At 36.6% G+C, this 541,270-nt stretch overlaps 22 protein-coding genes, 2 long non-coding RNA genes and 1 other non-coding gene across 44 annotated transcripts; 11 read left to right on the plus strand and 14 right to left on the minus strand.

Moving 5' to 3' along the window:
- Positions 1 to 148,559: 148,559 nt before the first annotated feature.
- On the minus strand, positions 148,560 to 149,189 carry LOC132707785 (uncharacterized). 2 transcript variants are annotated; one of them, XM_060679724.1, is made up of 2 exons: positions 149,110 to 149,189; positions 148,560 to 149,034 (listed from the first exon to the last, which is right to left on the minus strand). In XM_060679724.1, the coding sequence occupies exons 1-2, from the start codon at positions 149,165 to 149,167 to the stop codon at positions 148,757 to 148,759; spliced, it is 336 nt and encodes a 111-aa protein (XP_060535707.1). In that variant the 5' UTR covers positions 149,168 to 149,189; the 3' UTR covers positions 148,560 to 148,756. The 2 variants fall into 2 exon arrangements, with proteins under 2 accessions (XP_060535707.1, XP_060535709.1); XM_060679726.1 differs by having other exon boundaries at positions 148,560 to 149,031; positions 149,110 to 149,176.
- A 93,399-nt stretch (positions 149,190 to 242,588) lies between these two features.
- On the plus strand, positions 242,589 to 242,661 carry Trnav-uac (transfer RNA valine (anticodon UAC)). Its single transcript has one exon. It is a non-coding gene; the product is annotated as a tRNA-Val (tRNA).
- A 2,991-nt stretch (positions 242,662 to 245,652) lies between these two features.
- On the plus strand, positions 245,653 to 265,317 carry LOC132707539 (protein APCDD1-like). Its single transcript, XM_060679434.1, has 4 exons — positions 245,653 to 245,785; positions 252,105 to 252,231; positions 260,727 to 260,998; positions 263,988 to 265,317. Exons 1-4 carry the CDS (start codon positions 245,758 to 245,760, stop codon positions 265,130 to 265,132), a joined length of 1,572 nt encoding a protein of 523 aa, XP_060535417.1. The 5' UTR covers positions 245,653 to 245,757; the 3' UTR covers positions 265,133 to 265,317.
- Positions 265,308 to 275,489, plus strand: LOC132707538 (sodium-coupled monocarboxylate transporter 2-like). 2 transcript variants are annotated; one of them, XM_060679432.1, is made up of 8 exons: positions 265,308 to 265,365; positions 271,129 to 271,195; positions 272,058 to 272,299; positions 272,355 to 272,632; positions 273,969 to 274,191; positions 274,246 to 274,873; positions 274,932 to 275,092; positions 275,145 to 275,489. In XM_060679432.1, exons 3-8 carry the CDS (start codon positions 272,058 to 272,060, stop codon positions 275,458 to 275,460), a joined length of 1,848 nt encoding a protein of 615 aa, XP_060535415.1. In that variant the 5' UTR covers positions 265,308 to 265,365; positions 271,129 to 271,195; the 3' UTR covers positions 275,461 to 275,489. The 2 variants fall into 2 exon arrangements, with proteins under 2 accessions (XP_060535415.1, XP_060535414.1); XM_060679431.1 differs by lacking the exon at positions 265,308 to 265,365 and adding an exon at positions 268,561 to 268,817.
- A 319-nt stretch (positions 275,490 to 275,808) lies between these two features.
- On the plus strand, positions 275,809 to 278,249 carry LOC132707331 (sodium-coupled monocarboxylate transporter 2-like). Its single transcript, XM_060679138.1, has 5 exons — positions 275,809 to 275,878; positions 276,105 to 276,385; positions 276,439 to 276,716; positions 276,773 to 276,995; positions 277,052 to 278,249. Exons 2-5 carry the CDS (start codon positions 276,105 to 276,107, stop codon positions 278,127 to 278,129), a joined length of 1,860 nt encoding a protein of 619 aa, XP_060535121.1. The 5' UTR covers positions 275,809 to 275,878; the 3' UTR covers positions 278,130 to 278,249.
- A 57-nt stretch (positions 278,250 to 278,306) lies between these two features.
- Positions 278,307 to 281,750, minus strand: LOC132707399 (zinc finger protein 852-like). Of its 3 annotated transcripts, none has more exons than XM_060679245.1 (8): positions 281,529 to 281,750; positions 280,791 to 281,086; positions 280,643 to 280,735; positions 279,471 to 279,823; positions 279,266 to 279,408; positions 278,701 to 278,933; positions 278,490 to 278,648; positions 278,307 to 278,437 (listed from the first exon to the last, which is right to left on the minus strand). In XM_060679245.1, exons 1-8 carry the CDS (start codon positions 281,570 to 281,572, stop codon positions 278,358 to 278,360), a joined length of 1,401 nt encoding a protein of 466 aa, XP_060535228.1. In that variant the 5' UTR covers positions 281,573 to 281,750; the 3' UTR covers positions 278,307 to 278,357. The 3 variants fall into 3 exon arrangements, with proteins under 3 accessions (XP_060535228.1, XP_060535229.1, XP_060535227.1); XM_060679246.1 differs by having other exon boundaries at positions 278,318 to 278,648; positions 279,471 to 279,580; positions 279,641 to 279,823; XM_060679244.1 differs by having other exon boundaries at positions 278,318 to 278,648.
- Positions 281,751 to 281,933: 183 nt separating this feature from the next.
- On the plus strand, positions 281,934 to 286,356 carry LOC132707548 (probable RNA helicase armi). 4 transcript variants are annotated; one of them, XM_060679445.1, is made up of 6 exons: positions 281,955 to 282,204; positions 282,261 to 283,995; positions 284,483 to 284,871; positions 285,040 to 285,237; positions 285,373 to 285,863; positions 285,920 to 286,356. In XM_060679445.1, the coding sequence occupies exons 1-6, from the start codon at positions 282,090 to 282,092 to the stop codon at positions 286,244 to 286,246; spliced, it is 3,255 nt and encodes a 1,084-aa protein (XP_060535428.1). In that variant the 5' UTR covers positions 281,955 to 282,089; the 3' UTR covers positions 286,247 to 286,356. The 4 variants fall into 4 exon arrangements, with proteins under 4 accessions (XP_060535426.1, XP_060535429.1, XP_060535428.1 ...); XM_060679447.1 differs by lacking the exon at positions 281,955 to 282,204 and having other exon boundaries at positions 282,653 to 282,784; positions 282,883 to 283,995; positions 285,920 to 286,355; XM_060679443.1 differs by having other exon boundaries at positions 281,934 to 283,995.
- A 3,820-nt stretch (positions 286,357 to 290,176) lies between these two features.
- Positions 290,177 to 291,556, minus strand: LOC132707734 (polygalacturonase-like). The gene is made up of 3 exons (XM_060679663.1): positions 291,050 to 291,556; positions 290,675 to 290,996; positions 290,177 to 290,419 (listed from the first exon to the last, which is right to left on the minus strand). The coding sequence occupies exons 1-3, from the start codon at positions 291,554 to 291,556 to the stop codon at positions 290,217 to 290,219; spliced, it is 1,032 nt and encodes a 343-aa protein (XP_060535646.1). The 3' UTR covers positions 290,177 to 290,216.
- A 1,228-nt stretch (positions 291,557 to 292,784) lies between these two features.
- Positions 292,785 to 294,064, minus strand: LOC132707735 (polygalacturonase-like). Its single transcript, XM_060679664.1, has 4 exons — positions 293,875 to 294,064; positions 293,573 to 293,817; positions 293,241 to 293,493; positions 292,785 to 292,990 (listed from the first exon to the last, which is right to left on the minus strand). Exons 1-4 carry the CDS (start codon positions 294,062 to 294,064, stop codon positions 292,785 to 292,787), a joined length of 894 nt encoding a protein of 297 aa, XP_060535647.1.
- Positions 294,065 to 303,007: 8,943 nt separating this feature from the next.
- Positions 303,008 to 311,044, minus strand: LOC132707921 (polygalacturonase-like). 2 transcript variants are annotated; one of them, XM_060679959.1, is made up of 4 exons: positions 310,449 to 311,044; positions 310,074 to 310,398; positions 309,377 to 309,853; positions 303,008 to 303,324 (listed from the first exon to the last, which is right to left on the minus strand). In XM_060679959.1, exons 1-3 carry the CDS (start codon positions 310,950 to 310,952, stop codon positions 309,603 to 309,605), a joined length of 1,080 nt encoding a protein of 359 aa, XP_060535942.1. In that variant the 5' UTR covers positions 310,953 to 311,044; the 3' UTR covers positions 303,008 to 303,324; positions 309,377 to 309,602. The 2 variants fall into 2 exon arrangements, with proteins under 2 accessions (XP_060535942.1, XP_060535943.1); XM_060679960.1 differs by having other exon boundaries at positions 303,008 to 303,363.
- Positions 311,045 to 311,227: 183 nt separating this feature from the next.
- LOC132707737 (uncharacterized) lies at positions 311,228 to 313,771 on the plus strand. Its single transcript, XM_060679669.1, has 9 exons — positions 311,228 to 311,429; positions 311,480 to 311,676; positions 311,730 to 312,030; positions 312,182 to 312,477; positions 312,667 to 312,694; positions 312,746 to 312,823; positions 312,874 to 313,070; positions 313,122 to 313,422; positions 313,472 to 313,771. Exons 1-9 carry the CDS (start codon positions 311,370 to 311,372, stop codon positions 313,769 to 313,771), a joined length of 1,758 nt encoding a protein of 585 aa, XP_060535652.1. The 5' UTR covers positions 311,228 to 311,369.
- An 82-nt stretch (positions 313,772 to 313,853) lies between these two features.
- Positions 313,854 to 321,594, minus strand: LOC132707920 (adenosine deaminase 2-like). Of its 3 annotated transcripts, none has more exons than XM_060679957.1 (4): positions 321,433 to 321,594; positions 318,291 to 319,354; positions 314,340 to 314,614; positions 313,854 to 314,177 (listed from the first exon to the last, which is right to left on the minus strand). In XM_060679957.1, the coding sequence occupies exons 2-4, from the start codon at positions 319,213 to 319,215 to the stop codon at positions 313,854 to 313,856; spliced, it is 1,524 nt and encodes a 507-aa protein (XP_060535940.1). In that variant the 5' UTR covers positions 319,216 to 319,354; positions 321,433 to 321,594. The 3 variants fall into 3 exon arrangements, with proteins under 3 accessions (XP_060535940.1, XP_060535939.1, XP_060535941.1); XM_060679956.1 differs by having other exon boundaries at positions 318,291 to 319,374; XM_060679958.1 differs by having other exon boundaries at positions 318,291 to 319,391.
- Positions 321,595 to 321,603: 9 nt separating this feature from the next.
- LOC132707922 (uncharacterized) lies at positions 321,604 to 324,124 on the plus strand. Of its 3 annotated transcripts, XM_060679962.1 has the most exons (4): positions 321,604 to 321,697; positions 321,760 to 321,943; positions 322,484 to 322,551; positions 323,688 to 323,875. In XM_060679962.1, exons 2-4 carry the CDS (start codon positions 321,826 to 321,828, stop codon positions 323,850 to 323,852), a joined length of 351 nt encoding a protein of 116 aa, XP_060535945.1. In that variant the 5' UTR covers positions 321,604 to 321,697; positions 321,760 to 321,825; the 3' UTR covers positions 323,853 to 323,875. The 3 variants fall into 3 exon arrangements, with proteins under 3 accessions (XP_060535945.1, XP_060535946.1, XP_060535944.1); XM_060679963.1 differs by lacking the exon at positions 323,688 to 323,875 and adding an exon at positions 323,935 to 324,124 and having other exon boundaries at positions 321,675 to 321,943; XM_060679961.1 differs by having other exon boundaries at positions 321,675 to 321,943.
- Positions 324,125 to 326,659: 2,535 nt separating this feature from the next.
- Positions 326,660 to 327,481, plus strand: LOC132707062 (uncharacterized). The gene is made up of 3 exons (XM_060678722.1): positions 326,660 to 326,969; positions 327,023 to 327,093; positions 327,179 to 327,481. Exons 1-3 carry the CDS (start codon positions 326,852 to 326,854, stop codon positions 327,317 to 327,319), a joined length of 330 nt encoding a protein of 109 aa, XP_060534705.1. The 5' UTR covers positions 326,660 to 326,851; the 3' UTR covers positions 327,320 to 327,481.
- Positions 327,482 to 327,675: 194 nt separating this feature from the next.
- Positions 327,676 to 333,578, minus strand: LOC132707060 (isoleucine--tRNA ligase, mitochondrial). Its single transcript, XM_060678714.1, has 11 exons — positions 333,111 to 333,578; positions 332,911 to 333,058; positions 332,659 to 332,857; positions 332,489 to 332,602; positions 332,064 to 332,433; positions 331,761 to 331,997; positions 331,539 to 331,711; positions 330,051 to 330,473; positions 329,782 to 329,995; positions 329,289 to 329,723; positions 327,676 to 329,237 (listed from the first exon to the last, which is right to left on the minus strand). Exons 1-11 carry the CDS (start codon positions 333,444 to 333,446, stop codon positions 328,998 to 329,000), a joined length of 2,889 nt encoding a protein of 962 aa, XP_060534697.1. The 5' UTR covers positions 333,447 to 333,578; the 3' UTR covers positions 327,676 to 328,997.
- Positions 333,579 to 333,602: 24 nt separating this feature from the next.
- Positions 333,603 to 343,378, plus strand: LOC132707061 (MAGUK p55 subfamily member 7). 6 transcript variants are annotated; one of them, XM_060678716.1, is made up of 11 exons: positions 333,603 to 333,752; positions 333,987 to 334,033; positions 334,109 to 334,395; positions 334,806 to 334,937; positions 335,039 to 335,068; positions 337,766 to 337,933; positions 337,986 to 338,182; positions 338,399 to 338,517; positions 338,713 to 339,009; positions 341,240 to 341,583; positions 341,638 to 343,378. In XM_060678716.1, the coding sequence occupies exons 2-11, from the start codon at positions 333,988 to 333,990 to the stop codon at positions 341,812 to 341,814; spliced, it is 1,797 nt and encodes a 598-aa protein (XP_060534699.1). In that variant the 5' UTR covers positions 333,603 to 333,752; position 333,987; the 3' UTR covers positions 341,815 to 343,378. The 6 variants fall into 6 exon arrangements, with proteins under 6 accessions (XP_060534699.1, XP_060534700.1, XP_060534704.1 ...); XM_060678717.1 differs by having other exon boundaries at positions 338,731 to 339,009; XM_060678719.1 differs by having other exon boundaries at positions 333,605 to 333,752; positions 338,830 to 339,009.
- On the minus strand, positions 334,892 to 336,957 carry LOC132707063 (uncharacterized). The gene is made up of 3 exons (XR_009619717.1): positions 336,748 to 336,957; positions 335,081 to 335,227; positions 334,892 to 335,030 (listed from the first exon to the last, which is right to left on the minus strand). It is a non-coding gene; the product is annotated as an uncharacterized LOC132707063 (long non-coding RNA).
- A 10,375-nt stretch (positions 343,379 to 353,753) lies between the features above and the next one.
- LOC132707772 (inducible metalloproteinase inhibitor protein-like) lies at positions 353,754 to 355,574 on the minus strand. 2 transcript variants are annotated; one of them, XR_009619774.1, is made up of 3 exons: positions 355,417 to 355,574; positions 354,769 to 355,291; positions 353,754 to 353,880 (listed from the first exon to the last, which is right to left on the minus strand). XR_009619774.1 is itself a non-coding variant. In XM_060679712.1 (2 exons), the coding sequence occupies exons 1-2, from the start codon at positions 355,529 to 355,531 to the stop codon at positions 355,077 to 355,079; spliced, it is 330 nt and encodes a 109-aa protein (XP_060535695.1). In that variant the 5' UTR covers positions 355,532 to 355,574; the 3' UTR covers positions 354,067 to 355,076. The 2 variants fall into 2 exon arrangements, 1 of the variants encoding a protein (XP_060535695.1); XM_060679712.1 differs by lacking the exon at positions 353,754 to 353,880 and having other exon boundaries at positions 354,067 to 355,291.
- Positions 355,575 to 358,630: 3,056 nt separating this feature from the next.
- On the plus strand, positions 358,631 to 360,227 carry LOC132707487 (inducible metalloproteinase inhibitor protein-like). Its single transcript, XM_060679362.1, has 2 exons — positions 358,631 to 358,790; positions 359,975 to 360,227. The coding sequence occupies exons 1-2, from the start codon at positions 358,676 to 358,678 to the stop codon at positions 360,187 to 360,189; spliced, it is 330 nt and encodes a 109-aa protein (XP_060535345.1). The 5' UTR covers positions 358,631 to 358,675; the 3' UTR covers positions 360,190 to 360,227.
- A 137-nt stretch (positions 360,228 to 360,364) lies between these two features.
- On the minus strand, positions 360,365 to 437,257 carry LOC132707486 (GTP-binding protein Di-Ras2). The gene is made up of 5 exons (XM_060679361.1): positions 436,999 to 437,257; positions 412,077 to 412,532; positions 411,766 to 412,021; positions 383,809 to 384,183; positions 360,365 to 364,336 (listed from the first exon to the last, which is right to left on the minus strand). The coding sequence occupies exons 2-4, from the start codon at positions 412,270 to 412,272 to the stop codon at positions 383,841 to 383,843; spliced, it is 795 nt and encodes a 264-aa protein (XP_060535344.1). The 5' UTR covers positions 412,273 to 412,532; positions 436,999 to 437,257; the 3' UTR covers positions 360,365 to 364,336; positions 383,809 to 383,840.
- Positions 396,612 to 399,510, minus strand: LOC132707759 (uncharacterized). Its single transcript, XR_009619772.1, has 4 exons — positions 399,407 to 399,510; positions 399,283 to 399,346; positions 398,898 to 399,226; positions 396,612 to 396,734 (listed from the first exon to the last, which is right to left on the minus strand). It is a non-coding gene; the product is annotated as an uncharacterized LOC132707759 (long non-coding RNA).
- LOC132707758 (uncharacterized) lies at positions 399,866 to 401,064 on the plus strand. The gene is made up of 2 exons (XM_060679699.1): positions 399,866 to 400,005; positions 400,712 to 401,064. The coding sequence occupies exons 1-2, from the start codon at positions 399,960 to 399,962 to the stop codon at positions 401,062 to 401,064; spliced, it is 399 nt and encodes a 132-aa protein (XP_060535682.1). The 5' UTR covers positions 399,866 to 399,959.
- An 893-nt stretch (positions 437,258 to 438,150) lies between the features above and the next one.
- On the minus strand, positions 438,151 to 455,564 carry LOC132707607 (sialin-like). The gene is made up of 7 exons (XM_060679512.1): positions 455,407 to 455,564; positions 442,727 to 443,035; positions 442,438 to 442,674; positions 441,197 to 441,502; positions 440,862 to 441,141; positions 440,563 to 440,804; positions 438,151 to 438,382 (listed from the first exon to the last, which is right to left on the minus strand). Exons 2-7 carry the CDS (start codon positions 442,934 to 442,936, stop codon positions 438,188 to 438,190), a joined length of 1,470 nt encoding a protein of 489 aa, XP_060535495.1. The 5' UTR covers positions 442,937 to 443,035; positions 455,407 to 455,564; the 3' UTR covers positions 438,151 to 438,187.
- Positions 455,565 to 456,820: 1,256 nt separating this feature from the next.
- Positions 456,821 to 457,837, minus strand: LOC132707609 (trypsin 3A1-like). Its single transcript, XM_060679515.1, has 4 exons — positions 457,772 to 457,837; positions 457,490 to 457,661; positions 457,141 to 457,426; positions 456,821 to 457,081 (listed from the first exon to the last, which is right to left on the minus strand). Exons 1-4 carry the CDS (start codon positions 457,809 to 457,811, stop codon positions 456,851 to 456,853), a joined length of 729 nt encoding a protein of 242 aa, XP_060535498.1. The 5' UTR covers positions 457,812 to 457,837; the 3' UTR covers positions 456,821 to 456,850.
- A 272-nt stretch (positions 457,838 to 458,109) lies between these two features.
- LOC132707256 (protein O-mannosyl-transferase TMTC1-like) lies at positions 458,110 to 485,835 on the minus strand. 2 transcript variants are annotated; one of them, XM_060679039.1, is made up of 13 exons: positions 473,850 to 473,950; positions 471,874 to 472,197; positions 467,228 to 467,405; positions 466,542 to 466,615; positions 466,058 to 466,195; positions 465,930 to 466,002; positions 460,093 to 460,196; positions 459,687 to 459,876; positions 459,088 to 459,632; positions 458,832 to 459,037; positions 458,644 to 458,779; positions 458,476 to 458,593; positions 458,110 to 458,425 (listed from the first exon to the last, which is right to left on the minus strand). In XM_060679039.1, exons 2-13 carry the CDS (start codon positions 472,128 to 472,130, stop codon positions 458,318 to 458,320), a joined length of 2,127 nt encoding a protein of 708 aa, XP_060535022.1. In that variant the 5' UTR covers positions 472,131 to 472,197; positions 473,850 to 473,950; the 3' UTR covers positions 458,110 to 458,317. The 2 variants fall into 2 exon arrangements, with proteins under 2 accessions (XP_060535022.1, XP_060535023.1); XM_060679040.1 differs by lacking the exons at positions 471,874 to 472,197; positions 473,850 to 473,950 and adding an exon at positions 485,767 to 485,835.
- Positions 485,836 to 541,270: the final 55,435 nt, after the last annotated feature.

Consider the following 541,270-nt stretch of genomic DNA (forward strand, 5'->3'; position numbering starts at 1 on the left):
TGACATCGGGACCAGCAATATTTGAGTTTCCGCTCCTTGTAAGCGAGATAAGAGGGTCCTGTTCTTTTGCTACCGGTTTTATTTTTATTTTGATGCCCAGAGGTTCTTTTGACGCGCCCAAGAAGTAGCGCGTCTCGTCTCGGTATCTGTATACCGAGGGTTCAATTCGACACTTTCCACCTCTGCAGACTTTCAACAAAAATTACTTACCAATGTAACAAGTTTTAAGGAAAAATGATTGGCTCAATTCTAGGTCTCTACTGTTGCATGGAAATTATCTCTTACTAGAAAAAAAAATTCATCTACTAAATACCGTTTGTCAAATTTCAAGTACAACGAATAAAATGCCGGCAAACCTTCATTTTAAAAAAATGATATTGTTCGAATTTTCTCGAAAATGAACTATCCAATTTCAGAAATTCGAACATCGAAATGAAGGTATTAAAAAGACCTTTCAACCAGGTGTTACTCCTCACCTATTTGGATTTATGATTTTTAAAAACTTGTTCCCCCAGTAAATTTTCGAACGTGTAGCAGCATGTTTTCATTTTTAAATGTTCGGGAGTTTGCAGCTGAACACCCTGTAGGCGATATCGCCCCGGCAGCGGTACTCGTCGTCATTAAAACCGCGGTCGTTGTAAACCCGGGAAAGATCCCGATCTACAAAAAATTAACATAAAACAGAAATAAAATTCTGTCGAAATTACGATTTCTACGTGCACGAAATTTTTGTGTTCTTAAAAGACGGAAATTCGTTAATGCTCGGGGGGCGGCGGCGGCGGCGGGCCACGCTCTTTGGCGTAACTTTTATTTTAAGAAACCGCCCGCGAGTCTGCTGAGAATTTCGTTTCTTTCTAATTTTGCAAAATTAGTGAGATACACCGATATTTTCTAGGCGTATTTTCTAGGGTTATGTTATACAAATACATTTTTACTTATTTATGTGATATTAGTCTTTCGTATAATTGTATACCTATCTTCAAACTAGACTATGTCGTATTTACCAAATGCGGGCGAATTAGTACCGGTCCCACCAAATGACTGAATTAAAATAAGGCCCTAACCAAATTGTATTCTGTGAAATTTTCCGGGCTGTTAGGCCGTGGTCCATTGGTTTAGCTACCAAAGCTTTCAGCTGCTGCTGCGGCAGCCATCTTCAGTGGATTCAGTAGATTGTATCCATACCGATCGCTGCCGCAGTAACAGCTGAAAGTTTTGGTAGCAAAACCAATGGAACACGGCCTGACAGTCCGGAAAATCTCACAGAATATAATTTGGTTAGTTCGTTATTTTAATTCAGTCATTTGGTGGGACCGGCCTAACAGCCCGGAAAATCTCACAGGTTATGGCGCCGGCCGTGAAAGCCTACGCAATCATATTAACCAAATTGTATTTTCTATTAGTTAAAAGTAGAATATTTTAACATACCAATGAGGCAAATTTTACAATAAAATAGAATAGTTATCTCCTTTTGCTGGTTTAGATAAATAGAATATATAGAGAATAGAAATAAGAATATACTATTCCCTCTTTATTTACACAGGTCTACCGTAATTTTGATGTTTGAAGGCTGTTTGCTTATTTGTATATTTTTAGAAGCCCTTGTTCCGAAAAAAATCCGTATTTTTGATCTATCACGTCATTTTTTTGTTATTTTATTAATAAATTATGCTTGTTCCATGTTAAGTATGATTCTTAAATACAACAATGTATTATAATTAGATATCTCTGCAAAGCAACAGAGTTGGCGAAGAAACGTCAATGCAGCGTTCTAACCTGCTTATGCGCAGTTTGGTTGTATTGGTCGTCGTGCAACTGTGTTCGCTGCTGTTGTCCTTGTTGTTGCGTATTTCTAGTGTTCTAGAATGTATAAATATGGAGAGAAGACAAAACTGCCGACCAAGACAAGACCTGGACTCCACATACTGTTTATTCAATTTGCGTTGAAGCATTAAGAAACTGGCAAAGAGATGTGTAAGCATATTGATGATTGTTATTTTTGCTCTTGTAATGTTCAATCTTGATTCTGATATTCGACTAGTTTGTCTTGGAGCAGATGTACCAATACCTACCGCCCCAAAAGAACTATCATATCGGGAAAGAGAGTTATGTCAATATTTTACTCAGGAAAGACAGCTAGTGTATTTTTTTATTGCACAATGGTAACGAACTGGCCTCGGTTCCCGTTGCAACATTCGGTACATATAAAAGAAACGTATGAAAATTTAGGACTTCTTTTGAAGAAAATAAACTACCAAAAACATCAGTGGATGCTTTGATCTTTGACCTTAAAGGGCTGTAAATGCTCTTATTACAACATGGTAGTTATATAAAATTTCGATGCTTTATTTGTGAGTGGGATAGTCGGGCAAGAAGAATAATCCTTACACCTGGTAGCAAAAATGTATTAACAGATAGCTTGGTTGTTGTTGTAGATTTTACTGCCTCCTGTTCATATCAAACTTGGCTTGATGAAGCAGTTTGTTAAAGCCCTAGACAAAAATAGACAGTGCTTCAAATATTTGTGAGAGAAATTTCCAGCCATATCTGATGCCAAGATAAAAGATGGTATTTTTGTTGGGTTGCAGATAAGAACATTATGCAAAGACGCGAATTTTCATAATGACCAATGTCGAGAAAAACGCCCGGGTTTCATTTAAAGAAGTAATTGATAAGTTTCTTGGGAACTCTAAGGACTAAAACAACTAAAGTATTGTTCAACACTTTCATCGTCTAGGTTGTAATATGAGTTTAAAAGTTCATTTCCTGTTTTCATACTTTAACTATTTTCTTGAAAATCTTGGAGCAGTCAGCAAAGAACAGGGAGACAGGTTTCACCAGGGCATTAAGGAAATGGGGCGGCGATACCAAGGCAGCGGACTATTGATGGATGTTAAAACGGAAAGTTTTGTTTTAACTTTTTTTAACTAGAATTTACTGAACAAAAAAATATATTATTTTAGAAATATTGTTTTTTTTTATTTTTGCAAATAAAACCTTACGTGATACCAATAATATAAAATAGAAAATTATATAAAATCAGTTTTCAAAATAAAAATATCTTTCAAGAAGTTTAATTTTGTAGACCGTGTTATTTGAATTGTATTGTAAAAAATAACTTTTCTGAAAATCACCGAAAAAAGAGTAGTAAGTGATATACTTAGAAAATCAATTTTTTTTAAAGGTTTTGAACCCTTCCCAAAAGTATACATTATCATTCATACAAATGTGAAATTAACAGTTCTCATTATTTATATAATTTCTCTATATTTATATACATTTATTAAAAACGCTTTAAGAATGTTTATTAATAAAACGAGCATTAAATTATTAGCAGGTATTCTACATACAAATAAATTCCTTTCAAAACTTAAAATATTTCACTACCAGATAAACGACAGAAATAATCGTTTTTTTATTAAACTTATATGCCAATAATATTAACGTGTATGGCGAAGAAAATAATCCCCATTACTTGCCGTCTCCAAGTAAATAAAATTTGCCTCGCAAAATCGCCATTGGCATTACAGATTGCAAATAGAACTCACTGGTCAAACGTAAGGGATGTTAAAAATCCTGTTGGTGCGATTGAAAGGCGACTGCCAGCAGTGGCCTTCTATGTAATTTAATTAAAATCGTGCCTGATTCGATATGAATTTTGGGCTTCAACTCAATTAAAAGTCACTTTCGGTCGCAATAAAAGACGTGGTGTTGTAAGATATTTATTGTTTTTTTAATCTTTCACAACAACAATCTGATGTTGGTGAAATTTGGTTAAAATGTTGAAAACCCATTTTCTAAAAAAAATGAAAATAAATAAAAAGTTTATCTTTCGAAAACACGGATTTGCCGTGATTTTGATGTTTGAACGCTGTTGCTTTATTTGTATATTTGGAGGGGCGGGGGCTTCCAAAAAACGCCCTGTTTTTGATCTATCACGTTATGTTTATTTTTTGTATATCTTTAAAATGTTATTTTATTAATGTACTTACCAATGACATTGATATTGATTTTTACGAAATTGCATGTGATTTGGCAATACTGGATAATATTAGATTTCTCCGCAAAGCAACAGAGTTGGCGCAGAAGCGTCAATACAGCGTTGTAACCCGGTTATGCTCAGTTTGGTTCTATTGGTCGTCGTGTTACTGTCTTCGCGGCTGTTGTCTTCGTTGTTGCGTTTTTCTAGTGTTCTATTAGGTATAAATATGGAAAGAAGACACTGAGATAGACATTGGACTCAAATAACTCTCTAGGACAAGGCTTAAACCTGGCAGCAAAAATGTATTAAGAGATAGCTTAGTTACCTAAAAAGTTTTACTGCCTCCTCTTTATATCAAACTTGCCTTGATGAATCAATTTGGTAAAGCTTTAGACAAAATGTTTTCAGTGTTTCAGATATTTGTGCCAGAAATTTCCAGCCATATCGGATGCCAAGCAAGGAAGGTATTTTTGTTGGGCCGCAGATAAGAAACATTATGGTAAGACAAGGATTTTTAAAACATAACCAAACACCAATATCAATAAACGTCTGGGTTTTATTTAAACAAGTAATTGATGAGTTTCTTGGGAACTCTAAGGGTACATAAACTATGAAAGTACTGTTCAAAATATGTTACAATACAATAGGTTGTAATATGAGTTTGAAAGTGCATTTCCTGTTTTCACACTTGAACTATTTTCCTGAAAATCTTGGACCAGTTAGTGAAGAATTGGGTGAGAGGTTTCATCAGGGCATTAAGGCACGGCGATACCACGGCATAACGATGATGGCGGACTACTGCTGGATGTTAAAACGGGTTATGCCCTTAAAAACACGCACCCGGACGACGCTGCTTTCTTGAAAAAGATCAATATTTAAGTCAAAAAATTCTGAGTAAAGTCTTTTTTAGCATTTTTTAAAACTAGAATTCCGCTTTTTAACAGAAAAAAACATATTTTCGAAATATCGTTTTTTTTCCTTTAATATTTGCATAAAAACCTTATGTGATACAAATAAATGCATAGAATTTTTTAAATCACTGAACCAATATTATATAAAATCAGTTTTGACTAGTTTGGAAACAGGCATAATAAAGATTTGCTTTAGGGACGCCCTGAATATCGACTGGAAACAATCGAAATCGGTCGATATTTAATCGACCCCTGACCCCACCGTAAACAAACAAGAATCGAACCCAGTCGATCGGACAGAATCCGCTCATCGTTACCGGCAGGTCTGATGATGGCCGAGCTCGCGCGCCCGAGTCTCCCGAGATCGTAATCGTTAGTAATTAACAAATCCGTGACCCCGGGGCCGAGAATTCCACTTAATGTTTTTCGAAAAGTCACAGTCATCATTCATCATTAATTCTCAACAATTAATTCTTGTTCCTCCTCGGCCGGTCCCAATGACAAAAGATTTATTGTATTGGAAAAATAATTTACATTGAATAATTCAATCACCGCGGGTCGCTCCGCCATCAGTCGATGCTCCGCTTGTTTTGTAAACCCGGGCACCTCGGTACCAACTTCTCGCGGGGGGAACCCGACTGTTTGGTTAACGTAGTGAAATTTCTGGGCAATTGCGTTGCCGTCGGGGGAATTGATTTGGATTTTTCTTTTGGGAATACCTTAACTTATTTATTTATTCATTAATTTATTTGTTACGAATTCTGATGACTTTAATGCTAACATAAAAGAACTACTTCATCAAACAATATCGACCAAGACTAAAACCAAAAATATCAATTTTAATAAAAAATTACCAAATAAAATTAAAATTACAGAAATAGATTAAAAAATATATATAATTAAATAAATACTTGTCTAAAATAGTTGCAAATCAATACCTCATCAATGATTCTTTTACTTTTAAATAGGCAATGTTAAAATTCCTGAAAATTATATATTTGCATCACTTTCTTGACGAAATATCACTATATACTAATATTCAAAATGAAATGTTAACTACAATTAAAACAAAAAATATTAAAATTAAAAATTAAAATTTTATTAAAAGATCATACGTCATTAATAGATTTTATAGATGCAATTTACCTAACATTAAATAATTATTTTATTATCAGAAAAACTTTTACCAACCATTATTTATTATTTGATGACGCTTCAAACATCTATACCAAAAAAATCGTATTAATGATATTTCTAATGCGTTTAATAATTTTCTTCTTAGATTACAATTCTAATAAGAAATCCTGATGATAATAATATAAAAACAAAATATATAAAACATACATGGACAGGAATGTATCTAAATTATAATACTAATCAGAAAAAATATCTTATTCTATAAATGAAATGATCACTTTTAAAAGAGAAATGAATACTGCAACCTGCAAGTGATCGAAAATATATCAGTAATTTAAGTCAGCGATACCACAATTTAAGAACATAATCTAAATTCAAAATCAAATCAACTTTCTTATGATAACAAATAATTTAGTAGCAACAACACACAATCAACATCAAAGTCAAAATTTTCCTGTCAATTATTTCGTATTCCGAATTATTAATATTAATATTAATATATATTAACTAATATTAATATGAATTATTAATAGTACACAACAAAATTTAAAAAATTAATTTTTAAAACATGGGCATAATAAATGCATTAGAAAAACTGAAAAAAATAACAGAAAAGATCTTTACAGAGAGTTCTGTATATGCAATAATTCCTTACGCATTAGAATTGAGATTTAAATCTGCGACATTGCACTCCGTAACATTTCCAGATTGTCTCGTCATTGATTGATTGGCTCTGAAATCGTTTGCCGAAGTTCCACGACAATCAAAAAGAAAAGAAAAAGAAAAAATCCCTTAAAGTTAACTCGCGACTGTTGGCTGGCCGGCCAATCCATAGTTTCGCCGTTCCCTATCCAACCTCTGAGATATTCCATGTTAATAAAATTTTTAACTTGCACATCATTGTGAGGAGGGGCACCGTCTTGCTGCCATATAGGTAATAAGCGCTGATATATTTAGGGATACATCTTCTATATATTGTTCTATTTGGTGCTCTAAGGGTTGCAAATAATGATCTCCAGTTAACTTTTGATCTACAAATATCGGACCAAAAATATGCCCATCTGTGACACCACAGCATACATTAACTGATTGGTACCCCTGGGTTTTTATTTCGTGTATTTGTCTAAGATTATTTAAAGACCAATATCGCTTATTTTCTCTATTACAAACCATTTCTTGTAGTGAACGAACTTTAATCAGTTCATAAAATGTTTTTCATTATGTCTATTTGAAAAATCCAATCAAAACTGTATCCTCCTTTGATATTGTTCTGCACTTACGAAATTTAAATGCCTTATATTTATATTCTTTCAAAAGTGAGTGGATCGGTCCCCGAGAAATATCTGTGTCTTCAATTGAGTAGCAATAGAGGAAACTGGATGTGCTTTATAGTATCCTAAAATGTTTGCCTGCATACCTTTTTAGCATCTAATACGTTACCGTATTAGCCTTAGAAACATCTGTTTTGAAGGAGCTCGGCGCTCTGGATAGAGTCTAATATACTGACGACGAGCAGCGGTTATTCAGAAATTATACTTGAAGCATATCACTCCTTTCACGGATACTAAATTTGCGAAAAACCATTTTAATGACTTGCACAAGCATTCAACCATCAACGTTGTTAACTAATATGTCAAACATAAACATATTTTTATTTGACAGTCAGAGCACTCTTTGAAATTAAATAAAAATTTTCTATTTTTGCCGATTTGTCAAAAACAACTGGACTAAAATATAAAGTGTGTTACAACATTGTAATCGGAATAAGATATTCTATTAAACGCAGGTATAATATACAGGGTGTTCCATAAAAAAAAAGTGATGTAGGATTATATGTCAGAAAATTGATACTGTTTTGTTTTATACGTCACTTGCAAAAAAACTTGGCTACTCACTCTACATTTTGTGTCGTTGTTTACCTTGATAAAAGCAAAAAAGTTACAGTCAATTAAAATGTTATCAAGATAAATTGAACGCACGGCACATCAATAAAGAATAGAAAACCGACTATAAATTCAAAGTTCACAAATAATAGTTGATAACAATTGCTGTTTTTGTAGGTTTGTTTTATTGTTTTAATTAAAATTATTGATTTTTAATAATTGCAAAGGCCTTATATGTATATATAAACTTGACTACTTCAAGAGACCAAATAAATTTGCGTGTCTCTTTATCGGTTAAACAATGAAACATTAAAAGTGTTAATTTTTTTTGTTATTGTCAAAATTTAAAGTCATTGTTTAATTTTCAATTCAAGCAACTCAGGTATTAAAATTTTTGTCTCAAATGAACAAGGTAGAAAAACTATATAATATAAGTATTTGTTAGACGAATTAAATTACAAGAACATCGACATACGGCCAGAAAACAAGAGGGGTGGAGAGGCACAAGAGTAGGGGAGGATGGGGCAAGGAGGCCCAGCTCAAAAATGAACCAAAAATAAAAACTAACCAAAAAGAATTTTTTTTTACAAGCTTCGCCAAAATTGGGGTAAATTTAGTTAAAGTTATTCAAAAATCAACCGACTTCATGGTTAAAAGCCACAAAAAATAATAAAAAGCTTAAGTGAGCCGCCTTACCCCACCCCCCAATACCTTTTTTTCAGCGAGATTATTTTTTCAATTATGTAGTGCCAGAAACGAAAATGGTACGTTTAGACTGATCTACATGTTGGCTTAATAAAAGCCGAAGACGTTTCAGTTTTGTAAACAACAACGTTTAGAATGTGATCTAGTTGGTTGCTTCATAAAGGCGAACGGCTTAAAGGCGTCCTTCCAGCAAACGTTGATTTTTAAGTGGAAAAACACCCTGTATATACGTGACGCGTCGCGTGCCCCGAGCCAATTATACGAGCGCGGATAAAATCTGTCCCGAAACACAAGGCACCCGACCGACGCGGCTTATTAACGCTCAAATTCATTTTTCCATTAACGCCCCGACCGGTTGGTAATTAGGGCCTGGCACAAAAACCACCCCTAAACACCCTCGTCGCATACTAATCCGAAACATTGTTTTTGGGGGGAGTAGGCAGATGGACACAGAACACAGGCCACCCCCCCCCGGCTTAAAAGCTGTGAAATAATGAGTCCGGATTAATACTTTTGAGCGACTCGATGAGCTCATTTGCATATCAATTCACAATTAAACCGTATTCGAGCACCGTTTGTTTCGGGATCCGATTTGCAGCCCTCGCAGCATCCCCGCTCCAACCCCTTCGCCGCGGGGGCAAGCGAGCGTGATTTCGCCGAACCCACGGGGATGATCGTCGACCTAAATGCGCGTCGACGGAGACCGGTCCCCGGTAGTAACCGTGCGGAACACCAGGTGAATAAAATTTACGAATGAGAAAGAGAAAAGTGTATACGGGAAATAATTCATGTTCTTCTTCTTCTTCTTCTGTGTTAGGCACTTCTGTCTGTTTTACTTCAGTCTAATTTTTATCACAAGTTCAAGTTCCATCTCCTCCGACCAGCACACAATGGATTCTCGAATCATAATTTTGGTCATAAATGATTTAAAATAAACTATTTATAATATCCTTACAGTAAGCATTTTTCTAAAGCAAACAATCTAGCAGGCCTAGAAAAATAAATGCATAAGCAAAAGTTACACTGTATGCTCAGTCAGAAGTTTGATGTGCTTGAAACTTGAAAAAAATTGTATTTTTAAGAAATTTTTTTTATCTGATTTTGAATTGTTTTGTAGAAAATATTGCCTACAATTTGTGTACTATGCGGATTAATTAGAGACAGGTAAGTAAAATTGAAAAACATTTTTTTTTTGTTGAGATTTTATTTGGCATGAGGTCGCTTACATGCCCAAGATGTATTAATAAAAAAAACACTTTCTAAAATTAAAATATTGCTTTCTGTGTTTTTCCAGTTTATTCGGTTTTAGATTCAGTAGTGTCTGTAGGAATAAAATATTTCAAAAACTTTTGCCCAAATTCGCCTCCATTTCTTATTGTATATTGTATTTAAAAAGAAAAAATAATAAAAATAACGTGGATTTTTTTTACATATACCTACTTAAAACAATTATAGAAACGAAATTTTCTTGTTTTATTGAGAAGGTGCTGTGCAACATCGGAGATGGAAGGACCTCTGAAGAAGCTCGCCACTCGTGCTAGCGAAACGTTAGGAAGTAATTCCAATCGACGACGGCCTTTAAACCCGAATCAAGATAATAGCTTAAAAAGGCAATAATTTCCACGCAAAATATAATTTGGTATCTAGGGCATATAAAAATATTTGACATTTTGACATTTTAGCTACTTTTCATAAAACTTCTGGATGCCTCCTGCATCGGTTTTTGTTGAGTCGAACCAGCCAACGTTTCGGCAATCATCCTGTTGACTTCTTCAGAACTTGACTGAACCTAAACGCATTTTACTCTGTTCCTGCTTTGATATTGTTTGAGGGGGGGCGGAGCTAAATGAGAGGCATAAACAGCGTCTCCGATGACTGATTCCCACATTGGTGACAGATACAGACCTAAGTCGCGGTTAAGATTGTTAGGTTGCTTATAGATTTCTATAGACTCTCCGATTTTTTTGTTGGAAGAAAATTTGATTGGTTTCGTGATTGGTTCTTTCATGTTCTTTGAGCCTAGTTGGTATTTTTCGTCCTGTCTCTCCAACGTATTCTTTGCCGCATATGGATGGAATGCTGTAAACTCCTGGCATCTTAAATGGAATTTTGTCTTTGACGGATCGAAGGTGTTGAGAGATTTTTGCACAAGTGGTAAATCTGGTGTTGACGTTATATTTCTTTAGAATTTTTGATATGTGGTCAGTGATATTTACTTTTAAACATTTGTCACAAATAATATGCTGTTGCCACATAAGTTCAGTTAGTGACTATGTTTACCACAAGATAGATACGTTAGAAAGTCACATATCGTACAATAAAAATCGGATCCTGGCTCTTAGAAGTTATAATAGAAAATTTCCATTAAGGAGGCGTCCAGAAAAAAAGATTTTCCACAGGATTTACCAACACATTTAGAATATATGGAACTTTGAATATTGAAGAGAAACATTAACAAAAAAAATCACCAACGTTATCGCTTATCCTTGGTCTTATTTTGTATAAATAATACATACATAATCTTTGGATCTTCGTAAGCGCATCGGCAAGATTATGGTCAACTATGAAATGGTAAATCAAAGTGACAGAACTTTAAATTTTGTTGGTTCAAACGCCGTCATAGCCACCTTACACTAACTGAACTTATATTGCAACAGCATATTATTTGTGATAGAAAAATGTTTAAAAGGAAATATAAATATAATATAATATAAATATATAATATAAATAAATAATAAATAATATAAAAATGCCTCAATTTTTAATGCTAAATATGAGAAGATTATAAAAATGGGTAATTTCCATTTAAAAAAAAGCTTTTTGGGAGTTCTCTTTAATTTCATTTTTAATCTTATTTTTCCAGTCCTTCGTCGACAACAAAACTTGCTCAAGTGGAACAATAAATACTTCCAAATGAACAAATTGGCAGGTATTTTAACTCTAACTTAAAATTAAAAATGTCAAAAACGGTTAGGCTTAGGTATAGGACATTATGCACAAAGTATGTCTAGAATTTTATACAGAACTCAAAAATGAAGTAGTATACCAGGTGTTACATTTGAAATAAGAATGTTGAGACCCGCCCACGAAAAATGAAACACCCTGTATACACAAAATTAAAATAAATTAAATAATTAAATAACTTTTGTATTTAACTTTTGGCTCCATCCCTTACAGTTTCTGTAGGATATCCCGTATCAATGTACAAGTCCTTTACGCCATTTAAAGACATATTCTTGAACTCAAAACAAAAAAAAACTCCAATACAAGAAGAAGGGTATACTATAAGATAAAACACAGTAATTACACCATTACATTGTAATTACGTTTGTATCTAAGTATTAATCACAGAAAAAAGAAGTAAACAGATAATAAAATGAGAGGCCGCACATGAGATGAATTTCAGAATAGTAACTAAATGGGACTCGAGCAGTCGGAATGAATTATCAATTAATGAAATCATTAACATTCGCAATATTTCTCGGAGAAGCTCTTCGCATGTCAGAACACGTTGGGCATTTCAAAAATAAATTCTCCAGACTCTCCTCTTCTAAGTCACAAACACAGCAGAGCTCATTTGTCTTGACAGAGAACACAATTCCTTTGTAAGATAACTTTTGGATAACCTGAACTGGGAAATTATACGAGAAAGCTGTCATTTTGACGTATCTGATGAAACTATCTTACTGGAGTAAACCGTTCCTTTTTAGATATGCTGTTTTGGATAATCTGAGCTGGAAAACTATACGTGAAAGATGTAGTGGATTAGGTGCTGAAAAACTAAGAACCAGGTCTTTTTTGTCAAACTGAATTGAAGAACTTCTACAGAAATAGCTTTCTAGCAGATTACCTTGTCGTGTGAATTCAAAATATGACTTCCCCGTCTTAAAGAAAGCCTTTCGATGGTTTCCGTTTCCGCCCGTTTTGAAAATAACTATCGACGAGAAACAAAAAAAAAACGAAAATTTCGACAAACGGCGAGCGAGGTGCACATTAAAATACAGGAGGATCGCGCAATAAAACCGGACCGAGGGTCCGATGGGTCCGGACGGATAATATGTTGCGATGCACCGGGGTATTAAAGGCCTTATTAAACCATGATGATTATAAAACATTGCAATAAAATTTAACACATTAAAATAAAATCCCGATAAATTAGAAGCAAACCGGTAGGTATTAAGGTATGGTTTACGGCAGTTTGCGTCAGTCCGGCTCGTATTTTCCTTCGTAAATTACTGAAAATGAAAAATAATAATCATAAAACTATAATGCGACTACCGGACCGGGTATATGCGCGAGTGTGTGCGGGGTCGTCTTTTTTTTTCAATATTCAGACGCGCCTCGCGCTCTTTTTCTCGGTCATTATTGGCGCATCTGTTTTATGCGCGCGCTTTGTATATTTTATGGTATCTAAAACCCTGCCGTTAAGACTACGCGAGCTGGGAAACGCTGAAATTGCAACGCAGAAATAATTCGTTTAATTTTTAATTTCATGGTGCTTCCGTAAACTCACCATCTATTTTTCACTATTATGCCGTAGAAGATGTGCTGTAGAAGAAAGCAGTGGAAAATGACAAGAGCTCCGAACTATTCTAAAGAATTTTTAATAAAATCTTCTCCCAAGATTTTCGTGAAAATCATAAAACCGTTTTATTTTCAACATTGTCAGAATTTCGCGCAAGAATTCTCTCGAAGAAGTCAAAACTATGATTTATCCTAAAGAATTCCAGCAAAAATGGCAGAGTTCCTGCTTATTTCGTTTAGAACAGGCAGAATTTCGAGTTATTTTAAATAATTAACAGTCACAATTGCGACATTTTCAAGAAAAATTCCGCAAAAGAAGTGAAAACATATAAACAAACAAACAATAAATAGTACAATAAAAAATATTACAATACCGACATGTAAATTGGGCACCAGAATTTCATAAAAGAACTCAAAAACACAGATTTATGTAAAAAAATGTTGGAATTTCGAAAGAGTTTTGCAAAGGAATTTCGTAAAGGAGCTGAGAATTGTGATTTATTCTAAAGAATGTTACAAAAAATGTCATAATTCGGGATTATTTTAACGGATTCCTTTAAAACATTTCGGAAGTTCGGCTTGATTTTAAAGAATTCCTTAAAAAATTCAGAATTTCCCCTTATTTTCAACAATTTTGTTGAAGGAATTAAGTAATGGAAGTAGAGTACTGATTTATTTATTTCTTTTATTTATTTATTTATTTATTTAATTCTTTGAAAATGTCAGGATTCCGATATTTTCAAGAATTTTGTCTGACAATTTCTGATAAAAATGAAAAGAAACTATAATTTAATAAAAACTTACTTAAGGAAAGTCACAATTCCGGCTTATTGCAAAGAATGACTGTAATACGACATTCCATAAGGTTTTCGCAAAAAAATTCTCAGACAATTCTCGACTACTTTAAAAAAATTCTTTAAAAAAGAAATTCAATATGACACCGATTTATTTTAACGAATGACATAGAAAATGTTACAATTCTGACGTTTAAAATAAATTCCCGCGAATATTATGTAAAAATGTCAGAACACTGATTTATTTTAACAAATGCAATAGAAAGTGTCAGAATGTCGACATTTCCAATACACAACAGATCTCAGAATTCTAGCTGAATTTTAAGAACTCCTAAAAAAAATCAGCATTGTCAGCAGAGTACAGTTATTTTGAAAAATTGATTCACAAGATTTGATTTAACAAAGTTCCGTAAACTGGGACATATCTAAGAAATGCTATAAAAAAAGTCTGGATTTCAACATATTTCAAAAAATTTCGAAAAATGACTTGATGAATTCTTTAAAATAATTAGAAACGTCGAGTTGTTTTACCCAATTAATGAAAAAAAAAAACGGAATTCTATAAAAAAAGCTCTGATTTCAACTTCCAATTAGGATTTCAACTGACCAGAAGACTTTGCGAGCTTCCTGGAGACACGAGCCAATAGGAAACATTCTTGGAAAAAAGGGATTGGTCATCGCCGCATTCAAGAAGTTATAATAAAATTTATAATAATATTTATTTATTGTTGTTCATTTGATTATAGCAGTCAGCAATTATATTACATTATTAATAATTCTTAACTGTACATACAAATAAACTGTGAACTAATTAGTTCTTCTATTATATAAACGCTGATTTCGCAACAAAATTGAACTGACGAGTCGGGGATATTGATGTTTGATTCTGGCAATATATTTGATTTTATTTTTAATCACATTACATTACTATTTACAATTATAGCACACGTCATCAAAAGTTAACAATTATCAACAATAATTTTTTGGGCGAACTATGGAATCTAATTATACTCTGTGTTTCACGTCGTTTAAACAATTAAAGGTTGTTTCCTTAATTTAAAAGTTCTTATTATTATTTTCTGATCAGGTAACTCTTTTTTTATTCTATTATGTGACTTAGCTCTTAGTTCAGAAGGCAGAGCATTGAAGACTTTTGGTCCAGTACAGTATATATGTTTCCGACACGCTACATGTTTGGAGTTCTGTAGTGCCACATCGTGTTGGGCAGCAGACCTTGTATTAATACCATGATTTATACTTTTTACAAAACTTCGGGATTCCTGCTGCGTCGGTTTTTGCTGACGTTTTGCCAATCATCCTGTTGGCTTCTTCAGAGCTTGACTGAAACTGGCTCGCATTTTACTCTGTCCCTGCTTATATATTGTTTGAGGGGGGCGGAGCTAAACCAGGGGCATAAACACCGCCGCATATGCATAGAATGCCTTATACTCCTGGCATCTCCAATGGAATTTTGTGTTTGAGAGATTTTTGGACAACTGGTAAATCTGGTTTTGACGTTATATTTATTTATAACTTTTGATATGTGGTCAGTGATGTTTTGAATGTAAGGAAGGACCACAGTAGCAAGTGTAGGATTGCTTTCGGTCTCATTGCTATGTCAAAATGACCCCATGTTAGGTCTAATTTTCTATTGATAAGTATATCTAAAAATGGAAGGTTATTATTAGTTTCCAACTCAATGGTAAAATGTATGTTGGGGTATATAGAGTTTAAATGTCTAAGAAAATCTACCATGAAGCTAAATAACAACAGTATCATGGACGTAGCGTTTCCATAACTTTGGTTTTAGATGATAGCTTTCTTCTCAAAGGTTTCCATAAATATATTCGAGATGACTGGTGATAGTGGAGAACCCATAGCTCTCCCTGACGATTGGTAAAGTGAGAAGGTTTGGTTCCATATTCTGGGATTTTAATATATCTGAATTGATGTTGAGAGTTTCAGGAAAAGGAACTTTTGTAAAGAGGGATTTTAAGTCGAAACTAACTAGAGTATCTAATATAATGTTTTTTATTTGTTCAATGAAGTGAAACGAATTAAGTACGAAACTGTCAGTTTTCCCTCTAAAGAGTTTTAATAAGGAAGCTGGATATTTCGCTAGAGAATATGTTGGAGAACTTACGCAAGTGGAATGCAGAAGTTTTGTAAAAAGTGTTACAGTGTGGAAGTTTATTTGAAAAATTACCATGATTTATTTTTTTTTCTAATAGTTTGTTTTTAACATAAATCTTATAACTGATTTGATACACAGTTGTTTAAAAATAAGCAGATTGCTCTGCTCAAAAAGTAAGTTAGTCGAGTATAGCTTCTTATTTTTATAATCCATTCTTGATCCACCTGCAACCTCAGCACGTGCGTCCCATAAGCATGACCACGCATCCATCCATAGTTCATTATAGATTCAATTAGTGAAGAATATACTATTTTTATTCCCTCCAAGGATAACATATCATTGCTTTCATCTGTTTATAAAGAATCAAAATCTAAACTAGTAATTTTTTGGTAGTTTAGGAGGTGATAAAGTCGAAATTTGATTTTCGGGCCATTTTTCTTTCATAACTCGGAGCTAGCCAAAATTAAATAATCAATATAAATAATTTAATAGGGGTTCGACTTTCTTTCCACTACAAGGGGCGGTGTCGCGGATGATCGGATAGAGTAAACGTCGGTGCTGCCGGACATTGCCGGATGAAGCACAGAGACAGAGAAGAAACGCTTCGACGTAACGAAGTCGACGCGAGAAGGCTCGATGAAAGAATCCAATTTAATCTTTAAACGTGTAATGAAAAAAAGGCAGAGAGCGCCATTACCCGCCGGTTACACGGGCATTTGGAAAAATGCAATAAAATTACTCCAATAAATTATATCTTGATCCCGTGAGAAACAACAACGTGACTTTTAACAATAACACGTATTTTAATAAGTTCTTCCGTCTCGGTCTGTGTCGAGAACGCCAGACGTCTGACGTCCTTTTCTGGCTCTGCGCGCGCGCGCTCTACCGTGACTGACGGTAAACGCTGACCGCAACATACCGCGGAAAATTATGTCAGTTTAAATTAACCGAATGGAATCTTTTGTTGTCTTCAGACGACCCGAGACTGTGGGCATTAATGACGTTATATCAGAGGAACGCCAGAAATCCGGCTGCCAATGTAACCTAACTAAGATGGTCTATTGTCGAAATATAAAAAATCAAAATCTCTCGCTGATTATGAAGAAATAAGGAATGTTGTTACAAGTGCAGTACGTAAAGAAAATGGAAAACTTTAACTATGTTTAAAATTTGTAATAGACCGACTTTGGAAATATCACCTAACTTATATTAATCATTATTTTACTTCCGTTTTTAGCAATATTAACAATTGCCCCGAAACCGCTTTTTTCTATAAAAATCGCAAGTTCAACTCGAATATCTCATTTGTATTTAAACTAGCAACTATTGACTCAATTAAAGCCATTATTTCAAACTTTAAGTCAAAATCTGCTGGTGTTGATTGTGTACAGATGACCCTCCATATTACCGTGCCATACGTTACACATATTATTAATTGGTGTTTGGAAGTAAGCAGTTTTCCCAGGAAGTTGACTTTGGTCACGACATTGGCAGAAAATAACAACCCCAGCCGTGTCTCAGACCTTCGTTCAATCAGTATTCTTCCAACCTTATTTAAAGTTTTGGACAAAATCATAAATGTACCAATTCACGATTATGTTATTTCCAATCAGATTGTCACTAAGAGTCAATCTGATAGATTATTAGTTCTTGCGACTGCACTTATATATTTAGATTACTCTAAAGCCTTTGATCGGCCTTGACAATGTTAGTTCTGAATTTCTCCCTGTTTCATCAGGTGTCAAGGTTCTGTCCTTGGACCTATATTATTCTTATTTTATATCTCTGATATTTATACATCCATCGAATATTTGAATTTGCATTCATTTGCTGATAACACTCAGCTAATTTACTCCGATCCTTATTATTATTATTATTATTATTATTATTATTAGTATTAGTATTATTATATCGATCCTTAGACAAGATGGCTGAACTTGAGCAACCATATTCGATTTCAGATATCTCCAAGAACCCTGCGCACTATTCTACATGTGTCCAGGGATATAAAGTCTTTGGTTTCTAAAACTCAGGTTTTGAAGTCCTTCGTGTAAGCTTTTTGGGATCTCTCCCGTCACCCCGACAACAATGGGTATTATTCGCACTGACTGTAGCCTCCACATTTTTTTTTATTTCATCCGCTAGTGGCAAGTATTTATTGATTTTCTCAGTATATTTCCTCGATATGTTGCTAGGCAATGGTATAGCCACGGCTATGATGAAAGCTTGTTTTTTATCTTTTAATTCCAAGTTGTTGTTGGATGTTGTTTGGTATATGGCGATCCGTGGGCTAGCACTATTGAAATGCGTTTATCTGTAAGGACTGGGGAAGCTGTAGTCGAAAATTAGCTAGGAAATGATATTCTTGTGAATATACGGAGTATATATACAGGATATATCAATATAAAGCTTCACTAGATAATTCAAATAAAAAATTCAGTACAAACAAAACAAAATTGTAGGTTAGGACCTGTTTCTTCTTGCTCATACAATCTTAAAAATTTAATCCTCTTAAAAGTTCAATCCTTGGATGATTTTTCTTCCAATTCCTGTCTTTTTCTTTAAATAAACTACTTAATGGTTAATTTTAAAAGTTAAGTAAACAACATAACGTTTTCCGTTGTTTATATGACATCCAATAATACATCTCTCTCTGTCTAACTTTAACAGTTAAACAGAGACAACAGAACCGATCGAAACGATAAACGAATAGCAAATATTTTGTTTGAATGGTCCGAAATTATTTTTAATTTGTTAAATTGTGATTTTTTCGTGACGGTCGTAGGAAAAGCATAGTATGCAACATGTTTGCTAAACTTTCTATCTGAAATGCCGTTTACCACACTTGATGCATAACATACTATACTAGGAACCTGAAATTTTCTAATTGTAATATTTTAGTATTCTGCAGTATTATATCAACTTAGTAACTACTTCTTCTTCCATGGATGTACCAAAGCAAAGCAAATTTCATCGTACAAAAACCTGGACACGCGCTCTTATCATTTTCCCCCGCCCTATCCTTTTACTCCTAAAAAAAACGATAAACGGTAACAATGAGGCGTAGCCAAAACAGGGGGCCTCTCAGCGACGGTTGCGGATTATTTGAAACAAAAAAAACGTACAACACGGGATCGCGCGCGCGCATCTGTCACGCGACTTTCTTTTGTCGCGAAACAATGGCGGACCCCGACGACGACGTATAATTGTCGATCGCCCGCTGTGACTATCGGTAATTGTCGAAATTACCGATTAGCGACCTCCCCACCCCACTCTCTTCCGCCCGAGTGCTATGAGAAAATAAGCGCGTAGGTATTGTAGTTTAGCAATTAAGAGCGGAATTTGCAGTTAAATGGCCGCCCGAGGTGGCGAACGACCCCATTGAATTCGATACTTGAATTACGATTATTTTTTGTCGTCAAGTTGAATGCTTCGACGTCCTCGGTAGAAGGGTCATTCTCGCGGAAAGCGTATTCGTCCCCAAGAGTACCGGGATGGTGGGTCTATCAAGTCCAGGAATGTTGGGAGTAAGGTTGAGGATAGCCAGGAGACGCAGAAATGGAGAAGAGAGGTCAGAATTTTGCAAAAATGAACCAAGGCAAGACTGTTATGTTATATTACAGCAAAACTTTTGATACTGTTGATAATAAAATCCTTTGTGAAAAGTTTCTTTTTTTGTTTCGAAACACCTCTTTCTGCGTGGAATAGCGTGCCGCAAGTCTTGATCTTTGTCCTTCTCAGCACACATATCCGACATATCCAACATTTCTTCTCTTTTAAAACATATAACTTTCCAAAATCATGCTTTTCAAACAAACGAAGGATTTGATGCAGCTTGATGATTTTTTCAAAGAAACTTCCACAGGCTGCTGTAATACTTTTTATAATACTTCTGGATTCCTCCTGTTGGCTTCTTCACAAAAACCGAGGAATCCAGAAGTTTTATAAAAAAGTAATTTCTATATTTCATGTATCTTCAACTTAGAATCTAAACTTTGATGTCAACAGATCAACAGCTATGTTATTTGGAAATCAAAGACAGGTAGATTATATTAAAAATCATCTAAAATCAAAAATGGTTGAAGTGACAACATTTGTCATGAAGCTGAAGTCTTTAAGGTACCTTCAATCTTCCATATAAAAGGTTGAAATATAATTAGCTATCTTGCATCTAAAGCTAAATAGTAACTTCTAATATATATATAATACGACGTAATTATTTCAAAGATATTTTTCGTACAAAGCTCCTAAAGTGATCAGCGCTCTACCAGTGGATTTTTTGCTTTTATGTCCTGATACCCTCTGTATTTTATATTTCTTGGTGGGTGGTTTTATTTTTAGCAGGTTCATTGCTTGAAATTTCAGAAAATATAGGATGAAGGAGGAGATTTGTAGATATTATTATGGAAGTTAGCTAATAAATTTGGTTGAAAAATAGTGAAAGTAAAAAAAACAAATGAAGCAATCTCCAAAAAAGAACCGCAACAAAGAACAATGTCCAATATCACGAAAATCAACTGAGGTTATGGGAATTGGTTAAGCTGTCTTATAAGCTGATTTTCAACAGAAGTTATTATTATTATATGAAAATGTTAACCACACACATCTGAGAGGTCAAACCCAGATAGGCTAACGAAGAAGTCTCAAAAATTATGTGCATGTGGGCTTCCCAGCCATTTTCTTATTTGAAAAGACACTATATTTGAACTCCAAACAGAAGATGCATATTCAAAGTAACTTCTGATAAATGAGTAGTATTTGGAGGGTAGCAAATCCTGTGGTATCTATATCTAGAGACCTCAGGATCACAAGATCCTGACTTATTGATCAACAGTCCAGAGTTTAAATTCAGGATTTCTGACCAACAATAAATAATAAAAGTTCAACTTCGATAAAATAGTTAATGATTGTCTCTAATTAGGAAAGAAACTATTTTATTTTCAAACTTTGGTTAATGTCAAGCTCCGTAACGATACTTTTATAACACGACAGGACAGTTGCAGTTAACATTATTACAAATTACGGCCCTGCATTTGTTGCAACGAATTTTCATTTTATCACCAGTTGCGAAAAATAACTTCAAAGAGATTTGAAAAGTGCCACTTTAAATGTCAAATTAGAATTTCTTTAATTTTGCAACTGGGCCTAAATGAATAGCTCATCAATTGTCCGCGTATCGGTCTAAGACCTCGCCGATGTGTATGGAGTCCATTACAACTTCATCCGTGGCGGTTGTTCAGGGTGTGGCAACTGGCCAGATTATTTCATTGCGTTGTTGTATAGGTGGGCGACCAGCCGGACTATTGTCAGGTGTAAATTCCCCTGAACTGACCGTCATTGGCGTACCTCATGTTCGCTTCTGTTGGGTTTGAGATGATTTTAACGATAACGTTTCATTATTTTAGTATTAAAAAAATGACTCATCGCACGTCCGCATGTTTAGAACTTTTCATGATAAAAAAAAAGAATTATTTAACATAATATGCGCTATAATATAACGCATGCCTATAAAAACAAAATGACATTTACATACTTACTAAGTATTTAATATTTTCAATAAATTAGTTATTTCTTTAATTATTTTTTAATTTTTGTTAATTCACCAAATTTTATTGTATAAAAATTAATTAATGGGATATAAGTAAATCATGTTTTCTCTGCAATTTTTTAGCCGAAGACAATACGTAACTTTGGAGAACTGCAGTAACAGGGTTGTGATTAATAATTATGGGGTCCCTCAGGGTTCCGTCCTTGTGACCCTGTTGTATAGGTTGTATGTCTTTAATCTGCGCTTGGCTGGATTGGAAGCACAATATTATACATTTGAAGATGATACCGTCTTAATTTATAAATCAAAAAAATCAGAAGTATTGGCAAATATAGCAAACAATGACTTAAAAGGATATTACAACTGGCTATTAAGTAACAAATTAAAAATAAAAATTTAAAAAACTAAATACAATTTATTTTAACTATAAGATAATGATTTTACTTTCGGAAGAGTTGATAACATAAAATATTTAGGGCTTATGCTTGACGAGCAGCTAAATTGGAACGCTCACATTAGTCATATAAAGAACAAAGTAGTTCCCTTAGTTGCAGCGTTATACAGAAGTAACTATTTTTTAAGTGAAATTTATAATGCATACGTGAAATAAAACAAACTTTAATAAAATAAAATAATACCAAATCGTTGAAACTCTGTTTAATTAAGATTACAACATACACTCTGCACCATTCATTTCAAATTAATCACTAATAGAAAGTGCTTATCTTCTTCGATTAAAAAATTTTTACTGTAATTTACAAAAAATTTCACTTTCAGATGGGTATTATTTATGAGTTTCTTAATTTTTTTAATTTAGGAATATCTAAACACTAAAAAATAGTTAATTTTTCTGTCTTTGATGTCTTTCATTTATTCAATTTGTCAATTCTTGTAAATTCACCAAATTGAACGCTTTGTTTGTTCATTAATTTCGTAATTCGTAATTTGTGTACCAGCGACTTTTACTAATGTTCGACTCGCGTCGCACGCCACTGGGTTCTAGACCGGGCCGCGAACCAACTGTTCGTTATAACTTACGCAAATATACATAGTAGGTACGCGTTCCAGTCGCAACACTTACCAACGTCAAACGAGTGGGATTATAGTACCATGTCCCCCGACCGCCATCATCAATAACGACGAATATGATCGCGGACACATTTCGAACATCGTCAAGGTGGTACCTTGTTTTTTTTTTCGCCTTTAAAGTTAACATCTTCGTTTAAGTCGCGTGTGCGGCTAAAATTGTATTTAGGTTCTTCGTCGGAATAAAAAACCACACGGGAACGACGAAATTTACACTGAGAAAACACTTGCAGCAATGTAATTTTTGCCCTATACGAGATAAAATTTTAATTATAACAACATAAATAAATTAATAAGCAATTGCTGATGCTTCTCTTCTAGGAGTCCATGTTTCTTTTTAACGACGCGAAAGCGACGCTTTTTCCAGCATCCGAGACGGCGACGTGACGTCAAGACGGTAACGTATTCGATAACACCCTGTATAATTACAAAATTGGGCAACGCGGAAAACATGTTTTCGAAGACGACAGTCGTGTTTTATTATAAATGTTAAAAACAACTGGAAAATATTTATCTTGCTGCTGGTATTTACGAAGCAAATACTGCGTATACGAGAACCACATAGAAAAGTCCCAAATTACAAAGAAAGGAGAAATATGGGGGAAATAGGAAAAAATGTCCAATAAATATGAGTAAATACTGTGAAATATGTTGGAAATTCGAGAAAATGTTGAAACATGAAACACAAAGAATTGTAGCATAAATTTGAGGAAATACAAATAAAAAAGAGGGAAATGTTAAACAATATTGCGAAATATATATGAGAATTGCGAAAAACATACCTAAAAAGTTGAAATATTGAAAATTATATATAGGAAATGCAATGCAATGCAAATTTGAGGAAATGTTGAAAAATGTGACATAATAAAAGATAAATATTAGGAAATACTGAAAAATATGGAGATCTTCGAGGAAATGTAGCAATGCACGGATAAATATTTGGATACCATGCGAAATATTTATGTGGATTTTTCTACATAGTCTCCCTAGTGATTTTTTCGTCTGTCTGTTCCAAAAAACATACCGGGCCATGGAAAAGTATGCGGAGAGATATTATGAACTTGATACCGGACGCGTTCCGGTTGACGCTTTGTCATCGGGTTGATTATAATTTTAATCGAAACTCGCCCGTCCCTGGATTAGGTTTATATTTGGGCGTATATATATGTAAATGTAAGCGCATCGGGAGCGCACAGTCCATTAAACGATTACAAGTCAATTATGTAAAGCGTCCCGCGGAAATTAATACAGGCAAGTTAAAACATGGCGTCGGTTCGACAGGAAACGAACTCGACGCCCGATTACAACTCGCGCCGATGCCTAATTCGCATCCGCGTCTATACAGGGAGTACCGAAAACTTAGGTCGTATAGGGAAACTTTTAGGTTAAAAATAAAAACCCAAAACAATTACTACATATTCAAACAAGCAACAAATCCCAAAATTTCAGAGAAATTTTCAAATGAAAGCTTTTGGCATAGTCATAGTGAGACTGTCGACAAAGAAAAAAAAAAAACAAAATAAGATGCTTAACTAAAATTGAAACAGAATTTCTCAATTTCAGGGGTAATAGATAGTCATAATGTGGTTTTAGTTTTAGCACAACTAAGAGAAGTTTTGAGGTACAAATAACAACCTGAAAATATTAAGACATAAATCTACCCAAAATAACAGAGAAATATTCAATTGAAGGTTTTCGTGATAGCCATAGTATGACAGTAAGAAAATTCGCAAAGATTAAATTAAAACAACAAAATCAATGTTTACGCAATTTAAGAAGTAGTAGATAGTCATAGTATATCTATCGATTGTATCATAGTTCCAGTATGAAGGCCATTGAGATATGACTATCTACAACTCAGAGAAATTAAAAAGATCAAAATAAAACAACCAAAACATCAATCTACATCTAAAAAGGATTCCTTAATCTAAGAAGTGGTAAATAGTCACAGTCACAAAATACGAGCAAGGTGAAGGAGAAATGTTCAACTGAAATTTTGGAGAATCTTTTAAAGATCAACGAGAAACTGTAAAAATAATACTTTATACAACTCCGAGGTCTAGTATTCGGACAATTTCCAGACTGCTTCCACGGCCTTTCTGACTCACCCCGTATTTAATAATTAAGGCGTCCCGACACGGATTTCGGAAATTAAATCGTCGGCCCGCGAGTAATCACTGATTTACGGGCGCAGTTGTTTCGCCGCCGTAATATAATTAATGGCCTAAAATGTAAAACGGCGTTCGCAATGGCATAGTGGGAGATTCGAAAACGTGACCCTCTGCCAAAATCCGCGACCGAAATGTCTCGGCGTGTGTGCGGCGATGTTTATCGCTTTCTCCATTTGGTACCGTACTCCGTAAGGCCACAACCGAAATTAAATTATCGCGCAAATATTTACAATTTATAACGTTGCCATCTTTAGGCGGTAACGTACGGTCCATTCTTCATCCCATCGACAATATATCATACGGTTTCGGGCCTACGACGATGTTGCCCACCAGTTGTATCGATCGCCGAGGTGGCAAAAGTCTGCAAGAGTTGCAACTTGTTTTTTGCTAACGCTATATATGTCAAATTAATAATTCCAAATTGAACAAGTGTTAGCATAAAACTGATGCAATGGGACCCACCAATTATCTTCTTTAGGTACTGATCTTAAAAACTTTGGCTTGTCGCAGAAAGAATGCAATGCGTCACAGGCTGTTGGTTAGAAAAAATATTAAAATTACTACTACTCATCATTGTTCTGCAAACCACATGCAGAAAAATCCGACAAAGAAGTGCTAGAAGTAGTGGAGTGCAAAAGTATATGTTGTGGCTGGAGGTTCAAGCGGAAGTGTAAAAATCAGCAATGATGCCACTACTACTAATTTTCGTTGGTTTTGATTAGTTTCCTGCTGAAATTCGTCATAACCATGTAGGAGTCGTACTGAATGTGTTTGAGACTAATAAAAAGTAGGAGGTAGGTAGAAATCGGATGGATTAGAATCTTATTGAAAGCCGTAGTAGCAAAAGTTATGAACAGTTGAAACGCAGCGGAAACTTTAAGTGGTACTCGGATATACTATTCGATAGCTCATGCATCTAACTAGAAATTCAATTTAGTTCTATAAGGACCCTTCTTGATGTTTGGTGATGTTGGTTGTTTGATGCGGGGTGCGCGGGAGGTATTTTGACGCGAAAACCGTTTTTGTACGAACCTGTTAAGCTACGGGGATAGTTGAATGTTCGTGCAGTTTCTAACTTGATTAACTCGTACTAATAATTGTTGTTTCTGGGATGATATTTACTTATTTGTTTAGGCTTTTTCTTCTTCCCCTGCATCTTCTCTTATAGCGTAATACTTCAAACATTTATTTGTTTTAGATATTCCAATTTTTGTGTGGTCAGTCAACGCTCCTTTGCCCTGGTGTTTTACAGTATCTTGTCGCCACGGTCTTCTTTGTCAATCAAAATTTTAGCGAGTAAACACATGTTCGTGAATCATTACAACTCCAAATCACACAGAGCTGTCCGCCAGCTCTCCAGAATGTACGCTCGCAGTAAAGAAGAATGCAGAAGAAATATCAGAAAACCTCCGAGTTGAACATTATCCTAACCTAAGCCGAGATCTGTAAATATAATCAACCTCTCAAGCAGGCAACAACCAGATAGTTTTGGTTAGTTGTAGTCATGTGAAGAATATCTGGTCCATAAAAAATATTCTTAACATTACTATTACTTCTACTACTGCTACTACTGTTCGACTGTATTGAGAAAAATTAAACAAAGAGATAACTTGGAGAGATCATTTTTAAAAACAAATCATAGAAGTAGTGCAGCCTTCACCTGAGTTTCAACTGCAGGTAAAAGCGGTAGTGTAAGATTCAGCAATAATGCTACTACGATTTTCATTGGTGTTGATTAGTTTCCTACAGAAGGAATTCGTTACTATGTACGAAACATATTGAAAGTTTTTTGACAATAATAAGGTAGGTTCTAAATGGATGAAAAAAATCTAACTTAGCAGCCACTAGAACGTAAGTGCGAAGAAGTGAAAGTTCGGAGGAATTATGCAATTACTACTAATAATGAAACTACGAAATAAAGGAAGAACAATCCAAGCGATGGTATTGCCCAAAGACCAAGATGGTGCAGTCACGATGAAGAAGTGAACCTTGCGGCATATGTAACTGAAAACATGATTTAATGAGGTAGTACTATATGTAAACTTGCTTAGTTTTCTATGAAGCACGTAGTGAGAATGCTATTAGCCACGAGGTAGCTGGAAGACCGCAGTAGGTCAGAGGCTGGAAGACACATACTAGAAAACAGCTGATCAATGTGTAAGATTAATAACAAGTAATCAGAAGAATAAGACAGAAGTGGTGTGATTTCCAACTAGCGAAAAGTTGTGGGAGATGCAGGTGGTACCCCGGCTCGTTGGTACCGTAGTGGTCCGCCATGACCCGAAACCAGTTGCATAATTAATGTAGCTGTATTTAATAAGTGTTGGTGTTGTGTGTTTTTCTTTTTCTCGGGCGAGACCGCGAACCAAGGCACGCCGCAACACTGTAAGGAACACTTTTGTGTAAGGCATGAAATATTTCGCGCCGCCAAGACGCTGGTATTCAAATTCTCCTGCGCCAATAATTAAAAGTCCGAGTGATCGAAAAGCTTCGCGGCACCAGCGGCTTGGCCAGCGGGGTGCGCGGGAGGTATTTTTGCACGAACCTGTTAAGCTACGGGGATAGTCGAATGTGCGAGCAGTTTCTAACTTGATTAACTCGTAGTACCGATTGTTGTTTCTGGAATGATATTGACTTATTTGTTCAAGCTTTTTTTTCTTCCCCTGCATCTTTTCTTATTCTAGTGTAATACCATGTTTTTCTTCACGCTTCGAACTTTTGTTTGTTTTCGATATTCCAATTTTTGTGTGGTCAGTCTACGCTCGTTTTCCCTGGTGGTTTATGTTCATTCACGGTCTTCTTGGCAATCAAAATTTTGACACATGTACGTGAAACGTGAAAAGAAGAACGCAAAAGAAACATCAGAAAGCCTCAGAGTTGAACGCTATCCTAATCTAAACCGAGATCTGTAAATATAAATAATGGTAATCTCTCAAGCAGGGAACAACCATTACCGTAGATTTTTCAAATTCAGATGGTAGATGGTGTATAGCGAGGAAAGTAAGATTCGAATAGTATTTTGAACATATTACTAATCAATGGTCGAAAACAAAAATCAGATCAGGTTTGTTGTAATGAAGTAGCAGACAACAATGCTGTAAAGCTCTCGCCATTCTGTTACCATGTTGCCGCTTCTTGTATAGTATACAGTTACATCTCAATTGGCCGTAACAGGTTTTATTGATATTAATTTTTTTGTACCCTCGTAAAATTTAAACGAAGTTCTGAAATGGGACCGAGTTTCGATAGCATTGTTGTTTAGGATTTCTTTTATATGTCGGCTGTACCAGTAACGGCGGACAACTGATACTTCTAGAAATTTGCCATGTTTTGTAAGGAAAGTGGTGGGAGCGTTGGAAGATTTTCGGAAATAAATGTCGATAGCACACAAAAATGCATGGGTTTTTCCTAGAGTATCAATACTGATACGAGTTGCGTAACTGATAAAAAAATTGTTTTGAACAAGAAATAAATGCAACTCTATGACTTATTTTTCATCATTCGATAGTCAAACGATGTATTTTTACGTTATTTTAATGTCTATCTTTAGAAGCATATCAATTTACTATTTTCAATACCATCACTTTTTTACCGAGATAGAACAAAAGAAGAATATAACAGGATTTGAATTTGTCTTAGCACTGAATGGTGCACACAAGAAAATTTTGCAGGATGCCCCCTGTTGACCATTTCAGAAACTCGGAAATAATTTCTGCCATTTCATCTTGGGCCATTTAATTTCGATTTAGTGTTCCACACCATCCCTCGTTGCTATTGATGGGACACCCGGTATATAGAGAGTAAATAAAAAGTACCGCAACACTTAAATTTCTCCAAAACTGCCGAAGTTGGAGCTTTTGAACATGCAGGATTCATAAATTCTGTTATGTCAGATTTACCACTTTTACGTCACGCGTTATAAATTTGTTATTTCAAATGGAAAAACTTGGTTAATTACTGAGCTACGGCAGGTATTGAATTTTATATTTTCAGCTTCACTTGACTCACCCGGTATACCATTTCTCAATTCCAATTAAAAAATGATTAATTATTTTTCGATCCATCTCTACTACATCAAACATTAATCTCTCAAGCAGTAGTAATAAAAGAAAATAAAAAATGTATATAATAAGGGGAGGACACGTGTGCGGGGTTTAATAATTTATGCCGTTCTATTTGGCATACTCGACGTCGACAACAATAGTCCTCGCCCGTAATTAGTGATCAAGTAGGTGGAAATGTGGAGCATGGTGCGAGACAAAAGAGACAGAGTTAAAAAAATTGAGGCATGCAGCGATAGCACATCTGCCCCGGTTTCCATCCACTTCCTGCCGAGGGGTATTCTGGAGCGCTGAAATTTCGTTCCTGGAAGTCCCGAACAAAACGGGATGGCGTCGCAAAACTATCTTATAGTTTGTCAGTAACTAACACTGAGACTAAATATTAAAAAAAATATTTTTCTTACATATACAAAAAAGTTATTTGAGAATTCTTTAAACAGTACCTAAAATACTGGTCCCAAGAATGCAAACAATAAATAAGTAAGTATACTTAATCTTATTACTATTATACATTGTAGAGTACCTATGTTTAATTTACACTCAAGTGAATTTTTAACTGTTTTACAAATTTAATATATTTATTTATATTTCTTAAATTTTCTTATTATAAGTACATGCTGCTTGGAAGTCCTTTATTAGTTCTTATATTATAATTGTAAATATCGTTATGAGATCTGGTGTCATACATGTGAACATTAAATATAATCTTTATTTTAGACTTTTGTATTATATACAAATTTACATTGTTCTAGATTAAGCAATTTGTCTATTTTATAAATGTCCAATTCTCTATACAAATTTTCTGTATGCGTGCGACGATCATAAATAAAATTTTTAAGAATTTATCTTGTAGAGTTTAAATTTTATTCAAAGTTTCGCCACATGTACTCCATATTGGAAATAGTGATATGTGATAAAAAATAAGAATTGTAAGTATTCATTTTACTACCGTCGCTCAGATAATTTCGGCTTTTATGTATGGCATTGACCATCGGGAAAATTTTATTTTATATAAAATTAATATGGTTAGCCCAGTTTACACTATCGTCGATCAGTAAGCCTAAATATTTAATTCGTCTAACACGTTCTATATTTATATTCTTAATACTTAATTTTGGCATCCGTATGACTTTGTTTTCTTGCTTGAACAACATGTATTTAGTTTTATCAAAATTGATTATTAATTTATTACCCAAAGGCCCGTGGGTATATTTTTTTAAATCAAAACGTATTATTATTTATTTTGTAAATCATTCTTTTTTTCACCACTATAAAGTAGCACTGTATCGTCTGCATATATGTAATACCGTACTGTAAGCCATGCACACTGCAAATTTAAGACACATAACGAGTACAACAATGGTCCCAAGACTGAACCCTGAGGTACGCCACATACACTTGATTGCATGTCAGTTTTAACATTGTTTATTTGAACATATTGTTTTATATCCAATAAATAAGTTCTTATTAGCCCATAAATACTATCTCTAAAACCCATATTATTTAATTTCGTTATCAAAACATATACTTATACTGCAACTGAAACATGCTTTGCATCTTAGTCGATTTACAAGATTCATCGTAGTACTCAGAGTACTGCTATTTTTTATGAATCCCTATTGATACTCATCAAGGTAGAGATATTTAGATATAAAAGAGAGAGCATTCTATTTTTAGCAATAGTTTCTATAATTTTTGAGAAGGGCTAATTAAACTTATGGGTCTATAATTACTCATATCATCCCTAGGCCCATTCTTATAGATAGGACAAATTTTACCAATTTTTAATTCTTCCGGAAATTTACCAGAAGTAAGAATTTCATTGCTAAATTTATTGATAATAGGTATCGGTGCATAATGTAAATTGACAACGCCTCGGACCGTAATTTGATGATGCCCAGGGGCAGTATTTTTGATATAATAGTCCTAATTTCATATTCAGTTGTTAGTTCTAAATATAGGCTAGATTCGCAATAAATTTCATCAAAGCCTTTATCACGACAGTGTTCGTTAGCAATAGCATCAAAACTGTTTACTATTTCATTATTTACAATTAATTGCTGAATATTAGTTTGTTTTTCACAAAATTGTTAATAAACCTATACTGTTTTTTTGAGTCATTTAGAGTTTCATTCCATTTATTTACAATGTGATCGTTTTTAAGACCTCTAATTTTATTACTTACTTTATTTTTGATTGCTTTAAGTTCACGACCCAACTCAGTATCTTCCCTATTCAAACACACACCTTGTTTCATCAATTCTAGAAGTTCCACTGTAATCCATGTGCTATTCTCACTGCATCTGACTCTTTTTGAATATTTAGATTGATTTTTATAAATGATTATTAGCTCAATTAACTTTTGAAATTTCCTTAAATTGACTTCTCTAATGGAGTATTTAAATATATATTTAAGTTCTCATGACTCACTGCTTTAATATCATAAGTAACTTTAGGCTTATGGATTTTAATGTTTTCTACTCCCGTCTGTAAAATACCTAATTACACACCGAACTAGCGTGCGGGAAGCGTCACGTTACCACGTCAGTTTCGTTTCCCACGAATCCGAGCCACTTCGGACATTTTCAGGATTTTACCGCACGGATTTGGTAGCAATCGGATGTTTTCGGAGATATTTCAATTCAATTCTGGCGGTCATGTCAGTGAATGTATTTATGTTGTTTTGAGAAAATGTACCCAAAAACTAACGGTCGTAGAAAAAGTATAGTATGCAATACGTTCGGGACACCTTTTAACTCACTCGTTTATTAGAAACTCGTGAGTCAAATGCCGTTTACCACAATTGTTGCATAATATACTATTTACAAAATATTAAGTTTTTTTTAATGCAAGAATAAACGTATTAAAGTCATAAATCATGATCGTGTTTCTTGACTTGAAATCAAGAATTTTTACTGTAACAATTATATAGGAATAAATCTTCTATGTAGAAAATCAACTACAGGAATCGCAAAGTACATTCAAAAATAATTGAAAGAAGTATACAGGATCACATATTCTCACTTAAACAAAAATTTTTGTGTGAAACCAAATATAGCAAAGACAAAAGTAATGGAGATAGAAAACAAACACAAAAAAAAAAAAAAAAAATTTGTTAATGTGGAAGAATAAATAATAAACCTGTAATATGCAATTAATAAGAACTTCATAAATTAAAAAAAATATCGAAAAAAATAAAATAAATGTCAAGTTGGCTTCTTCAGAGCTTGACCGAAACTTCATTGATTTAATTAACAGGAGGAGAATTCAAACCCCGAAGATGAGGAAGTTAAAGGAGTAACAAAATCAACAAAATCAGAAACACGAAATTAAGAAAGGACATAGAAATACAATCGACAGTAGAATACACACACGAAAATTGAGTGTGAAGACAGAAAGAACGAAACGTGAGAGACTAAGTCAAGGGAGCGAGGATAGCCAGTGATACTCAAGAACCATGTTGTAGTGACAATGCAGTAGTAACCCTACACCAAATTCGCATTTTAGACAGCCACTTAAATTTATAGAAGAATTTTTCAGCTTGAATGTTTGGTGCGAAATGATTTACTGGGAGCTGCGATGAAAACTTTGATCGTAAGCTATGCTCATAAAAATTACTTTCCAATGGAATATTTTCTTGTTAGTATAACATGATCGTACCCAGGATGCTTTTGCTATTTCTAAACGATAAATCTGGCGGATACCCTCAATTTTAATTTGCTGAATAGGCAAGTCGGTGACTTGTCGTAGACAACTTTACTCAACCACTGATGATTATTGCTTAGCGCTTTCAAATGACAGCCACCCAGAAGTGTACCTTTTGGTAGACTATTTGTCTCAGTCAGTTTTAACGAATTCAGTTCTATTGGTTAGCTAGATTTAAAGTAAGTTAAAGACATGTAACTTAGTGTCAAACGCCTTGGAAGAGTAAAAAAAAACGAAGGCCAACGCAACTTGTGTTGATTTTCCCATTCTAAAGGCTGATAATTCACTATACAATTTTCGAGGATCATTTCATACATTTTCCCTATCCGAAACGAAGGAAATATATCGACAACTTACGATTACCGCGAAAAACAATGGCGTCACGGCAACGGTTTAAACAGGACGATTTACGCTTTTCATTTGGGCAAAGTGGCTTCTGTCGGTCCTTTTGAGGAGGACGCCGTTCCTCCGAATGAGATATCATCTTTTCTGTCCATCTGTTCGGTCTTTTGTACACGCCAAAACCAATCGATTCTCGTGGCACGGATTCCGCGAGCCGAATTTGATACGACGGCGACGGGTTAAAGAGATTACCAAGATGATGCGGGGAAATTTTTATCTAAAATCGTCGAGTTATGCGTCAACAAGAGGCGGCCTCGCAAATACCTGTTATCTCCGAAACCAGCACCCATGATGGCGTAGTTCAATACATTCTCGCCAGATGACGATGTTAATTTTCACCAAAATTAAAAGAAACAGGGTCACTCCAATAGACATCCCGCTTTCGCTCTTTTCTATTTTTCCTAAGCACTTCGTGGGCACTCCTAGGCATCATCACAAGTTCATGGCTAATGGCTCCACCCCCATCGTTAAAAACAATCTTTGTTGTCTTTCTATTCTACTCGTATTAAATATAAATAACAAAAACGTTTATTGCTAACAACATGAAAAATTACAATAAATAAGTGTAAAACCCAGTTTCTGTTAAAGCCTCATTTAAAAAGAAAAATCATTTTTCCAGATAGCAAGGAAAAGGAAAAAGGTAGGAATAAAGGAGAAGATTAGGAAAATATCAATAAAAGTGAACAAGTATTGCAAGAAACTACTGTTGACGTTGGAGAAGACTTAATTTATACTTAGCTGTAAATGCATGGTAGGCACCACTGAGAACAGACCAGTCTGGTCTAGTGAAGCAACATTGTAAGAGTATAACCTTTTAAATACCTCCTTTCTGTGTTAGAATACAGTCAACAATCCCCTATTACGCGGATTAAGCTCATGGACGCTTGGTCTAAAGGAAATTTTATTAAATAGTTAGCGAGGTGCCTTATTTTGAATGACCTAGAAATAAAAACACGCCATAGGCAACTTATCCCATCGGAACTAATAAAATACGGAGGAGAAATATTACACAAGAATCTACATCAATTGATTTCGGATATATGGGAAACGAAAAACATGCCTGAGCAGTGGAAAGAAAGCATAATTGTCCCCATTCATAAGAAGGGAAATAAAATGGTCTGCAATAATTATAGGCGCATATCGCTTATTAACACTTCATACAAAATAATGGCAAATATCCTTTTACATAGATTGACATCATATGTAGAAAATATAATAGGAGAATATCAATGTGGTTTTAGACCCAATAGATCAACCACAGACCAAATTTTCTCCATACAGATGATGCTAGAAAAATGCTGGGAATTTAATAAAGAAATTCGTCATCTATTTATAGACTTTAGACAGGCATATGATAGAGTGAAGAGGACCGCTTTGTGGGAAGCCATGTCAGAACTCTCCATCCCAGCAAAACTCATAGCACTGATAAAGATGTGCGTTAGCGGCTCAAAAAGTGCAGTCCGTATAGGAACATTAGAGGAGTTATTAGAGATGCAGAAGTGCACACTTGCTTCTGGCATACGCCGATGATATCGATATCATAGAAAAATCGGTCTGTGGATTGAAAGAAATGTTTGTAAAAGCAGAAAAGAACATAAATATATGTGTGTCAGCAGACTGGTAAACAGAGACCCTATAGGACAAAATGTCACCATGGGAGACTACAATTTCGAAAGAGTGACTAGCCTCAAGTATTTAGGAGTGACGATAACAGAGGACAACAGCATAACAGAAGAACTAAAAAGCCGAATCCAGAGCGTAAACCGATGTCTCTTGGCTCTTTCTGGAGTCCTTAAATCTAAAGTTGTATCGCGAAAGTCCAAAATTAAAATCTATAAAACCATACTAAGACCGATACTAATATATGGGTGTGAAAGCTGGACAATGACGACGCAAAACGAGAGAAAACTGAGGTGTTTTGAAAAAAAAATCCTAAGAATAATCTTTGGCCCTGTAAAAGATACTGAAATGGGAAACTACAGGCGAAGAGACAACAATGAACTGAGACATATATCAGGAGCGCATATTGTCCAGGAGACCAAAATCCAGACGACTAAGATGGCTTGGACACATAGAACGTAGTCCAGAAAATAGAATTACAAAGCTAGTCTGGAGTGACAATCCAGCTGGGAGAAGACCTCTAGGCAGACCTCGTTTAAGATGGCGAGATAATATAATATCAGATGTCAGGACATTGGGATGCACGTACCAACCGCAAATGACAGAAGACCGCCAGGAATGTAGGCGAATTGTAAACGCAGCCAAGACCCACCCAGGGTTGTAGTGCTACTGATGATGATGATGATAGGCAACTTGAATCTATTATGAGCAGCATTTCGGAGAAGATTTGAAATTCTTGGGCGTCTTTGAAATCCATAAGTCAACTTCCAGCATGAGTTTTGAAGTTTTTGAATTTGTGTTTCATAGGCTGCGTCAAGGCAAAGGCAGTGGTTCAGCTGAGACAACGCCATGGGTTCGCAAAGCAGCCTCCTGGTCTGTTGGGATAAGTAGTATCTATAAGAATAAGCTTTTTTAAATTTTCAGTTACATGCGGAATCGAAGTTTAGAATCCAAGAATAAACCCAGACTTTTACTGGAATCATGAAATTGGACTTGAACATCGTGTTCGAAAATTATAGCAGCTGATTTAGTAGGATTATTTTGAGTAGATGATACGTATCAATATTACATAAATTATTTAAATCGGAGTTTATAAGTTCATTGAACGTCACTGTCATTGAAAGCTGTGTGTAGTTGGGTGTGATCAGCATAAAGACGATAATTAAGTTGGTTTAGCAACATGTGACACTGAAAAGTATAAATAGTAAACAAAAAAGGACCCAAAATTCTGCTCTGCGGCAATCCTGAAGAAATGGCAACACGTAGAGAATATTAAATTGAAAGGTATTTAAGAGGTCTTGTGCATTATGATTTAAATCAGTAACATTATTAACAAGATTTTGTTTTCATCAACAGCTCTGAATAAATCGTGCGTTATATCGGCGAGAGCACTGTCGCAGCTATATCCCATTTGTTACTGTTCTTTGTTACAAAGATATAATTTAAGTGGTCGTGGTTTAGATTTATGCTGATGGAGTCTGAGAAGCAAGGTTTGTATATTTAATTAACTTTAAAGCATTTTTTTTTAACTTTTTTATAGATATATGAATGAAGGGACATACATTATCTGGAAGTGTATTCAGTGAAGAAGACGCTATATCATTAAATGAAGTTCAAAATCTCTTTCGAAGATAAAGAATGGACGAGCTTCAGTTCTACCATCGCAGAATTGAACATATCCAACACCCATAAAAAGGTGTGAATAATAGGGACTCCAGGGAATAATCCAGAACTCGTCGGTAGCTTCACGGGGGTGACATTTTTCGGAGCAACGCAACTCATAGGGACAAAAAAAAACGCCCATTCTTAAGTTATTACAAATCTCTTTAGTGGAGATGATAGATGATCGGGCGATCGGGCCGTGATCTATTGATTAGCTCGTTAATGCCCGATCCAGCGGACCAGTGGGTTCGGGGACGTCCCTGGGGGGGCAAACGAGCCGACGAGGTTGGCGAGCCAGCTGACCCGCGGGTCGAGATATATGTATATATAATGAATTCAATGTATTTATGTATTTTGTGTAAGGATGCCCCGCGGAGCCATTGTGATATCGGGCACTGCGAGTGATCGTGGCGAGTGTGGGAGGTATTTAAGAAAGGTTGACGCGGTTTACGGCGGGTTTCGAGCGGTTAAGGGTCGGTTCGATACTAAATCAGGCAAAATAAAAATATTTTTTCCACATAAACGTTGGCAAAAGAAAGTTGGAAAGTGTAGAGTATTTAAATCAAAAAGAAGAAAGATATTATTGATACCTATAGCAATTTAATGACATATTAATTAAGTATATTTGGTTTTGTTTGGTTGTTTACCACTACGTGTAAAAATTGAGATTTCAACGCTGCATAACTTAAAATGCTATTATTAAGTTGTAAAGTCAGCCATTTTTAAATCATGGCAAGAGAAAGACATCAGGTCAAGTGGCACCTCCCACGAAAAGTTTAGATAGACCAGTAAAAGTTCATGATGAAGATAATATAAAATATTTCAATGGGGTTTGGCAACAATAACAGTTTTTGCGTTGACAATTAAAATCACTTTTGCGCACCACTTTCAAAAATATGTATTTTAACGGCCACGGTTTCAATTGCAAAATGCAATAGCAGTTCTAACTGCTTCTGTTGCATTAATTGGTTCTACTTCTTGCGGAATTCTCATTTTTAAGTCAACACTATCACCTATTTTTATAGATTTGGTGTTTTATGCGGCTCCATAACAAAATTCCAGGTTTGTCAAGTTACGGCTCGTCGATGGCCAATCCATGGTCCCCTACCGACCAATCCAAAGTGGAAAACGTTGATGTAAACAATTTCTAACAGGCACTCGGTGTAATATGGCAAACTATCTTGTCGAAAAACAATCCCTTCTTTAATATCGTCAGGCAAATGATCGATTAATGGAAAAGTGTAGTTCTATAACAAATTTAAATATCTGTCACCATTGAGAACAAACTAATAAATTACTGGGCCTATTATTCAGTCACATATAATGCCACACCAGTAATGAGTATTTTTTCTGTTCAATAAACCGGCCGTATTGAAAATCGTCTCCTGGGTAAATAGATTTTCTTTTAATGGCACTTTCAAAATAGTGGTCCATCAAAATGTCTTGTTTGCAAGTCCTGTTGGGATATTCTCCAAACTGGCAAACATTTGGATGAATTAGGTAGTTATTACATTTTACAGTCCTTTGAACACTGGTCTCACTAATATTCGGTAAATCTCGGGATGCATCCCTTTTTGTTCAAAATAGAGGATAACTAATTGCTTCCCTTCTCTTATGGCAATTTTTGGAAGGCGTTTTTGGATTATTGACGTCTTCCAGGATATAACAATCGATATTCTCTTAGAGCTAATGCTGGTCCGTTATTAGTTCTTATATAACATTCGTAAAGATCTAAACGCTCTTGAACGCCGTAAAAAGTCATTTTTCTTTAAAAAAAGTTGGTGTCAAGTGAATGTCAAATAAAAACTGTGTGTCCAGGCAATAATTTTATTAGTTCTCTTTTTTTCCATGGCTATCTTTATTATTAGTAATAAGTACTCTTTACTTGCATAACTTGTTGATTTTAAACTGAATTTAAGTAATTAATGTTTAATAAAAAACTTAATTGGAATGGAATACTATATAGGTTCAATTAGAGTAGAAAATTGGCTATAACTCCTAAACTACCAATTTTGTAATAAAAGCTAAATATATGAAATCATGCAGAACTAAGTCCTTAGCCCAATAAAAGTGCTAAATACAGGGAGTTCCTTTTAGAAAAATTGGGTTTTTTTATATGGTCATTTGTGACCACCCTATATAATATATTTTCACCATATATAGATCAAGCATCAAATATTTCACTTTCAAAAAATTCTCAATTCCAGTTTCCAAGTGTAAAAAAATACATTTTTCCAAAGACCCGTTTATATCGGTATCATATAATAATAATTATGAAATAAAAATAAGGGGCACAAGACACAACTTATAGTTGTTTCGTCATTCAAAAACAAACCTAATGTGACGAAGTCCCCTACTTTTTTATTTCTCTAAAACATTTTTTTATATATAGAAATAACGCATACCAAGTATCAAAACCCAAAAATCAATATTTAAGTTGCAATAAATAATTCAAGTTGTGACACACGGCTATTCCTTTTAAACGACATTAAAGGTGCGGGAATGATCGTGACGTCATACCGCTGCTTTTCGATCGATACGGCGTCATGTTATAGTGTTATTCTCAGGTTATAAGCCGAGAATTATATTATTTACATTTATTTTTGGCTTGTGTAAAGTGTGCGTATCTACGCCAGTTTGCATTTGTGGTTAGTGTGCTTTACAAGTAATAATGGAAGGAACACAAAAACCATATTACAAATCGTGCCATCGTGTTTGACTACGATCCGCAAAACGCCAAATAAACTATTTAGTCTACCAGAAAGTTAAAGCCGTCTCTTTTTGTTAACGATATGTTCAGGTGTCTTTTTATCTCTTCGCACTTGCACACATTCTAGTGCAGTCTCCATAGGAATGGCTTACTGATCTATATAAAATAAACAAAATTAAACTTATCAATGCCAATATTTGAAATGAATATTTAGGTTTACACTAATTTAAAAAAAATCCTTTTGGTTTTTTTTTACATTTTATTTGATATATCATTTGAATTTTAAAAACTAGAATACTTCAGGCTGATTCCAATATTATATTGGTTTAAAACTAGTGGACAAATTTTCTATGTACGTTTCAGCTTAAATACCGATGTTTTGCATGTAAGATGTCACCATAAACACCACTAAACCACTAAAGGTTAATTATCAGATTGACGTTTTAAAAATTCGGCTTCGCTCATTTTCAAAACTTACATTTTGATACAAAATACAAGATAACAAAAGCAACCGACAGATTCAAGATTAAAATTAAAATTAAAAACACCAAGAGGAACGCGTAATGCCTTCTCTATGCCACCGTCCGGATGGCGCGTAGTCTAACAAGCGAATTGACGTCACAACCGCTCACAGCCAATGACAGCGCGTTTCATAGAGGATTTAAATTTTACAATTTTTAATTGCTTATATTGATTTGTTACACAGAACTACGAAAAAAATTTTTTTTGAGAGCTGTGGTTCTTTTAATAGTATAAACTTACTTCTATAAGACATATTTTTCAATTTAAAATTTTGTCCAAGTTCCCTACTTCCAGATAAACACAACCTCGTTCCCCGCAGCCGCGACCCTTTCCGAAACTTTAATCTCGGACCACGGACAAAATGAAAAATACCGAAACGCAACCCGTGCATGGCCGATTTCTATTTAGACCGTCCAAAGAGTATAATGGAATAGGAGATTAAATATCTCGCGATAGGTTTTTGAGCGTAATATTCGGCGCTGACCGACGGTCACCGTTTCAAAATTGCAATTGCGCCGGGAGTGTGGGGCGGGGGAGGGGATCAAAGTTCCTTCCGCGTCGCTGACTCCTTTGACTGCGGATCGTCTTCCGGATTTCGATATCTCAACAAAATGGCGGGGGTGTTATCAATAAACAATTGCGGCGCACGTATAGCCGATAAACCGCAACATAAATTATCGCGGCGGGGGGGTAGCGGACACGGTACTATCTCACGATGTTAATTTTAATGGGGTCATTTGCATGCTGGGGTTTAATGGTTCCTTGGCTTCGACAATATGGGTCGCGTAATCAACGACGTGAAATAAATTAAACGCGGTTTAATGCGCGCATTTGCAAAAGTTCATTATTCTTTTTTATTATTATTATAGTTTATTTATATTTGTTATGGAAATGGGGCAAGGTAAATTATTATTATAATTGTGATTGTATCTATATCATCCGAGAACCATGAAACTTTGCAATTAATTCTTAAGAAATTAAAGAAAATAGTATAATCGGCCAAAGGGAGCTTTTAAATTTTACTATTTTGTACAAAAAATAAACAAGCAGTAATAGACATCAACGTAAACAATCAGGAAACATTCGTAGTTCTTATAAAAGCAATATTATTGTAATAAAAAATCGGTCTCATTATCAAAAATAAATATTTTTATAACCAAGTAAGGATAAATCGTCTACAAAATCTACCTATTATATGAAAAATATCTTTGAAATAATTCCGTGTTACGTATAGGTAAAAGTAGAAACTGTTTTTTATTGTAATGGTATCATTTAGCACCCCCAAAGGCCCAAGCTTTTTAGACAAATAAGACAGCTGATTGGTTTTTAATGGTTTGTGAGTTTGTGGAGGCGAAAGTATTTCAAAGATTTAAGTTTCTATTGCAAGATATAATTTAAGATTTCAACCCATTATTCACAATTCCAAAAGAGTTTCTTAAGCAAGCCATAGAAGTGCATAGCCTCAAATTACTTGCTTCAGTTTTAACCTCTATATCAAACTCATTCAATGCTAACTTTAGACGATTTTTGATATGGTCTATCTGTTTTTAGGTTCCAAATAATATGCCCTCAGACTTGTTGTCCTTAAGGTTGTGAGCTGAATAATCGAATTAACAATTTTTGCTTGAAGAAAGAAAAGCGGTTGGGAATGGTTCAAAATAAAAGGAAAGGATGTATGTTGAGAAGAGTAGAGGAACAGCAAATGTAATACCTCTTTTCGTAAAAACCAAAAAAAACCCAATTTATTTCATCGTTGCCTTTAAACACCAAAATTTAAGATTTCTTTTATTTGCCAATGCGACAAGTTAGATCCGAGCTGTTTAAATTAAATAATAAGACTCATTTTTTTTTTAATTTTAATAGAATTGCAATATCGAAACAACAAATGGCCAGCAATGACATGTTCCAAAAAATGAGGTCATTTTCATTCTAATCTATGCCAAGGCACGTTTCCCTCCCAGGACCTTTTAGGCATTTTTGGGCAAATTTTTCTAATCCCCAATTCGTTGGTCAAAATCTGATGATCTGAGAATTCTCACTGTCAACCGTCAACCGTTACAAGATCTCGAATTCAGTTGAAATTTTCATCGATTCTTAAAGATGGACTTCTGCTTCGTAGCACTCTCTTCCTTCTGAAAATACCTTAATCCACCAGAGAAACTGGGCTCACTATCAGAACACATTAGAAAAAACTATTTCACACAAAAAACTTAACGGACAACCATATGGCTCTAGCTAGTTCCAACGAGTACTAAATACGGATCATATGTTTCTTTTCCACTCTCGAAACCCACCGCCTCCAGTACTACCAGACAGAACGCTACTTTGCCAGTCTCATTATTTAATATACATCGTCATCGAGTGCTAAGAAAATGACTCTTTTAGTCTTCGCAGATAGGTCTAGATTTAATTATTAAAAATATTCGTCTGTCCAACTGGGTTTTTGCTTATTGAAGCAATATGGACACATTTACTAATAACCCTTATTCCAGTTCTTGTTAAAGAGAGGGAATTTCTTAAACAAAATATCTTTAAGACGCCATATTCCAGTGCACCAATAACTCAGAAATAACAACTAGCGGAATCAGTATTCAATTTTTGACTGTTTAAATGAAAAAAGTTGTTATGGTTTTGCTTCATTGCTGTTTGGTAATTTTAATTATGCTCTGGTGTCCATCATGGTGTAGACTAGTAAATCGGTACCCATTTGCTTCACTTTTTTCTATGCGATTGCAATTTTGCAATCAACATTTCAAATGAAAACTTACAGGAGTTTATACAATCATAGATGTTGTTAACTACAGTTTTAAGCAAAATTGAAGAAATAGAAACCCAACTGAAATTTGCTTTTAAGGACAAAAATGTTATGGTTTTGCTTCATTGCTGTTTGGTAGTTTTAATTATTGTCTGGTATCCATCATGGTGTAGATTAATAAATGGGTAACCATTTGCTTCGTTTTTTTCTATGCGATTGCAATTTTGCAATCAACATTTCAAATGAAAACTTACAGGAGTTTAGACAATCATGGATATTTTTAATTTCAGTTTTAAGCAAAATTGAAGAAATAGAAACACAACTGAAATTTGCTTTTAAGGACAAAAATGTGTTGGTTTTGCTTCATTGCTGTTTGGTAGTTTTATCTATATAATCTATATTAATCCTATCTATAATTATTATATGATTATAGATATTCATTTTTCGAGTGCCTTCCAACCTGTAACCATATTATATTATTCATGATTGTTATACAATTAAATATTTGAAATACTTATTATTGACAAATATTTACATCAATGTTTTCAACAACTGCCGCAATTCTGTAAAGGTTTAACAACAAAGTAATAACAACATGCTGGTAAAAGAAGTATAAAAAATCTAGTTAACGTTTCGTTAGCCTAGTATATATATTTTTTATAAAATTTTTATCGAAAACTATTAAGCTGTAAATATTTTCCTTTAATTAGAACTTAAACTTAAAGCCCATTGTCTAAATTTTCTAATAAATTTCACTTATTTATATAAAATATAAAGTGTGTCCCCTTGTGGACCCTTGCAAAATCATTGTTTTTGGTTGGATTTTAATAATTATTTTCTTGCATAAGTCTCTGAAAAATGCATTAAAATCTTGTTTTGTATATTGCTTTAACCTAAACTCTTGGACAACTGAGACAAAAGAGGGAGAAGAGAGAAGTACTGTTAGGGATTAAAAAAAATGGCAATGAATTCTTATTCAGGAGACCAATACTATACCAATTTTTATAATATTGAATCTTTGATTACGGATTGAAATCCCTAACCGCCCTTCTCGATATTTGACATCAAAAAGAAACTTAAGGCTTCAGTGCGTTTTTGAGAGATCTATCCAACCAAAAAACATTATAAAAATTGGTATAGTTGGGTTCTAAGTAGTCGTGTATTCGTTGCCAATCTATTTTTTAAAGAATCCCTAACAGTACTTCTCTGTTCTCCCTCTTTTGTTAAATATTCCCAGTTGGCCACGACTTTAACTGAAAGCAATAAGCAAAACAAAATTTTAGTGCATTTCTCAGAGACTATCCAATAAAAAAAAATCAAAATCGAAGGTGTACATAGACCAATACTATACCTTACCATCTCCTTGGGTTTCTGTTTTTAGCCGCAGAAAAAATACAAAAATTGAATCCACATTAGCCACAACAATAATGAATAATCGCATCGATTAACGCCATTAAACCACACCGATTTTCGCCCATGGACCGCAGAGTCGACAATATTAAAAACCCACATCATCCACCCTACTTCGACCATGGAATCTTGTCCTGCATAGAAAACGATAATATAAATAATGTAAATCGGCGTTAACCTTAACGAAAGTATGCGTCGTATAATGCATCGATACACACATTTTCGGATCAACCGTGTGTTTCTTTATCAAGATCGACGTCCGCGAATAAAATAAATCCGCCGCAACAATCGGTCAGGCAAATATTCAACCTCACCCGGTCTTGGTTCTAGAATAGCAGGCGAATTCGTTCTACTTCTCAGGTAATGCCGGAGATCTTAGGTTGTTACATATAAAATTACCTCACCTATGAAATGTAGTTAAAGAACACATTTGAAAAACCACAGACCTATTAAATCTAGGCGATCTCCAACTGACAACTCCTAACCCCCGGGGAATCCAAAGTTGTAATACTTTCCTGGGAACTAGAGATCCAGTACTGACCAAATTTATTCATGAGTTTAAGTCGGATGATTTGCCAAAAATATCTGACCAAAACCTACATCATTACAATTAGTCTATAGCAAAACTATTCAATATTTTAGTATTAATTGATATACTGACACTTTGTCTGGTATCAATAGAAGCAAAGGTCTACAGCTCCCAACGAAGGAACTCCCAGCTGTAACAGAACTAGTTCATCTCTCTAACCAAAACTAAACTTAAGAGGAAAGAAACGAGCTTCTTCATAAAAGAAGATATTTTCATTTAACCAGTATGAAGGAGGACAAGGTTGTTTCTTTTTTCTTGAGTAACATACTAGTTGAATAGACTACATAGAAGCATAACACGCGAGCTTCACAAATAATAAGACACTGCTAATTGCTCACGAAAGAGATAAGTGACTCTGGGAGCCTAGCAAATCTAGCAATCCCAGGAGGAAGAAAGTACACACGGATTCTTCGAGAATAGTCAAACCAAAGGCCCTGTTCTGTGGCCCCGCAGTAGGACCAAGAAAAAATATGAAGGGGTCACAATGCGTGCGAAATTTCACGAGATGATGAGTTTTGTCTACCAGTTGCACAAGCTCGATTGGAAACGGCAAAAATTATTCTCCACCCGAGCTAGCGTGTGGGCATCGAATGTTCGTCTGGTCGACTGCAGCTTGGACTGCTATATACCGGTAAAGTACTTAAAGAAATTTATAGACAAGATTCCCCTGCGATCCGAGAATAGCAGATTAATTTATTTATCACCTACGGTGAACAATGGGCTTATAATATCCGATCGCGACGGAAATAAAGCGGTACCGCAGAAAAAAATGGTAACGCGACGTTTCGTACCGGGCCAGACTGATTCGATTTATCGCCCTCTTGATTATTTTTTAACAAATGAATGAATGTGGGTCCGCCGTTTCGTGTGCGTGCGGGTGATTTGGTTTGGAAAATAATTTTCTCCCGGATTAAAAATAATTTGTCGGCATTACGGGCGCGGATACTTTCTATTGTCGGTTTCTAATTCGTGGTCGTACGCGGGGCGTGATACATAGCGGGTAATTACCAAACAGACACGACGATTTTGAATCGATAATTCCAGATGGTTCTACGCCTATAATTGTAATCGGGTGACGCCTTTTCGAGATAGTCGATTGCGTAATTTGCATTTCAATTTCGGCGGTGCTCACCACCATAAGGTGGATGCTTGATATAATGATCATAATAACTCCTTATTTCAGCAAAGTAAGTATTACAAAACCAACTCATAGGACTGGAATGCTTTAAATTCAAAAATGAGTATAAAAGAGAAGAGTAAAACTAATATTAACAAAATCTAAAGAAAAATTATAGGCTTCAACCAGACAGATTTCGCAAGTACCTCAACAAAGATGAAAAACTGTAGCAAAATATACGGGAGAGATGCGGGATACGCAAATGCGAAAAGAGAACGTACAGGGTGGTCGGCTTAAGAAGGTTCTATACTATATCTCAAAATCTGTGAGTGTTATAAAAAAAGTTTGAATACGTCTTTAATTCTTTTGCATAATTTAAATTGTCATTCAATTACATAAAGGGTGGCTGAATACAGTTTCATTTTCAAATAGAACCCTATATTTTATTATATTTTTAATTACACCTTAGTTAACTAAGTTGATACGACAACACCATTTTTAAAAAGTTATTTTTATTAAATAACGAACATAGTTTGGTCGACAAATATCTTACTAACTGAACTACAATGAATATGAAAAGCGGCGCATCGTGGCAGCGTCAGCATTATTAGATTTAGGTGATGACATAACACCTCCACCCTTACAGACAACTATATCGTAGTTTGTTGTCAACTGGCATCTAAATGGAACTTCAAACATGAAGGTTCTAAACGGTTTTAATTCTTCAATTTGATTTAGACATTTGATATTAACAATTTCTTCCCTGGGAAGTACCAACACCCAATAATTAGAACGGGTTAATTGGTTTACCAATGGACGATTCAATATGGTTTCGATTTGCTCGCACGTCGTTACATTTTGTAACGAGGACAAAAGCCTTACTGCACATGGGTTATTTACTTTGATTTGATTCAAATCTTGTTTATTAAAAAGATAATTTTCTAGTTTGACTTCTTGGCAGTTCTGATCTTGGTATAAGTAGTGTAAGTTACTTTTTAAGAGAAATTTACTACGCCGTAATACAAACTTAAGGGAATAAAAATGGAAAAGTTCAAAGTTTTGCAATAAAAGCATTGGAACATTTAACAAATACGTCATTCTATTATTTAAAATAAAGCATTTGATGGCAATCAGTTTTTTATACGGAAAGGTGCTTTCCAAATCAACTTTAATTCACATATTTGCCACTCCAACATTTTTTTGTAATCGAGCTAATTCATTATAGAGGTGTTCCGTAGTAATAATACTTGGATGCATTGTTTTTAACTTACCAAAAGTTATAGAATTTTCCATATCTTGAAGTATTGAAACAATGAACTCATGGATATTAATAATTTTCTAACAGTTATTTTAAAGTGAATTTTTGCTAATGTCAATTTTTGCAGTTCCCCATTTTTATAGTACAGGAACTTGACGAGTGGCGAAAAGCAAATAAAGCCCAAAAAAAATCGGAATATAATATATAATAAGGTGCCTTCTGCGTTATGGGCAATATATTCTGTGTTGAACTCGACATTTTACAAAAAAAGTGGACTTCAATCAAATTATCGAGCCATCCAAACCAATCTAAGTGTTAACCTGACATGGCGGTAATCAACTTATAAAAGAAGCAGATATTGAAACCTATTCGATGGTTAAAAAAGTAATTTCGAGTGTTTGCTCACTCGCTAGAATAACGGTCGATGACAGTCGAAAAAGGGATTCCATTCTGATTGTTAATGTACCTGATACTCGAACGAATATAGAAGCAACATACAGTTTCAAATTTAGGCTATTTTGAAGTGGAAAATATACAGTTCTTGAAATTGTCGAAATAAATTTTATTGAATATCTATCTGGTCATTGTTTTCGGAGAAATACACTTACTGCGCTGAGAGGGGAGACATACCGGGTGACAAAAGAAAGTGGGAACACACTTTTAAACCGCTTGAGATAACGATAACGAATTGAAATTTGGAAGGATTAATATAGGCCGAATGTCTAATTTTTAGACAATGGTTTCAGCGGTTTGAGCGGAAATGACAGTAACTTTCTAATTTTAAATGGCACAACCTGTATTTTTTTGCATTTTTGGATTCAGGAGATCATTCTACGTAGAATAGGTTTTCTTTTCTTTTTTTCTAAATTTTTATTTAATTTTGGAAAATTGTGTCTAGGAGGCTGGGACCATCATAAATACTATTTACCGGCTCACCTGATCATGTAAAAAATTGTAAATGAAACTTTTCTTTATTTGTGTAATGGCAAATAGCATTTAATGTAGAAAACTATTAATTTCTTAGGATAACCTAGTCTTTTCAAATAGCACCAGTAGAAACAAGAACTTTTTAAAACCGGTACTTTTTTTGTAACATTTTGACACCAAAATTTTCAAAATCCGTTAAAAAAAGGAAGGAAAAAACCAGATAAGTAAATATATTTTCATAAAAACAAAATATTACTTAGGTGGTTTTGCTTCTATTCATCATCAAGTCGGCATGATCGAAAATTTTGACAATTTGTACGTTTTTATCTGATTATCGATTTTGTCGTGTTATCGATGTGGATTATCATGGAAAACAATAAAAAAGGAGAAAAAGTTGATATGTTTCTGCATACGGGGAATTATCCCAAAAAGTAACAGATTTGAAAAGAAAAAAATACATTTCCATTCTCTTGTTCTTCTGAGATTGCGGTACGTTAGTGTTTGAGTGTATCCCCGTATTCGAAAAGCATATCAACTTTTTACCATAATAAAACACTTTGAACAAAAAATTCTAATCGCTGAATCTCAGAAGAAGCTCTCCCTTGAATCTTAACTTTTTTAAAATACTAATTTGTTTTTTTCTTTTCACTGTATGAGCTTGTCGAGAGTTTCTTCTGCATTTCTAATCTAACCGACTTGACAATTAATAAAGAATAGAAACAAAGCCACCTAAGTTATATTTTGTTTTACTTATCTGGTTTTTTCCTTGCTGTGACCTTATTTTTTAACGGATTTTGAAATTTTGCAAAAAATTTAAAAAATCACAGCCTCCTAGACATAATTTTCAAAAATTAAATAAAAATTTAAAAAAGAAAGAAAAGTGCTATCACAAATATCTTCTCAACCCCCAAAACTACAATTTCAATAGCTGAATCTGAATCTGAGCAAACTTGTTATACTTGGAAAAGTGTTGAACATTATTTTTTAACATTTAAAAACAAACACTTTCTTTGAAAAATTCAGGACCACAAAGTTTTCGCACGCTACCCCGTACACGGTGTCATGATAACGTAGGAAAGTGACGCACATTGTTATCAATGAGTGTTGTCATTTTTTGAACTTTGTTGAAAAAGGTCTAATATTATTATTATTATTATTATTATTATTATTATTATTATTATTATTATTATTATTATTAGGTAGTTATTCTTGTGATTCAACAAACACCAATCACCACAAATTGAAAATTTCGATGGGCGCCATTTCCAGGCTATATCCAATCGGAGAAGTTTCTTCGATTTTTGAATTTTTTCCAATTTCCTTTCATGTGTTCTGCGAACCGCCCACAAATATTGTTTACACATACAAAGACAACTCGAATAATAAAACAATGGCGGTGAAGGGTATTTAGACCGTATAGAACGCGCACTTAAACAGAAATAAAACCCCATTCAGTGCCGATAATAGTTGAGCCGTAAGAGAGTTTAACCGTCATAAAGGTCCACTTGGTTTTGTCGTCGGAACACTCAATTGGGATTTGTGACGGCGTCCACGAGGACCGAACCGAAAAAATCATCCGCCGCCCCCGCTGCCGGTGACAATCATTGAAATAAGACCGTTCGTAATAGACGAGAGACGCTGTTAATGGAGGATTTTATAGCACGTAAACACGCGCGAAGCCGTTAATTCATTTTTGGCGCAAAAGTTTCGTGGACGTTTGCCGGCGAGATCGCCTGAGCTGAATCACTACACTCTCACCCAAAAATTTTTGGCAAACGCATTGGTTGGTGTATTTACCCAAATGTGCTTCAACATTTGCCTTATTTAAGGTTTTTTTTATAAGATTTTTTGGAATATATCATATCAAGATGGTTTGCAAGCAGCAACCACATTTATAGGAGCGATATTGATGAATCCAGTTGCTGAAAATTTCCTGAAAAACCTTAAGAGAAAAGACAGATTTGTTGGTATATAAAGCATTATAGTATTTTTTTTGAAATACTGAATGAGAAGTTTGTTAAGGTATTTCGACTTAACAAGGAGGCCAGCGGCCCCTCGACGAAGACACTTTCACTTCATTGATCGGTTAGTGACGAAAAATGAGATATTTTGAATTTTCGATAGGAACGTTGAAAACTGAACTCCTCCATAACCTGCAAATATATGGAGCACCTAAATCTAGAGAGACTTAGGAAAACTCATGTGTTGTTGCTCCCCAATTCCGTTAGCGTTAGGAACTTCAAACACTTAGTGAATGTTAGAGCTGAGAAAAATGATTTTCCCAAAATATCCTGCGATGATATGAGGTACTTTAAGCTAGAGTGACTTGGAGAAGACTCGTGTATATTTGCCAATCATAAATTTTAACGAAGGAAACTACTAAATCTGCGTATATTTGAGGCACCTAAATCCAGAGTGACTTAGGGAAAACTCGCGTGTGTTATCTCCGTAATAATGTTCGCGATGACAACTTATACTTAGTGAATATTAGAGCTGAGAAACAATTTTTTGAAGGACTTTAATCTCGAGCGACTTATGGAAGACTGACCAACTAATAATAAGCGAAATTTTGTGGGCACTAAATTAAAGTATTAGCGATGGTGACTACTAAAACTAAGTGAATATTTGAGTTGATAAAAATGTTTTTTTCATACATATCCTCGAAGATATCTAGCACCTAAATCTAGAGTGACTTAGATAAGGCTCGTGTGCATTTGATAACTAAAAGTGTTAGTGGTGACTAATAAAACTTAGTGAAAGTTAGAACTGAGAAAAATGTGCATTTCGATTTAGAAAAGTGTGTGTTTGCTCCTTAAAAACTGATTGAATCTTAGAGTCTCCATCATTTATAGGTTAGTCAAGAAAAATCATATATTTTGGACACTCCAGTTTTTTCTATTGTTCCAGTCAGCGGGGAAAATTGAATGAATATTAGAGCCCTGAAAAAAGAGTTGTCGAAGAGTAAATTTAGAGCAACATAGGAGAGACTGGTATGTGTTTGCTCCCTAAAAATATTATCGATGAGAAGTACTAGAACGCAATTAACATTAGAGAAAACTGCGGGGATATTGGCACCTAAATCTAGAGTGACTTAGGGAAGACTTGGGTGGGTTTGCTCTCTAAGAACTGATTGAATACTAGAGTCTCCTTCCTTTATGGGTTACTCAAGAAAAATCAAATATTTTGGGCACGCCAATTTTATCTATTGTTTGAGTTAGCGGAGAAAATTGAATGAATATTAGAATATGAAGAGTTGTCTAAGAGTAAATATAGAGCGACTTAGGGAGTTTCCTAGAAATATTATCGATGTTAACTGCTGGAACTCTATTAACGTTAGAACTGCAAAATGTTCTTTTTCAGCATAACTTCTGACCCCTAAGGATCTCATCTAAGGGAACTGCTGAAGCTGAGTGGATATTAGAGAGGGTAAAATGGTTTTCCTCCTCCACAACTTGCAGAGATACGCAAGGACGTATCTCAGCGCAGGGCTTATTTCTATCAGAGCTTCCTACCGTCCTCTATTTGACCATAACCGGGTCGGGAGGGGACAGGAAGGGCAGAGGATGGATTAATGCCCCGCGGGGGTTAAGATTCGGAATCCACGTCGATAACGTAGGTGTTTTTCTCTGAATCATTACGGGTCTAATTTACGACGGCCGCGGCAGTACCGGCGCTCTTGGTTTACGGCGTACAGGCCAATTGGAGCATTTTGACAGTGCCGTGCTTTACGGGAGACAGGCCAGATTAAATCCTGCTTTATTGCACGGACGCACAATATGATTCTGGGAAATGGAAAATTAAAAATGCGCATACGTATGGATGCCTAGTTATGGAAGAATTATGCGCCGGCGGTTGCTCGTATTTATACCTCGCTCTCTCTCTTTCTATCCGCGAATCCCTCGCATTTATATTTATCGTGTATTTATTTAGAGGACGGGGCGAGCCAGCAACGTCGGTGCTTGTTTTTCCTTTATATCGACGAGATTTAACCACACGTCGAATCCGAGATCTTATTAATAAATTCCTCGATTTGCCGTATGTCGTCGTTAGTCGCGCAAGATGCCGGGAGTATTGATTTCGATATAAATCCGCGTAATTACGTCCACGTCCTGGAGGAGTTTCGCGAACCTCAAAAGCCTTCGTCAATATAAGTTCTCGGTGTTTTACCTTAAAGAAGAAAAAAGCGTTTATACAGCATTTATAAAACCGAAAATCTCAAAATTACAAAAAGTGTGTCTTTAGAAAATACACACTTTAGAAAAAATTAATATTAATAATAATAATAATAATACATTTATTGTTATAACCATCAAAGTTACATAGAAATAATTACATAACCAAAGTTAAATAAGTGAAATAATGGTCAACAATGGGCCTTGTTAGGGCAGCCATCTAGAAATTCTAGATACTGTTCAGGCCTCAATTAACAGCAAAAATATAATAATAAAAAAATTCATAGCATTTATTTGAAAGCGCCAAGCGTAGATACACATAATTCGAAAGAAAAGAAAAGAGAAGAAATGGAGGGGGAAGGAAAGGAAAGGAAAGGGGCACATGTTTTGTAGAAGAGCTTAATATTAGTGCGTACGTCACAACTGCTTTTTGAAATTATTCCTAAACGTCGGGTTGGACTGATTAATATCAAAATTAGTAATAGAGTTAATGCAAATGGCTATATTATAGGAATATGATCTTTTAAATAATTCTTTGCGGTGACGGGGTATAACTAGTCGGTGTCTTCCACGCAGATTCAAATTGTGTATTGATATGTTAAGAGTAATTTTTCTGTAAAGATAAAAAGGTAATTTTGTTTTAAGGATGTTGAAATAAAGGGAACTCATTCGTAATTTGCATCGAAGGTGCATATGAAGCCACCTTGACGCAGCAAGGTACGGGGAGATATGATCTCTCCTCCTTACCCCACAAATTAGCCTTAGACAAGAGTTTTGAACCTTCTGGACACGGTAACGATCGGACGCATCCAGGCACGGTCCGTACACAGCACTGCAGTGATTAAATTGTGATAGAACAAGTGATTCACACAGCAACTTACGAGTTCCCTGACAAAGTACATGTCTATTGCCATAAATTAATTTTAATTTAGCATAGGCAACCCTTAGTTTATTAGTAATATGTTCTCCGAAACGCAACTGCGAATCAAGAGTGAGACTCAAGCTTTTGCATGACTCAGAGAGTGGCAATTTTATGTTATTAAGTTTAATTGTTATGTTATACTTTGCATGGGTTAAATGATTATCATTTCCAAAGAGAATTGCTGAACATTTATTAGGGTTAAGCTTTAGGAGATGATCTGTTGCAATGTTAAAAAAATTTGACATCCTCCGCGGTAGCTATTGCTTGAGGAAAAAATGAGTAGTAAATTTGAGTGTCATCCGCATAAAAATGACAGTTGCATTGGTGGAGGGCTTCAATGAAGTTAAAAGTAAAAATAGTGTACAACAAGGGACCAAGAATGCTGCCCTGTGGAACACCCATGCGAACACCTAGGAACGATGACTGCTGCTGATTGTAGACAACCCGTCGTGTCCGACCTGACAAAAAGGAACACAGAAACTTTCGAGCACCTTCGGAGAAACCAACGTAATGGAGAATGGCCAAGAGAATTGAATGATTTATCATATCAAATGCCTTACTGAAATCCAACAATATTAAAGCCGTTATCTTTCCATCGTCAGTCGCTCTAAAAATGTCATCAGTAATGTCCAGCATGGCACTCTCACAACTGTGATTGGGTCTAAAACCAGACTGTTTCTCTGGTAGAATATGATTAGAATTTAAAAAGTTTACTATTTGATCGTTCATAATTCTTTCAAGTACTTTAGATAGAACAGGCAATATGCTAATTGACCGCAGTTGACTAAATTCGCTTGGATTGTTTATTTTCGGTAAGCGGATGACTTGTGCCCGCTTCCATGTTGACGGAAAGTACGAATTTAAGATACACTCATTTATTATATGCGTAATGTATGGGGCAATATATGGACAGCAAAAAAGTATTAATGATATATTTATATCATCATGGCCCGCAGCTTTAGATTTTATATTTTTCAGAATGTCGAGAATCTCATCTTCCGTGGACAATACAAAGTCAAAGTGATCCGTTCTGTCATTTAACCTATTATCACAATAAAAATTCAGTTCTTGATTGGGGCTATCATTATTTTCCACACTGTTTATAAAAAAAATATTAATTTGATCGACAATATCTAAGTGACTTGGCAAAGTACCCCAGTTACATTTTACAACATTAAGTTTCCTTAGTTCGTTCCATTTCTCTTTGGCATTACCATGACAAAACTTAGTTCTTAAATAAGCTTTTTTCTATGATCTAATGGCCGAATTTGTATAATTACGTAATTGTTTGTAATGCTCGTAATGTGCTGGAAGTTTAGTCAGTTTAAATTTTTTTAGCGCTTTATTTCTCAGCTTTTGTGGCAGTTTTATGTTTTCTGTTATCCAAGGCGCATAGTTATAGTTTTTATTCTTCCTAAAGCGTTTTAACGGCGCGTGCTTATTAAATAGTTCCAATATGCAAGTATTTTAAGAGGTTTAGCTTTTCTTCAATGTCACAAAAATAAAGTAAGTTATTTAACGGTAAATCTAGTAGATCCCTCTTAAACTCCTGAAGATTAATGGTTTTTAATGATCTATAATAAAAACTTACAGGTTCATTATCTGGCAAGTCTAGACTGAATTTTATGTATGTCAAAAAGTGATCAGCGATGTTATTGTCGACAACTCCTACATCAGACACGTTTTTTATTAAATCTAAGAGCGACATAGAATTTAATGCAATGCGGGTAGGTTCTTGTATATATTGGTCCATATTGAAAGTAGAAAACACAGAAGTTAATCTAGTTCCAAGATCAGTATTTAAAGTAAGCATATTGATATTGAAGTCACCAAAGCATATTAAGTTATTATAGTCCGAGTATATATTAAACAAGGATTCCTCAAGGGTATTAAAAATTGTGATACGTTAGTATTAGGTGGCCTGTAAACAGTACCCACCATAAAGGTTCGATTATTTAACAGTATTTTAACCCATATGACAAGCAGAGGCCAAAACTTCACACCTTAAATTATTTTTAACGTACACTCCCACACCGCCTCCGCGCCTTTCCAGACGATTGTGATGCAGAAAATTATAATTCGGAATGCCTACCATCTGATCAACCCCCGCACCCAGCCACGTTTCAGATACACCAACGATATCATAATTGTTACTCAATAATTGGCTTAGAAAAGAGTCAAAATTGGTCAGCAAGGACCTTACATTAAGATGTGCGGCACAAAAATTAAGATCCATTGAGAACTAAAGGAGGGAAGGTTAGGAAGGAAGGAAATAGTTTTCAAATTTAAACAAGCAGTGGAAAGTACGAGGGTACCAAAACAAATAAAGTTGGTGCTGCATGTAACTTAAAGTTAATTTGAAGTTCGTGTATTATACAGAAACATATAAATACTGAAAAAAGCCTGTATCGTACATGTGGCATATGTGACATACCTAAATTACAAGATATAAAAACCATTCTTCGAAAAGTATATTATAATTGACTAATCTCATGGTGGTAAAGTATTTACTAACAAGCTGAGAAATGTGAGGTTAACACTGCTTATCACTAAGATTAATAACGAAGAAAAAAAAAGCAAGCTATCATAATTTGATTCACAATTAATTTCTGTAAAGTTGGAAAGAAAAAAAAATAGCTGTGAAGTGAGGTGAAACGTAGCTACATACAGTTATTCCTTGATTTGATTGATTATCATCAATGTTATCAAAATTAATAAATGGATGGAAATTAAATAGAAAAAATTAAAGCATTTATAAATTAACTATCATGGATATCCCATCATTATAATCCTTAACGTGAAATAAGAAAAAAAGTTCATATATATAAAGGCTTACTTATTTTTTTCTTCTTTTAAATTACCTGCCTTCTTTTTTTTCTTCTTCTCATACCTTATAAGTGATATCAGCTCTTTACCTTGGGATGATATATTGTATGAAAAAAACATTGATAGTAAAATAATTATACTAAATAAACTAATTTCTTTTCTGTTTGGTCGACATGCACCAATTAAATAATAACTAAGCCAGAAGCTCCTTGGCTGTCAGAAAACATCAAATTATTTATGAAACAAAGGGAGGCGGCCTTGCAGAAATTTAAAAAATCTGAACTACAGTCCGACTGGATACGCTACACACATCTAAGAAATATTACATTGGCATCAATAAGACAAGAAGAGAAGCAATATTTTGACTCCTCTAAAAAAAAATCCAAAAAAACTTGGTCAGCTCTAAAAAGTTTCAATGTATGCGGCACAAAAAATAACGTAATTTCTTGATATTTATCAGAACCTCGTGACATTTTTTTCTACATACCTATAAAATAAATCAGACTAAAACAAACACAAACTTTTATAATAACAATTTCTATAAAAAAAAATAAACTTCTCGTTTAAAATGACTGATATATGCACGGTAAACAAAATTCTTAATAATATTAAAACTAACGCCACCGTAGTCGACGCAATATCCCCGCGTATCCCCTAAATTATAATGATATTCATATCATAAGCACTCTTCCTGTTTTGTCGAAGATATTTGAAAAAATTCCTTGTAAACAACTTTACCATTTTTGTACAAAATGTAATATCATTCCCAATACTTAATGTGGTTTTCGTACGTCGATAGCTTTGACTAATACAGGGTGCTTCAAAAAAATGTCTACACACTTTGAACTTCCATAGAAAATTTATTTACCGTTCTACAAAGTTAAATTTCAGGAAAATAGAAAGCTGAAAGTCCAACGTAAATGAAACATAAATGACAAATGTTAATACTGTTCAAATTGTTGACCTGCAGCATCAATACAATTCTGAGTACGAGTCACCACTGATTCTGTACATCGTATCAAAACGTCCAATGAGATTTCTCTACACACTGCTTGAATCTCATTCCAAAAAATGTCTAGGTTACGTGGTTTACGTTTGTACACCTCATCTTTTACTGTGCCCCACAAGAAGAAATCCAGTGGTGTAAGGTCTGGAGAGCGTGCTGGAGACTTGATTGGCCCCCTGCGTCCTATCCACCGGCCCGACAAATTTTGATCCAGGTAAGCTCGTACGTTCCTGTGATAGTGCGGCGGAGCACCATCTTGTTGAAAATAAAAATCATCATTACCGTATAATGCACGAATGGCAGGAAATATGCAATCAGCAAGCATTGTTAGGTAATTAATACCAGTTACAGTGCCTTCAAATCGAAAATGTCCAATGAGTCCCCTTGAAGACAAACCGCACCACACATTTACACCAAATGATGCTACCCATAAATCCCGGTTCACGTATCACCATCTCTTGAATCCATTCACAAAATTGCAACCTTCGATCTGGATCGTCGTCATTTAGCTGTTGCACCAGCCTTGGAATGTAAACACGATACTTGCCTCTCTTCAGAATGCGTAGCACTTACATCATTTTCACGTGCCCCTTGCCTTGAAGATTTGTTAGGAGAGCGTTGAAACAGTTCCAAGACTGCCGTTGATGACTCATCACTTGTAGCTGTTCGAGGCCGACCTGAATGACCTTTATGCACATCACACACTGTTCCATGAACTTCGAATTTGTCTCGTATGCGTGTAATTGTTAATCTTGAAGGTGGTTCTGTATCATACTCCCTTCTCCACTGTCTTTGAACTTCATTTACATTCTCAAACTTCCAGTACCACTTAATAACCTGCTTACGTTCTTCAAAACTCAAACGTACGTTCCCCATGTTGATATTACAAATTCCAACTGATAATATAACATAGAGGGACGATTATGCTGGCACCTGGCGAAGAAATATAACATTAGCCTTGTAGAGCGGGAAAACTACAATAGTTATTGTATATTGTATATTGGATGACATTCTTCAAGCTTGTGATAAAAAAATGAGTCCTGTTGAAATGCTTTTAGACTTTTCGAAGGCATTCGATTCAATTAGCCATGGGCTGTTTCAATGTTGAATCTTCTAATCTTCTCAACTCATACTTAACTTTTATATTTCAATCGATTCATTGAAATGATAAATATTCGGAAAAGGTAGAAATTCGATCCGGTGTCCCACAGGTATCAATTTTAGGCCCACTGCTTTTTCTTATTTATACTTCTGATGTCCTGAGATCTTTAAAATTCTGATGATACACAAATTTATTGTAGCTTCAGCCCCTTCGAAATTAAATCAGATGTCTTGAGACCACAACTTGGGAATGATAAGAATGTTAACTTCCTAAAGAAAAAAATTAAATTTTAAGAATTGTGCCAAAAATCTGGGAGTTATCTTAGACACCAAACTTAGATTCTAAGAACACCTAACAAAAATATCCGTTGCCTCGATCAAAGTTTTATATAATAATAGACATATTTTAAGTAAACAACTGATACGAAGTCTGTGTGGATTCCTGGTCCTCTCTATCTTCAATTGTTGTGACTTTGTCTGTGGTTTTGTGTGAGCGAATTTGATCATGTATCACACTTATACAATGATATAAAATGAGTCAAAATGAAATGAATGAAAAATTGTGGGAGATGAAATAAATGAATGAATAAACGAAGGTACATGCTCCTAAGTTGAAACCGTATATACACAGATATAGAGAAAAAAAATTAAATTGATGTGAGATAATATTTACAACATAAACTGTTGCATGATTGTTAGTTTTATAAAAAAAGAGATGTGCTTATGGTGTGTTCATTCTGACCTCATATGGCGCATAGAAGAAATTTAACCAACCTAACCGAAGCAGTTGAACTTTCTGATATCACCGTTGTCTCACACCTACATGCTAATAATTAAAATTTACTCAGTTAGAAGAAACCACGTATTGAGGCAAATGAATCATTCCGAAAATTGAAAAGATTAAAGACTGTTTCTAAAAACTACAGTTCCTACACAATCTATCGACGGTTTCGTTGAAAATAAAAACTAGGCGCAAAGTTGGAAGGGAAATAAAAAACCGCAAATAATAAACTTGCTCAATTTGATTTTGCATTACGTTAATATTTTAATCATGGGCTAGAGAGTATTCCATTTTAATTAATTCATTTATTTAAATCTTTTATTCTTCCTTGAGGCCTAAGTGGTTGTGAAGTATTTTGATTATTTTTGATCGTCACAATCTTGTGTATAATAATTACTAATAAGTTCATGCTGATGTTAATTAATAAACAATTTTTTTTTTAAAATGGTGAATCCTTTTTCTTCCAGGAAAGCATATGCAATTTGTCTTAGATTTGGTTCTCTATTCTCTATTATCAAAGGTTATATGGGGAAAGTGTTAAAAAGAAAGTTTAGTGCCTTTGATAACCGGCTTCAGATTTGCGTAAAATCTGCGAAAAGAGAAAAATGGCGGATTTTCTTTTTCAACAGTAAATCCAAAACGGTCAAATTGACAGCTGTGAAAATGTGACATTAAGAAGACTAGCAAGACAGCATGTATGACATGTCTCAATCGTCTTTTCTTATATCGCATCCCGCCATAACTTTCATTTTTCTTATGGTCGCCATATTGAATTTTTTGGTTTTTGAAAAGAGCATAAAATTTCCAGTTGGGTGATGTTTCACAAGTGTAGTGTAGTAAAGCAATTGCATATACCTAAATAGAATATTCTTTCATAATCAAATATTAATACATAAATGATTTCAACAAAATTATTATATCGGTAAACAAATGAATTAAACATCGAGAATTCCGCATATCATTATTCAAATACGGCGCATACACGTATATAGTATGCACTGTGGACATAGACACAACGATCGAAATTTGTAAGAGACTACAGAGGTGCTAAAAACCATTGAGGAACATTATTTGGACAAGATAATTTCCATGTTTAATAAGATCTATGAAACATCAAAGGAATAGTAAAATAGGAATCAATGTTTGTCACAATTCCTCTCAAAGTCATACACCGTAGGGTTTATAAGAAGCTGGAAGAAAATATAGATATAGATATAGATATGGTTTTGACGCAGCGATGTCTTGATGTCAACCACCAACAAGGCATTTGATAAAGTGAGACACAAACAACTAATAGAAGCTCTGCAACGAAAAAAGCTAGACACAAAAGACACATGAATATTATTGAAACTGTACCTAGAACAAAGTGCGTCTGTGCGCATCCAGTCCAAACCGAAGAAAGCCGTGGTAAGCAAGTGAACAATCTGAAACCAAACATGCAAGATCTACAAAATATGTTTAATAATATCAGCACAGTTAGCTGGCACTCAATGTCAAGAATACCAAATAACACCAAAACTGAATGAAGGTGAAAGGTGAAAAGCAAAAAAGGGTCAAAAGGTAAAACTATCTAGGTACAAGTGTCGACTGCTCCGTGGATTACTGTTTTGAAATAAGGATTCGCATTGAGAAGGCATCCTTCGTGAAGATCAAAAAAGTGCTCCATAGCCGCGATCTGAGTTTGGACGCAAAAACAGAGATGCTCAAATGTTATGTTTTCCTAGGTCTTTTATATAGTGTAGAAGCTTGGACTCTCAACGCATATTGCGAGCAGAGACTAGAGGCTTTCGAGATGTGGGCCTACCGAAGGATGTTGAGAATGCCGTGGACAAAGTATGTGATCAACGTGGAGGTTGTGAAGATGCACAAATAATGATAATAATAATAAATAGTCTTTATTAGCATTACATGGGCGAAGTCTGGCATTAAGGCCGCTCACACTTAACACATTTCTAACTACAACTACATATAAATTACAAGTATGTATGAAATTACAAAATAGAATGAATGATATACATGTATTTTAACGGATTATTTTACATTAAGTTTAGTAACTGTTTTTTTAAATGTAAGCTAAAATTTTTACATGAACCAAGTAACTTTGATTTGAGGCCGCTATTTAAGGAGTTGAACAAGCTTTCAGCATTGAAATTTTTTTGTTCTGTGAAATGGCATAGTGAGTGATGATTGGTGTCTTAGATTCAAGACATGAATGGATTTCCTAAATACTAATTTGTCATTCAAATATTTTGGAATGTTGGAATTTATTACACGTTTCAAATAGCATAAAAAGTTGTATTTTAAAGCATCTTTGAGTTTTAACCAATTCAATCTTTTGAGAGTGGCGGTTATGTGGTCAAACTTGCTTAGGTTAAAAATAAAGAGACAACAAGTATTTTGGGTTTTTTGTAGACGATAAGATGTAACAGCGTCCAAACAGGGGTAATGCACAATGTTATAATAAGACAAGCTAGAGAGGATAAGACAACACAACTGTAGTTTCATATCGTAGGACAATATTTGAATATAACAATTGAATATTGAATGATTTGAATATAACAATTTTAAACTCATATAACATTGTTTGGGGATGTGCTTAAAACGATTCAAGAATTTCATATTCTCGTCAATATATAGACCCAAATTTTTAAGAAATTCTACAACTTGAATAAGATTGTTGTCAACGTATAATTTCATTTTAGACTTCAAACTGTTTCTTTTCCTCTTAGGGGCAAAAATAATGACACTACACTTTGTACATGTACTTTGTACTACACATGTTTATGCTGTTCACTGCCTCCTCGCAACGGTCGCGTTCGAAATTATGGTACCTGTAGTACCCATGATGGAATATCTAGAGTAGTTGATAGCCGATCCTGCAACAGAACTTTTTGACGCATGTTATATAGATACGACTGACTTGGCAATCAACAGTCTATGATTGATAGTATCAAAGGCTTTTGTAAAATCCAGTAGTACCAGAGCCGTCGCCATAGATTTGTCACCCGCCCTCAAAACCAGATTGGTGGGCTGGGAGTATGTCCTTTAAAGAAACATATTCGTTTATCTATCTGTACACCACTTTTTCTAGAATTTTAGACAAAACTGGCAACAAGCTTTTCGGCCTTAAATCTCCAACTACGGACGGGTCAGTATTCTTGGGAATAGGAACCACCAATGCCTCCCTCCACTTAGCTCCAGGAAGTGAAAAAGAAAAAGCTGCAATATCGCGGCCACATCATGGGAGGTTCTGCAAACTCGAAGGAAAAACATTAGGAAAAAGGTCTGTAGGAAGGAGAATAATATCTTGCCTTAGAAATCTGAGAAAATAGTTTAATGGTAATATAAATGGAGACGGTACATTAAGACGAAGAAAAAGAAAAAGCCTGGATTAATTAAAATTATTAATTATTAATTTCAATTATGTTACATAGAGAATTAGTTACAACTAAGACGAGTAATTTCGTTATTATTAGTGTAATAGTTGTTAGTTTGTAATTGTGTAGCTTATAATGCTAAATTTGAATAATCAGATTAACAGTATTTTTTAAAAAGACTTCGACAATTTAAACGCAAAGTCGTATTGAAAATCGCTTGTGAATTTCGGTACTGCGGCCGAATAAAAAAGAAAGTAGTACCGCCTGCATTCCGTGAATACTCGGCGCGGGTGTAAATTCCTGGACGCCCGAAAATCTCCGCGGGTCCTTTTCCGTACCACCCTGCCTCCCTCCCCGCGTACCAGTCGAATTTATTGTCGAGCGAGATCCTCCGGGTCGGTTACTAAAACAATAGACTCCCACTGCGCCGGTGCTGCGCAGGTGAGGTACCGCGTCCCTCGTAGGTGTAGGTACTTCGGAACGATCGTCTCCGAATCTGATATTTTTTTATTATTCGGTGATCCGTATTGTGTTGAGGACGTTCACTTGAGATCGTATCGGATCGCCCGGCTCTTGTGGGCTTGATATTAATTTAGCGCTAGCTCGAGATCTCAGCGGCCAGACACCATTGTGTGGGGCCCCCGCGTCCCGCGGCCCGGCTCGCCCCGCGACAATTATCGAAAACGACCGCCACGCGCGTGCTGATTCCCTTATTATATTTCTTTTGCACTTGCTTCTCCAGTCTTTTGACTTCACTTCCTCTACAACATCTTCGGAAAGAGAGAATGTTTCGGCAGAGTTTGCCGTTGAAACTACATTCCGATTGCAGAAGGACTTGTTGCCGAAGTATCCAGTTTTTCATCGGAGATTTCTGCTGTTGGTTCTGCCCTAAATCGATTATTTTTTTCGACTGCTGAAGTACACTACAAGACATTATAATACAAGATTATACATGTCAGAATAAGGCATTAAATAAAAAAACTACATTTTAGAAAGTTCTTTCGTAAAGTTGCGGGCTCGGAGAGCCATTGACCGGATTAAGAGTCATCCGTCGTTTGATTGTCGTATCATCCTCTTTACGTTCGACGGGGCTGCTCGGAATAATTCTATTAATGTACAGTGGTACCACTCTTAAGTTTTTCAGCCATGAAGTGTGCCTTCTCCCCATGCATTTCGTACCTTGTATTTTTCACTGTATTATTAGTAGGCAAGTTGCCTTGTCTTTACAGTCTACAGTATCTCTGTAGCTTTATCCATTCGTTTTAATGTCTCTCCATTTGTAACTTTCTGTGTCTTATCCATTGGGGCAATTCTCAAGCCTTATATGGTTTATTTATTAATGATACTTTTCCTTCTGCTGTTCCATCAAACCAAGCTTGAATTTGTTTCCTTGGTGGGATATCTCAGACCCTTCTCCGTGAAAATGGTCAAATTGCCAAAAGCAGAAAGAGTCATAAAAAAGCTAGTACAGAGGGAAACAAACCCTTAGAGGCAGTAAGACGCTTCTACAACATTATGCTCTGACTTTGGTAGAGGCTTTTAAAAGAGCGGAGCTCGTATGAAACAGACTCTATGCTGATCCAGTGTTTCTCAGCTTGTCGCCCTTCAGAATCGCTTGAGTTTTTAAAGATTCCGAAGAAAAGAAATATTTGTTTAGTCGAGGTTGATTGGTTTTCAGGAATTAACGATCATTTCCTCGCATTTTAGAAGTGCTTTAACGGATATAGAGTAAAGTCTAAACGCTTAACTTTGAAAATTATCAAAATGAGGGACGGGTTGCTAGCGTCGCAATTGACATGAATTTTCCTGATCAGATTGCCAATGCGGGCTGAGAAGTAGCTTCGTACATAAAACTGAGATTCAGCAAATACTTCCTTAAACTGAAGAATGATACTTGGAACACTTCAAGTACTAAGTGAGAGAAAAATTACACTGGATCGCTCATCTTTAAGTTGAAGCCTTTGGAGAATGACAATGTGGGTTCAACCCGGTCTACAGAGGATTGGAAACAGAGGATTTACCCTCATCGCCGAGAAGCTGGCTGTATAGTCACAGTAGCATTAGCTATTAAGTAATAAAAAAATACTTTTCTAAGTTTGGCAAACCAAAAGAGAATAGAGAATATAGAGACCTATAGGTAATCTAGGGAAAGCTTAGGGTCGGTTAATTACGGACTTGCAAAACCAATGGAATCTAAGAACTTATTCATACGAAACTCATTCTCGAAACTAAGATCATGCTTCTGAATGCTTTGGTCACCTCCAACCGACCGACGTTCGTTACAAATTTACAAAGAAACGAACGTTTAAGATCGTTCATGTAACACCAACCCGATCATTAGTCAATATGTCGGTGGATATCGCGCCACGAATATGATGCAGTAATGCAAACAGCGCTGCGAGAAAGTGATCTCGCGCCAAGTGATTGATGGAGAGCACAAATTGCCATATAAAAACTTGATTAAATTATTATTTTTTTATTTTTCAAAGAAACCTCCACATGCTACTGTAATACTTTTTACAAAACCTCTGGACTCCTCCTGCGTCGGTTTTTGCTGAGTCGAACTTGCCTTGATTCACGAATTATCTCAAAAGAGGAAATCATTTCAAATCAAATAATCCTAAAATAAGATAAAGGAAATGAATACAAATGAATATAGCGAAAAGATTCAAGATAATCTTAAAAAAGATCGCACGTCATCTATGATCGCAAACCTTAAATCTGTTATTAAGGCTGCTTCTCAATAAGACTCCTTGAAAAAATCTGTCACCCCCCATAACTCCAAACGTCCCCATCTCTACAGACTCCCAAAGATTTACAAACCAGAATTACCCTTTTGATCAATTGTCAGCACCATTGGTTCTCCAACATATTCTCTAGCAATATATCATAGTTTACTTATTAAAACCCCTTACAGGGAAAACTGATAGTTCCGTACTTAATTCCTTTGACTCCATTGAACAATTCAGAAGCATTACATTAGATACACAAGATACTCTAGTTAGTTTTGACGTGGAATCCCTCTTTACCAAAGTTCCTATTCCTGAAACTCTTAACATAATTTCAGATATATTAAAATAGGAGAATCTTGGACCAACCTTCTCACCTATGAGAAGAAAGATCTCGACACCCTTTATCTATAACCAAAATTATGGAAACGCTAAGTTGTTATATAGCCTCATGTTCAAGAAACCCTAGTAGATTTTCTTAGGCATTTAAACTCTATACACCCTAACATACGTTTTACCATTGAGTTGGAAACTAATAATAACTAATAATAACCTTCCATATTATTAATATTAATTAGACTCAAAGAACACGAAAGTAGTAAGTAGTAAGTAAAAATCCGAGAATCTATAGATATCTATAAGCAGCAACCAAACAATTTTAACCGCGACTCAGGTCTTTACCTGGAACTAATATGGATCAGTCATTTAGCTCCGCCCCCTCAAACACAGCGAAAAATGCGAGCTAGCTTCAGTCAAGATCTGAAGAAGCGAACGTCAGCAAGTTCGACTCAGCAAAAACCGACGCAAGAGGAATCCAGAACTTTTGTAAAAAGTACTCATTAAATTATATTCCTAGAACTTCCGCAAGTGAAAAATGCCGATATTAATAATAATAATATTAATAATAAAATCAACATTTTTTATTATTTATAAGACAATAACAGATCAAACGCGCCACAGTTGGTTGCATACATAAGGGATCAAATTTGTTTTTCTGTAAAATCGGAAAGTTTAAATTCAGGTTTTATAACTCCTCGTAAAAAGTCATTTTTCGGTTAGTATATTTGCAAAACGAATTCCTGGCTGATTCTCTCAATAAGGTAGTCCGTCCCCTTTATCCTGAATTATCAGTAAATGAGACCCAACGGACTGAATATCACACCAATGACCGTTGAGCATATCAAATTAGCCCAGATCGTGATTATAACCGACCATATTAGGAAATGTTTCGCTACAATTGAGGTTAATTACGAGCCGAAGCCGCCCGCGATCTAAATCGTCCGCACGACAATACCCGACAGCGTTAGCGAAATAAATCAAGACGGCCGTGACATATCGGGCGCCGATCTTGGACAAACTTAATGACCTATCGGATCCATCTCTGGAAATCTCTAAACACCTATCGAGGATGAGAAAAAAAACCGTTTAATCTTCAATCGAAAACACTCGGTATCGGCATCTCAAATATGTATGCGTGTCCGAAGGTGTCGGACGCAGGGCCGGCCTGGAGCAATTTGCGCCGTTCCGGCTTTATACGGCACTTTATTTTTACTCAAATTGTCCAAGTATTTTCAGTAAATATGCTGATTTTCAGAGAAATGTAGTTAAATTTTGTTATTGCAGAATAATCTTAACAAAAAGGTGATATTGAGGGTCAGCATCTTATCTTAACCTGTTACCACATAACATCAATGTGCATTACATATACTGAGTGATGTTTGTGCTTAGTATATTCGCATAATATTAGAGAAAGAATATTCTTTGAAGTATACGCTATTACTATACTTTTGACTACATTCACAAAAACTTTTTATATGGTATATTTCAATTAATTACACATGGAATATGTTCCATATACTCTGCTAAGAATATCATTTTGAGTAGATTTTTAACACTAAGTCTCTTAATTATATATTCTACAACGGAAATTTCATTTTTAAAACACGACCAGCCGGTACTACTGAACAAAAGGATGAATGTTCTTCCATCTTTCAATCTAAATAAAAAATTGTTAATCCTTTTTATTAAAAAATCATCAAAAATTTGAGGCTATATAAATCAGAACATAGTCCTTACAGCCGTCACTAATTCGTAGCAACTAACCAATCTCTTTTAGCTGTGTTCATGGCGTGGGGTTTAACAACTAACCAATATATTGATAATTGTTTGTCTGTGATCATAAACTTAATTTCATCATTGTCAAATATTATCTGGGATACCCAGTTTCTCAGTATACCTGGCCATTTTCTGACTAGGTGGAAGTCGTAATATATGTGATTTTTTAGATTTTTAGATTTATTGAAATTACAAGAAAGGCTACCGAGAACGATACCATTGACATTATAAAATACTTACTTGCCCAGCCTAAAGAAAAAATTTCCAAAAAAAAAATCTGCTCGGAAACTGATGTGGTTAAATTTGGTTACAGCACTATACTTATTAATGCCAAGTGAATATTATCATATTTTTATTTGTATTTATAAAACTTATATAAAAGCCTGATAATATTATCACTGATTATCAACTTTGCATTTTCTTTTTTCCGCCGTTATTTCTATGGGGAAATTGATTGTTTTTATAATAATAAATAAAGATAAAGATAAATAAAATTCCTAGTATTCAGATAAAAGACAGACTTCATAATAGCTTCAGAAAGTTGAAATGTTGCAAATAAAATTTTAACAATATTTGAATAATTTCAAAAATAAATAAAAAAAGATCTTTACTGATTTTTTCAAAATATCTCAATAAAAAATCAACCAATCAATAAAATATCAAATCAAATAAAGTTTTGCTTTTAGAAACCTCTCTTTTCTTTGCCAAAAACTGCAGGAGAAAATTACACTTTCGTAAATCTATTAAATATACCTAAACGGTTCTATATATAATACAAGCAGCATATTCTAAAATACTGCGTATTATAAACGACGCACATTCAAAGTATATGCTTTATTAAAGCACACATAAGGAACATGCAATTGTAATGTGGGTTATATCCCAACCTTACTAACTTTGTAAGGTGCCTAAACATAAAATATATTCTAGTAGTTTAAAGCTTAAAACAAACTCTACAAGACCGAAGAGAACGTATTGAATTTTAAGCTACATTTTAAACTATTGAGTATTTTATTATGGCACCTGCCCTTCCAGTTTTATCATCCTTTATCTTAATATTTACTAATGACTTGGGCTCAGCCCGGCCCTTACCGTTTCGCCGCGTCGACCTGTCCGTCGATGCTCGTTTTTAATAGAATGATTAAACAAAATATACAATTAATTATGACCCGGCCGATTCTATCGCGATACTGCGGGGGTCCCTCTTGGTCAAGCCCCGACTCTATGGGGGCGCTGTTGCTTTACGAGGTCCGAGATTTATGGATTTGCGATTCGGAATACCAATAAGCCGTCATCTTTTACTCATCGTGGTCTCGAGAGCTACCAGACACTGATACTTTTTTTAGCATCTTTTAGTAGACCTCAAATACCAAAATTTCAATTAAACTACTGCACTACTGGCCATGGGTATGAATAATACCAGTATATGTGAACAAAAATTTGAGGAGTATCTCTTGCTAGTACATAGCGCAGATATTCATACTCTGAATTGCATATAGGCTAAACAGTGATGTTATCCACTGCTATTAATATTTGTATGACCGTTAAAATGTATGCATTTTTTTTTAATTTCCACACTTTCCTATCAACTTATCAGCAACTTCCGTCAAACTATTTTTTCTACCTTTGTCCGAAAATTCTAGTCACAGGCATGTCTCACTTTGTCGACTTTACCTATAACACCAGATTGATTAAAGATTAACTCATTCGTAGCTCCATCTGAGTCAATTTGACGTCTGCTTTTTATCTATCTATCAAAGCTATGGAGTAGATTCTCATCTCGAAGAGCAACATTTCCTTATTTATAGCGAAAGTGTGTATTTACTGCTCATATTACCTGTAGTATATAATGCAGGCTATGGAGCATTAACTAAGTGTTCGTTTTAATTCATACGACATCATCTAACCAATTTTCTTGAAAAAAAAAACAGGCTAAATGCTATTAAATTTGGACTATTTGGGCTTACTTCGACCATCAAAGTATCACTAACAGATGTCGAACAAAGCTAGCACCTATATCATGGCACTGGTGGAAGGATCCACTTCGCATGGCTTCTATTTAATGAAAAGTAGACATTTTTTAACTAATACCAGCATTACAAAGAAAATTTCTTTAGAGAAAATAGCAATATATCAAAATGTTTTTAAAAATTATAAAATAATATACAAAACAAACAATTTATAAAAATACTTGAACAGACCAACAAAGAGCCAGAGTGTGTAGCCTAATAAACAGATTTTTATTTTTATCTATTGTTTGATTATTTTCTTATTGAGACAAGTTATTGTTGCCAATAACGATTGGGAACTTATTTAATTTTCTTTTCGTTTGCGTGTCTGATTTTTTACTAATAGTCTTTGAATCAGTTTAACTGAAAGTTAAAGTTGTTGTTACTTGTCCAGTACAATACATATTAAAAAAGATATTTGGAAGTTTTTTATTTTTATGTACTTGTCATGCTTTAGTTCAAAATCCCTAAGTTCTACACCGAAGACTATACTCAAGTAACGTGAAAAAAAGCAGAATAAGCAGGTGTTACTAGTTTTAAGGTCTATTTGATAAAAAATGCAAAGAACACCAGCGATCACAGTTCTGCTGATTTATTGATTAATTAGTGACAAATTTTTTCAGAATCATCAACCTGCAGTATTGAGGAAATACAGAAAACTATCTCTCACCATCAGATGTATCAATTTCACTCAAGCAAAGAGTTGGCGTATATTTATAAATATCACTCGTGGTGTTCCTGGTGGAACAATCAACTGCTACTATACTGAATACCAGCATCGAAGTAAGTTATCAAATTTTCATTTCGTTAAAGCACCCAGAGGTCGACGTCACAATTTCTCAAGGGGCTTGGTTTCGGTCTGTTGTTTTTATTTCCGCGAGGAAGATAAACTCGGGTCGCATTCTTCAAGGCCCCCAAATTGATTTCGTTCCACTAAAGGCGACATCGGCGTGTCCCGGGATCGGCCCATTAGGTCACTAATTTTCGGATATCGGAAACGAGATAATCGAACCTCGTACGCGATCTGCCGCCTAAAGACGCCGAAGAGATCCTCTTATTCTATCCCCCTTCTGGTTTGTTTTCCATGTTTGAGTTAAGGATAGACGGGCGGATGAAAATGCGGTTCTCCCTATGTTTTCGACAATCTTTTTCCGCATACACTGTACGTGATTGTTAAATTATACATCAGTACGTCTATCTCCATGGTCACACTTCCGATGATGAATACATTGCTTCCTCAGGCTCAATATTGGGGCTATTATTATTCAACATTTTTGTTAATGACATTGGTAAAGAGCTTGAAGTGAGTTTCTGATATATGCTAAAATATCCGATGTTCAGATGATTGTCTTACTCTCCAAGGTAGTTTGGAGCAAATAAACAGTTCGTCCTTAAATAATGTGACTTGGGAGTAATATCCGACTGTAATTATTCTTTGTTTCTCATTTTATTAAGGTACTGGCAGTAGTCTCAAAAAGCTATGGATTTATCGTGGGATGCACTAGAGATTTTAAAAATACAGAAGTGTTAAAAACATTAAAAACAGATACTGGGTACAACTGTCATCTTAATCATTTTTGAAATACGTATAGTTTAAGTTGGGCGGGGTATATCCCCCACAAGGTTTTTTGCATAAAATATTATTATTTAGATTTGGTTATATGTCTCTTGGTGATCATCATCACCTATTATACTCATCATGACTATATATAAACTAATTTTTTTGCTGTCTAGACATAGTAACACATTCTTTCTGCCCACACCAAGAACAAATATTTTAAAATCTTCACCTATTTTCTCAATGTACTCCAAATACAATGCTCAACCCGATTTGGACTTTTTTTCGCCATTACTGAGTTGAAAACGTTATTACATAATTAACTATAATTATTAATTTCACTCTTTTCATATTCTCTTGTTTTTTTATTATGGTGATACCGTCAGTCCTTGCAATGCGTCTATAACCTTTTAATAATGTGCTTGTTAGGTAGACTTCTTCAAATGACTAAATACGTAAACTGTTGCTGTTACCGTTGAATTAGTTGTTATATTTATATCAATAATTATGATTTTGTTATGTGTCGCCACCTATGTGCGCAGTCTAACAACCACAATGGTTAACAATAAAAGTTAGTGATTACTTGAACATGTTTTATTTCAAATTGCAATGGGCCCAGAGCTGTGATCAGTATAAGCTTTGTGGTTATATGAAAAATAGTGAAAATTGATATTTTCAAATAATAATGGTGAAACTCGGCATTTGAAATCGTTGTTGAGTTGGGAAAGTAAAAATAGAAGATTTGGGTAAAGCGAAAAAATGTCTAGGAATGGAAATTATAAGAGAAAAAAATTATGATGATACAATTTTAGCTAAATTTAACATGGACGATTGTAAACCTGCCATAACTCCATTGAAAACTAATTTAACCTTTTATTACAATTCAAAACTTGATGATCTATATACAACAATTGATAGGAAGTTGTCTTCCAAATGGAATCCGCAGAGACCAATGACTTTACATACCCCCACAGAAAATAGTCTAGCGGTGTTAAATCACAAGATCTTGGAGGCCAATTCATAGGTCCGAAACGTGAAATTGGACGGTCACCAAACGTGTCTTTCAATAAATAGATTGTGGCACGAGCTGTGTGACATGTTGCGCCGTCTTGTTGAAACCACTTCTCCTGGTCATCATAGTTATTCAATTCAGGAATGAAAGAGTTAATAATCATAACTCTACACCGATCACCATTGACTGTAACGTTCTGGCCATCAGCGATTTTGAAGAAGTACGGACCAATGATTCCACCAGCCCATAAAGCGCACCAAACAGTCAGTTGTTCTGGATGTAACGGTGTTTCGACATACACTTGAGGATTCGCTCCAAATGTGGCAGTTTTGTTTGTTGATGTAGCTATTCAATCAGAAGTGCGCTTCATCGCTAAACAAAATTCGCTTATGAAAATCGGCAACAACTGCAATCTCGTTTTGGACTCATTCGACGAATCTACGCCTTACTTGATGATCGTTTGGCTTCAATTCTTGCACGAGTTGGATTTTCTAAGCACGTAAACCAAGATCCTTCCGCAAAATCTTCCATAAAGTGGATGGACACAGATCCAATTCCTGTGCTCGACGGCGGATGGACTCATTCGGGTCTTCCTCAATGCTACGCTCTACAGCAGCAATAGTACGCACCGTACGGCGTCTCTGGGGATGCGAGTTATCAATAAGAGTAAACGTGGTGTGAGTTAATCGAATTGACTGCTCTGATGAACGATTTTGTCGACGATAAAATGGACGTAGTGCGCGATACGTATTCCGCACAGAACCATTATTTTCAAAATAAAATTGCACTATTTGCAAGCGTTGTTCAGGCGTGAGTCTATTCATGATTAATTGCCAAACCAAACTGAGAATCACTTGACAGCTGTTAAATCGGTCGCCATCTTGAACAGTAATGCCAACTTAAAGTTCTATACATCGAAAAAAAAACACCCAATATTTATATCAATAATTAAAATATGTCAAATGAATGAGTTTATCAAAATTTATTGCACCGTCCAAGTATAAACTAAATAACCCCCGTAAGTTGTAAAATTTCACTACTGTTAGAGTTGATTTTCTCGATTGTCCAACAAGAAATCTTTGAAGCATCTTAATAAGCTGCTGGAAAATTGCTTTAATTTTAAATTTTTGGTTCTATAATAGTGAATAAGTTATAGTCAAATTTTGCCTAAATTCTGAATCTTTAGAAGTTTTGCCACTTTGATGTTTATGAATGAAATCTTTGTGAAAATTTATTACATGTCTCAGCCTAAACTAAACAACCCCAATAAATTGTAAGCATTGATAAGCTACTGGACTGGTTCATTCAAAGGAAAAAACTTTTTTGATTTGATCACAAAAAAAAGGACCACTTTAAGATGAAAAGCAGTGAGAAGAATTCCTTTGATTCTTACCTCCAAAATAAGATAATGATCAGGACCTAAAATTCCATTGGTTTTAAACAAAATGACACTTTCGCTTAGGTTTTCTATTCCATCATGACAAATAACGATCCTATAAGGCATCTTAAAGAAGTATTTTTAATTTGTGCACTTATCTTCTGTGACGCCTTCACTTGTTTTTTAATCCGGCGATCTTTTTACATAAGGGACATAAAAAAAACTAGCAACCGTGAAGAAGGATAGATAATACTAAATTTTTGAGAAAACGCGATATTTCACTACGCAAACCAGACGCTAAAGAACGACCTTCAGATGAATCGGTATCACACAAAGCTAGATAAAGTTGTTAGATAACGAACCTATTCTTGAACAATTTCCTAAAGGGTCACCTTATTGAAGCAAGATATATGATTTGTGTTCAAATAGTAAGGTCACTTTTAAGTTTTATCAAAAAGTATTCATTTATTGATCAAAATTAATGTTGTCCCCTTCAAAGTAATCCCCCTTCCTCCTAGATATAATACACTTGTGCCAACGTTCTTTCTAATCCTCGAAGCACTTCTGGTCAGCACTTTCGGGTATGGCCTTGAGTTCCTCCAGCAATTTTTTCTTTATCTGTTCAATCGTTCCAAACCTCCCTCCTTTTATGGGTTACTTGAGTTTTGGGAACAGGAAAAAGTCGGGGAATATGGTGGGAATATCGTGATGCAAAATCCATTAATTGTATGTAGCCCGCCCAATTACAAGTCACCTTACTTTTTGAACACACCTCGTAAATGAGATACCTTACGAGTATGGTAGCTGTCATCTAGACAAGGCAAAGACACCTCAAGGTACACTGGGAAAACGCGCTTGGATATAGCACGAGGTCGACAGAAGCAAAATCATTGGTGAAGAGAAGGAGAAGATGCAAAGAAGCGTTTTTTAGACACGGAGAAAGTTTGCAAAATACTGTGAACAAGACTACACATAATCCGCATGAGAAATAGTTTTAGTAATTTAGAATTCAGCCGAAGACTATTGGAAATACTTACATACAATTGCACTGTTGCACTTTTTTATAAAAAATGATCATATAAAATCGAAATAAAATCAAAAGGAATGCAAAAAAACAGCGCTTACGGGTTTCGCGTCGACATTACGTTAGTTATGCCAACAATGCGACCCGGGCCGTAACTCGTACGAAAAATAATGAATTATAGAGGCGAGAGTCGCATTAGCCGTGCTCATCGACGTAATTACGCGAAACAGAAATTAAAGTCGCACTTTTTGCCCGCGCTCAGTCGTATTTATAACGACACGGTGTCCCGTGCATAATCGCAATGATAATCATTTACCGGACGGTGACAGTCTAGGGTAAATCGAACGATGATCTCCGCGTTGAGAGAATAAGTGTTGCCGTGTGATTTGCTCCAGCTGCGAGCAGGAGTTTGCCGACACGGTGCTGACCGCCAGCAAAGCGAAGTTTAAAAGAAAAAACGTCCCAACTCAGGGTCGCATTCGAGCAGTTTCTGGAACGTCAGAAAAGCACATATTCTTTAATTGCAGACACAGAGGTCTATATTAAGGATAAATAGGAGACCCCAAGACCGAAAGTATCAAATTCTCTGACAAACTCGATATTTGATTTAAGGATATTCTGTAATTGTATATACAGCCGTCAATGTTAAGAATACGTATGAACTGCCAATCTAATTCTTTTAAATGCTTTGTATTCAGTTTCAGCGCAGTTAAACCACCAATCGGAACAATTTTTAGCCACTAATGGACTGAAAACTACAAACAAACTACAAAGAGAATGCATTAAATGGACAAAAAAAGATATGAAGGCATGGATTTACCAATAAAAGGACAGCTAGTTACTTGCTAAGAGCTTTCAAAAAGCAACTCAAAGAATACGACTCAAGTAGTGATCAATACAAAAAAAGACAGCGGAATATTAGTGGCAGGCGCTATTGCTGAGTGAGTGAGTGATAGATATTGGATGTGCAGAATCAATAAGACCATGAACCCATTTAATATTTAGGAGTAACGCTCTCCAAAAACGGAAAAAGCAATAAAAATAGATAAATTAACTCCTTTGAGAAAGGACCAAACAAATGATATACTAGTCAATACTTGAGCAAATATAGGAATCCATTTTTGATCCAGAAGTGATGTATAAGAAATGGATTACTGGATGAAGCACGTGAGAAATGAGCAAATGAAAATCTGGAACTGTGTTCATCCAAAAAGAAAGAACAGGGTAAGACCACCAAGAAGATATCAGATATAAGGGTATTCTGTAGTTGTCATTAGGTCCCACGGTCTCCAGGAAAGATTTAATCGTTATGGTCGTATATAAAACCCCCATATTAACGGTAAAATTATTTATAAAAAGACATGGCAATAAAACAACTTATCTAATCTGTGAGACTGTGAGAATGGAAGTCCAAATGGCTGCAATTCCTTATAAAAAGATATTGCAGGAAAACAACTTATCTAATCTTATCTTTATTTTAACGAGAAGAATCTTCAGGCTACTTGTTTCTAGTTCACTCTTTATACCGACAGAATGCGACATCGAAACATTATTATATAAAGATTTATAATTAGCAGAAACTGTTCTGGTCCAAATGATCCCGAAACTACGGAGCTGCTTTTTAAGTGCACCATGCAGCTATGCAGCATGCCAGTTTACATTTCCGGTATCTGAAGTCGGAAACGCAGTTAACCCATAAAGCAAAAACGTATGTTTAGCCCCTGGTGATGTCGAAACGGCACACATCCGTTTCGAAAGTTGCCAGTCAGCCGGAGAAGAATCGGTAAACAATTAGATCTAATTTATCGCAATTAACCACCACGCGAAACGGTTACATGTGTCAGTACCTGCCAGTCACAGTCCCACAAACCAATTAAAATACACCACATTATAAAAAGACATAGTTGAGAAGGACTTTGAAACAATGAGAACGCTGGATTAACAACGGCCGTCTCGCGATCCGCAGGTGTGAAAGACATGACGGATAAATATTTATAAATGCCCACGGGCGCCCGTGGCAATCATTCGATTAAGATTTGGATCGGAAAGAGTACGAATGACTGGTTGTTTTATGTCATTAACGAGGTAGGCAATTTGCAATGCATGCGCGTGGGTCCGAGCGTGATGGGTCGAGTAAGGATCCGCGCGGAACACCTCCTTGCCCTCCGACAGTGTACGCTGAGAAAAATAACTTGGCGGATATACTGAGATAATTTTTTCTCAAACTTCAGTAAGGGTACTCTTACTGCGCTATATCGAATTCTTCCTAAAAAAGTTTCAAGTAAGAATTAATAAATAATATGTATCCTATAATCGACAAATTTTCTTAATCTCTTAATCAGGATAAACCCAAACCATTTATTGTATGAATGATTAACTTTGGTTTGCTTTATTTCTTCTTCTTCTTCTTAAAGTGCTTATCTGTTACGGATGATGGCGATCATCACGGCAATTTTTATCTTATCAGCAGCAATACGGAAAAGTTGTGGTGTTGTCCTATTAAACCAGGATCTGAGATTCTTCAACCAGGACGTTCGTCTTCTTCCTGGGCCTCTTTTTCCAAAAATTTTTCACTGCAAGATGGATTGAAGCAAGGTGTATCTTGATTCGTTTCTCATTATGTGGCCGAAGTACTGTAGCTTGCGTATTTTGATGGTGTTGATTATTTCACGATCTTTTTTCATTCGTCGAAGTACTTCTTCATTAGTAACCCGATCAGTCAACGGGATTTTTAATATTCGCCTGTATAGCCACATTTCGAACGCTTCTAACTTGCTTCTTGCTTTATTTACTTTGAATTAATGTTGGTTAGTTAGCTTTAATTATTTTTCTTAGTTCTAGATATATTTGATTAATTTTAATTAGTCTTATTGTACATATACTTTATTGTAAATAGCAAATCAAATATTTTGATGTTAAGCTGTTTCACTTTTTTTATATAGAAACAAAAACACTTTAAAATTTATAGATCACAATGTTGATAACAAAATTTGAACATAATTTTCGAAAAAACTAGACACTCAATATTTTTTATTTTTCTATAGCAATTAGTTAGTTTTAGTTATTTTACTTAGTTTTGGATATATTTGGTTAATTTTAATTAGTTTTATTGTGCATATACTTTATTGCAAATAGCAAGTCAAATATCTTGATGTTAAGCTGTTACACTTTTTTTTATATAGAAACAAAAACACTTTAAAATTTATAAATCACAATGTTGATAACAAAATTTTGAACATAATTTTCGAAAAAACTAAAAACTCAATATTTTTTATTTTTCTATCGCAAATTTTTGTAACTATTTAGACTTCTGAATGGCATTGGTCAGCTACACCTTTTTAAGATAAAAAGTTAATTGCCTAAATGAATAGTGCTGAAGTCAACGAAATAATTTAGCTTCTTCGATAATTTAATACGACCTACGGATAATTGAGAAGCGTGAATATTACATTTGTTTATATGTACAAATTATTACTATATTTTATAATATAAAAGAAATAATGAAACTGAAGAAATAGAATTCTACCTAAGTAAACTTTTACACTAAATGAGGAAAATTAAAATTATATACAGGTATTATATACACCTGCTTTGGAAAAGCAGTCTGCCACTTTGGTATGTTTTGTTTTTAATCGAGCAGACGGTATTCTACTCAAATTCCGTAAGGTCCGAATATTCTTGTTGTTCAAAATAGTGTGGTAGAATGTTGGCAGCTTCTTCAGTCTCTCGGTCACTTACTCTTTGACTGATAACTTCCCATCATTTTCTTTGTCTTGTTTCATTATCAGATTATGGCTCATTTTTGGTACCTTTACTACACTTTTCGACTTTAGTTTCATTAATTACTTCGAATAATTAAATTAATAAATAAATAAATAATAAATTAAATTAATTAAATACTCTTGAAAGTAATTTCTTTTACTCCACTCTATTTGCTTGTGTTTGTCACTGTAACAACTGACTCCTCGATCGTGTACGCACGGATAATCGAGCTTTTACTGTAGTATTAAGAAACTGATACGTGCATTTTTTATAGTATAGATACATACGTAGGTAAAGGTTTCTATTGGTTTCTATTAGCTGTGGTGGCATTTCTGTGATTACGTTTTCACATATTTAATAATTTCTATGGGCCTACATTTGAGATTTTGTGCGTTAAACGTCATTAAAATAATCAACAATTATAAGTCGTGCCGCCACGCCGCCCGTCTCTTTATCTGATTTGCCTTTCCTCGGACCAACAAAGAGCCGCCGCACAATCTTCTGCTATCTTCGGGGTATCGTCCGCGAAACCCAAGCTAATGGTATATTTTTCCATTCTTCCAAACATACGTAATACTGGTACATAATAAACAGTTACGAAAGGAAACTAAGCTGAACCACCTATTTCAGCGTGCACATCTAGGAGGCAAACGGCAACGCCGCCAAATGTTCTGTTTAGCGCTTCTATTAATTATACTCTGTTCCATTAGCAGAAACAGAAATAAAATTTTAAAATCTGTTCGGTAGTTATAGAGTGACGTATGGCGAAGAGGCATAAAAACTGTGCAGTTTGTATAGGATGTGCCTTTTCTCTTGAGACACTACCTTATCTCAGAAACTATAGGGGATAGAGCCTTCAATTTATTTTAATTTTATATATACAGAGTGTTTAATATCTCATGGGCGAGTATCAACCTTCTTCTTTTTAAATGGAACAACTGGCATATTACGTCATTTTTGAATTCTGTATAAAAATCTAGACATATTTTGTCTATAATGTCCTATACCTAAGTCTAACCGTTTTTGACATTTTTAATTTTTTAACACAGGGTACGCGAAAAATAAGATTAAAAATGAAATTAAAAAGACTGCTAATTTTTTTTTTTTTAATGGAAACTACCTATTTGTATAATCTTTTCATATTTACAATTAAAAATTAAGGCAATTTTATATAAGCTGGTATATGAATAAGATTTTTATTTTTTGAAATATTTCATTTTAAAAATATGTCTATCACAAATAATTTGCTGTTGAAATATAAGTTGTATATAATATGTATATAATAGAAAGTTAGACATCGAACAATATAAACCGGACCCTGGTTCTTAGAGATTATAAAAGATAATTTCCCAGAAAAAAAGATCTTCGACAGGATTTACAAACACTTTCGAATATACGGAACCTTGAAGAGAGAAAAAATAAACGTCATTATATTTTCAATGATAAACAACAACTTAATATTTTGTTGCATTTTGCAAACACCCATAAAAATTCAACCCGAAATGCGTCTTTAGATCTAGATGTCAAAAGAACGATGCTTCAAAGGAGCCTTCAAATAAACAACTGGAAGTCCTATAAACTCTTTCCAACGGGTTTACAACATTAGGTTGTATATTTGGACAGATAAATACCCATTCATTACTGAAGCACCAAGAATAATAAAAAAACATATGGAAGTTACAAAATCAGTCAAGACTTCTGTCTTCTGCCTTTTGGAGGTTCAGAATAATAGCTCCAGTATTTTTTTTAATCAGAATTTAAATTCTTGAAATGCTTGAAAGGGAACGACGAAACTTAATTTGGCAGCACAATGGCGCCCCTTACACACAAGTCAAGAAATTAGCACCTACTTAAGAGATTTTTTCTATGGGGAACACTTAAAGATTTAGTTTACAAACAAAAACCGCCAACTGCCGAGGAACTTAAAAGTCGGATAAGGGAAGGTGACGGATATTTAAATGGCACTGAATCTGTCAGAAGTGCCACTATGTATTTAGAAACCCGTTATGCTACTTGCAATGCTGAAAGTAGAGGACATATTGAACAACGGTTACAATAATTATTATCCTTTGTAACCTATTATTTTTTTATTGATAGTTCGTTAATAAAATATTCATCCACGTTATCGCGTATCCTTGGTCCTATTCCGCATAAATAATGCATACATACATTTACATAATCTTTGGACCTTCATAAGCGCATCGGCAAGATTATGGTCAACTATGAAATGGTAAATCATAGTGGCAGCACTTGTTTTATTCAAAAACCATCAGACTAACTGAACTTATATGGCAACAGCATGTCAAAAAGAAATATTTCAAAAAATAAAAATATTAGGTATATAATCTTACTCTTACGTTAAGGTAAGGGTGGTCAGACTATAATTGTACTAGGCGATTCACTACTCGAAAGATGCTTAAAATTGCGGTGTAAGTCCTACATTTGCCCTGCCCACCCAGTCGGTGAGGGGTTGGGTAAAACAGAAGCAAGATTAGAGAGATTTTGGCGCCAGCCGTTTTTCACCGGACGTAGCTACTCGATTAGTGAAAAAGTGATTAGCACAAAGGGGTATTAACTACAAAAAAAAGTCTAGGCCTTAAGTTAACACTAGGGGTCTATTGTTATCAAACAAAATCTATAAAACAAGGGAAAAAACAGAATGAGTTTGGTGTTACGTAAAGCGTAAACTTCCAAAGAAACGGTCATAAATAATCCTTTAGAAATACCAAATTTTAGGTCTATTGCTGTGTTTTTTTTTAATCAGCCTGACCGTCTAAAAGGGTCTAAAACGGACGATCAAGTTTTAAGGGTTGTTGAGACACGCACGTCACCTTTCACCTTTGACGACCTTCCTGGAGGTATTCACAAAACCAAATGCGTGTCCGCTGGTTGTCCGAACAAACTAGTGCTTGTTAACTTGATAGGGCCATTTATAATGCCCTAAAGTAAAGTAGAACCACCTTAAGTACCCAGTTATATCATGCCGCTTCAGAAGAAGCCACATGATAGAAAAAAAAGTTAAATTTCAAGGTAATAATTAGTATAACGAACTTACCAGATTGTTAGTGGCCTTCCTAGCTAGTAACCGGCGTTGTTTAAATTCGCTTTACCCAATATATTCAAATCAACAAAACGTGATATCAACTGAATCAACCTTAAAATGTAAGTGAAAATATCAAAAAGACACAAAGATTTCATTGGTAGAGGAAAAGCATCTAACCGATTTGATACGCCCTAGCGATGACAGACGGTTGCGACTGTGATCACTTATGGGCGAATTGAACGTTATTGATTGACATTTGGCTTGCGATCGATAAAAATATTTTCCGACTCGAGTGGATCAATCCAATGCAGCATGACAACATAGAAAAGTTGTCCTCGTTTGGATTGAATTTGGATTGGATTGGAAACCTTGATGCAGCCAGTGAAATTGAGCAAAACCAATTATTATTTGTTGGGACGAACACCTAACTGAATTTAAGGTAAGTCACTGCAAAAATTAGAAAACAGTTGAGTAACCGATAAATATTTTATGTTTTACTGATGCATGCACCATTTGTGCCCAAAGCTGCTCAGAAGGATGGGAAGTAATGACGAGATGTGAGCTGGAATATAGAGGAGTTGAAACTAATTACTATCCATTTCGTATCTGTGTCTATGCCTATTATTTGGTACCTGTTAAATAAAGGCAATTTTCTGGTTTGGGAATATCTAGCCTGTAATAAATTAATGTAAGATATGTAAAAATACCTATGTAATGTGCAGTCTGTATATTTCTGTACTCTGCCTACTCTGCGCGAAATTGTAACCAGCGGGCGTCAAGTACGCACGGGCTTACGCGCCATTTTCGGGGGACCATCGGAGAACCCGTCGCGCCGATATGGTACCATAAATACGGCGGAGAAATAATCGAACGCATCGGGCGTACGGTTTGACAAGAGGTGCCCAAGGAAATGACAAACGCGATTACTAGTTGGGGGGTCGTGATACCATCTCGTTCATAATCGCAATCAATGCCTAGTCATCCTCAGCTGGACCCAAAACCAGCTAGAGTAGGTTCCGTCGACGCGTTCCTCTCGTTCTTGCCACGAATTTACAAACATCACCTCGCTCGGATATATTACGAGACGATATCTTCCGTTTTCGGTGGGTATGCAACCCAATATTGCCCCGGGTCGGACGAAACGACGTGCGGAATTACCTTTCGCACGGAACGCACTCTACAGCAGAACGTGCGACCCGGCAGAAACGCCCGATACTATCGAGTCGATACCTTTTATTATAATCAGAACATTACTGACAGACACATTGGGCTCTATCCGAGTTTTTAATTATAAATTACACAATCGACAGATACGATCGGTCAAATATAAATGGAAATGGCTGCGTTTAAATAAAACAATGCGCCCGATTGAATTCGTCCGCGGGAACGCCAAGTCTGGCAACGTCGCGTGGGAGTCGGGAATAATTAACAAAGGGCATAGTTCAAGACGCGCATGCGTAAAATTACACAGGTCTACAAAATTAAACTTTTTGACAGATGTTTTTATTTTGAAAGCTGATTTTATATAATTTAATATAATATAACATAAAATATTTAAAAAAATATATTTTTTTCCAAAATCATTAATTTAGTTTTTTATTCAGTAAAAAAGTAGAATCTAAGTTAAAAAAAGAAAAAAAATAATCAGACTTTTTTGATGTGATGTGACACCAAGTGCCACGAAGTCTGGAGTCTAACAATTCGAATGCATCCTTTGGAAGGTGGAAATCTCTAATTAAATCATTTAAGTCGCTCTGGTTAAACACTTTGAGCTCTGTGAAATCTGAATCATCTGATTCAGAATTAGATTCGTCCGATTCTGAAGATAGTTCTTTTGGGGCAATAGGTATCGGTACATCTGGTCCAGAGTCCAGATTGGGATACACAATTTGTTTCTTCATTTTTTCTGTTGAATCCTTTAACATTAACCATCATCACGCACCATCCAGGTTAAACATTTCTTCCTACCTTTTTGTCAGTTTCTTAATGCTTCAACGCAGACGGAACAAACAGTATGAGGAGCCCAGGACCAATTTTTACACGAAAATAAGCGTGGTATACATTTTTCACAAAATTACTTTTACGACATAACTACCACAGATATAACAAAAGTTATTTGGATTGTTCACACAATTCTTTCCATATTTATTCGTTCTAGAACACTAGAAATACGCAACAATGAACACTCCGCTAACATAATAGCACAACGCTGTATTGACGCTTCTGTGCCGACTCTGTAGCTTTGCAGAGAACTCTAATATTATAAAGTGTTGTCAATTAATTTAAAAATCATGTCTAACATGGAAAAAACATATTCATGTCATAGGTATGTATATTAACAAAATAACATTTTTAAGATATATACTATAAAAAATGCTGTGTTGCAAAAAGGGCCCCCAAAAATATACAAATAAGCAAACAGCTTCAAAACACCAAAATCACTGTAGACCTGTGTTAGTATACTGATTGTTTCGCTATGGATGAAGATGGTGATAACACCGCAGTAGATATAACTATGATAACATCGACAGACGTTATAGTTGAAAATGGTCAAAAAACAATTATTTGTGCACCGCAGTTCAGTAATTTTAAATTCAACTGTTTAACTTTTCAACTTTTATAGACGTGCAAATGCGGCTTGGGAAGGTTTAACTAGATATAATATTCAAATAATCGGTAGTTTGCGTCCTGAATTATTGATAACCACCTTCTAACCAGTAAACGCGATTGAAGTGCCCAATAATTATAAACTATCGATAAAATATACGCCGTCAAAGTTTTCTAAACTTTGGCTATAGTTTTATCGTGGTAATGTCCACCCGAGGGACTCACGAAGGAGTTACCCTAATGCTGTTGCCCTACCATTACAAACACATTAAGTATTTTTCCTGTCTCTGCTAGGCGTTGTGCTTTTTTGCTACCCCATCTCTATCTCTTATTGCCTTACTATGATTTTATTCTAATGTGTCTATATGAACTTTTCAATTATTCTCTCATCTAAGGACTTACGGGCTGGGCGGATCGCTGTTGATGACGTTGTTCTATTGCGCTTTATCTATCACTGTCTCTTGTTGTGTTACTACTACTTCTATTTTTTCTGCGTTTACTATTATTCTACCATCTAAGGATCTACGCGTTATCCCTAATTCTGCTGCTGTGCGGATACAAACACCCCAAAAACTTACTCCGTTCCTGTGAGTAATACTGTTGCTGTTGTATCCGTATTGGGCTTTCACTTTCCTAAATTGCTACTCAAAGGACTCACCAGTAATCGCTAATGCTGTTGGGTGTTGTCCTAATATTACAAACAGAAACACTGTTGTTGTCCTTACTCTATCGCTCTTTCGCTTTGCTAAATTGCTACTCCTTCTCTACCAGTCTATATTAACTTTCTGCAACACTACTGTCTTAGTACTCTACTGCTCTACCGTCTAATGACTTATGCTGTTGCTCTGCTATTCCAAACACACACACAAACTTGTATCGTTGCTGTAAGTAACACTGTTGCTGTCGTTATTCTATTACGCTTTTGCTTTTATGTTTCTCTGTTAGCTTTTCATGATACTAATGTGTTAATGCGTCATTGTTACTACTTAATTTTTTTTTATTCCTCTATCATCTAGGGACTTACGGGTAATTGCTAATGTTCTTGTTCTACAAACATTACAAACAAACTTATGTCGTAACACAAGGTAACACTGTTGCTGTCTTTACTGGATCGCGCTTTCGCTTTACTGCATCGTTGCTGCATCTCTATCAGTCTGCAATTGTAAGTTTTTACGTAAGTAATGATTAATTTTGTTCCTCTACCGCTTCAATCACCAATGGGTCTTTCATTAATATCGCTGCTGAGAGTAACATTGTTGCTGTCGTAACTTTTTTAACTTGCTCCAACAATACTGTGGTATTGCGTTGCTATTAATGTTTAATGTTTAACTTTTAGTTTAATAGTATGTTACTTTGTTTAATTCAATTTTTATAATTATCTAATAGTAAAAAGGAGAAGTAATCATCACTGCGCCTAAAAAGGACAAATCGAAGTAATTTTCAATCATTTCCTCATGTTCTCCGTCAGCCGAGTATACTAATAATTCTTCTATTTGTTTTAGATCGTCGTCTCGCACACAATCGCATTAATGCTGAGTTATTTCCCCATATTAAGTATCGCATGTTGCGTCGTTGAAGCGGTCGGCCGGAATGCAATAATGCCGATTGTTAATAATAATTTTATCATCGCCATTAGTCTCGGCTGCTTTGGTCCGCTTAGATACAACGGATCTAGTTCATACGGCTACGATTTCAAATTGGATAGTTTCTTTAAAGTCTCACCCTATCTCTATTTTTCTTGAAATAATTATTACAATCGCGATTTTAAATACAAGGGGATTTTCGTTGCCTCTTAAAGTAGGAATCAACTCTGAAGATGTCACAGACAAATTGTCGCAATTTAAAATCTACCAATTCGTGTTTTAAACGATAATTAAACGCGGGGGGTGGGGGGAGGTTACGTACATTCATATATAATATAATACACTTTTTTGTTATGTGGATACACACGCCCCCCCCTCACATATGTTCAGATTTTCAACCAGTTAGCACGTTTACTTTTACTGTTAGACGTGTTTTGTGTGCTCGACGATATTCTGCTCTAAAAAAAAAATGGATCAAAGAATTTGCATAAAATTTTGTGTAAAAAATGGAATACATTTATGCAAAATACTTGAAGTGTATATGGTGAATCTACTTGGCAAAAACGTTGACACAAGTGTATTATATAGAGGGGACCACATTAATTTTGATTAATAAATAAATTCTTTTTGATAAAATTTAAAAGTCACCTCACTTTTTGAACACACTACGTATGTTCAGAAAATATACAAAAGACATCGAATTTTTAGAGGGGGGGGGGGATTACTTTGATTGGGACAACATTAATTTTGATTGTTAAATAAATACTTTTTGATAAAATTTAAAAGTCACCTCACTTTTTTAACACACCATGTATATTCAAGAAATATACAAAAAAAACATACAATTGTTATTATGTGCATTTCAGTTTACACCATATAAAAATCACTATTAATAATACCTAAGTAACTGTTACGATTAATATATTCATAAATTTCGTCTGCGTATATTTCATTTATTTATTGGAATTTCGTTTAAAAAAAGCAAAGTTTTTGAAGAAAAAGTAAAACGACGATGCATGTTTATGCGATATCTAATATAAAAAGAACAATTTTTAAGGAAAAATCTGAGCAAGCAGCTTGTGCTAAAATTATACACTTAAATAAAATATTACAAATATACTACAATAGAATCTATTGCAAATTATGCATTATGCAACCGAATTTCACTTCATATTAAATTCATATTGAAGATAAAAATAAAATTTTAATCTTGAAGACAGGTACCTCATAATAAGCACTTAATTCGTCCGAAAAGGAATTGAAGTTGACAGAGTAGTAAACGAATGATGTTTTAAACAAACGTGGCAATTTCGGGTAATCAAAATTTTATAGATAAAGTGTTTCCATCAAATTTCCGTTTTAAGCGATTTTAATTTTTCTTCTTTTTAACTTGCAAATCTAGCGAGCACAAGCGCTATGCCCATATAGCTATAAGATAATATAGTGGCCCTACTACGGTAAAAATTGCCCTACTAATTTTTCAAAGAAACTTCCACAGGAAAGTAGAATGCCCTACATTTTTAAGTACGCTCAAATATCTACGAAGAATGTTTGGGTAATTTGTTTTAGTGTACAAGAAATACAAGACATATAAGAATTGTGAACTACTGTTTATAGGGGATGCTTATTGAACATTTTTTCTACTTAGATGTTTCTTGTGCGATATCTAGCATCTTAACGTTATTTCAATAGAAGTTAAACCGAAGAGTTTATGAAAACTAACGCTTTGAGCCAATTTACAAGCACAAAAAATCGTAAAAGGTAGTTTACATGAAAAACACATGTAGAAATTGCATCGTATCATCTTCTTCATCCAGTCCCTGACATTTCTTAGCCAGGATTTCTTTTTTCTTCCGATACCCCCTCTTCCATCTAGTCTTCCCTGCATAATAGTTTGTAGTAGACGGTATTTATCATTTCTTACGATGTGCCCCAGATATGCGGTTTTGCGTCTTTTTATTAAAGTTATTAATTTTCTACCGCGGCCAGTTCTTCGTAAGACCTCTTCGTTTGAAATTCTATCCGTCCAGGGAATTTTTAGTATCCTTCTATACGGCCACATCTCGAAGGCTTCCAGTTTTTTGATGATCTGTGCTTTTAGTATCCAGGTTCCTACCCCATATAATAATTGTGACCATATATAGCATTCGACGAACCTCAATCGCAAACTGAGACACAAGTTTTTATTACAGAGTATCTTCCTGTAACCAAGAAATGATTGTCTTGCTATTTCGATTCTGACCTTTATTTCTTGATCTTGATCTAGGCCAGAGGTGATGTACGCTCCCAAATATTAGTATTTTTCGACTTGATCAACAGCTCGTTCTTCTATGTATAACTGATGTTGCCTGGCCGGGTTCTTTGAGACAACCATAAATTTAGTTTTTTCTATGTTAATTGTGAGCCCCATTGCACGACTTTCGTTGTAAACTCTATCCACCAGCAATTGTAGGTCTTCAAGAGACTCAGCCAGGACTACCGTATCGTCCGCAAATCGTATATTGTTGATAATTTCTCCTCCAATCCTAACTCCTTCTTCTCTGTCCGAAAGAGCCTTTTGAAAGATTACCTGAAAGTATAAATTAAAGAGTGCCGGTGAGAGTACACATCCCTGTCTAACGCATCGCTGGATTCGTACCTCATCCGTCTCCAAGTTGTGGACTATTACTGTGGCTGTCTGGTGCCAATATATGCTTTTAATTATGTTTATATCATTTTGGTCTAGTTGGATGTTCTTCAGTTCATTTATTAATTTCATGTGTTCCACCTTATCGAACGCTTTTTGGTAATCTATAAAACACATCTATATATATATATATATATATATATATATATATATATATATATATATATATATATATATATATATATATATATATATATATATATATATATATATATATATATATATATATATATATATATATATATATATATATATATATATATATATATATATATATATATATATATATATATATATATATATATATATATATATATATATATATATTCTCACGTATTGATTCACGGATGGAAAAATGTGATGACACTATATTCCGGGATATCATCCGTTCGCTCGTTGAACTCCGACTGGAATCCTGCATCCGACTGGAATCCTGCAAATCTTGCATCCGACTGGAATCCTGCAGACGTTTCGCCAAAATTTCATTTGGCATCTTCAATGCTCGCGCTCCGAAAACACTTCGAACACTCGAGTGTTCGAAGTGTTTTCGGAGCGCGAGCATTGAAGATGCCAAGTGAAATTTTGGCGAAACGTCTGCAGGATTCCAGTCGGATGCAAGATTTGCAGGATTCCAGTCGGATGCAGGATTCCAGTCGGAGTTCAACGAGCGAACGGATGATATCCCGGAATATAGTGTCATCATATATATATATATATATATATATATATATATATATATATATATATATATATATATATATATATATATATATATATATATATATATATATATATATATTGAATGGACCAAAAATCTCTACATCTAAGCAACTCTGCATGTTTAAATTAAAAAAATTAATTATATCGCAAATGTATGATTAGTAGTAATGGACCAATGGTGTAGATGAATCATAAGCGAATTTAAAATATTTGCCCAATAGTGGTAGTAACGAGAAGTCGTTTTACTGTGCGCGGGGGGGGGGGGGGGGATTTTGTAGTTTCCAAAGTGGTCGAAAATGGCGTCGCAAATTTGCATATGTCGGCCTATGGCTTCCCCGAATCCCGTCGGTACCGTTTAATTTCGCTTCTCGAGGTCTAGTTTTTCCGTATTTTTACGTTTGTTTACGAAAAGTCGTGACATTCTATAAAGATCCGTATCTGGACGAGAGAGCTGTTGAATTTAAATTTTAAATAGCCCCGGCAACGAGCGACGAACATTAGAACCGAGCGGATTATGGGCCCGGGGAATGATTATTATAACTGTTATGCGGCGATGCTATCTGCACCCGGCATCAATAATAATGGATAATTGTAATTCTTCAAGAGCGACCCAGACCAAACGTCCCGAATGACAGATTTGAATATTTTCATTGTTACGAGCCCGAGAGCTTTTGTTGTTCTCGTAATAACTAGATGCGACCGAAAGAGAAAAATCTCTCCATTCTTTTAACATTTGAAGCAGATCCTGACGAGATACGATTGTTTATTGCGACAACAGTTTACCGTTAAATTAATAAAATGGCGGCTAGAGCCGAACGGGTATGTACCGCGGGTCCTCGTTCATGCCGCTTTTCACACGCCATTTTTATTTTTAAAGGATGGTAAAATAAAAGTTAATTGTAAAAAGTATTAAAGAAGTATATGGAAAGAATAAAGTTTTATCGAAAGTATAAAAGAGAACAAAGGTGCATTACAGAAATGCTGTTTTGATATTCTAATTCTTGTGTGCCTCATGGTCGTAGTAATTCAAAAGTTAAAGCAAATACAAAATTTTGTCGCAATGCCTCAGTTTTCCTAATTAGATTGTATATCCGTAGAAATTTTCCATCAAAAATTATCTTAGATACCCCTTTAAATTAAAAACATAAAATCTAAGATATACACTTTTAAAGGAAAAAACTATAAAAGATTACCTATAAAAACCAGTAAATAAATTAGTTAAATCAGTTAGTAAAATTAATGTTCAATACCATATAAAAAATGTCCCAGTTTAATTTTAATTTTATATTTTAAAAGTAAATTGTTTACTTTCCTACATCCCTAGTTTGACTACGGTTGTCAGTTCTGACAAGAACTCTCGTAAAAATGTCAAACTTCTACTAGGCGTTAAAAAAATAAAAAGCTAATTTTCAGGGTAAACATAATAATAAAAAATGACGTTGAATTTTGTTCGCGAACATGTGTCAGAAAATGCCTCCTGCGGGAGATACCGTATGACGTAAATAAGTGAACTATGAGATCAATGAAGTGAAAGGATAAATAAAGTGAGACACCAAAGTAGCCTAATTTTGACAGTGGGGCAAAGTGTCATAATTTGGTCTATGCGTCAGTGTTATAGAATTGTTCTAAAATCCTTCTTGTTATACCAGGTGTGAATGTGAATCTTTCGAAAGTTCTTCATGATGTTAGATGAATCATTAATTCAACACTTCGAAAAGTCTTTACCATTTTTTTTTATAATGCGAAGAAACATATCGAAAAAAAAATGGCCAAAGCCAGCGGTGTGCGAAATGGTTAAAATGCTTCAGTTATTTGGGCTAGAGTAGGGCCAAAGAATGACTAATAAAATGAGATTATTAGAGTGGAAAAATTTTGTGAACAGTTATAAAAATTGTCTTTCTTTTTTATTGAATGACTCTGAATGTCAAAATCAAACTCAAATTTATAATATTACAGTTACAACACTGTTTGAACAATAATCCTTACCAACCCTATTACAAATTTTAAAAAACTTTTTAATGCAACCCCTTTTGCACGCCGCTGACACTGACCATTTTCTTTACAAATTATTCTAAACATACGCTATTGTTTTTCGAAGCACATTTTATAATAAATCTTCATTGAAGCCTCTCTTTTAGGTTTCCATTTGCAGCTCAAAGCTTCTTGAAGTGAGTTATACCACTCAGCAAACCTTAATGGAAGTGCAGTAACAATTTTTTTTCACCCTGTATAGAAGAAAATGTTGTAATTCTAAATCTCAACTTTTTGGGGTACCCTTTGGAATAGAATCCGCCATAAATATTTTTTTAATCCTGGCCGTGGACCTGAGAAGTCTAAGTAAGCCCTAGTAAAAAGTAAAGAATAAGAAGTTCTAGTACGAAATGTTATCCTTCAAAGGTCGAACCCTTTCATTCAGGCGAGACGCTTCCCCAGCAGCGATCCTCGCCCACGAAAATTAAAATTCGTCTTAGTCGGTCACGAAGAAACGCAGAAGATAAACCAGGTTCATAGACACGACGATTTATTGTATCACCGAGCTAGGCGGACCCTACCGCGTTAACCGCTTACGTTTTCAGCATACTGGGTCCCAATTAAAAACTAATTCATATTCAGCGGGTGTCGCGCACTACGAACAAAAGAAGATCGAACGCGATAAAGAGCCTTCTTAGAAGAAGACACATGTGTACGTACAAATGGTGCACCGTCGTTTCAAAAGTGCGTCGGTTTACGGAATACCGGGAAGGGTTCGGGAGGCCGATCGTTCGGTGCAACCACTTGTCACGCCGACCTCCTTCCAACCGACCAGGGAAAACTGAAAGTACTTCTATGGGTTGGAAAGGTATTCATGATACCTCTCAAAAATGTAAACTAACCAAAAATAACCAAGAGTTAACTTAAATATCGAGAATCCTAGCAAAGGAGTTCCATAAAAAAAGGTTTTAAGGAGAATGGTAGATCAAGAGACCAAATATAAACCGGTGGAAGAAAACATATAACGCAGATAAAACATGCTGCCAAGAGAAGAAGGAAACAGCCTTTTCGCGTGTTATGCCAGTGCAAATGCTTTTTCATCTGCTCAGTATAACCAAATCGGAGCCAACGAACTGTACCAAAAAGCACATTGAAGCTATGGAGGAGACGAATCTAGATAAAGATTTAGAATTACAGAACGAATCGGAGTAATTCATAGATGAAACTTGAAGAATAAATAAATATAGCTTTGTACAAGTCATAAGGGAACATATGATGTTCTGAAGCAAGGTCAGAAGGATTCATATAAACCAGAAAATTTTAAAAATTAGAATTATAAAGTTAGTTCAGTAGGTTGTTCTATGCGAATTTTGGAAAATGTGGTGAGATTTGAAGTAGATACTGACAATCCAAGGTAATAAAGACAAGCCAAAGAATTCTAGAAAAAGGCGGTTAGAAGAATAGTAGGCTGTCGACCAAAGAAAAGGATTGCATAGAAAGACCACAATAATAGTAAAAATAAAGTAAAAAAATAAATAAATAAATGAAGGAAACGGTCTTTCTTCGTATTATGCAAATGCATTTTCATCTGAATATTAAAGAGTTGGAGGGTAATTAAACAAAACTCTCTAGAGGTACCTGTCTAAGCGATTGAAGGAAGGTTAAAAAATTCAAAAATTACGAAGTTAGTTGAGCAGGTAACAATGGGAAGTAAAAGAACAGTTTTGGCTAGCTGAGAAGCCATCCAAAGTAAATAGCAACCAAACAATGCCTATTTAACAAACACCAATTCATATTGGGTCTGGGTAGCGTGGGGGTAGAGAGTGTGTGAACCAGAATTCGAAAGACCTGCTAAATCATCTGAAAGACAGATATGTTCTAACCGCTCGTTTAGGTGCTAAGCGATGCTACGAATCCTATCCATCCTTTATGATAATGAGCTAGACAACTTTGAAAGCTTTCATTACCTAAGTGAAATCACTATCCTTAAACTAAACCAGAGAGGAAACACAAATGCTGTGGTGTAGGCTACCCTCCCTCACTTACAGATACCGATGGTTTTGTAGCTTCTTGTTTTCCTATCTATATTAATACTATTACGTCTCTGCGAATCTTGGAACCGGTGGTCAAAGAAGAGAAGAAGGAAACTTTCTTTTCGCGTGTTATGCCAGTTCAAATGATTTTTCATCTGCTCGGTATAACCAAATTGAAGGCAACGAGCTGTACGAAGAAGCATGTTAAAGCTATGGAGAAGACGAATCTAGATAAAGATTTATAATTACAGAACGAATGGCAGTATTTCCATTTTGCTTGTAATTCGTACAGATTAAATTTGGAGGATTATTAAATAGAACTTCGTACAGGTCCTAAAAGAACACATAATGTGCTGTAGGAAGGTCAGAAAGATTCATATATTTGAGAAAATTAAAAAAATTAGGAGTATAAAGTTAGTTCAGTAGGTTATTGTAACAGTTAATGTAAATACTGACAGTCCCAGGTAAAAGGACAAGCGAAATAGTTCTAGGAAAAGGTGGTTAGAAGACTGGTAGATCTACGGTCAGGCCACTGTCGACCAAAGATTGGGATTTCATAGAAAGACCATAAGAATAATAGCAGGACTATTGACATAACTACTATAGAAAGGAAAGAAAAAAAAAAGAAAAGAAACCATATAATACAGATGCTGTCAAGCAAAGAAGGAAACCGCCTTTTTTCGTATTATGCAAATGCATTTTCATCTACTTCATATATACATATGGAGGAGACTAAGCCAGATAAAGACATATTAAAGAGTTGGAGTGTAATTAAATGAAACTTTCTACAGGTACCTGTGTCAGGGATTGAAGGAAGGTTAGAAGGCTCCATTTAAGTGAGAAAAATGCAAAAATTAGGAGTACAAAGTTAGTTCAGCAGGTTACAATGGGAAGCAAAAGAAAACTGCAGGCTAGAGGCTATCTAAAGTAAATAGGAACCAAACAATATCTATTTAAAAACCACCAATTCACAATGGGTTTGAGTATCGTGGGGGTACAGAGTTTGTGAACCGGAATACGAAAGACATCTGCTGAATCGGCTGAAAGACATGTTTTAACCTTTCATTTATGCGTGAAGCGATGCTTCACGAATCCTACCCATCCCCCACGATAATGACAACTCTGGATGCTCTCATTGCCTACGTGAAATCACTACGCTTGAAGTAAAGCTGAGTACTCTGTCCAAGGTAGCTTCTTATTTTTCTTTCTACATTGAAACCATTGCGTCTCTGTGAACCTTGGAACTGGTGGTCTCAGTACCGAAGATCCCAACAATGGAAGACAGATCCATGAATCCCAAAAAAGGATGCAAAAATAATGATAGATCAGAATAAAAAGGTATCTAAAAGAGAGAAGAAGTAAAACCCTAGGGTGGACCGTTTTCCCTAGGCGAAAACAAACCAGAGTATTCTATAAAGACACTGAACAAATTAAACTTGAAGATTAATGAACTCAACCTTCCTACAGGTTTGTATCTGAGGAAATTCAGGAGTCGTAAGCGTAATAATAAATAATGTAGTTTTCACCAAATGTTGAGGTCGTAGACCCGTTTGGAGGTTGATTAAGACTTTAAAGACTCTCTCGACGATGGGTATAGCGAAACCCGGTTGAAACCGGGCTATTACTGAGGATCCACGACGATAGCGCAAATCATAACCATTTCACACGAACACGCGTAACCCGAGATGTCATCGCGGTACCGTGAAACCAGCCCCGTTTTACCGAAACGCGCGTGGAATATACGAGACCATTCAAGATGACGATCTAACTTAATAAATCACCAAATTTTAATTAGGCGGTCGCTTCCTCGTAACCGCCGTAACGATTATGGCGGCAACGTGAGCGTCTGAAAGGTACCGTTCGCGCGACCAAAGTCCGGGTGCCGTTTTCGACAATCTGGTCCTTCGAAGCGGATTTTCGCGTCGCGTCTACAATTTCCCACGCGGCGTAGAAAAATCGCGCTCACAATGTACCGGGTACGCAGGGAGACGCGTTCCCAGATCACGTAAATTATTATCGAAGAATGAGTAGACGGAGGAAGAGAGTAGAGAGGTATTCGTAATCTGATTGGCATATCGCGGCGTTTATTTTAAATATTTATGTCGAACAAGCGACGAAACCGCACGACGCCATGTCCGGTATAATAGCATCACGCTTTTATTGGTTTTATATATATCGGCCGTGCACGCCGGCCGTATATGCAACTTACTATTATAAACAGTGTTCGATTTTTCCTACGCGCTCCGTTCACAATGCGTGCTCGTTTCCCGCAACGGAAAACGATTAATATGGTGTTTATTTATGCGCACTCTTTATACCGAGAGGCGCAGTATTTTGATAATTTTTTTTCCAACCTTTTTGTTCCGATTATTCGACATTGTTTTTACGTCGTGAGTTGTTCAAAAAACTATACGTCTTTTTGACATTATAAGAATGACTTAAAAATAAAACATTCGTAAATAAACTTTATTAAGTATTGTTTGCTGTAGTAACAAAGCCAGCGTGGTAAGGATTTCTATAGTCCAAGTCAGAGTGAGTCGACGATGGAGTAAAGTTCATTATCTCATTGGTTTAAAATGTTATGAGAGAATGGTAACTACAATAGTTCTAAAGATTGTTTTTGATTCCTTAAAATAGGTCACCCGATTCTTAAATTTTCTTTTGAATTGAATTAATATTAATACATGCCTAAATCGAATAGTTTTTCCAATATTATAATTTTTCTATAAAAAAATACTAGTTTTCACAATTGCAAAAAAAATTGCCATAGCGCCATTATTTATCAAGATAGATCACTCATATTTGATACCCTGTACAGGGTAGTCCAAATTCGCGGAGCCTCTATGGCTTTAAGCATTTGCAGCACAGTTAGCCCAAAACTAATATGCATGTTACGGACTCGATTTTCGAGAGAAGTTAAAAACTGAAAACCGCATCGCGATATGTCATATGTCGTTTTTGAGCTACAGGGTGATTCTCAAAAATGTGCGATTTTAAATTCCCTCTATAACTTTTTTAATTGTAAGCATAGAGTTATGGGAAAAACATTTTTTTAAGTTTTTTTAAGCTGGAATCTCTATTTTACCGGTTTTGCCCTAGAGCCTTTAGTTCCCGAGATATCACACAATTTTTCTAAAATAGTCAGTTTTCTAATAAAATTTCCTGTGAACGATGTGTCATACACCTATTTTTATTAAATAGTTTTAAAGGTATTTGTAATTTTTGATATTTACCATAGTAGGCGCTGTGCGCGGCCTAAATATGTAGATAAAATGATATTGTTTTTTTTTTTCATAGAAAATCAAGTTGGCTACGACACGAGGGGAGACAGCAACTTTAACTTCTAGTTTACAATAATTACGAACCCTAAAATAATAAACGGAAATAAAATTGTATTATTTGATTATCTTATTATTATATATATAATTTTTTTTATAGTTCCTCTATACATTTGGCCAGTACTTGTTATTGTAAACTTTTTTTTTGTTTGGTAATTTCAATTAAACTTGTTAAAACATTTGTCTGCAATAAGTATTATTATTATTATTATTATTACTATTATTATTATTTTTTTTTTTTTATTCTTTAGCTCGACGTTGTCGGTTTTTATTTTTAATAAGAAGGTACGGTCTGAGACAAATACTCTTCCTACTGTAAGAAATTTCTGACCAGGTGGCAAGTCTGTAGTATGCTGGCTTTTTGTAGTTCCATATAGAGATATTGTTGAAGGCCGAGAGACTGAAGTGACTTATGAAGTTTTTTGGGTATTAGGCCTGTAGAAGATAGGACCACTGGTATTGTATGAACCTCCCTTTGGCGCCAAACTCTTTTGATCTCGCTAGCAAGCTCAGAGTATTTTTGTATTTTACGGTTGTGAGTATTTGAAAGATTTCTGTTCCAAGGTACTGCGATATCGATTAAGTAGGTTATCATTTCATTTTTAATAGTGAGTATTATATCTGGCCTATTATGTTGAATTGCTTTGTCTGTTATGATAGATCTGTTCCACATCAGTTTATGGGTATTTGACTCCAGAACAGCTTCAGGTGAATATTTAAAGTAAGGACACTTTTGTTCAAGAAGGTGATGTTTAACTGCAAGGTTTTGGTGAACTATTTTTGCTACATTATCGTGCCTTATTGTGTATTCTGTGGGTGCTAAAGTTGAACAACCGTTTAGTATGTGTTCAATAGTTTCTCCATTTTGGCCACATCTTCTGCACTTATCTTCTGTGTGAGGGGTATTAAGGATATATTTTTTATAATTTCTTGTTGGTAGTACTCTATCCTGAATAGCCAGCAGGTAGCCTTCGGTCTCGGCGTACAAGTCTCCGTTGCTCAGCCATTTGTTTGACGCTTTAATGTCAACATCTTCCTGATGCAGGTCGGAAAAATGCCCGCCGTGGACCGCCTTCTGAGCCCATTGATGCAGGATCTCATCGTTTATTTCAATTTGAAATACTGCGTTTCTATTTGCCATGTTTAATGGAGTGTATTTTTTATCTGCCTCTATTACTGTTTTATGTAGTAGCAGCATCTTTATTGTAGAAATACTCTCGTAGCTTGTTCACTTGTTTATTGTGCATATTGAGTAGGTGTATTACTCCTCTTCCCCCTTCACTTCTAGGAAGAGTCCATAGCTTCTAAATTATTAGTTACACAAACATTATATTTGACGTTTTATAGCCTTTAAGTGTTTTATGAACATTCACACTATCTCTTTTAAAAATCAGAGTTTTCCTTTAAATGTATCCCATTTGCGCTCTTCTTTTTAATAACCTACTAGAATGCTTTCGTTAGTTCTCGGCTGTCACTTCCTAAATAGCTGAATCAAAGGGTAGCTTAAGCCTTCTTTTGCCTTGCTAAACATATACTAGAGATAGTTGCGGTTAGTTTTAAAACTTGTGAAGCCACTATGAAAAAGAAATTGAGAAGGTCCGTTCAACATGCGCATGCGTCGCATATCTACACACTGATGTGTGTAGATATGGCTTAGGAAGAAAATGATGCAAAGTACAGGTTAGTGGGTTTTGTCTCACTTTGCTATATGTAATATATCGATAGTTTCTTGTTTCCTAACCAGATTTTGTTAGAACAAGATCAACTAAAGCTGTTTTTCTGGTTAAGTACGCTTTAAGAATACACTTACGTACGAGTATAGTCAAAATATGTGCAATTTATTCTCGTGGTGCTGAACCGGATGTGCTGGTTCTCCGATCTCGCCGGATCCTCGAATGCATCAGAAACGACGTCACGCCTCTTAACCCAGAAGTAAAATTAATCAATAACTCGATAGTTGCCGTCGCAATCGTCGCCTCTATTGGCTTGATTAGTCTAGATTTTTCCACTCGGCAATCAACCCGAATCATTACGATACATCATCTTGTCTATTTTGCATGCGGGGATACGATTCGGCCCATTATCGAATTAAGAGGACGGTTGTTATTAATAAACACCAAGCCGTTTCTCGCTCTTTATTAATATTAATAATAATTGCGCTTATAATAGAAATTTAAGTAATGACGGTCGGCGGAAGGTCATTATTCAATCGGTCGCGCAGATACGCAGATATAATTTGTTTATATTAACGAACAAACGTCGTCTTGGCTTCGGCAGTTTCATGGTTCCGTTTCGCTGGCCCAAATCATTTTCATCATTATTTTTAGTTGGTCCCCTTAAGCTTCGCTTCATAACCGCCCCTAACCTACATGCCTTCGAAGTCTCTATCACGTCGAAACAGAAAACCTACTAGAATATTTTCTAATCTTCAATTACTAAAACGACTTCCTCTTGGAACTTGGAGGTAAAATTTGAAGTGAGATCACTGCTTGGTGTAATATTTTTGTGATCTAGAAGAACTATCAAATTTCTTCCCCTTCTTCTTCTTCTTTCGATGCAGTTCTATATTTCTTGCGGTCTGTATTAAGGATTGTATATTTTGTACTCTTGTCCACTGACCGATGTTTCACAGCCAAGAAATTTTCTTCCTTCCGATTCTGCTTTTTCCTTTAATTTTACCTTCGGTCAGTAGGTGCAAAAACTGGTATTTGATGCTTCGCATGATGTACCCTAGGTATGCCGTTTTTCTCTTCTTAATTAATTGAAATAGTTCACGTTGTTTACCGACGCGTTTGTTAATCTAGCCGTCCAAGGCACTTTAAAGATCCTGCGATGGAGTCACATTTCGAAAGCCTCCAACTTGTTAATTGCAGTCGTCCTCAATGTCCAGCCTTCTATGCCGTAAAGAAGCACCGACCAAACGTAGCACGAACCTCCGTCGCACATCAAAATCGGGGCAAGTAAGCACTATTCGAAACCTGACGGGCTTCTTAAATGTGACATTTTATTTCTTTGTCTGATGCCCAGTCTTCAAAGAGGCAGACTCCCAGATATTTGAATTTATCAACCCTCTCTAAGGGCATTGCGTTAAATGTTATAGCGGCGTTTTCAACCATATTTATGTTTTTTAAAATAATCATAAATTTTGTTTTTTTGGTATTGATGTTTAACCTCATTGATTTGCTCTGCTCTCCTATCTTATTGACCAGTTGTATCTTCCGTATAATGATCATTATTCTCCCATTTAACTTTGATTCCCAGGACCTCTTGGAAAATTGCTTCGCAATACAAGTTGAATAAAAGTGGGGATAGCACACCCCTTTTGGTCTGTATGTTGTCGGACATATTGTTGTCTAGTTTTATTTGCGCTGTTTGGTTTCAGTATAGGTCCCAGTATTTTATGGAGTTAGTCATCACACATATCTTGGATTTGCTACTTTCTACTTTACTATCTTGTTATTAAGACCCCGCTGGCTTATTTGTGGTTTATCTTCGAGCAATGATAGAAATACACTAAAAAAACAGATTTCAGTGCTTTTGGAGTGCGTTAGTCGGGTCTACACCCGCAAGTTTAATAGACTTCAGAAGTAGCAAGCAATCTCTGACCTTCGTCGACCTTCAAACGCGATTGCTGTAGTCCAGTTGACTTTCAATTGTTCTTTCTTCTGGCGATTTGAGTTTGAGCGAGGGAAGCATTTCTTCCATATTATTAATGAGTAGAGCAGAGCACTTAATATTGGTTTTGGTATAACAAACCGGAATTATTAAATAATTTCACGTTTCCTTCTCTTCTAAACACAATCTGTATATGCTGGTGACTTTGACTATAAGTAGACTTAGGCTTAGGCTAAGGCTAGAAAGCTAGAAGAATCATCTGTAAATCTGGTCTACACGATCTTCGTGATTATTGCAGATGATTTTCTGTTCCGAACGCAGCATTCCTTCTATATTACTAATTTCTCGAACACGCCCAGAAAAACGCTTAACGTAAAGAATGGTTAAGAAATGACTTGACTTATAATAATACAGTCTGTACGTTCTGTCAACTACAAATCTCATAATACGAAGGTGTATTTTTAAATAGTACACTCAGGCTTACACTTGCTGCACCTGCAAGATCCTTCAAGAATGAAAATGGCTTATATCTTGGAGCCTGTAAATCTGGTCTACACGATCTTCGTGATTATTGCAGATGATTTTCTGTTCCGAACGCAGCATTTCTTCTGTATTACTAATGGCTCGAACACGCCCAGAAAAACGCTTAACGTAAAGAATGGTTAAGTAATGACTTGGAGTTTCCTCCTCTTATAATAATACAGTCTGCATGTTCTGTCAACTACAAATCTTATAGTACAAAGGTGTATTTTTAAATAGTGCACTTAGGCTTACACTTGCTGCACCTGCAAGATCCTTCAAGAATGAAAATGGCTTTATGATTGACAGTTGTTGTTGCTTTACGACTTAGTCAAAGAATTTGATGATAAAACTTGAATCTTCGTAGTCGACGCGAGATTACTAAGGCATTTCTTTGGCCTAAATAGCTAGAAGAACCCTCAAATTTCTTCCTCTTCTCACAAGTTTGAACCAAGGCACCGTATTTACCATGAGTAGAGCAGGGAAAAACACTTAATATTGGTTTTGGTATTACAAAGTCAAATTCAGAAATTATTTAGAGTTTCCTTCTCTTCTAAACACAATCTTTATGTGCTGGTTACTACGACCCTAAATATGTGAAGGTGTCTTTTTAAATAGTAGACTTGAGACTTAGGATTGATGCAGCCGCAAGATCCTCTAAGAATGAAGTTTGCTAATACCTTGACGATTGACAGTAATTGTTCCTTAAATTAGACTTGAATCTCCTCTCCTGCTCTAATATGCGCCACTAGAAAATTTGTCGCCAAACATACCTTTTCCATCATTTAATTGAGGCCCGGCTTATGGGGTAACAGAAACATTCTTTTAGATTACAGGGCTTTCGGAGCCATTGAGACCATGCCAGATAATTTTATGCTCCTAGAATTGATGTTTGAAGTCACAAACATCTGACCTCGGAGAATCTTCAAACGCTATTAGTTTGTCTTCCGGTGATTTGGGTTTGCTCGAAGGCAGCTTTCCTTCTATATTATTAATGGCTCGAACACCACCAGAAAAACACTTAACATTGGTTTTGTTCAATTAAAGGATGGTTAGGAAATGACTTGGAGTTTCTTCCTCTTCTAAATACAGTCTTTATGCAGTTAGTGTTGTAGTGCAGTTAAACATACAGTTGCTGCACCTGCAAGATAGATAGGTTGTTGCTTTATATCTTAGACAAAGAATTTAATGATAAAATTTGAATCTTCGGATGGCATTTCTTTGGCCTAAATAGCTAGAAGAACCCTCAAATTTGTTCCTCTTCCCACAAGTTTGAGAGAAGGCAGCATTCCTTCTATATTATTAATGAGTAGAGCAGAGAAAAGCACTTAACATTGGTTTTGGTATAACAAAGTCTAATTAGGAAATAATTCTGAGTTTCCTTCTCTTCTAAACACAATCTAATGATATGCAGGTGCCTTTTTAAAAAGTAGACATAGGATTACGCTTGTTGCAGCTGCAAGATGCTTCAAGAATGAGCTTTGGCTATATCTTCAGTAGACCCGAGATTACGAAGTCAATTCCTTGGCGAGAGCCTTTTGAGAGCCTAAATAGCTAGAACAACCCTCTAGTTTGTTTCGCTTCTCCTTTAACGCAGGTAACTAGCGACTTAGTCCACAACAATCAGCCCTTTTCGTCTATTTCTGGTGAAAATGACGTTCGTATCTTTTGTATTACGATCTCGTTTGCTAAAAAATTAGATTTGAGTTTTTTTGGAATTGGTTAGTCCAGTCTATACGATGTTCGTGACCGAAGTGGAACAGACGTCTGAAGTCGGAAACAATCGATGACCTTGGTCGACCTTCAAACGCGATTACGGCCGTCCGGTTGACTTTCGATTGTTTTTTCTTCCGGCGATTTGAGTCTGCGCGAACGCCGCATTCCTCCGATATTATTAATGACTCGGAAACGAATACCTAAATCGAAAAACGCCGGAGCTGCACCGGACCATTAATCTATAACCCGCGCGAATGATAATAATTTCATTACTCTCTCCTATGCGTTAATAACTGTCAGTAAGCAAAACTCGTAAAATAAATAAATGATGTTCCCGGTAATGCGTTATAATTTATGCGACCTCCTCTAGCGACCGAATCATTTCTTAGATAAATACGATACACGTCTCGCCTCTACACACATATACGGGGCGTTATTTTTTTATTAATGACCCGCGTTGTAGTGTTAAAATATTCAAAAATATTCCGGTTATTAATTAAACGCGGGCGGGACCCCGCTCTCGAAAAACACTCGTAAGTCATCGCGGCTCGAACGACTACGACGGGTCGGAATTGAACCAGGTAAAAATCGCCGATGCCAATCATCGAGTCTACGGCGACGACGTTTCGCCATAGGTAACGCGAAGTCGCCCCGTAAACGCTCCACCACCTTTCCCAAGGTTGGCGCAGTCGGTAGGATAACCGATAATCCGGCTCGCGATCGTCGGCGGAAACCGTCCTCGTCGAATTCCGTCGTGTTTTAGTGAGTCAGCTTTCAATTAATTATAAACCTGGCCGTAGACGGCCAGTCACTGATAAACAAGGGTGTGTGTGCCCTCTCTTAATGATTTCCATTCAAATGCCACGAAGATACACTTATAAGGCACTCGTCAACGGCTCCTCTCTGTTCGCTAGGTCGTTTTTGCTCTGCGGCATCCGCTTCGTCGCTGTTGCTGTTTGTAGACGCACTCAAAATTATCAACACGAGAAACTGCAGTTAATTAAATGGTCACGAAATCGAACAGAATCTTCTTCTGCTTTGCTCTAAGGGAAATTGCCGTTCTTATTCTAGCCAAAATGCTAACCAGATATATGCGAGTTTTATCTAATGCCGTTCTCAGTAAGATTTCAGCTCCTATTGATCTGATACTTTGCTCTACAATACACCTGGAAAGCAAAGTCTGCAAGGCGTCTCACTAGTTTCCATGAAATATAGCTTCTCCAAACTAGAAACACAAAGTTATCAAAGCACATCTTCAAGCTCCTCACCTATCAAAGCAAGCGAGTTGAGAATGTACTATCTTGTTTTTATCTAGTGCTGTGTACTTTTTTTTATCGGCCTATTTCGAGCCAAATATTGATCATTCTCAAATCTACATGAGCTTAAGCTAAAGTCCGTCTGAGCAACTTTGTGGCACTAGCTTGGTTGATGGTCCCTCTGACTCTCTGTCCGTCAAATTTAACTTTTCAAGGCATCTTCTTCCCTCTGAGCAACTGTGTCATGCTAGCTCTGATTGATCTGATCTCTATCCTACAATACATCAGAACTTTGCCATCGGTAACAGAATCCACAAAAGAAAAAGCTAAATGGCCATGTCACTAGCTTTTACTAAATCATGCTCCTCATAAAGTAGATTGTGCATATAAGCTATCACTTGCAGTGTGAGGCGTTCGTATTTAACAACTTTACTACAAGTTAGTATTGTAGTATTGTTTTCTCAACTAGAAAGGTCAGGCTACCTCAACAGTTGTTGAGGCTCTGGATGTTGGAGAGGAAGAAGGCCTTCACTTCAAGCTGGATAGTTGAGAAAGATAAATCCAAACCAAAGCGTTGATCCTTATCAAATCTGAACCAGATTTATCTAAAGTCTTGTACGTTAAATTTAACTTTTCAAAATATTTTCTTAGTTCTAAGCAACGTAAGCACAATTTTGTCACCAGACGTTATTATACACATTAGATCTTGACCGTTCTGACGTGCATGAGTTTCATGCAAAGTTTCTTTAAGTGAGTACGGCCTGATTCCTAAATTACATCACATTCGCATTTCACCACATTTCTTCAACCTAGTTTTGTACTTGTAGTGGATTGAAAAATCTCCAAACTAGAAGCAGAACTACTACCAGTTTCTGAAGTTCTGGATGTTACAGAAGAACTTTTCACTTATGAAGTGCAGTACTGTGTTGTTTAAATTATAATTGGTCGTCGTATTTAGACCTAAAAGGTTCTTAAACCTCCAGGAGCTTTATCTGAAATCCTTCTGGGGGAGACGGTATGATGTCAGCTTTGTGGATCGCCATAGATATATGACAACTTTCACAATTCTTCCACAAAAGTAATCGCAAATAGGTGACGTGGATTTATACAGCATTGGTACAATTTTGCTACTTTTATTCAAAGCGTATTCAAATCTATTTTGCTTAGTGTTCTTACAACTCAAATGCTAGAAGCTAGTATTTTTGATAGGTGCTCCGGGCCATTGAGACGACGATCTTCAGCCGCCATGTTTCGCGTATCGGTAAATATTTAATTTAAAAGAGCAATAATAATACCAACCGCAAAAATGAATATCCGGAGGCGTCGAGCGTGTTTAACCTCTCACCTCCTTTCAGACTTTTCGGGATCTATAAATATTAATGAATATTAATAACCCGTGGCAGTTCAACTGCTAACAAACTGACCGATCTACAAAGAACATGATTGGGAATATTTCATTCCTGCGTGCGCGCACCGTCGGCAGCGGCGGGCGGCCATCTTCGACGTACCGTCTTCGGTAGGTCAAGACTTCCCCGCGTATAAAAACAACGCGCGCCTCTGACCGCGCCGTGCGTGGGCGTATATAAAACTCGTGAAAACAAACACTGGGTACACATCTGCACGAAAATGGAGGTGTTTATCTATATCTGTTGGCCATTGTTATATTTGTATGAATACCCGCTTCGGACATTACGTATGCGTATGGACGTACCATCGTCCGAGGTGAAGCCAGTCGCAGTGTTGTCCGCGTGATTAGTCACAAGCGACGACCCACATTGTGATTTTTGGAGAGCTTTAATCTAATTCCGACTCAGAAATGGTGATATTTTGACAGAAGGACAATGCCAGTCCGTTTTTTCTGGTTCCGTTTTAATGCCGCGGACACCCTGTCTTTAATAATGGCGCTTTGTTCAACCCGTATGAATAGCGTAAAGTATATAATACGCGACTTGAAGGTATTATTTATCATCCCCGTTTAGAACTGTACGAGGACTGTGCAAATGGTCGTGGGATAACCGAAGTCTATAAGAATTATTATGGAGCTTTTTGAAAAGAGTGAGGAATGGTTCTGGGTAATTCCCTATGAAATAATGACAGTCGTGTTGGAATTACCCGAGTTATCTTCTTTTGTTGGTTAGACCTGCCAAATCGGCTTGCGGGAGGTTATGGGTTTGATGCCCGCCGGGAAGCCTTGGGTGTTATGTTGTAAAAAACATCTTCCAACCCGCCAGTTACCGTGAAAGATTCTGGCTGTAGGCTTTCCCAAGGGAAGAGGCCCGTGTCCAGCAGTGGGACGCAGCAGAGCTGAGAAAAATCATCTTTTTGACCTAATTCTCTAGAGTTTGATATCGATCTTACTAGTTTTGTTCAATTGAATACCCGGTATATTTTGTTATATTGAATGATAATGTAACGTCATAATCTTCAGTATATTTCGGATTGCATGTTTGTTGTTTCTTTTTTAAAAACCGGGAATACTTCGAACTGAACACGTTCACCACTAGAACGCGAAATGTAAATTACCCAATACATAGATTAACTCTAACTGAGAAGAGTCCATCCTATATGTGTAGAAGATTTTATAACAAATTCCCCAACAGTTTAAAAGAAATAAATAGTTTGAAATGATGTAAAATAAATATTAGCACACATCTGGTATAATTTGAACCCTACTCAATAAAAGACTATTTTGAGTGAATAATGCAAGAATTTTTATATCTTGTGGTTAATTGTATAGTATCTCTAGGTGTTAGACGCTATTTCCGTTGTGCTTTTGCGTTTTGTAATATACTAACACAATTTGAAATAAAGATGATGATGATGAACGTGTCATAGTCTGCTTATGCTTGTTCTCTGGTCACTTAACATTCTTAGTTAAACCCATCCTAAATGCAGCTTATTTATATACTCGATAGCTCACAAAAGACTGTAAATGAATTGAAAATTTCTTGATCTATAACTAATTAAAATCGGATTATAAAATCGAACAGCAAATTCTGATTTATTTTGCAAATTTCGACGCATGACATTGATATTACCTACTCCTACTCATCAGCATCGAAAACATATATAAACTTGGTATGGATAAAAAAGTCGACGGAATTAAAATCAACAGAAAGTTTATTACTAACGTGAGATGTTCAGACGGCTCGGTAAAACTTGTTAAATAAGATAAATAACATCGGACAGCAGTATAAGCTACAGGTTAACATTGATAAAACAAATACCAAAGTAATTCGTAGTCAGGTACTCATTAACAACAAATATGACTATGACAAAGAAGTAAAACACGAATGGGTTCTGCGAAGGGCTGGACCGACAGCTCTTACCAAATGCAAAAATGAGAAAAATACTATATACTACTATACTATACTCAAATCAATACTTCGAAGAGGATCTGGAGGGCATTCATGGCTCCGGAATATCAGAGGCTGGTGCGATGTACGAGATGTGGCCATCATATTCTGCTAGGCAGAGAATAACACTCTTATACTCAATTCAGAATAATGAGTAGATCACCCTCAATGTTCGGAATGTATACGGGACAAAACGAAGACCAAGAAGAAGATCATTAATACCAATGTAATATCGATTCTATTGAGATCAGTATTGCTAAAAAAAGCCTATGGAGCACCCTTCCACTAAATGGTTTAAAATTGTAAATATGCCTTCATGGGTTAAAAAGAGAAAATTGTAACTTTTCCAGAGATCATAGTGATATTTCATTAGTTGAATAATTAAACTTTAAGATGATTACAATATTATATTGGTTTAAAACTAATGGCTACATTTTCAGATGTCCTTTTCTATTTAATATTTTTGCTTTCGATTATAGCATTTGTTTCCCGGTTTCTGTTTGTGCTTCTTTTGCCGACGATTTAAAAGTAAAAAAACGGGTTCGTTCACATTTAGATGTATTAGAGCTTCAGAGCGATCTTAACAGATTTGCTGATTAATGCAAAAAACACAGATTATCCTTAAATCTTAATAAATCTCGATATATTCTATTTACAGGGAAAAAGGATTTTATGGATAATAACCAGCTGAAAAGAGTTAAGCAAGTAAAATACTTGGGGCTCAATTCGAAACCATTGTCAAAAAATGTTTGAGAAATCTGGGCTTCATTTTGAGAACTACCAAAGGATTCAACAAGCATCAGGAAGTAAGCACGATAAGGTCTATGCTAGAGTACTCATCCACAGTTTGGAATCCTATTTATAGTAAATATATAATCAGAATTGAAAGCATACAATTTTTTTTTAACAACTTAAACTTTTGTTACGACAGAGATCGACATTTTTGCTCGTACGAACAAAACTTAAAATTATACAATTTGAAGTCGCTTGAAACTCGAAGAAACTGTTTTGATGTTGTTTTTCTATACAAAGTTGTAAATAACCTTGTGGATTCATCTTTTCGTATAAATTATTTGAGGTTTAACGCTAATCCATATCAGGTGCGAACGAGACGTTTTCTATTGAGCGATTTAGGTCGAATTATGTTTAAATAATTGCCAAACCTTCTCACCTTAATTGAATTGAATTTTTCGGTCAAATTTTTGAACAAACGTCGGGAGCAGCTATGGGTTCGCCACTATCACCAGTCATCGCGAATATATTTATGGAAGCCTTTGAGAAGAAAGCACTCGACGCCTTTCATCTAAAACCAAAATTATGGAAACGCTAGGTCAATGATTCTTTTGTTATTTGGCCTCATGGTCAAGAAACCCTAGCAGATTTTCTTAGACATTTAAACTCGATACATCCTAATATACATTTTACCATTGCGTTGGAAGCTAATAATAGCCTGCCATTCTTAGATATTCTTATCAATAGAAAATCAGACCTAACATTGGGTCATTGTGTTTACAGAAAACCTACGCACACGGACCGATACCTTACACATCACCATCCGGCACGAAAGTCATCGGTTATCAACTCTCTTGTTTACAGAGCCGAGTCACTGAAAACAGACTTAAAACTCCTTACCTCTGCTCTTCTCTCTAATAATTTCACATCAAAGATATTAAGCGTTCCATAAAAAAATACACTTCACCACACCCTTCCAATAGCAATGAGGCAGAAAGCAATCCTACACTTGCCACTGTGGTCCTTTCTTAGATTCAAAATATCACTGACCACACATTAAAAGTTCTAAAGAAATATAACGTCAAAACCCAATTTACCACTTTTCCAAAAATCTCTCAACATCTTCGGTTAAAAACAAAATTCCATTTGAGAATTTTTCCAGAGGAGTTGCAAATAATACATCGGAGAGACCGGACGAAAAATATCAACTAGGCTCAAAGAACACGGAAGGGCCTTACGACTAAGACAAATAAACTCATCAGCTGTTGCCGAACACACTCATGAAACCGGACATAAAATTTTATTCGATAAAACTAAAATTCTTGCATGTAATCAGTTCTTCTACCAACGAAAAATCAGAGAGTCTATAGAAATCTATAAACAACCTAACAATCTTAACCGCAACTCAGGTCTCTACCTGTCACCAATTTGGGAATCAGTCATCCGAAACGGTGTTTATGCCTCTCATTTAGCTCCGCACCCTTAAAACAATATAAAAGCAGGTACAGAGTAAAATACGAGCCAGTTTTAGTCAAGCTCTGAAGAAACCAACAGGATGATTGGCGAAACTTCAGCAATTTCGAAGTCTATATTGTGCCATTCTGTAATTGGATAGCTGCGTTTGCCTGTGAAATATAAATAAAGAAATAAAAATATCAAGTAAAGGTAAATCATCAGATTGACTTTTAAAAAAATCGGCTTCAAACATTTTCGAAACTTTGTTTTTGATAGTAAACACAAGAAAATAAAAGCAAGCGACAGAATCAAGACTAAAATTAAAATTAAAACCACCCGAACGCGTTGTCTTTCTCTAATGGTTTCTCTATGCTACTGTCCTGCTGGCCCTCAATCTAACAAGCGAATTGACGTCACAACCGGTCAAAGTCAATTTTTTCAATATTTGTTACATAAAACTATTTTATAATGAACTCCGGTTCTTTTCATAGTATAAAATTACTTTTATATTCAATATTTTTCAAATTAAAGTTTTATTCAAGTTCCCTATTTTATAAAACACCCAATAAAGTCGGTTATTTTTCGATCGGACCCCGTAAATTCGCCACCTATAAACCATATTTATCGTCCTTTTTGCCGAGTGTATTAGCAGGGCTTTGTGATTGCGATTTACATATACGCCTGGCAGGCAAGTTTTTTGTTCCGGCCACACCGACGTCTCTCCGTAATGATATTTAATTAATCCGCGAGAGGTGTTCGCCGGAATCGCATTCCGGCATTATGATGTCGCATATTTGCGCAGGACGGTTATCGCGCGGATCTCGCGTATTAATTGTCCGCAAAAGGGCCGTTAATGAACGTCTGGCGTTTATTAATCGGTCGAGGGGGGGAAAACGCGCTAAAAATTTTAATTGACCCGCCGCTTGATTTAGTTCGCGTATCGAAATACACGGCACTAACGAATGTCCCCGAAGAATTCGAATTATGCCGCCTGGTCACGGCCGTTGTGCCGAGTAGTTAAACCGAAAGTACTTCGACGCGCATGCGCGACCGAGAACATTAAAATATAACCCATACCAATATGGCTGTTTAAGATATAGAGACCCTGCCTATGCCGATAATAAAGGAAGGAAAGGAAGTATATGGAAATCGCTATCGTTGCTCGGATTTTTCGTTGGTAGAGGAATTGATTACATGCAAGAATTTTAGTTTTATCCAATAAAATGTTATGTCCGGTTTCGTGATTGTGTTCGGTAACTGCTGATGAGTTTATTTGTCTTAGTCTTAAGGCTCTTTCATGTCTCTCCAATGTATTCTTTGCCGCATATGCATATAATGCTGTATACTCCTTGCATCTCCAATGGAATTTTGTGTTTGAGGGATCGAACATGTTGAGAAATTTTTGTACAAGTGATTAATCTGGTTTTGACGTTATATTTCTATAGAACTTTTGATATGTGGTCGGTGGTGTTTTGAATATAAGGACAACAGTAGTAACTGTGGGATTGCTTTCGGTCTCATTGCTATTGGAAGGTTGTGGTGAAATGTATTTTGTGATGGAACGCTTAATATCTTTAATGTGGAAATTATTAGAGAGAAGAGCAGAGGTGTTTATGCCCCTCATTTAACTCCAACTCCCTCAACAATATAAACGCGGGCACAGAGTAAAATACGAGCCAGTGTCAGTCAAACTCTGAAGAAGCCCACAGGATGATTGGCGAAACGTTAGCTAGTTCGGCTCAAGAAAAACCGACGCAGGAGAAGTCCAGAAGTTTGATAAAAATTAAAGTTTTGCTGCGTGGAGTCCCACTTTATCATTCATTAGAATATAACTGTCTCCAATACAATCAAGATAAAGAGCAACAAAATCTCCCAAAATCATCTTGAAACAATTTACAACTCTCTGCCTCCAGCCCACACTATAAACCCCCGCGGTAGCCTACTCCACGGCAATCTGCAAAACGTTCTTATGACCTTAGAAGGCTAAATCTCGACTTATCAGTAAACAAAATGGGTCTCTATTAATTTTCACCACACCCATAACTTCTAGAAAACTGAAGTCGGCCAACATAATTAAGCTCTGAGCTTCTAAGAAGCAATGGACCTGTTGCGAGTCTACAGTTAGCCAGATTGTCAAGTCACCGGGTGTAATGAAGTTCTTCGTCGGAGACCAGATTCAAGCCATCTAGTGTAACCTCCCGTTTCCAAAAAACGTGTATAAATAAGGTACTCAGAATTGGTTGATACTCAACCATAGCAGCCGTTGCTTCAGTACTAACAGCAGGCATTTTTGACTATTAAAATTTTAAATGTCTTGTTAAACACAACAACTGTAATTATTACGTTTCACATTATTATACGCATTTCGTTTAATAACTTACCTAAAGGCGTGATGCTGAGAAAAGATGGGCCTGTGCATTGATTCAGACAGTGTTGACGGGAATGTCAAGTTGACCCAAAGTCTGCAATAACAAATCTAGTTTCGTAAAAAAGTGAACAACTTTGGGTTCTTATTTAACTTATGTGTATTTCGTATACGGCCGACGAAAAGACCGTACAGACTCCCTACTAAACGTCATCGTCGGACATCGAACGTAACAAAACATCCCGCGTTTATCTCGTCGGGATATCGCGAAAGTTCGTTCCGCAGAAACTTCCTTCACGTTCGTTAATTAGTTTCCCCGTTTTCTGTTCGGTTTAAGCCAATTCTAATATTTCTCGGAAACAAGAAGTATAACTACTTCGCCAATTTCCCTAACTACCAGCTCCATTTTCTTAATATACGTTAACGGGTCTCCCTCTCGTCGTACTCGGCAATAATCTGGCGACTTTCCCGGGCAATAACGTCCCACGAGCGAAACTTTTCGGGTGCCTCTTTTCCTCTATTAATTAATAACGGAAAACCGGGAGTTTTGCCAAGAGTCCGAATTATCGCCGTTGATTATTAGAATCGAAGATCACACAGGCTAGACGCTAGACGCCGAGCATTAAGTCAGCAGGTTGGCTTGATGCTCGGCGTCTAGCGTCTAGCCTGTGTGATCTTCGATTCCAACCTACACAACAGCACACTTAGTTGGTAACTACCGCCTGGACGCTAATGGCGTTGAATGGGACACTGATCTCTTCGAATTCTACCGGCAGGGGCAACCTAGTAATCTCTAGTATACAGATAATCAATGCCGAAATATCCAGGAAGATTCTTCAGCCATAGATAGTTTCGCTAATCATTCTCGACTAACCAAACCTATGGTTTCCAACATCAAATACAGCTCCAACGCTAAGGGCTCTTCACTAACTGTATTATGGAGACAAGGAAAAGAAAGATATTAGTTCGATACCAAAAGAAACGAACTCTCGTGTCTTGTTACTTTCAAAAAATCGATGAAGTCGATTCTTTTCGAAAGTACACGCGCTCCTCACTAAACTAGAGATCTCGGTAACGATCAGTACATAAATGATTTTTTTTGTCTGTCCATTCTCCCTTCTCTCTTCCAGGGTTTTTCGACGATAACTTCCAAACGGTTTGAGTTACACCCTTCAAATTTTTTTCACCTTCCACGGGGTGCATAATACATGTAAAAATGACTGCGTTCAAGCTTCGGCGTCCATCTTTTTTTATTTTCGACTCTTCGACTGTTTTTTGAAACACTATAAATGTCCGAAATTTGAAGCTATCGACTTCAAATTTGGCAGACAAATAGCGTTTGGTCCCCTAACGGAACCTGTTAAAATTGGGCGGGTTGGGGGGTCGGGCAGTATTTTTCAAAAATAAAAAATCGCGTTGGCAGGGGTCTAAAAAAAAATCATTTATCCAAAACCGTTAACGCAACCAAAAAAATTCTTGAACCAGAAGACGCACAAGATTTGACTCCATAAACTTTTATTCTTGACAATTTTTCAAGAATGTATAGAATGGGCTGCATATTCAAAAAAACTCAAAAATGGGTCCCCTTAACATTGAAAATTGAATATAACTATTTCAGATTTTAGTTTCTTTGACACGACGATATAGCCCGTATAGACCGCTTAAATTTTGTATTTGAGGTTTTCACCTACTGTATAGCGTGTTCACGATATTCCGTGCAATATAAGAAATGCGTTAAGTGTCGTAAATTTGCAGATATCGACTTCAGATTTGGCGGAGAAGTAAAAGTCCTTGCCCATATTCAAACAGTAGAAATTGAGGGCAACCAAATTTCACCAAGTATTTTTTAAAAATTTTTGAATTGTTATTGGTTATTTTGGATTCCAGAAACCATTCACTCGATCGGCAAAATTATTTAACCAGCAAACGCGGAAGATATAGTACCATAACATTTATTTTAGACATTTTTTCGATTATATACAGGGTTGTCCAATTATAGACAAAAATCTAAAAAGCCCAAAAAATTCCAGAGTAAATTATTAACCACAAATTAAAAATCGTAAAAAATAGCCATATTTTCAACAGTGTCATAGGCCACATCAAGAGTTACAATTTTTGTATTTGCGCGACGCGATGACGTCATATATTATTGCGATGCACCGCATGGTTTCAGAAAAAACTTATTTTCTCGAAAACCATTTACTATTTTCGAAAAATTCTTGGACTAGGAACGGTGGAAGATGTAGGGCTATAACCTCGGAATTTTTTCAATTATGTACAGGGTATGTCAATTATTAGTAAAAAAATCTGAAAGACCTTGAAAATTGCCGTTTTCGTGGCTAAATTATTAGCAGTAAATGAAATAAAACATGGGATAATGTGGTTTAAACAGTCTCGAATATGTCCAGAGAGAGAAAGAGTTTCAGGTTTCGTCTATCATACAGGGTGCGCGAGATATTTGGATATTTATCAAAGTTTTTCGTGACTGTGAAATTCAGCGATAAGTAAAACACAGGGTGTATACACAAAGGCTCCCTCTAGGACAAGGAAACGCGAAGCGACTTCTTTTTAGAAATACAAAGCTGTTTCGCGCTACGAACTTGCCCCGCACAACGATGATTTTTCGAAAGCAATCTTGTTAATAGTTATTGACAAGTCATAACGCTGGTTGTCTAAAGCAAGGGGTAAAATAGGAATTGACTGAATGTGCTGTTGGTATAGAACATGGGGCGTCGCACAAACTAAAGCCAATCGAGCAAAACAAGAGACCACAACCTGATATGTGGCTAATATCACTGAACAAAGTTTTGCATGGAAATTCTGGACAGCAGGAAGGGATAAATATTTTATGAGATAAAGAAGAATCCTACACCAAGCAAAACAAAGTAAGAAACCAAGAGAGTTCGTTCGATGCAGATATACAACACTGGATGGGGGAAATGGAGACCTATTAAAAGCACAAAGGGGAGCTTATCAATACTACACCAAACAAATTAAAAAAGAACCGAAGAACAACAGTAAGAGACTCTCATGTGTGATATAATCACTAATTGTTTTCTTCTTCTCATACCTTATCCGTTTCGGATGTTGGCGATCACCATCAATATTCGAACTTTATTCGCAGCACATGTGAATAGCTCGGTGGAGGTAACACCATACCATTTGCGAACGTTTGGCAAGCAGGAGAGTCTATTTTACCCGGGTTTCTTTTTCCTTCTATTTTGCCCTGCATGATGTTTTGTAATAGGCGATATTTATTTTCATTTCTCATGACGTGCCCAAAGTATTCAAGTTTACGTTTTTTTAATTGTAAATAAGAGTTGTGGCTGTCATCTCATTCTGTTCAGCATCTCATTATTTGTTATGTGATCAGTCCAAGGTATCTTCCGGATTCTTCTGTAAATCCATAATTCGTTTCTCCATAGCCTCCAATATTGTCCAACTCTCCACTCTATATAGATGTAGCAGCATACTATTCGTTTTTTCAGCTCTAAACTGAGGTCTTTATTGGTGACTACGTTTTTCATTGTGGTTAAAGTTCTTTGAACTATTTCTATGCGACATTTAATCTCCACAGAATGATGACGTGCTTCAGAGTGCTTCCTAGATAAGTGAATTTCTCAACCCTTTCGACAACTTCTTTATTGATGAGCAGTTCTGAATATGGTGTTGGAGTTCTGCTAATTACCATGTTCTTTGTCTTTCTGGCATTAAGTTCTTCTAGGTTCTTCTTCTTCTAGGTTCTCCAGACTCTTGGTTATCGAAACAGCGCCGTCGGCGTAACGGATGTTGCTTATATTTTCTCCAAACCAAGCAAGATATATAGACCTCTTCAATAACTGATATGACGGGATAAAGTAGTCAGAAGCTCTATATGGGAGGAATAGAGAGATATTGATGAGAAAAAAGAATAAATCAAGAGACTCTGAGATAGATCTTTTAATGGATATAAAGATCTCATCAGAAATAACTAACATAATGTGTGACAGTAAAGATATACTGACCAATTTTCGAATAAAGGAAATAAAGGGCAACTAACCCAGAGTGCTGGATATGCTCTAGGAAGAATAGAATGGAATTTTAAAGTGATAAAAGTACCAGTATAGTGAAACGATTTTTCCAATATTCAATTTTATCCGATTAAAGCTTTAGATCGTGGTCGAGACAGACACAAACGTTGCACGATTGAATATCAACCTCCAGGTCGTTCGTTTAGCACGCGATGGATTTTTCGCCGGCCGCCGCCGCCGCCGGTGCAAAATTATGGTGTGATATTAATTACACGTCGTTAATGGCCGTTTTGGTCTTTTTCGCGAAGCAACGGGTGTCTCGGCGCGTCTAAATTACAACCGCAAATCACACCATGTACACCACGAACCAAAGTAATTTATTGGTATTAACTTAATCACACATTCGCTTTTTATGATCTGTTTTATTACTCGTTATTTATTGCTCGTTGCCATTTTACGACCGGGGGGAATTAAGAGGTCTTCAATTTAACAATTGCCGGAGCGTGTTCTGGTCTTGTTTCGCGCATCTCAACAAGCCGTGACTTGGGATACCAGCGTTCATTTCACCTTTCGACCGCGCGCAAGCGCTGAAGTCGGGATTTCGATCGACTAAGCATATGTATAACCAAATCTTGGTGGACGGTTATCACGGTTAGCAGAAAACAACACGATGGTCTGTTACCAAATATCTGTGATCTGCGAAATTCCGTACTGGCAATCCCACCGCTTGTGTTTTATGTTCTGTAATCCATGTTTTAACTTCACTTAAAAATTTTTGAGTTTTATATATCAACTCAAGTGATAATAATTCCTAGTCACCTTTGTAAGAGTTCTTCAACAAAGAATACAATTACCATCATCCATAATGATGGGATCGGGGTACAGATTCGGTTTATATCCGAAGAATTCGAATACTTAAATCCTGATATACGAGTACTAGATATTTTACGAGACGCCGTTGATGTCACAAATTTCGTTGCTACAAATTTGAATATAATTTGAAATTATGTGCTGCGCAACAGAATTATAATTTTTCTTTAATCGATAAACAAAAGAAATTTTGTAAAATATGTCATGTATAATGTATGTATAATGTCAATGGAGGCGAAAATTTGATAAATAGGCAAGATCAAACAAACAAGAGCAAATTAGAAAGCAATCCTTTTAGACGCCATATCCTCAGTATTTCGTAGCCAACTGCTTTGATATGCGATTCCTTAGTATTCGATTCCATAATTCATATTTCATATTCACGAAGAAATGAACCCGATTCCCAGATGACAGAAAACGCGCAGCTCCACCTGTCGGCCGGTAAGCAAAAACTACTTAAGAACATAAACAGAGATTCTTGTATTGCCTATTTGCTTGTAGACACTAACGAGGTTCAATATAAAAATATTATCAAAAAGTGGGTTACGTCCGACACAAAACACATATCAACCAACACAAACACATATCAACGACCAAATAGTCAGTGAGTACATCTTCTTTTTTATTAAAAAAAGGGATTCAGCTACTTGCACCTGATTTTTCACTGAAATATTTTTCAAATTCACTGATACGGAATAATTTTATAAGCATTCGAAGTTTGAACCGACATGCAGCTAGCGAAAATGCAGAAAATTGCCTATATCTCGAGAACTAGGTTAAGATAAAAATAATTTAGTGACCTCAACTGGAAAATTATCCGAAATTTTATTTTAGTCCATAATTGAAAATTTTGCACTTGTTTAAAATAATCAAAAAACCACCTCAAGGAGCTACAAACAGGTAATGCTTTACCCTAACAAAAATAACAACAATATCATAAAATTAATGCATAAAAGGATTTGGGTGAGTTTAGTAATTGCCAACTGCTGACAATTAATGCATTGTGACATCATAAGGGGTTTCGGTATTAGATCAGATTTAAAAGGTTCTGGGACAACTTTATACCCCTGATTTTAATAGAAAAAAATTTTTTTTCAAGAATAGTTGCCAGGTAGACTTCAACATAAAGAAATTATTTTTTTGTTATTAAAATTATTTGTGGACTCAAATTAACCATATTTATAACCTGCATAATCAAGTCATCATATTTCTTTAGATATCTGACTTCTCTCTTTTCTCATATGGTTCATCCTTTATAATCTTTTTATTCTCTTATTTTTTTCGATTTAGCTTCAATCCGCTTTTCAGCCCCGGTAGAATTTTCTTTATCTTCTCCTTCTTCTTATCATAACCATTATACGCCATTGCAATGACTTATAATGTTGCCAATGCATTTCATAAAATTGATGAGGACTAAATATTCTTATTAGATTTGGGCCTGTCATAATGAAATTTCCTTTTTGTTGTTCATGAAGCTGGGTTTCTTTTGCTTCTTCATGATCAAACAACTCCGGTTTCAGCAGTATATAAAGTTGCACTCTTCTTTCAAGCAATAGAACAAGGAACAACCAAATGGTCCAATTAGACCAAATATAAAATTAGAACCGCAAATTGAAAACAACCAGTATCCTTCTGCGTCTGCACGTGGTCTGTATGCGATATTTGGCCTGGAATTTCGAATCATCATGTCTTACCGCACATTCTAGCCAATTGACTTTCGCGCGCGGCTGTCATTTAAAGGCAATTCCTCCGGTTCACCTACTAATGACCTACCTCGTTTCGATTTTATTATTTCCGCCTAGCAAGGCAACGGTACGCGGACTTGGGTAAATCCGATTTAATTTCGAAATAATATCGGCAAATAGGCTGCCATTAAACATGACGACCAACAATGCGTGAGGCCATTTTCTAGTCGACTTTAAATGGACGTCTATTACTCTGGCTTACGGTGCGTTGCCTGCACCCGCAGGTCTAACGAGCCTTCACTGAACTCTGCCAAGCAACCGACCAAACCATCGTTCGATGTACCAAAGTTCTCGAAGTGCTTAAGTCTGAGCCCATCCAATTTTAAACTAAAAGCAAAACAAACTAAAAATAATTGAAATTTTTAATGAAGCAAATGACACTAGCAATTTCGTTTCAGATATACTGGGCCACATCATAAGGGACGTTCGCCCATAACCGTCAGAGATTCTTCTTCTTGCGGCTCCTTGCGAATGCAATCTACCTTTCATACGATTAAATCATAGAAATTCTGTAAATTAAAAAACAAAAGCTAAAAACTAGATAGACGATTTTTTCCGATCGACTGACTACCAACTTTTGTAACTCTTCTTCTCATAAAAAGGATTCAACGAACTTCAAAACGTTTTTGACTGCAATTATAGAGGCATTGGGCACTTCTTTATTTCACCAGCGACGCTGGTACGTGTTTCACAGACCCTCGCGCATAAGTTCGTAAAAGACAGAATAGGTACTTAAAAGAAACCATTTGTTCGGTAGATTTCTGATAGGACCACGCTCTAACTAAGATAGGGAGAGAGAAAGAAGCTGGTCTCGCATATTAAAATTTAAATCCCATCTCGGGATTTCGGAAGAAGATTTTACGTTGATCTCCTTTGCTGTTGCAGCCTAATGTGCAATCCTCATTATAAACTAGTTTCTCCATCCACCAACAAATTTCTTTGCGTCTTCTTTAAAAACTCTTTAGATTTATCGTATTTTTTTTTTAAATTAATAAAACCTGTGCCATCCTTATAAAATTCGGCTTCATCGTGACCTGTACGAAGGCAGTAATGGGAAATGAGTTGATATCAGAAATCGGGCTTTGAAAGTTGGTGGATTGGGATAAACGGGTTTCAAACTTGCGCCCCAAGGTCGCCCGATATGACCCCACGGGATATTTTCCTGGGGACAACACCATTTGATCCGAAGCAGCACATCAGAAAAGCTTTCTGTTCTAAATGGTAAGCGCCGGCAAATATTGCTGAAGATTTTAGAAGAGTTCAGAATCAGATGGGCGTCATTTTGAACCCTTGATATAAAAAATCGGTTATCGCTTTTTTATTTTTGTTCATAATTTAAGCTGTTAACTACAATCGGTTTACATAATGAAACAGTTCATTTTATATGTTCTTACCTCTCAATCTCAGGGTCGTAAAAAAGAAACGCATTAATTAATTAATTTCTTAATTTAATTGTGAGGTAAGACAATGCCTAGGCTAGCTCATTAACAATCAAGAAAGACTAATAAAGTAGAAAAAAAAATACTAAATCAAAGCCAAGTTGGAAGGCGGTGAAGGGCACCTCGGTCAGTCCCGGAAGGTGGTAGGTAGGCGCCACGTGATTCAAAAAAGGTAAACTTATCAACCCGAGGTTCCAACCCGTAAAGGAAATAAACAAGTGAATCACGAACAATAATTTATTTCCTCCAACCTGGTGGTGGGTGTGAGTGTCAAATCTCACCTTCAAGTTTTGGCGGTGCAAAAGAATGTAAGACACTATAATTTAAGACTATAAGTTCCGCAAACCGTTCTTGAAGAGAACAGGCCACTTAAGCTACCCAAACCTCAAGCTGTCCCGAACGTTACACAACTGTCTGTCACTATCCCGGGAACCAAGCCAAGATGGAATGGTGGCTCAGTGGGACAGCCGCAGGTGGGTAGTCCCAGATAACCCAGCAAAGTCCGTCCGGAAAGCCGGCTGCTCGATAGGGGAAACTCCACAACTAAACATGTACCCAAGAGATAGCATACACTGCAAGACACCAAGTCTGGTCTGGTATTCCGGTGAAAGAAGAAAACACGTGGAAGGTTTGCGGGAATACTCGATTCGAGGGTTTTCTGGAAATGTGAGGCAATGACAGTTCTTTTCAAAATCTCTCGTTGAGGAAGATTCCCATTCCAAACTCCAAATAGATCCAAAAGTATGGGAAATCATAAATTAGTGACCAATTTACATATCCCGGTATAATTGGGGTAGCACTACCGGCTCAAAAAGAAATCGGTCACACAAAAGAAAACCTGCCACAACCGCAAGGTTCAAAAGCTAGCGTACAAAATGCCGGACGATTCAGACAACCAGTTTTATTAAAAGGCTAAACAGGCACAAAAAAATTAGAGGGAAAACGTCACTCTTGCCAACCTAGTCGACGGTACGCCGCCAGTAGAACGAACAACCGAACTATATCTGTGGTGATGGCCGTATGGCCCGTGCCAAAGAATCGAGGTTGCGTCAACGAGATCGAATTACCCGAACGCTATCTATGGTGGCGACCGGACGGCCAGTAACAGAAAATCGAGGAAGAATAGGTTAAGAAACAAAACAATGTTTACTAGGCTCACCAAGGAATACCGAAGCAATGAAAAGCAAATGTGGTCCCTAGTCTCATAGGGTGACAGATGGTAATGGTTATGGCTCCTTCTAATGCGCAACTAATACTCTGTTTTTTGCATTAGTATCTCTCAGTAAACCGGTGTCACTGAAGAGAAAACCAAGCGAACAAGGGGCCACGCACACAACCGTTGCAGCATAAAATATTTATGGTTCGGCAACACAATCGGCCGGGGAGTACAAGTCCGAAACTAAAGAAACCGAGTCTACAAAAGAACGTGTGTTCAAATCGCAAAATCGATATGAACCTAATAAACAAGAATTTTAATTGTTAAGAAGCACTCGCCAAACAGCAAAAGGTGAAGGAAATGGACAGTACAATTAATTCTACAAGGTACTAACAAAATAAACCCGTTATTTCGCAAATGTGCCAGCACTTGCACATTAAAAATGCTAAATTTTACCATTGAAATATGAAACTGTCATAAAGTGATTATGTAACCAAAATAACTTCGTAAAAATTCTATAAGTGCGCCATTAAACTTTATTAATAATTTGAGAAAAACAAAAAAAATAGCAGCTGAGATATGAAGTATTAAAATGGATACCACATTTTCGCCAAATTTTATTGTCCTTTCTTTATGACACCATCCGCTGTATGGCACTGGCGCTTTGGCAAAAAACTGTGTGATGAAGAAAACTTTCCAGTCCTTTTCATATAGTATCAAATTTTTTGGCTCTACCCCTCCTTTCAAGATCTTTGCCAAAGTGCTGTCCCTTGTATCTTGCTTTATTCCATTTTCCTTGCATTTTACTTTTTTTTTTTTTCATTTTAACACCCGCCATCCAAGTTGTTTCTTTTCTAAGAATTCTTCTATGGATTCCACCATTTATTTTCTTTTTCTCTTATACGTGCATTTCTAATTGTGCCCCTTTTGTTCACTCCCTCTACTCTTTACAAGTATTTCGTCTCTGCTGCTCTAATTTTACCCTTGTCTCTATCCGAAAACACCCGCTACTTGAAGAAATATCTAAGGATTGTCATGTAAATTGATTTGTTAACTTTCTTTTTAGTCTTTTATTCTTGTTGTTCGACTAGGATATCTAATTTCTCTTTTTTGTCTGACACTGCCCTAATGGTTTAGATTTTATTGCAGACCTATGGGGCTTCCTCTTGTGATCGTTATATCATTTACCGAGGCACATTTAGGTATGCTGATACATCCTATTTGTCGGTTCGAGTAGTGTTGTAGAAAAAAGATAATTTCCTCGTCCCAAGTAGCAAAAATCTGTCTTTTATGTTGTTTATGTATATAGCACGACCAAAAATATAGTGCATTGATACCTTACCGCAAATCTTCGCAGGATTGTGGTAAAACCCATCCCAACAGATGTTTATTCTACATTAAGTAGGTCTTCCCTGAGATGAACCGTAACGAATAACTGTAAAAATTTGAAATTTTTATTTGAAACGTAAATGTTTTAAATTTGATTAAGCATTGGTGAAGCTACAACAACAATCTTTTTTAAGACTTTAGATTATATTCGCCGTAGATAAAGGTACAGATAAATATAAGACATCGAAAACAACGCAGAATTTGAAGACGAAGTGGAGATGGCAGACGAACCTAATCACAATTTAGAAGACGAATTACCTCAGCAAATAAAAAAAAAGGATCCAGTTGTCTTCGGATGCTAGGCAAATTTAGAGGGGGAGTAGGAGCAGCAATAACAAGTGACATGACCAAAGTTGCGTAGTCAACTGTAAGAAAAATTGTTATAATTGGGATAGTCAGTGAGAGAAGAAATTTCAAAGGCAAAATAGGCCAATAGAGTATTTAGACGAAATGTGATTCGACACTCAAAAGGATGGTATGATAACAGTAACAAGTGCGTACTAGACGTGCCGCCTTCACATGGAAAACGCATAATAATTCTTCATGCTGTGTCCAAAAATGGTTGGCGGAAGATGCCTTATATTACCCCCGTGTCATTGTATATTTAACGCGATTGAGATGCTTTGGTCTTAGTTGAAAGCGCATATAAGAAGAAATAACACTGCACCAAAAATTACTGATAGTACCATAAACGTAATTCGGCAAAAGGTAACTAAACTAGCAGTACAAAACTGGTCAAACTGTGAAAAACGAGTAATAAAAGAAGAAAATATTTATCGGGGGGAGGTGATTATTGAACTAGGTGACGACACTAGCGATAATGACGATTTTTTAAATGACTGATTATTATTATATTTAATATTTTGTATATTAATAATGCTCCTATATAGAAATGTTATGAAATAGAACGTAATAAATTGTTATTTTGTACTAATTTTTTTATGTTTTAATAATTGCTCGATGAAAAAGATTGAAAACATACTTATATCCCGCTTTTTCTATAAGTGGGTGAGGTTTTGGAGTAATAAACACTAAGCAAAGTTAATCACGCGGTCGGTTATAAAAGCACTATATTTTTGGTGGAAGTATATGTGTTTCCTTTCATAACCAAACTCTATTAAATATGTTCTTAACCTCTACGGCGTTAAACATTCGGCGCGAAACGAAGCCAACCTTTCTTTCTTCGAGGTAGGTAACGACGCGACCACCTCCAACACGGGCGATGGTCTTCTCTTATCTGCGCGAATGGATTTTTCCCTGTAACAGCTGTTAAACACCACGTAAAGCTAATCCGGTACCGGATCGGAAACGACCGCCGAGTTGGCTGCGGGGAACTCATTACACGAAGGCGCGAGTCCGCCAGTCATGCGCCTGACACCTATCAGTCAGGCCCTTAGCAATGCAAATGCTCGAGAGAAAACAATTAAGGTTACGTTTCGCGGGTGTCAGATTCATCGTTTGGCTTCGAGGTGCTGATAATTAACTGCGGAGAGGTGCGGTCGAACCCGACACGGTACCCAAAAGAGATTAATAAGTTGTTGGGTTTTGTTAATGGACCGTCTGCTTCAGAGAACGTCAGGGTGGCGCGACCATTGAACCTAGCGATGAACTTTAGCGACGACCTCCTATTCACAGCCTCCATCACTTTTCTTGCAGAAACTCGAAAATAATTTCCAGCATGTGCATTTTTTTTCAAATGTCTCCCAATTTACTCTTTCTATTAACAGGAGTAATTGAAGCATTTTGTTTACTTTTTCCAAATAAATTTCTAGGCATTGTTACAGCTGGGGCGCGGTCAAATATCTGGTCCTTCGAGCCGGATCGATTATCGTCGAACCATGGGAAATGATTCGAAAATAAAATCGCGCGGCCCGGCACTGTCGTTGACCCTTATCGCGACCCGGCAAATTGTATTTTAATGTCCCAAAGCGGGCGTTCTCTTACACATTCGACAGTTATTAATTAGGTTTTTTACAATCCGTAAGCGAACGCGATTAATTTTATTCAAAACACGACGGACGTGTGTCTCGTTTTGTATTCGACGACCGTTTTCGAGAGATCCAAGCCGTAACACAAAGCAATGGCACTTGAATATTCCCTTGATTACTAATTATGATTAATTATCCGGCGTTGCGGCACAGGAAGTTTCGGTTTTGTTTGCCCGGCTACACTAGAAACGGTCGAGAATTTCATATGACGCCGAATCGGTCCGACCGGGTGCACTGTCAATGACCAACCGATTGCTTAAATAATTTTTCTCCATATAAAGTACTGTTTTTTACTCAAAATTACTTAAAATTCTACTGCGTTGTTAATTACATAGTCTTTTTTTTCTGAAAGGGGAAATCTTCAAGAAGACACTATCCTGCCCGTGGGATTTTTACTCACTATAACTATGTCTATCTGTCCCCCAAAGTTCAATTTGTCATCTAATATTATGCAAAGATAACGAATCCTATTTGTGGGCTTTATTTGTGTGCCAAGTAGTTCGAAGTTAATATGATCTCTCATCCGTTTCCCTTTTATTATTATAGCCTCCGTCTTGGTTGGTTCTATGGTTAACTGGTGGTCTGATCTGCATTGAGATATATGTTTCAGACAGGTATTGACGTTATTTATCAGACATTGATCATCATTTGCACCAACAATCAGTGCCGTATCATCGGCGTATGCTATAATCGTTGTACCTCTAGTGAGCTTCAGGGTGAGCAAATCGTCATAAAGGACGTTCCATAGGGTTGGTCAAAAGACTAATCCTTGCGGTACCCTCACCTCTAGATATATGACCGTGCCACTATCAACAATTATCTTTCGATCTGCCAGGTAGCTTGTTAGCAGGTTTCATAAGTACTTGGATATTTTTTTTGGAATGCAGTTTTTCTATTATTATCCTATGACTAGCATAGTTGATACGACTTCCCCTTTCTAAATCCACACCGATACATATGAAGCCCGCCTCTCAAATCGATTTCCACTATAAGTCTGTCCATAAGTTTGCTAAGAGCGTTCGTCATGCCTATATTTTAATATCAACACTAGTTTGGCGACCTTCCACACCTCTGGAAATTCCTGTTTTTGAAACAATAGATTTACTACGCCGCTTTTTATGCAGTTGGTAGCACTTTTTAGTCCGTCTTCTGTAAAAGGTGCTACTCTAGGTTCTGGTTCACCAACTACCAGTTTTGTTTCCTCTCAAGGGTAGAAAACGGTCGAGATAGATTCTTTTTTCTACCGGCTTAGATCATGTGAAGTCAAATTGTGAAACATTTTCATTACTCTCAAGCTCTCTAGACATAAGTTTTTCCAGTATGCTTTTTTGTGTTTACTTCATTAGTGTCCTTAACTCTCTTTTGCGTTCTTCGTATGCACTTTTCAGGTGTCTGGTCTCGTTAGTGTTTGCACCATCTCAGTGTGTTCTTGTTAGTTTCCTTCTAGCTCTGAAGGATTTTCTTCTTGTCTTGTGTATTTTCTCAGTCCACCAGTAGCGGGAGAGTCTATCTTTATTCTGATTTCCAACACGTTTCCTGTAAACTCGTTGCATTTGTCTAGTGTGGTCTTGGTGATCATTAGATTTGCACTCTGCTTCTCTTACTATTTGTATATTACCACTAAAAACACTCCAGTATATCTTACATTTATTGAAGTAAAAATTGTTCTTTTTTGCATAAAAAAGATGTGCTGGTGTTCAGTTAAAGTTTCCTCCTCCAACACTTCCCACTTCCGTATTTTCCCACCTACTCCGTTCGTTGATATGGTTACACATAGTATTAGTCCATTAAATTACCTCTGAATAAAAAAAATACACAACTAAAAGTAAGATTCTTCCTAATTCCGCAGCGTTCAAAAAAGCATTAAAATAAAAATAGTAACTCAATAAGGGACAACAGCAGTCATTTTACTTTAAATATTTTTTGTAATCTATGATAACGAGGCGCAAGAGCAAAAAATATTTACTGAAGAATGAATTACAAAAAAAAATATGAAATTGTACCAAAGAGACACGCTTGATCTGGTAGGGCCGACGCATGTAGAGCGTTATCATTCAGAAATCATTATATGTATCTACATACAGTAGAAATGACATTCTGTCTTTATTTGATAAAATAAACCAAATAATTCAAAAGGTTAACATTGATTTACATCAAGTAGTGATAACATATGAAGATATAATTCACGACATAACTCAGTCAAGAGATAAATTCGATTATTATAATGAAAGGACTGAAAATGCGTGAGAGCTTTACATATTTCAACAACATCTAAGACGATCTTAATTTGAAAAAATAATGATGATGGTACTTCTAATAATTTCAAAGTAAATACCTATTAATAACGTACTGTAAAAAAGATTTTAGCTTTTTTACGCAACCTACTAACTTCATAACGACCATCTGCAAAACAGTACACACTTTAATAAAGCTGTATAAAAATGCTATTAACGATGAACTAGGGGAGGAATGCCTTAATTTTAAAGCACAAAGAAAAGCAATATTACGTTAGCACCTGATATATTTAACTACATTGGTTCCCATGATCGCGTTTGCTGATATTTAAGTAGTTCTTCACATATTTCTCGCAATTTCTTTGAGTAACACTAAAATTGGTTAAAACTTACCTAAGAAACGTTTTGGGTGAAAATAACTTAGTTTCCTTAGTTATGCAATCAATTGAAAAAGATTTATTAACAAATGTTAATACAGATGCTAATTGTGATAAGTATCTAGATTAAAAATCATTGCATTTTGTGCAGTCTATTGAATAAAACATTTTGACACCTGCTTTTTATTCCATTTTATGAAATACTGTATACATTATAATTTAAATAAAACAAAATTATTTATACTCATTTGTCTGTTTTTTTGACAATAAAAAGTTGATATGTACATAAAAATAAGCTCAATTGGAAAACCTTTAAACTGAACATTAAGCTGAATAGCATGTTATTGAGAGAAGTGACTGAATACAAATATTTTAGGCTGATCATTCCATATAAATAATATTATATCATTATATCATTAATATATCAAATTAATCAATTATATAATAGAGCGCACCTGACACGCCCTTATACCACGCTTTTCTCATAAATACGTTGCAAAGACCATAACAAAGCAATAAAAATATTTTTTGTGCTGGTGAAATCATCTACTCAAAAGCATTCCATATCACAAGGACTACGGGTTTACAATTCAAGTTCGTGTTCTAGCGAAATCATACCTCAAAAATTGTTAATTCTCTCTTTCCACCCATCTTAACAGCAACTGCAACAACTCAGCAAAATTCTGACCCAGAAAGGATTAATCCAAATGCCTCTTTACTTTACGGCAAAAAAGAATATCCGAAGAAACTAAATAACTTTGATATAAGAATCGTTTCAAAATCCCAGATATAAATCCGCTCTATTTGTAAAACCATTTTCCTGCTGTGCTGTTAAAGCTTCCAATTTACTGCCTTGTTTACTCAAAAACCTGTCTATAATTTTTTTTTCGCACATGGAAACTTTTACTGACCCATTAAATTATCCAAGACTTGTTGTTTTCGTTAAATATGTTTTGTGCTGTAATGGATGTATTTAATGTCAATTTCTTCATCAAGTTGTGTTTTCCCCACTAAAAAGTTTTTTTTTTTGTAATTTAGTTGCAGTTTCCCTAAAATAATTATAGCTCTTACAATTAATTTTCATAATTTTTTTTAAATTGATCATTTTTTCCTTTTTCTCTGTTACTTTTCTAATAGTTTTTTTTTTCGTTTGCTTTGTAATTATTCATCTATTTATTATTTCCACCAATAAAGAACATTTGTTATTATGATTATTATAATACGTCTATAATTTTTTTTTCGCACATGGAAACTTTTACTGACCCATTAAATTATCCAAGACTTGTTGTTTTCGTTAAATTTGTTTTGTGCTGTAATGGATGTATTTAGTGTCAATTTCTTCATCAAGTTGTGTTTTCCCCACTAAAAAGTTTTTTTTTTGTAATTTAGTTGCAGTTTCCCTAAAATAATTATAGCTCTTACAATTAATTTTCATAATTTTTTTTAAATTGATCATTTTTTCCTTTTTCTGTGTTATTTTTCTAATAGTTTTTTTTTTTTCGTTTGCTTTGTAATTATTCATCTATTTATTATTTCCACCAATAAAGAACATTTGTTATTATGATTATTATAATACGTCTATAATTTTTTTTTCGCACATGGAAACTTTTACTGACTCATTAAATTATCCAAGACTTGTTGTTTTCGGTAAATATGTTTTGTGCTGTAATGGATGTATTTAGTGTCAATTTCTTCATCAAGTTGTGTTTTCCGCACTAAAAAGTTGTTTTTTTTTGTAATTTAGTTGCAGTTTCCCTTAAAATAATTATAGCTCTTACAATTAATTTTCATAATTTTTTTTAAATTGATCATTTTTTCCTTTTTCTGTGTTATTTTTCTAATAGTTTTTTTTTTTTTCGTTTGCTTTGTAATTATTCATCTATTTATTATTTCCATCAATAAAGAACATTTGTTATTATGATTATTATAATACGTCTATAATTTTTTTTTCGCACATGGAAACTTTTACTGACTCATTAAATTATCCAAGACTTGTTGTTTTCGGTAAATATGTTTTGTGCTGTAATGGATATATTTAGTGTCAATTTCTTCATCAAGTTGTGTTTTCCGCACTAAAAAGTTGTTTTTTTTTGTAATTTAGTTGCAGTTTCCCTTAAAATAATTATAGGTCTTACAATTAATTTTCATAATTTTTTTAAATTGATCATTCTTTCCTTTTTCTGTGTTATTTTTCTAATAGTTTTTTTTTTCGTTTGCTTTGTAATTATTCATCTATTTATTATTTCCATCAATAAAGAACATTTGTTATTATGATTATTATAATACGTCCGTTTTTAAAAACAGAAACGGTCACCTAAATCCCGAGCTGTACGGTCAGAAATACATAACTCTTGAAAAAAGGACAGAACTCTGGGATATTCAGAAATGTCCAGAGCTTCAACAGTATACTGCATATTATATAAGATGGTGAACCAAAGGAGGTGTGCAATAAGTTGATGAAAGATGTTTACTGCAATGATATATCTACTATAATTTTATTATGTATATATTTCTTTTTTTTTCCTTTTATACTAATACGAGCCAGTTTTTGTACTTTAGCCTAAATTTTATTACGATGCAGTTAGAGGCAAATTTAATTGGAATTAGATTAAAATTATTGAGTTCCAAAGATTAGGCCACTAAAAAATTAAAATTGTTGCATGTTAATCGCGTAGCGGTATCATTTTAATTACTTTGTGCACGCATGTTGGGAGTAGAAAATGGTGTTGGCGCCACACCAACAAAGGAAACGGTACCAATTGTTATTATCGAAGCGTTTGTGAATGTTAACGTAGCAAAATATAATTTATAAACGTGGCAGCAATGCCTGCCGGGAATCTCAACAGAGCGCAGGACGAATGACCGATTTAGTTGCATCACATTGTGGTCACTGCATCCGCCAATAGGTCAAGGAAATGATACTCTACTGTTCACATGAGTTAGGAATTTATATGCAAATGATTGAATATGAATCAGTGATTAAATTTATATATTTCATAACTTCTCTCAGTTACCCAAATTGTTTTTAATATTGCTTAACATTGCTCATTAGTGCTATAGATTTTTTTGTAAATATCTTTTAAGCTTTTTAGATTCGAAATGTTTTTTAATGCTTTCCGGTGGCATTTATAAGAGATCTCGAATGAATATTTTTTAAGAGTATGTCACTGCTTCTCATAAAAATATAAATTAAGAGAAATATGGAACCTATATTTTGATACACTAAATTTTAAATGATAAAATTTATGTTTAAATACAAATTCTAGACAAAAGCTTGAAGCGCGTGGATAGGAAACCACTTTTTAAGAAAAATATTTACTTTATCTCATGAATCGCTCAAATTTTTTATTAATTGTAATTTTAATAGTACTACAGACTTTTTATAGGCGTCTTTTAAGAATATTTTTTTGTCCAAAATATCCTTGTAAACGATTACCAGTCGCATCCATAAGAGATTTAGACTAAATGTTTTTCAATGATACGCCACTGGTTCTAGAACTAAAAATTAAATAAAAAATAGAACTGGAAACTTTCTGTTACGATTTTTTTAACTAACAATATCTTTTAAACAATTTGCTATAGTTTTATGTTGGATTATTCAGTTTTGGTACATTGTCTTATTGTTTTGCCATTACCATCGATAAACAAAAGTTGATACGGTCCGCATCGCCGTTTCAAACTAACCTCGAATCTCCGTGAAACAAATTCCACGTCACCGATCGGTCAACAAAAAAGAAACACGACAACTTTGGTCCGAACTTATCCGGAAAAACAACCCCCGACACAAATCCCTAACAGTGTTTAAGGAAAACCCTCGACCTTGCGACCCCAGAACGATTCTTCAGTCGCGTCGGCCGTCGACCATATACAGGACGACCTCAATCTAACTCGATAAACTAACACTGATGATGTTATATCCAACTCCCATGCATTGTCTAATCCAAAACTGCTTTTTTTGAAGGGTCAAAATGTCCACATAGTTTTTTGATTACATATTTTGGGACTGACTTTGTTATCTTTATCATTCAAATTCAAAACGTGAAAATTTCCTTTATTTGCGATTCTTGTTTTGAGAGGGTGCTATATAAATGACTGAATGTGCTTTAAATTACAATAAAATTTCAGAAATTCTAGTTAATATACCCACAAGCAAAAATTCTTAGCGTCCGAATTAATGGCCATTAATGAACAAAAAGTATTCAGTTTAGGACTTAGGATATAACAACCATTCATTTTGCAAAAATCATACTTGATAAAATTTGTCTTTTCTATGACAAACGGAAGTACAAAAAAATGCCGGGCGTGCATATTTAAAATAAAAAACGCATTATTAACTTTCGTGGTCACCCGGTATATAAAACTTAAGGTACTCTTGTCCTTTAGAATCGTGGGAATCTCAGTAATGGATCTGAGTACATTAAATTACCTACTTTTACCAGAAATTATCACTAAATACCACTTAAACTATCACTAATTTTCATTTCTATATCTTATATGTGTTAACCTACATTTCCGAATCAAAACTCACATTTCTTTCTTGCAATACGATTTACAAAATAAATAAAAATGTCATAAACAAATCATAAATGTAATAACAATAATAACAAAATAAGAAATTAAACAGAGTCTAATAGCAAAAATCTAATTCTTGGTGAAATGGGATATTGAAAACCTGTTTTAATAACAAAAAATAAATAAATGTTGATATATTAAATCAAGAATAATACAGTCGGTAGAACACAAATTCAACAGTTAAAATCTCTGTCAAAATATAATTTATTAAGCTCAATTGCCAAAAAATATGTATTTATTTTATAGGCTTATAGGTTATTTTAGTTTAAAGAGAAAATATAGTTCTTATTTACTTTATCTCATCACCTGTTTTTGAACTTAAAAAACAACAACAACAAACAACTGTTTCAGTAGAACACAAGCTCCGAATATTTTTTCGGTATCGAAATTTATTTTGAACGACTTATTACCACAAAAGTTTTCCTAAATTACCTAGTATTGCCACGATAATTTCACTAATGACAAATACCGATTCCCACCACCATTATCAATCAAATATGCCAAAACGATGCCACAAATCAGATTGCTGGCAAAAAAGTTGTTTGTTAATAATATTCTCATGGACTTTTTAAATATATCATCCCTGATCTTATGGTACAGCACATTTTTCTGTTTCGGTAGAACCTGGATATTTTTCGACGTATCGTATCTTCAGAATCAGACATGTTTCAAACGACTTATTACTACAAAAGGTTTCCTCATTACCTCAAAAATTTTCCTAAATTTCCCAATATTACCACGGTAACATCAATAAAGGTCATTTTTGATATAAAATTCATTTTTTTTTATACATATTGGACATTGTACATATGAATTTATCTAGAATTTCCAGGGGAATCCAAAAATGGCAATAATGCACATAAAATAAGAAACCTGGTATTTGCCCCCGATGAACGGTACACCCTGTATAAAATCTAAATGGAACTATGCAACTTTTCTATTTAACTGAGTTAAATGATGACAAAATCATCGAAAAGTCTGGCGCCAAATGTATTTCTCTAAAAACATTAAAATCGAATACCCCAAAGCGACGCCCCCGAAGACCTCAATTATAACAATACACGAATAAACTCAGGCGCATAATACCACTGTTGAGGATTTTTTTCGGGTCAGTCACGACGCTGCCATCTCTCGATCAAAAGCCGAACCTGCGACTAGGTCTAATAGTTCGTCTATAAAACTCGGGGGGTACGTTTTTCTAGGCGCGGTTCAAACCCGGGCTCGCCCCGAGTTTAATAGCAAAATTTTCAACGTATCCGGGAATAATTAATCCGATCATTTTCACACAATGCCCTTTAAATTAACTCGGATCGCCCTTTTCGCATATTCATGAGCGTCGCGTCCCACTCGGTTAGTTAGTCGCGGAGAGTTAATTTCCCTCGTGGAACTGATTTCGACGCTTGATTACGTCTACCACGGTTTGAAGCGGCTCTGCCGGAAAAGAGTCGGGGAGGGGGGGGGGGGGGGTAAAGGGGGAGATTATGGTAATAACTCTCACGGAGTTATGGTCGGCGGTTGGTTTAACTTTCGTTATGACATTATATCCGAAATTGACGCCACGAGACCTCAAGGTTTACGAAGCCGACATGTAGATCACTGAAAGTATTTCCAGTTCTCAGACATTCGTCCAATCAATCGTCTTCCAACCTTATCTAAAGTTTTGGAGAAAGTCATTAATGTATAAATTTATGACTATGTTATTTCTAATCATATTGTCAATCTGGATTTTCTAAAGGTTTTAGTATATTAGTCTACTTTTAGACATCAACGATCACATTATTAGTTCTTTAGATAATGTTCTTGCGACTGCACTTATATCTTTAGATTACTCTAAAGCCTTTGATCGACTTGACCATAAACTTATGTGCGCCAAATTGATTTACTACGGCTTCGATGATGTTTCGACTGGATTTTTTGAAAACTACTTAGCTAACCGTTGACAATGTAAGTTCTGAATTTCTCCCTGTTTCATCAGGTGTACCGCAAGGTTCTGTCCTTGGACCTGTATTATTCTTAATTCATATTTCTAATATTTGTACATCCATCGAATATTTGAATTTGCATTCATTTGCTGATGACTCTCTGCTATTTTACTCCTTGGATCCTAAATTATTTGATATTGCAATCAATTTATATCAATTTGTATTTGAATAACTTATTTCTATATTCTTCCAGGCATAATCTTCAGATTCAGCTATTTTCTCCTAAACCTTACATTGAATAAGTACCCCAAATGTATTTATTAATTAATGGTGAACGTTTGAAAATTGTGAATTGTAATAAAAAGCTTGGTGTTATATTTGATTGTAGATTTAGATTCGTGGAATATGTTTCTTTGTTGGTGAAAAGGTCTTATTTGGTTTTGGGCCAGGCATAGAACTGTCCTTAATTTCAGTTCACGCAAACTTTTAGCTCAATCACTTGTCCTTTGGATCATGAACTATGGTTTAGCCCCCTATTAACCATGTCTTGATAGTATTAATAAATATAGATTGCAAAAAATTCAAAACAGCTGTTGCAGATTTATTTTCGCCTTGCATCAGTTTGATAGGACTTCCAACAAAATCCAGGAACAACTGGCTAAAAATTCACAATAGTTTCAAGTACTTTTTGGTGCCTACGGTGTTCCAAATTATTAGCACATCCAATCCGTCCTACTTACGACCTAAATTACCGTTTCGTCATGTTCAATCGGTGGCTTTAAGGCACCCGAACAGACTCCCACTGCCACAATATCGTTTATCTTTGTTCCTCAGATCATTTTCACATAAGGCTATTGTAATTTTTAATGGTATACCCGATTCGGTAAAATCACATTCAATAAAATTCTTTAAAAAATATTACAGGTTGAAACTGGTAACTTCTCAAATAATTTGATTCTCAATGTTATTCTTTTCATTTTTACTTTGCTCTTCTGTGATAGCAAAAAAGATTAATGAATTGCACATAAATAAAAAATATTTAGTCAATTTTCTATTATTTATTTCAAAAGCTACATTTCGGGAGTTATCGAATTCCACAGGAACACAGCAACGCTAGTCAGTTATCTAGAAGGCAACTACTGTTTTATACCATTTAGGGTTACAACCACATGTTGCTTTTTGCTAATTGGGTAATTTAATGCATTCATATATATATATATATATATATATATATATATATATATATATATATATATATATATATATATATATATATATATATATATATATATATATATATATATATATATATAGCGATATCAATCGATTATTCTAGAGAGATTTCGATAGTTTGATGATAATAAGTAGTAGTTACTGGAAGTATGGTGGTTACTTATGGTTAGTTAGTAGTTATTAATGAAATTATGGTCGTAATATTAAGCAATTTAAGGAAATTTTAATTATTAAAAATGTTGACGCAATTACCCTAACCAAAAACTAACCAAAACGTGTCGTGTCTCATAGTGAAGATAGAATTTCTACAGAACCTAGGTTCTGTAGAAATAGAAAAATCCATTAGGAGAGGGATAATATTTTGTAAAAATTCCAAATAAAATTATAAATTTTTAAAAATGTTTGGAAGCAACACCTACTGTTACCCACTATTACTGAGCTTTGTGGGCGGGCACTTTTGTTATTTTGTCACAAAAATTATGAACTGTCAATGAGTAGTGTGTTCACAGTGCGGAATATTAAATCAAAATTATTTGGATATTTTTTGGAGAAGTACTGAGTATTAACAAGAAACTCATTTTCTGTGCTCTCAATTCTTTTTTTTTTTGTTTTTGTCTTCAATTAAACCTATTTTTTCAAATCATATGGTAGTGTCCAAAAATAATGCGCAAGGTCATTCTAAAGTGTTTACCTTCATCTGTTTGACTGTGTTATTATATATTAATTTGTTGTTAAATAACCCTTATTTAATGTCATAATTGTTTAAGAAGTCGTATTGCTAGAAAGAAATGTTTTGAGTGTTGTTTCAATTACACCCATCTTTAATATGTTTGAACTTTGCTATTATTTTTGATCTTGTTGATGTTCTTCTTGTTATTATATTCAAAATGTAGGTTAATAAATAGTATTTTAAAAAGGTTTTCTCTACTTACTTGTCGCAATTTATTTCATAGAAGCAAGATCATTGCAATGACAATGGCAGTGAAAAATATTTAAGTGAATCGGTAATAGAGATCCGCTACTGACACCCTCTGAAAAGTTAACGGGGCTTCAAAAGAATTTCCGAATGAATACCAATTGCGGAGTACGGATGTGGGGCGATAAAGCATCTCCCAATAATTCAGTAACACTAGAAAGTGTTTGGTGCACTAAAAAATCTGTACACGGTCATATCAAATTATAAAATTCAAACAACTGTAGATTATTTAAGGCAAGGGCCATCTACTTCTTGAATAAATAAAGACATTGACTCGAAAGAAAAGTGCGGGAGCAAGCTTCGGCTGTCTAAAAGGAACTGAGTTGAACATATCCTTTGGTGACATCGAATAATTTATATAGACAAAAGTCATATCAAAGTAATAGGAAACTACAGCACATAATTTCCGGTAGATAGTCTCTATCTCTTGACGATGCTCGAATGTACCCATAGAACAAAAAGTATACATAACGCCATTACTCCGTTGAAGACCGCGCAAGATTAGCTAGCATTTGCTATGTCACACCAATACTAAGTGTCCACTTCATTCGACTATGCCACTGCAGCGCAATGTAGCCTGATAATAAGATATAAATGGACTGGTAATAAGCCATAGGACTGCTTTTGAGTAAAATGAAACTACCAGAGTGGAGGCAGTAGCTCTTCATGAAGATTTACCGACGTTTGTTGGGTAAGCTGCGAATGCGTCTAAGTACCAAGCAATTAAGAACTCTGATAAAAACCACTAACTAACTAACTGAACTAAAACCTCCATACTAGAGGCAGCAGCGGTTCCTGAAGATTTACAAGCAAATTAGTGGGCGAGCTGCGAATGAGAGTTACAAATGGGGCTTCCAAAGCATCGGTCATCATCTTTTTGACGCGACTAGAAATCAGCTCATCTCCCATTCAGTTTTTGTGTTTGGCTTATGATCTATATCTCCCATACGTATAAGCCGAAGGGATTTTCCGGAATCCGCGCGTTTGACGTATCCCATTTCGTGGGGGGATAAATGACAAAATCGAGCATTCCAAATATTCATACGGTCAACCCTCTCTCACTCATTGTCCCTCTCTTTCTAGCTCCCTGTCTCGCTCTCGCGCCGTCTCGTCCCGTTGTCGAGAGCGTATCTATATGCATATACGGACTGGCCGGTCCGCGTCGGAGCCCGGAAAATGGAAAATGGCTTTTCTTTGACACCTCGAAATTAGATTTTTTCGAAAAAAGAATAAAACGGACCGGCTAAGACTCGCCGCACGGTCGTCGTCGTGACCCGGGGCTTCTCTCGGATCTCCATAAACCCTCCCACGAAGAGATAGGCCAATCGGCTCCAAATATGAATACGAAATTTAGCGGCCGAATAGTTTCGTCGGCAGCGCGGACGGTCATCATTTTAAGCGGCCATTTACAACGTTGAGGTCGTAATGGAGGAAGCTTCCGGTTCCTCAGAGCGGGAGTTCCCAATTACCTCAATGACGTGCTGTAGAATACCACAAGTGATGTCTAGTACTAGCGCATAGTTATTTTTTAACCCCATCTCTGTTTCAATCGTCACCACGGCGTTTTAAGATAAGAAAAATTATGCTTCTATATAAGCTAACCAACCAAAAATTCTGATAGGTTTGCCAAACCAAGTTGCGGTCCAGGTATTGTATGTCGAGAGCACACACTGGGCTGGAAGTGACTCTCAGTGAATCAAACGCCTTGAACTAGAAGGTATGCTATACCATACATAGCAATCGGACCAAGAGCTTCTGCGTTGAACTCTTTCCACTTCCAGATTTTCTCAGGAAATCTTGTCGGTGCATATTTAGTTAATTTTATGAGGTGCTCGTAATTTTAAGGTGAAATTTACCACGTTGACGTTTCCAATTGCTTTGATAACGTACTATGGAGTACCCTAAGGAATGTTAAATACAAGATTTTAAATCCTGTCGACTACTCATATCTGTTTCAGTCTTCACCAAGAGCACTTCAAAGGTAAGTAGGATTTTCACATTCTCCATCTTTAATTAAACAGTTGACCACCCTTTTAAGACGTAGAAAGAGAAAATATGGTTTTATATTAGGAAGCTAACCAAGGCTCCCAGAAAGATTGGGGTGGGAGAGAGTTGTTGCAAACCGCAGCAGGATACTCTATATATTGTTCTGTCTCAGGTTGAAAGCTTTCATTGGACAGGAATAACTAGCATCTCTCAAGTAACAACTTTAAAACCAAGTACCCAAGATATCCTTAAATCAGCAGATGATGAATACTGCTAGAATACCCGCAACAGTTTATTTGTATGCGTTGTGAGTTGGCGCATTGTGAGATGGGAATCATGGGACTGGGACTAATGCCCTTACTCCTGCTCAACGAGAATACCGTTAGAATATGCCGAAACCTGTTGCTAGTATGCATGTGGAGGAGACCGATACGGAGCCGATTTATAAAAAGCAAACGAAATGTTGCGCGTCAATAGAACAACTCGATTATGTGGTTCGATATGGAAATAATTACCCATAAAAAGTTATTGCCCTTATAATTTCCAACCGGTCGTCTGTCCGAGAGTCGACCGAGTCCAAAAATAATTTATGGTTACAATAACTCAATCACGACTTTCGGTCGTCGCGTACCGGGTTGCTGGCAAAAAATTTAATTCTCAGAATTGGAAAAAAGTCCCTCGGACGAAAAAACCAATCGGAGCTGGGGGACAATATAAATATTTTGTTTATGCATCCGCCGTTAAAAATTATGTTGACAAGTAAACAAAGGCGAGATAAGACCCTGATACGCCGCGAGGCTAACCTCGCAAGTTATAGGTAACCTTTGCTGGGGCGAAGATCCACTCCATCCAGGTACGGACTCACGCGTTTCATGACGAAATCGCACGTCTACAATGAGGTTTGGTTTTAAGCACCCAATCCACGATGACCTTGGTCTGCCAAAGTTTGCAATCTTCTTGAGTCCATCATTAGTTCTCATCCCATAAGCTTAGTAGACCCTTACAAACTCTGAATAATGCAGATGTCTTGTAGCAGAATACATGGTTTCATGGCCGAGTCTACCATCTACCAACCACCATACCTATGACGTACCAGTGACTATCTCTTTCTTCTTCTCAAGGTTTGCTTAAATCCTAACAGTATTAAAGTATTAATATCATCATTGTTTAAATAGAATATAATGTACCGATTTTCAGGCAAATTTGTCTGTATCGGTAGGTATTGTGAGGTGTGCCGCACTTACAATCTGCTAGTTATCTCTTGAAATTATGGCCATAGAATACCACCGTGCTCCCTGAATTTCTTGTCCATTACATTGAGTAGCTCTCCAACATTGCTTTATTATTGCAGCATCCCAATATTTTAATGACAGAATACTGGTTAATCTTGCGGTATAGTTTAGTCAGGTTTGCCTTTTGTACATCTGCATCGTCTCTGGCCACTGGTCGCTGTTAGTAGATGCTGTGCGGAACACCAACTGTGTTTTGTTTTTGTCTAGACACGTGCTCTACAGTATACGTGCTTATCCGGTGACATTCCTTGGTAATTCATCAGCATTTTAATCACAGAACACTATCATAAATAAAAATTTTCTTTGAGTCTTTCCGCTCAGTTTTGTCAGCTTTGCCTTTTGTACATATGCTTCACTTCCGGTAACTTGTAGGTATATCAGCTCATCTCAGCTGTTCGGAACACCACCAATAGAGGTTGATATCTCTTACTGATTCGTCATCATCCTGATGATTGCTATTGCTCGTTTGGCACAATTTTACGGCCTCTGCCTTATGTAAATATTCACCTTTGTTAGCAACCTTGTGGATAGATTATATGCGCTTCTCTGGTGATATTTCTTGATAATCTGTCAGCATTTTAGTTTCAAAATACCAGTGTTCGACTCAGTTTCGCCAACTTTGTCTTTGGCGTCATCTCTAGCAATGTTGTTGGTATCAGTAGATGATCTCGACATCTCCTGAGGATTTTCAGCACAATTTTACCAACTTCATTTTGTATAGATATTTTCAGGCTACTTGGTACAGTATATATTCTTATCGGGTGATATTTCTTGCCATCTGTCAGCTTTTTATCCGGAGAATACCACCAAAAATAATGATTTTCGGTGGTTCGTGTTACACAGTTTCGCCAGCTTTGTCTGCTGTACATCATGCATCGTCTCTAGCAAATTGTCGGTATAGACGCTTTGTAGAATACCACCAAAAGAGGTAAATATCCATTGCTGATTTGTCATCATGAAAATGATTCTCAATGACACACTCGGTAGAATTTTACCAACTTTGGTTTGTGTAGACAAGTGCTCTACAGTACACGCGCTTATGCGGTGATATTTCTTCGTAATTCATCAACATCAGATTTCCTTTGACTCTTTTCACTTACTCTTTGCCTTTTGTGCGTGTGCATCACCTTCGACAACTTTTAGCTGAGCTCTACGGAGCACCACCAATAGAGGATGATTTTCTTTGACCCACTCGCCATAATTTTACGAATTTGGTTTTATGTTGATCCTCACCTTTGATAATAGGCGTACAATCAATTTGGTTAATATTTCCTGGTCATCATTTATTCTTTTAGCGACAAAAGACCACCATAATTAATAACTTTCCAGCTTCTGTAGATCAGCGCCATTAGCGATTTGCCGGTGTTGGTAGATGTTTCTGCGGATTCCGCCCCTGTCCGGCGACATCTCCCGGTCATCTGTCGTCAGTCGTACTACAGACCGGACGTCTTTTTGGTCGCGTTTTCGCGTTCGCCGCTCGCATAAATGCTTAATCAAATTTTTCTGGTATTCTGTAAGCTGTCGTTAGGAGAATGCCGTTATTTATGCCTTCGTTCGGATTTGAGCCTGCCGGTCAGCGCGCTGCCTCACGATATGGAATCTCGCCAAGTGTTTAAAGTATTGTTTGCTCAATATAAAATCCGACGTCATTTTTATGCATTCCGCGCGCTCGCGGTTGAGATGCATATCGGCGCGGTCGGTCGCCCTGTCGAGGCAGCCGGCGAAGTGTGAAATCGCCTCTAAAAGTAAACAATTATGGCGGCGATTTACGTACAGTGTGTCCCATTGTCGATGGTTTTAAGTCGCACCTCCATTATCAATAAAGCTAGACTATTACGGCTTTCCTCACTACTTTTCATAGAAAAGTGGCATAAATAGAAATATTTAGGAATTAATATTGTTTGGCATGGGTTTATAAAAAAACTAATTTCTTGTGTGGTCATTGTCTGCAGAACTAATAAGGATGATTTAGGCAAAGAGTAGTTGCAGTTTTGTAAGCTTTACTCAAAACAATTTTTGGTTTTACAAAAAAAAACACAAATTTTCATCGATTTTTTAAAATGCTCCTAGCTGTCTAAATATTAATTGTAGCAGACAATGATAAATACAAAAGTTTTAGTAAATTTTATCCTTAATTAAATTTATATTCTAAATAAAATTTTTGACATATTAAAAAAACCTTTTCTTTAAGTGGAATTCTTATTAATTAATTAAATGGATGATTTTATTACGAAATAGCATATGATAAGGTTATTTTGGAGAATAAGTAAATAATTAAATACCCAAATAAAATAAATAAAAATCCACCTTACACCGAGTGAGATGAAAATCCTGCAACTGCCAAATATTGCCTGCAATATTTTGTATGTTTTGCTCCCCTATATATTTATAAAGCAACGTAATGCGCCACGCTGTACAAGGTGTGTTCAAAAAGTAAAGTGGCTTTTAAGTTTTATCAAAAGCATTTATTTATTCATCAAAAGTAATATTTTCCCCTTCAAAATAATCCCCCAGATTGTGAAAATGTTGCTTCCAATCCTCGAAGCACTTCTGGTAAGCACTTCTTTTTATGTCCTCAAGCGTTCCAAAACTCCTTCCTTTCATGCGTTTCTTGATCTGGTTTTGTTTTGAGCCAAAAAGTTAGACACAAGCAACAACAGTGGGTAGATGCATTAACTTTTTCTTCCTATTGCTTCTCGCAAACGGCGCATAACTTGAACTTTATGGATTGTACGACCTTGTGGTAAGAACTCTTGATGTACTAGGCATTGACGCGTTTTACTCGGTCTTGGCGATTCTAGGGGTCTTCCATTGAGACTGCTGTGCTTTGGTTAGTTGATTCGTCACCAGTTATGACCTTTTTGAGCAATTAGGATCATCATTAACGTCATTTAACAGCTCTTGAGCGATGCCCCTGTGAACATGAGTTAGGGAGATATGTACAACAACAAAAATATCGAAGTTCGAATGTGCGTAGCCCGTATAATTACAAAAGTCAACTTATTTTTTGCAACATACCTCGTAAGTTGCTCTGTGTTTTACCCCACAGTTTTCAATTTAATTTCTATTGTTCCTATTTATTTATCCTTGTATTGCGACTCTCTCGAAATTACATTAAAATAAGTTATTTTTTGAAAAGAGAATTACTACTGATTTGCAAATACAATTTTATGCAGGTCCAGTTTAGATATGAAATGAAATAAGAAAGCAATGAGAATTATTACTCAGCAAGTCGAAACTGTATCAAAAATATGTATTAGCAAAAGAAACATGTAAACAACCCGTGGAAAACTTTTCTACGCGAAGAATATATTTTAACGATAAAAAACCCCTCGTAGCTCAAGTAAAAACGCACGTCATGTATTAACATGGGTTTTCATATTTCACCTTATCTTACAGGACATGTTTACTTGTTTTCGCAATTTCTGCCAAAAATAAAGAAATCCATTACTGGTTAATACGTTTAAACAATATATATAGAATATGTGCTCATAAATTGAAAACAAGGAGGATGTTGATATTTTTAAAGAAGTTATTTTAGTGGTTTGCAAGTTAACTAAAACTTATAATCACCATTTCCATTAAATAAATTTATAGAATGCTTTGTTGGTTTTTTTAGGGTACGTTATCATTTTGCTCATTGGCATACATTTTTACAAATTAATATTATTATTATTCCCACAAATTATTATTATGTTGTCAAACATTATTTTGGTTTAAATACACGTATAAAATAAAGTTTATATTAAAACACCTTCGAAAAAGGAGCATGCAAATTAAAACCCATTATTAAATTTACGATATAACGAAACTAACAGTTTTAGTTAGTCATATAATGAAATTAACATATTTTATTTATATCATAACGGTGTGTTTAAAAATCAAAATCAGATCATCTAATAAATAAACACTTCACTTTCAAAAATAAGGTAAAAATATTAATAAATATAAACATAAATATAATAATAAAAATAACGTTTATTATTTCTTTATGTTCAGAAAATACGTCGGTGTGTCAGATTCTTGCGAAAGGCAAGTTCTGTTCTAGCTACACGATGACAGTACTTAACTAGTTAAACAAAATAACCTTAAAATCATCAATATATGGAAGTTTTAGTCAATAATCTGAACAGCTACCACGGACAAACAGACAATAATCTATAGAATAGAGAGCCGACATGTTTAAATAAATATATAATTATTTGCTAATTTGCAATGAATTAAATTTCTCGACAAATGGTTCTAAATATTTGTAAATTAACAAAAATAATCACGGAAGGAGCAGATATTCAGCTTATAAAACCATGTATTATATTTTTTAAAAGGATGTCAACAGAACAATAAGCCGACGTCATCTTTTTTATTTAGAATATTTAGTTAATTAATCAATCAAACACATAATCATTTTTAGTTCACCGATAAAAAACCTAATAACTTGTCACATAGTATTAATATTGATACGTCTGATAAGATATTACACGCGTGTTTGATTTTTTGCTTATTCTTTGAATTGACCTTTGATGGGTAATTGCTACAGTTAATGACAATAATAATTAATTCAAATGCAAAACATGAATAGCAATGTAGAATTGGTGTTTCCAGAGTGTTTAGATTTAACAGATTAAGAACAGCATCGTAATACAGAAAAATGAAACCATTGCTCGGTCGTATATTCCAATATGGCGCGGACAGAAAGGCACAGTAAAATATTTCGCATATAGGCCAAGATAAATCCGCACTCAATCAGTTGACAAAACCTAAACTATATCATTTTGCTTAGATCAGAGTGTATGTAAAAAAAATGGTGTTTTTAATCATAACTAAAAGCTTTACTGGTGTAAATGATACACGAGAACTTCAGATGTAGGTTTATTGCACTTACTATCCTTAAAAGAATGTAATTTATTTCATCTGCAAAATGTGTAGCTTAAAATAAATAATAAAAATAATAAATAGTTCCAAAAATTTTGCAAAACATTCAATTTTTTTTGTTTTAATCGAATACTTGTTTTATCAAACTTTTTGTAGATTTACATTGCGGTACGTCATCATGCGCATGAACCTATAAATTTTATCGTAATATTTACTGTCGGTTGTCAATAATTTATTAGTTTTTTTTTTCAAAGAAACTTCCACAGGCTACTGTAATGCTTTTTACAAAACTTCTGGATTCCTCCTGCGTCTGTTTTTGCTTAGTCGGAATTGCTGACGTTTCGCCAATCATCCTGTTGGCTGCTTCAGTTACAGTCAAGCTTTGAAGAAGCCAAGAGGACGATTGGCGAAACGTCAGCAATTTCGACTAAGCAAAAACAGACGCAGGAGGAATCCAGAAGTTTTGTAAAAAGTTTCGTAAGTTTGCGAATTTAATTGCAAATGGCATAATATGTTTTTCATATATAGACGACAAACGGCAATACTCTTATATATGTTATGTGTTTTGTTAAAATGAATATCTGGGTTACCATATTTCATAATATGTTTAGCTTTGTCACTATCAACAATTTGTATGCATATTAAACGTAATAATAATAATAATTAACTCTTACTGTCCATCTTTGAAATAATTTATTTTCCAAAGTAACATAGTGCATAAATTATTTTCTAGAAATTTACAATTTGAACACCTACGAGTACAACTAGAAATATTATGGAAATCTGTTGACCACCTTGACAAAGGTGGCATTTAATCTGAATCTTGAAGTTTCGATAACAACTATTTAAAAAATTAAGAATCAGGTAGACACCGCTTCATATGATTAAACAAGAATCCTTTTAAAAATATTTGATAAAGTTGAGGTAGATGAGTTACACACAAACATTTTCCATTTATTTATATAAAAATACGAACCCGATAAGAAAATCTTTTTTAAATATTTTGCTTTTAATTTTGCAGTGGTAAGGAGATATTCGCTGTCTAAGCTTTGGTTATGAGTAACGGAAGTTTTCTTCGAAAGGATGACTTATTTTTTTTTTTTTTTGAGCAAGTAGCACTAATTTTACTATAGAGTACAAAAAATAAGAGAGATCTTTCAAATTGCCGAAGGGTGTTTAAAAGTGCCCCATGTAAATTTTTCAGTTTTTTAATATTCCTTTTTTTTATTGACTGAAAATGTCTGTTGTATTTAGAACGTTCGGTAAATAAAAAACAATCAAGGATGTGAATTTCTTTAAAGCTGACAAATAGAAAATTTTTTTATTTGACTGTGTTAACATACAAAGTATATTTAGAGCAAATCCAAATAAAAAAAATCTATTGGGTTGTTCGGAAAGTCATTTCGTTTTTTTTGGGGAACATGAAAGACAGTTTTCGTATAATGAATAAATATTTTATTAAATTATATATTGGCCATTCTGGTCCAACACCTTTTGCCATATTTCTGGCAGTAACATAATTCCCCTCTCATAAAAGTTTTGGTCCTTGCTGGCAAAAAACTGGTTCAGGTGGTTTTTGACATCTTCATTTGAGGTAAAGGTTTTGCCATCCAAAAAATTTTGCGGGGACCGGAACAAATAGTAGTCGGAAGGCGCCAGATCTGGAGAATATGGTGGATGTTGCAGTACGTCCCATTCAAGCTGTAAAAGTTTTTGGCGAGTGACCAAACTTGTGTGAGGTCTCGCATTATCCTGGTGGAACACTACACCCTTCCTGTTGATTAATTCGGGCCTCTTCTCTTTAAGTGAATCATTCAATTTGTCCAGTTGATGACAATAGATTTCTGAATTAATCGTTGTATTGTCCTTCAAAAGCTCAAAAAAAACGATTCCTTTGACATCCCACCAAACGGAGAGCATTACCTTTTTTTGGTGAATGTTGGCTTTTGACACGCTTTGAGCCGGTTCATCTTTTCTGCTCCATGACCTCTTGCGTTTAACATTGTTGTATACAACCCATTTTTCATCCCCAGTAATAATCCACTTCAAAAATGGATCATTTTCTTGACGTTTGAGGAGCGAATCACACACGTCAACGCGACGACACAAATTTCGCTCCGTAAGGACAGGGGGCACCCACACATCGAGCTTCGAGGTTAAGCCCATGCCTTTCAAATGGCCATAAACAGTCGAATTCGACAAATTTAATCTCTCACCGATCTCTCGTGTGGTTATTCGCCGATTTGCATCAACTAATGCCTTTATCGCATCTTTGTCAGCTTCGACCGGCCTTCCAGACCGTGGTGCATCTTCGACATCAAAATTGCCGGATCGAAATTTTGCAAACCAGTTCTGGCACTGGCGTACTGTTAACACGCCTTCTCCATACACATGCGTCAATTTTTTTCTCGCTTGGACAGCATTTTTACCTTTTCTGAAGTAAAAAAGTAAAATATGACGAAAATGCTGCTTATTGCTCTCCATATTTAAAAGGGCACCAACCAAAAACTACTGCGTAGAATTAATAGAACTTTTTCACACACAAGCCTTGCAATATCAGCTCTCAAGACATGTAATGGTTATGCGGCTTAAGTGTGAAGTTGGTTTCGAAAAAACGTAATTAAGTCCTCTGATGGGAAAAAACGAAATGACTTTCCGAACAACCTTATATAATGTCAAAGATATCATTAATATAAATACAATAATATTCATATTTCATTATTGCCAAAAATTGCGTTTTCTATCAGAAAGATGAAACGATATTACACCAAGTAGAATGGGTTTCAGATGTTAAAAAAATCTACTTAGAACAGAGCATACCCTACCCTCCCTGACAGCCCCAAAATATGCCCAATATACGCAATAGTCACTGGGTGGTAGAACGTTCTTTTCTAAACAAAACTGATTTGGATTTATCCAATTATAAGACCAGTGACGAAGAAGAATATAAAGAACAAGAAAATCAAGAACAAGAAAATGAAGAAAAAGAAAATGAAATGAAAAAGAAACCTATTATAGATTGTATGATACGATGGCACAGCACCCATGATATGTTGGAAATGCTTTTGTAGAGACATGGCCGGAAGCATTGCAAAAGCTGTATTTAAGCCAAAATGATTGGTCAGTAATGTTTTAATCAACGCACTTGTTAGCTGGAGATTTTTATTCTACCTGGCTGAAGTGCAAAATGGAAACAGTACATTTTTTAGGCGATTTCCAACAATTTTAGTGGAATCCCTAAACGAAAGGAAAAAAGCACTATTTAATCAAGATGTGATTATGTATGGAATGCTCTAAAAACTATAAATGAAAGTAACAATGTCGTTGAAGTCATCTCTAGAGTCAACTTCAACAGAAGAAGATGAAATAGAGCAATTTTTAAAACAAAAAGAAAATATTTCTTCAAAATCTCATAATATAGCACATATTCGTTAGTTGTTAGATCGTTATTATGAAGAACCGCGCGAAAAGCGAGATACGTCTGTCTTAAAATATTGGGCAGCAACAGAAACGTCATCAAATGAATTGTTTAACGCTGCAAAACAAATTATTGCTTTACCTATGACACAAGTGAATGTTGAAATATATTTTAAATTGTCAAAGGTTGAATTTAAAAGAAAATTTATTGGAAGATGTCTTGCTTCTTAGATCAAATAGTTACAATTAATTTCTATATATATTCATATACACTAAAATTAATAATTATCCTGTGATTTACTTCAGAATATATCTTTAGTTTAATTAACTAAAATTTTTATTTATTTTAGAATGAGGAATTATTTATATGTATTTTTGCTATAGAATAAATATATTAACAATTTTTTTCTCTTATTTTTAATAATAATAATTAATTTATTTACAAATAAAAGCAAGGTCAGAGAGAAACGAAACAAATATTAATATTTAAAATATAAAGCAAAAAAAACACAAAAAAAAACTGTTACTGCCATACCACTAAACTGCATGGTGCATAGTGCATGGTTTTCAAGTAACTAAATTTAATGGGAGTAAATGAAACTAAAACAGACTCGTGCCTCTCCAATACAGAAACGGTCCCAAATAATTCATTCAAAATTCAAGTTTTTAATATTTATAAAAAGCAAAAATGCCATCATTAAATATGCAAATGATTATTCGTCAAATACAAAAAAATAAATAAAAGAAAGCATGTTGAAATACTTTTATTACGAAAAATATAAAAAAAAAACGAACGAAAATATAAAAACGAATCGAAACGTACAAAATACTTTTCGCTTTTAGTCCATGCTTTCTGGTGATGAAACATGGATACATTCCAACACTTAAGTGATAAAAGAAGAATCAAAATAGTCGATTTGGAAAAGGCAACAACGATAAGTATTGAGCGTCATTGTTGAAACGGCTGAGCAATGATATCAAGGAAAAACATCCTCATCTGAAAAAGAAAAATATATTGTTTTATCAAGACAAGGCACTGGTGCAGTTGCTATGGCCAAAATTATGGAATTAAAGTCACAATTATTCCAACATCCACCGTGTTCACCACTGACTATTTAATGTTTTCAGACTAGAATAAATTGAAAATTGGAGAACGCTTAGTAGAATGTGTAGAGTTGAAAGAAGATTATGCAGAATTTTTTTTAATCCAAAAAAATGTTTTTCTACTTCTCTCAACAGACATATTAAACGACCCTCGTAATGCAATATAGCAGAAAATTTAATGGAGTGATACAGTCAGAAAAAAGTGCTAGATTTGAAAAATTGTTTGATAACTGTAAAAAAAAAATTGCTCAGAAAAGTGAGTTTGCCTTAAGTTAGGAACATTGATTAGTAGATTTTAATTTTCCATTCGAAGTCCGTTGTAACGGAGGTTCTGCGAGGTCTTCAAATGGGACAACTTTCCACCTCGATGTCATTTCAACACCTGCCCGCTATATAAAACTGTATCAACAATTAAAATAACGACAAAAGTAAAGCACGAAAGACCAATAAAAACGGCACCTGTTCAGTTAAGAAATTCCAAGAAACCAGCTTTAAAAAATATTCCGAGTCCTCTTTTTTTTTGTTGCCCGTTTCGTCTATTTAATTCGGGAGTTTCTTTGCCGGGACACGCGCGGGTTCGCCAGGTCAACGAGGCCCCACCATCTGCGCGAAACATACCGGGTGTGCCACCAATCAATATCGTCAGCTATCCCGGATGTAAAACAACGCTAAGCTTCGGTTGGTTCACCCTGTAGGCTAGCGCCGATGATGTTTCTGGCTATGCGTTGACTGTTTACGCAATGGTCGCTTAAGATGGACGCGATAAGTTGCCTGGTGCGTTAAAACACAGGGCGTTTCAGAAATTGGTACGAAGTTTATAGCAAAGACTGCTTTTTTTATTAATTAACTCAAGTCCCCTATGACCGACATATGAGCATGCCCAATTTCTTTCCCAGATAGCAAACAATATCCACAGTATATCCGATCAATGTCCCATTTAAGACGATTCGCCAAAATATCACTCGGCATTTTCAGAGGCCGCGCATCCATGTCACTCGTATGTGTCCGCACTTTTAAGCGCTCCGAAAACACTTCGAACACTGGTGTTTTCGGAGCGCGAGCATTGAAGATGCCAAGTGAGATTTTGGCGAAACGTCTGCAGGATTCCAGTCGGATGCAGGATTTGCAGGATTCCAGTCGGAGTTCAACGAGCGAACGGATGATATCCCGGAATATAGTCATCACATTTTTCCATCCGTGATATATATATATATATATATATATATATATATATATATATATATATATATATATATATATATATATATATATATATATATATATATATATATATATGTAAAATACATCATAGGGATATCCTCTGGATGGATAACGTCATATTGGGAACATTAGAATAGAAATGAAAAATTTTTGTTTTCGAATATAAAAAGTTTTCGAAGTATAAGCAATAAAACGTTTTTTGATTTTACCGGTTAGCTTTATTTTATGTTTTTCAAGGTTGCTAATTTTTTGTGTTTGTTATTTTTTATTTTCATTTTGATATAAATGCTTATATATTATAATTAAATTAACAATAACATAAAATCGTTGATAATAAAAACAGGTATTATTTTGTAAGCAATTGCGTCTAGGGCTAAATGGATAAAATATTTACAATATTAAAAACAGTCTTTATTTTATTAATCTATATAATAAAAATGCACACATCATATGTTCCTAACGAACGAATCCCATTAACATTTACATACCTCTTGTGCAAATATTATTATCTCAAAGGTTTGTTGACGAAAGTCTCAATTCAAAAAGATTGTACCCGAAACAATGGACAACGTTTTAGGCGGGTTTCACACCGTTTTCATCTTCTTCTTTCGCATCGACGACGTCATCTTTGTGTTCCTCCTCCTCATCATCCCCTTCGTCTATAACCAACGGAGGTACCTCAATCAAAAACGCCTCTTCGCTGAGCTCCACGAACGGCTCGACCACCTCCACTACTTTCAGCTTTTTCAACCGCTGCCTCGCGATCTCCGCCAACTTGTCCACCAGAGGCGGCACCGTCAAAGATGTAGCGTTGACCGCCGTATTGTTGAGGTTAGGATCTCGTGCGCCTGCTACGTAATAAAAAAAATGAAGGATCGTTAAACTGCAAAGAAAAATTAGATAAATATGATCTTCGAGTCACTCACCGTCAGCTTTTTCGCTGAAAGTGATCGCCAAAGCGACGACGAGAATTCCGTAAATCATTTCGTGGCACCTGAGATGGCAGCCAAAATGCAACACGAGCCACGTTCGAGTATACAACCATAGCCGCTGATAACAATAAACCTATTTACTTTGGGGAACGCGCAGTAGTGGGAAAAGTTGTTTTATCACTGCGAAACACGAATACGGATTAGTCAGCAAAATCAATTTTCCGAGTTGATTAAAACTTAATCCGCAATACGATCGATGCCGAACGAATGATTGGCCAACCTTTAAATGCAGAATTTTTCACACCTTCCACTGAAGTTTTTTAAGAGAATAGCTTCAAAATAATTTTTACAATTTCCAGTCACTGTCACTTTAGTCACTTTTTTTTCCTTGAACCTCTAGGTCTAGGAGTTTTCCAAATATGGCAAGCTCAATATTAAAATATTCTAGAACTCTTGCCTGTTGCACCAGACAACTTTGCACGTTGGACAATGACATTTACGCGGAGTAGAAAAAATTTCAAAGTGAAAGTAAATTTTGTCTTAGGAGATGATTTTTTTTATTAAGCCTTACATTGCGGCTATGTGCTTAACAATACATGTGGGCAACTATCTCACAATATCATAAGAAATCATGGAAAAAAGCAATTCGTTCTGATACCACACTGGACGGGAAATGAAGCCGTCCACCATCCAAAAAGAAAGCAAACAAAATGGTCATTACTATCATAAACAGCAACTTTGCTGACCTAATAAAGTTTTTTATGTGTAAAAAACACTAAGTAATTGGACAGAACTTATTGCCTCCGACTGCCAGCAAGGGTATAATTCCACATCCACAGTATCATCAGTCTAATGAGCCATCTTTAAAAACATTCCGAAAGGGTTTCACGATACTCCGGGGACAAGAAAAGCTCTCTTTGCAATTCATGTTTTGTTTCAGCGCTGCAGATATGTCAATTGCCATGTGTATGCCTTGAGATAAGCACCACAAATTCGTCCACCTTTTGAGGACGGCAGACCTAGAGGAGAACGATCTCCGCATAATAAATATCATCTATTACAATTAAACGGCACTGCTGGGGCATCTGGTGAATATGTTGTTTTGGCTGACAGCTCTGAAGGCCTCCAGCCTTTGATTTTACGTATAACGGAGACCAGTGAAGAGATTCCATAGACCCTTTTCAAAATATACCTGATGCTGGTGGACCGATGGAGAGATATCTGAATATGGAAAATCAGTAAGGAATACGTATGTCCCGGTCAGTGGTTGGTGAGAAATAAAAGAGTCGTCCCTGGAAAGCAATGGGACCACTTAATCGAGTTAAACATGGAATAGAGACAATCACAATCTAAAACTGACGACCAAGATTCGATTACCAAGGTATTACGTATTTACAGTGCTCCTTTGCGGAGTAGAATTCTGCTGCTGTCTGCAGCATCCATGAAGAAACTGACGGCTTTCTAAAGGTGATGCTACCGAAAAGTACCAATAACCTCCTCGATGAACAGGATCATCAACAACCCTTATATAGAATATGCAGGTCACGTGGTGCGCAGTGAACATCGGTAAGGTCTTTTACAGTTGATCCTGTACATCCGGGGAAAACGGGGTCCAGGCAAAAGTAGAATCCTGTGGCTTCACAATCTAATAAAATGCTTCCAAGCAACAACAACAGGTATGGTGAGAAAAGCAGCAAATAAAGACTATCTGAAAAAGAAGATGTTTCTCCTCATTTTGTGAATAAATTTTCGCGTCTCCTTTGGACTTAACGACTTTGGAACAAACCTATGTTAACGTCCAACGATTGGAACGTCGCTTGTCGGGAATTCCTCACGCGACGAATACGGCGGAAAAAAACGCTCTCGCTTCGTATGTTATCGTCGCAGTCGGCCGATTATCGTTTAGTGTTGAGTCGAAGCAATGCCTGTCTTTTTATCTTATCTATGGTCGGAATCTAGAATTTCACGGTCCGATGGTTGAGGGCGACTATCGTTCGAAAATTAATCGCCTCCTAAAAGGACGTTTCCGGCTACTTGGTTTTCGGAGAGAGATCCACGAGCCGTTTGTTTTATACTCCGGCAATGGTTTAAATTAATTTGGGGCCCATTCCCGCCAACCCGCAGCCATTAAAGTTACAATAATCAGGCAACGACTAAATTTTAGGAAGGGGCTGAGTGACGTATATAAGGTTCAGTATGGTTCCGTATGACGAATTGTGGTCGGAAAAATTTTAGAACAAACTTTTCATTGCACAAAAGTACTGCAAATAGTTAGATCCATATATAGAAATTAGAAAATAGAACAACAAAAATAAATGAATATTCTTAACTTATATTTTCTTATTATTTTCGTTTTCTTCTCTTATCCTCTGCCTCTCCTGTGTCTACAATAACAAAGTATATCTTAAATAACTGCTCTATTAATTACGATGCTCTATATTTGATCACTGCAAATAGTTAGATCCATAGATAGAAATTAGAAAATAGAACAACAAAAATAAATTAATATTCTTAACTTATATTTTCTTATTATTTTCGTTTTCTTCTCTTATCCTCTGCCTCTCCCGTGTCTACAATAACAAAGTATATCTTAAATAACTGCTCTATTAATTACGATGCTCTATATTTGATCACAGAGTCGTAGTTCATTGTTGTTTAACACAAACGCACAAAATTTAATGAACGACCAGACTGAAAACCTCCTTATGTTTTGAATTGCAGGTCAGATTGACCTGAAATATTTCGAAGATTACCATTTATTTCCAAAATTTTGTAATTTTGTAATTTTTTTAATGTATTGCTGCCTTTTTTCAATATGTAGTTTTTATTTGGTTCGCTCTAAATTTTAAACTAACCAATCGGAAGAGTAACTCATTACACCTATGTAGGTACCACTTTAAATGAGCAATGGCACCATTCTATACAAATAAAAGGCTGCACAGAAAAAGCAAAAGTATCTTTTATTAGAGAAGGAAATCTACTTAAAGACTAGTTTACTAAGTAAAAACGTTCACTGACAAACCAAATTAAGACTATTTAAGGGAAACGTGGCGGAAAGTGCTCTTGTAGGTGCCAAGTTCTGGATACTAACGGAAGCGTCAATCGATAAACTTGAAGATTTCTAGAAGTGGATATACAGAAGAATTCTTAGAACTTCCTGGGTTGACCACGTACCAACAAGAAAGTTTTGAAAATTCTTCAAGAAGAGACCGAAATACATATGGAGATTATTTCAAATCGGAAACTAGAATATTGCTTCAATTGATACTCCTGGGAAAGATTTGTGACAAAAGAGGTCCTGGGAAGCGCAAAATTTTGTGGTTGAAAAGCCTTAAAACAAGGTTTTCTCCTTCTAGGTGAGTATCATTTAGAGCAGCAGTGGCCTTTTGTTTCATCTCAGACTCTCGTAATTTCTTCTTAGCATATTCTCCTACCAAAACAATCATTCAACTTATTCTAACTTAATAATTAAAATTAACAAAATATATATACTATAAATATTTAAACTACTTTTAACCCAGTTTTGACTCCATTTATTTATATTTTTTTAGTTATAGTTTTTATATTACAACCTTAGCTGAAGCTTCCTTGCTTGAATCGAGATATCTTGACATAAAATTGTATATAAAAAAAAGATTTTATCTTAAATTAGCGTGGAAGGTTGTCATTTTGCTCTTGAGTTTAGAACTCCAGTTCAACCCCGTTTCCTCAAACATTCTTGACACCATTTTGAAGTTGGATATAGCTAGGTGAGCGTCACGTTGTCCGAATCAGGCACCTAAATTTAGGTACCAACCAGAGTAACTTAGGTACGACTTTAGTGATTTAGCAAATGAAAGTCTTTCTTAATCTAAATTTGGCGCAATTTTTTCGATGGCCGCTCGCCGAACTTAATCATCTGGTTCATATTAATATGTTAATCGGATACCGAGATTCGACACCTCAGGAGCCGCAGACGTCATATCGCATTTGAAACAGTCGGAATATAATCCTGCTCGTTGACTCATTCCAAATCGAACTAATTAGACAGGGATTGGTGGCGCGACGTGGATGTAATACGAAACCAGCAGGCAAATTCGTTTCGACGAAACGACCGCATGTAATCTGGCGATTATTCTATTTGAATTTAAATTCTAATTCACACGCAAAGATTAACGTAAATATTAGCTTCGGTTCATCTGGTAGATCTTTTTTGGAACTACCACAATTGAGTATAACGTTAAACCTTGTGCTATAGAAAATGATTTTTATCTTACATCTCTCTTTTAGAGAAGAAGTTTCAATATTGAGGTTGTACAGAACATTTTAGAGTTAACGCTTGTGGACAGAGCTTTTAAACATTCAAAAAAGCAATTAGAGTTAGAGCCTTTAGAACTAAAGCATTTAGAGGTTCAGCTTTTAGAGCCTTTGCTGGTTACAAGAGAAAAGTGAGAAGTAAGTGAGAATCACCGTGTAGAGTTGCTTCAGGCTTGAAAGATCGCATGTAATCTGCCGATTATTCTATTTGAATTTAAGTTCTAATTCACCAGCAAAGATTAACGCGAATATTAACTTCGGTTCATCATTTCCAGTGACGCACCTGTTGCGTCACCGACTTTTCTAGGGCAAAACTTTTGAGCCAGGCCGATGACGCAACCCATGTGTCATGTCAAAATGTCAATGAAATCTGTCAATCTGACATCTGAAAATATAAAGAAATATTTTTAAAGAGTCTTTCTGACACATCACAAAATAGCTTCTCGGTTTTAGGGGGTGTTCATCAAATTTTTAGCGCCAGTGAATGTGTTAAGTCTAATGAGAGTGGCTATGGAGAGAGTCACAGTAGATCGTTTGCATAGCAGTTAATATAGAATCTTGACACATGGGGGGGGGGGGGGGGGGAACTTTCACAAAGCTTCTAACTGAAAAAGTTTTTTAAGCTGGACAATGTGTTGCTCTTAGAGATGATAAAATAAAACAAAAGTGAGGAGTGAAGGAAGGTGAATTTTCCATCGCCACAATGGAGCCGAATCGTGGTTACATTTAATATTGTGAAGTAGCATTTAGGAGGCGAACGAGAACCCTGATTGACTTGGCAAAAACGCTTCCATTTCGAAATTCCGCAGTTGGCACCTCGATAGCCGCTTAAAACAGCTCAGCAACCATATCTCTGAATTTACCCTTAACGAACTGCAAATTAGGGCAGCCATGGCGTAATTAACCAAAGGGCACCGTCAGTCAATCATAACATTTCGCCAGGAATTATTGTTCAAAGTTCAACGCGAATTACCATTTTGCATGGATAATTACCGCCGACTAGGCATCAAAGGGTTGACTGCTTTGTCAGGCCGCCGCCGCATAGGGACATTAGATATTGTACGTGTGTATGTGTATGGCTGGTATAAGGTTAATGGGATATATTCCGTTTAGTATGCAAAACGGGGTTGCAGGGGGAGGTCTAATTTTGCCCGGGATGCCGGTTATTATCATTCTTAATTTTGGAGTTGTGTGCGGGTTCGTCGGAAATTGCGCTTCGCTTGGAATGAAAGAGGAACTCAAAGCAGTTACAACTGTTAAAATTTAGGTTTTTATTTTATATAATTTTCGTTCAGTTATGGTGATAGCAATCACAGTGTATAAAAAAAAGTCCAGACTTTTATAGCGATACTTAAATTGATGTAATAATAATAATTATAATAATAAGAATAATCGTAGAAGAATAATTATAGTACAACCTATGTTTCCACTAGTATCAATTGTTAAATGAAATTAAAAATAATGTAAAATAAAATCCAAAAGTTTAAGTGCAATTCAATATAAAAAATATATATACTGAAAAATGTAGGAGTAACGAAAGATATGGAAATAAGATGGGAAACATGATCTGCTAATCTCGAGGAGTGATAAAATAAACTTATATTTACTTTATTGCTTTTATTATTTTATTTTTATTTAAATGCGGTCATAGTTAATAAAAAAAGTAAACTCAAGTCGTTACCATTGGTTGATGAATAATGAAATAAAACTACGAAAGCACCGAAGAAATACTTTGTGTCGGTGAAACCTTAATTCATTAAGTTTTTATAATAATTGAAAAATAAAAGAGAAACGAAAATAATTGTATTAACGCAAGATAGAAACCAAATGCATAAATAGTTTAAAATAAAAAAGAAAAAGTTATAATACAAGAGCAACAAAACACATGGTAATAAGAAGGAATAGAAGAGTGATGTCTGATATACAGTGTGTCCAACTTAAGAACTGTACACCCTTGTGAAATCTTTGCTTATGGATTGATGTTGGTAATTTTTTGTTGTTGGGTAGACCTCTGAGAAATGCACTAAAACCTTGTTTTGCTTATTGCTTCAACTTAAAGTCATAGCCAACTGAGACTATTTAACAAAAGAGAGAGAAGAGAGAAGTACTATTAGGCATTTAAAGAAATAATAAATTGGCAACGGATTCTTATTTAGGAGTACTTAGAACCGAACTATATCAATTTCTATAATGTTTCACCCCGCTTAAGGATATATGTCGTTGTAATATCTTTGATTATGGTTTGATTTTGATAACTTTGTTTTGTTGCACTCAAACCTCATGTTTCTTTTTAAATCAACCTAAAGTTCTTGTTCAGGACTACATAAAACCTAACTATACTAATTTCCATGAAGTTCCCTTAAGTATTACTCCTGTAGAATGTTTGTTTATAGGTCAATTTAGATAATTCTTTTTTTCTGGGCAGATCTTACTATATTTACTATATTGTATCGACTAAAGTTTAAATGACTCAGTTTTTTGAAGCCGAAAATCGAGAAGTCCTTTTAGAGATTTTTCAAATTGAAAATGACAACAGATTCGTATTCAGGACTACCTAAGAGTAACTAGAACAATGACCAAAGTTTTTAATGTCTTATAAAAAAAGAAATATTGCAAACCATGTAAATAACAATTATTTTGTATGTGGTTTTAAGATCTTACAAATTTTAATTATACAAATTCCAAAAATAATGATATGAGTATCATCTTAAAACAGCAATATTAATAAATCTTAGTATTCGAAAGGCTTAATGTAAACAAAATTAAAATATAAATTAGATAGTGCATTTGACAGTCGAATATTCGTTTCTCCATGGCCAACTTTGATATTTCTGTTATGTTCATTATTAGATGAGAATTGAAAATCCTTTTTTACTAAAAAAATAAATCTCTAATCATATTTAATTTTAAGAACATCGTTAGTGTCCTTCAGTGAAACTAACCAAAACTATCCAACAAAAGTAGGAATTATCAAAATTGAGAAATAAACAAACATTCTACAGAAGTAATGCTTAAGTGTGGTGCCAGCGATATTTCGAGCACACTGTATTCGAAGTTCATGACACTTATTTATAAAAAATTATCAAAATTGAACCATAAATTAACATTTTACAAGGATGTACAGTTCTTAGGTTAGGCACGCTCTAGATGTACATTATTTATTTTATTGGTATATAAGCAGCAAGCTATTTTTTAAAACGTATTGATGAATTTAGTAGAGTTTGACTCATCATATTCAGGTGTTTGGTGTAATTTAAAACGTATCGAACTTTTATATTTTTTTGATTTATAACGTTGTGCAGTTCCAAACAATTTCTACAGAAAGGCAGCAAGAATCAAAGACGAAATTCAAACCTATTTGCTCAACAGCAGCATAAACGTGCCATCAGAATTAATTGCAATGGAAAAATAAAAAATAAAAAGCAACCTAAATTAGTGAAAGTAATTTTTCCAATGTATATGGTACCATATTTTAATTGTAAGCTTTTTGAGTCCTGCCTTTTGACTAATATTATCATAATAATAATAAAAAAAGTCTTTTTTTATTTTTGTTGTCCTACGTCCTTTCTCGTTTCGCACTTTCTTCTTGCACTCTTCATTCAATAAATTCAGTCTCTCTCTCACACACATTTTAAATTTTTACTACGGTAGCCATATTAAATATTATGTACTATACAAACTAATACAGAGTAATCCTAATTTTTAATGGATTATAAAAATATGATAAAATGATTTTCAATAATCAATAATAAAAATTATTATAATTACTAAAACCAAATTTGTTCAACAGAGTATTTCGTAGAGGGTTAAATTAATAAAGTAAAATTTTAAAGGATTGCATATGGAAATAATTTGGTCTGCAAACGTCGTTTGCGTTATAAAATGTTAAACATCTAAGAAACGGTAACATTTAAGTAAAGACATAAAAATATGTCTAGAATTTTCCGATGGATCCAAAAAAGGTAATAATATGTTTCATTTCAAATAATAAAGTTAACACCCTCAACCGATATATCCGAATGTACAGACATCTTGAAAATATTTTGGCCATATTGCCGATGAAAAATTACTTTAATTCCAAAATTTCATATTTTTGTTTCTGTTTTTTTTTAAGCTGTAGTCTAGATAGAATATTTAAATAATGCATTTCTTTAATAAATATGTATACGAAAAAAAGGTACACCCAAGGAAATTTAAGTCCAAATAAACTGACAATATTTTTACTTCATAATTATTACCAAAACAGTCTAAATAACTCCCAAACCAGTAATTTCTACTTTACTTTAAACCAGAGTACCATATTTTTAGCAAATTAGTGTGATCATTTATTAAATATCCTTAATCGGTTAGATTCGCACAACCAGTTCGTAGTTCTCTCTGCAATCTTCTGAAAACTATCCAAATGAGCTTTGTCTTAATATTAACATTAGTTCGTGAAAAACAAACCATTAATACAAAAAACGTGGTAATTTATTACTAGCACTTTTAATTTATGCGTTTCCAAAAATGTCGCTCGACATATGTCACACCATTGGGCAACTGTTGGCTCGGGCAGCTGCAATTAAAATCCACGTTTTACCGTCGAATATTTAAATATATATTGTTGCGTGAAACCCCGGAAACAAACGAAAACAAAAAAAAACAGCCGACGTACTGATCGATTACGCACAAATATTGACCGCTGACGTGTAGCAGTCGAGGAGAAAAATCGAGTTTTACCGCTTTCCCGGCAGAGGACGGCCCCGCCCGGCGAGCCAATGCGTCTTTTAAATTACAAATATTGATACAAGATAAGCGCTTTATGAAAATTCGGACAAAATGCCTCGTATATTCGGAGGCACGCCCGCGGCATCCGTAAGCCTTCAGGAGCGGGATGACGGCCTGCCGTCAGCGTCGTATCGGAAAATATTTGTAAACCGGTAATTTATGTTTCGGCCCGTACGGCGGCGCCTTTTTTTATTCCAAGTTGGCGGCAGCTTTCGAAAAAATTGACCGACAACATTCGAAAATGGGAGAAAACTTTTATGAAGTTTTATTATGAAAAAATTTTTCTCATTCACAAAAGTGGGATTAGCTGCAAACGAAAAAAAATTCTAGTCTAGTTAGTTAGATCTCTTCTTATATCTCTAAAAGGTCCCCTCAAAGCTTCTCCGCATCTACCTGCAAATGCGTTAGCTTTAAAAGTTCCTCAAAAAGCTCTAAAAGCTCATAGATCCAAAAGCTTTACTCTCAAACTTCCAGCTCTAAAGATTAGGTTTGGATAGTTTCAGCTCTAAAATCTCCTCTAAAACCTCTATTTCTAAGAACTCTGAAAGCTCTAGCTCTAGATTCCTCGTTTTAGTACATAAGTGAGGTTAATTAAAATTGGTTCCTCCCTCCTCCCCCACACCCACCAAGATACATCTGGAAAAAAAGAACAAGATACAAGTTGGTTAATACATAATAGTGCACCATGTAGGGAATCTTTTCTTGAACATTTTGCGCCGTCACTACCGTCCATTTATAGCTAGCTAGTTTCTTGAGAAAGATGAAGATGATTCTTTTTGTTGTTCTATTTTTTCTCAAATATAAATACCGAAATGAAAGATACTTAGGCTGTAAATGAATGTTGTTAATGAATCGAACTTGCTGACGTTTCACCAATCATCCTGTTGGCTTCTTCAGAGCTTAACTGAAACTGCTTCATCAGCAACCGATGCAGTATTACAGTAGTTTGTGGAAGTGTGTTTGCCTCTTAAAAAAATGTTGTCATGATTTTTTAAATTTTTTATTAGTTAGTTTCCATAGATCTCTGTCCGTTCTTTTATCCATTTGGTTATAAATAACACACAAATTGTGATGCTGGCAATTCTTTTAAATTTTATTTTACCCATTTTTGTATATAGGTTTGGTTACTTCCTCTTCTTTTTCTACTCCATACAAAATCAAAATGTTATATTTATTTTTAGCTAGTTCCAATCCCTCTCTGTTGTTCAATTACAGAAGAAATTAACAAAGGTGGGTATAATTGTTACATTGCTCATAAATCCCAATGAATATTAGAGCGTTAGAGGAAAAATAATCAATCAAATAAAAAATTATAATAAAAAAAAATACGCTAAGAAAACTCAACAAAACGAAATAGAATATATAACTAAATATAATATAAAGGCAAGGTCAACTGTTTAGTTAATCTCCAATGGTCTTGGAAGAATAAATTTCATTATTTTTGTATTGAAAGCAGAGAATATGAGACCTTTGAGGCGGGCTGGAAGCTTATTATAGAGTTTAGGGGCTTAATAAAATAAGGCGTGTTAGAGAAAAGCAGTGCGAAGCTTAGGTAGTCTGATATCTGCACCGATAATGAGGTCGTGATACAAATATTGGGGTCCCTTAACTCTGATCTTTTATTTAAAATTTCATTTAAAAAAAACAACTCAGGAAATTATATATATTCACATGGCAATTGTTTCGACGACACCGTGTCTTGTAATATTTGCAAACTACCTGCTACTATATATACCGAGAAATGGGAATAAAACCATAATTAATGTTGTTATGAGAATTAAGTTTCATAATGGAGATGTATTTAAATCTAATTGATCTTTAAGCAATACATTTGAATGTCTCATTTTGTTAACCTCCATCGCTTCCAATAAATCTAATTTTCTAGTTTTTGTGGCTGTATGTAAAATATCAAAATTGTCGTCAAAAATGTGTTTTTCTGTGTTTAAGTGTATAGCATAATTAGAATCTAGACTATTGTTTTTAAACGCTTTTTTATGTTCGTTAATGCGTTTCTTGAAGGATCTACCTGTTTGTCCAATATAAATTTTAGGACAAGATCCGCATTTCAACCTGTAGACAGCTCATTTTTCAGATTTTGGACATTTCATTTTATCGTTTTTCAAAAATTTTCCTATTGTGTTGTTAGTTCTGAAAGCTATTTTTAAACCACATTTTGACAAATGGTTTGAAACTTTTTCACTGGGTGCTCCTGTGTATGTAATTGTTTTAAATTGTTCGTGTTCTGTATTAGGTTTTGGGATAAATAGAGTTTACTGTTGTCTGGATTTGTTTTTTATTTATAATTTTATCGATAATGGACCGATTGTAGCCGTTATTCAGTACAATTTGTTTAATGATATTAAGTTTTTTTTTTGTAATTTTCTGTTGAGAGTGGCGTATTAAGAAGTCTGGGCATAACAGAGCATTTTGTGTATAAGGGTGATTTGAGTTGTAATGTATGACTTTGTCCGTGTGGGAAGGTTTATGGTAAATGGAAAAATCTAATTTGTTTTGCGTTTCAGTAATAGTTAAGTCTTAAAAATTAATAGAGTTATCTTGTTCAATCTCGATAGTGGATTTTATACTATTATGTAATGAGAGAATGTAATTTAAAAAAGAATTCAATTGTCTATACCACCCAAGAAAACTTTGACTTAAAGGATATTCTAGTATGATATTTTCAAAATTATCCATAAAGATCTCGGCTAAGAAAAGACTAAGTGGGTCTCCCATAATCAAACCTACCTCGGAGATGTAAATCTGTCCATTAAATTCAAAATAATTGTAGTCTAAAGATACTATTAAGCAATCTGAAAATCTTGTTTCACCAATGGGTTAACCTGTTTCCGAGTAAGTTCTGTACATCAAAAGACAATAGTGTTGCGTCTAGAAGGGATTTTGATATCTTTAATTTTGTTGATTAATTCAAAAGAAGTTTTTATTGTAAATTTTGGTTTACAATCTGTGTGGAACTTTAAAACATTTACTAATTTTGTTGCTGGAGCCGTTACATAAGACACGACTAGTCTAATGGGCATATCTTGTTTACGTAATTTAACTAAAGAATATAATTTCGGCGGTTGTGGATTCATAATTGTTAAAAAAACTTATTTTTGTCACTAAGTAGTGTGGAGTTCGTAATTACCTCATTAACTTGTCTTTGATATAACTCGGTAAGAACGTGTTTGATATATTGGAAAAGTTCTGGTTTAAGAAAATTGTTGGTTTTTAAAATATATTCTGGGAGATCGATAGCTATGACTGTCTTCTCTTTATCTGCACGTGTAAATATTATGTTATTTTCAGATGCTTTGTTTTTGATAGTTTTTACTAGTGACATTTGAGAGATTTATTGGTGTTTGTTGTTATCTATTAATTGAGAGTTTATTAAATTCGCTAATACATGTTTGCTTATATTAGAATCGTTAATGTCCTTAATTGCTAATTCAAAGTTGATCCCTAAACAGTCTAATTCTCTATTAATGTTCGAGTGCTGTAAGTGAAAACCTTTTTTCAGAAATTGAACTGTGTTTTCGAAACAATTGTCATGTGAATATATATAATTTCGTGAAAATCTGAACTTCTTTATTATTTTGTTAAGTGGATTTTCATCAAGTAAAAGCCACCTCAGTTCAATTTTTAAAATTTTATTGTAAAATGTGACTTCAAATGTAAGAGATTTTGCGCTCAGGTTAGTGTACAATACCTTAATTTTTTTAAGAAAAAAAATACATAATTTGTGGGATCGACCAACCAATCGGGCGATGGTGTTCGCGCCAAAAAGAAAAAGACGGAAGGACGCGCGTGTCGAACCAAACAAGAAATATTTTAAACGTAATTGAAAACGTCGTACCAGATCGACTCATCTACGGGGTCGGCCCCCCTTTTCTCGCGTATAAAGAGAATCTTCCTTTGCCGCCCTCAGTTATTTGAATCTAATCGAAAAACGCGAACTTCACTCCTATTTCCATTTGCATTTGTTTGAGGTTAGACTGCGACGGCGCTGCCTCGGCCAGCATCACCGTCGCGTCACGTTCTCAGCACCCCGTGTGTGATAACGGGCTTCTTTCTTTGAAATCTTCTATGGATTGGCCATCAATCTGCATGGGACTCGGCTGAGGCTGCCTCGTTTCCCGACTAAATAAATATTCGCTATACTATAACATACTTCGGGGCTGCCAGAGCACTCGTTTGACATATTTTATTAGATTTAGGCGCATCCACCATGTGTCAACAAAGTGCTTTCGGTCAAAAGTGATTGTAAACTGTTTCTAAAATTCTTTTTTTTTTCGAAAAAGTATTAGGAGAATAATAATGGAGTAGAATTACGACACGAATCCACGTAAACATGCCAAAGAGATAACCAAAGTCAATAAAAGAAAACAAGAAAAGAATTACAACAAGTAAATGATAAATGAACTTAAAAATGGAAAGGTTGGATTAAATACTTTGGTAAAAGTGGAATATAAATAAATAGGAACTAAAAGTTCAGATTCTCACGAAATTATATATATTTACATGACAGTTGCTTCGACAACACCGTGTTTCTATCAAATGTAATATTTACAAACTACCTGCTACTATATATACCGAAAAATGACAATAAAAATTGTGCGTTAAAACAATTACTTCATCAAAATTTTAAATTTTAAATTGTTCGTTAAAACAATTACATACATAGGAGAACCAAGTGAAAACATTTCAAAACATTTGTGAAAATATGGTTCAAAAATAGCTTTCAGAACTAACATCACAATAGGAAAATTTTTAAAAAACAGTAAAACGAACTGTCCAAAATCAAAAATCAAATCAAAATTTATATTGGACAAACAGATAAATCCTTCAAGAAACGCATTAACGGACATGAAAGATCGTTTTAAAACAATAGACTAGACTCTAGTTATGCTACACTTAAACACAGAAAAAGACATTTTTGACATTATATATACAGCCACAAAAAGTAGAAAATTAAATTTATTGGAAGTCATGGAGATTAACAAAATGCGACATTCAAATGTATTGCTTAACGATCAATTAGATTTAAATGCCTCTCCGTTATTAGACTTCAATTCTCACAACAACATTAATTAAGGTTTTATTGTAAAACTATTAAATAAAGCCACCTCAGTTCAAATTTTGTAATAAAAATCCTTGTTAAATTATATAGCATATATATAAAGCACTATGTACATCGATGGAAATATATCAACAAATCCTAAACATGAAATGTAAAATCGGTGCTAGAAACTACAGAAAGTGGATTCAGGTAAAATATACAGGATCAGATATTCTCAGTTAAGCAAACTGATGAAACATCAATAGAAAATAGCATTTGATAAAGTTACCAAGAAATAAACTATGGATATTTGGGCTATAGATACATGAGAAATGTTGAAATATCTCAAAGAGTGTTTGACAACGCGAAAGATTTTGAAGTGAAAATAAATAATAGTGCGATAGAAGTAAAACTGAGAAAAGAGATCAATAACAGAATAGAAAAAACATCGCAGCAATGAATAATAAGTTTAAGTATAAAAAAATATGAATAAAAACAAAAATAAATGTTTCGAAGACCATAACGGACCAATTTTAAAATTTCCTTGTGAATCGCAACAATTGACTAATTAACAATAAAGAGCAAATCATGTCCTAGAGAAGAAATACCGTAAAAGAGTTAGAAAATTATTATTAATCATTAATTATTAGAGGAGGTAAGACATCGCTACGAAACTTTAAATTCAAACATTTTTTCTAAATTTTTTTCTTACTTGGTAGCTGAAAGGACCAACAAATTCGAAAAAATGGTGCTGAGTGTAATTTACGTCGATTTTCCGTTGAGAACAATCAAGTTTACAGTAATTTTTGTGATGCTGGCATCTTTCTACCATTACCATGTACAAAACATTTTATATGAGCATGCGCAGTCAACAACACTACAAAAATTCAATTGGCACGGGTTTTTGAGCTATAGAATACAAATCCCAACTTTGCACTGAAATAAAAATATTTAGCTTCCATCAGGGGGAGTCACGCAGATAACATAAGTAGTTTATAATTTGTGTCATTACGTTATGATAAATTTTGAAATATTGGATAATTGGAAAATGTTATTACTGTAAAAAATTGAAAGTGAAATTTTCGATCGTATTGTTATATTCACGATGATTTATGTATTTGTAATTTAATTTATTTTCATCTATATATTAAAATTTTTAAATAAGTATAATGCTTATTGCTAAGTTCTTATCTACACAATCATCCGCATCTTTTTTAGTATATCTATTCGGTATACAGCATTACTGAATATTTGTAAAAAAATAATAAATCATCTTGTACCTTCAATAGACGATTTAATTCTTGTAATTACAAAGGCAAACTAAAAAATGAGTTTGCTCATTCCTTTCCTAATTTTGATATAGAGTGTGTACGCACATTGAGTATGGGTAAGGTATGTATAAATGATAAAAAAATGTCAAGTCTTATTCCGATTTTTGAAAATATCGCTCCTGCTTAATCTGAAACTAAGACAATAAGAAAATGAGTCAAGTTAATTAATATGCAGGATGATCTAGAACTTTTTTGATAAAAGTATTGAGAGCACCTCCATTATAAAATTCACCAAATTAAAACGTCAAGAAATGAATATGTATGACGTGACTTTTTATAAATTCCAAAGCAACTGGTGTATCACAATTTCGGAACTTCGGAAACGTCCGAATGTAACACTATATTTTTTATCACAAGAAAATAACTAAATTTTTTGAAAATGTCCAAATAAGAGTTGTTACAAAATGCGCCACTGGCAGTTTTACTTCATTTAATAATCCAAAACCAATTATGTGTGAATGCCGTATATATTATTTTTATTTTTACCCTGCATAGTGCTAAAAGCAAATTTGTTAATAACCGCCTGATTTTGTCTTGATCTTTCACTCATCCGGCATGTTTTCAATTTCACTTTTGGTTATAACAAACAAAACTTTATTAGTGAAAGCTCGATAAAAATTTTTGTTGGCATTGAAATAAGAACTAGTCACTAAAGACAGAACAAGCGTTCTAGACTCGAAATTCATTTTTGTTTTACGAAATTTTGATGAAAAAAATTGCATCCTAATGCTATCTCTTTTCAGCTTTTGCCACAATATTGCCTGTTCTGACTTTAATAGTAACAATACCACGTGAGAACCAAAGCTTCCATCGCCACTTTAAAAATATCTAGTTGTAATTCTCGGACATACGTGAAATTATTGATCACCATGTTGACATTCGACTACTTTTTAATTTTCAACCCTTCGGGAGTCAAATGAAAACTTTTTAAGACCGGAAAAACCGCCATATTTGTCTCAATCCAATTTTTCTCTTGGAGAAAAAAACAGAAGCGGCCACGTTCCGATATACGCGACCATTAAGGAATTGCAAACAAAAAGAATCCCCCTAAAACCCATATATACGTCTCCTTATAAGTAATATAGATTCCTGGGGTTCGTTTTTTTCGTTTTTCTCTACTACCGTCTCTCTCCGTCTGCCTCTCGTTTACCCGCTCGCTGGGCTCCGGGAGATTAATATTTTCGGACACTCTTAATGGCCACGTCACTGGCCATATATCACTTGTTTCAATCTAGTGAGCGTTTTATGTTTCGGTCCCTCCAGAATAAACAACGCGCGGGGGTCGCTTCACGTGCTACACTAACCGTCGTGGAAATTTACTATGCGATCATTATGATTTAGGAAAGCACCAAGACGTGCGGGGTTTAGAACCGGGCCCCAAACCGACGCCTCCTATATTTTTCGGCCCTTAATTCCTTTTTACGTCAATTTTGGACAAATTTTGCAACGTCTTCATGTTTCTTGTTCAAAAAAGAGCATTTCTTTGAGCGCTTTGGAATATTTTATCACAAATTGGCACAAAACTTACTCAGAACGATTTGAAAACCGTCCCATCAGCAAATCCGCAAGACTACCTAAATTAAAAATATAATTTTGATTTTTCTTTCAAGTGCCTCTAGGGTTATGACTGAGAGTTTTATTAGATTATTTGCAGACAGTCATTCTTAGTAATTGAATATAAAAAGGATCAGAAAACAATAAAAACAGCCATCGTTCTGAGCGATAGTCAAATAAAAGAAAAAGAACAGTATAGCCAATTTTAAATTCTTACATGACGTTCACTACTTGTTAAGTGAGTAACCCTTGGGTAAATATCCAGAAAATGAACGAGGATATCTATAGATGACTCGACTAAATAATTTTTCTGTTTTAATTTGGACTGTGTTGGGTTTAGTTTCATTAATTTATTGTCAAGAGTCAAAGATCCTTTATATCATTCTTCTTTATATTTTATATTTTATAACATGTATAAAACAATTTATTGAAAAAAAAAATGGAAAGTTTAATAAATAAATCTAAAATAAAACTTAAAAGATCACGTAAATAAATAAAAAGAGGACAGAAAAACGTTGAAAAATAACAAATGATAATTTTAACCTAAATACATACAAGAATTTAATGGAAAAAATTACTAAAAATCTGAAATATGAAACAAACAAAGTTTAGTTAATAAACATAAAATCAAAATTAAAACATTTGCTAAAATACTGTTAATAAAAGGTTATACAAAAACATAGAGTAATTCATAAATTTACTTTTAACAATGTTCTATTCTGTTTTCTTCCTTTATCTTATGTAAATTGGAGCAAATATGTATAAAACAATTTAATGAAGAGAAAAACATTTGATACATTTTTTACGAATCCTTTTCCAAAACGTATTAAACGTAAACATTAAAGATTAATAAATATATGTAAAATAAAAATTCTGAGATCTTGTACAATTGGAGATTATATGAATAAAACAGAAACAAGTAAAAAAACGTATTAGAGAATATAAAAGATTTATAAATACATACAAAAAAATTAAAAGACTATGTTCCATTTGCAAGAACACATAATAACAAATTTATAAATAATCTGAAAGATTAAACAAACAATACTTTCTTAATAAATTGATTAATTTAAATTTAACTTTTTTTTTTCTTTATTTTCTTACATTGTCTTATAAAAATTTGAGAAAATATGTATAAAATAATTTAATGAAGAGTAACACATTTGATACATTTTTTATGTATCCTTTACAAAACGTATTAAGGAACATCAAGCATTATTAAATAAATGTAAAACAAAATATAAAATATTTGCTAAAAACCGATTTAAGGAATAAAAGATTATAAAATAATAAAAAATAAAAATTCCAAGATTTTGAACAATTGAACAAAAAATTAAATTCGAGTTAGAGGATATAAATGATTTTTAATCACATATAAAAAAATTAGAATAATATGTACCATTTGCAGAAACATATATAACAAACAACGCTTAGTCAACAAGTGTAAAGTCAAAAAGCCAAAAAACTGTTTATGAAAGGTTGTCCAATAATATAGAAAAATAATCCAAAATTTAATTTTAACGATTTCCCTTTTTATTTTCTTTCTTTATCTTATGTAAATTTGAGAAAATATGTATAAAATATTTTATTGAAGGAAAAACATTTAATACGTTTTTTATGCATCCTTTCCAAAACGTATTAAAGGATATAAAATATTAATAAATTAAACAAAAACAAAAATTATAATATTTGCTAAAAACTGTATTAAGGAAGAAAAGATTAATAAATGTAAGTGAAATAAAAATGATTTCGTAAAATTTGAGAACAAATACAATTTTAAAAATAAAAAACTTATTAGGGAATGTAAAAGATCAACAAATAAAAATTATAAGAATATGTATCATTTTGAACAAAACATTATTTATGCACGAAATTTATATTTTATATAAATTTATATAATTTATAAAAAAAAAACATTTTTTGCATATCCCTTACAAAAGATTAGTAAATAAATGTAAAATAAATAAAAAGGAACTAAAGAATTTAAAGAAAGATTAATAAATAAGTGTAAAATAAAAAAATATAAGATTTTGTACAAATACAAATGGAACATTACTCAAACAAAGCCTTGCAAATAAATCTAAAATAAAAATTGAAAGATTTGCTAGAATAGTGACACAAAATCCATAATAATATATATAATATAATTTTAATGATTTTTTCGCCACCTCCTTTAGTTTTCTATTTTATTTCCGTACTTAGTCTTAGAAATTCGCGGGATCGATGGCAAATTAATAATTATTTATCACGCGTCCGGATCGGCGCGTCGCCAAGGGTGATCGCGTCGCGGCGCACGCGCCGGCATCCGCGTCGATACAGCGTCGTACGTCTCCCCGACTGTCTTTTCTTAGCCCACTTCCTGCATGCATTATATTTTTAAATGTGAGAGGAATAATTTAACATTAACCGAAGAAAGATTCTCATTTGAGTCACAAAGGGACGACGGCGCATACGTACGCGGAGCGTCCTGGCGGGGGGGGGGGGGGGCGATACGGAGAAAAGGGGGCGACGGGGCCGCGGGGACGACAAAAAGGAGAGAATGAGGGAGAGAAAGGAAAACAGGGACTAATAGGAACGTGTGGAGGGGACGCGATGGCGTTTTCCTCATACGCGTAGTTTCGTGTGTGTGCGTGTGTATGTGTGCGAGTGGGAGCGTCGTCGAGAAAACTTAACGGGGATCGAAAATGAAAGCGAGATAATTGAACACGAAAAAAATTCGGGGAGAAAAATGGGAAATTTCGATGGGGAAATTGAAAACTAATTTAAAAGTTAAAGCAAATTACTTTTCGGATGAACTTGGATCTTGTTGCTCGCACGTTTCACGTATTTAGGCTTCGATGGCAATTTACATGTCCCACGGCATAAAAATGGTGGGTTGCAATATGATCTTGTCACAACCAGTCGCGTTTCGAATAGAGGAAAACTATTTGTTCAAATCCGCGACCCCACAACTACGCCAAAAGTAGTCACCCATGAAAGAGGTGCTATACTTCTTCACGATTACAGAGGTCTTCTAAAATGGATAGCATGGTCTGAATGCAAATATAATAGGAATAGGAATTAAACGTTATCAAGTGTAATAGATGTTTTGGTCCACAAAAACCGCATTCTGACCCCCACACGCACTGAAAAATACCTGAGTTTCTTACCTAATTGCCACAACCTCACAAAGGTCTGATCACAAAGCTATAAACTTATTTAATTCAGGACAGAAGCTGGTAGAGTTTTGAAAAGACGCAGGAACCCGACAACACGAATGGAAACTACCCAAAAATAAGCAAGTAATCCCCAACATTCTGCACGTCAAAGCTCTGACAGAGAAGATAAAGAGGATAGGTAAACAATACAACACAATGACCATCTTCAGTTCCACGGATTATCAAAGGAGCCAAAGCACGTTGTCGGCAAACAAAGAAATTTGGTGTGTCCATTCTTGAGTGTATGAACGTAAAATCACTTGGGAGAAGCTAAAATTATAGGCAAGGAAGAACACTAGTGAAGGGGAAAAATCAACGAAGTGCTCTTTAGCAAGAGCTCTTTAGATAACAACATAAACACTGTTTAATTTTACAGATAGATCTGGATGATGGAGACGCAACACAGGTTCCGAGCTTTCCACAGGTCTAAAAGTCCCATCAATTTGATTGATGGGATGGGCTTAGGATAATCCATTTGACTTTGAAGAAGGACATTGAAAGAATCAATAAAGTCCTCGGCAACAAAAACAAACAACACACTTGAATCAGGTAACACGGGGTGTCACACAACTTATAAGTCATAGAGTGGTGAGTGATACTGTAAATTAATATAATTTTTTTTCTGCACCTTCTATATGAAGCGCTAAATAATAAAAGTTCAAACAAATGCAGCACACTGACTTGCAGAAGCTTCCGCAACTTGAAAATTTAAGTTCTTCTGCTCTACAATATTCTGCGCAATGTAACCCCGTAGAAAATCGACCATTTCGTCGACTAAGTAACCCAATATACCCCCGGCCGGTACCCCTTTCCCAGTGTATTCTGATTGTTTTTGAGCACCTTGCTTTCGGCAGTCGAGACACAGACCACATAAAACCGCTCTTGCCGACCAAAAACAACCCTCCGGCCAAATTCGAATTAAGAACGTCGCATCCGCCGCCTCCCTCCTTTCTCGCCGTCCCCATCTTAATCCAATCGTTCTCGAACGACACACCTGGTCTGCCGCCAACAACCGCAGTTTTGCCGTAGTTTACATACGGGGGGCGGGGGCGGCGGCGGCGCCCCCCCAAGACTAACCCCCGCGTCGACCGTGGACAACGCGGCGGAGGTTAAAAAGAACAAGTCGACGGTCTCATCACATCTCCATGGTAACGAGCTGGCCGTGTCGGCCTTCCTCTCCTGCTTTGCATCGATCTTTAAAACTGTACGTGTGTGTGTCGAAATCACCCCCCTTGTGTGGGCGGAAGGGGGCGCCGGAGTCGCCGGCCACCTCCGCCATGCACGGAAAGCGACACTTAATTCTTCTGACTTCCGGAGGAATGGTGGGGATGGCACCGTGTAACGGTTTGTATGTCGGAAGGCCGCAGAAGAGTTTCTCGGAGTTTGAAGTAGACGGCTTCACCTCGCGGGAGGTCGGTCCAACCCAGCCCATTTTTTTAAAAGCCTGAACCCATAACCAGCATCGATTATGAAGAACGCTACGACGATCAAGAGTAGCCTGCGTGATGAGCTGGATCTCACCAATTGAGTTCACTCGATTGACATTAGATCCCAAAGACAAGATAGAGCGAGTACTTCGTCGATGGATGGATGGATATATAAATTGGGAGAACCAAAGACAAGCAATTGCCTTTGGCTGCTACTTTTAGTTGTTAATATACTATTATTTATTTTTAGTCATCCATAATCTAGTTAGAATGATCAACAATTACTGATTTGTTACTTAGTCTAGATTCTTTTTAATGGTATGCGTTCTGTTTTGTCTTAACTTTTTGAAAAGAATATCAGCATAAAGTAACCTCAAAGTTATTCAGGATATATTAATATTACATAATGTCTAGAGACCTATAGCCAATATACATAATGATATACAAGAGTATAAGAATGGCGATAGAATTTGTTTTACATGGTCCATCTACATCTAGTCCAAATTGTACAGCTCCATTGGCCGCTAAAAATTGTCATCATTGGCTCTTGTACTGGTCTATTGAGCTCATCACTGAGTTCCCATTTACACCAAGACATGCCATAATTGTCATCATTTTCCCCAAAAATTATTCCCGCGATACCTTACAGTTACAATGCCAGAAAAGTTTTATTTATAAGAGAAACTTTGAAACAAAACAAAAAATAGTTATATTAAGTTAAGGCATGTTCTGGATTTTTCGATTCTTCTTGTGGTAATTATTTATATTTTATTAATTATTTTTAAAACGAAAAGTAAGGTTTGGCTCATTTGGTCGTCGCATCTTAAAGATACTCTTATGTCATGCACAAAGTGTACGAAATTGGCCGTTTCTAAGTGAAATATACAGGGCCGTATCTTTAATATTTCAGCGGTGTCGTAAATCTGGCGCGCGGACCAGGTGACGTCAAGCACCGGGGGGTAGTGTAATATTAAAAAGGGATCCGTCCGACTTCAAAGGATTGCGATTGGATACCGACACGACCTCGCAAAGAGGTCCATTGTGGAGGGGTGTTATATCCTTTTAATATCCACTTTCTGCCTGTTGACCTTCGGGTCGCAAACTGCTCCGGCGGCAGTTCGATTTGCTCCCTCTCCCGCCCCCGCCGCTCCCGCGTCTTATTCAAATTCTTCCGGGAAAGTATGCGGTGACGGCATTCCTCCGTCGTCGTCACGATAGAGGGTTTTGGAGGGCGACAGCCGCCCCAAATGTCCGTGATTTGCCTTGTAAGCATGATGGCGATTTTCAATTAAACATTTCTCGCTAGGCAGTGATTGGGGGATTGGGGGTCAGCCAGTCAATATTTTAATAAATGAATCGATTTGCGAAAGTTTTTAGATATTCGCCATTACCTGTGACTTTTTTTTATTTAAAAAAAATCTTAAAACATCGAAAAACTTGATAGGACAAAGTTGATTGTTGACTAGACTTATTACTTTAATACTGTTTTTTTTTTAAACTACATCAAATACACAATTTCAAAGAAAACCTTGAAATGCACCTATTGTAATAAGTAGGAACATTTAACTCCTGTATAACCACATATACATACACGGTGTGCCAAATAAAACGATCCACTATATGATCTGGAAACTCATAGGAGATACAAAAAAAAGTTTCTTACAAAAGTTTCTTGGACTCTCTTGGATTGAAAACATTATAACTTTGTTAATGCTAGGTGTCCCAAAGTGTGCGCCCGACATCAACTTTGTTATTTCAAATATATTTCGAGATTTTTGAAATCCTTGCTTAAAATATAGGTCACTTTTCCTATTCAAATTTTACTCAGCTTAGGCAGAAATTGTTATGTGTTCTTTTTTTCATATTTTGATTGCCTTATATATCATCGGAGCGCGAGCATTGAAGATGCCAAGTGAGATTTTGGCGAAACGTCTGCAGGATTCCAGTCGGATGCAGGATTTGCAGGATTCCAGTCGGATGCAGGATTCCAGTCGGAGTTCAACGAGCGATGATATCCCGGAGTATAGTGTCATCACATTTTTCCATCCGTGAATCAATACGTGAGAATATATATATATATATATATATATATATATATATATATATATATATATATATATATATATATAGGGATACGGAGTAGTTCAATTGTAGGGACCTTTCTGGCGTGACTGTCGCAATACCTACTAAAATGTTCAAAATTCATGCGAAGTTTAATGTCCGATTATAGTATATAAAAATTAGTTTAGTTTAGATTTTATTATAACTCGGAGAGGTAATAATTTGGTTTAAAACCCCTTGACCTTAACAGGTAACTTTTAATTCAGTGGTGATAGAAATTTTAGTAGATGTAAATATATTTTATTAATATCTTGGGATGGAGTTGGGATAAATATAAATAAACAATAGATGAAATTTTGAAACAATTGTATTAAAAATAATTTTTAAAAGTTCAATAGCAAATTTTGATATTCTGTAACTTTTTTAAGTAACGTAAAAAGTGTTTTTTTTTCGATACTAAAAATGTAATGGATTTTGGGTTGGATTCTTACGTGGTAAATTTTCCGAAATGTCGACCACATAAGAAGTTGATTTTTCCATGAACCTATAACCCAAACAAAATTAATCTTTTTCGAAAACTATTGGATGAACAGACTAGAAAGAATTCTAGGTAAATGTTTGCCACGTTTGCTTGAATTATTTTTTCTAGTAATCTTGTGTTCGACTTTATTGGGAACGCTAATTATTCATTTAAATTACCACATTCAATTAACACTCAAATACCTATTAGTAATAACGATTAATTTGTTTATAATTTTAAATTAAAAACATTAATAATAATAGCATTTCTTATATCTACCTGTGGTAGGTTCTCCCAGCATATGGTATCCATGTTCAATAGACCATCAGTCTGGTGGTGACATTTTAAAATGACCTTTTAACTTCTTTTTCAATTTTTTTTCAGTGTATACTTCAACTGAGAAACAACCAGTTCCATTATAATATATAATTCTATATATAACAGCATTATAATATTCTCACAGCATATTATAATGCTGCTGAGAATTGCAAGGAACTGCTATTTCTTCTTTGGAGTTATAGGAGAAACATGTTGCACTATAAGCAACACTAATTAAACATACTTGCTATTTACGCTAGTATGATAGTATACATTTTATGACAAAAAGTATCCTTGAGACTTTATGAGCGGCAAAACACGAAACATTACAACTTTAATCGTAGAGACACAACTACTGACCAACTATTCATTTCATTAATGATGAATGATAAAATATTTATTCAAATATTCACAGAACTTAGATGCCTTAGAAAATGTTGTTGATTATAAATTTTGTTGGTGAAGGGCAAAGGATACCTGATATGAGACTCGACTAGGCAAAGTATACATCTCGTGCAATCTCCATTCCTAGTTCTTCCAATGTGGTAGGTGCAGACGAAGCGATTTTTTTCCTTATAAAGATGATTATAAAACTTTAAATTGTAGTCGATAGACAAACCCAGAAAATTGCTGATAGAGTCATACCCACTAGTCAGATCATCCACAACACAATAAAATCCACTGAATTGATTAGTCGTGACTTCTTCAGCCTCCCTAACGTATCCTATAAATGTTCACCAATCAATCGATAGACGATCATTCCGGTGACCTATATGGTTAACACACATGCTGGTGCTTAAAAGTGCCACGAATAGGAAAGGAGGAAAGCAGTGCCTAAGCACTCTAAAGTGACCCTTTTCCCTTTACGTTCGGTACACAGATTGCATGATCACAGTAGAGCTTTTAGTTGCAGGTTTAAATTAATTTTTATCGCCCTTCGACGTAACTAATTCCGATCCTAACGGCCTGATATTTCGTACATAGGTTGCGGATTTATTTCCAATTCAAGCGTACCCGTAAACCGTTTTGCATTGAATAAAACCGGAGCCAGGGACGACCAATCTATTATCGTCATCAACAGTCACCGAGTCACTCGTCACTCATTGCGGTCGCCGTCTCCCCGTCGTCCGTTTAACATTCCAACGTTTCGTCATTAAAATGATATTCCCCGATCGGTTCGCGGACCCTGCCACCGCGCGCGTGGTCCATTACAGCGGCTCCGCGTTTTGCACACAATCGGGTGTAAATTTGAATTTTTTCCTACCGCCGCGTTCCCCGATTCTTGTCTGGACACTATTTTTGGTTAATTGACGAATATTTTATCATAAATTTCGTTAAACGCGCCGGCGATAGCGTCGCCGCGCGCAATTTATACGGTCGCCATCTTTGCAAAATGCCGTTTTTCTTTAATTTGCCCTTAACCATAAAGGCAACAGCGGGACGTCGACGAGAACGTCGATAGCGACACTTAGGCGGATGAAAGTAGAGTCGGAAAGTGTAAAGAGTGTTTATATAGAGGGTGGCTCATTCTTCTTCTTCTTAATGTGCCATCTCCATCACTGGAGGTTGGATTTTATAACGTAAAATTCATTCTCATCAGTTCCTCAAAGCTTAATCCTCTCCATTGTTTCATATTTCTCAGCCACGATACCCATTGCTCGTTCGTCCTTCATTACTTGAAATGTGATCCAGCTATGATGTTTTTCGAACTATTTCAAGCATACTCTTCACTTTGATAGAGCCTCCTCATCTGAAAAATATGCCATAAATTGTATTTTTACAATCGTTTATTGATGGCGGTTGCTTTTGGTGTCTATATTTCAGCTCCGCAAAGGAGGTTGGACCACACATAACAACTTGAAAGCCTTAATCGCCAACCGAATCTGATTCGAAGGTGGTCCAGTCATTTCTTAAGCCTTACGAAACAATTCGTGACTTGCTGTATTCTAGAAGTTATTTCTATGTCTAGAGTTTAATGGACGTTACCTTGGACTTCTGAATATGTACTTTCATTTCGTACTAAGCGCAAGCTGTTGATGAGTCTCTGGGAGTCCCAAAACTGAATCTGATATCTAGCGAACACTATTGATAGTCACTAAATTCAGTTTAATTGTATCTTATGTGGATCCGTTGATGTTAATTCTGGCATTATGTTCAATCTGAGACGATACTTTCAAGAGTCTGGATTAGAAGTTTGCGTCTTTCTCAAAGTTAATTAAGAAAATGTCACTTTGTTGATCATAGCACTTCTGGTTGTGGCCTTCTCCGGTACTCAATTCACATGTAAGTTCGGTTGTGAATAATTTTTGGAAATACTTTGAGGACTTGACTCGTCAAGTTTACCAATCGAAAACCACCACAACCGTTGGGCTGGTTCTTTTTCGTAGAGGAAAAGATGTACTCAAGCCACTATTGAGATATTTATCCAGTATCGTATCTATATTGCAAAAATAATAACCAAGAAATTGATATTATCCTCGCCAATTAATTTATTGGTTTTACTTCCTTTCGTACTTCCACCGCATTTTTTGAATTAATATTCTCATGCTTTAAGTATAATTAAGGAGACTAATTAATAATAATAATATTAATAATAATAACAATAATAATAATGTAAACTCATCAACACCACGGCTTTATATCATAGGAATTGAGGTGGCAGGGGGTTTCTATATATAAGCAAAATTTGCTCTCTAAAATTAGTGCCAAATTATTAGTATTATTAGTATTAGTATTGTCCAGTCTATAAGAAATGCTGATAAAACCTTCACACTCAACTTAGGTATGCCAATACCGAGATATACCAATAATATATTAACACTACATCAGGAAATACAAACTTGGAAGGAAAAATCACTTCATGGTAAACTCTAACACTCGAAGACACGCTCATCGGCAAAACATCATCACTACAGTAGCTTTATAAGAGCTATCTTTATCTTGAAACTGAGGGCTTTATGGTCGCAATACAAGACAAGGTAATTAGAACTAGAAATTATGAAAAATATATATTGAAAGTCAACACCATTGATAAATGTAGGAAATGAATCAATACTGGAGAATCAATAGAACACACGACGGGTGGGTGTACCGCACTAGAAGATAATGCTTATTTAACGAGGCACAATCAAGTCGCAAAAATCATACATCAGCAACTGGGGTCGGAATGGGAACTGGGAAAGATACGCCTGCATTTTACAAATATGAACCAAAATCAATTCTCGAATATATTCTCCTCAAAAATAGACAGGAAAAAAGAGACAATCATTGATATTGCCAAAACATGGAGAAACTAGACACGCAGGATAACATTTTTGATGTATCACAAAGAGCTATAATACTCCAGAAATGTCATATTTTTCGAAAATTTTTGAGCTTAGGTAAAGTAGGATAGGAGGGTGCTCCTCTATATCAATATCACATTACCAATATCTGCAAAGCGGAGAAATCTGAGACAGATAATAATAATAATAATAAATGCAATAAAGTTATGCTTACACAACATATACGACTAAATCAAAGATCCGTTGAAAAAAAAGAGACATCAGACAACCACAACCTTCAAGATAAGAGGTTGTTGCATTTATTGAGCTAGCTTTAATAAAATTAAAACGCTTAACGATATTTACTGAATTGTTTAGAATTTCAAACCATAAGAAACTCTAAAAAAATGCTTTTTATTATTTAAAATTGCTCTTTTGTTGGTATGGAAGAAATTGCAATAAATAACATTTTGCCTTTTGTTTATACGGGACATATTATACTTCGACATAATTAATAAGTACCTAACCATTGTGCAGCTTTATACACATACGGAAAATGATAATAATAATAACAATTTTTAATTTTAAATACCAGTGTAACAGGCACCCATTTGTTTTCTACGACCTTTAGGATTTTAATCATAAGTTTCTACAGGGACGCAGGTCTGACGCTCATTCTGGTGCGTCTGCATTTTTAATATGATTGCAGAAATCACATTTTGATATCACCTAATCCCAAATGCAACAGTATTATATGAACTAAACTAAAAATGGTACCAATAATCAAGGTAAGGGGACTTTTTCTAAATAAAAATGTGTTTTTGGATGTTGCTACTACAAAAATGCAACAATACTGCGGTTTTGCAAATAACTTGGAGCTTTGAATTTCAAGTGCGCTCAAGAGTTTTGAATCTATCGCTAATTTTGTTGAATTGGATGAAATCTTTTTTGCGACATCTGAAACATGGCTAAACGGAAACGTACAATCTGAAATATTGCCCATATCAGCGTATTAATTATTAAGAGCTGATAGGCAAACAAAAGGTGGATGTTTAGTAATATATTTAACAAATAATATAAAATGTAGACTCGTTTTATAGCGTATAGAAAAACACATTTTTCTACTCCCGTCTGTAAAATACCTGATTATACATCGATCTGGCATGCGGATAGCGTCACTTTACCACGTCAGTTTCGTTTCCCACGGATCCGAGTCACTTCGGACATTTCCGGGATTTTACCGCACGGGTTTTATAATTTAAGTTTCTCACAGAAATTTTACATACCGTTCGCATGAACATTTTTGGTTTTTACAGTTCTTTGTTTGTTTTACCATTTTTAAATATCCTTACAAAACAAATTGAATGTTAAGATCTGCTTTTTCTTACTTGTACGATCTTAAAAGTTTAATCCTCTTAAAAGCTCTATCCTTGGACGATTTTCTTCCAATTCCAGTCTTTTTGTTCAATAAACTACTTAAAATAATATAACTATTATGGATCCTGATCTGAAAAAGAAATGCACTAAGACTATGTGGAATTTTCTTAGACAAAAACACTAGAATGGCACATTAGAATCAAGCTCATGTGTGGTGTGCTCATTTCTAGTATTTCCCTGGACTTAGAAAAGTCACCTTCATTTCGAAAGTCACCCTTCGAACGTGCGGCCATGGCGGCGCCCGATATTTTCCTCTTGCGATTTCGGAAGCTGAGAGCTTTTTTCTTTCCATTAATCAGGTCAAAAGGCTTATATTTTGTAACAAAAGCCTTCCCGTAAACAGACCATTAAGCCCTAATGGCCCGAAATAAAATCTGGGCGAAAGTAGAGATAAGGGAGATTTATAATTATTAAATAAAAAGTTTTAGGGGGGGAAATGACGATGACGACGATGATCTATCTGTTTGAGGGAGCGAAAGGGGGGGGGGCGTTGCTAAAATTCACGTTTGCGAAGCGTATATAGGCAAAAATCCAAGCGGAGCAAGGGTTAATTAACATGAAATAAGACTGTCAGACCAGATGGATCGACGTCTAGCGAGAACCGAGTGACATAACGAGCCAGACTTGGCGACGTCCGCCTGACTTGAATTGATAATGAGGCTTCTCGAAGGATGCTCCTACTCGGCATCGGCGAACAGCGACGAAAAAAAGCAGTAGCGTTTAGCCGGAATAGCGACAGTCACACGAACCGAAAATGGAGTGTTTATTTTACAATAGCCAACGCGCGGTTTCCAAATTACCATAGAATTAATACTCCTAGAAGGCTGGTACACACAGAAACCCTTCACGAAGAAAGAGAGAAAGGAATGTGGGTTGGCAGAACTGGATATAAGAAGTCTGTAATAATATAATAATATACCTGATGACACATTAATTAAACAGCGTGAGATAGCGATTTGAAATTTGGAATGGTTAATATAGGCTGAATGTCCAATATTTTGACAAGATGTAGTCAATGGTTGTAAACTGCATTTGGATTCAGGAGATCATTCTACGTATGACAGGATGGTTCTTTTCACTTTTTTTGTTTTTTAAAATTTTTATTTAATTTTGAAAATTGCGTCTAGGAGGCTCTGATCATCATGACTACTATTGACCGGGTCATCTGATCGTGTGAAAAATTGTAAACAAAACTTTTCTTTACTTGTTTAACGGCAAATAGCATTTAATGTAATGAACTGTTAATTTTTTAGGATTTTGACACCAAAATTTTCAAAATTGGTTAAAAAATAAAAAAACAGACATTTTTCAAAGAAACTTCCACAGGCTACTGTAATACGTTTTATAAAACTTCTGGATTCCTCTTGAGTCGGTTTTTGTTTACTCGAACTAGCTAACGTTTCGCTAATCATCCTGTTGGCTTCTTCAGAGCTTCACTGAAACTGGCTCGCATTTTACTCTGTACCTGCTTTCATATCGTGTGAGGGGTTCGGAACTAATTAAGGGCATAAACACCGACTCGGATGACTGATTTCCCATATTGGTGGCAGGTAGACGCGGTTAAGATTACTAGGTTGCTTATAGATTTCTTTAGACTCTCGGATTTTTCGTTGGTAGAAAAATTGATCATATGCAAGAATTTTAGTTTTATCCAATAAAATGTTATGTCCGGTTTTGTGATTGTGTTCGGCATCTACTGGTGAGTTTATTTATCTCAGTCTTAAGGCTCTGTCATGTTCTTTGAGCCTAGTTGATATTTTTCGTCCGGACTCTCCAATGTAATCTTTGCCGCATATGCAGGGAATGCTGTAAACTCCTGGCATCTCAAATGGAATTTTGTCTTTGACGGATCGAAGAGATTTTTGGACAAGTGGCAAATCTGGTTTTGATTTCTTTAGAACTTCTGATATGTGGTCAGTGATGTTTTGAATATAAGGAAGGACAACAGTAGCAAAGGTGGGATTGCTTTCAGTCTCATTGCTATTGGAAGGTATGACTCTAACTGAGATAGTTTTAAAGCTGTGTAAACAAGAGAGTCGATAACCGATGATACTTTTGTTGTTTGGTCAGGAATCCCTAGTAGATTTTCTTAGACATTTTAACTCTATACGCCATAACATACGTTTTACTATTGAAATATAAACTAATAACAACCTCCCATTCTTAGATATTCTTATCAATGGAAAATCAGACCTAACATTGGGTCATTGTGTTTACAGAAAACTTACGCAGACAGACCGATAACTTAACGCAATTTCACATCACCATCCGGCCCAAAAATCATTATCATTTATAAAAGTATCAATATTTTCAAATATATAGGTTGTGGTATTTAAAATTCCGGTATTCAGCCTATAATAACCCTTCCAAATTTCAAATCGCTATCTGAAGCCTTTTAAAGGTTATAGAGTGTTCCCACTTTCTTGTGTCACCCACCAATATTATATATTATACATTCGCACTCACTAGATAAAGGAAAGGTCCAACTTTATGTAAATTTTAAATACTTAGATAATAGCCATATTACAGAAGAACAATTATATTAGAGCAGCACAAGCTTATTTGAGTAACCATCTAAATCAAAAATAGCATGTTTATCTATTTTCTGGGAATTAAGCTAGAAGATTTTCAGTAAGTCATTTTTTCGTTTTTCAGTTCTGGCATTATTACCTACAGCTGGAACTTATGCGCCGTAACCATTTTTGTTTTGTCTTCTATTCGTTTACATTAGAAAATTTGATAATTTATTTGTACCTTTTGAATATACTGATCATTTGAAAAGGGCAATAAGCATATCAGGAAGTGATTGTTGATATGATTAAAAATGTATTGAGAGAATTTCATGAGAGAACAGCCTCTAGATTTCAAATAAAATACAATTTATTTTATTTGTAATATTGTTATGAATATTACTTGTTACGTATTAACCTATCAATCATTTTTAAAATAAAATTTTATGATATATATCCATAAACCATTCTTTTAAAAAAGTTGGATTCATGTTATGTAAAAAACAAAGAACTGTTGAATATTCTGTTTCATAGGATAAAGCATGGAAAGAATACCCTTATAATCAATTTATTATACGAACTTATACTAACTACTAGGCAAAGGTGTAGGTATTTTATTAACCGTTTAGCAAATTTTACCTTGTTTTCGACTTTTAAAATTTTCATCTTGCCAAAACTTGGAAACTGTTTGTTCTTTCTTCATCCATGTCTCACGTGTGTGTGTGTGTGCTTCTGTAGCTTCTTTTATACTCCCAAAGCAGTCTCCAAGCAATAATGTCGAACCTTACTATTAAAATCGATCTTCCTTTATTTATTTCCCGATTAAATCCTATCACGTGGTTGTTATAGATTTTCTACTACTAAAGGATGTACTAAATAAGTGAAAACAGAATAGTTTGTTTGCATTATTATGGTTAAAAATTGTGACAGTTTGGTGATAGCAAAGATAATAATTATTCATGATTATAATTATAGACACAATTTACATATTAATTGTTCTAAGATCAAGTAATTAAAAACTTATATAGAAGTAAGAATGGTATGGGGATAGATAAACAGTAATAAATATTATTATTTTTGAAGAATCTAATATTTATATTATCCCGTCATTTGTAAATGTAAGTCGTGTTCTGAGTAGAAAAGAAGTTATAAGGGGCTCCGCACTGTTTCAATCACATGTTCGACGCACTTATTTATTTTTTTACAATGCGGTGTCTTTTTCCCCCTTGCAAGAGGGTTTCTACATCTCTTATTTTAAAAATGAGGTTATGCCTTGCTACAAACTATTTCATTAGCACTCATACCGATTCTATGGTAATATAGCTACAGTACGGATTTAATCAAACTTACGTTGTCCAATATTTTTATAAGCATATATTTTTAAAATTGCGCTGATTTAAAATAGGTAAAATAATTTTCTCAGATGACGTACATGGCCGTCTATCTGCCACTCTTGGGACCAATGACAATCTTCTATGACTATGGAATACGGCTAAGACTCCTGAGTTTTACACTTCAACAATAATGCTCGCATTAAAAAGCAAAGCATAATTTAATGTTTTTTCACTTTTAATTCTTTTTATTTAATTATTTATTTCATTTATATATTTTTCATTAATATGTAAGGTAATAATGCAAGGTTTTTCTAAAAACATGTACAATTATGCACATTTTGAAGTATTTTTTGCCGTTTGCACTCCGTGCATAGCGGGCGACGAAAAAACACCTCCCCCCGGGCCTTATAAACCGACCCCCGCGTCCGCAAAACGGCAGTCATCAATTACCCCCCGAGGCAGTCACGTACGGCCGTGCCGCGGCCATATTTTCCGGTATCGAAAACAAAAGCCCCGTCGCCCGGATACATTTTTCATGTAAATGGTGTCCAATATCGCGCGCATAAAGCCCTCGTTTACAATACATAAATCCGCGGGAATCAGAATAAGCCCCGGGACCGCTCGAAGGCCCCGCTAACGTCCGCAACGTCGACGTCGAGATGTACCTTTTTGCAGACCCGCGCCATCCTACCCGCCTGCGCCATCTGCCGGATTATGCACGGCGCGTATCTCCGCTCTATCGCGACGACTCCGGATTATTTTTTTTAATCGGCCGCCTCACAGCCACCCGAACAAGTTTGGCGAAGCGAGTGACAAAGTTAGTACTTTAAGTACTGAAAGACTCTTTCAACATCGATTCGTTTGTCTATATGCGGCATGCGCGCGTACATTTTCTAATGAAGATTGCCCCTTCTTACAATTAGTTTGCTTTTTCTAGAAGCGTTATAGTCACCATTTTTTAAGCTAACATGATCATTTGAAAAGATTATAAGTGGTGTATTGTTCTTTTTTAATGTATGATTTCAGAAACATCGTTATTCCGGCAAGACATTTCTACTGCTATTAAAAGTACTCATTTGGGCTCGTGCGCTGGCCATGCCATGAAGATACACATAACATGTCTCAGAACAGCTTTACAGTAACCAAGAATGTGAGTGATCGCGCCCATACAGATATGGCATCTATGAAGCAGCTACCAACACTCAACAACCAAGATCATCAATAAGTTTAGTATTTTCTAAAATATGCCTCGTTCGACGTTTAAATCGTTGTTTAGAAAGAAAATGCAGGTTAGTGGGTGAAATGTAAACGCATGCGCGGAAAAACATTGCCTTCCTCGCTATATGATCGCACCCGTCAACTAAATGTTCCAGGGTCAAATACTACAAACTTGGAAATTCAAAACTACATGGCAGCAAATGATGCTTTTAAAGACGTGTATATTGCCAACCGCTATTCTAGACAATGAGACCAGCACAGCTAGTTTTATTGCATTCAATAAGCCAAAATTTATTTATCTGTGAATGCACTATACCTGTTGGATTCTAGAAACTTAGGCGACAAGATTTTATTTATTTTTTTACTGGTTTCATTATCGTTTGATTAATCCTTATCTTTAGAAAATCAATCGGAGTAAACAATCTTCTTCCAAACTACAAACCTCCTCGAATAGGGTAACAAGGTCAAACGAAACACAATAGTACTTTCGCAGATAAAGGGTTGTTGATTCGAGACTCCTTTCTTAATTTTTGCTTATCGAAGGACCACCTGACCTTTTGTCAGGAATTAAACAACGAGGTTAAACATTAAGTGAACTTGTATTTCCCTATAAGTAAGGGTGCATCATCTCAGTTTTGCAGCTTAACGATAACTAACTAGCCACTGGGCGGGGTTTCGGCTCTCTTAAAAAAAACTGACGGCAGACTATATACGCCGACTTGACGGCAGTTATTAGTCAGTGTTGCTACCATTATTAAAAGGCTTTACAAAACTTAACAAGAGTTTTGACTTATTGAATGCGGCTACCTGTTGTATAGGTTATGTGTTGGAAATGAACATGCTATAAACGGACCGTGTAAAAAGATGTAGTGCATCCTATTGCAGAAAGAAAAATAATATGGGACATAAAACAGGTTCTCAAATACTACTAATGCCTACTTGTTAATCTAAACTTATATATTATAATATACAAATTTATATTATCCTGTTAATTCATATCTTGGATTTAAAATAATAATAAAATAAGAAAAAAATAAAAATAATACTTTCTAACTCGGTTAAGCGGATGAGTGAGAGAAATAGAAAAAAAACTTGGATACGACCAGAAAACAATTCAAATCCATATCTCTAATTATCGTGACAATATTTTTACTTCATTTTCATCTCATTTGAGTTACTTGGCAATAACTGGCATCTACTCCAGAACTCTGTTCCTGCTATTCCATTAAGGGAATCTTTTATACGTAGCTCCATATCACCAACTATATGGCGTCTACTTAATCCATTTTGCACTATCCACTATAGTAGTGTTATGCCCGTCAGTCAGCCAATAGGATAATTGGCATTTTTAGAAAACGCCTTTTAAAAGAGCTTTGTTAAGAATTAAAATAGTGTGTCAAATGAAATATTTTTTGGATTAATTTTATTATTTAAATTATTATTATCCTGCTGGTATACTTAAATTAGTATAAGGTAGGTATTATACTTAATTATAATATTTTATAGCGTTCATAATTACACTGATTTCTAGAATATTCTGGCCGGGTATCGAATCGAACAAACTAACGAAAACCTCACCCCGTCCAACAACAACGAGATCCCGATTTTTCCCGGAAAAGCGGGTAGCGGGAATTCCTCCCCCGCGTCCAATGGGATAATTACTCGATCCGTGGAACTGTGACGCAGACCCGGCAATCAACGCGTCCCATTGGTCTAAGCGGTCCGCGGCTCAGAGACAGACACCCGGTTCTAATTATTTAATCAAGGTACGCGATTGGCCGGGTTTTCCACGGTGTGGGCGTGGCCACGCTGCATTAATTAGTGACCGCTTGCGCTCGATAACGAACGTGGCGAACGAAGACGAGGGGGTTCGAGATAGCCGACAAGATTCTGCCCTGACCGTTCGAAATGTATACCTAAGGGTGGGTTTCTGGCAAGCTCAATAATTAAGAGGTAGTCTAGTTGATTTCGAAAACCTTAGAATAAAAAGCTTCAGTTGTTTGCTAGTACAAACGAAAGTAGTTCAATGAGCTGGTTATGAAGCAATTAAGAGAGAGCCCAAATTTGGTATCGCATTTCAACTTAAATTTTAACCAAAGTCTAATTAAATTTAATGTTAATTCCTTATGTGATATAACAAATAATAATAGTGCAATTTGTTTGATTTTTTTTTGTCACTTTTATTTTATTATGGATTTTTTAGAGGTAAAAATGAATAAAACAGGTATAGTTAACATAAAATGGGCAAAAAAGTAAAATATTTTTCATAGCACTGGTAAATTGCGTGCGCTTTTCTTTTCTTGTTCGTTTTTCTTTTTTCATTTTCGCTTTGGTTCCTTTTCCTAACTGCTCTTTACACTACGTAGAGTAATAAGGTAAGTAAAAACGGGTGTTTGGCCTAAAATGACATCAGGCCTAGAAAATGTCAAATACATGCCTGAAATTTTAATATTCATATGGGACAGGTACCAATAAAAATTAAAAACAAACCACATGCAATAATCTATACGATTCTTGTTGGTTTGGTTTTAATTTCAATTGGTGAGGTTTCAGTGTGAATAATAAGATTTGAGAACTGTATAATATTAAATTATGTTTTGACAAATGATACTATAGCTTTCGCGTATTTCTTGTACTTATTATCTAGTAGAATTATATAGCAGTCCCAGACTAAAACTGTTTCACAGTTTCAGTCAAGCACTGAAAAAGCCAACAGGATGATTGGCGAAACGTCAGCAATTTCGACTCAGCAAAAACCGTCGCAGGGGGAATCCAGAAGTTTTGTAAAAAGTATTACAGTGTGGAAGTTTCTTTGATAAATTATAAACATTTTTATTTTTATTTAATTTTTATAGATGCATAATATGTATGTTACACTGTAATATTCTATAGTCCACAAGAAAACCACACCTTTGGCACTGATTATAGAACTATTTAACTATACTCGTATAATTATTATAATCCCAAAGAAAGTGAAAAGCCTTTCAACGTTCAATACCGTTACCAAAATAGTATAACATAATATATACATACATATATATATATATATATATATATATATATATATATATATATATATATATATATATATATATATATATATATATATATATATATATATATATATATATATATATATATATATATATATATATATATATATATATATATATAACATAAAGTATAACATAATATATATATATATATATATATATATATATATATATATATATATATATATATATATATATATATATATATATATATAAACATAAAGAGGATCATGCAGAAGCAGCGATTGCAATTATTTACGAAAATTGAATATGCCTGCACAGAACTGCAATACTCTGAGAAAAGAAAAAAATTCAACCTGATTTCGAATTATTCTAATTCAAATTAACTAACCAAAACTATAAAATAATTATATTGAAACATATTGCTAACTTCGAAAAAGTTTAAAAATTATTATTATATTATAAAAAAAAAATTATACTGAGGATGTTAGTAATTAAAAAAAATGCAATCTTATCTCTAGAAATATTTTTGTCTGGTTGCTGTCTGACTTTCGTATTCATATTTTTTAATCGTAATATTCTTCTTTTTCTTCCATGCTCACATTTAGCCTCTTGATCCTCATTACACGAAAGAGAAGGAGTGGGTTTCTTCAGTAAAAACAATGTCAAGAGATCCTCAATTTTAACACCTTATTTTAGATTCTTTGCCATCAACTCGATGAAATCGCAGTACAAAGTTCTATTAACCATTTTTTGGATGGTTACAATTGATTCCATCCCGATTTCAAAGTTTTCTTGCCCTCCCCCGAACAATATCCGTCGCTGTCGAGGTCCGGCAGGCGGATCGTAACTCACCGGGATCATAGTAGTTTTGGAGATTTTCGAGGACGTGGGTCGGTGTATTAATTATCATCTAATTACCGATTATTTACTGCCCCTCTTTTTCTCTGGTGCCTTTCGCGACCATAAATTCCATTGTGCGTGATGACACTGCGGCCACCGAAAAGTTACAGCGGAAAAATAAGCGTCATCTGCGAACGGAAACTCTTGGCAAAGTTTATAAATTATATTTTAGCTTTTCTTCTGTGGCGGAGGTTTCTATAGGTCGAAAGAAAACTTTTCATAAACACGGGCCTGTCATTAAAACTAATTTTTTAGGAGCTTAGCAGTACAAAATGCAAGTTGGGAGAGCCAGTAATTGGAATGTCAGTGACAGCTTTAAAGGAATCAAATTAATACTACGGTATATTCTTCGTCACAATAAAAATTGAAGAAGAATTCCATATTACTTGGAATTGGAGAATCCCAAAGGGTATTTGTGTAGGCTTAAAATAGTTAACTTTTGCCATCTGGTTAATTGGTTTCTTGAGACAGTAGACGCAGAACAAGTCACTGGGTCAGAAACCACTAAACTGGAGACAGCTGGGCGACAGAAAATCATTTTTCCTTTACTACATATTAAGCGCTTTCGATAAGAAAGAAGCAAGGCGCTTAACCATGGTAGAGTTCTCTAACGATATACCGTTTTTACGACATAATCCGGTATTTAACTTTTGTAATTTTTTATGAAGGTCTAACCGTAGATTCGCAACTCCAGAATGACGTTCCAGAACCGTACTTCGTGCATGCAAATGCTGGAAACTGGAAAATGGGCAAATTCCACTTGAAAAGAGCTACCTCAAGTAGGGAAGATTTATAAATAGCACACTAATATGAATTAATATAACAGTTTAATGAAGGCAAATTTCCCTACTCTTAAAATAAAACGGTCCGCACGGCACAGTTCTTGTCGGCTAACATCTGAAATACGGCCCTGGCTTGTGCTGAAAAGAATGGAAGGGACTCTTTACATCGGGAAGATCTTAAACTCATTCCGAAGGCAAAACCATAAAAGGTTGTAAAAACGGTATATTCTTTGGAGAACTCTACCATGGAACTTACAGTAATTAAATAATTGTCCCCAACAAGCATCCACGATATCACTGCGTTGTTTCTCCATATTCAACGATCCCTTTTCTTACAAAACGGCTAAACTACTTTACCAGTTATCTGGGGAATGGGCTGTCTAGATGCAAATAAAAGAAAGGCGTAAAAATATGTATTTGAATATGAATTTACTTTTTTCTTACTACCCACGCAATTCGTTCTTACTGAAAACTTTAGTATTCAATCATACTAATTAATTTGAATAATTATTGGAATATTGCTACATTTGCGAATGTTATAATTTAGATCTTTGACCATACTGATTGGGCATTGTTCTGTCTATTCTTGCGAGACAGTCGTACATAATTGTAACTTTCCTTTTGTAGTTAGTTACTAGAATTTATTATTTTTTGCTCTAAATATCTTTATCTTTGTCAGCAGTTAGCAGTGCGTCTCATTTAGTTTTCATGGTGCCTTCTTCACGAGTTCCTAAACAATTACCTGTTTGGTTCAGTGGGAACGTTATCGACACCTACACAATACTATCTCTTTCACAAATGACAGAATATTTGTCATATTTTTATAATAATAATTATTATTATTATTACTATTATTATTATTATTATATACTTACGTTTGTGGATTTAACCGGTCAATTTTTTTGTATCAATTGATCGAAATAATTTAAAAAATACCGTGAAAATAATATTTATTTATATTGTGCGTTACGTCACCGTCACGTCTTTGGCCCAAATGGAGTCAATATTATATTTGAGATTCCCCGATTCGCTAAGTATCATATTCAGATATTCCTTGAAGGGGGTTATCGGTAAATTAGACATCACAAAGGCATAATAATTTAATATAAAATACATATTATTAATAAATAATTGTTTTTTGATTAGTCAATTAAAAAGTGGTCAGTTGAACAGTCGCAACACAATGTATTGTAAATTAAATCTACAGATTTAATTATAACAGCGTACATTTTGGTACAACGTCATATCTTCCAAATTCGAGCTCCTAGACAAAAATTCGAATTCGGGCAATGAAACTGGAGCTATTGCAAAAGTCCCACGGCTAGGAGAGCGGTCGACATGCGTCGCGGTGCCACAATAAACGACCCAATTTGCATCGTTAAATAAATTAAATAGAGAGAGAAAAAAAGGTAGCCGGGTACGGGTAGGTAGGTATATACGTCAGCGGGCAATTATTTTAATGAGACCGTAACATGTAAAACACGACGATACGCTAAATTATTCGTGGCGTTTTTATAGTTTGACATTCTATACAATGCGGATACTAATTGTGTTTAATTGTTTGTGACGTGAAAACGGAGTAGATATGTGCATATACGCATAATATCGAGCTTAAAATTAAATGCCTGTTAAACCGTTTAATTGCTTCCGTCCGGCCCGCCGACGAAACAGAAAGAACGGGGCTTTTGAAAGCTCGCAGCGTTTTAAGCGTCGACGAATTTTGGGTTTGGGATTGGAGTTTGCCTCTTAACGGAGCTGGAACCGCGACGTTAACTTCAAAATTTCAACGGCAAAAGTGTTTTGAATAAATTAAAACGATTTTAAATATAAAGTGTAGACATTAAAAATTTTTCAAAATAGTTCTACAATTAATAAAATCTACTGGGTACCGTGACAAACGGCCCCCTTCAGAAGGGGTAAAAGAAGTGGCAAAAAATTATTTCTGAAATGATAATTGTCGCATAAAGGGTCCTGCTGACAAAATTTTAATATTTGGTACAGTATGGCTAATCTTTTTTTTCTTCTTGTTAAAAGTAAAAAAAATCTTAAAGAATTATCCCTATCTCGGAATCAGCAAATTGATTTGAACCATTCCTAAATTTGGGGTCTAAATTTCATTTAGGTATCGTAAACAAATCGGAAAATATAAATAAAACATCTTCTAAAAGCGACATTTTCGTTTTTTGGCTAATGTTATTTTTTAATATTTCTAATTTAATTTTTATGAAACCCACCGTATATTGGTCTAGGTGGTTGGCTCCAGACTCCTTCTAGAGTAGGAAGTATAAAAGGAGTTACTTTGGTGGAGAAACTATAGGGACGTTAATTTCTTTAATATATTCTATATTATATTATATATTTTTTAAGTTTTATTTTCTAATTATATGAAAAAAACTAAAACACTAAAATTATTTTCAGAATTTTAAGCCATGTTCTTCGCATAAAGATGGCAGATCTGATTTTTTTTCCCTTTGTCTGTTACCTTACAATTCCTAGACCTCCAATTTGCAATTTTAAATTGAAATAAGATATATTTCATTATTTATTTCCTTATATTCTTTTCCAAAATATCATAGCATATTTTTCTATTTCTACAGAACCCCAGTTCCGAATAATTTTCGACATATAATCAATTTCCTCCAATTACCTCAGAACTTTCCTTGAATCATATAATATTACCACTATAATTTCATTACTGACCATTGATTACCACTTCCCTTCTACTAATTGCTAGTATTTACTCATTACACATACATTACAATTACACTAAATTACCACCATGAACAAAAAATTGTTTATCATTATTAATTCTGAAATCATGTGGGATATCTAAAAATTTAAGTTCTGCCAGCGTTATTTGCAAAAACTTCAAGTGACTTCAAACCCAGAAATTTTTTTGACTTCAAACGAGGCTTCCACTTTTGATCAAGAAATTAAAAATATACCCATAAAAAAAGTTTATGGTCAAAATAAATAAATAAATTTTTATGACCCAAAGGTATATGTGATCAAATTTCATTTAGATATCTTAATCTGTTTCAGATATAAATTATTTTTGTGGGTGCCCTTTTTTGTATCTTACCGTTTATTAACCAAAATAATGTTATTTTTCAATATTTTATTGGCCATATAAAAAGAAATTTCAAAGAATCGGAAGACCACCTACAAAAATTGATAAACAGATTGACCGAGGATATCGCTAGAATGACAAAAAAATATGTTAAACTTATTTATTTATCTTTGTTAATGAGAACGTTCTTTTATTACAATGTTATGATGCTTGTATATGTCCTTGAGTGTTTGTTTTTTTTTGTTTTCTTTGCAAAAAGGTTAAGTTTAAAATCGTCCTTTGGGTGATATTTCGAGTGTTATCTTTTTTTTTTAATTTTTCCTGATTAAATTAAAAGGGTTATTTAGCTATTACCATTTGGACCACCCAAAAGAGATCAGAAGAAATTGGTTAAGGCTTTCGCGGCCCGTTGATGAGCTATTATCTTGATTCGGGTTTAAAGGCCTTCGTCGGTTGGAATTACTTCCTAACGTTTCGCTAGCACGAGTGGCGAGCTTCTTCAGAGGTCCTTCCATCTCCGATGTTGGACATAGACTCAAAGTTTGAGTCTACGTCCAACATCGGAGATGGAAGGACCTCTGAAGAAGCTCGCCACTCGTGCTAGTAATTCCAACCGACGACGGCCTTTAAAACCCGAATCAAGATAATAGCTCAGAGATCAGAAGAATTGAAATCGCACGAGCTGGATTGTTGAAGATGCGTAACTCTCTATGTCACCTGTAAGCTCTGCACAGCAGTTCGACTCAGAACTTAGAAACGTCACGAAATCGCTGTTGTTTCGATACGAGACGTCAGAAAGCTTAACGCGTTTGATTAAGTGTATCACTGGAACAACCTACGAAAAAGGACTGTCTTTTGTCTAGCCTCATCAAAATTAGAAAAACTTCCTTCATTGGACACCAAATGCGCCATGAACACTGTGAAAAACCGCAGCCAATCCTGTAGGGCAGAGTAGGCTAGAGTAGGCGAAGGAGGAGGAAGATCTCACCGTAGAACACTATTTAATCATTTATCCGGTTTTAAAATACATTGCAGTAAGAAGAACTTTTAATTAAAAATGTTTCCACCAAAAAAAAAAAGATATCTATCAGGTTAACGCAGGACACGACGGTGTCCGAGCCTGATCTGCTTTATATCCGCGACGATTAATCGCGTGCCAAGAGAAAGGGTTGCCCTCACACCCCGACGATGACATATTTGATCTTCTTTAGCCAAATGCGAGCCGTCCATTAATATCAATCAGGCGTTTATTTGGTCGAATTCATCATAAGTCCGGGAAGTTTGGTCGTCTACACGTAAGTCCCGGCGTGACCAGCGGTCAAGCAACGGACGTGTACTAATCTCTGTTATTATTGGGGTCGTGACGAGGGGGACGCGTTAAGCGGAGGGCAAACATACGGTTTTACTTTTTTTATATCCCCGTTACGGGCCTTAAGACAAATATAGTGCCCTACTCTCAAACGCGGGTAAATATCCACCAAAAGTGCACTTGGGTTAAATATAGTCATACTACACCTTCATGGACTTTTCTTGGAAGGTTCCTCCTGCTGTCTTTTTAAAAACCGTGGACTCTCCAATTCTAGTCAACATCCTTGATAAGCTTTCGATAGTTTCTTGTATAGTAAAATTGGGATATTTTATAAAATCATGTACCGGGTGTCTCACATTCTTTCCGCAAAAATCTATAATCCCAAAGTTCCTTGTATTTAATTGAATTTTTAGACTGCCGTTTTTGGATTAAGTGGTAAACGCAAAGGTAACCACGTTTTGAACGGTAAGTAATAATGTTGTCGGCCTGGTTGGGCAAGACATCATTCTTTTTCTTCTCTACTCTTCTATATTTAATACCCTCCTCATTATGTTGCATGTTGCAAGTATGGCCGCTTTTTGCATCTCAAGATAGTATTTTTCGGGAATCTGCAGTTGTTTTAGGCCATCAAGGGTCTTCTGCGGGATTTCTCCTGTGGCTCCTATAATCAATGGTACTGTGCGAATTCCTGAGACGTTCCATATTCTTCGTAATTCGTTTGATAGAGGTATGTATTTTTCCAGCTTCTCAGTGTGCTTCCTTTCCAGGTTGGCAGGCGCAGGGACAGCAATATCTATCAGCGTGAGCGCATTACTATCTTTGTCCAGCAGGCAGATGTCAGGTCTATTATGTTGCACAGTTTGATCAGTCAGCATAGTCTTATCCCAGTAGATTTTTGCTCTATCATTCTCCGTTACTGGATCCGGTCGGTACTGGTAGTATGGAGCTTCATGTTTTTTTATTCCGGCAGTTTTGCAGAGCTCTCGATGGACAATTTTCGCAACATCATTATGTCTAGCAGTGTAGTATGTAGGAGCTAGGATTTTACACCCACTTATAATATGTTCAATGTTTTCATTGCCTTCCCCACACATCCTGCAGCAGGATCTTTCTATCTGTGGATCTTTCACAACATATTTCAAATGTGATCTTGTTGCTAGTATTTGATCTTGGATGGCACATAAAAACCCTTCTGTTTCAGGGAAAATATTCCCATGTAAAAGCCATCCCAGTGACGCCTGTTTATTAATATTTTCTGATTGCAGCATAAATGGATATCTGCCATGCAATTCCGTGCTCATCCATTTTTGGGTCTGATTTGCCACATTATATTCAGGGTCAATTTCAAGGTGTATGCTGCTTAGATTAAGGGGGGTAAGGGATTTGTCGCATTTGTTTATAGCATCGTGAAGGGCCGATGTCATTGCGGTTTTAGTAAAGAACTCTCGAAAGTTTTTAATCTGAGTTCTGTGTAGTAGTCGTAGATCAGTGATTCCTCTACCTCCCTGCCTTCTTGGCAGGTGGAAGCGCTCTTTACTCGATTTTGGGTGGTGGGCCCTGAATCTTGTATACATGGTTTTAATGGTCCTATTTGCATCTTCAAGGTCGGTGGTGGTCCATTTAATGACTCCAAAACTATGTGCGACAACAGGAATTACTAAGCTGTTTGTAGCAGTTATTTTGTTCCTTGCCGATAGGGATGTTTTCAATATCTTTTTTAGTCTCTCCTTCATGGTGTTAATCAATTGACGTTTAACTTCTTTTTTGTCTATTCCCTGTGATTGCAGAAGGCCCAGATATTTGTAGGATTCATTTCTGTCCATTGGTAGAATCGCGCCTCCGCCTGATCTCTGCAGAAGTTGGAAATCTTGGCCCTGGCTCCATTTGCCTTTGACAACAGAGTTGGTCTTGCATTTATCAAGGCCAAAACTCATCCCAATATCATTTGAGAATTCCTCTACTGTTCGTAGGAGCCTTTTCAATCCATTGTTGGTTTCTGAGTATAATTTTATGTCATCCATGTAGGCTAGGTGGCTTATTTCTTGGTTCGTATTGGGTATCTTATAACCGCTTCGCTTGCTCTTTATAGCCGTGGATAGTGGGTTTAGTGCTATGCAAAACCACAGGGCGCTTAAGGCGTCGCCTTGGAATATACCCCTCCTTATTTTTATATTTATAGGCTTGAACACTGGGCATTTGGAGCTGATAGTAACGTTGGTTTCCCACATCCTCATCATGCTAGTAAGTAGGTTTATAATGAGCGGATTGATTTTATATAATGAAAGACATTCGATTAGCCAGGAGTGCGGGACGCTGTCGAAAGCTTTCTCGTAGTCCACGTAGGCTGTATAGATGTTTCGTTTGTTTACTTTCGCGTCTTCGATAGTAACTGAATCTATTATTATTATTATTATTATTATTATTATTATTATTATTATTATTATTATTATTATTGTGTCTTCCTTATCCAAAAAGCAAGAAGTTTAACAATTTCGGAAGCTTTTAAAATTACTCTTTTTGCTAACTAATCAATCAAGGAATACAAACGTAATAACATTATAATAAAAAAATCGTTTTCATTTAGCTCCCTATCTCTATCTATCTATCTATCTATCTAAAAGATACAAGGCAAATAAGACGACTGATTGGTTTTTGATGTTTTGTACTTAAAATTGGGTGGAGGGATCTCAGAAGTTTCTGTCAGCGTATAACACGACTGATCCTGACATATTTCCTAATATTGCAAGAAAATCCAGAGCAAGCATCCTAAACTTTCTGGAGTTTTTCATTATCCTTCGCCATTAAAGATTGGCATTAAACAAAATCAACATATGATCCCTTGGATATAATTAACGACATAGAGATAATTGAAGCTTGGAAGCAATTATTTCACGATTTGGATAGAGCTTCTTAAATAATCCATAGGTTTGACAGAGCCAATTGACATGCTTTGCGAATCAATCCATAGCCATAGAATTTTCGGATATATAAACAAATTTAAGTCTATGTCTACGTTATAGGTGCATCAAAAAATTCATTTGTTTGAAAAGAGTACAACAGCCCCAAAATCGAGCCTTGAAGTACTCCCTGTGCCACAAAAAGGGTATTAGATTCATTATCATTGTAGACAACCGGTTGCGAACTTCTGTTAATTAAAGTAATTAAAAGATTTACGAATTTACGATTATGTACCTAATAATAAAAATAAATAGTAGAATAGGTAAGATATTAACCGGTCTTAATTGTGGCATGTCCGTGGGGTTCGAAATTTCGAAGTGGAATTCCATTGGCATTTTTTGAAGAATCAGGGAATATTGAAGACCTAATGCACATATTTATATGATCATATGATATTTATACAATCCTTTTTAATGAATTAATAATCGTTTTTAGTATTTAGTAATTGGTTGGGTATGCATTGCATCCAATTACTTTTAAACACCTTCTAGTCAGGGACTGTATTAGACGTCTGCACGTCTCTAGTGGAATGTTGGTCCAGGAAATTTTGGAAAGTATTTGAACCTAACTTTCTTCCACGATGACCTACAGATTTTCAATTGGGTTAAGGTATGGGCTACAAGATGGCCACTGTACAACATCTATATAATTATGCTGTAGCCAGGCAGTGACCCTCCTAGGAGAATGCTTGGGTTCATTGTATTGCTGGAATTTCCAAAGTACTGATAAATTTTCTTTCTGATCCATGGTACCCGCCCCATACCATGATACAACCACCTACCTATTTCACTGTTCTCATAGCATTAAGCGCGGCATTTAATTGGTGAACGCCAAATAAAACGTTTTCCATCACACCTAAATTTATTTACCTTTTATTCAACTGATCATAATATCTCCTTCCATCGTTGCATGTTCAACGTAAGATTGCGCCTAGAAAATTCCAACCGATTCCCTCGATTCGCTTTGAATAGATGTGGCCTCTTCGTTGGAATCCTGCTCAAGAATTGTGCCTCGTTTAAAAGATTACAGACACTTTGAACACTAAGTTCTCTTGGAGCTTCAAGAAGAACTTCTTTTCGACGATTTGTTTCCAAACGAGTTTTTTTGGGATGTCGCTTTCCTGGAACATGAACTTTACCATTATGGGCATTAAACACGGCTTTTTTTAGGAACCCATAGTACTCGTGCCTACAGAAAGTCAGCACCCACTAAATCTCTAATGTAATGATATTCAATCGCATAGCATTTCCAATGTTTTCCAAATTGTTTAAGCTTATGTTTGTGCGTATTGTGGAAATAATAAATATATAAATATCTGGAAACAATTGAATTTTTTGTGAGGCAAAACAAAAACCGATGCATTAAAGTAAAGAAATATTAAAGAACCTACCGTAACTATGATTTAATTTTTCAAAGGAACTTCGACAGGCCACAATCTTTTGGATTCCTCTTGTATATAAATCCAACTTGCTGAGGTTTCGCCAATCATCCTGTTGGCTTCTTCAGAGAAACTCAGTTCAGTCAAGCCGTAAGGGTGCGTCAGCAGGTTTTATTTATATACATCCCGCGCATCCAGAGATGATTGAGATAGAGTATGACTCAATTAGGATGATTTTTTAAAATAATTTTAATTTAAAAACGCTCGTTTGCTAGTTTTTCCAATTCTACGCAAGGAATAACTTTCTTCCCAATACGTCGGTGCTCAGAATCTTTCTTTAAAATGAAAATTTATTTCATGATTTCAGAATACTTTAATCATGATCATAATTTGTAGATCCATTGTCATTAAAGAGTTGCACTTGAAAAATGTAAGAAAGTTTTGAAATAATTCTCATAAGAACCGAAAAATATGTGACGCATAAACTTTTGTTTCTAAAGCAATAAATTACATTTTGGCAGTTATTTTGGGTTGTTAAATTTGTAGTCTCCGACTGTTCTTCTCTTGGTTCCACTTATACACCTACGATTGTTGTTATATTTTTGGATATTATGTTAGTTTGTTGTTCAATTGAATTTTACTCCAATTGCTTGTTTTTGTGTTTTACGAGTTTTATCACATCCTGAATATGGCCAGAATTTATAAGTTTCTTTAAAAAACAAAAGTTTTTTTGTTATTATTTTCGTTTATGGCCTCGAAATGTAGGTTCATAAACGGCATATTTTAAAAGTTTTCTTTAATGACATGTAGTTATTTATTTGGTGCTAATTTAAGTGGTATTTATCAGGCATTCTTGAAGTAATTTCTGGCGATTTAGATACACTAGTGAAACTACCCTCGGTTATTAACGAACCACCAAACCAACGTTCGTTTTTAATATTATATTAACCCTAATTTTTAGGGTTAAGTTTTTAGATCCATCCTGTGGACGTAACGACCGTAAACTATACCCAAACCCCAGACGTTGACCTCTGCGGGAGCGGGCAGGACACATTTTAACAATGTGTGTGTTTACCCAAAGTGCAAACATATTTCTCCGGGTCCACTTACATCCCGGGACCCGACACCCCCGACGGTAATGACGCGTACATTTAACCGTCGTCCCGTCTCGTGCGTATATATCCCGAAAAAGAAGCCCTTCTATACGAGAACCGTCCGAGGGTGGACATTTGCTTATGTAACCGCCGACCAACCCCGCCGGGCGATATTTTAACGGGGTTTTAAGACCGCTCGGCGTCTTGAGCTCGGGTTATGTCCCGTATAATCCTTCGGGAACGCACAATTCCGGAGGATTTGAGATCCCGGAGGCGGTTTGTTTTATCTCCGACGATTTCGGGGTGGGGGTAGGAAAATTAGGAAATTCGGATGGATTGGTTGCTGACCGGAACCCCGGAATAAAAACGCAACCGCGCCGACAATGACTTCGACGCTCGCACACATTCACACACACACACAAAAGCGTTTCTGCATGCAATTATAATTCTTCGGTGCGGCCGTTGTCGCGAGAGGAGAATAAGGCAAACGCGGTGGAGGGGTGGAGGGGAGACGCCGTCCGCCATATTGTACCCGCCCCCGCGCGCCTAAGCCCCGCCCGACCGCCGCCGCCGCCGCCGCCGTTCTTCTTCTTTTGTCGCGGTCCGCGCCGCGTGGATGTGTGTATGTATATCATATACACACATGCGAACGTAGGAGAAGTAATTTTAATGGATATAGCGGTTCGGCGAGCGTTACCCGCGGCGGCGTTGCCAAGTTTTCGACGATCGAGCGTTTAAAATTGAAAGCGAATTCTCTCAGCCAGCTTACCTTCGCAAAATTGTACATTTTTCGTCCTAATTGTATAAATTAATTGCTTTTTTCTTCTCGTGGCTGCAGAAGAAGCTTGCTTGCATTAATGTGGCCGCAAAGGAAATCATCCTGCACAAAGTTACTTTCAAAACCATGTGCACAGGCAGTTCATAGACCAAGTTTTGCGTCAGAACTAGCGCTAGAATGTCACCGTACCCTTAAAAGACATGCACATTTCAGGCGGGGACTCACTGGTCAGAAGACGTCCTGTCTGGCAACGTCAGTCATGAAACGGCTGATAAAAGTAAACTCCAGGTCACAATGTTGGCTACTTTTTTTTTAGATTGGAGAGTTATATCCATCCCCTAGGGTAATTAAGGAAACGACTCTTGAAGTCACATTTTCATCTGCTCTATATCACCAAATCGAGTCTTAGAGCCTCACGACAAAAAAATTTGAAGCTATGGAAAAGACGAAGCCAGATAAGGACATATTAAAGACAGATTAATTAAATAAAACTTTCTATAGGTTCCTGTCTAAGGGGACCCATGATGCTGTGAAGGAAGGCGTCATTTAAATGAGAAAAATGTAAAAATCAGACTATAAAGTTAGGTCAGTAGATACAATGGGGAAAAACAGTTGGCTAGCTGGGAAGCTATCCAAATTAAATAGCAACCAAAAAATGCCTGACCATGACCACGGGGAAGCCACACATTACCGTAGGTGTTTTTACGTCTCACTGTTTATTTAACAAAGACCAATCCAGATTGGGTTTGAATGGCACCTCCAGAGTGTGTGAATGGGAAGACGGAAAACATCTGCTAAAAGATATGTACCTCTCGTTTAGGCGTGAAGCCATGCTTGGCAGCCTTGAAATAAAACTGTTGTCCGTTCACAAGGAAGCACCATGAGCTTGCTGAGGCATATCAGATCGGAGATTTATACAGTCGGATTTTCTATTTGATTTATTGTAATGTGTATTCGCATCTTCACATCATTTTCGATTTGTAATTGAGAAGTGGATGATGTGTTACTTAATGATATGTTATATTTTTTGTGTGTTTTGTTTACCCTTGCAAAGTTTGCCAAGTGCAGAAACAAAACTCAGCATAATAATGAAGTGTGGATCATTATATTTTAGTACCTCATTTTTTTATTGGTTCATTATTGTAATGTGAACAGTAATTTTTTCAAATTCAAAGACACAACACGCATATATTTTTTTTTAATGAAATTTAAGTTAATTAAGCTATTCACCACGGGTACCACATATTCGCGTTTATTTTCAATGGGATTAAAAAAATGTAAAATGTTCGGATAGAGTGTTCTCACATTAGAAAAAAAATCTAACGTTAGCGTTTTGTTGCAGCGGCATTAAATTAATTACCTATTCTTTAGTAATTAGTTACTAATATTTTTAACAATTAATTTTATATGAATTTATGGTGACAAAAGTTAAAAATTGGAAAATGGTAATTTTAAATGTTAATCAAATGAAAATTACTTATTGTTTAGTAATTAAATTAAATAATTTATTTTATTTTTTGTTCATATCTCTTCCTATTTTCTGCCTTTCAACCAATACTTTAAAAACGTTATAATTGATTGTGGATTTACAAGTCATACAGAGCTTTTTTTATCTAGATTTTTTTTTTGGGAAATGTAAAAAAGAGTATGAACATTTGAAAAAAATATTTGTGACTTACTGTATACAACTAATGCTATTTTACCCACCCCATACTACCCACACTAAACACGAGAAACAATTGAATATTAAATATGGGGTTTGCGAGTTGCTATCAATGTCTAGTTACCCCTAAAAACATCGTAATTTATATTTATAATTGATATCCTTGCCCGTTTTCAAATATTTATTAAGTACCATCACTTAGTTTTACATTAAAAAATAATTTTAGTCACTAATTGTTGAACTGTAGATTTTTTTGCAGATTCGACAAGCTCATCGCAAGTCCTATGTCTGGCATTATCGAAGGCACACATGGAGTTAGGTTCGACAAATCCCGCGAACCTCGGATTTATCGTAAAGTGCGCCAACGGTGCATCTCTCGTTAGGAACGCGGCGCTCTCGAAATTTGGAAGACCGGACTCGCTTGAGTGCTTTCGGATGTTCTTTGAGGAGGCTGCGCGGGGGCGAGTGGCGTTATGGGGGGGCGGACGAACGGGCCACGGGGCGGCGGAAGAACGCGCGCGCGGAAAAGAGAAGTGAGGTTTTATTTGATTCCGCCGGAATGTTCAATTTATTTGAATATTTTTGTTGGGCCCTTTTGTCTAAAACTTAATTTAAAAGATTTCGGGCTCTCCAGCTTCCGTTATTATTCTCCCTTCCCCGTGGGTGACAACAAACTGCACGAAAAGTTTATCCCGCCGTCGCCGGGGGCGGACGATCGCAAAAAAAACGGAATTTAAAAAATCGCCGGGATTAATCGTCCCGCTTCTGAGCTCTCTGATATTTAAAGCCGCCAGGCGAGTAGTCCTCGGGAAGCTGAAATAATATCACCGTTCCTTTGTCTACATCATCATATATGCACGACCTGTCCACCGGTGTCTCCTCTCTCTCTCACTCTCTCTTTGTCTCTCTTTCGCGCGCGCATTCGTGGCAATTAGAACCACCTTCCTGCTCCCTCCCTCGGGAATCGTATTCCTTCTCTCGCTACTCCGTTTCCCTTAGTCTACGTTTCGAGAGGGCATACTATACTATCCCGCCGGCCGTCTCCTGTTCCCGGTTAATTTTTTTTTAAAGTCCCGTTAACCATTGGGTGTGTCTATAGGCCCCCAAATTTTAGTCCAAATATCCTTGTTGATGAATTGGAAAGTATATGTCTAGACCTTCTTCCACAAACTGATAACTTTATCTGTTTTGGGGACATAAATTTTAATTTATTCAACATAAGCGAGTATGGAGTTCGTTCATACCTGGATCTCTTAGATACATTGGAGCTAGAGCAGATCATCAGTGGGCCGACTAGGGAGACATGTACCAGTAAAAAGTTAATTCGGTCGGGCACTATTGATGACAAAATTTCGGATCACAAATTGATTTTTGCGGATGTTGAGTTGAGTGCGCGGAAAGATAGAGTGGACCTAACTAGGTACAGAAACTTTAAAAATGTAGATATTATTTCTTTGGATAATTCCCTAATACCCTAATACCTTGGCGTAATATATTTGACTTAAATTCAATTGATGAAAAAGTATGTTTCTTTAACGAAAATATGAACATTCTATTGGATCCATATGCTCCATTAAAAACACCTACTTTGGATCACAGGAAACACTTAGTTTCTAATAAAATTAAGAAATAAAGTCAAGTACAGTTAAGTACAAAAATAAAAAAACACCTCAAAGTCAGGCCCGTTACAGAGAACTGGCTTTTGATACCATTTGTCACAATATTCTGCTCACTATTCTTAAATACGTAGGCTTTGGGGAGGCATCCGTAAATTTAACTTCTTAACAGAGATAAAGCAAAAGGTGGTCCTGAACGGGATCGAGTCTGCTTGCCTAGATATAAGAAGTGGAGTTCCTCAAGGCTCAATTTTAGCTCCTGTTCAGTTTATTATTTTCACAACAAAATTCTTAGAAATTCTCGAATATTGCAATCGACAATCATATGCTGATGACAAGCAACTCTACCATGTTTTTTTACTTTTAGATACAAAACTTCGATTTGAAAAGCATATCTCCACTTATACGCAAAGGGCTATTGGCCGTTTAGAAGGGTTGCATAGCTCGAGGCATATTCTAACTCGAAATCTTAAAAAGTCCTTATGCGATGCTCTTGTTCTCTACGTGGTTAATCACTGTAATGTCGTATGTGGGCCTTGTTTGACAGCCAATTCGTCACAACGTATCGGAAAGATTTAAAAATGCTGCCTGAGGTTCATTTACTGCATCCGTCGCGGAAGACGTATCAGCTACAATCTGAAGGAAGCGGGTTGGACGAATATGAAGACGCGGCGCTTGATCCATCGCTACTGTCTTTATTTTAAAATAATTAAGACAAAATATCCAGAATACCTCTCCGAAAAAATAACTTTTAGAACAGACGTGAATAACATTTCTCGTCACCGATTTTAATAATTTGTGGTACTTACAGTACTTTAGCCTCGACTTTAGCAAATAGTTTTTTTATTTACAGAGGTAGGTTTAGGTTTTTCTTTCTGTTAAGTGGGAACTTAGTTATTATTATTATTATTATTTTCCATTCAAATCTTTATACTTATTCAAATATGCAAATATTATCGATTCTATTAAATTAAAAAAAAAAGCATCGAGTACATGGCGGTCTGTAGGTCATTAAATACTTATATTCGTCGATATTCCGGCCTTGCGCGGTATAGCGTGCCCACCTACGTCGGCTCCAAAGCACGTTCACTTCTCTTTCCATTTCCATTCGAGAATTATAAATATTTTTCTCTTCTGTTCGCTCTAATTCCAGTTCGTATTAGTTTTTCCCGGAGATGTTAGCTAGCTTTTTTTTGCTCGGGATGCACGTGTGTGCATCGATATGCCTTATCGATTTCAGACGCTTGTAGATAATTTGGCGTGTTGCCAAAAAATAATAATAATTATATATTAATGCCTTTAGTTTGTTTGTTTTCATTGTTGTCTGATTGTCTCGTTGAAAGCTAGCTCCATAAACGGCGAAGATATATATGGCTAACTATTCTACAAGTAAATGTTCATGGCTACAATTAAAAAAATCTTTCTTTTGTTCTAAGCCACTATGGAGATGAGGCCTGGCATTCCACAAGCTCGTGTTAATCTACCGCTATCGGTGGCTTAGAGTATTGATTGGATATATTTTATATTTGGCTTTAGAAATATAGACACTTTGGAAATTTTAATACTCCGCAACTCCTACTTGTACAATTAGCCAAGCCTAACAGCCGACAAAATGTACTGCTGTAAGTGGACTAGAAATACAGGCTGAAATTTTGTAATAAGTCTTTCACAATTAGCAACGACCAAATATACTGAAAAGTGCTAGCTTCCCACTCCCACTCACACTATGGCAATTACCCAAGACTAGCCAAATGTTAGAAATAGATCTGTGTATTCATTACACAAATAGCATTGTCATAGTCTAATAAAGCCTACAAATAGAGATTTTGGATTGGATTGGATTGTTATAATCCGACAAAATATGCTGCTGTCGTGAGCCCTCTCTTTTCAGTTAACAGCTTTGAATCTTTCAAAAAGTCCAGTTTTGCTTCTACAATTAACCAAGACGTACTGCTATCAGTGGGGCTATAAATACAAGCTGTCTTTCACAATTAGCAGAGACGACGTCCAATAAAATTTGTAAAAATCGGTTTTGCATCTCTTTTCTAATGAGACACATTACTATATTACTATTAGTTGCCTAGAGATACGTCAGGCAAATCCAAAATATTATTTTTTATATCAGACCAAGGCGACCAAGTCAATTGCTATAGTCCGAAGAAATGTATTTCTAGAGATACATTAAGATACAAAAAATCTATTTCATAATTAGCCGAGACTATGAGATGAATTACTATAGTCGGATGAAACTGATTGCCTGGAGAAAGTATCTTTCAGAACAAAAGAAGACCAAGGAACTCTTCAGAAGTCGATTGGTCAAATATAGCGATACGAACCTGGATAAAACTTTGAAATAGCTATGAAAAAAGTCACAATAGATCCTTTAGATCGCTCTGACAGACAGTCCAATTGCTAACTCTCCCAATTTAAATCTTTAATTTTTATTTTTTTATCTAAAACTAGAAATACAATTATTTTAAAAGCCCTCTTTTTTTACAAGTTATTTGAAATGTGCAATGGTGTGGTGACTGGTTTAATGAACTGTGAATGACATGACATGCAAATTTACATGCAAAAGTTTAAGTCAAACAACAGTAACCTTCGAAAATAGAAAGAATTTCTTTTACATTGAGTACACTCATTATTCTTCAATGATTCTCTCCATTTTCTTACCCGTGGATTTCTTCAGGAAGGTAAAGATTCTGATTCCTCAAAAAAGCACGAAGGGAACTGCGCAGTCTAGTGGTCTAGGTACTTGATTGTGAATTGAAGCTAGTATTTGGTTCAATCATACAATTGTTGGTTGAAGATTGGAGCAACTTCTGGTTGTGAATTGAAGCAAGTACTTGGTTCATTACCATTTTTTTTAATCATCAACCTTTTTTTAATCTTAGATGTTTTGTATTTCTTTTCAAAATTTGGCTTATTTCTGCGCCAATAATGCATTTGTCTTTGTTCCGTTTTAGATAGGCTCTGTGTAGTTTATCAATGAAAATAGTCAGCGTCAGCTGACTACATAATGGATAGTGTCGACGGATCGAGCAAACTCGCACTAATAGCCATTTAAATTTTAAAAAAAATGACCCAAAACGGGATCAAACTCGTTTACCATGAGAATGGGGATATATATTTCGTGCGAAATAAATTCGTATACTGATCCTTCGGATCACCTTTTCTTCCCAATATGCGCGACGCCGATATAGAATATAGTCGGACGTCAATATAATGGGGGAGAGGATCGGTGGCGTAAAAAACCATTAAATATATAAGTAATGGTTTTTTGGATTATCGTTATGGCGGTGGGTATCGCATTTCGTCTTTAATGAGATTCCGTCCGACGCCATTTACGTTTTATGGAAACCGGACCGACCCCCAACCCCCCTCACGAGATCCCGTCTCGTTATATTAACTAGATTATCGACGAAGGGGGAAATGATAACGTCGCCCTTTTTTTCTAGATGCGGGACAACATACATTTTTTATTTGGCTCGTATCTTTTAATTTTGAGATCCGCGCCGAATTCCGACGCCCTTTGCCCTTTGTCGGCCTCGACTGCGAGATAAACCAACCCTTTACAAACGCTTAAGTATCGGGGCGAATCTAATTGAAATACTTTCGGCGATGGTCAAAGCGAGAGAAGGGGCAGACCCGGGTCTCGTTAATTGTATCTCTACTTTGTAAATTGGTGGTAATGAATGACGGAGAATTAGGAAGAAACTTAGTAGCCAGCGAACCACATAATTGGGTGCAAATTTTATTTAGAGCGAGAAGGGTAGTCATGGGGATTGTTTTCCTTGTCGTCCTTGTTAATACCAATGGCAGATAACTGTTATTAGAGACTGTTTTATAATATTTGTCAACATTATTTATACACTTTTAAGGTTTTCGGGGGCACATATAACATGATCTGATTTTATGTATAAATAAGATATATAAATGTAATTACATAAATTAATTATATCCATGTTTTAGATATAAAAATATAGAAATTTGACATTAAAGTTAAAAAGACTAAAGCATATTGAATTTCATTTCATTTGAATTTGAATTTTGAAGTATATCAATTAACATTCGTTTTTGTAATGACTTTTAAGAAGATCAATTATTATAAATTTTATTTTATACAAATATTTGAGAAAAATATTGTCCGATTCCCAAAAAAATATGTGTAAATAATTTCATTAAGAAGATATCTACTATAATACTTCAATTATGAAAATATTACACCTACAGTTTTTTTTATTTGGTAAAAACTACTTGTAATATTTGTTTTATTAATTAATAATTACACCAAATCAAGGCTTGTAGCCTGAAAACGCACTGTCGGTTTCATTTATATATGTATATATTTTGTTAATGCAGGCTCTTAACAATAAACAGTAATAACAAATAAAGTAAACAAACAACGAGGACGCCCAATTCGCCCCATTTATATAAACGAGCAAGACATAGGCAACCATGCCCATTATTTTTTCTATTTGCAAAATTTGCCTCAATTTTTAATCATTCGCTGACAGTAGTAACTAACCAAAACAAATAAAGTAAATTTACGTGCCTACTCTCACACTATTTTCTTTTCAGACATTCCACTAAGCTAGGTGTTTTTTCCATGTTCATATAGATCTATTTCTGATCTGAACTGTGAATGTAGTCCGATTGGAAAGTGCCCAAGTTGCCGCACAGCACACTCGACCTTGCTTGGATTCGGTTATGCAGCGGACGTAAATTATTTTATTACCTAACTAAATTTTATGCAACCGATTTTAATAGAAACAGAGATTAAAGGATTAACAATTAATTAAACCATCAAACGACGACATGAAGCAGAAGAAATTTAAACAAAAAATTGCAGCCCTATACATCAAAAGCTCCGACGCTTTAACGTAATCGAATGATGTTCTCGGACGTCGTCTCCGACGAGCAAATGTACGTGGCAGCGCGATACACTACGGTCATGGTTATTATACAATCTTCTAATGCGTTCCCCCATAAAAAAGCTCCTACATCTTGCGGTTGACATATCGCGCACCTGTGCCCCGCCAAGACCTAACCCCATTTACATACAAATATAAGTGCATTCGTTGGGTGAAGGCGGTGAGGGGGGGAGGGTCGACTATGCCAGGAGTGGGGGTGGGGGACCCTAAACTCCGCCACGGGTTCGCAGCGCCTAATGATAATAAAAAAAATTGGACAAATACTAAATCGACCGTGTGAATGAAAATTATTTCGCGTTTGATCCGAAAATTACGTCCTCAGAGCCGTAAATGTTCCTTAACTTAATAAGACGTTTTACTAAATTATAACATTAATAACTAGCCCAAATAGTCTCAATAGATAAGATAATGATAAGTTAGTATCATTAGCAATAAGGCACTTCATTACTTTCTCATGTGGAGACTATACCGTAAGAAGTTCCGCAAGGAAGTATATTAGGCCCTGTCTAGACGGTCGAGATTCTCATAAGATTCAGAAGAAATAGAATTCACATTAAATTTGATTTTTGTGTGGAAAAACAGAGTCTTCGTGTGATGTAGGGACTTTTGAGATTTTATGTGTATTCAAATACACTTGTGAAGCAACAAAATAAGAATTTATTAAACTGAAAAAAATGGTTTGGTATTAATACATTTACCCTACACGAACACAAGAGAATTTTTATCTTCTTATCGATCAGAAATCTTAAATTCGAAAATTTTAAAAATATCAAATTCACTGACAATAGCAGCTACTGAGTCAATTCGGGGTAAAAATTTAATGTATATAAACAGATTTAACTGCCTCAAAGACTGACTGAAACTCAAAGATTTAAAAAACCATATTATGCACTGTTTCAATTTTATTTGACTTATGGAGAGAGTAAACAATTAATGTGGTAAATACTATACAAATCAAATATATCAAAATAATTCACAATATAACTATTATGTCGAAAAATCGCACCAAGAATTTTCAATGGAAAAGAAAAACTAGACTTCACCCAACATCCACATGGGACGAGGAGCTTAACTAACAAAAAATTTATCTATATAAAAAAAAAAAATATGTAACATAATTTGTATACCTAATATGCATAACTCACTAAAAGGCAACCACTTCGATTTGTTGAAATAAACATATTTTTTTAATTATTTATTATTTTGCTTAAGTAGTTGAACCAAAAAATTTTTTTTTCTCTCTTATAAAGTAAAAGCAGAAGTTTCCTTTGTTATTTCACTTTATTGGGTTCTCAGTTCTCTATTATTTTCTTTTCGTTTATTAGGCAGCTATCTATTTAAATGGATGAAGCAAAAAAAAATGGCTTCGGTATGAATAAATCAACTAGTACTGGTCATTACTCACATCTTTAATTCATTGAATAACTAGTTTTTATCTTAGTAGAGCATTTGATAGAGTCGATCATGGCTTGCTCCTAGAATATATGTATCTGATGGTATTCGCTTTATCGTCCGCTCTGTTATTAAAGGTACACCTCAAGACCCGAGTTTATCACCTACACTGTTTAATATGTTTATCAACGATTCACGATCCTGTAGAAAAAATTTCATAGTTGGGAATTTTAACATTAACATCAATTAACATCAACATTATTTGCATACGTAAAAAAACATAATATAAAACAGAATAGAAAAGACGCATACACGGGCAAAAAATGATCTTACACAGTCATTTACAAGAGTTTCTGTAGCACAACAGCATCTACAGCAATTACACACGTCGGAATTAAATGTTATAACAAAATTCCAAAGATCGACAAGAACTTGCAGGATGAAAAAGTTAAATTATCACTATTTAAAAAAAAAACTAAAATCCTTATTAATAGCTAAATGCTACTATAAAGTATAAAGTATTCTATAGCGACGACTCACCTCGGTAGTAGATATGTACATTAAATGTTCATTTTAAAGTGTGTTAATTAAATATATTGTTTAATTGTTGTGTGCCTATTTATACTAATATTTGTTATGCATATATTTGTTGGTTCACATTTTATTTATACTTAAAATGCGAAATAAAGGAACATTGAAACATTGAAACATTTATTTTGTTCAACTTTTGTTGTTTGTACGACAAATAATATACCTTATTATTATTATTATTATTATTATTATTATTATTATTATTATGTAAAGCGTATAACAACAAATACTAAATTTACACCATTTCCAGAGCTCGACTGACTAGATTTCGTGCGTTTTACATATCAGTGAATACCACCCCGACATCAGTGCCTGGTCCCCGTCATGTACGATTCGGACCGGCTGCGCATCGAACTCAGTCAATTTTTGAAATTGAAAAACCTATTACCGTCACCGGAGATATCGGCGTCCGACATATTCTTTAATACGAACGCAGATGGAGGTGATTGGCAGCTGGATAGAGCTATCGAATTACACCTATGATCTCTCCCGCGATGTCTACATTACCTAATCAATTCGTCGCGACGTGGCGTACGAATCAGAAGTGGGATAGAGCTTCGCGAAAAAAATCCATGATTGTTTTTAAACAAGTTGTGTTCGTTCGTGGTGTATGTATAATTGTTTCTACAAAATGGATGTCTAGCCATATACCGTGGATGTAGCTGTGAGCATTTCGTTAGAATATATGTAAAACCAAGAAACACATGAAACGTGATTTGTCTAAACATTAATATAATCTGAAACAACGAGTTTCTCCTGAAATGGCATCATGTGACCTCTGAAAATGTCAAATATAGTCCTCAAATGTTATTATCCATATAGAAAACTAATTAGAACTAGCAAAAGAATTGAAACAAATTAAAATTCATGATCATATATTTAAATGTGTGGGAATTATCAAAGAACGAGGTGAACAATATAGCAGCAAACACGTGGTTTGGAGTGTCAACCCACTGTAAAATATTTAAAAGTGAAGAAGCTTTCTCACGTTTTTAAAATCTCAAACTGTCCTTGTCACAAGTGTGCAAAATCCTTATGTTAAAATAGACTTTGTTACTTTCACATCGCGAGTGTTGTGTTTTAAGAACTGAAACAGCTGAGCATTCTGCACACTTTAGCTTCTATACAAGTAAGGATATATTTCCGAAATAGGAGATTGACCTGATAAATTAAGCAATTTATATCTGCCAACGAATATGACGAATATATTTCATAATCAATATTTTATAATTAAAATCTTTCCTACTGACAGATTAATATTAAAAAGCCAAGGAAAAGAGAGTAAAAGCTTTTTATGAGCCAAATACCTAATATTGTCTGTAAATTTGGAATTCAATTCTGCTGTTATTCCTCGTTAGTACCACATCTAAAAAAAGGAAGACTGTTGTTAGTTTCTAGTTCCGTTTCTAGTTTCTATATATATATATATATATATATATATATATATATATATATATATATATATATATATATATATATATATATATATATATATATATATATATATATATATATATATATATATATATATATATATATATATATATATATATATATATATATATATATATATATATATATATATATATATATATATATATATATATATATATAGTATAGTACAATATACAAATCCAACGTAGAATGATATAAATTCCAAAAGTCACAGATGAGTTTTAACATCTAAACCTAAACAGCACAATTTATAGACAAACTATGGTATAGAATTTAAATTGAATTAAAGACAAAATTATTCATTTGGGTTAAGTTTCCTCCAAACTTGGAGGACGTTGGAAACCATAGCATTCACTCTTTCTTTCTTACTTAGGAGGGAGTACTAGCTGTGGAGGAATCCAAACGAATTATAGAGCATAGACCCGACGGAAGGTCTATCGATCCAACATATCTCTGAATATAATGTCATTTTATTTCATCTCAGCAAGAGAACATCTTCTGGTCAGCAAAGGTGGCAAAACTCAATGGAAAAGTCGTCAGATTCTAGATAATTAAGGGGTTTTGAAAGAAACAAGACGAGTTTTACACACTACACCAAATTTCTCTGCAGGACCCAGAAGGACTATATACGAACCTGGCCGTCGTCGATTTTTAATCAAAATCTTCTTCCCCCAACTCCACAGTCGATTATTGAAAAGTCGGACACTGTCCCCCAACGCAGCAAATATCTAATAACCTTTCGTCCGAATGGGGAAGGGGGACGACTCAAAAGCGCCCGAGAAATTTTTGATTAATTCGACAGTTTTTCGATAGTGCGGTGGGTGGGGGAAGAGGAGTGGGTCAGCGCTTCCGTTTCCGCCGTCGTCAGACGGACTACGAAAACAAATATGGCCGCTCACGCTTAATAACCGCGCTGACGCAACAGAAAGGTAATTTAATTTTTACATATATATATTTTTTTGTGTCCCCTGCACCGCCGTGGTAATGGACGGGAAAGGAACAAACGTTCAGTGACGCGCGAGTTGGAGATTTTCATCCCCCAGACCTACCGCATGATAGATTCTAAACTCAAAACTCAAAAATCGAAAGTAACTTTAGTTAAATAGCAAATGTTGTTATTTACTGTTAAAAACATCTATTTATTATTATCCATTGATATTTTTGTAATATATTTGTTATTCTTTGCACTCTAAACGCTTTTAATGAAACCTCATTGACTTTGTCTCGATAGTCCCTCTTGATTGAATAACTGAAAATCGTGAGTCACAATACAAATTCTTAAAGGCGATTGTTTTAACTGTGATTTTTTATGTCTTTTATTGTTTTTTCTCACTGATTTTGTTTATTCAATTATTAATTTAATTAATTGATTCTAAAATGTATCTATAAAATCTTTTTTTTTGTCGCACTAAATGATTTCAAATAATTACTCCATCAATTTTTATTTCTATTATCAAAATTTAAAAAAAAGACACTTTTTTTTTTAAATGTTTTAAGCTAATACTGAATTCCGGTTCAATAACTCTTTTCTTTGAAATTTAACGAATTTTTATGATTTACCGTGCATAATTGAGTCAGTACCGTCCAACGGAAAATTTAAAATTTGTTTCTGGTTCTTGACGATTCGAAGTTGTCGTAAAATCCTTTCATCCTTTTATTTTTACGGTAAAATAAATTTAGATAGAATTTTAAACAAAAAAGTAACAGTTAGAACATAATTACTGATAAAGTAAAAGTGTGAAGCTAGTTTATGTGATGTGAGAATATAGTTAGTCGGTGGACAGTTATTTTCATTATAAAAAACAATTGCTTAGTAGAGTCACCACTCCCACCCTCAAGGAATACATATCGTAATAAAATCAGAGTGGCGGAGGGGAGGGTGTGGCAAGGCGGCCCACTTCAGCTTTTTATTATTTTTTGACTAACTTTAACTAAATTTACCCAAATTTTCGCGAAGCTTCTGGCCGTCGTGCCCCACTCTCCCCTATTTTTATTGTTATATATAATAATTATAATTATTTATTAAAAAGTAATTAATAAAAAAAAAACATTTTTCTATCGAATAAAAAAATTGTTATTGGTAGTTATAAGATTTTCGACTGGTTTTAAGCTAAATCCACAGAAGTATCCAAAAAATAACACTTTCAATAAATTAATTATCATTCGGTTGTATTAATACGGAATAGCTTTTCTTAGAATTTTTAAGAGGTCCATTTTACCCCTGTTATTACGCAAAGGGCTAAAAAGGTACAAATAACCAGAATCTATAATTATTACGGGGGGCCTTACCCCACCTTCCCCTATTCCCTTTGGAAACAAAACTTATATATTTAAGATCTTGTGTATCATGTACACGAATATAACTTTTAGCTATAATTACTAAGAACTTCTATGATAAGCTGTTATTCTCATAATAAAATTATTCATATTTGTGTTAATGTAGATCGAAATAACAATCGAAATTTGGTTAAATGAAAATATGTGAATTTTCACACTTCAAGCTCTTGCAGCTCTAAAGGTAGTACTTAAATTGCCCAAAAATACATTTGTTAGGAATATACTAAAGCGTCATTCTCATGTTAAAATTCTTGTTATTTGGGTGAACTAACAGAAGAAATTTAGTTAATTGAAAACAGCAGCATCGTTTTAAATACAAAGACTGCAAACGACCGTTATTTCCCTTACCTATATGCAGCCAAGAGCTACTAGAAGCTTTTGTCTGGGCAGTACTATAGTTATACAGGTCTGAATGTACCTGAAATACTAGAATATATACTTTTAGTTAGAACAATATATACATTTTTATTTTATTTCTATTCTTTGACGGTGTACGAGGGATAACAAATAAATAATAAATAAATAAATAATAAATAAATTCATTTAATGCTAGGCGGCTAAAAAAGTGGAAGTGTAGTATTGCTTTCGGTCTCATTGCTATTGGAAGGTTATGGTGAAGCGTATTTTTTGATCGAACGCTTAATATCTTTAATGTGGAAATTATTAGAGAGAAGAGCAAAGGTGTTTTAATTCTGGGTTCAGTGACTCGGGCTGAGATAGTTTTACTGCTCTGTAAACAAGAGAGTCGGTAACCGATGATTTTTTGGCCGGTTGGTGATGCATTAAGGTATCGGTCTGTGTGTGTAGATTTTCTGTAAACACAATGTCCCAATTTTTTATCTGATTTTCAATTGATAAGAGTATCTAAGAATGGAAGGTTATATATTAAGGTTTCCAACTCAATGGTGGGATGTTAGAGTGTATAGAGTTTAAATGACTAAGAAAATATGCTACAATTTCTTGACCATAAGGCCAAATAACAAAAATATTATCCCTCTTTAGCAAAGTTCATATTCCTGAAAATCTCAACATCATTTCAGATATATTAAAATCCGAGAATCTGGAACCAAACCTTCTCACCTTAATCGAAAATTTTTGAACAAACGTCGGGAACAGTTATGGGTTCTCCACCATCACCAAATCACCAAATTATGGGAATGCTACGTCAATCCCTAGTAGATTTTCTTAGACATTTGAACTCTATACACCCTAACATACGTTTTACTGTTGAAATAGAAACTAATAACAACCTCCCATTCTTAGATATTCTTATCAATAGAAAATCAGACCTAACAGTGGGTCATTGTGTGTACAGAAAACCTAAGCACACAGACCGATATATTAATGCATAGTCCCATCACCATATTAAGCATTCGATCAAAAAATACACTTCCAATAGCAATGAGGCCGAAAGCAATCCTACACTTGTCACTGTGGTCCTTCCTTACATTCAAAACGTCACTGACTACATATCAAAAGTTTTAAAGAAGTATAACTTCAAAACCAGATTTACCACTTGGCCAAAAATCTCTCAACATCTTTGGTCCGTCAAAGACAAAATGCCATTTGAGATGCCAGGAGTTTATCTGAAGAAAAATATCAATTAGGTTCAAAGAACAGGAAAGAGCCTTGCGACTAAGATCAATAAACTCAACAGCTGTTGCCGAACACAGAAGGAATCCAGAAGTTTTGTAAAAAAAAGAAAAAAAATTATTTTCTTTAAATCAAGGGGTCCTTTGTGTCAGCGTCCGCCCGCGTGTTCCGCCAATGGACCTTTTGGCAAAATATTCCCGTCGAAAACAACGCAACGTAAACGGCCGGGCTACGTGGCCCGAATTCTCAGTGCAATTTCATCGGCTCCGGTCCACGTCAATTTATCACCTCTTTTTCTCGCCGTCGCCCCCTTCGTTCCTACCCCCAACCCCTTCCCCTCCCCGCCCACGGCGACGACTTTTCGCAAAGAGGACCGCTATACGGCACCTGTCAGGCGCCGCGCCGGATGTAAGAATTAATAACACGGAATATTTTCGGGCTTAATATCGTGCGATAACTTTTTCATTCCCGTCCTGGAGGAGATTAATTTTTTCCTCGTGGAAACCCCGAAGTGAAACCTGCGCATGCTGGTCGCGTTGAAACTACCAATTGAAATATTCTAGTTCGTTACAATGCTCCAAACTCTCTCAGAAAGAAAGACTGGGGTATCTTCGAAGCCCCCAAAGAGAGGTTTAGCATTTCACTTTACTCCGTGGTGCTAGTCAATCAAAAAAAAAAACGTGGTTTTCTTTTAACTCATCGCCGATGGCAGCTCTGTTGGATATGTCATCTAGAACTTGTTGTTCACAATCTGGCTATTGCATTTTGCCGATTTTGCCTACTGGTGTTGACGCTCTGCTGGAGCTACAAACTAGGAATCTCTTTACAAAAACCTTTATTCCCCCAGCAGATACCTTTAGTTTTTTATTTCATGATACTGGATCGATGATCTAGAATCCACATTATTTCGTTTATCCAAAAGGAAGAATAAGTGTTCGATGTGTTGTCTAACAATATCGATGGACCTCGTGGCCTACTCCTTCAAAAAAAGAGTGAGATATCTTCTGCTCATGTGTCCTCTTAAACCACCTATCCCTTTCTCTCCAGTCTATTTTGATTCTTGATTACACGTGTTTAGTGAATTGTATAAGTCTAAATGTTTTTGATCCGGTGTAGTTTTCAACAAAAGCATCTCCTACTTTCGACACATCTCGCTTCCACCGAGCCCGCGTCTATTTATACGGCATTGCAAATTACGGGAAACCTAAAATTTACACGTAAAATAGATTTTTAAATTTCAAGTGGGGCCGGATATCGTCTTGTATACCCGATATTCCATGTTTATTTTAGTCCCGATCCTTTTTCGAGAGAGCGTGTTTTCCCTGAAAGCGGGACGTGTGACCTCGCATGTAGCAGACTGTGCGATGTCGTAAATAAGCCGAAGGTTACCAAAACTGAGGAGTCAGTTACCGTTGAACGCTGTGTAGGAAACCTTCTGATGTTAAGTAGTTCTTAAGGCATCCTGAATACAGAAAGTGAAGAAAATTCTTCGGCTTCTTGCAAATCTCAATATTGGAAGAGTACTTAAAATTTCTGATTTGCTGATACTGATACACTGAGGCCACAAGACCACTATTTCAGGGAGGATAAGTCACTCTCGATCTCAATTCAGGCTGATTTTATAGAGGGAGTTGAAAAACAAGCTGTAATGAGTGTCAGAAGCTATTGCTGTAGGATAGAAAATCATCTGGGTCCAACCGATATTTACTCATCCAAAGTGTGGAAAGCGAAGAAGGTGGTCAGGAGTCAGGAGGCTGGATATTGGAAGACTGTGAAGATGTGCTAACGTGCACTGAATCCACAAATGCCTCTCAGTCACCGCCTGGAAGGGTAAACTATTCTGAATCTCGATGGAGGCTAGATTCATATCTTCATGGAGCAAAATTGGGGTAGAGTTTGAAGGAATGTTGGAAGCTATCGCTGCCGGACATTAAACCATTGGATCCTCAGCCATAGCCCCAGTTCAGAACCGTCTGAAATGAAGGCACTAAGATACGCGTACGTGAGACAGATATGCTCCCGGATGGAGCGGTTCAACCGCCACATACGAACCCGCCCCGCTGCCGAAAACGAAGTTCGGAATTGCCGCTCTCCAGGCCGAGTGGAATACATCGTCTACGACGCGCTTTTGTGCCTTTGATGATTTCGCCTGCATCTCATTTTCCCATGTGTGGGAATCGAATTTGACGAGATGGAGTGGTGAATACCAATCGAGAGCTTTTCTTGGTCGGTCCCCGCGTCTCCTTCGCCCGCGTTTCACACGGTGAAAAATTCCGGGAGGAAAAAATATCGTTCGGAAAGCAATCAGGTCGACATAATTTCTCTCCCCCCTCCCCATCCAAACCACGACTTAACTAAGGAACGCGGCCGCACAATAAATAGGGATCAGCGGGCGGTCTGGAGAGGGTAATCCCAGCATTTCGGTGTATACGCGAACGTCTGGGGCAAAAACAAACCGGGAAAAGAAAAAAAGATAAATTGTGCGGAGGAGGGGGGATTAGGCGGCGGAGTGGTGAGGGGAGAAACGGGAAAAAAAGTTAACAATGTCATTAAGGCCGGCAATCCGGCACTGAAACGAACGATATAAATAATGCACGCGACAATGGCGATGTATTACATAAAGCGACGTTGCCACGTTGGGGGGCACTTTTCGCAAATTTTCCGGATTCCTCCTGAGTTTCAGTTAAACTCTGAAGATGTCAATAGGATGATTGGTGAAACATCAGCAAGTTCGATTTATCGACAACCGATGCAGGAGGAATCCAAAAGAATTGGAAATAAATTAAGTTGTTTATTTTAAATGTTATTAAATAATAGCATCTTTTTGATTTTTGTTTCTGATTCAACTATTGAGTATTGATACGTCCAGTTTTCAGTAGTGTTCAGACATTTCAATTCCCCATTTCCTGAAAACGAGTAACAAGAAAATGTGTTTTATTTGGGATAGTTGAGGACAATGCACAAATATAAGGGTATTCCTTGCAAAATTTAATGTCGACTGCGAATGCGAACCCTAGAACTTTGTTTTTTTTTTTGTAAAATTCAAACTAAATTGTTTTAATGATTTTTTAAAATTATTTCATAATACAATTCAAATTGAAAAAGTAGCCCCCCTGCATAGTCAACAGTTGATCTGACCGGAAATCTTTTAAGACATAGAAAAAAAAAACGCATCAATGAAAAAAAACTTTCAAGTATGTTTACAAATTTTTGCCAAAATAATCTGATATCAATGCAAACTAATATACTTACATACTTTCATTTCAAAAAGCGAAGTCCAGCTTAAGATCTCGATCTCAGCTACTCAAAATCTACCATTTCTCGAATATTACAAAAATAAATCTATAATAATAAATGGAGCTTATTTTTATTCCTTAATACTATATCTTTTATAATTATAATAATGTGTAATCGCGTTATGCCAAAAGATCGTTTAAATTTACAAAAAATATGATGTGGCATGTCCATAATGTTTCTCGTCTTTAGAAGAGCACTGTGAATTTCATATCAAAAAACTATAGGATCTTTTAAGTACTTTGGTAAAGAATATCTCATAACCTTGGCATGTCTAATGTTCGATCAATATATTGATCTTAGATTGAGCTTGCTTAATATTGAATTTTTTGGAAAACCAGTACCATATTTTGACAAGCGATGAGAAAGTGAAGCAGATAGCAGATATAACCACATGTATATTTTAATGAACCACATTTTGTGATAATTATAATTTCGAGTTTAACAAAAATACGTGCAAAGCTACTTTGAAACGGAGCCTTAAGCCTTAGTTCATATACTTCACTAATAACTCATATGTACTAAAAACTTGCTAAATTCACTGCAAACACAGTAAACCAACTAATTTGAAATATACTGGTATCAACGGGCAACCTTCTGGAGACAAGAACCGATAAACAGATAAACTGATTCAAAGCCAAAACTAACCAAAATTAACTGACAAAACTAACCAGTAATATGTGAGTTTCAACTAAATAAATGTTCTTAATTGAAATACCTGATAATACGTTAAATTAAGAAGTTATTTTAAACTGTGTGGAGTGGATAGAAGTGGTTTCATTCTTAAATATTGGGCGCTAAGGGTTTTGCTTCACATATATAACATATTTGCGTGCTCAACGGTAAAATGAAAATCATTTTATTTTTGCTGTCAAATTCGTCGTCAATCCTCGTAATTCCCGAGCGATTCGGCAACGTCGCGTCGAGCGCCATCATACGGCATTTCCCTTTTCCATTTCTTTCGATATCACGGCGTACGAACGTGTAATCCAAGGGGTAGGATGTGTGTGCGTTCGGGGAGGCTTTGTTTTCCTACCGGAATTAAGCCCGGAGTAAAGGAGACAGACGGACAAAATGGAGTTTCTGTTTCAATCGGCGCCATTTTGATTACATCTGCGTATGTGGCCGGGGTTTTGTTAATTTATTTTCTCGACGAGTCGAGACGTGGCCGCCGAATACTAATAAAGTCATTCTTACGTAAAAAATGTGTTTGTCAAAAAGACTTGAATTTTAAAATTAAAATAGTTTACTTACTCTAGGGCTCCATATTTCCTTAGTGCGGGTTTTAATTATAAATGTACCCTACAATATGTTTTAAATTAATTAATTAATAAATTAAATAAATCTTACAGTTCTTATAAAATTTAGTGAAAAACTTTACAATTTCTTAACTTCTCTTTCTTCATTTTCGTCTTTTTTGGTTTTTATTGTCAGGTGTTGCCTTGTTTTGGTTAGTTAATTTATTTATATTATTTCATGGAAAAAAGTTTTAAAAAGTATATTTGCAAAAATATAGAAATAATTAAGGGACATGGACAACAATAAAATTAAGGCACTGAAGATAAGCTTGATAAGATTAAGTTATACTGGAAACATGTATATACCGGGTGTCCCAGTCAGACCAACGAGGTGTGCTATTAAGGAAAACAACGGTCCCAGAAATTTGAAAAAAAAAGAGAAATTGTTGGAAATTATTTTCGAGTTTCTAAAATGGCCGCGAAGGGGCATGATTGCCATTTTTATTTTTGAAATCATTACCATTTTACCATTTTAAAGCTGAGACAAATTCAAATCTTTTTTTATTTAATGTTCTTTTCTCTATCTCTAAACGGAAAGTGGTGGGGGTGTTCAAAACATTTTCGGAAATTTAATTTAATTTAATAAATTAATTAATAAATTTAATTTAATAAATTTGGATTTTCACAGACTACCCATTGCTTACCTATCGACCAGACGGACACTTATTGGATAATGAAATAAGGACCCAACCATCCAATGAAATCGCATGTTAATATCTTTATCTTAACCTGAAATATGAATAAAACAACTTAAAACTCTAAAAAAAATTAATTTTGTGAAACGGGCTGTTATTAATTTTTAATTACCGCAATTAATTAAATAAATTGCTTATTTATTAATGCGAATGTCATATTTATAAAATGTTGTTATCTATCATTATTACTTCTTTTACAATAACTTTGAAAGGCGCCAAATTACCTTGTAGCCGACACTGCATTTTGACATTCTTGCCCGTTTTTGATAAATTCATAATTATCACTTATTTTTCCATTAAAATTAGGTGTATTATGTTATTTTCAGGAAGGTAGCTATTTGAAACTCACACACTGATATAAATGCTGTACACTGACAGATACAAATATATCAATCACATATCAATAAAAGTTGTTGTTAGTATAATATGTCCGGAAAGGTCGTATTTAGTAACAGTAGTTTTTCTATCGTGCCCCTACGGACTACTATGGAACTTTCGCAAAATCGATGTAATTATATTGTGTACCTACCTTGTATAAAGCGTCTTTTACTTATCGCCGAATTTTAAAGTAACGACAAACTTTGACAAATATAAAAAATTGTACAAGTAATAACGATTTCCAATTATATTATTACAAGTTTCTTGCGCAACCTGTATGATAGACGAAACTTGAAACTCTCTTTCTAGACACAATATTCAAGACTGTTTAAACCAAATTGTCCCCTGTTTTATAGTTTTTCATTACGGAAATTTTCAGGGTCTTTTTGATTTTTTTACCCATAATTGACATACCCTGTATATAATTGAAAAAATTGCGCAATTGGAGGTTATAGCCCTGGATCTTCCACGTTTCCTGGTACAAAAATTTTCCAAAATACTAAATGGTTTTCGAGAAAATAAGTTTTTTCTGAAACTATGTAGTGCGCCGTAATAATCAATGACGTCTTCGCGTGTTGACTGAGCCCCCAGAGTTTTATTATGGATTTTTTCAAATATCCCGAGCAGCGTATGTGATAGACGAAAACCACAAATACAAAAATTTTAGCTCTTGATGCGGGCTATGACACCGTTTGAACCGATCAGCCATATTTTTTACGATTTTTGATTTACTTTTAATAATATATTGAGTAAAAGAACAATTTTCTATACCTTTTAGATTTTTGCCTATAATTTGAAAACCCTGCATATAATCGAAAAAATGCCTGAAATAAATGTTATTGCACTGGATCTTCCGCATCGGCTGGTTATATAATTTTGCCGATCGGGTGAACGACTATAGAGGAAAACACATTTTTCTGGAAGCCAAAAATACCAAAAAAATCATTTTTGTTTTTAAAATACTAGGTAAAATTTGATTGCACCCAATTTCTACTGTTTAAATGTGGACACGGACTTTTACTTCTCTGAGAATTTGAAATTGATATCTGGAACTTTAGGACACAACACATTTCTTATTTAGCACGGAACACCCTGTACAATAGGAGAAAACCTTAAATACAAAAGTTTTAGCTGTCTATGCGGGCTATATCGCAATGTAAAAGAAAGTGACATATGAATCATAGTCTTCCAGTCATAACCAATTTTCAATGATAGGGGGACCCATTTTTTTTTTAATTTGCAGCGCACCCTGTATATTTTTGAAAAATTGTCAAAAATAAAAGTTTATGGAACCGTATCTTCTGCGTCTTCTGGTGCAAGAATTTTTTTGGGCTCGTAAACGGTTTTTGAAAACGTAGACCCTTGCACACGCGATTTTTTATTTTTGTAGAAAATTTCCCGACCCTCCAGCCCCCCATTTTCAACAGATTCCTTCACGGGGTAGAGCTGCATATATGTCCCTAATGTGAATTCGCTGCTTCAAATTTCGGTGTTTCATAGCAAAACAGTCGAAAATCGGGGAAAAAAGATGGATGCCGGCGTCGGATTGAGGCCATTTCTTATATAGGTATCTCGTGAAGGGTTAAGAAAGAGGTAAATCCCAATTTTATAGCCCAAACGGTTGCAAAGATATTCCGGAACAACCAAAAGACAAGAACGGAGAACGGAGTACGTCCAACATACAAAAAAAATTTTTTTTTCGAAAAATTCGATTTCATCGATTTTCGAGAGTAACAAATCACGAGAGTGGGTGCCAAGGCACCTGCACTGTTTGGGTTAAGACGCTCTTTGGATAACCCATATAGGCACTAGATATACAGAAAAAATACTGCAATGAACCATTTAATGTGCGCATGCGCGGTTATTTGAAATCTCACCGTTCAACAATTAACATGGCCGCTGACAGTTCGCCGATTGTGCGGGTTTTAGTATAGATGTAGTATTTTTACGGCATTAGTTTCACGCAATGAGCTAAGTGTATGGAAATCGCTGTTTAGAACGAACATTTGAGGCATGTGTGGAAGTTTATTTCCTTCTCCTTATCGTGCAAAGAACTCTATATTATCAAATATCTATATGGGGCAACCTCGTACCTACGGGAATCGCTTAAAAACGCCCAAAAAAAACCCCGACCACAGTTCAAACCCGAAGTTTTTGCCGCACATTAAAAACCTCGAGGATCGTTTTCTCATTACGTTTTTTTTTCCTCGCCCTCCGTAAATTGGGCCAAAGATCGGCCGGGTTCGATTAAGAAGAGGGCGCTGCCGGCGGCGTCGGCGTGTCCCCCTTCCGCGTAATTAATGTCCCCTCGGACCCGATACAACGTAAACGCCGGCCAATCGCGAGCGTCGGTCCTTAATCTCCCGAAAAACCCCCCTTGCCGCGCGCGCCCGATCCCGCCCGCCCCCGCCCCGAGCCCCCCCGCGGACGGACCGGACGCAGGCCACTCGACCGGACACGTTAAAACAGATTGCCTAATCAATTCCTTGTGTCCACGGCTAACTCGGATCAATCTAAATTAATCCTCGGTCGCTCGTTTTCCTTTTAAACGGTCGCAGTTAAAAGGCCCGCCGCCCCCTTGATCGCCCGCCACCTCGCGCAGGAGTCGACGTCAGTGACGGCGCGGGCACCTTTTTTCTTCTTTTTTTTTTTGCTTTACAATAGTTCTGAGAAATTTCGTATATTTTGAATTTTACAACAAAAAGGTATTATTTACGAAACCCTACAAAAAATTATAGAATTCTCATAACACCCCATCTTCACGCCATGAACAAATGTACGAAGATTAGAGAAAAGAACTCATAGACGTCCGCATAACTCATTCTTAAAATTGCTGTTGCTGTGATGCACAGTTGTAGAATCTACGGAAGAGTTATCAGAGACCAGATGGAAGCAGGAAGAACCACATGGTTTTCGCTCAGAGAGAGAGAGAGAGAGAGAGAGAGAGAGAGAGAGAGAGAGAGAGAGAGAGAGAGAGAGAGAGAGAGAGAGAGAGAGAGAGAGAGAGAGAGAAATATCTCGGCACCCATAGTGAACTAATACTCATTGATCTCCAACGTTCCAATCAACAGGATATGGCAGGAATTAGAGAATTTTGAAGTCACAAAGGGGTTACGTCAGGGAGGCAGGCAATGGAAATGGAGACTACATTCATATAAAACCAAATACCTACGGATTCAATCAAAATGGAACTACAACAGAAAAATAAGAACACGAATGAGCCCGCCAAGGAAAATGATTGGATGTTTGATTGGAGTATTTTGGAGTTAAAAGATTAGAAAAGGAAGAAAATATAACAACCACAACTCGCTAGAGCTGGACGTGTTTGGACGTGTTTGGACGTGTTTGGACGTGTTTGGACGTGTTTGGGAAGTCGTTAAGAAGAAAGGGGAATACACGAACCTTTGAAATTGGTTCGAAAGCATCAAATGGATGGACAACATAAGATGGCATGGAATAGACGGAATAAAGGAAGGCCCAGGAAGACCTGGGCAAAAGTAGTCAGGAAAGGCAATGGAAAGAAAGAAGGCAATGGAAGGTGGGCGTAGCGGGACGTTCTAAAACCGACTTTCTATATGAGGTCGGCGAGGAAAGTGGTAGGAACAATATTTAAAAATTTTAAATTAAATTACAACATTAACAGTCAAATTTTACTGGCACATCATGTCTTCTTCTTTGGAAATCTACAATAGATAAGCACAAACACCCAAAACAAGAAAAAAGTACCCGCCTATGAACAGTTTGTTTACCTACACAAGAAATGACACTTCGTATTCGTATTCGTCGTTGAAAACTTCAAAATAAACAAAAGCACGTGGAATTTATGTTAAAAATTTTCCCTATTTGCTACTATATCGCTATTGAAGTGTTGAGTTAAAAAACGCCGGCGCTTGCAACATTTCCTCAACTTGTCAAGCACGTTAAAATGAAAACAATTCTGTCTCTCACAAAAAAAAAATTAAAAAATGTAATAAAACTTTTAAAATTGTAATAAAACGTGTGTGTTTTAAAAATCTAATTTTCTACTAGATTTTTTACGAATTTAACCCTAAAACTAGGTATAAGTAGCTATTAATATCACAAATTTATGTTTGGTTGTGCTATTGAAAAAATATGTTCGTACAGAATTCATGGAAATGCTTTTAAAAGTAAGAAACGAAGGCACATTAATTCATTAAAATCTGTTTTCACATAGAATAAAGAGCTCTAATGCGATGAAAATTATGACTTTAAGCAGCGTTGCAAAGATCAAATGAAAATTGCCATTAAAATTTAAAAACTCTCAAAACTCAGTCAGCATGTAAAAGTTAATGGGACGAAAAAATGTCAAAAAAGACATGAATTGAAGCCATGGGGATAATGGAAATATTATTTTCTAGAAATCTGCTTTTAACGAGAGAAAAATACTGATACCAAAACATAACCAAATGGAAACAAAATATGATTATTTTCTTAATTTTTCAAAGAAACTTCCACAGGCTACTGTAATACTTGTTATAAAACTTCTGGATGCCTCCTGTGTCGTTTTTTATTCAGTCATCCGAGTTTTTGACCCTCATTACACTTCGCCCCTCTCAAACAATATAAAAGCAGGTACATAGAAAAATACGAACCAATTTTAGTCAAGCTCTGAAGAAGCCAATCGGATGATTGGCGAAACGTCAACAATTTGGACTCAGCAAAAACCGACGCAGGAGGAATCCAGAAGTTTTGTAAAAATATTATTTTCTTCCCGAACTAATGTTGATATATTAGTTCAGGAAGAAAAAATTTCAACTTGGCAACGAATTAACCCCAATAAAAAGAGTTTCCTCCCAGGAAGGTTTTTGGGAGCCGAATAAATACTATACATACATAAAACAATATTTGTAGTGTATATGATGAAGTCTATGTTTCCAAAGACATTCACCTAATTTCAAGGGTAAATAAAATATTAAAAAATAAACTTCATTTTGTTAATAAACGTGTCCGAAAATGCCTCCTTGAGAACATTGGGTCTCTAAAAGTCCCAAAAAATGCTTTTTTAATATATCTCAATTCAATTAGATCACAAACCTTTGATGAGCTCATAAAAATTCTGCTGGTAAAAGTTTAATATTTCGCACAGGAACGTCGCTAAAAGGGGCACTTATTTTACACACACAAACATATTTTTAATGTGCGATAAAAGTTACCGGTTTTAGAGATATTTGGAGGATTTTGCTGTAAGTAACGCTGATCGAGTTGATTGTTTCTGCAAAAACTGTAAAGTAAAAACATTTTAAATTATTTTCAACTTAAATTTTGTCAGTTGTAACTTTAATTGAACCAAGATATTTTGGTCCAAATTTCATTTATTTTCATTTTATATTATTTTAATTTCAGTATGTCTTATATCTCCGCCATTTTTGATGATACATAACGACAACCATAACTAACCAAGAAGGCATCGGCACGGGCATATTTTTAAGGCCATAACCAGCTACTGGAATATAAATTAAGGAAGTTGTTTTCATTTGTGTGTTATTGGAGATTTGTGGAATAAATCTGAAGACGAAACATCATTTGACTTTTGAATTTTGACACCTTAAATTCATAAAAAAAAAGATATTGCCAAATTTCCAAATGATCAAAATTTGAAAAATGCCCAATACAGGGTGGCTACCTTTTAAATGGGATGGGGAATAAATTTCGTTTTTGTTAAAATATACCCTAGTCCACCACTGGCAATTTAATGTAAGGAGCTTCATAGTATTATGGACCTAAATGCCCGTATTTTATCTAATTTAACCGACTTATTTAATGGTTTAAAAGTTAGCCATACAATACAATTGAAAAAGTGTCCATCCTGTATCACGGTTATCCACGATGCGGTTTTCACCATTGAATATTTTTCAACATCTAGAAATACGTTTTCCTGATAAATTCCAAATACGAGGACCCTGAATACCGGAAATAATTCAAGTATTATTAATTAATATAAGCTCAAGTTCAGATATTGAAATAACGTAAAATCGATTTAATCTTCATCATTTGCGATTCCTAGTTGCTGGATACTTTGTATAGATACAGATAACCACAACACCCATTACGCTTTCGTCAAATTCGTATCCGGAATAAATAAAACGCCTTTATACAAATCGTCTCGGAAACGTCACGAGACGAAACGTCAACCGGGATTCCCTTCGGTCCCGCCCATCCCTAAACAATCAACCGTCCCTATTTATCCGCCCGCTCTAATACAAGTTCGACACTTTACTTAAAATTCCATTTCGCCTCCGCGGCAATTCGTAAAAGTCCGAACCCCGGCAAAAACAACTTTTCCGTTTTTCGTTTCGAAGCGGCCCCCGCCGCCGCCGCCTTCCGGGGGCGCCCCGCCGCGCGGCTCCCACCTTAGACGTCCGCCGCCTCCCCTAAAACAACACTCCATTTAAACGTGTGTCTAGATTTGACTCACACGGCCCGGCAATAATCGAGAGAAATGGCTTGAATTTTGTATGAAAGAACGAAAAAAGGTTTTTAGCTAGAGCAGCCCCCCACCCCCATCCCCCTTATAGAGGCAGGAAAGGATTTCGTCGTTTTGAACGACCCCGAATTTGTGGTTCGATAGGGTTCGGGTCGATAGTCAATGAAACATGGAGTCATTAACTTGACAACAGCGTCATTTCGTTTCCTCCTGTAATGGATGATATGGCATCTCAAGATACTGCAGTACAGGGCCCTCGTATCAATTACGTTAGAAAAAATTTGCTACATTCTTTATCAATCGGCACTTGTGCAATTGTGCTATAGAAATCTTTCCTCTATAGAGGATATGGGAAATTCCTCTGGGAAATTGTACTAAACCCACGTAGCATTGCCACGTATCAATTACAAAGAATGTCTTCAAGCTTACAGATATCTATCACACTCTTCTTCAAACCCACAAATCTCTTTAGGAGAATTACTAAATTTTTTCTTCTTTACAAAGATTCCCAGTAGCACTCTCTCTTATTTTGTCCCTTGTGTATTTAACTCAAAACTTTCATTAATAGGCCCCATCCAGCAGAAGTGATTTGACCTTAATAAAGAATTGTCTCTCCGGCAGCTCTCTGACGCTTAGAGCTATTGCCTCTTGAAGAATTTAGGTCCATAATAGTTCTTATCGTTTTTAGTCCATGCAATTCTTGAGTACTTAATCAACATATCATTTCTGTTTCTGGTGAGATGGTGGCAAACATTAATATTAGTTGTTTTAGTATACTTCAATGCTGAATAAATATAATATAATGGAACAGTTTATATTTGGAGATCTTTAAACTTTGCTTTTACGTCATTCCTAAAATAAACTGATGGCTCGAACCAAAATTGCGTAGCCCTGAAAGAGTGATTCCGACTACACTTTGAGAGACCTCGCCGACCAAACCGCGCAACAAATACATCACCCTGGAGAGCTTCTCACAAAGACCAATAATATGCTGCTCGAACGTCAATTTCGGATCAAGCAGAACCTCAAGACAGTTCACATGTAATGATGTTTGATTCATTGAGGTTAAGTTTGTTAGCACGAAACCAATCACTAGCCGCGGACTGTGCCCCCTTGATTCTGTGCACCAAGTCGTTCTCAAAATGACTTCGACAAGAAAAGGTAATATCATCAGCGAACAATGTACAAACTATGTCAGCAACATGCTCAGGGAGATCGTTTATATAGATCAAGAATAGAAGAGGGCCCATAATGGATCCTTGGGGTACGCCATGTTCAATAACTCTCATTTGTGATGATTTTCCATTCAGGACCACATTGCAACAGTGCTAAAGTCTTTTAGTCTTCTCTAGGCGATATAGAAAATTCTCCTTTTTTCATAACTTATCAATGTAAAATTCCCAGTAGAATGTGTGATGAGATTGTAGTCAACCCCTAACTACAGATAGGTTCGCAGTCACACACATTATATATACATATTACAGAAAATGTCTTCAACCCTGCAGATATTTATGACACTATTATCACAACATCATATGCAAACCCAGATTCAATCCAAAGAATTTTATTTTATTTCTCGAAGTAACCTGTGCCTGAAAGGGACCTTTTAAAGAGATTTGTTCTACCCCTAGTCAATGCAGCAAATTTGATTCGGTGGGTTGCTTGCTGTCTTCAGAAAGTGTCTTCTACCGTTTTGATGTGATATAAAAGAGCCAGTTTTTGGATAAGCTATGTAAGGACCCCAGAGTGCTACTCTACAACTCATCCATATAAGTAAAACTCTACCGGGGTCTCTACCTCCTCCCCTATTTTTTATTTTGTCGGTATTTCTCATAGGACTAACCTATTTGCATGACCAGGGAAGAAATAAGGACCTAGGGAAACTTCAACAATTCTTTGGAACTTTCTAATCCATAATTAATTAAAAGCACTCGATTTCTTCAAAACAACTTGGCGGAATCTTCATGACCTTGACAAGGTCGCCGAAATCGCCCGCTCTAGAACTACGGCTTGGCAAGAGCGGCGAACACTTCCAGTCCATCCCTGCTTAATATATAGCTTCGCAATAACGCGACGAATAAGGGGCACATTTCATCCCCACTTCTCGATAGGGGGACCGTGAGAGCGGGACGGGACGAGGGGAGAGATGCACGTGGAGTTCGCAATCTCGAGAGGCAGCATCTTCGAGGCCTAAAGACGCGACATCTATTTCGACCCCTTGAAATTATCTAATCGCATCCGCCCCGCGAATCAAACATTAACAATGGTTAAAAAAAAAGAATTTTATTTCGGGGAGGGGGCAAAACAAAAGGGGACGGCCATAAAAAATAACCGAGACCGATTCTGAACGCAAACAGATATTTTTTTGCTCACGTGCGGTCGGCGGAAAGGGAGGGGGTCGGTTTTATTTATAGTTTTTTTTTCGGCGAATTAATTATTATAATTGAGGGGTGATAAAAAAAACCGCGACCCCTATGTTAAACGAGATCGGAGGGTGCGTAATATTCGCCCGCTCCCCTCTCCCGCGGCAATTTTCCCCTCGCAGGCCCCCCCCCGCGCGCGCTCGACGTTCGATTCATCCCCGAGGAGTCCTACGGCGCCGTAAAAAAGTTCCTCGAAGGCGTCCGCCCTTAAATATCTCCCTCGTATATGGTAGTTTTTTTTTTTCGGTCGGTCGGTCCCCCCCACCCCGGCCCCGCGGGTGATTATCCCCCGGAAAAATGGCCGTAATTATTCGAAACGTCGCTACATGCCTAAAGATTTAACCGGCCTGATATCGCGAACGGTTATGTTCGTCGTTCATTTTAACGATAAGGGAGTCGAGTTGAGGAAAGAGCAAGAATGTGGCGGGGAGGGTTAGGCAACCCTCGAAACGATTTAAAATTTAGTAATCTAATTAAAACGATAACATTACCGAACTGACTTTGAAAAAAAAGTACTGCTGCCTGGTTTCATTTTTTTGGATTTATACTCTATTTCATCTTCAAGATGCAGAAGAGCGGAGTGGTTTTCGGGCGGGACGATCCTGCGTCGATAACATTTTCTGCCTGAAACAATTAGCCGAAAAAACTATAGCTTGCTCGAGAGAATTACACTTTATATTTATAGACCTCAAGAATGCATATGATACCGTGCCTATAAATTAGTCATGAAATGCTTTCAAAGGAAAAGAAGTACCAGTGATGTACATAAACGCAGTGAACCAGTTCTATTAAAACACGAAAGGCTTAGTAAAAATTGGAAAAAAAAATTCTCAAGAATTTTTGGTAAATAAAGGGCTAAGACAGGGATGTTGTATCTCACCAACTTTATTTAAAATTTACATAGATAAGGCATTAAAGGAGTGGAAACGAAAATGCAGTAAAATGGGTGTAACGATGAACAGTGAGTCCATCTACAGTCTATTATTTGCAGATGATCAAGTAATATTAGCAGAAGATGAGGACGATATAAACTATATGTTTAGAAAGCTTGTAGAAGGAATGGGGCCTGGAAATAATTATGGAGAAAACCCAGTACATGGCTATTGGAATTAATTGACAAGATTTACACACTGACGTGGGAACTATTAAACATACAAACCAGTATAAGTACTTAGGAGTGACTATAACATCGGACGGAGTGGGAAAAGGTAGCTTCTGCAGAAATGATGTATTGGATGTATTGGTAAGACCACATTAATGAACAAAATGTAGAAAAAAACAATGGCTAAGATTGTAGCCAAACCTATATATATATATATATATATATATATATATATATATATATATATATATATATATATATATATATATATATATATATATATATATATATATATATATATATATATATATATATATATATATATATATATATATATATATATATATATATATATATATATATGTATATATATATATATATATATATATATATATATATATATATATATATATATATATATATATATATATATATATATATATATATATATATATATATATATATATATATATATATATATATATATATATATAGTTTATATTTTGTTTTTTCTTAGACCTTCTCTATATTTATGTTTAGCTTTTGGTTCTTGGGTTATATTAAAAGCGATTAAAATTTTTGTCCATATATTGACGTTTCGGTCTTCTATGACCTTCTTCAGAAGGGGATACAGTCTAAAATTATGTTATAGTACAGGTCTTTTTTTATATATATACATAAACGGAATGTTTTTTTACCAAATTGTATCCTTTGTGAGCAATAGTAATGTTGTGATTCATAAAAATTTTGCTAAAATTTTCAGACATACTGGGTATATACAGAAGCGAAAGATAATTTTTTTTTTGTTGGGTGTTGCTTTTTTGTTTAGTTTGGTTATAGAATAGGTGTATACGTTTTTTGAAAATGGTGTTAATTAATCGTTCCGGATAGTTGTTTAGTTTTAATGCTTGTTTTGCTTTAGTAATCGATTTTTCTCTGAAATCCGGATCAGAGAGTTTAATTGCACGGTCAGCCAAGCGAATAATTACGGATTTTTTTTGCGATATAGGGTGCTGGGAGTTAAAATTAACGTAACTTCTTTAGTGTACCACTCAGTTTTAATTCCTTTTCTTAAATTATGAAGAGTTAGATCTAAAAAGTTGATTTTACTTTGGGACTCTTTCTATTGTAAATTGTAATTCTGATGGTAGCTGTTGAAGAGTTGAAGAATTTCGTGTTGTTTGTTTTTTGGTATTCCTGTGATGCAATCGTCTACGTATCTGTAGAAAAAAGGTATGTCAAAAAGGGCATTGCTAAGGACCGACTCCTCCAAATCTTCCAGTACAATTTGTGCGATGGCTCTAGAAATTGAAACTCCCATGGCGCATCCGTCGATTTGTTGATAAAAAACTTTGTTGTATGCAAAATAGGTTGATTTTAGTGTTATATATATATATATATATATATATATATATATATATATATATATATATATATATATATATATATATATATATATATATATATATATATATATATATATATATATATATATATATATATATATATATATATATATATATATATATATATATATATATATATATATATATATATATATATATATATATATATTCTCACGTATTGATTCACGGATGGAAAAATGTGATGACACTATATTCCGGGATATCATCCGTTCGCTCGTTGAACTCCGACTGGAATCCTGCATCCGACTGGAATCCTGCAAATCTTGCATCCGACTGGAATCCTGCAGACGTTTCGCCAAAATCTCACTTGGCATCTTCAATGCTCGCGCTCCGAAAACACTTGACTGTTCGAAGTGTTTTCGGAGCGCGAGCATTGAAGATGCCAAGTGAGATTTTGGCGAAACGTCTGCAGGATTCCAGTCGGATGCAAGATTTGCAGGATTCCAGTCGGATGCAGGATTCCAGTCGGAGTTCAACGAGCGAACGGATGATATCCCGGAATATAGTGTCATCATATATATATATATATATATATATATATATATATATATATATATATATATATATATATATATATATATATATATATATATATATATATATATAATTTTTATTTTTATTTTTATTTCATAAGAGTTTAGAGTAATAAAACGGGAAATTGCAGTGTTGGACGTAGACGTAAGTAAATTTTGTAAAATAAAATTATTTCTGATGTCTAAATCCGATAGTTATATATAGTTAAATATATTGCCAAGGGGGGATGGTCAAGAACATTATAATTATTATAAGTTAATCTAATATGTATCATGGTTGAAAATTTCCAAAATAGCGTACCACCATTATTCACTATTTATTATTTATTAAAATCAAAGTTCCTCATAAACAATCGTATAGATTCTAAAGATTTAGATGGTCATGCGGAAAAAACAGGAGCTTTTGAAGAAACTATGTAAAACATTTAGTGAAGGACCATTCAACGGCGCGAGATTTGAAATTCGTTTTTAACCAATGAACTTGCGGCATTCAACAACCAACGTACCCGCTAACTGATCGTTAATAAGTTTGAATGCGGCATTTTGACGGCAATATTTTCTTAAAATATGCCTATATTTCTTTAAAAGTTCTGGGAAAACGAGTTAAGTGTGTGGAAATCGCTATTTAGAAAGAAAATTGCGCATAGTTCAGGTCAGTCAGGTTTTTCATTTCATCAAACCGCCATTTTTGAAAATTGAACTGAGGTGGCTTTTACTTGATGAAAATCCATTTATTAAAATTTATAACGAATGAAAGTTCAGATTTTCACGAAATTATATATTTTGACATAACAATTGTTTCGACAACACCGTGTCTTAATCAACTGTCATATTTGATAAAGACACGATGGGTTGTCAAAATTGTTGTAAAAATATATAATTTCGTGAAAATCTGAAATTTTAGTTCTTATTTATTTTGATCCGCCATTTTTATTTTGGAGACAATATCAATCATTTCATTTATTTAGTGGAGTTGCAAATAATACGGAACGATGTCAGAAAATAATTCAATTACAATTAATTACAATCCAATCCATACTCAAAAGTCGACTATTTTAAATAGAACATTTTATATCAAATCAACAAGCCTTCTTTGAGAAGAGGTTTACAGTTACTTATGAAAAGACTTTATAGTGCCTTACACAGTTCGTTAATTGTGAATCTTTGTGAATTGTGTCCCTGCATTTTTAAAAGATTAGCACCCTACTTTTTATAAAATTTCTAGATTCCTCCTGCGTCGGTTTTTGTTGAGTCGAACTAGTTAACGTTTCGCCAATCATCCTATTGGATTCTTCGGATACCTTAATGTATTGTCACATCACCACCCGGCCCAAAAATCATCTCAGCCCGAGTCACTGAACGGAATTAAAACACTTTTCCATTGCTCTTCTCCCTAATAATTTCCACATTAAACATATTAAGCGTTACATCACAAAATACACTTGACTACAACCTTCCAATAGGAATCAAACCGAGAGCAATCCCACACTTGCCACTGTGGTCCTTCCTTACATTGAAAACATCACTGACCACATATCAAGTTCTACAGAAATATAACGTCAAAACCAGATTTAATACTTGTCCAAAAATATTCGATACGTCAAAGACAAAATTCCATTTGACATACCAGGAGTTTACAGCAGCAAAATATCAACTAGGCTCAAAGAATATGAAAGGGCCTTAAGACTAAAACAAATAAACTCATCACAATCAACACTCAACACAATCACGAAACCGGACATAAAATTTTATTGGATAAAACTAAAACTCTTTCATGTGATCAATTCTTCTACCAACGAAAAATCCGAGAGTGTATAGAGATCTATAAGCAACCTAATAATCTTAACCACAACACAAGTCTCTACCTGTCACCAATGTGGGAGACGGTGTTTATGTCCCTCATTTAGCTCCGCCCCCCTCAAACAATATAAAAGCAGGTACAGAGTAAAAAGCGAGCCAGTTTCAGTCAAGCTCCGAAGAAGCCAGTTCGACTCAACAAAAACCGACGCAGGAGGAAACCAAAAGTTTTATAAAAAGTATTACAGTAGCCTGTGGAAGCTTCTTTGAAAAATTGATTTGCACCTTAATCGAATTGCGTAGAATGCAAGACAAGAAATTAAATGAAAATTCATACACTGACAAACCTCAAAAAAGAGACTGCAAATTATGTTAAAAGTTATTTTGGAAATTCCCTGCAATTTTTACGAACTTTTTTGTTTTAATGAACTTCATCCGTCAGTCGGTTTAATACAAAATAATCAAATTGAATTGAATTGTACCGCTTTTTTAACACTGTTAGGTAATCATATTTTGTTTGTATTTTAGTATGTTTCTATACACAAATTCAAAACAGAATGTCACTAGGTGCAAAAAATAACAATACCTTACAATACTTATATGGGACCACAAACAACCTTTGTCTATCAGAATCTTAGCAGCAAAATTGATTGATTGATTGATTGATTGATTGATTGATTATTTAGAAAAGAAAACAAATTAAAAAAAAATGCAACAAACGTGAATCGACGGAATACCTGAAGTACTGTAGATTTTTAGTATTATTAGTAGTTTTATTACATCGAAAAGGGTCTCTAAGTTCACTTACTAGTACTAGTATTGGTTAGCTTAAGGGAATTCATTTGCAGACATAGCTTTGGACCCAAGGTGCAATCAATCGTAACAAAAGATTAAATTAGTTTCATGAAATATATCCAAAATTAAAAAAGTTTTCCAAATAGTTTCAGAATTAATAAATGCAGACAATGGCCTCAACTCAGTTTTCAAATGCCCATATTTTTCCGTTCTTCATATAAGCAATCGAGATTGCAGAATATTTAAATTTTACATTTAAAACAGAAAATGAACCTACTCTGCCGCACTTACCACACAGTGGCGTCTCACACAGACACATTTTAAACGGAATTTTCGCGTATTCTTCCACATAGAAAAAGACTTAAAAAACATGCCGCTAGCAAAGGTGGTCGGCATATTACTATCTACCTATAACCCAGACAGACGCGAACTTACCCCAATCGAGAACGAAAAAAAAAACGGACCAGCTGATCAGAAATCGAAACCCATCGATCGCCGAGACGACTACGAGAGAGGATCGAACAAAGGGAAATTCGCGTTCATAAAAAAAGGGACCCTCGGTTTTTTTTGCACCCTCCGCGCGAGCGGCCTACCCCCTGCTTTTTTTTTCTCGACCCTCGGGCCCGTATTACCCTCGACTATAAAAATTTTCCACGGTGGATGTAGACGTCGATGGTGACGGATTTAATTGCGAATTTTAACGTATACAGTAGTCGTCGGCGGATTGTAACGTTTTTGATGTAGAATTCCACGTTTCGCTTAAAAAAAAATAGGCGAAACGACATATATGCGACACGGCAATTGCTACCCCCAGTATATACCGCATGAACGTTGTTAAGGTTGAAAAATAGACTCAAACCGGCATGTCGTATCCAAAATATAAAAATGATATACGTCTTTATCTAGAATATAATTACAATTAATTATTTAAATAACGAATTTTTATATATTTTATTTTATTATGTCATCTTTAATACTATGTTGTATTTTTCCTTTCTTTGTTTTAATTTAATTTGAATTATGAAAATCTTGTTATCGTAATTTTTAATTTTTTCTGGCCATTCCTATATCATACAATCATTTTATCATTATTATAAAATCTGGGTTGAAGTTCCGCTTCTTCTGTTTACCACCTATGAAAATAATTTTTTTTTTTTTTTGGTAATTGATATACCATAAAACCATTATTACAACATCTTGATTTTTTTTGTTATAGGAACAATTTTTTCAAATCTTATTTTTTCGTCCAGCTTTATCAATATTTAATAATTAGTAATTCAATTAATAATAATAATTTATATTCTCTGGTAATTCTTATGTCATAAAATCATTGTTTGACCCAACTTTATCTTTATCTACTTATTTCCTATTATCATAATTGTTAATGTTTTCTGGTTATTGGCATTATTCATTCTCTGTTAGGAATATAATGTTTAATAGTTTAAATGAAAAAAAATATATATATTTTAACTTTTTTTTATATGCATATCTATTATCTGCTATATACATAATATTTAATGTTCTCTGGTCATTCTTATATCATAACATTCATTACCATACGATTTTAAATTCTTCCTATGTAGTCCAACTTTAACTAATCACTCCTTATGATAATAATTTTGAATGTTTTCTGGTCATTTTGGTACCAAGAAATCCTTATTATAACATTTTCAAATCCTGTTTTTGGTTCAGTTTGAGCCCTTAAGCAACGTCGTTAATAATGTTCTCTGGCTATTCTTGTCTCAGAAGATCATTATCATAACGATTTAAGTTCCAGCTTTATCTGTTTTTCTCTTATCCCTTATAAACATAATGTTTAATGTTTTCTTGCCATTCTTGTATCATAAAATCCTTATCATTACGATAAGTCCTGTTTTGAAGTTCAGCATTGTCCACTTACCCCTGTGATCTTTTCTGGTGGTTGTTGCATTATACAATATTTCATAAATATGTTTATTGACCCAGTAGTATTGTAGTAGTATAGCTTTGACTTTTTGTTTCTTTACAAGTGGACAAATTAACTTTATACGACGATCATTGCTAAGGTTCAATACCATTTTTTAGAAGAGATTTTTGCGAAACTTGTTTTGTATGGTATTAAACCGAATGACGGATGAAGTTCATCAAAACAAAGTTCGTAAAAATTACGGGGATTTTTCGAGGTGATGGTACAATTTTTCACTTTTCACTTTTCACTTTTGTTTAATTTTTATACTCTCGTCTGTAAAATACCTAATTACACACCGATCTAGAGTATATCCGTTTCGTTTCCCGCGAATCCGAGCCACTTCGTACATTTCCGAGATTTTTTCGGAGATAATTCCCACGCCTTGAATTTTGACGTTTGTCAATTCTGACGGCCATGTCAGTGAATCTATTCGAGTTGTTTTGTGAAAACGTACCCAAAAACTAACAGTCATAGAAAAAGTATAGTATGCAACACGTTCGATAAACTTTTTCACTCTCTCCGCTCCTGTCAAATAAAGTCGTGAGTCCAATGCCGTTTACCGCACTTGTTGCATAATATGCTATTATAGTTGTCCTGCATTGTTAGCAATTCAAAAAGATTCACAATCAACGAACTGTGGAAGTGTGCTATATAGTCTTTTCATAAGTAACTCTACTTCTTCAGAAACAAGGCTTGTGGATTTAATAGTGACAAATTTTAAAAATTAGAGTATTGACTGTTATGAATATTATGAATATTATCCTATGCGTTATTAGCTACGTGACATAAAGTATTTAAAATAATCAACTTTTGGCTACTGCTACGACTAATTTTAATGTTTGTTCATCATTTTTGCATGATAACATTAATATTTTACAATTATGGGATGTTTTTGGTCCATTTATAACCGCTTACTTCTTATCCCTTACGAACATAATGTAAAATGTTTTCTAGCCATTTCTGTACCTTCAAATAATTATCACAACGACTTTAATTAATGTTCTTGATCGTTTGGCTATATTAAATTAACCCTTATTTCTTAAAGACACAACGTTTAATGTTCTTTCGCCAATCTGGCATTACAAAATCATTATTAGAACGTTTTATAATATTATAAGGTTGGTTTTTATCAGTAGTTCCTATTTTCTTTTTGCATACTATTACTGATTGATTATTATGGTAGGAAACTATCGTCGTGACGCGCGTTTTTGTGTCGTAAACGACGTCCTCTCAGTTTAATAATAAAAAAGGCGCTGTTACTTTTTAAGTTCACGCATGAACGACGGCCGGTCCGCGCGTCGCGGCGCCCGGGCCTCTAAAAACGAAGGGAGAGCCCCGACGCGCTCCTTGGGAAAGAAAGAAAATCGGGATTTTGCCGGTTTAAGTCGGTCCTCATTAAATTTGTATTGAATCGGAGGAAAGAATGTTTGATTGCGTCGACGCAAGTCGAATTTGACGTTTCTCGTCGTTTCGAAAGCCAATTACGAAAAAAATGACAATCCTAAAACAGGTTTTTAATAATAAATTAATAATAGTGACATATTAAATAATAATGACATTATTTAACTAAAATTATTATTATAACGCATGGGAACTGAACAAAACATATAATGTACAGGATGCCCCAATAATATAGTGACGGGGACAGTTGATATTTAGAAATCCGTGGGCTATTGAAAAAAATAATAATTTTTCAAAGAAACTTATTCAGGCTACAACCGACGCAGAAGATTATTTTCATCTATACAAGATGTCCCATAAACTTGTGAGAATGTAGAGTTGCCTTCTCCCTATTTCTTGATATTTCCATTCTGCCATTAATTCTAAACACATTTTGTATAACATATACCACAATGTTTCTTTTTGTTCTGTTTTAGTGCTTTTTGAAGACATTCCATACGATTAATCATGAGCTGTTGGTTAGTTACTACAGTTTCAATGTAAATCAATCATACTTACATAATTGCATGTGTTATGGTGTTTGGAGATGATAAGAATGTTAACATCATAGAGGACAAATTAAATAGCGTGATCACAGCAAACTTAGATTCAAGGAACACCTTAAAAAAATATTATAAAAATATTATTGTGACTTTGTCTATGGCTTTTGTTTGAATCAGGATAGTAGGAAGCGTGTTCTGATTGTACAGAATGCATGTTTGTCTAACGTTTGAGGAAATTTGATTATATATCACATTTATACAATGATATAAAAATTTAATGTAATAAATAATCTAAATAAATCTAAAAAATAGTTTAATATTTCTTAACACTGCCGACAATATTAATATTTCAAAATACACTATAAAAAATATCCTGCTGAGTCCAAATGTTATAAACCCATTCAATACTCCTCCAATGTTATAACCTTTAGGTTACTATAATGTATGTAATTCGTTTTTTCTTTGACTTATTTCCAGAGGTATAATTACAGTAATTTCTCTTTGTTTATAGGATTAACATGCCATTGTTAAACTACGTTTGTCTCTGTTTGGTTCAGTAGAGTAGCCAAATGCTAGACTTGCCCCAAACTTGGATAAGTAAATGAAATTATTTCTTTGTAATAACTTTGTCATATCATATTGTTTAAATAGAGACGTTATTACTGTTATTGCTATTATTATTATTATTTTAACTCTGGTTACAGGTTATCAGGACTTAGTCAACTGCGGGGCAGCAAGACTACGTCCTCAGTCTAATTAAGTTTGTTTTCAGGTCCGTCGGTACAACAGCCATGCTGAATATGATCAATGGGACGACCTCCACTCCTCCACATGTGCCACAGTTCTTTAATTTCCCATTTCAGATCGTTATATCTTCTCAGCCTTCTTAGAGTCGATGTTGTGTGTGTTGGGATAGACATATCAACTTAATCGGGCTCACGTGACACAAGTGAATGGTTTCGTCTCGGGAGATTAGCAGCAAGATAGGCGTACCCCAAGGTAGTGTTCTAGGTCCCCTACTATTCGTGTTGTACATTAATGACATTGAGCAAATTGTGAAAAATTCTTTTGTGAGTCTTTTCGCTCATGACCCACTTCTATCAGTATCCGGAAAGAATTTCAATCAACTTGCTGAAACAATAAATTTCGAACTCAGCCTTTTCCACAACTGGCTTTGCATCAATAAATAAAAATTAAACGTAACTAAGACTAAATATGTACATGATATTTGGTACTAAATACAATTGCAAATTATTCCTGGAAAGTAATTATCCAATCTACATTGATAATCAGCCAGCGGAGCATACTAATCAAATGAAATATCTAGGCGTAATGCTTGATTCGCAACTTAATTTCTCCATGCATGTTGATTTCATGTGTGCAAAAATTGGCAAGAAGATAGATTTTCTCAGAAGAGTCTCTCAAAATCATTGGACTTGAATTCTTATATACCCACATTTTACTTATTGCAGTTCACTTCTAATATCTTGTAACAAGTCAGACGTACAAAGACTTCGAATCTTGCAAAACAAAGCAATGCGAACTATTTTATCTTGTTCCCTATACACTCCTGTGCGCCTTATGCTTGAATCGCTTAGTTGGCTTTCTATGTCCCTGACCATTGAAATATCTAACATTGTATTGATTTTCAAGATTCAATGGCAATTGCCACCCCCATACTTACAGGAATATTTAATTCCAAGGTGCATGAAACAACTTCGATATTCAGTTGACCAGAACAACACATATGTGCGGATTTTTCTAAAAAAATTGGAAAAACATGTGCCTGAACTTGATCTAGATGTATACTACAAATTTTGCATTCCTTGTCGTTCTGTGAATTTATAGTTAAGTATTATTATTCTTATTATTATTATTTTTTGTTTAATTATGATTCTGATTTGTTAAATTTACTATTTTTATGTAGATTTGTTTAAAATTTGTTGATGTTTAGTAGCATATTCTGCTAATAACAAACTACTTTATTTACTTACTTAATATGCGGTATTTGTCTACTTATCAATAACTGTTAAATCTGGTCGATTATGCCTGATTTACTTGTTTGTGATTATCACTTGTGGTGGTGGTTGGAGGCACAAATATGGCTCTCTATCTTCAAGGTTTATATCGTATTTCTTCGCCAATTCGAGGTATATAATATTTGCAACCTTGTTGTGCTTCTCTATATATTTTGTGTGTTTCCCTAAAGGAAGTGTTCAATTATTATTATTATTATTATATTACGAATTAAGTTAAAATGCTTTGCGACGTTACTTGAAAATGAGTGGCCAAAAATTGCAATTTAGTGGAGGCGTTACTAGTTTTACGTCGCCAAAAATGGAAAAATACAAGATTCTATAATACCATGATCATTTTGCCATTTGATATCTTTATATAAGTACATATCAAATATCTTGTCTAGACAAAATGAGACTAGTTGAAGTTGAAACACGTGGAAATTCCGCATTAGGAGGACCACGCAAAATATTTGAAAATTAATTATTTATAGCTATGAAATATTTTTACAGACAAAAACGATCTATATTTGACGATCTTCTTGCCTATTTCGCTGAAATAATAAAAAGGTATATGATTTTTATTTTCGAAAAGCACTTTTTTAGCATCATATTGTAATTTTTGTGTTCAGATCGTGCCCCTCCGTGCTTAAACATTCTTATTATCTTATTATCTTTACTACGGTGACATTTGAATACAGCAACTCTTTTAAATATGAAAATATTTTTCATTCTGTGGGACGTCGGCACACACAAAGAAGTGATTTAAGTTTGAAGGACGGAGGGAGGGGGGCTGTCACTCTCACTTTTTTCGCCCGAAAACTCGGGCGTTTAAAAATTCTCCGGGACACTCAAAACTCTCTTCTCCTCCTTCTAACTAGCATATCTTATATATACACATATACACCATTATAGATTTTTTTTCGGGGTTAGGGATGATTGGTGTCGCCCGCCTAATTTTTCGGCAAGGCGTCGCGACGCCGCAGACGCGCGACCCCCGTCGAACCGTCTGGCCGGCTGTAGGACGACTTGAGGGTAAAAAACGCGAGGGTGGCTTCGTTAGGGTAAAAAATACAAGATTTGCATTCCGGGAAAGTTACTCTCCGAATTTTGCTCGTCGCCAAATGAAGACGCCGCTACGTTTTATGTTCTCCGAGTGAAATAATTTTTCCTTTTTATTTTATTTATTTTTGTTACGGTAATACGATCATAGGAAAATTTTTAATATTGCTTCTAGTATGTTAAAAGAGAGCTAGTAAAGGATAGGGAATATTTCAACCCTCATTTAAAACTTATTTTCTAAGTTCACTAAGTAAGTTAAATTACATAACCTGCATTTTCTGTCCAAGAAAAATAAAAATAGATAACTACATATTTTACTTTAGTGCACATATATTATTAGAATTTGAAAATGTTTAGGCAATTTCAGCAAGGAAATACTTTTTTAAATAACATCATTATTACTATTCTTAGTTAAATCGAATGATATTTTTCTTATTTTTAAATTTACATAATTATGGGAGCAAATGAATTATTTCGTTTCTAAATTAGATTAAGTATATAAAAGTTATTAATGCAATACTTAAGTTGAAATTAAGCAGCTTAGTTTTAAACTTTTTCATTGAGATTGTTGATGTTTCAAAACATCTGATTTTATAGCACATTTAATAGTAATTAATATAAAAATTAAATTGATGAATGCCGATTGATATTATATTATACTTTTTCGAAGAATATTAAGACTTATTCATTGATGCCAATATATATCTATTTCTAGAAAAAAAACTAATTTGTAGGCTCAAATGAATCTTTTTTTTTTGTATGTACGGTTTTATGTATAGTGGAACTAGCATGCAAAAAAATCAGTCACATGTTCTTTCTTTCAACTCACAAATTCAAATTTCTACACTCAAATTTTCAAAATAAAACAAACAAAATGTCCGAGCCAACTTTTCATTAATTTTTTACGTGAACTCCATTTTTGGATTTTATAAATTTACTGATGATTTAAATAAGCAAAAATAGAATAGTCAAGTGACAATTATAAAAAAGGAATTTGAATAAAAATACAGTTTCATTAGTTGTTACTGAACAATGAGTGTCGTAAAATTCATGTATAAAACAATAATAGGAGTTATGAACAACTTTCTTTGCTAACCCCAATTTCATAAATAAATTGTGATATGTCTTAGTTGCAACTATAATTGGGAAAACATTGCCAGGTGGTTCCGTAGTGTAGCGGTTATCACGTCTGCTTTACACGCAGAAGGTCCCCGGTTCGATCCCGGGCGGAACCAGAGTTTTTTTTCTGTAGACTCACACGCCTGGGAATCTATAAAGTTAATGTTAGTATATATTTTTAGCGGTATCTTACCTGTTAACGGAAACTTTAAACTATTTTTGGTCAAGCGCCGCCATCTATTAAACCGAAGATGAACCCAACCCCTGTTCGTAATTGCCGAGCGACATCTCGTGAGTACAGTCAGTAAAGGAATTATTTTGTATTCGTTAGGACGACATCTAGCGGACAAGAGCCAAATTATCACGCGGGTGTGAGTACTCGCTACTGCTAAAGCCAAGATTCCTGCTCTACTTAAATTTTGATCAATATAAGAAACGTGGGAAAAGTTTTTTAATGCAAAGATGGATAAAACTTATCTTTTATAGGAGCTGACAGTGCGGAACGCCGAGAAGGGATCTCGAAAAAACCAACGCGCCTTGGTTCTCCGTTAATTCTTGTAAAAACATCGGCAATGTGGTAACGAAGGAAATATATGGACCCAGAAGCCAAACAACGCGGTCGTAAATACCTGTTTTATGTAAATACGTGTAAATTCCGGTTGTTTGACATTGTTAAGTGGTTTATGGGACCATAAATACGAATCGCACTGTAAACGGACTCCCGAAAATACGAAATAGTTTTGTTTCCAAATAATTGAAATTGTATCACCTGGTTTTACGTTCTTTTCTAAATTTCTGCTCATGCCCACCGGAATATTAAATTGAAAGTAATAAGAATATGGTAAAAGTAATAAATTATTTCTTAAATAAACTTAATTTTAAAACGTGTACTCTCATTTTTACTTTCTCTTTCTGTCTTTTTTTTATTTTTATTGCTCCATTAAGTTCCTAGAAAATTTTATTAAATATACTTTAATGACAAAAAATTATTTGGCCTAGCAAAGATGTTTAGTTGATTATGGTAATTTCAAATAAAATTCAGGAATTATTAAAAAAAAGGTAATTTTAACAATCGTATGCATATGCAAGTTGTAATTTGAGTTTTTAGTAAAATTCAATACTAAAAAATGTACATTTAATAGTAAAATATAATACATTATTAATATAAAACAATTAATATTGTACTATTTTGTATAGCAGCCTTGACTTTTATTCTCTTTTTTTTTCTGTTCTCTCTTCTCTATTTCTTCATTTATTTCTATTTTATTGCCCCATTAAATAAACGATTTTATTAAATAAACAGTTTGATAATCTGCATTTTTATAAAAAAAAATACATTTGGTCTAACCAAATCATATATCGTCAAATGAAATACAACATTTCAAGTTTTTTTTTAGTAAAATTGATTATTAAAATAAATTACTGAATTTTGAACTATTTTGCATTGCAGCAGTTACTTTTATTCTTTTATCACGTAATTTGCAGGCCTTACCACAACGTCTAGTTGATTTTCGTAAATTAAATAAAAATAAGATGTCTCCAAAAAGCAAAAACAAACATATCTGTCATAAAAATAATAAAACTAAAAAATATCGTTTTGCTATTTTGCATGGCAACCTTTACTTCTATGCGTTAATCATTTTTTTGTTTCCTCTGTCTTCTTTTCTCTCCCGCTTTTTTTTTATTTAAATATGTAATTTTATGAAAATTGAATATTAAAAAATATATGGATATCACACACTATAAGTTATTTTTTTGTATTTTCTCTGTCCTATTATATTAGCATTTTTATAAACCCATATTAAATTTTAAAAAATATATGTATATATAATATTAAAACATAAAAATAAATTACTTAATTTTGAACTGTTTTGCATTGCAACGTTACTTCTATAAGTTTAGCAAATGCTTTATTTTATTAGCATTTTTATAAAAAAATATTTGACCGTATTTCATTATATATTCATATAATTCAATATAACACATAAATATAAATCACTCAATTTTGAAATGTTTTGCATTGCAAACTTTACTTTTATAAGTTTTTTTTTTCATTTTCTCCATAATATTAAAATAAAAATTATTTTAAGACGCTATGAGAATAACAATTCCATTTCTCCCTTCTTTTTTTCATAATTTTATAAAATATTGCACATTAGCAAATAATATTTTTTTAAAAATACCAAACGAAAGAACTTTTTAGAAATCGAAAATTTGCAAGTGAAATGCTGCAGTTTGAGGATATAACAAGAAAATATACAGGTAATTAAAGCAAAATCTTAGGGAAAAAGTCAAAAGGCCAGTCGTAAATCATGGAACCAATTGGTTTGCTATAAATCAAAGTCGGACCGGGTAGGCAGGATCCCCGCGTGGCAATATATTTTTTTGAATGTGCAGTTCCGTTTACCCCCTTGCCCTTCCCGCCCGCAACGTCGTCGGGTTGGATTTGACCGTTCCATCTGTATTTTCAATTCGCAGTTATAGAAAAATCACAAAAACTCTAGTAAAAAGCGTCACCATCTCTAAACCATTACTAGCAGATTAAAAAAGTAAAAAAAGCTAGGTTTCTTTGTTTGATGTTCCAATCTATGCAAACACGCTTAATTTTTGGTTGATAAATATGTACTTAAAAGTTTTTGTATTGAATTTTGAAACATCTTTTATTCCTTACGTGAGTCCCAACTATGGTTTTAATCTAATCTGCATTTAAGCTTTAAGCTTCAGTCCCATACCCCACGAAAACTGTATATATTTCCATTGTCTGCGGGGGTTGCAATGTCCCGTCCGATAACGCCTGTGCCGTTGACGTACAGGTACCACGAAAACCACCCTTTGCTCAGCTTAAAAACGCAGGTCAGGGTCAAAGTTTCAAAATAAAAAATATCGCATTCATTTCTGGACGACATAAAAACGCTAGAGCTCGAAAAACTTTAGATAAGCACGCAGTCGTTATCTTCAAGTTCGGTCCTGGCATTTTTTCGATCATTTCGAAAATTCAAATCCGGAAATGCGCGTTACCCGGGCGGCTTAAGAGGACCGCCTCCCTTAAATGCCCCGCAAAGTGTTTTAAGGACCCAAAGAACTGGCAACAGTCAATCCTGAATCGACCACGAGAGGAGACGGTCGTGCATCGATCCTCAGTGTCGGAAGACAGACGCGTGTAGCTAAAAAAAATCTACAGCCTCCCGCGTTTCGTTTTCAACCCTCGCAGTATGATCGTGTTTGTTGCCTTAGTTATCGGTGAGTGCCTCTTATTATTTTGAGTAACGATGTTTTGATAATAAGAAATTCATGTTTTGAAAATTTTCCAAATGTTGAAATATTTGCGAGGTGATTTTAGAAGACATTTTTCCTGTGTTGGGGATTGTACTTATTTATTTAAAAATAATTAGTCGTAATGTGGAATTGGTACTACTGATCCTTGTTTGTAAACACTGGTGTCATTATGCCAATGTGTCTATTTGAATCATGATGTTTCTTGCAATGAAATCACAAGTTTTTCATTTTATTTTAAAAATAACTATTTCTAATTGTCATTTGTATCATTAATACTACCTGAATCACATATAAATGTGAGTTGTTATATAAAGAGGAAATGTTATAGGTTAGCATTATTTTAATTTTATTTTAAAAATTGACATTTCATTTTAAGGAATCCGATATACAGGTGGTTTGGTTCTGATGCAGATAGAAAATTTTTAGGAGGTTTATTTTTATTGCCAAAAAATGTCTCGTTTCGAAATAATAACAATTTGTCGAATGCGAAATTGGGTTAGGTTATAATTTTATTTAAAAAAATTGTGGGATTATTAAATCAATCAGTAATAATTTATAATAAATGATTTCTATTACTGATACAATGATTATTTTTAAAATATTAACATTTATTTAAATACAGTATTTTTTTCATAAAAAACAATATAATTAATTATTTATTATTATTTATTATTAATCTATCTTCATCGCATGTATGTAGAGAAGACGCTTTTATAATGAAGGAAACTTATAAGAATAAAAACATTTATAATTGTGCATGTTTCCAATTAATCTTTTTAAAAGAAAACATTCGCAATTAAATAAAAAAAAACTTTAAGTACATATACAGATTTATTTTCCAATAACAATTTTGTAGTTTTATTAGTAATGATACATGCAGTATTTTTTACTCCAAATAAAATAAAAATGAATAAATTAATTTTCATGAATCTATTTTTATCGCACTTATTCTTTGCAGAAAAAATCACGAAATTAAAACAAAAATCTTGGTAAAGTAGTTTTTATAAAAAATAAAAATAAAAAATTGAGAATACAAATATAATCTTGAAAATTGAAAATTGGGGGATTAAGCGCGCTTTTAACATGAAGGAAGGAAATTAATTTTTCAAGACTGACAGTTATTTTTCGAACCAAAAAAAAGTAAAAACATCATTTTTGCAATCAATGCATTTAAAAAAGTCAATATTCGAATAGAGATAAAATGAATATGATATATAGCATTTGTTTAAAAAAAACACTAAATTAAAAATAAAATCTGGTGTTTTGTACAATAAAAAATAGAGAGTTAAAAAATTCATATCCCAAAGATTAAACCACGAAACTTTATTGCTTAAGACGATGTGAAGAATAAAACGAAAAAAGGCATAATAAAAATAAGCGAGTTTTAATTTAAAAAAATTAAAAACACCAATATGCGCGGATTTTCGTGATCAATATTTTGAAAATAAAACATCCACTTTCGCGTAGGTTTAAAATGAGTTATTTTTTTAAATAAAATTTCTAATTATCATTTCGTCCGAGATGGAATTGAAAATTGAGGGAGGAAGTGAGTAGATGAGATTAAAATGAAGGGAGCAAATGAATTTTTCAAGACCAGCGTTTATTTCTCAGAACAAATAAAAATGCAAGTTTTAATTTAAAAAAATTAAAAACACCAATATGCGCGGATTTTTGTGATCAATATTTTGAAAATAAAACATCAACTTTCACGTAGGTTTAAAATGAGTTATTTTTTTAAATAAAATTTCTAATTATCGTTTCGTCCGAGATGGAATTGAAAATTGAGGGAGGAAGTGAGTAGATGAGATTAAAATGAAGGGAGCAAATGAATTTTTCAAGACCAGCGTTTATTTCTCAGAACAAATAAAAATGCAAGTTTTAATTTAAAAAAATTAAAAACACCAATATGCGCGGATTTTCGTGATCAATATTTTGAAAATAAAACATCCACTTTCGCGTAGGTTTAAAATGAGTTATTTTTTTAAATAAAATGTCTAATTATCGTTTCATCCGGGATGCTAAACCGGATGTGAAATAAAACGAGGGTCTGTCGTTTGCCCTGATGATGTATTGTCGACACACGTGGTACTGTTTAAGAGTCAATAAGGCGTCGTAAAATTTCGTCTGAAAATCGTAACGGACCGCGTATTTTTAATTACCCTTAATGACACCAGAGGACACGAGAAAAATCATTCGCTTTCGAACAGGAAATAACCTTTTTTTTTCGCGTTAAAAATTCGCCACGGTTTTTTCTCGCGCGGTATACGGGGTGGCCCCGAAAAAAAAAGGAGTCGCCCGCCGCGCGGAAACATAAAACCCCTGTTTACGCTCCGAGTATGTATAGACGGGGGCCTCGTAAAAATGGCCGTTGTTTTCCGTTTCAATTACTTCGACGGTTATTTATTTAAACTTGTTTCTCGTCTTTGTTTGTTTACGCGTCGAAACGCGTTCGAAACGCAACGACCCGCCGTATGTGGTCTTATTAAAACGCAGGCGTTAAATAGGTAAGAAAATATGGCACCGAGGATTTGCTTGTTTGGGTTTACCATTCGCGAGCTGCCCTTTTTTAAACTTAAAAGATATTTGAAAATTGTCAGTGCAATCTTTCAAAAATGTCAGAAACGGGTGATTGAATAAATATACTTTCTGCGGAACACCCTAATTAGACTTTATTCCATATGGCATGTCTTACTTCAACAAGACAGTCTGCCTTCATCATTTTCAGAATTCTTGTCTCAGACTCTTTTATTATTTTCGTAAGTTTTTCCACATCTCTGAGAGCTCTTTAATAGCATCCTGCCAAAGGACACTCATTTGAGAAATTTTCTCGTAGCTCAGTCAGTTAATACTCGCTTTTGCCAAGCATCATTCGGCACAATTGAAACTCTAGTTTAGTCATAACAATGCACTTCATCGATTAACCACTTTACCACGTCAGTTTCGTTTCCCACGGATCCGAGTCACTTCGGACATTTCCGGGATTTTACCGCTCGGGTTTGGGAGCAATCGGATGTTTTCGGAGATATTTGAAATCCTGACGTCAATTCTGAATGTATTCATATTGTTTTGCAAAAATGTGCCCAAAAACTAATACACAGAAAAATGCTACGCAATATATCAGACAATTCAAATCTAGTGGACTAGTCGGTAAGACCAATTGTAGGATTTTCATATATACATATCTCATCAGTACAAACAAAACAAAATTGAAGGTTAGGACCTGCTTTTTCTTTATTAAAAAAATTATCCTCTTAAAAGCTCTATCCTTGGATGATTTTTCTTCCAATTACAGTCTTGTTCTTTAAATAAACTACTTGATGATCAATTGTAAAAGTTAAATAGACAACATAACGTTTTAAAATTGTGTTTATTCCGTTGTTTATGTGACATATCCAATAATACATCTCTCTCTGCCTAACGTACATAGTAAAAAGAGACAACAATAGCAAAATCGATCAGAACCATAAACGAATATGTTTAATCGCAAAAAAATTTGGTAATCTTATAATATGTTATTATTTTTAATTTGTTAAATTGTGATTTTTTCCTGACGGCCGTATGCAACACTTTGGTAAACTCTTTATCTCACTCGTTTATTAAGCACTCGCTCCGTTCGTAAGTCAAATGCCATTTACCGCACTTGTGTGCATAAAATACTACTTATTTATATTTTCTGTTTAATTTTGTTTTGTTATTAATCTTTTTACTTATTCTTTCTACTATGTGTTCCATTGGGTGTTTTTTTTCGATGTATAGAACTTTAAGTTGGCATAACTGTCCAAGATGGCGACCGATTTAACAGCTGTCAAGTGATTTATTCTCAGTTTGGTTTGGCAATTCATGATAAATAGACTCTCGCCTGAACAACGCTTGCAAATAGTGCAATTTTATTTCGAAAATAATGGTTCTGTGCGGAATACGTATCGCGCACTACGTCCATTTTATCCTCGACAAAATCGTCCATCAGAGCAGTTAATTCGATTAACCATGGAACGTTTTCGCTCCACGTTTACTCTTATTGATAACTCGCATCCCCAGAGACGACGTACGGTCCGTACAAAACTGCCGCATTTGGAGCGAAGCTAATCCTCAAGTGTATGTCAAAACACCGTTACATCCAGAAAAACTGACTGTTTGGTGCGCTTTATGGGCTGGTGGAATCATTGGTTCGTACTTCTTCAAAAACGATAATGGCCAGAACGTTACAGTCAATGGTGATAGGAATGGAGCTATGATTACTAACTCTTTCATTCCTGAATTGAATAACCATGATGTCCAGGAGATGTGGTTTCAACAAGACGGCGCAACATGTCACACAGCTCGTGGCACAATCGATTTATTGGAAGACACGTTTGATGACCGCCTAATTTCACGTTTTGGACCTGTGAATTGGCCTCCAAGATCTTGTGATTTAACACCGCTAGACTACTTTCTGTGGGGCTATGTAAAGTCATTGATCTCGGCGGATAAGCCACAAACGCTTGGCCACTTGGAAGACAACATTCGCCGTGTTATTGCCGATATACTGCCACAAATGTTGGAAAAAGTCATCGAAAATTGGACGTCCCGATTGGACTACATCCGCGCCAGCCGTGGCGGTCATATGCCAGAAATCATATTTAAAATGTACACAAGATTATCTTTCGGATGAATAAAATTCATGTCAATCGAATAATCCATCGTTGTTTTATTGCAGCTTAAAGTTCTATACATCGAAAAAAAACACCCCTTATATATTCTATCCATTTAACTAGCTGGTTGTTAGTTAATGTTTTTTTTTGCTCCACATATTTTTCGAAAATCTATAAAGGGCACTATATAGATTTTCGAAAAATATGTTTACTTATATTACTATTGCATTTAGTAATAGATTTTCTAACGATATACAGGGTGTTTGCAAAAAAACGTTTCCCTAATTTTTAAGGTAAATAGAATAATAAAAAATTACGTTACTTGATAGAGTTGAAATTTAAGTTAAAAATAATTTACAATATTTTTACTTTTTAGATGTTTCGCAAAGAATCAATATCAATTAATCATTAACTATTTAAAGTGATTAATTAATTTGTTCAGCCTTACTTGTTAAAACCCCGGTGAGCTGCAAAGAATATCCCCACAATTAAACCGTTGGGGGCAAAATAAGTGGCACTAAAACATGTAGCGACGCTACTGTACAAAATATTCAAATTCTGTTGTAACTTTATAACTCAAAGATATTTGTGGTTGAAATTTCATTTGCGGATCTTTGATAATGTTTGTCTTGTATATTCTATCCAATTTTTTTGAACTAGCTTTTTGTTATAATAGTAGGCCTTTTCCTGTTTTTTTCTCATTTATATTTTTTATACCAACTATGATGTTTATTATTATCGTTATAATATTTTCTAGAGTCAATTGAATAAACAAAAATTACCTTGGTTGATAGGGCCAACATTTATGTTCGAAAAAATTTACAATATTTTTATTTCGTAGTTCGCTAGCCACGCTACTGTACGAAATATTCAAATTTTGTTGTTCTGTTCTTTTATGACTTTGACTTTATGACTCAGAGATTTAGGGATCTTTTATAATGTTTGTTCTATCCACTTTTTTAAAACTAGTTTTTTGCAGCAATAGTGGCCTCTTTCATGTTTTTTCACATTTATGTTTATGAAAAATATCGTGGCAGAAAAAAATTAAAGTATCCCACAAATAAATGTTTGGAGGGGGGTGGGGGAGGCAAAATAAGTGGCACGTGATCCTTTAGCGGCATTACTTTTCAAAATATTTAAATTAAGTAGTAACTTTTATGAGCTAATCAAAGCTATTTGTAATCCACATGTGAACCTAACAAGAAATAATGAAATAGAAAACGATCACGGTCATTTCAGAGGCCGTATCTCCGAAAGTGCCATTTAGGACAAATTAATGTAATTTTTAATCTTTTATTTACACGGTAAAAATCAGTTACGATTATTTACGCCATTTTGGTTGTATTTGCCAAGTAAGAAGTTTCTTTTGAGTTAGATATATTAACTTTCAATAGGTATGATTTAACCATATTAAAATTAAAAAAAAATGTTTAATAAATGAAATTGGTTAAAAATGCTCCTCAAACTAAAATTTCTAGAGACAATTATTAACAACAGAACCTACAGAGCACCATAAATTTGATATACCCGGTACATTTATGAACCAACCGCACTCACGGCATGGTGGTAATCTGCGAGCGCTTCTACGCCTTTCGAGGGTGCATTATTCATGATTCGCGCCTGACATCCATTAATTCCATTGTTTTTTCCAGCAACCGCGACTGGTAGGGTTGAAGCCACGAGCTGCGAAGCAGCGGCGGCTGCTGCGGCATTAGAAGATGGCGGCACGGTTGTGGAAACGAGCCTGAAACTGCTGACTGGCACTTGGATATCGGAAGGGTGAGCAATTTTATCAGCCTGATAAGAAATCAGTGCAGTGCAGTCTATGCTTACAGCTCCAAATAGTACTTGCTGGTGATTGAATTCACATTTCACCATCACTCGTTTAGAGATTTAGCTCTTACATGCCTGAATATTGGGGATCATCTTAATGGCGACTGAGCTGAACTGTCTAACATTTTAAATGACCTTAGATTTAACCAAACAGTCGTTTTCAGTTGTTGCCAAAACTCTTTAGTACAATCTTTTATGGAGTGAATTATGGTTATTGAGTTCAGTAACAATTTAAACATATCTCGTTCAACGCCTACTGAGGTTTTGAGGTTACTCCAAAAAAAAAAAAACGGAGTCTGCAGAGACTATTGTGTGAAAGAGATATAGACTAATTCCTTAGATAATGGAGAGGTAGTGTTAAAAACAAAATATATTTTTTCTACTCCCGTCTAATTACACACCATTCTAGCGTGCGGGAAGCGTCACTTTACCAAGTCAATTTTGTTTCCCACGGATCCGAGCCACGAGCCACGAGCAATTCTGGAATTTTATCGCGCGGGTTTGGCAGCAATCGGATGTCTTCGGAGATATTTCCCACGCCTTGAATTTTGACGTTTATAAATTCTGACGGTCATGTCAGTGAATGTATTGTTTTGCGTAAATATACCCAAAAACTAAAGGTCATACAAATAGTATAGCTCGGTAAACTTTTTTTCTACTCCCGTCTGTAAAATACCTAATTACCCACCGATCTAGCGTGCGGGAAGCGTCACTTTACCACGTCAGTATCCTTTCCCACGAATCCGAGCCGCTTCGGACATTTTCGGGATTTTACCGCACGGATTTGGGGGCAATCAGATGTTTTCCACGCTTTGAATTTTGACGTCTGTCAATTCTGACGGTCATGTCAGTGAATGTATTCGTGTTATTTTACGAAAATCTACCCAAAAACTAACGGTCGTAGAAAAAGTATAGTATGCAACACGTTCGGTAAACTTTTTAAGTCACTCGTTTATTATACACTCGCTCCGCTCGTGTCAAATAAACTGGTGAGTCAAATGCCGTTTACCGCACTTGTTGTATAATATACTATTGTTGTCAAAATGAAGCCACGTCGATTTAAAATTTTTTCCTAGCACACTCTTGAAGTAATGGTAGTCTTGGGTAGTTTAAATTTCCTCATACTTTAGTTTTCGTCCTAGATTATTTTAATTTTTTAATTGTGGTGGCATCGCGTTTGTATCCACTCTATAGCTGTTTGGTTGATGATTTCATTTCGTTTGCATAAAATCTTCACAGGTAACTCGCAAGTGGCGCGTCACTTGAATGTATAGCTATAAAAATGGTTTCTAAGGAAACACTGTAAATTGGTTTATGATATTTTCAAAATACATCTATCCGTCTTTCACTAAACACTCCTAGAATTCAGTGATCCATGCATGTGACGTTTCTGTTTGTAGAGGTAGAAACATAATATTTATAATTTTCTTCAATGTTGAACATCTTTATTCGTCAATTATCACGTCCAGTCCCAACACACTTTTTTGAGCAACCGGTCTGTTGAAACTTTTTAGTGAAGCACTTGCACTACAGTCTTACTGTTTCTGATTGTTGCCGTCTTTTTATTCTGATGTGCAGTACCCACAGAATTTGTTGTATTGCTCAATATCTTCTTATTGAATCTTGAGGATTTTATAGCAGCACTCCCAATCAATAGTCGCCCCAGGTCATATAGACCTTTTTGATAGAATTTAACCGTAGATGTGCTTGACCTACCAGAATTGCCAATCTTCGAAGCTACCGGATCGGTTTTTGAAAGCTTCTAGCCGCAAAATTTACATCGGCATTCCGCCTGTCGGATAAATCTCTCCGCTGGGCCTTTTTGAATTCCAAATGGGGGACATTCTCGTCGTGAATCGAATACGGTGTGGCAGTTCGAAGCGATCCGATTCAGCTGTCAGTCTGGCAACTTTGTCGAAACCGAGAAGATTTCGGCGACCGAAAAAATACGCGAAACCCATATTATCCTCGCTTACGAATATAATTCTATTTCTGAAGTTCGGTTTGTTTTCATAATTTTATCAGGCGTCATAATCCGGAATCCGACAATCCAAATAAACCCGACTGGTTCGTGGGCCTCGTTATAGTAGCGTTAAAACCGCGAGTGTATATTTGATTTGAATCGAAGACGCGTAAATGTTTTGACGGAGGTGTTTTTTTTCGAAATTTTGTCGCGTCTCGTCCCAAAATCGGTAATTACTGATTTTCACAAAATCATCCTACCTGATAAGATTAACATCTGGAAATCCACAGCTATGATAAAAGTAGTAATCGAAATAAGATTCAAAGATTAACAGGTGGAAACATATATTGTAGACTTAGTAACATTTTTCGAAAGTCGAAAGAAAACACAACATTTCCTGAAGCTACTTTAATTACTCATAATAATTAAAATTTGAAATTTTCATGGTATCTTGCTTGTTTCCGCTTTCGAATACGAGAAAACGGATTTCATTGCCTCATTTACCACAAACCACACACAGCAAAAGCTCTTGACGGAGATACGAAGAATGCTTTAACTATCACTATAACTATACCATCACAATTAGGTAGACTATGTTGATCGGCGTTCAAGGGTAAATAACAAATAATACTTAGTACTACTACAAAATGTTTAAGGTCATTTTCTTGTCTGGGTGTTTTGCAGAGCTAGCTTTAAAAACTCTTACTTTCCTGTGCTTGTATTCAGCACAAGTAAGCAAATGAGCAAACTTACCTTGAGTTTGCAATCTTACTTCCATATTTCTTCTAGATTGTAAGGAAAAAGGGCCAGTTTGAGTTGGATTTACACCAATTTTGCTAATATTGTTAGTAAAATATACAATATAGTAACAAAATAGTGTAAATAATAAATATTGATGAATAAATATATGATACTGCATAACGTTCTATTGTAGAATATTAATGCCTTATGAGGGGGGGGGGGGCAGGGGGCACTAGTGGCTCCTTTTATTCTACTTTAAAATTTGTGAAATCCAAACACCGATCAGTATTAACTAACGAGCATCTCAAAGAACAAGTGTTTTCATCAATTATTCACCAAATTTTCAGTAATTATGAAGAGAAATCAAATAAATGTGTTTAAATTTAACATTTCAATTCGATACACATATTTTGTAGTTTTATTTATGTTTTCCATAAATTGAATTTTCGTAAAAAAAATAAACCTTCTATTTGAAATTTCGAAAAATGACTGATAAGGAATGAGTATTTTCTCTTTAACAAAAGTTTTGTTTTGTTTTCTGAAATACATAAAACATGAACTTAATAACATTGGGGCAGTAGCGGCGGCATAACGTCGGACTAAGCCTCAAAATAAAAAACTTTTATTCTTATACATACCCCCGGAATACGCCTATGGGCGACCTCTAATTCAACCCGCATAGGATTAAATTCCATTTTCCTTACTTTGCCTTTCCGAGAAAAAAATTGCAACCAATTTAAATTGTCACACTGATAAAGGGGAAATCACTCGATAACATTTTTTCCGGATTAATCGCCATCAATTTGCAACAAAAAAATCGATCATTACTCGACCAAAAAAAAAAAAAAACCTTACGACTATCAACTGTAGGACATCAAATTAATATCCGCGGTTAATTGATCTGTCGTACCGCACGCAACCTCAGTTAATGACATTTAACGATCTTGCCAAAAGTGCAACGCCGTTACGCGATTTGATAATTTCACTCGATCTCTCGATCCCTCGATTCTGTCGATCGTCACCATTTCTCTCTTTTAACTAATTAACTAGTAAAGCTAACTTTAATTATACGTTATACATACCTACAATAACTAATTATATTAACGCCGATATATTTCTTTTTTAATATTTTAAAACAAAATGAAATAGGTCTATTAATTTTTTCACAAACTGCATGAAGTAATCTTTCCGCATTGATTTTAACTCATAACTGGCCGCTAAAAATTCTTAATCGAACAGCCTCAGAACCGGGCCCTGTTTGCATTTCGAACGTTTGAATACCGGCATTATACGCTGCAATACAAAGCGAAAATTTATATCATGTATTATGTTTAATTAATACTATTGATTCTTTAAGGGTTAAAAAAGAGTAAAGCAACGTTTATTCATATAAAACTAAACTAACTAAATAAAACAAACAATTCAAACAATTATTCGGACCAAAAAGTATCTACTTTGAAAATTAGATTTCTAATATATATTTTTTTTAATGTAGTAGTCCTACAACACATAGAAGAATTTCACAATATCCGCACCTAAAGCAAGTTTCTCTCCTTATCCCGTGAATTTTGCAAACTGCACCGTTTCTGTGGAATTTTTAAGTTTTGCAAGCCTATGTGTTTTTATATCTCCTGAAAGCCTACTTGGTGGATCTTCACGAGAAGCTCTTTTTGATGGACCTTCACAAACTTCTGCTTCTAAACCCACATTTTCCTGATTTTCGACCAAACTCCTAGCAACTTCTAGTAAATAAGAGGTAAATTTTATTTTCCTTGCCGGGTTCATTCAACATAAACATAAAAGCCTTTTTTGTCCATTTGAGACTTTTTCTTATAATAGGATTATAAGAAAGGTATTGATCTGGCAAATCGACATCGTTGTCGTTCTTGTCAAAACACTTAATTTTTTTTATATCCTGAGGTAACCCACGATTTTCTCTAATTGTACCACACATTCTTATCTTCCTGGAAAGCAAATGCTCTGCTAATTCAACACTATTATAATAGTTATCCATGTAAACCTGGTACCAAATATTTTTATATATATCTAAAAGATTATTTACGAGATTTTGCAACTTTTGTCCACTTCCGTTGTAGAATTTAAAGTTCGTTATGTATGTATAACATAACATTCTGACAAGCATACCACACTCAGTTATCTTGCCTGGGTTGTAGACTCGGAAACTTAAACGGCCTCTGTGAGGAGGTATCATTGCCTCATCCAATGAAAGGTTTTGTTTGAGTTTATAAAGTGTGCCAAATGTATTTAAAAAATATTCTGTTATTGGTTCAATTTTGAAGATCCGATCTGCGTTTTCTGGCGTTTCATCATTATTACAAAAATTGTAATATTTGTCTAAACCTATTTCGAGGCATAGCTTTGCCAAAAATTGGTGTTTCAATATGTAGATCAGACCAATAATCGTTTATACTACTTTCTCTTACCTACCCCATCAAAATATTCAAATCAAGAAACTTCTTCGTTTCGGCTATTGTTGGTATCTGTCCATTGCTCAATCTTTTTCACGGATTTATATTTGTGAATATTGTGCATATGATACCCGTTTGTTTCCTTTACTAATAATTTAAAAAAGTCATCGCAAATAAACAAGTGTATCTTGTATATTTTCAGGATTTTTTGGAAACACTTCAACACCATCATTTCACAAAAATGTATTTACATTTATATCACTATCATTTTAGGACCAGTGTGTAGTTGTATTGTTCTCGTTTTCAAACTCTGCCATCGGAATCGCTGATCTCAGAATCGCTTACAATAGGTAAAACCTTTCTTTTAGTATTGATTGCAATGTCTGAATCATCGCTCTCATATGTATCATTTTCATCCCCAGATAATATATCAGCATAAAACTCATTAGTATCATTGCAAATATTGTTCCATTCAAAATCGTCTTCTTCCATTCTAAAGCAGATTAAATAATAAATTAATCTATATTTATTTAAAAACTGATAAAAAACCACTTATTCTATCAAAAAACGTACTACTGGATTTTAAATAAAAAAGGACGTATTATTACTTCAGCTGCTACTGGATTTCAAACAAAAAATAACGTATTATTACGTCAGCGGCTACTGAATTTCGGACAAAAAATAACGTATTAATACGTCAGCGGCCAGTAATGAGTTAATGTAATGAAACGAGAATAAATCGCGAAATTCACGCATCACGTACCATACAAAAATTGCACTAAACTAGTTTATGTTAATATCTGCGAAAACAATTGCAGATTTTCACAAATTATAGGAGATCTCTGGAAATTAAAACGGTACTACTTAACGACGCGTAGTGTTCGGTTTCCATAACTGCACGGACATGCGCAAGGCGGTGCGTCTCACCACTGTCATTTGCGGACATTGATTTCAATGTTGTGGAGGGAATACGTCAAGCTGCATCCACCTAAAATATATTTTTAAATACGTAACGAAAGTGACATAATATTATTCCAGACAATCGTAGTTTCCATGAAAATGACTTCAGACTCGGGTAACAACCTTTTACCGGCTTCTTTTTATGTGTTTAGTATAAGTCGCCTTTGAATTCCTTTCCATAGCAATGAACATGCTATATGTAGCTAAGTTCCAATACGACAATTACATTTCTAAAAAGGAGTTTGAAGACTATAAATTGTTTCATTGCATATTTATCAGAAAAGTTAAATTTATCATCTTTAACATGAATAAGTAATTGACGAAGCAAATAAATCAAGAGTATTAGATAAAACGAACATTGATAAATTCTTAGTAGGAGCACATGATCAACATGTCAACAAAAAGAAATTACTAATAAATTAAAAGCAGAAAAAGCTGACAAAAAACTGTTTCAAACACCAAAACTAAATTTATACCAAAAGTAAATACGCGTACGCCCAGCCAATGTTCGTTATCGACAGCTCTTTATTCATTACAATGAAACGCAGAAATTGTATTGCCACCTCATGTTAATTTAAGTGGTTCCAAAAGTCTCACAACAAATAATTTCGAAATACCTTGCTTGCAAATACATAATGTTCATGGTCGTTAACATCAATATTAATATTCAAAAATATTGTTTACGTTTTTTTTTACTAAACACTGATTTCAGATTATTAGAAAGTACTGAACAAGTTAATAAAGATTTCGTATACAAATTTTATTATTTGTCGATAGTACAATGAAACGGTTAAACAATTTTTTTTTCTCAGTAAAATGACACTTTCGGGTCTTGCTACGTAAACGACATACTACACTATTTCATATTAATACCAGCGAAAACAATTGGGGAGTTTCACATATTATATATAGGAAGTATTCGGAAATTAAAACGGTACTATTTAACGGTGAGTCTCTCGACTGTCATTCGCAAACACTGATTTCAATATTGGGGAGGAATACGTCAAGCGTGTGGAAACTCTAGGGAATCTCTCATTTTTTATTAATTCTTTTGCTTTTGAGTTTTTAGTATGGGAAAATATATTAATATCCAATTTACCAATTATTTAAATTATTTGTCTGTGAATTTTAATTTCACTTTCTGGATAAATTGACTTGGCTTCCCTGGTTGCATAACTAGTAGGTCTTGTCGGGTCTCTCTAGCGTATTAAGTCATTGCGACGGACTGGTATTCAGGATCGCCGAAAAACACACAAACAATTATAAAGCAACTCAATTTTAATTTTCAATCAACCGCCGGTAGGTAGAAACCGCCGCTGACCGTTCACAGATCGAACGGATTGCGAGTTTGGCGCAGTCGTGGTGGATATAAATAAAACCGCGCTGTCACACACCAAATTCTAACCAGAATTATTAAACGAGGGTCCATCTAAGCAGGTACGCGGCTCGTATCGTCGTATTTCATAAACGACAGGGGGTTAAACAAACACGCGGCCATCTATACCGCCTACTGCGATCCGAAAAACGACCAAGAATGAAACGGGACCGCGACGTACGACCCTGAAGGTTTTTTTTTTAAATCGAAATATTAGTCAAACTGCTGACTCGATTTGGGTTTATGTTTTTTGAATTTTAGTTTAAATCTCTAGAAATGATCTTATAAAAAACAGTTCTGTAAAATGCTTCGTTTCAGTGTGTTGAAATATTGCGAAAGAAATCGTTTTCTTTCCAAAAAATCTCTTCCAGATTTTACTTAAAAAAATAGCCACTAAAAACAAATTTAGAACATAGAAAAACTTTTTTTTGTTTTGTTTGTTTGTTGCGGCGTTCGTGAGACCCTGTTAATTAATAGAAAAAGTGGTACTCCAATTAGGTGCACATGCAAACGAAAAGGGTTATTTTTATTCAAAATTGATGACGGTAAAATTTATTAACAAAATTGCGATAAACCATTCGTGCACCGATTTTTGATTATTAATTCAAATTGTCTCGCGAACGCCACTATAGCAGGATCTAGAGGAGATTTTTAAAAGATGGGATAAAACGATTTTCTCCCAATATTTCAACAGCGCAATAAATTATTTTATGCCATAAGTTTATATGAACATTTTTTACTTATTTTTATCTGTTGAATAGGCTGTTAAAGTTTCTCCACTATAATTCTGTCCACCCTGTATATTGAAGCCGCAAATCAGCGAGAAAATTAACCTTGGAGTTGACCCAAGTTTTAGTGGTACAGACCATTCTTTATGTGATTAAAAAAATACATCGATTTTTATAAACACCTTTATAATCTCCTAGCTTAGTTTCTCGGAAAAGTGATTTTTTATTATTTCCAACGTCCACAGCTGCGAGACCCGTCCCGGTCCAGAGTACGTCATACGTTCCTACTCATTCAGCGACGATGGTAGATATCTGCTCACCCAACACCATTATTGGGACGACTCTTGTTCAAGTCCTCAGCTGACGATTACGTCCCACGGCAAAATCCAGATGAAGAGCTCGTTGGTGCAGCCAGGAGCAGCGGCGGGGGTTTTCAGGGTTACCAACATCACCGTCATCCCGCAGGATGAGAACGCAGCGAGGAGACTGGACCGGACCGTCTCCGTCGAGTGTCCAGGTAAGAGAATCGATCGCCAGAACGACTTGAGGGTCATGTCACAATGTCATGTTTTAAAATGATTGCACTTCTGGTTATACCTGAACTGAGACGTCAATTGGCACATTTCGCAAAAGACATAGCAATTTGGTGAAAATTTCGTCACATAGTGTTTCGACTTTCATTTATCGATCTGTTAAGGACGCAGTTTTGCCGCTTAAATTATAGCCGTCTTAAATTGGCATCATTGTTTCATTCCAGGATGGGCTTCTTCTTTCCTTTATATAAGGTGGTATCTACTGCAATAATCTTTAATTATTCTTTAATCTTAATTAATCATTTGGAGAAGGTGCCTAAACCATTTGAAGCTTCTCTTCTATCAAAATAAATAAGAACTAAAAGTTCAGATTTTCACGAAATTATATATTTTGACATGACAATTGTTTCGACAACACATTTGATAAAGACACGGTGTTGCCGAAACAATTGTCATGTCAAAATATATAATTTCGTGAAAATCTGAACTTTTAGTTCTTATTTATTCTGATAAATGTATTTTCATCAAGTAAAAGCCTGCTCAGTTCAATTTCTTTTCTATTCTTGCGATTACGGTTTTATTTGCTCTCATGGCTAGTCTTCCTTCACATGTTCAAAGAAATCTGGATCTTTTTGCACTAGAATGTACTGCCATTACTCTTTGCTTTAGGTCAACTTCCACAATCTATACCTGCGATCCATAGAGCAGCAACCAACCAATGCTTTAACAAACGCTTTTTAGTCTTGAGAGACGTCAATTTCACCACAGCTCGCTGGGAAATAAGTTTTGTACATCACAAAACAATAGTGTTGCGTTAGAAGGGATTTTGATATCTAACGCAACTCTATTGTCTTTTGATGTACAAAACTTATTTCCCAGTATTCCACCTACGGATGTGATAGATTTAGTAGATTTCACCCTAACTCGGAAACAGGTTGACCCATTGGTGAAACAAGATTTATTAGATTGCTCAACAGTATCTTTAGACCAAAATTATTTTGAATTTAATGGACAGATTTATATCTCTAAGGAAGGTTTGATTATGGGAAAGGCACTTGGTCCTTTGTTAGCCGATATTTTTATGGATAATTTGGAAAATATCATACTAGAACATCCTTTAAGTAAAAGTTTTCTATGGAGGTATATAGATATGTGGATGATTTCTTTGATTGCTTTGTTGGAACGGACAGACAATTGAATTCTTTTTTAAATTATATTAACTCATTACATAATCGTATAATATTCACTATCGAGATTGAACAGGATAACTCTATTAATTTTTTAGACTTAACTATTACGAAAACGCAATACAAATTAGGTTGTTCCATTTATCATAAACCTTCACAAACGGACTCAGGCATACATAACGGCTCAAATCACCCTTATAAACACAAAATGGCTGCATTTCACTGTTTTATACACAGACTTCTTAATACGCCACTCTCAACAGAAAATTACAACAGAGAACTTAATATCATTAAACAAATTGCACTGAACCACGGCTACCATCCGTCCATTATAGATAAAATTATAAGTAAAAAAAAAACAAATCCAGACAACAGTAAACTCTATTTATCCGAAACCTAATACAGAACATGAACAATTTAAAACAATTACATACATAGGAGAACCCAGTGAAAAAGTTTCAAAATATTTGTCAAAATGTGGTTTAAAAATAGCTTTCAGAACTAACAACACAATAGGAAAATTTTTAAAAAACAAAAAAACGAAAATTAAAAATTAAATTTATTGGAAGCCATGGAGATTGACAAAATGAGACATTCAAATGTATTGCTTAACGATCAATTAGATTTAATTAGCTCTCCTTTATTGAACTTAAATTCTCACAGCAACATTAATTAAGGTCTTATTGTCATTTTTTGGTATATATAGTAGCAGGTAGTTTGTAAATATTAGATTTGATATAGACACGGTGTTGTCGAAACAATTGTCATGTGAAAATATATAATTTCGTGAAAGTCTGAAATTTTAGTTCTTATTTATTTTGTTAAATGGATTTTCATCAAGTAAAAGCCACCTCAGTTCCATACTAGCACCACGGTATTCAAAAATACCCTCCTGATTGATGTTCGCTTTATCATCTACATAGACTTCGAAGTTGGTTTGCATTTCCATAGAGGCTTTTGACCGTACACTTTAAATCGTAAACATCCTTGTAGGTACGCCTATACCTTGAAACTCTCTTTTCCAACTTCTTAACGCTATTTCAATTTATATATTGAATAAGAAAGAAGGCAGACTGTTCAATGCTTTTGTTTTACATTTTATGAAAATCCAGACACCTGCGTTGCTTTTCGCCTATCCCCTTTAGCAAGGTGGAGTTTCCTTTTAGAATTGACCTAATTGGGCCTCCCAGTACAGCGACGCAATGAAAATTGCATCAACTGATCGATACAAAATCTATAGGCATGCATTTCAGCAGTTTTGTGAAAAATTGCCAAGCGAGAAATTCAAAAACATTGCCCCCTCCAAGTGTACGCTAATGGAAAGCGACTTCCTGGGATATCGATATAATAATCGATTAGAATAAATCGTTTTTAATGGGCATATATTGAACCTGGTATAAGCGTCCACTTTGTAAACTCCTGTAATACGTGAAAAACATTAATATTAATTAATTCATTAATTGCCGATGTTTCTATTTCTATCGCGACCATTGATGGATTTTCTCGCAATATGCGTGGGTTTTCGTTTACACGAAGTCTTAATATGCTCCGACTCCGATCAATATTCATGACCCGTGAATTTTTTATTTTCGCTTAATATTCATCGCTGCTTCACAGAATGGGAAATACGGACATTCGTTATTCCATACACGAACCACTTAAAAACATTACATTATGTAATTGTTGGCGTCAGTGATCTTTCGGGCTTCCCCCGCCCTTCCGTCGAAGCCAACGACCTCTATAATTGAGCCATTTCGACGAGTAAGTCAAACCTGGTACGTTTCAGGTCAATATTGGAAATCGTGGCGCAAATACGAAGAACATACCGTCTACGACAACCGCTATGACGAGAAAAAGAAAACGTTCAACCTCTGGATGTCGTCGTACAACGCCAACAGCCACCATTCGATCAACAGCAAAGGTAGCAACGTCCACTTCAGCGACATCTCGTGTCTCGGCTCGCTGAAGTGGGCTTTCAACGAGCTGAAGCTGCTGAAGGTCCAGCTCAGGCCTCTGCCGGACCAAGCGAAGAAGCGTCCGAAAGAGGTGAAGATGGAACTCCTGCTTGGCGACATCCATTCGAGCTACAAGCTACGGCAGTATTACAACCCGACTAGTTTTCAAGTGCCTCTCGTGAAGCAAGTCAAAGAACCCAGCACGATCTTCGTCAATCGACATTCGTATCTGGTGCGCAACACTCAAGCGATACCGGTCAACATGTTCAGCAACAGCATGACTCCTCCCCATCTAATCGAGAAACCTCATCTGCCTCCATACATCTGGGGCGACTGGACTTCTACGAGATGCGAGTCTAGACCGATGAACTTGTACCTCACCAGAAGGTTCTCGTTCTATTCCGAAGACGACACATGGATCGGTGAGCACAAATTCTACTCCGACCCGTTCTGCAAGATACCGAAGTTCACCGTCACCGCTGCCGGTCACTATAAGCTCGTTGGAGGCAATAGGGAGATCAAAGGAACTAGCGATATAGACTTCCACAGGGAGAGAGCGAGCCTGACGGTCTTGGATCAGAGGATGATCGACGAAATGAGGTTGCCAGAACTGTGTGGCGACGACGAGTGGCAAGTCGATGTTCCGAAGGAGATGGCGTCCAACGGAGGTTGCATCCAATTGGGAATGATGTTGCCCAGCACTCAACGCGATATTGTGAAGCTCGAGATGGACTACAGGGGAGCGTGGTTGCTGTATCTGGGTCAGGTGGATACGGACAACCTACAGTCCGCTCAGGAGGAGCACCAAAGGCCCTCGGCCTTCCAATTGCCGTTGGTGAAGTGCGGCGAGACCCCCGGTTTTTCCTTGGGTCTCAGGGAGATTTTAAGCGACGCCGTTAATTTTAATACGGGCGGCGATCGGAAAGTGACGCCCGTTTGGACGGTGGCCGTTATCGTGATATTATACTTTAGGTGATAGTAATTGTTAGGTCGTGTAAATAATTTTAGACGTAAGTTGTACATTTTAACGAAGAGGGACAATTTTACCAGTGATATGTAAATAGACTATTAATGTAAATATATGCGCGCATTCAAATAAAGTAATCGACTTGTAGTTTCATGATTAATCTGTGGTTTCGCGAATTCAGGCGTGAAAACCGAGGCAGGAGTCTGAATCAGTGCTAGCCTGACCTGTGGTACGCTCCCGGGGTAAGTACCGAAATAATCTCTGAAACCTTTGATTTTTTTATGAAAGAAGGTGCGTTTTTTTTTTAATATTCTCACTGAAACAGAATTCAAAAGGAACATGTCTTGTGCATTTTTTTTTAAATGATACAATAAATATGAAAAAAAAAACGGATTTAGTTAATATTTGTTTTTAAAGGTTCTTTGTCTTAAATTTTCGGCACTTAATTTAAGTTTAATTAATTCTACTTTAATCGAAAATGTAGTTGACAAGTAAAGGTATTTTGAATATCGATAATCCTAAAATTAAAAACAAGCGAAATAGGAATGTTTAACGTTTGAAGTGCTGCTTTCAATCCAAAACTGTATTAATTTTTGTGTTTTCTGTATTAAATTATATTGAAATACAGTTTTTGTAATTTTTCGGGTTAAATTGCCAAACACCTACAATTTTTGAAAAAAAAATGTTCCTTGGAATTTTTTATAAGAATATTTGGGAGGTGAATATTTTTTCGACCTCTGTGCGTTACTTGCGATAAAGAAATGAGCGTTTTGTGTAGGCGGAATCAGTAATTCACTTACAGTATTTAATTTTTTTCCCAGTCCAAATTTAATGTCCCATAGTGATCGCGAATTAACGTAGCAAGGGATTCATCCTTTTTGTGTTTTTTTCTGAAATTCGATATTTGACATATGCGACCTTCTTAAGTAGAGTGCTTTGGGCTGAGTAGTTATAGAGTAACGTAAATTAAAAAAGAAAGGAGATTTAGAGAGTTCCAATATATTTTGAGCTGTCGGATGTTGCCGCATCTTCAAAAAAATAGCGGAAATATTGATTTCTAGTAATTTTTATACAGCAATCAATTATTTTCCCTAACAATGATATATCATTTTAAGTAGTTTTTAATTCAACTAATGTCGACATTCTTATAAATGTTCATTCTCCGTTCTAATCTTATAGAATAACAAAAAAATGTGTACCGTTTTTAAGTAGCAATACAAACTGCTTACTAAATATAAAGGTACCAAAATTATGAGAGATTTTGTTACACGGAAAAAGAAAATATAATACTCTAACAGATTAAAATTAAATAACTCTAAAGAAATGCGGTTTACTCTAAGAGAATAAGATCTGTTAACTACTAACAAATATTTATGTAATATATTTTATGTTATTAATAATATAATAAAATCGTTGACGAGTTCAACAGCCACCAAAAGAAGTCGGAATATTTGAAATTATTAATAATATTAAAACCAACGCTACCGGAATATTAATATTAACATTCTAACCACTATGCTCTTTTCACCATATTTATATCATAAACTTCGGTCTAGAAAAATCGCTAACGAATGAAAAGGGGCGCGAATTCTGCAACTACCAAAACTTCAGCCTATAAGTATTCTACCAACATTTTCAAAGAAAACACTTGAAAAGATTTAGCCCTGTAACTGCCGCAAGTTGATTGTGTTAGTTTTGTTAAATTATTCTAAAGCGTTGAATACAATTAATCACCCATTCTCAACCGTGAGCAGGTGGCAGAATACAAATTTTTACAAATATCCTCTGGAGTCTATTTTGGGATCACTGTTATTATATATCGCAATTCTTAAAAGTCTTTTTATCGTGTCTGCATGACTTTTATGCAGATGATATTCATTTCTGACCGATGAAGCCAACCAGGCTATTTCTGCTTTGTAAGCTTATAAGCTCATAATATTTCGTAAAAATCATTGTCTCAACCTCAATGCCGACAAAACTACAGCAATAGATTTTTGGTAGAAAATGAGACAGAATAAAATTTGTGCAAACCTACAATAATGATCTAAATATAGAAGTACACTTTAAAGATCAAATAAAAAAAATTAGGGTTGTTGATGGATTCAGAGCTGAGACTGACGCCACTTTCTAAAACATACATAAATTTAAAATTGATGTTGCAACATAGACATGTTTTCAACACGTTGATCACACTCTAGTTCAACACAAGTGGTTAAATATGCAAAATAGGCGTCTTTTACATTCCGCAACTATCTTTTTCATACAATACGCCACAGTATCTATATAACAGATTTAGCTTTCGGACGGACGTACATAACATCAATATTAGGTTTAAAGGTACCCTTATTGCTCCAGCTCACTCAACTGAAATTAATTTAATTTATTGATTAATATTTAATAATCTACCAAATGAAGTTAAAATATTGAAGACCAAATATACTTTCAAGATGCAGCTGTTATTAGAACAATAATTCTTTTTTTTAAACTGTTGGTTTTTAAATTTTTTGTTAGCAAATTCTGTAAATACTTTTATCTACTTCCGTCTGTAAAATGCGTAATTACAAACCGATCTAGCGTGAGAGAAGCGTCACTTTACCACGTCAATTTCGTTTCCCACGGATTCGAGCCACTTCGGACATTTCCGGGATTTTACAGCACGGGTTTGGGAGCAATCGGATGTTTTCGTAGATATTTCCTACGCCTTGAATTTTGTGAGTGTATTCGTGTTGTTCGGTAAACTTTTTAACTCACTCGTTTATTAAACACTCGCTCCGCGTGTCAAATAGAACCGTAAGTCAAATACCGTTTACCACACTTGTTGCATAATATACTATTTTCTACTCCCTTCTGTAAAAAAGCGTCACTTCGCCAAGTGAGTTTCTTGTCGCTTCCGACATTTCCAGGATATTACCACAGGCTTTGTGAGCAATCGGATGTTTTCGACGATTTTACCGTAGAGCTTGAATTTTGACGTTTGTCAATTTTGACGATTATGTCAGTAAATGTATTGGTATTGTTTTGCGAAAATGTACCCACAAAGTAACGGTCGTAGAAACAGTACAGTATGCAACACGTTTGGTAAACTTGCCGTTTACCGCACTTGTTGCAAAATATACTATGATACTGTTTAAGATTGTCATATGGTACGTGCAATTCATTTTTCCTGTATATTTTTTACGCCTTGGCAGCTTCCCAGCGAACTAAGTGTTTGCTTAGGATCGGTTTTTTCCCTGCGCTTTTCCAGTAAAACCTCAAAAATCGTTGAAAACTGCGCCGCGAAGATGACGCACCGCGAAAATAATTACAGTGCATGTAAGTTAGCTCAATTTGCATACCGTATTGAATTACTTAATCGCCTCTAATGAGATTCTGCGGGCGACAGATACAATTGTCGGGTTTTCACCGATCGCGCAAAAAATGCAATAAATGTTCACGACGAACCTTTACACACACGCGCGCGTGTGTGTACGGCAAATCCACTTTTGCCACGGTATTTCACATACGCGGGAAATCACGTCGCATTTTTAGAAACCTCCCATCGCACAACAATTACAAAAACGATTTAAGGAATAGAGAAAAACTGATCGGAAACCATTTCCCCGAGACCGCCTGTTCGAGCGGTACCGAAAAGTGTTCAGTAGTTGTTGTTTTTTATTTATTTATTGTTTTTATTTTATTTATTTTACACTTGGAGGTAAGTTTGCGATGTTTTTGAGCGCTCTAGTCACAAGCGAGGCGAATTAGTGTATAGTCTGCTATCGGATTTTAAAAGTTGAGCAACTATATGTTTATTAACAATCAACAGTTTTTTTGACTTGTAGTTGAAGCAATAGTTTTTTCCTACAAAACCTACAAAAGTCATGAACTGTAGTTTTAGTGAAGAAGCTCTGAAAATTTCAAGTATATTTCAATGAATTTGAATATTCCTCGCACAATCGATTTTTTTTTTCGTTGTTAATTCGAAAAGTCGTGGGTGTGTGCGCAAATCAAAGTTCAAGATTAATTCTAGCAATTCCAAAAAATAAACCATAATATATAATTATCAAAGTTATTGTTATAAATAAATACAATCACCCATCGTACGAAGGTAATATTATTAAAAAATTATTCGAAAAATATCAGTCATCACGTCTCCAGTTATCGGCGTTTCTGTCTCATTGTTCTTAGATGAGTTTTTCTGTTTCTTTATAATAACAAAATGAACTCAAACTTTTAAAAATGATTTAAATAATTTAAAAGCGATGTTTGATAATTTTCGTTTCCTATATTACTAGAATATGCGTTAATTTCGTAGGACTTCGGGGCACTTAAAAAAAAAGTTATTAACAAATTAATTGTCCGGGAACTTTTTGAATGAATTTTTAGAGTCTCTTTATAGTTTGCTTATGCTTTAACTTATCGAAAAGGTGGAACTGTCCTCGCTATGGTGTTATGTAGGGTCCGTGGCGTTTTCGTCTGAAACTCACATATTGATATATATTATGTAAGTTTGTCTTTTTTCGTATATAACACATAAGCTATTTCACATATTAAATACGTATTCCTAATACAAGCCTATTATATCCAATTACCCATAATTGTCATATTTTGATTTAACACGTACCATAGTAACCATAGCAACTAAAGTGACCTATTCATAAAAAAAAATTTGCTTTACATTTGAAGTACCTCTTATGTGTTAAATATTTTTTTCTACACCAGCTTGTAAAATACCTAATTACACACCGATCTAGCATGCGAAAAGCGTCACTTTACCACACCAGTTACGTTTCCCACGGATCTGAGCCACTTCGGACATTTCCGGGCATTTTACCGCACGGGTTTGGGAGCAATCGGAAGTTTTCGGAGATATTTCCCACGCTTTTAATTTTGAGCATTGTCAGTGCTGACGGTCATGTCGGCGAACGGTCGTAAAAAAAGCATAGTATGCAACACGTTCGGTAAACTTTTAAGTCACTCGTGTATTAAACACTCGCTCTTCTCGTGTTAAATAAACTCGTGAGTAAAATGCCGTTTACCGCATAATATACTATTGACATATAGGGTGTTGTGTGCTGTTATGTATATTGAAATTTGGGAGTTTCAGAAAAAAACTGACTGCGCTACTGGATTCTACGTTGAAACCCTATATCTGGACTAGTATTTACCTTTTCCATAAGATAACGCATAACCGAGCTACAAAGTGTGTCTAAAAAGGCAACATTTTCAAAATAATTCTTAATGCCTACCATTTCCTGAAAACGTCTAGTATTGTCTAGTAAAATTATCAAAAATGGGACACATTGTATATTCTCTTTCTATTCGAAAAACTTGAGAATCGAAGTCTGGTTGAAATTTGCAGTCACTGGCCGGCCTACCACCCTGTATAATGAAAACTTTACCATTTAAAAAACGTCTGCAAAAACGTAGTGATGACGGATGTAAGGGCATTGGTGGATTTAAACACAGAACCGTCCTAAGCGCGATTTTTGAAAATACCCATTTTGACATTTAAAAACTAAAAAAATATTTATTTTCCCTCTGGCGTCCTCTAAATTTCACTTATTGAACCATTATCGTGACTGTTAAATTTGATGTATTTGTTTTTCCTATCATATTTTGTTTTCGCTATTGAAATGGCATAAACATTCTTGTACCGCACGCACACATGAACTTCGATCTAAATTTATCCCAGGAAAACCGCGAAACAACACTGAAACAAACAATAAAAATCCGATCGTCTCGCCCGGAAAAGTAACAATCCGTCTCCGCTAGCATCGCCATTATTGCGACAATTAAAAACGTATATACATTCGCAACCGTCTGGTAATTATTTATGATTAGACACAAACAAATATAATGATTCCACTGAAAACTAGTCCGGCGCTGATAAATTTTCAATTATTTTTATCGACTTATAGAAAACAGTACTACCACTTTTCTCGCCGCAGTCATCGAAACGATACCAAAAGCTCAGATAGCTCTCTTTCTGTCTCAGGCTCTAAAAGGTGTGCTTTATGTTGCAGACTGATTTTTTGGTGCGGTAGCCATACCCGTGTTGGATAGTACCGACGGAACAAATTTCACAACAAGGTAAGTCAAAGGAATGAAAGAAATCAAAAGTACTTAGCTCGCGATCACTTGGTGGCAGTGGTGTTACTCCCTCAGGTATCTATTTATGACCACCGGTCTGATTAGGTCTGATATTCAGGATAAACATTCTTCGTTGCATGTTGGTGAACTTTCTCACACTCATTTTCCAGTAATTAGCATCCACTATGGCCTTGTAATTTCCAAGGAATAAGTTCTCCATAATGCAGAGCCGTTCAATCACATCGCAGACCATAAGGTCAATCGGGTACACACATCTTGTGTCTTCGTTGTCCGTTAGTAGTCCCCAACTAGCGTGGTCGTCTTGCATCCTGGAACACCAACTCTCATTCTATTTAGGATCCTCCATACAGGATACGGTCATTGGCTTCTTCAAACAAATGTCTCGTGTATATTTCATGTGTTGTGAGCTACTTGGGTCCCTCGAAAATCATCTTCAAAACGACCAATAGTCAACCAGTAGCTTGATAAGGGCTATTTGGGTCTGATTTGGTCCATCATTTTCGTATCAGCCGCTTACAAAATTGGTCGTGTTTTTTGTTTCAATAATATGTGGGGCCTAGATTCCAATTACCGAAACTATACGAGAACTGAATCATGAAATACTGAATAACTAGGCATTTAGACATGCAACACTTTTACGATGGTTTAATGCTATACTCCACGCCGGTCTTTGATAAACATAATGCACATTCAAGGTGTTACTGTTTATTCAATAATCTATACACTTAAATGCTATTTTTGTTTTCGCCAAGGTTTTTTAATTGAGGTTTCGCTAGTATCTAATTGCGCGGTGAGCTAGGTATCAATTTGGTGTGTCTTTTATATCATTCCATCACTTTAGATGGAACCCGCGATCAGCAACTTGGAAGAAAATATCACCGCCAGCAGTTACATGCGCGACATTACCGAATTCAGACAGTTTTTCTCGTGGTACGACTACACCATATTCGCATCGATGCTAGCAGTGAGCGCCTCGATCGGCGTGTACTTCGGATGTTTCGGCAGAAAACAGAAGAGCAAAGAGTACTTCATGGGAGGGAAGAAAATGAAGGCGGTACCCGTCGCCATATCTCTAGTCGCTAGGTAACCTATATCATTTCCGAGCAAGCGCCATTTGTATTCGTGCACCTTTTTGCAGTCACACCTCAGGGTTTTCGCTGATAGCTATCCCAGCTGACGTATACGAGCACGGTGCGTCTCTACTGATCAGCATCATCTCGCTGGTGATCTTGGGCGCCATCATGGCCTACGTGTTCCTCCCAGTATTTTTCTCGCTGGAAATAACCAGCACCTACGAATACCTCGGCATGAGATTCGATCAAAGATGTCGCAAGTGGGCCTCGGCGTTGTACAGCCTCTCAGTGATCGTTTACTTGCCCATGATCATCTACGGTCCGGTCCTGTCGTTTGCCGCAGGTAGGTATCGGTTTTATTTTATAAATTAATATCGCATTTGTTTTTGAAATGAATGAAATCATAGATTTCAAATTGGTAGCAAAAATTGGTTCTGGAGTCCGAGTAATGGAAGATTTTCTGTCGAACGTTGTATTAAACATTGCGCGTTGTTTACCACTCAGAAGTTACGTTTCCACGTTTTTAATGTGATATTAAAATCTCGCGGTTTGGGATTTATGTTGCACTTTGCGTTCCACAACAAATTATTTATAATTTTTTTCGTGTTTTGTTGGAATCGCGGCTCGGATCTTTCCGCTTGTCGGTAAAAAACCAACAATTACGGGATATTTCTCTTTAAATTTGAAAAATGTTTAAATTTAAAAGCAGTAAAAATTACACCTCCTTAGTTGTAGCGACGGAATCGTATTTCTCTGAAATTTGAGGAGTGTCCCAGCAGTAATGACGTCACGAATTACCATTACTTGACCGATCTCTCAGATTTTAGTTTAGACTCCTGTTTATCCTTCAAAAAAGTTTCAAATAAACTTACCTTAAAGTCGAATATTTGTTCTATTAAGAAATTCGAGGGTTTAAACTTTTTCGTTTTTTTTTTTCAAAATCAAAGCTTGTGATCATTCTCGAGAATCTACTAGTTCTGAAAAACAATAAAGAATAACCGGAAATGAAAGGTGCAACATTTTCCCTTCCAATTCAACTGATTATTTGAAGCAGTTTTTTTTTAATTGGTCTTTTTTGAAACGATGCAAATAAAAAAAAATTCTAGCAAAATTTATTATTTTATTTCTAATAAATATCGTGGAACAATTCAGCGGGTATGCTTCCAAAAAAGAAAAAGGAAGTTGGTCTTCAGATGACCTTGAAGTTTATGTTTAAATACTGGTGTCTGAATTTAAGTTACTTTTATTTTAAAGTTTCTTATTAATATAAAAGCTACTACTACTACTTCCCTCAGAGCGTCTTAAATACTAAATATACCATACAAGAACCGCTTATTTTTGGATAAGAATGGTAAGATTTCCAGGCATGAGGTCTAATGATAAACACACAGGATTTACCGGAGGAGGCTCTATACTAAAAGCTAGAATCCCCTGTATATTGCTTGCGCAACTTAACGCAAAAAATTTTCTTGAAACTACGAAAAGTATAGGCACACCATAACCATATCTGAAGCCTTATATTTTTACATATGAATTTTAAGACCTTCTTGAGGTGTCACCAGGATCTTAGTTTGAACAACGGAATCAGCTGTTGGAAGACACCCTGTATATCATAAGTACTTGGGACACATGAGATCTTTTCAACAATTCCTCGTAAGCAAAATATCCTCCCATTTCAGTTACGGGGATTGGGGTCCACGTGTTGACTCCGATCGTATGCGGAGTCTGCATCTTCTACACCAGCCTCGGGGGTTTGAAAGCGGTCGTATGGACCGACGCGATCCAATTCGTCGCCACGGCGGGCACCATGGTGACGGTAGCCATCTTGGGGGTGAAATCCGCGGGCGGATTCTCCGAGGTTTGGCAAACCTCCTTGGACAACGGTCGGTTGGACATTTTCAAGTAAGTCCTGCTCAGTTTGGCCGCTCATGCGGTTACTAATTTCCACGCTCGCAGATTCGACCTCGACCCTACCAAAAGGGACACCTTCTGGACGATCGTCGTAGGGTTGACGATCCATTGGGCGTCGTACACGGCGACCGATCAAGACTACACGCAAAAGTTCTTAGCGGTGGCCACTTTCAAAGAGTCCGTAAGGACGGTGTTCATGTACTGCGGCGGCATGATCGTGGTGAAGATTATATGCGTGTTCACCGGACTGCTGATATTCACCAGATACTCAAAGTGCGACCCGTTGGCGAGCGGCGTAATCGATAAGAAGGACCAACTTCTCCCGTACTATGTACTCGACGTGGCAGGCCATATACCTGGCCTATCCGGTCTCTTCATCGCCGGAATCTTCAGCGCCGCTTTGAGCACTATGTCGTCCGCGCTGAACGCTCTAGCCAGCATCATCTACGAGGACTTCCTCAAATCTTTCATGGGCAAAAAAAGCGACCAAGCGACCAGTTACATCTTGAAACTGATTGTGGTGGTGACCGGAATCGTGAGCACCTCGATGGTGTTTTTGATACAGTATATGGGGGGACTCTTCAGCGTCGCCATCACCCTAATGAGTGTCACGCATGGACCGCTATTCGGAATGTTCGTTTTGGGTGCTTTGTTTCCGAAATCCAACGGCAAGGTAAGATTTGTCATTGAACACGTCAAACGGAGTCGTTACCCTAAACTTTCACCCTAAGGGAGCGTTTTGGGGATCTTTCGTCAGCCTGATGGCGGTCATCACCATCATCACCGGCACCGAAATCTCGACTTTTATGGGCTACAACGACCCGCAGCAGCTTCCGGTGTCGGTCAGCGGTTGCAACTCCACTTTGGGGTCGGATCTCATACTCAATTCCACGTAGGTGCTCCACTCAGATAATGATGCAGTATTACTAATGTGTTTCTTCCAGACTGACCTACGACCTCACGTCAGACGCCAAGCCTTTCTTCCTCTTCCGCTTAACGTTTTACTGGTACACTTTCTTGGGAATGGCAATAACGATCGTCTTGGGGGTAATCATCAGCTACATCGTGGAAGAGGAGGATGCGCATCCCGTGGACAAGTGCCTCGTGAGCCCGGTCATCCACTTCCTGCTACCGAAATCGGGAAAGGAGCAGGCGGGAGAGCGGCCCGCATGGGAGTACAAATACGAGCCGGTCAAGAAGATCGCCGAGGACGTGTCGATGACGAGCGACGACAACGACAAACCGAAGCAGTATTTTTAATTCCTCGAATAAATCGTTTATTTTTATAAGCCGTGGTGTTTGCCTTTTCCCTCGAGTCACGCGGCCGAGATCGACGACTTCGCGTAGCGGAAAATTTTCCTGTTTGTGAACCCTGACCGACTGCGTAAGCCACCGGTATTCGCCGGTTTCAGGAAAATGGCGCCGCGGAAAGAATTGATACGATTGTTTGAAATTTAGATAAAAAAGACGAATCGCGTCTGTTTGCGCGAGTAGTCAAACACATTAAATCTGATATGGAAAGAAAAACGTCACAAAGCACCCATGATCCGTCTGCAAATATAGGAATCTTCGCTCGTCTGATACATATTTTCGAAATTTCGGATTTTTCGTTAGTGCGGCGCGATAAGTTTATGGTCGAGGTCGCAGGTGTTCGGTTTTCGTTAGTTTACGGAAGAAGGTAAGTAAATAAAGATCCATTCGAAGTTGATCACAGCTTTTGGTTAGATCCAATTATTATTATGGACAAAACAGAGCGCTAGGTGTTTATAATTTCTTTAACTACTTCTAATTCATCTGGAATTCCTTCGAATTCTTCTCGGAATTCCTTCATAGTGAACACCAGATCCCCCTGCGGGTTACCGCTCGAATATGGCGTAATACACTTCCAATGTCACCGCTTTCAGATGGATCACAACATCCCGAGAACTACTTCTCAGGAAGTGATGGCGGCGACGACCTTGTCCAGCGTAGCCGGCACCGTCAACCAAACGGCAGGCGAGATGTTTCTCAGCAAGCACGTCTTCTCGTGGTACGACTACATCCTCTTCACCGCGATGCTGGTCGTGAGTGCCCTCATAGGAATCTACTTCGGATTCTGCGGAAAGAAGCAGTCCACTTCGAAAGAGTACCTGATGGGCGGCAAAGAGATGAAAGTTATACCGATCGCCATATCTTTGGTGGCGAGGTGCGTCTTTCGTCTTCCGCAATCGATACCGGAAGTTAAGCTTCTGCTTGCAGCCACACCTCAGGTCTCACTCTTATGGCTATACCGGCGGACGTCTACATGTTCGGCGCCGCCTACGTCCTCGGGATCGTCTCCATGGCGGTTTTATCTTTCATCACGGTCTACGTCTTCCTCCCCGTATTCTTCGATCTGCCGATCACCAGCACTTACGAGTATTTGGGCCTTAGATTCGACGACAGGGTGAGAAAGTGCGCCTCTGGCCTCTTTGCCCTGTCGGTGTTCGTCTACTTACCTATGGTGGTATACATCCCCTCGTTGGCATTTGAAGCGGGTAAAATTAACGGTGATGCACCATATGGTCAACCTCTAACAATCAGTATCCTACAGTCACTGGAGTGAGCGTCTTCATAACGACCCCGGTAATATGCGGTGTATGTATATTCTACACTACCATCGGAGGTTTGAAAGCCGTGGTATGGACAGATGCTATCCAGTTTACCATAACGGTAGGCTCGCTTATAGTGGTGTTCATCCTCGGGCTCGTCGCTATCGGTGGCTTCGAGCCACTATGGAACGCGTCGTTGGAGAGTAGTCGCTTGCACATTTTCGAGTAAGTACCATTGCGAATTCACCATTTTGATATATCATGGAACACGTCCGTTGCAGTTTCGATCCGGACCCGACCAAACGAGAAACCTTTTGGGCGATAATAATCGGTCTCACCGTCCACTGGGTTGCGCACACCTCCATAAACCAAGGCTGCACCCAAAAGTTCCTCGCCGTAGCCACTTACAAAGAGTCGGTACGCGCGGTGTTTTACTACGCGTTCGGCATGTCGGTCATGAAACTTATATGCGTCACACTCGGTCTTATCATGGCCGTGATGTACTCCCACTGCGACCCCATCATCACCCACCAAATCGACAAGAAAGACCAGCTGGTACCGTACTACGTCATGAACGTAGCGAGTCACATTCCAGGCCTGTCTGGTCTTTTTATCGCCGGGATATTTAGCGCCGCCCTGAGCACGATGTCAGCCAACTTGAACTCGCTAGCCGGAACGATCTACGAGGACTTCCTCAAAACGTGGCTCGAGAACCACCACAACCGCAGTACCGCAGGCCACATCCTCAAGTTGATCGTGGTGACGGTCGGGGTCACCACCACGCTCTTGGTGTTCGTGGTGCAACATTTGGGAGGACTATTCGGCCTGGCTATTGCCTTGGGCAGCGTAGCTCACGGTCCACTTCTGGCGTTGTTCTCGTTAGGGGTACTATTTCCTAGGGCGAACTCCAAAGGTGCTTTCTGGGGCGCGCTGACGAGCATGGTGTTCATGGGAGTGATAATCGCCGGGCAGAGGTACCACGCGTTACAAGGAGGACTGGGGTACGACAAAAAGCCGATGACAATAGACCAATGCGATTTTTACACCAACGCGACCGTCGCCGTGAATAGTGCGTCACTTCCGGTACACGAACCAATCTTTGTGCTGTTTCGAATCTCGTTCTACTGGTACACCATGACGGGAGCCATCGTGGGGATCGTGGTGGGGCTCGTTATCAGTTACCTCACGAACAAAGACGACCCGCCGGTGGAAAGACACCTCGTCAGTCCGGTGGTTCGTTTCCTCTTACCGAAAGATATTAAGAAGACGGCCCAAGTAAACGGGAGGGCAGACTACCACACCATCGAAAAGGCTATGGAGTTGGTGACGGTGGAACAAAATGGGGCGGACAATCGCTGACCCAGTGACGCATTTGAACTGTGATAACGTTTCGCAATTTCGACGAAGTTGCTGGAGGTGAAGGCATCCAAACCACAGAAACCTTGTTGAAACCGCAATGACATACTCATAACATGTAGCTTAAGGAATAAATACATTTTTAATATTGTGGATGTTTGATTAACAAAAATTGATATTGAACGCTTTATTAAGCAAACTGGGATGAACAATGGACAAAATATAACTAAGTTAACAAGTAACAGAATCTAGAAATATAAAATCGGCGTTTTCAATGTTGACGTTCCCGCAAGGATTGACCGGTTCGCACACTAAAATAAAGAACGTACACTATTGGCAGTGTCATTACCTGGTAACTCTTACCAGGTAACTCGCTACTGCCAGCGTCCTCGTTCAAAATCTTAACTGAATTAAGGGAGTCGTGTGGCATCGAGCCCGGCACCCCAGTAAGAAAATCAGTCTCACCCTTTTGTATAACCGTGGCCACGACCGGCAACTTAATTTGAACCACTGTACCGGTACCTAGAGTTAACGAGACACGTGAACCAATTCAAATTGATCGGGCACCCACCACCTTGGTCCTCTTGGTCGGCCTCGACTTTGGGCGTTACCGATATCTGACCGTACTCTTCGAGGTCCTCTTCGGTCGCCGGCACCAGCATTTGCTTGTCGCCAGCCGGAAGGACCCGGACCAGTACCGGAATACCCGATAACGGTCGCAACAACGCGAATGGTGTCCGATTAGATTCCAGCGCGCGACGCATGGCTTCCGTTTGGATCGGATCCACGAAAATAGTATGGGATTGACTTGGTGGGAAGGGAAAAATGATCGATTGGGAGGTGGTTCTTTATTACTGTCCCTAACATAGAGTCCGCGCATTTGTAATTCCATGTCCTCTTGGTTACAGTTTTTTACCATTCCTCACGCAGGAACCACTTTTATCGAGAAATTTTTTGGAAAATATAAACGACCTCGACCTTTTCTCACATCCAGAGCTAAACTCGATAGCAACTAAAACTTTATTTAGTACCTCATTAACTTAACTTGTGCAAAAGGAGCCAACCAACCCTGCCAGCTCGATGTTAGGGACAGTACGATGGAAAAGTAATGACAGAACAAGGAACCAAAAGCGGCGTACTTGAAGGCAGAACTTCCACTGGAAGGCAGTGGAGTCAGCCCGTGCTGACGTTGTTCGTGGTGTCTCAGGTTGATACGTTTGGAGAACTCCTCGCCGCAGACCTTGCACTCGTATTTGGGTATGACGTTATCCTGGTGGTGGACCTAACAGAAAAACCCCGCGCATATTTAAACAGAGTAGCGCGAAAGGTGGGATTGCGGGATACCTTGAACTTGTGACACATCAAATTCGACATTTGGTTGAACCCCTTCGAACATACGTCGCACTTGTAAGGTCGCTCGTTGGTATGAGTGAAGATGTGATTGCGGAGGTTACCTGAGTTACGCAGGATATGGTTTATATGTGCACGGAAAAGGTGTCGAAGCCCTTTTTTACCCTTTTGGTGGAACGACTTGTTGCACAGATGGCATCGGTGAGGTTTCTGGCCGGTGTGAGTTTTGCGATGCGAAATCAGGGTTGACACCCTGTTGAAGTTTTTGTGGCATATTTCGCAGACATAAGGGCGGGCGGATGAGTGAATGGCCCGGTGCTGGGATAAGGTGCACATCTGTCGGAAGGCTAAAAACCACGCGCTTGTTAACGGAAAAAGTGATGTTATGTGCATTCGGTGAAGATTTTCGAAGGAGGCTCAAAACTTAGGTATAAATACCTTCAAAATTGTTACTCAAAATCATAAAGAATCCTTTAATGTAATGCCCAATTTTACTAGGATGGAAACGTGGAGAGGTAAAGCTTAGCTTAGGTAAAGCTGGTAATACTGTTCTTTTCGCAGAATTTTGTATTGGTAGATGTCCCTCAAAATGAATAACAATAGGAAAACACTTAGAAAATAACAGCTGTTGATGAAAAATCTTCCTAAGTTATTTTTTAGTAATTTTATTTAGTTTTCGTTTACTATTTAAAACATAATTTATAAAAATTATATTTTAAAATAATTTTATTATTAAAATAATTACGCAAACTTATAATCTTCTCATCGTCTAAATCACTTTGAAATTTCCCAAAATAATATTTTAGACATTTTTTTTTAAATGTCAATTTAAAAAGATAATATGTGATAAAATTTTTATCTAAACTTATTAATAAAAAAAATAAAAAGCCATAAAGGAAATAATTCTCCTTATTGAAATTACTAAATATCTGCAAAGTTGGGGAGATTTTGGAGGAGCAGTGAAAACTGTTTTGGTTAGTGGGACTATACCTATTATTATGTATTACTATAATTATTATAGATACATTGTTGGAATAAATAAGCGCTGAAACAATGGCCATTTACATGCGACGTAAATAAACACGAAAACCCGATAAACAAAACGATTAGATATGATACAGAGTGCGCAATATAAAAATACGTCAATTATTTTTCCCAACACTTACATTTTCCGCAGGTGAGACAATGGAATTTGCGCTCATCCGTGTGGGTAGGCAAGTGCCTCATCAGGGTGTATTGATGCCCGAATTGTTTGCCACCTGTAAGGAATTATTTAAAAGGAAAGGGCTCCCACATCTTGGGCGATATACCCACAAATTCCGCATTCGAAGACTTTAGAAGGTTTGCCGTTCGCCAAATGCGAGCCGCCACTGCTTTTGTTTGATTTCGATCCCGTCGGATCGGATCGGACCAACAAGTTGGCTGGGGTCGGCGTTGTCGGAAACGAACCATGATCTGATGGTAGTTCCAGCGGGTTGTCGTGATATACGATGGTACTGGGATTGTCTTCAAACTGCTGAAGAATCTGCAGTTCCTCATTCGGATCCGACAAGCTCTCGTATTGCGAAAATAGCAGGATATCGTTATCAATTATCTCGTCCTTGATAATTCTGCAAATTATATTCGCGTAATCACCACTATTCCATAGAACAACGGCACGGATCGCGCGACCGCCACGCCATCTGGCCTACACTTCTAAAGCTATGTAACTATAATTCGAAATTTGAATTTAAAAAGCAAATGGGTAAAATTCTTAATTTTTGTAATGCAGACAATACCGTACAAATAAAACAAAAATGCCGTGTAACAGCTATCGATTGCGACAGAAGTTCTCCAAAATTAACCGTATTAACCGTTCGGTGTTTTAAATGGAGGCTGCGATTTTCGATGTTGTTTAAAAGTTGCCATAACTAGCGTTAATTCTAAATACGAGTGCCGAAAAAGGTAAACTTTTAAATGATGTCAACCAAATGTCAAAAATTGCTGTGACTGACGTATCAGAAAAAAAAATGAAAAAATGCGAAAACAATGAATAAAATATCTGAAACTCACCCGTCCGAGCAAGGCTCGGCGATCAAACTTTGCAAATTGTTCATCGTCCACAGAAAGGTGTTCGAAACGTCCGAAACAACTCGTTGTCTAACGTATTTTCAAGAAACGTTACAGATTAACATTGATAATTTATTACTAACGAAATTTCCGTTGCCAACATAACAGTTTTACAATGGCGTTTTATATATTTATCGTATATGAGGCGTCCATGATATTAGACATAAAAACCTGAGGTCCGGCCTTGTTACTATTTATTTAGTATATATAAATAAATGGATTAGTCAATTTTTAAATTTTAACAACGGTTCTCGCTGCTAGCGCCATCTATACACACTTGCGCAAAACTTACCAGTTACTGCAAACCCTTAGATATTTTGCCGATATTACAGAAATCTTTTCAATGAATGCAAATGAATTAACCTCTAGAAACATAAATATTTTTATTAAATAACTTATTCGTTAATGATTTTGTGTTTAACATGTTAAGTTATGTGTTGTCATTTTTTAGGCGATCGTCAGAACTGAATTTATCTTTAGAACAATGCCGCGAAATTGTAGAAAATGAAAAAACTTGGGAGGCCCCATCTGAAGGCCCCATTAACGATGTTTCCGGGAGCCGAGACGAATACGCGTTATCCACAAGAATTGGTAAAATCACGGGCCGAAACGAAGACAAGTACATTATCGACGACGTGTATGAATTTGATCCAAACAAAGTCGAATACTCTGTAGGTTCGGAAGTCACCTATCAAATGATAGTGGAGGACCAAAAAATATGTATATACAATGTTAGCTTAAACTGCGACGACTGGAATGTGGCCCAGGCGAAAGAATCGACGTGGGGCACGCGTATAATAGTGTGCAAAGTTGACAAACGAGAGGAACGACTTCTTTATTTATCTCCAGGTGATGTCAAAATCGATCTAAACAAAATTTCGATAGATTTCTTGCCCGTCACGGGCGACTGGCTCGAGCTCGACGTCAAACACGAAGTGAACGAGCTCGCGATCGACTTGAGCGGAAATATTTTAGAGGTTAACAGAATTTCACCAGTGCGGGCTCATATGGAAAAAGCTACAGTCACATCTTGGGATCCTACGACGAGTTCAGGTATCTTAACAAGGCGTATATTTTTCAATCGAGATTCGTTATCGTGCGGTTACGTCCCTGTTGTCGGGGACAAGGTGGTCGCTGAAGTAATCGAGAGCGCTCAAGACGAATGCATATGGCGAGCTTCAAAATTAATACCGGAGTATGTGAGTAAGAGGTTAGATAAAATCGATTCGGACTCGTGGAAAATCGAAAAAACCCATCCCGATATCGAGATCGACGACGTTAGTTTAAATTTTTCTAGGTTAAACGTTTCTGAACGATTTAAGGTTAGATTAATAAATAACGCGACCTTGACATTGACCTTGATCGGTGGCGAGTTTAGTAATGCAAAGGGACAATGCAAAATTTTGAGCGGATTTCCCCCAGATGTCGATATTTTACCGCGGGAATCCTACGAGTTGGAATGCGAGTGCAAGGCGCGCAATATGGGCAAATCCAATGAATTTTTGGTCATTTATTTTAAGGATTTTCAGGTTAGTAAATGGGTAGAAATAAATGTGGAGCCTGATAAGACCTTAGACAACGGCTACTATCAAAACAGATCTCAAAACTTTAGAAATAACTACAATTCCAATAATCAATTTATTCGGGGCCAACGAAACAGTACCGTTAGGTTTAAAGCAGTCAGAGTACCAGATTACCCGGTGTCCAAAAAATTGCTCGACCTGGTCGTTAGATGTCGCGATCTACACGACAAAATTGGCCTCGTCGAGGAACTGAAAGCGACTAAGCGATCTCTATTCAGCGACCTAACCCCAATTAACTACGAGGACAAGTTCCACGGCCTCCTGCATTTGGACGAGATCGAAAATTTGATTTGCATACGCAACTACGACCGAGACTTGGCCTGTTTTATAAGGAACGGCGAGTATTTGATGCTCGAAATCGAAAATTTGTCGGAAAAACGGCCCTCCATAGTTTTGGGGGATAGAATTATAGCAAGCGACCCTTTACGACAGTCCAAAGAAGACTACGAGGGTAACGTGTTCAAGGTGGGAGCGCGACACGTTTATTTAAAATTCTCCGCCCTATTTCACGAAAGCTACAACGGTGAAGATTATTCGGTAAGGGTTGTTCCCGGACGATCGGCCTATAGAAGGCAACACCATGCAGTGTTCTTGGTAGCAAGAAATTTGGGCAAGGAGTGGCTTTTCCCCTCGAAAGTCGTCGAAAAGGACTTCCAAGTGCGGTTTGCTTATAAAAGGTACTCGAGAGTAGTGCAGAGTGTCCGGAGGTTGGGTCCGAAGGAACTCTACCAAATAGTGGCCGAAGAAAACAGACAGAAAAGGTTGCAGAACTCGTTGGGTGAGGAGGAAGAGGGTAATGATGGTTGCGATCTTCCAAAATTAGAATGGTATGTGATGCGTTGTAAGCTATTTGTAAGTTTCTGGAAATTATTAATTATTTCTAAGAAAATAATTCCATTTAGAAAACTTCAAAAACTGTAGGAACAATTTGGGTTATAATTTTGCTTGTTTTGGTAGTTTTTACCGTCGTTTAATGGGAAAAAATATTGTTGCTAGTTTTTCATTGTTCAGACTTATTACCGAGATACCGATATCTGTTTGAGGTTAGAATTCAAGGTTCTGTTTAGTAAAAGGATCTCTTATTGAATTCCTGCCTGTTTATGGTTTTTAATTTCTATTTCTTCCCAGCTGGATATTTTTGACGATCCAAATCTTAAAAGAACGTAGAGTAAACTTTCTTATCTAGACTTAGGCTGTATCACTAATATAACGTCATGAGTCAGTAAGGACAGCTCAATAAATTTTTATTTTTCGTCAAAATCGAAACAAATTAATGTATACAACGATCAGGATTGGCATGCGTGCCCTCTGCAGGTTCAATCCGCACCTTAACTCCAAGCAAAAAGACGCGGTGATCAATATCCTCAAAGGTGTCGCCCGGCCTCTGCCGTACATCATATTTGGCCCCCCCGGTACCGGAAAAACCGTTACCGTGATAGAGTCGATCCTCCAGTTGATAAGGTTCGTTCCGGAGGCGAGACTCTTGGTCACGGCTCCGTCCAACAGCGCCGCCGATCTGATAGCGCTGAGGCTGATCGATTCCGGAATCCTCAAACCGGGTAACTTGGTCCGCCTGGTCTCTGTCAATTACGCCACAGGGGACAGCATACCTGCCAGACTCGTACCTTATTGCGCCACGGCCAGTTACGCGAAAGAGGGCACCGCCGACGTCAATAACGTGATGGAGAACGGCATGATTTGCGGTACGAATGCGGGAAAAGTGACGTCACCATCTACCGATCGTTCCCACTAACTCGGAAATCCGAGGAAAAGTAAATTAGTGGGAACGCCTCTATCCTCGAGAGGTGCGACGTCACGGAATCCCTATTTAACGCGTCGCAAAACAATTGGCCGACCGTCGCGTACTTCAGATTGCAGCAGGGCGGTGCTCGGTAGACACAAGATCACCGTGTCTACGTGCTCGTCGGCCGGCGCCCTATACGCGATGGGTTTTCCCCGGGGACACTTCACTCACATCGTCGTCGACGAGGCGGGGCAAGCGGCCGAACCGGAAGTGATGATACCGCTCTCGTTTCTGGACAAATGGAACGGACAGGTGATTTTGGCAGGTGAGGCGACATTTTGGACCTGTACTTTCACTCCAATGCTGAAATTTTACCGCTTTTGGACGTGGCAAAATCGAAAGCTTGGTGTTAGTCTGGATCGTTTTGGTCGACGGTACTATTCGGTGTCTCTGTGTGAAGGTGATCCGATGCAATTAGGACCGGTGGTCCTCTCGAAAATCGCCGAGGAATGCGGACTCGGCGAGTCCTTCCTGGAGCGATTGACAAACAGGTTTCCCTACGCGAGGGACGCCGAAGGGTTTCCCGACTCAGGGGGTTACGACCCGAGGCTCGTTACCAAATTGCTGTACAATTACCGCTCGCTGGAGGTCATCTTGGAGCTGTTCAGCTCGATTTTTTATCACGGCGAGCTTATACCCACGGTTTCCGACAAACATAGCGACGAGGCGAAGCTTTTGGCTTCTTTAAGGGAGATCCTTCCCGAAAGGGAAGACGAGGCGGTGCCCGCGTTGGTCTTTCACGGCGTCGACGGCGAGAATTACCAAACTGCAGACTCTCCGTCGTGGTACAACCCCCACGAAGTCGCCCAAGTGTTTTATTACGTCAATGAATTGTATAGGTTAGGTTGCGAGCCCGCCCAGCTGGGCGTCATCACGCCTTACACCAAACAGGTCATGCCGGAGTAAGCCCAACGTTTTCCGATTGAAAGCGATGTTATCCGTTGCAGGTGAAAGAGATCAAGTCGGTGCTGAAGGAGGCGGAGTTTACCTTGCCGAAAGTGGGTACCGTGGAAGACTTTCAAGGCCAGGAGTTCGACGTCGTTATATTGTCTACAGTTAGGTCGTCTAGAGATTATGTAGCGAGCGACGTGGAGCACAGTTTGGGTTTCGTTTCCAGCCCTCGGCGCCTGAACGTCGCGATATCGAGGTCGAAGGCGTTGCTCGTCATCGTCGGCAATCCTAATTTGTTGTGCTACGATACCTATTGGCGGACAGTGATAGCTCACTGCGTGAGCTTGGGTGCTTACACCGGCTGTGATTTGAATGTGACGTGATACAGGAGTGAACAGTTTTTGGAATACTATTGATGTACTTTTTGATATATGATTTTTTTTATTAAATGCTCTCGAATGATTCATTTTATTACCTCGCGTATGGCACCATGGCACCAATATTGCAGTGGTGTAGTAATATTAACTTTGTTACAAATTTAGTTGCTCTATTTTCGAATAAACGAGTTTTGATTAATGAGAAATTCGTCGTATAGTGCATAACGTGACCCAAGAATTGAGGGGCTAGCAAAACCTTCAGTAGAAAGTCGAACATATAACCATAAAATTCATGCCTTCCAAATGGATCCTTACCTAAGCCTAAGACTAAGAAACTAACCAAAACCGGCCATATCGGCCATATGCAAATGCAAATGTGAAAAGTGAAAGGGCAAAAGATTCTGAACTAAGGCTTTCACAAAATAAAAAATCGAAATCATTTTGATGTGTTTAGTCAAAAACCAACTAAACAAATCTAATATAGGATATGCTGGTATCACGTGGCTTTAAGAACCATTGGGGGTACAAAAATTTTTTCGGAGACTAACTGGCTCTATAAAAGTTTGTGAATTTGTTAACGTTACCGGTCGCATAGTCGTAACGTAAATGTGAGAGAGTAATGAACTCGAATACTCTCTTACGATGTTGGGGCGGGTATACCTGTACGACAATTTCATTGGTATTCCACGCTAGGCAAAATAGCTGAGTGACGAGCAACACTAGAAACATAACTTTGAAGATCAAGGACATTACCGTGGGAATCTGAAACGTGTGCAGCTTGATGAGGTATCATCCCAGGTAGCAGAGGCTCGTCCAAACGACGTCATTAAATAGTCACTAAATGACGAAAATGATGTTATGTATGACGTCAACAGAACGTGAGTTTGACCTACTCGTGTCTCAAACGAATGATGTCGTTTAAATGACGTCTTTTTTACCTCAATTTTTGCCAGGGACGTATTTTTTGCGTCAATTTAAAGTCAGATTTTGGTCTTTACTGTTTAAAGAGTGGGGAAACTGGAAAGTAAATCACGCAGAAGCTGCCGCATATAGGTAATGAATAAAGGTGAGCGTTTCTTTTAAAGAAATTAATAATGGCGCATCTTTCATTTGATTTTTTCACTAAAATTAAAATTTTTCATTTTGACTCACCCTGTACAAACGATTCAAATTAACTTCCAAGACAAGTATAGGATAAATGACATGGCATTTTAGATTAAAAAATGGCCACAGACACTCAGTATAGACCATAACAACCCTACATTGAGTTATTTAGTACTCGCAATGCCAATGGTGTTCAAAAATCTCTATTGGCTCGAGAGTTTTGGGCATGAATCGTGTAGCAAACAAAAGGACCGTCGAAAGAGCATCGCTCAAGAGCTGTTTAACGACGTCAATGATGATTCTGTAATTCTCTAAGGGGGGTGGGGGGGAGAGAATTATTTTGATTAATAAATTAAATAAATAAAAAAGATCCTACGTCTTTTATTGATCGCAACCTTAAATCTGTTATTAAGGCTTCTTCTCTATCAGACTCCGTGAAAAAAACTGTCATCCCCCATGACTCTAAAATTCGTCGTCTCTACGGACTCCCAAAGATCCACAAACCAGGATTACCCCTTCGACTTATTGTCACACCATTGGTTCTCCAACATAATCTCTAACACAATATTTAGCTTCCTTATACCCCTTACAGCGAAAACTCCCAGTTTTGTACTTAATTTTACCAACGAAAAATCCGAGAGTCTATAGAAATCTATAAACAACCTAATAATCTTAACCGCGACTCGGGTCTCTACCTGTCACCAATATGGCCAACAGTCATCCGAGACGGTGTTTATGCCCGAACAATATCAGAGTAAAATGCGAGCCAGTTTCAGGCAAGCTTTGCAGAAGCCAACACGATGATTGGCGAAACGTCAGCAACTTCGACTCAGCAAAAACAGATGCTGGAATAATCCAGAAGTTTTTTAAAAAGTACTTAGAGTTGATGTTCCCGCCACACAGTAGATCAATACTATTTGATGATGAATACTTTACGTCAATAATCCACTCATTTTCTTAAGTTCAATTCTGAAAAACCTTGGTTAACTGGACATCTGTTCGATGAAATAAATCATAAGAGAGCTCTGTAGCGTAGATTTAAGGCCTCCGGCTCTGCTTCCGATTATGTTTTGCACAGAAGAGTTTCTAATAGTTTATCCTTGGAGATTAGAGACGCGAAGTCAGTATTCGAAAATCTTTTCCTGTTATTAGAGATACCTCGGGAGAGAGGTCTCCTATAACCAGGACTTCATTTGAAATGAATTTGCCTCATATTTTACTAGTGTCTTTGCTGATGAACCAGCTGACCTACCGTCTCACTATGAGGGTAAAAATAAATCTAGATTTATTAGAAGACATTTAATTTGACCAAGAGGACGTGAAAAAAAGTCTGAGTTATAAGAATATTCTGCACCCGGACCTGATGGAATTTCCATTAAAATCTTAAATGCGCGTGCAGAGCCTATTTATATTATTTTGACAAAATCTTTGGACTCTGCCACGCTCTCGATCCAGTGGTTATCAGCAAATGCAACACCGATTTATAAAAAGGGTGATAAGCCTATCAGCCTATTATATGTAAAGTTCTAGAACGCCTTATAGTAAATCAACTGTTACCGTTTTTGATCATATTTTGCCATATTTTACCTACATCGCAGCACGGCTTTGTTCCCGGCAGATCAGTCATATCAAATACATACTTGAATCACTGGACATTATCTCTTGACTGGTGGATATTATCTACCTCGACTTCAGCAAAGCTTTCGACAAAGTACCAAATCAAACTTGAAAAGGTCGGACCGGGGGGTAAACTGCGAGAGTGGATAGCGGCGTTTTTAAGCCAACGGTCGTTCAGAGTTCGAATTGGTAACGCTTTTTCACTGCCACAAAACGTGCCTAGTGGTGTTCCCCAGGGATCGGTGCTGGGGCCAGTGCTATTCTTAGTGTATACCGTGGATTTGCTCTCCAGCATTGATTCTCATGTGAGCGCTTATGCTGATGACACTAAATTATTTGAAAATTCTTCAACAAATGCGTACGTAATGCAGAGAGACTTGAATACTATTTCCAAGTGGTGTTCAACTTGGCTGTTGCCGCTGAATGCTCAAAAGTGCTCTGTGCTGCATGTTGGCAAGAGAAATCCCGGTTTGAATTATTATGTCAATGGAAACTTTGTGTCAAGTGTCGATTCTCAGATGGACCTAGATGTGACAGATGTGAAGGACTTTTAAAAATCCTAGTAATCCTGGAGTTTGCTTCCCGAGTCTGGAACTCATGGCTATTGCGCCACTGTGATGTTCTGGAAAGAGTGCAACGAGCCGCTGGCCATTTCAACTTAGACATACACCTTACGATGACAGACTCAAATACTTAGTCTGCAACATTAAGTCAGCATCGGCTGGTTAAAATGTGTAGGTTTGCGCAGTACCAATTTCCATCTGACATGCTCTTTGTGATCTTAAGCAATGATGAACGCCTACGTGGTCATCCAGGTCACATCGCCTGCATTTTATAAGTAACAAGACTTTCAATTATTGGAACAGTTTACCCCCAGATGTTGTGCGTGCTCCGAACTTGTCTGGATTTAAACGTCGCTTGGACAGTGTATTGTTTCACAGAAATAACTAAATACTTATTATATGTATAAGATTCTCATGCTACTAACTATCAATGTGCACAGGTTCTCCTCTACACTTTATTCTTTGTAATAATAATAATAATAATAATAATAATAATAATATAAGATAATATATAACCGAATCACCCACCCCCTATTGGTAGACAATAAAACAATCTGTCTTTGCTTTTAAAAGCTGTTTTATTTATCACCTTGCGAAGCCTCTTGCATATAACTTTCACTATTATTTGTCATAGCAATTAAAGGTTGTAAAACAACATAAGCATTATAAAACACTTAAAACAAATTTTATAATCAATCGCCTCCATCACCCCAGTTCCACGTGACCGTGCATCCAGCTTTTTCGCAGATGATTTGCGAATCCATTATCGAGCTTGTTCCAGCCATGCGAGCGACAACAGATTTCATTGACGGGTTTCTGATGAGGGTGTTGTGTATGGATTCTTCGCCCTGCCCCATATTATTCCGTGCCATGCTGATGCCGAAATTGTTTATACCTGAAATAAAAGCAAAGTATTTATTCGAATTGATATAAGATCACACAGATCAGAGTGAGACGATCATGAGAGATGAATTATGAATAAAGTTATCGATGGTTCGGAGAGGAAATATTTGGAGTAGGGAACATGAGCTTCGACTGTTGGTTCCATCCCTTGATAATTAGAAAGGATCTCCTTTATTAACTCTTATAACTAGTTATATAAGAGTGAAAATGTTGATGATCTGATGTTGTGCCCTACCTAAAAGCTTACCTTGGACGGTAATGTTGGAGTAAGAAATGTTAGTGGTTGACCCGTGACCATCATTCTGGCTGGTCTTGACTTGGATACCATTGACTGAGTTTAAAATCACAGAATCCTCGACAGTTACGTCTGCCTCCGTGTTCTCACTGATCGAAATATTCGCGAACCCAACTGAGAAGCTCAAACTGTCATCAGCTTCACAGACCAAGTCTTGAAATGTGTTATTAGCCCCCTCATTAACCACGACGCAATCGCCCTGGTTCTTGAAGACCGAATTTTTTATGATTACGTTGACGCAATTCGTCATATTGAACCCGACAATATTGACATCCTGAAACATATGAGTCTGGCGTTTCTGTGGCAAGTAAGACTGCGCGAACTTACCTCGCCAGCTTCAGACACATCGACCGTGAAGTCGTCCAGTACCACTTCGTTGCAGCTAACGACGGACACACAACTGATGGGGCAGTTAAGGAGATTGATCCCGCTAAATGTGGAGTTCTGTGCGTCAGTGATGGTGAGGAAGTTGGGCTTCGCCGATGCGCTACTACTGCCCGCACCGTCCCAATAAAGTTGGCCCTGGCCGTCGAATACGTGACCTGCCACACCTCCGACCGTGAGCTGGTCGCCTGTGATTCTCACCAAGGGTCCCATCCAGTTCGACACATTGAACACTACTTGACCCTGGAAAGTTAATGTCGTGCCGGTCTGCAGGTCTAGTTCCAGCGACTCTCCACCAGGGACCGTGAGATCTTGAACTACGATGTCGGTGCAGTTTGCCACTACGTCTTGTACTTGAGAGAATTGGGTTAGGGTGCAGTCAGCAGCGCTGACTATAACTGCCGGCGATAGGACGAATACTAATAGTTCTATCACTGGTGGTGGCAACATCGTGGTGAATGACTTACGGTTTTGAATCTTCGTCTTTTTATAAATACCGAAAACACTCGATTCAACACTCAAGAATGAGATAACAAGTCTGCCGCATCATAGCCGAAAAAACTTAATTTCATAATACTCGCAACATTTTGCTATTACTTAAACAAAAAATATATCACACACTCGAATCCGATAATGGAAGGGGGACACGTGGCCGGTGGCATTTCATGGCCAACAATTAGTAAACGAAACTAATTTGGAACTTTGATTAAAGCTTAGCTCCCACAGCAGATATTAGAAAGCAATTGCATATATGCGCAACATAAATAGTAAAAATATATTTTTTCTAACAAGAACAAATGGTTATAGAAATAATATAGTATGCAACACATCTCTTCGGTCACTCGCTGACTAATCATTCACTTCGTTCGAGTCAAAATAAACTCGTGACTAAAATTTATCAATATATTTTATTTTTTCTCACTGCAGTTTCCCAAATTATGGTATGTATATAATAGGTCATCTTGCCAGCAACCGCTTGCAATTATTTTTACGATGAATATGGTTTTATAACAAAAACAAAGAATTTGCATATATGGCTAAAACTGTAGGTTATGGTAAATATAACTAATTTTTCAAAAAATGTTTTTCAGGTATCCAATTTATTAAGCTTAATTATGTGTCTCGGTTTAGTATTCTAGGTTTTCTCAGTGTATATTTATACGAAATTATTTCTCTCAGTTCGATAATGTTCATACGTATAAAATCAAGGTCAGCAAAACTGAATACCAAAGATACATACAAGTTTATGGGTTCTCTTTTCTCTGTCACGGTTGCATCGCTAGACTTTTTAATTGCATACAGTCCAATGCATAGCACCGCTAATCGCCCAGCATCAATATACAATAGTAATTGAATTACAACATAGCGGATATTTATTTAGATCGCGCACTTTGAGACGAGTCTCTAGAGATATAGTTAAGGGCAGAAAAACTGTTTGGAGAACCCTGCTCTATAATGTTTATAACCGTATTTGATAAACCATTCGTCATTAATTTTAAAGCCTTTATGGAATTTGTCTATAACCTTTACAAAATTAGTATTCGTAGTGTAGTCTAGTGTAGTATAATATAGTGTAGTATTGTCACAGAAAATAAAAATTTTGTGGAGCAACAATGTAAGTATTATAAAACACGTAAAACATGGTCATATTAAAAGTATTTGAAGCAACAACTGATTATCAATGATTGCCTACACCACCATCCCAGTTCCACGTAATCGTGCATCCAGAGGAGCATTTGACATTCACATCCATTATCGAACTTGTTCCAGCCATAATACTTGTCACAGAGTTTCTTTTAAGTTTTTTGATCGGGATATTATCTGCGGGTTCCACGCCGTTATCCGCATTGTTCCGTTCGATGTTGATGCCAAAATTGGTTATACCTGAGACGAAAGCAAAGTATGTATTGCAGTTGGCCAGAATAATGAGAGCCTGGAATGGACTTGGTTCTTCCTTTGATAAGTTATTTCATTTTCGATCGAAAAGAGACAATCTACTACTCATTTTTGTATATGTTAAATAAACAATAAACAATGTCAGTGACTTATGGTAGATTCTATTAACCATGTTTCAATCTGTTAAATTAAGATTACTATGAATTATATAAGAGCATTTTTTCTTACCAAAACTTACCTTGGAGGGTTATGTTGGAGTAAACAATGTTAGTGATGGAGCCCTGTATGCCTGGGATGTTCTTGATACGAAGCCCACTTTTCGAGTTTAAGATCGCGGAATTCTCGACAGTTACGTTTCCACCCGTGTTATTCTGACTGATCGAAATGTTCCCGAATCCAAACAAGAAGCTTAAACCTTCACCAGCCTCACAGACCAACTCCTGTAAGGTGTAATTTCCTCCCTGATTAACAACGACGCAATCGCCCTGGTTCTTGAAGATCGAATTTTTGATGACAACGTTGGCAGAATTCGTCATATTGAAACTGCCATGTAAGCCTGCGCGAACTTACCTCGCTTACTGCAGACGCGTCGACGGTGAATTCGTCCAGCACCACATCGTTAGAGCTAACAACGGATACGCAACTGATGGGGCAGTCGAGAATGTTGATTCTGCTGAAGGTGGAGTTTTGTACCTCGGCAATGGAGAGGAACTCGGGCTTCGCCGAAAGGCTACCACCACCTTGGCCGTCAAAATAAAATTTACCTCGGCCGTCGATCACGTGACCAGCCAAACCTTCGACCTTGAGCTGGTCGCCTTTGATTCAGTTCGACACATTGAAGACTATTTGACCCTGGAAAGTTAATGTTGTGCCGGTCTGCAGGTCTAGTTCCAGTGACTCTCCGCCAGGGACCGTGAGATCTTGGACTACGATGTCGGTGCAGTTGGAAACTATATCTTGTACTTGAGATAATTCGGTTAGGGTGGAGTCAGCAGCGCTAGCTGGAGCTGCTGGTGATAGCATGAATACTAATAGCACTATTTCGCGTGTTTTCAACATCATGGTGGATAACCTGCGGTTTTGAAGGTTCGTCTTTTTATAGGTGGCAAAAACACTCCATCAATACTTAAGAATAGAGATAAGAGGTCTGCCTTATCGTATCCATAAAGACTTATTTCTAGGACACTCAGATACGCAGCAAATGGCTATTACTTCAATAAAAAAATATCAAAACACTCAAACCCGATTGTGGCAGGAGGACACGTGTCTGATGGCAATTGGTGGCTGTTAATTAATGAACGATGTCGAAAAATTAAATAAATTTAGAAAGAAATGTTAGCTTCCTATTACAAATATTGTTATTTTACTGAAGGATTAAAATAAAGAGATTGCTGAAATGATACATTTATTTCACACAAGTCCACTAACTTTCTCTCACATATTTATCTTGTGGTATGTGTTTCAGAAAATCAAGCGCATTGGCGTACACCTATTGCGGAATGTGTCGACTAGCTGAAGGAATAAACAATTTTAAAATAAAATAGATATTAGAAATGTGGTTTCATTGAGCTCCAAATTTTTCCAAAAATTCACTTTTATAATCCATCCGGTTTGGAGAAGTCTTTTCAAGCATTCTCCGAAAATGTTTGCGTTTCTGTGCTTGAAAAGAAATAACAAGTACGGTAGACGGCATTTGACTCACCATTTTATTTAATAAAGAGTTTACCAAACGTGTTGCATACTATACTTTTTCTACGACCGTCACGAAGTAATTACAATTTAACAAATTAAAAATAACAGATTATCGGATTACTAGATTTGGTGCCATTAAAACAAAATCGTTATCAGTTGCGATCGGTTCTGCTATTGTTGTCTCTGTGTACGTTAGGCAGAGAGAGATGTATTATTGGATATGTCATCTAAACAACAGAACGAACACAATTTTAAAACGTAATATTGTTTTTCTACTCCCATCTGTAAGATATCTAATTACACACCGATTTCGCGTGCGGAAAGCGTCACTTTACCACGTCATTTCGGAGATTTTCGAGATGTTACCGCACGGGTGGGAGCAATCGGATGTTTTCGGAGATGTTTCCCAAGCTTTGAATTTTGACGTTTGTCAATTCTGACGGTCATGTCAGTGATTGTATCCGTGTTGTTTTGCAAAAATGTACCCAAAAACTAACGGTCATAGAAAAAGTACAGTATGCAACACGTTCGGTAAACTTTTTAAGTCATTCGTTTATTAAACACTCGCTCGTGTCAAATAAATTCGTGAGTCAAATGCCGTTTACCGTACTTGTTGCATAATATACTATTATCATCCAAGAATAGGGCTTTTAAGTGCACTAAATTTTTAAGATCGAATCGCTCCTGAATGTTCCATTCCCGTTGCTGCGAAGGAGCTGAAACAGAGCAGTGTTCTACGTGTTCGACTCGCTCTTCACAATATGTAGAACTGTATTTCAAAGTAAATAAAAAGTCTTCTCGTTCTCTGTGCCTTAGCTGGGAACCAAATAATCTCTTTTTCTAGTTGCACTTTATTGCACAACACAGTGCGTTCTGAAAAGCGCTGAACTACATATAATACAGAACTTAGGATATCCTTAAAACAGAAGATTCTGACAGCCGATAAATTTTTTAAATAATTTTGGAATGTCCAAGTAGACTAAGCGAGATGAGAGCCATGGGGTGACCAAGGCAAGCCAGCCATTAATAAGGCACGGTTCAATACCGAGATACGAATAGTTCATTAATATTTTTGACGTCGCTCATTAACCGCCATCAAACATGTGTCTTTATTACAAAATATATCAGTGTTTCATATATTTCTATATCTGTTGAAGAGTGATCTGGACTTAAGTGTTTTTGGATATGATGCCGCAGGCGTCTTATCTTGTTCTCGAGTTTCGTGTGTTTCGAGTGTTTTGCACACCTATAAAAGAGGAACATCCCAAATCGTATGTTATCCTTCGAGATGTTGACACCACGCGTAATAGTACTATTAGTATTCGTCCTATCGCCAGCAGCTCCAGCTAGGGCCGCTGACTGCACCCTAACCCAGTTCTCTCAAGTACAAGACGTAGTTTCCAATTGCACCGACATCGTAGTTCAAGATCTCACGGTCCCTGGCGGAGAGTCGCTAGAACTAGACCTACAGACCGGCACAACATTAACTTTCCAGGGTCAAATAGTTTTCAATGTGTCGAACGGGACGGGACCCGTGGTAAGAATCAAAGGCGACCAGCTCAAGGTCGAAGGTTTGGCAGGTCACGTGATCAATGGGCAAGGCAAATTTTATTGGGACAGTGAGGGTGGGAACAGGGGTTTGGCAAAACCCAATTTCCTCTTCATCAGTGACGTACAGAACTCCACCTTCAACGGGATCAATCTCCTCAACTGCCCCTTCCGTTACGTATCCGTCGTTAATTCCAGCAACGTGGCGCTGGAAAACTTCACCGTCGACGTGTCTGAAGCTAATGGGGTGAGTTCGAGCAAGCTTACATAGTAGACTTACATCGCCAGTCCGATGCTTTTCAGGAAGGAGTAAACATTGTCGGTGACGAATGGCACCAATGTACTCATTAAAAATTCGGTAGTGAAGAACCAGGACGATTGCCTCGTTGTTAATCAGGGGGCCAATTATATCTTGCAAGACTTCGTTTGTGAGGCTGGTGATGGTTTGAGTTTCTCTATTGGGTTTGGATAGATTTCGATTAGCCAGAATAACACGGATGGAAACGTGACTGTCCAGAATTCCGCGATCTTAAATTCGGAAGATGGGATTCGCCTCAAGACCATCCCAAACATACAGGGCACGACCATTGATATTGTTTACTCCAACATTAGCATCCAAGGTAAGCTTGTAGTAAAAACTTATCAATCATCATTCTTCTGGATATCAAATAAATAATTTGCTTTCATCTCAGGTTTAAACAATTTCGGTTTGATCATCGATCGGAGCAATACAGATAACAGCGCGGAACGCAGACTCAACATTCCCATCAAAAAACTTAGAAAGGAGTCTGCGACTAATATCAGGGCAGGAGTAAGTTTAGTAATGGACGTGGGGGTCACATGCTCCTCGGGATGCGAACTCCAGTCGAGCTTTGGTGGTGATGCAGGCGATGAAGATTAACCTTGAGTCATCCTCATACTACAAGAGATATAAAGATTTGAACGACAAATATGGCGATTTCCGATTGGATTTTTTCAAATATGTCGCGCACCCTGTATGTAAGACCGTAATTATTATAAAACTATCTATAATTTTTGCAAAAAGCAGTATCAATATTAGTTTTCTGGCCCCAAAAAAATTGTACATGTTATAGAATAATTAACATTAAAAATTTAAAATTTGTTAGTAAACTTCTGCAATTTTATATCTGCTTTATTTTTAAGCGTGCCTGACATTGAGACCGTATATATTGTGGTCCTTCTTCTATTGAACTATATTAATAAGTCGATTAAAATGAATACCGTTGGCCACATACAATTAAATAATACCTAACTATGGGTATATGTGCAAAAACCAACTTCTCTGAAATATCAAGTTCCGACGCAGCAACAGAGCCATTTATAAATTGCATTCCCTATAATTGTTCCCTTAATGTACATTTGAAACTTTAATTGCCCCGTTTCGGTATAATAAAAAACTTTGATGAGGCTGATGCTACACGTCATGCTTCGCACTGGCAGCTGGAGACTCCCCGTGTTCAAATCTAACCACTTCGAACACTTCGGAGCGCAAGCATTGAAGATGCAAAGTGAGATTTTGGCGAAACGTCTGCAGGATTCTAGTCGGAGTTCAACAAGCGAAAGGATGATATCCCGGAATATAGTGTCATCACATTTTTCCATCCGTGAATCAATACGTGAAAATATATATATATATATATATATATATATATATATATATATATATATATATATATATATATATATATATATATATATATATATATATATATATATATATATATATATATATATATATATATCAATGCCACATGCTGGTGGTATATGGAGACATCCAAAGAAGATGTTCTTATGCTTTAGGTTAATCCTAACAAAATATGCTCCACAGTTGTAGTGTCTACTGGAAGAAGAGATGGTTCATATTAAGTTCTGATGGCAATTAAAACACATCCACCACGTTATTTCTCACTTGTATTCTTATTCCAGAATCCAAAATTCCTGGGGCAAGCCCATTTCCGATGAAATCACATCATACTCCAATGCAGCGGTAAAAATCTTTAAGATTTGTTTGCAATTCCCGTACATTCTGATAGAAAAGGGCCACCTTTGTGGATGAGGTCCAGTACAGAAGAGGACGCTGCATCATATCATCAATATCACTTTGAACCGCCGCAATTCTAACTCTCTAACTTTCAATTCTCACGTGCTTAGCTCATTGGTGTACCATAATATCGTTAAGAGTCATTTTAATCTTACTTTTCTCATGCATAAGCAAGTCAATCACACATCTCTATTATTGGTATTTGTCTTATTTAATATACTGTTATTGACGGTCGTCGAAATTAGCACGGAGTCTGTCCGTCCAACTGATGCCGAACCACCTGCAGCTCCAACTGACAAACGTTTAACCTCACTTCTATTGCAGAATTTGCACTCCCAATTGTGAGATCTTGTTTTGTTGTGCATAGCACAAATTTTATCGAATTTCGCCGTAGGAAGACCTTATGCACCCACGAACAACGCTTATTGCACTAGATTGCGGTTGGATTAGTTTTAATAGCACGATTGCCATAACAGCATACTCGTTCGCCATTCTGAATCAATAAAGAAACTATTTTATGTCTTGTAGGTTATTTATATATTCTAACCAAATAAATGCGCTTTAGATTCATTATGATTATATTTATTAGGTAAGAAAACAATGAAAATTCAATCAGATATTGTCCACACAGATCCAATTTAGCGTTTCTGCTTAGTCGGCAGACGTCTGGGGGACCTCTTCATAGGAGATGGTAGTTTAAAATCGCTACTCGCTGTATCCTTATCAAAACATGCTGGTCTAATATAATCGATATGGATGCATATAAACTTATCATTTCTCAGAATCTCGTAGGTGTACATCACCTTTAGTGCCTACATAGTGGAACTCTAGACTGTCGCGATATCTTTGTCCCTTATGTTTGAATCGAAGCAATTATTTTCAAAATTGGTAGGTTCTAGAGACGAAGGCAAAATCCAGTCCTATATTTGCAATTGCTTTTCCATCGACGTTCCTGTACGCTTTGGTTTTAACCCAACGAGTGAAGACATCTTCCACCGCCAAAATATACTGATGACCCTTCTTCGATGTCGGATAGGGACCTAAAACATCAACGCTAATTACCTCCCATGGTTTGGCAGGAGTATGTCTTGATCGAAGAACAAACCCGCCATTTCCCGATATATTCACCCGTAGTTTTCTTCATGTTCTTCTAATAGTACTTTTGGTCCATCGCTCTGACTGTGTCGTCTCTTCATGGATGTGCGGCTGCTGGTAGATCATGGTGAAAGATGACCTCGTTGACACATTCTGGGGAAACAACTAATTTATTATTGGAGGAATGAATTTTCCATAGTAAATCGTCTTCGATGATAGGATGACGAGCAAAGTTCTGCTCACTGCAGGATCTTGCTCCAGAATTCAAAATTCAATTCAACTTGGAAATTTGTTGCAGAATATCATTCGGCGGAGTTTGATATTTAGAAACATAAGTAGTAGACCACGGTTTGTCGTGAGTTGATTAATACATGTAGAATGGTTTTCATACATAGGGATACAAAGACTTTCTTCCATGTCGTAATCAATACCATGGAATTTTTGTGTATACCGAAATAACAGGGCAGGAAGTTCATTGTTTTTCCCAGGTACAGCGATCATCGAGTGAATTTTGTTTTTGCTTCTTTGTTCTTATCCAGCCATAATAAAGATCTGTTGTCTGCATGAAGTAAAAACGGTTTGTCCTGTAGATAATGCCTGAAGCGCTTAATATACCAAACAATGCTCAAGCATTCTTTTTCGTTAATATGATAGTGTGTCTCAGTGTTTGTAAAAGTAGCACTCGCATATAAAATAACTTTTTTTTTTCTAAATTTTCTCCCTCTTGATGCAAAACACACCCCATTCCTATATCACTAGCATCAGTTTGAAGTATAAGTTCTTTATTCAAATCTAGCCTATGTAAAATCAAATGTTTAGCAACCTCTGATTTAATATTCTCGAAAGCAATATGTTATTCGACGTCCCATTATAAATCGCATGTTCTTCCTTAGGATTCGGGTAGAGGAATCGTTAATTCAGGCATATTAGGTACATACTCCCTTAACCAATTACATGTTTCCAGAAATTATTATAATTGTTTCTTCGTCTTAGGTCTAGGGTGTTTGTTTTGTGGTCTATTGGTTTCGTTGTAAACGTGGTGTCCGAGACAATCCAGTTTTTCCAACTCAATTTTGCATTTCGATGCTGAGAGATGAAGATTATGCAGTCTCAAATGTTCCAGGACCAAACATATATGTCGGAGCCGTGAGATGAAATTTTGGAGGTAAAATATAGGTACGAATAATGTTGACTGCTGATCCAGAATCAATTAAAGCGCTGTAAGTAGTTATTTTCAATTTTTATTGTTAGACCAGGCAGTAAAGAGTTGGCTTGCTTGATGTGATTAATCGTTAACGGTTTTATATCCGAGAGAAAAAATGAGGCCTCGTGCTCTCCCTTGGACATTGGATCTACGTTGTAAGAGGATTGTAATTGTGGTTGGTTGTGTGTGAACCAACTGTTCTCTGCTCGTTTTCCTGGTTCTGTTCCCCATGATATGGATTTTGTGGGCAACCTTTGTGAAACGGCAAAGCATTACAACATCTGTCTATGAAGGAAGATTCACTACCATTAACCCGACTAGAATGATTCCTTTGAGTGGTATTATGATCGTGAAACACAGGGGGAATATAATTATTTTGCGTTACCTCTTGGAAATCACTTTCTACTTGGGTAGCAATTTTCTGAAATGGTTGGTACCAGCCGCGGAAAAGTTCAACATTACTGGAAATGAAAACATCAACAGAATTATATTGTCCTTCCGTAACTTTCTGTATAATTTGGAGTTTGCCCGAGCTATAGCACTTGTAAAATCAAATTTATATGAAAATCTAGTCTGGAACCCGGCATAACTTAAGTAAAATGACTGATATGGTTCTACCTAATTCAGTGCTGGACTCCGAAATCGAGCTATCGCAAAATTAACCTTATCGTAGTTTTCTACAATATCATAACGCGAAAAATACTGCTCCAAGTGCTTCAAAAATAAACCGGGATCTTCATAATTACAACCGTAAACAGATATTAAGATGCAGGATATTCGTTCTTATTTGTGGTAGCAGATAAAAATTAGGAAGACATACCTTTAATAACTTCTTCTGTGGTTATTGACATATATGTGTTGTATTCATAAGTCCTAGACGGTAAGAATGGGTTCGATGTTGAAAAGGAACTCCTGGTGTTATCCTCCAATTTTGGTGATGAAATCTTTCATATCTGACCAATTGAATAATTTGTTAACACTCCACTATTATTTTATATTTACCACACAGAATTCCAGGAACTCTCGCGACATGCAGAAATAGCTAGTAGGGTATGAGTCTCTTACCATTTTAATTGCGCCCCATGCTCCTCGTATGGGTATATCGAGAACTGCTAATCAAACAAAAATTTCTTCTCAAGAATATTATTTCAAACCACCTTTCATTGCGGATTCCTTCGAAAAATCCTGCATGGAGAGTCCCAAAAAACCCAAAAGTCACCAAAAGACAAACCATCGTCCTAACCTTATATCATGAAAATCCCTAGTTGCCTGCCCTCTGGCGTTAGTTTCAAATTAATTCTACAACACAGTTTCGATAAGGCACGATTCAACTTACTGGCTATTTACTGCATATGCTTACTGCATCCAACATAAGCTGTATTTTACAAATCGTATCCCATATTGTTAATTCATTTTTTATTTTTATCTCTTTTCACCTAGTTCAGAAGCAGTAAATAGTCATGACTTGCGCGACCTAACATGAATGTATTGGTTTATCAGCACAGGAAGGTATTTTTATTTTAGTAGCGTCGACATCTTAGAAAATTTAAACTCCTTTGCTCTCTGCTTTGCTTGCTTCAGATGATATCACAGGCTCAAACTATTCTGAGAACTAATTTTATTTTATATGTATTTATTATTTATTATTTATATAAATACAATTATACAATTATATTTGATGTTTCAATTTCGTTACTACTACCCTACTAAAATCGTTAATATCTAGTATTACTACAGTCATGACCATTCATAGCGTGTCGAACTATACCGCCTTTCACTGATTTATAGGTTAGAAAAAAGATATCCAAATGGGATTTGGCTATCATTTAATTTAATTGAGAACATTATTCCTATTTAAGGAGCCTTTTTCGGCAACTCCAAGTTTGAGAAAATGCTTTCAGTCATCGGCGTTTATTTCCTAAAATATTCAAACAGGAAGCAAAAACCATTTAAAATTCAGGAATGCGATTATGCTCCCTGCGATTCTAGAAACTGAAAAATAATTTCCAGGATTTTCTCTTGGCCGCTTTAGTTATCATTTTATGTGTGTGTAAATGGATAACAAAATAAAATAAATATTGACCGGGGTAGTACAACAAGCAAGCACTGAGTAGAAAGAATTTTGCAATTAAACCAATGCCAACCAATGAGAGTGGGATAAATATTCCGTACTTAATGAGACTTTACAAGTCTACGGCAATGCTGTTTATGTTGCGATAAAATTCTACAGTAAAGAGCTACTTAGCAATGCGTTCTAGTCCTGTGCGGAGTGCCTCAGCATTCGCTTGGGCTATGTTTTAAGTGTCATTGAAATGTGTATTGTCCACTTGTATATGAATGTGAAGTCTGAAAACTAAATTTACTTATTGTTTGCAAAAGGGCGTAATAAAAAGCATGCGGCGGATTAAGGCTTTATTAATACGGATAGCCATATTCCAACAAATTGAAGGGCAAGAAATCGGCCAACGATAAAAACGATTCTTTTCTCAACCAGTCCATCTCCGGAGTAGTCTCTGTCAGTGCGTAGAAAGGGTTGTAGAGCCCAGTGACGACGTGCCTCCGCAGTGGGAACTTCCCCAGCTCGGCGTAGATCTTTTCGATCTCGATTGCCCGCTTCACCGCCTCCACCCCCGTCGGAAAGTCGAAACGTCCCCGTGCCAGTTTTCTTGCGGCCGTACGTTCGGGGCGGCGATCGATCATCGTGCGACATTGCCCGTAAATCTGCAACGGTGCGTCGAGATTTCTGACAACCTGTATGCCCTGTAAGGGCGTCCTAACAATGCACTTTGAGACAAAAGCGGAAAAAATATCAAGTTGCATATTTCGTGTTTGAAAGGTCCACCAAGCATATGTATATATTGTAAGCACAATAACCATTCCTTTGAAAATAATAATAATAAAAAAAAAATTTTTTTTCGAAACAACGGATTATTAATTTTTCGAAATTTGTTTTTATCATTTGATAAAGACACGGTGTTGTCGAAACAATTGTCATGTCATAATATATAATTTCGTGAAAATCTGAACTTTTTGTTCTTATTTATTTTGATAAATGGATTTTCATCAAGTAAAAGCCACCTCAGTTCAATTTTCGAAATTTTTATATTTTCTAGACGGGGTATTTATATGTTACCTAGATTGAGACTTTTATTTATTGTGTATTAAATGTTTCGACCTTCACTTTATGTCTGCAAATAGCTACAATCAAAAAACTGGTTCAGAGAGCGTCAAATAAGTGCCAGGATTTGAAAATTTTGCCAAAATCAATGTTGTGGTTGGCGAAACGTCTGCAAGATTCCAGTCGGATGCAGGATTCCAGTCGGAGTTCAACAAGCGAACGGATGATATCCCGGAATATAGTGTCATTATATATATATATATATATATATATATATATATATATATATATATATATATATATATATATATATATATATATATATATATATATATATATATATATATATATATATATATATATATATATATATATATATATTGTCCATCCTGAGAGAACCTAAAATCTGAGAATGGACAAGGACGACATTATGGCAAGTTTCGATGTCAAATCCCTCTACCCGAGTATTCCAGTAGAAGAGGCACTCTTGCTTATAGAAGAAAACGAAGATCTTCCGCCATACATAATGGATCTGTCAAGACATTGCCTGAAAAACGCTTACTTTATGCACAACGAGAAAATTTACAGACAAATAGATGGAGCAGCAATGGGATCATCTCTCTCACCTGTGATTGCCAACCTCTTCATGATTTACTTCGAAAAGAAAGCAATAGAGAAGGCAAATCTGAAGCCAAAACTATGGACAAGATACGTTGATGACGTATTTGTTGTATGGCCTTTTGGCAAGGAGGAGCTTTTGAAATTCCTAGATCATCTGAATTCCATTCACCCAAGGATTCAATTTTCAATAGAACTTGAAGAGGATAACAGTCTGCCCTTTCTAGATGTGCACATCACAAGGACCGAAGATGGACACTTGGAACACACTGTCTATAGAAAACCAACACACACTAATAGATATCTGAACGCTAAATCTCATCACCACCCATCACAGATACAGGCAGTGGCAAATACATTAATTGCTCGGTCCTTCAGGCTCACAAACGAGAGGAACAGAGATAAAGAACTGAAGAAAATTAGTACCTGTCTTCGACAAAACGGATACCAAAGGCGCACCATCAGCAAGGCAATCAGTAAACAACAACAGCCGCAGCAGAGTGTGCAGGACGAGACCCAACGAAGATCGATCGCTGTCCTGCCATACATCAAGGGGGTTACTGACAAAATCGGCCGAATATTACGGAAACACGACATATCAACGGCATACAAACCTGACCATACCATCGGAGCAATACTAAGAAACCCAAAACAAAAAATTACTCTGGAAAACCAAGGAGTATACAGTGTAGCATGCGGATCGTGCAGCCTGACGTATGTGGGACAGACCAACAGAAGGATTTCAGCCAGGCTCGAGGAACATCGTTTAGCCATAAGAAACAAACAAACAACATCTGCTTTGTTTCAGCACCAACATCAGACAGGCCATAAAATTGATTTCGGCACTTGCAAACAAATAGCTAATATTCCTGATTTTAGGACTAGGAGTATACGAGAGGCCATCGAAATAGAAAAGTCCGGACACCTTAATACGAGAGACGACGCTCTGCATTTATCCAGCACGTGGAGAACGATAATCAAACAGCAGAGCGATGCGCAGCAGCCAACGGGGACATCGCAACTACGATCGGGCGAAATTAACAACGCGACAATTCAGGGGGCGGAGCCACCTCCCCCCACGCACAAGCAGCACCCTTACCATCTCTGGCGCAGAGTATAAATACCGCACGCACCGCCGATAACCTCACAGTGTTCGAAGTGTTTTCGGAGCGCGAGCATTGAAGATGCCAAGTGAGATTTTGGCGAAACGTCTGCAGGATTCCAGTCGGATGCAAGATTTGCAGGATTCCAGTCGGATGCAGGATTCCAGTCGGAGTTCAACGAGCGAACGGATGATATCCCGGAATATAGTGTCATCACATTTTTTCAAACTTATAAAATTTATTTTTGATAACACCTATTTTAGTTTCATTTCAAAATTCTACAAACAAATTTTTGGTACCCCAATGGGTTCTCCCATCAGTCCAATAATTGCTACCCTAGTATTGGACCATTTACTAGATCAAATTATACCCAAATTACCTTTTATTTATAAATATGTTGACGATCTTCTTTGTGCGGTACCATGTGACCAAACAGATATAACCTTGAGTATTTTTAATTCTTTCAACACCAACCTACAATTCACAATTGAACATGAAAAAGACTCCTATGTCCCCTTCTTAGATACCAAGGTTATTAGAACTAACAAAAATGAAATTATTTTGGATTGGTACCAGAAAGAAACTGCCTCAGGTAGATTTATTAATTATTATTCCTCTCATCCACAGAACCAAAAATATAATACAATTATAGGCATAAAAAACAGAGTTACACATTTGAGTCATGACAGTTTTGTTCAAAATAACCTGAAAAAAATTTTCAACGTTTTTGTCAATAACGGATTAATCTATAACTTCAACACATTTGACGGTCCAACAGAGGAACCAGACGCTCGGATGTGTTACAGAAAGATACCTTATATTAAAAACCTCACAGAATCTATCATAAATATTTTCAAAGAATTCAAGGAAATAAAAATTGCTAAATATAATACTGAAAAAGTCTCTAAACTTTTTTCTAGAGTGAAAGATCCAACTCCGCTACTATATAACTGTAATGTCATATATCAATTGTCGTGTTTGGGTTGTCAAGGCTGTTATATTGGACAGACCTCACAACGTTTAACACAGCACAAAAGTGATTGCCGTATTCATAAGAATACTTGTGCAGTGGTTGAGCATTACATAAAAACAGGACATGAATTTGACTACAGCAATCCAAAAATTTTGCAATGTGTCAATAATTATAAAGCCCGATTGTTTCTTGAAATGTGCCATATTAACAAAAACAAAGATTCAATTAATTACAAGTCTGATACACAACAAATAAGCAATATATACTGTAACATTTTTCAGTTAAACCACAGATAATGTAATGTTCGGCCACCGAGTAGCGTATTCGCGTTGCGTTGTTGATCCACGGAGTAGGCTATTTTCATGCTCCCTTTTTTTGTCATTATTATTATTAAGATCGATTGTTTTTTTTTATTGTGTTTTTTTTTTTGTTTTTTTTCGCTACCTCCGTTAGCGCAACTTTTGCCTACCATTATTAAGAATTGTATACTAAGTGTTTATCCGTTTGTTTCATTATGTCGCTTCGTTCATTTACCTTAACTGTAAAGTATGGTTTTTGAGGAACTATGTGGTAGACTCTAATTTTGTAAGTATTAGTTTTCCCCGAACATTTAACGAGATATAGGCATATTTTGACAAGATAATGTTGAATGAACTTTCTCAAAAATGTTTTTCTGTATTATCCCTAACAGTCAGGACTCTCTAACTCTAGTAGCTATATTATGCATGAGGAAGTAAAATGTCAAAATGTCAAACAGTGAATGCTTAGAACGTTTGGAAATATGAAATAGTTTTATTCTTCCAAACTGCTTGATCTGAGGAATACCTGAGTTTATTTTAAAAAATTGATCTTTGAAGCCATATAAATTTTTTAAGGACCCCCATATATTTAAAGAACTGTAGTAACTGGAGAGCAAGGATGTTTTTGGAGATATTTTGACGTTTGTCAATTCTGAGGGTCATGTCAGTAAATGTATAAGTGTTGTTTTGTAAAAATGTTCCCAAAAACTAATAGTCGTAGAAAAAGTATAGTATAAAACACGTTTGGTAAACCTTTTAAATCACTCATTTATTAAGCACTCTTTCCGCTTGCGCCAGATAAACTCGAGGTTTGAGTTTTAAGTTCTTTCATTCATAATTTAAAATTCATGTCCTTGCATTTATTTCCTTAATATTATTTGTTCTGCGATTGTATCACAAAGCGCCCTCTGGTGGCTTAGGCAGATCCCCCTTATCAATGTCAGATTATTGATTTTTTTTTCCGAAAATGTTCTAACATCTTCTACCTCTTTCCGTTTAGAGATAGGACAAAAATCATAAAATAAAAGATTTGAATTTGTCTCAGCCGTAACACTTTACTCACTCCAATCATGGTAAAATATAAGAAAATGATGCAAAACACGGGTTTTAAAAATCGAGACGACAATTACGCTACCTGGTGACCAATTCAGAATCTGGAAAATAATTTCCAGCAGTTTTAACCATTTTTTTGGGGCGCTTTAAATCAGTGGTACGTAGATGCAGCTCAGAAACATAGTACTATCGATTATTTATGCAATGCTGGTGGCATATCCACTATACGATCTGAAAACCCATATAAGATACGAAACAAAGTTTCGTACAAAAGTTTCTTGGACTCTCTTGAAGATTTAAAATATTATAATTTTGTTGATACAGAGTGCCACAAAAATGTACCCCTCGACATCAACTTTGTTATTTTAAATTTAACACCCTATATGTTTCGATATTTTTGGTATACTTAATTAAAATAAAGGTCACTTTTGGAGTCGATTTTTTCATAATTTCCACGTATTAATGGGCACCCTGTATTGTTAGCAATAGGTTTTATTAGTATATCTGGAGTATTATTCTTTAAAAGAAGTAATATCATATCCTTGCTATTTAAAAAATACCTAATATTGCCAACAAGTGATCTAATGTGACCAGCACTAAATTCAACAAGAATTTATACGGGTGTTATCTTAAACCTCGAATATCTCAAAATTTAAATATAAGATAAATTACAATTACCTCATTTCTTGTCCTAGAATTAATATCTGAATAAAAATATGAGGTGTTCCTTTTATAAATATTGAGATTTTGTTAATTGAATTCGCCAAAAACGGCGCCACCTATTGGGAACACCCTGTATAAGTTGAGGCACATCTGTCAAACTGATTGAGTAGTGCATCATCTCCTTAGTATGTGGTTAAATTTTCGTCGCAATACCTGTATCAATAGCGTCGCAACACAATTTTAATGAGGCAATCAAAATATGAAAAAAAAAACGTAACACCAATTTCTGCCTAACCTATACAAAACTCGAATACGAATTTCTTAAGAAAGTGACCTTTATTTTAACCAAGGATTCCAAAAATGATGGAATATACAGAGGAGTTCCGTTTAAAATAACAAAGTTGGTAGCGGGGGACACTTTTGGGACTCAGGAGAGTCCAAGAAACTTTTGTAAGAATTTTTTTTCGTATTTCGCATATGGGTTTCGAGATCGTATAGTGGATCGTTTTATTTGGCACACGGTGTACAATTGTTACTTTAGGCAGGGACGCGAAAGGAAGAGAAATATAAATCAATCAAACGAAGCTAGGAAGAGGAGCGTAGATCGGCGTTCTCCGTACTATCTCTTGTATCAAACGTCCATTCAACAAATCCGTCAGCATTATTAACCAAAAATACCCTACCCTGTTTGTGAAATAACCTAGGCGCATCTTGAAATTTATTTTTGTATTTTGTAATATAATTAACTCTGGGAGTGGGCTCTAATCTGACGCATATGATTTGCTACTGAGCAAACCGAGTGAATGTATAGACAATTCGAATATACTGCAACAATTTTCGGCAATAAAAGTCTTCTATAGTTATTAAGCGATCCCAAAGCTCCACTTTAAATACAGTATACAAATTTGCATTATCGTACAGAAATACCCACTATAACGACACTTACGTTAAAACTGCACAGTAGTACCAGGACAAGCAAATTCATGATTCCTCGTGACTAGTACGTTTCGCATTAAATCTCCACCAACGCGATAGGTTCGTATATAAATTGACACATAAAAAAACTTCCATTGTTTCGATCAAAACCCAATTACTATTTTTTATGCCCTCAGATTCAATTAAATATAAAACGAAAATGACTACAAAACAATTTTCTTCCTTGTCCCTGCCCCCTAACAGGCATATCCTTCGGGTTCGTAGTTGCAACTGTCATTGTTGCTCGCCCCTGTAATATCGACGTGGTTCCAATGCCAATCCTCACATCCCCCCAACCCGCAGATTATTTCCACCGCAATCGAGTTGCTTCCGGCCATGCTGCCGGTAACGGACTCCATTACCAGGTTTTTGATGAGGATGTTGCCTCTGGGTTCCTCGCCGTGTCCCGGATAGTTCTGCTCGATGCTGATGCCAAAGTTATTGATACCTGATATAAAAGCAAAATATTTAAGAGACTAAGAGCATGGCAAGAAGAAGCGAACAAGCTTTGAGTGCCTCTCCCATCTTTTAATAGGTTACTTCGTTTTGGAATGGAATGAAACTCCTCTATTACTTTTTTGGGTTTTACTGTGACTTAATGCCCTTACGTTAAATTAAGACGACAGATTAATTATAAATAAGGGAGTTGTTTCCTATCAATAGCTTACCTTGGAGGGTAATGTTGGAGTAGAGAACGTCAGTGATTGAGCCCTGTCCCGCATTGGGGTGGGTCTTGACGTGAATCCCATTAGCAGAGTTCAGGACCGTGCAATCCTTGAAGGTCACGTTTTGCACCGTGTTTTGACCGATCGAAATGTTACCGAACCCAACGGAGAAGCTCAAACCGTGACCACCCTCGCAGACCAAGTCTTGGAAGGTGTAGTTATAGCCCTGATTAACCACGACGCAATCGTCCTGGTTCTTGACGATCGAATTTTTAATGACGACGTCTACGCAGTACGTCACGCCGAAACCGTCGGTGTTTACTCCTTTCTGGAACGCAACGGTTTCTCTAGCCTCCCTCCAACCCAACGTTAACTTACCTCGCGACCTTCAGACACGTCGACGGTGAAGCCGTCCAGCACCACGTCGTTGGAGCTGACGACGGACACGCAATTGATGGGGCAGTTGAGGATGTTGATGCCGCTGAAGGTCGAGTTCTCTACGTAACTGATGGAGAAGAAACTGGGCTTCGCCGAACCGCTACCACCCAGACCGTCCCAATATTGTTTACCTTGCCCGTCGAGCACGTGACCAGCCGCACCTTGGACCCTGAGCTGGGAGCCTTTGATGCTCACCAACGGCCCCGCCCAGTTGGACACCTCGAATAATATTTTACCCTCGAAGGTTAATGTTGAACCGGTCTGCAGGTCTAGTTCCAACGACTCCCCGCCAGGGACGGTAAGGTCTTTAACAACGATGTCAGTGCAGTTGGAAATTACGTCCTCTACTTGAGAGAATAAGGTTATGGTGCAGTCGGCAGCGCTAGCCAGAGCTGACGGCGATAAGGCGAATACTAACAGTACTATTGCGCGTGGTATCGACATCGTGGAGGATGCACCTGCGTTGGATATTGCTCAATTTATAGATGACGAAAACACTCAAATGGATAAGGTTTTTTTTTAATTTTTAAAAGAAAAACGAGATAATTCATCAAAGATATGTGCATAGTGTCATGGCAAACAGGTATCTTAAAAACAACTTGAACCAACTGAATTTATCAGGTAAAGGGGTTTAAATAGCTGTCGCATCCTGGAAATAATGTCACTGCATCTGTCAACTGCTAATGACAACACGGGAACCAAATGAATACGCAGCAAACTGTACTTGTTATCAAAACACTCGAACCTTGATTACCGTTGGAGGACAATTGTCCGCTAGCAATCCTTTTAAAATCATCAAAGATAATCAATGAACTATTTGAAAAAACGATTCAGTCGAATCTCGGCACGGAAAGGTTAAAGATGGCCGTTCCTCAAATAGCGTGGCTCATGCTTGCTGTTATCGTGTTGGCACATGGCACGGTAAGTACCGACGACGATGTCGGTTTAGGAAATATAGATGTGGTTTGTAGCACTCACAGTATACCGGCTTGAGGAGTATCAAACCCAGGGTCGAACCTGCTACAGGTCGCATCATCGGGGGTTACGAAGCCCAACCCCATTCCTACCCCTACGCGGCGGCCCTGTCTCTGAACTACGGCAGCAGTTTCTGTGCTGGTTCCCTCATCTCGCCTAACTACGTGCTCACTGCCGCTCACTGCGGCGCAGTGTAGGTACATCCGCTTGGAAAGTTTTGATGCTGAGCTCTTTCGTTTGCTGTAGAATCGCCACCGTCAACGTCATCCTCGGCGCTCATAACTTCAGAAACACCTCGGAACCTACCCAGGTGGTGGTAACGGTGCCCAGTAGTCGCGACGTCATAGTCCACGAGCAGTACGACTCAACTACATTGCGTAATGACATTGCGCTGATAAGGCTGCCGCAATCGGTCGCCTTAACTTCGGCGATTCAGGTGGCTCAGCTACCGTCCAGGTCCAGGTCCACTCCGGGAACGAACGTGAATGACGTAACCGTTGCTTTGGGATGGGGTCTTACTCAGGACGTTCCGGTTAAAACAACTTCGGTGAGTGGGGTAACACTCGTCAAGAGTTAGAGTTTGGAACCTCAGTCAGCCTTCGAACTTTTCGCTCCTCATCAATGATGTTAGATAATAATAACATCAGATAAACCTTAATGTCGTTCACTTATATCTGGCATTATATTTCCTTTCGAAGGACCTATCGCCGGTGCTGAGGGCTGTGAACGTGACCATTATGAACGTGGACGACTGTGCAGAGTACTACAACGACCAAATCACTTACGTCACCGGCCAGAACTCGTGCACTTCCGGTTACAAGCTCAAGGGTACGTGCGACGGCGACTCAGGTGGTCCTCTAGTCACCAGAGATGGGGTCTTAGTCGGGGTCACGTCGTTTGGTACCCCCGATTGCGAAACGTGCTATCCCTCGGTGTATACGGACGTCTCCAAGTACCTCGACTGGATCGAGCAAAACTCTGACGTGATTGTAGGGTAGAAAATAAAATTTGTTCGCCTATATTTTCGGTGTCTTATTGGAGACCATGTCTTTGACGTGCCTAATAGATATTTGATCGAATGAAATTGGATCACTAGTATTTACTGACGAGTCAAAACGCACGAGTTGCTTTTCTTATTGTTCCGCTGAAGCACTTCAACGCTTTTGTTATCTGCTGTTGCCAGAACCATCGAGTCCCATATCGGTTTAATGGCAACTAATCTGTAATCACCGAGATTGATAACAAGTTCTCCAACGAATTAGTTACATCCTGTTATCGCGCGTCGAAAGATGGCGACCCCATTTGCCGTGCTGCTGTTTGTAGCGCTTCTAAATACCGCGGTAAGTATATGTAACTTTTAATAACTCCCGTGGTACGCTCCCCCTTGTAGTACTCCCAGTATGACGCGCTGAGAAGCCTGAAACCCACAGTCAAAGCGGCGTCCGGTCGCATCGTCGGCGGTTACGAAGCCGAACCTCATTCCTACCCCTTCGCGGCGGCGCTGTCGCTCAACTACGGCTACGCTTTCTGCGCAGGCTCGCTGATTTCGCCCAACTACGTGCTGACAGCAGCGCACTGCGGGGCAGCGTAAGTAGAAGCGCCTTTCCACATCTTATCAAACCACCTCTTTGCTTACAGAACGGTGCTGGCAGATGTAATCCTTGGCGCCCACAACTTCAGAAACACTACCGAGGCCACTCAAGTGGTGGTAACAGTATCCGGTAACGATGACGTCATAATCCACGAGCAGTACAACGCTACCACTCTGCGCAACGATATCGCGTTGATTAGGCTGCCGCGATCTGTAGCGTTAAGTCCGGCGATCCAGGTGGCTACACTTCCGTCCAGGTCTGGGGTCACTCCCGGTTCGAATGTGGACGACGTCACTATAGCGGTAGGATGGGGCGTTGTGCATGACGTGCCGGGAAAGAATACAGGGGTGAGTTTACTGTTACAAAATGGCGGTCGACGTTTGAGTTGCGTTCAAGGACCTGTCGCCGGTGCTGAGGGCAGTTAACGTGACCATCATGAAAGTAAATGACTGCGCAGAGTACTACAACGATGAAATCACGTACGTGACCGGCCAGAACTCTTGCACTTCAGGCTACAGGCTCAAAGGCACGTGCGACGGTGACTCGGGTGGTCCTCTGGTCACCAAGAACGGCGTTTTGATAGGGATCACGTCGTTTGGTGATCCCGATTGCGAGGCTTGTTACCCTTCAGTGTACACCGACGTCTCCAAGTACCTGGACTGGATCGAACGGAACTCTGACGTGATTATAGGGTAGAAAAATAAAATCCACTGGTTCTCTTCGGTGTTTAATTAAATAACAATTCGGAATAAATAACGAATACTGCCGAAACGCCCGCTCACACGACGTACACCCGTTTCCTCTGGTCGACTTCCTGCGACCGCAGGAATTCGTCTACAAAGCGATCCCACGCGGTCAGAAATTGGTCGAGCGCGGCGATTTTCTCCTTCTCGCTCATCGCGCTGTACTTGATCGAATTCATGGCGAGTTTTTTGAGGACTTCCAAACCGTGGTCCTCCCACGTCATCGCCATGAGCACCACGTACCAGTCGTAACTCAATCCCGTGCTCTGCCAGACGGAGGGGTCGTCGTTACCTATCACCACGGGGTAGCCAGTTGCCAGCAGGACAGTTGCCGGATGGTTCCTCGGGTCGTAGTGCAACTGCCAGGCCAAAACCGAGTTTTGCAGGATTTTAACGACCAAATAGTCGAATACGGTTAATCGTTAAATAAATAAGATATCAAGTTAGTTGAGCCTTTTCAAGCATCAATGAAGTTTGAAAGAAGCTCAATTGAATAAATCCTTGTTCAAAGTTGAGGTTACCTTTAGCACTTGGTTGGAAATGGGACAAAGTTCGACTGCGATGTCGCGGCTCCTGGCAAGCTCGAGCAATAAGGGGTGTTTAGCAAGCGCGTACCCGTGTCCGATCCTAGAGGTGTTTAAGAGAACGGCATCTGCTAGATTGAGATCTGCACGCCCGTACCAATTGGTTTCGCCAGCGTGAAAGAAAAACTTTACGTCGCCTGTAGCCCCGTGAAGCTCCTCGTGGAAGTCCACGAGGTTCTTGCCGTCATCTTCGCTGCCCACCAAGTCGAAACCTAGAACGCGTGGAGTACAAGTTTAAACACAATGTGATAGATTTTATTCATGGAAAAGACTGAATGATTTTAGCCTGGAAAATGTACTTTTGCTAAAAACTTCTTTGGGAAGGAAAAAATTGTAGTGACTTTAACAAATTGGACGTTTCTAAGAAACTATTATTAGTCGGTTTGAAATCCCTTTGGTGAAAACGGATTTACATTGAGAAAACATATTTTTCAGCTGACAACCATCAAACTTACAGCATAGAATAAAGTTTTTCGGATTTTGTGGAAGGCAAAAATTGGAGCTCAAAACTAAATTGTTTTAATTTCACACACAGAAAATGATTTCAGAAAATATTAAAGGTGAATTTGGTCTGAAAAATTGACCTGAAATGCATAAATTAGAGACCTAAAAAACCAATTTCAGAGGCTCTAACGAATTAGTTATTATTTTGAGCGTACGGTGTTTTTTTTTTTGGCATTATAGGATACAAGCTAAATGGTTGAAGATCCAAAAAAAAAGAGATATATGATCTGATTCTCTAATTAAATTTAGCACTAAAAGAGCGAATGGATTGAGTTAGAAGATTCGGGGCACTTCTCAAAACATGACGGTTTTTATTGTATCTTATCACTCGGTTCTTTATGAAGATAAAAAAAACACTTTGATGACTTTTTACATTGGATTCAGTAATATAGTTAAAAAACTGAAAACGCATTTTTTCGCGCCATTGCAACATATAAAACACTTCAATATTTTGCCTTTTTCTAAATATCTAAGATCCGGGAAACAATCTTTTCAGTTAGCTAGGGATACGTCATCAAAATGAATTATCATTGAACTGAGTATTAACATATTTCATATTTACAAAAAAGAGAAAATTAATTATCAAAAATATGAAAAATTGAACAACTTTCACTGCTACATTGACAGTAATAAGAATAAAGATACAGCTTTTTAATTATATTTCGGGCGTTATCCGGAACCAAGAGGCCAAATTTACAACAATGAGAATAGAAAAAGGAATGCCGTAAATATATTAGAATCAGTTGTTGCTTAAACAAAGGTTTATAACCTCAATATTGAGAAAGATATTGATATAAGCAAGTCTAAAGTTTTAGCACACATTAAGAAAGTATAAGTATAAACCACGCAAAATATGAAAGGTTCACAGCTCTGTAATTCGTATTTTGTATTGGAATGATATTTTCTTTCAAAATGTAATATGGACTGACGAAGCGTTTATATCAAGAGGAGGATTATTTAATCGATACAACAATCGATATTGATCGATCCTAAACGCTTTTTTTTTTCAACAAGACGGTGCTCCAGCACATAATGGCCGTGTAGTAAAGGACAGAGTAACGCTAATTTTTGGCGAACATTGGCATTATAAGATACATATGGATGAAGCTCGTGATTTTCACGAGCTGACGCTCCCTGATTTTTATTTTTGTGAATATATTTATATAAAATATATAAAAATTACCGCTTAGTTACAAGTGGAGTCACAAAATGCATAGATCAGAACAAAAGTGTGTGTGATTGAGCACCTATGATAATTATTGTTATAATATTATTGAGTTATTTCAATTTTTTGTTGGTGTTTTGTAGTCGTTTTAGTTTATCAATGTTTTAAGTATTCTTGTTGACTAGGTTATTAACATATTTTATCATATATTATATTGTGACGAAAACCAACAAGAGTCGCGTAGTATCGTGACTTCTTCGATGGTTTTCTTCGTATTTTCGTTTTGTTCGTATATATTTGAGGTTCCTCAGAGAGAAACATTTCTGATGCGCGCTAGCGCGCCCACACACACACACACGCCTACTGTAGGAAGACTTAATTAGAATTCTTCTTCTACATCTATTTCGGTCGCCAAAAAAGTCAAAGCCCGGAATTTTAATTTCTCAGTAAATTTTCAGTCGCTCTGAAGACCTTGGGGCAATATTTGGCAGCAAATTAATATTAAATTAATTAGATCTACAAGAGCTATATAGGCAATTTATTATACTAAATATATAATTAGGCTTGAACGCATAGAGCGACAATTTTGTAAGTTTTAAATTGAAAATTCCGTAAATAACATTCCTAGTGTTGCCGCTACTCGAAAAGAATTTTGTATGATAACTCTAAAATAATTAATATAATATATACGCAACCCGGCTAGAACTACCAAGTAACAGCTTTCGATTACTTCCTGTCACACCAAAAATTGTCCCATTGGTAGGATTAGTTTTATATTGTAATAAAATAGATTTATGTCACTTAAAAATTATATTGCTTTAAATTTACGCAATTAATTATAGGTGTTTTGCTAGTTTTAGTTCTGTTTTCACCCCTCTTGCAATGTATTCGAGGTTATTCTTTTCTGAAAATGGTATTATAGAATATTTTTATTAGATAAAAGCACAGTTTTGTTTATTATTAGTGGTTACTGTATTGGCTATTATTACCTGTTTGTAACCTATATTTCAAAATAAATAAATAGATATAATTATTATAAAATAAATCATTATATTAAGATAATAAGTGTTATATATTGTAATGTATATTGAATGGCTAAAATATGAAACAAATTCATTTAAAAATCCGGTATTGGATTTCAAGAAAAATACTAGCACAAGTTCATCATAAATTTTTGTTGCGTATTTTTTCCAGGAAACAAAATATACAGGGTGAGCCAAGAAGCAGATGTTGTTACCAAGTTCCTTTTTATAAAACCACCCTATTTCTTGCATAAAAATATTATCAGAGCCAGATATTTAAGGTGACTTAATGCATACTCTTTCTTAAATCCAAATCAGATTGATATGTCAGATAGACAGATTTGTTTTCAACAGGATGGTGTTGATTTTGCTCGACAAGTGCGTGAATATTTAAATACGGTATTTACCGGACAGTGGACGAATAGATTGGCCTGCAAGATCCACAGATATTACTCCACTGATTTTTTTTTCTCTGGGAATATTTAAAAAGCAAAAGTGTATATCAGTTGAAGTTTAGAATTAGATACGATATAAGGCCAATTAATGATGGAGGGAGTAGGGTATTCTACGTGAAATTAGGTGCAGAATTCGAAAATGGATTTTGAAAAAATGATGTTCCCTCAACTTGGTATCTCTTTTTTGACCCACCCTGTTCTTTTTCCAATGACCAGATTTTTAATTTTTTTTTTCAAAGAAACTTCCACAGGCTACTGTAATACTTTTTACAAAACTTCTGCTGAAATGGCTAGCAATTCCGACTCAGCAAAAACCGACGCAGGAGGAATCCAGAAGTTTTGTAAAAAGTACCAGATCTTTCATTGAAATATTGAAATGCAAATTTCTTTTTTATTTACATAAATAACCGAGAGTTAAAAAATAAGTACCTTGGGAGAACGTATCTCATTTGGCTTGTATCTCTCATAGCATATAGCCTACAATATAAACGAAAAACAAAGCACACAGAAAACGCGTCAAAATTTTTGTTTATTCCTGTAAAATGAACGTCCTTGACTTGTTGATTCGCGTGGGTCATTAAATGGTGCAATAAATCTCATTTTTCGTCAGATGTGGAACGCCGGACTTACGTACTGGTGACGTCAAACGATACTTGAAAATTCAGCCATTGACAAACAAATTTCAATGACGACGCGATTTAATTTATTTATTCCTATTATCGCAAAAAAATCAAAAGCAAACCTGCAATGAAATCCGGATAGAGTCTCTTGAAATAACTGAGTTGATCCAGCGCAGCCTTCATAGTACTACCGTCGACGCCTCTATACAAATTGAAGATAAACTTGACCCCCACGAACCCATTATGATCGGCCTTGAACTCGTCCACCACCTCAACGAAAGTGTCGATGAATACTCTGACGTCATAGACGGTCCCGTTGGTCTCGTACAGGTTCATGAAGGCGCCTCTGAGTTCCGCGTAGAAGACGTTGTCTAGGTATAGCTCCTCCAGCACACGATAAACGTACTTCTTGAAAGTAGGTCGGTGCGCCACCAGGTCGAACAAAGTGGTAAAAGTGTTTTTGAAAGCGACCCACACGTCCTCCTTGCTCTCGGTCATCGACGACGACGTCAGCGTTAACTTCTCCTTCAGGAAGACGTCGAAGGAACTGTTCTCCTCTCGGTACTCTTTTAACGGCTTCCAACCACCGCCGGGGGTTTCGAGGACCTTTAATTTGAACACGCCGTTGACGTAGCCTCCGTAGACGTCTTCCTGGTATGTCAGGTGCTCGATTACGTAGTCCACGGAGACGGCCCCGAGAAGGTGTATGTGGAGCACGCAAGCCTTCGGCACTCTCTTGATGAAATCGAAAACTTTCGAACGTTCAATGCTCTGGCGAGCCAAGAGGAAATTTTGGCTGGGCAGGAACGCCGCCGAGTTCGTATAGGCGGCCTCAAGTTCGTCGTTTTTCATGCGCAGCAGTGCCACGTTGACGAGGGTCTCTTTTTGGGACAAAACTAAGTCACCCCCGGTGAAATTGCGACGTTCTTGAGTCAAGAGACGTTCACGTCGCTCCAAGTACGATTCGCAGTCCACCATCGCGGTCAAAGAAGTCGCGAACATAACTATTCGGCACGTAACGGCCTTCATTTTGTCGACGACGCGCATTTACTGGTCAATCCACTCGGTTTTGGGTTAACAAAAGGCACCCGGGGATTCCCCGACCTGCCGACATTTCGGTCGAATTGCGCGACCTCTGTGGGATTCTCGTGTACCAACGCGAGTGCCGCGGACGAGATACATGAAACTGTACGTAAATATATTATACTGAAAAGAACGTTCAGCTTTAAATAACATGATTTTTGTTAGAACAACAAAGTAACTAGATAAACACATCGTAGTGACATTAAGTGGAGACGATTGCGTTGTATTAGATAGATAGAATCTAATAAAATCGATGTTTATTATTGCAAACATAAGTTAGATTAAATAAATAAAAGTGGAGAACAAAATAAACACTGAAAGTCACCGTTTAAGTGCCTAATATGGTATGTCTCAAAGTATATCGTTTTGGCTTGGCACCTGACCATATATTGTACCACAGCGCATCAGGGACGGACTTTTAAAATAAAGTTTAAATATGTTTATTTAGGTATAATACTTAAGTTTTAGAAAATACAGACGGACTAAATGTACAGCGTGTCCCAGAATTAGTGGGTCATACTATAACAGCATATTCTAAATCCAAAATTTGTTTTTTCTGACGGACAGGCCATGAAAGGATTTGAAGGAAACATGGTTTTTTATTAATATTTATATTTATTATATTTATTAACGTTTTGAGATAAAGTTTTGAATTTTTAGCATTTAAGTAATTTTGGCATGCTGAATCGGATTCTAACCTTTGGGGGGTACGGATAACAAAAACTGAAATATCTTTTTTGTGGGTTGGCTTTTATACATTTTTTTTATAAAATCGGAAAAGTTTAAAAATAATATATCTCGCTAGGATAGACCGTTCTAGAGGAAAGTGGATTTCTATAATAGGCGTATTATTGAAAGATCCGTCTTACTTATTTATCGAAAATTGAGAAATAGGTGTTGAAACCCGCCTGATAGGGCTTTGACCTACCCATGCGAAACAGCAGACATGTCCAGAAAAAGCTAAGCATTCCGCGACATTAGTTCAGATTGGTTTTGGTTAGGACGCAACGGACGCATTGTCAAACAAGGTTGCTTTGACACATTCCAAAGATATTTTAATAAAATCTTATCACGATTTATTTAAGCAATATTGTGAAACAAATGCGTCAGACCGAGCAAAAAAAAACAAATTCCGGGGATTGTACATTTCCCATACTAATGACGGTGAATCGAGATTATACGGGTATAGAGCGACTTATCAGCAACAAGTGAAAACGTCAGTCGTCAAAAAGATACTTAATTCAATTAGTTAAATTTTCGAAAAATTTTAGCTTCTAATTCAAAATTCGCGCACTAGTGGGATAGAGATATCGATGTCCGAAGATCTTACATTATACTTAACAATCAGATTTCAATCCATTTTTTCAAATGATAAATACTCAGATAAAGCAGAAGTTCTGTCCGGTGGGGATCGATTGCTCTTGTTTATTTATACTTCTGATATTCCCAATTCTTCTAGATCTTGAACCATTTGCGTCAAGATCACAATTTAACATAAACATAAACATTAAAAAATCTTTTGCCTCTATGAGAATTATTTACGATAGCAGACGTGTTTTGCGCAAAAAAAGTGATAGATTTATGTGAATCATTGTTGCTCTGTACCTTTAACTAATGCCATTTTGTTTAAATCAGTATTTAAATGTGGGGTTTGTCCATCATTTGATTACATATCACGTCTACATTATATAAAATGGCTTGAACTGAATGGGCGTGGTTGTAGAAAATAACCGTAGCTTGCAGTTTCTATAACGAATTGTTTAATGTTTATTCCTAACGCTGTTTACAATGTTAACATAAGGAATATCGTAAAACGGACGGGCTCTAAAAATAAACTGAACCTAATTTTTAAATGTGCATAAAAATGTTTGTTTAGCGTTTTACGTTCTGTGGTGTTGATTCCAATTTTGCTTACTCTAAGGTTAACATTTTGTCTTCTTTCACCAATTAGTGTTAAACTATGACGAGTGTGATAACACGTCAACTTATTTTTTGTGAGATAATAATAAAATTATTATTATTATTATTATTATTATTATTATTATTATTCATTAGTATGGTAATATCTGTTTTGAAAGAATTGAAATCTGTCTAAAATTAAGTTTTACTATAGTTTCTTTTTAATAACAAACATTTACCACTACATTTAGAACACACCTCCTTATTTATTATTAGTCTCACCTGTTGTGCTATGACGGATGATTTACGAGACGTCCTGTACAATAATAATTACAGTAATCGACGCATTCCTCAAAATTGCCACGGACGTCAGCGACAGCGAGGATTTTGGAAAATTCTTGTTAAAGAAAACGAACATGTCCGCTCACCGGTCCAGGAGGCCTCCGCGCACCACGACAAACAAACAAAAATTGCCGAATGACGTAAAAGTTTCCGGGGATTAATTATAGCGAGATTTAATTCGCTTTGCACACACACAAACGAACCGGTAAATTAACTTTTTATCCTTATCGCGTAAACAAAAGGATTTGGGCTTTGATCGATATATAGGAAATCGTGACGAGGGTCCTGTCAGAGTTTGGAACCATTACTCCATTACTCCATCGTCGAACGGTTATGAATCTACTAGTGCTCTTGGGCTTGATCTTGGTTGCGGGTTGCCATTTTCTGCCGGCCGATCATCTCGCACCGGGTTCTGTTTTTTGGAAAATGCTGACCCGGATTCCCGAAGAGGGTAAGTATTCTCGAGCTCCTTTTTTTAAATCGTCGCCTTAGTAAGTTTTTTAGATCAAGGCCTACAGAAATTTAACAATATATAGATTCTCGCCCTTTTTTTACCTTCTCCTTCGCAAGCTGATAACATGTTTGACTCTTGAATAGCTTTAATTTATCAATGCTTGCAGAAAAGAAAGGAGGTCTGGGCTCAGTCTGGAATTTGTCAGTCCTGTTTAACTGTTTCATTAATGATATTCTGATTTGTAACTTAGCTAATGGCGCTGGTGCTTTTAAATTTAGAGAAATGTAATGTTGTCTTTGTCACCTTTAAACGTAATTTCATCGAGTTTGAGGACCTGGTTATAATGTTTGATCAGAAACTTTCGTTTGTACAACGTATAGAAAATATCATAACTCTCTTAATCAAAGCAATGTTACCAATGCAATAGTGTTGAAAATCAATTACACCAAATTTTCTTCCAAATATACCCACTTTCGTTCTAAAAAGTAACTAATAATAATATGAAAAAAATAAAGAAATGCCGTTTGTTTTCTTCAGATTGGAAACGTTTCCTACGCGAGCATACTGCCGGAAGTGATAATTCAGCAGCTGACGGTCGAATACATGTGAGTATTCTAAACTAACCAAAAGGAAACAAATATTTTTATATTACCAGAGTTGTTATTATTGTTATTATTATTATTATCATGAAATCGTGAAACATTAGATACTATACGCCGTTTTTAAACTGAACCTTTTTTCCTTTTTTTATAACACTCGCGCACATCAATGTAAATAATCAAGAAACATTTGCAGTACTTATACAAATTATATCATAATAAAAAAAATGATTTTTTGTAATTAAGTATGGACAAGTCGATTAAAATATCTATTGGTAGTTTGTTGATCAGGTTAACAGCTCTAAAAGTAGCCAATTATTTTTTAAAATTGGTATTATTATTTAGCTCCTTTGCAATCCTATCAAGGAATTAGGGGAGACCGGTGGTACAGTCGACATAAAAAAAAATATATTTAGAATAAGAGACCAATTAAAGCAAATTATGAAATTAACCAACATATTAGCGTAACTTTTCCACACTTTGGGTTATTTGCACCAAATGCTTTATAAGAATACAAATCGAAGTGTTCTAATATACTCTGCCTTGAAGGTAGGTGGACTCTGTCTTCGGGGTATATCTATAAAATGCATAGAAAAAAACAAATATTTAATGAATAATTATTATTATTATTATTGGTCAGAGTCTGAGTCATAATTAGGAGCATATACAATACAATACAATATAATACACGCAACTCATTGTTCTACTGATTTACTCTAAACAAAACTGCCCGCCCACGCAGGTTAAGCTCAAAGCGGAAGTTGCGCGGAACTATATATGTCGTAGTTTATTTTTTGCGATTTGTTTCTCTAAATACATTTTTTTAATGCTTTCTTGCTTCTTGTTTCCTTTTATTGCTGTTGCTGGGGTTGCACCTCTAGTTTTTTCTTGCCTGGCACGGCATATGAACCCAAAACAAGTTGTGACGAAAAAGAAATAAAAAAAACTGAATTTGTTAAACTGGTGGAATATACTAGTACCAGTTCTTAAATAGTCAATATTAATTAATTTCTGTTACAAATAAAGCTTTAATTTTCCAAAAAATGTGTCAAAAGTCTAGGCTATATTTGACGCAACTTTATAGTGCACCCGATAGATGGCACTAACGTCGCTACCCATACATCGAATTGTTTTCCTTGTAGACTGGAGCCTCTCAGGACGACTCGCCCCGCGTTTTCGACATCGTCTGCCTCCCCTTGCCAATAGGGTGCTTCGATCCCGACGACCCCGGCATTATCCCCAGCGGCGACGCCTCCGTCCACAATCTGACGAAGTCGATATTTCTGTCGCGATTATTTAGCAAATAAATGTTTTTTTACGAAACCGCGTTTGTGTTTACTTGCGGGTCACCCTGCGATGGCAACAATGACAGAATTGAGTTTATTTCAGGATGGAAGCGTCCAAGTTTTCGATATACTGTGCCTTCCCCCACCCATCGGCTGTTACGACCCGGACGACCCAGCAGTCCACCCACAAACCGACGAAAAAAACTCTACCACCCGCGACAACTGATGGACGTGTGTTTTTTGTAGATTTTAGTCGTACCTAATTCCATCGCATCTGTACAGCGTGTCTCAAAGCAGCAATTTCAAATAGATTTGTAAAAAAAAATGTTATTTTTTATTTTTACAATGCACGTATGCACTAGGTCACTTATCCTATAATAACTATCGATATAGGCCGAGTCTCGTGAGCTGAACAGAGTTCACACTTTTGGGAAGCGACTCGACATCGATTATCAATGGAAGGAACACGACGGGGTATAGTTTAGTTCAAATTATACCTCTGACCTGTATAACGTCATTAAACCTCCACCATCACAACCGCAATAAATAAATAAAGCGACAGTAACGCGGATATCGATCTAGGTATAAGTTAGATCGTTACGTTATTGAACTACCATCAACATATTGAAATCTACTACGCCTATGCATTCAAATTAGCGCAGTCTGAGCTGAAGTATGGCATGTAGTGGTAACGTACAGAGTGAGGCTCCAGAGAGGCCGCTTGCCCAAAGGATTTAGCAAGGAAAAAAGTTAAGGATATAGTTTAGTTCAAACTACAATGTGCGTCATAACTGATGAATAAGGAGACTAAATTGATCTAAAGATATAGGTATAGAGTAGTTAAAATTATATCCCTGACATTTATTACGTCATCAAACCCCCAACAACATCTTAAAACTGCAATAAAGTTGAACAGGATCGATATTATATAATATCTATCTACTATGTCAATGCATTCAAATATGACGTATAGTGGTAACTTGAGAGAGTAGGACTTGATTCCGAAAGCACAAAAAAGATGCGTATATAGTTTGGTTCAGATTACGCCATTACGTGTATCGCAACATGTCAAAACCCAGATAGCAAACAATATCCACACTATATCCGGTCAATGTCCCATTTAAGTCGCATTCTTAGGATATACGTTAGCATATATACTAAGTATATACTGTAAAATACATTCCAGGGATATCCCTTGAGTAGATAGCTTGCGGATTTACTGTACACGATATACCACAGATCTCCTCTACATAAATGGGAACACTAGAATAGAAATTTTCAACAGCTGAGAAGAAAAATGCTTAGTTTTTTTAGATTCGTGGTGTATTTTAAACGGTCGTGTCGTCGGCTTCTCCTCTGTCTCGTCCTCCGCCATCTTTTCAGCCTTGTTTTTGTTGGCGGTATTTGAGTATTTTGTGTGCTGTGCTTACTGCTTTCATTTCAGTTATTTTTTTGTGGTATTATTATTACTACTACTAACAATTCATGTAAGTAAAGTTTTATGGTAATACTTGATAAATTCTAAGCTGAGCGAACCATTGTTGTGTAGTCTACCAACATCATGTCTCGTTTTATTATTATTTTTCTAAGTCAATGAGATAACAAGATCAATCTTTAGGTTGACAAAAAATATTGCATGAAAATAGACTGTCAAACCGAAACGTCATATTAGTTCTAGTTTTTTTTGTGCGCGATAGTACCTACTATCATGAAAGAGATCTTACTGGTGAGAGTTTAATGAGGCTTGTATTTAATGAAATGAAATACCTTAATGTAGATTAGCAACTAAGATCACTTACATGGAAGTACTATCAGCGCCAAATCAAGCCGTCACTTAAAAGGCAGATCTAGGGATTTTTAAAATGTTTTTTAAACATATAAGATACCGGTATCGTTCTTTTTATTTTTATTTTATAAAGTACAGATATATAAACCTGTCGTTCTAAAAACCAAAAAATTTTCAGATGCGGATAAAAAGGCAAACACATCACAAACATGAAAAGAGAATTCAATAGCTACTTGGCTGAAAAAAGCTACTTTCATCAAAGAATGACAGAAAACCTGTCAAATATTAGTTCAGCCTTACTCTATTTTTAGGATACTTTAGGTTAGGTTGTTCTATATTTTTGCTATATTATAGATATGTATAAAATGTCTTTTATTCATGGTATCCATCGGGAGTCCTTCATTTTTACCATCAAAAGAAAATTAAAGATTAAATATCAATTGGAAAAAACTTGTGCATTCACCAACCATACCCAATAGGTTAATTCCATTAATTCCATCACACGCGAGTAACAAATACTGGGATAGAATTTTTGTAGTTTTCAACCAATTTTACTACTGGACATTATCTTTCCAGTATTTCTCATAGGTTGTTGGAAATAATTTAATAATTAAAAGTAAGGTCCAGTGGTATATCTATATAAGATACTATATCCTCCACTATCCACAAACTAACGACTGGATATCCTTAATACGTCCTAAGAAACATCCTACGGACATACGTATCTGATATAATGTGGACGTTCCAATTAGTAACATCGTATATTCTTGAGACGTCTTAAGGATGTCTCTTAGCTGAAATTGTATATCCCTAGGATATACGATATGTCCGGTCAGATATGCCAAGGATGTTTTGCGGACATCTCTGTGCTATTTGGAAAGCGCAATAAACGAAAGCAGGGCCGGCTCGAATATTTTATTATCTAGATTCATTAAAATCACTAAAACAAAAATCGCTTTTCGACCATGAAAGTTAGTACGGTATACTTTGAATTAAACTATACAAGATTTTTTAAATTTTATCAGGGTCTGTCCTTCCCAGCGGCGATACGTTCGGTCAGGTCAGGACCACGAAATTGACGCACGTCCCCGTCGAAAAGGCAAATAATCTGGAGGCTTAACATGTCAACGCGTCTTCGAGTTTTATGGTCCCGAGTTTATAGATAAGCGCGTGCAGGATTTGGTCGCCATAAAAACCGATCCGTTCGATCCGGAAACCCATTTTCGCAGTAAACATGTTAACCACGTATGTGACGGGATGTTTGGTGGCGCTGGTCGTCTTGGCAGCACCACCGGAAGCTACAGTCGACGACGCCGCTTTCGGTCGCATCATCGAGAAGATTCCGGAAGAAGGTAGCTTGGAGTATATTACGCGGTGGTGCGTACCGGTGTTTTCCTATTTTCAGATAGACGAGTGTACCTTCAAAATCTAGTTCGGATGTTTCTCGGAACAGGAGAAGACGAATCCGCTCTGCAGGTGAGCATTAATGCTATGTACTTTATCATTTTCTCAGAGTTTTATTCAAACTTTTCGTCCCAGACCTGGTGATTTTTATTTCTAGAACTTTCATTTGGACCAACGCCAGGCCTGGGCCATTTATGACTACCTGAAGAGTCACTTGGACTACAGCGGCGACGTCGTGTGCATCCCCGGATACGGTTGTTTTGACTTGAACGACCCAGGAGCGCGTCCTACCCTGTGATCCGATCAAAATTGTTTTGAAGACACATCTAGTGCCGATGTTAGTGTATAAGATTATGCAATTGAACTGGAAATAAAATACTGGGTGTGGTAGTACTGGGTGATGTTCTTCCTTACTACCGAATTCGGGTGAAATGACGACACCAACGTCGTCAACGAAATAGTAAAAGGACGAAATAAAAAGTGTTATCTTCAATTTCTAGGAAATAAAAATTCTAAAAGTGAATTTATTTTAATTGCAATCTTAAATTTTCGGCAAATAAAACGAGTTATCTTTAATTCGAGTCGGATAAAACGCATTATCTTTAAACTAATTTTCTCCGAAAACGAAATGGATATGTCAAGAGTATTCTAAGGAAAAAACATACTTTTGCATAAATTCGAGAAAATAAAATTGGCTATCTTTAATTGCATTTGAGTAAACTACATGGTTTGAAACATGCCTCAAAAATAGCTTGGACATAAATTTAAATTTGCAGGTTCTACTTTCCGCTTGTTTTCTCGGTGTCGTCGATAACCAGCAGTAAAATTTATTTCGTAACGTCTATAAAATTAAAAAATTTTAAATTTTGGGGCCATTGGAACCGTTGTCTTGGTAACAGTTAAACTGCAGTTTGGGTTAACGCTTTAGTAGCAGCATTATCTTTAATTCAAAGTGATCATAACGTAAGGATAAAATATAATTTTCGTGTCAACCGAAATGAGCAAGTTTGAATGAACTAAAAACAGATGAATCGATACGCCTGACGGCAAGAAATAGTACAAGGACAAAATAAAAAGTGTTGTCTTCAATTTCTAAGAAGTAAATGTTATAAGGGTCAAAATTATTAATAGCTGTCTGATCTTAAGTTTTCGGTAAATAAAACGGGTTATCTTTAAATCTCGCGCGCATATAATGCAACGAAATAGACGTATCCAGTTAGAGTACACAAAGAGAAATTTTTGATGGGCCATTATTTATTAAATTTGAGTAAAATCAGTGATTTAACAATTAAATGCCCTTCATATAAATTTACATTTACTGCCTCTTGTTTACGCTGAATTTCTTTGGAACTGTTATCCTTAAAATAAAAGATATTATTTGGAATTTGGCACGGTTATCTCCGCCACAGTTAAGTTCATGTTTTAGTACAAGCATTCTTTTTAATTTAAAGTGGCGACAAAATATAGTTTCTGTGTACTAATTTGAAAAAATTTCTTCGTTCTGGGAAAAATCAAACTATTCTGGAAAACGAATTCTTATTAATAACAAATTGATATTGAAATAAGGACTGTTCCTTGAAATTAAGATAAAATTTTGCGGAAAAAAAAAACAGTGACGGCGTAAATTTTGGAGAACTTTGTACTGTGAACGTTCAGAACATCGAACAAAAGTCGTTTATCTCTGCCAAGATAAAGCTCCCTGCGCGATATAAAAGTTTTCATTGCATTTTTTTTATTACTTGTTTACAACGGGTTGGCGTCGACGCGCAATCCCACGAACTAATCCCACTCCTCTATCAAGAAAAGTGATACAACAAATCGTACGGGCATCAATTTCGGAAAGACCCCGTCGTAAATTAAAGAAAAAAAAAAACATCCGACCCGTTATTTATGGTAGCCATTCATCATCGTGCGCCTAAAAATAACGTCCACTATTTCATAAATAATCGCAACCGATAATCCCAGAATTTTCGCATCTAATTCACCAACACGGTTTTATTTACATCCAACATGTGCACGACGTTTCGACACCTCTGACATGGATCGTTTTCCACCGAGGACTTCACCCGTCGACATCTTGGACACCCGAACTTCCCGCTTGCACCGATTTCCAACCTAAACCGTCCGGTCAGATCGAAATTTTCACTCAATCCCACTTCTGATATTTGAAAAACGTCGACCAACTCTCGTTGCAGCTGCTCCACGCTGCCGCAACCCTGATAATAACTTCGTTAGATTGCATTTCGGGAAGAAACACCCTATGTTACCGTCAACAGTCGATAGTCGTCCCCTGAAAGCTGCAAAGATACCGCCCTGTCCAGAGTCGCTGCCCCACACTCTCTGTTAATCTCTTTTCGGACGTCTAGCAACAGCTCCATCGCCCTGGCAACCTCTAGATCTTCCCAACAAGACCGCGCCTGCAACCGCTGATCGGTAAAAAAGGTACCGCCCCCTTTTTGAGGCAAGTAGCTGTAAAGTTCCTCGGCAAGGTGGGGTACGATTCCGGCGATGCTGCTGGCGACGGTGTAGAAAATATGGATGAGGGTATACTGGACGGATCTACGCTCGAGGCTCGTCGACGGCTCGCAGTACAGCCTGTCTTTGATCGCGGTGTAGTAGAGGGCGGAGACGGGGTTGGTGAGTAGGTGGAGCAGCGAGGTATTGATTTTGTTAAAGTTGTAGCTTTCTATGTCTTTCTGGCACTGGAAAACATATTTGATTGGTAGTATAAAGTTGTAGTAGTAGATTAAATGTACCGACCTTCTGATGAAACTGATACAACACGTGCATCATATAGCGATCGGTGAACCACAGATGCTCGAAGTCCTTCTCGTCGTAGTGATAGTCGTAGAGGGCGCCTAATGCGAACCGCAGCACGCTCCGGATCTTCTGCAACTCCTCCTTAGACCGGTCCAACACGTTATCGCTTATCTGGGCGAGCGCCACCTGGTTGGCGTGACAAGCGACCCACCACCTGCCGAAAACCAACCGATCGCCTCAAAGCCACGCCCACGACCGCCCCAACTTGCCTCATGGTGTCGATTCCGTAAGGTTTGGATCCTCCGCTCTGCACGACCACCGGGTCCACGACATTACCCAGCGATTTGGACATTTTGTTGCCGTTCTTATCGACGGCAAAACCGTGAACTAGTAACGCCTTGTAAGGCGCTCTATCCCTCAAACCGACCGACGTCACGAGTGAGGATTGGAACCAACCGTTGAATTGGTCCACGCCTTCGAGATACAAATCAGCTACTTGGTCGTCGGCGAGAACCTTGGACCACGAGACGCCGCTGTCGAACCAAATGTCGAGGATATCCTGACCTCGATCGATTTCGGTTGTGTCAAACTCTCTTTTGATGTCGTCGGGTAGGAGCTGGTCGACTTTCAAGGTCCACCAGAAATCGGTGCCGTTTTTGTGAAGTAGGTCGCATATGTGGCTAATTGTGGATCTATGAGAGAGAGGTCGACTGGATAATAAACAGAAGAGACCAAAGCATCACAGCCACATAAATACTGGAGAAGATGCAATAGAGTAAGTAGAAGAGACCAAATTTCTAGCACAGAAAGAAAAAGGAGAATGTCAGTAGAAGATGTATTAGGATACATCGAGGTGAAACCCCTGGAATTATAGACAAGTTTAGAGAAATGGATGGATAGTGGTGATGGTAAACCACCTGTACGTGCGTGGTGTACAAGAGAAGAAATTAGACTTATTAGAAGTCCTGTATCCCATCTGACAAGCCTTAATTACAACTTGTACTTTCACCAGGGTAATATTATTGTGAAATAGCGAACAAAAATATAAACAATTTAAATTAAAACATACCTCAAGTATAAACCAATTAATTAATTTAGAGTATTATTTATAAAGTATATATTTTACTTTAAGTTGGCAGAAGAATGTACTTAATTTTACATACGTTAGTTAAATTTTAATTAAAAGCTAAAATGGATTTACGTTTTCCCTTTTAATATCTTTAGTTAGTTTAGTTGGCCAGAAAACGCAGTAAAATGCATTTTGCTTTTAATAGAACAGACGATTGATTTCATATGAGATATTGATAAATTATGTCAATTTTTATATGCTTATATTAATGAAATAGCAAAGATAAATTCATTACATTGATAAGGCTCCGTTCAATTAAAACAATATCGTTAATATTCATAGAAAAGGCAATATGTTATAGTTTTTTATTAAAAAGATTGCCTATTTATTTTTTGGAAACAGAAAACAATAAGGATATTAATAAACAAATTACAACAAATAGAAAATTTGTTTTCTTTTTTGGTAGTTTTACACATGTTTTAATTAAAAAAATATTTTTTGGATGTTTTTATTTTGAATCTATTTTTTGACAGCTTTTAAACTTTTCGAAAGTTTTTCAAATCTCTTAGGTGTCTTCCGATGTACATTTCTTTAAAATTTTTGACGCGATTTCATGAATTTTCTGTTAAATTTTTTAAATCACTTTTTTTAACCTTTTGACCTGAAATAATTGAACCCGCATACTTACTCGTTAATGATTACATTTTCAGATTTTCGATGATAAAACACGGGTATAGGTACCCCCCACTTCCTCTGTCGAGATATACACCAGTAAGGCCTCTTTTGCAATTCGCTAGTTAAAGTTTTCTTGTAAGCTTCGCTCTTGTCTTGAGGCGCTATCTCGACCTTCTCCAAAAGTTCCTATAAAAGCCAATACGAAATGTCCATAAAAAAAAATGTGAGGCTCTACCAAAGCCCTTCGTTTCACCGATTCCGTATCGACAAACCACTGCTTGCTGGCTTTGATAATAATCGGCTTTTTCGTCCTCCAGTCGTAAGGATAACTATGTCTTAGCTGGGATAGGTGAATCAAATCCTCCCTGATAGCCCGAACGACAGCCTCGTTACCCTCTGATAACACGAATTTCCCCTCAAACTCCTTACCCGCTTCTTTTTTGAAACAACCGTCGTCATCAACCAGGTCAATCTTAAAAAAAAACACCCCAGGCAATGTCATATAAAAACAAAGGTCAGTTACTTAGTCACTGCTTACAATGGGTATTTTATTGCTCAGAGCGATCAGGAAATCATCCGGCCCGTGGGCCGGGGAAGTATGCACCAATCCGGTGCCTTTGGTAGCGGTCGCGTGAGACGAATGATAAAAATTGCAGACTTTTTCTTTGTAGACGGGATGGACGTAGCTAGCGCCAGCTAGCATATCCCCCGAGTGCACCCCCAATAGCAAGAAATTACAGTTGGTCTCCTTGCAGAAACTCTCGAGTAAATCTGTCGCTATGATATACAGGTCGGTGTCAAACGGATCGGGTTTTTTAACCACGCAATAGGATAAGCCGCTGTTGTAACAGACGGCCTGGTTTGAAGGCAATGTCCATGGGGTCGTGGTCCAAACTACAGCGTAAACCCTAAAGGCGGGATGGAATAAAACTACCGGAAACGCGAACGCCACTGCCGTTTCACCTTTTACCGTGAAAATTGGGCACCTTGGGTATATCTTTAACTTCTAACCTGACGTAAGCGCTGGGGCTTTTGTGCGAGTCGTTATATTCGAGCTCGGCTTCTGCCAAAGCCGTTCTTAAAATATCAAGCGCAATTTGGTTAATGCACTAGTTAAAACGATATTTACTTACCCAGAAGATGGCGACCAGTGAATGGGTTTGATGGCCCTGTAAACGAGCCCCTTTTCGTACAATTTAAAAAACTGTCGAAACTGATTCGCTACGTAATCGACACTGTACGTTGTATAGGCATTGTCCCAGTCACCTAAAATCCCCCAAGACTTGAACACGGATTTTTGCTCCTCCACAGTCGTTTTGGCGAAATTTCTTGCTAGAAAGTTCGGGGTTTGATGGAGAACAGGTTAGAATAAACTCACAAAAAACCTTTTTCTCTAATTTCTACAGGGTTAAGGTTATCCAACCCTGACAATGCTTTCAACTCGATGGGTAGCCCGTGGCAGTCCCATCCAGGAACATAATGGACCTTTGTTCCTTGTAATACCTTGTAACGAAGTATGGTGTCCTTTAAAATCTAAAAAGTTACTAAAAGACAGTAGAACCTGCGATTAGGGCGGAATAATCACTTTGTTAATGGCGTGGCCCATATGCAGTTTACCGTTGGCATAAGGGGGGCCGTCGTGTAAAACGAACTCGGCTCCTGATAAGTGTTTTCTTTGCCAGCTGTACAAATCGTCAAATCCTGTTGTATTGTGGATATTTTTATCCCTTTCGATCAACCTTTTGCCTTCTAACCTCAAAGGCAATTTGGTCTTCGGTAAAAGCACGGTGTGACCGTACGTGTTGCTTTTACCTTTGTTATTAGTGCAATATTTAAAATTTAAGGTTTTTACAAGACCGTAACGGATTTTTAACATATTTACAGATTTATATTTATAGGTTAGACTGACCACGGAACACATTTCCTGGAGTCACAGAACCCAAAAACTTACGGCGCCATCTAAAGATGGTGGTAGGAAAATAGAAAAATCAAAACAGGAATTTCTTTCTGAAAAGGTTTGATGTAAAATGTATTGCCTATCTAGAAGCGCAAATTTCCGGAGGAAAGATTCATTAAAGCCTATGATTGGAACGAGGAAAATTGGAAAATGCATTCTGTCAAAATTATAGAGAACGCCATGATGTTTCCGATTGCATTTTTCACCAAAAATCGCTGACCTTGTGCGGGGCGGACAACGGAATGTATTTAATTAAATTTATCGATGAAGGTAAGCACTTGGCACCTATTTATAACGGCCGATATTTCGCAATATTCCAGAAAGCCGAAATATTTATAGAACTTCCGGCTGGTTCATCAACCTTGCGGGTGTCTCGGTTTACTAAAAATCGCTGATTTGGGTTGACAGTGTACCGCATATTTTACGTCTGCATGTTTTATCAACGTAGCTTGCGTTTGGTACTGTTATTAATTTTTTGTTTATTGGAACTTGTGTTGTCTGCAGCATGACGTCGGAGGTTATGGCCAATGGAAAAAATAAATTGGATCCAGGTGAGCACCGTCGCGTCGCCGCCTTTAAATACGGGTTATGTTCGTGTCATGTATAAATGTATCAATAATACGCAGCGTTAACTGATCTCTACACTACGCTGCGCGAAGCCGAAAATATCCCGTCAACAGAAGAGGAGCTCGCCTTCCTCAGCGAACTGCTACAATCCAAAGAGCTTAATGCTTTGGTGAACGTTCACAACAAAATCCTGACCAACGTTGATAGGAAACATTTCTTCCCTATCCCGGTACTCTCTGACGCCATGCAAGTCATGGCTGACGTGCTAGAAGTGCTCATCTCCCGGCCTTACATGAGCGAAGACTGCAAAGAGCTCTTCTCTGTCCTCCAGAGGCCTCACTTGCAGGTTGGTGGTGTGGCATTTTAATCATATTTTCTGACAACTTGTATAACCTAGGTAAAAATAGGTAATTGGGATATATATTCTATATACAAAGTATCGCTGTGACGTCACAACCCTATATGGTAGAGTCAAAGTTTATTGTTTTAATCAAATAACCTATGAAAATGTTATTTTTTTACAAAACCTCTGGATTCCTCCTGCGTCGATTTTTGCTGAGTCGAACTTGCTGTTCCACGCAGGAGGAATGCAGGAGTTTTGTAAAAATTATTATAGTAGCCTGTGGAAGTTTCCTTGAAAAAAAAATGTAAAAAAGCTTTTAACTCTGTATTCATTTATATAGTTTTTTACTCTGTCAGGTAGATTATTTTATGTTATTAACGAGTTTATAACCCATTTCCATTTTCCTGATGTAGGGATTGCTATGTGCCCACGACTCTGTCGCTCAAAAGGACTACTACCCTCATCTGCCGGAGTTGCCGCCGGAGCCTGACGATGACGAGGAAACTATCAAGATAGTCCAATTGGTGAAGAGCAACGAACCGCTGGTGAGTAAAACTTTTGCGCTTGACATCGCACACGGGCGAATTTTTAGCCCGATTGAGCCATTTTCAAAATTGTTAAGAGTCTTTCTTTCTTTTCTGCAAAGTCCGGTACTCAAAGTGCAGAACCGATAGTTGTAAGTATCCACCTTTAACCGTTAGCTTTCATCTTGCTCACATCCCTCTCTTCCTCCTACACTTATCTATGATGGACCCGCACTATCTGACATGAAAATGGACGAAGTCATATTTCCTGTTGAGGTCAATAGCAATCGAGCAGCATTTTGAAGGAAACCCTTTAAAATAAAAAAATCTTTTAAACAATGTGGCTAAACTTTTTTTCGGCTACCGTTATTTTTGAAGCTTTTAAAAAGATTAATAAAAGGTCCGAAAAAAAAAACGAATCTAGTATGCTTGAACCGAGGTGGCTTTTACTTGATGAAAAACCGTTAAACAAAATAAATAACAACTAAAAGTTCAGATTTTCACTAAATTATATATATTCACATGACAATTGTGATATTTACAAACTACCTACTACTATATATATCGAAAAATACCAATAAAATCTTAATGTTGGGAGAATTTAAGTTTAATAATGGAAAGGTATTTAAATCTAATTGATCGTTAAGCAATACATTTGAATGTCTCATTTTTGTGGCTGTATATAAAATATCAAAATTGTCGTCAAATATGTTTTTTCTGTGTTTAAGTGTGTAGCATGATTAGAATCTAGAGTATTGTTTTTAAACACTCTTTTATGTTCGTTAATGCTTTTCTTGAAGGATCTACCTGTTTGTCCAATATAAATTTTAGGACCGCATTTCAACCTGTAGACACCTGATTTTTGAGATTTCGGACACTTCGTTTTGTTGTTTTTTAAAAAATTTCCTATTGTGTTGTTAGTTCTGCAAAAATAAAGCTTCTGAAGACAGTCATAGCTATCGATGAAGGAAGTAATTACTAACTCCACACTATTTAGTGACAAAGATAAGTATCTATTAACAATTATGAATCCACAACAGCCGAAATTACATTCTTTTGATTCGGTTAGTTTTGCAAAATTGCATTAAAAAATTCTTTTGAATTAATCAACAAAATTAAAGATACTTTTTACAACACTTCTGGATTCCTCCTGCGTCGGTTTTTGCTGACTCGAACTTGCTGATGTTTCGCCAAACATCCTGTTGGCTTCTTCAGAGCTCATTTAGCTCCGCCCCCCTCAAACAATATATAAGCAGGTATAGAGTAAAATACGAGTCAGTTTCAGTCACGCTCTGTAGTAGGATGATTGGCGAAACGTCAGCAAGTTGGACTCAGCAAAAACCGTCGCCGAAGGAATCCAGAAGTTTTGTAAAAAGTATTACAGTAGCCTGTGGAAGTTTCTTTAAAAAAAAAAATAAAGATATCAAAATCCTTTCTAACGCAACGCTATTGTCTTTTGATTTGCATAACTTATTTCCACCTATGCATGTGATAGCTTTACTCGGAAACAGGTTAACCCATTGGTGAAACAAGATTTATTAGATTGCTTAATAGTATCTTTAGAACAAAATTATTTTGAATTTAATGGATAGATTTACATCAGATTTACATCTCTAGGGAAGGTTTGATTATGGAAAACCCGGTTTAGTCCTTTGTTAGCCAAGATTTTTATGGATAATTTGGAAAATATCATACAAGAACATCCTTTAAGTAAAACTTTTCTATGGTGGTATAGATACGTGGATAATGTCTTTGCTTGCTTTGTTGGAACGGACAGACAATTGAATTAACTATTATGAAAACGCAAAACAAATTAGATTTTTCCATTTACCATAAACCTTCACACACGGACACAACATACATAACAGCTCAAATCACCCTTATACACACAAAATAGCTGCATTTCACTCTTATACATAGACTTCTTAACACACCACTCTCAACAGAAAATTACAACAAAGAACTTAATATCATTAAACAAATTGCACTGAACAACGGCTACAATCCGTCCATTATCTATAAAATTATAAATAAAAAACAAATCCAGATAACAGTAAACTTTATTTATCCGAAACCTAATATAGAACACAAACAACTTAAAACAATTTACACACATAGGAGAACCCAGTGAAAAAGTTTCAAAACATTTGTCAAAATGTGGTCTAAAAATAGCTTTCAGAACTAACAACACAATAGGAAGATTTTTAAGAAACAATAAAACAAAATGTCCAAAATGTCAAAAATCAGGTGTCTACAGGTTGAAATGCGGATCATGTCTTAAAATTTATATTGGACAAACCGGTAGATCCTTCAAAAAACTTATTAACGAACATAAAAGAGCGTTTTTAAAAACAATACAGCCACAAAACGTAGAAAAATAAATTTATTGGAAGCCATGGAGATTAACAAAATGAGACATTCAAATGTATTGCTTAATTATCAATTAGTTTTAAATAACTCTCCATTATTAAACTTAAATTCTCACAAAAACACTAATGCATTGGCATTTTTCGGTATATATAGCAGCATGTAGTTTGTAAATATTACGTTTGATAAAGACACAGTGTTGTCGAAACAATTGTCATGTGAATATATATAATTTCATGAAAATCTGAACTTTTACTTCTTATTTATTTTATTTGATCTAAATCACCTATGCATTGTTATATTGTTACTATAATAGGGTTATTGTAATACTCTGAAAGTCCTTCACAACGCTTTACAATCCTCAATTTACCTTCAAAATGACGTTTCTTTTGTTTAGTGGTATCAGAAAATACTTAGTTTTCAATTTTCACGTTGAAATATGCTACAGTGCGGCCTCCCTAATCCGACCGTTTGCCCTGCAGGGCGCCACCATTAAAACCGACGAAACCACCGGCAAAATCGTAATCGCCCGCGTGATGCACGGGGGTGCGGCCGACAGGTCGGGTCTCATCCACGTCGGTGACGAAGTGGTTGAGGTCAACAACATCAACGTCGAAGGCAAGACGCCCAATGACGTTTTGCAGATCTTGGTAGGTCACCTCGGGCGCTGACCTTCGTGGAGGCAACGAGTTTTCTTTGCAGCAAAATTCCGAAGGAACCATCACCTTTAAACTAATACCGGCCGAGTGCAAAACAAACGCTAGGGAGAGCAAGGTGAGGGTGAGGGCTCATTTTAACTACATAGCGCTCATGGACCCCTACATACCGTGCAAAGAGGCCGCGTTGGATTTCAAAAAGGGTGACGTGCTGCACATCGTCTGCCAAGACGATCAGTACTGGTGAGTAGGGTTTCCGTGTCTTTGGAGGTCGAAAATTATTTCTTGGAGATGGAAACGCTTCTAATAGCGTTCAAATTGGCAAATGTTATTTATGGGCGTTGGCTTGGTGGCAGTGGTGACGCGTTCTTAAAAAAATCTTGGTATCTATAATTGGGTCATTTAACATTGATAACAAAAGGTAGGATGGCACAGGTTGATCGCGCATGTGATGTTCAGGTGGCAGGCGCGAAAAGAGGGTGACAGACACATGAGGGCGGGTCTGATCCCGAGTAGGGCTCTGCAAGAGAAACGCATAGTGCACGAACGCACTGAGGAAAATAACGAGGAGGCGGACGGTATGACACTTATCTGCTTCAGCACGGTGCATGCGCTCGAACGCTTTTCCTTCTTCTGTTTTTTAATTTCTACTGGTAGTTTTCGTTTTCTCACTTTCACCGTTAAGCGCTAACCTGTGTGTAAAAAAACGCTTTCCCGTACCGTTTGCTGCGTCACGTCAACTAACCATCCCCATTGTTCTCTGGCCTGCGTAGGGCTGTGCTCTGTTTCAGTTTTGCCTGACGATGGCTTGACATGCAGCCCGAAATCTCCCCGCTGTTTGTCGATCGCTGCAGATAAATATAAAACTAAAACGATTATCTATGATACAGCGGAAAATGACGATTTCGATCGCGAGACGATTGCCACCTACGAGGAGGTAGCGAAACTATACCCCAGGCCGGGCGTGTACAGGCCTATAGTGCTGATCGGGCCCCCGGGGGTCGGCCGCAACGAGCTGAAACGTCGGCTGATCGATACCGATCCCGAGAAGTACAGGACGCCTACGCCCTGTAAGTGATTTCCCTCACTCACGTCATAGGACACTAAACTGACCAACTAAACAATAAAAAAAATATATAGAAATCTCGATTATGTAGTAAATAAGTCTATTTTCTTCCGCGAAGATTTTTTTTATGAATATTTGAAATGTAATACTTAGATTATTAATTAAAAGTTCCCAGTAAACGTTATCAATCTGATAAAGAGTGATTTACTGGCAAGTGACATCTAAGTTATTTTCTCCTCAGTTGCTAAATTCCTAATGTAATTGTGTATATATACTGTATACTGTAACATTTTAAAAAACCATTGTTTATGTACTTTCCTCACGAAATAATGCTTACAGAAAAAAAAAGATCTAACCACGAATTTTACGAAATTTCAAACCAAGAAATATTTCCGAAGGTAGCAGTGATGTGACGTTAGAACGCAATGGTTTTTATATTGTCTTCAATGAGGCGCCGGCAGAAAAATAATTCAGGCAAGCTACTAATTTTAAGAATAGATTTTTTTTAAACTTACCGTGTCTCTTTAAAGTAATCGACTTTGAAAAAAATGGCACCTTTATTGTACCAACTAATTAACTATTTTTCTTTTTACATGAAGAAATACGTGTAAGTGCTAAGACTGTAAACAGACATCAAGTGACAGGGTGTAATTCACTGAATAATATAAGCAATGTCAAAGAAAGCAGAAAAAAAGTTTTTGCTAAAAAGATATCTCTTAGAAATATTGATTGTTAACCAGTATTTCAGATAAAATACTTAGATTTTCAATTAGATTTATTGTTGCTTTTCTATATTGCATGTTTTTTTTTTAATTTTTGTTATTTTGACCCCAGGGAGTAAACCTTATCGACAGGACTAATTTACTGGCAAGTGACGTCCAGCCGGTCACAAATGGGTTACTTTCTTTCACTTTTAACGCTCATTGTTTGTTTACTTTGCTCACGCTTGCACAAAAACGATCCAAAATTGTATTCCTGAAGATTTCTAATCAGAAAACCGCTTTGTTATATTTTTTAAGGCCACAGTCTGACGTCACGTTTAATTTTTTTTTTATTATTGAGGCCAGAAAAATAATTCCAGCAAACTCCTATGTTTGAAATTGAAGAAAAAGCTTTCAAACTTCAAAGCGTTTTTTTTTTTAATTAAATTTTGTCTCCTGAACATGTTTGACATATTTTACACATCAAACCCGTATTAATTTTGCACTTAGAATCGCTTGCTTAAATATTTGCGCGTCATTTATAAAACACGCTGTATACTCGATCTCATCGTAATTAGTTAGACTGGGTTTTGACAGTGCGGAATTTGTCACATGATAGTATGAGCAACATTGTTAAATAATAATAAAAATAAGAATGAGAAGAAGAAATTGTTTATTGCCCATAAGATACAAGCTTTTACCTCAACACATCGCTAGACTCTATTGAGTACAGGACGCTTTAGTTGAATAGCATATTAAATTTAAATTTGAATTGGGGATAAACAAGAAAATAAGACATCATAATAACATTTGTGAAAGAATTCATAATACTTAGTTAAGCTTGAGTTGCGTAACTCGTCTGCTACCTTAAGTGTTATTTATTTAATAAATAACCTAGACAAAGTAAAATTTATAATCCTATGCTACAAAAATAAACTGACCAGAAAGAGGGAAGAGGACCCAAAAAAAAAAATTGATTGCATTAATTGAAGTTGCTTTTAGCCATAGCTTTAAACTTAGTCAATATTCCACTAACCAATTCTATAATTTATAGCCGAATCCTTTAAATGTTATAATATTTTTCATTTCAGCAGGAATTATGTTTTATATTTTGTGGTTGTTGAATAATGAGGTTTTCCGCATATGAATCATAGTTACTTAATGGTATCATATCTGAGGGATACGATCGGTTAAGTTCAAATATAACTTTGAGGACTCTTTTCTGAGTAACCTCTAATGGTTTTAGATTACTTTTATAAGTACCGCCCCAGCCGTATAGTTAAACGTTCAACCTATACCTCTTCTAAGTTTTATTTTGCGGCAAGAAATAGTTTTAATGTTAATTATTGTTAATTGAAAAGGTTACCTTAGTGATATATATTCTTTAAAATTTCTCTAAGCTATAGGACATGTTTGGCAAATTTAAAGCTTATGTTAATTTAGTCCCACTTCTGAATCTTACCAAAAGCACTATATAATGTCAGCGAGTTACGCTATAGAGATAGCTTTTATCAATGCCTTGCTTGTTCTCAGTCACCAGTAGGCCCATGAAACCGGGCGAGGTGAATGGCAAGGAGTACTACTTCGTGGCGAGGGAGCAAATGGAGGAGGACATCGAGCGGGGCAAGTTTATCGAGTTCGGCGAGTACAAGGGCAACCTATACGGCACGTCTTCGGACAGCGTAAAGGCGATCGTGAATTCGGGTCACGTGTGCATCCTAAACCCCCACTACCAGGCGCTGAAGATGCTGCGCACCGCGCAACTTAAGCCCTACATCGTCTACATCAAACCTCCTAGGCTCGAGATCCTCAAGGAGACGCGCATGGCGAACCACGCAAGGTCCACCTTCGACGCCAACAATTCCAGGGGATTCACGGTGAGGAGGGAATCTTAGCGCGTCGGTAAGGCGAATTTCGACGTTTCGTTGCAGGAGGACGAGTTCAAGGACATGCTGAGGTCCGCCGAGCGCATCGAGTTTCTCTACGATCACTTCTTCGACGAGACCATCGTTAACGACGACCTCATGGTCGCGTTCGGCAAGTTGCTGGGCGCCGTGAACCGGGCGGAGACCGAACCCCTGTGGGTGCCCGCGTCCTGGGTTCAGTAAGCGCAGGCGCGGGAGAAAGAAAACCCTTTCTCTTCGCTAGAGTTTATAAAGACCAATTTTTTTTTAGTAGGCGCCGAGTACTTGTAAATAAACCGAGCAGTGTCGTGGCGAAATAAAAATAACGCCCTGTATATGTTTTTCGAATTACGCCGTTTTTGAAAAAAAAAGAAAGAAATGGAAACGAGCGGGTTGAGAGGGCGGTCATCGAATTTTTTTTTATGCCTTATTGCCTTTCCCGTAGCGCTATAAATTGCAGATCTACGCCACTGCATCAGCAAACGTGGCGTGTACCTTCAGTAGAATTCGACGCGCAGTGTCCGCGAAAAAATATTAATTTTGTTTCGGCTCTTATTTTGCTGCTGTGTGTGTGTTTTTTTTTTTAATTATGCATGGAATCGAAAATATCGTCGGGGTTTGAGAAGCAGAAAACCTTCAAAATTAATTTCAACATAAATTGACGTGTTTTGTGAAAATGATAAAAATTTAGTTATCAGATCGCTCACTTTTTTCAAGGACATAGAGATTTTCATTTTTCTTTGTATATTTTTGACGTCATAAAATGTAATCCAGTTGCCGCTGACAACCTAATTTGGAGCCATATTTACACCTAGAACAGGTTTTAACCTAATCGAATGACCGATTGCCAGCGTTGCAGGTCTATCTGGGTGAACCATTGGGATTTCGGAAGAGGTATCCAGGCCGATAATATTCCCCTAAAAAATGGGATTTATCTAAAATTAAAAAAAATCCGCCGAGACTTTAGGAGCTTCATCTCGTGTGAATGTCAAAAATCCAACACGAAGTTTCGTATTTTTTTAATCATAATCAACTTTAATTTGTCCCTAGAATGCGCTTAATTTTTGTCGAAGTCAAAAGGCAAATAGGAAGTTTCGTATTCTTCAAACTTTAATTTTCGTGATGGATGCTTGTAATATTGGCGCCCTTATTACCTTTGTAATGACGTATTTGATTTTGATGGTGAATCCCAGAATATTATCTTTTACCGGGTTTTCGAGATCCCAATGGTTCGAACGTCACTGCACTATAGTTTTGGTGGGCGCCGCAAGTTTTCTGCTACTCATCAAAGAGGTTTTAATGTCTTCAAAAAATATCTGGATTTCCATGTTGTATGTAAAACTAAGCTAACGATAAAGAAGGAAGAAAGTTGCATGTTATATTAGCATAACGCTGTCGGGTTCAAGTGGGCGGGGTCCGAACGCCCTACCGTTGTCGAACTGTGACGTAGCATGAATCTGGTTCTCCAAAATGAATCCTTCGGCCCATGAAAGTCTTGGGTCCCGATAGCTGTCCCTTTTAGGACGACGCACGATCGTATAAATCTGTGTCCGCATTTGCTACCCTAGACGTTGAAGTTACCGACTTCGAACACTGCCATTTGATTATTAATAACTCATCGATTTCATCCCTCTTCCTTTTTCGCGTTGTGTTTTTCGTTCCCTTTAACTCGCCTGTCTTTTCGTCCCATCGAATTGTTACTTGTTAATGTTATTTGTCGTAGATTTAATTCGTAGATTTATAAACGGTCCCAATAAAGATATTTCGTAACTAGCTTCGCAGTTTATTTTTTCTCAAGCTTCGGGACTTCGTCGATGTCGTACCAGGTCAAAGTGCGGAATTCTCCCTTTAGTGTGAACACGTTTCTATATCGAATAGGTAGCGAAGTTCTCATTGAATAAGCGGGTAGTAATGAACGAGGAATTAACAAAACTAGAGGACATTAATGTATACTTAGTCCACAAACAACATTTTTATAGAGGTGTCAACAAATTTGAATTGAATGGTTCAATGTCGTTCAGAGGTCAAACTAGGGGTGCGACTTTGAATTTGACCGTGGATTATAAGTAGAGATGTGATTAGATAAAGTCTAGCACCAAAATCAAGCAAAAATCGTATTAAATCTTGGCAAAAGAGAACAAATCAACGCTAAACCTTGAGTTTGACCTTGTTTCATATGTCAAGGTTGCTGAAGTTTATAAGTTAAGTACAAGTGACGATAAACACTATGAAGAACAAAGTAACGAAACTAAGGGTTACACTATTATTGTGACCTCGAAGGGTCATGTTATGTGTGTTAAGTTCTACAAGATTTTTTTTAAAGCACGGTTTTTCAGAGCCGAACACAGTAAGGGTTCATTACAAGGTGACTTGAATATTTATTGCGGCTTGTAAGGTTGTCGAAATATGGTAGAATATCTTCGGCCTTTTAAATTGGTTTGGAATATGACCCTCGGTCGGTTATCAAGGGCATCGAATTTTCCCAAGACAATCCGTCGATCATTCGAAACGATCTCCTACAATTCGGGTGTCTTTCACGACCCGCTGCTGCGGTCTCGGGTTTCCCGGCTGCCTGATATCTCGACTTTCCCGGATATCAATTTGCGATGAAATTTCCCCTTCTATGGCCTCTGCCGAAGTTGAGATCCGCATACGCGGAAGGTTCGGTTTTCAATTAGAGAAAACACTGGGCTATCGATTTTCCTCGAAATATGCCCGTGTTTGTGGCACTATTCGCTCGATCAAGCAATTTTCAATTAAATAGGTACTGCGAAATGGTTAAAACCTTTTAACTGCCGCTCGAAATTTAGTTGACCCACATAATCTGGCAAAGTTGCCATTTTCTTTGCTCAGATAAGTGTTAAGCCATTCTTCTCAGCCCATGTCTAGGTGTCGCTACTATTTGTGACAGTTTAGCCTCATACTTCGCAGACGATGTCTAGGTAGAAGATGCTTGTGGAAATACTTGTTTTTGATCCTCTCCTTTCTGTCTACGTGATAGTTTTATGCGACTGTTGGTTACATTCAATTTTAACGTACAAGAAGCAAAAGGAATGACGCGCCAAGACTTGACCCAGGTTTTTATTAAATACCTCGGTACTAGTTTTAGCCTTAGTTGTCTAGACATGTTTCTCTGCCGATGTCTAGCTGATGCTTAAGGAAGGGTTTTTGTTCGTTAAAACGTTGATCACTTTTTTAAACTTTTTTTTGATGAAATATGTGTCTACCTCTCTTTCTGCTTCAATTTTTTTGGCTACGTTTCGTAGCTTTTGTTGTACTCCTTAATACTTTTACTTCGCTTTTGGAAACTTCTAAGTCTAAGTAAAATTAAAAATGATTTACCTGTTCCAATTTCCTTGTCGATATTTTTACTGAAACTTTGATAATCCTGTGTCGCATAATTTGATCCCGTTTTGATTAGAGGTAATTATATCGCGGAAGTCCTTAAGGGAAACGAAGTTTTAACAAGCTCGCAATTACCACACGTGTAAGCGTGTGGTGGTTTCCAAAAAAAAAAAGCGTTACATCATAGCTGCAAACGGCGCAGATCTCATTAGAGTTTGATTGGTGTGTCAACCACGTGTGTGTCAAACTTTTTGCCGGATTGTTGTTGCGGTCCAAAACACCGACGTCGTTTAAATTTTACAGGTTTCGGCCGCTTAAAACGTATTTATAATCGTAGTGAATTATTTATCAAGGAAGCAGGGCAGAAGCAGTTTCGATCGGCTAAGTCTGCGATGACGTCACGTGACAGTAAATGAATTGCTCGGGGATTCCTTGCAGTGATTTATAAAAAAACCTTAAGCACATAACACTTAGCTAACAAACAAGCAAGTGGAAACTATTTACGTTTACTGTTATTAAATATAAAAAAACGAGGTCCATATATAGAAAAATAAATCGATGGCGGTAGAGGGGAGAATATGAAACTAGTTTTGAGAAATCTCACCAAATGGTACGAGGACATCTCAAAGAAATCCATAAGATGGATAGACGTATATTATGGGTCATACGGTACAAAGCGGTCTATATAAAATATAACCTTTCAGATGAAATTTGAAACAATCAAAGTTATATATTGCTTTGTCGACCAAAAAAGTGAGACGTCTGGGTTGAAAATAAAATTGCTTTGTCTCTGAGAACTAGATTTAATAGAACTAACGTCGAAGCTTTTTTTCACTATTAGAGTACGTATTAGACCGTTACAAGTTTGAATCTCAAGACATCTACAATGTTGATGAAATGGGAATCACCACCGTTCAAAAGCCCGATCGGATAGTTGCTAGGAAGGGGGTTAAGCAAGTGGGATATGTCCTTTCTGTGGAGAGGGGTACATTAGTTATATCTTGTTTTGCGGTCAGTGCTAGCGGTAATGCAATACCCCCTATGTTCCTATTCCCCGTCAAGAACTACAGAGGCCAAAGGCTTTATCAGTTGCCGCCACACCAAATAATATTCACAAATAAAATTAGAACAAAAAATGTTCAGATTTTCAGTTTTTAATACTTTATGACAGCTATTTCGCTAACACCGTGCCTTTATCAAATACAAAATATGACTTCCGACACTTATATATATAGTAATAGATTTTTAATTACAGGTATAGGGTTATAAATTTAAATTTAACAACGGGGACGAGACAATTGATTAATAGGTAATAAATTGAAATATCCGATCCAATTTTCGAGAAATAGTAACTTTTTGATTTTCAAAAAAAATGGTTTTGGAATTTTAAAAAATACTTTCCACTAATCGATCCCTCTTAATTTTAGTAGGTTCCGTCATGGGCCTAAGCTCTATACTGTTGCAAAATTTCAAATCGATAGATTCAAATTTCGGACACTTATCGTGTTTCATAGCGATGTCCAAAAAACAGCTGAAAATCGAAGAAAAAAGCTATATGTTGGGTCGTGGACGGTAAAGAAGGAACCAAATTTCAACGCCCTACCTTAATCTGTTCGAAAGTTATGGCCATAAATGTATTCGGTCTGCAGAGAACGGAAAACAGACAGACAAGTAAAAAATTTTTTTTAGACCCCGATTCGTTCTGTTACCAATGGCGGTCGCCTAGGACCAACCGTTACCGAGATCTGGATTTTAGTGAGGAGCGCGAAAATAATCGATTTTAATCGATTGTTCGAAAATAACAAGAAAAGAATTAAGCTATTATCTTCATTCGGGTTTAAAGGCCGTCGTCGATTGGAATTACTTCCTAACGTTTCGCTAGCACGAGTGGCGAGCTTCTTCAGAGGTCCATCCATCTCCGATGTTGGACGTAGACTGACGATTTCTCCTGCGCAGGTTGTATTTATGCCGATTGGTGGAGGGCGGGGCTTGTTCCGCTTCGGTTGGTCTCGGGATATCGATCGGTACTGCTCGGGCGTTCCTAAGGATCGGGTTCCAGATTTGGTTGAGTCTAAGGGTCTCCTCCTTTCGGTTGAAATTGTGTGGGTGTTTTTGAATCTCAATGGCTTCCCTGACTAGTCTGTTGTGATAGCCGTTGACCGATGCTAGTAACTTACTGCTCTCAAAGTGTATCCTGTGTTCCCCGCTGCCCAGTGCGTGTTCAGCCACTGCAGACTTCTCTGTATGTCCTAGCCTGCAGCTTGCTTTATGCTCCTTAAGTCTCGTTCCCATTGATCTCTTGGTAGTTCCGATGTAGACCTTTCCGCATGAACACGGAATGCGGTAGACTCCCGCAGCTGAAAGTGAGCCCCTCTTGTCCTTCGCTGACCTGATGGTCTGCTGGATCTTCTTTGTAGGCTTAAAGATTGTTTTGATGTCGTGTCTTTTCAATACTCTGCCAATCCTGTCGGTGACACTCGGAATATACGGCAGATATTCGTGGGAGGTGGAGGGTCGTTGTTCAGTATCCCGTGATCTTGATGATCTTGAGTTCATTGATCTCTCGATCTCCCTCTTACTGTAGCCATTTGCCTCGAACGCAGTTTTTAGGTGTTCAAGTTCCATCTGGAGGTTCTCCGGTTCGCAAATCCTTCGGGCTCGTTCTGTCAGGGTTCTGATAACCCCATACTTTTGACTTGGGTGATGGTGGGATAGAGCATGCAGGTATCTGTCCGTATGGGTTGGTTTTCTGTAAACTGTGTGGCCCAGCTTGTTATCTCGCTTCCTCACTAGTACGTCCAAGAATGCAAGTTGTTGGTCATTTTCAGTCTCCATAGTAAACTGGATGCTGGGATGCTGACTGTTGAGATGCTGCAGCTGCTGCAATTGAGGCTGAACACGCACTGGGCAGCGGGGAACACAGGATACACTTTGAGAGCAGTAAGTTACTAGCATCGGTCAACGGCTATCACAACAGACTAGTCAGGGAAGCCATTGAGATTCAAAAACACCCACACAATTTCAACCGAAAGGAGGAGACCCTTAGACTCAACCAAATCTGGAACCCGATCCTTAGGAACGCCCGAGCAGTACCGATCGATATCCTGAGATCAACCGAAGCGGAACAAGCCCCGCCCTCCACCAATCGGCATAAATACAACCTGCGCAGGAGAAATCGTCAGTCTACGTCCAACATCGGAGATGGAAGGACCTCTGAAGAAGCTCGCCACTCGTGCTAGCGAAACGTTAGGAAGTAATTCCAATCGACGACGGCCTTTAAACCCGAATGAAGATAATAGCTTATCAACGGGCCGCGAAAGCCTTAACCAATTTATCAGACGCCTCTACGGGGAGGAAACATGTAAGCAGTATCAACGACTGGACAAAATAAGGAAGCAAAAAGCGCACTTACTCGCCACTTTAGCGTTTCTGTGCCGCTTCCGGGACACCAACATCATACCAGCATTCCTTAGACAAAAACGAATTCTCCAATCAGTGAAGGCAAACAGGATCTACGTCAGGACTGAGAAAGCTTTTCTCCGGGAAAGAATTCACCACACTCGTCATAGCCTTGCGAAGACGGACGAGAAACTTCTTGGCCTGCACTTGACACTGGGCAACAAGATCGAACAACAGAATTGGGACAGAATGACATGAGGAACGAACTGGACCGCACAAAGGAGCAACAGATAAGGAAGTACGAGAAGTTTGCGAAAAAACAAGCGCCCAAAACAGCAAGCCTAGACAGTGAGCGACTCGTGGTCAATATGACGGACAGAGTACTCACGGAGGTCGAGAGAGCAGTGCTAACCAAAGGAGGGAACTTCGCAATCACTCCCCGTCACATTCCGATAGAAGAGATCATCTCCAGCACGGAAGCAGCCATCAAGAACCTACCGGACCAAGATGCCGAAGAAATACGAATCGAGACAGCCAACATCCTCAGGAAGGCAAAACCACCCAAGACTAACCGACGAGAAGTGAAGGACTGGCACTGCGTAGCCTGTAAACTGTGTGGCCCAGCTTGTTATCTCGCTTCCTCACTAGTACGTCCAAGAATGCAAGTTGTTGGTCATTTTCAGTCTCCATAGTAAACTGGATGCTGGGATGCTGACTGTTGAGATGCTGCAGAAAGTTGTTGAGCTTGTCCATACCATGTTTCCAAATCACGAAGGTGTCATCTACGTACCGGAACCACGTTGTTGGCTTGTACTCTGAGGTCTCGATCACTTTTTCCTCAAAGTGTTCCATAAATAAGTTGGCTATAACCGGGCTTAGTGGGCTTCCCATTGCCACTCCGTCCACCTGTTCGTAGAAGTTTCCCTTCCACACGAAATAGCTACCGCTCAGACAGACTTCAAAAAGTTTGCAAATATCGACAGGAAATATCCTGTTCACCAGGTCCAAGCAACTCTTCAGAGGTACTTTGGTAAACAGTGAGACAACGTCGAAGCTCACAAGGATGTCGTTTTGTTCAATATTGATATCTTGAATCTTGCGCACGAAGTCGGTGGAGTCCTTGATGTACCTGGTGCCGTGTCCTACGTGTGGTTGAAACAGCGATGCCAAGTGTTTAGCCAAGTAATACGTTGATGATCCGGGTGCGCTAACTATTGGTCTTAACGGGACATCTACTTTGTGTATCTTAGGTAGTCCATAGAGCCTTGGTGGAACAGTCTCCGTCTTCACAATGCGCTTCTTGATTTCTTCTGACAGTGATGATGACTTGATGAGCCGGTTGGTAAGACGTAGTCTAACTTGCGTCGGATCCTTTTTCAGGGGTTTGTAGCTTCCCGGGTCCAAGAGTTCCTCAATCTTCCTTTCGTACTCCTCGGTCTTCAGAAGAACGGTTGCGTTTCCTTTGTCCGCTGGGAGTATGATGATACCCTCATCCGTGTTCAGGCTACGCAGTGCCAGTCCTTCACTTCTCGTCGGTTAGTCTTGGGTGGTTTTGCCTTCCTGAGGATTTTGGCTGTCTCGATTCGTATTTCTTCGGCATCTTGGTCCGGTAGGTTCTTGATGGCTGCTTCCGTGCTGGAGATGATCTCTTCTATCGGAATGTGACGGGGAGTGATTGCGAAGTTCCCTCCTTTGGTTAGCACTGCTCTCTCGACCTCCGTGAGTACTCTGTCCGTCATATTGACCACGAGTCGCTCACTGTCTAGGCTTGCTGTTTTGGGCGCTTGTTTTTTCGCAAACTTCTCGTACTTCCTTATCTGTTGCTCCTTTGTGCGGTCCAGTTCGTTCCTCATGTCATTCTGTCCCAATTCTGTTGTTCGATCTTGTTGCCCAGTGTCAAGTGCAGGCCAAGAAGTTTCTCGTCCGTCTTCGCAAGGCTATGACGAGTGTGGTGAATTCTTTCCCGGAGAAAAGCTTTCTCAGTCCTGACGTAGATCCTGTTTGCCTTCACTGATTGGAGAATTCGTTTTTGTCTAAGGAATGCTGGTATGATGTTGGTGTCCCGGAAGCGGCACAGAAACGCTAAAGTGGCGAGTAAGTGCGCTTTTTGCTTCCTTATTTTGTCCAGTCGTTGATACTGCTTACATGTTTCCTCCCCGTAGAGGCGTCTGATAAATTGGTTAAGGCTTTCGCGGCCCGTTGATAAGCTATTATCTTCATTCGGGTTTAAAGGCCGTCGTCGATTGGAATTACTTCCTAACGTTTCGCTAGCACAACCTGCGTAGAAGGGGATTTTTGTGACATAACTACTAGCTTTTGTTTTTTTGTAGAATATCTGTTAACTTTTATTTGTATTCACAAATATTTGTACTTTTATATAGAACAAATTAAAAAATAATAAAATTACTTTTTTAAAAAACGGCACAACCTACCCCGGTGTCCCCTACAAAAAAAATCGTATTAAAAGTTATCGAAATGTCCATTTGGGTAATACTACCAATCCTATCTATATGGACTACTCAAAATTATTTGTTTCCTAAAATCATCAGATTTATAGATATTTAGCGGAAAACATTTCTACGATCGTAATTTTAATCAGCTCTGCTTTGGGATCATTTTCCGCGAGAATAACGGAATCGTTCGAAATTGTTTTGCTATGTAAATCCGACCACATACGTTTTCTACGTTAATTAGCTGTATAAATCCAATACGTAAACAAGTGATTCCCCGCAGTCAGTCACCGTGTGAATTATTAAAACCAACAAGGTCGTCCAGGCACACAGCGGATCTCCTGCGCATCGAATTAAAAGCAAACATTGGTTTAAGTCGCGAGTCTACCGATAAACAACATTTTTTGCGACTCTATCGATAATAACAAAATATCGTTGTTTCGTCCGCGGGAAGACATTGTTTTTGTTAGACGCGGTGCAATTGCTCCTACTATACGTATTAGTACCTATACGAGTATTTATTTTAAAAACAAGAATTTAATTTCAGAGTAATATTTGCTTACTTGCGGCGCAACGTGCATCACCACAAAATAAATACACCATATAAAGTATCTATTCTAATAAGTGATGGTACGTTTTCTAATGAGGAGTAATTTGATGTAAATTAGCAATGGGATCATTAAACAGGGTCGACAACTGAAAAGGTCTAATCGTATAAAGTTCAGATAAATTGCAATAAAAGTTTTTTTTAATTCGACATGTCAGTTTTTCAGACAGGTAGTTTATTAGAATAATAAATATAATACATGATTATAATTATAAAGATCTTCAGTTAATTTAGATATCAATTATTCTATGATTAAGTAAAGAAAAACTTGTATAGAAGTAAATTTTAGTCATCATGTTCCGAGTAGTCAGATGAACTAGTCTTGAACTTAAAATGAGTGTATTATTCTTCTGATGGCACTTTTTTCGGTTATTTTCTTCCTGAACTTCTCTTTGACGATCTGATTGGGGTTACGTTTATTCTAGAGCACAAATCACCATATGTCCAACTCCAGTCGTATTCGAATACATTTCAATTATATTTGCGGCTCCGAATGTTGGGTAATATTTTTTTTATTTTTAGGAAACGTAGTTTTGCTAAAGCCTTTCTTAGCAATCAATTGAGTAACACTAGCTATATTTAAGAACTAACTTTGCCAACAACTGTCGGAATGTAGCAATTTTAACACTAGGTCCACTACTATCTCTATCATCTCTATCTACCTGGCTTTTGCCAAATGCTAGAAAATAAGGGTCCCAAACAACAGTTGGGATCCCTTGTCCTTTGATGCACAATATGTTTTTGCGTAACAAAAATTCTAGTGTGTACTCTTTAGTAACTAATTAATATAATTTAATATTTCTTTTAGAGCTTGTTAAACTTACCATTAAATGTTTATCCATAGTTACCTAAAGGTATTTTAACCATTTTCCATAGTAGAAAATTGCTGTTCAAATCAACGTATCGGCTAATATGCAGATACTTCAAGTTGTAGTACATGCGACTATACTTTTTAGGAGAATGCTATTCGTTTTGGCGTTCTCGGAAAAAATAGATAGAAGATACTAATACTTGTAGTACTAGCAAATATGATCTGTTCATAGATATAAGAAAGTGACCAATTGCGTTTGAATGGGATTAGCCAAGGGTGGTCATTAACATACAATGCAACAAGATTATTACCTAAAGTTTCGGAATTTAAATTCAGGTTATATTGCTGTCCGTAATAGAAAATAATTTTATACCTACCTGTGTTTAATATTCTTTGGTTAGTTTAAGTTTATTAGTAATCATTCTTATTTCGTGTGTAACACAGCGTGTGTTGAATCGTGTGCGAATTATGCAAAATATGTGCGAGTCTAGTGTATCTCAGGAGATGCTCCCGCCCAAATGTAGAAGACACTATTCTATTGAGACTAAGGAAGTTATAAACAATGTTTATTTGCCTCTCATTGAACGGGGTGCCAGCAAGCAAGCATCTTTAGAAGAAACGGCCACATTGACGAAAATTCCAACATCAACTGTATGGAAAATTGTGAATAATCCCATTTCAGCGAGGAAAAAAGAAGCGATGCTGACATTTTGTCGAATGTAGATGAAAGTGCTCAAGATATAATACGGCGTAAAATTTACCAGTTATACGAGGAACAAAGCGTGCCTACATTAGATATCTTAATTAGGAGGCTTGAAAAAGATGAAACCGGTGTTAAATGTGGCAGAACTACCTTATGGAGGTGAATTCAACACATGTGTTTTAGATTTAAAAAAATTGACAAAAGGTAAGTTTTAATGGAATCTTTTAGAATTCGGAAATGGTGACTGTTATATCTATAAAAAATTAGGATTTACAGAGAACAACAAATGCGAATTATTTACTTAGATTAAACCTGGTTCGACACTTATGATACAATGAAAAAGGGTTGGGTTGACTCAACTGATAAGTGTAAAACAAACGCGCCATCAAAAATAGGTAAAGAATAACTATTTTGCATGCTGGCTCTAAAGATGGTTGGATACCAAATGGACTTTCTCTGTCTGCGAAAAATATTAAAGATTCTTCTCTGAATTACCATGAAGACGCCACCGCTGATTTATTTGAAAGTTGGTTTAAAAACAAACTAGTTCCAAACATTCCTCCTAATAGCGTAATTGTAACGGACAATGCAAGTTATCACAGTAGACAGTTGACTAAAACCCCTTCCTCATGTGACACAAAAGCAACAATCCAAAACTTCATGTATAATAACGACATTTATTTTCACGAAGATTACACCAAAGAGCAATTAATTGAGGTTCTACAAAGCTTCAACCTACAAAAGGAATACGTCTGTGATAATTATGCAAAAAATCTAGGGCATACAGTTTTAAGGCTTCCACCTTACCACTGTATATTTAATCCCATTGAACATGTTTGGCACCAACTGAAATCTGCCATTCGTCGTAACAATGTTTTTCCCCGTGTTAACTCCAATGTCCTCAAACTTATAGAAACCGAAGTTTTTAACATCCCTCCACAAAGTTGGGCAAATTCTGTTAAACATAGAGAAAAAACATAACAATCGTATATCCATATTGCAAATAACAATTAGAACAGGCGATGATAGCGATAGTGATACTGATATATTATGTGAATAATTTTAAGTAATTTAAGTAGTTAACAAAAATAATTTGTAATTTTATTTTAGATTTAAACATAAATACATACATAAATAAATAAATATTGTTTAGTATCTTTCCTAACAAAACCCCAAATAATTAAATTCTAAGCAAAGTACGGACCTGTTCGGTCATATTTCATTCTTACAGCTTGCCCGGGTCTTTCCTTAATTCGTATCAGTTAGTCACTTTCTTATATCTTTCTATCTACTTTACTTGATTTTTATTCATACCACACAATTTTTCTTTAAATAAAAATGATTTATAATAATAATAATAATAATAAATTGCCTTTATTGTTGTATATTGTTATATACAAATATATAGTAAAGAAGAGGTGAAGTCTAGTAAAAGCTACTCCACTTAACCTCTTAAATGTTTAAATTGAAAACCAAATGGGAAGTTATAATTACATTAATAAATTAAATATAGTAGAATAGGTAAATGTAACATTATTATGGAACAACAGAAAGTTATTAAAAGTAAAAATAACACGAATAACATTGAAAATCAAATTATTTGAGAAGTTAGCAGTTCCAACCCGAAATATTATTTAAGGAATTTAATTGAATGTGATTTTACTGAATCCGGGCATACTATTAAAAATTATGGAGAGCGTTATAAGCAAATGATCTGCGGAACAAATATAAACAATATCGTGGCAGTGAGAGTCTGTAGGAGTGCCTTACAGCCATTGATTGAACATTACGAAACTGTACATTGTGGTACACCTGATGAAACTGGGAGAAATTCAGAACTTACATTGTCAAGGGTAACTCTCTGATATCTGTTAGCTAAGTAGTTTTCAAGAAATCGAGTCGAAGCATCATCAATGCCGTAGTAATTTGACGCACATACGTTTATGGTCAAGCCGATCAATCTCTCGATGAAAAAAAAAGTGTATAATTCTTCATCTAATAAAGGACTTAACGCAAGTCCTGTTATATATGTTAATTGTAGACCTTTTGCAGCATGTTTATTGTCAAGCCCTTCTGTATACAGTTTGACTGGTACGGGTAATTTTATTGCATCCAATATTAATTACTGTTCGGGACACTTCGTACTCCGGGTTACTCCGGACAAGGACCTCTCGGTGGACAGTCCTTTACGGGAATGCAAGTGCCGAGGTCGTCGCGGGCAAAGCCATTTCTGCAGTAGCAGAGATCGTTGCACCGGATGTTGATGATGTTGCAGGGACATCCCAAAGTCGCGCAGGTAGTTTGACAGGCGATGCCGCAGCTATAGCATTCGTTCGGCCCGGCGGTGCAGTTCAGACAGTCCAGACCTGCGAAGCAGAGGCTTGTTGTTTGTGGTTCGTAGTTAACTGTTAATTTCAACCGCAGAAGTGGTAAAAAAAATTAAATCTGCGTGTGCAGGACTTGGCGGTTAACATCTAGGATCGAGACTCACCTCCTGGAGGATAAGTTCCTTCGCAATACGCATCGCTTGGTAGGTCGCAGTCTGTGAGGTATACAGCACCGGGGAGACCGAGTGCAACTAGAGAAAACAAAACGTACCACTTCATATTGCAGGCTGATGTATGTGTGACGGGTTAGTAGTATTTATATAAAAAAAATCACACGAATCGGGGGGATTAAAAATACGATATCGTCGAAAAAATATTTGTTCTGTCGTTGTTTACTTAATTTTACTGCAGCGATGGTGTTTTTCATTAAATTTGTGTTTGAACTTTACGATACTTGAGATTAGGCACAAGGTACATCTGACGGTCGTCTCGAACGTTGCGAATGGTGCTGCCACATAAAGAGTCAATCTATAGGGTCAACATTAATAAGGATATTGGAAAAATGGCGACATTTTTTTCCAATAAAAATCAGCTGTAATAAACTGAATGAAGTAAATATTGTTTTAAATGTATATGGTTGCCTTGGATATGGTAATCCTAGTTTTACGATACCAGAAGATGCGTGTTTTTCCAAAATTATATAGAGTACCTAGAGAAGTTCCCAACTACCTTATTTTTAAAACAGACTATTAGTAGCGTTCTTAATGATGATATTTCGCAGAAAATACGACAAAAATCTACTTTTTATCGACAGTAATACTAAAATACCATTAGCCCATACGGATAAATAATTAATAAGTAAGATGTCCGATTTAGGAAAAAATGGTCTGCAAAGAAATATTTTAAACATAAAAGTGTCATTAGACCATCATTTTAATCATCTTAGATTGTTTGTTGTTGAACAAGATGTTAATATCGATGAGGTACCTTTTGAATTCTTTTGAAATTCCAGCAAGGGTTTTGCAGGACGCAAACCCAAACGATTAAACATTCTGCTGTTGTAGCAGGGTGCTGTATAAACTATTATAATAATTAAAGAATATTTTTAGTACTTAAGTGATGCTTGTCCATGACTTTTTGCAGGTAAACAATCATCCTAGTTCCACTAAGACCATAGTTGCGCGTGGGTGGGCTCTAAACTAAAATAAATATCAATAAACAGAAAATAATCATCAATATTAGTGAATAGTATTCACTCCCAGTAATCGAATTATTATTTTGTACCCTGCTAATAATGGTGCAATGTTAATAGAAACCCTCTCCTCTATTCCTGCAATATGCAACACATCAAAGTCTTAAATAAAAAAAAAAATGCATTAGAAAAATAAAGTTTTTTCCGTATTGCAGCTTATATATCGGAATTAATACTTCAACCCAATAGTTTTTTTAGCCCTTACAAGTTTATTCTTACGGCATTATGATATGTAATTATGATGCTTTTATTGTTTCAAAGAAACTTCCACAGGCTGCTGTAATACTTTTTACAAAACTGCTGGATTCCTCCTGTTAGTTTCGACGTAGAATCTCTCTTTACTAAAGTTCCTATTCCTGAAGGTCTCAACACCATTTCAGATATATTACGAGAATACGAGAATCTGGAACCAAACCTTCTCACCTTGATTGAAAAATTGAACATATTTTCTCTTAGAACGGTCAAATTTTTGAACAGACGTCGGGAACAGCAATGGGTTCTTTACTATCACCAGTCATCGCGAATATATTTATGGAAGCCTTTGAGAAGAAAGCTCTCGACACCTTCGATCTAAAACCAAAATTATGGAAAAGCTACGTACAATAACACTTTTGGTGTTTGGCCTCATGGTCAGCAATCCCTAGTAGATTTTCTTAGACATTTAAATTCTATTCATCCTAACATGCGTTATACCTATTGAAATAGAAACTAATAAGAACCTCCCATTCTTAGATATTCTTATCAATAGAAAATCAGACCTAACATTTGGTCATTGTGTTTACAGAAAACCTACGCACTATACCTTAATGCATACACCACTACCATCCGGCCCAAAAATCATCGCCTATTAACTCTCTTTTTACAGAGCCCTAAAACTATCTCAGTCCGAGTCACTGAACCCGGAATTAAAGCACCTTATCTCTGTCCTTCTCGTTAATAATATCCACATTAATAGTATAATAAACATAAGAAATAATAATATATAATAATAAGTGCGGTAAACAGTATTTGACTCACGAGTTTATTTGACACGAGCGGAAGGCAGCGGAGCGAGTGCTTAATAAACGAGTGAGTTAAAGAGTTTGCCGAACGTGTTGCCTACTATACTTTTTCTAGCACCGTTAGTTTTTCAGTACATTTTCGCAAAACAACACGAATACATTCACTGACATGACCGTCAGGATTGACAAAGATCACAATGCATCAAACATCCGATTGCTCCCAAACCCTTGCGGTAAAATCCCGGAAATGTGTGTAATTAGGCATTGTACAGACGGGAGTAGAACACGATATTAAACGTTCCATCACAAAATAAACATCACCACAACTTTCCAATAGCAATGAGGCCGAAAGCAATCATACACTTGCCACTGTAGTCCTTCCTTACATTCAAAACATCAAATGTTCTAAAGAAATATAACGTCAAAACCAGATTTACCACTTGTCCAAAAATCTCTCAACATATTCGATCCGTCAAAGACAAAATTCCATTGGAGATGCCAGTAGTTTACAATATCCCATGCACATAAACTCATCAGCAGTTTCAAATTTCAGAAAAACAACAAAATTTGTAGTCAGTTGTAAGATAACGCCCCCTAGCGTCTGGCGTCAAATAAAACAGAATATAGAGTAAGGAACGCACTTTTAAACGAGACATAGCACGTTTAATTCCGATAACCAAATCCGGAGTTGTTAAATATTATATTAAATATACATAGATCTACCACTTTATTTTAAATTAAACAAAAATTGAAATTTGCTTGAGATTATGATGTCATTATTTCTAGTGCTTCTTCCTTGTTAAAGAGAAATATTTTATATTCAATGGAAATTGCATCTTCGTACTTGATGGCTTTTATAATCCACAAACATTAAATTTAATTAAATAGATTTTATTTGTTAAAATAAAAGTGGAGTAGGCCTATCTGTCTTTGTCTATGTCCTTCTCCATGTATAACAAAGTTTTGGTTGGAATACAGATAAATAATCATCGCCTACATACTTATTACATTAACGTAAAACTTTAAAGTAATTTATGGGCTAATCATGCAGCAATTCATAATGCATAAAGAAGCGACCTCGCAACGTATGCCGCACTTTGTTTAAAAATCGCCGATAGTCGGCCGGTATAAATAAAACGTTCAGTTCGACTGTCTTCTTCAGTTACAAATATGCAGTGGTACGTTTTTTTTATCCTCGCGTTTGTCGGTTTGCCCAGTTTCGTCAGCTGCGTCGACTGCAATCTCCCAAGCTCCGCCTACTGCGATGGATCCTACCCGTCCGGAGGTATATTAGCCTATTAAATTGTTTCTCTCTTTCTCTATAAAATGGAAAATTCCTCTTATTATTTCCTCTTTGGAGGTCCATTATACAAATCTTATCTTGTGGCTTTTTGACACTAGATGGTGTAGGTGATGGATGTCGTCGTAACTTGACAGGTTTTGACAGACTCTGACGTTTTTTGGGACTGCTAGAATGGGATTGTTAGTGTCCCATTCTTGTTTCCTCTTTGAAGGTTCATTAGTCATAATTTTCTCGAGTCTTTTTGTCCGAGATGCCGAGGCGAACTGTAGTTTGTTTGCAGTGTGCTGATTGACAGATTTTTTTTGAGGACTTTCAGGCAGTGGTTTTCGTTATATGTGATAGACTCCGATGTGGTTTGTGACATTGTGATGCGGAGTGATGATTGCTTTGAATATATAAAGGTGAAACCTGATTGCCAGTTTGCAATTTTGCATGTGTTTTTTTTGGTTTGGAATTTCGAGAAACAACTATTTTTTGTGTGTGTTTGCAATATTACAGACACAAACTCTGTGGTGATTTGGGTCTTCTCGGAGGTGATTTTCAATGTCCGTTTCTTATTTCATCTTGGTGTCTTTGACCACAGTTGATGGGGTATTAGATTGTAATTTAGAGGTGTCGACTGACCCTCATTTGGCTTAGGGCTTCTAGAAAGTGATTCTCAATTTCCTCTTTATAGGCTCACTAGACAGTTTTTGTTGTAACTTTTTGAGGCGGGGTGGTGGGGGTGGTCTATCAGGGCGAACTTTGGTTGCGCCAGATTCTGAGAATTTTTAATGCTGTAGTGTGGTCACTCTCTTTGGCCACCGATGGTAGGAGTCGCGGCTCAAGATGAAGTCTAGTTATAAGATCGCTATTTTACAGATTGTGGGCTTCTAAGAAGTGATTTTCAATATCTCATAGTCTTTTCCTTTTTGGGGGCTTATTAGACAGATGCCGCGTGGTAGACGTTGTAGATAAAGGCGAATCCTGGTGGTGTGTTTGTAATTTTGCGAGATGCGGAAGATTCTGATTTTGTGGTTCTCAATGCCATATTCCTATATCCTCCTGAGAGGTTTGTTAGAAAGCCTTTTTGCTGGGGTTATGGCCTTTCTAGTGATTGATTAAGCGTTTGTAGTTTACGCGTTTTTAAAATGTGAGCATGGCTTTAAAAATGATTTCGCTTTTAGGCCTCGCCTGTTTGAATTGCACCGGCTTGAACGAATGCTATGGATGCGGGAGCGCGTGCCAGCACACATGCGCAAACCGGAACTGTCAGTGTCCCATTTTCAACGTCAGGTGTAACGACAGTTGCTACTGCAAGCCGGGCTTCGCTAGAGATAGGAAAGGGCGGTGCATTCCGGAAAAGGATTGCCCTCCGAGGACGGGGCCTTGTCCCAAATAATCGGATTTTGCTTGTGCGAATAAATATTTGAAACAAGAGTTTTTTTTTAACAACAAATCTAAGAGGGTCGTTTTTAAAACATATTATGCTTTAAAGTAAGTTAGTAAATACTGTTACTGTCATAATTGATTCAATAGATTCGATTGCTAATGTTTAGTCGATTGGGAATCTAGGCATCGGAACAATGGACCAGTGTGGTACGCGTAACCCATGCAGGCCGTCAAATGTTTTATCAAACAACTAGTTTTTAAAAAAATTGGAGAATGCAACCGAGTTATTAAATTTTCCTTTAAATGTTGTTATTTTTTATATTCAACCTTTTTTGTTTCATTTGTATCCTCGTTTTCATTTTCCTTACATATTTAAAAGAAAAATACTTTTGCTATTTAGGGTTAACCTTAATAAGGTGACAATCACTTAAAATAGCATATCTCATTTTAAATAAGGGTCGAATCAATATAGATAAATAGTGCTTAATTTATCCTAAATCTTCGTTTATTTTTTATTATTTTAATTATGTACTTAAAACAGAAAGAATTACTATATACCGGCTAACGTAAGACATTAGGGACACTCTATAACTTTTAAACGGCTTGAGATAGCAATTTGAAATTTGGAAGTGTTAATATAGGCTGAATGGCCAATTTTTTGACGACATGTAGTCAATGGTTGCACTTCTAGTTTGAGCGGAAACGACAGTAACTTCAATATTTTGGGATTCAGAAGATCATTCTACCTAGAATAGGCTGGTTTTTCTCTTTTTTTTATTTATTTTTTATTTAATTTTTGAAAATTGTTTAGGAAGCTGTGACCATCATAAATAAATCATAAGTAAATTGTAAATGAAACTTTTCTCTACTTGTCTAATGGTAAATAGCATTTAATGTAATGAACTATTATTTTTTTAGGATAAGCTAGTTTTTTCAAATAGCGCTCTAGTGGGAACAACAACTTTTTATAACCGACACTTTTTTTGCAACATTTTGACACCAAAATTTTTAAAAACCATTAAAAAATAAGCTCACAGGAAGGAAAAAAACAGGTAAGTAATAGTATATTTACTTAGGTGGCTTTGCTTCTATTCATCATCATCGGCATGATTGAAAATTCTGCTAGTTACATTTTTATCTGATTATCGATTTTGTCGTGTTCTCGATTTCGATTATCATGGAAAACAATAATCAATTTACAAGTTGAGAAAAAGTTGATACATTTCTGATATACGGGGTAGAAAAAACTCTCGACAGACCCGTGCATTGTATGCAGGCCGCTGTCCGGGACGTCGCCTTCTTGCACATTCTTTCTTTAGAAAACTGGAATTGAAAATGATAAATCCACAAAAATGAAAACTAATGTTGTGGGATACGTCAACGTAAATCCAGCTAGTTAGAGAGTTTCTTTTGCATGTTTAATCTTACCGACTTGACAATATATAATGAACAGAAGCAAAGCTACCTACGTAATATTTTGTTTTTATAAAAATGTATTTTCTTACCCGGTTTTTTCCTTCCTGTGAGCTCATTTTTTAACGGATTTTGGTGTCAAAATGTCGCAGAAAAATTACCGGTTTTAAAAAGTTGTTGTTCCTGCTTGAGTGCTATTTGAAAAACTACGTTATCCTAAAAAAGTAGTAGTTCATTATAATAAATGCTACTTGGCATTAGACAAGTAAAGAAAAGTTTCATTTACAATTTTTCCCATGATCAGATGACCCGGTAAATAGTATTTATGATGGTCACAGCCTAAATATATTTTGGAACGCCATGTTGTTTTATATCAACCATCGACTTTCAATTTATTCAAATTTGAGAACTTCGAGGCTGCAAAGCATCGGGATGCTGGGGAAAATCAAAGCCACTTCGTAGAAAATTCAATTTTATTCTCAACATTCGATATGACGTAGATATAATGACAGTAAGATATACAAATGAAAGGGGTAGCCCGATAAATTTTATCTGAAGAATCCAGGATCGGTTTAGTTAGCGAATTTGTGGTTTTCATTTTAATGCGACTAGGAACTCAAAATACTAGATACATTTTCAGAAATTTCTGATACTTGTGTTTGTCCGAACAATTTTTTTTTGTAAATGTATTTTTTTTAAGTTCATTCATTTGTGAATTCTTCGTTGTGTTGAAACGAAGCGCAATACTTCAAAAACTTAGCTGTAGGTTTATTCCATCGGCAATCTCTTTTTTCACTGTTAAATTGCTCGAAACGATTTTTTTGAATAGACAAAAATGGAGTGTTGCTTTCTTGCGAAACGCCCTTAATGATTGAGGGGCTACCCCTGAATTCCACGGGTTGTCGCGAAAAACAAACGCGCGACCTAAGGGGCGGGTGGGCGGAGGGGGCACATTGACACCGAAATTCGGGAATTATTCCTACGGGAACGTCTGAGGATGTCTGACAAATAGGCTCGAAGTGTCTCCACTCGTCGTTATATAAAATATTTTAAATAAGCGTAACGTCTCACAGTTGATTTTCTCATCTCGTGCAGAGTTTGATTTCGGACATTTTCTTACCTCTTTTAAAGCTATAGCGAAAAACTCCAACACGCACGATACACAACAAACGATTTAAATCGAGCTATATAGATATAATATGTATGTGTGTGTGCTTTTTGTTATTGGTCTCAACAGCAAAATACACTCTGGGGCGTCAATTTCGTCCAAGCGCACCTACTACGCTACTATACAGTGTGTCTCAGTGAGTTGGAACAATATGGGAGATTTATTGATTTAGGAATTTTAGGAAAAAGGCCAATTCTTCCAAAAAAGTTCTGCATGTTCGAAAGTCAAAAATACAATTTTTCCAGTAGTATAAGAATATCGATTGTATTGAACTACATTCAAAGAAGCAATTACAATGGTAAAATAGGTTATTGTTTCTATTTTGAACGAACTTTTATCTTTTCTGATTATAAAAACTATGATAACCTTCTCGTTTCTTGCAAATAAAAAATACATAATGCAATAAGTCTTGCAACTAATGTAATATCAATTCTCGAAATAAATTGAAACTTAAAAGTATGAAAGAATCTATGAATTATTTTCAATGTAAATTGACGTACTTGAACATTTGAATGTAATTTTTAGTTCCGATAAACATTTTTAAAAAACATTTTTTGACAACACCTTATACTTTTAGATGGGATTAGAGAAATAGGTTTTTTCCTAAAATTAATAATCCCATACGCTTCCAACTTACTGGGACATAGTGTACATATACAGGGTGATTTACGCAAACCGTTCAATGAAAAGTTTGCAGGTTGTTACTTAAGGACGAATTTCAATTCACGTAGTTAATAGCAGTACAGTGACGTCACCTTGAAAATTTCAAATGGACCGCCTTTGGTTGCTTTGAATAGGTTACATTTTAGGTTCACATCCTGCGTTATACCAACGAAAACTTCCTCTAGTATCCAACTGAAAATGAACCTATCGGGTACTAAAAGAAAGTTCGACTAAATTATGTGCTAAATAAGATTAGTTTGTTTAATGAACATGTGTTATCTTCTAAAGTAACATTTTTCGGCTATGTAAATAAAATTATGTTTCTTCAAAATACCCTGCGGATAGTTTTTTTTTTGCACGGAAAATTGATTAAAGAAAAATATCAAACTGGGTCAAATTTTAAAAAGGTTCCGCAGTTTCTAATCCAACTCAACTCCTGATAACTGCTAATGAACGGCTTAGGTAAGTAAAATCCTCTACGCACGAAACGTCACCCAGGCTCCGTGTTTCGAAAATATTTTCCTCTACCCTGTATAATGCCAGAGCAAGAACTACTATATTTTTGGACCCGTCTCTGTACGTATTTGCGCCAGATTTTCGAGACACTACGTTTGCGGGACTGAGACCCTAGTGGTAAACACGCAATATAACACTGATTCAACTTGGTCACATAGAAAAATAAAGGACGGTACACAGTGGCACGATCGGCGCTAGCGCCGCCGTCGCGTAAGGATAGGTACAGACGTGTTTACAACATCGGGGAACGTGGGCGTTTAAACATTATCTTCGATTCATCCACAATTCGGATCTGGCGGGCGTGATAGTCCCGTTGAAAATGCGAAAGGAATACATCCAAAGGGCACGTCATTTGACGTACGGAAAAAATAATGCTCTGAGAAGCTGACGCTCTCATCTGAAACAAAAAAGTTTATTAGTCGGGGTTGCCGTAGGTGCCAGTTCTACACATCGCCGAAGTTGCTTATACAGGGTGTCGTCGCATTATCTTTATATAATTTAATTTTGACACCACGCTGATTCCGAATCGATATTTCAGCAGCTCCTTTTAGCTTTTCACTGTTTAGTGTCGCGTCTTATTTTTGCTCGAAAAATTAAAGGTTTCGTTGATGTTAATATTAATTAAATTAAATCTTTCTGATAGAACACAATGTGATAACTGTAGATATGCCCTTTTACTTTTTTTACACACCAAATTATTTGCGTACAAGTAAGACAAATAAAAAAAACAAAAAACCAAAACCAAAAAAAATTATTTCTGTGGACTTTAAAAACAAATTTGGCGCTTTATTGGAACTCAAAGTAAACAGATCAATGAATTAGTTGAAATAAATCATATAGCAAGAGAAACTTGGGTTGTCCGAACAAATCAGAAGAAATTGAGGTTGAAATAAACACACCTGAAATAGTGACAAATTGAGGCATTCGATATAATTACAGCTCTCAGAAAGCTAAAGAACAGGAAGAGCCCATGGCAAGATGACATTCCAAACGAACTACTTAAATATGGCGGTCAATACCTCACACAGCAGTTAAAATCCCTAACTCAAAAAATTCTCCACCAACACAAGAAACCCGATGGATGGCGAACGAGCATCACTATACTGATGTTTAAAAGAGGGGATAAAAAACGGCCTTCAAACTACAGAGGCATAAATCTCTTAAGCACCACATTAAAACTTCCAACAAAGGTGATAACAGACAAAATTATCGACTTAACATCCTTGGCAGACGAACAACAGGGATTCAAATATGGCAGATCATGCACAGACGCCCCTTTTGACATAAGACGGATAACAGAAAAATCAAGTGAATACTAACCAGCATTTGTGTACTTTATTGATTTAGAAAAAGCGTTCGACCGTGTACAGCTAAGAGACGTAGTACATCTCCTCTACAATAGGCCAATCCCACACATTATCATTAACATCATTATGGATGAAATAATAAGAAATGTACGCTTATTATAGGGAGGCAGAATGGAATCAGGAAATCAGTATTCTGTGTTATGCCGACGACGCCGTATTAGTTGCCCAAAAATGAAGACGATTTACAGGGTCTATTATATCGATTTAACTGCACTGCCAAATCACCTAATATGATAATATCAACCCATAAAACTAGATGTATGACGACATCAAAAGTACCATTGAGATGCAAACTGGAAGTTGAAGGAAATGCTATACAACAGGAAACGAAATTTATGTATTTAGGCATAGAAATCTCACTATTGTGATATTGAGGCGGAGGTGGGAGAAGGAACAACATAGGCAACAAGAATAGCAGGATGCCTCAATAAAATAAAAATGTCAAAGTAGAAACTAAATCAAGAATTTATAAGGCAACAGTGAGACCAGTTATGACATACACTGCAGAAATTCGATCTGATTCAGCAAAAACCAAACAACTACTAGGGACAACCGAAATGAGAGTACTTCGTAGAATAGCTGGTAAAACACTGTAAGACAGAGAAAGAAATGAGAGCATAAGAAGAGCACGCAAGGTGGAAAATGTAAATGAATGGGTACACAGTAGAAAGAAAGAATGAAACGAACATATCTGCAGAATGGACGATAGAAGAATGGGTGGCACAAATTTAGGACGTCATCGAAAACGTTGGTGCGACAACTTGGCAGTCTAACTTGCAGAGACGAAGAAGGAACAGGCAATTCGCCTAATACGAAGAAGGAAGAAGAAGAAGAAGAAGAAACTCTTTGCAGATGATATAATAAAATATGCTTCTTATTTGCTTCTTATATGCGTCTTACATACGGATTACATCCAATGTCGTTAAATAATATCAACTCGATACTAAATGAAAATTAAATAAAAAGTTGTTTTTCACTTAAAAACGTATTAGATATAAAAAATTTCTTGGCATGCGTCAGCTCATATTGACAATCTGACCAAGAAATTAAATATTATTTAATTTGCATTAAGGTGTGTATTTGATTATAAACAGTTTTTTAGTCTGTTAGTTATTCCTCAATTTTATATACATTATTATGAGACCCTCAGAACATTCACGGTCCACAACAAATCTCATTAATCACGTTTACAAAATGGGCATAATCCCATAAGAATAACTTTTGTCAAGTCTTATGTGTCACATGCTAATAATCAAATAAAAATAAGACAGGTATGCATCCTCTATCCTAAACTTTTTAATCTTTACTCAGAGAAAATTACGAAGAAACAGAAGGTTTAGGTCTAAACGATGAACTTATTTATAATATCCGTTTTGTCAACTACACCTTGCTAGCGCTGAGCTACAAGCTTACACTTACACTTATACTCAAGTAAAAAAATTCTGATTATCACTAAGCAAACCTCCAGGAAAGCTGTATGTTCGCAATAAGGAAGTCCAGAGAATGAGAGAATACACATTATTAAGTGCTGAGTTGACTAGACTGGAGTACATTTGCGTGAACCAAGATCCAGAATAATATCCGGAAAGTAATCTGCTCTGGAGTTTTAAATAGATCCAGTAAGGCGTTATGTGTCCTCAATCCTTAAGATAATGGAGTTTCTTGGTCGGAGAGAGTAACAAAAGCTAAATTGAAAACAAACACTGTAGAAACAAGGAAGTTTGCTTACCTTACTAGGCAAAACAAGTGCGTGGACAAGGTACGCTTGATTATACATCAAAAGAATTATTTCGAGCAGCCGAACAATAGTAAGGAATGAACGAGACAATATTTAAAATACAAACCTATATTTTTGCTATTGTTATGAGTGTAAGTTCCGTGAGCTATGTAACTACCGTGTGTAAACCAGCACCATCTATATACTAGCGTCTATCTATTTTATACACATTTTGAAGAAAAATATAGAAAACATGTATACGCTGTAAGATAAACTGACAAACAAAAAACCTAGTACTAATTTTCACAAACTGGAGAGGCATGTGGAATGAACGTAAATACTGCCAGCACTATGTACCTATCACTATCAATATGTCTATGTATCTATCTATCTTAGATCGTTTTGTATAAAATTTTGAAGAAATACACAAAAAAAAGAAACTATGTTATCAACTGAAACGTTATTATTTTGGGCATTCGTTATGATTATCACCATCTATCTATCACTATCAATATATCTATCCGTCTATCAATCTTAGGTCGTTTTGTATGAAATTTTGAAGAAATACACAAAAAAAAGAAACTATGTTATCAACTGAAACGTTATTATTTTGGGCATTCGTTATGATTATCACCATCTATCTATCACTATCAATATATCTATCCGTCTATCAATCTTAGGGCGCTTTGTATGAAATTTTGAAGAAAAACACAAAAAAAGAAACTATGTTATCAACTGGAACGTTATCATTTTGGGCAGTCGTCATGATTATCACCATCTATTTATCACTACCAATATATCTATCCATCTATCTATCTTAGATCGTTTTATATTAAATTTTGAAGAAAAACACGGAAAAATATGTTTACCCTGTGAAAAGAACGTTGCGTATGTCGTAACTTTCAAACCAAACCAAAAAAGAAAAGACTATAATGTTGTCAACTTTAATGCTATCACTGAAGCGGTTACATCGCCGTTTAAAAAATAACCCGCAGTCGTATCTTCATTAACACGAAGCACGTCACCACGGGAATTGGTGGCGGATGTTTGAAGAGGCCCGAATAAAGTGCGACTCGTATATCTTCCCCCCAGGGGATTCCGCGACAGACGTCTTTCCCCCGACACAACAATATAAATATCCCGGAGATTTTTTCATCTTAATCCTTCTTTTGATTAACGTATACGTCGTCCACCCGCCAAACTCGACAATCGAAAAAATCCTCGACCCTTTTTGTACGCCGCTAATAGGATTATTTTTTCGTCGAATGTAATTCCTGGCGGAACAAGTTCTTCGTTACAGATTTGCGTTAGATTTTGGAAATAATGACATTACATCGAAAAAATATTCGACATAAGCAGTCTTAGTACTTCCAAACTCTTTCGGCCGCTAGCGTGCATAGTGAACTTCTGACTTCAATTTCATTTTTTTTTAGAAACTACTGATCAAATACTCTTTGAAAGACAATTTAATGTTCTTAACACGAGTTTCAATTGATTAAAATTTATTTCTTCTTTTTAGGTTTTAGGGTTATTGACAATTAGCAACTCAACATTTTTTATTAATTGGTTTCTTGTGGAATGTTAAGCCACCCTTCCTCTACTGCTACTCTACTGATCAAGGTTGGGGTACGATGTCTACCTTGAATCCTCTGCTTTGGATCATCCCATAAATCTTCGATCGGATTGCTGTCGGGACTGTATGCTGGCCACCCCATAACTCGAAACCCGACTTCTGTAATATAATCTTGCACAATCCTTGCGGTGTGCGGCCTAGCATTGTCATGCATAAAGATGAATTCTTCTCCAATGTAGTCGACATATGATACCACGTGATCTGATAAACTAGCCTCGATGTATCTAGCACCTGTTAAACCTCCTGCCCATTGACGACGACCGTCTCTACCGATGAAAACAGGGTCACTTGGTGCGTCCATCGAAATTACGTCCCATGTCACGCAGGAACCACCTCCATAAAAGTTTCGCTCTTTATTGCAGCATTCTACAAATCGCTCTCCTTGTCTTCGGTACACTACCAAAAAGGCATATTCTTGTCAAATCGGAGAACAGAACAGACCCAGATTGGCCCAATGTCCAATTCGGATAATTCTGTGCGAAGCAAAGTTTTGGACCAATTGCAGTTGTTTTTGGGGTCAGGTTATTTTCCTTCAGTCTTCTTCTCACTATCCACTGACTAATAGTCACTCTTCGAACATGGATCTGTTGTTGCAATTGAACCACATTACGAGCCGTTGTAAATCGCCTTCTGCCTGTTAATGGGCGCCTAGCAAAGGATCCAGTCTCCTCATACTGTTGGCATACTCTTCGAACTGTTGCGCGTGTCATATCCAGTTGTCGAGCAACAGAACGCCGCTAATACAATTAATTCTAGTTGCAAAGGAGATTAATTTAAGTCTATAACAAGTTTGTTACTGTCGCTATAACTGCTGCACGAACACGTTTCATTTGTTTAAGCCTATTAAACTCATACTAAAGCATATTAAATTCTCTGCCAAATAGCATGTTTATTTTTTGGGTAAGATGGATGGTTTCTAGAAAAAAAAACTCAAAAGTCAAAAATCTATAGTGGACCGATTTCTATGCACTCAAGGAAATAACTGTGGTACCCTTAATGTTCCAGTTATTTACATTATTGATTAGATAAAGAACAAAAAAAAAGGTGTATGTTAAATTAGAGAAGAAAACATTTATTGTAGTTTACACTACAACCGCTTGTCGCTAGTAAAAAATTGTCATGCGTCATTTGGAATGTTACCTATTGATTGTGTTAACCGTTTTCAATCATGTTTCTATGTTGGAAATATGTTGGTTAGGAAAAATATTGTTGTATTTATCTTTATTTAAAAACGCATAACACAGTATTTCATTAGACTGATAAATTTTTTTGGCGCATCAGTTCTTGTGAAATAGAGAATTCCGGAGTTATTGACAGAAATTTGTTGTTAACATTTTGTTACATTTTTACATTTTGTTTGTTGTTAAATTTAGCTTCGATTTTTTTATATGTGCTAGTGATTTTGCATCACTCTGTAATAAAAACGCACATTGTAGCGAAAGTAGTTGAGAAAATTAAAAAAAGGGTAAATTACTTACACTACTTCCCGAAAGTAGGGAAGATTTGTTACATTGTATTCTAATTTGTCGTATTTTAGGTGTTTAAAACTTCTATTGGACGAACTGTATATGTCAAAATCATCTAAAAGGTAGACTCCTTAAGAATGATGGCTAATAAATGATTCGATAAATTAGCAGAATAGGCCCCAAGACATTTTTCGATATTTCATGTTTTCTTTGGAGGTTTCATTCAAATTTTAATATCCTCTAGGTTTCAAATTAAAAACAACTAAACAAAAGTAAACATATTCTAATATCCTTATCCTTATATTTCACATTATTTTTTACTAATTATTATATGATAATCTGTCCAATTTTGTAAAACGCAGGCAATATGCTTTAGGTCGTTTGTTGAAATGAGGTTATTTAACTTTTTAAATAAAGGAATCTTAACCATAACTCGCTTTTATTGACCCTTATACAGGAGAAAACCACGACATCCTAATGTGAAATTGCTTAACTCATATAACTGTTAAAAATAGTAGTTATTTTGTTACATATATTACGTAAAAGTAATTAACAAAAAAATTTCTTAAGTAAAATAACTCCTTCTCTGAGAATTTCGTAAAATTCATATTTTGGCGGGGTTCACTCTTGATGGCAGCACAGTAGGTGCAATTTGTTTCTATTGCTCCGCCTATTTTTTTTGCTGGTCAGAATGATTTCGTTGGTGCCAGACAATACTACAAATTTTTGAACTGTCAATACTGCAGTCGAATTTCTGATAAATGAAACGGGGATTTTTCAAAGAAACTTCCTACTGCTATTGCAATACTATTTACAAAACTTCTCGATTCCTCTTGATTTACTACTTGTCCAAAAATCTGTGAACATCTTCGATCCGCCAAAGGCAAAATTCCATTTGAAATACGAGCAGTTTACACCATTCCATGCATATGCGCCAAAGAATGCATCATCCTAGACAATGCTCCGCCCTCCTCAAGCAATATATAAGCAGGGACAGAGTAAAATGCGAGCCAGTTTCAATAGAGCTCTGAAGAAGCCGACAGGATTTTGGTGAAACTTTAGCAGAGCGTCCAAGTACAGTGTGCCTTTTTCATGATGGCGATTATTTGTTTGTAGGTATCACGCACCACTATGACAGCTACGATGTGAGCCAATCGCTCGTTGGCCAGCTGACTGGCAGCTCAGGTGTTCAAATTTAATGTTGTCTTCTAGTTCACCATAGCACAGCTAGGGAGTTCAAAATTCGCAATCGTTTTTAGGTGTTTGGCACTCAAAAATACCTTCCTTTGTATAAGTTCTTACCTTTTTAAATGTTTTTTGTATTGTAGCAGATCACGGGCCTTACCTTTTGTTGAAGTTCACCTGCTCCACCATATCTATAGCTCTCTCGCTCAGTCCCCACAAAATCAATTTGATTATTTTTTAGAAAATATAAATTGATCAGGAATAAATAGGTTATATTCTAAATCTTTCAAAAGTGCGACGACCAAAGGACGACCGAGGAAGGAATCGCGAATATCCTTAGCAATAATAGAGAAGCTTTGTTTAACAATCAATCGCATTTAAGAGAATATATTTTAAAATATATTTTGGCAGATGGTGGGCAATTTCAACATTTGATTTGATTTTTTTTATTACTAATACCAAAATTGTTTTCCTTAAATATTGGTTTTTTATTTATCACCGTATCCTTTTCATCATTTTATATTAAAAAAAAAAACAGAAAAATACCTTGAAGTTTTTAAATGACAAAAACCGACAGAGGTGGAGGATCTAAACAAGGTAACTTTTCTATGGAAAATTAAACATCAAATTTTCATCATGTTTCAACCAAAACTCGACATTATAATATAAAAAATTTTGTCAATAATTTTAATTAATTAATTTAAACTGAATCTTCAAAACCAGTTACAGTTGTCGAAGCATGTCGACCCCAATCATGTTTTGATGCCTAGTACCTCCAGTTCAGAAATTTTCCGCAATAACTTTGTATATCTGATTTTTAAATTGGCAATGTCCATTACGAGAGAGTTGTCAGAAATTCTGACTTGTTCTTCTCGATGCGAATTCGTGTTAACAATATATCACGCTATTTGTCAAAAATTTGCCTTATTAAACCAAAATCTTTTTTTTTTGAGTGACCTTGCAGCGCTTCCGTATAAATAAACAGATATAAGAACATACATTAGTAGTTTTTTTCCTGCAGATCAGACCTGCGGCTGCGCGTATTGGTAGTCAAGCTGCATTTCCCTGTGCGCGGCCAGCGTGTTTCTCAGTTTCTGCTTGTCCTCGCAGATGGCGTTGTCATCACCAATTTTGCGGTCTCTGGCTGCAAGGTTTTAGCCGCAATATCGCCATAACATTTCGAGAATGTTTACTATATAGATTGATGAGGCACTTGCACTGGTTGTCCATTTGTTGTCCGACAACATACTCACCTCAAACGATTATAACCGAATTTGCTTTCACAGCTTGACTTTTTGATTGTCGGTGTCACCTTATAACACACATAAATTTGGATAAATTATAAAAACCGACAATCCGTTCGAATTATGGTCGTCAATTGAAGTAAAGAAGGACCTCGAGCTCATTTTTATTTCATTTAAATTAATAACTGATAATATGAGGTTGCATAACTGTGACAAAACGAAAGGACAGCACGGTGAATCGGAGACCACGCAAGCGACACGAATTCTACTTTACCGAACACACATCTCAAATTCCTCCGGAACGTCAGTTTCTGTTTGTTTTTTCTTTACCAAGAATTGTAAACCTAATAGGATTGCCCAATCCCATAAGACATACGTTTGCCAAAATTATCGATCGCACATGGTTGCTTGTGTCGTAAGCGAAGTCCTCTAACGGTTTTTGTGAATTCTGTCAATGCATTTGAAGGCGTATTAAACCGTTGTATTTTGTTTTGTTTGAACAATTAAAATAATTTGAACTAGTGAGTTAATTGTATTTCTGTAAAAAAAAACTTGGACAAAACAGTGTTTTTAAGCATTAACAAATACTTTAAAACTGTATGTGCTTGAGTGGCGAGAACTGAGAAAAAAACAGTATTTTTAACCTTAAACAAAGATTTTAAAGTTTTGTGTTCGTGCTGCTTATTAGCGGTGTTATGAGTTATGTGGTAAACTCAAAATATTACTTACACATAATAATATAGGTAAAGGTAAGAAATATATTTCTTTTAACTTTTTCAGTGGGATAAGTTACATCAAAAAATAGTTAGATATGCCTGGAACGAGATGGGTGCAATAATAACTATTTTGATGGAAAAGCAAGTTCTCGAAAATGTAGTTTTCATCGCTTTCCCAAAGGAAAAGATCTAGTATCCCGAACGATTCGGAACGAGTGGATAGTTCGATGTTCGATGACAAACTTAATCCAGATAAAAGCTATGTCTGCTCAGTTAATTTTACTGAAAATGATTACGAAAGAGACTTACAATTTAAATTTTAGGTTGACCTTTAAAAAGATTCACAAAAGAACTGCTGTTCTCACCCGATTATTATTTAACCAGAAGAAACCAATAGAAGCAGGATTATCTACATCAAAAAGACTTCATTCCAGAAATACCAAAAAAGAAGCTCAGCAGGCATTGTCTGAGCTTTCAGCAACAACATCGAATGCCACAAGTGAAATTCTAGAGAAAAATCCATCTCCAGAACCCGTGCCAGAACCCCGGCCAGAACCCATCTCCGAAACCCAAATAATAAAATATAAAGCTAGTTAGTCTAAAAAGAAAATCTTTGCAAGATGATACCCTCAAAAAAAAATTGAAAGTATGGTAAAATTGTAAAATAAAGATTTAAGTATATGTAGTAATATGAATTTTTTATATTATGTACATACGAGGGTACATATAAATATATATTATTATTTACCTGCCACCTATAAATAGTTTTGGTTAGTTTTGGTTAGTTATGGATAACAATTTTCCGAGATGAAAAGAAAAAATTAATTTGTGTTCTGAGAAACAGCTTTCGGAAAGTTCGAACGGCGAAGTTGACGTTGACGGCCTCCTTCGGTACTGTCCAGTCGGTATGGTTTGCGATTAGTTTTATTTGGCATATGCGTAACATAGTTTCCGAGGTATTGAAAGCCGGGATAATTAGATTCGCCGGATATGGCAAACGTTCATTCGCTCGATGGACGTTGTCCGAGTGACATAAATCAATTTCGCTCAATTACGCCATCCCCAAAGACTAATTGTTTCCTATTCAGTAGACCGAACTGCGATTATTACTTATAATATTTTCATTAGGTGAACAGCCGGCCGAAGAGCGGGAATCGAATTTGGCGCGTTAATTGGAGTTTTCGGCAAATATCCAGGAGATAAATTGGTTCGGAACCGTCCGCTATAAGGTCGGTGCGTTGTTTTCGCGTCTCCCGCCACAAAGTAATTCGGAAACTGCTGGTTGTTCGACGTTGAAGTTTGACTTCCATAATTGTGCCCCGCGACGAAGTTTTAACGAAGTTCCTATCCGCGGCAAGGAGAAATATAAAAGTGAATTCCTTTGGTAGAGGAAATTTTAACTTATATTTTCTCAACGGTGAATCATTGCACGCGTTCACGTTGTGCTTAGTTTCTTACGTGCAATGAAAAATCTGCGTTTAGCCTGGAGATTATAAAATGAACGCATAAACATTGTAGAAAATAACTTTGACTTTAATTTAAGTTCTTTTCCTTATTGGTTTAGGCAAGGCAGCATTGAATAATTTGAGTAGGTGAGTTCTCCTCAGCAAATAAATGTTTAGGTTTTTGATTTTCACTTGCCTTCCATGCTTTGTTCTTAGAATCTTTTGATCTGAATCTAAAGGCGTGGTCTTCATTTTAGTTTCCACCTTTAGGGTTGAAAAAATCCATTGGATTAGCACCCTCAACTGTTGAGATCGTGTTGGATAGTTCGAACAGGGAGATTACATTTTACATTGCAAAAAATGTTTTTCTGCCCATACGCTTAAGGCGTGACTTTAATTCCAGGGCATCGACTTTTTGCTTTAGCCAGGGTCCCATTGAGAAATTTGAATTGGTGAATTCTTCTCAGAACACAAATTTTTAGTTTTAAAATACTTTGATTTCCATTGGCATAGTCTTCATTTTAACAACAATTAATGATATTGTTTTTTATAGGACAAATAACTTTGCGCCCAAAGGGCACGGCGTAGAATCGTGTTAATTATACTACTTATTTATTCGGCTCCAAGAACAAACAGGAAATTTCTGTCAACATGCTTATTTTAAATAGAACACCAAGTAAGGGGTGTTTTTTTTTCGATGTATAGAACTTTAAGTTGCAATAAAACAACGATGGATTATTCGATTGACATGAATTTTATTTATCCGAAAGGTAATCTTGTGGTATTACATTTCAAAAATGATTTCTGGCATATGACCGCAACGGCTGGCGCGAATGTAGTCCAATCTGGACGTCCAATTTTCGATGACTTTTTCCAACATTTGTGGGCGTATATCGGCAATAACACGGCGAATGTTGTCTCCCAAATGGTTATGCGTTTGTGGCTTATCCGCATAGACCAATGACTTTACATAGCCCCACAGAAAGTAGTCTAGCGGTGTTAAATCTCAAGATCTTGGAGGCCAATTCACAGGTCCAAAACGGGAAATTAGGCGGTCCCAAATGTGTCTTTCAATAAATCGATTGTGGCACGAGCTGTGTAACATGTTGCGCCGTCTTGTTGAAATCACATCTCCTGGACATCATGATTATTCAATTCAGGAATGAAAGAGTTAGTAATCATAGCTCTATACCGATCACCATTGACTGTAACGTTCTGGCCATCATCGTTTTTAAAGAAGTACAGACCAATGATTCCACCAGTCCATAAAGCGCACCAGATAGTCAGTTTTTCTGGATGTAACGGTGTTTCGACATACACTTGAGGATTAACTTCGCTTCAAATGAGGCAGTTTTGTTTGTTGACGTAGCCATTCAATCATCCCTAAACAAAATTGGCTTATGAAAATCGGGAACAACAGCAATCTCGTTTTGGCCCCATTCGACGAATCTACGCCTTATTTGATGATCGTTTGGCTTCAATTCTTGCACGAGTTGGATTTTGTAAGCACGTAAACCAAGATCCTTCCGCAAAATCTTCCATAAAGTGGATGGACACAGAACCAATTTCTGTGCTCGATGGCGGATGGACTCATTCGGGTCTTCCTCAATGCTACGCTCTACAGCAGCAATAGCTTCTTCTGTACGCACCGTACAGCGTCTCTGGGGATGCGAGTTATCAATAAGAGTAAACGTGGTGCGAAATCGTTCCATGGTTAATCGAATTAACTGCTCTGATGGATGATTTTGTCGACGATAAAATGGACGTAGTGCGCGATACGTATTCGGCACAGAACCATTATTTTCGAAATAAAATTGCACTATTTGCAAGCGTTGTTCAGGCGTGAGTCTATTCATGATGAATTGCAAAACCAAACTGAAAATAAATCACTTGACAGCTGTGACATCGGTCGCTATCTTGAACAGTAATGCCAACTTTAAGTTCTATACATCGAAAATAATAACCCTATATATTATTGTACTTTGAGATTCTGTGCGAAATTCTAAAGATATGTTTATGTGTAATGTGAAAACTTGTTGCTTATATTAGGCAAAATGTTAAAAAAAGTCATAAGTTGTCATGTTTATTCTCTACTTTAGTACAGGGTGTCTAAAATTAAGCCGCCAACATTGGTAGTATCAAAGTCGCTAAAATATTTTTTTTCAAATAATACCCTGTAATTTTAAGTATCTAGAAGCATCTCTTATATTTCGAACCTTATTCGAAATAATTCGTTTTTTTCATAGTATCGTGTTTGTTCGGCTGAACATTTTCCCTTCAAGTACTTGGCAACAATTATTACTATTATTATTTATTTACAATTATTGTAAGCGACATTCAATTGTGGGTTCCATTTAAATTTTTTTTCATCTCATGTTTCACCGTCACCGTCTTGACGGAAAAAAAGGTCTTTAACGATCTGTTAATTAAAATTAAAAATGTTAATTCTCCATCATTCTGCATTTATTTATTTTTAAAATATCAACACAGACCACTAAAATAGATCTTCTATAATGTTGGTACATTTTTTAGAAGTGCAAACATCACTTTTGACATAAACTTCAAAATATGTGATATTTAGAAATGCGCAACTGTCATAAATAGGCAACGTTATATAAAGTCGCAATTTTTTTGAATACAACATGAAAACTAATAATTAATATAGTTACAATAATGGGAACTATTAGATGTCCGAAACAAGGGTTTGCAAATCTGAAGGACTTCATACGAGGGCTACACTTAATAAGGGAAACCTAAAATTGGGAGTGTGGGGCAAACACAAGAACCTAAACCGAAACTGCAACCAGCTTTTTCGGTTAGGTTACATTTTACGCCTAAAGGTTGTAAAAAATGAACATCTGGTGCAGACGCTTGGAGTGTGGACTTCATTTCTGCATCACCTCTTAGGACGTAGCTTTTATTTCAACGCCTTCTTTTCTGATTTAGCCAGGACCCCTAATGAGGGTTGTGAATTGGCAGCTGGAAAAAACTATTTATATTTGATTTTCATCATAAATTAATACGCTTAGTTCTTAAAATTTTTTACTCTGCATCTTGAATTTTTTTTTACTTGTATGACAGGGCAAATATCAATGGGTCGAAAAGGGAGATCTCAGAACCGTATTACCTCTACTACTTATTGACTCTGTTAGGGAATATTTTACGCAAATTTGCAGGAACGAACATTTGACGCTGGCCTTTAGGCTTAGATGGATGACCATGTTTTTGCTTTGTTCGATAACGCTCCGAACGTGAGCAAAAGAAAACGCAAATTTCGGACCTATTCATGTGTTCCGGAACCTAATTACCGGTAACGCCAGTCCGGGCGCGGAAATTGTAAACTTTTCGCTAATTAGATTCTTTCCAATTAAATAATTTTCAAACGAAAGGGGGCCCCGCGCAGACCGGTGCCATTGGCAGATTCAAATTGGCTTTTTATGACACGCAAAGGTATATCGAAATGTTTTCGGTGTAGAATTCGATGCCGCGTTAAATCGGGAGCCGAGCGGAAAATCAAAATTCGATATGAAACGTTGCCATACGCGAATAAAACGGGAAATATTGCGTTTCGGCGTTTAAGTTGGAAATAAGGGACAAATGGCCGACGTTGACGAAGAACACATTAATTTTCGCACAAATAACAAATTTTATTGTAAAAATATTAAGATTTTGATCGAGTTCTTCGAGTTCTGTTATAACAGCTCGAACTTGTGCTGGGTTATTTCAGATAAAGATGGTTTGGATTCATTTACAATTTCAATATATATATATATATATATATATATATATATATATATATATATATATATATATATATATATATATATATATATATATATATATATATATATATATATATATATATATATATATATATATATATATATATATATATATATATATATATACAGAATGCATATGGACGCGTAACAACTTACAACTTACTTATTTTAAATAGCACATACTATATATTAAAACACTTTTGAATTCTTCGGAAAATTCTAGACATATTTCTATTGGTTTCTACTCCTTTGTTTATCAATTTGGAGTTGATTAGTTAATAGAATGAGTGATTTATAGCTGTAGTGATTTTTCAAACAAACTTTCACACCCTGTACTATAGAGTTAAGTCAAAACTAACCATCACTGGTTTCAGTTAAGCTCTGAAGATTTATCAACATTTGTAAATGGTATCTTCTAGTGGTCTGTGTTGATATTTTAAAAATTAATAAATATGGAGCAATCTAAAATTAAAAATGAATATTAAGATGAAAAGATAGTTACATGTCTTATTTTTAAGTGGAAACATCCATTTTTATTGCGCTTAGGGTGACTTTGTATAATGTTGCCTTTTTATAAAAGTTGCACATTTCTAAATATCACATATTTTGAAGTTTATGTCAAAAGTGATGTTTGCAGGTCTAAAAAATCTACCGACATTATAGAAGGAGATCTATTTCACTGGTCTGGATTGATATTTTAAAAACAAATTAATACAGAATGATGGAAAATTATTATGTTCAATTTTAATTTACGGATCGTTAAAGGCTCCTTTTTTCGTCAAGATGATGATATTGCTTTAGATTTTTTTATAAGGGGTGTTTTCTTTCGATGTATAGAACTTTAAGTTGCAATAAAACAACGATGGATTATTCGATTGACATGAATTTTATTTATCCGAAAGATAATCTTGTGGCATTACATTTTAAATAGGATTTCTGGCATATGACCGCCACGGCTGGCGCTGATGTAGTCCAATCTGGACGTTCAATTTTCGATGACTTTTTCTAACATTTGTGGCCGTATATCGGCAATAACACGGCGAATGTTGTCTTCCAAATGGTCAAGCGTTTGTGGCTTATCCGCATAGACCAATGACTTTACATAGCCACACAGATAGTAGTCTTCTTCTTCTTGTGGTGCCTATCCGTTTCGAATGTTGGCGATCATCATGGCAATGCGTACTTTGTCAACTGCTGCACGAAAAAGGCCTACTGTTGTTGTATTGAACCGTGTACGCAAGTTCTTTAACCACGATATCCTTCGTCTACCAGGCCTCCTCCTGCCTTCCACCTTGCCCTGCAGAATCAGCTGCAACAAGTCATACCGCTCGCTATTCCTCATTATGTGTCCCAGATATTCAAGCTTGCGTGTTTTTATTAAGAGAAGCAGCTCCTTGTCTTTACCCATCCCTTCTAGGACACTAAGATTGGTTATATGGTCGATCCATGGGATTCTTAAAATGCGTCGATATAACCACATCTCAAATGACTCGATTCTTGTACAGGCAGCCTCAGTTAAAGTCCAGGATTCCACCCCGTAGAGTAGAACTGGAAAGACATAACACCTCAATAGTCTGATCTTAGTTGGCAGTGATAGATCATGGCATTTAAATAGTTTAACCATTTTCAGAAATGCGGCTCTGGCCTTCTCTACTCTGCATTTGATCTCCAGAAAGTGATCCCACGTTTCACTTATCGTGGTTCCGAGATAAACACAAGTCTGAACTCGCTCTATATATTGGTTATTTATAGAGAGTTGGCCAACATGGTTGTTGGTTTTTGACACAACCATATATTTTGTTTTCTTAAAGTTCAGAGAAAGCCCGTATCCTTCACTGACCTCGACCACCCGAACCATCATCTCTTGGAGACTCTCTAGGCTATTAGCAAACACTACCGTGTCATCTGCGTATCGTATGTTTATATACTCGCCGTTGATCTTAATCTCACTGTTCGTGTCTTCCAGAGCCTCCTGAAAAATTCGTTCCGAGTATACGTTAAAAAGTAGAGGCGACAGCACACAGCCCTGACGGACCCCTCTTTCTATCAAAGTATCCTCCGACTCCTCTCCTTCGATGCGCACAGATGCGGTTTGTTGCCAGTACAAGTTGGCAATTATTCGTAGGTCTTGTTCGCCTAATCCAATATCCTTTAGAATTTCAATAAGTTTGTTGTGTTGCACGTTATCAAAGGCTTTCTGGTAGTCGATGAAGCAGGCAAACACATCGCAACTGACGTCCCTGCACCGTTGGAAAAGGACCTGAACACTAACTAGAGCCTCTCTAGTACCTAGCTCGTTTCGAAATCCGAACTGTGTGCGGCTCATTTGACCTTCGCATTGTTTAAAAATTCTCCTGTGTATTACTTTTAGAAAGAGTTTGAGGAGGTGGCTCATAAGCCTGATGGCCCGGTAATCATTACACCTCTTTGCATGACGGCTTTTTGGCAAAAGTATAAAAGTCGATTTTAACCACATCTTCGGTATTACCCCGGTAGAATATATGTCATTGAATACTCTTGTTAGTTATCTGATGCCGTCCGCATCAAGCATTTTTACAAATTCAGAGTGTGTGCCATCCGGACCGGGCGCCCTGTCGTCTTTTAGCTGGGATACAGCCTTCGTGACCTCGTCTACTGTTATCGGTAGCCTGTCTACATTGTTAAAATTTGAAGGACTTTCTGGCCTGGTGTCCGTAAAAAGGTTTTCTATGTAATTTTTCCAAGTGTTCACTTTCTCTTTGACGTCGGTGATCAGTTTGCCGTTCTCATCATGTAGTGTCCCAGATGTATTAGTTTTGTATATTCCGGCTGCTTCTCTGACTTTCTTGTGCATATTAAACGTGTCGTATTTTTGTTCTAACGACTCTATTTCTCCGCATTTTGCACCAAGCCAATTTTCCTTTGCACTTCTTATTTTTCGTCTTATTTCTCTTTGAATATTTTTATACCTTGCGTCGTCGTTTTTCGCTTTCCGCCTGTCTTCCATAAGTTGTAGAATATTATCGGTCATCCAGCTTTTCTTTTTCTCCCTGTTTGCGACCAAATGCTCGTTTCCGATGTTCCGATAGTAGTCTAGCGGTGTTAAATCACAAGATCTTGGAGGCCAATTCACAGGTCCAAAACGTGAAATTAGGCGGTCACCAAACGTGTCTTTCAATAAATCGATTGTCACACGGGCTGTGCGACATGTTGCTCCGTCTTGTTGAAACCACATCTCCTGGACATCATGGTTATTCAATTCAGGAATGATAGAGTTAGTAATCATAGCTCTATACCGATCACCATTGACTGTAACGTTCTGGCCATCATCGTTTTTGAAGAAGTACGGACCAATGATTCCCCAAGCCCATAAAGCGCACCAAACAGTCAGTTTTTCTGGATGTAACGGTGTTTCGGCATATACTTGAGGATAAGTTTCGCTCCAAATGCGGCAGTTTTGTTTGTTGACGTAGCCATTCAACCAGAAGTGCTCTTCATCGCTAAATAAAATTCGCTTATGAAAATCGGGAACAACGGCAATCTCGTTTTGGGCCCATTCGACGAATCTACGCCTTACTTGATGAATTCACGATGAATTGCCAAACCGAACTGAGAATAAATCACTTGACAGCTGTTAAATCGGGCGCCATCTTGAACAGTAGTGCCAACTTAAAGTTCTATACATCGAAAATAATAACCCTATATATGTAATAAATTAAGTTATTAATACTAAAGTTTTTTGAATTTATTTAATTTCTCGAATTTTAGAACCATTTAAGCCACTAATAAAACGTTGTTTTTGTTTCTGAATGTTGGAAAAAGAAACTTTTTAATAACATTTTTAATTATTTTACTTTACGTTACTGTAATTTCTTCATCGTCATAGCCAACTAATTGCAAGGGAGATATTCAACACACATAGAAAAATCTGTGATCAACGATTTTGTGCAGTGGTCGGTGTCCTTGGACGTTACTGATTAATGTGGCTAAAACAAATTCATAGGCACATACAGAAATTATAAATAGTAATTTCTCTAGTAGATCTACTGAATCAGTCCAGAATTATTGACAGGCAACAAACAGGACGCAAAAAAATTATAGACCAGTGGCAGCTCAGGTTCACTTTTCGAAAATATTTGAATATTGTTTTTAGAAGCGACTTTGGGTCCGAGATACATCGACAATGGTTCTGCAATATATAGTTAATTTTTCCAAAAATCATCGAATATTTATGGGATTTGATCAGAGCTTTTGATAACGTGGACCTAAATATAGCTACTGGAGATGACGAATGACTTTGCGGCATTGAACAACCAACATGGCCGCTGATAGATACTCAATAAGGCTGCATACGTTACTTTTGATGCCGTAGTTTCTCAGAATATATCCAGATCCATTAAATCTTTCGGCAAAAGAGAATTAAAATGGTGCAAAGTGCTGGTCAGTGAGTGAAATTTAAAGGCGTCTTTTTTTATCTAATATCCGTATAGATGGACCACACTCTGATCTTACGTAAACTGTCGATGGTGGGGGTTTACAGAACCCCATCGTAATGGATAAAGTCTTACCTTGAAGGCGGTATACAGCTGGTTGAAATTTATGGTATCAGATCGTCACAAAAATTAAAAGTAGGGACGCCTTAGGGTTCTTGCCTGTGTTCTTCCGCTCTCTGAATAAATGGTGATTTGAATCTCTGCAGTAGTGGAAATTATGTCGATTAAGAAGACCTTTTTTAGTAAATTTTGCTTCATCTGTGCAAATGCAAATCATTTTTTTTTTAAGAAAAAACACCAAAATGTTTAGTCTTTTCATTAATTGAATGTTAATATCTCAAAAACTGTTAATGTATAGCCTAATACAAAGCAGTCTGAATTTGTCAATCCTAGTGAGATTGGATTATAAAAATAGGCTTCCATTTTAAAAAAAAGATTTTCGTCGCTTTTGAGCAATTTCATTCTTATTTTATTATTAATAATATAAATTTCCAACTAAATATATAATTATTAATATAATTTTCAGATTGATCTAAAAAGATATGTAGGATATTCCATTTGAAATAAGAAATTGGACACACGCATTGGGTATATAAGGGCCAATATTTTCTGATTTTTTTTAATTACAGTTTTCTCATAACAGATCGACGAATTGTGGAAAATGAATGTTCGAATCAGTAAGGAATATATTTGGTGATAATTGATAATAAGTTTTTTTTTTAATATGGGCTGATATGAACAAATATGTGAAGTTTATAATTGCGGTTATAGGTTTACTAACTGCAACATCAATAATTAACAGTTTAGCATCTCGCAAACGTGGAAAACGAAAGCAAAATTACCTTTGAAAATAAAAATCGGTCTCCTGTTTAATTTATGACACGTTGCACTCGTCTATGCTCTGAGCATCCCTTATCTGCTGCTTCGCTTTGCGGCTCGCCCTACGGATAAGGGATCGGGATCTCGGTTTAGCGAGGTGAATCCCCTCTGCGGCGGCGGAACCCGACGCAGATGCTTTATCCTTCTCCGGTAAAGGGCTCTCGGCCCTGCGTTTGCCCTTGCTGGTCGCCGACACGTAAGCGCTGGATCGTCTTTTCAGTCCTCCGCTCGAATCGACCGCGTTGTCCTTCGGGAGGAATTTCGACAGCGTCAGGAAAGATCGAAATATCTCTTTGATATTGATATCGTCTTTCGCCGAGCATTCCAGAATCTTAACCCTGCAATGGAGAAACGTTTGAACATATGTAAAAAAAATATCTACTGGGAAATTCCACTATTTTTCAGATTTTATAAAAATCAACATATTTTACGCCCTAGCAAAGAAGAAAGTAATATTGCAGCTCAAATGAATCCCGACGTAGTCCCACATGTCCCAATTTTCACTTGTCAGAGAATAAACGCGCTCGCTTAAGTAGTCACATACGGAGAAGAAACAGGAACCTTTCCGTAATAATCACCGAATTGAAAGTGAGGGCTTCTGATCATCAAGTGTAGACACAATACATTGTTACAGACTTACGATCCTAATTATACATTTATTGAAGTGCATTAATATATAATAGCCAAAATAGGAGAGGGCCACTACTGCAGTAAAACGAAATATAACAAATAAAAAAAAGAAAATGTGTTTTTAAGTTGTTAAGGAGGTGACTGATCCAAGTTGGGAGACCGTTATAGCTAAAGCAGAATTACACTTGGGATCAACGAACAGGCCTTACTGAAAAAAATATCCGCAATCAATCTTAAATAAGTATTTCCAGAGTGATTAGCTAAGAGCTGCGATTTAAACCGTTTGTGTAAAGTCTTAAGAGGCGAAGGTCAGCTGAGTTGTTAACTTAACCGAGTATATTCAAAAATTCAATTCAAACATAATTTAGTATAAAAAGTAGTAGATGTATAGTGCCGATATAAGCAACAGAAACCGTACATAACCTCAATTTCCTAACCCCCCCGCAGCGGGGGCCCCCCGCGCGTGGCGTCCTAGTGTCCCCCCTGTCTACCAGAGTGCGCTCCGCCCCCCACCCAGCTTGTGTAGCGTCCTGTTTTGCCCCGGTTCCGCCCGTCGCTGCTAGATGTCGCGCGCTTGTGTCGCCAGCTTGTGTAGCGTCCTGTTTTGCCCCGGTTCCGCCCGTCGCTGCTAGATTTCGCGCGCTCCGACCGTCGTAGGCCCCCCCGGTAGAGGGCGGTGACGGTGCGGCACGGAGACGGTGTGGCGCGGTGACGCGGGTGATCGGGTCGTCGGTAAACAAGTCGAGTGACTTATACAGAGTGTCTCAATAATCACGGTTTAATAAAAGAAAAACTATAGATACAATAGTAAATATTTATTAGCTCATATGTAGACAACGTAATGCTTCGTACAAGCGGTGTTTCTGGTCCATGAGATTTTCTACTTCATCGCGGTCGAGGATAATTTCGTCGCCATGATCCCGTTTCAGTATCAACTCACAGCTCTCTTCTTCGTTCGAATAGGTCACCTCGATACTGCTCCCGATGTAGACTGTTATGTCGTTCCAGAACATGATTTCTCCCACCTGGTCCTCCAGAAAGAACAAAAAATCCCAAAAATCCTGGACTTGAAAATCTATGTGCTTGTTCTTGAAGATGAAACGGACACCTGAATTCTTTATTTCGAAAATCGTGTTTTCATCGATAGTGACCACTTTGTTACACATTGTGACAAACAGACTGACTTCGGTATCAAATTCAAATGTACTTATATATCAACAACCCCCCACTATCGGTGTAATTAAGAGAGATATTTACATTTAGTCAATTTGAATAAGCATTTTGCCAAAAGAAGCAAACAAGCGCACGTAGTTACATATAGCGGGATTAAAATAGTTTTTAGATCTGCCGAGATGTTGTATTCGTTACCGCAATTGTCGTTAACGCCGCCGCTGGTGTTATTGGAATTCTTGATAGCGATCGTTTGCCATTCGCCGTGGTCTTCGTAGCTCCGGTTCGCGAAAACGAAACGTACCTTGTAATTTAAATACGGCTTATCTGCGGTAGTGTTATTCGACAATGTCACGCTAAAAGTTTGTAGCTTGTCGATTCCGTTGACCTGAGCGAGTTGCATACGCGACCACGTATCGGGCTAAATGCACCGATTATTATGATTTTTGAAACAAACGAACGCTTCAATCACATCCTTAGGTTTATGTATATAGAAAACGTTTTGTACCACAGCCGACAACAAAACAAAGTGAGCACTTAACAAAACCATGTTTCTAGCCCGAATGAATCTATCCTAGATCTCGGTAACTGCTTTTATAACACTCAAACAATAATGACATTTATTCTGGGGAGGTGCCGGGCCGTCGATATGCATTTTGCTGTCCGGTCTGTTATAGTGAACAAAGCAGGGCAAATGAGTTTGCAATTCAAAATTGTTGCGATGTCGTACTGGTAACTTATGCCACATATTTAACAAATCGTGCGGTCTCACATGCTCCAAAAAATGTTGCACAGGAATCAATTCAAGTTGATCGGTATCCAAGCTTCTAAAATCGTCGAAGAAAACTAACTTCTTATTCATTGTTGTGAAAGATCGATAACTTTCTTAACAAATCTCTAATTTGTTTAAAGACACTCTGTGGGACAATTAATTGCGACAAGACTCAAGTCTATTTCACCGACTCTCGTTAATTTATTCAAAAATTCGTTGTATTCGTAATACGTTTTCTCTTTGAAAAAATACAAATGTCCGTTGGTGTATCGAAACGCGCCCGACAAATCGTCGGGCAGACCCGGAAACAGTTCCGTAGTAAAACCGTGTTCACTCGCACTCAAAGAACACTCGTCTATTTCTGCATAGTAGCGTTTACCGTAAAATATATACGTTCGACCGCCATACGTATTAAAAATAGCGTTCACTGTTTTACCCGCAGGCACACCCAGTCGCTGGATGCTTTGTCGGTCGCCCACTACCGTGAAACTCGGGAAGTGAAGTAAATAAAACGAATCACCGGTGACTACCAAAAGTTGTCCGTTGGGTCTCTGGTAGATATGCGAAATAGGAGCGTAAATAGGGACATAATCTGATATCATTTTAGGTTCCATGTAGACTTTATCACCTAATCTTATTATCCAAACCCATTTGTCGTAAAATAGATACATATGATGGTTAGACGTAACCAAAAATATGTGGATGGATTTACGTGACACAAATCTGGTACTTTTGTTTCGTTTTTCCCTATCGGAGGTTTCGTAGTTGTGGTAGTAGTGGTAGTTGATGTTGTTGTAGTCGGAGTTGTTACGCGGGCGGTGGTTGTGGTTTTTTTACCATATAAACGTTGAAGACCTGCAACATCGTCGTATGACAATGTCTTAGAATTTAAGCTATACCAAGGGTACATAATGGCATTGCGATCGTTACTGTGCGCCAAACCCAACGTATGTCCAATTTCGTGGAACAACACAGTAAACAAGCTCGTTTTTCCTCCGGGCGCAGGCACTTCTAAACCGTAGTACCAATCTTCGGATTTATCCAAATGAACTTCCACGCACTCTTGTTGTTGATTTGGAAAAAATGCATGTCCTAATATGTTACCCCTTCCGTCGAAAGCAGAAGGACAGGATTCGTTCCCTTTACATCTTATGCTTTGTCTGTGGGTAGTATATTTGTCAGACATCAAAATCATTATATCCGGCTCTGAGTAATTTAAGAAAAAATTTAAATTTGATTCATCACTCCATATTTTAAAAACCTCGGTTGCCAGCACTTTTAACTCTTGATAGTGACTGGGCGGTACTTGAATATACCAATTTAAATCCGTTTTCTGCCATCGCGAAACAGTCGTGAAGGCATTTTCTATTACACCACATCGGGGTTTATTTATTAGTTCGACGGTTTCGTTATTAAGAGTACCATCCACCGGTAAATTATAGAAATCCTGAAAATCCATTAGGGCACGTTGCAAACTCGACGCATTGATCTGCGTTAAAGATTCGTTGTCGTTAGGTGAAAGGAATCCGAATTTTTGTAAATATTCAATCACACCTTCCTCGGGCAGCGCGGCGACTATCGTCGACACGTCCGAACAGGTAGTAAAGACAGCGTAGCATAGCAACAAGACTCTCATCTCGTTCAAGGTCAGTAAAATACTAAAATGTATTCGGTTCCTAGCTAATCTTTTATAGGTAAAATAACAAAGAGAAGTGATGAACCAAACGCTTTTAGTTGCTATTTTGCGTGAGATGACGCAGAATATTACTCGAGAAATGGAACGAAAAAAGAATTATACTTCAATAGATTACAGTTTCGCAGTTTGTATTCATATCATAGCATTAGCGTGCTTTATTTTTACGTGTAAATGTATTATTAATTTTTTTGGATTGAAATAAAAAGTCTTATTTAAATAAAAAAAAAAGTTTTATTTCATACAGGGATCCTTGAATACAACCAATTATATAAAAGGGCAGAATTTCTCAACGCGCACATGCGCAGTCTTCCTCCGGAGTGAAACATGCAATGGGCGTGATCCGGTTGAAATTTCGGCGGATTCAACCAATTATCATCATCGAATTTCTCCACGTTAATGACTCTGCATGCGACACCCTCCTGATACATTTTCGACATTAAAAATTCCATTTTTGATCTTCCTCTCACGTATATCAAGTCAGCATTTTCTATCAGTAGTCCGATCAACGTATCAATGTCGGAATATTGAACAAAACCAGAACTGTATTTGAGACCGTGATGATATTGTTCGAGCCAGCGTACCGTTCTTTTTTCTGCACCGGTCAACGTGCAATATTCACGCGGCGGTTTCAAAACGTAATGACTAATTTGGCATCCATTGTAGACAGCCATTTCTTTAACGACAAATCCATCTTCTAACTGGAAGCCTTGAATATCTACCGCAACGATGCGCATTTTTAATATGACTGGTTAAGATTAGGTTCCTCCGGCGGTATTTATGTTAGATTTCGAACAATCTCGCTGAGCGGTAGTTGTTCCACGATACAATCGTGAATGATGATGCATTAGGCACGTGTATTCGCGGGAAATCCCTTTTTTGCTTCGATGTCTAACTTTACGTCGACAGTGCTGGATTTTACACTGTCGTTTCTTCGAGAACAGTCAATGACGAAAATCGCGCAGTTTTTGAAAGCCATATAGTCAAGCAACGCAGTTTTTTCCTCACATCCCTTATAACTGGGGTAGAAATCCGTGTAATTATGATGCGCTTCCACGAAGTCATTCTTTTCAAAATCTAATCGTAAACGTTCGTGAGGGTAATATTCTCCGTTTAGTGTTAATCTTATATCCGTTACGTCGACGTGATCGAAAAGCGTCGCATTTTTCGCTTCGTTGTCTTTGCGATTTGTTTGAAAAGCGACTATTACGTATCGGGGGCTTTCGATAGCCGCGCACGTCTTGACAGACCAAATTTCTTTGGTAGAGCCCGCGGTTAGGGCAGGATATTCATGAAGTTCCCATCGTCTATAGGGTATCAATATGGGTTGATCTAATCTAATCGATTTCAGCAGAGCCAATTTGATTTCGTCGTTTGGAAATATGTGCTTGACCCTAAGATCGACACTATCAATTTTTAATTCCGCCGTTGTTTTAATTGCACTGGCCGCAACACCGCCCATTGGTTTAATTATCATACAATTTTTGTCATGTCTGGCTCTTACCAATCTTATGGTTTGTTTTCCACAAGTTATCATATTATAATCATTAAATATATTTAAAAAGTGTCGTAACGGGATTCGCATGCTAAAATGTCCATTTTCTGTATCGTGAATCGCATTTTCAGGGAAATTCCAGCCGGAAATATCTAGATGCGATGAGTCATCTTTCGAGTAACATAGATAACCTCTAATCGTACTAACTATACCCGGATCACGCACGCTATCCACTTCTTTCCCATTCAGCTCGTACGATATAGTTTCAAAAAAAAAATGCTCCTGCATTGTTTACAAATTGCACTTGGTCGGTTCCCGTGAGACGTTTCAGCGATCCCTTAATGCAAATAGCAGCGTCGTACATAAGCAGCCAGGCATCTCCTTGATTGATCGTGATCTCAATGGTGTCGTTGTTCAAAAAAGATTTCACAAAGGGATGATAGGTGCGGGTCTCCACGCGCTGGATAGATTCATCAAATTTTGGCTTTCTGTGTATGTCGAATATTTGATTCGATAACATCGTAGCCCAGTGATCGGAGAAATTGTTTGTTGCTCAATGTAAGACGACCTTTACGGATACGCCTCGGTTTTGTTACTAACCCTACCTTTTTGATGTTCGCTTTTTTATATTCACCAGCGTCTCCGATTGAGTTGAAAATCAACATTACGTTAATTTTTTAAGTTCCAATCTAATGATGATTTCTTCACCTCGGAAATTAACCAACTCAAAGTTTTGATCCAGAACCTGTAGGGTAATGTTGTAGATTTGTCGTTTGTTTACTGGCAAGTACGTTAGATATTTAGGAGTTTCGTCGATGGCGTACCCCGGATCGACGGACAAGGCAAACTCGTAAATTGTGTGCGAAGGTCTGTCGTTGTAGAACGCTCCAGACGTTATGTTACTATCTACATGTATCGTTCGCACTTTTATTATATCCACGGGTAAATCTGAGGAATGCATAATATTGGGCTCCAAAATTTTCTGTGAAAACCCCAATAATTTTCCGATACTGTCCGAGTGTTGTTTAAAGTTTACTCCGTATACCGGTTTGTAGATTTCACACTTTATCGTATTAATGTTGGGTTTGATTGATATCTCCTCTATTAACTTTGGGATCGTATTCTTCTCTTCCTTATTTTTTGGCAGATGTTCGTTAATGTAGGTTTCAATGTCGCTAATTTCATAGGACCCGGTCGGAATTTCAATTACGTTTTCTTTATTGTTACCATCGAAGTAGTAAAATTTATTCGAACCCTTATCTATGTTGGGAATGTTGTTGTAAGAGTGGAATCCAATCAGCGCTAAACCGTACTCTACATCTTCATCCAACTGCAGCGGATTGACAAAGTCGATGGATAATGTCGACGTGTGCCCTTTTAACGTAAATATGATCGACATGTTGACTGCTTATAGGTCCGCGATTTCAGTCCTTTTTATAGAGAAATTGCAAACACAAATGACCGCAATTGTATTGCGTAAACTTTTGATATCTATCGTGATTATAGTAGATATTGGCGCTGTTGCCGAAATATTTAACAAGTTCCGCGGGTGGTTTAAGGTTACCGAAACTGTCAAAATACTCAACATCGTTTCCCTTCTTCTTTTTGTATGCTACCCAGTGGGTTCCTCTATTTCGACGAACATCCAAATTTACGATTCCGCATTCTTGCGATCTGATTCGACGGGGTAAACTATCTCGCATAAAAACACCCCTGAAGTGAGGAATTTTTAATTTGCGCGCCAGAGATATTAAATCGACGTCGTATAGAGCCCTTCTGGGTAGCTTTATTGGGAGTTTTTTTGTTTCTTCAGATAAAGACCGAATCCGCCGCGTGGACTCTTTTTCAAGAATAGACCCGATCCCTTTTTTCCAATCTCTTCCATAGCTCGGTTATGGCGGTTGGCCTCTTCGAGTTTCTTTCGTGCGTTTTTCGCATCGATGACAGTTTTAGCGATAGCAGCGGCTCCGCCCGAGAGCGAACCTAAAGCCCCTAGCGCTCCTAATAACGGTAAAAGTGGTAAAATACCGCCCGATTTTGATTCGAACGGAATAATTCTAGGTACCTTAATTTTTTTACGTCCTCCCGCTTTTCTTACAGCGGCTCTGCCAGCTCGAAGCGCTTCCAGTGCCGATCTTCTAAGCATTTTAGGGTTATCGATATGAAACAATTGTTTCTTCTTTAATGCATTGCGAACCTTTTTCACGACACCCTGTCGAAACGAAACAGAGGGACGCCGTTGTTGACCCATACCGAGCTTACGTTTAGTTTTCATAGTCGCGGTGACAAAGAATGCGGCAGCTTTTTCACCAAACTTTGCGTCTTTAGATTTTACTCGCTGCCACGCACGCGTTTCCAATTCTTTATCCGCTTTATGACGTTCGTCTAACGATTTGTTTTGCGAATAGGCAATGTCGTGTACCTTACACGCAGCGTCCAAAGGATTCACCCCGCTATCGCCTCGGTTCAAGCGTTTTTCCAATTTTGTACCGGGACCGCAAAACTGGTAACCCGGAATGTGTACTTCAAAAGGTAACTTGTTAATAAGCGTGTTAACGAGACCACTTCCGGACGCGAAGCATAACATACTAATTAAAGGAAATTGCTTGTGTCGTATATATATACGAGGTGTCTCGAATAAACATTGTAGTCATGCGGGTGGTGCAGCAGAAACTCAAGCTCCCCATCGATAATTTAGATTTGGTTTGCGGAGATGGTTTCTTTAACAAAAGCAAACACGGTCAACTGCTACCCAATTCATTTAGGGCGGTGTTTTGCGGACCTAGCGGTTGCGGCAAAACCAACACCATGTTAGCGCTACTCTTTAACCCCAACGGGGCAAGTTTCGAAAATGTTTACGTCTACTCAAAGTCGTTGTATCAACCAAAATATCAACTGTTATCTCGCGTATTGAGCAATGTCAAAGGAGTTGGATATTATCCCTACAGTGAAAGAGACTCGATAATCGACCCCAGCGACGCGAAAGAGAATTCTCTGTTTATTTTCGACGACGTGGCGTGCGACAAGCAAGATAAAATTCGCGAGTATTTTTCGATGTGCCGATACAAGGCCATCGACGCTATTTATCTCTGTCAGACATACTCCAAGGTACCCAAGCAATTGATACGTGACAATTGCAATATTGTCGCGTTGTTTAAACAGGATGACATGAATTTACGTCACGTTTATGATGAACATGTCTCACCCGACGTTTCATACGACAAGTTTAAACAAATTTGTTCCGAGTGCTGGAAAGAAAAGTACGGCTGTTTGATAATTGTCAAAGATTTCGACGTAAAAAACGGACGCTACCGCAAGGGTTTCGATAAATATATAAAAGTCGATATTTAATTGTCGATAGAAACAGTCATGAAGGCGACGTCCGCCGACATCGCCGACGCGGCGCTAAAAAAAAAAGTAAACGAGTTGTCTAGATCTATTCGAAAGAAGTATTTAACATTAAAATTGGGTAAGAGCGAAGAGGATGCGTCAATTCGGAAGCTTTTCAAACCCGTCAGCGAGCCGCTAGAACGTATAGCAAAAATAAAGCTATCACCGTCACCGGCAGAAATAAAAACTGAACGTCGAGGTGTCAAGCGGGAACACAAAAAGGAACCGAACGAAGAAACAAAAAATAAGGTTAACGTATCATTTTTGCCTATGGAAGAAATTCAGGAAACGCCGGATCCCAATAAGAGCGTTGAGATACAAAATATCGATGAGGAGGAAGATGATGTGTTTGACACATCGAGCGTGGCCAACGCATCCCTTCAATCATACCTGGAACAATATCCAGAAATTTCCCATTCATATATTCAAAATTTATGGGTAAAATCGCCCGACACCGATATTGTTTACGGACCCGTTTACGACAAAATATCATCCAAATGGTTTCTCGGCAATAAATCGCTGGATTTTCATCAAGGATCTGGCGATATTATTGTAGACGGCGAGAGATATTCCGGTACCCGCGGCTTGTATAATTTGGTGTTTTTGAAAGATCCCATAGCATACACAAAAGACGATTTGGCACAATATAAAAAAATAATGGAGGCTACCCAGGTGCACAGGGACGCGATCGGACGTTTGAAAGGCGCATCGACTGTACCAAAATATACCAAGGTCATCCGACCCTTAATAAAATCTCAGTCGCGTTCGTACTCGTACAGCGGTCAAGGTTATAATATGCGTTATAATGACGCTCCTACTGAATATGTATACTGGGACGACGTCAATGAACTCGTAGAGCGTCTGAAATTACTAATCGCGTCGAAACACGCAGGCAACACGTCTCATGATAACGAAATAGTTTCAATCGTTGAAGAGCTAAAAGAATCAGGTTTTATACGTTAGTTTAACGATGAGTCTGGACAAGTTTGGACGTTCTAGCGCGCTGCGCTCTAAACGACCCTTCACTAATACTGTGATTAGAAGCGCCCTCGATTATATGCCAGACGGAAACGTCAATATGAACAATTTAAAAATTTGCAATGTCCAAACGCCTAGCGACGACGGTGACGTGGCTAACAAAAAATATGTGGATGAGACAAGTAATTTATTAAAAATTGCATTGAGAAAGATTATTGGACAGAAACTCGAAGCGTACACGAAAAGATTACAAATTGAAGACAAAACTAGATTCTCGCGTCTTGAAGAACAACTGAAAATGAGTAGCACTACACTCGAAAATGAAATTATGCAGTTTCGCGAAGTTTTCCACCAAAAGCTAAGCGAAATGAGCGCAAAGAAAGATTTGGAAAAGCACATGACAAAAGTCGCCGTTTTGTCACAGCAATTTCATGATATTGTAACCAAAATGGAGCGACTTACGAACGAAAATGAGAATATAATGAAGGTATTGAAACAAAGGGTTTTAAATCCTCCATCGCAACCGAACACACATTATGAATAAAGAGAAGGTACAACTGGTTCGAGAACTGCACAAGCCGGCACGCAGAAATTATGCTCGCTGCCGGACTATAATACGAGGGATGGACGACCTGTGGCAAGCGGATCTGGCCCAATTAGATCGCTACAGCAAACAAAACAGAAATTTTAAATTCGTGCTGGTTGTGATAGACTGTTTCTCAAAATATGTATGGTGTCGCCCGTTGAAAACCAAAACCGGGGTCGAAGTCGCCAAGGCGTTTTCCAAAATTCTCAAGGACGGACGGCACCCTCAAAACTTGCAAACGAATCTCGGTAAAGAATTTTACAACGACACGTTTCTGAAACTTGTGGATAAGCATAAAATTAACCACTATAGTACGTATAGCATAAAAAAGGCCTCAATTGTCGAACGGGTGATACGTACCCTCAAAGAGAAATTGTTTCGACATTTTTCTTTACGCGGGACGTACAAATGGATCGATGTGCTCACCTCTATCGTTGATGAATACAATAACACAAAACATAGAACGACGGGTACGAAACCCATCGATGTGAGTAAGAGCAATGAAAAGAGAATTTTGAAAACCGCGTATAGTAGCATAAAAATATTCGGTCCTCGTAAACTTAAAGTCGGCGACATCGTTAGAATCAGCAAAGTCAAGCACGTTTTTAACAAAGGTTACACACCGAATTGGACCACGGAATTGTTTAAAATTGTTAAAGTACGGGTTACTAACCCCGTAACGTATTTGCTTCAAGATATGCAGGGTAAACCCATAATGGGCGGATTTTATGAAGAAGAATTGCAGAAGACAGTTAACCCGGACTTATATCTCGTCGAAAAGGTGTTGCGCAGACGAGGCAATATGGTTCTCGTGCGCTGGTTGGGATTGGATAAGTCGCACGATTCGTGGGTAGACAACGTAGACGTTTTGAAATAAATTTAGTCTCGATTTAGAAGTTCTGACATAAATACGTGTATATGATGGCTCAAGAGCAAATTGTGACATCCAACGAATTGTATAATTTATTGGAAAATTTCGAGTTGCAATTTCCTTCATCAGAAGTGCTCCCGTCCAGCTTCGTTCCTGTAGAGCAACAAACCAAAAAATCTGCGACCAAACGAAAACAAAGTGCGTCGGTCGTATCCCGCAAGAAGAAGAAGAAAACTACCACAAGTGAAGCGTTTGCAGCTCCAACGTCATCCGCTGATTGGCTCGAAGTGTTCACGGACGGTAGAGAAAAAAGTGTCATTTGTGAGGCATTCAATTTAAAAAGAAACTTGGCGTCTCAGTTGTCGGGATTAGAGTGCAATATCAACGAAATTGAAACACAAATTGCGCTTTTTAATACAGACTTGCAAGTGGCGCGGATGCAAGCTCAAGAGTGCAAAAGAAAACTAGAACAATTTAATAATTTAGCATTTAACGAAATTGTAAAATAGTAATAATGTATATAATAAATAAATTATACAATTACAAACTTCTGTGTAATTATTATGCGGTGTTGTGGTGGTGGTAAAAAAGAAAATAGCGTCTAAATATATACATGTTTATTCTTGTTGCAATACAATGGAATACAATCAATACATAAAAGCCTTATCTACAGTTATATATTTTATAATAAAACCACAGTATTAATAGTTCAATGTGCTATCAGAAAAGCGTAACTTTTTTCCATATTTCCTCTCATCGTGAAGCATTAAATTACATACATCTTCAGTTTCTACAGTGAACAAAACTTCTTCAAAGCAGCTTTGACACCAAAATTGTTTATCGTGATATACATCATTCAAATTATTTATATCCAGCTGTAAATGATAGTGATCCAATAAAAGTCTAAAATTTTTCTTTTTAAATTTTTTAACTACTTGAAATATAAAGTGACAAGATTTACAAACTAAAATTTCCGAATATTTTATCCTGTAATAACTGACCCATAAACAGTAAGCGGATTCTCCGTCAAAATCAATGGTTGGAGTTGCCAAAATGCTATTTCTGTAAGACGATCCAAATCTCTTATTCAACAGAATGAATTCTAAATTTAATAAAGAATTGCCATCAGACTGGAGCGCTAATTGTTTAAGGTACTTCCATCTATATTTCGAATAATATTTAAATATTAGTATCGTTAGTTTCCAAGGCAAAGGTGACTCAAGCAAAAAATCAGCACTACACCTAATATTTTCGCAAATTGTTATAATACAAAGGCTTTCTAATGTAAGTTGTTTGACCATAATCTGTAACAAAAATATATTAAAAAATAATTACGGCACTTTATAATGTCCCCACGGAAGCGTTTCATATGAATTCGGCAAAAGATAACGTTTATCGTCTAAAGGACTCAAGGCAACTTTTGTTTGTTCGATGCTAAATACATTGTGAGTGTATGAACGAATGGTTCGTTGAGTGGCGTACTTTTCCCTAAAATTTGTTAAGCATTCTACGTAGTCATCAAATGAAATTTTATTTTTTACAATATTGTACTGAATACCCTTTGACTTTTTAACTACCGAACCCGTTAAAATTTTGAAAGTATACATTTTCGACCTTAACCCCGCATAATGACTAATGATGGTGCCATTAGTCTCATCCTTCATCAACCCCAAAACCTTTTTGTTGATTTGCGGTATATTATAGGGATTGTCATTAGGATAATCAGACGTGTCAAATTTTGTTAAATCGGCCTTAATAACGCTTTCATATGCGTCATAACATTTGATATTATAAATGAAACTGTCCGTATCCATGTATTGAATTTTACATTTTTCGGGACCCAAATTTGGAAGCATGTAATTATAATGAAACTCGTACATGGTCGTTTTCGACAAATCCAATATGGACATTCCAATATAAAGTGGCTTATTAAAGCAAAGTTCCGATTTTTTTAATTCTATAAGCAACAAATTGTTATCAAGTATGGTTCTACTGTGAAATCTAGGACTGGAAATTAAATTTTTCGCACCGTAGCGACCATCCCACGCTTTAACAAATTTAACAATACGATGCTTGCGAATGTTTTCCATTGTTTCACCGTAAGCGGCATTATTAAACAATTTGTATAAATTTATACCAAATTTTGTCTTTGCTTGGGTTCTTAATTTATTATTATGATCGATATAACATTTCAACCAACGAGATTGGTTAAATTTTAATATTTTGTGAATTTTCTTTAGTACGAGACCGTTTTTGAGAGCCTGTTTTAAATTGCGATAGTGTATGACGTATTTTTCTTTATTATACAAAGTAGTCATTAGTTTTGGTAACTTTGAATTGGGGGGCACTCGATGTTCGGCACAAAATGGAAAATCTCTATGTGTGTCATGTAATTTCTGCGGGTATTCCAGGTCTACCTCTAGGATATATCCTTGGGAAGATTCATCTGGAATGTTCATGACATTAAATGAATCAATCTCTTGATGAGACATCCAGTCGAATCCTCCGTAAGGAAGAGGCTCGCACATGGCCTTGCCATAGAGGTTATTGACGTCAAAGTACATGATATAGGAATCATCCCTGGATGAATCGTAGTTGGGCATATATTTATTGTTGGCCTCCGCATATCTACCAATACACACCGAAATTCCACCTCGTATAGCCCGCTCGATAAACATAATTTGGTCAATGTCGCACAACGAAGGATGATCCGTTACCCATTTCAAATTTATTAATGTTAATCTCTAAATAAATAATATTATTTAAAGCCCACCCGGAATCACGTTCCTGAAACTCTGACATTTGATTTAAAATTTTATCTTGGACATTTTCAACAAACCAATCATTCAATTCTGTTCCTAAATCAACTACAGCATTTCCGGTACTCAGATATTTAACATCAACTTCGCCTTGGACATCATTTTTTGCCTTAATAAATTCACCGCAAAATGTGGTATTTACTTTCAGCAATAAAAATTTCTTTAAAATTTGACTAATTTTTTGTTGAAATATTGGACGACAATCGTTTAAAAATTGAATTAAATCTTTATGAAGTAAATTAATTATGACACCGGTCTGAACTCTTCCCTGGAAACACGACGCTACCGATTCCCATACAACCATTTCATTTGTGTTTGTCTCGCGGCTACTACTTTGTAATCCCAATCCAAAATGCTTATGTTGATAATTAAGAATAATTTTTCTAATAGCTTTCAGATGTTGAATTGTAGTTTGTAATTTTCTTTTTAACCCAATAGATAAATCCTTTTCGTTAGAAACGATTTGGTTGCAAGATTCAATATTTTTATTTAGTCTCCTAAGCCACACATCACTATCTCTAAGAGTGAACTTGTCGGAAATATGCTTTTTTAATTTTTGTAAGGTTAAAATTAAGATTTGCGCTCTATGAATGATCTGCTTTACGCGCATCGTGGTTTATTAAATATATAACAGTAAATAAGACTTACCCTGTATAATATGTTGATTAATTTTGAATTATTTTGAATTTCTTTAAAGAGTTGGGCTTTCCAATATCTTTGGATCCCTCGTAGACCAGTTTGTACTGCCCCGACGCAAAGTGTCCTAGTCTCGGACGGAAAGCTTCTGTCACGCGAGTAGGAAGAAATACTACGGAATTTTCTAATTGCAGCAACACGGAATTGCCAAATTTTGTATTAACAATTTTGGCTCTAGTAATTTAAAACGGAACGCCTATCGACAATTCATGCAGTTTGACAATCGGCTGCTCAAAATCACCTTCTGCAAGACAGGTTTGATTCAGTTGACTTAAGTCCATCTATAAATTATTATTAATTATTTTATCTCAAAATAAAAAAAATAAAAAAAACTTACGCTTAAGATTGCTGCTATTCTATTTGCGGTTACGGGTTGAGAGTACTAAGATGATCTTTAGGACCTTTATAAAATAATAACAAATGTTAAAGAATTAAAATAAAACAATAAAAAAGGTACTTACTGCTTTTTTGTACGAACACCAAACCACTAAGTTAGCTTCCACGTTGCACGAATAATACCAAAAACAACTACTGACAAAACAGAGAAAAATGAGATGTATTTATACGGAGCGAGAATACTTTCTAAAAGTTAACAAACGAAGACACCTCCACATGCGTTGCAACAAATTTTTCCCATTACGTTAATCCCACGGAGCAAATATAAAGGGGGCAATTAATTATTATTCTCAACAAGCAAAACAACTCGACATTTAGACTCGGCGCGTTTTGAAATTCCACATCCCATACGGAGATTGTAAAAAATGAAAGCAAGTTGGCCTTGATCTTTTGCGGCAACATACGTTCGTCCAACGTCCGAAGCGGTTGCGTTCCCGTGTGAAAGCGTGTTGACCCTGAGACTCCTACCTGCACGGTTGTCTGGCGACAACATCGCGTCTATTCAAATCGGCGTTGGTACTTGTTGGTAGAAGACCTTTTCGACTTTTAATTCAACCATGGAAGGGAGTGCATGTGTATAAATACGTTGCATGTGTATTATAGACTATATTCAGTGCAATGAATACAGAAGTGCGATGTCCATTTCCCTACGACCCTACAACTGGTAAGTTTTATATTTTAATTACCTTTATACAGTGCGCGTCTTTTCTTGTGGGTTTCAGTTTGGGTTATCACTTTTTTGGTTAGTTTCTACCTGTTTTTAAAATATGATACTCATCTTTTTTACGTTGCATAATAACCGATTTAAATTGAGTGTTTTTAATATCTTTTAAATGACAGTGAATGGAAAAGGGAATTTTGGCTTTTAAAAAATAAACAATTTTTAAATTTGTTTCAAAAATGTGCGTTTTATGGGGAAAACGCGAAATATGTTTTATTTTTTGTACTAAAAAATTGCAGTTTGCCTTTTTGACAATAATAATCGAATTAAATTGAGCGTTTTTAATATCTTTTAAATGACAGTGAATAGGGAATTTTGGCTTTTAAAAAATAAACAATTTTTTAAAAATTATTTGATGACCCCCCACTTACTGAAAGTTTTGTTTCAAAAATGTGCGTTTTATGGGGAAAACGCGAAATATATACATATTTTTGTTTATTTTTTGTACTAAAAAATTACAGTTTGCCCTTTTGACAATAATACACGTACATTTAAATGACAGTGAATTGAAACGTGAATTTTGGTATGCGCGTATAACTTAAAAAACAATTTTTAAAATTATTTGATAACCCCCCTTTTTGGAAGTTTTGTTTAAAAAAAATGTGTGTTTTATAGGAAACGCTACATATCATACTTTGTTTTGTTCTAGAAAAAATCGCGGTTTGTCCGTATGACAAGTCGCATATTATGTTGGCGCATCGCTTAGGGCGTCACATATTCAAATCACACAAAGAGTACCGGGGGTTAGAATTCCCGGTACGACATGCAACGACAAGGGAACATCACCAGCAGCAGGAGCAACCCGGTGGATCAAAAGAAACAAAGGAGCAGCAGGAGTACCCGGGTGGGTGGTCGACGGAGTGGGACGGCGAGGAGTGCACTTCGTATTTAGATTTCCTCCGGGAACGGGAAGAAGAACAACGCAAGGAACAGGAACAATGGGATGGTCGACTGAATCGACATAAAAAGAAGAAGAAACGCCTCGCCAGACCAATTTTATAAATAAAATAAAATAAAATGTATTAAAATTCAAGTTTATTTAATTATCCTCCCGATCCACCGCGTCACCGCCCTCTACCGGGGGGGCCTACGACGGTCGGAGCGCGCGACATCTAGCAGCGACGGGCGGAACCGGGGCAAAACAGGACGCTACACAAGCTAGCGACACAAGCGCGCGACATCTAGCAGCGACGGGCGGAACCGGGGCAAAACAGGACGCTACACAAGCTGGGTGGGGGGCGGAGCGCACTCTGGTAGACAGGGGGGACACTAGGACGCCACGCGCGGGGGGGCCCCGCTGCGGGGGGGTTAGGAAATTGAGGTTATGTACGGTTTCTGTTGCTTATATCGGCACTATACATCTACTAAAGTTTATATAATTAAGATAAAAAACAATATTAAATAAAGAGAACTGATTTACAATCTAGGTAGTTTCCCGTAAGAGGTATTTTTTTTAATGTGTGATTGGCTAATCTACGGATATTTATTTAGTAGTCTAACAGATGTATACGAGAAGTAGCTTTTAGTCATGAACATCTTAATTTCAAATATTTCATGTTGACAACCGAAGCGGGTTCCATGAAAATGGATGCGATTTTTACTAGTCAATTTTTCCAATAAATATGAAGGGCATCCAGTTTTAAGTAGTTTGTGAAGAAAACAAGCAAAATGTAATTCTTCTCGGCTCGATATATTTAACCATTTCAAATCGTGAAGCTTATGGCTTACGTGATCCCTTCGTTTAAGGTTCCATCCATCCAAGCAGGGTCCATAGACAAAATTACAGTAATTTAGATAACTTAAAACCAGTGATTTCCCCAGAATTGTTTTTATCTTAAGTTTAGAATATTTTTGCTTCTATAGATTGTGCGGAGAGAAGCCTTTTGGATACTTTTGGAAACATGAGTTCATTATCAAAGATTTTAACCTCCTAGATCCAAGTTTTGGGCGGCCCTATACTTAGCTGGCTTAAAATATATTATTGCAGACAGATTCTAAGCATTTGTTTAGTCTCCTTGCCCCTTGCCACTGCATCAGACCGAGAAAAAGGAACATGTATTTACATGTCATCAGCATACCTGTGGCTAGTGAACTCACCAAAGCAACCCAACATATTGAATGAAGAAAACAGGTGCTAATAATGAGCCTTGAAGGGCACCTCCATCAACTTCTAAGGCTTTCGATCTAATGTTGTCAATCGAAACTAGCTGATATCTGTGATCCAGATAATTACCAACCAGTAGTATTTTAACTTGGCACAGATTTGACACAGAGCATAGCATGATTGAGGACATCGAAAGCTAATCTAATCTAATAAGACCAAAGCTGACGTTTCCTTTTTATTTGCTGCTGAGAGAATATCATAACTTTGAGCAAAGCGAAATCCTTACTGTAATTTAGGTAAAAAGTTGTTATTACTTAAATAATCACAGATCTGCCTATAAATCAGTTTTTCAAGTACTGGCAAGAGATTAATAGGTCGAAGATCTGGAACGGTGTTAGGTACTCAGTTTTGCTATCTTCCACTGCGCAGGAAATATAAAGCTTTAAATACAAAGATTAATTCCATCTGTACCGTGTGTATCTGTACTACAGCCCAGGCTACCCCCCCCCCCCCCCGTTTACCGACTGGATCTCAAATTCTGGCGATATACATTTTATACTAGGAGATTTGGCAATGGTGGCAAAGTCAACAATATCTGACGTACTGAATCAACAAAATATTGATTAATGTGTTCAGGATTAAACAGGTTTTTAGGAATATCGACCTCCTTCTTTGATCTGTTGTAGATGTGCAGATGGTCAAGAGTTTTCCATATTTCTTTTGACTGTTTTTGTTTCAGCCTCTAGAGCCTCTACTTTTCTTATAAGCCTCCCAGTTTTGTACATTTTTATTACTCTTATATTGATATTGCGATATTCTTTCATTATACATAAAGCGTCGGCAAACCAGGCGGTCACGTTACCCATTTTTCAGTTGTGCATGATAGTTAAAAAGATCATATCCGCTTTAAAGTAGGAACTTATTTAAAGTTTGACCTTTCACTTGAGGAATTCGGCGTATCCAAAAAAGAGGAACAGGGGTAGGGTTTTCTCAATTGCTTAGCAATGAGTCTAACAATGGACAAATTGCTTGCAATCCTCTTCGTTTCCTATTGATTAAAAGCAGATTTTAACTTGTCGGCCACAACTTTGAGTTCTTGATTATCCGTTGATAGTTCGACCACCATATATAGCATATAGAGCGAGTATAAATATCTACAATAACTTTCACATTAATTATGTTCTAGTATGTGAGCCTTTTGGGATAGGTAGTCTTGAAATTAGAAGAACCCACTCCGATATCTTGACGTTTTATGACATTTTGTCCGGCTTTCCTTGATTTTAACATATATCAAAGACGTCAGAGCTCCTCAATGTTTTGTATTCCATTTCATCACGCCAACTATGGCTATTTTTCTCCTTTAACTCGAACCTTGAGGTTATTTAACAGTTGCTCTCTTGATCCCCTTGCTGGCGGTCTTCGACTATTGAAGACAAAATTAAAACAGGTGGTTGATTGCAGTTGTAACTAGTGTGATACTGTTTATTTAGTGTTTCTTACTGTTTTTGTGTTTTTATATGTTTTATATGGTTATTTAAAAAGCTTATTATATTGTTACTTTTTCTTTGTAAATTGGCTCAGCCGTTGAAAATAAATAAATAAATAAATAATAAATATCGTTTTTTCTCTTCATCAAATTGACTGCTGACAAATTCAAATTAATTTGAATGAAATTTAAAACTTGCGTCTTATTTTTCTTGGGTAAGGCCATGCCTAATAGAATAATCGCTGAGATCACTGTCTATCCAATTAATAGCTGTATTAGTAAATCAATCAATAATTTCGTTTCATCCGGTTGAAATTCAAACGCAAATAATCAACACAAATGTTATTGGGTATCACAACAGCGCCAATTCGGTGACTTTTGCGGTGTGGAACTTTTGTTGGCTTGATATTTCACCAAACAATTCAGCTCGATATTCTCGCGTTTTCCTCATCGCCGGGACTAAGGCAAAGAGAACGGTGCAAATAAAACTCGGTAACGTGGCAGCCGGCAAAGTAATTTGCGAGCGGAACGCGTCTATCGCAAATGAAAGCGCCGTTCAAAGGCGGGTCTTTTTTTCCGTCGCATTTTCATATTGTCGCCCCTCCCGAACGCCAGGTAACTCGTCGTCTCTAGAGAGACCGGAGTTTTCAGCACCGGAGGTTAATTAGGTCTACCAGATATTTGTTTCGTCGTTTCCGGTTCGGCCCTTACTCCGGTCGAATAAATAATTATCGGAAACGGGCGCGAGAGTGTTTTTCGACGTTCGGTAAAATGGCCGTCGAGAAAACCCATCGAAAACCAATCGCTTTCCTCGGGGGGTGGAAGAAATCGCAATATAACCGTCGCGATTTATCACACTCGACTGTTGCCCTTAAAGGGCCCGATCGAATCTTAACAAATGGCTTTTCGTTGTTTTGAGAGGACAAATAATCCTGCACGGGAAGGCGATGGAGCGGAATCTCGTTAGCTATACTACTTATTTACTTAGGTTCAATTTTAGTCGTAAATCGATGTACAAAATACCTTTCGTTTTTTTATAAATTCAAAAGCTATTGATGCAAATGCAAATGATTACTTGTTACCATTATTAATTGTTATTTGACATTGCAAATAAGAGAAGGCTTACTAAAGGTCATTAATTACATTGCATTGAATATCAATCTTAATCGACCTGTAAAAGAAGAGAGAGAATTATTTGCTTCATATCAATGACTGTAGTTTTAAATGTTAAAATTTTTCACCATTGGGATTATTTAGAAAGATGATTAATTGATCTGACGACAAAAAGAACAGGAAAGCGACATTCTTAAATGGATAGTTCTTTTCCTGGTTACGTATTTTTCGATTCAGATTGAGGGAGTTAGCAATTAACATGTCCATACCTGAGACCTAAATTTATCTAGTTTCGATTGCATAGCGTTTTATTGCTGCTTGGATGTTGATGTACCTCCATGCAATTGTTTTATTACAAGTCTCTTTGGTGCTTCTCTTACAAAATGTGGTTAGAACACAGATAACAGCGATACATATTATTATTATTATTATAGATATTAAGCGTTCCATCACAAAATACAATTCACCACAACCTTTCAATAGCAGTGAGTCCGAAAGGAATCCCTCACTTGTTGCTGTTGCTCTTCCTTATATTCTAATATCACTGATCACATATCAAAAGTTCTCAACATCTTCGATCCGTCAAATACAAAATTCCATTTGGGATGCCAAAGAATAAGAATTGGAGAGATCGGACGAAAAATATCCACTAGGCTCAAAGAACATGACTGTTAGAGCCAGTAAATATTTTTAGGGACCAATTTTACTGTATTTTTTAGAATAAGAGGAATTCCAGTTTAAGATGCACATGTTTTTTCTCAATCATATTCAAAAGTCAAAGTTTGTGATTTTTACTGATGGTAACGATCGGCCTTGCGAACACTTGTCTATTAATTTATGACCGAAGAGAAGGGTTCCTCCTAGGGGATGGATCGAGTGGCTTTTGAAGTAGGGATTGAGTTAAACAGATGTGTTTTACTTTTTAGAAAACTGAATTTTAGGACTTTAGTATCGTTAAGGATTTGGCAGGCATCGAAAACCAATTTTATCCGACGGGTTCATTTTTACGAATTCGACGCTTTGCTTGTAGAATTTATAACTTATCACTAATTATCTATCTTTGTTACTCTACATTCTTTTTTACGTTACTTGTTTTTTTACTAATTTGGTGAGTTTACTGAATTCAAGGGTTGGGTGTAAAAATACTGCCTTTTATTTCAACGAATCGACGTGTTGCTGAAACGGGTAGTTTTGGTGACTAAGACAAATAAAATCATCAGCAGTAGTCGACAATTCTTGCATGTAATCAATTGTTCTACCAACAAAACATCCGAGAATCCAGCACTTTTGGAAATAGTAGAAAATTTATATTAGGATAAAAGGTTTTTTGATTGTCGGTTAACTTCCTGTGAGAATGAACCTTACGGCGATATTGCAGACGATACCCCACGGGCTTTCTGTAATGTGGCAACTCAATTTATCATCACCGGACGCCCTGTCGCAATGGCGGCACAGACGTAATGGAATTAACGCGTCTCTTCGACGCCGGTAACTATATTAATCTTAATGTTTCGGATTAATTCTCAGGCATGTCCCTTATCGCGTTAACCGGCTTTAACGAAACAGTCGGAACTCGGTCCCCCCTTTTGATTGTTACTTCGTTTCAATGGCGATCGTTTATAACTCGCCAGGTGGTGTTGAAGGAATAAACCAACAGGTCTCGGGGTCCATCGTCGATCATTTGTACTCAAGGGCTTCGCGTTTTGATGCCAGAAAAAGTTTTATAAAATGTTATCGACCCTTGTCTGCGGGCGAGATGCAACGGAGGCAATTTCCATGTCAGTTTTTCGAGCTGAAACGGCAAATCCGTTAAATCCGCAAATCCAAGTTGGTAATTCGGTTTAAAGTTTGCGGAGCTGCCGCAATTACTGCCCGCTCGTCGCCAATTTTCATACGAAATGGCGCCTTTTGATCCGACATCGGAAAATCAAGCGAAATGGGAAAAAACTTCGGCGGTGTTGGACGTCGACGCAACGCCTATCGGTTCAACCGTTTCGGAGGTCTAATTTAACCAGTAGCTTGCGTAGGGGTTATGGAACCTTCGAAATTAATTTGCTTACTTTTTGGCGAACAAATATGGTTTTACAAATCTGCGCGCAATCAAACACTCGTGGGTCAAGGCTTTAGGCTCTTGGGTCATCCTCAGGCATACACAAAAATATCAACCCAAACGCACTCAACATATATGGGAAACTGACCCTAGATGGTGTCACTACTTAACAACTTTTTAAGAAAAGAAAGTTTAAGTAAAGAAATCTTTTAGACTAAAAATGATATATAAATGGACTTTAATGTACATTGTTCATCTAGTTATTTTAAAAAAATTCGTGATAACTTGTGTACAAATAACATAAAATATAAGTGTAGCACGCACACATTTACACATAAACACGTTTTGTAGCTGGGGAACAAATGAAAGAAGGGTACATATAGTACGTATTATACATCTGCGCTTTTATAAAAAAAATACAGGATGATACAAGGTCTCTCTCTTATCTGTAAAGTCTGTTCGTAGATACAAGAAAGTGACTAACTGATACGAATTAAGGAAAGACCCGGGCAAGCGGTAAGAGTGAAATATGGCCGAACAGGACCGTACTTTGCATAGATTATTTTTATTACCTACTTAAATTACTTAAAATTGTTCACATAATATATCAGTATCACTATCGCTACCATCGCCTGTTATTTGCAATATGAATATACGATTGTTCTGCTTTTTCTATATGTTTAACAGAATTTGCCCAACTTTGTGGAGGGATGTTAAAAACTTCGGTTTCTATAAGTTTGAGGACATTGGAGTTAACACGGGGAAAAACATTGTTACGACGAATGGAAGATTTCAGTTGGTGCCAAACATGTTCAATGGGATTAATTATACAGTGGTAAGGTGGAAGCCTTAAAACTGTATGCCCTAGATTTTTTGCATAATTACTACAGACGCATTCCTTTTGTAGGTTCAAGCTGTGTAGAACAGAACCTCAATTAATTGCTTTTTGGTATAATTTTCGTAAAAATAAATGTCGTTATTATACATGTAGTTTTGGATTGTTGCTTTTGTGTCACATGAGGAAGAGGTTTTAGTCAACTGTCTACTGTGATAACTTGCATTGTCCATTACAATGACGCTATTAGGAGGAATGTTTGGAACTAGTTTGTTTTTAAACCAACTTTCAAATAAATCAGCGGAGGTGTCTTCGTGGTAATCCAGAGAAGAATCTTTAATATTTTTCACAGACAAAGAAATCCAACCATCTTTAGAGCCTGCATGCAAAATAGTTATTCTTTTACCTCTTTTTGATGGTGCGTTTGTTTTACACTTATCAGTTGACTCAATCCAACCCTTTTCCATTGTATCATAAGTGTCAAACCAGGTTTCATCCAAGTAAATAATTGGCTTTTGTTGTTCTCTGTAAATCCTAATTTTTTCTAGATATTCCAGTCACCATTTCCGAATTCTAAAAGATTCCATTAAAACTTGTATTTTGTCAATTTTTTTAATTCTAAAACCCATGTGTTGAATACACTTCCATTAAGTAGTTCTGCCACATTTAACACCGGTTTCATCTTTTTCAAGCCTCCTAATTAAGATATCTAATGTAGGCAGGCTTTGTTCCTCGTATAACTGGTAAATTTAAGCCGTATTATATCTTGATCACTTTCATCTACACTCGAGAAAATGTCAGCATCGCTTCTTTTTTTCCTCGCTGAAATGGGATTACTCACAATTTTCCATACAGTTGATGTTGGAATTTTCGTCAATGTGGTCGTTTCTTCTAAGGATGCTTGCTTGCTGGCACCACGTTCAATGAGAGTCAAATAAACATTGTTTATAACTTCCTTATACTCAATAGCATAGTGTTTTCTGCATTTGGGCGAGAGCATCTCCTGAGATAGACTCGCACATATTTTGCATAATAAACTTAAACTAAGTAGTATACCAAACCAAGAGTCGGTAGGTATAAAATTATTTTCTATTACGGACCACAATTTTACCTGAATTTAAATTCCGAAACTTTAGGTAATAATCTTGTTGCATTGTATGTTATTGACCACCCTTGGATAATCTCATTCAAAAGCAATTGGTCACTTTCTTATATCTATGAACAGACCATACATCACCCACACTGGTCATCCGGTTACCCAAAAACGTATTTACATGGGAAAGCGTTTCTCATACATTTTGGGCAGCGTTTGAATTCTTAGTTTTTGACAGTTAACAAAGTTATATGAGCTGGTTAACAAATGCGATGGGTAAGGTGCATAAACTTCTACATAAACCACTACAGCGAAACAGATTATTAACCGCGTGTCTCTGTTTTCACCATCTGCCCTCAAATGAAAGTTTAATAATCCGACCTAGATTAGACAATATCGAAGTTTGAAGAGCGTTCGCCAGTTTTTTCCCACCCCTTTTCTTAATTGTAGTTTGAGCTCCGTCGAAAATGAACACTCGAATGGCGGCTCGGCGTGAACAAATAAAAAATCTAATTTGCCGACATCTGGCGCGGGATTCCGAACTTCGCCGCATTGTAGTTTAACAGAACGGTCGCGTTAAACCTAAATTGGGTAATGTGCGCGTTCGTGGGTTTAAGGCTTCATTAAAAAACTGCTAGGCGACGAGAAAATTTTCGTCGGTTTGACGGCGGATTGAGATGGCGTCGGCGTCATCTGGAAGCACGACTTTGTTTGCCTAGCGTTCGGGTGTCGATTTTTATTGACCCTTGAAGACCTTGGTAATATATTGGTATTACCTTCCGAGAGTGCTTATCGCGGCAATATCGTTCCTTTTTTTTGATGTTATATCGAATCCCTTCGTCCTCAAGCCGGGATTTCAATTTCAATTCAATTGAAGGTATTAGAATTTTATGGTAACGGATACAGTAACAACACAAATAGAACTAAGTAGTAAGTTTTGTTTTTATCAAATCAACTGTAGTGCAAATAGTAGTATGGGAGAGATGGTTCTGGGTATTTGTGTCACAGAAACGCTTTAGATATACTACTAAGAATTATTATATACGAGGGCATCGCCAAAATTTCCCGGCCTGAATATGAAAGAAACAAAGTACAGTAACAATTTTTTATTATTTTTCAATATAATCCCCCCTAACTTTAATACACTTATTACATCTCTTTATTAACAACTCTGTATTAATAACTCAACTTCGTCGTTAAACCACCGCCCACGTAAGTCCTTTTTCAAATAACCAACAAATAATAGTCGCTGGGGGCCATATCTCGGCTATAGGGAGGATGATCTATCTGTTGGAACCCACAATCTAAAATGGCAGCTTGTGCAACACCAGCAGTACGGACAGGTGCATTATCGTGCAAAAGACGCACGCCTCTGGTCAGTTTTCCTCGACGTTTTACACGTATGCAGTCTCGCAATTTATGTAATAATGTTGCGTAATATTTACCATTGACAGTGGTATTTGTTTGTTTAAATATCAAAAGAATTCCTTCACAATCCCAAAAGATCGTGGCCATCACCTTTTTTTGTTGACTGGCAGACTCTGAATTTTCTTGGAGGTGCTTCACCCTTACGACGCCACTCCATTCGATAGAGGGTCATAATAGAGAACAATAGTTTAATCTCCCGTCACAATAGTTCCAAAAAAGACCGCGCGCACTCGACACGGCGTTGTTTTTGAATTGCCGAAAGGGTTTTAGGAACTCATCTTGCAATAACCTTATGCATACCTAAATGATCATGCAGGATTCGACGAACACTTGTATCAGAAAGCTTAGTAATTTCTGAGATTTCCTTGACTTTTAAACGTCGATCACTCAATGCCACGTCTTCCACAATCGCAACAATATCTTCCGTTTTGACCTCCACTGGTCGACCAGTTCTTGAATCATCTTCAAGGGACTCCTGCCCCATTCGAAAACATTTTGCCCATTCATTCACTACAGAATACGAAGGAGAACTTTGGCTGTACACACCATCGAGCCTTTCTTTAACAATTTTAGGTGCTATCCTTCTTTTGTCAAAAACTTTATACTTAATTTGCGTTATTTGCGACCTTTTTTCGGACACGTCTTGTTTAAAATGCTGTCAATAAAAAACTATTTGACGCAAGACTTCATTTTTTTTGGCAGACAAAGTTTTATCGTGATACTGGAGTTGCATCTATGTCAGGTCGGGAAATTTTGGTGCTAACCTCCTACTGCGTGTTTCGCCGATTTTAAAAGAGTTTTTCTACCAATGAGTATGCATAATTTAGCAAACAAACTATCCGAGTTTCAATACGTTCAGTAGATCATGTTAAAATCAGATGTATGTTGTATAATTATAAAGGCAGACAACAAAAACGAATGTAAAGGAGAAAAACGTAAATTTCAATTTCAATAGAAAGTTTCACTATTTTTTTAAATCAACAGAAATTTTAAGTTTAATGCTTTGTTTAATTGTTAATAAGATTTAAGTCAACGAGTCGTTCTGAAAAATGGCACACTAAAACACATCAGCATCTTATTCAAACATTTATGAATTTTCGAAATTTCTCAAATAACTTGTTTCATTGCTAGTTCACAACCTGGGGCAGAGTGAGATACATAGAGAGTAAAGCATGTTAAATTTCGGAATTATTATATAAATACAGTGCAATTACTAAGTTTTATCTTAAGAAAATATATACTTGTCGAAAAATAATGATTAATATCAAGTAGGGGTCAAAACTAATGTCGAACTGAGGTGGCTTTTACTTAATGAAAATCCATTTATCAAAATAAATAGGAACTGTTCAGATTTGCACGAAATTATATATTTTGACATTACATGTGATAAAGACACGGTGTTGTCGAAACAATTGTGATGTAAAAATATATAATTTCGTGAAAATCTGAACAGCTATATGTCGGGAAGATCTCGATGCGAGTACTGACGTCATGGCGAATGAGAGTGCGTTTAGTAAAATTATTAATTCTATTTTTGGTCATTTTTTAATAATGTCTTAATATTGTTGTGATCGTCACGTGTTATGCACCTCACCTTAGCTTGGGTAGCTGACAGTAGACCCACTCAGAGACGTCTTCGACGGAAATTTCGCGATGAGATGCCGTCAGGTCCAGCTTGTTGCCGGCGACGACGATAGGAATGTCCTCGTAATCTTTCCTCTGCTCCCGGATCTCCTCGAAACACTGCTTGACGCAGCCAAAAGATGGCGCGGAGGTTACCGCGTACACCAAGAGAAAGGCATGCGCAGTCGCGATGCAGAGGCGGCGCATTACCGGGAACTGCATGTCACCTGCAACCAAAAAAACTGCGTGTCGAAGCCGGATGGGTTCGGTTCTCCGACTCACCAGCGGTGTCTAAGATGTCAACCTTGAGAGTCATATGGCCCAAGTCGTATTCCCTGTTGTACAGGTCTTCTACGGTACTCCTGTACTTGTTGCAGTAAGTGTTGGTCAAGAATCTCTTCACTATGCAGCTTTTGCCTACTCCCGGCCCACCCAAAACGACGAGCCTGATGCGTTCGTAGTCGCTCATAGTCGACATGGTGGCTTCAAACTTTTAATATGGCTGACACGAAAATAGTACGTCCCACTCGGAGGCGGATATTTTCATTTTATTTTAACTTTTCCGGGAGTTTGGAGGCAATTTATTAAATTAAATTCACATTAAGCGACGGCTACGGGTCTATTGTTTGGGGCCGTGTTTCGAATTTGGTAGCTGAACGGCTGGGGGGGGGTTGCGGGGTGCTTTTTACGCGGACCGGCCTGCTGTTTGGTTCTGATTACGCCCTGACAGTCGAGTACCTGGAACGAAGAGATTAAATTTTAATTTCGTTTTAATTGCGTCACGGTTAATGCCGGAATAAAATGCGATGGACGCGCAACAATTTCGACGCTAACGTCGCACAAAACGGAATTTATCAAAAGAGACGCCACTCGAAGACACTAAACGATGCAATTTTTATTCTCAAACCATTGTTTGAAAAATTCAACTGAAGCGGCTAATAATAAAGACGAGACGGTATCATCAAAAAAGTATATTATTTCTATATAATATTCTTATTGGGAAGTTTTGGTTTGCTTGAAACATTTTTTTTACAAAAAGCCAATTTTTATTGTTAAGGTTAAAAAGTCTTTAAGCTTTCCAAAACCGTATAGCAAAGTGTGATTATCATTAAAAGAAGATTAATTACAGCCATTTAAAAATTACCAAATTTTGAACTTTTCAGAAATAGCTTCTAATAATTTTTTATGTACATAATTTCTCAAAATTTTTATCCTAATTAACCCTGATTAGAAAAATGAATTTAAAAAAATTGACAATTTCAAATCTGCATAAGAGAACGAATTTAAAATATTCAGAAGTATTTAAATGTCGTTATTTTCAATACTTTTCAATTAATTTTTTTAATTAGGAAATAGTCAGTATTATTATTTATTACAACTCATGATGATAATCATCAATTGCAATTTTTTATATATTAGCTTATATAAAGTATCCAACATAAAAATCAAACATATCCAGTTTAATGATTATCTTATTATTAATGATAATTAGATTACAATATAACAGTTAAGAAAAATACGCCTTTCCGGTACGCCATTAATTTAATTTATTTTTCACTACCGAGTGTTGTTTTAGTACAATTCGGGAATTTTGGTCTGTGATATCGAACTAATTGGAGTAAAAATTGTTTTCGCTCTTCGTTTATCGTTAAGCATGATTTTAGTAATAGCGTTTTATGGTTGACAGGGAATACCAGTAGGTTTCCAAACTATCATAACATCACGAATCACTTCATCAATACACTGTCGAATTGTGAGGTTTGAATCTGTATGCTTGTTGAAAAATAATTCTAAAACTTTTCTTATACTCGGTAATTTTCGTTTACATGAAAAACCAACCAAATAAATTTTCTTTTCTGCCATTTTACTGATAATAATTGAAATTACTGAGAGCTTTAAAAAATGACAATACACAATAATTTCCAAATATATGTGTTGCAGACACTGATAATTTGACAACATGAGCTGCCACCTACACTACGTACTGACAACCATTTTAAAATTCAAAATCCATAGAAATAAAACATTGATTATTAATTAGGATAAAAATTTTGAGAAATTATGTAGATAAAAAATTATTTCTGAAAAGTTCAAAATTTAGTAATTTTTAAATGGCTGTAATTAATATTCTTTTAATGATAATCATACTTTGTTATACGGTTGTGGAAAGCTTAAAGACTCAACTTTGACAATAAAATTTTTTTTTGTAAAAAATCGCGAACGTTATACGTGAATTTAAGTTTAGTGAAAAAAGGATTTGTTCCATGTTAATTAAATGAGAAGCTAAAATAAAAATCTCGACCCCTTAGAGTTGAGCTACAGGGCTCATCTTTGGTGAAGATTTTTTTTTATATCAAAAAGAAACACTTGAGAGGGCAAGAGCTAACAAAAAAATAAAAATTTTTTTGAAGCGCCGTAATAAAGCTAACTATAATAAATCTACTTAAAGAAGGAAATTATATATTGTGCATATCCCTAAGTTTCACACACGCACTTTGCGCCTGTACACTTCTTTTTCTTCAGATTTTTTTGTTTCGTTTGAAATTTCAGGAATTATTGGTTAAAAACAAGATTTAAAATGACTGCTCATATTGAATTCTCATGTACTATCAGCATTAACAGGGACTGTACGTATGTAGTCGACCATATCGGATTCTTTTCACTGAATGAAAGTTAACCCATGAGAACACGTCAAAGGACATCAGTTATCAAATGGCAACTAGACGAAAAGCAATATCTATTTACGACATCGAGTAAGACGAAACCACAATTAACCTCCGAAATTAGAGGTACACATCTCTGAAATTAATTAGTTGCTCGACGACGTTGCTAGTACGCTACCGGCAACGCCAAATATGTGCTTGACAATAGGCCAACCCAATTTCTAGGTTAGCTACAACAAATTTCCAACGAAGAAGAAACTTTAAATTAACCCGGTGGAGCCCGTTTACCGTACCGACTATTGTATGCGAGTCTGGCGCATACGGTTTTGAATTTCAAGGATTTTCTTTCAGCGTTTTAGTCGAGGAAACGAGAGAGTATTTCTAAATGAGTTTTGTTTGAAGTTGCCCGCCATTGTAGTGGACGCAATTGTTGGAGGAATTTGCTAATTTTAAGGGTATGGTAATGTATCGTTCATCATATTGTATGCAAAATATGAAGATCAATTTAAAACTCTATTAAAGGAAAAATTTTTCTATTAATATTTAATACGAATCAAGGATAACGTCTTTACAATTCTCATCCTCAAGAAACAATACTGCCCGCAGCTGAACGACGCGAACGCTAATAAAATATTTAAAGTTTTAACACTTTGACTGCCATGTGCATTTCTAAGTATACACAGTGACTTGTCTTAGGGTGCCACGTGTATATTTTGGTATACACATGTAACCACTAATATTGTGCCACGCATGTCCTACAGTAACACGCTTTACGTACTTTTCTTATGGTATATAGTGCTGACTTTTAATAATTTTAAATTTTTATACAATCATTTAATTGTTTAGCTACTATATTATTTTGAAATAAAACACGGTTGAGAGTTTGAGCATATACCTAAATATAAAAAACACATAATCGAAATAAAGAAAACACGCACACGAACACTTTGAACGGAAAACAATAAAACAATGATTCATTTTAGGTGTGTTTGTCAAAAAAGCAGTCTAAGCATAGAAACTTTTCAATGCATAATTGGTATTTAGTGGTAACTTGTTTAGTTTTACATATGGCATATTTCCGATCATGGATGTCTTTATTTCGTTGATAGCGCAAAACCAACCGGCTTTTTTTTCCAACTTGGATAAATTTGTGAAATTGTTCAGGTGGGCGATCAGGATCTGTATTTTTTTCCCCATGGACAACATTTTCAAGCATAATTTCTCCTTGAAATCAGTAATACTGTCTTTTTTTGATTCGTTTTTGTTGTATAAATAATGCGCGTTTACAAAACATGCGCCTGTAAGTAATTCAAAGGCAACCTTCTTATACCATTTTCCTATGCGTCTAAGGGATGTGCAGTAGGATGATAACTGGTCTGAGACGTCAATAAAACTTTTTGCCTTATCACAGCTTTAGGTTTCCTTTTATCTTCAATTCTTCCAGGAACTTCTACAAGATTTGCTCGATGCTTGGTAGTAAGCATAAGAACGTCACGTTTAACCGTCCATTTCAAAATAACTATGCCATTCTTCTCTCTACTTATGATTTCACCTTTTTTTAGTTTAGTGGACAAAACTTCTATGGGAATGCCTTTTCGTTTTTTACGTAGCGTTCCTACTAGGTGTGTCTTTCTATCTAAAAGCTTTTCCGCTAATTCTGCGCTGGTGTACTAGTTATCTGTATACAGGGTCGCGTCTTTCTAATTCAAAAACAAATTTTGTTACAACTGACATTCCTTCAGTTTTTTCCGCCCCACAATAAATTTTGCAGTGATATGTATAATCACTAGAAACTTTGAAAATCTTTATTTCATGTTTATGCCTTTTTCCTTTCCCATATTGCAGAAATTTCCACTAAACGGCAACATTGTTTCGTCAATGCACAAATTTTCATCCGGTACCACAACCCTTTTCAATTTTTCGTTCAACAAGTTTACTATGGGTTCAATTTTGTGAAGTCGATTTCCAGGTTGACATAAATTATTATCGGCGAAATGCCACATCCTTAGTAAAAGTTCAAATCTGTTTCGGGATATATATCCAGCTGCTCTGGACCAATATAACTCGCCCAGTTTAGGTTTTTGATCCAAATCCATCCATATCAAGATTTCCAAAAAACAGTACATTTCGTCCTCGTTAGTCTCCTTCCATTTGTTTAGACGCGAAGATGAGCGAATTGTTTTTTCAGTAATACCCTGCATAATGATCTGATCTGCGTATATATTGGTTTGTTCGACAATAATGTTTACCACCTCGTCAACCACAAAAAGTCGAAAATAAGCGAATTCATTTTCATTTTTCAAATTCATTACTTCCTGTGTCAACATCTTCTTGAAAAGTAAAATTGCGAGTATTGCCAACCACTTTTCCCCAATCGTTAATCGTAAAATTATTGCTCTCGTCGCCCGACAAATTTTCATGTCCTATTTCAAACTGAGACTCTGATGGAATCGAATCATCTGAAAATTATTTACAAAAATAGGAACATATATGTTGCCTTTATTTGTCGTGTCGTTCTCATCACCAAATAAATTTTCTGTTTCTATTTCATATCGCGGGTTTTACAAGCACTTTCTATGAATCACACGAAATCACCATACATACAACGCAAGACACTTATAAACTGCGCTGCACCACATTCAGACTGAAAGTGATGATTATTTACAAGTTCACAACGCGTCCGATAAACAAGAATAAGATTGCTTAACCGTGTATATCACGATATACATATGGCGCAAAATATATATATATTTTTTAATTCTACGCCATCGTGTATATTTTTTATACACTAGCCTTAAGGTTTTAATAACAAAAAAAACAAGCATTTAGGTTAGGAGGGTATTTTAAACACTTTCCTGTAAGAAAACGGTGTGGCTAATGTGAACCCCTCAATGATTTTGGGGCGGCAGTCAAATTGTTAATGGATAAATTTATCTACAGGAAAGGTTATTCAGAGGAGATCTCCATTACGATTCGGTGCATACCGAGACAAACAAGTTTCGCACGTCTTGGACTTTGGCAGCCAGTCTAGGTCGGGAAAACTATCGCTTCGTGGAATTAGTTTCAGTTCTTGTAGCGTCCGCGCTAAATTCGAAATTGCCTCAAAACGCTGAAAGTGATTCCAACTTCATTAAGTCTCTCGTTGCCTTTCTGACAAGTTGTTTAAGTCTTGGCCATGTCACGACGACGACAGCAACCGACTGCTCAGTAAGTTATTTTAGTTTCGGAAACCTCTACGCAATCACACACGAAGGAAGTAACGGAGAACGAAAATCCAGAGTGAAAAATTACACAAAGAAACAAGAAGTGATAACCAGCGAGTTGTTAAATAAAATGTCGTTGAAAAAATTATCTTCGCAAGGAAGTGTCCCAGTTTGATCCTCGTTCAGGATCTATTTAATTAACAGCAATAACATAACGAAAAAGTCCCCAAAATGGGAACTGCTCCAAAACCCTTTTAAAAAAGTTAATTACTTGCGGTTTTCTGGTCTCTCGGCAGGCGCTTCGTTTGTGGGTTAATTAAAAACGTCCATTTGAATTTCGGCGTTACTAATGGTATTGACTGGTGAAGTTTAAAAATAGTATTCGTGTTTGTGCGGGCGAACCTCGGCCCTGATAGCGAATGCAAAAATCGCGTTTAATAAGATGCAAAAATATGTACATACCGGCTCCAATAAAGCAAAGGACATGCAAAATTCTACCGCATAGATAAAACACACGATATACACTCTAGCGCTCTGCAGCTAGACAATGTATATTCAGTTACTCTACAGTTCTACCTCCGCGTTAACCTATATTTCGGTAATAACCCGTTGTTGTGGTATTTGCCCCCCATGATTCACGTTGAGTAAAAAAAACTATCCCATGTAAACGACAGCTTAATGGCAAAGCTTTCTCATTCGGTCGTTAACCCGCCCCCGGTTATAACCGCAAATTCTTATAACATCCCTTGGAAATCGTGTGGCGTATACGATATATAAAAAACGCGAGAGCTCGATTCGAAGCGTATGTTTATGAAAAAGTAGATCAAAGCAATTCGTTTCGGTTTGAGAAAAAATTATCATTCACCGTCAGCGGGGAAGGCTTTATCTAAGGGTTTAGGCAGTAGTCTCTGAAATTCGAAGGCAAAATTGTGAGCGACACTGTGTCCTAATTACGAAACTGATCCAGATCGGGCTTTTGCGCGGCTTCGTTTCCAAAAATAAAAATTCGAAGCTTTGTCCGGGTTCTCTCTGATAAAGAGAGTTGTTCTCTGGTTTCATCTAGTTTGATTACTGTTGGGGGTTTTACCCCTGAGGATTTTCAAAATAAATAAGAACTAAAAGAAAGAAATTAAATACATATTATGGAATCATCTACTTAAAATTCCCAACATAACTTTCTTACTTTGATTTAAATAATCCAATTTAAAATAATCCAAATATTTCCTATGAACTATGAGGAAGAATCCCGAAAAATTACTCCAACCAGATGGCTGTGCGTTCTTCTCCTGACAGCATCTGCCTATTCTTTTTTCCACCTCACAAGACTCATTTAAATTTTATAAATAAAAGATCAATTCGTATTCCACAACCTCACGCATTATGACAGCCACTTGTTTGATTTCGGTATAACTCTGAGAAAACGTTCTTCTACTGTGCTCTACGTTAAAGCTTAGATGCGTTTAGCGATTCCCATCTGCTACTTTAATAATTTTATATACATTGGGAGATATTTAGAAGTTTGTCCCTCTTCAGCCTATACCTGTCCTTGTATTGCTTCCGCGATACGAATTCTGCAATGCTCCGTTCAACCGTAAAATCGCATTTTAGCCGACAGTTATCGTTTCACACACGATTAGTCGTCTCCTGTCTGTCCGCCTCAGTTGGTACTTATAGATAACTAACCTCGCTGGCAAACAAATTACCGAGCCTACTTGTTTGCCCCGCTCGTCGCGCGGGTTTGATGTCGGCTAATCGAAATTCTGTTCCGGCTTCCCATCTGACAAGGTAAGACGAACCCATTGGATCGGGAATAATGCATCTATCGAAAAAAATAGACCAACGGATCGGCGAACGTTCGTAAATCCGTAAAATTTTCGATCGTCTTGGTTTCGCTGAACCATTTTCTCAATCGGAAGCGCTACCGACAACGCCTGATATTCATTAATTCATAATTCATATCTACTGAAACTGGCGAGTCTTAAGACTTTAATGTGTGTTAAAGTTCAGGACGGGCAATGTGCTCATGAAAAGTACTCAACCGAGTGCTACGGTGGTCGGGGACGTTAAAATAAATAATGAATGCAAATTATGGTGTTTATATGCGACCGACCATGTCAAAAATAATCCCAGTACTAAATTACATATACTGTCCGGCTTGTTTGTCAGAAAACTATGGCATGCGATTAAAGCATAATGTACGTACGCACAAGCTCAAATCGATTGAAAACTGCACGTTTCGGAGCGAATAGAATCCGCTGAAAATCGCAGTCACGTCGTCGGAAAATTAAATACGAAAGCTGCACGCGCGGGGCTTGTTAGGAAGTACAACCACGCAAAGAGGGGAATACGTACGCTGATGTTCCGTGCTTATGGGCGATATATAACCCAATCGGAAGCGTAAACGATTGTCAGATGAAACTGAGCGATACCGTCATACAAAGAATGAAATATATCAATAGAATTATAAGCAGTTGTAAAACAGGCTCAAAAACGTTCTATTTGATGAGATCTGAATATTTGACCCAATCGGAAGCTTCAATGATTGTCAAATGAAACTGCGCTATACTTAACGATTCCCTATGTAGACGGTACGATAAATCAGACGAATAGAGACAGAATATAACATCAAAACAGTTTTCACATTAACAGTGCCTTGACAAAACCAGTTCGGAAACGTCGAGTCAAGGAAAAGAGTGCCTTGTAAATGTAGTGGATCGTGTATTTCAGGGACGTAGTATAACCCAGCATGTTTACTCGAAGCTTGATATGCTTAGGGGCCGTGTTAGACGCTGGAAATTTGTCTAAAAAAATGAATATTTGAAGAAGTCGTTTTCATAGCAAATAATTACAATATTATTAGTAATTAATCTTATCTTCAACTAATAAAAAAAACGTTTCAATTTATCCCACGACGGGTTGCTTACTAACGTTTGCTTCATGTCTGATTGACTGGCGACGAATATTCATTCCAGCACCTTCCTGCATAGCCGTCGAATTTCATCCCGCCTTCTCTAGATTGTTTCGCAATATTCAAGCTTTCCTCGCCGAAGGGCAGAATTCATGTCATAACAATATGGAAGGTAACTTTATCAACAAAGTTTCGTATTAGCTCCTACGATGTGTTAAAAAATACGACTGGTACCAAATAATATTTATCTGGTCCACAAATATTCCTATAATTTGAAGTGATCTTGCTTTTGATGCGGCTGCTCGAAATAACTCTATTATGTAATGATACCGCTATCTTAAGTTCTTTAGTAATGAAGTGCGCCTTTTTATCTCACTTATTTTGCCGTGTACTTTCCTTTGTATTATTAATTGTAGCATGTAGTACCTTGCTTAGCGCATAACGTAACAGTGTCCACTATCTTCGTTTCTTTTTCAATTTGCTCGAATATGTCCCCATTTGTTACTCTTTATAAACACATTTCGAACGCCTGGAGTTTGTTTAAGTCATCGTTGTTTCAAGTTCTTTATATGGTTGTTTTGGTTTTTTGGTTTTTACCATGTTCGTTATTGGTACGTTTTCGGTATTCGGTATAATTAGCGAATTAATTGTCTTGTCATTGGATATTATATCCATTAGACAATAAAGCTTATTATTATTATCAAATGCAGCTAGCTTGACTTATTCTTGATCTTATTCGAGTGTCCTAAAGTCACGTTCAACATAGTATCCAGGTACTTGTGCTCCCTTACTCTTTCGACTTCCTTGTTTTAACATACAGCCTTGGACATCTGCTTTGCTGATAATCAGGAATTTTGTCTCTTGACATTAAGTGTAAGATCAGCTTCTTCACTGTTATTGACGATTTTGACTATTGCCGCCAAAGTTTGCTAAAACTTGTGGTTAGGCTTGCAAAACGAGAAGTTTTTAACACCCTTCATTGCAAGCTTGTGCATTCCAATGCTGAAATTTCGGAATCGCACTGCATTTCGTTATACCAGCAGCAAGCATAAAAGAATCACGCTTCATATGCGCAGCGGCGGATCGTTAGGGGTTTAAAATCATCGGACCAATTAAATTTACGTTTTCAACCCTTTGGAGCAGTGAAAGTCGATACCGTTGCCGTAGCGTACGGTTTAAAGCTTAATTTCATTAAAAGCCGGCACCGCGGGTTTGTCAGAGCCGAAGGGTATATTTTCCATCCACGGAGATCTCGACATTTGCAGGCGTTATGCGCGGAACCGATGCGCACCTTTACGTGGCGTTACCCACGTCAAGAATGTGCCGATAAAGTGTATTAGGTTCGGGGTCGCAATTAGAGCATGTTAAACCGGCTACGACTCTATTAGGTCTGTCCGGTTTGAGAATTAGTCTCTCGTTTGTAATGTCGGACAATTTCGAATTATTTATTGACGGTTCATTATCATACACATGGATCACTACAATATTTATTTTTGTTGTGTTTTGATCCTCCTAGAATTTGTCCCCTTTCTGTCTACACGTGATAGTTTTATGTGACGTGTGCAAAATAAAACGACCCACTATACTGATACGAAAAAGTTTCGTACAAAAGTTTCTTGGACCCTCCTGAATATTTAAAATATTATGATTTTGTCAAAACAGAGTGTCCCAAAAGTGTCCCCTCCGATATCAACATTTTTGGAATCTTTGGTTAAAATAAAGGTCACTTTCTTAAGAAATTCCTATTCGAATTTTGCATAGTTTAGGCCGAAATTGAGGTTACGAGTTTTTTTTTTTTCATATTTTGATTGCCCTATATAAAATGATCCAGGTATTGCAACGAAAATTTAACCATTAAAGAGATGGTGCACTACTCAGTAAGTTCGACAGATGCGCCTCACCTTATACAGGGTGTCCCAAATGGGTGGTGCCGTTTTGGCGAATTCAATTAACAAAATTGCAAGATTTTCAAATAAAACAGTCCATATTTTTATACTGATATGAATTCTAGGATAAAAAGTAAGATGAGTTTGTAATTTATCTTACATTTACATTTTTCTTACTTTTTGAGATATTTGAGGTTTAAAATAACACCAGCATAAATCCTTGTTGAATTTAAAGCTTCTCACATTAGGTCACTTGTTGGCCATATTAGGTATTTTTTAAGTAGCAAAATCATGATGGTACTTGTTTTATAGTTAAAATACTCCAGAAATACGAATAAAGCCTATTTGACTACAGTACAGATTTAATAAAACTTCAGAATTCATGTTTAAAGAAACATTTATTGGTTACTTAACTAGCTGTACCAAATAACAAAAATAAGTAATTAAAGTTTATAAGCTAACTAACCAAGGTAACAAATTTGAATAAATAAATGTTTAAAAAAAGTTAACTAAAAAGTATGTGTTAGTTCGGTCCATAAAGTTTAGTTAAAAACATTCCTCTTTCAATGCTCGTTTCATCTGGCATCAAAACAATAAAGAAATATCAAAATATCTAAAAATGTAGTTGACTATGAGATTACAATCTTATTTTTTTTGACTGATTAAGGTAAAATTAAACTCTAACATTTCTGTTTGTTTTTGTGGTTTTTCGTATTTCTATTTAACAAGTTCATAGTTGTTAAGTTCCTTATTAGTATATATTTTATTTGTATTTTAAATAAGTTATAGTTATTATAGTTATTAAATATGAATTCTAAAGTTTTAATAAATCTGTTAAAGTGTGTAGTATAGAGTCGATTTTTCTCAAAATCTCAACGAGTTAATGGACACTCTGTATTGTTAGCAATAGGTTTTATTCGTATATCTGGAGTATTGTCTTTGCTATTTAAAAAATACCTAACGTTGCCAACCAGTGACCAGTTTGGGCAGCTTTAAATTCAACAAGAATGTATACGGGTGTTATTTTAGAGGCAATCTTCGCAGAGGCTCTGGACGGAATCCAGCGTGGGATTAAGGTCAACGGGAATCAGATATGCCGACGACACCGTTGTGCTAATGGATCACATAGTGCGATATATAGAAAACGCTGGCCTCCTCATAAACTCTACAAAAACTAAGATCATTGCATTTACCAAGACACCTGTTCAGGTTCGTCTGAATATTGATGGTGCTGCGGTGGAACAAGTGTCTTCATACAAATATTTGCGGAGCATCATAAATGATCAATGTGATCCAAGGAAAGAGGTCAGATGCCACATAGAACAGGCCAGAAAAACATTCTTGAATATGAGACGACGTGAGATCAGATTTGAGCGTGGAGCTCAAGGTAGGCATGGTCAGATGCTATATTTTCTTGGTTTTTCTGTACTGATGTGAGAGTTGGACCCCAAACCCATCACTAGAAGGGAAACTAGATGCATTTGAAATGTACATTTACCGTCGTATACTAAGAATATCATGGGTTCAAAGAGTAACAAACGTAGAAGTTCTCAATCGCATGAGAAAACAAAAAGAACTTATGCTTACCATCAAAGAATTATATATTGGGCACATAATGCGAGGTGAATAGTATGAACTTCTGCGCCTAATCATAGAAGGCAAAAGGTCGGTCGGCAGGCGCCAAAACTGGTTGAAGGACATTCGACGATGGTTTGGTTGCTCATCGCTAGACATCTTCCGTATGGCCATATCTAGAACCACGTTAGCTATTTGGATCGCCAATTTTCGAAAGGGGAATTGATATCTGAATAAAAATATAGCGTGTTTCATTTGAAAATCTTGAGATTTTTTTTAATTGAATTCACCAAAACGGCACCACCCATTTGGGACGCCCTGTAGAAGCTACTACGCATCAGTCAATTTTTGTTGCAATACCTGGATCAGTAGGGTCACGACATAATTTTATATGGGCTAATCAAAATATGAAAAAAAAAACAAGGGTTCCAAAAATGTCGATATATACAGATTGTTCCATTTAAAGTAAGAAAGTTGATACTTTTGGGACACCCTGTATCAACAAAATTATAATATTTTAAATCTTCAGGGGAATCCAAGAAACTTTTTCCTATCTCCTATGGGTTTCGAGATCGTATAGTGGGTGGTTTTATTTGGCACACGGTGTACCTTTTCTCAGCAACAACTGATTTTAAAAAAATTAAGTTTATACAAAAGTTTTATGGTTTAAACTAAACTCTAAAATTATTTATAATTAATATGTACAGATTGTCCGATAAGCGCTGGACTGACATTAGATTAAAAAAATTAAATGGAACACCCTATATATTTTGATATTTTTAGAATCGTTGCCAAAAATAAAGATAACTTTTACAGAAACTATATGTTCGAATTTCGTGTAGTTTAGACAGAAATTGAGATAACATATTTTTTTTATGCATCATTATGTTATTAGTGAATATGGTGTTCCACGGCTGTCAGTAATGACTATACATTTTTAGAATATTTCTTTCTAACGATCTGCGGTGACTAGGTATCCTAAAATTATACAGGCTGTCTTAAATTAAAGGACATTTTTTTAAAATTTGAACTTGCAATATTCATTTTTTTTTTTAATTGAGACGCCCATGTTTTTGATATTTTTTCTCAAAGCAGGTCAAAATACCTAGAATTTGGTATATATATCTCCAAAACCCAAATCTAATGGTTTCTCAAATTTTTTATGAATAAACTCGCTGGCGAAAAATCCTGACACCTAATTATTTTAAGGAATTTTATAGTGGCATATCTTTCTTACATTTTATTTAATTTTAATGATTGCTTCAACGAAAGATGGGGTCATTTTTCAAGATTTCGCATATTTAAATAAAATTTTTATTAATAGTAAAAAACCCCCATTTTCTTTTTAACGGGCATAATAATATTATGAAACTTACTTTTTACCCTAGTAGGCTGTGGAAACCAATTAAGTGTTTATAATTGTTTTAAGTGGCGTTATAATTTAGAGTCACAGTTTGACAGGTGTGATTTTAATCAATCAAGCAAGAAAAAACAGAAATGCTATCAAAGAAGGTTTCCTGTAAAGCGGATTAATTTATGCAACGTTCAGGCAAGATGGTAGACTTCTGCCAACGTCGAATAAAAGACCACGACATGTTCAAACAGAGGAGAAGCAGAATCCTCCACTAGTCAAGCAGCGTTGGAGTTGAATGTTTAAAGAATTGTTTAAAATTAAGAAAGCAAAAGCATTTCAGTTTTTACCCGTGCAATATCTAGAGGAACGGAACTAAGATGCAAGATTACACTCGGAAAAACACACCTTACTGGAATGATGAAAATAAGAAAAGGGTGTTGTAAGTAAAACTACAAGGCAGACGATCTGTGAAATTGTGGTGCGGAATATACCGATCAAAGGTTAATGAACTCTAGACAATATTTAAATATGCTCAGAAGTGAAATACAACCATAAATAAATAAATAAAATACCGGTTTCTGAACTTGCTCAATTAATATGGCAGCAAGATGGTGCTCCGTGCCACCGGGGAAACGAAATCACTGAATTTTTAAATCAAAATTACAATCTTTGGAGAGAACAAAATGGAAACATCTGGTGGCCACCTCGAAGTCCAGATATTACCCCACTGGACTTTTTTTATGGGGGACAACTAAAGATATGGTATATAAAGAAAGATGCAGTACGATAAATGAACTATAAAGGTGTTTTAGAGGAGCTATGGTCCATCTAAATAACACCGATTTTGTTTCTAGTCCTATAACCCATGTAAAGGTTGTTTATATAACGTGAATTATTCAAAATGGTGGACATGTTGAAAATCTACTGTAGTATGTTACATCGTTGACTATATGGTGACATTTTAATTTCCTAAACCAACATATGTTTTATATTAACTCCAACCATTGCAAAAATCGTTACAATTCATTGCAAAAAAATTCTTTTAAATAATATATTTAATAAATATTTAAATAAATTACACGTATTTTCACCCGCTTCTATAAAAATATCAACAACATTGGCGTCCCATTAAAAAAAAAATGAATACTGCAAATTGAAAAAATGTGTTTTTAATATGAACGGACGATTGTTTAAGATTTTAAAATAAATAAAGAGAAAGTTTCTCTCCACGTGTCTCTCAGCAGTATCAAAAGAGATTGATTATATTGCTGATGTGGCCAACGTGGAATAGTTAAAATTGAAGTGAGAACGCAGTCTACTAAACATCGTGATGTTGCACTTGGATATGTTAATCTCCGTACCGCTGGTGTTGCACCACAGTACACAAATAAATTAAAGAGAACTGATTCAATGTGAGCCACTCTGCCTAATGGACCATATATGTCATGAGGTAAAAAGTTATGCACTGGTACGATCTGTTGGGTAACAATTTCCAATAACAGGGTTAAATTTTTTTCAAACATTTTCAAAAAATTTGGGAACTGTCAAGCAAATAGGACGGTAATTTTTGACATGCGTTTCCACAAAACTTGTCTTCCAAAAATATGGAAAGTAACCACATTTTAAGGAATTCTTCAAAATAATACGAACAACTACTAAGCATAATAGAATGAAGGTCCAGAAGCATTATGTTCAGTTAAGATTTCAGATATTGTAATAGAATAACTTTTAATATTTATGCCAATGAAGAGGATGGCGACGTCAGGGTCTGCACGGTCTTCATTTTCCTCGAGCACGGATGGACCGAGACTTCCACAAACCGGTGCATGATTTAGCTGAATGCTAGGCAGTACGTGGGTTAGGTGAACACATCCGGATTTTTCATGCAGCAGGTGTATGGATTGTTGATTTCCCTCGGTCTTTAAGGCCATGCACTATTTAAGGTGGGTTTGCTGTGCACACCATCAACTTGAGGAGTGTGGCAAAGGAGTCCGAAAATTACTCTTTAATTTGGGTACCTTAAGCGGGGCCTACCCAAACAAGGCCTCTACCTCGAAGTCATAACACATTGCCTCACCGAGTCAAATACGGTGGGTACAGGTCAGTATTTACCAAAACCTCTCTCTTGGGGTAACTAACCATTAAGAAACCCTTGTTACTTTCGAAAAATCTATGAAATCAAAACTATACGCGCTCCTCAGTAAACTGGAGCTCTGGGTAACGGTAGGTCCTAGAGGACCGCTATTGGTACAGAAATGATCAGAGTCGAAAAAAAATTTTTTTTGTCTGTCCGTTCTCTGTTCTTTGTTCCAGGGTTTTTCCACGATAAATTCCGAACGGTTTGAGCTACATACTTCAAATTTTGCTCTTTTTTAACCGTCCACAGTGTGCATAAGACATGGCAGCGTTCAAGCATCAGCGTCCATTTTCTTTCGATTTTCGGCTGTTTTTTGGACATGGCTATGAAACAAGATAAGTGTCCGAAATTTGAAGGTATCGATTTCAAATTTGGCAGACAAATAGCGTTTGGCCCCTAACAAAACCTATTGAATTTGGGGGGGTTGGGAGGTAGGGAATTATTTAAAAAAAATAGAAAATCAGGTTTGCAAGGGCCTAAGAAAAAAATCATTTCTCCAAAACCGTTAATGCAGCCAAAAAAGTTCTTGAACTAGAAGACGCACAAAATTTTGCTCCATAAACTTTTTTTTATATAATTTTTCAAAAATGTACAGAGTGGGTCACATATAAAAAAAAATGAAAAATGGGTGCCCCTAATAGTGAAAATTGGCTATAACTAAAAGACTGTGTTTCATATGTTAGTTTCTTTTACATAACAATGTAGCCCGTATTGACGGTCGAAACTTTTATATTTAAGGTTTTCACCTATTGTACAGGTTGTCCGCGATATTCCGTGCAATATAAGAAACGCGTTAAGTGTCGTAAATTTGCACAAGTATTTTTTAAAAATAAATTTGTAAAATTTTTGTTTTGCTTATTTTGTCTTCCATTCACCCTCGGAAGATACAGTGCAACAACTTTTCTTTCAGGATTTTTTTCGATTATACACAGGGTTCTCCAATTATAGACAAAAATCTAAAAAACCCAGAAAATTGTTCTTTTCCAGAGTAAATTATTAACCGCAAATTAAAAATCATAAAAAATATGGCTTAAATGGAAAGCTATAAAACATGGGATAATTTGGTTTTAAACAGTGTCATAAGCTGTATCGAGAGAGTTTTAGGTTTCGTCTATCATACATCATATCTTTGGGAATCGTTATTACTTACGTATTTTTTATATCCATCAAAGTTTGTCGTGATTTTGAAATTCGGCGATAGGTGATAGACGCTGTATAGAGGGTGTATGCACAATCTTGTTTAAGATCATCACAGTGAAAATCGGTCACCAATTCCGGATCAATAGCATGACTCTGAGATGGGTAGTTCGTACCCCGGTTTCTGCTAGCTTTCCTACTAAGGTGATAGACACAATTGATATCGCACCAACACATTCACCAAATAAACCCGTAAGCTACTACTCAACCATTACTTCTGGATAGTTATTATGTTCACGTCGGAAAGTCCGTGTCTAGGGTACGAAAAACAATCGAACTTTAACCTATCGAACTGATTGCAAACGTTTAATTAACCTATCCGAGGTCGCTCGGGGACGTGAGCGCGCGGTTTGGGAAACGAACCCTTTCACGGATTTATTTCCATAATTGTGTTTTCGGAATGTCGTTTATTGAACAGGCCCCACTCCCAATTTCAATTATTTGTTTTAACTGCCGTCGACACTTTTACCGACGGTTTTTGTTTTCGCCATATTCTCGCTAAACGAATTCAATTAAAATTTAATAATTCAAAAGTACTGCGGTCTTGTTTAATGGAATTCCCCGCAGCAGCGCATTTGGCATCCGTATGCGGATAATAGAGCCCACGGTGAAGTAATAGAGTTGCGATTTGGTGGTTGCTGGTTCTGTCTTTTCCCTGCACCCATGATTAATGCGACCTCCAAACAGAATTGTTTGCATTTTATTGGAAATTGTAAATAAAGATACCGCAAACGGAGAATTTGTTTACAACAAATCCATCAAGAAGAAACGATGGCACAATGTTTTTGGCTATGCTTTTGGATAGCACCTTCTCATGGGAAAATCATGTAAACAATGTAATAGATAAATTCAATAAAGTAATATCTAATTTTAGTGTATTATGTAGGTATATTCCGTATGAAAGTAAAAAAATGGTTTATCAGACTAATTTTAAGTCTCATATGAGATTCTGTCTTGTTACTTTCGAAAATCGGTGAAACCGAATTTGTCGAAATTATACGCGCTTGGCAACAAAATTCATATCTCGGCAACGGCTGGTACACAAATGATAAGCGTCGAAAAAAAATTTTTTTTAAATGTTGTCTGTTCTCTGTATTCGGTTTTTTGTCACCGCTTCATAAAAACGAGAATAACTTCGGAACCGTTGGAGCTAGGATGCTGAAATTTGCCTCCTTTTAAACAGACCACGAGACACATTAGCCTGTAGGAAATGGCCTAGATCGAAAATTGGCGTCTATCTCTTTTTCGCGATTTTCGTCTGTTTTTCGTACATCGCTATGGAGCACCGCCATCGACTTCAAATTTGGCGGACAAATAACATTTGGTCCCTTGACGGAACCTATTCAAATTGGGGGGTCTGGAACTATTTTTTAAAAAATTAAAAACGAATTTGAAGGGTTTCGAGAAAAAACAACATTTCTCAGAAGAGGTACACACGATCAAAAAATTATTGAATCAAAAGAAGCGCGAGATCCTGGTTAAAATCCTTTATTCTTGATAATTTTTTAAAAATGTTCAGAGTGCTTCGAATTTGCAAAAAATTGAAAATTCGGTTCCCCTTCCGTATGGACTGCTAATACTTTGTCTTTTAGGTTTTTCCATATTGTACAGGGTGTTGTGGATATTCTGTGCCATATTCAAAAATGTAATAGATGTCTCAAATTTGTATCTATCGACTTCAAATTTATCAGAGAGGTGAAAGTCCACAACCACAACTAAACTGTAGAAGCGGGAAGCAATCAAGAATTGCCATGTATTTAAAAAAAAAATTGAAAATGTTGTTTTTGTTATTTTAGCTTCCAGAAAAAGAAGATTTCTGGAAAACTATTTACTGGATCTGCAAATTTATTTTACCAGAATACGCGGAAGATCCGGTACTATAACTTTTATTTGAAGCATTTTTTCGATTATGTACTGGGTTTTCAATTATAGAGCAAAATCTAAAAGACTCTGAAAATTGTTCTTTCGCAGAGTAAATTATTACCCTTAAAAAATATGGCCAGTTGGTTTAGACGGTATTGTAGACCGCATCAATAGCCATAATTTTTGTATTTACTGCTTTTCTCTATCACATACGCTCAATCTACAAGTTTTTTCTCGGAAACCATTAACTGTATTGGAAAAATTCATATACCAGGAAAAGTGAGAGATCCAGGATTATAACCTCAATATCGAAGATTGTTTGAATTATATACAGGGTGTGTCGTTTATGGGCAAAAAATCTTAGAGGTCATAAAACGTTCCGTTTTTGTTCGTAAATTATTGGCGATAAATGAAAAACTGTCAAAGATGGGAAATTTTATTTGAGAGAAAGTTTCAGTTTTCGTCTATCATACAATGTACGCGAGATATTTGAAAAAATAACATTTTAAATTGCAATTAACAGTATAAATTTTTATATCAATCAAAGTTTGTCGTAATTTTGAAGTTCGTCAAAATGAGCGAGTCACTTTATACACAGTGGTCCGCGGGAACACGATAGAGAAACAATGCATCCTTCTAGGAGAAAATAACCAACAACTAATATTTTAAATTTGTTCAAAACAGATGGCACTGCCACTGTAAATGACACTATTTTAATGTAATTATTTTTTGAAATATATATTTTTTTATTTATTATTTATTATCGTGATAGTGATGACTACAAAATTCTGTTCTACGAGATTTGTCTTACACTAACATCAAAAGTTAGGACTTCATCCGATGTCTCACAGAATTTTCCCTTTTTTTTCTTTTTATAATTATCCTTATTATGGTTATTTGGGGTTACATTTAAATTGTGGGCAATTTTGCCATACACACGAAAAAGTTTGCGTTTTATTGTTTATTTTGGGTTACATATTACCGGTATTATTTGGAATATTCGCGCTAACTGCAATGACGCTTTTTTATGGACAGGCAGCTTGGGCGCAGACGCTGAGCGAGAAACACGTTAATCCGTTGGTACCAGTAACTTTTATTGCGTTTTCAAAAACGATAAATCGCTTTTGCTGACGATTTCTCATTGCTTCCTGGTTAATTTTGGGGGATACAACCTGGTCTTGCTTTCCTGGAAAAAATTACTCCAATCGAGTGACACCAGTTAAGACCAGTGTTTGGTGTAAGTAGCCTGAATTATGCACTGGCCAGTTTCAAGGAGTTATTTACGTCACAATTGGTGATATTAAGCTGCTAGAAAAGATTATGGGAGGTGGGTCCAGCACCATCGATGGTCTATGTCTATGTACCCTTTAATGGATGTAAAACCAGTTTTTTTGAACATTTGGAGGTGATACCAGAATAAAACCGCCTCGTATTTCATTTGTCAGGAAGGCTTTAAGCCCGACCCCACTATATCGTACATGTAGTAATCAAATTTGAAGCTTCGATTCTTTCCCATTCCACAACTCTGCAGAACACGATCGCCATCTGCTTAGTGAACCCATAAATTAGGCTTCGAAACAAATTCCCGCCGACCCGGAAAACCACGGAAACAGGGAAAATACCAACGGGCCACAATTGGCGTATTGCTTTCTGTTTTCACCCCCGGGGAATCCAATTTGATGACGTCGAGGTGTCGAGAAACTGCCTGGAATGCCGATGGCGATGGCAATAAAAACTGGGGTTTCGTCAGATGTATGTGATTGTGTGAAGGCCTAGTTGTGTAATTTTAGGCCTACTGCAGGAATATACATGGTGTTATTGAAATGAAATCGCATACATTAATAAATAAATGGGGGATAATGTCCTTTCCTATAGGAAATTGAATAGTACGAAACCATCAAATTAGACTGACGTCATTTAGAAATATACAAGTTCATTAAATCTTAATCATTGTTTTTCTCATTCGCATCTAGCGTTTTATGGAGCAATTTTCTAGAATACCAAGCTGCGTAATATAGATTATTTTGGAGTTTGCATCTCAAGCATGAGATTCAATAATTAAATTATGTTATGTCATTTCATTAACACCATAATATCGAAGCGAGTATTTAAATTTCTCGATCTTGTGGCGTCTGCATTAATAGAACCCTTTCTTGCCTTACGACTCCATTATTTTTAGGTTAAGATGTCCTTTATGTTGGTTAATCGATGTGCCACTCACCATCCACTTGCTTTAAGCGATCGTCTCGCAGTTTTCCATTCTTTTATAGCAATATTCCCGTCCGATCAAGAAAACTCTTGGGGACGTTGTACGATCGATCCGAAAACATACCACTTTGCTGTGACATATTTTATTCAGTGCTGGCGGCGTTGTCATATATTTTATATTACGTTATTTCGCTGATAGCGATTTTTAACGGCCTCCGGGCTTTATAGATTTCGCGAACCTTTCGGGACAATACGGGATCGCCGGCGTGCAATCTGGCCCGTAAAATCCTCGTAAATTTCGATTTTTATTGAGCGTATCCCGAAAGCTTTTAATGCCGCAGTTTTTACAACTCGCTATCGACATTGATTTTTTTTTACGAAATTACCACACTCGCTGGTAAATTTTTGTTTTTCAATAGCACAAATGAACCTCAAACGAGCAGATATCGGAAGCGTCACGACTCGCCGCTTTAACAACGTCTTTTCCGAGAAATTAATTAATTTAAAGCACAACGAAAATATCCTCGAGCAATCGAAAACTCCCTACGTCGCCTAGTCATTAATTTTAATGATCCTTTTTATAATAGCGCGAGTTATTAAATCTAGAGCTGCGTATCGACTTTCGTGGAAGATAGTTTTCGTAATGCGACGTCCCGTCCTCTCGACTGCGCCAGTTATAACCGTACAATGCGGGCACTGATCGCGATCCGGCGGGGTTAAGTAATAACGTGATTGCCCGAGCAAACAGCGCCGGTTTCAACGACGTTTACTCTACGGAAGAACGCTAATGGGTACCGAGGAAATAAGATTTAAAGTTACTTAAAGGGCACTTTACGAAATTGACCTTTGCGACGGCAACGTTTTCAATTTCGCGAGGATCCGTTCGACCTTAAATTCGCCATCGAAACCGGTTTGTTACTGTAAGCGGCGGTTGAGAAGTCGACAGGACCTTTGGGGGAATAAAATGTAGATTTCCAGCGTCGGGATTGCCATATTAGAAAGGACGATCAATTTGGGGTTTGTGCGCTTGGTATTAGTTGAGTAACAACCATGATAACCTCATTAGGAATCAATTCCTTAGGGCGATATCGTCCAAAAACGCGTGAAATTAATCATTTATTGGATGGTACAGTTGTTGAACTATGTCAAGCTGTGGTGACTACAATTTTGGGTTAGTAAAAATATTTCGCTTTATGGGAATCAAACTATTTGATTATGCAATAAACCAAAAAGCATTTACCAAAAACTAATATTAATTAATTTTAACTTCTAAATTATGAATTATGCAAATCGAAATTGCAATATATGATTTTTTAAAGACTAGTACGGAAATAATATAATTAATCATTTCACAGATTTACCGTTACAAATTGCTGCGTGTGTTGTTGAATGCGCAAATTACATTGGAATGGAATGGAAAAATTTGGTGCTTTTGCAGTTGAAAAAATACGTAATCAAGAAGGAATTATAACTCTTCCACAGTTTTTCCGGATTTGCCTTTCGTACTGCTTTGATGTAGTATGTATTAGATTCTATTACTCGAATATAAACGTAGATAATTACAAATTTACACATTTCGAGAGCTATTTTGCGTAATTTTTGGTCCTCACGCAACGAAACTGTCACAAAAATTATCGGCGTACAATCCCGAACATAACCAAATTCAAATTAGATGTTGATTCCACAACTTTGCAACCCACGACAGCCACTTTTTCGCTAGTTCGTGAGATACGATTTGGTTCGGCATATACTAAAAAATGTTTTGAAACTTAATTTGTAGCAAGTGGGTCAGACAAAGTTTGAAAAAGTTTAAGCAACAATAAAAAGGCAGAAAAATTCGCCAAAATTACCGACCGTGCAACGAGCACGAACCGTCTATATATATACACTTCATTTTATTTTTACGCTTTTTAGGTACGTAATCGAAAAACTTTTCGAGAGGGGGAGAGTTGCCCCCGCGGTGCGGTTTTTCGACGATCGTTTTAGAAACCTCCTTCGTCGAATTTTTTAAGTGCAATTTTCTACAAATGTGACAATAATTTTCTTGTTAAATTTTTTTGTGGTTTCGTTTGAGGATATAATAAAAGAGAACTCCCCTGAATATGGTATTATAAGTTGAATATGTGCCACGCTTATTTGGAAAAATTGTTATTACCCGCGCGTGAGGCTAACCAGCGTAGTAAAATTTCATTATTAAAATATTTCCTTTGTCTCCTTTTCTTCAGTCCGGGTATCATAATTTCAATACCTTCGCCGTTATTACTTTTTCTGTGGTCGTATTTTACTCGAGTTTATACGGGTCGACCGCAGTCTATTTCGTAATTGGAGGTTATCGATATGAACGTTCGATATAGGGGAGTCTTGATCTTGCTGATTTTTACTATGGTCTGGAGCAAACGACTTTAATCCACAAAGAAAGCAAAAAGCGCAGGCCATGCACGTTGCCGAGAGCTCTCTTTGATATTTTCGCGATAGCACGAAAGCTCTCTGGACCAGCCCCCACAATAGGATTTGCGCCGGGGATCCATCTTCTTTTTTAGAAATTCGAAACATTATTCACATTAAATCTTAAAACTAGAAAATACTGGGCTTATAAAATAAAATAACTGTGAACTGTGAAGTTTTTAAAATAAAATTAGTAAATAAAATTGCATCTTGAGATCAATCAATTTCTAACTAATCAAACTAATCTAAATAAACAACAATAAATATTTTGGAAGGTAAGGTATAATGATTAAAATTTCTTTAGGGTGGAAATTGTTTTTTTTTATGTACTTTTTAGAAAATTATTCAATTGCTTAACTAGCTACCACTTTTAATTTCTGAGCTAAAGCACACACAGTTGCTGTTTTTCTTATGTATTTTTATAACATCGGGTTAGTAGTTTTTGAAAAATTTTCTGCGAAGTCCAAGTCTATAGCATTAAAAAAATGTCTGCGTCATTCATATAGGTCTTTGGTACCTGTCATGAAACATGACAGCCATACACGGCAGCTTTCAATGTGATTTAAATACATCACAGACTTCAAATAGTATATTACGCAACAAGCGCGGTAAACGGCATTTGACTCACGAGTTTATTTGACACGAGCGGAGCGCAGCGAAGCGAGTTTTTAATAAACGAGTGAGTTAAATACTATACTTTTTCTACGACCGTTAGATTTTGGGCACATTTTTGCAAAATTACACGATTACATTCACTGACATGACTGTCTGAACTGACAAACTTCAAAATATAAAGCGTGGGAAATATCTCCGAAAACATCCGATTGCTCCCAAACCCGTGCGGTAAAATCCCGAAAATGTCCGAAGTGGCTCGGAATCATGGGAAACTAAACTGACGTGGTAAAGTGACGCTTCCCGCATGTTAGGTCGGCGGGTAATTAGGTATTTTACAGACGGGAGTAGAAAAAATAATTTAACTTACCGTGTGACTATTTGAATAATTTCAATGAAAAATATGCAACCCAAAAACTGTTTGATATTTAAATGGTAATATTTTCGAAAAATTAAGAAACAACCTCGATTTATGTCAAGAACGCAATGTAATAAAAACCTATCATGCTTCTAAAACAAGCTGCGAATATTAGATTTTGAGATGTATTGAAATAAAGTTAACTATCTGCGTGTTTAAAACAATATGTTTTTCGTCATTTTGATACATTTTAATCTGTTTAATCTGCTTAATGTAAGGTGATAAAAAATATCTCGTCGTTTCTTTTTTTAAATTATTTCTCAAAAATTGAGCAAGAGCGTTAAAAATTAAAACTCGTAGGTTTTTCGTGATTGTTTTAACATTTGATCTATTTAATCATCTTTCTTGTTGTTCCTACATAAAATGTCATGCTTTTTTGCTATTTAACTGTAGGGAAGGAATAGTAACAACAACCAGTCTGTCAGCTATGAAGCAATACTTAGAGATTTTTAAATATTGACAACCACCTTATATGTCGTTTGGTAGTCAAGATTTTGACGTACCTTTTTTACTATAAAATATTCCTCAAAAATCTAGCAAAAAAGTAAAATTCAAAATTTACATTTTCTTGGTTAATTTTTTAGTTATTCCAATCAATTGTTTCATACAATAAAAATAATAGTAAAAATAATTGAAGCCGATAGCTTTGAAGCAGTACTTCAAGATTTTTGGAGATGGTAATTCGAAGCTTGATCGACAAACATAAACGAAAAAAAAAATTAATTCAGTTTTCACCTGTGAATCGAAGCTGCCGAGCGAGCGTGAAGGGAAACGGCGTGCTGCAACTACAAACTGGCTCGCTTCTGATACGCGGACTGCGTGTCAAGTACCGCGGGAAAAGGAAAACAACGAGGAAAAACTAAGGAGCCGGCGAAAGTTTTCTGTGCGCGAAGACGTGAAAATTGAAGCGAGAAAGAGATAGAGCGATGCGCGGCACCGACACGTGTCGGCTGGACCAGGGAATCACGACTACTGAAGGAGCGCTCGTTGGAAACGCGGTGCTGGAGCGCACACGCCTGTGTACATCGCCATAGCTTCGTCGACGGAGTTGTGTTGATCCCGTTCACCTGGAAACTTCCGAATCCTTCTGCGCTTAGAGCTTTGTCATTAGGTCATCGGACCAATTCGCTTGGTTCCTTCTGTAAAGGTCGTTCCTTTAATGATGAAGATATTCATGAAATGAGATATTTTGGACTTCAAACATTCTTAAAATTTAAAGAAGGCGTCATGTATTTTCTTTTATAAAGGTTATTACTTCTTGGAAGTTTATATACAAATATAGATGATATGTTTTAAACCTTGAAATATTATTAACATCTCAAGAGAACTTGCTAAAACTTGTGATTTTGGTGAATGATTGCTGAGCTTCATTGCGTTTTGCGCGTTTTCCAATGTTGTTCCTTGCCGGCGATTTTAGCCTCCATCCGTTTAATGTTATTTCCGACCTCTCATTAACTCGTGTGTATTCATTCTTCTATAAAGCCCGTTCCTTGTTCGAAGGTCATATGCGATGATAAATGAGAAATTTCAGACTTTTACTTTTGGTGAATTAATGCTGTTTCTTGGAGTTTTCTCCTGCTCCCCTCCCTGTTGTTCCTTGGTTCGTGCTTTGAGAAGTTTTTTTGTCTGCTATATATATATATATATATATATATATATATATATATATATATATATATATATATATATATATATATATATATATATATATATATATATACCAGTGTAGCCATCAGAATTTGTTATTAAACCATCCGATACACTTTATTTTTGACAATTTGGTTAAAGCTACTCTTATTTTGTTTATCTCGGGTTAATACTTTATAATAACATAGTTTCCAGCTGACAATTCATTTCCTCGAAATAAAACCATTATATATACGAAAATACGGAGTTTATTGTCAAAAATCTACACAACTATATCCTAATCGACGGTCGACGAGTCGAACGCCTTGTTATCTGTACCCCGAACGGTCCCGACGCTGATCCCCACGTCCGTCTCTTCTTCGTAATTCCAGGGTTGGACTTCCCCACTGCCGAACGCTATGAAAAACAATCCGCAAGCGATGTAGACAGCAGCTCCGATGTAGAAAATGATTTGCCATTCGTATATGCCGTTCTGAAACGAAAACTTATGAGTCGAAATGCAAAGAACACCGACACATCAGCAATAGTCCGCCATCATCGTCCATCTGTCTTGAAATCGCGGTTCCATTTTCTTAATGTCCTGGTGAAACCCCTCTCCCTAATCTTAGCTAACTGTTCCAAGATTTTCAGGAAAATAGTTCAAGTGTGAAAACAGGAAATGCACTTTCAAACTCATAATAGAACCTAGATGATGAAAGTGTTGTAACATATTTTCAACAATACTTTCTTAGTTTTCGTCCTTAGGAGTTCTTAAGAAACTAATCAATTACTTTTTTAAAGGAAACCCAGGCGTTTTTCTCGACATTGGTTATTGTGTTTTGAAAATCCTTGATTTTGCATAATGTTCTTATCTGCTTCCCAACAAAAACACCATCCACAAAGCACCTACTAATGTTCTTGGTAATTTGTTTCCTTCCAAAGAGATAAATGCGATAAAACGCTTTCTAAACTACGCTTACTTGGTCAATAAACAGGCGTCATTCTTCTTTTATATACGGCACATTTCCTAATTCTACTACTAAGTCAGGAATATTGTTGCAATACATTAGCGGTCCTTCCTGAGTGAAATATTGACATAACTTTTGCTTGAAGGTGGTAAAACTGATTCAGTAGAAATACTAAAAGGACGTCCAACTTCCATTGTCTTTATTTTTAACAACGTTAAAGTTAAAGTTAAAAATAAAGACAACGGAAGTTCGACATCCTTTTAGTATTTCTATTGACATAACCCTTTTTCGCGATCCCGGTAGAAGCTTTAAGTGCCAGAAAATGCTTGTCACGAAGTCTGAACCCTAACAATTACATCTGGTCCATGAGGAACTGATCGAATAGCAGAGTCAAGATTGGGATACACAACTTGTTTCATATTTTTTCTGTTGAATCCTTGAACATTACACGAACAAAAATACCAATCATCACTGTGATTCTTAGGCTCTCGCCATACCATAGTAACACCAAACCTTAAACATTTCTTCCCACTTTTTTGTTAGTTTCTTGATGCTTCAACGCAAACGGAACAAACAGTATGAGGAGCCCAGGACTTGTCTTGGTCGCCAATTTTTACACCAAAATAAGCGTGGTATACATTTTTCGCAAAAGAAGTTATATCCTTCTATATTTATAAGTTCTAGAAAACTAGAAATACGCAACAACGAACCAAACTGCGCGTAAGCAGTTTACAACGCCAACTCTGTTGCTTTGCACAGAAATCTGATATTATCGAGTGTTGTCAAATCACATTTAATTTTATAAAAATCAGTTCATTTAAAAATCATGCCTAACGTGAAACAAACATATCATGTCATAGGTATGTATAATAATAAAATAACATTTTTAAGACATATTTGGAAAAAAGCCCCAAAAAATACATCAAAAAACAAACAGCTTTCGAACAACAAAATCACTGTAGACCTGTGTTATCAAACTTTTTCTGTCGATGATTTAAAATTATTTCGGAATTGCGAGTAAGTAAGGTAAACTTATTAGAAAACTAAGACCTGTACCGTTTAATACTCTCTGGAGATCCCTCTTGTTCGCATAGAATCCATTAAAGGTTGATGTGACGATTAAATGACATTAGAACAGTTATCGCTTAAACAAACATCTAGAGCTGATGGATTTATTGTTAGACTCTACAAGGCTTTTGTGCAGCAGTTTGGTGGATTTCCTAGTATTTGATTACTAAACCTATTTTTGTTGGTCTTTCTTGTAGGAACAATAACATGTGAAGTTGTTAATAAATAAAACAAGTCTGCTAAATTCACTTTTCTCCCCTCTACAGTTGTTATCTATTCATAATTTTTACAGTGGGGATAAAAAATGACAGCAACAGTGCTACCCAAAGTTTTTTTTCCTCATTTGCATTTGCATTTATGACTTCTATTCATTTCTTAGCATTGTTCATTCTTAATTATTTTTTAGGGAATTTAGACTGAGTCATTTCTTACTTTTTTTGACGATTTATCCTAATATCTATTTTCGAACTAAATCTTCATGTTTTAAACACGTCTTGATGTTTTTACAGAAAAATTTCTATTTCTATTAATCTAACCCCATTTTTACCTTTCATACGATTTTAAATTATTCTCCAATTTTGATTTTCAGTCCCACTTATAATGTTTTATTATTTTCTCGTATCCCTACGACATTTACCCGTTCCGCAGTTAGGTGTCCCACCACTAGAGGTGAAATGAAGCCGGTAGTGCTACCGATGCAGTTGGCAATGGCGTACATGCTGCCTGCGAAGTTGGGCGCCAAATCCTGCGCGTTCTGGAGGTTAGTGATGGTGCTGGCTCCGTTCGATGCCAGCGAGAGGGTGATGAGGGCTATAGCCCAATTAACTTCACAACCCACGGTGGTTTGGATGATAAGAAATAATCCAGGTACGATGTGCGCTGCGAGCAAAGTTCACAAAACCAAACGCTCACCCCTGCGATCACTCCTAAACTTACAAAACACCGTAAACCATTTCCTGATTTTGGTCTTGGACATTAGACCTCTTCTCAACAAAAAATCACCGATGGCCCCGAATCCGAATCCGGCAATCATGCGCGCCAAATATGGGAGAGCGGCCAGGAACCCAGTGCGGCCCAAATCGAATCCCAAAACGGTGGAGAGATAGATGGGGCCGGCAGTCATCAGGAAAAATAACCCCCACAGGTTTCCGAATTGGGCGACCACCAACGCCCACGCAGGCACCGAGACGGATATTTGCTTGTAAGGAGGCGCCCTCTGCAAAAACCTCACTGATATCTCGTCGTGAGCGACCATACCTGGAGAATTTTACCTTTTTGTGGGACACGGTTCCCGAATGACTCTTGTTGATATACTCCTTCTCCTCGGGGCTGATCCACGGGTGCTTGTCGGGGTGGTCGAACACGAGGAAGATCCACGCGAACGACCAGAGCAGGACGACGATGCCGGTAATGTAGAACGCCCATTCCCAGCTAATGTTTTCGATTACGCTGCCTAGCATCGGCCATGTGATTACCGTACCGAGATTGCCGCCTAAAAGAGCGCTGACAAACTTGCCTTTCTCCGCTGGAGGTGCCCATTTTGAGATCAGGCCGTGGCAAGCTGGATACACCAACGCCTGGAACATTCACTTTACATTAGGTCTTAAGTTTGGTCTTTTGCTCAACGATGTATCAGATACCTTGACTTGACTGATCTAAGAATCTACTGAAGGGCTATTTGAACTACTTTGTTGTAAATTAGATATTAAAAAGATTAGAATGAATAGCTGGGTTAGATGCTTGCTGTCTGTTCGTCGATAAGCTCGATTTCTGCACTAAAGTATATTTTTTGCAAATTGACCTCAAACGCAGAACCAGTACAATTTTGACTTAAAAGGCACCATGATTTTGGATAGATACGCCCAGATTTCTGGACGAGATTATCATTGTGCAAATTGCACGACTTCAATTGCAAACCTTATGGTAGCTAGCTACTAGCAAAGCAAATTTCAACAACTAAGATAATGCTTGCTTTTGTGATTTTGATAAAAAATAGCTGGTCGCATTGCTACGATAGGCACTTGCAGTCTGTTGGCTGATGTATCTCTATTTCTGGTCCAAAGAATCATTTTGCAATCTAGCTAAGTTTCAGATCATTCCAATTACAATTTAGTTTAAAAGGGGTCGTGGATGACAGTCCCGTCTGTAAATAATACCTGCCTCATTGTTTGGGTTGGTGACAGGCTCGAACGAGCGACATCTTAATTGATAATTATTCAGACCTTTTCAATCAAAGGGCGAGAGAAATCCGATTAAGCCGCGGCATCGATCATTTGATATTCCCGTCTTTAATGCGATAAAGGAGGCCGCAATTTAGCTACGTTTAATGGGGTTCCGTTGTCCCCCAATTTGCTTTGACGCCCTCAAAGACAAACGCGCCGACGAGACGTCACCGTAGGCTCTACTGATGTAAGTTTGCGGTTCGGTTATCCCAAAATCCAAAGGGTAGTTGGTTCATCTTAGCAAACTTTTAACTACTAATTTCCTCCAGCTAACCAAAGCGATCACTTACGGCAAACAATCCGATGAAAAACCGCGATGCGATCAATAGCTCGGCTCTGATGGAGGCGGCCAGAGGGGAAACCAGCGTTAGAAAGGTCGACACGAGGAACGAGACCGCCACGCATTTTCTAGGGCCGAACCTTTCCGATAAGGGTCCCGCCGGTATTCCATTGACCACGAAACCCCAGAAGTAAGCGCCCAGCATCATGCCCTGCATCTTGGTGTCCCAGTCGTACCGCACGCCATACTAAAACACTGTATTTTCATCATCATGGTCGCTCAAATCGAGATCTGCTTACGTGCGGCGTACTGTGAACGTGACTGACTTCAGAATTCACGCTGCGTTGCTGTAGTGCGACGCATTCCGGCACTGAGGACGTCCTGTTCGAAACGCCAGCCGACGGTTCTACCATCGCCAAAATGATGATGGACAAGTTGGTGCGCAGCATGTACAAGACGAACGTGCAAGTGAACAGCATGACCCATATTATGCTTCTCATGGGAACCATCGTGGGAAACGGAGACTCGGGAGTTAGCTCAGAAAATAATTCGCTCGATTTTAACGCAACTCATCGTCTTGTCTGACGTCGATGTCACGAGAAGCTCGTCTGAAACACAAAAGGTTATTAAAGTGTGGCGTGTGACGGGATACGATTGATTCTTGGAAAACAAAACTGCCTTTTGAATACCAAATGCGAGCGTTAAGTTGCGATTAAGATTTAATCGATTGATACACTGTTGGTGAAGAAAATTCCGGGTTGATACAGGATGTACCAAAGTTATTAAGAATGTATAAGAAGCTTAGTCCTAGTGGAGATACTTTGAAGGCTTTCTTGCCATGATAAACTCGGTTCCAGTACCTTCGAGGAATCGCTGTAAATAAAACAGGATGGAGATGGATTGTCAGTTGGACAGAGGCCAAGGAGTATAAGCGAAGAAGTATTCTATCGTTTATTTCTACTATAGCATAATAATGGCAGATGAGTAATATTTTTGGTTTACGAATGAATGAGAAGTTTGCTGGAAAGGACAAATAAAATCTGAGGAAAGCAGCAGCCGACTCTACTCCATTCTACCTTCTACTAGTGATCCCGTGGTGTAGAGCTAAAGTGAAGAGTACGCGTACAGGGTGGTTGTAATTGGGGTGTTTTAAGAGCATTTCTGAACAATATAGGGCGTTTTTCAATTATCGGCCCTTTTAAAAATTGACCATGATTTTTTTTATTTAGGAAAATTTTGGATTCCGGTTATAAGGTCATTTTTTAAGGAGCGCTCAGATTTTTTTTAAATTTAAATTTTCTCATTTTATATGGCAATCATAGTTGGCTATAGCCATATGCAATTGATGGTATTGATTTGATGTTGAATCCTGTCACACATAATTATGATAGGGTTACATTTTGTCAAACGAAAACGCAAAGGCAGCCAACCAACTTTATTCAATACATGCAGCGCCACAAACCAGACAAGCGAATATTTCCGACGTTAAACAATTATTTAAGTAAGGAAGTTTCAAAAAGCCAAGGCAAAATCAAAATCACTTAAATAAAGAACAGGAGATCCGGGAATTTAATATAATTGGAGATGTGTTGGAAAATCCAGGCATATCCTCACAGGCACTAGCTGACTCAACAAATGCTGGAAAAACTAAAGTTTTGAGTACTTTAAAAAATATATATTCAAACCATATCGGATCAGAACAGTCCACCAATTACATGAAGGGGTGCCGGCAGAAGAATAGAAATTCGCACCTGGTTTATCGGAAAATGCAATGAGAACATTAATTTTTCATCGTCTATTGTTTGGAGTAATGAAGCGAGAATTGACTTTTCTGGAATATTTAACAGATACAATTCTTATCGCTGGAGCACACAAAATCCTCATGCTATAGTGTCTTAACATCGGCAATATCGCTATGGATTCAACATATGGGTAGGAAATTTCCGAGGTAGATTTCCCGAATTGTAAGTGAACTTTTAAATGAAAGGTTTGGACAATGTTAGATTGGAACTAGAGGCCCCATTCTGTGACCTGCGAGATCGTGTGATCTAAGTCCTCTAGATTTTTTTATGAGGAAAGTTAAAAGATTAAAACCTGAATAGTTAAAGAAAGAAGTTTTCAAACCAAAGCAGAGTTAGAGGATGCCACTCGAGAAACGTTTGCTTCCTTCAATCGTATAGAGTTAGCAAGTAGTTGCCATTCAGTGCATTGGAAAAAGCATTAAAAGTAAAATTAAAATATTAAATGGTGCTATGCTTTTCACTAAAGTTATTTTAAATTGACCTAATCTTTAAGTTACGGTGTTTATTAAATGATTTTAAAAGTTTCGATCTGAACGTTTTTTGCACGTCCTACCAATACATAAACAAGAAAATACCCCACATTTCTCCTTTTTTCATCACAGATACCAACAAATCTATATGGCTGAAAAGGGCTCGATACGAGATGTTTTAAGACGATAGCCGACTATGATAGTTATATCAAATAAGAACGTGGTATTCATTTATGAGGAAACGGAGAATGGTAAAAAAATCTGCGCTACTAATGAAGCTTTAATCTGAATCCAAAATTTTCATAAATATGCCTATATCTTAGTTCGTAGTGAGGATATCGCCATGTGGTTTTTACCATTAAATGTTTCTCAAAAATCGAGCCCTGGACATGTAACTCGATTTTCCTGGTTAAGAAATAGCTTTTTCCTGTAACACTCAAGTTACGACCACTCTGGGTGTACGTAAACGTTTTTCCTGTCTATTCATGTGGCCAGTGAATCTTTAATAGTGAGGGGTGTTTTTTTTTTGGATGTATAGGACTTTAAGTTGCAATAAAACAATGATGGATTATTCGATTGACAGGAATTTTATTTATCCGAAAGATAATCTTGTGGCATTACATTTTAAATATGATTTCTGGCATATGACCGCCATCTGGCGCGGATGTAGTCCAATCTGGACGTCCAATTTTCGATTACTTTTTCCAACATTTGGGGCCGTATATCGGCAAATGTTGTTTTCCAAATGGTCAAGCGTTTGTGGCTTATCCGCCTAGACCAATGACTTTACATAGCCCCACAGAAAGTAGTCTAGCGGTGTTAAATCACAAGATCTTGGAGGCCAATTCACAGGTCCCAAACGTGTCTTTCAATAAATCGATTGTGGAACGAGCTGTGTGACATGTTGCGCGGTCTTGTTGAAATCATATCTCCTGGACATCATGATTATTCAATTCAGGAATAAAAGAGTTAGTAATCATAGCTCTATACCGATCGCCATTGACTGTAACGCTCTAGCCATCATCGTTTTTAAAGAAGTACAGACCAATGATTGCACCAGCCCATAAAGCGCACCAGACAGTCAGTTTTTCTGGATGTAACGGTGTTTCGACATACACTTGAGGATTAACTTCGCTCCAAATGAGGCAGTTTTGTTTGTTGACGTAGCCATTGAATCATCGCTAAACAAAATTGGCTTATGAAAATCGGGAACAACGGCAATCTCGTTTTGGCCCCAGTCGACGAATCTATGCCTTACTTGATAATCGTTTGGCTTCAATTCTTGCACGAGTTGGATTTTGTAAGCACGTAAACCAAGATCCTTCCGCAAAATCTTCCATAAAGTGGATGGACACAGAACCAATTTCTGTGCTCTATGGCGGATGGACTCATTCGGGTCTTCCTCAATGCTACGCTCTACAGCAGCAATAGCTTGATCTGTAGGCACCGTACGGCGTCTCTGGGGATGCGAGTTATCAATAAGAGTAAACGTGGTGCGAAAACGTTCCGTGGTTAATCGAATTACCTGCTCTGATGGACGATTTTGTCGACGATAAAATGGACGTAGTGCGTGATACGTATTCCGCACAGAACTATTATTTTCGAAATTAAATTACACTATTTGCAAGCGTTGTTCAGGCGTGAGTCTATTCATGATGAATTGCCAAACCAAACTGAGAATAAATCACTTGACAGCTGTTAAATCGGTCGCCATCTTGAACAGTAATGCCAACTTAAAGTTCTATACATCGAAAAAAAAACACCCATTAGAAATCGCCGATTTTTGAGGACCGCTAACGCAACTTGAATCTAGATAGATGTCGATCTGACGTCTTCAAATTTTTCCAGAAGAATTACCTTTTTAGAAAACATTGAAATAGCAGTTCATTCGACGCAGAATGACAAGGGGCTTGTAGTCAAGTCACGATTTTTCATTTAAACAAATCGTAAAATCCTATCGCCGAACATTATAGCTGAGCGAAAATGGATCGCAAGTCCTTAATCGACGTCCATAACGATTATATTGTTGTTTAGTCGAAGGTTCTTGTGTAATAACGTCGAATTTCCTGGTTGTGTACATTTCTACGTCTGTTGATTGATTGATACGCGGGTAATTAATAAACCTCATCGCTTCGTTTAATGACACCGCTCAGAATATTTGGGAACGGCTGAATAAAACAGCGCTCGTCGGCGTTAAAATTAATGGCGTTCACGGAATAGGCTAACGCAATTTGCCATCGAATGGCCTCGTTTTTTTTTACGCCGCGTAATATCGAAAATTATTAACGTTTTTAATTCATTATATAATTTTACCAGCACCAATGTTATTTTTGACGTTGGTTAAGTAAAATAGATAAGGAAGGCGTTTTTGCTGCGAAAATCAATCGTCGTGGTCAGTGATATGGAAACCGGTAATGTTTGGTTTCCGCTAAAACCATATGAAACATATTTATTCGCGAAATATAATTACAATGCAGCGATGTAACGCGATACGGCCAGTTAACAACATCGGAAAATTTTTGTTTTTTTGCGCCCGTAAGGATGTTTTGATACATCAACACCAATAATAATAATAATAATAATAATAATAATAATAATAATAATAATAATAATAATAATAATAATAATAATAATAATAATAATAGTAATAATAGTAATAATAATAATAATAATAATAATAATAGACTTTAGACTTTAGACTTTATTGGCCATTAAATACATTACAAGAACAACAAATGGCAAGTCACATCTGTGAATGAAAATGAATTAACTGAATACCAAACACATTCTAATAACATTCATAGAGAGAAACATAATTATCAGATAGACAAACACCAAACATTGAAACAAAAATTAGGTAAAAAAAAATAAGTAAATAAATAAATAAATAAATTCCCAGTTAGTATTATGGAGACACTCGTGAAGCAACACGGATGTACTCATCTGCAGTATAGAATGCGTTCTCCAATAGAACTTGTTTTATTATATTACAAAATTTAGTGAATGGCAGATCCTTGACAACGGTTGGTAGAACATTGTAGTAATTAATGTACAATTTATTTAACTCGGATGTGCGCAGCCTAGAATGGCCCTGGACAATTGATTCAGATCCCCTGGTGTAGTGATTGTGGCGTTCACAGTGCTTAGGCATATCGTTTTTTAGCTCATGTATGCGAGTGATTGTATATATTGTAAGGTCAAAATATTAAGCTTTGAGAAGAGCGGGCGGCAGTGATCACAAGCTTTTGCATTCGCAATCACACGTATCGCTGTTTTTTGCATAAGCAAAGCGTTGCGCGCATGCACGGAACCACCCCACAAAACAATAGCGTACGCTAAGTGAGAATGGAACAATCCGAAATAAGCAAGTCTTGACATGATAGGAATGAGTGACTTGTTTAAGTATCTAATTAGAAACAATTGACTTGACAGTTTGTGGCAAAGGTGTTCAACGTGATCTTTCCAAGAAAGTTCATATGGGTTCCTAGCTCGGGATAAAAGAATTGTATCATCCGCATAGAGCGTAGTTTTACATGGTATGTGGGAAGGCAAATCGTTGATGTAAACTATGAACAGCAGGGGCCCGAGCACCGAGCCCTGCGGCACTCCAAACGATACCGGCAGGCTAGAACTACTGAATCTTCCATTCACTTCGACACACTGAAGTCTACCGCTAAGGTAAGAGCGCAATAATCTGTGAGGCATGCCCCTGATGCCATACCACTCGAGCTTCTGCATCAGCACTCCATGATCCACACAATCAAAAGCCTTCGTGAGATCGCAAAAGGTGGCCTCCGCTATTTCACCAGCGTCAAAGCCTTCGACAATGCTCCCCACAAGACTTAGCAAAGCATGCGTGGTGGACCTTCCGCCCCGAAACCCGAACTGTTCTTTGCACAAGAGTCTGTGTTTTTCAAAATATTTCAGCAAAAGATCTTTTAAGATTATTTCGACGATCTTACCCATTATTGATGATTGCAATAGGTCTATAATTTGAGGGGACGTTGGTATCTCCCTTCTTGTGTAGTGACACAATCCTGCTTATTTTTAACTGTTCTGGAAATATTCCAGTTTCAAACATCTGGTTAATTAATAATAATAATAATAATAATCTGAATAATCTGAGTAATGTTCAAAGGAGGTAACCATAAGACTCTCCGAAGCATACAGAACAACTTCCAATAAGGCACTTATGGTGATAGCTAGGATCCCATCTATTAATCTCCTAGTTAAGTGCAGAGCTCGTATAGAGAAAGATAGACCAGACGCTAAAACGGAAGCACAAAACACGGTGATGTTTTGCTGGCAAGAGGAATGGGACATAGATGATGGTACAGCGGAATGGAGTAAAAAGCTAATTCCAAATATAAGACCCTGGTTGAGAGGTGAAGTAGATTTCTTTCCTACACAAATACTCACCGGGCACGGGTGCTTTGAAGCCTACTTCAAACGTTTCAATCTGGCCGAAACCGAGGAGTGCCTTTATTGCATAAACGTGGATACGGTTGAACACACTCTATTTTTCTGCCCAAGATGGAACATGCAGCGGAATATAGCAGAGCAAATACTCGGTCACATAAGCCCAGACAAACTAGTAGAAAAAATGTTAGAGTCACCGACAAATTGGGACCACGTCTGCAAAATGGCAAAGCAAATACTTTCTGCCAAGAGGATAGAACGGCCAAATCTTATACAAGCTCGCTCAACCTTAGTCAATAGGAGACCGAAAGATCATGGGGAAGATCATAGGGCGCGAGAGAACATCACGCGCGTCCGGACGACACTCCATCTGAAGTAATGCTGACGCAGTTCCAGATGGAGGGCACACTGTTTTGTCGTCAAGAGAGGAAGTGTGAGTACGCTCACACTTGGTTTACACGGTCGGCTGTTGCCAACCCGTCGTCGCCAAGGGGACACACCATCCATCCCCTGGGTGTCTTGAGACGCCCAGAACGGGCTGAGGAAGATTCGCCTTATAACCTCTCATACAAATAATAATAATAATAATAATAATAATAATAATAATAATAATAATAATAATAATAATAATAATAATAATAATAATAATAATAATAATAATAATAATAATAATAATAATAATAATAATAATAATAATAATAATAATAATAGAATACAATAGAATAGAATAGAATAGAATAGAATAGTATAGAACTTTATTAACCATTCAGATAAGTCACAAAAACAATGGTAACTCTAGAAGTCAAGTCAAGAAGTCAAACTTATGGAAGTGGAAAAATATATAAAATAAAAATTAATAAAGTACAAACAAATTGCACTAAATTATACAAAACAGTTCTAGATAATAGATAAGATGCAAATAATACATAAAGCGGAAAGTAAACATATAGATAACAAAAGTCACAAATTACTAAATACTCGTATGCTTAAGCAGCTCAAAATATTCATCGGTACCATAAAAGGGATTCTCTATAAAGAAAATTTTCATTTTCTGCTTAAATTGTCTGGTTGGTAGATTTTTAAGGCTGCTCGGGAGAATATTGTATAATTTAACAATGATCTTATTAGTTTGCGAGGACGTCAGTCTGGAATACGGTAGGGCAATCGAGTCCGCTTGCCTGGTGTCATACTCATGTCGGTGCGATAAAAATCAGCATTATCACGAATGTATAAAACAGATCTGTAGATGTAGGTAGAGGGCAGCGTCATAATATCCAAATCTGCGAAGATGGATCTTCAGTGTTCACGCGGACCAGCGCCGCTAAGTAGCCGCATGGCCTTCTTTTGCAAACGAAAGGCTTTTTCCGAGTCTCTTACCCCACCCCACAACACAACACCATAAGACAACACACTGTGCAGCAGACCGAAGTAGACCGTTCTTAGGACCAACCAGTGGCTGAGATGTCTTAACAGGAACAAACGCCGGGACAGTGTGGCGCAGACTTCGTCGATCTGACCGGTTCATGACAGAGTTCTGTCAATAACAAATCCCAGTGGAATAATATTGTCTTGATGAAGAAAGTCTACTTTGCTACAAGATAACGTAAGTTCTTGAGTTTTTTGTTGGTTAAGGACTAGGTTGTTTGCAGAGAAAAAACTGCTGAAGAAGCCTCACAGTCTCATCAACGTTTTCAGTAAGCATTCTATGATTCCGAGCCGTTGAGAGAACGGCAGTATCATCCGCGAACTGGGTCACGTTTGCATTGGGTACGGACAGCGGTAGATCATTTACTCAAATAATGAAGAGCAGCGGCTCCAGAACCGAGCCCTGAAGAACGCCGGAGACTACTGGGAAACGCTATCACTTGACATGTCGCATCGCTACTCTCAACGTAATGAAACCTGCTGTTTAGATATGACTCTATATATACTCTGCATACCCCTGACACTGTAAAACTCTTATTTATTCAACAGTACGACGTGGTCAACACAGTTAAAGGCCTTTGTAAGGCCATACAACAGGGCCTTCGAAATCTCACCAACATCATATCCCCGGACCACCCTGCTCACAAAGTCTATAAGCGCATGGGTTGTGGATTTCTTTTCACGAAACTCGAACTGAGAGTCGCTCAGAAGTTTGTGGTTTTCAAAAAATCGTGAAAAGCGGGTTTTTACGGCTTTCTTGTCACATTTTTTATAAACAGGAATTATTTTAGTTAGTTTCAGCTGAGATGGAAATTCGTCACTTGAGAACACTGCATTTGTTAAAGCGGTCAGAGGGCCGGTGTGTTTCAATATTTTTGAATTTATGCCGAAGCAGTTAGTCGAATTTGAATTGCTCAGACTCAAAAAGAAAGATTTACTGGTAGAGAATTTCTTTAGAAACGTATAAGGATTATCGGATTTTCTAATAGTGGAGATTAGATCCGCGACCACATTGGAGAAGAAGAAGTTGAACTCATTGGGCGTGATCTAGTTAGACGTGATTCTGGATGATCGATTGGTTTCATGATTGATTAAGGCCCAACAGCTTTCGCTCATGTGGGTAGATTTGGATATAAAGCTGGAATATTCCTTTGATTTAGTTTCTAATAATAATAATAATAATAATAATAATAATAATAATAATAATAATAATAATAATAATAATAACAATAATAATAATAAGCCCCCGTATCTTAATTTAAAAAACAATTATGTGTTATTTAAAAAGAAGTGTTTGAAATTTTTAACAAAACTCGTCCTAAAAACGATCTTCTTAACAAAATAAAAAAATGTGTATGTATATAAAAGCTCTCTAGTATCTACACCCCCAATACATGAAATGTTTTTATAAATATTCCATAAAACCAAGAATTATTAGAATGTTCCTAATTATTCTTACAAGAAATGTTGATATGACACCTTCATTGATAAAAAAAATTGAAAATGATCTTAATTGTACTGACAAACTTGAATCGATAGAATCGATAGATGTAGGGAACCCTAAGCAAAACAAATATGGTTGGGGTAATGGCTAAAGGCAGTAGGATACAGGGTGTTCCATTAAAAAAAAGGAATTTTAATACACAACATGTGGAATTTTCTATTTATTAATAATTTTGGGTTAGCAGAGTTTCAGCAATATTTTTTTTTCCAACTTTTTTTTAAATATAGTAAGAATGGAAAATTTAGAAATAATTCTGTTGAATTGGAAACAACCCCTGTATGCTGCTCGTTTTTTTGCAAAAATATATTAGGTGTTCTATTAAAAAAAAATTCATTGCCACGCCTTTTTTAATGTATAATTGAAAATATTTTTAATGTACATGTGGATAGCACTTTAACGTCTAAACTACAGTGTAGTACAGATATAGAATAAACGAGGACGGAAAGCAGCATTAACGCTGATATATTAAAAAGCTGATACTTTTGGCTATAGTTTACGAAATTTTAATACAGTATTTTTAGGTAGACGAGTAGGCAAGACAACTTCTATAATACACAAAATGTGCGATTATTATTAATAAATGCCGCAAAAGTTTATTTGCGAAGTTCTCCTTTTATGAGCTTTCCGGAAGCTTTCACAACATGCAGGTGGTCCGAATTATATTTCATATAAACTTATGTAGCATTCACTGGACCGTTTTAATTAATTTACGCCAAATATATGCACATGCAAACAAAAGAAATTGTTTTTTGGTTTATTTTAGATAAAAAACTAAACACAAAATTACGGTAAACCATTGGCGTACCACTTATTATATTATTTAAATTAATAAAAACAGTCTCACGAACGCCACTGCTTAAACAAAAGCAAATTTGCTTTCAAATGGCAATTATACTTAGTTAGTTTGAAAGCAAAATCTGAAAGAGGTTTTAAAGAAAATAATAAATATCTGCTCACTACGCTCTTCTCCATTTTTATTACATTATAATTCAGAACACAATGTGTTTGATGATTATTTGATTTGATTCACAACAGATAAAATGTCAAATTTTATAAATGGTATTTGGGTTTTCCGTTATTGTCCAGGATAGTCGAAATAATGAAATTTTAATTGTTTTCGTCTCACCGGTTGAAACGCCCATTTTGAGAGACCGGATATATTACAAAGTGAAGTTATCTTCATTAAAATATTGCATGGGAGATTCGCAAACCAAAGCTAAGGTTTCAGCTCTCTAATAATAGGAACAAAATCATTAATTTTTCGAAAACCACTAAAGATAGGTATAAAGGGGTGCTATACAAAAATAACTGGCAGAACATGGCGGAACAAAAAATCCAAAAATATCAACGTTGAAGAGGCATCAACGTCGCCATTAGACCGATACATGGTTTCGCTTATGTAAACGAGTACATTTTCAGAACATACCTACGTCTTATTCACTATGAACTTCGGGTCACCCTGTAGATGTGTACTTACATGTCGCGTTAGTTTTAACGAGACCTTTAAAATTTAAAAAAATGCGGTTGCAGCTATTTTGCCGCAAATGTTTATTTATCCGTACCGACAATTATTGAATTTGCTTGTTATTCTAAATCAATTTTAATTAGGGCGGGCAAAATTATACAATACGTTCGGAATTATATATTCGGAACGGAAAATGGCGAACTAGTGTGCACGGGACGCCGGGTTTTTAAAATGAAATTATAAAACGCGAACGAGGGGTTTTTCGGGAAAACCGCCATTTAAATGATTTTTAGAAATATTAATTTGTGTTTGTTCATTTAAAAAATAAAAATAATTCGATAAACCTCAACGAACAGACAAAATTTGGTCGGATTGTTTCCTGGGGCAGGGTCGAACTTGCCCAATTTTGAAATCATATTTTTTTAAATTTATTACTTTTGTAAATCTCTAAGCAATTTACAAAGGAAATAAAGATTTTTGAAAGGTCAGGGACGTAAACACTGAAAGGGTAATTTTGTTGTATTTCTACTTTACAAATCTGCTATCATTTAAGAGCTTCTCTGCTTTTGTCTGCTGTAATCTACAATCATTTATACAAGAAATCATACTCGAAAAATAAATAAAAATATAATTAAAAGATAATTAAAAGTTCTGTGGTATTTCATGTAATATTCTACTATTCATTTTGAAAATTTTGCTAACTTTTTAAAAATTGTTCCTCACAAATGCTAACATCTTATCAATTGAATATTTTTTCACAAATAACTGGATTTGCTAGAAAAGTGCCAAATTACCAAAATGTAAAATTAATCTTAATTTCTTCGCTACTTGCTTTTGTTTTTTGCATTTTGATACCTAATTAAATAGTGAAAACATTTAACGCATAGCATAGCATTCCTGCCAACTCCGCAAGGTCCTTAAAGGAATTAATTATAAAAGCTCAGTTTCCGATTATCTGCACATGCTACTACAATAAGGCAAAGTTTAGAAAATGCTATAAATAGTCGTAAGTATAGCACCAAAGCATCAAATGTTTGACACAAACAGGAAAATTTAAAAAATCAATTTAATTTTTTAAAAAAAGTAAAATTTTAATACAATACTTTTCAAAAATTGGCAATAAAATAAATGGTTCCTATTAAAAAGGAAATAATTGCTGTAATATTAAAAAAACTACAATTACATTAACTCTTTAACAACACATTGCAAACATCAAAAACAAAATACTCATATTAATTATTTCAAATTTGCACTTATTTATAGCATTGTAGTATTCATTAAAAAATTACAATGTCAATATTTTTACATAAAATATTTAATTTGTTTAAGATCTAATGTCAAACATCTAATGGGGCGGAAGTTTTGGCACAAATTACGAAAATACCAAAAAATATCTTTTGCCAAGCTTTAATTAAAATTTTGCGGGCCGAAATAGGATCTCCAACAAGAAGGAAATATAAAATTGAACCTAATTTACTTTACAATTTAATTGAATTAATATTTTACCAAAAATAAGGGGATTATTAAATATTTTAGGCGAAAAATACTATAAAAAATCGGTTCATAATGTTGACCAACGCTTTTGCCTTATCCACCAAAAACTGTTAGATCTATCTAAACTTAATAAAGACTAAGTAAACGTTTTTAAAAGGTGTGCATGGTCGGCCCATGATTATATCGTTTACTGAAAAAAGTGTTGTAAGATTGGCACTGTATCTTAAAATGGTTAGTTCATTTCAACATTTAACGCAAGTAAGTTTTTAAAATTGCTAATGGCGCAAATTATTTCTGTAAAATATCTCCCTCTACGCTAGGGATTGTCGTCTGCATAAATAAACTCCCTGCCGGAACTTCTCAGATAAAGCAAGCTTACATAAATATAACATCCACCTACCTCCTTGTCTGACTACGCTACACAAATAACCGTTTTTTTCCTCCAAGGAGAAAAAACTGAACCGTCAAACTAACGCCACATCTTCCACAAAATTTAACATTGACACTGAAAGATATCCGTGCCGTTCGTGTGGTCAATGTGTTTCCATTAATTGCGATATAATTATTACCGGCAGGTAATTCGTTTAAATTTTGCGCTTGACCTTGACGCAGTCGGCCGCAATCAATGTCAGCCCGGATTGACGGATGACACGTCGGATTCAGGTGTTTAACGTATAGGGTTCACCTTTCCGCGCTGAAACTCAACAAGCCGAGCGAAAAATTCGCGCGAAACCAAATCGGACCGACCCGGTGGCTAATATTCGCAATTTCGATATAACGGCAATCGTTTGAAAGGTGTGAGGACTTGATTATCTCGCTTTCTGGTCTATCTGTACCGTTAAAAATTGTCATCAAGGGTCACACGAAATCGATTCGCGACGGTCTAGTATACAGCGTGTTTGCTGTAGCCCCTGCTTCCGCTAAAATATAATCAAAATGTATACTACTCATTCGCACTTCGAACGAAAGTACTACACAAGCTTTTTGGATTTTCCTAAATTTTTTAACAACATTGTTAATATTATTAGTATATTATGTAACAACTTTGATAATTGTACTTCTTTTTGCGTCTTATGGGACACTTGCTTCTTGTTTTTATTGCTTTTTTTGTACTTCATTTCATTTTACATTCAACGTGTGACTAAGGTCGCTGGAATGGCATACACCCGGTGTAAATCTACTTTCGTCGCATTAAGCTTAATGACATCTGAAAGCGGGTTTTTTGTTACAAGTATTACGGGACACACCAACATAATGCTATGAAATTCCGACATCTGGTTTTCTGAAAAGCACAATATTGAAAACAAATTAAAGCCAAGTTCTTCATTCCGAGGCATGTTTTGTTTGAATTAGTTAAATGTACTTAAGCGCCATGTAAGACATTTTATCCTTACTAACGGAACTTCTTATTAATAAATATTATAGAGACGAACAAGAAGTCACCTGTGATTACAATCTCAATACTTACACCGTCTCCTAATCTCGAAAGCAACGTTTTTGATTATTAAAAGTCTTAATGACTGAACAAGTTTAAAATATGCGTTTAGTAGGTAATCCAATCTATCGGACATTTTTCGATATTATATTATTGCACAAAAGAAATCTGCAATACTAATAGTTCAAGTTCAACAAGAAGCGCCCTCTGCCTAGTACTATGCGACGCGATGAAAATCGATACGCTGCTTTAAACAGGACTTAGCGCCATCTCGCGGATTGTGGCGGTATCACAAGCGTGTAGATTTACAATTTTCTCCTACAGATATCGTCTACCAGTTTAGAAAAGGTTTGCGTATGGTAAAAATAGTTATTGCAGCGAAAAACACCTTTTTACTCAATCTACAACTTTACAACCCAGTGACGTCACGGATATGGGCCCGCACGTAGTGGTAGCCTATATAAACCAGATTGCTGGCCCGGGTGACTTCACCACACGAACCGGTAGTACCACCGATAATGCCCACCAAGGTTCCATTAACCACCGCCGGCCCTCCAAGGTCACCAGGGCACACACCCTTTTTCCCATCCTGGTCGATAGCATTCAGGTTGTATTCCATGACCGCTGTGATTGGCAATGTCTGCAAATTTATGAGGCGGATGACGTCAATCCGTGATTTTTTTATATATCTTGACTTACTATCGCATTGATGCGATCGCTCATTTCTGTGGTGTTGGTAGAGTTGATACCCCAACCGGACAACACCACCTGTTGCCCGACGGTGACGTTGGTGAACCAAGGCAGTACTGGAACAGCCCGCACAGAGTCGCTAAAGTCCAGATCCTTGTCCAGAGTTAAAATGCAGGAGTTTATGTACAGCCGAGTGAAGAAAAAAGGGTTAATGCCCATATCGGTGACGTTGGCCGAAATACCTTGGTTATAGTCGGTATTGCCAAGTCGCACTTTCATAAACGCCACGTCCTCACTGCGAGAGGAGAGTGCGTTGGCGAATAACAGAATAAAAGGACCTTGCATATTTTTTGCTTACTCGAAGTAGACGTAACAGCAGGTCGCAGTGGTGAGGATGTACCGTGCGCCAATTATAGACGCACCACATGCGTAGCTACCATTGTAGGTGACTACGGCTGTGTAAGGGTATTGCTTGACATCTACCTGCGATCCTCCGAAAATAGCTTGGCTTGGTCGGAGTAGCAGTAGGACTGTGCAAAAAATATTCGTTGCTGATTATTGGTGCTCTGTGCTAAAGTGTGGTTGTGGAATTGTTTGTTGATTGTTCGATTTTGAAATATTGTTACTTATACATGCTTACCAAAACAGACAGTTGGCAGCCAAAGCGAAATGGGATTCATTTTTCGAACAAACTGACCGTGTAATGAAATTTACTAAAACTTGTTTATCTAAATCTAGATTTGGAGCCTTTCGAGTTGGACGTTATCGACTGTGATTGATGAGTCTAAAGTAAAAACGTCAAATAAGATCTGTTGTACAAATATCGAGTTTAACTAATATAATCAAATATTTTTAGCAACCCTTTTTGAGCCTGGAGAACCCACAGATACCCCCAGATCCATCACTTCTAAAGTTTGGTTTCGAAAGGAAAATAAACTAGAGAATTCAAAAATAAATCGTTTTATTTTGAAGGTAAAGTACAAAAGTTACAACTTAAACATACCGGGGCGTAAAAACCCAATTCCAATTAACACACCACCCAGACAGAATTAGTATACATTTTGTGGCCCCATCGGTCAAAGTGCGGCGCTGTCCATCGAAATTCTCGCACATATTTTTGGCTGAAAACCAGTAAATATTACTACAGAAGCATCTGTTTGAGCAAAACAATGTCCAAGAAAAAAAATTACAGGTTGTCCAACATGTGACCAACCATATACGAAGTAATGTTGTTGGCCATGTATTTCGGCTTGGGACTTTGTTTGTCCACCCTGTAGCTTATGGTAAAGTTATTCTGAAACAGTTCGATTTTTACTTTATACTTGTTACCCTTTCAACACTTACTAGTTCCGATCTCAAATTATAAATTTTTGCCTTGGTTTTGAGCTCATTTTTCAGGTTCCAATCTTGCAGGTACACGTTGCGACTTATTACATTCTTGTGCCTCTTGATTATGTGCCACCTGAAACGAAACCTTCAAACTCAAAGCGTCCGCGTTATCCGCAGATATACCTAGTTATCATTTGAAACAGCCTAGACTTCTGCCCTAACTTTCGGAATAATTTCAACACCTCCACTAATGCACACCTGTAGCTGGGCGATACTCGCAAGGACTTCCAGAAGTACTGAAGCCCTAGCCGATGATAGCCTAAGAAAGCACTGCATTATTGCGTAGTCCTTCAACAGCACGGAACGCATACTTTTATTGAGAACCCATTTGCCAAACAGAGCGGCATAATGGGGATCGGAGGGATTTAACTCTATCACTTTCCTCAGAAAATGAGAAACCTCCCAATCGGGCACAGTTTGTAGCTTCGCCAGCTCCAAATAAGCCGGAGTGAACTTGCAATCCACTTGGACACACTTCCTGAGCATCTTCTCAGACTCGTAAGTCCTGTTGGACTTCCTAAAGAGCAATGTTATAATAAACGAGAGAACTGACAGCTTAAAGCTTACCTGTAGAGCTTTCCCAAGTTGTAATGGGCGTTGACGTGATTCGCGGACGCCCTAATGGCGGCTAAAAAGTGCCACTCCGCTTCAGCGTCGTTATCTAGCATAGTACCGAGGTTGTTGTGGGCGCTGGCGTAGCTCGGCCATAGCTTCAGCGCTGTATAATAGTGCGATTTTGCCAGCTCGGTTCTCGAGGAATCCCTCAGGAAGTTGGCATAGTTGTAGTGCATCTTGGCGTTGTGAGGCAACGTCTGCAGGCCAGCAGCTAGTAGACTTTCGCGAGAGCCCCAGTCTTTGTTTCTTATAAACGTCCTCAGAAAGCTTCCGATGATAAGCACCAAGACACAACAGGCTATCAACTGCCTGTTTTTGTAGTAGTTTTGTAGCAGTTCCTGGATTCCGAGTACCACCAATAAGGTACAACCGAGACTTGGCAAGTACAGGATCCGTTCAGCTACGACGAATCCGACGGTGAGCAGCAGATTCGAAGCGGGCAAGAAGGGGAACATCAGCAAGCAAAACCCCAGCACCATCGGAGCTCGTCTGTGATTCTGGAATGAGAGTTTTTTGTGCGACTGTTGCATGGAAGGGGTGAACTTTGTCACCTCGATGTCGAAGAGGCACTTGGCCGTCAGGAGAAGCGCACCGCCGAAAAAAAAGCACGTGAGGAAGTTTCTGGGGTCATTTAAGGTCGTTACCAGCGGTATGGAACCCATTTGCCAGTCGTGGGACAGGTTGGACGGGTAGACGAGTAGCCACATGTTGAAGGCGGCCAGATAACAAAACGTGAGGACTCTGAAATTGAATTAAAGTTCCTCGCAGCAGATCCCCTTTAATATCTTATCTTAATCGCGAAAATTTCTGGAATTTCGCCAGTGCCCCTGGAGAAACATCCACGTGCCGGGTGGGAGCATAAGTTCAAAGTAACAGAACAATGTCTCGCTGCTTTGTTGTAAAGGTGCACATCTAAAACGGCCTTTACGAACAGCAAATATTTCACCGAAAACTTACCTGACGTGGAACGACGGATGGAAGGCGGCGGGATTATCTTGTTCCGAGAACTTTGGCAAAGATCCTTGCAGTATTGTTAGCCTCAAAGTCAACAGGATCGCCGTCTGCAAAGATAAACAGGATCCGAATTCCGGAGGAAACTGTGGCGATATTTTAATGAGTGGTGGACCGGGCGAAACTTAAAAGTTTTCGAGTTCGAATGAAATATCGGATCTAGAGTCGCACATTTGAATCGTCGATATTTCGACTTCATTTCTCGGATGGAAATTTTCAATGTTTGAAATCCCTTGGATAAAATAAGGGTAGAAAATCCAACATCGATGAAAAACGAAATTCCAAAAAACAAAGAGTTAGTTCAGTTAGTTCAAATCGCGTTGAATAGGGAACTTGAACAAAATTTAAATTTGAAAAATATTGCTTATAAAAGTTAGTTTATACTACGAAAGGAACCACATAGTTTCGTGTTTCTATGTAACAAATATAAGCAATTAAAAATTGTTCAAAAGTTAAATCCTCTATGAAACGCGCTGTCATTAGCTGTGACCGGTTGTGACGTCAATTCGCTGGTAAGATTACGCGTCAACCGGAGGGTATCATAGAGAAGTCATTAGAGAGCGACAATGCGTTCGTCTTGGTTTTTTTAATTTTAATTTTAATTTTGATCCTGTGGCTTGCTTTTGTTATCTTGTGTTTAGTGTAACTCTGCCAACATGGTCGCTGGGTGGATTGAGTAGCTCAGCGGCCATGTTGCCGGTCCCAAGCCCGAATAAAAGAGCAGGGTTGTGAGGCGAGGCTAGCTACCTACCTCATCACACAACCATTTGCTCAGAGAACGAAGAAAGTAGCCTCGGATAGGACTGATAAAACTTATAACGACACGGCAAAGTTAAGGAAAAAACGATTTTGGAAGCGAGAACAACTGCGAATAGCCACCTGGAACGTTACATCAATTACTAACAAAGACCAAGAAACCATAATATAGCTTAACAAAACATAAAATAGACATATGTGCCTTGTCTGAGACGAAAAAGAAAGGAGCTGGCAATTTTAGAATCGCGGAGTATACCCTGATACACAGTGGGAAACCAAAAGATGAAAGAGCAGCATCGGGAGTAGGCCTATTACAGACTGCTACAAACCACGTTTAAATTTACAGAAATAACTAAAACCTATAAGCGTTATGTTCCTGATACGAGTAAAAGTCAAGAAGAAACAGACTCATTCTATGATTAACTACAGATCACCATGGATAAGATACCGAAGCAAGACGAAATTATGATACTAGGGGATTTTAATGGAAGGATTGGTAACGAGGTTATTAGTGGAATTAATTAATTTACACTCAACAGCGATGGGAAACAACTCATAAAATTCAGTACACATAACGAACTACGCATCAACAACACTTTTTTTCCCCATAAACAACAGCACAAGTATTCGTTCGAGAACACAAGAAGACATAAATCGGTAATAGATTACGTTATCACAAATTGAAATATTTATCCCTCAAAAATATTAGATGTCAGAACTCAGCAAACACAGGGACTAACCACAATATGGTGCTAGCCATAATGCGGAACTGCGTGCAAAGGAAAACCAAACAAAAGCATTTGGTAGAGTGAGATTACATGACGCCATTGAGCTGCTAAAAGAACGAGACGTAAACCAAAGGACCATAGACATCATTCGGGACATGAACAGCGTAAATAGCACGTATTTAAGGGTAAACAACGAACTCTCCAGTAAAATACCAGTACCAACGGGGATCAGGCAACGAGATAGCCTTAGTCCAATACTCCAACATTATAATGGACGAAATAATAAAAGAAGTCGAAACTGCAGGCAGAGGATACAGATTGGGAAAACGTGAATTTAAGATAATTTGCTACGCAGCAGGTTATGTCTTTTAAGGGGTTAACATCTCGAGCAATAGGAACCTGAAACAAGAAGTAAAAATGCAAACAATAGTAGCATCTAGGATATCGGGATTCCTTCAAACCGTGATATGGAGGAATAAATACTTAAGTATCGAAAGCAAAACACGGATATATAAAACTTGTGTTACACCAGTTATGACATACGCCATAGAAACGAGGGCGGAGACTGCAGCTACAAAACAAGATTCTTAAAACGACCGAGATGAAGACAACGCTCAATCACAGGCAAAACGCTAAGAGACAGAATAAGGAGCAATGAAATTAGAAGACGTTCCGGATATAGTGAGATGGGCCAGAACTAGAAGAAGAGCATGGAGAGATCATGTCCATAGAATGGAAGACGATCGACTGGCGAACATCGCAAAGGAAGAGAGACCCAATACAAGCAGACTTGCCGGAAGACCACCAAAGCGCTGGTATGAGAGCTGGACCTCGGAGTCACAACTTAGTCTGTTTCCTTGAAAACACAAGACATAGTCTTAAAATAAGAAGAAGAAGAAGAGTGTTTAGTATCAAAAAGAAAGTTTTGAAAATGACCGAAGCCGATTTTTTAAAAGCTCAATTTGATCATTTACCATTTACCATCAGGTGAAATCTTACATACAAAACACTAACAATTTTTCTTTTTCTGAGGTTCGCAGTGTTAAAGTTAAAAGGTATGTTCATAGAAAATTTAGCCACTAGTTTGAAACCAATATAATATCGTAATTAGCTTAAAGTTAAATAAAATATAAATTAATTAATAATTAATTAATTAAATAAAATGTAAATTATTAAACAAAAAAAAACAAAAAGGATTTTTTTTAACTAGTGAAAGCCTAAATACTGACTTCAAAGTACATTGATGACTTAAAGTGTTCTTTATTTTATATAGATCAGGGAGCCATTCAAATGGAGACTGCAACAGGATGGGTACAAGTTCGAAGAGTTGAAAATGTTTTCACGGTTAAGGCTAAAGCGGCACCTGAACATAATGTTAACAAAAAACGACCGGTTTTATTTTCTGGTAGACGAATAAAAAGTTTATCTGTCGTTTAACGGGTTATACTCAAACATGATTTGTAATATGGTTTTATGTTCCTTCAATTATTATCATGTAAAGCACACTAAGCACAAATACAAACTGGCGTAGATTAAATACAAACACACCCTTACACGAGCCAAAAATCAACGTAAATAATTAAATTCCCTGCCTATAGCCTGAGAATAACACTATAACAAGTCGCCGTAGCAGCGGTATGACGTCAGGATAATTCGGCGCATTTTGTGTCGTTTAAAAGCAATGGGCAGGTGTCACAACTTCAATTATTTATTGCAACTTAAACATTTGGTTTTGAGTTGTGATTATTGGTATGCTTTATTTATATACATAATCACATTTATTAAAGAAATAAATAAAAATGTTGAAGTTTCCTATCTTCTCTGTGGATTTTTTCTCCTATGTTCTCATGCGAATTCAATATAAGAGCTATATAGATCCAATGTCTTAATACATTCTGGGTTTTAATAAATACTAAATCAATGACAGTGAACTCATGTCAAACTGATATGCAAATAGATGGTGCTTTGCTTGCGTTTTTGTGCTGCCAGACGAAAGTGTTACATTGTCAATTATTTCGCAAACTATACATTTCCAAAACCTTATCTGAATTTATAATGCAAAATGGAAAAAATATATAAAAATTGTTTTTTTGCTCAACCTGTGTTAATCTGACATTGAGCCCCTTCCACAAGACATCCAATCAAAATACAATAATTATTGAATAAATGTTAATTATTTTCGGCGCCTGCAAACGTCAGTTGTGACATAAAATGCAAAATGTGTCGAATAATATACAGGGCGTTCTATTTAAAATGAGGAATAAATTAAACGTTAAAAGCTAATGAAACTATGTCTCGTTTTTTTTATATCATTCGTAATTTCTTAATTAGGGGGTGGCGGTAGGAATTGACATTTTGCACTTTATAAACCAAACTAATTGTGTACGCTTCCTATCCAAGCCGTCCTATATTTCGGACAACTATGTGTTTGAACAAGCAGTTATTTTCTTATATTTATTTATTTTTTATTTGTAGATATGAAATTAACAACATTTTTGACGGTGTATGAAATTATTTCCAGGGTTTAATTAGATATTTAATTAAATTTGCTATTTAACTAATTGTTTGGTTGTCAAAAAAGGCTTAAATATTGGAACATGTTCTGCTTTTCCTTACGTTTCATCCACTTTTTGAATATTAATAACACCTCACTTTTATTACGATTGAATTACATTAATGGTACGCGTGTGTAGACAATGAGCGCAACTTCCAGTAAATTTGTTGCTGCCATAAATATCCCCACTTAGTTTTGCTATGCAGTATAAATTTTCAATGTCTGGACTAATACGAGTGCACGTTAGATTTATCCGAAGATTTTATCTCAACAGAAAATGTTTGTCATATCCCTCTGGGCAGCCCGAGTCTTAATCCAATACAAACAATTTGGCATAAAATGAAACAACATCTAATAAGTGTTAATCAGCAGACTTCACATCTACGTGCTAAATTTCACCCCAGAATTCTGAGAAGGCTTAGTCGATACAATGCCTATTATTTCCGCCATTATGTCTTACTGATTTTTATATTAATTAGTACCAATTTTTAGTTATCAACGCATTAGCAATACTAATCAATATCATATCTATAATTAAATACACTCTAAAAAATGTTGTTAATTTCGTTTTTACTATTAAAAAAATTTAAAAAGTTGTTAGGGCTCGTCATACTTAACATCCCCGGCTCCGTCGAGAAAAACATCAAGGGCTATAAAAACAGCCAGCGTTCTTTGAAATGACGTAGAAAAAAGATTAAGGGAGAGTGAGATAACCGAAATTAACGAACCAAATGTTCATCACATATTAAAAATAAGCTCTAGTTTTCTCATACAAAAATATGTTTTGATCGAGATACGATCATAAAAATATTTTTTTTTATATATATTTATTTAAATTCGTACCAGCACCAGATTTGTCTGCAATATTTTATAAGAAAAAATGGTGCGCCATTGACTTCTTCTGGAATAAAATCTTGTATAGTTAACAAGTAAGAAAAATAAAGAACAATACTTTTTACAAAACTTCTGGATTCCTCCGGCGTCGGTTTTTGCTGATTCGCAATTGCTGACGTTTCGCCAATCATCCTGTTGGCTTTTTCAGAGCTTGACTGAAGCTGTTTCAGCAGCAACTGTCTTTTGATGCTTGAAAGCAGTGTAGAAAATAACAATGAAATATGAGTGGCTTGAACATTAGGATAAAACTAGTTTTTTCTTAGAATTTCAGCATCCTGTTTCTCGTAAAGAGAGCGTTTAGGTAACTAGGACTTATTTTCGGAGTAGAATATTAAATCATAAATTTTAGAATACCCTGTATATTAACTATAAGCTTTGCTTTGTGACGAGCCTAGTAGAGTGACTACGCGGATTCGGTGACACCTCCCAGACTGCCGTAATCTCCAATGGCGGCACAGCTAAACCCAATTCGCTACGCATCGTTGAAAATTAAAAGTCGAAACTATTGCGCAACAGCAATTGATGCAAATTGAAATTAATTCAGGCCCGATTCGAATTTCCTTTCCGCATCGAACACGATTGCGGATAATTACATTAAGCGCGTACAATTGGAAACTTTGCATTGTGCTTCTAATAGAGCGGAATGGCTGGAAACCGAGCCCCCCACCCCGTTCGTCCCGACGCGTAATATACTTCGAATGCGGTGTATTTAAGCGCGACTCTGGGGATATAATTATTGAAATTTGTTGCACCTAAGTGTTTTCCGCTACGAAAGGTTTAATTAGGCACACACTAGGTTCTATCGAATGCCCCATTTGGGTCCCGTTAGTTTTTAAAGTGTCGATACTTACCGATACTCCGACCTTCGTGAATCGCTTCGCAAAACTCGCGGCTTCGGAATTGGGTTTCAGGTCGAATATAGCGCTGAAAGTATCAGTTCAGTAGTCAATGTTAAATCGAAACGAGAAATCACCCTTACCGTTTAACGTACGTCCAGTGTAAGTAGAAATCGTAGGTTAAGTTGACCAGGAATACGGTGATGCCGCTTTCTTTGGCCAACATACTCAGCGCTCCGTATAACACGCTCGTCCATACGCGATCGTCAGTGGTAGTCTGCCTGAAGTTTCAAGGAAAACACGTTAATAAAAATTCTACTTCCGCGTCGCTTTTCCCCTTCTCAACTGCGGTTTATTTATTTCATTATCGCGGCGTAATTTGCCTCGTGAAGCACCCTTTGAAACGGAAGATTCTTTAATTAACGCGTAATGGCAAAACGGCCGTCGAAAGAGGTACGAACAAAAACGATTCATTAATAACATTGATGAGTTTAATAGAGGCGGAAATTTGATGATTAATTGGAAAACGTGGAAACTAAAGTCGAATTTGGGACGATCGACCCTTATCACGTGACTAAAATTTAGCTTCAAAAGTTTACATGGTGGGTTATCAAACATATCCCTTACCCGTGATAAGCCAATAGGGAGAGCAAGAAGAATACTGCTGCTAATAAATCGGCACGGCCCACGATTCCGGTGACCTGTAACATACGTGTGTAAAAATAAAAAAGAGAGTGACGTAAAAGTAGTTGCAAATTCTCTTTAAAATGTGCCGCACATTTAATGTCTCCTCTAGGAGGAGGGACTGGATTGATGCTACCTTATGATATTATACACTATACAAAACTAGGATCCCTACCAACGACGACTGGCTCTGTACTGGCGAAAATTATTCTTGTGCCTCACGGGCTAGTCTGGTACACGGACGGGTCCAAAATAGACACAAGGACAGGAGCTAATGAGTATGGTAGCTCTCCTAGGACACAGATATCTCTGGTAGGAATTCAAACAGAGCCCTGACATGTAAGAAGGCAACTTAATATCATGGAGGTAGACGACGAAAAAACATTTAGGCTGTGGAGGCAACTCCAATTCATTTTATAATCAGCTGCGGACTAAACCTAAGCCGATTAAGAGTACTAAGAGCATAATTTTTAGCACAGTTTTAGCACAAAAACTGAATCGAAATCACTGGTTCTGTTGTGTACATGACTATCCAAATACAGCGGCTCAAAAAATGAGAAAATTCAATATGATTTATATCTCTAGTAATATTAATATTGCAAAGTTTCGAGTGAAATGAAAATGCTTACTGCTTCGGTATGGATAGGGTGCACGGCGAACAGGACTCCTCCTAGCGCTGCGAGCGGCGACTTCAATCCGGTCACTTCCAGGCAAACCTTAGCAAACAAGATGCACGAGATCACGTGGAACGTGACGTTGGTTGCGTGAAACCACACGGGCTGAAGTCCAAAATACAAGTAGTTGAACCTGGAACGAATTAAGAGCTTTCTGGTCCTTGTTCGTCTAGACTATCGTCTTGTGGACTTGCTACACTTGTTTATAAAACTACTCGACCTGGACCCTTTAAAAGCTAGTAGTTTCACTAAAGCTAGCGGCCTGACAAGCGCAGTAAAGGAGATTTGTTACTTCCAGAACTATCGTCCCCCTATCCAAAGAATTCGGGTTTCGTTTCGCTATTAATCTCCAGGTGGCAGCACAATCTCCACCAATATTATATCTCATTCTCTTTCTTTGCACTTGAGGAGAAATATCCGAAAACCGGTCTCACTCGAAAGCATCAGATAATTTTTTTTTTGTGAAGACTAAAATGATTAGCACTTTACACCCTGCGCATACTCGCACTTGAGAAATTGGTTTATTACCAAACCTTTTCGTCGTCTATCGACTTTCACGCGGATGAACTTGATTAGAAGCTCGGTGTAAAAGAAACTATTAGCGTCATCTGTCGTGCGGATAATTGGGTTAGTTTCACTCGTCACACATGTGCGTCGCTTCTCCTCCAGAGATTACGTAAAGCAATTTTCAACCCCCAAAGAGATTATAGCGCAAAAGAAAGACGACCCAAAGGATAATTGCGTTACGCGTAATAAAACTTTTTTTTTGTCGAACTTAATATGTTTCAAGACTCTGCCTGATCTCCCGGTCTTCGTCAACATGTTCCTGCCCGAGGAGGGACGAACCCTTCTCCCCCGTTTACGCTCCTTTGATGCTTATTGAAGTCGAAAACCGCGCAAAAATGTTTTGTTCACGTCGACCGGCGACGACTTTTGATGTATTTGTCGGGGGCCTTGATTTATGACTTCGGATCGATCAAATGATATTTTTCGTATCCTACCGCGCCGCGGCTGTTTTTATCGGTTGTTACCGATTCTAGGCAGCTGATTGATGAAGATTGCGGCTTAAAACGTCCCGTAATACCTATGCCTCGAGATTTCGGTTGGCGTGAATATTGGAAATTATTGGAAATTTGTGCCGAACTTCGTCAATTCTCGCACAATAGAGAGAGATTGTTTCCACAAAATTTACAGACTAAATACAAGTTGAATCTATTGTGTGCGTCATTTTGTCGCCCCGGATGAATTTGTTGACGGTACAGCAGATACAAATAATTTGGATGATAAAGTGGAATACTTCAAATTTGTGGCTGTATTTTCGATTCATTGTTTTAAATCTAATAATTGCGATTAAGATATTTCGATTCGATTTTTACTCGACAGAAATTAAATATTAATAAACCGCTTCGAATCTTACTTAACCTAGTAAGTAGTATCTTGGTAGTAGTATGTCGTAGACATTGAACAGGTTAATTTATTAACTAATGTATTAATAGAAATGTTACATATTAGAAGGTATTGTACTATAGAGAGCGGATTTACTTTGTTCTACAAATGTTTGATTCTTGTATATAGTGATGATGATGATTGAGAGAAAAACTTTGATATGGATGTCTAAAATGAACTTTTTTGAAATGTTGTTTTTTTATTTGCGCAAGGCTTTGTCCCATTTTATAAATATATACTCCAACACGCAAACATATTCTGCCCAATAACTAAACCACCTTATATCTTAGATGGTAAAAATGTTTAACAGATATGCTGGGCAACACATCCCTTCCGTGCTATTAAGCTTTCTTTAATCCTCTAAAGATACGGAAAAAACTATAAATTAACATATTGTTATATATTATCCGAATTACAAAGCACATTAATTATTCAGTATTCAACCGCACAATCCAGGCATTCTGTAAAAATTGATTAACAATTCCTGCACAACAGATTTTTTCAGTCCTAATTTTTATTTAAAATTTCTAGCAAATTCAAACTTAACATACAAACATATCGTCATTCTGGTGGAGAGAAAAATCTTTAACTGCAACAGGCTAGTAGAGGGCTTAACGTGATTCGGTGACTCTTGTAGGTACTGGCGCGAAACCTACGAATACCTGCTACTTACGGTTGAATGTTGGGCGAACTGAAATCCATTTTGATTATAATAAGTGTGTAAAGGGCACAAAAAACATGACATTATTCACGTAATAGAAAATATACAAAAAAAACATGATTGCTTTCGAAAAATCGTCGGTGAGCGGGGCAAGTTCGCCGCAAATAGCGCGAATCAGCTTTTTGTTCTAAAAAGAAGGCGAAACTTTCGCGAAATCGATGTAATTTGATTGTGAATACACCCTGTGTAAAGTGTCCTTCACATCTCGTCGGACGTTAAATTGCAATTTAAAATTACATTTTTTCAAATAATTTGCGTCCCCTGTATTATATACGAAACCTTACACTCTCTCTCTCTCTCTACACAGTGTTCATATCAAATTATCACATATTTAAAAGTTTTTCATAATTCACCCACAAAAGCGGAAATTTTTAGGATCTATTAGAATTTTTTTCCCACAAACGACGTACCCTGTACATAATTATAACAATAGAGGATATAGCCCTGGCATCCGAATTTTTCCAATGGAGTAAATGATTTTCAAAACACTACTTGCTTTCTGAAATCATCCAACACGTGGTAATATTAAATGACGTCATCGGGTCTAGATTGATGGCGAGAAATGGTGAGTTTGATTTGGTTTTTTGGCGTAAACCGTAATTACAAAAATTGTACTATTAATACGGTTAATAATTTACTCTCCAAAAGAACAATTTTCATTGCTTTTTAGATTTTTGTCCATAACTAAAACACCTTGTATATAATCGAAAAATTGCTTGAAACAAAAGTTATAGCGCCGGGTCTCCCATGTATTACGGATGTAAAATTTTTCCGATCGGATAAATGGCTTTGGGGGAAATGATGTTTTTCTGGATGCCAACATAAACACAAAAAAAGTCTGAAGTTGGTAGCTGCCAATTTGGAATGCTTAATATGTTTTTTTAATATTGCACGGCATATCGCGAACACAATACTTAAAAACCGTAAATACAAAATTTTAAGCTGTCTATATGGGCTATATCGTCATATAAAAGAAACTGACGTCTAAAACGCAGATTTGAAATTATTGCCAATTTTCGATGATGGGGGGCCCATTTTTCAGTTTTTTTGAATTTGCGGTGAACCCTGTATATTTTTTCAAAATTGTCAAGAATAAAAGTTTATGAAGTCGTTTCGTATGCGTCTTCTGGTTCAAGAATTTTTAGGGTGTTGTAAACGGTTTCTGAAAAATGGTCTTCTTGTAGATGTGCCAAATATGAAGTCGAAAATCGCGCAAAAAAGATGGATACCTTCGTCGGATCAGGGTGATTTCTTATAATCTTATGTGCCTCGTGAAAGGTTAAAAATTAGGCAAATTTGAATTTTCTAGCTCGAACGGTTCGAAAGTTATTCAGGAAAAACCAAAAGACAAGAACGGAGAACGAAGAACGGGGAACGGACAGACAAAAAAAATTTTTTTCGACGATGATCATTTCAGTACCAACGGCGATCCCGTAGGACTTACCGTTACCGAGATATAAAATTTTTATACGAGCGCATATACTTTCGAAAAATTCGATTTCATGGATTTTCGAAAGTACCAAGAAAGGCATTGCTTTTATATTCTTTTGCAATGATAACCTCTACTTTGTAAGCGTTGTATTTTTAAAGCATATGTTTATTTTGTACATCTACTAAATAAATAGTAACATCCTTTTAAAATTATTTTTCGAATCTATTTATTTTGTAACTCCTCCAAGAAAATTTCCAGCTCCACCACCCATCACGCAGAGGCGTGTTCCATGCGAACGAGATGAAACCTCTTATTAATCCTTTTACGATGGCGCTCACCAGACCCCGTCGCCATTATAGCAAGCGATAATTCTATTCTCCCACGACCTACCGGTGGGATTGGAGATTTATCGAAGCCACCCTTAACGTATGTACGTAATGCAGTCACGGAATCTCGGAGGGTTATTTATATCTGACGCTTAACTTCGAAGCCATATATTCCTGTGTACATATACAGGATGAGACATATCGTATGCATAGGGGTATAAATGAAATAGAAACGTCGAGATAAGATGTGATCTATATATAGGCGACGAAAGAAAAAAAACCATCGAAGAGCTGCCCTAGAATTATAGCAATTATATAACTACACCCTTGAAACAGTTGACTAAATCCAGCACGCCCCAAGCCACTGTAGTCCGTCAGCGTCGGCGGGGGCGGAGGTATTAGCGTCTTAAGCGCGGAACACATAAAACATCCCGATCAGTATGCATAACATGGAGCCCGAGTTGACACATTTAATTATCTCAGATTACCGTAGGAGGGGACCGGCATTAACTTCGGGCCCGAAGCAATAAATTCGCCGTTGACCCTGTCGAAGCCCAAAGGAAATCCCGCTCCTGAATATTTAATAACCGCCTGCCTTACGGATTATCGTGAATAACAGAGACACGAATTTCAGTTAACTGAGTGCGCGGGTTCAGACTCGATGTCCCAAACTTACCTAAACGTAAGCACCGTTAGCGGCCTGTAGGACTTGTGACTCTCCGGCTGAACCATGGGGGTACCCCAGAAGTCATTTTTGAAGACGTTCGCCAGGGAATCGAGCGCCAGCACGTCCCTGTTCAGCGTCACGGCGGGAATATCGTCGTGTACGAAATCTCCACCGAGACCGTTCAGGTAACATGCGACGGCCGATAAAGTCACCAAGGAGTAAACCGGCCAATAAGTCTGCTCGCTCGGTTGCAAGCCCTTCTTCATTGCGGCTATTGACGGCGGAGATCATCGGGAGGCATCGCGACGGTAAGGGATGGTACTGGACGCGGTTCTGGACTAGACGAAGACGATATCTACCATGAGGTGTCATTATTAAATTAAGAGGTAAGGCTCGGGAAACAACTCCTACACATTAAGCTTGCCGAAATATCAGAACTTCTATTACTAGGGTAGGGAGGGATTAAATATGCCAGAGAAGCAAGAGAGTTAAGGACCAATGACGTAAAATATTTTGGGCTTATAAAACTGCTACTACATTGCGAGGCAATGCACGCCCAATTGCCGCTGCAGCATCGTCCTTGCATTCGACTTCGTGTCGGATCGTGTCACCTCGTTATTTTAAAACGGCGCCAGCGGCACCAGCGTCGGACTTAAGCTTCGAGCGATGAAGCGCGGGTGTGAATAATGTAAACGTCTCGCTTTTTGTTGGGACATTTATTTCCACCGTAGTACGCCCAGGGTAGAAATGCAGTAACGTAGACTTAAATATGTCATACGATTACGCAGCATGTTCCTTGCACTGCGGTAGTCAAGTGGATCAGATCAAATAGTTCCACACGGGCGGGTGAATTGTTGCTGATGCGTTCTGTTCCTTTCTTTGCTGTGGTTAAAATATCTAAACTTGAATGAAGACCTACTAGTTCAACTTTGCGTGTGTAGTAGGTTCCTCTTACTGCTCTTGCCAATTTTGCCTCATAAGAACCTAGAACTTGACAAGTACTCAACGATCGGCCATCAAATAAAGATAGAGATGTGATAAATTCCGATCGATTGCCTTACGGGCGAAGTCCTCGATGTAAAATGGGTCTAATTATTTTCTCGTTAAATTCAATTCGAGGGTGACAAATCGTTTTTCCAGCAGCATCCGACTCGGAATCAAAATCGTCGCCGGTAATCCATTAATTTTAAAACGCCCTCGTGTTTAAAAAGGGTGCCATTTTGGGGTTTATTTAGGCGTTGGGCGCTTGACGGCAGCACCGATCGACGTTCTGATTCCGCAAATATTTACCTTCGATTGTTTGGATTTATATTCGCCTCGGTTCGAGTTTACCGACATTCGGTACTCCGAAATTATCAAGGGAAGGGGAGGCATATCAACCGTTCAATTGGAAATGCTCAAACAATTTAATGCCAAAGCTTCATCTTCTGTGGACTTATGCAATAACGTAATAGGGCAAACAGATTTTTTTTACCATTACATAATGAAGGATTCAGTCAAAAATGTAATAAGTCGAGCACAGCAAAGCAAAGTCATGCTCAACATCCTGTGGCAGCAGTAATTGTGGAACCAACTTATTTGTCTCCTCTAGTAACTGGTGCGATCGTTGCTGGTCAACATTTGTCAAGGGCTTGTGTATCGAGAAATGGTTGATAGAGTGGTATAAATGCAGGTAGATAATGCGACATTTTTTGCAATGGTGCTCAGAATGAAATGCCTAGTAGAGGTTGTAGAAGAGATTCCCTTGAAACCAAATAAAAAGAAAAATAAAACCATTCAAAGCCTTCGTAAACAAGGAAAAAACTCTATAAAGATTTGCAGATAACATCGATAATGCAAAGTAAACTTGTTTGAACTTGTTGCATGAAGCAGAAGGGATAGACCAAAGTGACTTTGAGAACAGCTTCCAGAAATAACACCATCACGTCACATCATCGAAAGACAAGGATATTGAGACGGAATAATGTAAAAATCCAAAAACTTACCGAACTAATCCGATTCAACCACCTCGAATAACACACTGTCGAAGATATTCGCGAATACCTCAAGCGAGCTAGCTGGGTGTTCAGGTTTCGACCGAGCGCTGCGGAACACTGCCGTGTTCAGTTTCGGCAGCCCGTATAAGAATGTTTCGGGCGCGGGAAAGTGGTGGGGGATGACGGGTGGGAAAACTCCGTGTTTTTCGCAGATTTCTGTAGTCCAAAGATCTACGGGAACGACGTAATATTCGAACGATTTCGGTTTTTCGAGTGATTTTCTAGTGTGTAAGATTACGTTTAACGTTTGATTAAGAAATGGGGGAGGTGTTCGAGATTTAATTCACAAAACACGTTGTAACATATATTAAAATAATTATTATTATTTATTTAGTTATTTATCCAAATATGAGACGTTGTTTCATTTTGTTTAGCCTTTAATCAGTTTTGATTAAATTCTCACACAGAAATACGAGGCCAGTGTCCCCGTATGTTTAACGTATTAACAAATTGTACAGTGTTTCCCACTTAAGAACAGTACATCCTTGTAAAATCTTTGTTACTATTTTGGTAATTGCTGCATAATTAGCCCGGAGAGTAGTGTTAATGTGATAATAAGTGTATCGATGATGTTTATATATCTATATTCCATTAATAAATGGAATAAAAATAAAACTCCCTTATACAGTGTGTCCCGTTTAAGAACTGTATGTACACTGTGGTCAAATCTTTGTTTATGGGTCAATGAAATCGATTCTTGTCGAAAGTATACGTGCTCCTCACTAATCTCTGTTGGCCGTTCTCCGTTCTCGTATTTTGGTTTTTCCGGAGTAACTTTGGAACCGTTCGACCTACGAATTTGAGATTTGTCGCCTTTTTAACCTTCCACGAGGCACATGAGCCTATAAAAAATGGCTACGATCCGACGCCAGCATCCATCTTTTTTTCACAATTTTCGACTGTTTTTTTGACATTGCTATGAAACACGATAAGTGTCCGAAATTTGAAGCTATCAACTTCAAATTTGTCAGGCGGATAGCGGATTGGGGCTAGGCGGTCGGGAAGTATTTTTATAAAATAAAAAATCGCGTTTGCAAAGGCCCAAGAGAGAAATCATTAATCGAAAACCGTTTGTGCCACCGAGAACATTCTGGAGCGGAAAGACGCAGAATATTCGGCTCTATAAACTTTTATTCTTGACAATTTTGGAAAAAAGTACAGGGTGCGCCGCATTTTCAAAACAACTGGAAAATGCCATAATTTGATTTGACCAGTATCGTAAACTTTGTCGAGAGATAGTTTCACGTTTTTTTCAAGAATGTACAGGGAGGGTCGCAAAGTCAATAAAAAGTGAAAATTAATAATGGAAATTGGCTATAATTAAAACACCGTGTTTCAGATGTTAATTTCCTATACATGACGATCTAGCCCGTATAGTCAGCTAAAACTTTTGTATTTAAGGTTTTCACCTATTGTACAGGGTGTTCCCGATATTTCGTGCTATATAAGAAATGTGTTAAGTGTTCTAAATTTGCATATATCGACATCAAATTTTGCATTTAAACAGTGTAAATTGGGTGCAATCAAATTTCACTAAGTATTTTTTTTTACAAATTTGTTTTATTTTTGTTATTTTGACTACCTAGTTTTTAAATTATATTCAAAAATCTTAAAGACTTATTAAATTATATATTATTATATTATTAAATTATAGTAAATTATTAATCACAAATCAAAATATGGCTAATCAGTTCAAACAGTGTCAAGAACTACAATTTTTGTATATGCGGTTTTCATCTATCGCACACGCTGCTCGAGAAATTTGAAAAAATCCATATGAAAATCACTATTCCGGGGGCCGTCAAGACGCGAAGACGTCATTGACTATAACGGCAAACTGCATGGTTTCAGAAAAGTCTTTTTCTTTCTGTACAGGGTGTGTCGATTAGGCGTAAAAATATCTAAAAGACCCTGAAAATTGCCGTTTTCAATAACAATAAAATTTATAAAAATTTGATCGAAACGCTTTCGTAAATTGTGAGGAGAGTTTCAGGTTTCGTCTATATATCTTATATCCGTCGAGATATTTGGAATAATATAATTGGAAATCGTTATTATTTTACAAGGTTTGTATTTACCTTCAAATTCAGCGATAATTAAAAAACGCTTTATACAGGGTGTATACACAATATAATTACATCAATTTTGCGAAGCGGTTTCTTTTGGAAATACGAAGTTGCTTCGCGCTACCGAGGATTTTTCGAAAGCAATCTTCTTTATTAAACACTCGCTTCGCTGCGCTCCGCTCGTGCCAAATAATATTATGAGTCAAAGGCTGTTTACCTCACTGTTACATAATATACTAATTCCTTCGACTCATAATGGAAGGTAAGAACATCAGAGACTGGACTCACACACATTACTAAGAAATAGAGAAGAATTTGCCATAATTGTTGCCGATCTACCGTTATTTACTCCGCAGGTCGGCGGGGCGGCTGATAACGCAACTTCATAATGGGTAGTTTGTAACCGGTCAACGGTCAACTTGATCGGATAGTTTGGGCGACGAAATCACACGGTCCGAAATTCGCAAAATGGAATATCGCGGTTTACGGGGGGTTTAGCGATTGATTTAGTGCGGCGGTTATGGTTCCGGCACCGCTCCCGGGGGTCGAATTGTAATTATTTCGATGGGGGAGGCTCGCTGCTAGACTATTTCCGGTTTGTTTCGATCGTGGTTTAAATGTTAACGTCGACTTTCAATCTGTTGTTGATCGGAGATATCATACGTATACTCTTCAAAAGAACTAACTCAGCTTAACACATTCACTGTTTTTCCTCGTCGCTTTTACAAATCCTTATTCACTTCGCTGACTCAACTCATCCTCTTTGCAACGTTAAACCTTAACTATCGAAACTCTCATATTGCCCTTCAACAGCCATACATTTCTCTTCTTTTATTCATTTTGCCTCTACTCAAAACTATCTCTGCTCGGATGGGTATGAAAAGCTTCGTTCCAGTCCCGAGAGAAGACATCCGTCTTCTTGATGATCAGTTTATCATTCCTGAGAATATGCACACAATATGCCGATTTTATTTCCTTAATTATGCTAGGCCGCAATCTGAATCTAGGAATACAGGAGAATACGCGCATACGGTGGTAAATCTCTGTTACGAAAGAATTGTTTCATTTTGAGAAAACTTCTACAAACTTGTTCAATTTTGGCTTTAAACTCTTCATCCTGGTGCAAACCTTCAGCATTCCAACACCCAGTTGAATTTAATTACTTCTATCATTTACTCTTATGTTTGCCGGCCAATGTCGCTTCAAAGATGTCACTCGTAATTATCTTTTTGCATTTCTTCCTCTGTCAACTCTGCTTTATACATTCATTGTAGCCACACAGTGTTTTTAAATAGAACTGTGCCCAAAATTTTCAAAGCAACTTCCGCTGCTGTAATACTTTTTACAAAACTTCTGGATTCCTCCTGCGTCGGTTTTCGCTGAGTCGAACTTGCTGATGTTTCGTTAATCAACCTGTTGGCTTCTTCAGAGCTTGACTGAAACTGGCTTGATAAAGGAAATGCCACGGTGGTCATGAACACAAAGTAATACCAGGAAAAGATTCAAGATGTTCTTACGAACGGATCATATCGTCAACTTAAAAAACATTCTACGTCATCCATGGAACGCAACTTTAAATCTGTTATTAAGGCTTCTTCTCTATCAGACTCCGTGAAAAAAATCTGTTATCGCTCATGACTCTAAAATTCCTCGTCTCTACGGACTCCCAAAAATTCACACACCAAGTTTACCCCTTCGACCAATGGTTCTCCAAAAAATGAATTTTGGAAAGCTATAACTCGGAAAATATTATGATTTCGAATTTTTGTTACAGGACTTACTGCTATTAGTTTACCACGTTTAATCTTTCCTCCAAATTTCCGAACATCCTGTATAATATATTATCATCTTCCTTTTATTTCCAATGGGTTCTTACGTGGAGAAAACGAGTGGAAACAAGCAGAACGATGTAATTAAATTGTCTTCCGAAACTACACCGTAAAGATGTCGCGTTGTCCTTGCCCGTCCCATAATTCCTACTAAACAAGTGTCTAATCCGGCGAAACCCAATTTCCGCTACGTGTTGTTTCAGGTCGGGTCTTGCGACGATATTGACATTTTCCTTCCACATCGCCAAAGCCGATCCGCTAACGAATGATTAGTTTAGATTACGCGTCAGGTTTTCGACCCTGCCGCGTTTCGCAACCCACCGCCGGGATATCTGGGGTTATCCTTCATCTACCCCTTGTCGACTCCGCTTAAGGTAACATCATAACGTTGTTAGCGTTATCGGTGGCAAGCAAAGGAGTCGCTTTCGATTTCAGAGGGCGCTGCTCTAACAATGTGTCGCGACAAAGCAGTAAATGGTTATAAAAATTAACCATGTAATAGCAAGCGAAAAGGTTTTAATTCACTTCTTATGCGTTAAAAATCTGCAGTATTGCAATGGACTGGTTGGTGTTGTTATCCTTCTGATGTTTTGAACTTTTAAATGGCTCGAATAGTGAGCAGGAAGTTTTCGTTCTAATCTTCGTCTTCTTGAGAATCTGCATCTTCTAATTGCTTAATCTCAAATATTGCTTTTAATAAGTTAAGCCTTAACTTTCATATCTCTCCTGTTCCATAACTTTCTTGTTAACCGTTATCCCGTCATTCTTGCCACACTGCAATCGTATTAAGCGTTTCTTGTTGCACTCATCCAGCTCAATCCTTATATCAAATTTGTTCGCAAAATAATACACAAAAATATATCCGATAAAAGCAAGTTCTAAAAATACATCGAAAACGTTGTCAAAGTGCCGTTCGAACGACTCGGCAACAAAAAATTCCTTACATGATAAAGGCTGGCTAAGACCGCAGCAAAGGATAAAAACAGGCGGATTTCTTTTCGTGCGTCTGCAACACAGTTCCTTAAAACTATCCTCTATCTTCTCAGCGAAACATTTAGTCCCCTTTATTCTCTTCTTAGCACATGCAATCACAACTTTTGCAGTACCATTTAGTTTTAGTCCGCATTTAGTTGAAGGCTAACAAATATTTCTAGTAAGGGATGGTGTACCTATCATCAGACTTGGCATCACACCATATCCCCTATACCTTAGAACGATGGTGTTCCTTGTCCTTTACACACACACATGTGGTACATTAATACTGCTAAAACCGGTTCGTTTTGAATAGTTTCACTTCTCTTTGACCTGTATGACAACTATTTCAAAGGGTATGGGTATAAAAAGTTTTTATTGACCCTAGATTATTGTTTTAAAAGTCAAATCCTTTAGTTTTACATTAAATTTTTGTTTTCACTTCGAAGCGAACTCATCGAAGCTTTATTTCCTTAAAGCAAAAGGTACAAATACAGCCAATGCAAACAATGCGAATGACGTTTCGCCACCCTGTTGGCTTCTCCAAAGCTTAGCTGAAACTACTTAGCTTAGCTTAGCATTCTATACCTGCTCTGTACCTGCGTGTCTTCGGTAATTCTTACCAAATGGGAAAATTTTCAATTATTAACTGTAAACTAAAAATAAAAATAAATCTGCATGAGAACATTTGCATGTTAGACATACAGCGTAGGTTAAAGTATACTTAAAATTATTAGAAAGCGAACAAGAGAAAATAGTGAAACTTATTTTCAGGCTTTCAAATTGTTCGCTAGGGGGCGTAGCTGCCATTCTTTTTCTTAGAGTGCCATTTTCATCATTGAAGGTTGGCAACAATCTCGGCGTACCTCTGACGATCCTGGGCAGTTCGAAATAGTGAGTAAGCATCCATACCTGTCCAATCTCTGATACTCTTTAACCACGAAAGCTTCTTTCTACCTAGGCCCCACTTGCCCTTAATGTTTTCTTCCATTATCAATTTCAGGATCTCATATCTACTTCCACGCATTATGTGACCCAGACAGGTTGTCTTTCGTTCCACACCTCAAAGGCTTCTATTTGGTTAATGGTGTTAACCTTCAGAGTCCATGGGCTGTCAACTTTTTGTAAATGTCGTGATTGTAATTATGGCTTATAATTTATAATACAGGGCGTTTCCTACCTAATTACAGGTCTTATTTAATATATAGAAATATACAAGTTTTCTGTATAACAAAATATAGCACGGCAGTGGAAAGCGTATCTCGATATGAAAAAAAAAAAACCGAGAAAATCCATACTTTATGAGATATAAGTATTGTATAAGTATAAGTATAAGGGTTGTGGAAAATCCAAAAATATCATTGGACCGAATAAAGAATACAAATTTGTGCTTACTCGCTCCGAGTGTTCGAAGTGTTTTCGAAGCGCGAGCATTGAAGATGCCAAGTGAGATTTTGGCGAAACGTCTGCAGGATTCCAGTCGGAGTTCAACAAACGAACGGATGATATCCCGGAATATAGTGTCATCACATTTTTCCATCCGTGAATCAATATGTGTATATATATATATATATATATATATATATATATATATATATATATATATATATATATATATATATATATATATATATATATATATATATATTGAGCATTGAAGATGCCAAGTGAGATTTTGGCGAAACGTCTGCAGGATTCCAGTCGGACGCAGGATTTGCAGGATTCCAGTTGGATGCAGGATTCCAGTCGGAGTTCAACGAGCGAACGGATGATATCCCGAAATATAGTGTCATCACATTTTTCCATCCGTGAATCAATACGTGAGAATATATATATATATATATATATATATATATATATATATATATATATATATATATATATATATATATATATATATATATATATATATATATATATATATATATATATATATATATATATATATATATATATATATATATATATATATATATATATATATATATATATATATATATATATATATATATATATATATATATATATATATATATATATATATATATATATATATATATATATATATATATATATATATATATATATATATATAACCAGGTACAACAACAAGATGGTATTGATATAATACCTGAAAATTGATATTCAAAAAATAAATAAAGCTAAAGTCTGTTTAATCCGAAACTATTTTTTTTATAAAATTGTGAGTTGCTTAAAACCATCATCAATACAAAATTTTGACGATTTGACTAATTCATAACTACAGACGATTTTTTGTCTGTTGACGTCAAGTTCTTAGAGGGGTAAAAGCGGGGGCGCGGGTCGTTTCTGACCGCATAACGGGAAACCGATATTCATTTAGTATTTTTTAACGTCCGCTTGACATTAAAACTAATGACGTCCGACGAAAAAAGCACAGAACATTTTAATGTGCTTCGATAAATTATTCATAAAATCGTCCATATACAATCCCGCTGTCGATGTAACATTTAATTTATCGACGTTATTTGCTTATTAAAACTGGAATGAAAACTGCGAGGGCTGATCGGGATCCATAATGACGTAAATATGTTGTAATGAACGAAAATTCGTGGAACACATTTTATTCGGCTGTCTAATTTTGGGCGTGTAGACTCTGTTTACATGGTTTGAAAGTTATGTCAAACAAAAAGACATCGATCACAATAAATGGACAACCTCTTTGGTTGGTTATTTGAAAAAGATATATTTTAGATTGCTGCATATGCACCGAAATAGGAGCCCAAGAGTGATTGACGTGGTGAACTGATGTGCTTGTATTATGTTTAGTTTATAGAATAGATTATATAATACAATCTGTTGCCAAACAACTCAGGATAAGAGTGGGTTTCTATGGATTTTGGTTTCTTATAATTTGTGATACTTTGGACCGAGAAAAGAAATACTTGTTTTTTTGTCTCCAGACAAATCCTACACGGATATAAGACAACAAATAAAAAGATAGGCAGAGGAATGGAAATAAACTATCACAGGAAAATTATTAACAATAAAATATATGTATAGAAATAATACTAAAAGTTATAGAGGATATACAGGGCGTTTTCTAACTGAATGTCTCTAATTAAGGCAACGATTTTTGTGTCCATTTTAAAAATAAAACTTCACATGAGCAACATATCAAAATGTCTTGACTTTTGAGATACAAGGTGATAAAGGTTTCAAAAATTAAATATAATTTTTCAACATCTGTAATACCACTTTAGACATTTTAATGAAATTTGGCACACATGTACCATGTATCAAGTGGCGTTATTTAGTGTACCACCTTTTTCTTTAAATGCGCCAGTGGCGTTCGTACGGAATTCAACTCTCTATTTTGGCAGCCACTGGTTTCGCTTAAAATAAACGTTTTTCTTACAATCATGACTCTAAAATTCCTCATCTCTACGGAATCCCAAAGATTCACAAACCAGGGTTACCCTTTCTACCTATTGTCAGCACCATTGGTTCTCCAACATATTCTCTAGGAAAATATCTGGTTTTCTTATTAAAACCCTTTACAGGGAAAACTGATATTTTCATGCCTAATTCCTTTCACAATTAAAGGGGATTACACGAGGTACACATAGTTTCCACGTAGAATCATGTCTTTACCAAAGTTCTAATTTCTGAAACTGTCAACATCATTTCAGATACATTAAAATCCGAGAATCTGGAACCAAACCTTCTCACCTTAATTGAAAAATGCTTGTCAGGAACATATTTTTCTTATAACGGTCAATCAAACAATCGTCGAGAACAGTTATGGGGTCTCCACTACAAGAATCCCTAGTAGATTTTCTTAGACATTTAAACTCTATACACCCTAACTACGTTTTACCATTGAACAAAAAAAACTAATAACAACCTTCCATTCTTAGATATTGTTATCAATAGAAAATCAGACCTAACATTGGACCTTGTGTTTACAGAAAACCTAAACACACAGGTCACATGCACATGCAATGCATCACCGATCGGCCCAAAAATCAACTTGTCTTGTCTTGTTGTTAGAACCGCAAAACTATCTCGGCCCGAGTCATTGAACCCAGAATTAAAACACCTTACCTGTGCTCTTCTCTCTAATAATTATAATTATATATAATTATAGTATAATAAATTATAATTTTCCACATTAATGATATTAAGCGTTCCATCACAAAATACACTTCACCTCAACTTTCAAATAGCATTGAGGCCGAAAATAATCCTACAGTTGCCACTGTGGTCCTTCTTTACATTCAAAACATCACTGACCACATATCAAAAGTTCTAAAGAAACATAACGCCGGTCCAAAAATCTCTTGAACATCTTTGATCCGTCAAAGACAAAATTCGATTTGAGATGGCAGGAGATTACAGCATTCTATGCATATGCGGCAAAGAATATATTGGAGAGACCGGACGAAAGGCTCAAAGAACATGAAAGAGCAGACTAACACAAATAAACTCTTCAACAGTTGCCGAGCTCCGGATATGAAATTTTATTCAATAAAACTAAAATTCTTGCATGTAATCAATTCTTCTACCAACAAAAAATTCTAGATATATAATCAACTTAACAATCTTAACCGCGACTCAGATCTTCACCTGTCACCAATATAGGAGACGTTGTTTTACCCCTCATTTAGCTACGCCCCCCTCAAACAATATAAAAGCAGGTACAGAGTAAATTGCGAGCCAGTTTCAGTCAAGCTCTGAAGAAGCCAGCAGCTTTGTAAATAGTGTTACAGTAGCATATGGAAGTTTCTTTGAAAAAAAAACATAACGTAATAATATCATAACATAATAATTATAAAAATTTCAAAAATTCACTTTAGAGTTCATTTTGATTCGTATTCGTACTTCAATTTTTTGAAGTATTTTATTAAAACGAATATACAATTATTTAAGTAAAAAATAATAATGATAATAATAATGATGATGACCACGCAGAGAAGAGGTGTTTATTTTTTCAAAGCGAAAACCGTACATCGCAATGAAAAAAATTAAGAAAGAAATTTCTTTAGAAACAATTGGAGACTTTAAGAATAATTTTTATTTTAAGAAAAATCTCGATACATCCTACAAGCATGCCACCATAATTATTGACATTCGATTATAAAACACCCGGTATAAGAATATTTATAGAATGACCACGCAGTTTCTAAAATAGACAACTACGGTAAAGTCAAAATTTTGTGTTCAACATAAAGATAATCCCTTTTTTTTAGAGCAAACACAGACTGAAAAAAAGTTCGAGAACAAGAGCCTCAAATAGCACAGAACACTTAATGCGAGTTTAAAACAAGCTTTCTGTTTCAAGGTTACGTACAATGCAAACCTCCATGCTATATATGAACTTTTGTCGAACATTCTAGGTAAAGTGACCAAGCATTGTTGCAAGTTTGCTGATAATAGTAACCAAACACAAAGAATATTCTTATCATTTCGGACCCGATACATCGGTCATATTCTAAACGCACATAATTAAAGTTTTGAGCCATCAGACGAGACGAAAGATGCTTTGGGATTTTTGACATTTCGCGTAATAAAACCAGTTAAAAATATTTGTTTATACACATTTAATCCGTTTTGTATTTACTGTCATTCGTAGTAACAGTAGTAGCGATTAGGATAATAATGCTAGTAATTTGAATAAACATAATGCGATTAATTGATAATGGCAATGGATACAAAATCAGTCGTCACAGGCGTTTTATTCTCCACGGGCGATAGACTCAAGATTATATAAACACTTTTTATGTTGTGTACCTGTTACCTTTTGTAGGAATAAGACGAATTCATTCTCATTTTTGATATTGTATTGATAGTTATGTTATGGAGTTAAAAAATGTTAATTGAAATATTAGTGTTTGAGTGATTTATTTATACATAAAATATATACGGTCGACAATTACAAATTAACAAAATGGGTCGTGACAGAAAGAAATCAAAAAAACAATGATCAACTGAGAACTCAGAGAGTTCAACATCCAGCCACGAAAATTGCCTCAGCAAATTAAGGTACAGCCTTTTGTAGAATCTAACCTAAATTGTAACATTACGACAATTATCCCAGATTTTCACCCGAAAATAACAGACATGAACGATTGGATCGAAATTATCGAATATAAAGCCAAGACTTATCAGTGGCATGATAATTTTAAAGGTACTTAATAAGTTAAAGGGCACTGCTAAAATGTTGTAGAGAGTGAACCGTGGTCCACGGTCTCAGTATCTTGTTAATCACAAACCTGCTGAAGGCTGTTCTTTATATGACTTGTATTTTGCATACCTCTCTAAAATTAATAAACTTAGACCAAATTTTTCGGATACTGATAAAATTTCTTTAACTTCTGGTGCAATTGACGACAATAATATTACGTCGGCAATTGAAGCTTGTAATATGGAAAATATCAATACATTAGGAGCGTACCTTAAAAATAAAATTTATTTGAAAAATAATATTCCGCAACAAAGCGAAACAAAGAATAAAGTTGTCCGGCACAGGGAACCAAAACACGATAAGCTTTTACCTATAACAAATCAAAACAATGTATTGCTTGTGGAAAAATAGGACATGGTCTCTCAATTCGTAGAAATAAACACCAAGTTTGCAATTTTTGTAATGTAAAAGGTCATATCGAAACCAATTGTGTTTGAGTGATTTATTGTCATCGAAAACATTGAATTAAACTTTTAAAACTGGCATACTATCTTACCCACGTCTTCAGAATTGCTTCCCATCTACTTTTAAATAATAGTTTTTCTTCTGCAATACAATTATTCGATCATTAATTCAATTACATCCTAATTTTAATATGTATATCCTCTTTTGTTTTCATCCCTCTCTTCTGCATATTTACACACTTACTAAGCATTGTTTATCGCAGTAATATATATTGTCTCATTCTCTACACCTGTTTATATTTTCATCGTAACATTATTTGTTGAAATATTATGTATACAATTTTTTTTGGAGGCTGCAACAATACGTACATAGATATGTCAATAACTTGCAGACTTAAAAAAAGCCGGATCATTCTGTAGTTCAAGCAGACTTGTATTTCAGCTTTTCAGTTGCAAGTCAAAATCAAAACTAGATCTATTTAGTAATTAGATTTTCCACCATTTTGTTTAGTTTGTACCCAGTTTCTAGCTTTGCCAGATCCGTATTGGTCACACGGGAGACAGACACGCACTGCAATCGGCCGCATCAAACGCGACGCGTCTCACGGAGAACTGAAGGGTTCCGGATTAATAATTAAGCCCTCGGGCCTTTGTTATCTAATGACGTGCGAATAAACCCCGTCAAAAACAGCGAGCCGAGCAAATGAAATACAGGTTAATTTGCATACAAATGCGGAGAGCGGATATGTGATCCGGTCGCGGCGGTTTTTGCAAGTTTCGTCCGGGTTAATTCCCTGCCGTTTTGGGGGCCGTTTAAATCGTTGTTGTTTATTCGGGGTGCGCGGGGGAGCACTGAAAGGAGCGTCGCAATTTGGCAACGCCGATGGGTCGCAACGTTGACCCGGACAAATTGTTTCGGGTTTATATAGTTCCAAAAGTTGGGTTTCATATATTCCAGTGACAAATTAAAGCACTTATACTGCCTCTCACAGAAATTTCAAGACTTAAATAAATATTACTTAGAAGCAGACAAACAACAACATAAGTTACTAAGTGAAACAAAAAGGAGGTACTATCAGAATACGATTCTTTTATCAGCTTGGTGGGAAATGCCAAAAGAAGTCAACAAAATAATATAGTTTGATTCCATCAAAATAGCCTTTAATTTTAGCAAATACTTCTTTCTAATCTCCTCTGTAAAATACCTAATTACACACCGATCTAGCGTGCGGGAAACGTCACTTTACCACGTCAGTCTCGTTTCGCAGGGATCCGAGCCACTTCGGGCATTTCCGGGATTTTACCGCACTGGTTTGGGAGCAATCGGATGTTTTCGGAGAGATTTCCCACACTTTGAATTTTGACGTTTGTCAATTCGTGTTGTTTTGCGAAAATGGACCCAAAAACTAACGGTCGTAGAAAAAATATATTATGCAACTTTGTTCGATAATAGAATATATGCAACAAGTGCGGTAAACGGCATTTGACCCACGAGTTTATTTGACACGAGCGGGGCGAGTGTTTAATTAACGAGTGAGTTAAAAGGTTTGGAGAACGTGTTGCATACTATACTTTTTCTACGACCCTCAGTTTTTGGGTACATTTTCGCAAAACAACATAAACAACATATACGTAACCTATGTATCTCATAAAACTCTCATTCCCAAGAAGATTAAACATGGATAAACTTATTGCGATTTTAGTACGGTATTTCACTCTGTCTGTCATAATAAGTTATTATAGAAAAAATAGTTTGTTTAATATTGACTTTAAAAGTCATATTAATAATTTTACTTCAAGTGTATTACATGTTTCAACAGGGTCCTATTCTGGGTTCGATATTCTTTATCTTACTTATTAACCAATTTGAGGCTATAGATACTAATGCTCTATTTCGCAGATGATGTTGTGCCTTTAATTTCAGATAATTACAAAAAAAAGTGTAAATAACTTAATAATTAAATTGGGCATCAAAAAAATATATTGATAAAAACGTTAACTGAAAACCACACTATGAACTGATATCAAAAGTAAGCTGCAAAGTTATGTTCTAAGACAATTAACTGATTCAGGTTTATTTTGATAATATTGATGCAAGACTAACGTCTGTTTTTGGGGTTGGTCAACCCTCGCTACAGGGAAACCTGTTTGTTTTTACAAATCGCGATAACTTACAAGAAAATTGTGACATATTCATTCATATTCATTTGGAAATAGAAAGTAATTTTTTTCCCTTACTTTTTAATAAATTGCTAAATAACATAAATACACTCAAATCTTTAAAGCTCTCTCGATGGAAATAGACGATAATATTTAAAAGTACAAATACGTTTTTTCAATTCTCAAAATACTAGAGTAAAGTGAACTTAAGGGATAGCGGCAGGGTTGATTTTTATGGTGATGTCATATTATAATAATTTATCGTTGAATTAAATAAATTTAAATTCAGACAAAAAACAAATTAGGAACCTATAAGACGTGACCATACCAGAAATACATTAAGTAAAGTTTAATTTTTATTACCTATTGTCAATATTTTCGGGTAAATTTAGTAATTCAATTACTATTTTTCGAAAATGTGATGGGAAAAAGATTAAGGTTGGTGAAAGAGGTTCTAGGTAGATATTTTGGTTTTGATCCAAAAAGGAAAAACATTTCTGGGGTACATAATTGAAATTTTACACACAGGGTTACCTAATTTAATAAAGAGAAGATAAAGCATAAAGCACCCTAATTGCATTACAGTGGTAAAAAAAGATATGGCGCGGTTCTTGAAATACTTTCAAGTTTAACAACCACACTTTGGATAAAATTCTTTTACTTTACTTTTACTTTATTCACTTTCACACGGAAAATACTTGGAATGAGTTAAAACATCTAACTTATAAATAATAAATAAATAACGAAACTTTTCCTGGTTTTCTTCCTAAAAATAATAAAGAAAACCCGTAAGCTACAGCTATTAAACACCTAGAAATAATTTTAGACAGCCACGTGAAATGAAAACGTGAATAAAATGCGTTCATTATAAGCTAAATTTCAATATCTCTAGGAATTCTTAGAAAAATATCAGCACGGAGCCTCTGATTCAAAGGAATCCGAAACTAAACTGGGAAGCATATTGGAATATGCGGGGCCGGTCTGAGCAACTACTGAATAGACATATACAAGGTGTGTTGAAAAAGTAAGTTGCCTTTTAAGTTTTATCAAAAAGTATTTACTCATTTATCAAAATTAATGTTAATATGGCGGCTAAGGCATGGTTGTGGTTTTGTTTTGGGCCAAAATCCATGAATTGTTTTCCAACCATTCCGGACGTTTTCTTCGTATTGCTTCTCGCGAACGGCGCATAACTTGATATACTCTTTATTGACCATACGACCTGCGATAAGAACACATGGTAATGAAAGCAAACAGTAAGCAAAACCTTGACATTTGATCGAATTTGAAGTGCTCTTTTCGGTGTTGCCCATTTTGGGTTCTTCCCTTGGGAGGACTGGGTTTTGGTTTCGACTTCATAACCATATGCCCATAATGACCTTTTTGAGCAAATCAGGATCATTGACGTCGTTTAACAGCTCTTAAGCGATTCTCTTCGATGATCCTTTTGTTCAAAATTAAGCAGTTTAGAGGTTAGAGCGAGGTTCGTCATCGGCGTCTTCACTGCCATCTTGGACAAGTTTGTGCCACTTATAAATATTGGTATTGCTCAAAGCAGATTCCCCACATGTTGTTGTCGACATTTCAAGCATCTTGCAACACCGCATTTCATTTTTTACACGAAATTTCATGTAAATGCTTTGTTCCATTTTTTATGGGTACCCCCATGTATGTTAGGTACATGTACACCAACATAACAAAAGAATATATCGAATAACGATTGTACATAACACGCCAAATTACAAAAGTCACTTTACTTTTTGAACACACCTCGTATAATTCGTTCCGAAGTTGTAGATTAAATTTAATTCTAAATAAAAAGAATCATGAAATATCTAATAATAAAATTTACGGGGAAATACATGTAAGACTTTTCAGTGATTGACTGACAGCATATGCCCGGCATTTCTTGTAGTTCAAAATCCTGATGCATGATGTCAGAGATATTAACATACGTAACGATCCCTTCGGGACCATGCATAAACTAATAACACACATTGCGAACTAAGCTTAGGTTATGTTGATATTTAATTAACATAATTAGTTTTAAATATGTTTATAGAACAAGTATTGTGTGATAATTTTCAGTTGCTTTTGCAAAAAAAGTATTGCCATAATTACTATATAAAAATAAAGAAAAATACATTAAATAGTGATAATAAGCTTTTTCTTAACTTTCCTATATTTTCACCATCTCTTTCACAACCTTTCCTAATAAAAAACAACATAACATAACAGACTTACAAATAACACTAGATATGTATAACATTATATAACATTAAGTAAATTCTTCTTCTTCCCTTATCTTCCCTTCCGTTTCAACTTCTTCAATTTTAATTATAACAGTTATCTAAAGGTAAATTAGGTAAAGGCTAAAACAAAGAAGTAATGGAATATAAGGTGCATAACTTTTGAAAATAAAAAATAGTAACATAAAAAGCCTAAGAAAATAATATCAATAAAAATAAATCCCCTTAGACTACTGCAGACTTAGATTCTAGATTGGGGTAGAGTGGTTAATGTTAAAGTCGATTATGACAAAGCAGGAGCCTACGCCACAGTATTTTTGTTACTTGTTATGCGACTGGCAGTGCAAATAAATTAATAAATAAAGGAAAAACGTAGAGTTAATGTCCACTGTCGGTATATATAGCCTTATCGCAGGATCCTAACTCTACTTCCTAATTACTTTGGAGGATTCGGGTAAACGGCGGCCACCTAGTGGAGATTCCTCGAACAACGGGGCGTACGATCGCAAGCGAATTTCCGCTTGAGGGGCGCAACCCCCAAATTAAAACGTAGACTTTGTGGGCGGGGGTGGTCCAAACTAAGTTTGTTGTCAAAATATTTGCGTTTCGACGAAATCAATTTGGCGCGCACACGTCACTACGCGATTTGCATATCCGCCGGTTGGCTTTGTTGATTTAAAATTTTCGATTCCCTCGATTGCTTTAAATTAATAAACTGCTTGTCGAGCGGGTATTTGCGGGCACCGCGAAAATATTTTAAACTGTTTGCGATGGCGCGCGATTTGTTTACGTTGTCGACTCGGCGCGTATCCGGCTCGAAGGACCGAAAATGTGCAATTCGCAGAGCGCGCGGGATTTTTTTCTACCGAACATTTTACCGGCCATTGTTTACTATTTTGGCCAATTTAAAATCACTAAAATGGTGAACTGTTGTCGTTAGCACGAGTACCAATTTTCTTCCGAGGTCGTTCCATCTCCGCTGTTGGAGGTAGACTGACGAATCTTCCCGCTCAGGTTGCATTTATACCGGTGCACAAGTTCTGCTTTAGTCAACTTCAAGGCTTGTTCCGCTTTACTTGATTTCTAGACTCGTTCGTTTCGGTTTCGGTTGACTTGGAAGTTTTCCTTAGGCACCTGGTAGACTTTGAGATGTTGATATGACAAATATTGCAAACCGTGAACACATTGCCCTAAAATCTCTAAAATCTAATCTCGACATCGTAATCCTAAAAGCGGAGAAAGGAAATGCTACGGTGGTAGCATGATTATCAGGAAAAGATTCAAGATATTCTTACAGACGGATCATATAAGTCGACTTAAAAAAATCCTACATCATCTATGGAACGCAAACTTAAACCTGTTATTATGATATGTTATAATAGTTATTATTCTTCTTCTTCTTCTGTATCAGACTCCGTGAAAAAATCTTTCTACGGACTCCCAAAGGTTCACAAACGAGGATTACCCCTTCGACCTATTGTCAGCACCATTGGTTCTCCAACATATTTTCTAACAAAATATTTAGTCACATCACCATCCAGCCTAAAAATCACCGGTTATCAACTCTCTTGTTTGTTGTAAAACTATCTCAGCCCGAGTCACTGAACCCAGAATTAAAACACCTTAACTCTGCTCTTCTCCCTAATAATTTCCACATTAAAGATATTAAGCTTTGCATGATAAAATACACTTTAACACAACCTGCCAATAGCAATGAGGCCGAGAGCAATCCCACACTTGTCACTGTTGTCCTTCCTTACATTCAAAACATCACTGACTACATATCAAAAGTAATAAGGAAATATAACGTCAAAACGGGATTTACCACTTGTCCAAATCTCTCAACAACTTCCATGTTACTTTAAACATGTTGCTGTGTTACGTGTAACACATAATCTTGCTCCCACCTGCGGAGCAAAAATGTTTTTCGTTATAATTTTTGATCTATTAATATATAAATTTGTTTTATTTTTTTTATACGGCGATAGTGTAACTTAAGTTTGATTCATGTAAGACATTGTTATTATTTTTGACATGTCAATAGTGAAAGCTATTGTCATAACTTATGACTAACTATAAATCAAAACATTAAAAGAACGCTCTTATTGCAAAATAATGGTTTTAGGGCTATGACTAATGCAAAAATTGTAACAAAAACAGAGCAAAGTGCTTAACTGAATGATACTTTGCTATTTTTATTTACTTAAAAATGATTATTTCAAAATGTTTCTACATTTTGTGTAGTGCTATCAACCCGTTGTCATCATTTAATTAAAGACTGTTTGTAAATATAGAGATTTTTGGTGAACATCCCTTATAATAATTATATTGTATTAAAGTTTAAAGTAAACATTTTTTTTATTGTAACTTTAAGTAAATTTTAATGGTATTACAAAAAAATCGAATTAGTCAAACACGTAGGGTTTCTCTGGCACACTGTGCGGCCCTGCCCTGCCCCGTCGGCATTCCAAGCACTCGATCATATGCAGGGAACGGAGCAAGGTCAAAGTCGCCGGGGAAGACGACTCGAATGTTCCACCTCTATGGCGATCACCGGTTTATAAAAGCTGAGTTGGCTCGCTAATCAGTCAGTCCAAATGAGAAACCAGACCGCGCAAATATAAATAATCAACGGATATTAATAGATACGATATATAAATCAATAGTAGCGTGTACTGTGCAAATAATTAGTGACTGTGTTATTTTGGACAAAGTAAATCTTAAGTTTAACTCGGATGACTTATTTAGTTTCGCGTTTTACTAACCTAAACAATTTTTGTTAATTCGAACATATAACCATATGTCAAACATGCTTGATTAGGACACACCCTGCAAATAAATGTTTCTCTTATTATTTAAATATGGTGGATGTGACGACCTGCCTTTTTGGTGGACTGTATGATCTGATGAAACTGATCGGACTATCTGAACGACAGTTAACCCTCATTTCCACCCCATTGAGTATAATTTACGTAATCCGCCACCCCTTCGAACAAATCTTCATTTCGCCAGCCTCGCGATTAATTTAAACTTTACTTCGGCGATTCTCCGCGGCTTCGAAAGTTTCGCATATTATTCCGGGTAGAAAACATAGACCGCAGGGGTAAGACTCCCCTCAGGTACGAGAAACGGAATACATTAAAATTATTTACGGGGGCCGCCGCGATTTGTAACTCCACGTTTACCGGTTCATTACGGCCGGTTTATTTAAATTAAGCAAAAAACTAACGACGCCGGAGTTGAGTTGTGCGGCGTCGAAGCAATGGACGTCGTTTTTCCACACTTTGTCTCTGGTTTACACGAAAATGCGTCAACTTGTCATATAATGCCGAAGACCACAATGTACTTGCATTTGTGGTAACCAGAAAAGATTAAACGAGAAAAGCAAACCCGTTTCAGGAGGATAAATGCTGACGTAATTTCAAGCTTTAGAGGTGCGCTGCTTGCTCAACAAGGCTTACACCCACGTAAATTTGCTATGATTCAAGAATTTAGGACACAAGATGAAATTAATGAGACTTCAGTTTTGTCACGGTCAAGATGTTCAAAAACTTCAAAACTCATGCTTGAGGTTCATTTATGGAATTCAAAGACGTCAAATAATTTCAAATTTTCTCCGAAGTTGGCTCAATGTGCATTATAGATTCAAGTTGCATATAGCGTCTTTTTATTTCAAAATAATCAAAAATAAGTCACCCCCTATCTGTTTAATGAAATTTCCTTTAGAGCAAACGTAATAGAGGATTGTTGACTGTACTCCAGCACAGAAAGGAAGGTCATATTCTTGCAATGTCGTTTTACTAGTTAGCTCTCTGGACTGGTATGGTCTCGGTGGTGCCCCCATGCATTGGTATTGGTATTGGTATTAAAGGGGGGCGCCCTCGCGAGCGTCCAAGCACTTAGGCGACCAGATGGGCCCGTTGTGCCCCCAGACCGCGTCCAGAATGCCACTCCTCCTATAGAAGGTCAGCAACTCCTTTAGCCTAATACCGAGCACTGAGTCCGGATCGATCAGGGCCGTTCCGAAGACTCCCCATCTTGCCCATGTCAAAGCAGGGCACTCGGTAAGCAGATGATACGGGCCGTCTTCAATACCTAGCAAGAAACAGATGCCTCCTAAGCCTGCAATGTCCTGTGTAGGCCCTTGGTAGCGCTCTACACTCCCTTCTGGTCAGTCTAAGCAGCTCCCTAGTCCGAGGGAGAGCGGGCCCATCCATCATAAGCCTCGCCTGCCTCATTTCCGGAGGAACTCTCCAGCCCACCGCGGCCCGGTCTCTCGCCCAGGCTTCGAGAGCTCCCCGCTTCACACACGGGGCGATCCCCAAGCGAGGCTTTGATCCCATATGGCTATGCGAGGAGCCCTCCCTGGCTAAGGCGTCCGCTGCCTTATTGCCCCGGATACCGGTGTGACCTGGGATCCAGACCAACGTGACCTTCCTCTCCTCAGTACCACTTTGCACTCCTTTATCAACAAGGAGCGCGTACGCACTGACTTCAGCACCATAAGTGCAGCACTACTATCCGAGCAGAAGAAGACCCTCCTGCGTCCGTGGTTGAGCCGAAGCCCCCATGCATTTAGAGCTAAGTTTGAACTTAGTCTTATCACACTTCACAGTGGTGTCTTGCTTGTTCACTTTTGTTCAACTTTTCCTATTGTTCTCCTTTTGTTCCTACCTTTTCCCTTTTCCTTCCCTCTTGAATATTTATTTTTTAATTGCGTACTATCTATAACGATGATTTTTCTTTTTAAATGAGTCTTTAATAGTAACTGGGTTTTGCCTGGACGACTGCGATTTATTTCAAGCCTTCTAGCCTGTTAGCAATATACGGTTTTATTATTATTGTATAGAAAATTGGCGAGCGATGATACCGTCAGTGAGGTGAGGAGAAATCCAATAGGCAACTTTTACATATGGCGTGGAATTGCCTCTACAAGCATTGTCAGAGCACATTCCTCCGAGAAGATCGCTGTGACCATAACCGTTACTGCTCCACGCTACCCAGAAATTCTGCAAAAGTTCTTTTTATCAGCAGCCCAATGCAATATTGTTCCAGCAGGATTGCAATAAGTGGCGATTTCCATCCATTGTGAGAGACGTGTAACCTAGTCTGGAAGTGCTGCGTTTTGTATCTATGTGTTGATTTGTGTCCCCGTTAGGAGAATTAGAGCGTTTTTTTTTTCATTTACAATGAATAAAGTGGCGAGCATTTTTGCACGATCAATGACATCGTCCAATATATCTTTTAACCCGAAAGCAAACGGTGAGGCTCTAGCCAGCGACGCCGCTTAAAACCAACAAATCCCCCGGGTAATTTTCCGAACGAGGAACCGGCCTGAAGTAAAACAATATTTAATTACCTGGACTTTGTAAACCGAACAGCGTGAGCCGACATAAACTGTTCATTTTCGTAAGCCAACTCATTAACCACCGGGGCGGCAAGATGGCCGTATCTACAAAAGTTCCGGTATTAACTAATGAACACCGGTCGGTGTAAAGGAGATCGCGGCTATGATGTTAGGGGATTATATATTATGGAGTGGCCCGACATGAATCTGCCTTGTCGAGGACTTACGCAGTACCGAATTTCGTTAGCTTGATGGCGTCCATTATAGTTGAAAAAGTTTGGTGTAACTTGTTGAGAAGGGGGACGAGAAAGTTGGCGGTGGTTTATCGTCAACCATCGACCCTAATTTTAAACTATAAAACTAAATGAACTTTGAACTTTCATTTTTTCAGATAAATCAGTTACATTGTATAGGCTTGACGTAAAAACACAACATGACTATCACTAATTGTTATTAACTCAACACTTTTTGCTGCCGCTTGAGGAAGTGAATGAGATCTTGACATGCTATCTGCACAACTCTTACTTTTAAGTTAAAGATTAGTTTAATGCTAATATATACATAAAATGGTTCGACTCCTCTTCTTGGTGTGCCTATCCGGATGTTGGCGGTAAGCAAGGCGATCTGAACTTTGTTGACTAATGCTCTGAATAATCCTCGTGTTGACATAGAAAGCCAAGTTCTAAAGTTCCCTTGGAGTATCGACTGAAGCAGACCATATCTCTTTCTATCTAATTTGCGTTTCTTAATGATGTCCGATATTTCGGTGTCTTTGTGAAGCATCTCTAAAATTGTCTTGTTACTTTCGAAAAATGGATGAAATCTATTCATATCTCGGTAATGGTAACGGGACCGCCAGAACGAATCGGGGTCGAAAAAAAAAAATGTTTTGTCTGTCTGTTCTCCAATCTCTGTAGACCGAACCCATTTATGGCCATAATTTTAAACGCATTAAGGTGGAGGATTAAAATTTCAAGTTTTTTACCGTCCAGGATCCGCAGAACATATGTAAAAATGGCCGCGATCCGACCGTGGCGTCCATTTGTTTTTTCCGATTTTCGACTGTTTTTTGGACATCGCTATGAAACACGATAAATGTCCTAATTTTAAATCTATCTGTTTGAAATTTTGAAATGTATAGAGCTTAGGCCCGTGAAGAACCTATTGCAATTGAAAGGTATCGGTGAATGGGAAGTATTTTTTAAAATTCCAAAAACATTTTTTTTTCGAAACCTAAAAAGTGACTATTTATCGAAAATCGTTTCTTGAACGAAAAGACGCAGAATATTGACGCTTATAAACTTTTATTCTGAATAATTTTTCCAAAACCCCTGTATGCCGGTATTGGCAAATATTTGAAAATTGAAAGGAAAATTGACTGTAAGTTAAATGCTGTTACTCAGTTGGCGGTGTCTTCTACATGACATTTTAGCCCATAGAGAGAACTAAAACTTTTGAATTTAAAGTGTTCGCAGATTGTACAGGGTGTTCGAGATATAACGCGTTATGCTGAAAATTCAGCAAGTGCCCGGAATTTGCAGCTATTGACTGAAAATTTTTCACGTTGGTAGTCCCTCCCCGCATGCAAATTATAAAAGATAGGTGCAATCGGACATAGCCAAATATTTTTTCAAAATTTTCGAAAATTTTTTTGTCGTCATTTTGGGTTGAACAAAATAATTATATCTCGAAAACTATTAAAGCGATCGGCAAAACTGTTAAACAGTAAAAGGCGGAAGGTTTATGTATATTATGTACAGGGTTTGTCAATTATGGACAAAAATCTAAAAGACCAATAAAATTGTTTTTTTTTATAATAATTTATTTAACCGTAAATCAAAATTCGTAAAAAATATTATTAATCGGTTACAACAGTGTTATAGGTAGCATCAAGAGTTACAATTTTTGTATTTACGGTTTTCGTCTATCGCATACGCTGCTCGAGATATTTGACAAAATCCATATAATCCATCCATATAATTTTTTTTGGAAACCATTTACGCTATTGGAAAAATTCACATTCAAGGAAATGTGGGAGATCCAGGGCTACCATCCCTACCTTTAACATTGTTTCGATAATATACAGGGTGTGTCTTGGTATTATTGGTATTGGTATTAAAGGGAGGCGCCCTCGCGGGCGTCCAATCACTTAGGCCACCAGATGGGCCCGTTGTGCCCCCAGGCCGCTCTAGAGGGCGTCCAGAATGCCGCCCCTCCTATAGAAGGTCAGCAACTCCTTTAGCCCAATACCGAGCACTGAGTCCGGATCGATCAGGGCCGTTCCGAAGACTCCCCATCTTGCCCATGTCAAAGCAGGGCACTCGGTAGGCAGATGATACGGGGTCTCCTCCCCTTCCTACACTCCGGGTCGTCTCCAATGCCTAGCAAGCAAAGATGCCTCCTAAGCCTGCAATGTCCTGTGTAGGCCCCTGTTAGTGCTCTACCACTCCCTTCTGGTCAGTCTAAGCAGCTCCCTGGTCCAAGGAAGGGCGGGCCCATCCATCATAAGCCTCGCCTGCCTCATTCCCGGAGCAACTTTCCAGCCCCCCGCGGCCCGGTCTCTCGCCCAGGCTTCGAGAGCTCCCCGCCTCACATACGGGGCGATCCCCAAGCGGGGCTCTCCCTATATGCCTATGCGAGGAGCCCTCTCTGACTAAGGCGTCCGCTGCCTCATTGCCCCGGATACTGGTGTGGCCCGAGACCCAGACCAACGTGACCTTTCTCTCCTCAGCCACCCTCCTCAGTACCCCTTTGCACTCCTTTATCAACAAGGAGCGCGTACGCACTGACTTCAGCGCCATGAGTGCAGCCCTACTATCCGAGCAGAAGAAGACTCTCCTGCTTCCGTGGTCGAGCAGAAGCACCTCTCTGGCCGCCATCAATAAAGCGAAAATTTCCGCCTGAAACACAGTGCAGTACTGACCCAGAGGGATCGACAAGCTCGATACCGTTGTCTCGCAGTACTCTCCAGCTCCGGCCAGATCTCCCATTCTGGACCCGTCCGTGTACCAGACAAGTCCATCCCAGGAGCCGACTCTGCTCTCTCTCCAATCTTCCCTTGATGGAAAGAGAAAGGTCAATTTGTCAAAGAAGGTCATCTCGGGGATCATGACGTAACTCGGCATGCCCATGACCCCGCGATCCCCGCGACAGCCCTCTAAAATGTCGTACGGACCCCGATTGAAGATTCCCTCCCTCCAAGGCCCGCAGCTCGCCAGCCTCACAACTGTCCTGGCCGCCTCCATCTGCACCCGATCCGCCAGAGAGGGCAACCCCACCAGAGCCTCTAGGGCCCTCGTGGGCGCCGTTCTCATGGCGCCTGTTATGCAGAGGCAAGCCAATCTCTGCAGTTTGTCAAGAACTACCCTTGCTCCCGCTCTTTTGGTCCCCGGCCACCATGCCACTGCCCCATGCGTGAGCATAGGTACCACCATGGTACCATAGATCCACTGCATGATCTTCGGGCCCAGGCCCCAAGTGCCCCCTACCGCTCTCCGACACGCTTACAGAACTCCAAAGGCCGACCTGGTCCTTGATCTTATATGTTCCTGGAAGGTCAAGTTAGAGTCCAACAAGAGTGTGTCTTTAATAGGCACAAATATCTAAAAGATACTGAAAATTGCTGTTTTCGTGGATAAATTATTAGCAGTATATGAAGAGCTATAAAACATGGGATAACTGGGTTTAAACAGTATGGTAAATTGTGTTAAAGGAGAGTTTTAAGTTTCGTCTATCATACAGGGTGCGCGAAATATTTGAAAAGGTATTCATTGGAAATCGCTATTATTTGTACAAATTTGCACATTAAAGTTACATCTGTTTTGCGAAAGTTCCATAGTGGTCCGCAGGAGCATGATAGAAAAGACGAGGACAAGAAACCGCGAAACGGCTACATTTTGAAATATAAAGCAGCTTCGCGCTACGCGCTACAAACGTGCCCCGCCCAGTGACCATTTTTGGAAAGCAATCTTGTTGGAAACATGATTGTTACAGGAAATTCTAAGAATTCGTCCGTAGAGCCACATCTCAAAGGCTTCAAGTTTCTTTGTGGACGCTTCCGTCAATGTCAACACTTCAATCGTCAAACCCAAAATATTTTGATAATTTCATAGATAATTAGGCTATTTTCTCAATCGCCTTAATTTACTCGATAGCTGTCAAATTTTCCATTGAGAAAGAGAGAAAAAGTGAGTAAAAGTATTCAATCAATCAGCACACCTACCGGCCATTTTCTAAGTTAATGGTCTGACCTTTGTGAATAATATTAAAACAGCATTCTTATGCTTGGAAAATCTCTTAATAGGAATGTATAACCAGATGGAAAACAAACTAAATCGTTTGTCTTCATTTCTTACTCCTTAGGATTTCGCTTAAAAAGCCAAGTTTTTAAATTGGGAGTAACTTTAAGAGGGGCCTTTACTATAACATGACCCAAAACATCAAGAGAATCTGTGCATTGTGAATACGCTGACTCATTGGGAGACCCAACATCCTCTAAATGTAAAACTCGAACAATAGAAAAACGAAGGTAGGTATAGGGAAAAGCATTGAGGTCTGAGACAGCAGACAATCTAGTCAAATTTTCAGAGACCTGTGTTGTCCACGGGTTACCTCCCTGAAAGAAGCGCAAATTTCAACAAGCTGTCTTTAACATATCAATCACCAAATGCGGTGCTGCTTTTGCAATACATAAATCATCGGCCAAAAAACCTAACTCGCTGGTCTACCGATCGAACGCTCTCGCAATTAATCGCCGTAGCAGTTCATAAATCACACTCTGGTGGACGGGGCTTAATCAAAACCCGTGTTCTTGCGAGGCAATTGATCCGATCGAGAACGCGTATTCTGCACCCGATCGTGTCAAGGTCGCGCGGGCCAAGAACTTCGGTCCAAAAATTAGACCCCCGTATAATTTGCCTTTTTCGATTCCTTTCTCGTCTCTCGTAAATTTCGAAATGCCGGGGACGGTTCTTTAATAATTCACCGCTGATTAAGGGATACATTATGCAAAACTTTTGGTCCCCATATCACGGCGTGATAAATTGAGAAGTGAAGCGAGTTGTCAGGGCCCTTGAAAAATTCAAAGGGGTTTGGCAGATGGGAATGGAAACTCGACCTGGGAATTGCCGCACCCATATTAGATTTTTCCTACTCCAAGGGCCACGGACGTTAGTAGTACAGCCGTGCTGGTTCTAAGTAATTTTTGGTTGGAAAATTTGGTTTGCTGCGAGCAGAACATTAAAGAGCAAAGAAGATCTTCCCTAGTGATATAATAATTCCGTAATTGCGCTGCAAATGTCGATCAATGACAGAAGTGAAGCTCTCAGAAAAATCTTAATATATATTGACATAAGAACACGGATTTTTAGCTACTGTGTTTTCCAGTCTGTTATATGAAGGGGACATCCAAATGGTTAAATGGTGGTGATGCGCATGCTCAGAATTCCTTACACCTACTACGTCACAAACAATACTCAAATAATATGCAAAAAGATACCTGGGATTTGTGATGCGCAAATGATATTTGATCTAGTTAATCATTCAAGCAAAATAGAAGGTAGACGAAGCCAGCGATGCAGTTGAATATCGTGGCTGAAGAATACGAGATGACGGGCCGGAATGACACGCTTATTTTGAACGGCTGAAAGAAAAATCATGTGAATCAACATGACTGCGACGACTGGAAAAGCAAGTGTGTAGATTCAGCTCTCCCTTTGAAAACGTTTTTGAGTATTTTAGAGCTTTCGAGTGACGTTTAGAGTTAATTTATTTTGAACCAAGGCTTTATTATTCGGAAATCAAGTCCAGTTAGACCATTTAAATGATTCGGCAGTACCATTTTAGTTAAAGTTGATTCATATATATTAAAGATTAAAAGACCCAGAACGGTTTATTGAGGTATAGACCATATTTTTCTTATTCCGCTAGTGATTCAATTTTAATAGACAGCGATCTATTGGTTAGATAACTTGAAAGTAAATTAGGAATCATCCTCCTTAATTCGATATCAAAAGTTAATATGAGAAATCAACAAAATCGCAGTCTGCGTTTAGTAGTACTAAAAGCATATCGCGCCGGATCCTAGAAGAAAGGTAATTCGATTGGCATAGTTCACGTACCTCCAAAATTGACAGTTCTTACCAAAGCGTATGCGTAACACGTTGCCAAACGAAAATCGCTGACGTCGGACGTATTTCATTTCGGACGTATTCCGAATTCAATTCTAAACCAATTTCCGCGCAAAAGAGCCCCTAAAAATGGAAGTGATCTATAATTTAGGCGGGAAACGGCTCCGGCCTGGCCCGCACGTAAAGCAAACACCTCAATCCGCTTCAAGACTTATCCCGATCAGCATTTATAACGTTCGCCGTTTCTACGAAATTGCGAGCGTTTCATGTCCGCCAGTAATTGACCGGCTCGTTTGTTTTGCTGTTGGGGAAAAAGGTCGACTCGTTTAAGTATACCGAAAATCAAACTACAGCCGAAACTACTACTACTGTTAAAGACGAACCATTTAGAATGCCGAATACTGCTTGAGATTTAACGACGAGAATTCCCCCTCTGTCTTACCGGAGCGAACGTGTCCTGCCTTTTCCGATGTCGCATTACCGGATGCATTTGCGGCCCGTCCCGGTTGATATCGGCATTCAATCCGCGCCTATATCGAATCAATTTCGTCTTTCTGGAATCGTAGGCGCGGCTGTTTTTTTTCAGCCCGCGCGGGAGCTTTTACGGAAAGTGCCGCTCGCGGAAAACAAAACAGTCTCGATAAATATCCGCCTTTACTCGTAAACGTTGTTCGCTACGTTCCGAATTTGTAATTCAGATGATCGAGCCAATAGTGCTTAAAAATTTTCAAGTTAAAAACTGGCTCTAGAAAAATCATCGTAATCATAAATTTGTTATCAAAATATTGAATTTATCGTCATAATTATACTATTTTACTTTGGTACGTTAGACCTTATGCCATTTTAATATGGATTGTATTCGCATTATTGATAAAGTCTGTTCATAGATATAAGTAAGTGAATAACTGATACGAATTAAGGAAAGAGCCGGCAACTGTACTTAAATTACTCAAAATTATTCAAATACTATATCAGTATCACTATCGCTATCATCGCCTATTCTAATTATTATTTGTTCTATATTATTTGCAATATGGATATACGATTGTTCTGCTTTTTCTATATGTTTAACAGAATTTGCCCGACTTTGTGGAGGGGCATTAAAAACTTCGGTTTGTATAAGTTTGAGGACATTGGATTTAACACGGGGAAAAACATTGTTACGACGAATGGCAGATTTCAGTTGGTGCCAAACATGTTCAACGAGATTGAATATACAGTGGTCTTCCACCTTACCACTTAGAACTGTATGCCCTAGATTTTTTGCATAATTATCATAGACGTATTGCTTTTGTAGGTTCAAGCTTTGTAGAACCTCTATTAATTGCTTTTTGGTATAATCGTGCGTTATTATACATGTAGTTTTGAATTATTGCTTTTCTGTCACATGGGGAAGGGGTTTTAGTCAACTATCTGCTGTGGTAACTTGCATTGTCCATTATAATTACGCTATTCGGATGAATGTTTGGAACTAGTTTGTTTTTAAACCAACTTTCAAATAAATCAGCGGTGGTGTCTTCATGGTAATCCAGAGAAGAATCTTTAATATTTTTTGCAGACAGAGAAAGTCCGTTTGGAATGCAACCATCTTTAGAGCCCGCATGCAAAATAGTTATTCTTTTACCTCTTTTTGATGGCCGTTTGTTTTACACTTATCAGTTGATTCAACCCAACCTTTTTCCGGGGAATCATAAGTGTCGAACCAGATTTCATCCAAGTTCTCTGTTGTTCTCTGTAAATCCTAATTTTTTGTAGATATTCCAGTCGCCGTTTCCGAATTCTAAAAGACTCCATTAAAACTCGGCTTTTGTCAATTTTTTAAAATCTCAAACCCATGGGTTGAATACACTTCCGTAAGGTACTTCTGGCGCATTTAACACCGGTTTCATCTTTTTCAAACCTCCTAATTAAGAGATCTAATGTAGGCATGGTTAGTTCATCGTAATATTGGAAAATTTTACGTCGTATTATATCTTGATCACTTTCATCTACACTCGAGAAAATATCATCATCGCTTCTTTTTTTCCTCGCTGAAATGGGATTATTCACAATTTTCCATACAGTTGATGTTGGAATTTTCGTCAATGTGGCCGTTTCTTCTAAAGATGCTTGATTGCTGCACCACGCTCAATGAGAGTCAAATAAACATTGTTTATAACTTCCTTAGTCGCAATAGAGATAGACTAGACTAGTACATATTTTGCATAATTCGCACACGATTCATAAAACGCTGTTTTACACACGCAATAAGAATGGTTGCTAATAAACTTAAAGTAGTATACCATACCAAAGAATACTAAACATAGGTAGGTATAAAATTATTTTCTATTACGGACCACAATTTTACCTGAATTTAAATTCCGAAACTTTATGTAATAATCTGGTTGCATTGTATGATTATGACCACCCTTGGATAATCCCATTCAAAAGCAATTGGTCACTTCCTTATATCTATGAACAGACCATACCTTGACGATTGCCAGCCAAATACCTTAATTTATTATCAAAAAATTTCCAGTTACATACATTCTCTATTAGCCATGTCGATTCGTTAGAATAACCCAACCCTATATATTTTGTGCTTTGGTCTAACTACGCAAATCGCGCGTTTTTCCGACTTCACTTTTTCGGTGGTCGAGATTCTGCAAGCAACAGGTTTGTAATTTTGTGGAAGTTTTACCTATGCCCGGGATTTGGAACCCGTATGCTGCTATTTAATTTGGTCGTTGCGCCTGATCTTGCGTTTTGGGTTTATTTTACCTTTCATTTCGGTACTGAAACCTCCCGTAAGGGGATTTTCAGCACGACAATGGTAGGTTTTTTTTCTTTCCCTTGCTCCATGTTGTTCAGACCATGCCGCGATGGTACCTTTGGTATTTATTTCTCTTACTTACGCGTTTTAGATTACAAATAATTCATCTTGTACAAACCACCAAACATCTGACCTGTTTCTTAGTCAAGACGAGTGGAAAACCAGAACCCTTGTAACGGTAATCTATTTGTTTCCTTTCCCTATATCTCCTTAATTTTCGGGTTTTGTAAATAATTGGACCCATATCTGCTCTAGTATTAAGTATATATCTATAATAGTCTTTCTTAACTAGGGTTTTAAGATACGGTTATATATCGCGAGACAGATCAGTAGAAATTTTTCCCGAGGTCGTCTCGTCCAAGATATTAACGACTACCCTGTCACTGACCGCTTACAACGGCAGCACAGGCTACCTACCATCCACCATCTTCGTTGAGTTTTTTTTTTAATTATTATTATAATTACTTAACAACGTCTCCGATGACTGATTCCCATATTGGTGACAGGTAGAGACCTAAGTCGCGGTTAAGATTGTTAGGTTGTTTGTAGATTTCCATAGACTCTCGGATTTTTCGTGTTCTTTGAGTCTAGTTGATATTTTTCATCCGATTTCTCCAATGTATTCTGTGCCGCATGGAGAAACCTGACGAAAAATATCAACTAGACTCAAAGAACACGAAAGGGCCTTACGACTAAGACAAATTAACCCATCAGCTGTTGCCGAACACAATCACGAAACCGGACATAAAATTTTATTCGATAAAACTCAAATTCTTGCTTGTAATCAATTCTTCTACCAACGAAAAATCCGAAAGTCTATAGAAATCTATAAACAACCTAACAATCTTAACCGTGACTCAGGTCTCTACCTGTCATCAATATGTTAATCCCTCTCATTTAGCTCCGCCCCCCTCAAACAATATATAAGCAGGTACCGAGTAAAATGCGAGCCAGTTTCAGTCAAGCTCTGAAGAAGCCAACAGGATGATTGGTGAAACGTCAACAAGTTCGACTCAGCAAAAACCGACGAAGGAGAAATCCAAAAGTATTGTAAAAAGTATTACAGCAGCTTGTGGAAGTTTCTTTGGAAAAAAAATAGTTAATATCATTATTATTTCTTTTTTAATTATTGCTCTAATTAATTTATTTGCGTACGTCAATTCCATCGGCGGATGCTATTACTGGGCTTCACCTTAAAGACTTAACGTGCAATTCTAAGCCGACGTGATCACGAAGGTACGGGGGTAGTATAGTATTTTTTTTTAGTAGTTTACGTAATACCTTTTTAAATGCGTACAACGTATTAAATAATCCAATATTTTTTTTATTGCTCTTTCTTTTCTCGATATGCCCCAGAAGAGCCAGCTGTCAGCTAGTCCTGTCGATATATATATTTTTGGTCCCTTTGTAGAAGAAAGACCTTTGATACTGAGCAGTTCTGTGCGTTGGTAAGACGCATTTAATATTCAAGACTATTGGAAGAAACTGCTAGGAAACTCCCGGAGATGTGATCAAACTGCTTTAAGTTATAACTAAATCGAATGCGGGCATCGCAAAGTCTCATTGCCATATCATTTGGGAAACATTCTTTGTTTGGATATAAACATCGGTTGTACTCTCTGTAGTTTTGTTTTTTTGTGATTAATTTTATTAAATTTTTAAAAATCTTTCTACGGATATAATGAGGCTAATATGAAGTAGCGGTTTTCTGGCCATCTTTACCTTTTAAATTGTTGCATTGCAATACAAAACATTCAGAAAAGGCAAACAAAACAATTACAATTAAACATATGAGAAGATGCTTCCGTACCCTCGCGCCCTTACCCGGTGTTTGTCCGAAAGCAATACTTTAAATTCTGCGGACGTCGCAGGGCAACATATCTCATACCGCCGCCATGTCGATGACAACCGCCGTCCCGGCGGCATAAAAATACTGTAAATCTTGTCCCCCCACCCATAATAATTCATTCAAGTTTTTTTGGCAAAACTCCGTCATTAAGAAGCCTTTCGCTGAGACAGCCAGACACCCCCGCGCTCTTTTGCATATGGCTTACGCGCGGTTTTTGCCCGCGACTCTTGTCATTCTCAGGTCCCTATTGTAATTTTAAATTTATCGTCTGTTGGATGGTGAGGGTTATAATTCGGGAAGAATAAAAGCTCACAATTACACGGAACCGTTCCCCCCTCTCCCGCATTTTTTTATTATTATCATAATTGCTGCTCATTCAGCCCGACTGCCTTAACATCATAACCATTAATTTGACTGCTAATTAGGCATTTATACAAAGTAAATGCGGAGCAAGAAGCGCCGACATCCCTTCGCCCGACCTTATTATGCACCCCTTCGACTTAAGGGTTGTTAAATTAGAATGTTTTTAAAGCGGGATCCACCCGCGCGCGTGTATTTATTCCACGGGTAATGGAGTTCGGGGAACTGAAGATTGGACAAATTCAAAATAGTAGGGTTTGACTCGGCGAGGTTAAAGTTCTCCTTAAGTTTAGAAATTGTTTATGGGATTTTCATTTGTCTAGTAACTAACTTCTTCAAGAGGACATTATTTAAAAAAACCGTAATGACACGTTTAATTGTATACCTGCTCCTAATACTCCGAATTGCAAGTTGCTCTAGGTGAGCAGCACTACATTTTTTGTTTAATCTCTTTTTTGACCCTTTCAATTCCCCAATAATTTAATCTGGTGATTGTGTTGATATTAGAACCGAGGTATCTGCATACAGGCAGCCACACCCAAACGTTATAACACTGTTATAAATCTTCTGACTTAATAAGAGACCTTGTTGATAATTTTAATGTGGGTAGGATACATACGGATTTTTCAAAGGACTTTGATAGAGGTCACCATAAGTTATTGATATCTAAATTAAATGACGTTAGTTTTGGTGAAAATTGTCTAAATTGGCTGCCTAGTTTCTTTTCGCGGCTAAAGTAAAGAGTAAGAATCAAGAGATCACGAGATATTGACTTTTTCCAGGTGTACCTCAGGGTTCACTGTTCCTGTCCTATCAAAATTTGACATCAACAAATTTGTTAGGTTCGCAACGCTTTTGGGATTTGCAGGAAATATTTAACAATCAATTTTGATTATTTCTTGAATTTCCTTATAAGGAGTGAATTATATTAATCATTTTGACGTTTTGCTCGATTGTGTTAAAATTTCTGGAATCGTTTAAATAATATCACAATTATACGTTTTATTACTGTCCATGTATCACTATATGTCTTTAATATTTTGTATTGACTCTCGGTCCTTGCAGCCTTGGAATGTACCAGCCAGGTTTCTTCTAGAAAATGTTTTAATTTTTTTTATCAACATATATATTAAAGGCGCCCAAACTCATTTGAGTCGTTTGCAAAGACAGTGTAATACTAGTGATTCATAAACTTCTTCTTAATTATTTTCTAATTGATTTCCATTTTAAAATATTGTAGCCATTAATAATAATACATTAATTCTGATGTCATATAATTACACCAACCTTCTTATTGATACTTTCTTGGTCAACAGCAGTTCTAGGTTATCCGCAATGGCCAAGTAAAGATTACGCACACTCCGTTACATATGGAACAAACCCGATAGTGTGTTGGAACGAACCTATAGAATCGCCCGCTGACGTTAGAACCCGTTATCGATTGAAGATAATCGCTCGGGCGGCGCAAAGTATGAAAACACAAAGCGTCGTGTATAATTTCGTGTGACTTAGTTTTCGTCCTTGTATTCAAAAAGGAAACAATGGGGGCCCCCGACGTGACAAAAGGAAAATTTAAACCTTCGCGCAAAAACAGACGCCCGTCGGCAAAGGATTACGCGTCCTTTGAGGTCCTTTATTCCGTCAATTGGGGTGTTGATTAATGTTTGCGGCTCCGCCGTCCGTCGACAATGTAATAAACATTGATCACTTGCACACTCTCATAACCCGTAATAAAACTCTTATTTTTGAAAAAGTGTATTTCGGAAATATGGCCGTTTAACTTTATCTCTCATCACGACCATGTTGACTTTTCGAGGCAGCATTTGCATAGTTGTAGTGAGTCTGATTAACGAAAGCATAGTTTTAAGCGATCACGCCCACGGAATAGGTCGCCATGGTCATCAAAACCTCAATTTTCTCTTAATAGGGAGAATCGCGGCCTGCAATAGTTACGGTTCGGGTGCCCCCCCCCCCCATTCGTGTTTGATGACAATCGCCAAATGGCGGTCGTTTATGATGGTATTATGCCAGCGTGTCCGTCGCAAACTCCCCCGGGGTCTCCGCGTGTGCGTATCGACGCATAAATCACCGACGCGCAGGTATAAATTTCGAATTACATCTCGGACTACGCGCTGGCTGAAACAAAACAATTGCGCCTATAAATAACAGGCTCGTTCATTTGTTATTCGGGCAGCGACCGCCATGATTTGTATCCCGACATTGAGTTCCAAAATTGAGGCTTGACGTGCTCGATCGGTTTGATCGCGTTCATCAACTCTAACCTAAAAAATTCAAATACCGATAAAAATGTATTGTAAAGTTAGAAGGGGCAAATGAAGAGGCCATCATCATGTCATTCAAATAGAATGACATATCGATACAGATTTCAATTGACGTCATAGAGCAATGGAAGCCTTTGTCCTTTCTCGATCGTTTTACGTCGACGCATTCGAAATCCTTTGCGTTTGTGCTCGAAACCGTTGACGTAACGTCCAGGCCCCCGTTTAACCGACATTTTATCTACAAGCTCTTACGCTTCGGGTCCGATAAAAATCCGCCCGCAGAATATAAATCCGATGTTGTTCCGTCCGTCGGCGGTCGGCAATAAATACAAAAACCCTACGAGGGGGTAAAAGCGAGCGACTTACAATCGCCGAGGGTTTTATATTCTGACACGGGCGGTAAGGCGGCCGATCGTGGAACATCCTCCAGGAAAAACCCTTTTATCGTTTCTCGGTGGATGAAATAAAAGCGGCGTGAAGTGGTCACGCCTCGCGGAAGTGCCACTTAAACGTTCAACAAGCTTGCCCGGCCGGCGTCGACTCTAAACGCGATGGCCAACGGTTTCTCTTTGAAACGTTTCCTTTGGCCGCGCGGGTGGTAAAAGCGGGGGCGCCGAAGGAGATTGCATTTGCGGAAGTTAAATAATTAAACTACCTTAGATAACCGATGTTATAAATTGTACTAGTTACTTTCGAAAACTCGATGAAATAGAATTTTTCGAAAATATACGTGCTAGTAAATTTTTGTCCGGATTTCGGTAACGATACGTCCAACAGGACCGTCGTTAGTACAGACCCAATCAGCATCGAAAAAAAACTTTTTTTTCTGTTTCTCCGTTTCCCGTTCTCTGTGTCACGGGTTTTAATTCACTAACTCTCGAGCCGTTTGAACTAGGTGACTCAACTTTTGCTCCTTTTTTACAGTCCACTAGGTGCACAAGATATTTGAAAATGGCGGCCATATATTTTTTTCGATTTTCGACTGTTTTTTGGACATTGCTGTGAAACACGATAAGTGTTCAAAAGTTCAAGCTATCAACTTCATTTTTGGTATACATATGAAGCTTGGTTCCCCGACCTATTAAAATTGGGGGGGGGGGGGTCGGGAAGTAGTTTAAAAAAATTAAAAATCGCATTTGCAAGAGTGTAAGAAAAAATCATTTCTCGAAAACGGTTTACGCGATCAAAAAAATTCTTAAACGAGACGCAGAAGATTCGGTTCCATAGAATTTTATAGCTAAAAATTTTTCAAAAATGACTGTATTGACTATATTTTAAATCGACTATAACTGAAAGCCTGTGCTTCGGATGTCAGTTCATTTTACATGGCGACATAGCCCGCATGATCACCTAAAACTTTTGTATTTAAGGTTTTCATCTTTTGTATTAAGTGCTGTATTCAAAAATTAAGAGGTGTCTTAAATTTACAGCTATCGACTTCAGATTTAGCAGAAAGGTAGAAGTATACACCTGCATTTCATCTGCTGAAAAAGAACTTACCCAAAACTCACACAGTTTTTCAAAATTTTTGTAATTTTTTTTTGGTATGTTTTCCTGACTTCCAGTAAAAATTATTTTATCTAAAACTATCTATCTATCTATCTATCTCATACGCTGTTAGAAATATTGGAAAAAAATGAAATAAAAATCACCATTTTTCACCTTAATCCTATTACGACGTACTGCATGGTTTCAGAAAAAGTATTTTCTCCAAAACCATTTACTCTATTGCAAAAAATCATATACCGGGAAATGTGGGAGATCCAACTCAGGCTATAACCTTTATTTCCAATATTGCTTGAATTATATACAGATGCTAAAAATGTCCGTTATATATCGTAAACTGTGTCGAGAGATATTTGAAGAAATATCATTGGAACTAGCTATTATTTATCCAAATTCTTATATTTATCAAAGTTTACCGTAACTTTGAAGTCCGACGAGATGTAAAAGACACTTTATAAAGGGTGCGTGCACAATTAAGTTATATCTATTTTGTAAAACTTCCAAAGTAAGCCGCAGGAGCACGATAGAAAAACATTGCGTCCCTCAAAGACAAAAATCCCGAATTGGCTTGATTTTGAAATAAAAATCTGATCCGCGCTACATGCTACGAACTTGCCCCGCCCACCTACGATTTTTCGAAAGCAATCAAAGCAGCGTCGAAAATAATTCGTTTTTTATTTTGTCTCATCTCCGTTGTCTGTTCTCCGTTACTGAACACCTGCGGGTTTTTGATTGCGGATAACTTTCCAACTGTTAAAACTACGGGCTTCAAATTTTCCTGCGTTCTAATTCTAGACGACCCGCGGCGTCTCGCAAAACGTCGACACAATCCGACAGCCACGGCAATTTTGTTGGTTAATTCTCGCTGCACCCGGGAAGTCGCTATGAAACACTTTAATTGTACAAAATTTCAAACAATCGACTTGAGATTCGACGGGCAGTTAGATGTCCGTTTTCAGATGGAACCTCTTAAAACTGGGCTTCATCGAATGTAGCTAAATATTTTTAAAAAATTGCCTTAATTGCCTTAATTAATTATTTCTCGAAAACCCATTCTCCGATAGATAAAATTATCAAACAAGTAGGTGCCATAGATTCGAGTCAACAATCCTGTCTATGCTATGCTGTCTGTTATGGGCAAATAATATAAAATTCCTTAAAATTTGTCTTTTTCCGAAAGAAATTAATAGCCCTAACTTTAAAACAGTTGCAAACAGCGCCGTTTGACTTCAACGTTTTTGTAGGTAGCTGTAGCTGTAGCGTCTATTATGCAGGGTGCGCGAAATACTCTTTATAAAGCGTTTGGTCCGTAACGGACTGGCCAATTTGGGTTTAATGGTTGTGTAGATGATCATCTGAGCTAGCATTTTACGCATTTACCATTGTCGCATATTGTAGAACTCGCGTGATATATTAAACCAAAACTCTTAAGTCAATCCGTAAAACGATAATACCGGCAATAAATAGTATCGTAAATACGATACGCGCTGCTTAATTCCGTGGTTAGAGCGTCGGATGCGACACCGATACGGAATGTTTCGGGTTCAAACCCTATTGCAGGTCAATTTTTTTTTCTTGAAATATTTAATTTTATTATATTCTTGCGTCGTGACTGCTTAAATTTGGTAAATTATTGTAATTGAAGTTGTTAAGACGAAAACTGTAAATATTCTTCAAGTCAGGAGAAACATTTCTTTTTCCAAAACGGGTGACGGATATTGAGTGTATTCGGTGAATGAGATAAGAGAACTTTTTCAAACTTGGTTTCCGATCATAAGAATTTACAATTTATGTTTCCGATATATTTTCTTTCAAATTCGCATCCTTTGGAACATTTGAAATAACTTTTGTTAATATTTACCAATAAGTTATTTCTACGATAATAGTAAAAAAAAAACCAGCGTGCATAGAAATCGGCCCATTGTGAACTTTTGATTTCAATTTCAATTTTTTTTAGAAAACGCCTATCAGATAAAAAAAAATAATCATGCTCATCCCATCAATGTTCGATCGGATTGAGGTCGGTACTGCATGTTGGCCATTCCATAACTCGAAAACCGATTTCTGTAATGCAATCTTGCGCGATCCTTGCGGTGTACAGCCAGCCTAGCATTGTCATGCATAAAAAATCAATTCTTCTCCAATGTAGTCGACATATAGTACCACGTGATCTGATAAAATATCTTCGATGTACCTAGCAAGTGTTAAACCTCCTATCCCTTGACGACGGCGGCCCCTATGGCTGAAAACAGCCCATATCATGCAGGAACCACCTAAATAAAGGGCCCGCTCTTCATTGCAGCATTCTGCAAATCGCTTTTCTGGTAAAGGTATATTCTGGTCACACCCCAATGGGGGTCTAATGTCCAATTTAGATGTTTCGGTACAAATCGTAGTCGTGCTGGTCGATGAGTTGGATTACGTTTTGGACCAATTGCAGTTGTTTTTGGGGTCGGGTTATTTTCCTTCAGTCATCTCACTGTCCACTGACTGAGGGTCACTCTTCGAACTTCAAAGCATAGGATGCAGTCTCCTCATACCGCTGGCATATTCTTCGAACTACTGCGAGTGTCATATCCAGTTGTCCACTTTCGATTAAAGCGTTAACTTGAACGGCTTTTTAAACGCTATCCAAACGGTCAGAAATGAATAATGTGAAATTTTCACTTGTAAAAACTATTAATTTAAGCCTATAACAAGTTTATCACTAGCAATATAAATACTATAAATTCAAACATATTAAGATGTCTTCCAAATAGCATGTTTATTTTTGAGCCAGATGAACAGTTTCTAGAAAAAAAAGACTATAGTCAAAAATTTACAGTAGACCAATTTCTATTCATTTATTTGGATTTGCGCATGTGACGAAGGTAAAAATAATGTTGTTTTTCTCCATTTGTTCAATGCTTGAGTTAAAAAATTCGCGTGGTTTTGGTATTCTTGGCAGATATATTATATAGGGTGTCCCGAGAATGTGAGGAACTATCCTCTAGGCGGTATATGGTTTCTCGAAGTAACGATTTTCTTTCGAAGACTATCTAGTGGACTGACGTTATCGTTCAATGACGAGAAAGGCAATTCGTCTCAAATCTAACATTTTTTTTAAGGCACCTTTAGGATGTGCAATTTACTTGTTAAATTATAAGAGGTTCATATCACCCTGTATATGCGGCGTCCCTGTAAAAAGCAAGCTGGGTACAGTATGTCGGGTTTACGACGCGTGGCCTTTTGTCAAGGAATTTAATTAACCAACGCGGGCCTGAGCCAGATAAGCTTTCGTTGGGTTATTTAAATGCGAGGTCACCGTTTAAGGAGGACAAAGGATACCGAAGGATCTAGTCTGCGAGGATATTAAGGCGGGAAGCGGACCCTTAGCGGGCGGAATGAGGCCGGCAGGGTAATTTATTCGAGGTGTTGACTGGAATTTAAATGGCGACGGAACAAAAAGTAAAGCGGCTTTGTCTCCGCAGGTAAATCAGCGAATTGCGGATTTAGGATAGACGCCGTGTCGCAGTTTCGGTGTGTGAGAAATAAAGATGGCGACGAACGACCTCAAGACAGTTGCAGATAATTTTATGGTAAAACGAATATGCTCAGTATTGCCTAAAAACTATCTCTAAAAGGTATCTTTAAAAGCAAACGTCAGCAGATATTATATCATTTTGAATTGCTACAAAAATACCATCACAGCCTCAGAAAACTGATTGTTCCACTTTCGAGAGGTATTCATGAACGTCAGTGATTCAATATAGTCTCAATAGGGCATTGATGTCGATAGTGTACTAAAAACGAACTGTGTAAGTGATCCCCAAAGCAGTTCTTTCTGCCTTGAGACTGAGGCACACATGGGAGTTCAGAGTGATCTAAGAAAAAACCTTTAATATTATGGAGATGAACGACGACAGCACAGGTAGGCTGTGATTTGAAGAGGAAGAAGTTCTGTGCACCACTATTAAACTGTTGTGTTGAAGCCTCAGTCCAGATAATATGACTTTAAGGTGCTGCAGATGCTGCTTGATGAAGAACGACGATCACCCATCACAGCACTCAAGCCTCAAGAAAGAACGGCCAGCTCTTGATCAATATCTGTGATTCGATATAAACGAAATATATCTTCTTGATCTCAGTAAGCCATTGTTATGGTGTGCTAAACCAGGTTTCATGTATAGATCTTCCTGCTTAGAGATTTTTCAGGGATGCAACTGAAATCCAAACTGTGTATCTGTTCAAGTGTAAGTTATTCAAGGATCTGCGGTATAATTCTCAGTCAATATATTTATGGTTGGGCTTGTCCGCTGTACGGGTCATTAAAAGTTGGTTTTGAAATGATATATAATAGAGCGTAATGAAGAGTTTCCAAAAAGTAATTATATTCGCGGAAGCTCTATTGCAGGAAAAATGATAAATCGATTTTGGGTATTAGTAGTGCATTAACGGCGCCATATCCTTGACATGACTACACATTTCAGTAAACTGATAACGCCGATTGTGCACGCGCCGTGGTTTATGGCTCCGGAAACGGAACTGGTCCTTATCGCTTTTAACGCAACGAGATATAACGGCGAGCAAACAAACAGCCTATAAATTGCTAAACAGTAATTTTGTATATTTCGAATATTTAGAGGGCTCCACAAATACTAAAAAAAAAAGAACAAACGTTAGATTAACAATCCAATGAAATGATGCACAATTTTTGTAGCAAAATAGTTTACATTGGGGCCTTACCGCCATGGTAGCGCCATTATAAATTGTAAAACTATTTTCACAATTGGCAGTTGGTATTACAAGTCTCCAAATTGAAAGTAGTGTCGGCATTAGTCTGATACTACTTAAATTCGCTTAAAAATTCGAGTATTCTTAATGTGATGTAGTTTCTTAACGAATCCATCATCAGCATGTATAGGCAATTAATACATTTTTCAAAGAAACTTCCACACCCTACTGTAATACTTTTTATAAAACGGTCAAATTTTTGATCTGAATGGGTTATCTGTCAACAGTCATCGTGAATATATTTGTGGCAGCCTTTGAGAAGAAAACTGCCAGACCCAACATTTACAGAAAACCTATGCACACAGATCGATACCTTAATGCATTGTCACATCACCGTTCGGTCCAAAAATCATCGGTTATCAACACTATTGTTTATAATTTCTACAGATATTAAGCTTTCCATCAGAAAATACACTTCACCACAACCTTCCAATAGCAGTGAAGCCGAAAGCAAACCCACACTTGCCACTGTTGTCCATCCTTATATTCAAAACATCGCCGAACATATATCAAAAGTTCTAAAGAAATTTAACGTCAAAATCAGATTTACCACTGGTGCAAAAATCTTTCAACATTTTCGATCCGTCAAAGATAAAATTCCATTTGAGATGCCAGGCGTTAACAGCATTCCATGCATATGAGGCAAAGAATACATTCGAGAGACCGGACGAAAAATATCAACTATCGATAAAACTAAAATTCTTGCATGCAATCAATTCTTCTACCAACTGAAAATCCGAGAGTATATAGAAATTGAATTGAGGTGGCTTTTACTTGATGAAAATCCATTTAACAAAATAAATAAGAACCAAAAGTTCAGATTTTCACGAAATTATATATTTTCACATGACAAGTGTTTGGACAACACCGTGTATTTATCAAATGCAATATTTACAAACTGCCTGCTACTATATATCCCGAAAAATGATCATAAAACCTTAATTAATGTTGTTGTGAGAATTTAAATTTAATTATAATATACATTTGAATGTCTCATTTCGTTAATCTCCGTGGTTTTCAATAAATTTAATTTTCCACTTTTTTTAACTGTATGTAAAATATCAAAATTGTCGTCAAAAATACGTTTTTCTGTGTTTAAGGGTGTAGCATAATTAGAATCTAGACTATTGCTTTTAAACGCTCTTTTATGTTCGTTAATGCGTTTCTTGAAGGATCTACCTGTTTGTCCAATATAAATTTTAGGACCGCATTTCAACCTGTAGACACCCGATTTTTGAGATTTTGGACACTTCGTTTTGTTGTTTTTTAAAAATTTTCCTATTGTGTTGTTAGTTCTGAAAGCTATTTTTAAACCACATTATGGAAAATGTTTTGTGAAAATATATAATTTCGTGAAAATCTAAACTTTTAGTTCTTATTTATTTTGTCTATCTTTGTCTTGTCTATGAAATCTATAAGCAACCTAACAATCTTAACCGCGACTGAGGCGTTTATCTGTCACCAATATGGGAATCAGTCATTCGAGACTTTGATTATGCCCCTCAAACTATATAAATGCAGGTACAGAGTAAAATGCGAGCCAGTGTCAGTCAAGCTTTGAAGAAGCCAATAGGATGATTGGCGAAACGTTAGCTAGTTCGACTCAATAAAAACCGACGCCGGAGGAAACCAGAAGTTTTGTAAAAAGCAACTAATACATATGTCTGAATTCTCCATAGATTATGGCGAATCGATAGGAAAAACGCTGACTGACTCTACGGGACCACTCAGTAGAATTTGTATTTGAGGAAAAATCATCGTGACTTACCTTTCATAAGTCCTTGTCAGGGAAATAATGGTACGGGACGCACCGTGGGAAAGTTGTTAGTCGGCCATAGTCGTGAAGCTGGAAATAACCCCGAGATGCGCATAGTAACGAGTCCTAATGCAGTTATAAACTCTCAACTTCGCAAAAGACTTAATGAACGGGTCGTTACGGGGTTATTAACGGCCCTGATCTTCCGTTGAAGGTAGCCGGCGACTTTTTACCCCCGCCGACGGCTCTAAAAGCAACCTGCCGTAATGGTATTGCCTTAATAACTGCAGATTTGCCATCGCACGCGTGAAACCCGAATTTCGCTTTTCCACGAGGAGCAGCGTGGGTTTTATCAGTTTTGTTTCATTTTTATCATGAAATATGTTTAGTATAGTGTATAGTAGGAACAGAGAGCGAGCTAGTGGCCGAATGAAGACACATATAATTAATAATGAAATGAAATATTGCAGTATTTGCATAATAAAACAAGTGAAAAATGATTTTCTAAAAATGCTCTTGTGTCAAATAAAACAACGAAATATACGATCTGGAAACCCATAGCAGATACGAAAACAAGTTTCGTACAAAAGTTTCTTCTCCTTACGATTTGAAATATTATAATTTTGTTGATACAGGGTGTCTAAAAATTCTTGGTTAAAATGAAGGACACTTTCTTAAAAATCATGTATTGCAACGCAAATTTTACCACAGACTAAGGAGATGGTGCACTACGTAATCAGTTTGAAGATGCGCCTCAGCTTATGTCGGGTGTCCCAAATAGGTGGTGCCGTTTTGGGGAATTGAATTAACAAAATCTCAAGATTTTGAAACGGAACACTCTCTATATTTTTTTTCAGATATGTCCTTCAAATATCATAGAAGTGATAGAAACCCAAAGAACGAAATAAATACCCAAACAACAAAGGCAGCATTAATATACACGATACCAAAGAGATTTGATTTGGCGAAATATGTCTATATGATTACGAGGAGTAAAGTTAGAATATATAAAACTTGCCGTCATGACATACGTAATAGAGACTAGAGTGGAGAAAACAACCGCTAAACGTCTCTTAAAAACAACGGAAATATGAACCCTGAGATCAAGGACATACATTATTCGATCGGAAGGGAAATGAAGAAATAAGGGATATTTGTAATAGTCATAATATAGTAAAATGGGCAAGGAGTCGGAGAAGAGAATGACAGAGTGCCAAATTGGCAAATACAGGGTGCGGCAAAATGATGTTGGGATGTTAATAAAAACCAAACTACATAAAGCGAACATTTTTTTAAATTTTTAAAATGTACATTTTATGCCATTTAGGAACGTTATTTTTTAAAAATGACGTCTTTTAAATGACGCCATTATTGTCGATGCACTCTTGTAGGTTCTGGCGGAAGCGCATCATTGCCCGATGGATCATTTCTTGGGGAATTGATTCAATTTCTTGTCTTATGGCTGCCTTTAATTCTTCCAAAGTCAGCGGACGATGTGTGAAAACTCTCGCTTTCAGGTAACCCCAAAGAAAAAAGTCGCAAGGCGACAAATCAGGCGAACGTGGCGGCCAGCCAAGATCACCTCGTAAAGACACCACTTTGTTTAGGAACATTTTTTGAAGAAGATTTAGTGAACGATGCGTTGTGTGCGATGTAGCACCACTCTGCTGGAACAAAAGATGTTCTCTTTTATCGTTGTTCAACTCGTTCACTTTTGGACGCAGGAAATTGTTAAGCATATCAAAATATCGAGCTTCGTTGGCTGTTACCGTTATTCCATCTTCTTCGAAAAAGTAAGGACCCCACACGCCGAACTCCGAGACTGCACACCAGACGGTGACTTTTGGACTGTGAAGCGGTCGCTCATGAAGTTCCTGTGGACTATTTGCTAACCAATAACGGAAATATTGCTTATTTACGGTACCCGAGAGGTGAAAGTAAGCTTCATTGCTAGACATGAGTACAGCGCCTCTGGGAATGTTTTGAAGAATATGCCGGCATAAATTTGTACGGGTTTGAAAATTGTATTGCGGTATTGCGAAGGAAAAGAAACCAGACAAAACCCGACCTATATGATGGTATGAAAGCTGGTCCTCAGCATCCCAAATACTCCTGGCAAACACAGATTAGAGTCCTAGCGTAAGAAGAAGAAGAAGAAAAATTATTATTATTTGGTTAAACACACACACACACACACACCATTAGCTGTATAACAACGCAATAGCGACCTTTTTAAATATTTGGGAGTTCGGATCGAATCTCAAAGAAAGGCTGAAGAAAAAAGGACAAAACAAAGAAAGCGGTCGCTTAATTTTCTTAAACAAACGGAACGTCGGGGAAAGGTTACCGCCATTTGTTTGACGATGGATCCCTTACGTTTCGAGGGCCTCGTCGCCGAAAGAGAAATGTCACATATTAAGCTAAATCTTCCAGTTTCGCGAGCTACATTTTTCAACTCTGCCCTGCGGCGTTTCGTTTTTTCTTTTCGCCCCCCGAAGGCCCGTTTTTTTTTTTAAATCGCTGGCAATATCTGCCCCGCTAACGTCGTGCTATACCTGGCGCGCTGCCGACAAGATCTACCGCCATATCAGTAGAGCGTGTAGCGGGTTCCCGTGCCACCTCCCACGCGTTCACCCCCCACCCTCCACCCGACGAAACGCCAAAGTTATTTGTGTATCGGATAACCATATCGAAATTTATTTTCGGCACACGCGGCAAAACCAACAGACCGGAGTCGATATTTTATCCCTCTCAATAATTTCCGTCGGGTTTTTTTTCTTCTCCCGGCGATGTTATCGGTAAAACAGGAACTCCGAACAAGCCGTATCGTAAATTTCGAGCGAGGAAAAAATACGATCTGACAAAGGGTAGCGTAAATTTCACGTCGATAACGGAGGAGGCGTGATCCTCCCACGCCCTCCTCTATCACTTCTAAAAATTTTTCAAACTCTTATCGGCGACTTCTGAAACATCAAAATTGGAAGTTTATCTAGTAAAGGAGTAAAGTTGATAAAATCCTCAACGTCTAAACTAAGAACGTTTCTCTTCGTTTGTAGAGGTAGCTCCGTAGGTATCTACGAATAGTCTGGGGTATTAGAATTTAATTCACTACACTCTGAGCATAATTCTGACTGTCAGAGTGGCATCAAGTACGAATTCCGACTGAAAACCTTATACAAGATGGTCCTTAATGAATTCATCATATGGCAACCGTAGACTCTAGATGCCAAAATGTTTAAACATAACGTTGTTCCAACATTGGGGGTGAGAAAGTTGAATCTTGTAGACGGCGCTGGTAACATTACCTTTCAATGAAACATTTTAATTATAATTTTTTTTTACCCAAAATTTTTTAGAAATTTTGGATATAAAATCTCATAGGATGATAATTTTTAAGAAAAAAAGATGTTATTGTTTAATATCGATAAGCCGCTTAGTTTTCGATAAAATCAAACTTTAATGACTCAATGCACGCAGACTTTAAAGTAGGCCTTGACTTAAGATGGCGGCGCAATTGTGAACAAATGAAACCTATAGCTTTCAACTGCAACAACGAACGTTTCCCAGTTAGAAGCTATGCCGAATTGTATCGGAACGGCAGGCAGTCAAAGCCAAAACCTAAGGTTAAATTGAAGAATCTTGGCTTTAGCATGGGATGAGTCAGTAACTGTGAAACTGGAAGAAAAAATCTTAAGTGCAGGAAGAGGAATGAACAAAACGACAATTTTAAATATTCTTCATTTCACCACTGTTCAGAACTTGTTGCCTCATGACCGACCAACTAGACTAACTCTTGTCACTTGTAATTAAAAAATAAACAAATCATGCTGCTTTTCTAAGCAATATATTGTTTACGGATATTTACCAGGCGTGGCATTATCAATTGGAGGAACCATTACATTTACGAACACGGGAACCTTCATTTGGTAAGAGAAATACATTTTCAGCATGAACTTTCAATAAATTGAGTGGGATTAAATGAGAATCTTCTAGGGAAAATTCATTCCTGCCAAAAAAAGTACCTTGTTCAAAGTAAGACAAGATTTTCATCAGTTACTGAAATACTCGTTACTTGTAACCGAAGATATCGATTTGCTATTATAAAATTTGTTTTTTGGTAATACAAAAAAAAGTATTTTGGGGAATAAGCAAAGCATCCACTGATATCTGTTGTTGAGCAAAGGTGGGTTTTATTTGTTTGACTTTTTGAGTCAACAGTTTATACTCACATAACAAACAAGAATAAATTCTCTTAACACAATCGATGGCTCAGATATTTCTTCGAAAATTAGGAAAAAGTTTGAATAAAATATTCAATTTTATTAAACTAACCAAAACCTTTCGTTCCAAATTTTAACATCCTTCTCTTCAAAAGTGATAAAAAATTTTAAATAAATAATAAATTTTAAATCAAACTTTAACACACTTTAAACGCCTTTTAAACGAACAACATTTTGCTAAAGCCATTTTGGCTCGAGTGATATAATTTAATGTCTAGAATCTATGGTTACCGTATCAATTTATAACGGATCAACATGGAGGAGATGTCCAAAATACAAATTTGAGACACACTGTAAATTTAAATTAATTACTTCACTTCCAACGAAATTGTAATGTTGAATACCAACGCTATTCACTTGTCCTTTTTAAGGACACGTTAGTGAATCTCATGGTATATGAGTCCACCGGTTACGTTATTCGATAAACAACTTTACGTGTTTAAATGGCAACCTACAGGGCGGACGGCGAGGTGGGTGAAAGAAAATTACAAGATTAAAATGTAGTCGACTATAGAGGGGGGTTCGGTTATTCAGACAGATTATCCGACAAATTGGGGCCGGCGTGTATTTCAAAATATCTACGGCGACGTTAAACGCGAGCGACGTGATCAGATTCGTCACAGGTCGCAGAACTTTAAAGATTAATTAAGGAATTTCGGGAGTTTCATTCGGGAGAGAGACATTAATCTGCATAAGCGGTGAAGGATGATGCGCCGCGGGTAGATTTCGAGGTTACGAACGTGTCTCGCAAGTTTACAATTCGATTTTGGTAATTTTTCTTCCAAAAGATACAAAAATATACACGCCGAAACAAACGAAAAAGACTACCAGGGAGGAAGAACCCGATTTTTTGCTTATCATAAAGTTATCATGGATAGATGTACCTGACTGTGACTGATTTCTGAAAACGAACTGAAATAAATTTACTTCCTCAAAAAAAAAAGTGTTTTTATTCTAGTACATTTTAAACTATGCTAGTGACGTGATAGTAACTTGTGTGGATCAGTGGTGACCGTATCGACAGGGCGGATGCCTCAAAGCAACTATATAGATAGGGTTGGTGGGTCGAAAACCTATCAAATATACACCATAATAACTTCATGTTATAGAATTGAATGTAGGTAATTTTATTTAAGAAATCACCAAACTTATTTTATTATTATTAAGTTTTAGTTTAGAATTAATAACTGTAAAATAAGTATTTAAAAAAATAAAATAAATGTAATAAATTTTTTTTATTCCTAATAATTTCCAATAAGAAAAGAAATTATAAATGTAAGTGGAAAAAATAGTGAGATAGGGCGCCAATCTTTTTTATTTGATTTTCGACTTCGATTGGCAAACAGGTATCGTTTGATAGCCTGACTGAATATAATGTCATCGGGGAGCAAGCATTTTAAAAAAATAAAAAAAACCGTTTGCAGGAGTCTAAGAAAAAGGTCAAGATCCTGTGCTGCAAACATTTATTTTTGTAATTTTCAAAAATATACAGGGTATATCCGGTATTCCCAAAAAACTAATAACACAGTTCCTGTCTTAATAAAAATTATATGGTCCGTACAGACTATATAACTAACCTAACTAACCAAAACTTTTGTATTTAGGGTTTTCGCATATTGTACAGGATGTTCCGCATATTCCGTGCTATATAAGAAAGTGTGCTATATTTGCAGCTATCGACTTCTAATTTAGCAGAATAGTAAGAATGTGTATTAACATCTAATCAGTAAAAATTGGACGTAATCAAATATCACCAAGAATTTTTTTATATACAGGATGTGGGCAAAAAAATCTAAAAGACCCTGGAAATTCTTGTTAACGTAGATAAATTATTAGCCATAAATGAAAAACTATAAAACATGGAATAATTTGTTTTAGTTTGCCGTGAGTTCAAAGTTCGGTGAGACATTAAAGTCACGTTATACAGGGTGCAGTCAGTAACTTATTTCATTCTGTCGCAAGGTGAGTAAAGATGTTGCAATATGAAACGAGCTGCTATTTTTTACATTGCTAAATTAAAAATATAATGTAAAATAACCGAGCTTTATGTAGTTAACGTCGCGATTCTCCCTCCTTCAATAGTTTCTCTCGATATCAGTCTCCTGAGTTTTCGTCGTGGAAAACGAATTTGATTTTTAAAAAAACTTTATTCAAGCGAGATGACAAAAAAGCTAGCGACGTGGTTCGCACCGTGGTTTTATACAGACAAATTGCTGACGCTTTGAGAAACAAGTAATATAATATGTATGGGAACCTTTACTCAGCAGTTTACAGTATTAAAGCGTTTATAACTCCTCCGCCCTTAGATAAAAGCACGGGTACAACAAGTGCTTTTAAATAACAATATTTTCTTTTTGTTTATTAATTTTAGATTTAAATGGAAAATATTTATATAATAAATAAATCAAGATTAATATAAGTATTACGTATAACAAAATTGTCCAAACACTAGTTCTCGTAGAATATATACGTGATGACATCTTTCCAAGGTTTTCTTTTGCTTCATCCATTTGGATTTGCAGCTCCTTTATTTCCTTTAGGTTAATCGTGTCCAATGTGAGTTCTGGTGGATCGAAGATTATTTTCTGTTTATGTAGTAGTGAGAGATTCACTTCCGGTAGACGAGTGTCATCAAATCTCAATCGATTAGGGGTATAGGTTCTTAGTTCAGTTTTTCCAATTTGTACTTTGCAAATTGGGGAGGATTCGATAAGGTGGGATCCAAATAATGGAACAGTATTAATGTCGTCATTACATTGTACTGTTGCTATTATCTTCTTAGGTGTCACAATAATCCATTTTCCATTTTGGATTTTAAAAATTTTTATTTCTTGAAGTTGGATTTTAATTGGTTTACAGTTTGTTATATTAGTCTTGTGAGTTATTATTTCCACTGAACAAGGCGGGTGTTCCTTCATATAGGTAATATGTATATTTTTACACATGAACTCATTTTTTAATAGTTTTACGCATTCAGAGTCCATAAATGAGTACATATTTCCACTCAATGCAAGATATGGTTTGACCGGTATATTAACGTAATATTGCAGTTCTTGTTCACTATTAACTGGTAGCGGATACAACTGGTAATATTGATAAATTTCTGATTCTAGTAGCGGTAGTTCCAAAATAGATGTTATTATTAGTCCTCTAGAGTAGCTTTTTATTTCTATAATTTTTTCAAAATTTAATATATTTTCGATAGATAACTCGAACGGCAGTTGATTTTCTTTTAATTCTTTTTTTATGTTTTTAATTTCTTCGAATAGATCAGACGGATCAATTATCGAATTATGTAAAGTGTTTAATTTGGCAAAACTAATTGCGGTTTCAATTTTCTCAAAAATATTATATATTAAATTATACATAAAGGTAATTTGATTCATTACTACATGTATTTGGAAATACTCATAGTCATTCGTTTGTTCAATGGTTATCTTTTTAATTACTTGATCAATTTGTAATATTTTAGATTTAAGGATAAGTTGGTTATGAGAAATATTTGATATCGAATTTTTAAATGAGTTGATTGTTTTTTCTAACAGTTTTATTTGATTAATTGAATTGATTCTTAAATTATTTTGGTTTTCTTGCAGTTGTTTGATTTCTACATCGTATTTTTCCGCATCAGATTGGTCTAAGTTTCCAGTAATACATTTAATAATAGAACCGATTGGGTTTAATAAGCCTCTTTTACTTCTTATAGATAATGGATTGAGTTGACTAATTTGATTTTCAATGCGTTTTTCTAATGTTACAAGAGGGATGACTGAATTAGAATATTCGTGAAAATAATTAGTATTATTTTTAATCTGACTAATTAATATTTTTACTTGATTATAGATTACATAGAATTCAGCAACAGCTGGGTTTAAATCAAAAATTTGTATAAAGGAAAAATGGTTGGAGGTTATTTTTGCGGTACCTAGTTTATAAGGAAGGATTCCTGGATAGTTGTTCAGGTTGTGGATTTTTACTTCGTTTGCTCCGATGTTTGTGAGCCATCTGGAACAATGTTCATTATTTTAGTCTCGTTAACGTGAGTTATTTCTTTTTTATTTGTTTTTGGGTTTTCTATTTCAATTTTATTGTTATCTAAAATGTTTGTTAATATGAATGGTCCAGAAAATTTTTTGTTTAATTTACTTTTTCGACTTTCGGTGCGCTTATACACTGTTGCGCCAATTTTTAGTTCTACTGGAGTTTTGTTTTTGTTAATTTTATCGATCGTTTTTTGTTTTTTTAAAAGGGAATCATTATGTACCTTTTCGTAAAGAAGCTTAGTATTTGTTTGATGGTTATTTACGTATTCACAATATATTTGAGAAGGAATTAGGTTCATAGGGTCACGTGTATCAGTGTGTCCTAGTGTTAATTCAAAAGGCGTAAAATTAGTATTTGAGTGTATAGTACTGTTATATGCAATGATCGCATAGGGCATAAGTGAAATAATATCGGAATTTTTATCTATTTCTTTCAATAGGCGTAAGTGTTCGATGAGGGTTGAGTGAAAACGTTCGATAGGTGAATTGGATTCGTGGTGACTCGGCGTTGTGAAATGGATTTTAATTTTATGTATTTTTAATAAAGAGTCTAGGACGTCATTTTTAAATTCTGTTCCGTTGTCAGAAACAATTTGTTTTGGTATTCCATAGAATGAAAAGAAATGTACTAATTGTTGACATGCTGAAATCGCAGTTCCAAAATAGGGCAATGCCTGTCCAAACTTAGAGAATTTGTCGATTATAGTTAAGAATTTTTGTCCGCCGGCAATAAAGGTATCGACGTGTATGATTTCAAATGGTTTAGAAGGTGTTTCAGTTAACATTAAAGGTTGATCTGGTGGTTTTCGTTGATATTTTGCTCGCTGGCAAATTTCACATTCGTTAATATATTTTGTAACATCTGACTTTAAGGATTTCCAGTAATAATTATTTTTTAAGAATTTACAAGTTTCTTCTATGCCTCTGTGATTAGTTTTACCTTCATGTTTATATTTAATTAATATATTTCGTTCTTCCGGTTCAACATTATTTATTAATTTTGTGCATTCGATTAGTTTATAATTTTGAAAATGTTGGGCGATTACTTTTTGTACAATTGGTCTTAGTTGTTGAGATAAAAAGTGAATATACGTCTTTTTGTTATTTAAATGTTCTTTGAAGAATTTTGTTAAACTAATTTCTTCTTCTGGAATTGTTGCATGTAATATATTATGACCGTCGAAGTTTTTAAAGTTACATTTAACATAAGTAGAATACGGAGATTTCTGAAGTATTATCTGATTTGGTTTGTTGTTAATAATTTCATTTAATATAGGTATTCCTTGTAAAGATTCGTCAGTATTTGTACTATGAATTGTATTTTCAAAAGCCGGTCTTAAAAGTTTGTTTTCGAGAATGATTATTTTTGGGCTCTTAGGACGTTTATTTTCTATTTCTTCGAGTGTTTTCGAAATTTCATTTGAGTCTAATTTATTCGGATCAAAATCGTTGTCTAGAAATTTGTTAATATCAAGATCAATATCTCCAGGATTATTGTAAATAGAGTCGGTTTCTAAAGCATTTAATTTTATTCGTGACAAGGCGTCCGCATTTGTGTTTTGTTTACCATTTTTATAAAGAATTTCATAATCAAATTCTTCTAGTTTAAGTCTCCATCTCATAAGTTTTGAATTTGGTTCTTTTAGGTTAAATAACCAGACTAATGGTCTGTGGTCTGTAAAAATTTGGAATTTTCTACCGAAAAGATACGGTCTAAAATATTTACAGGCCCATACTATGGCAAGTAATTCTTTTTCCGTTGTAGAGTAGTTTTGCTCGGTGTCATTAAGTGTGCGAGACGCGTATGCGACTGGGTTATCGTTTGGTGGTGTGCCTTGTGATAATACGGCACCTAACGCGTAATTTGATGCGTCTGTAGTTAACACGAATTGTTTTGAAAAATCTGGATATTTTAATATTGGGGCATTTATTAGTAATTGTTTTAAATGGTTGAAAGCTGTAATAAATTCGGGGCTGTGTTCTACTTTAGATTTTTTCTTTAGACATAAGGTCATTGGTTTTGTGATTTTAGCAAAATCTTTAATGAATCTTCTGTAGTATCCTGCCAATCCTAGAAATGACTTAATTTCTTTTTGTGTTTGGGGGAGAGGAAAATTTTTTACTACTTTTATCTTGTCAGGATTTGGACTAACGCCTTCTTTAGTGATTTTATGACCTAAATACGCTACTTCTTTATGTAGAAATTCTGATTTATCTAATTGAATTTTAAAGTTTGCCTCTCTTAGTCTCTGAAAAATTTTTCTTAATCGATCAATGTGTTCCTGTAGGGATGTGGAAAAAATTATAATATCATCTAAATATACTAAACAGATTTCGTTTTGGAAGCCTCTTAGCACATTATTCATAACACGTTGGAACGTCGAGGGTGAGTTTTTCAATCCGAAAGGCATGCGTTTAAATTCGAAAAGTCCAGTACCAGTAGAAAAGGCTGTCTTTGGGATGTCATCGGGATGCATTTCTATCTGATGAAAACCGTTAGCTAGATCCAGAGTTGAAAAATACTGAGCTTTACCGAGTTTATCAAGAATATCTGAGATATTAGGCAAGGGAAATTTATCATCAATTGTTTTTTCATTAAGTTTCCGGTAATCTATGACAACGCGCCATTTACGTTTATTTGATGCATCTAATTTTTTTGGTACGATCCATATAGGACTACTCCATGGGGAATGTGAGGGTTGGATTATATTATTTTTTAGCATTTCGTCTATTTGTCTATTTACTTCGGCTTTATGTATTTCAGGATAACGGTAATTTTTTGTGTAAACGGGGGTTTCGTCAGTTAGATTAATTTTGTGTTTAATTTGATTCGTGAAAGATAATGGCACTTTATCGCAATAAAATATGTCTCGATATTCGTAACATAACTTCCTAATTACTTTATATTCTTCCTTATTACAGTGATTCAGTCTTAAATTTTTTAGATTTTCTTTTTGCAGATTGTCGAAATTACTTATTGGATGTTCGATTAAATTTTCATTGTTATTTTCTAATTTTTTTATGAAATTAGTTTCACATTCATTTATTAATTCTATTTCTAGAGGTTTAATAAATTGTATACTAACAGGATTTTCAGATGTGTTAGTAATGGTTGTTAACGCGAATGAATCGACAATTTTTACTAAAGCTTCGGGCATTTCAGCATTTACAAATTTTTCGTATTTTAAGATTCCTATACCATTTTGTTCTGTCACGGGTATTTTAACTTTATGTGTTGTTCTTGGTTGAATAATAATTTCATCGAATTTAAATTTGGAGTCGTCAAAATTTTTATTTATTTTTGGATCCGCTGGGGTGTTTTTAATATTATGTTGGTAATACAGTGGAATTATTACATTCGGTGTTTCCAGTGTAGACTCGCTAATATTTATTTTTGATTTTATTTGTTTCAAAAGATCTACTCCTATAAGTCCATCAAATTTTGGAGAAAAGTTAAAAAGATAGAATTTATGTTGTTGATCAGGACAATTGAAAGAAGGAAATAATGGTATTGTCATTACTTCATTATGAACAGATGTTGCATGAGCTGACATTACTGAAAAATTTTCAATATTTATAAAGTCTGGGTAATATTTGTAAGCTAACTGTGGATTTATAAAACTTTTCGCGCTACCTGTATCTAATAGAAATTGAGCATCAAGTTCAGGAAAATAAACTATTGGTAAATCAGAATGATTATAATTATTAACATATATTGAAGTGTAGTTTTGGGGAAAATTTTGCGTTAAGTTTGGTTGCTTGTATTCGGAGTTTCCTGAAAATTTCCGTCCTGTTCTTTATAACAGTAGTTATTTTCGTCTAATTGATATATTTGATCGGAAAATTCTTGTGTATCATAATTTGTGTCGTAGGTGTATTGTTCTTCAAGGATGGGATATTCGTGATAATAAAAATCATAAGGATTTTCACTTTCAAAATTTGATATTTCGTTGTTTGAATTAGCTTGGGGGGTTGTGGATTGATTGTCAATCTCTTTTGCTAGATAGTAATTTTTATTTGGTTGAATTTGATTTATACGGGTATTGCCTGATGAAGTATCCATAGGTTCCGGTTTGTCAAATTTTGGGGTTGGATTTTGGTTATATTGATTAAACATCGGTCTTGAAATTGAATGCATAGGTCTTTGCATAAATGGGTAAGGTCTTGGATTAAATTGATGTCTTTGGATCATCGGGTTAATTCTTTGAATATTCGGGAAGTTTTGTCTTTGATTATTTTGGAAATTTGGTCTTGGAATATTCTGAAAATAAGGTCTTGTTTGGAAATTATTTTGAAATCTCGGGGGGTTAAAATTATTATAACTTGGTCGAATTGTTGGCGGTTGAAATGGGCTAGTGAAATTTTGTGAAGCTAATGGGTAATTAATTGGGTATTGACCTAATAGAGGTTTTGGCTTATTTTGCATTGCAACAGGTGTAGTTTTGGTTGAAATATCAACACGATTTTTATAAGCGATAAAATTTTCTTCTTCTAACGAAAACGACATGGCTTCTTCGAGAGATTTTGGATTTCTTAAACGTACAACTAACTGCATATGGTAATTAAGACCGTTTATAAATGTTTTTAAAATTAGATCTTCAAATTGGATAATTTTTAGAGTTTTTATATTGATATCTTCGCATGTAGAGTTAATTTTTGAAAATAAAATACTGCGGGCATCTTGCAAGCGTAAACCAAAATTATGCGCACTTTCGCTACTATTGGGTTTCATTGAAATTATATCCTGTAAAAGACAATCAACTGATCTTTGATCGGAGAACGTTGCCAGAAGGGCTGTTTTAATTTTTAACCAACTATCGAGTTCAGAACGAGAAGCTATTAAATCAGCTGCTCTACCAATTAATTTACTAATTATTGTATCTATTAAACAAACATTTATTGATGCATTTGGGTTATTTACATTTTGATGATTAGTTAGAAAATTTTCGCAGATTCTAATAAAACGATTTATTTGTTTAGGATTGCCGTCGAAATGAGGGATGTTATCCGCTTGGTACCTAACTAATTGAAGATTCACCGTATCCGGCATTGTGTTTAAATTAGTGTCAGAATCGGAATCGGAATCAGATGATGTATTAAAATTATCGATAGAAGCTACTCTAGGTTTCAACTCTAATGTTTCAAAACGAGAAATTAATCTTTCCAGTTTGAATCAGAAAAATATTTACAAAAGAAAAACTTACATTAACAGTGAGAGAACGACGATTTTCATTCCTGGTTGTTTCGTTTCTTAATCTAGTTTTCCAATAGGATGAGCGATGCTTGTCTCTTCCCTGGGCTACGTATGAAATTCGGACGATTTTTGTTCCTTATTTCGCACCAATAGGGTTGTGGACGATGCTTGTTCCTTCCCCTGGCCAATTGAGCACTTTGCACCCACTTGAACAGTTTTTTGTGTTGTTCGGATTTCGCGAATAAACTCTTGAGAGAGACCAAACAGTGTCGATTTTGGAATGCTTGTTTCACGGAGTAGATGTATAGTGCCGATATAAGCAACAGAAACCGTACATAACCTCAATTTCCTAACCCCCCCGCAGCGGGGGCCCCCCGCGCGTGGCGTCCTAGTGTCCCCCCTGTCTACCAGAGTGCGCTCCGCCCCCCACCCAGCTTGTGTAGCGTCCTGTTTTGCCCCGGTTCCGCCCGTCGCTGCTAGATGTCGCGCGCTTGTGTAGCGTCCTGTTTTGCCCCGGTTCCGCCCGTCGCTGCTAGATGTCGCGCGCTCCGACCGTCGTAGGCCCCCCCGGTAGAGGGCGGTGACGGTGCGGCGCGGAGACGGTGTGGCGCGGTGACGCGGGTGATCGGGTCGTCGGTAAACAAGTCGAGTGACTTATACAGAGTGTCTCAATAATCACGGTTTAATAAAAGAAAAACTATAGATACAATAGTAAATATTTATTAGCTCATATGTAGACAACGTAATGCTTCGTACAAGTGGTGTTTCTGGTCCATGAGATTTTCTACTTCATCGCGGTCGAGGATAATTTCGTCGCCATGATCCTGTTTCAGTATCAACTCACAGCTCTCTTCTTCGTTCGAATAGGTCACCTCGATACTGCTCCCGATGTAGACTGTTATGTCGTTCCAGAACATGATTTCTCCCACCTCGTCCTCCAGAAAGAACAAAAAATCCCAAAAATCCTGGACTTGAAAATCTATGTGCTTGTTCTTGAAGATGAAACGGACACCTGAATTCTTTATTTCGAAAATCGTGTTTTCATCGATAGTGACCACTTTGTTACACATTGCGACAAACAGACTGACTTCGGTATCAAATTCAAATGTACTTATATATCAACAACCCCCCACTATCGGTGTAATTAAGAGAGATATTTACATTTAGTCAATTTGAATAAGCATTTTGCCAAAAGAAGCAAACAAGCGCACGTAGTTACATATAGCGGGATTAAAATAGTTTTTCGATCTGCCGAGATGTTGTATTCGTTACCGCAATTGTCGTTAACGCCGCCGCTGGTGTTATTGGAATTCTTGATAGCGATCGTTTGCCATTCGCCGTGGTCTTCGTAGCTCCGGTTCGCGAAAACGAAACGTACCTTGTAATTTAAATACGGCTTATCTGCGGTAGTGTTATTCGACAATGACACGCTAAAAGTTTGTAGCTTGTCGATTCCGTTGACCTGAGCGAGTTGCATACGCGTCCACGTATCGGGCCAAATGCACCGATTTTTGAAACAAACGAACGCTTCAATCACATCCTTAGGTTTATGTATATAGAAAACGTTTTGTACCACAGCCGACAACAAAACAAAGTGAGCACTTAACAAAACCATGTTTCTAGCCCGAATGAATCTATCCTAGATCTCGGTAACTGCTTTTATAACACTCAAACAATAATGACATTTATTCTGGGGAGGTGCCGGGCCGTCGATATGCATTTTGCTGTCCGGTCTGTTATAGTGAACAAAGCAGGGCAAATGAGTTTGCAATTCAAAATTGTTGCGATGTCGTACTGGTAACTTATGCCACATATTTAACAAATCGTGCGGTCTCACATGCTCCAAAAAATGTTGCACAGGAATCAATTCAAGTTGATCGGTATCCAAGCTTCTAAAATCGTCGAAGAAAACTAACTTCTTATTCATTGTTGTGAAAGATCGATAACTTTCTTAACAAATCTCTAATTTGTTTAAAGACACTCTCTGTGGGACAATTAATTGCGACAAGACTCAAGTCTATTTCACCGACTCTCGTTAATTTATTCAAAAATTCGTTGTATTCGTAATACGTTTTCTCTTTGAAAAAATACAAATGTCCGTTGGTGTATCGAAACGCGCCCGACAAATCGTCGGGCAGACCCGGAAACAGTTCCGTAGTAAAACCGTGTTCACTCGCACTCAAAGAACACTCGTCTATTTCTGCATAGTAGCGTTTACCGTAAAATATATACGTTCGACCGCCATACGTATTAAAAATAGCGTTCACTGTTTTACCCGCAGGCACACCCAGTCGCTGGACGCTTTGTCGGTCGCCCACTACCGTGAAACTCGGGAAGTGAAGTAAATAAAACGAATCACCGGTGACTACCAAAAGTTGTCCGTTGGGTCTCTGGTAGATATGCGAAATAGGAGCGTAAATAGGGACATAATCTGATATCATTTTAGGTTCCATGTAGACTTTATCACCTAATCTTATTATCCAAACCCATTTGTCGTAAAATAGATACATATGATGGTTAGACGTAACCAAAAATATGGATGGATTTACGTGACACAAATCTGGTACTTTTGTTTCGTTTTTCCCTATCGGAGGTTTCGTAGTTGTGGTAGTAGTGGTAGTTGATGTTGTTGTGGTCGGAGTTGTTACGCGGGCGGTGGTTGTGGTTTTTTTACCATATAAACGTTGAAGACCTGCAACATCGTCGTATGACAATGTCTTAGAATTTAAGCTATACCAAGGGTACATAATGGCATTGCGATCGTTACTGTGCGCCAAACCCAACGTATGTCCAATTTCGTGGAACAACACAGTAAACAAGCTCGTTTTTCCTCCGGGCGCAGGCACTTCTAAACCGTAGTACCAATCTTCGGATTTATCCAAATGAACTTCCACGCACTCTTGTTGTTGATTTGGAAAAAATGCATGTCCTAATATGTTACCCCTTCCGTCAAAAGCAAAAGGGCAGGATTCGTTCCCTTTACATCTTATGCTTTGTCTGTGGGTAGTATATTTGTCAGACATCAAAATCATTATATCCGGCTCTGAGTAATTTAAGAAAAAATTTAAATTTGATTCATCACTCCATATTTTAAAAACCTCGGTTGCCAGCACTTTTAACTCTTGATAGTGACTGGGCGGTACTTGAATATACCAATTTAAATCCGTTTTCTGCCATCGCGAAACAGTCGTGAAGGCATTTTCTATTACACCACATCGGGGTTTATTTATTAGTTCGACGGTTTCGTTATTAAGAGTACCATCCACCGGTAAATTATAGAAATCCTGAAAATCCATTAGGGCACGTTGCAAACTCGACGCATTGATCTGCGTTAAAGATTCGTTGTCGTTAGGTGAAAGGAATCCGAATTTTTGTAAATATTCAATCACACCTTCCTCGGGCAGCGCGGCGACTATCGTCGACACGTCCGAACAGGTAGTAAAGACAGCGTAGCATAGCAACAAGACTCTCATCTCGTTCAAGGTCAGTAAAATACTAAAATGTATTCGGTTCCTAGCTAATCTTTTATAGGTAAAATAACAAAGAGAAGTGATGAACCAAACGCTTTTAGTCGCTATTTTGCGTGAGATGACGCAGAATATTACTCGAGAAATGGAACGAAAAAAGAATTATACTTCAATAGATTACAGTTTCGCAGTTTGTATTCATATCATAGCATTAGCGTGCTTTATTTTTACGTGTAAATGTATTATTAATTTTTTTGGATTGAAATAAAAAGTCTTATTTAAATAAAAAAAGTTTTATTTCATACAGGGATCCTTGAATACAACCAATTATATAAAAGGGCAGAATTTCTCAACGCGCACATGCGCAGTCTTCCTCCGGAGTGAAACATGCAATGGGCGTGATCCGGTTGAAATTTCGGAGGATTCAACCAATTATCATCGTCGAATTTCTCCACGTTAATGACTCTGCATGCGACATCCTCCTGATCCATTTTCGACATTAAAAATTCCATTTTTGATCTTCCTCTCACGTATATCAAGTCAGCATTTTCTATCAGTAGTCCGATCAACGTATCAATGTCGGAATATTGAACAAAACCAGAACTGTATTTGAGACCGTGATGATATTGTTCGAGCCAGCGTACCGTTCTTTTTTCTGCACCGGTCAACGTGCAATATTCACGCGGCGGTTTCAAAACGTAATGACTAATTTGACATCCATTGTAGACAGCCATTTCTTTAACGACAAATCCATCTTCTAACTGGAAGCCTTGAATATCTACCGCAACGATGCGCATTTTTAATATGACTGGTTAAGATTAGGTTCCTCCGGCGGTATTTATGTTAGATTTCGAACAATCTCGCTGAGCGGTAGTTGTTCCACGATACAATCGTGAATGATGATGCAATAGGCACGTGTATTCGCGGGAAATCCCTTTTTTGCTTCGATGTCTAACTTTACGTCGACAGTGCTGGATTTTACACTGTCGTTTCTTCGAGAACAGTCAATGACGAAAATCGCGCAGTTTTTGAAAGCCATATAGTCAAGCAACGCAGTTTTTTCCTCACATCCCTTATAACTGGGGTAGAAATCCGTGTAATTGTGATGCGCTTCCACGAAGTCATTCTTTTCAAAATCTAATCGTAAACGTTCGTGAGGGTAATATTCTCCGTTTAGTGTTAATCTTATATCCGTTACGTCGACGTGATCGAAAAGCGTCGCATTTTTCGCTTCGTTGTCTTTGCGATTTGTTTGAAAAGCGACTATTACGTATCGGGGGCTTTCGATAGCCGCGCACGTCTTGACAGACCAAATTTCTTTGGTAGAGCCCGCGGTTAGGGCAGGATATTCATGAAGTTCCCATCGTCTATAGGGTATCAATATGGGTTGATCTAATCTAATCGATTTCAGCAGAGCCAATTTGATTTCGTCGTTTGGAAATATGTGCTTGACCCTAAGATCGACACTATCAATTTTTAATTCCGCCGTTGTTTTAATTGCACTGGCCGCAACACCGCCCATTGGTTTAATTATCATACAATTTTTGTCATGTCTGGCTCTTACCAATCTTATGGTTTGTTTTCCACAAGTTATCATATTATAATCATTAAATATGTTTAAAAAGTGTCGTAACGGGATTCGCATGCTAAAATGTCCATTTTCTGTATCGTGAATCGCATTTTCAGGGAAATTCCAGCCGGAAATATCTAGATGCGATGAGTCATCTTTCGAGTAACATAGATAACCTCTAATCGTACTAACTATACCCGGATCACGCACGCTATCCACTTCTTTCCCATTCAGCTCGTACGATATAGTTTCAAAAAAAAATGCTCCTGCATTGTTTACAAATTGCACTTGGTCGGTTCCCGTGAGACGTTTCAGCGATCCCTTAATGCAAATAGCAGCGTCGTACATAAGCAGCCAGGCATCTCCTTGATTGATCGTGATCTCAATGGTGTCGTTGTTCAAAAAAGATTTCACAAAGGGATGATAGGTGCGGGTCTCCACGCGCTGGATAGATTCATCAAATTTTGGCTTTCTGTGTATGTCGAATATTTGATTCGATAACATCGTAGCCCAGTGATCGGAGAAATTGTTTGTTGCTCAATGTAAGACGACCTTTACGGATACGCCTCGGTTTTGTTACTAACCCTACCGTTTGGATGTTCGCTTTTTTATATTCACCAGCGTCTCCGATTGAGTTGAAAATCAACATTACGTTAATTTTTTAAGTTCCAATCTAATGATGATTTCTTCACCTCGGAAATTAACCAACTCAAAGTTTTGATCCAGAACCTGTAGGGTAATGTTGTAGATTTGTCGTTTGTTTACTGGCAAGTACGTTAGATATTTAGGAGTTTCGTCGATGGCGTACCCCGGATCGACGGACAAGGCAAACTCGTAAATTGTGTGCGAAGGTCTGTCGTTGTAGAACGCTCCAGACGTTATGTTACTATCTACATGTATCGTTCGCACTTTTATTATATCCACGGGTAAATCTGAGGAATGCATAATATTGGGCTCCAAAATTTTCTGTGAAAACCCCAATAATTTTCCGATACTGTCCGAGTGTTGTTTAAAGTTTACCCCGTATACGGGGCTGTAGATTTCACACTTTATCGTATTATTGTTGGGTTTGATTGATATCTCCTCTATTAACTTTGGGATCGTATTCTTCTCTTCCTTATTTTTTGGCAGATGTTCGTTAATGTAGGTTTCAATGTCGCTAATTTCATAGGACCCGGTCGGAATTTCAATTACGTTTTCTTTATTGTTACCATCGAAGTAGTAAAATTTATTCGAACCCTTATCTATGTTGGGAATGTTGTTGTAAGAGTGGAATCCAATCAGCGCTAAACCGTACTCTACATCTTCATCCAACTGCAGCGGATTGACAAAGTCGATGGATAATGTCGACGTGTTCCCTTTTAACGTAAATATGATCGACATGTTGACTGCTTATAGGTCCGCGATTTCAGTCCTTTTTATAGAGAAATTGCAAACACAAATGACCGCAATTGTATTGCGTAAACTTTTGATATCTATCGTGATTATAGTAGATATTGGCGCTGTTGCCGAAATATTTAACAAGTTCTGCGGGTGGTTTAAGGTTACCGAAACTGTCAAAATACTCAACATCGTTTCCCTTCCTCTTTTTGTATGCTACCCAGTGGGTTCCTCTATTTCGACGAACATCCAAATTTACGATTCCGCATTCTTGCGATCTGATTCGACGGGGTAAACTATCTCGCATAAAAACACCCCTGAAGTGAGGAATTTTTAATTTGCGCGCCAGAGATATTAAATCGACGTCGTATAGAGCCCTTCTGGGTAGCTTTATTGGGAGTTTTTTTGTTTCTTCAGATAAAGACCGAATCCGCCGCGCGGACTCTTTTTCAAGAATAGACCCGATCCCTTTTTTCCAATCTCTTCCATAGCTCGGTTATGGCGGTTGTCCTCTTCGAGTTTCTTTCGTGCGTTTTTCGCATCGATGACAGTTTTAGCGATAGCAGCGGCTCCGCCCGAGAGCGAACCTAAAGCCCCTAGCGCTCCTAATAACGGTAAAAGTGGTAAAATACCGCCCGATTTTGATTCGAACGGTATAATTCTAGGTACCCTAATTTTTTTACGTCCTCCCGCTTTTCTTACAGCGGCTCTGCCAGCTCGAAGCGCTTCCAGTGCCGATCTTCTAAGCATTTTAGGGTTATCGATATGAAACAATTGTTTCTTCTTTAATGCATTGCGAACCTTTTTCACGACACCCTGTCGAAACGAAACAGAGGGACGCCGTTGTTGACCCATACCGAGCTTACGTTTAGTTTTCATAGTCGCGGTGACAAAGAATGCGGCAGCTTTTTCACCAAACTTTGCGTCTTTAGATTTTACTCGCTGCCACGCACGCGTTTCCAATTCTTTATCCGCTTTATGACGTTCGTCTAACGATTTGTTTTGCGAATAGGCAATGTCGTGTACCTTACACGCAGCGTCCAAAGGATTCACCCCGCTATCGCCTCGGTTCAAGCGTTTTTCCAATTTTGTACCGGGACCGCAAAACTGGTAACCCGGAATGTGTACTTCAAAAGGTAACTTGTTAATAAGCGTGTTAACGAGACCACTTCCGGACGCGAAGCATAACATACTAATTAAAGGAAATTGCTTGTGTCGTATATATATATACGAGGTGTCTCGAATAAACATTGTAGTCATGCGGGTGGTGCAGCAGAAACTCAAGCTCCCCATCGATAATTTAGATTTGGTTTGCGGAGATGGTTTCTTTAACAAAAGCAAACACGGTCAACTGCTACCCAATTCATTTAGGGCGGTGTTTTGCGGACCTAGCGGTTGCGGCAAAACCAACACCATGTTAGCGCTACTCTTTAACCCCAACGGGGCAAGTTTCGAAAATGTTTACGTCTACTCAAAGTCGTTGTATCAACCAAAATATCAACTGTTATCTCGCGTATTGAGCAATGTCAAAGGAGTTGGATATTATCCCTACAGTGAAAGAGACTCGATAATCGACCCCAGCGACGCGAAAGAGAATTCTCTGTTTATTTTCGACGACGTGGCGTGCGACAAGCAAGATAAAATTCGCGAGTATTTTTCGATGTGCCGACACAAGGCCATCGACGCTATTTATCTCTGTCAGACATACTCCAAGGTACCCAAGCAATTGATACGTGACAATTGCAATATTGTCGCGTTGTTTAAACAGGATGACATGAATTTACGTCACGTTTATGATGAACATGTCTCACCCGACGTTTCATACGACACGTTTAAACAAATTTGTTCCGAGTGCTGGAAAGAAAAGTACGGCTGTTTGATAATTGTCAAAGATTTCGACGTAAAAAACGGACGCTACCGCAAGGGTTTCGACAAATATATAAAAGTCGATATTTAATTGTCGATAGAAACAGTCATGAAGGCGACGTCCGCCGACATCGCCGACGCGGCGCTAAAAAAAAAAGTAAACGAGTTGTCTAGATCTATTCGAAAGAAGTATTTAACATTAAAATTGGGTAAGAGCGAAGAGGATGCGTCAATTCGGAAGCTTTTCAAACCCGTCAGCGAGCCGCTAGAACGTATAGCAAAAATAAAGCTATCACCGTCACCGGCAGAAATAAAAACTGAACGTCGAGGTGTCAAGCGGGAACACAAAAAGGAACCGAACGAAGAAACAAAAAATAAGGTTAACGTATCATTTTTGCCTATGGAAGAAATTCAGGAAACGCCGGATCCCAATAAGAGCGTTGAGATGCAAAATATCGATGAGGAGGAAGATGATGTGTTTGACACATCGAGCGTGGCCAACGCATCCCTTCAATCATACCTGGAACAATATCCAGAAATTTCCCATTCATATATTCAAAATTTATGGGTAAAATCGCCCGACACCGATATTGTTTACGGACCCGTTTACGACAAAATATCATCCAAATGGTTTCTCGGCAATAAATCGCTGGATTTTCATCAAGGATCTGGCGATATTATTGTAGACGGCGAGAGATATTCCGGTACCCGCGGCTTGTATAATTTGGTGTTTTTAAAAGATCCCATAGCATACACAAAAGACGATTTGGCACAATATAAAAAAATAATGGAGGCTACCCAGGTGCACAGGGACGCGATCGGACGTCTGAAAGGCGCATCGACTGTACCAAAATATACCAAGGTCATCCGACCCTTAATAAAATCTCAGTCGCGTTCGTACTCGTACAGCGGTCAAGGTTATAATATGCGTTATAATGACGCTCCTACTGAATATGTATACTGGGACGACGTCAATGAACTCGTAGAGCGTCTGAAATTACTAATCGCGTCGAAACACGCAGGCAACACGTCTCATGATAACGAAATAGTTTCAATCGTTGAAGAGCTAAAAGAATCAGGTTTTATACGTTAGTTTAACGATGAGTCTGGACAAGTTTGGACGTTCTAGCGCGCTGCGACGACCCTTCACTAATACTGTGATTAGAAGCGCCCTCGACTATATGCCAGACGGAAACGTCAATATGAACAATTTAAAAATTTGCAATGTCCAAACGCCTAGCGACGACGGTGACGTGGCTAACAAAAAATATGTGGATGAGACAAGTAATTTATTAAAAATTGCATTGAGAAAGATTATTGGACAGAAACTCGAAGCGTACACGAAAAGATTACAAATTGAAGACAAAACTAAATTCTCGCGTCTTGAAGAACAACTGAAAATGAGTAGCACTACACTCGAAAATGAAATTATGCAGTTTCGCGAAGTTTTCCACCAAAAGCTAAGCGAAATGAGCGCAAAGAAAGATTTGGAAAAGCACATGACAAAAGTCGCCGTTTTGTCACAGCAATTTCATGATATTGTAACCAAAATGGAGCGACTTACGAACGAAAATGAGAATATAATGAAGGTATTGAAACAAAGGGTTTTAAATCCTCCATCGCAACCGAACACACATTATGAATAAAGAGAAGGTACAACTGGTTCGAGAACTGCACAAGCCGGCACGCAGAAATTATGCTCGCCGCCGGACTATAATACGAGGGATGGATGACCTGTGGCAAGCGGATCTGGCCCAATTAGATCGCTACAGCAAACAAAACAGAAATTTTAAATTCGTGCTGGTTGTGATAGACTGTTTCTCAAAATATGTATGGTGTCGCCCGTTGAAAACCAAAACCGGGGTCGAAGTCGCCAAGGCGTTTTCCAAAATTCTCAAGGACGGACGGCACCCTCAAAACTTGCAAACGGATCTCGGTAAAGAATTTTACAACGACACGTTTCTGAAACTTGTGGATAAGCATAAAATTAACCACTATAGTACGTATAGCATAAAAAAGGCCTCAATTGTCGAACGGGTGATACGTACCCTCAAAGAGAAATTGTTTCGACATTTTTCTTTACGCGGGACGTACAAATGGATCGATGTGCTCGCCTCTATCGTTGATGAATACAATAACACAAAACATAGAACGACGGGTACGAAACCCATCGATGTGAGTAAGAGCAACGAAAAGAGAATTTTGAAAACCGCGTATAGTAGCATAAAAATATTCGGTCCTCGTAAACTTAAAGTCGGCGACATCGTTAGAATCAGCAAAGTCAAGCACGTTTTCAACAAAGGTTATACACCGAATTGGACCACGGAATTGTTTAAAATTGTTAAAGTACGGGTTACTAACCCCGTAACGTATTTGCTTCAAGATATGCAGGGTAAACCCATAATGGGCGGATTTTATGAAGAAGAATTGCAGAAGACAGTTAACCCGGACTTATATCTCGTCGAAAAGGTGTTGCGCAGACGAGGCAATATGGTTCTCGTGCGCTGGTTGGGATTGGATAAGTCGCACGATTCGTGGGTAGACAACGTAGACGTTTTGAAATAAATTTAGTCTCGATTTAGAAGTTCTGACATAAATACGTGTATATGATGGCTCAAGAGAAAATTGTGACATCCAACGAATTGTATAATTTATTGGAAAATTTCGAGTTGCAATTTCCTTCATCAGAAGTGCTCCCGTCCAGCTTCGTTCCTGTAGAGCAACAAACCAAAAAATCTGCGACCAAACGAAAACAAAGTGCGTCGGTCGTATCCCGCAAGAAGAAGAAGAAAACTACCACAAGTGAAGCGTTTGCAGCTCCAACGTCATCCGCTGATTGGCTCGAAGTGTT

The sequence above is a fragment of the Cylas formicarius genome, unplaced genomic scaffold (genome assembly GCF_029955315.1).
Source record: "Cylas formicarius isolate icCylForm1 unplaced genomic scaffold, icCylForm1.1 PGA_scaffold_9__14_contigs__length_23061073, whole genome shotgun sequence".
Classification (NCBI taxonomy): Eukaryota; Metazoa; Arthropoda; class Insecta; order Coleoptera; family Brentidae; genus Cylas; species Cylas formicarius.

What these genes read in the sequence shown, in the direction of transcription:
- LOC132707785 (XM_060679724.1), bottom strand. Translation starts at nt 149,167, where the DNA reads ATGATTTACGGAATTCTCGTCGTCGCTTTGGCGATCACTTTCAGCGAA. An exon ending in TTTCAGCGAAAAAGCTGACG is followed by an intron (nt 149,035 to 149,109) that starts GTGAGTGACTCG and finishes TTTATTACGTAG; the next exon opens with CAGGCGCACGAGATCCTAAC.
- LOC132707539 (XM_060679434.1), top strand. Translation starts at nt 245,758, where the DNA reads ATGATCGTGTTTGTTGCCTTAGTTATCG. An exon ending in GTTTGTTGCCTTAGTTATCG is followed by an intron (nt 245,786 to 252,104) that starts GTGAGTGCCTCT and finishes TGTTTTTTCCAG; the next exon opens with CAACCGCGACTGGTAGGGTT. An exon ending in GGCACTTGGATATCGGAAGG is followed by an intron (nt 252,232 to 260,726) that starts GTGAGCAATTTT and finishes CAACGTCCACAG; the next exon opens with CTGCGAGACCCGTCCCGGTC.
- LOC132707538 (XM_060679432.1), top strand. Translation starts at nt 272,058, where the DNA reads ATGGAACCCGCGATCAGCAACTTGGAAGAAAATATCACCGCCAGCAGT. An exon ending in GGTCGGTTGGACATTTTCAA is followed by an intron (nt 274,192 to 274,245) that starts GTAAGTCCTGCT and finishes CCACGCTCGCAG; the next exon opens with ATTCGACCTCGACCCTACCA. An exon ending in TTCCGAAATCCAACGGCAAG is followed by an intron (nt 274,874 to 274,931) that starts GTAAGATTTGTC and finishes TTTCACCCTAAG; the next exon opens with GGAGCGTTTTGGGGATCTTT.
- LOC132707331 (XM_060679138.1), top strand. Translation starts at nt 276,105, where the DNA reads ATGGATCACAACATCCCGAGAACTACTTCTCAGGAAGTGATGGCGGCG. An exon ending in GCCATATCTTTGGTGGCGAG is followed by an intron (nt 276,386 to 276,438) that starts GTGCGTCTTTCG and finishes TTCTGCTTGCAG; the next exon opens with CCACACCTCAGGTCTCACTC. An exon ending in CTCGTTGGCATTTGAAGCGG is followed by an intron (nt 276,717 to 276,772) that starts GTAAAATTAACG and finishes AGTATCCTACAG; the next exon opens with TCACTGGAGTGAGCGTCTTC.
- LOC132707399 (XM_060679244.1), bottom strand. Translation starts at nt 281,572, where the DNA reads ATGAACAATTTGCAAAGTTTGATCGCCGAGCCTTGCTCGGACGG. An exon ending in GCCGAGCCTTGCTCGGACGG is followed by an intron (nt 281,087 to 281,528) that starts GTGAGTTTCAGA and finishes TATAATTTGCAG; the next exon opens with AATTATCAAGGACGAGATAA. An exon ending in TTGTCTCACCTGCGGAAAAT is followed by an intron (nt 279,824 to 280,642) that starts GTAAGTGTTGGG and finishes CGTGGTTTTTAG; the next exon opens with CCTTCCGACAGATGTGCACC.
- LOC132707548 (XM_060679443.1), top strand. Translation starts at nt 282,008, where the DNA reads ATGTTAAGTTATGTGTTGTCATTTTTTAGGCGATCGTCAGAACTGAAT. An exon ending in GGAGAACGGCATGATTTGCG is followed by an intron (nt 284,872 to 285,039) that starts GTACGAATGCGG and finishes CGCGTACTTCAG; the next exon opens with ATTGCAGCAGGGCGGTGCTC. An exon ending in TCACGCCTTACACCAAACAG is followed by an intron (nt 285,864 to 285,919) that starts GTCATGCCGGAG and finishes TATCCGTTGCAG; the next exon opens with GTGAAAGAGATCAAGTCGGT.
- LOC132707734 (XM_060679663.1), bottom strand. Translation starts at nt 291,556, where the DNA reads ATGTTGCCACCACCAGTGATAGAACTATTAGTATTCGTCCTATCGCCG. An exon ending in ATGTGTCTGAAGCTGGCGAG is followed by an intron (nt 290,997 to 291,049) that starts GTAAGTTCGCGC and finishes CATATGTTTCAG; the next exon opens with GATGTCAATATTGTCGGGTT. An exon ending in CTCCAACATTACCGTCCAAG is followed by an intron (nt 290,420 to 290,674) that starts GTAAGCTTTTAG and finishes CTTTTATTTCAG; the next exon opens with GTATAAACAATTTCGGCATC.
- LOC132707735 (XM_060679664.1), bottom strand. Translation starts at nt 294,064, where the DNA reads ATGATGTTGAAAACACGCGAAATAGTGCTATTAGTATTCATGCTATCA. An exon ending in GGAACTAGACCTGCAGACCG is followed by an intron (nt 293,818 to 293,874) that starts GCACAACATTAA and finishes ACTGAATCAAAG; the next exon opens with GCGACCAGCTCAAGGTCGAA. An exon ending in ACGCGTCTGCAGTAAGCGAG is followed by an intron (nt 293,494 to 293,572) that starts GTAAGTTCGCGC and finishes TCGATCTTCAAG; the next exon opens with AACCAGGGCGATTGCGTCGT.
- LOC132707921 (XM_060679959.1), bottom strand. Translation starts at nt 310,952, where the DNA reads ATGTCGATACCACGCGCAATAGTACTGTTAGTATTCGCCTTATCGCCG. An exon ending in ACGTGTCTGAAGGTCGCGAG is followed by an intron (nt 310,399 to 310,448) that starts GTAAGTTAACGT and finishes GTTGCGTTCCAG; the next exon opens with AAAGGAGTAAACACCGACGG. An exon ending in CTCCAACATTACCCTCCAAG is followed by an intron (nt 309,854 to 310,073) that starts GTAAGCTATTGA and finishes CTTTTATATCAG; the next exon opens with GTATCAATAACTTTGGCATC.
- LOC132707737 (XM_060679669.1), top strand. Translation starts at nt 311,370, where the DNA reads ATGGCCGTTCCTCAAATAGCGTGGCTCATGCTTGCTGTTATCGTGTTG. An exon ending in GCCGCTCACTGCGGCGCAGT is followed by an intron (nt 311,677 to 311,729) that starts GTAGGTACATCC and finishes CGTTTGCTGTAG; the next exon opens with AATCGCCACCGTCAACGTCA. An exon ending in TAGCGCTTCTAAATACCGCG is followed by an intron (nt 312,824 to 312,873) that starts GTAAGTATATGT and finishes TCCCCCTTGTAG; the next exon opens with TACTCCCAGTATGACGCGCT.
- LOC132707920 (XM_060679957.1), bottom strand. Translation starts at nt 319,215, where the DNA reads ATGCGCGTCGTCGACAAAATGAAGGCCGTTACGTGCCGAATAGTTATG. An exon ending in CTATCCGGATTTCATTGCAG is followed by an intron (nt 314,615 to 318,290) that starts GTTTGCTTTTGA and finishes CACGCGTTCTAG; the next exon opens with GTTTCGACTTGGTGGGCAGC. An exon ending in TTTCCAACCAAGTGCTAAAG is followed by an intron (nt 314,178 to 314,339) that starts GTAACCTCAACT and finishes TTGGCCTGGCAG; the next exon opens with TTGCACTACGACCCGAGGAA.
- LOC132707922 (XM_060679962.1), top strand. Translation starts at nt 321,826, where the DNA reads ATGAATCTACTAGTGCTCTTGGGCTTGATCTTGGTTGCGGGTTGCCAT. An exon ending in GACCCGGATTCCCGAAGAGG is followed by an intron (nt 321,944 to 322,483) that starts GTAAGTATTCTC and finishes TGTTTTCTTCAG; the next exon opens with ATTGGAAACGTTTCCTACGC. An exon ending in CAGCTGACGGTCGAATACAT is followed by an intron (nt 322,552 to 323,687) that starts GTGAGTATTCTA and finishes TTTTCCTTGTAG; the next exon opens with ACTGGAGCCTCTCAGGACGA.
- LOC132707062 (XM_060678722.1), top strand. Translation starts at nt 326,852, where the DNA reads ATGTTAACCACGTATGTGACGGGATGTTTGGTGGCGCTGGTCGTCTTG. An exon ending in CGAGAAGATTCCGGAAGAAG is followed by an intron (nt 326,970 to 327,022) that starts GTAGCTTGGAGT and finishes TCCTATTTTCAG; the next exon opens with ATAGACGAGTGTACCTTCAA. An exon ending in AAGACGAATCCGCTCTGCAG is followed by an intron (nt 327,094 to 327,178) that starts GTGAGCATTAAT and finishes TTTTATTTCTAG; the next exon opens with AACTTTCATTTGGACCAACG.
- LOC132707060 (XM_060678714.1), bottom strand. Translation starts at nt 333,446, where the DNA reads ATGTGTTCCGTGGTCAGTCTAACCTATAAATATAAATCTGTAAATATG. An exon ending in TACGGAATCGACACCATGAG is followed by an intron (nt 329,996 to 330,050) that starts GCAAGTTGGGGC and finishes GGTTTTCGGCAG; the next exon opens with GTGGTGGGTCGCTTGTCACG. An exon ending in ACGACTATCGACTGTTGACG is followed by an intron (nt 329,238 to 329,288) that starts GTAACATAGGGT and finishes AGTTATTATCAG; the next exon opens with GGTTGCGGCAGCGTGGAGCA.
- LOC132707061 (XM_060678716.1), top strand. Translation starts at nt 333,988, where the DNA reads ATGACGTCGGAGGTTATGGCCAATGGAAAAAATAAATTGGATCCAG. An exon ending in AAAAAATAAATTGGATCCAG is followed by an intron (nt 334,034 to 334,108) that starts GTGAGCACCGTC and finishes AATAATACGCAG; the next exon opens with CGTTAACTGATCTCTACACT. An exon ending in GTACAGGACGCCTACGCCCT is followed by an intron (nt 339,010 to 341,239) that starts GTAAGTGATTTC and finishes GCTTGTTCTCAG; the next exon opens with TCACCAGTAGGCCCATGAAA.
- LOC132707772 (XM_060679712.1), bottom strand. Translation starts at nt 355,531, where the DNA reads ATGAAGTGGTACGTTTTGTTTTCTCTAGTTGCACTCGGTCTCCCCGGT. An exon ending in AGGAACTTATCCTCCAGGAG is followed by an intron (nt 355,292 to 355,416) that starts GTGAGTCTCGAT and finishes TCTGCTTCGCAG; the next exon opens with GTCTGGACTGTCTGAACTGC.
- LOC132707487 (XM_060679362.1), top strand. Translation starts at nt 358,676, where the DNA reads ATGCAGTGGTACGTTTTTTTTATCCTCGCGTTTGTCGGTTTGCCCAGT. An exon ending in TGGATCCTACCCGTCCGGAG is followed by an intron (nt 358,791 to 359,974) that starts GTATATTAGCCT and finishes TTTCGCTTTTAG; the next exon opens with GCCTCGCCTGTTTGAATTGC.
- LOC132707758 (XM_060679699.1), top strand. Translation starts at nt 399,960, where the DNA reads ATGAATACAGAAGTGCGATGTCCATTTCCCTACGACCCTACAACTG. An exon ending in TCCCTACGACCCTACAACTG is followed by an intron (nt 400,006 to 400,711) that starts GTAAGTTTTATA and finishes GTTTTGTTCTAG; the next exon opens with AAAAAATCGCGGTTTGTCCG.
- LOC132707486 (XM_060679361.1), bottom strand. Translation starts at nt 412,272, where the DNA reads ATGTCGACTATGAGCGACTACGAACGCATCAGGCTCGTCGTTTTGGGT. An exon ending in TGACATCTTAGACACCGCTG is followed by an intron (nt 412,022 to 412,076) that starts GTGAGTCGGAGA and finishes TTTTGGTTGCAG; the next exon opens with GTGACATGCAGTTCCCGGTA. An exon ending in TGTCAGCTACCCAAGCTAAG is followed by an intron (nt 384,184 to 411,765) that starts GTGAGGTGCATA and finishes TCTCCATTGCAG; the next exon opens with GGTTAAGATTCTGGAATGCT.
- LOC132707607 (XM_060679512.1), bottom strand. Translation starts at nt 442,936, where the DNA reads ATGGTTCCCATGAGAAGCATAATATGGGTCATGCTGTTCACTTGCACG. An exon ending in TTTTCATCGGATTGTTTGCC is followed by an intron (nt 441,503 to 442,437) that starts GTAAGTGATCGC and finishes TGAATGTTCCAG; the next exon opens with GCGTTGGTGTATCCAGCTTG. An exon ending in GAAATGGTTTACGGTGTTTT is followed by an intron (nt 440,805 to 440,861) that starts GTAAGTTTAGGA and finishes CTTTGCTCGCAG; the next exon opens with CGCACATCGTACCTGGATTA.
- LOC132707609 (XM_060679515.1), bottom strand. Translation starts at nt 457,811, where the DNA reads ATGAATCCCATTTCGCTTTGGCTGCCAACTGTCTGTTTTG. An exon ending in TGCTGTTACGTCTACTTCGA is followed by an intron (nt 457,427 to 457,489) that starts GTAAGCAAAAAA and finishes CTCCTCTCGCAG; the next exon opens with TGAGGACGTGGCGTTTATGA. An exon ending in GCGATCGCATCAATGCGATA is followed by an intron (nt 457,082 to 457,140) that starts GTAAGTCAAGAT and finishes ATAAATTTGCAG; the next exon opens with ACATTGCCAATCACAGCGGT.
- LOC132707256 (XM_060679039.1), bottom strand. Translation starts at nt 472,130, where the DNA reads ATGAAGAAGGGCTTGCAACCGAGCGAGCAGACTTATTGGCCGGTTTAC. An exon ending in TCCCTATTGGCTTATCACGG is followed by an intron (nt 466,196 to 466,541) that starts GTAAGGGATATG and finishes TTGAAACTTCAG; the next exon opens with GCAGACTACCACTGACGATC. An exon ending in TCACGAAGGTCGGAGTATCG is followed by an intron (nt 460,197 to 465,929) that starts GTAAGTATCGAC and finishes TTATCTTTGCAG; the next exon opens with ACGGCGATCCTGTTGACTTT.